General features: G+C 38.7%; 2 protein-coding genes, 1 non-coding gene and 2 pseudogenes across 4 annotated transcripts; 2 read left to right on the top strand and 3 right to left on the bottom strand.

Annotated features, from left to right (window-relative positions):
- Positions 1-54,520: 54,520 nt before the first annotated feature.
- On the bottom strand, positions 54,521-55,112 carry LOC142440715 (prefoldin subunit 3 pseudogene; annotated as a pseudogene).
- Positions 55,113-121,389: 66,277 nt separating this feature from the next.
- LOC142440714 (ribosomal protein eL22-like) lies at positions 121,390-121,873 on the bottom strand. The gene has a single exon (XM_075542991.1). It carries the CDS (start codon positions 121,851-121,853, stop codon positions 121,491-121,493), a length of 363 nt encoding a protein of 120 aa, XP_075399106.1. The 5' UTR covers positions 121,854-121,873; the 3' UTR covers positions 121,390-121,490.
- Positions 121,874-140,398: 18,525 nt separating this feature from the next.
- On the top strand, positions 140,399-500,836 carry CDH18 (cadherin 18). 2 transcript variants are annotated; one of them, XM_075542989.1, is made up of 11 exons: positions 140,399-140,626; positions 217,765-218,059; positions 269,636-269,755; positions 360,350-360,517; positions 385,285-385,472; positions 408,696-408,949; positions 446,235-446,371; positions 464,008-464,129; positions 468,821-468,938; positions 492,830-493,081; positions 500,346-500,836. In XM_075542989.1, the coding sequence occupies exons 1-11, from the start codon at positions 140,399-140,401 to the stop codon at positions 500,834-500,836; spliced, it is 2,373 nt and encodes a 790-aa protein (XP_075399104.1). The 2 variants fall into 2 exon arrangements, with proteins under 2 accessions (XP_075399104.1, XP_075399105.1); XM_075542990.1 differs by lacking the exon at positions 269,636-269,755 and having other exon boundaries at positions 140,558-140,626.
- LOC142442179 (small nucleolar RNA SNORA42/SNORA80 family) lies at positions 193,087-193,220 on the bottom strand. Its single transcript, XR_012783409.1, has one exon. It is a non-coding gene; the product is annotated as a small nucleolar RNA SNORA42/SNORA80 family (small nucleolar RNA).
- Positions 365,403-374,596, top strand: LOC142438769 (S-adenosylmethionine decarboxylase proenzyme 2-like; annotated as a pseudogene).
- Positions 500,837-576,716: the final 75,880 nt, after the last annotated feature.

Raw genomic sequence — 576,716 nt, 5'->3', positions numbered from 1 at the left:
AAATTTTAAGATTTGAAGTAAAGGAAAAATACTGTCCATTCATAAATGTTTATATTTATTAAAAACAAATTAAACATCAATATTTATATTATTCAGTAGCTTTTTGTGATAGGGGTCTTATTTTATGACTAGACACAGTGAGTCATTTCCTGTTATCAACTTTGTATTGCTCTTCTGATAATACAAACTCTGGACAGTAATTAACAAATACTTAGAAAATATTAAGCCCCCAAACATATGCACAATTTTAAGTTCATCTTTTCCACATATCATGAAACATAAGTATCTTATTCGTTCCTTTTAAAAATATCATCTACTGTATTTTTTTTACTTTTACAAATGGAAGCAGTCAGTTGATCAAAACCTATCGATCACATCATCTATAATCATATTTTATTTACTAAGAAAATTTATTCTACTTTAGCAAAACTTGTTGGTTCATCTTTCCTAGGAAAATTACAACAAATGAATTTGATTATAAAAAAGAACCTATAATTCTTTTAAGATTTGTCCCCATATACTTTTGTAAGAAGTAAATCGTGTTGTCATTCTTATGTTCTCTTTGGTGGGTGGGAATTGTAGAGAATATTACTTGAACTTAAAATTGATACGTGAAACACAAATGAACAAGGCTGAGCTCTCAAGGTACAAATCTCTTGCCTGTTGTTTCTAGGTGCTGCTGAGTCCATTATCTCTCACAGGCAACCCATGTACAATGAGCACAACACAGCACTTTCTGGTCCTGTGCCCCCTCACTATTGCTGCTAGCTGAGTTCGTTGTTGTTGGTAATCTATCTAGTTAAATGTATTTCTCATTGTTTGCTGACCCCTGCTTTGCCAAGCATGATGTTCTTCTCCAAAGATAGAGCTCTCTTGGTAATCTGTCTGAAGAGCATGAGAGGGTGTCCCACTGTCCTCCCACCTAAAGGATATTTGGGCGGTACTTCCCCAAAGATAAAAGTGTTCATTTATTCATGGTAGCCCACAGTATATTCAATATTCCTCACCAGGAGAAACACTTTGAAAGCATCAATTCTTCTTTAGACTTCCATGTCTGTTACCTTTCTTTCACTTCATATCAAGTCATTGAAAACATGGATTTGCCCTGAAGCAGTCAATCCTCAGAGAGATGCTTGGGCTTTTTAACATATCAAAGTTTGCAGAAAATTTGCCCTTAATTTATTGACTGCTGCTTCCATGGACTTTGATTGTGTATCCAAATAAAATGAAACATTTGCCACTTCAAATGTTTCTTCCTTTGCCATGAGGATGCTTCCTAACCCCTTTGTGAGTATTTTTCTCTTTCTTACCTAGAGGTGTCATCCACACTGACAGCTTTACTCTTTACCTTGATCAGTAAGTGCTCCATCACTAGGTGCTTCTTGACTTTCAACAGAAAACTTGTGTCATCTAATTATCAGTTTGCTAATAAGTCTTCTTCCCATTCTGATGCAATTCTTCTTCTTTATGCATTCCAATTTATTGGGTATTTGTGCAGTGTATAATTGCATAATCTGGTGAATGTGCAGTCATACTGCACATCCGTCCTCATTTTAAACCATGTACTAGTTCTTGTTCTGTTTGAATGCCTGCCCTTTGGTCTATGTGTATGTTCTGCATGAGCACAATCAGATGGGCTGCAATTCCTGTATACAACATTATGAAAAATAGGAATTTTATGTATTTATATATATATATATATACATATTCCACACAGTTGAATGACTTTGCCTGGTCAATAAAACACAGATTAACATTTCCCTCAGTCTGTGTCTTCAGCCAAGATCCATTTGACCCCTGTTCTATCGATTCCTCTGAAATCAGTTTGAGTTTCTGGTAGTTCAACTAGAAATATTGCTGCATCCATTTGATTATCTTCAGCAAAATTATACTTAGGTGTGATGTAAGTGATATTCAATTATTTTCTCATTCCGTTAATCACCTGTCATTGATATACACTCAATTATGGATCTCTTCCAGTTAGTTGGACTTCCACATGTCTTGTAATAGACCACTAAGCACTTCTTGCATTGCATTGCTTTGTTGATTAAACTCAATTAGCAGTCCATCAACTTCTGGAGGTGTCTCTTTTGCTGTGGCTTTCAGTGCAGTTTAAACCATCGATACTATCAATTATCGATCATATGCCACCTCCACAAATGGCCTGAATATCAATATTTACTTTCTGGTACTATGTCTCTGTGTATTCCTTCTATCTACTTTTGATTCCTCCTGAATTGTTCAACATTCAGCCCAGAGAAACCTCCCATATTGCAACTTGAGTTGGATTCTTTGTTCAGTTTTCTTGGCTTAGGACATACCTTGTGTGCTCTTTCATTTCGGCTTTTTAACTACAGGTTTTGCACATTTATTTTTAATGTTTACTTCGTTTTTACTAGCTTCCTTTTGAATTCTTTTTGGGGTTTTCACTTTATCATATCTGCCATCTGATTAAGCTGTTCTAAGTTCAAGAGCAAGTTTTAGACTCTGAATTGGGACGTTTAGCCTTCTGTACTGAGAGAGAATACATTTCTGTTTGTTTAAGGCATTCATTTGTATTTCTGTTTTAGCTCCAAACTCGCTATTACTGACTCAATATCAACTCAGAGTGTCCACACCTAGGGATTCTGGAGCTAAGTGGTTTAAACTCACCAGCCATTTCTCTGGAGAAAGAGGCAGTAGTCTGCCCCAGTAAATACTTTTATAATTTGATAATCCCTAAGAAGTAGTGTCCTCTATTCTTTTGTTTAATTGGATTTATGGCAGTTTTCTTTTTAATTAGCATTTCAACCTGAAACGCTCTTCTTCACACACCATATTAGACAGCATTCCTCGACCATCCATCGTGTCTGCAGTGACCATGCTTTTCAGGCAAAGACTGGCCGATCATTTTCTCCAGTCTTTCTGAGCCTGGAAACTCCATTGAAACTCAGCCACTGTGGGTGACAGGGCTAGCGTTCGCAATGCCGATAACTTAGCTTCCAGGCTCATAGCAATAAACAAACCACCACAGGAAAATTAGCTGACAGATGAGTGACAGTTTTAAATAAGTGGATGCCTTTGTGTTTTTGTTATTTTGGTGGGGTTCCATAGCCTAGTTTTCATCTTTGTTGCAGTTGCAATGAGATCCTTAGTGGCTCAGTGGTTAGGCAGATGGCTGCTAACAAAAAGGCCAACAGTCAGTCCGCGGAAGAAAGATGTGGAGGTCTGTTTCATTAAGATGATGGCCTGGAAACTCTGTGGATCAGTTCTCCTTTGTTCTACTGGGTTGCTCTCAGTCGGATCATGTTAATAGCAATGGAAAATTGCAATATTGTTGTCAAAATGAAGAAATGAAACTACAGCATCTCAGTTTATACAAAATAACAATTAAAACACAAAACCACCCAGCAAAAAATCCCGACTCGTATCATGTTTTGTTAATTTTATTTTAATTGTTAAATAAGTAGATTACCCTTCTACCTTATCATTGATTAATTTCATTTAAGAAATCACAACTAGATTAACAGAGTCCTCACAAAATTTCCTCCTTTTGAAATTAAATTATTTTAAAACTCTTCACTGTAGCCAATACTGCTGGTCTATTCAGGAACATAGGCTGCTGTGCATTTTCTGTGTTGATATGAAAGCGAAGTTACCTTGTTTGTTTTCATTATCTCTAAAATTTATGACTGATGATGGATCAGTGAACTGCTATTCAAATATGACATTTAAATCACATCTCAGTTTAAGTTTGGAATGGCTTTCATATCTTGACAAGATTGCTTATTTACAATCTGAGCTCTATCTCAGGATTCATATGTTTGGATTCATTCTATATCTCCTTGAAATATTACATTTAGCTTCGTGCTTCCTCCCAGTTCACTTTGAGAACTGAATTAGTTAGATGGATGTAGCATTGTGGAATGAAAATGACATTTGGATTCAAGGGACTGCATTAGAATTTTAACTTCATTATAGAGCAATTGTATAGCCCAACCACCTACTACCATTAAACTGATTCCCCCTCACAGTGACCCTGTAGGACAGAGTAGAACTGCCTCAGAGTGTTTCTGAGACTATCCATCTTTACAGGAGCAGACAGCCTCATCTTTTTTCCACAAGTGTGTGTGTGTGCGTGTGTGTGTGTGTGTGTGTGTGTGTGTTTGCCTGACCTCTCTGATTTTCACATTCCCTAGTGAGAATAAAAACCTAAAAATATATATGATGATTATCTCTATCTCATGTATTGTTCAATCTTTTTGTGAGGATCAAGTGATGTAATGATGTGTAATCACTTTGTAAATTGTACCAAACCAAACCAAAATCAATGCCATCTAGTTAATACCAATGCATATCGACCCTGTAGGGCAGGGTAGACCTTCCTTTGTGCATTTCTGAAAGTATAACTCTTTCCCGGAGTGGATAGCCTCATATTTCTCTTGCAATTATTGGTATTAGCATCATTGATATTGAAATTGTTTGTTTGTAATTAACTCACAGCTGAAACTAAGCCTAATGAGGCATGAGAGTCACCTAGCAGAGAGGATCTGGAGTGGTAGAATTGCCCTTTTTGATGTGGATCATTTAGTTCCATCTTCAAACCCTGAGGTTGAAGTGTGTTGGGAAGCAAGCCCAACCCCTAGCTAATTTGTGAGTTTTTAAAATAAGAATATGTCCTTTTGAAGAGATTCTCGCCCTGAGGGTCAGGGAACTTCTTAAATCAGGCTGTTTACCTGCTTTGTCTCATACCTCTGCCCTCTGTGACTTCTATTGTTCTATTGTTCTGCTTAATATTCACTCCGGTTCACCTGATACCGAACTGATGTCTATTTTCAGCAAGTCTCAAAGAATGTGGCTCTACATTACCCAAGAAGAGTGATGATTTCAGCTTTGTGAATCCTCTGTGGAGTTGACTTGTTTCAGGAGAATAGCAGATTGAAAGGCAGAACTCAAGGATTTAAGTTGGCTTCTGAGTTTTTGAAGTAAGGGATGGTTTTCATAGGCATACTTGAGGATGCTACGAAAATATATAGCTCCCCTTATCAAGAGCACATGATGTTTTAATTGATATATCAAACTAGGGCCAAAGAGTCACACTGTAATGGCAGCATTCTCTTTTCCGCTGTCCAGCATTCAATGGCAGACGAGATTCAACCGATTTTCAAGGGCCAAAGTTTTAGGTGGCTTGAGAATGATTTTGGATACCCCGAGAAAGGAATTCTATTCGCTTCAGTTAAAGGCCACTAGTATCACCAAACTTAAAAAAAAAAAAGTCTTGTTCTTCTTTGAACAGACACTTGTTTCCTTCTGGCATCTCAGTTTGGGTTGTGCGTTGCGTTCTGCCCTCATTAGGGATCACAGTGTTACCATCTCTGACCACATATGCAATCACTAGGTTTTAAGTCTACTTGATGTCAACATTCAGTGTCAAACTGGCCAGAGACTGAGGCTGCCTCCCTGGACCTGTGACTTTTGATAAGAGAGACTCTGAAAATGTTGCTGACCTTTGCCCCTCTATGCTTTCCTGCAAGTCTGACTTTGGGGTTACCAGCCTCTGTGGACTGCCAGCCCCGGGAGCTCTGGTGCCCTGCCATTTTCCTGGAAGGCACTTGCCCTGTTTCCATCATTGTTCTTTCCCCGTGTCACCATCTGGATGGATGTTGTCTTCCCTTTCGTCCAGCTTAGTACCTCTCTAAACCGTAGCCCATGCCTTTCCCCCCCTTTCTTCTACTCTCACTCTTGATAACCATTAAAGTCTATATCTTCTGTCTCACAATTCTTTTCTTGAGTTTTAAAATAACAGTGGTCTCAACAATATTGATCTGTGCCTTGAAAGAACAGAGTCCCAAACTATTTAACAATACTTAAGTGGAACCCAACATGACACTATGAGAGGATACCCCCCCAAAACACAGATAATAGCTCCCCTGGGAGAAGCTTTCTTAGTACACATTTTCCCACTTGGGAGCTTCCATCAACTCACTCTGAGTTAGTGCACCCAGTGGCATCGCCTGGGAAGGTTCTTTGATCAGGACAAAATTTTTTTTTCGTAAAAGCAGTTTCACTTGAACATGTTTTGTGTGTGTGATGGCTAATTTAAGATAACAGCATGCAGCTGTGTAGCTTTGTTTACTGCTCTGGAAAAATAATGCAGAAACTGTGGTGATTTTGAACACAGCTTACAAAGATAGTACAATGCAAAAAACTCAAGTGTATGAGTGGTGAAATGTTGACTTATGACAAACCTCATACTGGACATCCATCAACTTCTAGAATGGACGAAAATGTTGACTCATATTGCTTTTGGAGTTTTTTCCACCAGGTCAGACTGTTAATCAAGCTTTCCAGTTAGAGGTTTTGAAAAGATAGCATAACAGTGTTTGACAAAAAAAAAAAAAAGCCTGATCTGTGGCAGATAGAGGACTAGATTTGCCACCATGGCAATGGACCTTCTCATGCAACCATCTCAGTGTGCCAGGTTTTGGCAAAAAATAGCATTCCTCTCTTGCCTCACATCCCTTACATACCTGACCTCACTTCATGTGACTTCTTTTTGTTTCTGCAATTGCAGAGGGACATGAAAAGCAGTGATTTGAAGACATAGGAGAGGTAAAGAAAACAAAAATCAATAAAACAAAGGCGCTGCAGCCAGCCATCCAAACAGATGAGTTTGAAAATGTTTTCCAAGAATGGAATCACAGTTTTGACAAATCTATTAAGTGTAATGAATAGTACTTTGAAGGTGATAACGTTATTGAGTTAAAATTAAATACATAGCTTTGAAAAAAATTTCCTTTTTTAGGGGAGTTAACTCTTGTATACCTCATGGTCGGCTCCTAATTGAACAGTTTTGACCTAGTTTCTACATAACTCTTGATGACCCAACCCACGGGCTCTGCACTACTGGGGCTTCCAACTCTGTATGACATTCTCGATGTCTGCTCTTTTGTCATTAGTGTTCAGTGTGTTAAATCCGTTCCTGCGATGTTCTCTAATTTCAAGTGGCATACACCCAAGGTGGAATTTTAACTCTCATGTATTTGTTTTAATTTTCTCAGTTGCAATCTGAATTTGCATCCGAACAATGGATGGTTTGTTCCACAGTTGACCATTAGACTTGTTTTTGCTGATGATATTGAGCTTCTCCACAGTCTCTTCCCACAGAGGGACTCAGTTCTATTTCTGTGCATTATTTTTGAGAATTCCATCTATAGTAATCTTATGTTGTTGAAAAAAATGTAATCAAGATTTAATTGGTCTTGCAAATTCTATCATGTAATTTCATTTTAATTTCTATGTCCAAGCCCATAGTTTCCAATTATTTCTTTTTTTTGTTTCCAACTTTCACATTCCAAGCACCAATGATCATAGAATGAAAATTTGGTATTCCAGGTTCCATGGTTGGCTGTTTACATGAAAATAATAGTTATGTAAATATAGTTATTTTAACTGTTCTTCCATTTAGGCATTATAGACATTTTGTTATCACAGACAATGTTGTATTTAAAAATAGATCTTGATTTTTTTCAATGATAAATGCAGTCACCTCTCTGAAGTCTGTTGTTAGCATAGGAAACCTAATGGTTTGCTAATTCAAAATATCAATATAGGTTTTCAATTCACTAAGGCTTAAGATAAAGGGGGTTTTGATATTTGTTAGCTGCCTATCATAATGCAAGCAGTTTGAATACACAGGCACTTTCAAGGAGAAAGATGGGGCTTTCTCTCATAAATATTTATAGTCCTGAATACTCACAGGGGCAGTTTCACTCTATCCCATAGAATCACTTTGCATCACAATGGATTTAATGGCTGTGGGTTGGTTTTAAAGTCTATTGATTATCATGCGTCCCATCGCATTTTGCACTTCAACTGTTCCTGGTGTCATCCTTCCATGTTTTCATACTAATGTCTGTTTTCAGTTGTCCCTTTGCATGGTTTTCTGCAGTGGTGTCCTTTCCCCTTGGAATCTTACCCAATCCCTCCAAAGCAAGCCCTGCCAGCTTTGCTGCAGTCCTTTCCCTGGACTCTGGTTTGAGGAGGCAGCTCTTTCCCAGCACCATTTGAGTGCTTTGCCACAGGAGGGGCTCACCTCTCAGCACTGTGTCTTGCTTTGCTCCATCCATAAGACTTTTACTGGCTGACCCTCCATGAGTAGTAGGTCTATGCTTTTTCTTCAAAGGCTGTCCTCAGTCTAGAAGCTCAACAGAAATCTCTTCACGATAAGTAACCCTGAAGATGTTTGAAATACAGGTGGCAAAGCTTCCAGCATCGCACCAACATGCAAGCCAGCACATTAGGACAAACTGACAGATGTGTGAGGAAAAGATAGATTAGATGCTATTTTATTTTAGACTTCAAATGCTATATAAAGAATCCCACATGTTGTTCATCAAATTGCAAAAATATCTATCCATCTAGAATGTTGTTTCTTTTCCTTTCTTCAAAAGAATCTAAATACTAAAGAAATTAAATTGTAGCATATATACAGTATGTTTAAGATCAAGTAACTATTTGCAAAAGTGTAGAACACATATGTTTCGAATCAGTGCAGTAGTGACTTTAGACTTTTAATATATACTGTAAAGCTTATAAAATATAAAATTCAGGTTACATGATTTACTGTGTGAACATCATAATTGTATTCTGTACAAGTTTGCCCAAATCATCAGCCAGAGAAGCAAACTTCATTTATCATTCAGTTTTGTAAATTGAAAGAAAATGCCCTTTAACTTTCTTTTGGACAGTATTTCTTGTGGAAAAACAGTTACAGCCAAACAGTCTGTTACTGATTTCATATCTATCGTGAATATTTTTAAAGCTAAAAAGACATAAAATGACACAAAATAACACTTAAACAGCTTTACTCACCATCTTGACATAAGAGTACAAAACCTTATGGATTTTTTTATCCAAAAAATTTATGGATAAATTCCATAATTTGGATAGATTCAGAATTCCAACTGAGGGGGCAGAGGAAACTCAGCGCACGTTCTGGGTCATATGCTGTTGGGGGTGGTGGTTCCCATCAGGACTGCTCTGAGTCACAGTGACCCAAAAATAATAGAAAACAAAACAGTGGCCAGTCCTGTAACAGCCTCACAATTATTTTTACATTTGAACACATTGCTGCAGCCTCTGTGTCAACCTTGAGGAGGATCTTCCTCGTTTTCATTGCCCTCTTTCTTTAGCAAGACGTCCTTTTCCAATGATTGATCCCTTCGGAAAACATGCCCAAACTATAAGAGGACGCCTCAACATCCTCTCTGCCAAGCAGTTTTCTGGTTGCACTTCCTCCAAGATATAGTTGCCTGTTCACCTCACAGTCCATGCTTCTTAGATTCTTAAAAAAAAAAACACGATCATTTAAATGCATCAATTCTTCTTTGGGATCCTTATTCAGGATCTAACGCTCACTACATAGGAAACATTACATGGCTTGGATCAGGCTCACCTTAATCCTGAAATTGATGTCTCTGCTCTTCAGCATTCTGAAGAGATCTTTTTTTTTTTTAGGACAAAATTTCATTTATTTGTAATTAGAAATAAATATTTCACAATCTATAATAATTACATATTGTTTGTTGATTAATGTTCAATTTGTAACTATGAAAATACATCCTGCATATCAGATATTTGCATTATAATTCATAACAGTAGCAAAATTACAGTTATGAAGTAGCAATGGAAATATTTTTAATCATTTTATTGGGGGTGCATACACCTCTTATCACAATCCATACATACATCCATTGTGTCAAGCACATTTGTACATTTGTTTCCCTCATCATTCTCAAAACATTTGCTTTCTACTTGAGCCCTTGGTATCAGCTTCTCATTTTTTCTCCTCTCTCCCCACCACCCCTTTCCTCATGAACCTTTGATAATTTAGAAATTTTTATTATTTTGTCATTTCTTACACTGTTTGATGTCTCCTGTCACTCATGCCTTTGTTATCTGTCCCCCAGGGAGAGGGTTATATGTAGATATGTATATCAGTTCCCCCTTTCCACCCCACCTTTCCTCCACCCTCCTGGTATCACCAATCTAACCATTGGTCCTGAGGGGTTTATCTGTCCTGGATTCCGTATGTTTCCAGTTCCTATCTGTGCCAGTGTACATCCTCTGGTCTAGTAGGATTTGGAAGGTAGAATTGGGATCATGATAGTGGTGGGTGGGGAGAAGCATTTAAGAATTAGAGGTAAGTTGTATGTTTCATCATTGCTATACTGCACCCTGACTGGCACATCTCTTCCCTGTAACCCTTTTGTAAGATGTCCAGTTGCCTACAGATGGGCTTTGATGACTGATACCTGATCCTTTTGACACATCGTGATCGCACAAGCTGGTGTGCTTCTTCCATGTGGACTTTGTTGCTTCTGAGCTAGATGGCCACTTATTTACCTTCAAGCCTTTAAGACCCCAGATGCTACATTTTTGATAGCCGGGCATCATCAGCTTCACCACATTTTCATATGCACACGTTTGTCTTCAGTGATTGTGTAGGGAAAGTGAGCATCATGGAATGCCAGTTTAATAGAACAAAGTGTTCTTGCATTGAGGGAGTACTTGAGTGGAGGCCCAATGTTCATCTGCTAACTTAATATTATACATATAAATATATGCACATAGATTTATTACCCATCGTCATATATAAATATATTTACATATGCACATGCCTGTATTTAGACCTCTGAAGAGATCTCTTGATTTCTTGACTGCTGTTTTCTTGAGCATTGCCTGTGAATCTAAGACAACTTTGATCTTTTCTCTGTTTATCATGGTGTCCGGTTGTGAGGACATTGGTCTTCTTTAGACTGATTTACAATCTATAATGAAGGCTACAATCCATGATCCTCATCAGCAATTTTTCTAAGTCCTTGCTTCCAGCAAGCAAACAAAATTGTGCCATTCAGACTTATTAATTGTTATAAGCCTTCTCCAATCCTGATGCCAAGGTCTTCTTCCTATTGTCCCTTCTCTTTTTATTCTCTCAACATGTAGATTAGACAAATTTTGTGAATGGATGCCTCCCTGACACACAGCTTTCCTGATTAACGAATTAGTACTCCCTTGTTCTATTCAAAAAACTGCCTCCTTGACCATGGACAATTTCTATATGAACACAATGAAATGTTCTGGAATTCTTCATGTTATCCATAGTATTTTAGGGTCCACACCATCGAAATCAATCGCTTAGTAAATAAAACAGAAGTAAATGTGTTCCTAGTATTCTCTGCTTTGAGGCAAGGTCATTTAGAATTAGAAATGGTATCCTTCATGTCATATCTCTTCTGAATCTGACTTGAATTTCTGGTAGAGCCCTTTGTATGTACTGTTGTAACTGTTAGTGGATAATCTTCAACAAAAGTTTACTTGCATATGATATCAAGGATACTGTTCAATAATTTGAGCATTCTGTTGCATCACTTTGTTTTGGAATGGGTTCAAATATGAACGTCTTCCAGAGAGTGGGCCAAGCAATTGTCTTCCAGATACTTGGCCTAGGTGAGTGAGTGCTTCCAATGCTTCATCAATCAGTGTTAAAATCCCTCCTTTCGTATTCCACCAATTTCTGGAGCCTTGTTTTGGGCAAATGCTTTCAGTGCAGATTGGAATTCTCCCGTCAGTATCAGTAGTTCTTGATCATATGCTACCTCTTGAAATTATTCAGTCAATAGTTACTTTTGGTGCAGTAATTCAGTATATTACAACTGCATTTTTATGCTTCCTGTGTTGTTCAACATTTTGTGCATGGACTCTTTTAACATTGCAACTCAAGGCTTGATTTTTCTCTCTCAATTCTTTCAGCCTGAAACTTATGGAGCATGTTTTCTTTCTTTTTTTTTTTTTTGTTTTCCAACTCTAGGTCTTCACATATTTCATTATAGAACTTTTCTTTTTCTTCTTCAAATGGTCTTCTAACTTTTTTCTTCAGATCTTTAACTTCAGAATGTATTCCATTTGCTCTAACTTTAAATTTCGGAATTTCTTATGACATCCACTTTAATCTTTTCTCTTCCCTATTTTTTCATTATAATTTACTTTCTTCATATATGATATTCTTGATGCCATTCTTAAAGCTCCTCAGGTCTTCTGCCATTAGTGTTCAGTGAGTAAAATTTGTTTTTAACCTGTTTTTGAAAAAAGAGATGTTTTTGAAATTAATATGGGATATACTTTGGCTTTACTGTGGTTCGATTTGGGTGCTTACAGTCTTACTTTCATATTCTTCAACTTCAATTTGAACTCACATACGAGTAGTTGATTTGGCCTTGTTTTTGCTGGTGATGCTGACCTTCTCCATTGTATCTTCTTGCTGCGTTAGTCCATTTGATTCCTGTGTATTACATCTAGTGTCATCCAGGTGTTTACTCACCACTTAACATACTGGAAAAAAATTGCAATGAAGAACTTGTTGGTCTTCTCACATTCTATTAAGGGATATATATGTTCATTTCTATGGGTAAATTGTATTATTAAATTGCTATTTCTTTCTCTTTGTTTCCAACTATCCCATTCTAATTGCCAGTAATGAGCAATGCATCTTGATTGCGTGTTTGATCAATTTTACACTTAATAGTTGGTAAAATGCATTAATTTTTTTCATCATTGGCTTTAGTGGTTGTACTTGAACTTGAACAATGATTTTATTAACTGAATCTTCCTGTATGTGTATACCCATTGAGCTGTCTCAGCATTCTAATTCAAGATCATACTTGAAAGGTTCTTTGTTTTGATGAATGCAATACCCTTCCCCTGAATGTGTCATTGCCACATGTCTGATTCACAATGGCCAATACAAGCTCATTTCAACTCACTGATGCCTAGGGTATTGATCTTTATGTGTTCCATTTTATTTTCGATGACTCCAAGTTTTGCTAGATTCATACTTTCTGAATATTTAAGTGTTTACAGTGGTGGTTTTTTTCCCCCTTTCATTTTGAGCTGTGTCCCATCAGCCAATGAAGGTTCCCAAGGCTTTCCTCATATCATATCCTTAGTGTTGCCTCTACTTTGAGAAGTCATCTCTGCCTCAGTTGCCTGCTGAGTGCTTTTGGTCTTGAGAGACTCATCTCTGGACAATATCTAACAATGTTCTGCTGCCATTCACAAGGCTTTCAGTGGATAATCTTTCAGCGTATACAGCCCATTCCTTCGTTAGAGTTTGTTCTTGTCTGTATGCTTGTCTGTAACCTGTGCACTTTAGGTGACTCTGCTGGTATTTGAAATACCAGTGACAGAGCTTTCAGAATTACAGTATCACGCACACCACCCACTGGGGCAAACTGGCAGACAGGTGGTGGGTGGCATCATACTTGATGCAAGCAGCTTGCATGACCATGCGTCTGAGCTACTGTGAACATAAATATACAGAGGTTCATATATATGACTCTCACCAACTAAAAGTTGTTCCTGTCATACCATTTATACCAGCAATGCTCCCAGTTTGACTCAGTGCTCAAATGAAAGCCATTAAGGGACTAATAAATCATCACAACGCTAATAGAAACTAGCATATAGATGGCATAAAGGCAGAGACATTTCCTGACTGACCTTAAAATCCAGTCAAGTACTTAATAATAAGACACACACTAAGATTATTTCTATCTTAATAAAAACAAGACAGAAAAAAAGGTTTTAACGTAATTCAAATAACTTATCTAAATAAGGCTGTTTATAGATAATATTGGGGACTATTTGAAAAGCTTCCACCAGCACCTTCCAAGATCCATCATCCCAGGGCAGCACAATTAAATGTAACACATGTACTAGGCTGGTCAGTAGGAAGTACGCTGCCAATAAATTGTGTGATTCTTTTCACGTTGAAGGGAGTTCCCTGCTGGATATTCTGGATATTGGCTGAGCAAAGAAAGAACACCATTTTGCATGACAAATTAATTTCCTTTCTCCCCTTCAAATCAGAGGGCCCGTTTGAAGTCAGGAATGTAATTATAGGGCAAGAAAACAAAGCTTGCCTTTGAAAGCTTTTTCAGCAGGGGAAATATACGAAATGATGTCAGGATATTATGGGGCCCCCTCCCCCTTCCTTTTGATTAGAAAGAACTTAAGAGAGACATATGCATGTTAGGACAGAATACAATGTGAGTTTTGAACAAACCTACGGCTCCTTTGAGCTTCATTTTTATTATTTGGTTCTGGGGTCAAAAGGTTAGCACAATGGAATCATAGTCTATAAAATACTTACAAATCGATGAAGTCTCACTAAACAACAATAAGCCAATGTCTAATAGCAACCTACGAGGTTTTCCTTAGCTCATGTAAGATTTCCTGTACCTTAGCATCAACACCACTTGCTCCTATGAAAGCCCCTGTAGTGAATACTCTGTATGTGCAAGCATTCTTTTTTAGGTATTATGAAAGGGAAGTGAAAAGAGGTATTTAAAATGTTGAAGCATTTCCTCCGGCATGCTTCAGGCTTCACTGTTGGTAGAACTCTTTTGGGAATCACCCGTCTGTTAGGGCCTCCCCATGCCTGATAGAAAAGGAAGCCTGGCACATAAATAACCAGTCCAATCATCTCGCAGCTTAAAAGGAAGGCTCTGAGAATGTTCTCTGCACCGGCAACATTAGTTAGTAGCATCTTAAAATCACTCAGTATATAGACGTTGAATTGGCCAATGAACGCTAGACTAGCTGCTCACCACTATAGAATGCATAGTTTCTCCTTCTGTTAAAACAAACAAACAAACAAACAAAAAAACCCAAAAATAACAGATGCCATGTTTCTCTGATGCATATATTATGGAGACAATTTAATTCTTAATCCAAATACAGCATTGTATTAGAATTCTTGTCTCCCATCTCCTTCTCCACTGGGCCACATCTCTGCCATATGAGGCCCAGGATATTATATCATTTATGAAACTAACTTTATCCTTTCAGAGTTCCAGATAATGCCAAGAATTGGGAAGGTGACAACATATGTTTGATATTTAAATCCATGAGACTACACGAGATTCCTGGAAAGGGAGTAGAGATGTAAGGAGAAACTCCCCGCACGGGTTCTCTTCTACGTTTTAAAGGCATGGAAGAGGCATCAACATAATCTGGGAAGAGATGTTAGAATGGCTGAAGCAAAGCCAGGAAACTTAAAGTCTTTGAATTGGAAAAGAAAATTAAAAAGTGAGAGAGAGCGATAAATGCCCAGAAGGCAGGGATGGTAACCCCATTAGAGGTTGCAGTTTTTGCAAGAAAGTGACACTAACAATTACATAAGTGGCCCACAGAGATTACTGGGTTTGCTAGGACACTTTCAGTGGAGATATCAAATACATCGCTAACTGAAATTAGTATAAAAAGGTAAAAACAGGGGGGGCAGGCAAAAGAGGCCAATGACTCTAGATAATTCTAGAAAAGTTGCTGTTGAGGGAGTAGAGCTACGGTACAGTAACTGGAGACCTATTGACGGAGAAATATCATGAGAGAGGTGCAGAAAGTGAGTGAGCACTATTAAGACTATAAGAACTAAATAAATATACACTATTTAAGAACTTCAGAGTGTCTGCCAATATCCCTGCACGTGGGCATGCGAGCTCGTGTCTGTTTCAAAGGAAACCGGCTATCTGTTTGAGGTGAACGCCCACCAGGCGTTGCCCGCCTTTCTGTCTTGTGCACACAGCACCCGTGCTGCCTCAGGAATTTGTGTGCTTCAGCCCTGCTTAGCCCATACGTTCAGCTTGTAAAATATGCAAAAGGATAAGTAACAAATATAGCTACAAAAATCATAGAACTGTTTACTAAAAACAAAGATAAACAGGTGAAGCTATTGTAACTTTCTATCTCCTCTGTCTAGATCTTAACACTTCACGTGGTGCTGTTTCCACTCCTTTGGCCTTGTGGGGTACAAAGTGCAAGGTTGGCAGTTCAAAACCACCAGCTTTGCCTTTTTCTTCACCAGAAAAAAAAGAGGCTTCTGTTCCTAAAAAAAGATACAGCCTTTGTAGCCCAGAGGGACAATGCTTCCCACGTCTATAGGATGACTGCGAGTCAGAACCAACTCGGGGGCAGTGAGTTTGATGTGGGAACGCTTTCTGGAAGAAAGGGCATTCTCTGGAAACCCAGATAATAACTTTTAAAGGTTCTTTGAGTTTTGGGAACACATAGAAGTTGGAAGGGGCAAGATTAGGGCTGTAAGGTGGATAGGATAAGGCTTCTCAATAAAATTTGCATAAAATCAAAGAATCAGCAGTGCATACTTGTGACCTGGGGAAAATATGGGGCAGTTTACCTGGCCTCTTTTCCAACAATGCATTTTTCAATATCTCTGAAATTTTAAAACATTTTATTAAAATGCCCACAGTGATTGCTGTTTGAGAAAATTTTTCAAGGTTACCCCTATGGAATCACAAAAATAATCATTTTATCTTCTGAGTTGACCTTTCTCCCTTGAATGTAAGTGAATCAATAGTTCCTACCAGCAGCCACTGTTTTCTTGAACCCTTTTCTCTGGTTCCTATTGGTAACTACAAATCTGTCCAGTTTGTTCCATAAAATCATTTTAAATGGCTTTGATCTTACAAAAAGCCTAATGGAAAAAATAGACCTTTACAGGGAACACACCTTTTCCCCATTTTTTGAAGCCGTCTGATGAGAAGAAGATGAGTGCATGTATTACTGAGAGAACCTGCCTATAGCTGCCTGCTGACCACGCAGACAGGTGTGCATGCATTTTGCTTGGAACAGACCTGTGTGTGCACTGGAATCCTAGTGTCAGTACTGCTGGACGTGGCTTCACACGTACCTTCCAGTGTGAAAGACAGACGGGGTAAAGAGCATCGAGCCATGAAGTCATACTTGCCTTTGTTTAAAGAGAATTAGGTCCTACAGACCAGAGAGAAGAATCAGAGAGATTTAGGGAAACACATTGAACTTGGAAGCAATGCACAGACACTCTGGCAGCAAGTAAGAGACATGCAGGCAGAGTAAGATTGAAGACAAAAGGAAAGGAACAAAGACTTTCAAAAAAGGAATAGAGGCGTTTGAACATTATAACATTCTCATTCTTTACGCTTGAGCTAAAGATATTCATCAGGTGGCATTTTTACAACTTTTTGCATTAAAATGGTTACCATTTCTGAAGTTCTTGTCTACAAATATTCATTTTTTAAATACTGTTGGATACTACCAGCAACTTTTAGACTTCCCCACCCATCCTCTGGACATGCTGTCAGGAGAGACCAGTCCCTAGAGAAGGACATCATACTTGGTCAAGTGGAGGGGCAGCGATAAAGAGGAAGGTCCTCAACGAGATGGTTTGACAGAGTGGCTGCAACCATGGGCTCTGCCTAACAACACTTGGGAGTGTGGCCAGGGACCAGGCAGGGCTTTCTTCTGTTGCATCTGGGGTCGCTCTATGGCATGGGGTTGGATTGACTCGATGGCACCTAACAATAACAACCTGAAAACCCTGTATCTGTGAAAGATTGAAGGAGTTAGGGTTATATTAAAACAATGCAAACAGTGTCCTTATGTGGTAACATCCATGGCTATAATATCTATATCTCGACTCTAATTATATGTACACCTCTCACATCCATTCCAAATATAAAGTATGTGTTCATTTCCAAATGATTTCTTATTTGTCACTAGACACGGTAAAGAAATGAAATTCAAAAGCTATCTGGAGATGCATCTTAGTATCTTAACTGAGTTGAAGTTATTTTGACAGATGAAACCTACAACCAAGATTAGTTTTAGAAGACATAAAATTAGCATAGAAGAATCTTGCATTTGAAATAAGTATAGTGGTATGATTAATAAGTATTTGAAGTATGATGACATTCTTAAATCATTCTTGTATATGACAAGATCAGTAATAGAATGTATTTCAGTGATACACCCTGAGTCTATTGGCATTGTGTGTCTAATACTATTTGTATACTTGAATATTTCAATATTTGTGTGTATAGTGAGCCCACCCCTGAATGTGGTGTATATTTTAATAATCTCTGCCAAGATGTAGTACAAGAAGAAGTCTTGGCTACAGCTTTATTATGGGATTTACCAAGACACTGTATTCCTAATAGAGACTTTGAATTTGGTTTTGGTTATGAAACTGTAGAAACCTATGAAGGGTGTGGACATGTATTTCTGTGTGGTGACTTCTTTTTGTTGTATGATGATGATGATTTTATATGTGTCCATTGATGCCCATACTCTTCTCCAAGTATTTAATGTATCATCTAGCATATGAGCACAGCCAGCTCTCTAAACGTAGTTGCAGAGTTTATGGCTGGTTTTCAATCAGCCTTCTCCCTTGACAGCACACTGGGTCTCCTGTTACAGAGCAAACCCAAGGACTGAACACTCACTGCTTTTCCCTTTCATGTCTCCTCTCACACACGCCTGAACCCTGGAGCTTTGTGGGTCTTGCAGGTGGCAGCCATCTGACAATATTGCCTACTTGATTCATATGATTGCAGAACAGGAACAATTGTGGGAGGATGTGCTGTCTTTCATTGTATTTGTTTTTCCCCATTTGAGGTTTTCATTCCCCCTGCCCTCTGACTCCTGTTTGTTGTTGATTCTTCAGTGTGTATGTGTGTGTGTTTCCTCTTTTCAAAGCAGCGCTTTCTCAGCATCGCCTGTTGCCGTTGGTTGGCGCCATCAAGGCAGTTCCCACGCTTGCAACCATGTGCACAACAAAACAAAGCACTGCCAAGGCCGGTGGCAGCCTCACAACTGCTATTTTCCCCCTTTATTCCTGTGCTCTCACTCTGCTGCTTTAGTGTGTTTTTGTTTCCTCTTTCTGTTCCCTGTGCTTCAGTCTCTCACATTCATAAAGATGTGTTCCCGAGTGCTTGAAAATGCACAATTTGATGTGATGTTCTCTGAAGAGGAAACATGAGCATAACTCATGGTCAGAGACATACCTGTGTGCCACTGACACTGAGGTGTCTCTCAATCTGGGTTTCATTTTCACAGCTGGATGCCTAAGGTGCTTAATTCTAGACTGCGACCCGGAAGGTCTTTCAGGGACTAATAGGACTGATCTTGGCAGAGAGCTGGGAGTGTACCTGTGGTGGTGGTTGTAAGCAGCAACCGGAGCCTGTGCACTTCAGAAGGAAACTGTTTCCTGTTACATCTGCACAATGGCTGTTGTGTTTGAACTTAGTTTTGCAGCCACTGTGTCATTCTTAGTGAGGATCTTTTCTTGCTCTTCCCCTATTTTATTAAATAGGAGGTCCTTTTTCAGAGACTGTTCTCTCCTGAAAATACATCCAAAGCACTTGAAATAAAGTCTGGATTTCTTTCTTCCTTCCTTCCTTTCTTCCTTCCTTCCTTTCTTTCTTTCTTTCTTTGTCTTACTTCCTTTTCTTCTTCTTCTTCTTCCTCCTCCTCCTCCTCCTCCTCCTCTTCCAAGTCCATTTCTGTTACTTTTCTTCCTCTAATTGGCTTCTCAGGAGCATTCTGGGTGTATTTCCTATAGGAAAAATTCACTTGATTTTCTCACCATCCATGATACTTACAATATTCTTCAATGCACTGCATTTCAATACACTAAGTCCACTCCGGCCTTCCTTATTCATTGTCCAGCTTTCACAGGTGTGTTAGTCTGGTTTGACTATAGAAACAAATCCAGAAGCACTCAAATATATGTATAAGAAAGAGCTTTATATACAAAAGCAGTTGAATATTGACAATACATTCCAGCCCAACCCAGATCAAGTCCATAAGTCCAATATTAGCCCATATGTCTGAGACCAATCTATAAAGTCTTCTTAGACTAACAAAACATGTGCAATGATGCTGAATGCAGGAAGATCACAGGCCAGTGGGTTCAAAGTCTTGTGGATCCAGTGGTGGTGTAAGCATCTCAGTGCTGGGAGGGTTCGCCACATGGCTGCTCCAGCTAAGAGCACCAGTGTAATTCTGTGTCTTATCAGCTGCAATGTCTGCCAGGGATTGAGCTGAGAGATCGAGTGTCTCCTGCCTCCAGGGAAGAATACGGGAGTTCCCAGAATCCTCAGGAGAAAGCCATGCCCGTACAGAGGCCTCATTGGCTATATTGTGATTCACAGGCTAGACTCCACTCCTTCACTCCTATTCCTCAAAGTGACACCAGATTTTAAAACTACCACAACAAGCTTATGAAGCAATTGAAAATACCATGCCTTGAATATTACCCAGTATGCTGATCCAAAGCTCCACTATATCAGGAAGACGAAGCAGCAGTATTGGAGAAAAAAATCTATTAAAAATCTGCAATAGGTAGATGACACAACTTTGCTTGCTGAAAGTATGAGAAATTGAGACTCTTGCTGATGAAGATAAAAGATTACTATTTCAATTTGGATTGCAACTCACTATAATGAAATCCAAAATTGCCACAGCTGGATCATTACACAAGAAAAACAGAGAAAGTTTAAAGTTGACAGGATTTCATTTTATTTGACTCTCCTATCATTGACTAAGAACACAGCAGTCAAGAAATGATTGGGAAAATCTGCTTCATAAGATTTCTTTAAAGTATTGAAGAATAAACATGTCACTGGGAAGACTCAGGTGCAACCTTAAACAGGCTGCATCATATGGATATGACAATTGCATATTCAATCAGGAAGACCGATACATTTGGATTATGATGCTGGAGAATATTGAAAGCACTGTGGGATCCCAGAAGAAGAAACAAATCTGTCTTGGAAGAAGAATAGCCTGAATGAACTCAGAATCAAGAATGGCTAGACTTCTCTCATGTCCTCTGGTCATGCTATCAAGGAGACTAGTCCCTGGAAAAGTTAATTTTGCTTGGTAAATTAGTCAACCAGAGAAAAAGCAGAAGTCCCTCAATGAGATGGATTACATAGCGGTTGCAAGAGTGAGCAAAGATATAGCACTGGTGAGGATGGTGGATCCATCATTGCGTCATGCTCTGTTCTGCTGTACAAAAGATTACTATGACTTGGAATTGACTCAACAGCAAATAACAAAAACAACACACTAACATTTTTGTCAGTCAGTGGTAGTCAACACTTCTACTTTGTTCTTCTCAAAATATTATATATTCCCCTTTAATTTTCTACTTTAATCTCAGCTTATTAACTAGAAGGGTCTGATTAATATCCCTGTCTCAGAAAATCTTTTGTCTTTTATAGAAAAAATTAGGATCTGAAGATGAACATTCAGGGGTATAATATGAAAATGCAATATAGAAAAATGAGTTTAGCTGATTCCATATACACTAGGAGATACACAAGTAAGAGTTAAGGCCTGGGCAGCAAGATTGGATTTAATGTAGTTCCATGTGTGCACTAAGGTTTAACTTCCATGATGCTAGGGTCATTTTTTAAAACAGTTTATTGGGACAAAATCGACATGTCACAGAGTTGAATAATTCAGTCATATCAAGAAGATTTGTACACTCATTCCTCGATCAATTTTAGAATGTTTTTTTCTTGTTCTCCTTGTTATTAGCTCCCCGTTTATCCACAATGAAGGTCCTTCTTTATTTAAGGTCCTTGTCAATCATTAAGACCATGGAGAGGATGTTAAAGTTCAAATTCCAAGAAGAACAGTGGAGAGAAATAGTTAAAGTTTTTCCTCTGTTTTGGGTTTAAAATGTGCATTCATTCATTCGTCCATTCATTCAAGAAGTAGCCAGAGCAATGAGACCACCTTTTCTTCTGTTATTTATGAGGTAACCATGAATTAGAGATGCTTTTATGGCAATGAACAGCATTCCCAGGGCAATTAGAAGATCAGATTCCCTGTAACCTAGAAGCTCATTACATATGTAGAGTTATAATGTATGAACACCAACATTAATTGAGTAACAAAGCAAATTATACTCCACAGGAATCCCTAAGCACTGTCTACATGACCCCTCCTTTCTGTAGGGTGTTGTCACCTACACACTCATCCCTACTCACGGATAACGTGCGTTTACTGGTTGCTCTGGAATCTGGGTATTGCAGCATCTCTTCTTATCCTACTGCTTACTCTCACTTTCCAAAGATAAGCTATGAGTGGACCCTGAGGAAACACGGTCTTTCCTAATGTCCTTCTTGGTGAGCACGGCTCTTCAGTTCCTGTGGAGCACGGAGCATGTCGGTATTATTTACAATGATGGTTCAGACCCAAGTAAAACCACATGATTAAGTGTTTTGATTATGAGACCAAGTGTTTCATTTGTCTGGGACTGATGAGGGGGAAAGGTGATTTATTTATGACACCGCAGTATGTGTTTGTGCATGCGTTACTGAAACCTCAACAACAAAGAATAGAGGGGCTGTCTCTTTCAATTCAGCTTCTGGAATGTCCTGGGCCTGAATTTCTTAGACTGTGAAATGGATAAAAATAGATCCTGCTTAGACTACTGTTTTGAGAACTAAATGAGGTACAATATCTAAGGGATGTAGCAGTTCTTGGCACTCAGTAAACAATAAGTTATCTAACAGAACCTGAAGTTCAAGGCTCACATTCACCAGACAGATGATTAATTGCAATAGCAGTTGCAGGCTCTTATCTTTTGAGAGATATTCCTGTTTCTCTACCCAATGTTTCTTTATTGATTGATTGCCATGTGTGGCCACTGCCATTGTCTGCTCCCTTGCTTTAAAGAGTCTATAGGTCACAGATGTGTCCCGTACATTGACACACGCTACTTGCTTCCATCTGGCAGAACATTGGGGAAATAGTTCATTTCCTTGTGGAATGCATTTTTTATTTCGCATGTTTGAAATTAGCTGTGAAAGTGCACAGCATTGACCTTGTCTAGGCTTCCCTATTTTATTTTAACAACCCTAATCAGACTTGACTATAAGTCTTCCTCTATACCACACCGGATTCTAAGTGCTTATCAGCAGCATCCGTGCACTTGTAAGGAGAGTTTATAATATTGCGAGAACGAATAATGCATTTGTGAGTCACTTATTTAGTAGAATCCTGTTTCAATAATAGTTGCTTTAAATATTTAAGTGCAACTTAATTTAGCTTAAGTGCTTTTGCACTGCAGTCCCTGGAAACCATGGGCTTCTTTGCAGGGATGCTGAGAGAATCCTGTCTGCCTCTCGGTATTTGGGTATCTCTTGAGCTTCTCCATGGTGATAAATAGTATAGCACATACCCTGCTTCGCTGGGCTGTTAGGATCTCTGCGTGATCCAACAGCAAGGTGTGCACATAAAGAGATTTATCTCAAATTATCACAAATAAAACTGAATGGTTTTAATGGATAAGGTATCTCTTCAAGACTAAGTGACCAGATTCTATACTTAAAAGCTCAGATCAGTTTAGAAATGGCATGCCATCTCTTGGAACCAAATTAAGACAGAAGGGTGAAATTTATTTTATAATATCAATAAATGATTTTGCACATCATACAAGCTGTTCAGTATTATAGGGATTAACTGAGACCCATTTTCTCAAGCTATTCATGACCCAGGTTAGATTAAGGTTTTTTTCCTAAGAAATTGATGCTTTGCCGATAAATAATCATGAATTGATTGCATGTCTGCATTATAAATAGCATGCATGCAGCAGTATTTATAAAAATATGAGTGAACATATATTACACGAATATTGCTCATATATGTGTCCTTCTTAATGTAAAAATCACATCTTTAATTTCAAAGGAAATATTGTTAGTTACATAAAAGTTTGGGAGAAAGTTAAAGCTTTCTACTCCTATAAAGTGTTTCAGTCTCAGAAACCTTCCGGGGAAATTCTATCCTGCTTTATAGGGTCACTGTGAGTCAGCATTGACTCAGGGCCAGCGAAGTTTTTTTTATATAAAACAGTGTAGCCCTGTCACTTTAGCATTGGGCAGTTAGCTAGAGGTTCGGCTATTCAAACCCACCCGCTACTATGCTGGAGAATGATGTGATTGTTATAAAAAAGGATTTACAATCTCAGAAAACCTATGGAGAGTTACTATGGGTTAGAATTGACCTGATGGAAGTGAGTTGTTTCAACAATGTAGTAGTAGTAGTAGTAGTAGTAGTAGTAGTAGTAGTAGTAGTAGTAGTAATAGTAATAGTAGCAGGACTGCCTACATTTCCATATTTAAGTAGTCAAAACCCTGAGAGTTTTATTGACTCTGCAATGACACCCAACTCTGGATCATAACCAGCGATGGATCATATTGCGACATTGTGACAATCAGGAATATCAGAAGACTTCACTGTGCTTCTGCAGAACTTATATGTAGACAGAGTCAGTCACCGGGAAGCTGAATGATTTCCAATATTGAATGACTTTAATACCAAAACATGTCCCCTGAAGGTAATCCAAGGTGAACCTTACTTGTTTGTTGTTGCTGTCACTTATGCTCAAGATGGTTCCTGTCATGAATGTCTTATCCACATCAAGTATCCATGACTGACACTTACGGTATACACATCCCTAAAGGGATTCAAGAACATCCTGCCTCATCCAGCCCCATCTACTATGTTCACTGCTGAATCAATTGTTTCCATCTATTTCCTTAAGCGAATCCATATTTTCTGTTGACTATTGAACCAAAGAAATCCCTGGTGGAGCAGTGGTTAAAGCACTCAGCTGTTAACTGACAGGTGGGCAGTTTAAACCCACCACCTTCTTGGTAGGAGAAGGATGTGGCATCTGGTCCCAGAAAGACTTACATCAACCTTGCAATCCATATGGGGCAATTCTATTCCCAGAGCAGGCAGGTCACTAAGAGTTGACATGATACCATCAGTCTTGCCTGATGGTATGTCCGAAGGAAGGGAGTTGAAGAGTCTTCCCTTGTTTGCTACTAAAAAGCTTTTTGTTTCCTTTACTTCTTCTGAGACTAACGGGGTTCCATTTTATTGGCTGTTCATGGTGCATTCACTTTTCGTAACCAACAGCACAGTCTCAGGGCAGCAGCGTTTCCCTTTCTTTGCCAGCACTTATGTTTTGCATGCATAGGAGGCTATTAAAAAGACCATGACCTGAATCGGATACTCCCTAGTTACCAAAGTGGTTTGCTCTTTAATATTTAAAAGAAGTCTTTCGAAACAATTTGTCCAATGGCCTGCATTATTTGATTCCTTGACTATTGTTTCTATGGATGTTGTTGATTGCTGATGCAAGCAAAATGAAATCATTGAAACATCCATCCCTTCCCCATTGTTCATGATGATTGTCAGTACTGCTGTGAGAAGTTTTCATGTTCATTTTCCTCACAGTCAAGCGTAATCCATACTAAAAGCTATATTCTTTAATGTTCATTGGTAAGCATTTCAAAAAACCTTAATTTCTAACAAGCAAATTGTGGTTTTGCTTGTCACAACAAAACTGTGCACTAGGTCATTCCTAAGGTCCTTTGAAGATGTAAAGTCACAGAACTTTAAGAATAGAGAAGCAATAGGGTTAAAAATTACATAATTCTAGGGATTCATTATTTTTTTAAAAAGTCAGAAAGGGCAAGCAGTAAACCAAATTATTGATTAGAGGAAATCCAGTGTCAATAGAGCATGCATCTCCCATAATGGTTTATTTCAACAAAGGACACAAAGAAGAACATTTTTTAAATTGCTCATGAGCATTTGTAATAAACTTATGATTAAAATGTTATATTTATTTACCTACTCTTCATGTGAAATTATCTTGCATAAAATAAAATGTAAAACAACTATGGAAATGCCTTCAAGAAAGGAGTCATTTCATTATTCTATCATGTGTACCCATTTTGCTTATTCAGCATACAATACAGTTATTATAACTGTGCTGTCTTGCTGGATGAGGGTTTGGAACTTGATCTGCAGCCAGTTTCCTGAAAGAGATAAACAACAGCTTTAGGCAGTGTTCAGAATTCCTTCCATCTAAATATGTATATTTCACACACTATCCTTTTGAAGAGAATGTATTTTGATATTAACAGGACAGGCTTTTGGTATGTTTTCAAAAAATTTAAAGGCATTTGAGCAGGCTCTTTATGGCATTATGCATATATACTAGCATTTTCAATCCACATATTATCTAGGTCACTTATTTAACCTGCAGTTAGAGAGATGGCAATTCAAAAATGAGCATAAACTGGACTCCGTATTAATGGCTTGCCATTAAAAAATTGTTCCCTGAGTAGATTCCAATTCATGTTGACCACACCTGTAAGAATAGAACTGTACTCCTCTAAGGCCAATGTTCCTGGATTAGGTCCCCAGGTTCCCATTCCAAGTTGTCTTTGCATGAAATCCACCCCAGACTTTTTGGTTAGCATCCAACCTTGATGAGCTTCTCCACCACTTTGAGACTCCTCCAATCCCCTAAAGATGTGCTGTCCTATGGTAACTAGATTCCAGACTCTAGAATCATAAGCTCTGATTCTGTGCCTATTGCATAGATCTGGGGTGTTTCAAGTCAAAAGCAAGCAAATTCAAGTTATATGTAAATAGCAATATATTGAAGGGAAATAATTTAGTTTAGATGTGTTTCCTGTGTAACCAATCATTCATGCTTTTTGTTCAAAAGCCCATGCTTTATGTTTACAGTGTGTGTAGACCAAGAATTCAAGTAGCATAAGGGTTTCTGGGAGTATCATGGTGGCGGCATCAGGGTGGGGTGTAAAAGGGAGCTGATGTGAAGGAGTTCAGGAAAGAAAACAATGTTTTGAAACTGAATGTGATACCAATCATACCATAATTCTTGATGTGATGGAACTATGGAATGATATAATATCTCTATTAACTCCCAATAAACTGATTTTGAAAAAAAAAGATTTCAAAGTAGGCACATAGGAAAAACTTGACTTTGCTCTCTGTTTTGGAAACTCAGGAGTTACATAATGGGCTGGCTGCTGAAATCATCTGGAAACGTCTTCACTCATGTCTCATACATAGAGCAGGGCAGCGTAAAGCCCAGGCTCAACTCAGCCCTTCACCTGCAGGATCTCCATGTGACTTGGCTACCTTACACATGGCAGCCCCTGCATTTTCCCAGTGGCTCAGGACTCAGAAAGGGGACTGAGTAGCATCCTATGCTCTGCTCTTGTAAGTCCCGCAGTATCACCGCTGTACCTTTGTTCCTCTTTGTGTGCTTTTAGCTAAAAATGAGCCCATGCTTCTTCAAAATACAAGCGCAAAGTACAGAGACCAATTCACCATTAAAGGAATATCAAAAGGCTGGATTAAAACTGCCACAAAATTTAGAAAGACAACATTTCTAAGAGATACCTTATCAAGGACTTGTAAAACGGAGCCATCTACAGTCCAAAGCAGCCCTGGGAGGAAGACTTGGCATCGGCTTCCAAAAGCTCATTCCCTTTGAGAACCCCCTGAAGCACAGTTCCACTCTGAAACACATGGGCTCTCCCTAAGTCTGGATCAACGCTATTCCACAGCCATTGGTTGGGCTTAGTTGATGGTTGTAATAGGTCTTGGGGAGCTCCACTGACACCTGTTCCCCATGGTGACCCTGCAGAAATACCAGTGACAACATAGCCAGCTCTTTATTGCAATGCAGCAACATAGCAGATACCTCAGCCCAACACACTGACAGGCGAGTGGTGGGTTTTGTTAACATAGAATAAGTCGTGTAGTCATCTACCAATAAAATGGTTGCAGTCGCAAATCCACCCAGAAATGCCCAGAAGGAAAGGTCTGGTGATTTCCTCCTCCACCCAAATCAGCCCCTAAATACCCTCCGGTGCACAATTCCCGTGAACATAGTGACACCTGGGGTCCCTGTGAGTCACATTCAACTTGAAGGTTTCTAGTGTAGATAGTAATCCTGGGATGGGCACATGTTCACCCTTCCCTTCCTCACACATATCTCCCAGCACAGGAGGACCTTGGTCAGCTCGCATGCCACAGGGCAGAAAGCACACAATAATTGTTGTTTCTCTTCCCTGCTTTAATTTGTTAGTGATAGTTCATGTATCCTTCAGGATAATGATGTCAGCATGCATGTTTCAAATGTCAGTGAAATGAAACACAAAGCTTAAAAAAATTCAAAGGATGAAAGAACAATTCCCAAGTAGAGAAATATGATTAAAAGTATACTCACTGAAGTACACGGAAGCTTGGTGAATTTTCATTTTTTTCTGTCACAGACTGACAAGGATCTTGTTATCAACAGAAAGTGAGACGAGGTTTGGGTTGATTTTTATGTCAAACACACAGATCTGACAGGATCAAAGATATAGCATTAAGCTGCAGGATAACATGTGATGCTGATATGACAGGCTTGATCTCCTTTAATATCCACAAAATTCTTTAAGGAAAATGTGATGCTTCTACATTTAGCATTTGTGAACTCTTCAGCAATTTAAAAAAATCATTTTATTGGGTGTTTTTAAAGCTCTTATCACAATCCATACATACATCCATTTTTGTGCATAAGATGTTGCCATCATCGTTTTCAAAACATTTCCTTTCTTCGTGAGCCCATGGAATCAGCTCGTTTCCTCCCTCCCCCACCACCCCTCCCTCATGAGCACATGATAATTTATAAATTATTTTTTTCATGTCTTACACCAACCTCTATCTCCCTTTTTAAAAGGATGATTTTGTAGTCATTTCAAGCACATTAACTAAATCACAACCTCATGGGGTGAAGTATTAACATTGCTTCAGCTTACTGAGCCTAAGGGAGGATGTATGGGTGGAGCAAGGTGTGTTTCTGTGAATTCTCCTCAATTAAATGAACTTTTCGTTGCCAATTTGTTTTGTAATTGAGAGATTGGATTAATTACATAATGAAAAAAAAAGGAACCCTCCTTGAACACTGAGTTTCGTTCCACTAATTCACTGAGAAAAAAATAGTCCATCTGTGAAAATGTGTTCAGTCAACAACACCGTTTATCTTCCAGCAACTTGCGCCTTCACGCAGCCAGAAATGCCTTCAGTTGGTGTTGTTATAATGTATTGCTTTTCATCTGTGACTTCCGGTTCATGATGATAATGGTCTTTCAGGCTGCAAATCTGAGAAATGTTTCCTCTATTGGATCTGCAAGTGCATATTTATGTTCTAAAATGTTTGGTCTCTTCAGAATTTATTTTTGTATCATACTTGAGCCAATATTCTCATTTGACTGTGTTCTAGGTGGTTAGCCAACTGTACAGTACCATATTTGAACAATGTGGTTGTTTTCCTCATTGACTGTCAGGGATATTTTTATATACTATGAAATTCCAATGCGGTCCTTGGGGAGAAAATATGTGTGTCGGTGTGTATGTGTGTATACATACGTTCCCATCTTCCTTGTTTTCTGAGTGCTTAATTTTTGAGATCAGCAAAGTGAAGTTAGATAACTTACTCAGCCTAAGTTATCTAATAAGCAGATACTTGTAGGAAAGCAGCTGGGCAAATGATTATTTTTATGTGCTACTTTCACAGTGGCAGCATCGATAGTCATTGTTATGATGGTGCCAAGTTTGGTAAATCATAGTCTCTAATCTACAAATCACACATGCTTACTACATTCCACCCACTGAATGGCCATATCTTTCTAATATTCCTTCTTCGACGTGGTTTAAAGGTTCAGTTAGCATGCAAAAAAATCTTCATATCTAAATTATATAGTGAAAATCAAAGATTCAATAAATTTTTCTACAAGTTTTTAGGTAATAGAACTTTAGAGTTTTCACATCCGCAAATTTGTAACCAGCAAATTTCAGGGGCGGGGGAAGATAGTATAGCACTGAAAATGTAGTATAGAAAAGTAGTATTCTTCTAATGTTGAGTCTACCATACTTCAAAATGAGTTTTTGAGAAATAAAGACACATAGAACAAGAAAATGATCTATTGATGCAAAACTGTACTTTATTAGACATTATTCTTGCTTTATAATGTGCTGTTGGTTGTTAAATGTCTGAGATGGATCCAACTCGTAGTAACTCTTTATTCACTAACTTGGAAGACTGCCAGGTGCTGCGCCATCCTTTCAATTCTTATACTTGAGTCCATTGCTGCAGCCTCTGTGTCAATCCGTATCTTGAGGGATTTCTCTTTGTCACTGCTCCTTTGCTTTACCAAGCATGATCTCTTTTTCCCAGGCATGGTCTCTCTGATAATGTGTCTGAAGTGTGTGAGATGAAGTTTCTCCATTCTCTCTTTACCAACCATTCTGGTTATATTTCCTCCAGGACAGATTTGTCCATTGTTCTGACCATCCATCATATTGTCAATACTGTACAACAACTATACTTAATATACATCAATTGATCTGTGGTGTTCCTTAATCATTATTGATCAGTGGTGTTCCTTAATCATTATTCAGCTTCTTTTATAATATAGGTATGAGTATTCTTTGAATTTGAAGGAAAAGTAAAGAAAGTTAATGTATATAGAAATATGTGGGGATGCCTGGTCTTCCATATGTGTGGATATATATGTATATATGCATTTATGTATTTAATGAGCTTCCATTTCTTATTAGAAAAACATAGCCCCAAATGCATATTATGTCACCATTTCTTTTTTTCTTAATATTCACACCATTGATTAATTTGCTCAAAATTAGATCCTACATTTTATCAGATATTTCAGGATATAAATTGATAACTTTTTCCACCAAAAACTTTACATATTTTAAAAAATGTTAAAGGATAGTTGATCCACCACCGTAAAGAGAAAACAAAACTTCACTAAACTCAAACTTTTCTTACATGGTGCTTTGTCTGTGCCCTTTTTTGAAGTAAGGGTCCAAACTTGATGAAGTAGTCTCTAGGGAAAAAACAAGAACAGCAAAACATTTAAAAACATTTTGGCTCATTTAATTAAGTCTAAGGATTTTTCCATTCATTTATACTCGAATTAATTAGCACTCTTTTTTATTGGCGAACCTAAGGCGGAGTGGTGCGGCTGGGAATGCACTGCTGAGCAAACAAGCGTAGTGGCTGTGTTCATCTGCAGCCAGGAGTCAGGATGCGTTAGGATGAGACATTAACACAGGTCATGATGAATTACGTCGACTCATTTACAGAGAAATCGCCATGACATGCGCATGTTCCCTGTCTTCCAAACATCTTACATAAGATAGCGATTAAAAACAAAACACCAAACTTATTTCTAAGATACGAACTAAATAATTATCTCAGGTGGCAGAGTGCAATGCAATTTCATCCGCAGAGACTTAATCATTCTTGCAATGAATACAGAGGACTCAGAGTACCGTCCATCACATTAATTGCAACAGCAACCTTGTTTTCATATGGAAAAGCTGTCGATTGGTCTTAAACTGCCCCTTGTACAGTCAGAGACTCAGACCAGCTTGCATAATTTAACAGAGGACAGCTCTGCCCTTGTACACAGACATGTCCTCATTGTCACATACAATTGTTTTTGATCTGAAACAACGATAAGGCCTGTGTATCACTTCTAGATCATCACCAATTCCTGGACACGGGATTTGCCTGGCTTATCTCTTTCATTCACATTTTACTTCCCTCCTTGACTCACCCAGGGGTTAATACCTGTAGGTGTTTGTATTCATGGGGGATTGACTCAAATTCCTTGAACAGCATAAAAGAGCACAAATAAATAAAAATAGATTTTTGAAAGCATTTTATAGTGCAATGGAGTTCAGCACATACTTTTAGTACACCTATTTATGAAACAGTTCTTCGAAGTATTTGAAAAATATGACACTAAATTATGTAGTGCTCATCCCTCAAGGAACTCACGATGCTAAATCTTTGCCTTCCTATGATGCATATTAATATGGAACAGCCCTGGCTGGCCTCCAAGCGGTCAACTGAGCTGCTATCACTTGCTGCCATTGTGATGAATGAAGAGGTTGCACTTCCCTGACCTGAAATGGCATCTTTCAAGTTCCCAGGCCAATAAATGAGACACACAGGTAGAAAACCAGAATACTTTACTGTTAATTGAAAGCTGGTTTTGCTCTTTCACCCTCTCAAAGTGGGAATACAGATACCTATTGTTACTTTATCTAAATTTTCTGAAAAAAAATCTACATATAACTTTAAATCCTATGTTGCCAGGAAAAAGATTAAATACAGAATGAGTAAAAAGGAGTAAGGAACACAAATAATTGAAATATTTCTCAGATTTTAAAGCATACAGTAAAATAGGTTCTAATCACTATATCTGATTGCATTGAGTTGAGACCAACTAATAGCAACTCTATAGGACAGGGTAGATCTGGCACTGAGACTTTCCAAGACTGTAAGACAATCACTCTTTCTGAGCACACAAATCATATCTTACTTCTGCAGAGTGGCTGGTGGTTTCAAACTGCTGACCTCGTGGTTAGAAGACCAATGTGTAACCACTATGCCATTCCAAATAAATCTGTGAATCTATAAGAAAATAAGATAATTTTCATATAGTATCATGAGCCAATAATAACTATTTAAGCTCAGATAAACACACCCATATATATGAGTTTAACTTGACATAACTGTAGTATCTGTGTGTATTATTGTGGTGCTTCTAAAGATAAAATTTAGAAATATGCTCAATTTTGCCATGCATTTGTTAGATTTTTCTTAAACTAATTTGGAGAAAATTTAAGATAGGGATCACACTGACGATTAAGAAGTAGTTTAATAAAATAGCCATAAGATTGCTTATGGGACCAGTGCCAACCTGATGAATGTGCATGCTTCACAGCTCTGGCCTTGGCCCTGTCAGTGAGAAGCAAAGCCTCAGTATCAAATTCTGTTGGAAATATAAACACTGTGTTTATCCAAATAAACTAAAATGACTAGATTTATCTTATATGAGGATAAGACCAAAAGCCTTGTAAACCTTTATTAAGTAAACAGGTAAAAGGCATGCAACTATTCTTTTCCAAAATAGTCTCCATGTAGGTTGTGCAATTTTTTTTGCTCCCCCAAATAATTTTTAAAATTTTATTTTATTTTATTTTATTTTTTCCCCAAAATCATTTTAATGGGAACTAATTGAGATAACATATTGTTTCTTAGTCCAATCACACCAAGCAGTATGGTACAATTGCTACCATAATTACTTTGAAAACATTCTCTTCCTTCTAGAACTCCTTGACATCCTCTCCCCCTTACCCTTCCCTCCCCACTGTCCACCTCCCCACCCAACCCTTATTCTATTTGCTGTCTCTAAAGGTTCACCAATCCTGAGTTTCATATACTGAACAACAGAAATATAGGTCTATACACTTGTGATTATGGGTTTTCTATCTCCCTGAACCTTACTGGAAGAAAGGCATCCTGCTTGGTAAAGCAGAGAGGCAGTAAAACGAGGAAGACCCCAGTGAGTTGGATCGCCACAGTGGCTTCCACAGAGGGCTCAGACACAGGAGCACTTGTGGCGGAGGCCCAGAACCAGCCAGTGTTCCATGCCTCAGAGGGCTCAGACACAGGAGCACTTGTGAGGGATGCCCAGAACCAGCCAGTGTTCCATGCCACAGAGGGCTCAGACACAGGAACACTTGTGAGGGAGGCCCAGAACCAGCCAGTGTTCCATGCTGCTATGAACAGGATTGCTATGGGTTGGAAGTGGCAGAACGGCAACTAACAACAACAAAAACAGCAATAACAAACCTTCCAGAAGAAATCTGCTTAGCTCAAGTTACAGCCTGTCAAAAGGCAGGTTGAGCATCCTTGAATGTCTCATAGCTGCTTCCTTTGACATGGCTTTGGGTTCCTGGATAAAAAGGAGTTTAAGGGGCACAAAGAGGCTGGATAATGGATGAGATAAAGTTTATGAAGGATTTTCTCAAAGGACAGTGCTTGCTGCACTCAAAGAATGACCAAGTGCATTGGCCATCTACTTCTAAGAGATCACAACCATGGGAAATCCTAAGAAGTGGCATTCCATTGTGGATTACTTAAGTTCAGGACCAGTGGTGAGAGTGGTGATACTGGAGGGTGGAGGGAAGGTGGGGGAAAAACAGGGAACTGATTGCAAGGATCAAGCAATTTGTTTATAAGTGAGTTTTTGGAAGAAGCCCTGGTACTGCGCGTTGGTTAAATACTTGGCTGCTAACCAGAAACTTGAGGTTGGGCCCCATTTAGCAGGCAATGCGCCTGGTGCTAGCGCCTACAAAGGTTATGAGCTAGGAATCCCTCATCGATGGCTCTAGTCTATCCTTTGGGATTGTTTGATTCAGAATCATCTCAAGGGCCTACAGCAATGACAAGCTTATTGAAGTGATTAGCATACATTCTGTTACTAGATTAATTAGTGAATGGATATCATTGAACTCTAAGTCGGTCACTGAATCAAGACTTAATAATCATCATCTAATAAGCTCATGCCCACTGATTTTATCCTACCTCTTTACAATGGAGGAAAATGAAGCTTAAAAAGTTAAGGCTTATGAAATTTACCCTCCTAGTAAGTATTAGGTGCACCCTGGTGCCATAGGGAGGAATAATTGGACTGCTGTTTGCTAGTCAGCAGTTTGAAACCATCAGCTACTCAGCCGGAGAAGGATAGGTTTTCTACTTCCCATGACAGTTATTGTCTTAGAAACTCACAATGGGCATCTCAAGCCTTCCCTATAGAATCTCTCTGAGTCAGATGGACTTTATCATCATCATCATCAAGCATTGCCAACTAGAGTATCTAATGCTCTAGAGTTAGCAATTCTTTGTGATGTGATTCTTGCAGAAAACTTGTTGAATATGTAGTCATGTTAAATACCTTAAAATAATGCAAATTCCTCAATCATTTTTTTAAAATAGCTCTATCTTTTTTCAGGTACAGGATGGGTAGGTGTTAGTTTCTGTTGTGTGGAGGCTCGGGATGGATAGGAACTGACTCAGTAGCAGATAGCACGAACAATCTTTTTTCAAACTGTGGGTGTTATGAAAAAGCAGATCTGATATAAATGTAAACACTATGCTTATAAATGCCACTGTCTTAATAAAAAATGACCACAGACTCTGCTGTAAAATAGGGAAAATTGAAGTATTTTCTCAGATATTAAATGCAACTTTCAGAGGGGTTTTGCAGAAAAATATGTTAGCTAAAAGAGAATTTACACTGTATTTTCATGTCTCTTACATCACTATTATTCCATGATTTGAATTTTTGGCTATATAAACTTGGAAAAGACCCTGATAGCTCATAATCAATCATTTTCAAGTTCCACAACAGTGAACTGTGTGTAGTTCACACAGATCAATCATCCTTCCCACTGTAGTCACTGTCAGATGGCTGAAGGATGCTCTTTGACAGTTGTCCCAGAAAACAGTTGGTGGAGAAGAAAGACCAATCCTTGCAATTCTCTTTCTGAACTACAACTTTCAAACTTCAGGTAGATTGAAGACTGCACCACTTGAACATTCCAGGAGCAAAGCATGGGAAACAGAACATGTAGAACATGAGGAGTAGATTGTGGGTGAAGCCAGGGTCCAGAAATGTTGAATTTAATTGATGTAAAGTGACGGGGAGTGTGGCAAAGGATCCTGAGTGCAGGCAAGGCGAGGCCGTGCAGGCCGGATTCCAAGTTCAAGAAAGAGTTTAAACCACTCATGAGTGCAAAGGAAGACAATAAAGAGCATTAAGTCATGCACTGGGAAAACCCTGGGGAAGATGCAATATTTTCTACAGAATATGAGCACGAGTCTCAAAGGGACTTGAAGATCAAAGGCAGACACTGTCAAAAAAGGACGATTTTTATACCTTCCTCCAAAGAAGGCAGGTGGCATGTTTTAGTGTAACATCAAAGCTCCCAGGGCCCATTCATTTTCTAAGAGGCTCTTTACTGCCCCTCAGTCAGCTTAGCTATTTCTTTCCTTATGGGACTCTGCCACATGCTGCACTTTTATTTGTTCCTTCAGGCCTGCAGGATCATTTGAAATGATAGTAAAGAAATAGGAATTTCAATAATATCATCGATTTTAAAGGTGTCAGAGGTGATTGCCTGACTTCCATAATTCTTGTATTTGACAAGTGTGTTTGCATGTGGATATGTGTGGATGTGTGTTTCTTCACAGATGTGTTAGATCCAGCTATTAAAGAAACGATTGGCAAAGTGTTTTGTTTTGTCTTTTGGCAAATAAGTGAATCCTTAAAAATGCAGTATAGCTAGGGGCTCAAGTAAGCATTAAAATCCAGTTTACTTTATTATCTCTGGAATCCTCCTCCAGCTTATCTGGCTTGCTTAGTTTCGTCGATTTTGCTAACAACAGTAACTCCCCAGAATATCAGTAAAAGGCAAAAGAGAAAATAAAAAAAGTAGTGTGTGTGCATATGTTTAGATGGATGGGTATAAAAATATACATGTACAGGGTGACTCAAAAATGCAAAGCTAAAACATTTTATTACCTTTTAATTTCACTTTTTCACATACTTTTATGTCCCTTATAAAACCATAAAATATGTGCTTGTGTTTTTGCATGTGGGTATATATGTACACCTATACTTATGTATGTAATATGCAGATGTACCCCCATGCATATAAAATTCAAAAAGTGTTGCTATAACATAAGAGAAGCTCATGATACACAGCAGTACTGAAACAGGAAGGCTTTGTTCTGTGCTCATCGTCCACCCAGGCCTATCCATTTCTGGAGCTGTTCTTTTGCTCTCTCGATCCCACCTCCAAGGAATCCTGTACTCTTGGATTGACACCACATCCAACAGCAGTTTGGTTATTCCCCAGGTTTCAAGTGGTGCTGTTTTTAAAAACGTTCTTCGGGTTTTGGTGACGAAAGGAATTCTGATGGTCAAAATGAGAATTTTAGAGTGAATAAGGCAAGATTTTCCAACAATACCCTCATAGAACAGCCCATATTACCTTGTTAGAATGAGCTGGAGCAGTGTCTTGATTAAAAAAAAATTAAAAATTCCTAATCTTTTTCTTGCCTTGTTCTCATCAATGCTGTTTCCCATTCTCTTAAAACGGCCTCATAATGAGTCTCAGGGTTTGCATTATGTCATTCTAAAAAGATAATTTATCAAGAGTACCTCTTTGGCTTCTCTAAAAACAGACAGCCACGGAAACACACTGAGCTGACCTCTCTGCTTTTAATTTTACTGGTCCAGCAAATCTCCTTGAAATTCACTCTTTTGACTAGACCTTGGTTGTTGTTTTTAGGTGCCATGAGTGGGTTCCAACCCAGAGTTAGCCCATGCACAGCAGAGCTAACCCTGCCCGTCATACACCACCCTCACAATTGTTCTTTTGCATGAGCCCTGCATTGCACCTACTGTGCCAATCTTATTGAAGGTCGTCTTCCGATGCACTGACGTGCCATTACACCAAATGTCTTTCTCCAGGGTCTATTCTATTCTGAGAAAAGGTCCAAAGTGTGGAAGATGAAGTCTAGTCATCCTTGAGTCTAAGGACCACTCTGGCCATACTTTGTCCAATGCAGGTATGTTTGTCCTTTCAGTGGTCAATGCTACTTTGAATATCCTTCTCAAGCACCACAATTCAGATGTACCAATTTTGCATCAATATTCTTTATTTTACTTACAACTTTCAAATGCATAGGAAGCAATGTTTGTGTCAGGCTCACCTTAGTCATCAAAGTAACGTCGTTGCCTTTCACTACTCTAAAAGGGTCTCTCCAGCAGATTTCCCCAATGCAACTGGTCTTCTGATCTCTTGCCTGCTTCTTTGATGACCACTGCTTGTGGTTCAAAGCAAGACAACATCCTTGACAACTTTAACCTTTTCTCCATGTAAGATGGTGATATCGAGTGGGTCAGTTGTGAGGTTATTAGCCTTCTTTGTATTGAGTTGTAATCTATACTGAAGGCTGTAATCCTTGATCATCATCGGAAAATGCTTCAAGATCTCCTTGCTTTCAGCAAAGTTGGCTCTGACACCTGCATATCACACATTACTATTAAACCTTCCTCCTATCTTGATCCATGCTCTTATTCATGTATTCTAGCTTCTCTGATGATTTGCTCAACATACAGATTGAATAAATATGGTGTGAGGATACAACTTTGACATGCACCTTTCCTGATTTTAAGCCAGGAAATATTCCCTTGTTCTAGTGTCTCTTAATCCGTGTACAAGTTCTGCAAGAGCACAATGAAGGGTTCTGGAATTCGCATTCTTCTCAAGGTTATCCATAGTTTCTTAGGATCACACATCAAATGGCTTGCATAGTCAAGAAAACGCAAATAAACTTCATTGTGTTAGTCTGCTTTCATCCAAGATCTATTTGATATCAGCAATGACATCTCTGGTGCAGCATCTTCTTCTGAATCTGATCTGTACTTCTGGAAACTGTCTATAAAGGTACTGCTGCTAACTGTACTGGATGACCTTCAGTAAAGTTTTATGGGCATGTGATATAAGCGATGGTGTTCAATAGTTTGAGCATTCTGTTAGGTCACCTTTCTGTGGAGTGGGCACAAAAATAAATCTCCAATCAGTTCGCCAGGTAGCTTTCTTCCATGTGTTTCTGGCATAGACATTAATTGCTTCCAGTGATTCATCAGCATTTTGAAATATTTAGACTATTGAAAAGCAAAGATTTTACTTTGAGGACTAAGATACACCTGACTCTAGCCTGAACTTCTGACAGCTCCCTGTCAATGTGTTGATGCAACCATTGTTGGATGATTTTCAACAAAATTTTAATAGCACTTGACAAAAGTGATATTGTTCTATGTTTCAGCATTCTGTGAGGTCACCTTTGTTTGGAATGGGTACAAATGAGGAGCTCCTCCAGTTAATTGACCTGAGGGGCTCATCCTCAAGCATTGTCTCAGAAAATGTTCTGCTTTCCTTCATTAAGCCTTCAGTGTCTGACAAAATCTTGAAGCTGTGCAGTGACTTCTTCCTTCAAAGTGGGGAGCCAAGTCCTTCTTTGTGGTCTGTTCTTAGTCTGGAAGCTCTGCGGAATCATGTTCACTTTGGATGACCCTGCTGGCATTTGAAAAACCAGTGATATTGCTTCTGGCATAACAGCAACATATAAACCACCACAGTATGCCACACTGAGAGACAAGTGGTGATTTTTTTAAAGCACCCGTAAAAATTATTTCCAGTGCTATTGAGTTGATTCCCAGTCCTAGAAATCTTTTTTTTGTAATCATTTTATTAGGGGCTCATACAACTCTTATCACAGTACATACATACATCAAGTGTGTAAATCACATTTGTACATTCATTGCCCTCATTATTCTCAAAACATTTGCTCTCCACATAAGCCCCTGGCATCAGTTCCTCATTTTTCCCCTCCCTCCCCGCTCCCTCATACCTCATGAACCTTTGATAATCTATAAATTATTATTTTGTCATATCTCGCACTGTCCAACGTCTCCCTTAACCCACTTTTCTGTTGTCTGTCCCTCATGGAGGGGGTTATATGTAGATCCTTGTAATCAGTTTCCCGTTTCCAAATGCATTTAGCATTTCAAAGCTTACCCATCAATAGAACTGGGGATCCTCCCCATAAAGAGACTGATCTGTTCTCTGACTGTCATCCACTCAATTCTGACTCATAGCAACCCTATAGAACAGGGTACCATTGCCCCTATAAGTTTCCAAGACTCTTGGGAACTCCTCAACTCCTTCAAAGAATCGAAAGTTAGGTCTTTTTCCAGTGGAAGAGATGGTGGTTTCCAACTGCAGAACTTGAGGTTAGAACATAATGTGTAACCACTACACCACATTTGCTCCCTTAAAGGGAGTACCACAGTGTATGACTGAGAATTTGTCTGCAGTGATGCACTGATCACTGAGACATGTTTTGTTTTTAATAATTTCATTGGTGGCTCCTACACTCATACATACATTGTGTCAAGCACATTTGTACATTTGTTGCCATCACCTTTTCAAAATATTTTCTTCCAACTTGAGCCCTTGGTATCAGCTCCTCAAGTTTTTCCCTAACTCCTCCACCTCCCTCAGGTCGTACACTGATCAATGTCTCCCTTCACCCACTTTTCTGTTGTCCAACCCCCTGCAAAGGGGTTACATGCAGACCCTTGTGATTGTGTCCTCCTTTCTCCTTCCACCGTCCCCTCATCACTACTTTTAATATCAGTCCTAAGGGGTTTGTCTGTCTGAGGTTCCCTGCATTTCCAGCTCTTATTTGTACCCATGTACATGCTCTGGTCTAGCTGGATTCATAAAGTAGAATTGGGGTCATGACAGTGTAGGGGAGGAAGCATTAAATAACTAGACGAAAGTTGTATGTTTCAATGGTGCTATACTGCTTGTATCTTCCGTGTGACCCTTCTGTAAGGGGATAGCCAATTGTCTACAGATGGGTTTGGGGTCTCTACTCTGCAATGCCCCCATTCATAAGGATATGATTTTTTGTTCTGGGTCTTAGATGCCTGATGCCTGATCCCACCAACACCTCATGATCACACAGGCTGGTGGGAAGTTCCCTCAGCCTCATGGGACCACAGAGGATCGGCAGGAGCTCCCCCAGCCACACACAGAGCATTGTGGAAGTCAGGCTGAGGTTCCCCAGCCTAATGAAACCCACCTAAGAGTGGCAGGAGTTCCCCCAGTGGCTTTGGAGGGTAGACTTGAGTTTCCCATGGTGGTCAGTGGGCAGTGGGCAGGATCTCCCCAGCCCTGTGTTAAGCTGCCGAGAGTGGAGCTCCCCCAGCTGGGAGGAGGGTGGGTGTAATTGCCCTAGGCTATGAGGCGGGTCCTGGAAGTTGTGAGAGAAGAGGGAAGAGAAAATAACCCAAAAAACTGAGCCCGCTGAGACTGTGGGGGGAAAGAGAAAAGAGAGCGAAATGAAAGTAAAGATATATCTGAGCCCTGATTGCCTGTGGTGGAGCTAGAGTGGTTTCAATCCTGCACAGAGGCGGCAGCAAGCTGTGGTTGTGTTGAAATAAAGGCCTTGGGCCGGCCAAAGAAGCCCTGCTCTGGCTGAGCCTGTCGCAGGCGAAGGGTACACCTCGGCTGGCCTCCACCGTGGTAAGCCCCACACCCGCAGCTCTTCAAAACCTCGTGCACATGTGCTCCTTCTCGTCCTGGTGCCCTCCTCGGACCTGGCAGTGTGGCGTCTCTCATGGGAGAAATCCCTCAGTCCTTGGCTTCCCCCGAGGAAAAAAAATTCATGCCAAAGCCTGGTCTGTGATTCAAGTGGGTTTTTTATATAGGAGAGAAGGAGTTTCAGGTTTTACACGGGCATGCTGGGGCACTTCACACCCACACGTGGTGACCTGAGGCCAGAGACCCCGCAGAGGAGCAGCTGGACAAGATGAGACCTTGGCACAGTCCAGCTGAGTGGCACTGTGTTGGAGCTGCTGGATGAGACCCAGAGACAAAACCCTAGGACTTTTCAGCCCAGCCTCACCACCTGCGTTGGAGGGTGTGGTCAACGATACTGGTTTACCCCATTGGCTGAATTAAGCCCACCTGGCCTGGATGGGATCCCACTCAGGTATAGCACCCCTTCCTGGCCAGGAGCTTGAATGTAAGCAGGCCCTCCAGTCTCAAGCATCTTCCAACTTCCTGTAAGGGGAGAGGGAGGCTTTGGCATGTAGAGGGACAACCTCTAGCTCTGCCCCTAGGTACTCAACAGAATTTTCTCTCTCAGTTGGTCTCCTGCACTGATGTCTGTGGAGTCCCTAGAACATGCTGCTCAGTCGTCGTCTGGCCAGGAGCCTTGAGTCACGGCTCAAGTCATGGTTCAATTAGAAACATTTTGTTTCAAATACACCTCTGTAATAAGTTTTGGAACCTTAATAGCAATACTTTTTGACACAAGTGTATGCCTGTGTGTGTCCATGACCATATATGAAAATAAGCAAAAAATGTGATTACCTAACTTTAAAAAAAATCATTTTATTGGTACCTGACTTCTTAATATCATGTCACTTGCATGTACTAACAGTGATTCTCAGTATCACAGAACATGAAATGTTCAATTTGTTACACTGATTTCTACCAATTTTACATTATAATAAAATTATAAGATAAAAAGGTTTACCTTTTAAAAAAAATTTAACCAAATTTTATGTATATTTTCTTTTCGGATGCTTCAAATTTTGCATGCAGTATAACAAACTCAATCATATGTAACATCCATTAATTTGCCCCCACGGACCTAATAAATTTACAAGTTAAAAAAAGTATTGATTTATGACTTGATCAATTGATTTTATATCTTTTTAGAACCTATGTTCTTCTTCACCATTAGTTAAATAATGTTTAGAGATATAAAGTCAATCAAATAATCAATTAACCAATAAAAACTTGGAAATTCATAAGTCAAGGAAGGAAAATAAATTCTTTGTTAGATTGTTTATGTTAGGCACAGACTGCTTTTTTCCCCTATGATAATGGTAGTATATATTTGGTGAATTACTTTTGATAGAAACAAAGGAATTAAATTATTTGTCATTTCCCTTCATACTTCAATAGACATATTTATATTTCCTTTTTATTCTGCTTATTTATCCCATTCCTCATTCTTTAAATACATGATGTCCTACTCCACTTTAAGCAAGTGTCTTCAAAAAATAGTATTATTTATTAGGAATAACAATATTTTTAAAATATAAAGTGCTAATCTAGAGTGTTAGAACTCTGGTTTATGGCTGGCCTCCAGACCATGTTAACTCAGATCTCTTTTCAATAAGATGGATAGCAAATGCCCAAATTTAAATACCTCTAGAAACCACTTCCATATTTTACATCGCGAAGCTCCTTGCATTTTCCCATCTTCTTGCTTTGCAATTGATATATTTGTGCTATTTTTCAGTTTGGAATCTCTCATCATAACCATGTTAGACAAAGCATATATTAGTGTACATGATTGCCTATTTGTTTGCTTTTCTATGAGAAAATCAAGCAAAGTCAAGGTCACAGAAAACCAAAGACCTTAGGGACCCATTAGCATTTTTCTCTACACATTTCTTTGAACATTTTCCCTCTGGTAATTCTCAGATTTTCCACTCTTGCTCTCCAATTCTTCTCCCAATCTCTTCTTAATAATACAAGAATAACCTTAATGTCAGCTGGTAAATTTTATTTCCATTTTGTAGAACTAACAGATTCATTTAAAAAGGAGGGGGGCATGAAAATAATAGTTTATTTAATCTTCTCTCATTGAAACTATGCAGTTGAAACTATTTTTAGATGCCCTTGCAACAGTGACTAGCAGAATGAGGGCCCAGTTCTTGTCTAGTACAAACTATGAAAGTGTCTGGTTCATGCATCAATACATCAAGTTCTGCTTTTAGGAAAACTGTTCCGTCTTTTATGTCATTTTTCTTGATGCTCCTGTTCTCTGCACAGTGATAGATTAAAGGGATTGATTTTCTTTAAAATAGTCATATTCGTTCTGCAGCTTTCCTGATTAAATGCTTCAAAGGCTCCTCTGTGTCTCTAAAAACCTTCTGAAATCCTTTGACTGCCATTCAAGACCCTTGAGTTTTCCAGACCAAGGTTCTGCTACCAAGTAACCACTTGGAATACTCTTGTGGTTCAAGGTCTTCTCACTGGTAGAGCTTTCTGCACTCTACCTGTGACTCATGACACGGTGCTCTTGATCATCCCACTGGGCCATCTGCATCTCTTTTAATGCCACTCATTCTCAGCTTTTGTGCGATTTTCTTCTTGCTTTTGTAGATGCACGGTGATTCCTTGGCATCCGCAGCCTATGACTCTCTAGCACAAAATGACATAGGCACAAGGTTCCCTCTTTCATGAGTGGAATGAGAGTTGTGAGGTGAGGGGGGAGGTTGTAACCAGGGAGGGTCTACATTACCCCTATACTTAGCTTCAGCCAGGAAATTATTTGACACTCTTGTTAACCCAATTATACCATAGTGCCTCAATGCAGTATTTTACCTGAGGTGATCTATGTCCCCTCGAACCGGACGTGGGCACTTTCCACTTTCCATCTCCCTTAATATCTAAAAGCCTCCACCACGGAGGCGTTTCTCTTTCCCCTCCAGGAAGCCATCATGGGATGTCGATAAAGCCAGCAGCCCACCTCCTCCTCAGCTCCTTCCTCTGTGGCTGTTCAGCTTCAATTGGCTTTGTTTTCACAAAGCTTTTGAAAGTTGTTGGTTATTAATAGCTAGACAACCCTTCTCTCTTTTTTATCCCCTCAATGCTGTCTTCCTGAGTGCTCTCATACATGGGTTTAATTATCATCCAGAATCGATGACTCCCAAAGTCTATCTCTCAGCCACAGGCCTCCTCTGATCTCCAGGGTTGTAAATCTACCTGCTTAGCTGACACCACCACTTTGGATCACAAAGGCAGCTTGAATTCCACTTGACCGCATTTGAGTGTGTGATTACCATGTCCACTCACCAACTGGAAGGTAGCCTCACCCACTCTTTTCTTCTTCTTTTTAATCCTTTTACTGGGGCTGGTACAACTCTTATCACAATCTAGCCATCCATCTATTGTGTCAAGCACATTGTACATTTGTTGCCCTCATCATTCTCAAAACAGTTGCTTTCTACTTAAGAACTTGGTATCAGCTCCTCATTTTTCCTCTTGCTCCCTGGCCCCCACTTCACCACGAACCCTTGATTATTTTGTTGTATCTTACACTTTCTGATGTCTCCCTTCACCCACTTTCCTGTTGTCTATTCTGCAGCGAGGGGGTTATGTGTAGATCCTTATAATAGATTCCCCCTTTGTACCCCACTCTCACCACTGGTCCTGAAGGGATCATCTTACCCGGATTCCCTGTGGTTCCAGTTCCTATCTGTACCAGTGTACATCCTCTGGTCTAGCCAGATTTGGAAGGTAGAATTGGGATGGGGGTGGGGAGGAAGCATTTAAGAACTAGAGAAAAGGTGTATATTTCATCCTTGTTGCCATGCACCCTAACTGACTCTTCTCCTCCCCACGAACTTCTGTAAGGGGATGTCCAGTTGCCTACAGATGGGCTTTAGGCCCCAATCTGTACACCCCCTCATTTATTATGATGTCATTTTTTGTTCTTTGATACTTGTTACCTGATCCCTTTGACACCTTGTGATCACACAGGCTGGTGTACTTCTTCCATGTGGGATTTGTTGCTTCTGAGTTAGATGGCTGCCTGTTTACTTTCAAGTCTTTAAGTCCCCAGACGCTTTGGGCACCATCGGCTTTCTTCACCACATTTGCTTATGTACACATTTGTGTTCAGCGATTGTGTCAGGAAGGTGTGCAACAACACTGGAGACTCAGTGTGGAGACTGACCCAGTCTGACCCCACCACACCGGGGTGAAACACTAAGGGGGTGCAGCAGAGCAATGGGAGGAGCAAAGCAGGGAGGTCCCCAGGGTGTGGCACCCAATCAGACTCCACTGGAGGATACTCCTAGAATTCAACAGACCTTGAACTATTTACAGTTTTTTCGTTTTCCTTTATTTATTTAATTTATTTTTTGTCATTGTATTTTTGGTTGTTGTCATCATTTTGTTTTCTTTTGTCACTTTGTTTGTTATCTCTTGGTTTTTATTGTGTGTGTATTATTATCTCTGCACATCTCTGTAGATAAGATGGGCTGGATGAAAGGTATGGAGGAGAAAACAACAGGATCCATGGTTCCAGGGGGACTTGGAAAGGGGGGGAGGGGGAGAAGTAGGTGATGTTGACCAACCCAGGAACAAGGCAACAACAAGTGATCCAAATCAGTGGCAAGAAGGGTGTGAGAGACCTGGTAGGGATTGATCAGGGCAAGGCAGCAGCAACAACTTGCTTTCATTTCCCTGAGGTTCCAAGCATATGTAGTGCTGTCGTGGTCCTGCATGGGGCTGCAATCCACAAAGTCAGAAGTTCTAAACCACCAGTGGCTCCTTGGGAGAAAGATAACAGGGCTTTCTACTCTAGCAAAGAGTTTCAGTTTTGGGAACTCACAAGGGCAGTTCTGTCCTGTTCTGTAGGGTGGCTATGGATCAGCGTTGACTCGATGGCAGTGAATGAAACTTTCCGCCTGGCATATTCCCGTCCTTTCCCTTCCAGTGTGGTCACTAAGTTAGTACCTTATTTAGTCACTTATTTAGCATTGCACATGGATGCTGATGCCACTTCTAGATAGATGTCCCCCCTAGGACAGAGGAACTTTTTCTCAATATGGTTCCCCATACTTCTCCCTCCTAGAATTTAGAATATTTGGTTCTGATAATTGTTTGCATGGCTTTTTGACTACTGTCTTCCTTCACTTCAGAATGTGAGAGCTGTGAGAATAACTGTTGGCATAACTGTTGGCATTTGATATGTGGGATATTGAATACCCACAGAGTGGACAGCCATTGTGTTCTTGAATAAGTAATTTGAAGAGGTTGTTGAATACCCGCAGCATTGCTTTCAGATATGTCTAGATTTCTCTTGGACTGTTTATGCTGTGATTCATTGTTACAGTGTCTATTTTGGCTCCCTGCTTCTTTCCCATCATGCTTGTAATGTGTATTAATTATTAATATAAGTAAGGAAATATTGAGTGATTGCTTAGAAATATCTCTGTCCATATCCATTTGTGAATCCATAATAATTGACTCAACTTAAAGAATCAAGGGTACAACTCAAAGAGGCAAACAAAGACTGGGAGTGAATGGGCTGCCCGGTGCATCCGCTCAGGAGGCACAGGTAATGGGCATGGGCTCTGGCTCCCTTGTCCTTGAAGATAAGGTGCTGGGTTTCACTCTGGGGTCATTGAAACTCTATTTATGTTGGTAGTGGGGACCTTTAATAAGGGTGAGCCTGAGATTGTTGACTCACTTGGGTTCCTGTTCACTAGATTGCATTTTGTAGCATGCTGTCATTCCTCAATTACATGTAAATAACAGCAATTTCCAAGCAACTCTTTGTATATTCCCCTCCATCTATACCCTGGGTTTTGGCTTTAGTTATTAAGCAACATTGGGACTGATTTATTTCCTGAAAGGAAAATAAACTCTCCACTTATGGAAGGTTAACTGATACATTAGCAGAAAAGAAAAATCTTTTCAGGGGACCCTGAATGGATGCTTGCTACAAAAGAATGAGCTGCCTGTCACAACAATGTCAGTCTAAGCTGTAATGGAAAAGCCAGGAGGGAAATGGAGTGTTAGCTGATACTACATGTGCAGAGATTTTAAAGTGCAGTAATTGTCACCAAAGGGGGAAACCTGGCAAGGGCCTGGTAGCCTCACACTACACTTACCTTTGTTGGTTTACTGGGTGAATTACTTCACCACCCCACCCCCATCCTGTAATGTGTAGAAAAGGAGTTTTCTAGATGGATGGAAGTTAGGCACCATGTTCTTATTCTTAACATGCCAGACTGATTCTATGCAAATTTGGGACACACACCAAGAACATTGATATTTCCTTTTTTTTAGTATTATTTTTTCCTGAACAGAAGTAAATGATGGTAAGTATGGGAGAACAATAATTGCTGGAGATAGACAATATATGTTCTTTGTTAGCTTTTTCCTTTACACCTCCCCAAAATGTGTGGCTATAGATTTCAAATTCAAGAAAGACATTATTAAAGTTTTAATAGCATTCATAAAATATTTTCAAATAACAGAAATTTAGGAAACTATATTAACATTCTCATTCTGTAGTTATTAAAACAAATGTGTACAATGTTAGGAGACTTGCCCACAACACAGAACTATATGAAGGAGCCTGCACTGATTTCTGTCTTGGTAAAAATATTTGGACATAAATGTTTTTATTCCATCTACTATTGCTGTTAGGTACCACGAATCAGTTTCAACACAAAGCGATCCTATGTACCCCTGCCCACAGTCCCGCACCATCTTCACAGTGATTGATATATTTGGACCTGCTGTTGAAGTCAAAGTGTGAATCTGTCTTACATTTTTGCTGCCCCTTCACAGTGCACGATGTCAGTTTCCAGGGACTCGTATCCTTTGATTACATGTCCAAAGTAGATGAGGCATCGTCTCTCCTGCTTTCCTTTTAAGAGGAATTCTTACTGCACTTCTTTCAAAACATTTGTTTTTCTGATGTCCATGCTATGGTTTAAAAAAATCATAATTCAACTGCATGACTTCTTCTGAGGACTTGTACTCAATTCATTGTCCAGCTTTGTCATGAATATGAAACAATTGAAAATATCATGACTTGATTTAAGTGCACTTAGTCCTCAAAGTGACATCTTTATTTCCTGGCACGATCATGTGCTTTTCTGAGGAACATGTACACAATGCAATACATCCTTTGACTTTTCACCAGCTGTTCCGATGACCCACCACTTGGCTGTCGGTTTGTTATACCGCGGTGACTTGTGCATCGCTGTGATGCTGAAAGCCTTGTCACTGATATTGCACCTACCAGCAGGCACACCCAAAAGAGACAGGTTTCAGCAAAGTGTCCAGACTAGAGACAGAGTACAGAAATAGGAATAGCTGTGCCCTTCAGAGGAATGAGCCACTGGAAACCCTAAGGATCGCACCAAAATACTGTCAGAAAATGGTAAAAGATTCATGGTCAAGTTCTGATCCACAATCAATGCTCACGGAACCATCTGTCAAGACAGCAAGCAACACATCTCCTTGGGTCAATCTGCTGCATAAGACCTCTTTAAAGTGTTGGCAAGCAAGGATGTTACCTTGAGGACTAGATATTTCTGACCTAAGCAAGGGCATTTTTAATAGGGTCATGGGCCTTTGAAAATTGGACCTTAGATAAGGAAGACAGAAGAACTGATGCACCTAAAATGTGGTGCTGGAGAAGAATATTGAAAGTACTATGGACTTCCAAAAGAACAAGCAAATCCGTTTTGGCAGAAAGAAGTACAGCCACAATACTCCTTAGAGGTAAGGATGCGGAGACGTTGTCTCACGTATTTGGACATATTGTCCGGAAGACCAGTCCCATGAGAAGGACATCACGCTTGGTAAAGTAGAGGGGCAGCGATAAGGAGCAAGATCCTCAAACCCATGGATCGACACAATGGCTGCAACAATAGATCCAACATCAGAACAACTGGTCAAACATAAGGACAATGGTGAGGATGGGGCACGACCAGGACCGGGTGGTGTTTGGCTCTGTTATGCACATGGCTGCTCAATGTCAGAACTGACTTGAGGCCATGTAACAACAGCACTAACCTTGCATGAGCATTGATCGTGGATCAATGTAAAATGAAATCATTGACAACTTCCAACGTTCCTCCCATTGTCATAATGTTCCTGTTTGTCCGTCATAATGTTCCTGTTTGTCCGGGTGTGAAGATGTTTGCTTTATTTATATTCAGTTTCACTCTATACTTCAGTCATTGAACTTCATCTGCAAAAATTTAAAGTCCTCATCACTTTTAGCACGCAATGATGTGTTATCTGCATATCACAGGCTATTAAAAAAGCCTTCCTCCCAGCCTGATGTCAGGAAAGAATCTTGGATAGCTCAGCAGGCAAATCGAAGAAGAATGGTGAACATGTATCATCCTCATATACATCATTTCTGACTTTGAAACTGGGGGTTCCTCAAGAACTATAAGTATTAAGGAATTCCTATTTTTGTCAATAGGATCCATGGTTGGTTATGATTCATATAGTTGACTGTCTTTGCCTAGTAAATGTAAAGCAAGTAGCATCTTTTTGATGTTTCTGCTTTCAGCTAAGATGAATCTGATGGCAGTAATGATACTCCTTCCCTGTTCTCTTCTGATTCAGGCTTGAATTTCTGGAAGATCCTTGTGGTTATATTGCTATGGGAATTTAGGGATTATCTTCAGTATAATTGTACTTGAATTTTATATTGATGATATTGCTTGATAATTTTCATATTCTGATGGATTACCTTTATTGTAATGGCACAAATATTAATTCCTTCCAGTCTAACGACCAGGTTGCTGTCATCCAAATTTCTTGGTACACATATTTGTGTGCTTCCAGTGCTTCATCAATGTGTTGAAATCTTTCCGTTGGCATTCAGTCAATTTCTGAGATTTTGTTTTTTGCTTATGTCTTCAGTGCAGCTTGGGCTTCTTCCTGCAGTATCCTTAGTTCTTGATCAATCACCGTCTTTTGAAGAACTTAATCCTTGACCGAATCCTTCTGGTACAGCGACCCTGTGGATCCCTTCCGTCTTCTTTTGATGCTTCCTACAACAATCAAAATTTTGATCCGGTAATCTTTCAAAATTACTACTCACTCCGGCCTTCACTATATTGAATCCCCACTTTCAGATCAAGACACACTGAGCCTTTTGTCCTTTTTGACTTTATATCCAGGTCTTTTCAGGATTCAATAAAATGCTTTCCTTTGTATTCTCAGGCTGCTGATTGATATTTCTTTTTGGGTTCTTCAAAAATTCTTTCATTTGCTTCAACTACTTTATGTTCAAGAGCAAGTTTCAGAGTCTCTTCTGACACATTGATCCTTTCTTTGTAGTCTATTAAAGACTTTGCTTTCTTCATATATCATATTATTGATGTTGTTCCCAAACAGGTCTTTGGTAATTAGTGTTTCATGCATCAAATTAGTCTTGATATGTGCTCTAAATAAAGGTGGGCATATAGTTGATGCCATATTTTGCTCTTACAGACTTCTATTAAATGTCTTCAATTTCAATCTTAACTTATGAGCCATTGATAGTATTTTCCCTGGTCAGAATTTGGCTTTCTTTTGGCTGATGATATTGAACTTCTCCATCATCTCTGCACATATGTAGTTAATTTGATTTCTTTGTTCTCCACGTGGAAAGGTTTCCATGTACAGTTTCTGTGTGTTTTGTTGAAGAGAGTCATTTGCAAGTAATAAGTCATTGTTCTTGCAAAATTCTTTCATGCGATATGAGTGTCTCCCGCATCTTCAGGGACTACCTATGACAATGTTCCACTGTCATTCATACACTTTCTGTGGTGAACTTCTCTGGAGTTTCAAACTCCAACTCATGTTCATCCAGGTGATTGAATGCAGAGAAACTCTAGAGGACAGAGGTTATACATCTTTATGGGAGTAGAAAGCCTCACTTTTCTCTTTCAGAGTGGCTGTCATTTTCAATTTCTGACCTTGTGGTTAGAAACTCTTTGAGTCATGCATTTCACCATCAGGACCCCTCAGAAGTAATACAGCATATTTATTATTCCCAGTCTGTGCTTAGTCTGGAAGCTCCACTGAAACCTGATCACTCTGAGTGTCTCTGCGGCTCTTTGAAGTGCTGATGACATAGCTTCCAGTCTCACAGGAACACAATAGCCACCACAGACTGACACACGGAGATACCTAAGAGTAGAAACATCTCTTCTCCCACCAGCAGATTTCAGCATGAGAAACCACGAATAAGCTCTGGTCTTAACATTTCACTGTGTGCCAAAGGCAAGAAAGAAAATTTCATATTATAGGGTTGTTTTTTTAAAGAACAAAATTTTAATCCAGGTATTATGAATATTCTTTATAATTACTTTAAACATTTACCTAAATTATTATCAATATGTGTCCCCATCCCTTAATCCTTACAGTAGCTTATGTAACAACAGGATCAGGTAGATGTGATAGGAAAATTTCTTATATGAAAGCAGACTGAATTCTTTACATTCATTTCTAAATACACATATAACATTGCCACTGTCAATATTTGAACTCATAAGATTGAATGTTGCTTGGAAATTCTTTAGACCTATATTCACTTTCTTTGAAGATTGCATCGTATTATCTTCATTCTTATTTTTCTCCTCATTACACAAGTTGGAAAAGTGATCAGGTATTTCTGACAATTTTTATAATGACACTAAATAAGCCTTCAGAAACAAGATTTTATTTCCGTTCTAAGAAGAGCAGCGCAAATAAAGACTAGTCTTTGATTTTGCTAGGATACATCACCAAGAAATAATAAAAGTGAATTATATATTATTCAGACATTTCTGATTAACTCCTTCCTTACCATATTAAATAACTCCGAAGCCTAAGTAACATGTCAGTTACTTAGTTTAAGCTATTATTCCATTTTGAGTTACATGTAAAATATTGCCTCTAATAAAATGGAATAATTATGTGTTTGAACATTCTAATAGTCTAAATGTACAGAAGACAGTTCATTTTTTTACTTAGTACAAATTTCTTCTTTAAATAGATATTAATTCCACGATAAATGGACTTTTTACTTGTCATTATCTTGGCACTAGAATTCAAACATTCATATTTTTGATAGCTTAGTTTTTAATAATTATTCTGAAAATGATCTCTTGTTGTCTTTTTAATTTGTTTTACATTGTACCTGACCTATTTTAAATAGGACCAACTGGAATTTTCATTTTCTGACTTTACTTTTCTGTATTGTAGTTCAAAATTATCTGGCCAGAGAATGGAATTTTGAATACTGTAGCTGTATCATTTAATGTTAATATGAACAATAAAGAGAAATACAGGGACAGTTTCCTAAATGAGTTCATTGTTAAGGTCTGAACATTTCAGGAGTCATAAAATGATCTTTTATGAGTAATATTTTTGTGTTTTGCTTAATGAGAAATATCCAAACATAAATCATTGCTTTATGTACTTTGAAACATACACTGTATGGGAAGAACTTAATAAAATTTATGGAACAGAGAAATTAAAGAAAATGGATTTTGTCCATGAACTGCTTAAAGTCTCTTTATGTGTGCATATGTGGATATAATGTATATGAATATATATCTTATTAAATTAAATAAATGTTCAATATATCACATTATATTTTTCCAATAGTTTTTTCATGAATCTTTAAAAGTATAACATAAATTTAAATATTAAGTACCCTGTTTAGAACATGTTAAAATGTAAAGTTTCATGTAACTACATAACAGTCGCATTGTGCTCTTAGCCAGTAGATTTTATTTTTAAATTTTAAAATCTACATAATTGATGAATGTAAGCATGTATGCAGATATGTGTGTATATATTAGTTGTGTGTATGTACAAGTGTGTATATCAATGTGTATGTTTTAGGATAGTTAGATAAACCAAATGAGAAAGAGATGGACGATAGTAATTTGAATGATTGATAGATAGATAGATAGATAGATAGATAGATAGATAGATACCACTGTTGTAAAATAATTTCTGACTAATAGTAACACTGGCTATACAATTTTATAAGAAGCACACTGCCTCCAATCCTGCTGGGAGGTTTGAACCACGGACACGTTGGGTAGCAATCTCTAATGTTTATCTCATAGTGCCTCCAGGACTCCTTAGATGTACAGAGAGCTAGATTTAGAGAACTAGCTGCAATCACACAGTATTTTTCAGATAAAATAAATAAAAACATGCCTTGTGTTAACATTGGAGAAGGAATCATAATCAATCAATCCTAGTTATGTAATTGTATCATTTTTCAATACAGAGGGATCAAATTCATTATAATACTGCGTTGATCAAGGACAGTGACCATTAGGAAATAACTCAACGTTGACCCCAGCTGGGGCCCAGGAGTCTACTGTTCATTCCAATTTCTGGGTGCATGCTTAGATAACATTGCTGTACCACTAACATTCTCCCCTCCACAGGATGAGCTGTACCAACTCCGTGCACACATGTACTATGTTAGTTCTGTGGGTCAGAAATTCAAGACACCCTGACTGGGATGACATCTTGAAATGAGAAGGCCCATATTCATTTCTGGTTGCTCTAGAGGACAGTCCCTCTCCTTGCCTTTCCCAGATTCTACTAGCCTCTACCGTCATTGGTGAAACACACCCTTTCGTGTCTCACAACCTTTCCTCTGTAGTCACAATTCCCTCTGGTCATAGTTCTGTGCAGAGAACAATTCGTTTTTAAGAAAGCATATTATTAAACTCAGCCTACCTGGGTTAGAAGCATACCTTAATAATAGCTCTTTTAAGCCCTCATTGAAAGCCCCTCGTGACATATAAGCTAATTGGGATTTTAAAATGTGGTTTGGCCCTTTGACTCTCGGTTCTGAATATAACCCCGGTAATCAGGATGATTTCCAACAGTTTCTCTCATGTAGGAAATACATAGGCCCCGCACTGGGCAAATTAACTTTGTGAATGGAGCTAGTTGGGAGCTAATACAGCGTTCCGTCTAGTTGATTTAATAGATCACGCTGTTGCTGTTGTTAGATGGCATGACGTCTGTTTCGACTCAGAGCAGCCCTGTGGACAATAGGAAGAAACACCGCCCCATCCTGGGCCATCCTCACAGTTGTTACGGGTGAGCCCATTGTTGCAGTCACTGCGTCCACCCGCCTCATTGAAGGTCGTCCACTTCTTTTCCTGCTCTCTGCTTTACTAAGAATGATGATGTTCTCTGGTCTCTGCAGATGAGATGTCCAGAGTCCATGAGATGGAATCTCCCCATCATTGCTTGTCGGGAGCATTCTGACTGCGCTTCGCAGTCAGAATGTGTTGGTTTTTGGGAGTCCATGGCACTTTCACCCTTCTTCATCAAAACCATAACTCAAATGCATTGATGCCACTTCCATCTTCCTTAATTAATTTCCAACTCCCACATGCCTATGAGTGATTGAATATACCATGGGTTGGGTCAGGCACATTCTGTCTTCAAAGCAATGTCCTCATTTCTCTTGCATTAAAGAGGTTTTACGCAGCAGATTTCCCCAAAGGACTCTGTTGTTTGATCTCTTGACTTGTTTCCATGAACAATGATTGTGGATCCAAGCAAGATGGGATATGTTTTTCATTTTTAAAAGTTTTAATCCTCATTTTTGCTGCTAAAATTATTCAAAGTTTAGTCAATCATTAAGAATAAATTTTGGAATATTCAAAATAATGTAGGTTTGGAAAACTGGACCACATTTCAATTACCAGTTTTATGCTTTGTTCTTGGTAGAATCATCTTTGTTTCTTCTTATCACATCCCAATGATAAACCCCCTTTATACCTCCCAATGATAAACCCTCACCATATTGACCTCCATGGTAGGAAATTGGTCCCAAAGAAAGTCAAGGTCTTCCTCGAGAGAATCAAGATTCTTTGTGGTTGTTGCTAACTTTTTTTCCAACAATGACAGAGCTTCATCGGTATCACATTTAAGCATTACTTTCGCCCCCAGCCACGGACACACTGTGTCAGGAGGAGGAAAAATGGAAGCTTTGCATTTACAGGTTATCCACAAATAAGAATTTGCTCTCCAGTGAATTGATGGACTCTTTTCTTCGGCATGTATTTGAGAACTTCTAAAGTCTGCTTCATTTCGGGAATCTGATCTGTTAGCCTCTTTTCTTTTGAGCAAGATTAACTTTCATATACTTATACTTTGATATTGTTCATCAACTTCTTTAGTACTATATCTGCAGTCCCATTCCTTGGCTGCTTCATGGCCTCAAAAATTTCCAGGTGAAGCCTCCGCCTGATCCCTGTGGCTATTTCTCCAGTGGCATGTCCCTCCTTATCAGCTACCATCTTCATGAAGCCAAGATGGAATTCTGGATGTCAATGTTTTCTGTGTATCATGATGCTATTACCTATTGGTCCAGTTGTGATTTGGGGTGATAAAACCAAAGATGAAGAACATCCTCAGCATATCTCAAGCCTCAAACTGAATTATTTAAAAACTGTAGATCTTAAGTGTGCAGTAAGACCTACATCATTCATATTCATCGAGTTCTCAATTGTTAGTGAATACAGGACCTTGGAGAGCTCTTTCAGGTCACCTGGATCAGTGAAACCTGGTGTTTGAAAAATCTTACAATTATGATAAATAACTGTAGTATGATATGATACAGTTATGATAAGTAACTGTAAAAGTATGTAACAGTCCCTTTTAATGAATGAAGAAAACTTATAGGGCCATTAGTGAGCAGGGCCTTACAGTAGTCTTATTTTTGTAGAACAGGTGTGGGTAGATGGGTGATAGAGAAAATCTTGTCAGGTAGTTGGTAAGAAGTCATTGAGTCCTTCTAGCATGAGACATAGTCCCAGGGGGACTGAGAAGCTAGTCTGACATGCAGGTTATTGTACAAACCATTGAGTCTAAGTCTACTCCAGAAGGTGTGCCCTCAGGTGGCAAGTGATGTGTGACAGACCAGTATAGCCTGAGACGTGGTCTATTCTAGCGCTGGGTGTTTAGACTCAGAGAGTTTGCCAAAGAAGTGGCTGGCAAGGAGGAGTGAAAATGTGTGAGAAGTTGGGACCTGGATTCAGGCCATTCCTTCCTCGCACTTGATAATGGATGATGGAGCCTGCCCATCTTGCCCCTTTTATTAAGCAGCATGTAGCAGCTTCTGCTCAGTGACCCACTCACAGGTTCCAGAGTTTGGGATGCTCACATGTTGAGGGAGGGTGGCATTATTCTGCTAACATTGGGCTTGAGATTTACACCAAAGAGGAATAAATGCTACTGTAAAGTTGTCAAGGTGATTTTCCAAATGCCCCCACCCTGCCCAAACCTTCACGTTCTCCTTTGACAATACCATGAGCACAGACACCAGTGAAAGCAAGTAGCAAGCAGCAACCAAAACTGCGCATTTTGCTTCCAAAATTGCAAATGCTATGCAAGGTTTGTGAATTATTTCTTTCTCATGACATGTGAAATATATTTGTTAATCCTATGAAATCCCTGCTGTCACATAATCTATGCCAAGTTTTATATAAATATGAAATTATATACAAGAAACATATAAGAACGTATATATATATATAAGTATGTCTAATAACTTTTATATGTGTCCATACACATATCTATATATTTATATAGATATATAGTTATAATTTCCCTTGAGACATAGTGGACTATACCTTGAGCTACTTATCATGAGGTCAGCAGTTCATACACACAAGCTACTCTGAGAGAAAGATAAATTAGATTGTTCTTGTAAAGAATTAATGTTTTGATGCCCAAATTGGCAATTCTACTCTGCCTATAGGGTCACTGTGCATCAGAATCAACCAGATGGTCATGAGTTTGAGTTAATCTTCAAATAGATCTTTCTGAGAATCCATGTAACATTAATCTGTGAAGTCTTTCTTTCACTAGCTCTACAAAACAAAAAGCAAACCAATGAGTGGTGACATCAATTGATTTGATGCTGAATCATAGTAACACCTTAGGGGTTTTGAGAATGTAATTACTTATGGGACAGATGGTCCCATTTTCTCCCATATACCAGCTGGTGGGATTGAATTGTGAAGGTTGCAGTGAATATCCCAACACTGTCCTGACAGTGGCACCATTACATTAAAACCTCACCTGGACACACCTATTATTGGCTAGAGACAGAGAAAATGGTTCATTCATCAATACATGTAACTGTTTTATAAGTAACGTCTAAACACATTCAAGTAGGGGTGTTTGGGCGTGACCACTAGTCTTGATCTTTTTACCTCTGAAATTTTGAGCAATATGGGGGCCGGGGGTGGTGGTGTCTCATAGCATTTGCAGTATATGTTAGAGAAACCTGCTTCTTGGCAGTTTGCTTCTTTGCAGTTTTCTCCTAGGTTTTCTGTCAGCTTTCATGTTAAATAATTTGCATTACCCCGTGATTTTAATGCGGACGTTTCATGGGGAAGGATCCAGGTGGTCCATCTAGGTGACTGCCAATGACCACTCACCATCCATCGTCACCAGCTCCTTCTCTCCCTAGCTCTCCCTTTCTTGCTCCCTCTCTCTCCTTCCTTCCCTTCCCTTCACTCTTCCTTTCAAGAATAGGAAAATATTTACCAGTTAAGAAATAAGCTCTCACAAGTCACAGCCTCTTTATCACTAATGTTGTTCAGTTCCTTTTTGATAAATTAATTTGAAAATTAGAAAGTGACATGTTCAGTCCTTTTCTTGGATAAAAAAATGAAAGACACAAACAGTGGTGGATATGATCAGCTGCAGATATTGAAAATAATGCTGATTAATTATAAAGTTGAAATAGTTCTACATGCATTGTAACTCATGAACTCCTCCCCCTCTTTTTTTATAAAGAAACACCCTTTCCAATTTTCAAAATTGTGGGCCATTTCCAAATTTCAAACAGATTGTACTCCATAAGTTCATTTGTAAATCACTGTAAGTATTTGGAGATATTCCCCCATAAAACCAGCTTGATGAATATGGTTAGGATACAAAGCCAACCTGCAAGATTCTACCTAAATCAAAATGTAATTAAAATATAGCACCAGTATTATCATAGAACCAGGCCATTCTTTGTCCAGCTGCTTCTTTTCGAAACAGTCTGCAATTTCTATGTGTGAAATGAGAACACTTGGACTTCATTTTTCTCCACATGTGCAATTGTTTGTGTCCTTCTCCTGCTTTGTTTTTTGGAAGCGCTGTTTAACAATTCAAATCAAGCTTCCTTATCAGTCTGAAAAAAAAACTCTCAGTTAGAAGCCATTTGCAGTTACAGGATGTTCATACATCATGTAGTTTTCTCTCAGATGTGACTTCAAATCAGAATCCTGTTTTGTGATCATGGCTGTAGACCTACACTATATTCCAGAAAGCTGATCCACCATTCACATGATAATCTCAGATAACTTAAAGACCAACAACGTCAAGAGATGTGATTTAAAAAAATGAATTGTATACATTAATATATAAATTAGATCATGATCAAGCTACCTTTCTATCAAGAAAACAAAATGGAAATAAGGAACAATTTTAAAAATCTTAAGACTAATATTTATTTTCAGAATAAAAAAAATCAAAGACAAAATTAATACACATTAAGTCCAGTTCATGAGATATGCATGAGATAATATATTCACAGCTCGTTAAAGCCTCACCATATGAAGTTTCATGCAACATAAAATCACATAATCTGTGAAATTATAGTCTGTTTTTCCCTGTGACAGTAGTGTTTTATTGTATATATATATATTTGTATGTATATATATATAGAATTATAATATGTATATTTATTTATACATTTATTTATTTCAAGATGGCTACTTGGTTGATACAATGCAGATTATTCTAAGAGCTAAGCATCAGAATTACAGAATTACACTATAAGATATATATATATATATACTTAATTACATTAGATATAAATATTTGTATAAATGTATGTCTGCCCTCTTAAAATATTCTGAACAGAAAAGTGGGTGAAGGGAGACATCAGACATCATATGTGACAAAATAATAATTTATAAATAATCTAGGGTTCCTGAGGGAAGGGGAGCGTGGATGGAGGGAAAAATGAGGAGCTGATGCCAGGGGCTTAGGTGAAGAGCAAATGTTTTGAGAATGATGAGGGTAATGTGATGAATGTACAGATGTGCTTTACAGAATTGATTTATGTATGGATTGTGATAAGAGTTGTGTGAGCCCCTAATCAAATTATTTTAAAAATTCCCAAATGCAAAAAAAAAACCCTGATGAAACAATCGTTGATCACTCAGGTGTGACCCCAAAGGTTAGCAATCCAAGGTATCATCGCTTCCCTTGGAGTAAATACCTGGCAATGTCTTCCTGGAAGTTAAAGTGCAGGAAATGGAAAGGGACAGTAAGACTCTGTCACACTGATTCACTCAATAGGAGATAGACCTGACTCCATGGGATACGCCAACTCCCTTCCAATCTCTCTCCAGATTCTCAAGAATGACACATTATGACAGCTGATGGGTGTACATCCTCATACCAGAAAAAAAGGCCACGACTTTACAAAGCAGACCCTCAAGGAGGACAGAATGGAAATGTATCTCAAAACTCTCACTGTCATCAGTAAATTATGACTTATAACAAACTTAAAAAAGAGTAGAACTTCTTCCATGGGTTTAAATGTTTACACCAAGCCTTATATTTTGCCTGTGGAACCAGTGGTGAGTTTAAACATCTGATCTTGTGCTTAGCTGTCAATTCTTAGCCTAGGTCCCTCATCCCCCAAATCTGTGCCACGCATTCCCATGACCTAATTCAGAAAATGACAAGAACCTGAGGACGATCATCACTTGTTCTCCATTTCTTCATCATATCCTTTACAAGCCCCCGACATGCTTGTACACTGAAAGCGGGGAAATAAATGGATTTCTCTCTCTCTCAGGAACAAGCACTATCTCCTTCAGAGCCTTCATTTGGGTTCTGTTTACCTACTGAAAAGCGATGCTCACGTGATTTCAAAGAATGCGTCCTTACGGAACAAAACCGACTTGACTTGTGTTGGTGAATAAACTGAGACGAGGACTGGCAGCATCTTGAATGATTTCTCAGAAATGCCATTATTGTGACTGGGAAAGACCAAAAGTGCGGTATCTATTGGTTTATTTACAATAAGAAAGCTAACCTTTTCTGTTCCATCTTTCCCAAACCACTTAGAATGTATGAAGTAACAAAACGTGCCCTATTCTCAGCATCCCTTTGGAGTGAAAAAGTAAGGTGCCATGACTAGTGGAGAGGTTAATTACCTGCAAAACAAAAATTCTAACCTTCTGATATTAGAAATTCTGAAGTGAAGTGTCAAGGATTAGCATGTCATTTTTTAATTTTCTAGTTAACAATATCTTGCACTGTGTTGGAATTAGGCATTGTTTTATGTCAGATGAATGGACCATGAGCTTCTTCATGGAATATTTAAGGTGATACAAGTTAAGTGATGTATTACAATTTTCCAAGACAAAGTCAGTTTGACAATGCCTTTGTGTGGAGTGATTTCAATAAATTCTTACTTAGTTTTACACTTGAAATGGTTAATTATTCTAAGATGTGCACATCTCACTAGCGGTATTGTTCCCTTAGAGACCTGTCTGCTGTCTGGCTGATCACTGAGTCAGGGGGTGAGCTCAGTTCCAGACCTGAAGGACGAATAAGGGCAGTGGTTCTCAACCATCAATACAGGTCGTCATGTTGCGGTGACCATAATATTATTTTTGTTGCTACTTCATAGCTGTCATTTTGCTACCGCTATGAATTGGGTGAAACCTGTGAAAGGGTCTTTTGACCCCAAGGGGTTGTGACCACAGGTTGAGAACCGCTGACTAAGGGCCATCTTCTTGTGGGCTTCACAAATCTCTGACCAGTTGCCGAGGAATATTTTATAATTTTGAGTTTTATTCTATACTTTTCTCCCACTCTCACCAGGAACTTGTAATGTAATCCCTTTCAGAGCAGTTGATAGATACTACCATCTAGTGCTTCAGGTCTCAGCGTTGTAGAGACCGATGTTTGTATGCTTCATTAATCCATTCCACTAATTATTTCCATGTGTCTTCAGTTTTCCTTGCTCTTCTTTTCGTCCAGATAAGGAGAAACCAATAGGGGCATCTTAGATAATCACTCGCTAACTTTTAAAACCCCATTTGCTGCTGAGCACTGTAAGCTCTAGAACATTGTCTTCATGGATTTCTGTTATGCCAATTGGCCCTGGTGTTCAATTAAACATCGAGTCTGTGTCCTGAGCACCATCATCGCATTCCCTCCAGGTACTTACTTATGTCTCAGAAGTATTTATAGTTTTACTCCCTGTCCATCTGCCACCTTTCTGGATATATTTGTACCAAAGTCACAGCATGTGTCATTGAACATTACAAATGGGTTACAATTGAAGGCATTAGTTCCCTAACAGTTTTAAGGGCTAGAGGTAAATTAACCCAGCAGCAATTTACTCTACATGTTAGGTTAGATCAGGAAATATGATAGCAGAGTATTTTAAGGCAAGTGTAATCAGGTAAAATTGTTTTGATTGTCTTAGTATTATTCTCAATTGAACTGACACCCTGGCTACAACAATGGGTTTAAACTTAGAACCAATTATGAGGATGGCTCTAGATCATCACTGTTTTCCTCCATTGTCCTCAAGGTCACTTAGAGCTGGAACCAGCTGGATGATACTTGACAACACCTAACAACGCTAAAAACAATTTTATTCTGAGAGTGATGATTCAGTTATTAATTGAGACAAATCATTTGCACATTATTTTTTGGCTACTGGTTGAGATGGTGGAATCTACAAAGCATTTTGTGATTTAAATTTTTGAGAAACAAAATTCAATGATTAAGTGATATTGGCCTATTACTCTTTACTACAACCAAAACCATCAACACAATATAACATTATGAAATGTTGAAATTGGGTTTCTTTGGGGTTCTAGTGTGTTTTTTATGGTATATAATTGCATTGACCACTCTAATTCTACCAACAAATACATTCTAAGGGCATATTAATGTTCTTATGTGGGAATTTGTTTTAATTTTCAAATTTATTTCTAAGACATATTGCATAATGCCTGAATATCCCAATTCACTGGTCAGAACAAAACTTCTGAGCATGTTTTCAAAATTTCATCTTTTTTACAATGCAATTAATGAAGGAAATTTAAATACAACAGATAAATTGAAGGATAATTATCTTGGTTCATTTTTTACATAATTTTATTAGGGGCGCATACAACTCTTATCACAATACATAATTACTTTGTATGTCAAGCACATTTGTACATTTGTTACCCTCATCATTCTCAAAACAGTTGTTTCAACTTGAGCTCTTGGTATCAGCTTCTCATTTTCCCCCTCCCTCCCAGCTCCCCCCTCCCTCATTTACCCTTGGTAATTTTTAAATTATTATTTTGTCATATCTTACACTGTTTGATGTCTCCCTTCACCCACTTTTCTGTTGTCCATCCCCCAGGGAGGAGGTTATATGTAGATCCTAATAATCAGCTCTCTTTTTCTACTGCATCTTCCCTCCACCCACCTGATATCGCACTTTCACCACTGGTCCTAAAGGGATCATCTGGCCTGGACTGCCTGTGTTTCTGGTTCCTATCTGTACCAGTATACATCCTCTGGTCTAGATGGATTTTTATAGCTTGGCTATTTTAAGGTGAATAATTATGTCTTCAGAAGAGTCAACAAGAAATATAATAAACTAGCAAAAATAAAAGTGCATAATTAGATATTTTCTTCTGCTGTACTTATAAAAATTTATGAATTTATTGAAAGTTTTTCCCATGTGTAAAAATAATTAAGAAATGTAAAGAGTAATTATGTTAGATGAAAGTAGAATGTCTGCTTTTTCACAAATACTGAATTGATTTTATTTTCATATACGGATGTATATAAACATAATTTTGAAAGGGCTCTAGTATATTAATAATAATGAAAATAGTAATAATATTTGCTAATATTTGTTTAAGAACAGACAATAATTTACTCACTACATTTCTATGCAATACTTTTCTTTTCCCAGGTTATACAGGAGGAAATGAAATCTTAAAAGGGTCAAATATAATTCTCAGTTTATGAGGTGGTGACCACAGAGCCTTAAGTTGGTTTGCTTGATTTCACACTCTGTTCTAGATTACGCTACCAGCATAATATTTTTGAAAGATTCTTCTTGTACTAAGGCATTTTTGTGAATGGCTGTATTATTTTTCAAAGAGAAGGAAAAAGCATATTCCTACTTAAAAAAAACAACAGAACAATAGCTTGTGAAATCTTTTTAGTGCTAAGGTAATGTTTGTTTTAATAAACTAAAAATACAATAAAAAATAAGTAAAAATAATTACAGTCACACCACAGATGCATTATTATTGATAACAATTAGTCTGGATCTATTCATACTTCTTTGTTCAATATTATAATTTTCATTCAACTCATACATTACATAATATTTGGAATATGCTGTTTCATTAGCTGCGATTTATCCTCATTTTCCACAAAACTTGGTATTAAGGTCCCACATTATTTTTATTGACTCTTTATTATTCAGTTGCCTGGAAGTGCGTACTTTATTTAATCAACCTTTTATCATGTGTTATTTTTTCATAAATTTTCAATAAGCAGCACCAGAATTAATTTCTTTCTAATTATGCATTTAGGCACATCCTTGCATAATTTTACAAACCATGTACCCAAATTTGGAATATATTTACTACACATGATTATTAATGACCATGAATTATATATATTTTGAATGTTCATAATTCTCGTATGAGGATAGTAGCATTACCTTGTGAATTTTAGTGACATCCTCTTGACCATCAGTAATTTCAACGTACATGTATGTGTTCATGGGACATTGGAAATTTTTCTCCTCTGAATATTTTCTGAGTAAGTCTTTTACTCATGTTTGTTTAAAATTTCCATTTTGCTTGCTAGCTGGTTTTCCAAAATTCATTTAAAATAATTTCTTTTATAGCAAAACAGAAAATACATTTATTTATGCATGTATGTATTGGCTTTGGATTCCATTCTCATTGTTTTTAAATAAACTGTAGTTCTTAATTTACTGCGGTGACATATTGATTTTCCTTCTGACTGCCGTGCGTGCTGCACTTAAGGCACTTGGCATTCCCTGAAGCCAACCAGGGTATTCCCCTTCCTCCCGCACCTTTTATTTTTCCCTGATGGTTTTCAGCGAACCAACGTTCATTATCTGTTTTAAACTAAATTTTAATTTTGAAACAATTATAGATTGCCATGAAACTAAAAGAAAATCCAAAGAAATCCCATCTACCCTCCAATCAGTTTTCCCATTTGGCTATAAATTATAAAACAATAAGATTGCATTTCAGAAATTCACACTAGTATATACCAATGATTTCTTTCCAGTTTCCCCAGTGCTCTATGCATCGGTGTGTGTGTCACTGCAAATCTACGACAAAGCTGAGGTATCCGTTTCCTATGACTGCTCTGGGGAATGCATGATGCCAGGCACAATCACAGAGAGAGATATATTATCTCACAGTTTTGAAGACCGTCAGTGCAGTGTCAGTACAGTACCTATCTCTCTGGGGTCTCTGAGATAGAATCCATTCTTCCTTTTGCCAGATTCTAATGATTGCTGGCATTCCTGACTTTTAGCCAGAACACTCAAATTTTTGCCTCTAGGTCATGCCTCCTAATCTCCTTGGAGTTCAGTGTCAGTTGTGTTGTAATTGAGGGCATTTCTAGAAAATCCAGAATATTTTGTTTCATCTCAAAATTCTTAATTTACATCTTCAAAGTAATATTTTCTTCCAAATAAAATGATATACAGGATAGAGGGATTGGGCCAGGGATAACTGTGGGGGTACCACTTTTACCTTTTTACCTCATGATATTATATTTATGTATCTTCCACAGTCAAGATACACAACAATTCACTGCTCAATTGATTTCTCCCGTTGCCTTTTTATACCCACATTCACCTCATATACTTTCCAGGGACAGATGCCTGCAGTGGACATGTCCAATGTGCATTAGATGAGAAATCTAGCAATTCCTGGGTGTGGAGAACATTCCACATGTATTTCTCTAAAGGCAGCTTTGTCCATTCTTCTCCTAGAACATAATGTATACAATACATTATTGAATTATTGCCTACACCGTCATTCCAAGGCACTAACTTTCCATTGGTATTCCTTACTCACTGTGGATCTTTCACATGTCTATAAATAAACTCCAAATTCACTACTATTAGTTGGATTCTAACTCATAGCAACTCTACAGGACAAAGTAAATGTCCCCCCCCTCCCATGGGATTCTCTTTACAAGGATAGAAAATCTTTGCTTTCTCCCACAGAGCAAGCTAGTCATTTCAAATTGCTGACCTTGCCTTTATCCATCTGACATGGACCCAGTATGCCACATGGACTCCTCCTGGATATAAATAAGGTGACTGAAAATAGTACAGCGTGGCTAAGGCTCACCTTGGTCCTCAAAGTAATACCCTTGGTCTTTTAGCAGTCCAAGGGAACACTTGCAGCACATTGAATTATTGGCAGGTAATTTTATGGGCAGTAATGGTGGGTTCAACTAAAATAAAATCTTTGACCACTTCCAAATAGCCTCTTTATCATCAGCTTACTTTTAGATTGTGGATTTAATTATGAATATATACACACACACACATATATATATATATATTTAAATGTAAATTATATTGAAGACTTTAATCTTTAATCTTCATCAGGAAGTCTGCTAATGCCTCTTCCTATTCAGCATTGAAGGTTGCTCCATGCACCTATTACAGATTCATAATCAGCCTTCCCATAAGCCAGAGAATGCCTTCTTCAGAGAAGCTAGTTTCTCAGTTTATTTGCCTGGCATGCAGATCAAAGAAATATGGTGTAGGGATATAACCCTGACACGCACCCATCCTGATTTTATGCAATGCAGTATCTCCCTAAACTTCTGTTCAAATGACTATCTGTCGGTCTATGTATAGTTCTGCATGAGCACAACTAAGTGTAAAGGAATTCCCTTTCTTCAGAATGCTATTTGTTATGATGCACACATTGCCTTTCCATTGTCAGTCAAACACAGATAAAAATCTTTGTGACATTTTCTACTGCTAGGCAAGATCAGTCTGAGTTCACCAGTGATAGTGTTTATTTCCAGTACTCTTTTTATTTAAATCATTTTATTGGGGGCTCACACAATTCTTATCACAATCCATACATACATCATACATCCATTGTGTTAAGAACATATGTACATTTGTTGCCTTCATCATTCTCAAAACATTTGCCTTCCACTTGAGCCCTTAATATCTGCTGCTCATTTCTTCCCTCCATCCACACTCCCCCCTACCTCATGAACCATTCATCCATTAATATATTATTATTATTTTGTCTTAAATGAATATTACTCAGATTTCTAAAATTTTGCCGTCAGTATAGGATTGTGATCATTATTAAAGCTTTCTTTAGTAAAAATCTTTTTCATGTAATATTAATATTATTTGATAATTTCTGCTGTATGATGGGTCATCTCTCTCTGGAAGAGGTGCAAGTATAGATCTCTTCCAATAAGCTTGCCAGGTAGCTGTCTTCCAAAATTTTGGGCATTGATTTTAAAGTAGTGAGCACATCCAGCTCTTCTTCTCTTGTTTGAAATGTCTTCACTGGTATTCTCTAGCTTTCTGGAATATGGTTTTCTTATCCATGCCTTCAATGCAGCTTGGATCTTATTCTTCAATATCCTCATCCTTGATCATATATTACCTCTGAAAATGGTTGAAGATTGACCTATTCTCTTAGTACCAAGACTATTGCAACTCAAGGCTTGAGTTTTTTCTTTAATTTGTTTATCTTGTTTTTCTTTTGCTATTCTTGTTTCTTCATTGAATTGTTGGGAATTAGGTGAAGGCTTACAGAGTAGATCATTGGTGTTTGTTTTTGTCCATAATTCATACACGTTTCCTTTCATCTAATTGACAGTAATCCCGTCAATGAAATTACTGCTCCCACTTCCTCTTGGTTTTTCTTGTTTCCATTCTTTCTTCTTTAATAGCTTCTCTACACTTTGTAATTTGGTAAATTGTGCTGGTTTGATCTTTAATGGTTGATTTTCCTGTGTTCTAGATCCTAGTCTGCATGAAACTCTGGTGGACAGTGAGTGAGGAGTTGGGCTGCTGACCATGGTGTCAGTGGCTTGAAACCACTGGCTCATCCAAGTGAGAATTATTGGGCTTTCTATTTTCATAAATAGTGTGTTTCAGAAAACAACAGGGGCAGTTCTAGCCTGTTTTAGGGGGTCACTCAGAGTCAAAATTGACTTGATAAAAGTGAGGTTAGTTTATATCCTACATTGGTGGGTGCTGCAGGGGATTTAATACACTCTGGGTAACCATGAGAGGTTTCTCTTTATCAGTAGGAATGAAGAGTGATGAAAATTGAACACCCAGGGAAACAATTTGTTCAGTGGACTAAAGGATCACATGACTGTCAATCAACATGATCAAGAGATCAAAAGAATTAGATGGTGCCCATATATTGCTGAACGGATCAAAAAAGAAGATCCATAACAGAGCTGGGGGGAAATGTGCAGCAAACTGAAATCCATGTCTTTCATCCTAAGACTTGCAAATGTGTTCTTTCCTCTTGGTGATCTAAATCAAGGGGTTTGGGAATTTATTGTAGCACTTTACTTTGTCTTCTTGAACTCTTTGACCTCTTTTGTCTTTGACCTCTTTTGTTCAGCTGTTTTATTCCATTCTTTTTCCATCTGTTTTACTTACTCCACATGCAAGAGCAAGTTTCAGCATCTCTTCTGACATCTCATTTTTTCTTTTCTCTGCTATCTTTTCAATGTCCTTTTCATTGGTTTACATATGGTGTCCTTGATTCAAATGAAATAGCTTCTATTAAAATGCCCAAATCAAATACCATATCAAAATTGTAAAGATTGGCGACAAGAACAAAGATTCACAATGAAATCTTCAGGAAAAAAAGTAGAATTATCTGAATAAGTAGAGAAGTAAGAGTTCCATTTGTAGAACTTTTCAGGGCTTAAAGACTAACATCATCATTCTTTTTGAGCCCTACGGAAATCTTCAGACAAGTGTGACATTGATAAATGACTCTTTGCCTTTCACTAATATTGGATAAGTCTGAGAGAAAATAGAAATGGTTCAGGATCAAATGCTACTGACTTTATACCCCCCAAATATTTGTAAAATCATTTTTGAAGACAGAGGGGAATTTATTTGTAAAAAATTGTAGGATAAAGTAGAAAAGTGAAATTCCTCTTCCATGTTTTTTTTAATTAACTCTCATGGTAGTAAACATCTCCATAGATAATATAAGAAATGGATGATCAATTATGGTAATTTCATATATGTACACTGAAATAATTTTAAATGCCAAGAAATACATCTTAAATCCAACTCTCCCCATTTTACAGGAGTGGCTTGCTATGTAGTAAATACTGATACTCTACCATTGTGCATTCTATTAAAATATCCATTTTTAATATGCTTATAACATTAAATATGTAATTACAATGTAAGTTCATAAGTGCAAGATGAAATAGAGCCAGGGTACTGTTTGAACACAAGGATGACAAAACTTTATCTTGCTTACTATACAGACATTGTTCTCCACCAAAGATCTCTAATTATAGAACAGCATCATGTTTGGAAAAGTAGTGAAAATTGGAGAAAACCTGAATGAGCTATATTAACACAACCACTACAAAAATGAGCTTAAATACATCTATCTATAGTCACATGGCCTTCTAATAATTCTGTTTTATTGTAAGTTTGTAACTGGACAGCATTTAACCATATACTACAAAGCGTGTGGTATTAAAATTAAAAAGGTATTGCTGAGGAAAGCTCATGGTACCCAGCTATTAAAAGATATAGTGTCTGGGGTCTTGAAAGCTAGAAGTTACACAAGTGGTCATCTAGCAGGGAGTCAACAAAGTCCACATGGAAGAAGCACACCAGCCTGTGGGATTATGACATGTCGACAGGATTTGGTATCAGGCATCAGAAGACTCAAAACATTCATATAAATGTGAATAAGTGGAATCACAATGGAGACCCAAAGCTCATCTGTAGATAGCTGGGCATCAGCTTACAGAAGGGTCAACAAGGAAGGGACTAGTCAGCCAGGTTGCAATATAGCCCTGATTAAACACACAACATTCCTCTAGATCTTTAATGCTCCTCCCCCCATGCCCCACTACCATGACCCCAGTTCTACCTTACAAACACAGCAAGACTAGAGAATGTAAACTGGTACACTGAATCCAGAACAGATAAATCCCCCACGAACAGTAATGGGGGAAAGGAAACCATGAAGGGAGAGGGCAGGTGAGGGTAAGAAGAGGGAGAAAGAGGAACCAATTTCAAGGTTAAAGGAATAACTCCCTCCACTCACCCTCCAGCCCAGAGAGATCAACAACAGAAATGTGTATGAAGGTTGACAGCAGACCCTTAAAGATATGAAAACAATAATAATTCATAATTTATCAAGGCTTCACGAGTGAGGGGGGAAAGGAGCTGATACCAAGGGCTGTAGTAGAAAGAAACTGTTTTGAAAATGATGATGGCCACATCTGTACAAACGTGTTTGACATGATTGATGCGTGGATTGTTATAAGAGCTGTAGGAGGCCCCAATATAAAGATTTATAATGACAACAACAACAAAAAAGAAATTGCTACTGGGGTTCTAAGGCCTGCACACACCTTATGATAAACAAGACTCTTCCAAGCTTGTCTCTGGGATCAGTGGAGAGCTGCAAGCACACGTTCTCAGCAATACTTTGTCTTCCTCTTGTTTAGGGGACTTCCAAAATTGGCTGCAATCACATTGTGGCTCACGAGGGCATCTATGTGTCCAGGTAATTTCCAGGCAGAGATTGGTCCTGCACGATCCTCACAATTGTTCTTCCATTTGAGCCATTGTTGCAGCCTCTGCAACACTAGAATGCAACGATACAACACGACACGATGCAAACACGGAGAAGAGAGCAGGAAGGGGAGTCTGAAGCAGCCACATGGATGTCAGGACAAAACCAGACAAGGGAGCTCATCTGGAGCAACACTTCCTTTTATCTTTCCTTCCACTAACTAAGAGTCCCTCTCTCATACTTTGCTTTGAGGGAAAGCTTTTTAAAATTAAAAATGCGATTACATTACATTCTCCTGGTGAATGTGCGAGCCGGTTAGAGAGCGAGTTTAAATAGAACAGGGAGCTGAGGTTTGCCCAGGCTGGTGCTTTGTGTGTTTTCCAGAGCTGATATTTCTATTTTGAAAATGGAGCATCTCAGCTTTGGGAAAAATTCAAAGGTTATATAGACCTCGCACCAGCCTGAGCTAGAATTCTCCCTGTTATTTGTCTGCCAAATATCATCTAGTTAATGGTAGAGGGCATTTAATCACAGGAAACAGTATCTCTCAAAGGAAGTGTTAGCAGTTGAGGCCTCTTTTGGGTTTCTTGGTGAGTTCTTCCTTATCCAGAGTCAGAAATTTCAATTTTTCCATGTGGCTATCTTTCATTTATTTCCATATCTCTAAGCCTGTGCACATCCATATTTGACATCTAATTCCACAGCTGCTTTTCAATCGGCAGTCGGGAACATGGTCACATTCACTTGACTTAGGGGAAGCTTCTGCTTGCACTTCAACCCCACCCCTCTGCCTCTATCAAACAAAACGAGTGCGAAAAATGAAATATGAATGCCATTAGGAAGCCAGACTCGAAAATCCTCCTGTGTCCTTGTGGTGCAATAGAAGTGTGCTTACACTAGCAGATATGCGCAAACATATTGAAAATAGCATTAGTCCGAAAAGGGATGGAGACAAAAGGACTGCTAGAGAGAGCTGATCGCAAAGCCAAATGGCAAAACAGAATATTCAAGCCATTCTAGAACTACCTGTATTTAAGCATCCTAGAAATGTGTATTACATAGATGTATCCTAAGACAAGTGGATGCATGCTTATAATATTATTTATTATAGATCCAATTGAAGAGTGTCGTATTCATTAGTAAAATGTTCAAATACTCTTAGCTTGGCAAGGGTACATCCCAAGTACACATGTTGAGTAAAAAAATCACATACAGACGTTATATTATTTAGTTATAGAAAGCTCAAAAACAGCCAAGTTGCTCTATAGGGATAAAGGTGGCAGGAAGGTCAGAGGTGTTTGTAATGCATAGAATGTTTGAACTTCTGAGCTGCTTGGTGGCCAATTGAATGTTTTAATACCATAAACATCATACTTACATAGTATACACCTTCCTACACTAGTCAAGCTTCTTGGATTATTTGTTCAACATTCAGATTGAATAAGTATGGTTTCAGAATATAACTGCTGGCATACATCTTTCCAGATTTCACAGCTCAGTATGTCCATGTGACTCTGGACAATTCATAAAGAAGGATCAAAGGGTAGATGATGCATTTAAAGTATGTATTAGTGAGGGATGTTTGAATATGCCATGGGTTTCTAGAAGAAGGATCAAGTCTTCCTTACAATACGCATAGAGAGAATGCCCCTTAAAAGCAGAAGAGTAAGACATGGTCTACATACATGACCATTCTGTCAGAAAGCACCATCTCTGGAGAGGGACATTGGGGTTTGGAAAGGCCCAGTGAAAGTGAGGAAAACATATGGCCTCAACAGCTGCAACAATGGGCTCAAAACAAGCAAGGGCTGATAGGATGAGGCACGATCAGGAAGTATTTTGTCCCATTGTGCATAGGGTTGGTATGGTTTGGAAACAACCTAACATCACCTAACAATGAGATTTATATGCGCTATATATTTCTGTGAAATTTAGTGCAAAAATTAAAAAAGATACACTCTCAAAGTACCACACTAACAGGAAAGACAATGATTGATTGGGGAAGGACAGCAAGGTGAGGAGTCACAAGCTCGTTGGGGGTACAGTGCGGAATGGTGAGGGTCTGGCAGCATCACGTTGGTGCCAACTCACAGTGGTGTTCTTTGCAGCAGAAGGAAACCCTTCCAAGTCCCGTCCCGTCCTCCTTGTTCTACTTGTGGTTGAGCTCATAGTTACAGCCAATTTGTCAATTCATTTCATTGATGGTTTTTCTTTGTGCTGACTTACTGTCCCAAGCAGGATTTTATTTTCCAGAGACTGGTAGCTCCTGATAATATGTCCAAAACACAGGAGACAAAGGCACATCATTCTTGCTCCTGTGGAGCATTCTGGCAGAGGTTAGGTGTTGTTAATAAAAGTGGGCCTTCCAATTTGTCTGCAGGGCCCCTTTATCTCTCTCTCTTTGTCCTCTCCGTTATCTTCCTCTTTTTCTGTCAACCATCTTTCTTTGCTTTCTCATGCTGTCTCCACTCCTTCATAAATTTAGAATCCTGTGACTGTGGCTCACCCTGTCACTAATGCTAGATGATATTTTAAGGGCTGTAAGTTATCTGATTACTCTGTCAATCAATGTCTAGATTCCAAATTCCCAGGAATGTATATGATATATGATTAGACAGTTGTTTCAGGTCCTTATCCTGGGCCCACTCATTGTGATGATAGAGTAACAAAATGTCAAAGATGCCCCAACCAAAATATTGAAGTTAAGTCGTGTGTGTGTGTGTATGTGTGTGTTTATTTTATGGAGAGATATGTGGTTTGAGAAATATCTATTGCATTGCTACATGTTAGGATTAAAATAATCTTTAATAATGTAGTTAGTTTTATTAAAATTTTTAGATTTCACACATTTCTAAATTTACATAATCTCAAAGACCATTGGGACCACCTGAACTGTATCTATAATATTGGGCATATAATAAATGAGAGCTAAGAAATTCTAAATATTTATTTTTAAATTTAATAAAAAATGAACTTCATTTTACATTTGCATAACCCCAAAATACTATACCCACTGCCATCAATCATCTCCTACTCACAGTGACCCAGGCGGACAGAGGAGAGCTGCCCTGTGTGGTTTCTAAGGCTATACATTTTTATGGAAACTATCTGCTTCATCTTTCACAGAATGGCTAATACGTTTGAACCATCAACTTTTGGGTTAGCAGTGTCATGCTGAACCCATCATGACACAAGGTCTCCTGTATATTATTTAGCACATGTAACCTATTATTATTTGCCTTTTACAAATCTGTGTGATGTCTGTCTTAGGAAGCAATTGGATTCTCATTCCTCTGAATTTGTGATCTTTTTGAATATCGTGATGTCTTTGAAAATTTTCACTGTGAGCGATAAAAGGTGATAAGCTCACTGTCATTGTTGACTCATAGGGACCCCCTGGGGGTTCCCGAGTCTGTAACTGTTCATGCAAGTAGAAAACCAGTCTTTCTCCCATGGAGCTGCTGGAGGTTTCCAGCTGCCTGCTCTGCAGATCGCAGGCCAGCAGGTAACGTTACCACAAAGCCTCCTGTAAATGATTTCTACCACCCTTTCACTCCGTGTACCAACCTGAGATCTGCTGATGGTGAGTCACTGTGAGGCCAGTGAGACCAGAATTGTTCCTTTTGACTCAATTATGGCTGTGTCAGTTATTCCCTGCAACACACTTGCTTTTCTAATCTCACTAAGTTATTGAGTAATAGTTTGAAGATGTCATGAGGGGCTGTATGTGAAGAATTTGTGACAAGAATAGCAATGGAACTAATAATAGAGCCTCTCTTTCATAGAGACTTCCCTAGCCCTGGAGTTATGCTCTATTGGCTGTATTTAAATTAACTCATAGGAAGAATAGGATTTAAGCTGCATATTTAGTTATATTTTAGGATACATGCAAAAAATAAGAACCGCTCCCCGCACTCTAAAAAAGGAAATAAATTGTATTTACTTAAGATAACAACTAGTAAATCGAGGGATGATATTTGAACTCAGGACTTTATTTGAACCCTGGGACAAATCAAAACAACACTGTAGCATGTGGGACATAGTTGTAAGTGACCGTTATTCCCCAAGTTACTTGCAATGGTCAGGTCACAATAAAGGATGTTCCTCATTAACATCATTATGCTATAAGTGATTTCACTGAGTGCACTGTCATTCACAACACTCTAATTTACCAGGACTGCATTCAATAATCCTTTGTGATGGCCACAGAGATCTCATAAATAGTATTTATGAATAAAGAGTTTATTAAAGAAATTAACTTGTTCCAATGCAAGTGAGAAATGCTCAGGATAGGGGTTTTTATCAGAACACATTACAAAGTTCTTGTAGGGATGCTAGTGAATGCTCAAAGGCTGCAACACAAATTCCTGGCATATTTCATTCTGTTGTCCATTTGTCTCTATGGGTTGGAATAGATGCTGTGCACCGAACAACAAGAAATATCTTAAGGACTTTTTACTCCATTTAAGCTTCAACCAAATGGCTTTTGGTTCAACCTGTATGGGTCAGCAAGCACAACTCCCCCAATTAAGGACCTAGATATACCCGGTTCCGAAAACCAGTCTCATGCTTCAAAGCACTCCGCTTGCCTTGGTCTGCAGTTTGAAAGGCCACCACTGATTCATGCTCTGGCTCCAGGTTCTGATCCTGCACCTCCGATGTCCCAAGTTTCTTTTGGATCCAGGCATCTTCTTGCACGGGATCTCAGAATTCTGATGACATAGTCAACTCTTAGCATTTGCTGGTAGTGAAATCCATGCCCCCCACCCCCACCCCCCAACCCTGGTGTTTCTTCTCAGAGGGCTCATTTCATACAGAGCAGATGACAATCCAACAAATCATTTTATGAACAGGTGAATCCTATCATTTGTTAAAAATACTATAGTCTTTGGCTAAAAAAGCCACATTAAACAATTCACTTCACTGGACATATTTGATTTTGCTGGTCAAATAAACAAATAAATAACTCACACTTAAAAGAAAAAGATAGAAGGAGAGAGCTCGTGTTGTTAGTTTTTTTTTTTTAAAGAAGAGGTTGGCTGTTGCAAGGAATAATTCTTTCTTTTCAATGTCCATACAATAAAAGAAGAACGTGTATCTGCACTCCAATGGCATGTTCTTAAAAGCAGAAAATTTTCAAAAATTAAAAGGAGGCTTTAAAACATTCATGACTTCTTCTTCTTCTTCTTCTTCTTCTTCTTCTTCTTCTTCTTCTTCTTCTTCTTCTTCTTCTTCTTCTTCTTCTTCTTCTTGTGAGCTATTATTTCCATTGCACCCACGTTTACACCCATCAACATGCTAGCCCATTGGAATGTAAAACTATTGGTTGTGATGGGGTGGGGTGAGTTGATTAATATTTTAAACTGTTCACTGCAAATCTAATGGTTTGCAATGCCAACACCCCCCTAATTTATAATTTAAAAAATTACTAAGAAAAATTCGATATGTCTTTTTATTCCACTTTCCATTGAATCATTGAAGTCTTCTCTTATCTGAATCAGAATATTTTATTTTCCCTTTTTATCATATTTATTGCTTATAATTATATCCTTCTATTCAGAATAAAGATGTCCTATGTAGTTACTCTATTTTTGATGGCTTTGGTGAAGTGAAATTTCTTGGAATGTCATTTCTAGCCATGTCTTTGTAATTTCCACCAAATGATTGGATGACAACCTGCAGCCAAGGTGTATGAAACATTAATACGAGGGATTTGTGGATATCAGAGTGAGGCATCTCAGAAGTAGAAAGAATCTTGGAGCCATCCAGAACTAAGAGTCATTAGAAAAACATATTCAAGATCACCACCTAAAGTGGTAAAGGCAGAGACGGGACACACCCAAGGCTTCAACACAGAGACCAAGGTACAGAGCAAAGGTGTTGAGCTTACACAGAGCAGAGGGGCTTCTCTTCTGAGACTGTCAGACAGCGAGGCAGAGTGGTAAGCAGGGTCCCTGGGCATGACTGACAGTCTGAGGACTGGAGAGAGACTTGGCCGTTGCCTGAGGAAGGGCACCCTGTGGACCAAATACAGTCTTATTAATGTTTTCTGAACCTGACTTCTGGGAGAAACTGTCAACTGCCCTAAAAACATAAGAATTGCCCATGCGCGCCTTATGGCCTTTGCAACAGAATAAAGAGCCCATCTTCATCAGCAAGGGCTTCAAGTGCACTCCAGTTGCTGATCAAGTTCAAGGAGTACAGCCTTCAGTATGGATGATGACAAATTGTAAAGATGATCAAGATCCTCACAACTGGACCAATAGATAACATCATAATCAATGGAGAACAGGTTTAAGTTGCCAAGGATTTTGTCTTGCTTGGATTCATAATCAATATTCATGAAAGCAGCAGTCAAGACAGCAAAAGACCAGCTACATCTGGGAAATCTCCTGCATACGACCAATTTGGAATCTTGAAAGGCAAGGATGTTGCTTTTAGGATTAAGAAGCACCTGACCCAAGGCCTGGTATTAACATTTGCATGTGAAAATTGTACATTCACTAAGGAAGCCCCAAGAAAAATCTAGGTGAATGAATTGCAGTGCTGGAGAAGAATTTTGAAAGTACCATGAACCACTGAAATGTCAAACTCATCTCTTTTGGAAGAAGAAAGGCCACAGTGCTCTTGACAGGCAAGGATGGCAAGACGTCATCTTACGGATTTTAGATATATCATCCGGAGAAACCAGTCCCTGGAGAAGGACATCATTCATGGGAAAATGGAGGAGCAGCGAAGGAGAGGAAGGTCCTCAGCAACATGAACTGACACCGTGGCTGCATCAGTGGGCTCAACCATCAGAGCGATTTTAAGGATAGCTCAGGCCCATGTACTAGTTCCTTCTGTTGTGCACTGGGCCACCATGCGTTGGAGCAGACCAGATGGCCCCTAACAACAACAAGAACAGCAGGAAGCAAAGTGCGAGTGGAATAGGTGAAGGAAGAGGAAGGTAGAGGCACGTCTCACCTCTGCCCTGGGGCAGTTAGACTTGTGTTGGTGAGAAGCTGGAATCTTCTCCCTACTGCAGCTGAAGAAGGTCGGACGCGGCTTCCATTCCATTTTCTCAGCAATTCATTCATATTTTTAAGCTTTTAACGTTTTTGTAGAGGTAGTCCTATTAGTATGACAGACAATGTAGATTTCAGGTTAAAATAGTAACTAGCCTCAAGGGAAACATAATTGCTGAGTTAGGCAGTATTTAATAACTTTCCCACAGTTCTAATTTCTTCTCTGACTGTTTAGTTTTTTCTCTGGTCTCCTTATGTTCCATTAATAGGTCTTAAGTTTACCTCAGAGGCTTAACTGACAAAATCTTCAAAGCTTTTTAGTGAAAACAGTTTTGTTAACAATCTGTAGGAGCAAGAGATGAGCTGAAACAGGTGACCGACCTTGCAGCAATATTTAGTTTGAGACTTTGTAGCAGACATAGGCTTCAACTAACAGTGGCTGTAATTTTAAGTTTCCATTGACTGTCAGTTGAAAATATGCAGGAAAAATGTGTTATGCACAGAATTCTCCATAAAAGGTTTAAAGATTACACATTTCACCAGATTTAACTGACAACCCATGCTTTATTGCACATAAAAATAATCACCCATTGAAAGGAAATAAACACTTTATGGCCTAAAAAACACACAGAACCAATTGTATTCCTCAAGCCATGTTTCAAAGAGTCAAATGTAATTTAAACAAGGATAACATGAATAATAATTTAATAGTATGCATTATAATGCTCTACCATAACACCAAGCGACAGAATCACTTTAATATGTGGAGTCAGCACATTTCTTCAGTGAACACACTAATCTATTCTTGTATATTTACCAGTAGAGATTTATTGTTGCTTTTAGAAAGAAAAACTCAACTGGAGTATATATTTGGTGTGAAAAGTAGACCATTTAAACCCTTTTAGTTTCAGATTTCAATTAACATGGCATTTTCTACTCCTAGTTAACGGTACAATGTATAACCTATACATATAAGGTATAATATTATAAAAATATAGGACAATTTGTTAAAACAGTTTTATTCGCTTACTATATTAATATTGTAAAAAACTTATTCCAAAATAGTTATTAGAAAGAAATAATGTTGTAGAATAGACAAACTATTCTACAAAAAATCACAATGAAACTCACTGCTATTGACTCAGTCCTGATTCATTGTGACCCTACAAGATGGGGGTGGATCTGCCCCTGTGGGTTTCCAAGCCTGTATCTCTTTACTGGAAGAGGAAGCCCCATCCTTCCCCCTTGGAGCTGATGATGGTTTCAAACTGCTGACCTTAGAGTTAACATCCTAATGCATAAACATTACAACAGAAACTATATTGTTCCTTAAATCAAACCCTGCAGTTGGCCAGTTGATGCCAACTCACAGTGATTTTCGGCTATTGTTACTGTTATTAGGTACTCTCCACTCATTCTGATTCATAGTGACCCTAAACAACAAAAGGAAACGTTGCTCAGCCCTGAGTCAGCCTCACACCTGTTGTCTCTGAGCCCATTGCTACAGGCTCTGTAGAAATCCATCTCTCAGGGATTTCCTTTTTCTCTGACCTTGCAGAATGGAATGATTGGTGGAAAGGATCTGCAGGTGTGATGCTTATCACCTGAGCAATTAACACTGTGCCAACTCACCCCCTTCATTCTCTGTCCCCTTAATGCCCCCCCACCAGAAAACCAAAAGCAACTCACTGTGGATTAGTAAATTTCAGCTCACAACTACTCAATAGAACAGAATAGAACTGTCCCATAAAAGGTCAAAGCTGTAAATCTTTCTGAAAACAGTCTGACATCATTCTCCAGCAGATTGGCTAATTGGTTCATACCACTACACTTTCAATTAGCAATTGGGTGCTTAATCACTAAAAAATCTGAGTACCTACAATTGCACTAAGATATTAAAATAAAGTTTTATCTAATCTAAATGAAGTATGAAATGACACACAGACCAAAACAATTGTAATACTTTTTAAAACTTACTATGCATGTAAGTGTAAAACTCATATCCTAGTATAATTAACAAATACCTAAGAAAGCAGTAGGGCATCATTGAAAAATGAATTTCCATTGTGTAATTCACAAAATGGCGGTATTTCAACTTTACAGCATAAATTGCCAAATAAGATTAAAAGGAAAATAAAAATCGCTTTGAACACTTTAATGGTATCAAAAGGTGCTCCATAACTTACTTGATCACAATTTTCGTTTCAAGTCCTTATCCCATATTCTAATGCTCATGTATTCATAAAGATCACCTGAGTTGGTGTTAGGCGCCAACAAGTCAGTTTGACCAATAGCAACCCTCTGTACAACACATCAAACAACTGCCCTTCCTGCGCCATCCTCACAATTGCTCCTATGCCTGAGCCCATTGGTGCAGCCACTGTGTCCATCCGTCTCCTGGAGGGCCTTCCTCTTTTTCACCGCCCCTCCACTTTACCAAGCATGATGTCCTTCTCCAGCGACTGGTTTTTCCCGACATATCCAAAGAATATCAGAACAAAGTCTAGCCATCCTTGCATCTAATGAGCACTGTGTTCTTATTTCATCCAAGACAGATCGGTTTGTCCTTTGGGCAGTCCGTGGTGCTTTCGATGTTCTTCTCCAGCATCATAAGTCAGGCACATAGATCCTTTGTTCTTCCGTAGCCAATGTCCAACTTAGCGCCTGTGGAGTTCACTTAACTTAGTTAACTTAGTGAGTGGATATCACTTAATTCACTTAACTTAGAATGACCATGGATTGGAATTTTTAATCGTGTGTTAGTCTAGTGGTGTCCACATTAGTCTGTCCATTCATTAGTCAGTCAGCAGGAGCAAGACGCTCTTTCCCCACAAAGATTCAGTGTCAGAGACGCAAAGTGGGAAATTCTCCTTTATCCTATGAGTTTGCTATGAGTTAAATCAGTTAGATAACAGTGTTTTTTTGTGTATATTTGTTTACTTAATGCGTGAGATTTTAAATTCTTTTTGTTGGGCCATCTTAAAGATGTGATAAGCAGCATATGTTGAACAGGTTATTTGTTGTACTTAAGGCTTTAAATACTTTCAAGCGCAAGTATATATTTTCTCAATGGGATAAACTATATTCAATGGAATGTGACTACTGTCCTCAAAATGAAAGTACTCTTAACATACATGTGACTATATATTTTTTAACTTTTTTGATGAATTTTATGGGGTTTTATATTTCAGGTTATTTTCTTTTTTCTTTCTCCTTTTAATCATTTTACTGGAGGCTCTTACAGCTCTTATCACAATCTCTACGTATATCAGTGTAGGGAAGCCCTTCATATCAGCTCCTCATTTTTCCCCTCCCACCCCCAGGACATTTTTGTATTTAATAATTTAAACTGATGCCAGGAAACAATGATCCCAGATTCCCGGTCACTCATTTAGCCAAAGACAGAGACCAAGTTGATTAGAGCAACATTTAATTTTCTTCTGGAATGGGAGACAGAAGCAAACAGTGGTGTTTGCTCTCTCCAATCCGCTTCAAAAAGCCAGCGAAAGACAAGCAAGTTTTATACCTTAAACTGTGTTACAGGAGCAACTTGTTAAAATGACCCCAGACAAAGTTGAGCAATGTTCTACAATGTGATAGAAGAGATGAGCAGGTTTATACAATGATCACACAGCATACAATTGATTCTCTAATAAGGCCAGTTTTGCAATGATCAACTGGAAATTATACCTAGATTTCTCCAGAAGCCATTAGACCACCACACCCCTTAAGCTTCATGATATTTTCTTCCATGCCTGACCTTACCATAGAACCCACCTAGAAACCTCTGAGTAGGAATACTTTATATCTCCATAATATCATTTAAAAAAATTTTATTGGGGATTCTTACAGCTCTTATCACAATCCATAGATGTCTCCATTTTATCTTAATGGCTTTGCTAGCCTCCTCCTCCATTTAGGACAACCTTACTGATTAAGCTTAAAAGGAGTTTTTTTCTGCAAGGGAGGGGGTTGTTACATTTGGGGGTTTTAACAAAAGTTTGTGGTGTTTCTGGTATTTTGATTAGCAGTGGGATAACTCTTTTACCCCCTCTATGAAAACAACTTATCAAACCTCTCAATAACTTTCCCACCCCCTCTGCCTTTTAATTTTCTTTCTTGAAGACTATTATCATCCCCTTTACCCTACTTAACACCAATCTACCCTCTCCCTTATTGCTTCCCTTCCCCCCTACTCCTGGTATACTGTCTTAATTAGGGTTCTCTGCTTTATTTCTTTTGGCTCTAATATCCACTGTAAGGCCTATACAGATCTCACAGACAAAATTCAAGATTAAAGGGTTTATTAAAGAATTTAGCACTTGTAATGCTAGTGAGAAAAGCTCAGTGTTAACGTGTTTATCGGCATATATTACAAAGTTCTGTCAAGTCCACTAACAAATGCCCAAGGAATATATGACTCTGCTATAAACCTCAACCTGAAGGCATTCAGTTTAAGCTGCATGGGTCAGCAAACCTAGCTCCATGAATTGTGTTACTGAGACGCATACCTCTCCAGGAAACTTCAGCCTGAAGGCAGTGAACGCTACCTCCAAAGGTCAGTCAGCAAATCCATCTTCCCCAATTAAGTGCCCAGAGGCATCCCACTCTGAAAGCCAGCCTCCTGTACAAAAGCCAGCCTCCTGTACAGCTTTACTTGCTCCGTAGGTTGGAAAGCCATGCCTCTGTTCCCATAGTCTAACTCTTGGTTCTTGGGCTCCTCTGACATGATCTTGTACAGGAGCTTCCTTATGCAAGAGTCTCGAGTCCCAAAGACTTGCTTTACCCCTGGCACTTGCTGGGCATGAACTTCTTCCTCCTGATTTTCAGAGAGCTTATTTTGTATGGTGGAGCTCCAGGTGATGCTGTTTTCAATTTCTCACAGGTGAATCCTATCAGTATCTTCTTTGACCTTCTTACCAGATCTATGCTGAGAAAGTCTTTTGGTGATAATTAGAGACTACCTAGAATTGCCACATTCAATAACTCACTGTCCCTGCACCTGGGAACCATCAAAGTCTATTTCTCTTGGTAAAAAATACTATATCTTGATTTTTACATAATATAATCTCATACATTTTTTTCCTTTTGTGATTGCCTAAGCTCACTGAGTATAATACCCTCTATATCTATGTCAAGGGATGTTTCATCTTTTGCCATTCTTGTTAATGATCTGTAGTCTTCTAGTGTGTGTATGTACCAAAGTTTAACTAGCATTTCTTCCGCTAATGGTCATTTAGATTGTTTCCACCTTTTTGCCTTTGTGACTAGAACTGTGCTTGACACAGGTAGTCATCTGTCTACTCATGCTCGGACTCATTTCTTTAGGGTCTATACTGAGTAAATAAATTGCTGTGTCATATTGGATTTCTGGTCTCCATTTTTTTCTATGGTGGTTGTACAATTTTGCAGTCCCCTCAGCAGTGTATACATGCTCCATTCTCTCTACACCCTCTCCTTAACTCCTTAAATTTTTCTCTTTCTCTCTCCTTAACCTTCCAATACCATGCCAGTTTAAGGTGGTATCTTATCTCTAGTTTGATTTGCATCTCTCTAATGACTCATGATCACAAACATTTCTTCAGATGTTTGTCTTTCAATATAATTAATAAAAACCTTCAAACCTGGAGAATACCCTTAATTGCACTCTCATTCTTATTTCCTTTATTCAACACGTTTATGGATTGCAAAACCTACTCCAGGAGATTAGTATTCTGTTCTGATATTGTTCTCTTGACGTTGGTGATTGTTGGCTTCCAGTTGGTCCCTCCACATAGCAGCCCCACATGTGAGAGAGTACAGCTGCTCTGTACAGTTTCTTTCACCCTCATTTTTATGGAAGCCATTTGGCAGACCTTCTTTTCCCAAAACCACCCAGGTTTGGGTTTGTGTTCAGCCAGAAATGGTGGTCGGACTAACACTCCAACATTGTTCTGGGTCACAATTTGGAAGATGGCAGAGATAAAAAGTTTCGTGCGATTTATTTTCACATGTTGGCATCTTCAGTTATATCACAATGAATAGATTGGTGATACGTTACTAATGTATTCTAACTTCAAGGGGGTTACATGCAAAGGTATTTTTGAAATTAATATAATAGAATAAAATTAATGTTAGATTTTTCATTTTAATTTTCATGCAAACTTTTGTGTCAATAATCTAACCTTTTATTTTAGGTCACAAAGTCTTGATAATATTTACATTGAAAAATAATATTGTATGAATATCTTTATATTTTAAACATTAAATTTATTTAATAACCTCAGGAAATTAGAATTACAACATAAGTTTTGAAATCAACATGCTACTGGATAATTTGCTTTAATATTATGCACACATGTTGCAATAAACATGTGTTTATTACCAAATATGCATATACTCCAATTTTGTATGTAACGGAAGAGGCAAAAAGGGAATATTTCTATATTGAATCATTTTTAAGTAAAGAAGTGAACTATAGGTTCCAACAACAAAAAAGATGAAGTAAAATCCTCTAGTAGGTCTGTATAAGGTGAGGCGCTTTTACAACTTTTGTCTAGACACACTAATAAAAAGAGATCCTTCTTTGTTATAATCCAAATGGTAATATGCTGTTAAGAGTTTCCCAATTTACAGTAGGGCATATCTTCACTTAAATTAAGATATTCAAATTGTATTTCAAAATAGTAAAAACCCTAACGAAGTGCTAGAATACTAAAGAAAGACAGGAAGGAAGGGTGAAAAAGGAAGGAGGGAAGGAGACATTAAAGAAGAAAGAGGAAAGCCTTCTTTTTCTTGCTGGGAATTCTTCCACTGGACCATTACAGAGTGTAGAGGAGCGTGTATAACTTCAATGGCATTATCCTTGAAGGAATTCAACCAGTGTCTTAGGCTGGCTTATTGAGGGAAGAAAAGCCAGAGAAGTTTATCCTTTTATATACAGAAATTTGAAAATTGCGTGCATGAAGTAAATGACTCACACCATAGGGTTCAGCAAGTCCAAGTCAGGAGAGTTCCAGTTCCATGGGTCAGGTGTGAGGTTAGAGGCCTTTCCTTACTCATGTAGCTGCAGGGGCTCAGGAACCCAAGGTCAGCAGAATATTGATGAGCCAATAGCTCTAACTGCAGAAAGGAATGAAACCAAGGTCAAAGGGTTAGGCTTAGAGTTGCTGAAGCAAATGCATCCAAGTGCTACAGGCCGGCTCTCAGCCTTTTTATGCCCCCTGGACTGGCAGGCAATATATTAGAGCACTGTCTTAGGGCTTAATTGCAAAATCACTGAAATACTTGGTCCAGCCAAATTGACTCAAAATCTAACTATCACAGTAAGCGATTGAAGTGCTTACCATCACTGGGAAAAAATGGATATTAGACTAGAAGCAGAACAGGTGTTGAGATCTAAAGTAGTGAGTGCCCTTAAGGCAGTGGTTCTCAACCTGTGGGTCGCGACCCCTTTGGTGGTCTTACAGCCCCTGTCACTGGGGTCGCCTGATTCGTGACAGTAGCAAAATGCCAGTTGTGAAATAGCCATGAAAATAATTTTATGGTTGGGGGTCACCACAATATGAGGAACTGAATTAAAGGATTGTGACACAAGGAAGGCTGAGAACCACTGCCCTAAGGAAAATGAAAGCATGTTCTTTCATTTATATTTGAGATTTCCAAAAGAAACCTACAAGTTTTGTAACTTTTACAGGATTCTGGGTTTTATTCAATTGCTTCAGTTAAGCACATAAAAAATCATTATAATTGTCTTGATATTTGAATAATCTTTGGGCATGGTATTAAAATAAGGCATTGAAGGATACCCTATCTTCTCTGCCTATTTCCATGACTCAGATTTATGTACTTCTAAAACATACTTCTTTGCCCTTCCTTTCAAGCATATCCCTGAAGTGACTTGACTGCCTAGTTCATGGAAGGATTTTATAAAAGCTCTGCCCTCTCCTTTTGCCAGAATCACAGTTCCCTGGAGAGCAGGAAGTAATTAAGTGTGTGAATTCAAGGGTTCCCTACAGTGCTGTAGGCATCATGTGAAGTAAGAGTAAATAGAAATTGTTTGAGATGTCAACAATTAGAACCCACAGAGTCAATAAGAACTTAGAGGTAAGATTAGCAATAGATAAGTCACTAGCTAGGAAATATTCCATTTGAGAGTTAATGGCACATCTTGATTTGGCAAGTACTGAGGTTTATAGAGTTTCTCTATGTGCATACAAATGCCTCCAACCAATTTTTCAGTCTAATTTTAGATATTTTCGATGTTGCATTAAAAATGCCTTCATGTTTTGAACAGATATAATTAAATGCTATTTAGCATGCCCTTCAAAATGAGACACTTCAATAATTTACTGTACTTCATCCTACAGTGCGTAAGTCCAGAGCAATGATTACACCAAATTGATCTCTCGACATTTCCCACAGCACTTCATTTTCAAAGCAGTTGGTCTTATACACATGATATCAACCAAAAATATTGCAATTCAAAGGGGCTCTTCAACAAACTGTCAGATAAATCTATCCTTCGCCAATGCTTAATTCACTTGAAAGCTAAATCCTATAGATTTGATGGTTCTCTAAATGAGTGCAATTACTCTTCATTTTAGGGCTTCGGAAAATGCTTCTTCTTGTTTAAAATGACTCAATTTGCATTCTCCTCAGCATGTATCGATGCTATTTGTTGTGTTGTTAAGCTCAATTTAAGTAAAATCTAATTTCATATTTAAGTGTCTCATACAGGGAAGTCTACTTTTGAGATTATGATTTTTTATAAATATGAAATAATTTAACTTCTTTCTACCTGATTGAGTCTAGATCATGGAGGCAATTAGAGAATAGAAAAATAGAGATTGCCGGCACAGATCATAAATCTGAAAAGAGATTGTTTAGATCATTTCCATAAAATGGAATCTTATTAATATGATACTTAAGTGTGGTAGTCAGAGTAGACTAGAGAAACAAATTCGTTGACACTCATATATGTATAAGAGAGAACTTTATATCAAAGAGAAATTGTATGTTAAGAAACATCCCATCCCAGTCTAGATCAAGTCCATAAGTCAAATATCAGCCCGTATGTCTGATACTAGTCCATAAACTCCTCTTTAAACTCATGTAGCCATGCCATGGTGCTGATTGTAGCATGATCACAGTCCAGTGAGTGGAAAGTCTGTGGATCCAGGGGCAGTGGAAGCATCTCATCACTGGCATGGATCTCCATGTGGCTCCTCTAGCTCCAGGGCTCTGATTCCATCGGTTTGTCTCCATATAACTTGTGAACAGGAATATGAAGCTGAGTATGTGTGTCCCATCTCCAGGGAGGAAGACAAGGGTTCCCAGAATCCCCAGGGGTAAGTCCACGCCTACACAGAGACCTCATTGGCTGTGACCTAATTGACAGGCTAGACCCCACCCCTTCACTCAGATTGACAGGGCAATATGTAACTGCCACATTAAGTAAAGATTCTTTCAACCATGCTGATTGTATAAATACACTGTGCCATCTGTTTTACTCGCACTAAAAGAAAATAATGGGATTTGACTTTGGATAACACTGTTTTCCTTCAGCTTCCCAACAAAGACTTTATTAGACCTCAAGTAAAAGAGTAATCAGAATCGACTCCATGGCAGTGGGATTTTTTTTTAATTAAAAGATGGACACTCTAATTTCATTCCATGGAGCAAAATTAAATATCAAGAATTACTTCTATGTGTTGCAAGTGTATTAAGCTCAAGTACTAACTTTAAGGCTAATGGTTCAAACTCACCCAGTGGTTTCAAAGGAAAATACATGGCCATCTACTTCTGTACATATTACAGCCAAGAAAACACTGTAAAGCATTTCTAGTGTGTCTTTGTGGGTCACTATGATTTAGCATCTGCAGCAATTTTGTGTGTGCATACTTATCATGGTCTAATTCCAAGTTAGACCCACTGAAATGAAAAAAAAAACTAAACTGTTTTTAGGAATGGAACAACTGTTACAGCAAGTCAAGTAGACTATCTCTGCTCTCTCACGGATGCATACATATTTCCTTTCTGTACCATGTCCACTAACGGACAGTAGCTGCATCCGTGGGCTCAAACACATGCATGTGTTGTGAGGTTGTGGAAAGGGTCACTCTGACTGCAAACCAACTCAACCTCACCGAGCAACCATGCCTAAAAGTTCCACTATTTCTAAATGCTCCAATTAACATTTACCAAGGTGTGCTGCTCTCACAGTATTCCTCTGGTAATTATAGTGAGCACATACTTGATGTCTGCTGTCCTAGTTATGCTAACAAGGGCCCATGTTTTCACACCTGGGGAAATAATGAACCAGGCATTTCAAAAAGTTTGCCAACATTATACAGGTAATCAGTGTCAACACTGAGACCTTAATTGTAACCTGAAACTTACCGTCTGTAGTTTTTCTTCCTACTCTTATAATTCTTTTAAAAGCACATGGTCTGTTAGCGATGTGGCTAAACCCACGGATTGCTGCACAGGACAAAGATGAGGCTGTCTGCCGCCATAAAGATTTCCAGCCTTAGAAACCCCCAGGAGCAGCTCTACTTTCTCCTACAAGCTCACCTGGAGCCAGACTTTCCATGATGACAGCGAATTTCCCAAGGCTGAAATTACCTTCAAATCAGTGTTTAATTTATTAACTTAATCCCCCAGAGGAATAAGGAAAACAAACATTTTGTTGGCCAAACAAAGAAAAAGTAAGGGTTACATATCTTTGGACTCACTATAAGATTTCCAGCAAGTTTTGCTTCATTAAGGGCAATCTTATCAACGTATAAAGAGCTCTAAACAGGATTACACTGGGTTTGTGTTTTGTTTTGTTTTTCAGTTTCTCCTGCTCAGCATAGAGCATATAATTTATTGAGAAACTTAAGAAATTTTATTTAAAGGAAATCTATACCTGGGCCTTGACAAGAATATGAATCATATTCAGGTTTATATTTCTGAATCAAAGTGAATGCTTTTATCCAGTTGCCATTCATCTGTTGACTCATGTTCCCTCCAGGTGTGTCAGACTAGAATTGTATGGTGCAGAGTTGTCAATGGATGATTTTAAGGCATAGATATGTAGACCTCTTTTAAAAATGCCTCTGGGTGGATTAACTACCAAGACTTCAGTTAGAAATTCCAGTGTGTTTTCTGTGGCACTACCCCAGGACATTAGGGTTGTGTGTATCTGTGTATACTTGAATCTGTCAATGAGCATTGACCATCACAGGGGACACACAGTTCCCTCTGTACTTGATCTTGGATACTCCTTAGTATTTAAGTGTTCAGGAACCTTTGTTAAATGCTGGACAGTAAACTATAGTGATGAGTGTTCTGAGATTCTGATGTTTGCATCACAGAAGAGTTTTGTTTTATAAAATCTTTCATATATGAGACTAAGTTTATTGGAGACTCTCAAACTTAACTTCTTTATGAAATCCACTCTGCCATTTATATGCTGGTGACATAGTGGTTTTATATTTGGTCTACTAGCCCCAAGATGAGTAGTTTGAAACCACTAGCCACTCCATGGGAGAAAGAGGAAGCTTTCTACTCCCACAGAGAGTCACTGTATCAAAACCTACAGGGGCAGTTCCACCCTGTCCTCTCAGACCTCTGTGAGTTAGAATCAGCTTAATGGCAATGAGTTTGGCTTCTTCAAGTTTGTGCCCTTTACAAGGAGCATGGTTTTTTGTTTCTAACCCCCCTGGCCATTGAGTGGATTCGAACTCTTAATGAGACTATGGGGTAGAGTGAAACCATCCACAGGGTTGCCACAGCTGTCAGATTTCACAGAAGCAGGCTGCCTCATCTTTATAGGATGGCATGTTTAGGGGGGGTTCCTCACCAGTGCTCAGGTGCTCAGTGTAGTTAAGTTTCTTCACTCTTCACTTGAAGGCAGCAAAAAAGAACAGTCTCAGCAGCGGCCTGTAATTCCACAGCTCCATGAGGAAAGGGGTGCAGTGTGTCTAGCACAGTGTGTTGCTCACCGTAGGAGCATGGTGAACTTTAGATCTGTGAATTTTCTCCATCCCATCAGCCATAGAACCAACATGCGAAAGCATGAAAGTAACTGAGCAAGTTAAATTGCTTAGTTCCTTGTGAAAGTTTTATGGGCCCTATTTTTACGTTATGGCATTTTAACAAAGCCTATATGAGTTCATTATATGAGTAACTCTAATTAGGATATTTTTAAATGTGGTTGAAATACTGTCATTTCATTTCATTTTAGCAGATGCGTTTCTCATAAGTTTGCAATCTAATTGCAATATGGAAACATTTGATTTTCTCTGCTTCTCTCTCTCTCGTCATTTATATTAAAAGCAGAAAAGAACATATTACAAAGAAAAAGTTGGAACGCTGAGCCTTTCCCCACCCCATAACCAATGAAGGAAACATGTGAAAAACCTTTGATATGCTGACTTCATAAACATTTTCAAAATTACAGGTACAGAATACCCACTGTTTTATAATGTCCTTTCACACCTGACTTAGTAGTATTCTACATATCAATCATGAATCACAATAACATTAATAATCAGTCAATCACAAGCGCACAATGTGTGTTCTTTTATATGTGTTATGCATCAGTCACTCTTTCACAAGCGCACAATGTACGTTCTTTTATATATGTTATGGATCCTGCGTCTGAAAGTAATCTAAGCATCTCGTCCGAAATCTCATGAGAAGTAAGTAGCTGAGGCTATTTCCAAATGTCTGTTTTTTAGGACCAAAGCATGTCCCCCAATTCACCTAGATTGGAACCCTCAGATGACACAGTTATGATATTCAACCAGAGGAGAGCAAAGAGTTTATTGAAAATGCTAGTATTTTAGTTACATTTTTCACATACCTTATGAAGCCCCATCATTGTCATTGTTAGCTACCAGTAGATCGATCCCAACCCACAGTGACTCTATGCGCAATAGAAGGAAACACTGCCGGGTGCCGTCCACACAACAGTTCCCATGCTTGAGGTAATTGTTGCAGCCACTGTGTCCATCCATTTCTGGAGGGCCTTCCCCTTTCTCACCTCCCCTCTACCATATGATACCCTGCGTAATGTCCTTTCCCCAGGACTGGTCTCTCCTGTTATGTCCAAAATATTGGACATATTTTGATGTGAGTTCACGTCTTGTCATTCTTTGCTCTAAGGAGCATTTTGGCTGTACTTCTTCCAAGACAGACATGTCTGCCCTTTTGGCCATCCGTCCCACTTTCAATTCTTTGCCAGCACCATCATTAAACTGCATCCACTTTTCCTTGGGCTTTAGTATTCAGGGTCCAATTTTCACATGCACACCAGCCATTCTCATGAAAACACCATGGCTTGGTTCAGGCACACCTCAGTCCTCAAAAGAACACCCTTGCTTTTCTTTCTTTTCTTTTTTTTTTTTTTTACTGAAAATCAAGATCAAGCGAGCTTTTGCCCTTCTGCTCCATGGGAGGTTTCTGTCCTGCCTGAACTCACCTTAGGACACCTGCGTTATGGTTTGACAGGTGCACCGCCCCAGTCAAACTCCCCACCTGGCATTGTCCCCAGAGAGCATTGCGTCCAGCTGGCACGCGGCTGGATGCTTGGCGCCAGAAGAGAGAGCCCCTCACGGGGGCTCGGCTCCCTTCCGCCCCCTCTCCCACCCCCGCCTCGCCAGGTCAGTTAAAAAAGGATCAGAGTAGTGGTATTTCACCAGCGGCCCCCATGGCCGGTGGAACCCCGCCTGCCTCCCTTGCGGGGAAGCAGACTGATGCTGGGGGCCTCCCACTTATTCTACACCTCTCATGTCTCTTCACCGCGCCAGACTAGAGTCAAGCTCAACAGGGTCTTCTTTCCCCGCTGATTCCACCAAGCCCGTTCCCTTGGCTGTGGTTTCGCTGGATAGTAGGTAGGGACAGTGGGAATCTCGTTCATCCGTCCTTGCGCGTCACTAATTAAATGAGGAGGCATTTGACTACCTGAAGAGAGTCATAGTTACTCCCGCCGCCGTTTACCCGCGCTTCATTGAATTTCTTCGCTTTGACATTCAGAGCACTGGGCAGAAATCACATCTCGTCAAGAACACCCTTGCTTTTCAATGCTCTAAAGGAGTGCTCTACCGTCACCATACTAAGGCAACTCATCTTTTCATCACTTGACTGCTTCTTCCCTGAGCATTGATTGTGTGGCAAGAAGACAAAACCCTGGACAACTTCCGTCTGCTCTCTATTTATCCTGATGTTACCCATTGGTCCCATTATGAGGATTTTGGTTTTCTATACAGTGAGTTGTAATCCATGCTGAAGGCTCCAAGCCTTGTTATTCATAAGCAATATTAAATATTCTAGGTCTTACAACCAGAGTATACTGTTCCAAGAGAAAAGGGGAAAAGCCTACGTTTTTCAATCTGTGCCCTATAAACATATATATGGATGAGGACATCACTTTAGTAGTCACATTGTTTTACTTTGTAAGAACTTTGTGTGACAGGTTTAGTGAGGCCAGGTTTCTTGGATTACAACTTCATGTAAAGAAACCAAAAATCCTCATAATATTACAATAATTTTCAGGAGGCTGCAGAATCAGCCAGTGCTTTATTCTGTTCTGGATAAGGTCATTATGAGTCTGAGGAAACCCCAAGGCACCTTACCACCTTATTTATACTTACTGCTCCTTACCATATCTGCTAGTCCCTCAGGTGTGGTGATTTCAGAGACTGTCACTGGTTGAGGGGTTCAGAAGCCTAAGTTTTTCCCCTCAGAGCAGCTAGTATTCCCTGAAAGCTGACCGTGTGGTTACAAGCTCCGTGCATAGCCCCCTATGCCACTGGTGGTAGGCGCACGGATAAATTGAACTTGGCTCCTAACTAAAAGGGGAATGTTTCCACTCTGCCGAGCAATACTCGGGAAGAAATGTCTGTCAGTCTGCTTGCCCCTGTAAAGACCAGAGCCAAGACAATCCATGTTCAGTTTATCGTGTCTCCCACATGATTGCTGTGGATTGGGATCAGTGTGTTTGGTTTCTTTATTGGCTTAGACTTGATTTACACCCTAGTGATGAAGCACTAGCTGGTACAATGTATTACAGGCGGCGTTGAGACTTCCTCCGATATGTATGTTCTTTGATGCTGCCATGCTCTTCATGTAGTCCCGCTTATTTGATTATTTATAGCTCTGCCTACATACTGAGTATATTAAAAGATACCCCTGACATAGAACTTTCTTGATTTTAAACCATGCAGTAGCCCTATTCAGTTGATTTGCCTCTTGGTCTTCAATTAGGATGGACAAGAATATGGGACTTTTCTAGTCAGTTGAACAGATAGCTGTCTTATAAATTTCTTAGTATAAATGAGATACATCATTTTCACCTATATTCTACTGGCTGTAATTTTAATTCATCAGTCTGGCATCTTTTAACTTAAAGTGAGGCTGAGGAGCCACTGGTCATGCAATGGTTGCACACTGGGATGCTAAGCGCAATCTTTGCGGTTCAAAAGCACTAGCGGCTCCATGGAAGAGAGTCACAGGCTTGGAAACCCACAGGGGCAGTTCTACCCTGTCCTGCAGGATCACTGGAAGAAGGGATCGGCTCAATGACAGTGAGTTGGTTTTGGAGCTGCCCCTTAAGCCTGGAACACTGGTTAATAAACAATGAGCTAGTCCCTACAATCTTCCCTTCTGGTGACTAAATAGATTGTCCAATATTTATCCCCCAGATGAATATCCTCAGCTCAGACCCAAATGAGACATATTTCCCATGAATGCAGAATTAAATTCTTAGGATGATACCCAGTTTTCTTTAACATCAAAGCTAAAAACTAAACGCACTGCCATCAAGTAGATGGCTATTTATAGCAGCCTTATTGGGCAAAGTGGACTCTTTACCAGAGTAGAAAGCCCTGCGTTTCTTCCTTCTCAACTTCAGGATTTTAAAACAAACAAATAAAAATCGCTCCCACCTTAAACGCACACTCAAATTTAAAAGTTCACCAAGAGGACAACCATTGTAAGATTCTTTCCTGGCAAACAAAGCAAGCTGTAACCTGGTGAGAATAATTTTGAAATATCCCTGTGGTTGAATATCCTCATTGCCACGGTTGTGGAAGTGCCTTTTTGAATAAAACACCAAATCTGCCAACTTGTACCAATGATCTCATTTGTGATTCTTTAAGCTCCTTGTCCTGTGGGAGATGTAAAGTTTCCTTTCTTGCTTTCTTTCATGGCGGTAACCATAGAGCTGTTCTTTGCAAGCATCCCAGACTGTAACGCCTGCTACCTGGGTGTGCCAGCCTCAGGATCCAAAGGTGAATATGGTTCCCAAGCATCATGTCATATTTCAGTCTGGGCTCTATCTTTTCTGTCAATAAAACCTCTCCAAAGTAAATAAGCTTCTGGTCTATTTAGTTCAAATCAGGGCCACAGGGCAACTAACTCACCCCAGTTTATCACCTAAACAAAAACATTTTCTCCACTTTATTTACCTTTTTCTTCTTACCTCTATTTGTGAGAAGATGTGTTTTTCACTCCCCTACCAGTTATAGTCTTAGAAACCCACAAGGACAGTTCTACTTGGTTGTGTAGCATCACTTTGAGAAAGGATTGACTTCTTTGACTGAGTTTATTTTTTTGATGTGACCTCGATGTACCTTTTCCTTTCAATAATAACAAACATGAACTGATTGGGAACAAAGGCATTTGTATGTAGAAATAAAATCCTTAATCAGATCATTTTTGCAACTTTTGTGATTTTGTGCACATGAAAAATATATATTTTTGCTCTTTTATTAATTTATTCAATAATTAAATATATGGACCTCTAATAGTAAAGTACTGTTTCCTCTGTAGTATTTTTGGTTATGAAATGTGATTAGTTATAAATGAACATTTGACTGTAAATAGTTAAAATGGCAAGAGGTTGAAATATATTTATTTATATTATGCCAATAAAGTTTAAGATCATTAAAGGCATTCTTCCTCCTGGGTTTAAAATTTTGATGAAGCTATTCTTTGTTGGTTGTTCTACTGAAATCAAGTTGCCTTGGAGAAGGGAGGCCTCATCTTGCGATAAGCTTGTGTAACACAGGACAGACTATCGTCTGTACCTGTGCTGCCTTCATCATCATGGACATGTTTCAAACCGCTGTACAAGGCATTCTGTACATCTCCTCATTGACAGTTTCCCTAGTTTTCTTTGGCCCTCTATCTTTCCAAAATTACTATCTTTTCTGGACACTCATCTTTCTTTATGAAGCATCCGAAAGACAATAAAACAAAACATAATACAACCAGAACATTCCTTTAAATGAAGGAGATGAAAGCTGGACTCTTTCCTATGGTACTAAGATTTTAATATGATGGTTACATACACCCTCCTCCCGAAAGTAAGAGTATTTTCACGTACAAACACTGGGCTTCCTCAATTTTTCAAAGAAAATATCATGGAGAAATTAAATGAGACACTTCTCTTTCAGTAGGTGATGTTTCTAATTAGAACGCTTCACATCCGTCTAGAGAAATATTATGATGTCAAAACGGCATACCTCTGATTCCTTCAGTTGATATACATGAAACACAATCCCCATCATTGAGGTTCTAGAAAAACAACGGACACCTCTTTTTAAGAAGCTTGTAGTAGAGTTCCCTGGTGGTGCCCTGATAAAAGTGTTGGACAGCTGACCACAAGGTTGTTGATTTGAACCCATCGTGTCCGTAGAAATCTAGGAAGACTGACAACCCTGAAACCCTGCGGGACAGTTCCACTCTGCCATTTATTACCACAGGAAATCGGAATTGATGTGACAGCAGTGTTTGGTTTTGTTTCTTAATCATTGAACGAAATGATTATCATAAGGTGTCCCTGAGATGGGCAGAATCTGCATCACCTGTGAACTCATTAGACAAAGTCTCAACCTGCTTTTTAGCATTCTGTTTTTAACAAGTCCTCTGGGTGATTCTGATGGAAGCTAAATTTTGAGTATCCTTTAGGGCAATTTTAACATGTGAGAGCAAGTACCTGCAGTGCCCCATCTTGATCACTATTCTAAATTACACCGTTAGACTTAAAATGTATAAGAATTAAACCTCAGCTCTTTTTGCTCCATTTACTTGCATTATATCCTCCACGCATGATAAAATGAATATTCCTAAATATTATTATTTGTACAAACAAATTACATAGCAGGGTAGATAAAACAAAAATAAAATACTAAAGTCAAATATGATTCCACAAACCTTCTGTTCCATATGTGAAGTATAATCATTTTCCAAGAAAAAAAAACTTTTTTTTTAACAACAACAAAAGTACACTGTAGTCAATAAGAAACAAGGGAACAACTCAAAAGTAAACAAACAAATGCAACACTTGGCAGCCATTGCTTTAAATATGGTTTGGCTTTAGGATCTTCCCATAAAGCTATGTCTCATCTCCTGTTACACATCTTCTAAGACGTGCTACCAGATCTTGATTCCCACATGTTTCAAATTTCTCCTGAAAACTGCAGTTTTCTGCAACTGATCTAGGCTCAACAGCACTTCTTGAGCAGAAACTCCATTCTACATCAATTTATCAGTCCAAGTTGTGTAAGCTGCTAACCCAGTGATCCTATCTACGGTGTTATCTCCTGTTTCTGCCATAAGTATCTGCCCTTTTCCATTGGGACACTAAGACGTCTAATTTTTCCTTGCAAATAATATCTTCTTGGTCTCCCCCATTGGACTACATGATCAACCTATTTCATTCTTTTTTAAAAGAAAAAAAATTCTAATTTTCTATGGTATTTGTCCCTTCAAGCGTTTCCTAAAGTGTCAGTTATATTGCCATTCTTTCACCCAAACTTCATAAATTTAATGTTTGCTCTGGATTCATTTTAGCAGGGTTCATATTGCTCACATAGGAACTCTTTGAAAACTGCTCTCTTGGCAGTTTTAGCACCCCATCAAAGGTCAAGAAAATATTTTTGAAATCCATGTAGTTTTTTTCATCATATACATTTTACACCAACTCTTTCAAGGCCCCTTCATATATTTTCATTTTCCACTTATTCCTCCAGTGCCTCCTTTCTTTGGTGAATGCATTTTTATTTGATATCTTATTTTGTGGCATGATTAACCCTAAGGCACCATTCTCCTTCCAAATCTGTAAGTGGTAGGCGATTGTATTTCTATGTGGACACTGATAACAGAAGGCCCTTCACATTTTCAATTGGAAGCCCATTTGGGGGCCAAGGACACTACTGATACACATGTCAAAGATGTCTTAGTGTACCATCATAGGGCATACTCCACAATATTAAGTACCTGAGATCTGCATCTGTAATACCCTGTCATCATTGACACAGGTACCTTATTGCTGGAGATGAAGCAAAGTTGCAACATCTTACAGTCATGCCAAGAGGCCCCGGTCCCTAAGTCCTCTGGAAATACTTAGTGTTCTCAAAGGAATCCATCTGGCACTGAATACTTAAGAAAAGATGATAACTAAATGCACCTGCCAATAGGATCTTGTCGTCGCTTCTTAAGCAGCCGTAACTTATTATTTTATTTATATTTGACTAGTGTATTTAAACACAGTCTAAGTTTAGCATAAAAAATGATGAAATAATCAAATGTAAACCTTAGAAAAAAGAGTTTCTATTATCACATAGAAGCTTTATCTAATACTGAATTGCAAAAGAAAAATCTCACTTGTTACTTTGATGATAGGCTTAATAAATAGTATTTACATAATTGATAGCTAAAACCCTTTCTTACTGGAGTCATTTATAACTTATTTCATTTTTATAAGACTCAACAAAATAGCTGCTATTAATAAGAAATTTCAGAATGCAAGAAGTAATAAAAACATAGGCAAGTATAATGTTTCCTTGAAAAAAAATTTGAAATTCAAATTTCCCTTCATGAAAATCTACAATAAAACACTATTTTTCCTTTCATTTTTTTCTTCTTTTAATAGTACAATAAGCATTTTAGGCTGATAAAAGTAATAATTTATTAATAAACATAGGCCAACCTGAAAAAATTGTGGTGTTTTAGCTTAGGAATAGGTTGAAAGGTAGATTTTAAAATAGTATACAAACAATTTCAGAGTTGTTCATCAAAATTGGCATAGAATCAGACTGATTTTCACTTATCCTTTTAATATTTACAGAATGCTGATTGTGTGCAAGGTATAATGTTTTAAATTCTGAGACGGCAAGGAAGATGTTAACCTTTCTCAACCATCATGTGTGAAAAACAAAAAGTGACTTCAGAGATTGGCATTGAGAGTCAGATGATGCTGCGCCAGTGAGGGCTCTTTCCTGCACACATTTAGACGTCTCCATAAGTTATTATCTTCTCTTTCCTTTTGTTCACTTCTAAAGAGGATGAAATATTAATACCTGCCTGAGAGGATTATTTTAAAGCTTCTTAGTACTATCATAACAGAAATATCCCAAGTGGCTGGCTTTAAAGAACAAACACTCATTTTCTGACGGCATAAGAAGATAAAAGTACAAAATCGGGGCCTTAGATCCTTCTGGGGATGGAACCCTGCTTGCCTAGTGCTTGCAAACTGGGCTATGATCCTCAAGTCAGCAGTTCGAAACCACCGCCCTCCAAAGGAGAGTGATGGGGCTTTGTACTCTCATAACGAGTTACCGTCTCAGAAACTCACTGGGTCAGTTCTGCTCTGTGCGACTGGGTGATATTAGTTAATATCAACTCTTTGGCTGTGAGTTTTGCGCTTTGGAGAAAGGTTTTCTTTTTCTTTTTACTTTCAGAGAAATGTTATTGTCTTTTGGCTTCTGTAACCCCAGCTCTCCCTGGATGCTTGGTGATTTTCATGTGGCATCAATTTCCCTTCATTGTGCTTGCTCACATTTTTGCCCAGTTGGCATATTTTATAACTTGAAAATATTTAGGTTTTAAGAACATTCTATACAAATGTGATATCATTAGCATAATTAAGAAAGACCTTTTCCCAAGCAGAAATGAAGGTGTTGGCAGATGCCCTGGAGTGGTTGTAACTCTTAGAAACCATATGGAAACAGAAGGAAACACTGGTCACTACTGCACCATGTTCACAACCTTGACTCCACCTGAGTCCATTATGACAGCTACTGTGTTAATTCATCTCATTAAAGGTCACAGACACAAGATGTCCAAATTAGATATACTTTGAGGGACACATAATTCAATCCCTCATATAAATATAAGAAGAAATATTGTATGCATTTTGTAAGGCTATTTTAAGGATTCAAAAAGTGATTAGAAAAGATGATAGAGGTTCAGTGTTAAAGTTCTACAATGGTATAATTATCAACCAATGTCAACAGGAAATGGTGATGATCAGCATCACAATAATTTTAGAAATAAAAGCAATGCATGCAACAGCTATAGATGAGACCTTTTTTGCATAGATTATTCCGATGCAAAGAAAATCCTTATGCAGGTTCCCTGTTGTAGTCTGTTGGAAGGAGCCCTGGAGGTGACGTGGTTATGTGTTGGGCTGCTAACTGACAAGGGAGCAGTTGAAACCACCATCGCCATGAGGAAGAAAGATGAAGCTTTCAACTCCTGTGAACAGTTAGTGTCTCAGAAATAATCCGGTCCTCCAGGTTCCCTATGGGTCAGAATCCACTGGATGGCCATAAGTTTGGTTTGGGGATGGCGTGCATCTGGAATGTACATCTGTTCTTTAGTTTGAACCCATCATTGTTACTGCCACTGTGATATTCCATCATGTTGGCTGAGGATCTTCCTCTTTTTAACTGCCCTTCTATTTTGCAAACAATAATGTGTTTCATTTTTTTTCTCCCACGGGTGATCTCACCTTGATAACATGTCTAAAGTTCATGAGATGAAGTCTCCCCATTCTTGCTTCTAAGCCCATTCTGACTCTACTTCCTTCTAAGGAGTTCTGTTTTTCTTTTGAGCATCCCATAGCACTTCCAATGTTCTGTGCTAGTGCCATAATACAATTATATTGATATTTCTTCAGTCTACCTTATTCAATTTCCAACTCTCACATGCATATGAGGCATTTGAAAGTACCGTGGCTTGACTCAGGTGCATATTAGTCCTCAAGTACCATCCTTGCTTTTCAAAACTTTAAAGGGGTCTTGTGGGGTACATTTACCCAATGCAACAGGTCTCTTATCTTCTTACTGCTGCTTCTCTGAACACTGACTGTGGATCCAAGCAAGGGAAAAATCCTTGATAATCTCCATCTTTTCTCCTGGAGCTGCTGCTGGTGTTAGCTGCCCTTTAATCGATTTGAATCAGCGCAGCCTTGTGTGTGGCTGCAGCGTGAGGTGAATAGTCACTTACCTGGGAGGGCATATGTTCAACTGAGCACATGTCATGTATGCTACTTTACAAGCCTTGCACATATCATACTGCAAGAGCTGAGCTATTATATCCTATAGGTAATGTCAGTGTGTTATGTGTAAAAACCGTATTGCTCATATTGAAATGAGAAGTTAAAGACACGGTAAATTGCTTTGGTTAGAGTCTTACATTTTAGAATGTCCATAAAAAGCTCTCCTTTTATCAAAATATGGATTGAGATAGTACAATACAGACAGATTTTAGAATAAAATGTATGCTCATGTCTCCAACTAACAGCACCTAGTTGCACAGTGAAAATCCAGGGGCTTATTTAACAAAAACTCCATAGCCACCAAGGACATATAGCAACATTGATATTCCTCAGAGAGTTATGAAACAACTTGATATCCTTGTGTTATATGCACTGGTTATCAAAAAGACTGTGACTCAACTTACCTCTCTTTATCATGATATGCTTTTATGTTTTTAGTAGGTGTGTGTTACTTTAGCTGATACTATGGCTCAAACAAACCTATAGACTTTCATTCCCAAATGGAATTTAATGTTAAAACACTTATATGTCATTTGAAGTCTGCAAAATTACCACGTTAAACCTTGGGAATAAACAATATCAATCTCACTGCTATTGAGTCACTGACTCACAACAACTCTGTTAGACATGGTACAATGGCCCTCATGGGTTTCTGCGACCGTAACCCTTTAAGGGAATGGAAAGCCTCATGTTTCCACACACAGTGACTGGTGGTTTCCATGGGCTGACTTCATGGTTAGTAGCCCAGAGAGTAACCTCGTGTGCCTTTGGAGCAGGTCATAGACTCCTCCACCTCACTCCCCTTGAGTTGAGGCAGACTCAGAGCAATCCTATAGGACAGGGTTGATTGGCCCTGGTGAGTTTCCAGGACTGTAACTATTAAGGGAGTAGAAAGCTGTGTCTTTCCCCAATATATGCTATAGGGACTTGATATAATATAAGGGGAAATTTCACTAAAATTATATACATGTGTATGTTTATGATCTAATATATATGATTTTGAGAAACTGAATCGGGAGATTTTACTCTATTTATGTAGATGACAACTGTGTGATAAATATCACAATGCTGAGTTCTCTATTATTCTCCATTTAAACTGGAATCCACATTAACATAAAGCTAAAGAAATAGAAGATTATGGTAATTTCAGGGAGAAGATAGAGGAACATATATGGATAGTTATACATTTGAATTTTTGTCTCTGAAATCATACTAATATCAAGACTTCTTATATTAAATACAATAATTTATCTATATTTGCAGCATAATTGAAATAATATGATACCTCTCAGAATAAATATTTAGATAAATGAATTACTTGCAATCACTAAGAATGTGTTGCTTGTATCAGTATCTGAATATCAAGTGTAGTGTTTGGAAGTCTAACAGAAGACTCATTTATTTTAAATCACATTAATCAATTTGACAAGGCTAAAATCAAGTAAATTATTGAGTAGCCAGCATTTTCAGACTTTGCTACATATAAAACCTCAGTGGGAAACATCAAACATCATTAATCCAAGGGTTTTCTAAAGGATATATAGAGAGAGATGAATGGGTGAATAGATATAACTCTAGATATTAAATATTTTCATTCACTTTCTGATGTGTTTCTTTTTTAAAATACTTTTATTGGGGGCTCTTACATCTCTTATCACAATCCATACATTCCTTCTATGTGTCAAGCATATTTTCACATATGCCGCCATCATCATTTTCAAAGCATTCTATTCCCACTTGAGCCCCTGATCTGATGTGTTTCTTTATTGCCATTTCTCCATTGTCTGCATATCAGATTAAAATAAATGCCATGTAAATATCTTATCACATTTACATTATTGTGCTGGTGAAAAATCTTGAAAGAACCATGGACTGCCAAAAAGAAAGAAAAAGATCTCTCTTAAAAGAAGTTTGCATAGTCAGAATGCTCCTTAGCGTCAAGGATGGAGAGACTTTGTCCCATGTACTCTGGACATGTTGTCAGGTGAGACCATCCCTAGAGAAGGACGCCATGCTTGTTAAAGTAGAGGGATAGCTGAACAGAAGAAGGCTGACAGTGAGATGTATTGACATATGGCTAGAAAGATAGGAACAATTGTCAGGATAATGCGGGACAGAGCCATGTTTGGTTCTGTAGTACACATAGTCACTATGAGTTGTAATGGATCCAATGGCATGTAACAGTAACAACAACATCTTGTCCATTACAAGCAGTTATGAAAGTAAGATTAATTTCCACTGTCATTGAGCTGATTGAGTCACATAAACCATATACAGGGTTTCTAAGGCTGTAAACCTTTATGGGAGCAGAGAGCTTCAATGTTCTCACTGGCTTATGGGTTTGAAATGCCAGCCTTTCAGTAGCATACCCCATAAGGCACACCAGAGATTCTTAGTATGATTAATAGCTCCTCCAAAATACTACAATGAAGAAAAAGGACCAAGAAAAGATGATGACTTTTAATTTTGATATTAGCAAGGAATAGAGCAATATTGAATTCCAGAAAGCGTGAGGACACTGTGTTGAAATTACTTCAGACATGTTATTAGGAAGGTTCAGTCTTTGAAAGTAGAGGGTCAGCCAGAAAGAGGAACATCCTCAAGGGAATGAGCCCATAATGTGCTCAAACGAAGTGAGGATTGTGAGGACACCATAGGACTGTGTCGTGTTTCATTCTGTTGTAAATACCATTGCTGTGAGTTCAAACCAACTCAGTGGAACTTAAAAACAATCATTACAACAACTGCCCGCATGTATTAAAATAACCATAGAAATCACATTGGTGACTCATTGCCCTGCTGACAAGTAGGTTCGGGCCATTTCACCCTTCCCTATAGGGTCACGATGAGTCAGAATCATCTTGAAGACACTGCATTTGGTTTTATCAAAAGAGAATCTTAATACCCGAGTTTTGTCATAATTCGGATTTCAATATCCTCTCAGAATTATCACATATCACTCTATATTACAGTAATGTTTCCTTTGTGTGGGATGTGTGGCAGTCACTGTGTCTGACAATGCAGTTCCTTATACTCTAAATGCCTCTTTAGAAGCCCCCGTGGCACAGTGAGTTACACCTTGGTCTGATAAGCAGAAGGTCGGTAGTTCAAGCCCATTAGCTTGTGTGGGAGAAAGATGAGAGGGTTTTCTTGGGAAAATCCAAAGAGCAGTTCCACTCGGTCTTATAATTGGAAGAAGCACAATGGCAGTTGGAATCTAAGTGACTCTTTAAGCTGTGCATTAAATGGAATGATTGCGACATTCATTGCTCAAACCTGGACATCTTCATGAATGAACATAAAAGGGAAAGATTAGTCTCGATGGTGAAACAACAAGATATATGAGGACACTTTTGGGCACAGTGGAATAATTGTCACCTACTGAGAAATCCCACTTCAGAATCTGGTGGCTCTTCTTTGTACTTGAAATCTACCGTGCTTGTGCAATGTCAGGTAGGTTCCCCACACATTCATGGTGTCTTCACTTTGTCTTTGCATCCATCATCTCTCCTTTCCCCTGACAAATCTTAGTTAGGAGCCCTCCTCTTTCATCCTCCTTAATTCTTCCCTTGTGTGGCCCCAAGACCAGGTTATGCTGGCTGTGGGTTACCTGTAAGCTGCACTGAACAGTCAAGAAATCCCTGCTGGGTTGACCTAGGCACTAGGTTTAATAAGGACACATTTCCTTCTTGACAGGATAATAATTTGATTATACTGATTACATGTTCTTCGAGCACATTTTCCATTCCAGATTGATTTCTATCTGAGTCTTTTTATAGAAATGCCTAAAGGCATAGTTAGTTTGATAGAGAGGAAATGTTTTATGTGCTTTAAGAGCTAGGTTGTGGTTTTGTTTTGGTTTTCAAAAGCAACATTTGAGAGCTCTGATCCACAAATACCTAGATTCTGGAGAGACTAATAATGTCTGTGGGCGGTAAGAAACAGGAAAGCTCTAAACTGATAGGATCCCCCATCTGACCAAAATGACCTATTCTTTAGGGAAGATGCACACACTGCCTATCTCCCCAAGAGAAGAGCCGCCATCTCTGTGAGCAGAGAAGTCTCAGGAAGCGTGCATGTTCCTGCCGCCTGGGCTCTGGCTGCACCTCTTTGGTAGATACATAATTACAGCTAAGGCGCTCCACTGGGCTTCAGCATAAATAAGGATTGCATGTGTCCACATGGATAATTATTTTCAAATGAACGATGCGGGATTGGGCACACATCCATTATGGAAAGAAAGAAGAGTCAGCCTGCTCACAACACAGGAAGGCATGTGAGAGCCAACCCTGGCCAGCCAGTCAGGCAGTCAGGCTGCGGTGGGGGTTTCCTCTTTCTGGTGGGATTGGAGGTTGTCCTTGATACCCTGGAAAATGATATCACTTAGGGAAGAGTGTGAAATGATAAAAGACACAATTGTATAAGGTTTCAGATTTTTATCACCTTCTATTTGGTTTTCATGTAGATTGGTAGGTGTTGCTTGGTTCTGTCCAGTTGATTTCACCCTTTATGTATAACAGAATATGCATTCATACTCAACCATCTGTATCACTGAGCAAAACACTACCAGACCTTGCACCACTTTCATATATATTGGGATGTTTGAGACCATTTTTGAGAAAAGTGTGTGTGTGTGTGTGTGTGTGTGTGTGTGTGTGTGTGTGTCCCTCTACCAATCCTGTCTCTCCAGGGGCTAGTTCCTCCTGATATCATAACCAAAGTACATGAGATGAAGTTTTGCTTTCTTCATGTCTTAGGAGAATCCTGTCTCTATTCCTTCCAAGAGTGTGTGCTTTTGATGTCTTTGGGCCCCTTGTCCTGGGGAGTGCTTCCCCGCTGACATTGTGCACTCTATTGATGAGCTTTCGTGCCAGTACAGGTGAGACAATGGGTTGGTAATAGAAAGCTAAGTGGTTCAAGGGCCCCAGCCTGTCAAGGATTAGATTGTCTGGTTCCTTAAAGAATTAGAGTTAAGGAGCAGTTCTACTCTGTTCTGTGGGTTTAGCTACAGGGTCATCCTGAGTCAGAATTATTTCCATGCAGGGGGTTATGGCTCAGAAGGGGCATTCTGATTCTGATGGAGGTATGAACAAGTCCTTTAGAGAAGTGTTTCTCAAGCATCCAGGAGCCCTACCCTTAGGGACCAGCGGTGGGGTAGTGGTTAAGCATTGGGCTAGTAACCACAAGACCAGCAGTTTGAGAGCACCACCATCGCTAAAGGAGAGAGAAGAGACTTTCCACTGGCTTTCGATGCCGATAAATAACAGATTTACAGTCTGGAATTCCAGCAGAGATTCCTATCCCAGCAGTTTTATCCTATCCTACAGATGACTCTGTGTCAGAATCCACTCAATGGCAGTGTATTTTCAGTGGTGAAAAGTGTTAGGCGCGAATTGCTAGCCCAACGGTAGTCATTTTAAGGCCACCTAGCCTCCCGTAGGAAAAAGGCTTGGTGCTCTTCCCATAAAGATGACAGTTTCCAAAATCCTGTGAGGCAGTGTTCTTCTGTCCCCTAGGGTCAGTAGGTAATGTCACACACACACACAAAAAACAAACCTCGAGGGCACCTAATAACATCAACAGATTCTAATCACTTGCTGAATATCTGATCACCTGCAACTTAGTTAAAACACAAATCCTGGGCCTCTGCCCCCAGATTCAGTAGGCTTGCAGTCAGCAGCAGACTTCTATCTCTAATGAGCTGCTAGTTGAAACTAAGGCCGTTGGTCCACAGAGCACAGTTTCAGTCACTCAGTGCAAACACATGCACACTGACTGGAGTTTCTTTTTACTACTTCTTCTGAAAATGCCATGGATTCACTCAGAATGTTCATTGAAACAAAGTGGAAGCTTCCGACAATTATTAGGAAAAGTCTTTTGCCATGAACATGTCCTCTGCTTTAATGAAAGCAAATGTCATTCCCCGGGATAAAGAAAAAAATACCTCTGACATTTCTGTCATTATCCACTAAATCCTTCCCTTTGTCGGAAAACCACCGTGAAACGATCTTAAATGAGCTACCTGCTGGAAAGGTTGTTTCTCCGTTCCAAGTCTGACTCAAATATAGAATCTTCTTAATCTACATAAGAGCTGATAAGCTCTTATTTGTTTTAGTGGCATTAAATCAACATGCAATTTTATCTGTTGTAGCTAAAAAGGATCGTAATTATTAAACCATTACTACAGGAAAACATATTGCATTTGGAGGATCAAGCACAGCTGGGAGCTGCACACTACCTCAAGCACCAGATGCTCTGTTTGCTGTCATTTATTTTAGACTGATTTACACTCAAGGATGGGTGAGCAGAAGGGTAGGGAGGTGCCAACCCGTCTTAGTACTGCAAAACATATTAATTTTTATAGGTACTACTTTGAAATGACTTTAAAATAGTGTCCAAGTTACAAATGTGCAAAGCAGTGTCTGTGCTTTCAGACTGGTATGCTCGGTTGGTCTACTTTCCACTTTCGTTCAGAGAGGAGACACTATAAATTTCTCACATATTCCCTTAAATAAGTGTAAACATAAGGCGTGCTATTAGGTGCCATCAGGCTGGCTCCAAATCGTGTTGACCCTCTGCATCCTGGAGGGAAACACTGCCCAGTCCTACACCCTCCGGATAATGGTTATGTTTGAGCCCATTATTGTAGCTACTGTGTCAATCCACATCATCAACGATCTCTCACTTTTTCATTGATTGTCTACCTGGCACGGAGTCCTTTTCCAGACAATGTGTCTACGGACGTCTTGTTATTTTTGATTCCAAGGAGTGTTCTGGGTAGATTTCTCGAAGACAGATTTGTTTATGCTTCTGATGGTCTGTGATACTCTGAGAATGCTTAGCACCAAAATTCATGTGTGTCAACTTTTTGTTGATCTTCCTTCATCAGTGTTGAGCTCCTAGGTGCATTGGTGACAATTGAAAATATCATGCCTTGGGTTAGGTGTGCCTTAATCCTCTAGTGGTATCCTGGCTTTTCAATGCATTAAACAGGTCTTATGCAGCAGATTTACCCAATGTATTATTTATTTACTAGTTTCCAAGAATGTTTATTCCAATTAAAAAATTTCTTAGTAGCTCACTATAGGCATTATTCTGAAAGATGTTCTTTTTTTTTCCCCTTCATTTTTTCCTGGATATTTTCTATAGACACAGAGAAAGAAGAATCTGCCTAGCATTCCATTGCCCCTACCTATAATAATATTTTTTACAGAACTGCGTGGCATTATTCATGGGCATTAGTAGGTAAATGGTAATAGATAACATTTACTGTTTAATTTCCCCAATTTAACAAACTATTTAACAGTACCTACTTTTTATGAAAACCATTTCCAATATTTATGATGATTAAGAACATAAAAATATACCTCATAAAATATGAGAACTTTTGGGGGGTAAGACTTTTTCCCCCATTTCACATGTCATCTGATTTAATTGTTCAGTCATAATAAGATGACTTCTGCAATCATCACCACAATCCATTTCTGAATATTATCTTCTCATACTCATTGCTGTTAGCTCCTCAATTCCCCCAACTTCCCCGACCCTACTTCTAGCAAGGGAGATCAAATTATAGGGTGTTACATTTCAACCTAACTACATCTGCTATAATTGACCTCACACTGCTCTCTCTGAGAGCAAGTCTGGTCACATCCCTTCACTATGGTTAGAATGGCTGGAGACATAATCCATGTGGTGACTAAATGCAGTTAGTCTGTCAGTGTCACCCATTGCCTTCCATTAACCAGAGTGTCACAGCTTAAGCTCTGATATTTTTCTCTCTTTCTCCTGTGGGTTGCATAGCAGCTGGTGGGTTGAACCACTGATGTTGCAGTTAGCAGCCCAATGTTTAATCTACATCCACTAAGGTGCCTTAAGTCAATATAAATTTTGTGATTTGGTAGAAATCAACAAATTACCTTCAAGGATAGCAGTCAATATATGTAATATATGTAATCAGAAGCAGTGGTGTGTGAGCCTACCCTTCAACCTCTACACCTACTCTTGCCAAATGAGCTGGTTAGAAAAGCTTAGTATTCTATATAACGTATTCATTGAAAAGTTGATTCATTGTCATTCAAATATCCCTGCCACTTATAATTGGAAATGATATTTCTGCTAGTATTTGTAAAAGTGTTTTTATGTTTTGTTTCCTGTGTACTTTCCATTGACATGCATCTTGAAGGTCAATTACTGAGAAGCACTTTTGGTGCATTAGAGAATTTCCTATTTAGTCTACTATTTCATCATGAATAGGTGTGTATCAGGTTTTATGGATTGGTTTTTACAATCTTTTGTGATTCCAAACATCAAAAAAAATGAGAAGTCTATCACATTGGCTTCTAGTCCCCTCACAGGTCTCACAGTGCCATCCAGATAGAGCAGGTTGTACAAATGCATATTCATTCTCCCATGTAGGATGCAGAGAGCTTTCACTAAGTCAGCTCTGTGTGAGCCTGGGTACCTCCTTTTCCCTGAGGATCATTCATCCCCATTGGTTACAGGAGGGTATGTGGCTCTCCTGATACTCCTCAGTTTCCATCACAGGAAAGGTTTCACACTGAGATTGCAATCCTCACTTTCAGAAAGTTGAAGTCTTCTGGGATCTACTATTCATAAAAGGAGCCCTTGTGGTGCTAAGAGGAGGTTAATTTACATAGTTCTTCTTGCCTTAATTCCTTTCGTGATATATTGTAATTCTGAATTTGATGTCAGTGGCTGTAATTCCATTTTTCTTAGAATCCTATACTAGTCTAATGGATAGCACTCAGGTGGAATTAAGTCTCCAGTCTTGTAGCAGGGATTAGCCAATGCTCCACATCATGATTCCTTGGGTATGTAATTGATTTGCTGAAAGACAAAACCACACTTCCATCTGCTGTAAGTCTCCAAGTTGAATGACCACTACAATGCCCATCGTTTTAATTAGGAGTCTTTATTTAGCCGACTGCTGCAGGGTGGCAAAACATCTTGCAAACACCAGCAGGCACCTTTGTTGCTAGGGCTCAATTTATATATGTAAAAGCCACATCCTGGAAGACTAAGTGGTAGATCTGGGTTTTTCCACATAACCATGCAAGTGAACTACAGAAGCGTAAATGAGTGTTTGTTACCAGAACTGGAGTAGGTATATTTCAGGAACAGTTGAGTTTGTGATGGACATTCTTACCACAAAGGACATTCCGGGCATGGAGCCAGGTGATGGGTCAGGGGGGATTTAAAAAGATCTTAGCGTATGCCTCTTATGAGTTAAAAGGGGTAGGAGCAACCACCCAGTATGAAGAAAAGATGTCTGACAATACTGATAGGGAAAGCAAGCAGAGAATATACCTGTTTCTATGTTCCTAATTTGATATTTTTGACCAAGTTTCTACCTAGACCTTGGTGACCCAGGCTATCAGAACTTTAGACTCTAATCTTTCAAAGCATACAACATCCACCACAGGCCACACCAGAAGGGCTCACTTTGGAAATACTACTATACAAAATGGGCTTTATTTGAAACTCGCCTGTGGGACCTTGGGATTGTGGCTGAAACTCTCTAGTGTGAAAAAAAGTAGATGAGTGTTCCCTCATTGGCATAGAAGTGACAGCCATTCAACTGGATTCACTTCTCTTGCCTGGAGGGTGCTTACTAAAAAGTGGGCTGAGACTACCGTAGACTTACTATGTTCCTGCTCTCCTTGTTTGATCACGACATGTATTAATTGATAGGCATGGTTTTTTTCCATTGTGAGTGAATACTATTGAAGAGGTTGCCCTAGTCTCCACCCCATTGTGTAAATAGTGTCCAGTCACTAAAGCCACTTCAGTTTAATGTCTACAGGGCAGCATTTCATGTATTGTGTTTCATAACTAACTTATAGTTGTATAATTTCCTTTCCTCAACGGTGTTTTAAATTCTATAACATTGGCTAAATTAATGATGCTATCAATAGGAAAAAAAAACACCTCCATCAAATTCATTCCTCTGTATATCAGCACCATCTCAGACAGAGAGACAATCCTAGGAACAGGAGAAGTGCACCACAGCTGAGACCTCTGTCTGACGTGGTGGAGGCAGCCCCAGGGGCTGTGGCACAGGGACTGTGGAACAGAGCACAAGAGGCACTGCACGGCTTGGTCAGGGGACCAGGAGACAGATCAGAGGAACAGAGCCAAGACTATGAGACTGTGAAGGAGAGCAGTGAGATGGCTTCCCGACCCACACAGGTGGAAGGCAGAGCCTAGAAAGGAAGGATTGTGGACCAATGACCGTATCCTTACTGTTTATTGATCCAGATCTATAGCACCTTGTTAACTTCCCTTATGGACCCTCATCCTTGTGACTGTTGCCTGTGAGCCCTGTGTGACCATTGCAATGAATTGTGGAACCCAACAGAGAAGTAGAATGTCATAGGTGGGATAGTTGTCAAATAGGTAAGGAGGATGTGTGAGGTTGATTTGGCGATGGAAAGAAAGAAGGTAAAGGTCGAAAAAGGGTTCAGAGGTTTCTTTCAGAGCTTCTGGGTGAAATTCATGGACCCCCTAAATCAGGGGCGGGGAAATCGTGCCACCTGGGAGAGAGGGGAGAGCAGAGAAAGGGTCAGGAGCACCCTGAACTCCTGGGTGAGGTTCACAGACCCTCAGTCGGGGCCCCACAAAGTCACACTGTCCAGGTGAGAGGTGGAGAGTTATGTAGCCTGAGTCTGAGGGGAGGGAGTAGCTGGGGAATTTTCCACTGCAACTTTGTTTTCTGCAGGTCCAGAGCTAAGCAACGGGGCTCAAAGTTATCGGTAAAGGTTAGTCTTCTGCACCTGGGCCTGAAGGCCGCTGAAGGGAAGGAGGAGGGGAGGGGAAAGGGGGTCTGGCCTCTCATAATGCCCTTGGAGTGTTTTCACCAGCTCTATCTCCTAGCCCACCTGCCCTGTGAACTCCCACTTCTCCCCGACATTCCAGCTTTTAATGATAAAGGGATGTTATTGTCTGTCTGGCTGTTTCTTGCTGGTAGGGGGTACTCTAGGTTTAATATACTGGAACAGTCCGAAGAAGGGGAGCTAGGGGCCAAGAAGGTGTAGTAGTAGCTGGTTTACTGTGACCCTGGACAGGTCTTGTATGCGCTGCTGGATAGGTCTCAGAAAACATGCAGCTAAGAGAAAAAATAAAGAAATAAGGATTAGTGGCCCTAATTGGGGTAACAACCAGATAGCCAAGGGGGATTGCAGCCAGCATAACAGGGAGTAATTTGTCCTTCCTTGATCATGTAAGTCCTCACTTAGGTAGGTCAGTGTTTTGATATCTTGCTCCACCAGCCCAGATTCATTGATGTAATAACAGCACTCTTCCCTGAGGAAGAGGTAGGTACCCCCTTTTACAGCAGTGAGAAAAGGGCCCATCTGTTTTGTAGGGCAACTTGGGCCAGAGAGGTGATCTGGTGTTGCAATGAGGCCAAGGAGGAGGCTGTGGTAGACTCCAAAGAAGCCTGCAATCAGGCTTCAAAATCTTGTGCTGAGATGATGGAATGGCCGAGTGCTCCTCCAGCCACTCCAGATGCTGCGATTGAAGCGGTGAGGCTTATATCTACCATTATAGGAAGAAATATTACTCTCTTTGATTGTCTGACAGAGAGTAACCATGCTAACTCAGACTGACCATATAAGGGACCTATGGTAACTGGAGAACAAGGACCTGCTGTGGAGGAATTTACACATTTAGTTAATGTTCCATTGCACCCTAAGATTTTTCTGGGATTACAGAAAATTTTATTATTACCAGTTTTACTATGCCTGCAATTTCTGTGTATAGAAACACCATTTACATTCGATTCTATGAAGCAATAGACTTGCGTGACTGAGTCTGATTTACTCCCTCTGTGAGCAACCATGCCTGCTCTGCTGTTTCTTGTCTTACCAGGAAATCATCCTTTTGATGTCCTTTATATTTCTGACATGTAATAGGCCCAGTGGACAACAGGTGAGACGGACAGCCTTCATTTCCCAAGACAGAGTCCTGGGAAGGATGTAAATGATTAGAGAAGGAAGGCATAACTGAGAAGGCAGCCACTGTGTTGACCAGAAAGGACAAAACCTTACTCAGTACCTTGATTGCTACCCGAGGCTTGGTGAGCGTGATTGGGCTTGTAGAGTCTGGGCTCTGTCATTCCTCAACAGCCAGGCCCAGTAGTGTCAATGACAGGTCAGGGCTTGGAGGGACTGGCTTTCTGCAGCTGGCGCTGAAGGACAGTCACTTCTTCAGTGGCCCCATTGACCACACGCTGGACGAGGCTTGTTGGGCGGATGAGGTTGTGGGCAATGATTGGCCCAATGACCTTGCTGACCACACTTGAAGCATTCTCCTGGGGGTGGCCTGAAACTATTGTTTCCTGGGCCTGAGAAGGCTGCACCTACATCTTCCTGGTTGCCAAGGGCTTTAGGGCTACAATCAAGGCATGGTCCTGAATGTTTGCCTTCTGGTGATTTCCGGTCTCCCTGTCTGCCTCTGCCTGCTGCTCTCTGGTATTAAAGACTTTAAAGGCCATATATTCCAGGTCATAGACAAGAGTCTGAGGGCTGTCTTTGTCCTTTTTTAACTTTATTCTTATATCCAAAGCTGATTAAGTAATGAAATGTGTGGCAAGGACACTGGCCCCTGCTGGTGAGATTAGACTTGGCAGTTGTTTTGGGTAAGGGCTGCAGTCAGACGATTTAAAAATGCTGCCGGATTTTCATCTGTCCTTTAGTAATCTCCCTCAGTTTATCAAAATTAATTGCTTTGTGAGAAATTGCCTGGAGGCTGGCCAAGACACACTGGAGCATTTTATCTCGGCAGGCCCAGCCGTCCCGGCCTGCCTGGATATTGGTCTGGTAACTCCAGCCTGGTTCCTGCCTTGGTACCCACAGGCATATTGGGGTCAGTTAGATGAACCTGGTCTGCATGCGACTGGGCAGCAATAAAAACCCATTTTCTTTCATCTGAGGTGAGAGTGGGTGAAAGAACTACAAAAATATCATTCCATGATAAATCATAGGCTCGAGACAAGTGAAATTCTTTGATGTAGGTGGTGGCATTATTGGAAAAGAAACCTAAGCACTTTTCAATTTGGGACAAGTCAGTGAGGAAGAAGGGTGCGTGGATGTGGACAAGACCTTATTGCCCTCAACTTGCTATAGGGAACAGAGGAGGGGCTGGTGCCAATGGGTATGGTGACTGACAGGGAAAGACAAAGGAGAGAGAGTAGGGCCTGGAGTGAGGGGATAGGTGGAGGGGTGGTTGGAAGTTGAGGGGTGATGGGCACCAAGCATGTGGAGGAGGCCTTACTGGCAGCACAGACAAGGAGTCAGGGGATTTGGAAAAAGATGTCGGGGGTGGGGGGGAGGGTGGAGGGGGGCTGCCAGAGTACTGATTAGGGAGCGGTGGGAATGTTTGAGTTGGCAAGTGTTTCTGACTAGGAAAGTATTAGACTAAAATAACTTGAGTGGGGTGACAGGCAGTAAAGACAGAGACGGGAGCAGAGAAGGACAATAGCTTGGACGTAGGGGACCTCAGGCCATTTGCCAGTTTGCTGGCAAAAGTTACTGAGATCAGTCAAAATGCTGAAATTGAAAGTATCATCTTCTGTCCATTGAGACCAATTATCTAGTTTATATTGGGGCTGAACTGAATTGTTATAAAACAAACAAACAAAAACAGAGCATTTGGGTCAATGATCTAGGGTTAAGTCAAGGGTTGAGAGATTAGCCAGGAGGCAACCTACAGTTGTGGAGGAGTCTGGCTTGGATTTGTGTTTCCCATGCTGCAGGGTTCTTGGAAGAAACCAATCTATACAACCAGCATCCTGAATATCCAACTGGGTCTCTGGAATAGGGTGGGGGGTGAGGATAGAGAAGCCTGACTTCCCAGATCCCCCAGAAAAGGCACAACAAAACTCAGAAATTCCCAAGTGCTATCCTTTGGATTCAGCTCTGCCACATAATTGAAATTAATCAACAGAGCCTTTAATGATAGAACCCAGCAGCAAGGGCAATGGCCAAAATACCAGAAATAAAATTTAGTCAGTGACTCATTCCTAGATGTGGCGGATGGCAGCTGAGATCTTCCGCTCCATGCGAAGGGGGATGGAGGAGAGTAGGGGTGCCATACTCTCCCAATTTTGGCGGTGGGGGGAGCACTTCAAGACACCTTTTACTTCCCCAGGATTTCAGCACCAAATGTGAGTGAGGTTGATTTGGCAATGGAGAAAAGAAAGAAGGTAAAGGTCGCAAACAGTTCCGGAGGTTTCTTTCAGAGCTCCCGGGCGAGGTTCACGGACCCCTAACTCTGAGATTTTTGTAGCCTGAGTCTGAGGGGAGGGAGTAGCTGGGGGGTTTTGCATGGAAACTTTGTTGTCTGCAGGTCCAGAGCAAAGCAACAGCGTTCAAAGTTATCTGATAAGGTTAGTCTTCTGCACCTGGGCCTAAAGGCCACTGAAGGGAAGGAGGAGGAGTGGGGGAGGGGTCTGGCCTCTCATAATGCCCTTGGAGTGTTTTCACCAGCTCTATCTCCTAGCCCACCTACCCTGCGAACTCCTGGCTTCTGCCAGATAGGATAAAGGATGGTGGTTTGTCAGGGTCCTGCCTCATGGCAATAGTAGAGCCAGTGGAGGTGAGATTTTATCGGCTGTGTCATTATTATTTTTTTACAATTGCTAACTGACAGATCCACAGTTCAAATCCATCAGTTCCTCCTCCTCAGAAACAAATAAACCCTGGGAATCTGCAAACATAAATATTTCCACCTAAGGGCCCTGAAAGGGCAGGTCTACTCAGTCCTGTAGAATTACTGTGGGTTAGAATTAGTTCAGTGACTAGCATCAACCGCGAGAGTAGTTAAGAAGCCATAGTGGTGAAAGATCAAGTGCTTGACGGCCAACCTAAAGATCCTTGTGCAGAAGCTTCCCACTGGTTTTGCAGGAGAAAAGCCCTGGGGATCCATTCCTGAGGAGATAGTTTAGATAACATGCCTGGTGCCACCATCAGTCAGGAGTCAGGTGTTGGGCTATTTGTGAGCTGTTCAAATGCACCAGCTGCTCTTTAGGAAGAAGATGAGGTTATTTGTCTTTTGTTTCTGTAAAGATATATAGTCTGTAAAAAACCTAAATATATATATATGTATGTATATGTATATATATGTATATGTCAATATGAGCCACAATTGACTCACAGTGAGTTCAGTTTTTGGTTTATGAGGTACTTCTGCTCTGCCGTGTTCTGCTGCTATCCGTTGGTCGAAGCACTGTACAAAAATAATTGGTTGACATCCAAACATTTGGAGAGGTAGCATACACTTGAAAAATGGTACTGAAGGAAGGATACAAAGCTTCAATGAAAGCATTAGAGAAAAACAAAATGCATGAAATTGACAAAATAATAACGTTATTAAATAAATAAATCTCTAGAACACCCACTAGTCTCTTTCAATCCTGACGATTGACTGGAAGAGATTTATATTTGTGTCCTTGAAAGAAAGGTGGTCAAACAGGCTATAGAAGTTATCAAATAATATCATTAATATCACATACAAGTAAAATTTGGATGAAATGCTTACCACCGTACAGTAGCAAGTCGCTTCTACAAATTTAAACAAGATTCAGAAAGATGTGTACTTGTGCCTTATTGACTATTTAGCGGCATTTCATTATGTGGATCATAAAAAGCTCTGGATAGTATTATAAAGAATAGGAACTGCACAGCATTTAATTGTGCTCAAGTAGAACCTGTGCAAAGACTGAGAGGTCATCATCGAAATCTGCTGCACAAGACCTTTTTAAAATGTTAAAGACTATGGTACTCCTGACATAAGTCATGGTATTTCTCAACATCTCATATGTATGTGGAAGCTGGAAAACTAATCAAGAAGACAGGAAGAAGACAATTGGTGCATTTGGATTATCATGTTGATAAAGAATTTGGAAAGTTCTTTTTGCGGCCAGAAGAACAAACAATCTATCTTGGAAGAAGTATACCCAGGATGCGTTTTAGAAGCTAAGATAGCTAAATTTCATCTCATGTTCTTTGGGCATGTTTTCAGGAGAGATCATTTCCTGAAAAAGATACCATGCTTGGTAAAGTAGAAAAGAGAAAAGAGGAAGAGAGTTATTGGGATCGACTGATAGAGTTGCTATAGCAGACGGTTCAGGCATGACAACTGCACAGAGGGCGCATGAACTAACTACACGGCACCTGGTAACAGCAACTATATGAGTTAGCCATGATCAGTGTTTCCAACTCTTGAGTTATAGGGCCTGTCTACATTAATAAACGCACAGCTTATCTTTTTCCTGTAGAATCACTGGTGGGTTGAAGTTAGCAGTTGGCACTGCAGTTACAGTTGCACTTAGCACCCCAGGGTTTGATCCACGTGCGATGAAGTTTCCTTGGGTTTCATTTAGTACAGCATACAAAACTGTTCGGCTCCATTCATGCAGCTTTTGCAAGTCCAGAGTTTATGAAACTCATCATTTTATTCTGAAAAAGGTATTTTCTAGACATTTTTATTTGTGTGGCTTTTGTGTTTATCTGTGTATGTGTGCTTGTTGCCTTTCAATTCAAAAGGATGTAGAAGGAATGCTGATACAAATATAAATTTTATATAAGAGTTCCAAGTGATTACTCCTTTTAGAGGTTAGCTTTTCAATAGTCTTGGGGACACTGGTACTCATGATTGTTGGAAAAAGGAAACACATTTTATTTTTAACCTTTATATATTTATAGAAGCAGTTATTTGATCTCACACTGCTAAATTATTGAGTTTTCTCAATGTGCTAGAAAGGTTTTTTATGCCTACCTGGCCAATAAGTATATGTGGGATGAATAAGGTTGTAGTTTGATTCGAGGGCAATGGGATTGATGACTCAGCGAGCCCTGTCTCCCTCTCTTGCTCTTTGGTGATGACACCAGCATGCAGCTGCTAGTTCTCTGTCTCACCTTGTGAGCTACACTGCCTGTGGGACTGCCAATCTGAAGATCGTGTCACTACAGCTTGAGGTTCCTTCTTAGACTGCTTTGGCACACTGCTGGAGTATACGTTGCTTGAACTTGGGACTATCCCATCCTGTAGTCTTGCTGAGTGGCCCTGCTATTTGCTGCCTGTGGCAGGACTGCCTGCAATGCTATATGGAAGACTCAGCCCTCTGCTTCCTTAATTTTGGACCCTGTGGCCCTATAGCTGTACGGACTAATTAGCTGTTATATTTCTTTGGGCTATATATATCCATATGTATATCTATATCATCTATATCTATCTATATCTATAATCATAAGTGTCCTAGTTTTGTTTCTCTAGAGAATCCTGTTTAACACCAACAACTTTGAATAATGTCATTAATAGTTTTTTGGAGGCTTTTTTTTTTTTGGTACCAATATGGCACCTGTAAGAGTTTAGCCTGTCACAGCCTGATATGTGTTATGGAAGAGGATATGTGTTTTCTCCCTGATTTGCTACAAAAGTAAGAATAGCTTCATGATGGTTTACTGTCTGTAATGAATATACAAAGATTAATTTCTAAGAGCAAATAAAAAATCAAGCTCACTGCCAAAGGAAATAGAGGTTAAATGGGGAGAGTTTCACTATAGGTATTACAATGGACATGAGACATTAAGACTGCAGTCTCACAAAGCTTACCCACCACTATCTGGAACACAGGAACTCAAAGTGACCCTTTGTAGCAATTATGGATGTGTAAATCTTTACAGGGACAGATAGCCTCGCCTTTCTCCAGTGGAGCACTTGGGAATTGGTGCTTCAGTCTTTTCCCATCAATCACCCACTCCTAAGCCATGGTGCCACCGGGGCTCCACAGAAGACGTCATACTCTGCTATTTTGGCCTCATCAGTTGTATGTGCACACATGTACATTTACCATGTCTGCTTCAACATCCAGACACCCCACCATCATGTCACCAGGAAAGGAAAATTATGAGACTAGACAGTGTCATGATGATTTAGTTGTCTCATGCTGCCAAAGTAATAGTTCAACAAGTGGGTGGTTGTAAAGAACCTAATTGATTACCTCACAGTTCTGGAGGTTCAAATCAGGGTATGGGCCACCTGGTTCCTCTGTGGAAGGCCTGGGGACTCCGCATGCTAGCTTCAGGTTGCTGTGCACAGGCTCAATGGTGCCTTGGCTTCTAGGGACCCTCACATCACTTGTCTTCTCGGTGTGTTTGCATTTTATTTTTGTTCTTTTGTTTTTGTTTTCCCCAGAAATGAATGTGCTTAGAATCCATTATAAACTAGTATGATTCCATTGCCTAGTGTGACCGATAGATTCTGTTACACAATTGCTACTTTATGGAATGTAATTAGATTCAATTTCATTCGATTCTATTATGGAAGGTAAGCTGCTGTAAACCTAGCCATCTATTTTAATCACATATCACTACTCCATGACAGCAACTAGACAACTATTGAGTAAAACAACTGGGAACCATAGCCTAACCAAATTAACACAAAACATTAACCACGACAAATAACAATCTTACAAATCACAACAGAGTGAAACGGGCTAGGCTTTCTGAGAGATGTCTTACACGATCGCTTTAGCATTCATGGCAACTCGATAGTTCACTCATTTCATGTATGAGATTTCAAAGCCTAGGGGAAGTTAAGCAACTTACTTAGATAACACAGTTTATTAATAAGGACTGGCAGGGCCAAGCCTCAAATTCCGGTTCCTCTGACTATAAAGCCCTTGCGTTTAAACTCTGCCACTCATCTCATCTAGGAAAGACACAGTGTGTAATGACAAGTGACTTTTGCTCCCTTTCTTCTTTGATTATTCACACAATCAGCATGATACGGGCTGAAATAGTGTGAGTCAAAGTTTTTGTGCAAATAAAATGAACTTAGTTATGTACCTACATAAAAGCACTTTTCATAAAGAGTTGGCCTTTGCTGACAACACATATAAGACCTCTTTTCCATCCACAATTAAGAAGGAGCCCTGAAAACATCGGGTTCAGTAAGGTCAGAAGTTCGACCCCATCAGCTGCTCTGAGGGATCCCCTGTCAGCAAACACACAGGGGCAGTTCTGCTCTGCCCGAGACGGAGACTGCACATGTGAATTGACTACATGGCAGTCAGTGGGGTGTGCCTTTGCCCACAACTAAATGAAGAGCTTTCCGTTCTCTCGTATACTAACATACAGATGTAAAAATAATCTTGGACTCTAAAAGAGGATTCTTGTCTCTTCTTTGAAAGAGTCTGTACTTCTCAAAATTAAAAAAAAATCTGCACAATTGTGAGGCATATGTTAGACAAACATAACAAAGTGGTTCTCAATTTTTCCAGTGGAGCAAAGTATAATTTTCATTTATGATTGTGGTAAAGACATGATAGAATGCAAGATGTGGTGGAAATAAATTATTTTTCAGGACCCTTCTATCCATAGTCTTTGAAGCTCCCACCAAACTACTGGCGGTGGTTGCTGTGAGGTACTCTCACGCCAGGTCCAGCCCACAGCAACACAACACTGCCTGCTGCTGGCCAGCCTCACATTCTGGCTTCTGTTTGAGTCCATCGGGCAGCCGCTGTGTTAGTCCATCCTGCTGAAGCTCTTTCTGTCTTCCGCTGCCCCTCTACTTACCAAGCGTGATGTCCTCCTCCAGGGACCACTATCTCCTGACAACATGTCAGGATTAGGTGTGATCAAGAAAATAGGCTGTGTGAAACTGTATGAGAGGGCACTGGTCAATGTGTCCTTTCCACTGGGTAGACAGTGGACCGCTTCACAAGCTGGAAGAGAGGACCTCGTGACAAGTCAGAAAGAAAGAACATGTGTGTAGCCAATCCAAGACCCCTGTGTGAAGGAGCTGGAGGGGAGCAAAGCCAAGATCGTAAGGCAGAGTAGCAGGGTTCCAGGCGCAGAGAGTGAGGGTAAAGGGCAGAGTGCCTGTGGGCTAGAGGCCGGCATGCAGAGTAGGGTGAGCTTTGCACATTTCTCAGTTCTGAAAGAGTTCTGTAAAACTTGCCTAAGTTTGTCAGAGGGCAAGAGATGGCATAGTTGAGAGGCTGAGGACCATCGTGGCTAAGGAGAGCAACAATGGACAAAGGAACTATATTTTTAACATAGTGTCAACTGTTAGTTTTCTTAATGAACTCCACAACTGTGTCTATTGATGGTGAGCTCTCTGGGGCCCTTGCATTGCACTAGCAAACCCATCGGAGCAGGAGAGAGCCATGGGAGGGGCAGTAGGTGCGCACATAGGATAAAGAAAGATGGAAGACAGAGGCTTGACTGACCTCTGTCTACTAGTAAATATTCTGGGGAAGTTGTGGGCTCCCCTGTGTACCTGGAGGGGCTCAGATGTGGCCTCAAAGCTCTATATGCACCAGTATAGCATGACCTCCCTTGTTGCTCTTTGGCGTATCTATTAGTTAATCAATTTACCTCTGGAATTTTATATATATATATATATATATATATTTTTTTTAATTGAGAATAGAATTTGACCCTGATGAAGGCATATTTTAGCTGTTTTCTTTATACACATTCTGGTTTGTTAACCACAAAGAGGTAAACACTTCAAGAAAGCAAAAATAATAAGATAATCATCATGATATGTATTTTCAGAACAAAAACATAAACGTATATAATATACCTTTAATCATTTGGGAAAGTGGATATAAAAGTTTCTGAATGTTTCCTACAAGTATTTATCAGTGGAAAAATCTTTTATTGTTATAGTACCACAGTGCAGTAATTATATTAACAATGTGGCAAATTTCCCCATGCAAAAATATCAACACGTTATCTAATAACACTCAGGGGGACATTACACTGTTATTTGTTGTGTTTTGTTTTCTAGAGAGTCAACAAAAATTGTACCTTGGCAAGAGTTCATTAGAATGCCCAAAGAGACATTGTTATAGTTAGGATTCTCTTCCTTTTAACAAATCTTTTGGATGATTATGTTATGTAACATAAATGCTAAAAGCTATACAGTGGCAAAAACAGAATAGTGCAATACATATAAATTCTTATACCCAATTGCAAGTCAAAACACAATGACTTCTCAGACATTAAATATGAAAAACTCATTAAGTTCACTCAAATATTAGATATTTCATGATGCATCCTCTATTAAAATCTTTCATAATATTTTTTAAAATCCTGAAAATATTAGGGTTACTTTTCCTTTTGTGGGTCTGAGAACAAACAACAAACAAGGGATGAAAGTCTTCTTCAGTCAAAGAAATTCAATAAAATTTCAAACAATGAATTAAATTTGTGTTTTCACGGAGTTACGCATGCTAAGAAAAGGGGGGAACTCATGTGCATAGAGTGATGGGAATGGACTTTGGAGGGAATGATATACATAAAATAGAAGATGAGAGCGTGAGATGTGTCTCATAAGAGCAAGCGTGATCTCTTCAGAGTCATAGAGTTTCTCAACATGTGTCATATAGGATTTTACTCACGTGTGCTTTGTTATGTAAACATCTTCTTGGGCATATGAATCATCACCAAATGTAGTACTCAAACCTAGTTTAAGTGTTGTTCTTGTGGGTGTGCCATAGAATAGATTCCAACAAATAGTTACTTATCTAACAGTGTAGAACAGACCCATAGTTTCCCAGACAGAAATCTTTACAGGATCCAGTCAAATGATAGTTTGTCTGACAGCGTAGCTTGTGGATGCAAACAGCCATCATTTAAGTTGGCAGCTAAATGTTGAACCATAAAAGATCCTTACGTGTAGGTTATGGTAATTGGCTGAGGGGTCCTAGTTAGACAACCAGTACAGGTAGAGGTTTTGTGAGGTACAGAGAAACATTCAAGGTTCAAGATCATGAAGCTGTGATGTTGTAAAAATGCACCAAAACCATTGGCAAGGCTCTCAGAAATGACTAGCTACAAATGGAAATATGTCAGCAAGCCGATGACGTCCTGACAGCACTCTCTTGCTGCTGCCAAGAAATTTGGAAGACAGCTACTTAGCCAACGGATTGGAAGGGATTCAGATGTGCACCCATTACAAAAAAAGGTACCACAACAGAATGTGGAAACTATTAGACAACATGATGACTATCAAATAGAAATAACATTTTTAATAAAGTAATTCAACAAAGGTTGCTGCAGTGCACCGAAACAGAGCTGCTAGTAATTAAAATTGGATTCAAAGGAAAGCAAGGCGAGAGGGCTCTTACTGCTGACGTCAGCAGGTGGAATGAATCCAAGGTGGTAAAAGCAGAGAATACCAGATCGATGTTTACTTGTGTTTTGTTGACTATGCCAAATCACTCAAACTATTGGATAATTAAAACTATGGAAAAACTTGAGAAGACTGGACATTCCAGAACACTTCCTTTTTGATCAAGAGGAACCTCAATATGGAATAAGAAGCAATCTTTTTTTTTTTAAGTACAATGTTTTTAATTCAAGAGTATTTCGCAATTTCTCCCATTCCTACATTTCATTAGTAAGCAAAGCCCTATACCGAGGGCTTCATTTAATCCTCAGTTTCCGATTCATCATCATCTTGACTAATCTGGAAATAACGCAGCTCGTAAGTTTCCTTGTCAGACGCAACCACTCGAAGCCAATCACGAAGGTTGTTCTTCTTAAGGTATTTCTTGGTAAGGTACTTCAAATACCTTTTTGAGAAGCGTTTCTCAGAAACTACTGTAATTTTATTCTTGAATCGTTCAATATGAACAACATTTCCGAGATTCCCAGTTTTTCCATTGACTTTAACCTTCTCCTGTAGAAACTGCTCGAAATTTGCAGAATCAAAAATTCCATCTTCTATTGGATGAGTAAGATCCAAATGAAACTTCCAGACTGACTTCTTCGCTTTGTCTTTCGGCGCCATCTTGACACCAGGCGCGGAGCTCAGAGAGAAGCAATCTTTTAACAGAACACTGTATGGTTTAAAATCAGGAAAGGTGTGTGTCAAGTTTGTATCCTGTCTCTGTACTTATATTGTTGTTGAGCAAGTAGTTTAAGAAGCTGCGCTATAGGAAAAAGAACTCACATCAGGGTTCTAGGACATATTTTAAACAATCTTAGATATGCATGTGGCACAACGTTGCTTGCTGAAGTAAAAGATCCTTGAAGCACTTGCTGATAAAGATCAAGGACTACTGTTTTCAATATGGATTACAACTCAGTGTAAAGAAAATCCACCTCCTCAATTAGGAATTTAAATGAGCGAATAGACTACAATATGATAAGTGGGGGAATTGAAATTTTCAAGTATTTAAACTTGCTTGGATCCACGATCAATGCCCATGGACGCATCTATCAAGAAATCAAGCCATGTGATTATTTGCATTGGACAATCTGGTGCACAAGGCCTCTTTAAGGTACTGAAGACTAAAGGTGACACTTTGAAGACTACGATGTGTCTGAGACAAACCATGCTATTCTTACTTTCTCATATCTATGTGAAAGTTAGACACTGTGGAAAATATTGGATTGTAATCATGGTATTGCCAAAGTATATCCTAATTGCCACGGACTTCAAGAAGAAAAACAAATTTGTCTTAGATGAAGTACAGCCAGAATGCTTCTCAGAAGAGAGGTTGGCAAGACTTCACCTGTAGAACTTTGGTCATCAGGAGAGTCCAGTTCCTGAAAAGGGCCTTCATGCTTGGGAAAGTGGGTGGGCAATGGATAGGGTTCCTCCAATGCAATTGATAGGAGTTAGCAAAAATGGTTGTACATGTATTCTGTCTACTGTTGGTTGTTTCTTTATAATTCAATGTTTTTCCCGTAGAACAACTCAGTATTTCACTGTGAGGCTTGAAGCTTTCCATTACTTATTTCACCTTAAAAAATGTCACGCCTATTCTGCCCTTTCCAAGTCCATGTCTTTGCACAATTTATTATAATGTTTTACTGTGTGTCCTGAGCTTCCATTTGCAATCTCCTGTTCAGCTTTTTCACTCTCCCATATCTTCTGTTGTATTTGTTGTTGTTGTTGTTGTGTGCCATCAAGTTGGTTCTGAGTGGCAGAGATGCTGTGGAGGAAGGAATCAACCACCCACAGCTCCTGAGCTAGCTTCATAATTGCTCTCATGTTTGAGACCATTGTGGGAACCTTTATGTCAACACACCTTGTCAGGAGCCTTCCTCTTTTACATTGCACCTTTACCAGACAAGATGTCCTTTCCCACGGACTGATCTCTCCCGACACCCTGTCAAATGCATGCGAAATGAAGACTCTCCACCCTGGCCTCTAAGGAGCATTCTGGATTTACTTTTTCCAAGATAACTTTGGTTTTTATCTTTTGATAATCCATGGCATTTCAATATATTTCACCAGCACTGTGATTCAAATGCATCAATTCTTCTTCAGTCTTCCTTATTCTAAACTAAAGAATAAGTTTCAGATCTTCTGACATCTGTTATGGTCTTTTCTTTTCCCCCTCTCCTTGTAAATGGTATTTTGCTTTCTCCTTGTATGATGTTCTTGATGTTATCCCACATCATGTTTGGTCTTTGGGCAAATCTATTGAAAGATGGTGAAATTGTAGGTGAAATATTTTGGATTTTTTTGTTATATAAAATGTTATCTAAAAACACCAAGAAATACAAACAGACAAGCCAGTAAACTATTTGTACCTTTCAAAAAATGTTTGTGGCAGAATTAGAGCTAAGATATAGATTTTAAAATAATGATGTTGTGGGATATTTAAGACTGGTAATCAAATGCTGACAGTTCAGACCCACCAACTGCCCGTGTGTAAAAGACTGGCAGTTATTTGCATAAAGACTACAATGTAGAGATAATTCTACTCTGTCCTAAGAGTCTCTGTGAGTCAAAATTGACACTGGTAATGGAGACTTCATTTGTATCATATCATGTTATATGCTTATATATATTTATATATATTATACATTATATATATTAGCATATATTTGATGGCTTCAAATAAGAAAGGTGGGGAAACAAAGACTTGAACATTTTAAGATTTGATCACAGAAGTCTCAGAGAAAATTGTCACAGAAAATAAGTTCAGTTTTAGAATTTATGTAGTGTCATTAATCATCTTTATTTTTTATTCCCTGCTGCTGTTTCTTCTTCTTCTTCTTCTTCTTCTTCTTCTCTCTCTCTCTCGCTCTCTCTCTTTCTCTCTCTCTCTCTCTCTTTCATTTTTCTTTCTTCTGTCCTTCACTTCCCAGGCCCTCAAAAAATCTTTTCAGCATTGGGGAGCACCATGACTTGCCTCTCTGTGCTTTCTGTGGTGTAGTTCAACTGCCAGGAGCATAGGCAGGATGGGTTCTGGCACTAGACACGCTGATGTGTTTTTCTCTCTCAGATGTGATTTCAGAGGAAGGCAGCATGGGCTTACAGGGCAGCTCCACTCTTCTGAATTCTCAGGCATCCGGGATGCTTGGAATAGAGGCACCTTTAGGGCTAGACTCTGACATTCGTTTTCCTCTCACGTGTACAGCGTTCCAGTAACAGGACAGAAGACTAGGGAACAGTGGATCAGCATGAGTCAACCATCTCCTATAGCAGTGTCCAAGATTTTTCCAGACACAATTTATATGAATGTCCCACTTGCTGGAATGTCTGCTAATGGTCATACCTAGAAACAAGTGGGTTTAAGAAAAAGAGTCTTTATTCTAAGCAAGTGGTAGTTTCAGAACATACATGTGGAGAAATATATAGAGTGCTCAGCAGTGGGAACTAGGTAGAGAGTTCATCATTAGAAGTCTCAAATCCAGTTGGATTTCTTTAGTGCTTGTTGATATTTTGTATCAAATTGAATATTCATTAATTTTTCAAACCATTTTAGTAGTACTTCAGACATCATATCATTCCATAGTTCAATGATATCAAGCACTTTTGCACAATTGCTACCACAACCAGTTTCAAACATTTTCTTCCTTCCTCTTACCCTTCCCACCTCTCTTGCCATGTCCCCCAGAACACTTTTCCTAATTTTGGTCTCTACCGAGTCATCTATCCTGAAAAGCATAGAACGTAGTCTGAAAAACATAGAGTAATACGTTGCAGAGAGTCAAGAAGGCTACCAACAATGCCAAAATTCCATGGAGATTAAGCCCCAGTATGAAAACAAAAAAACAAACAAAACAGAAAACATTAAAACCAAGTCAAGTGCTTCGTGTATCACAGGGGAAATCAAATGACAGGTTTTAACCATTCAACCCCGATGTATCATTTTAATCTAGGACAGCTGTCTCTCCAATACTCTCTGTCTGACCACCATGCTATGCCCGTCCCTCAATTATGGTCACAGGGGAAGCACCGGAGGCTTTTTCCCTGTGTAGATCCGGCAAATATATTCTGGATTTCCAGTCATCCAGAGCTTTCTGCACACCAGAATCTCACAATTGAAGCTCTGATACTATTCCTTTCTTTGCATTTGGATTATGTGATTTAAAATCCTTGCATCATGGGTGGTGGTGTGCTTCTCACAGGTGGGCTTAATTGACATCTTACTTACTGGCTGTGTTTGAAAACAAGCCTTTAAGATCTCAAACACTATTCTTTATGATAGTGGAGCACCATCTGATTTCTTCCCACACTCTGCTGGAGCACCCCTATCTTCCACATTTTCTTCTGTCTCCAGGAGGGACCTGCCACACAAACTCAATGCGCTTAGCTTGGAGGGAGGATTAAGTACCAGCCCCCAACCCATTCCAGATATTTTACTTCTGCCTCTGGTTTATTTTAGCTATCTCCTTGCTATTTTACTGTAGACAATCTTATTGATTATGTCCCTTAAGCATAAGGACTTTCTGTTTATAGTCTCATTGATTAGCCTGTGGTACTAATTTTAAACCTATTGAGAAAGGGAGAGTGAATCACGTTACACAGATTATTGACTAGTACAGAATAAATCCTTACATGACTGGACACTATTTTAACAAAAAAAATGGGAGTTGGTATTAAGGCAAAACTTATCATAATATTTATTGACAATGTCAGCCATAGTCTGCCTGAACAATATAGATCTTAATACAAATAGGTCATTGAGGTAGTAAGTAAATGTTTCATGATTTTATCACTGTTTGGGGAGGATGCATAGTATTCCATGTGTGTAGATACCAATTTTTAAGAATCCATTTTTCTGCTGATAGGAATTTGGGCTGTTTCCAACTTCTTGCTATTGTGAACTGTGCCGCAATGGACATGGGAGAGCATATGTCTGTTTGTAATTTTTTTATTTCTTTGGAGGATATGCCCAGCGATGGTGTTGTTAGGTACTATAGTATTTCTATTGCCTGCTGCTTTAGAAATGGCCATAGCGTTTTCCACAGTGGTTGTATGTATTGACAAGACCGACAGCAGTGTACAGAATTCCCAATCTGTCTACAGGCACTCTAGCATTTGTTGTTTTGTGTTTGTTTTGATTGTGCTCTAGTTGTGGGCATTCAAGGGTATCTCGTGGCTGCTTTGATTGATATTTCCCGAATGGCTAGTGAACTTGGGTATTTCCTCATGTGCTTGTTAGCCATTCGGGTGTCATATTTTTCAATCGTCTACTCAGCTCTTTTGCTTACATTTTAAGAGGGTTATTTGTTTTCTCTATTGTTGTAGGCTTGCAGTATTCTGTAGATTTTTAGTAATTATTCCTTTGTCTATTATTTCACTGCTAAATATCTTTTGCTAATTGTGGACTTTTGTTTTACACTTTAGATGATATATTTTGATATACACAGGAGTTTTTGTTATATTAATAGGTTTCATTAATCTACTTTTTCTTCCACTATATGTGCTTCCTTTGTTATTTTTGGTTATTTCATGGGGGCCCTAAAATTGGTCCCAAGTTCCTCATTGTTGATCCTGATAGCTTTGGGTTTTATATTTATCAATCTAATCCACTTTGAATTCATTTTTGTGTATGGAATGTGGTAAGGGCCCTGCATCATTCTTCTGCAGTTCAATATCCAGTTTTCAATGGCCATTTCATGAAGAGAAGGGCATCCCCTTCCCATTTAGTGTGTATTGGGTCTATGTTGAACATTAGTTTGCTGTAGACAGATGCATTTATTTCTTGGTTTTCTGTCCTGTTTCATTGTTGTATGTATCTATCACTATACTGGTACCAGGTTGTTTTGACAACTCTGGCTCTTTAATAGGTTTTGAGGTCAGGTAGTACAAGACCACCTAATTTCTTCTTTCTTTTAAGGAATTCTTTGTCTGTCCTGGCTTCTTCCCTCTCCATAAGATGTTGTTAAGTAGTTTTTTTTAATTTCTTTAAAGAATGATGTTGGGATTTAGATCATGATTGTTTTGATGTTGTAGACTGCTGTAAGCATAATTCACATTTTCACAATATTGTCTTCCTATCCACGAACATAGGATATGCTTCCATTTGTTTTTATAGTTCTTTTTTGGTTTCTTTTATTAATGTTCTGTAGTTGTCCCTGTACAGGTCGTTCGTTGCTTTGGTTAGGTTTTCTTGTCCCCAGGTATTAAAGTATCACGAGGCTATTGTGACCAGTATTCTTTCCTTGATGTCCCTTTCAGATCGCTCATCACCAGTATATAAGATTCCAGTTGATTTCTACTTGCTACTTTTGTATCCTGCTACTTTACTAAATTCCTCAATTGTTTCCAACAATCCTATTGTGGAGACATTTGTGTTCTCTGAACTTCATCCTTGCTCCCCCCACCATTTGTTTTTTTGTTATGTTGTTGCATTTCATTGGCCAGAATTTTGTAGATGTTTTTGCTTCTCTGTTCATGAGGAATAGTGGTCCATTGTTTTGTATTTAGTGAAGTATTTGCCTGGTTTTAGAATCAGAGTTTCTGTATTCTGGAATAGTTTGTGTAGAATTGATAACAGTTCTTGTGTTTGCCCTCATAGAAGTCTCCTGTGAAGCTTTCTGGTTTGGGGCCTTTTTAATTTGGGAATTTATTGAAGACATGGTCTATTACAGTGGTTCACAACCTGTGGGGCATGACACCTTTGGGGGTCAAATGACTCTTTCACAGGGGTCGCTCAGTTCATAACAATAGCAAAATTACAGTTATGAAGTAGCAACAAAAATAATTTTATATTTGGGGATACCACAACAAGAGAACTGTATTAAAGGATCGTGGCATTAGGAAGGTTGAGAAGCACTGGTCTATTTCCTCTTTTACTATGGGTCTGTTCAAGTTTAATTTGGATAGAAGGTATATTTCAAGGTATCTGTTCCTATCATCTAGATTATAAAATTTGTTGCAATATAGTTTTCCAAATATTGTGTTTTTTTTTACTTTGATATCTTGTGATGCCACTCTTTCATCTCTAATTCTATTTATTTTCACTTGCTCTTTGTTTTCATTTGTTAAGTTTGCTAGCAGTTTGTCAATTTTGTTGATTCTTTCAAAGAACCACCTTCTTGTTTTACCAAGTTTTCCCCATTTTTCTCCAGTTGATTTATTGCTGCTATAATTTTTGAGATTTATTTTCTTCTGTTGTTGGCTGGTTTCTGCTGTTAACTCTGTTCTGATTATTGGAGGTGTTATGCTAAAGTGTTGAAAATGATTTTCTTCTCTTTTTCATGTGTATATTAATTACCATAAACTGATCTGTGGTAACTGCTTTTGCTGTGCCCTATAAGATTTGGTATGTTTTTTTATCACTTTTGCTTTTTTGTAGGAACTCCTAATTTCATCTCTTATTTGGGCTAATAGCTAGTCTTATTTGAGTTGGGTTTCCCAGAGTTAGTCTTAATATTTTTGTCATTTCTATGTTAATTTTCAGTTTTATGGCACTGTGGGCTGAGAAAATGCTTTGAATTATCTCTGGGTTTGAATCTGGGAAGACATACTTTATGGTCTAATGTGGTCTATTTTAGAATATGTGGAATATTCATTTACATTTTTATTTCAGGAATTTCATCATGAGAAAAAATATATACACACACAGACATGCAGGCAAACTGGTTTTAGAAGCAAATGGAAAACTTGAATTGAAAGATAATGGGAAATTTCCAAAAAAAAAATTGGATGTCCCCTTTTTGTGCTTATGTGTTCTACAAGTAACATGTCAACACACACACTCATGGAATAGGTATATATAATTTGGAGGACATTAACAATACTGTTGTCATAGATTTAATGCCTGCTCATGACAACCTGTATGATTCCTAAATATAGATGAGTAAAGAAATACTATTTGGGGATTTGGGGCAGCATAATTCTATACTGAAATTTCTTTTTATTTAGTTTTCATTGAATATGTACCACTAGACATTATGAAAATTAGAATCAAGCACATGAAAATTGGAATAAAATCAATGATATGTTCTTAGATGACCTAATAATTTAATATTAGGAATATCATCATTTTTACAGTATGTTCAGGGCATATTTTTCTGGAGATTTGTATATGTATATAGATAGATAGAGATAGATTACCAGAGATAGAACAAATATTAAGAAAAAACACACATGATTAAATTATTTTATAACATCAACCTCATAATAATTAAACATATATTAAGAGAGAAGAGTGAAACCAAAAATTATGTGGATTTTATTTTTTTGTATATTTTCATTCATTGCCAATGAAATATGAGTGCTCTGACATGTATTTTGAACTACATATATGATAAAAACATTATCTCTGAAGGCATACAATGTATGCAATTTCAAATTTGACAGATAATGCACACTTGACTCAATATCCGAATCTCTCATTACCTCTGTGTATAAAGGAAGTTAGTAGAAGGAGAATTTTATTGATGAAATGGAACATTTTTGTCATCTAGCACTTATGATTCTGTAATTCTGACAGGCTTTTAAGTGGAAGACAGAGTATAATGTTAACAAAATCAAAGCATGCTTTTCAAACATTCTTCTGTAAAACACTCCTACAATTAACAACTCTAAATTGAAACTCGATATTTTAATGCATTTTGCTAAATAAATCCTGAGTTTTGTATTCCTCATCATTTATTCCTTCACTCAACACATTGTTACATATTAGCTGCAATATGGAAGGCACTTCACTAGCTAATGAAGGCGGTGGAAAATAACATATGATACGTGAGAGCATGCCTATAAGAGAGTCAATCAGAAGGTCATGCTATAAAATCAATGGAACATTTAATAAACACAATATTAAAATGAGAGGTATCACTTCTTAACATAGTCTCCATCAACGTCATTATGCTTTTGGATGCATTGCATTCTTCAATTTTCCTCATGTTAAAAGAGAAGTTTGAACATTCTCCAGGGTCTCAACCTGAGCTCCTGTTGAATGTTCTTTGACATTAGGGGACGTGGGGAAAGAACTCTGAAGGAACAAGACAAGTGTTTAGGTGGATGCAGTCGCTGTTGTCAGGTGTGACTCAGTTGGTTCCAACTCATAGCAACCCTGTGACAACAGACTGGAGCGACTCTTGGACTGGCACCATTCTAGCAATTGTTCCTCTCTGTGAGCCCGTTGTTGCTGCTTCTCTGTCAATCCATCTTCTCAAGGATCTTCCTCTTTGCCACTGCCCTTCTATTTTGCTATCCAAGTATTCTGTCCTATTCCAGGGGCTGGTCCCTTCCACACTTTAAAGGGGTATAGTGAGGCAGGTTTACTCAATGTGATGCATTGTTTGATCTCCTGACTGCTGCTTCCATGAGCATTAATTGTGGATTCAATCAAAATGCCTTTGACAACTTTGATATTTTCTCCAGTTATTATGCTGTTACATATTGGTCCCATTGTCAGGCTGGTATGGAAATGGGAGTGTTTTATTCTATTGTCTTTGGGGTCACTGTGACTCGCGGAGACCTCCCTGTACTTCATTCACTATAGATGTACTTTATCCACTATAGATGTACTTCATCCACTACAGATGTACTTTATCCACCACAGATGATGTACTTGATGCACCATAGATGTACTTCATCCACTACAGATGTACTTCATCCACTACAGATGTACTTCATCCACTCTAGATGTGCTCATTCTTCTTACAGTCCTCAGTGCCTTATATATTCTTTCCCACCAACATAATTTACGTATGTAGTTTTTTCATTAGTGTTCCTTATTATCTAACTTTCACAGGCATATAGGTGATTTTTTTCTTCTTTCTTTCTTTGATGTTTCCTGTGTTTTTCAAGATTGACAAATTGAACAACAACTAATCCATTGCTATTGAGTACACTCAAGTCATTTTGACTCCATAGGACAGAGTAAAGTTTATGTCAATCTAGGCTGTAAACCTCTATGGAGGCAGACTCTCCTAATTGCTCCCACTGGAGAAGGTGTGTTCTGACTCCCAGCCTAGCTATTTTCAGCCCAATGCCAAACTCACAGGCACCTGAGCTCCTGTATACAATTCTTCAAGATTGCAACATGAGGCTTCGGTTTTTGATTCACTTATTTCTACTTGAGAAATGCTGAGTGTGTTCTTCCCACTTGATTTTATAACAGCAGGTTCTTGTACATTTTATTATAATATTTTACTGTTTTCTCTAGCCACTCTGTAATCTTCTCCTTTGCTTCTTTACTTCATTAGTGCTTGCATTTATTTTAGCCTTCATTTACATCCATGAGCTGGTTTCGAATCTCTTTTTATTCTTGATTTTGATCTTTTCTTTCTTCTGTTCCTTTTTTATTTTTAATAGCACTTTTGTATTTATAAGCATGGTATCTTTGATGTCAGTCTTTAATGCCAAATGTCTGGAAACTAATACTGGTATTGCATATAAGGTTTTGTAATTTTGGCATATCCATCTTTATGTTGAGAAATGGGTCTTATTCCATTGAGGTTTTATTATTGTATTTTTTTTTCCTAGAGAGAATGTTGAATTGTACTGAATGCCTTACCTCTATCAATTTATTTGGTCTTCTGTTTTTCTTTTGTTTTATTTATGTGGTGGATTATACTGATTCAATTTCTAATGCTGATTTACTCTTGTAATCCTGGTATAAATCCTTTGTGATCCAGTGTATGGTGTTATTTATATGTTGCTCAAATCTAATAGCTAGAAATGTGTTGAATATTTTTGCCTCTATTTCCACAAGAGGTACTGGTGTGTAGTTTTGTTTGTTTGTGTATGTATGTGTGTGTGTGTGTGTGTGTGTGTGTGTGTGTGATGGCATTGTCTGGTTTAATTATTAGGGTTATGCAGGTTTTATAGAAAGTCAATAGTGTTCATGGAGAGATTGAGAGTGTTGTTGTCTACTCTTTCTCTTGATGTTTGGCAGAAGTCCCCAGTATAGCCATCTGGTCCTTTGGTTTTTAAAAGTGTTTTTGTGTTTTGTTTGTTCTCTTGTTTGTTTGCTTTTTAGGACATCTGTCATCTTTTGATTTGTAATAGTTTGATTAAACTTTCTACCTCCGTGTGAGTTTTGGTAGGTAATATGCATCTATGAATTTTCTTCATTTCATTGAGGTTTTCTAATTTGCTTCAATAATTGTGAGGAAAGGCCAGGAACAGGCAGTGCTCAATTCTATTATGCATAAGGTGTCTATGGGTGAGACCTGGATTGATGCCCACTAACAACAACAACAACAATGGATTTGCTGGACAATAATTTTTCATAATAAATTATTCTGAACCATTTTTATGTTTGTTCTGTTATAATAACACTGATATTGTATTTTATAATTTGCTTATTTACTGCTTCTGTATCTTTTAATTATTTATTGGTTGTTGTTTGCATATTGTATAAATCTTGTCAGTGGTTTGCCTATTTTATTGGTCCTTTGAGAGTCAGCTTCTTTTTAAAAATTTACTATTTCTATTGTTTTTCTATTTTACCTTTTCCCTGCTTTTTTATAACTTTTACACACCCCCTACTTTTTTTTTTTAAGCAGAGAAAGACGAGACTATCTACTCCAGTGTTTATAACCTCAGAAACTCCAGAAAGCAGTTCTATTCTGGTCTCTGGCTCCTAGAAGTTAGCATTTATTCAATGACAGTTGGTATATAATTTTTTTTCATTTACGCTTTTCCTCCTTTTGCTCAGTTTTATTAAAGTTGTTGCTTGAAGCTTATACATATATTTTGCTCTTATTTGTTAATGGAAGCATAGCTTTCCTTGTTATAAAATTCCCTCTGAGTACTACTTTTTCTGTCCCCCTAAGTTCGGTGCCATATATGTTGGGCTGTTAAGCCCAACATTAGCAGTAGTAATCCCCCAGCTGCTCTGCTAGAGAAAGAGAAAGCTTTTGCCCTGCAAAGATCTATGATGTGGAAAACCCAAATGGGTAGCTGTACTCTGTCCAGTGGGGAAAGATCTTTGCTGGTTTCAGACATGGAGGTGAGTGGTGGCAAATGGCTAACCAATGGAGGGCTTTGGAGACTTTCCCTGAAGCCTGTATGGAATTTCCCATGATGCCTCACTGTGGACCATCAGCCATTTCCCTCCCAGTTGTTCAGCTAACTTATTTCCTTTACCCAATATCCTTGCAGTTCTTCTTGAGCCATGCATCTATCTGTCATGTGCATCCGTGAGATTCACTCTACCTTTCTCTCCTCTCAATGGTGCAGCTTACTAAACCCTTGTCTTATATGTGAGACATGTTTTTCCTACATCTTCCTTGATTTAGTTTCCTGTCTGTGTTCCTGGTTTTAGATGTTGCCCAACCTTATTCCAAAAGGGCTGTGCGGAGTGAACACGTGAGATGTCAGCAGGTAGACTCTCTCAGTTTGTGAGTCGTTCCTGCCATTCCTCTCTACTGCTTCTAAACTCAACCCTACTCCCCCTTGCTGCAGCTGCTCCAGAGTCTGGAGCGCTCAGTCTGTGTTCCTCTGTGGTTAGGCAGGGGCATCATGGTGGTGGGGAGGCTAGATGAGAGCAAAGTTATCAAGACTCCCAAAGTAGAGGGGGTGGTCTAGCAAGTGTACCAGGTAGTCCAGTGAGAGACTTCCTGGAGTACAGTTTTCCTGGGTGATACCCACGTGATGTTCCTGGCTGCAGCATCTCCTTTGGTCACGATGTCTTCCCAATCATGAGTCTTAAGATCTACCAAAATTCCACAGAGGCCATGCCTGACCTTGTCCCAAAGGTGGTGTGTCTGCCCTCCACTCTTCTCCACAATTCGAACACAAACCACCCCTGCCACGGCACTTCCAAGATCATCCATTGCAATGATCACACAGAACAATATCCAGGAAGATTCACAACTGTGGTGTTTACCAAGCTACTTAGCTGATTATAATTCAAGATAAAAATTGCTAAGAATATAGTGCTTTGTCCTTGGTGTCTCTGTTCAGTCCTGCCAGTAGACACGCTTCTCTCTGAGCTTTGGTCTAACAGCCACTTGGCCCCTTTCGGTGTTACTCAGCTTGGCCACATATTCCAGAACTGCTGTAGGGCTACTCAAACCCAAAGAGCATCTCATTCTGCAAAGTGGTTTACTGATTTTACTCATTCTTTGCATCAGGAAACTTGCTGCTTTGTCTCATGCTCTTTGTTGCCCCCCATCTACCACCACCTCTACTGCCACTGACTCTCCACAAAGGGATCTCAAGGTCCCGAAGACAAAGTCTGCTCAGAGCTCTTCTTTTTGGAAGGCCAAGAGATGCCATCTGTTTCCAAATGGCTCACATTATATCCTGCAGAATGACTCAAATGACCAGGACTCATGCTTCCACCTAGTCATCTGGTGAGAGTTACAAAGCCATTTGGTGAGGGTTATAGATATCTCGTATCAATGTATGGCAACATGCCCTTCAAATGGCACACACACACAATCTGATACTGTTTCCCAAAGTTGTCTTTGGTTATCTGAAAACAACCCAAAAGGGGGAAAAAAGCTGATGATGAGAATGGCTGTAATAACGCTATCTAAAAGAAGTAGTTTCCAAATGCAATAATGCAATAATGTGTTACGCCGACCTCTCTCCTCTGCTCCGTACTTAATCTAATTGATCCAATGTCGCTTTGAGAGGCTTTTCCGCTCGCTTCCACAGCTACTCCCTCTCCACTAGTAGAGTTAATAATACTTCTGGGAGTAGGGTGACTTGGCCTCTCATGTTCATTTTGCAGAAAGCTATTATGCTTGCCTGGACTCTTTTTTCGTTGAACTTCAGCTTTCTCGTTTATGAACAAAGATTTTTTTATTGAATTATCTTTGAGCATTTTCAGCAATGAAATCCCTTGAATTTATGATTTAATAACTTTGTATTATTTTCCAAATGACTTTTCCTGCTTACTCTGAGTTACTCCCATCGCCTAAGATTAAATCATTAGCCATTTAGAGTTCCTCAAGATAGTCATTCCTTCAGAGAGTGCTGAGAAAACCCATTAGCAAATAATAGGATTCTCATGTTTACCACAAACATGATTGCCTGTCACTAGGTCCCTTGGCTGGGTTTTCTTATGCCACTTGGTGCTTAGACTCCAAAGACGTTCAGAGAATGCTTCTTGTTTGCCTAAAACTAAAAATAAATAATGCTTTCTTTGCTCTCATTTTCCACTTTTAAAGTTGTGTTTAAAAATACTGTATTGATTTAACTTTCTGAATAAAACCTTTAATTCTCCATACCCATCAGGGACATTAGATACTGTTTGCTTGCTTTAAAAAAAAAACATACAAAGGTAGATTTGACCAATTTCTAGGCTAGCATTACATATTACTGGACAGAATTTATCAGAATGTGCATAGAATAAATGCAGCTGCAATGGAAATTATCAAGGAAGATGAAGTACCATGAAAATGTGTACTTTTTGTTCATTGAACGAAATAGAAGGATGGATTTTGTGGACAAGCACATGCCACTAGGAGCATGGAGTTTGCTGAACACAGAGGGGTTTCCCAACTGCCAGATTTTTTCTCCCTCAAATTTCTAGGCTGTGCTTTATGTGTAGATGACTGATTTGGGAGAGAATGGAACTAACCTTTCCAAAATGATTTATTTGAAGTCACCACAAGGCATATTTTAAAAAAGAAATTAAAGTTGTATTATGTCTGAATTCCAGGCTATGCACATACAATGAAATCTTTTCTCAGGCATAATACATATTTTAATAACTTTATTTTTACCTTCAGGATATTATTGTGTTGGTGTCATCTAAAATATTTAAGTCATTTTTGTCAAGCTGGTGGTTACAGGCAAAGCTCCCATGGCCAGTGTTATAGATTGAGCTGTGTATATACAACATACAAAACACAAATATATGCCTTAGATTTAGTTTATTCAGTGTCATTGAGTCAATTTAAAATCATAGTGACCCTCTGGACAGAATAGAACTGCTTCCTGTGGGTTTCTCAGACTAAACCTTCACAGGTATAGACAGCTTCATCTTTCTCCTGATAGATTGAATTGGTTCCCCAAAGTGTATGCCTATTTGAGTAGGCTTCTGAGTATTGTGTATGGTCTTCCATTTCATAATATCCCGAGCCTCTATGTTAATGAAGGAGGATTATGTTGGCTTCTATCTTGAAGCACAGCAATACCAGAGAACATGATTCAAGTCTCACCCTTAACCAAGTCAACACTCTACCTCAAGTGGAACCTCTCTGGAGCCCCTCCTGTTGTGTGACAATTTACATGAAAATGAGAAAGAAGAGAACAGAGTGAGGAACTCTTTGCTAAAACCAAGAAATGATAGTTGAGAGAGGAGTGTTCCCTCTTGGAACCATTGCCCTTGAAGCTAGAACCTCTTGCCCCGAGGAAAATAGATGCTAAAACACATGGAATGACAACCCCTCAACAATTAAAAGGGGACAATGATCGTAGAAACTGTTTTCCCTGAGTGCAGGCGCCTGGAAATTCCTAGCTTTCTACACCATGGGATCATAGATTTCTGTGGGTTAAGGTGATCCCCTTGTGTTATTTCTCTTCTAGTAGCATTAGACCAGAACTGGGTACCAGAGTGAGGGACTCCTGCCATTGAGTCCCACACGTGGACATGCTTTGGGAATTGACTAGTGAGTGGAGACTGGAAGAGTTTTCAGGTGGCTAACAAAAAGCTTGGATTTCACTCAAGATATTATTAGAAAAATGATGTATCTAAAAGCAATGCTTGTGGTGCCACGGAGGAAAGGAGAAAAGTTATAGAGAATGTCAGTATCATTTTTAGTCATATATATATATATATCAGCAACATTTTAATAAATGTATAGGTGTTAGTAAACATGATTGGATACTGGGTAAAACAAAGTTGATGCCTTTTATGTAGTCACAAGAAACTGCAAAGATTATGCTCAAATGGTGGAAGGCAGACTTTATAATTGGTAGAGTTGTATATCTGGCTGAGGACAGATTTTTAAAGAATATGTCAAAGGGACGGTGTCATTTCATTTTGCCACTTATAGTCAACTGTAAGATGAGAATAACTTAAATATGAATTCTGTAAAATTGAAAAAAAAAACCTTAAGCATTTGGAAAATTTTGAAAAAGAAACACCATAAGAATTTTGAAAATTCTGTTTTTCATAAGGTTTCTATTAGCGAGTTCCATGAAGAATGCTTGATGCTTCTTGTTCCAAAATGGGAGTCCTGATGGCATCATGTTGTGTGCTTGGTTGACCACCACAAGATCAGTAGTTCCAAACAACCACTAGCTCTTCAGGGGAAAGACCTAGCTTTCTACTCCAGTAAAGACTTAGACTGTGCACAGGGTCCGTTCTCCTCTTTCCTGTTGGGCCACCATGAGTTGGAATCGAATTTGTGGCAGTGAGTTACTAAAAAATAGGTGGTAAAACAAGTGCAACTTATTTTCTATGGTATTACCCTGAAGTCTTCACTTATTCCTTATATCATTATTATTTACATTGTCATTCTTTGTGATCTTTTGGGGCTGAACTTTTTGGAGTGCCTTCATCCCTTATTTTACAGTAAGTGGAATTCTATCTGAAACCACAGTACAGATGCTTACATTTGCGCATCCATTCTACAGTGGGGTCTGGAACTTGTAAGTGTCGATCAAGAAACATATGAGCACACTACAGATGTAACTTAAAATATATTTCTCTATATTTTGGATGCCACACATAACCATTAATGTAAAGAAAATACTCGTTATACATATTTGGAGTGCACTACAAAAAAGTTTTCTCCACCTTCCACTCATAAATTATGCTTCGCTAAACAACTTAGCATAAAGGGCAAAGATGCTAATTTCATTTGAAAATCACACTAACTGGTGTGAAAGCATTAAGATAACAACACCTTTTTCTATCTTAATCGACTTGACTGCTAAAAGAAAGGCCAGATGAACTTTCATGCTTCTCTCAGTTTCATGGCTTCAAAATAAAGAATCTCTTGGCATAAAAAGAAAATCAGGCAAATAATTTATTAGAGTGGAAGGAATATGAAAAGTTATTCTATCCCTTTCTTTTAGTAAATGAAATAAGCGAGATCACGAAATTGGATTATAATAATAAGTTTATACTAGTAAGTAATTTGTTGGATTATACTAGTAAGTTGATACTAGTAAGTAATTTGTTAGAAAAAGTGAACAAAAATTACATTTCCTGAACTTCCCCAGTGTTCTTAAGATATCAGAGGAAGAATGGTATTGGTCTCTTAGATATTTGGAGAGATTTTAAGTTATTTGGATTAAATCAGTGAATAAATCGTCTTTGTTTGTATAAAGTATTTAACATTGCAAATTTATTTTTCTTAGACGATTAAAATGAAATTATTGTTACAATTCAGTGCAATTCTCAGACAACTCTTATGAGGATTATTATGATAATCCTTGATAGAGAAATGCCTTGCTTCAATATCCCAAATGCTATTTTCCTTAAAGTTTGTATATTTTCTTAAATGTTTTAAAAGATCATGACTGCTTAGTTATAATTACTTTTTAAAATTCAATTTTATTGTCATTAGAAATACCTAGTAATGGTATGAAAATATTCACATAAAACTTCATTTCTGTTTGTGTTGCTTATTTGGTCAGCCACGTGCTTTTTAAAACTAGAAGGACCAGCCATACTGTTAAAATTAAGATACATTTTCTAAACGCACATTCACACACACACACACAGTAGGAATGATTGTTGTAAATTTTCAGTGGTTTTAAATAAACTTGTTTGCTTGGTTGTTTTGTTTTTTTTTTCAGATTCACCCTTGCTATTTGCAAATTGCTATTTGCAAATTGGTCTTTGTATTCCTAGAAACATTTCACGAGTTTTTCGTTGCTGTCTAATTGCATTGAAACTTAAAGCACTTTGACTTTTCCTTTCTACATTATGCCTCCCTTCCTCTGTTGTTTCTTCCTAATGGGGCTGAAGATCAATCCTAGTAATGCATTGCCAAATGGAAAATTGGTGTTACCTATATGCCAAATCTCTCTAGAGTAGTATCCTGGTGGTGTGTGGTAACATATTGGATTATGAATACCAAAGTCACAGTTCCAATCCACCAGCAGTGCTGAGGGAAAACTTGAGGCTTTCTGCTACTGCCAAGATGTCCAGCTTCAGAAACCCACAGGAGCAAATCTCCTCTCTCTTATGGGGTCACTATGAGTCAGAACTGACTTGATGGCAGTGAGTTTGGGAGTTATCAAAATCTAAGCAAAGTATAATTCAGCCATTTGACTTTTATATACCTCCTTGACTTGGGTATTTTTCAATTCTCTATATCTTTTTAAATCAACTTCTTTTGTGTGTGTTTTAATTGCTCAGCAGTATAAGTACTTATAGTACTTGATTATTGTGGTGACATGTGGTTCTGGGATTCGAGTATTGTAGGGAAGTCCCGCCATTACAATGCAGAAGATTACCCATTTTGCCATATGTGTGGAGGATTAGGATTACACATGAAAACACCCCTAAATCAAAATAGAAAACAGAACAATAACAGCAAACTCACACATCAAAAATAAGTAAATATATATCTTTGCACTTTGAAGGGTACTCCCAGTAAATTGCTTGTTCTATGAACCTCCATAGCAGTCAGGCACATACTCTGGTCAGTTTCTGGGTATTTGAATGTTTCCCGGAGCTGTCATTCTGATTGTTGCAAAAGACCTATTTATAATTCAAATTTGAAAGTCTAGATAGGAAAGCCCTAGCAAATATCCAGTTTGTGCGTGTGTGCTGGATGTTAATTTCAAAGATAATTTTCATGTGGCCTTTGCCTATCAACATCACATTGCAAAATAGTATAGTTTGCATTCAGAGTTTTACCATGTTAAAATCACCATGTTTCATAATGTGTGCAATTTTCCATGTTTGTTAAAATTACCGTATTTCATAATGTATGCAATTTTCTCTGTTTCCATTAGGTGGAAAATGCTTGGCCCGGTCTACCTCCTGTGAAGACTTGGATTCAGACCACTGCGACTTGGATTCTCTGAGTGCTTCAGGATGTAAATGTAGCCTGAGCCTTCCCCAATGGGCAGTTAAATCATGGACACACTAAACAATTTACTTGGGACGAATCTACCAAAAGAGTCTTTGGCGGCTCTCTTCAATGCTCACTAGGCATTTGTGCTGACAAGAAAGGAAAGACAACGGAGAACTGGACAGTTGTCCGACAATGAAAGTCACGGGCACGTCTTGCATCTGTCCAGTCCTCGTGTGTCTCTGCTTTGTTCAGAGGTGCTCCGGGACTGCCCACCACAGCTCCGTCAAGGTGACCAGAAACCAAACCAAGCACATCGAGGGTGAAACCGAAGTCCACCATCGCCCCAAAAGAGGATGGGTGTGGAACCAGTTCTTTGTTTTAGAAGAACATATGGGACCAGATCCACAATATGTTGGAAAGGTAAGTTTGGGTATGTGTGTGTGTTGTTTTTGCTTGTTTGTTTGTTTGTTTTTCATCTTGCAATGGATCTCAGGATGAGATGAATGTGGAGTAGGAAAACAATATTTAATGGTAGTGATTCATGCTATAGAAAATTCTCACTTTTTGAACAGTTTACATAAATATTGGAAACAGACATTACCAATTATATCACATCCTTCTAAACATTGGTACATACATAGCAGTGGACTGTTATTTACCAACATATAATAAAAAACTCCATTGAATACAACATTTAGCAATTTCTTATTTTTATTATGATAAAGGCATTTGGAACTCAAAGCATGACTTAGTGGAATCCTGATATTTACAAGTAATTTATCTAATGCAAATGAGACTAAAATGAAGACACCATACCAGGCAATTTAATATATTTCTAATCATTAAGGAAGTTGAATTCTGATTTAAAGCAACCTTTGAAAATACTGGTGTATTTTTCCCATTCTCCAAAATATTCCATTAAAAAGGGATGGAACATTTTAAGTATTGACTTGCCATGCTTTCTTTAAAAATGATCAAAATATGGAAGTTGAAAAAAATATCCATTATTTGAGATAATTCATTTGACTCAACAATAGAGAAAGAAATGCATTTGCTTACAAACATGCTTAAATTTTATTGTCAGTTTGTGAGTGTGGTAAGCTTGCTTACCTTGGCTATTCAATTCATAGTCTTTGTAACTCCTATCCAATGACTCAGTGATATCATTCAAGTAAAATGTAGATGACTCTAACTTGAAGCTAGTCCTTCCATCCTACTGAGTTTAAATTGAGGCATCAGAGAAGCAGGAAGAGGGCATCCAGGGACCAGGGGAAGAGGAGGTATGCTGAGCTGGGACCTGAAGAAACAACAGTGACAGCAAAGACCTTGAGACAGACTGACCCACAGAAGGTGTACAGCTCAGTGCTGTTAGGCAGCAGGCTATCTTGCTGAACGGTGGTCTTTGAGCATATACCAACAAGAATGGAGCAAGGGAACATCCTCCCAAGCAGGTCAGAAGTCAAGGGGCCATGTGGCGAGAGGCTGAGGACTATACAGAGATGCATGTGCCAGTGTGGCTGAGAAGAGGCACTTCAGACAAAAATCAAACCAACCAAACCAAAAACTGTATCTTTAACATTTCAAAACGCATTAATCTCCCTAATAAACCCCCATAATCTTGAGTGTTGTTCTTGACTTCTGTGTGGCAATTTCAATGGATTGTGGAACCCACCCATGAAGATAGTTGCTATCAGACTAGTGTAAAGAAGATGGTTGGAGAATGAAGGTGTGCCTGAACTCAGTCTTATCAACCTTGGGCTAGTGTGCAGCTGGATCCACCCTCTCTCTTGTACAGCTTGAAGTTGTGCATGGCCGCACACCATTTCTTCAATAAGCAATGCGAGGGAGGTTCACCTGGATCCTCTAGACACTAGGGTAATGAATAGAGTGGGAATGGAGAAGCATTCCTCTGATTAATTACTGATCTTTGGAAGGAATCACATTTAAACTATGCTCATGGTACCTATAAGTAAAATGATGGGAAATTACACTCCATGCATTTGCTCAGTACCTATGGGAGAAACAGCAAGCCACGCAATAAAATCTACATGGCTTCAGGCTCGCTGGCTTCCATCTCCCTGCTTGGCTGTTTAATCTCCCTTTAGGACTGTTGGTACTGAAAAATCGTCTTCCCCCAAGTCATGGAGCTTCCCTCATATGTAGGCTGTGCAGGATCACACACCATCTGTCCTAACCCTCATCCAGAGAGGACAGGGCTGCTGCTACAATGTTCGTCCAAGGCAGAAACATGGTAGTGAAACTTGCAAACCAAATGAGACCTGAAACAATGATGTTATCATTTCCCTATGTGCATATGAAACTGTGTCCAAGAGTCCCTTCATCCAGCTCTTTTTTCCCTACAAAGTATTCCATAGAGTCAACAAAAGCAATTGTACTGAAATCAAATGGAAATAGTTTGCATTTTTGTTAGGAATATCCCAATCCTGTTTCTTTATTTTTTTTTTCAATCCTTGAAAAGCAGGGGACTAATTTTTTGCTTGTTTGCCCTTTTAGGAATAAATCAAGAAAAAAAGTGTTCTTATAAAAACACTATTTTGAATGCACATTTTCTATTTTATAACTATTCAAACAAAATATTTTACAGGGAAGATAAGAATCAGAAATCAGCAGTCCTTTCATTTCCCCTTGTCCAATCTCATGTAATTAAGGGTGAAGACTTACTAACAGAGAGATCCCGGGCATGTGTGTTTCCCACCCACGGGTAGGAGTTCCTTCCTAATGAGTGTGGGTGGTGGTCTGTGGGGCTTTTCCACTGTGCGGATTGTGGGGGCTCAAGGCACCTTGCTTTAGGGGATCCCTATCTTCCTCAGGTGGGCCGAGATCTGTGTCACTCATATTTTTTCTGCTTGGGCATGTACCTATCTGGATGGATGATTTTGACAAAATTCTACCGAGTGCTTTACATTTCTGCCAGCCATATCCTGGCATAAATAAAACATGAAGCGATAAATACACGAATGAATGAACAATAGGGAAAATGCCTGCAAATCTCAGGAATCTATCCTTCTCTGTAAAGAATGGTCTCCTTTGCCATTATTTTACATAGAAAGTGAATACAAATACAATAAGACTGAACCAGCCATGTATCTTCACCTGTACTGCTGAATAAAAGGTGGAATTGTTACAATTATAAGCACAATGAGTCCCCTCTGAAGTTGTGGGAATTCTCCTTCTTCAATCTCCTCACTGACATAGAAACCTCGATTAGGTTCTTGTGGACAAAAACAAAGACATCAAACTTACATGGCTCCCCTATTAAGAGACTATGTTTAAAGATGAGCTATTTAAGTTCAGTTTGCATTATCCTTGAGGTAATGTTGCTATTTTTGTATCTATCTCTTTAGACAATGTATAAGACATTTGATAACAGCTCTAGCATGTTTTGATATTTGCCAATAATTTCTCCTATATTTCTTAGGCAATGATCAAGTCAATCATTTTGCCAAATATATGAAGGAAATGCATTGGTTAATATGTGCACTACTAAATATGCATATGTTGCCCGGGACATAACTATGACATTGCTGAGAAGGAACGATGCCCTCTTATGTATGTGAGCGCACACGCACACGCACGTGCACATGCGCACATGAGACTCCTGTGAAGAGTTCAAGAAAAAAAAAGATTATCTTTTCATTCGGTTTTTGTCTTTGTTTCTTTTTTTTACAATGCAAGGGTCAATAAAAGATGAAATGCCTACACTGAAATGGATGGATACACACACACACACACACACACACACACACACACACATATATATAGTGGATTTGATCAAGTAAGAAAAGTCTTTGAATAATTGAAGGATTAGAGTGAATAGATAATGAGACGGTAATTCCTCTCCTCTTTGGGTAAATTACATTCTAATTAGTCAAAAGTACATAAAAACTAGTACAAACTTTTTTTTCTCCAAAGGCTGGAAAAAGTGGAATGGATGTTGTCAGCGATAATAGTTATGTAAGATATTACATGATATTTATCATTGATATGGGCTCAATTTCTTCGTGAGAAACCCATGACAGAATTATAAGTGAATAAAGAGCTGATTTAAGTTACAGCTTCTCTGCTTATTTCTGGATTGCTTCTTATAAATCACTTTAATTCCCTGAATCCCTTTTTCCAACCATTGCAATACTCAGAAATAGTATTTGACATTTCTATTACTCATTGAAGTACATTAAAAGGTTTTGGTCTCTGGTTTAGATTGAGAGTCAGTTAAAACATGATCCATGGCTCAGAACCAGCCTATTTCTTCTCCTATACCATAGTTGGAAAAACGAATCATTAGTGACACATGGACACTGCATGAAATTCATATCTTTGTGGCTGTCAGCAAGGACCTGAGTGGAAAGCAGCCGCGTTTGCTTGTCCATTCCTCATGTATTGTCTGCAGCTGACCTCAGGACAGAATGGAATAATGGTAACGGAGACAGGAAGACTTCAATGTCTGAAGGTTTCACAATGTGGATGACTCACATCCAAACTATTATTTTCTATTTTATCTCTCACAAAAACAAACACCCAAAACAGCTCACTGCCGTGGAGCTGATTTTAATCGCTGTTAACTTGGCCATGGCTTACAGTGTAGGACTGGGGAGAACTGCCTCTGTGTGGTTCCAGGAATGTGACTTAAAAAAAAAATCATTTTATTGGGGGCTCATACTCTAATCCCAATCCATACATTCATCAATTGTGTGAAGCACATTTGTACATTCATTGCCCTCATCATTCTCAAAGCATTTGCTCTCCACCGAAGCCCCTGGCTTCAGGTCCTCATTTTCCCCTCCCTCCCGGCTCCTCCCTCCCTCATGAACCTTTGATAATTTATAAATTATTGGTTTGTCATATCTTGCCCTGTCCGAAGTCTCCCCTCACCTACTCTTCTGTTGTCTGTCCCCCAGGGAGGAGGTCACATGCATCTCCCTGTAAATGGCTCCCCCTTTCTAAGCCCCCTCCCTCCACCCTCCCGGTATCGCCAATGTGACTTTTTACGGGAACCAAAAACCTCATTTTTCTCTCATGGAGCAACTGGTGTTTTTGAAGTGCTGACCTTGCACAACCAACACATAACCACTAACCTGTACGGCCTTTGAGTCCCTGCTTAAAGTGTTTGCAAAAGCTATACACTGAGAATTTCTTGGATGCAGCATATTGTGCTTTTTCATCTTTAAACGTAATAATCAAATGTGGTATTTCATAGGAAGGTACTCTCTAAACTGTAATCTTTAGAGTCATTTTAATGGTGACAATAATTTATGTGAAACTTTTATTAAAAATCTACATAAATAACCTTGCTTGTTTATTGATAATAATTAAATCTGTGTTACAATCACTATTGGTACTTCCCACTCCTTAGTTCTCCTTCTCCTGATGCACGCATATGTACAAAGGCTTTCTACAATGTTTGCAGGAGAATAAAATTATAGGATGATAGCATTTTTCCTTAAACATGTTGATGCCCCCTACGTATATTATATTATGTTAAATGTATAGATGCATACATTCATATATATATATATATATATACATACATATGAGGGGGTGCCCCCCAAAGTAATGAAAAGAGTTCCTCTTAGGGGAACTTTCATAGTACACATTTTTACCTCCAGGCAAGCATCCATCAAATTTCTCTGAGTTAGTGCACCCAGTGGTGTTGCCTGAGAAGGTTCTGTGGTCACAGTGATTGGTTTTTGTTTCTTTGTTTTGTTTTCATAAAATCAGTTTCACTTGAAGTTCATTTTTTGTGATGGCCCATTTCCTGCCTGGGAAAAATGCCACAGAAACTGTTGTGATGTTGAACACAGCTTACAAGGACAGCGCTATGGGATAAACTCAAGTGTATGAGTATTTTTCTTATTTCAAAAAAGGTGAAATGTTGATTGATGACCAACCTCATTCTGGACGTTTGTCAACTTCTCAATGGATGAAGATGTCAACAAAAATCTGTGCACTTGTTATTGAAGACCAATGACAGACCATTGAAGAGATGGGGAAGTTACCTGAACTACCTTGGATATCAGTTCAGTGAATTTTAATGGAAGATTTAGGAATGAAAAGGATCCCTGCTAAATTTGACTTGGTTCTCACTGACCAGGAAAAAGAGCATGGAGTAAACATGACAATGCTTTCCATGAATAGCCCCAAATGACCCAGACATTTCCCCCCAAGGTCATTACTGGTAAGAAGACAGGCAAAAATTAATCAAGCCAATGGAAGATGCCATGGTCACCATTGTCATCCACCCCACACCCCCAAAGTTCATCAAGTGAAATCAACGATCAAGACTATGCTCATTTTCGGGATTCTTTTTTGTTTGTTTGTTTGTTCGTATGTGAGGGGGATTGTGCATTTGGAGTTTGTTCCACCCTGTCAGACTGTTAACCAAGCTTTCTACTGAGAGCATCTGAAAAGATAGTGGAACATCGTATGCCAAAAAAAGGCCTGATTTGTGGCAGACAGAAGGACTGGTTTTGCCACCAAGACAATGCTCTTGCTCATGCAGGCATCTCAGTGTGCTCATTTTGGGCAAAAACAGCATGTCTGTCTTACTCACCTCACCTCACTCCATGCAACTTCTTTTTTTCCCTTCAAGTAACGAAGGACATGAAAGGACAGAGATTTGACAATACTGAAGAAGTGAAGGAAAAATCCAGGAGGTTCTGTCAGATATCCAAACAGATAAGTTTGAATATGTTTCCAAGAAAGGGACCACAGATATGACAAATATATTATGTGTAAGGGAGAGTACTTTGAAGGTGATAAAGTTGTTATGTAAAATAATTTAAATAAATAGCTTTGGGAATAGAATTCCAGTTAATTTGGGGTTTGCCATTGTATTATCATACAGATACACATAAACAAATATCTGTGCATACTATTATTTAAAATATCTAATATATATATATATATATATATATATATATATATATATATATATATATATATATATATATATATATACCTTCTCTCTCACTGCCATGAAAGTATTCTGACACTTAGCAACGCTAGAGAGAGAGTAGTACTGCGCCGTGGGTATCTGGGAGCCCGGAGAGTTGGCTGCATTAGAAAGCTCCACCTTGTTGCCATGGTGTGCTGTTGTCACTGCATGCCGTCAGTGCTGTTCCAATGGTATCAACCTTAGTACAACAGAAGGAGACGCTGCGTGTCCATTGCCAGCCTCACGATGTGTGCCATGCTTGAGCCCATGCTGCAGTCACTGTGGCGAGCCCGCTGATTGAGGGCCTTCCTCTTTTTCAAAGCACTATGCCCTTCTTCAGGGACTCGTCCCTCCTGAAAACATGTCCAAGATACACCAGAAGTCCAGCCAGCCTTGCTTCTAAAGGGGATGCTCTCTGTATTTTCAATAGTGTTCATATCAACTCCATTTCTTCTCTGATCTTTCTTATTTGCTGTTCAGGCTGTGTTCTGATGGCTCAAAATTTATATATATATATATATATATATATATATATATATATATATATATATATATATATATATATAATATTTAACAGTTTTTAAAAAGCTGTAATGTCATATATATGATGTTACAAGATCTTTTAAAATGTAAAATATATAATATATATGACATTATAATATCTTTTTAAAATGTTAAATACAAAATATATCCCTTTAAACACGAAGATTTGCCTGAAACATGCCATGGTATTTCCAACCACTACATATACATGTGTCTTGTTGGCATAGTGGTAACTAGTTGGGCTGAAACCTTCAGGGTCAGCAGTTTGAAACCACCAGACTTGGCTTTTTACTCTGGTAAAGAGTTAGTTTCTGAATCTCACAGGGTCCAGTGTTACCCTGCCCTATGTGTTCACTATGAGTCGGTTTCAACTTGACACTAGTTGAAACTTGATAGCAGTTGAATTTGATTTATTGGTTTGGCAGATAAATGAATAAGGATATTTAAGAATAATTGGTACATTTAATTTATGATATTGGTGAAATACCCAGGTCTTGACGTGTAATCAAAAAAATCTGGTCTATTAAAAGCACAGTTACAATTCTACTTAGAAACAAAGATGATCATATTGTATCTCACAGTGCGTTTTGTAAAGTACATAATTTACCATCAATGTTATGTAAGAATTTAGTTATGTTATATTAAAGAGAAAACTGGTAATTTATGTTGGTATAAAGTTAATAAATATATTTTGGAAAGATTAATTATATAATTATATTTATCATATTCTACTTCTTGTGTTTATGCTCTTTTCTTATGGGGGTGTATTGATGATGTGCTAGGCTTGTATGTGTAAATGCAATGTCAGAAGTTCAGAACAAGCAGATGCTGCATTCGATAAAGGGGACACTTTCTCTCCCATGAAGAGTTACAGTGTCAGAAATCCACAGGGGCAGTTCTACTCTGTGCTATAGGTTGCTTTTAATCAAAATCATTTTGACGGCAGTGAGTTCGAAAACCATAATATATACAACTTCCTCTTTTTAATCTGTTGGGAATTAGGTATAACATTATCACATTCCCACTGCCTTCATAACTGCACCCTGTGAGTGCGTGAGTAGATAAATGTAGGCGGTGGACAAAGAATCCTAACTAGCTTTATTAACAAAAAATACTCAAACCAGCAGATGAACACAACAACAAAAGACAAGGCAACCACACATAGAGGGTCAGGGAGGAATTCTGACATAAAAAGAAATGAAGAAATCATTCTGCTGAACTCAAATAATAGAGAGCAATGATGCTTGAAACAGTTAAGTGGCCTCTTCATGTTGAAGGGGTTAGTTATGGGAGTGTCAGGGAACAAGAATTAAGATCTGATTCTTTAATGAGAATCACTTTCTAGTGTAGAGTGCATGAAATTCTCCCTCATAATTCTGATTACTCTCATTCTTCTACATATTTCTTAACGTATAAGAGCACCTTCATATCTTTCTTAATGTGAAGTGCAATATCTTCAAATTACATAAATGATTTTCACCTAAAAGAGAGCATAAATCTCTTGAAAAGGAATAGGAGGAGGGATTCTTTTCAGGAAAGATAATATGATAGCTTTAATGTCATCATGAACTCTGAAGTAAAAATTAAATGACATTAAGAAAAAGTCACAATTGTCATTTAAGATTGTTGATATGGTAAATTTTATGAATGTATTTATCACAACTCCCTTCCATTTAAGTACTTCATATATCAAATATGACAGTTGAATTTTTTAGAAATGACAGTGTGATGATATGATGTCATGTGCAGTTAATTATTATCAGCATTTGCATATAGATATATAATCTTAATAGCGATCATGTAAATTTAACTACCTATATCTATTCCTACAAGAAATTAGACATGTGAAAGTAGAATCAGTTTATTGAATATTATGACTCAGTCCTAAAAAATAGAAGACATTAGCATTTATCAATTAGCTAAAAAGTTGTATTTTTTATACTTAAAATTACATAATAGATATACTTTCTGATAATACACTAATATTTTTTTATTTTAAAGGACCTATTGAATACATATGCTAAGTTGTATGCATATACATGTGTGTACATGTGCATGTGCATATCTTTCCATTTTATTTTTTCACATACTTTTGAAACTACCTCATAAGCACACATGCATATGTGGAAATTAAAAAGAGTATGGTAAACATTAATAAGAGTGGGAATCTTGCTTGAAGTTAAACAATCAGCTATGTAGCTGAGAAGCAACAAAGCCCACATGGAAGAAGCTCTCCAGCCTGTGCAATCACGAGGTGTTGAAGGGATCAGGTATCAGGCATCATGAGAACCAAAAATCATGTCATAGTGCAAGAGGGGGGGAGTGTGGAGTGGAGATCCAAAGCCCATTTGTAGGCCACTGGACATCCCCTTACAGAAGGGTCTCTGGGAGCAGATGAGCCAGTCAAGTTGCAATGCAGCAACGATGAAATATACAACTTTCCTCTAGTTCCTAAATGCTTCCTCCTCCCCTACTGTAATGATCCCAATTCTACCTTACAAATCTGGCTACACAGAGGATGTACACTGGTACAAAGAGGAACTGGAAATACAGGGAATCCATGGCAGATGATCCCGTCAGGACCAGTGGTGTGAGTGGTGATACTGGGAGGGTGGAGGGAAGGTGAGTTGGAAAGGGGGAACCGATTACAAGGATCTATATGTGACCTCCTCCCTGGAGGATGGATAACAGAAAAGTGGGTGAAGGGAGATATTGAACAGTGCAAGATATGACAAAATGATAATTTATAAATTAACAAGGGTTCATGAGGGAGGAGAGAGACAAGAGGGAGGAGGAACATAAGGAGCTGATGCCAGGAGCTTAGGTGGAGAGAAAATGTCTTGAGAATGATGAAGGCAATCAATATACAAATGTTCTCTACACAATTGATGTATGTATGGATTGTGATAAGAGTTGTATGAGTCCTAATAAAATGATTTTAAAAAAAGATTTACAAAAAATAGAGTGGGAATTTCATACTACTAATTTATGCATATATGGAGCCTGTATATAGACCAAAAGACAGCTCTTCAAATATGTGAAAGCAATAATACATGGTTTAAAATCATGAAAGATACATGTCCATTGTACACTTTGATCATTTAATATGTATACTTAATATATATTTAATATGTATGCACAAAAATAATCATAGAAGATTGATTTATGAAGAATGCAACATCAAGATTAATTTAGTGGAAGAGCCATTAAAATTTGCAATATGCAGATGCAGAACCTTTCTAGCTGACAGGGAAAAAACTGGACATAATTACTGATAAAGATATTAAAACATATTACAGCATAGATTAAAACCCATACAATTAAAAACCTCACAACTGTACTAATAAACAAGGTTGCGATAAATGGAGAAGATGTTGACCTTGTCAAGGATATCATTTTACTTGGACACACCACCCATGCTCTTGGAAACAAGAGTCAAAAAAATCCAGGGACAAATTGGGTAGGGCATCATTGCTGCCGAAGATGTCAGTGTGTCCAACCCAAATTGCCTCCATCACATGGGAAAGCGGGGAGGTGAATGACGAAGATGTGAGGAGAATTGACACATTTGATTTATGGTATTGGCAAAGATTATCTGAAGTACCATCACCTGACAGAAGAACAAACAGATGTAACGTGGAAGAAGTTTATCCAGAATGCTCCTGAGAAGCAAAGGTGGCAAGATTTCATATGATGAACTTTGTCCATGTGATACGGGGAGACCTGTCCCCCAAAAAGACATTGTGCTTGGTGAAGCAGGAAGTCAGCAACCCAGAGCAAGACTGTCAACTTGTTGGTGACTGCAAGAATGGGCTCAAATAACAGTAATTGTCACGATGTCCCGGGACCTAGCTAGTGTTGCCTTCTGCTGTGTTTCGGTTCATTATGAATCTATGATTTAGAGCTCACTCTAGAACACCTATCAAAAACAACATGGAAAACTAAGATACAGAATTTTTTTTCACTTCACTACTTTGTGCTCTTTATGTTGCTATGTCATATGCAATATCAGACTTCCCACTTTAGAGAGTCTTAGAATTCGCACGTACAGCTTGCTTGCTATCTTCTGTTTCTAAACTTGCTTCCCTACTGTTGCCTTGTTGAAGTAGGGTATTGCTATTTATCATCTGGCATGAAAGTAAGTATAATGATTCATAAACTTGTTCTAGAACATCTTGTCTGCCCAGTAATTGCTTGCTCAGTTCATTAGGTACTTTGCATGCATGAGTTCATTCTGTGGTTATATCAGAATTATGAGAAGTGTTAAACATGTCTGTTTTATGCAAGGGAATAAAAACTACTTTAAATTAAGTTTAGAGGGCACTAAGCAGTTAAGAAATGGTATAAAAGAGACATGTATATTTTCTTCGCAATTACATTTCCCCATTCTCTATGAATTGTGTTACGGGTATACGCAAAGCTTCTCTCCTGGCTTGTTGCTATTGATGGTCTTGTTCTTTGAACCCAGTTATTATTGTTTCATTGAATTAAATTGACCATGAAAAGTTTTCAACTTTTATACTATTTTTATAAACATTGAGCTGAAGAGGAGCAAGCTGATATCTAATTATGCATCAATTATCAGCAGGAACAACATTAAGCAAATATTGATATTTGGGGGGAGGGATACCAGTATGTCATGCAGCTGTGGGAGAACACAACTTTCTGGAGAGCTTCTAATTTACATATAAGTAATTTTCTATTCTACGTTTGACAGCTGCAGTGTTCTTAGTGTCTTTTAAAAAATGCCAACACTGACAATGACAAGGAGATAATTATATGCTAGATTTGAGTAAATTAATTTAAGACAAAACTGGCCTGATGCTATGGGACACATCCTATTACTGTCATAGCTATGTTCACTAACTTGGTTGGATATTAGAATTATGTATGGAATCTTTAAAAATCCTGAAGCCCAGACTGCACCCAAGCCAATTTAATTGGGAAAACTGAGCATAATACCCACTTGCCAGTGTTTTTTAAAGCTGCTAAATTGACCCTACATTATATATATATAACCTTGAGGGCTATAGGTTTTTAGGCTCATTAAATTAAAAGTAGGGTACATATTTTTAGCCTGAGTAAAGTTATGAAGACCTTTGGCAATGTTAAAGGCTGCTACTTGGTTTTCATAATGGACACTTTAAAATGATTATGACATCAGACAGTACCATCCACTGCCAGTATCAGTTGCCTTCCATTTGATTCTGACTCGTGTTTACCCACTGTGCTTCAGAGTAAGACTCTAGATCTTTCACATGCTGATTTGCCAGTTGTTTGTTTTGAGAAGTAGATTGTCAGACTTTCCTCCCACGGGTCCATGGGTAGATTTTAACCTCCTGCCTTCAGGAAAATGTTGAACACATTAACTCTTCATATCATACAGGGTCTCTTATGAAGTACATCTTACTTATTCTATTTAAATCATCTTTAACATTATTGAAGGCTCTTGGTCAAACTTTTAAATGAAAATAGTTTTCCTCTGTTAAAGGGATAACTGTTTTTAAAAAGTTGAGGGCTATCATCATGAAGCATAACACTTGATAAACTTGGTATAACTCTTCTATGCTTAGTCTATAACTCCCAACCCGAGACTTGAGTGGGGGGCATGCGAATTAGGTGTGTTGTTGTTTGATTTGTTGTCACCAAGCTGGTCCCTCCAACTCTTGGCAACCCTGTGCACAGGAGAATGAAACCATGCCCTGTCCTTAGCTCTCCTTACAACCCTTCTATTTACTGCTATGCTACAGCTACTGTGTCCGTCCATCTCCTTACCCACCCTCCTGCTTTTCTATTGACCTTTCTACTTCACCAAGAAATTCTCCTTTTGCAAGGACTGATCTTTCCTGAGAGCACACCCAGAATATGAGACCCCAAGTCTCACCATTCTCCAGTCTAAGGAGCCTGCTGAGTGTATTTCCAAGACTGTTTTAATTGTTCTTCTGGAAGTTCATTGTTCTTTCAATATTTTTCACCAACACCAAAATTCAAATGCATCCATTATTATAGGACTTAATTTTTTAAAATTTAATTTTCACATGCATGTAAGGTGATTAAAAATAACATGTTTTTTGTCAGGTGCACCCTTTAAAGAGCTTTTGGACAGCAGATTTGCCCAATCCAGTGTCATTTGATTTATTGATGACTGCTTGCATTGGCAATGATATTGGATCCAAGCAACATGGAATCCCTGAAAATTTTAATCTTTTCTCCATTTACCATGATGTTTCTATTGGTCCAGGTGTGAAGAGTTGGGAAATCCCTACATTGAGTTGTAATTCATACTAAAGGATCTGCTCTTTGATCTTTACCAAGTGCTTCAAGTCCTTCTCAATTTCAACCAGCAAGATTGAGTTAACTAGCCCTTGATGGTTGTTAAGTTGTTAGTAAATTTTCCCAAATCTTGATGCTGCATCCTTGTTTGGCTGACTCTACTTTGAGGAAACAACTATTCCAGGTTGTATTTTCAGTACATCACAACCTAATGGACTCTTCTACTGAAAACGTATCTGACATTGCTCCATGGCTCTTCCTAAGGTTTCCAGTGGCCAATCTCTCAGAAACGGGCATCGTGTTCTTACTGGCGGTTAGGAGTCTGTTCTTAGGCAACGCAGCTGAAATCAGTTCTCTTTGGGAGGTACTGCTGGAATTTAAGATAGTGGTGGTGACATGGCTTTTAGTACCACAGCAACACACAAGCCACTACAGTACGACGAACTGTTAGCCTTTACAGAACTGTTGTACTCTATCCTACAGGGTGACACCAGGAACAGGAATTGGCTTGGTAGCATTGTGTTAGATGTAATAGTCCTTTCCTGCTCTCGCATCAGAAGACCTATTTTGATTTGCACAGGTGCTATCTTTTTATCCTGTTTTCTTCCAAATGGTTTATCGTTAATTTTATTATTTCACTCTTCCAATTGTTGCTTCGACTTGAACATATGTACAATTATTTGATATCTTCGTTAATTATAAGGTGCCACATTGTCTTCTCACTTTGTAGAGTGAAGGTTGAAATCACTGGGTTGGCAACCATTGAGACAGAGAATAAGAGTTTGACAACAAAGCAGAATGCTTAAAGAGGGGGGACTTCTGAAGAGCACTTCCATATTTTACTCACTCCCTTAATTCATTCTCCTCAGTCAGGTGATTTTAAGCATTTTTCTCTTAAAAATATATTTAAAATTTACCAGAGTTTGTTGAGGGAAATTTATGGTTTGACTTTTGGTTATTTTGCTTGGAAGCATCAAATACATTTTCTATAATTGCCATTATTCTTCAGTGTTTAGTCCTGAATCCCTCTGTCACTCCCCATCATACCATGCATTTCTGACTCTGAAGCTTCACAAACCATCTCCTGCCTCTCAAGTTTTCATATTGTGGAGGCTTTTGTGTTTCTGTGATGCTGGAAGCTGTACATCCAAAGACATTTCAAATTAGAGTAAACTTACCCATGGTGAACAGGTTTCAGTGGAACTTCTAGATTCAAACAGATTAGGAAGAAAGGCCTGGTAGTTTATTTCCAAAATTTAGTCAACAAAAATATCATGCATCCCAAGAGTGTTGGAAGATGAACCTCCCTAACAGTAGACCCTCAAACCAAATTCCCTGACATCAAGTTGATTCCAACCCTATAGGACTGGATCGAATATCCCTGTGGGTTTCCTGGACTATAACTCTCTGTGGAAGTTTTCTACCTACCTTTCTCCCTTGGAATGGCCAATGTTTTCAAATTACTGAACTTGTAGTTGAACTCCCAACATATAGACATTATGCTTCCAAGTCTCCCCTTCCCTATACGTAAAGCATTCACAACATGCAACCACACAGGGACACGTATAGATTAGTGCATACCGATTCTTTTGAAGGTGACACAGGACAGGTTAATGTTTTGTTCTTTTTGACAGTGAGTTGGATTTTGTTTATGAAGCAGGGTTCTCGGGAAAATGAAGAATATGTGAAAACCCTGCATATCAATAGGTCTTCCACCCATCCCTTTGTTCTGCCATAGCAATCAGCATTGCTGCTGTATAATATGTCTTTGAGGAATTTATGGAAATTTTTTTTGGTATATGTGTGTATAGAGCTTGAAGCTTACAAACTTTATTTTACTAAGTATTTAAACCTTTTAAAATTATTTTTATCATTTTAATGAGGCCTCAGGGGGAAAGAAATAAGCTGTTGCTCAATTCCCAATCTGAGCAGAAAGACCACAGTGAACCTTACTCCAAAGAAAATGTGTATTATTTGTGCTATAGTGCCTCTTGAACAAGACAGATGATGCACATGGTCTTTGTCTGCTGAGCCTTGAAGTTGTCTAAGCAGGTGAAATATATCAAATGTTGTCAGCTTTAATATTAGAAGCAGAAAAAATATTCATCAACTTTAACTAACATGTAGAACTCCATTGCTTTCCATTCTTTTATATATTCGATAATGGGGGTGAGATTATCTTCTGAGATAGGAAAGCAGCAGGAACGGTATCTTCATATGGTTCATATTAGTAAATAGTTGGTTTGATAAACACTTTGAGATCATTCTGTATTCCACCACCACTGCTTTACAATATTTAGAGAAAACATGTAGGTTTGTGATGTTCACCTGAAAAACCAATCCATAGATTTTAACTAGCATTTATAAATAAAGAATTTGTTGTTTGGTGTCATGGGCTCTGTTTTGACACAAAGAGGCCATGTGGACAAAGGAACAAAGCACTGCCCATTTCTAAGCCACCCTCACAATTACTCCTGGGGTTGAGCCAACAGTAGCCATTGTATGAATCCACCTTGCGGAAAGCCTTGTCCTTTTCCACTGACCAAGCTTGATGTCATTCTCCAGAGACTGGCTTCTCCTGATAACATGTACAAAGCAGGAAGTGTTGCCATCCTTGCTACTAAATAAAATTCTGGTTACACCTTTTCCCAGACAGATTTCGAGTTTTCAGGCAGTCCATTGTATAGTCAATATTTTTGGCCAACGATATATACAAAACCATCAATCATTCCCCTGTCGCCTTTAGCTACATTTTAGCTTTCATATGCGAATGAAGCAAGCTTGTGTCAGATATACCTTAGTCCCCAAAGACATAATTTGAAATAAATTTTTCTAATGGAATACTTCCTTTGAAATCTTACCTGTGGTTAAATGGATGTGAATTGTGGATTCCAGTAAAATTATATTTTTGACACTTTCAATGTTTTCTCTGTTTATTATGATGTTTTTTATTGGTCTAATTTTGAAGGTTTTAAATTGGGAGGTAATCCATACTAAAAGCTGTAGTCTGATTTTCATCAAAACTGCTTCATTTTCAACAAGTTATAGGTTCTCTTGAGAACAATTAGATAGTCTGGCATTTTCTTTTTTCTTTTTAACCATTTTATTGGGGGCTCATACAACTATTATCACTATCCATACATGCATCCATGTGCCAAGCACATTTGTACATTTGTTACCCTCATCATCCTCAAAACATTTGCTTTCTACTTGAGCCCTTGGTATCAGTTCCCCATTTTCCCCTCCCTCCCTGCCCACCCCCGACATGAACCCTTTATAATTGATAAATTATTATTTTCTCATGTCTTACAATGTCTGATGTCACCCTTTGCCCACTTTTATGTTGTCCCTCCCCCAGGAAGGAAGCCACATGAAGATTGGCAACCTGTTTCCACCCCACCTTCACTCCATTAGCACATACCCATCCATAACATAGAGAAAGTCTGATGCTCTTTTTGCACTTTTCAAATTTACTCCATATTCTAGAATTCAGGGTGAAAATATTTAATATTTTTTACTACTTGTCAATATATTAACTGTATACTTTTATGGCTACTATTTATCTAATTATTTTCATTCCTATCTTCTACTTGCTTAAAGATAATATCTTAATAAATATTATCAGATGGAACTTGCTGAATTATTTTCATGCATCCATTGATATGGTCATATATTTAATTTCCTTATTGATACAGGGGATTACAATAGCAGTTTTTTGAATCTTCAACAAACATTGTCTACTTAGTCATTCTATGTGGCAATGATTCTGTTTGCTAGTATATTGTTAAAAACAATTGCCACTGATATTTCATTAAAATGATTGGTCTGTAGAGTTTTTTAACTGTCTGTGTCTGATTTGAGCCAGGAATCTATTGACTCATAAAATTAGTTGTGAAGTGTTGTCTCTTTTTAGGTTTTCTGAAAGCAAATAAAGAATTAATAGCAAGTTGAATATAATATTTGATAGGATTTTTTCAAGAAATCATTTTTGTCTGGAAATTCCTTAAGAGGCTTTTAAACCACAGATTCAATTTATTTGATAGTTGGGTTGTTGTTTGGTTCCATCCTGTGGCTTTTGAATCATAGTGATTCTACATACAAGAAGATCAAGCATTGCCTAGTCCATTGGGCAACTTTATGACCAAGCTAATTTTATTTTATTTATCACTAATATCTACCAATTATATTCCTCCCAGGACTGGTCTCCTGATAACAGGACCAAAGCATGTGAAACCAAGGATACCATTCTCACATCTGTGGAGCATTCTGGCTTTATTTTCTCCAAGACAAACTTGTTTGTTCTTCTGTCAATCTACACATAAAGATATACTTCACCAACACCAAAAATCAGCATCATTTTACTGTATTAATTATTTGCCAATCTTCATCATCAAGTGTCTAGATTACATTTTTAATTGTGTGAGGTAATTAAAAATGTTACTCTTTGATGTGGAACACCTCATTGCTCAAAGCGATGCATTTATGTAAAAAGCCCCCATTAAAGGGACATTGACATCAGATTTTCCCCTTGCAGTAAGCCTTGATGTCTTGGGTGTTGCTTCCGTGGGTGTTGGTTGTGGTTCTAAGCATAATGAAGTCCTTTATAACTTCATTTTTTCCTCCCTGTATTGCGATAGGTAGTTGTGAAGAGAGTTGTTTTCTTTATGTTGAGATGTGATCCATATTGAAGGCTGTAGTTGCTTACGTTTAATTGCAAGTGATTAAAGTCATTTTTACTTTCATCAAGCAAAATTGTATCATCTGCACATCGCATGTTAATAAGCCTTCCTTCAGTCTTGATTTTGCGTTGTTCATCATAGACTTCACATTTCTCAGGTAATTTGTTCTACATGCAGATTGTATACGTATGGTGAAAGGAGACGACCCTGGTGTACACTTTCCCTGATTTTAAACCAGGCCATACCCTTGTTCTTTTGGTTTGTCTGGCTCTTTGTCCGGGTTCAGGTTCCACATGAGCACAATGAAGTGCCCTGGAATTCTCATTTGTTGAGATTTTAGCCATAATTTCTTCTGATCTACAAAGTCCAATACTTTTATGTAGTGAATGAAACTCGGGTAAACATGTTTTAAAAGTCCTGGTGGTACCGGGGGTTATTCATTGGGCTGCTAGCTGAGTCTGGCTGGTTGAACCTACCAGGTGTTGTGTGGAAGGAAGAGGAGACAGTCATATTACATAAAGATTTAAGACTGAAAATGAATGACAACAAATCACTTCTATTCTATCATGTAGCATCTGTCTGAGTTGGCATTAACTCTATTGCAGTGAGGTTAAGCATTTTTCTGATGTAATACAATGTCAGCCAGATCCATCAGGAATGAGCAATGATATTCCTTGTTCCACATCTGCTTCTAAATCTGGCTTAAATTGGTGTCTGTTTGCATTATCTTCTGTACAGTTATAATTCTACAGGGGTATTGATGAAATGTTAGGTAATGATATCAATTCTACATTCACTTAGATCCCTTTTCTTTGAAATTATTGCAAATATGAATCTCATCCAGTTAGTTGGCCTGCCTTCCAAATTTCTTGCCGAATTATTGTGAGCTCTTCGGCATCGCATCCAATGTTGACCATCTCTGTTGAAAGAACTTTGTTGTTGTTTATTGTCGATGTCTTCAATGCTGACATCTTCAATGACTTCTTCCATCTATAAGTTTTTTTCTTCTCCAATTCTGTCCATTTCTTCCCTTTGAGAATTATATAACCCCAAAATTAGTTATACATATCTTCGTATTGATATTTACTTGAATGATGGTCCTGGGAAACACTGAAAGCATCAAAGGGTGTTAAAAAGAACCAACACATTTGTGTCAGGACATGTAGAGCTGGAAAGCTCCATGGAGGCATTGACGTAGAGACTTCATGTCTTGTACTTTGCATGTTTTATCAGGAAAGACCAGTGCCTGAAGGAAAGGGAGGCCCTCCCAAAGATGGACAGACAGAGTGGCTGAATTACTTGTGAGGATGCCTCCAGCCTGGGCAGGGTTTCTTCTGCTGTACATAGAGTCATGAATTGGTACTTATTTGTTGGCACCTACAACAACAACTGCCCTTTTTTTTTAAGTTTCCATATATTTATGTTACCATTTGAAATGTTTGAACATAAACCAATGCTTCTCAGTAAATTTAATTTAGTTGCCAAACATGTGTAAAACATTTTTTTCAATTGTATTTTAATATATTAATACATATTAAAGTACCATAGCATCCATGTTGATATTGCATATTTCCTTCATCATATTATCAATTTTTGTCTCCCTGTATTATTTTTGTAATATTAAGTTTTGTTAGAGACTTTTCTATTTAATTTGTTAGAACCTGAATTTGTTCTATTAATTTATCCCTTTTGTTTTATCCTTCAGTCTATTTTAAAATGTCATATTTATTCTTTTCTCCTTTTTCTTTAATTTGAAGGAATTTTATATTATATTTCACATTTCTTGCTGTAAATTTGGACTTTTATTTTTATCTTTCTTTGCTCCTAATATATGCTGAGCTATACCCTTGCTTCTCAGTACTGACTTAGGGGCATCCCACACATTTAATAGTTGTATTTATTGTCTTCTTTCAGTTCTTTATATATTTTTATTCCCTTTGGTAATTTAACCCATGAAATAGCCCCAAGCACATTTTAAACATAGACATGTATTTACAGACATGTCTGCTACCTTTCTGTTTTTCATTTCTGGTTTGATATTATGATATTCAGAAATCACATGGGGTGGTATAGTGAATTATTTGATATGATATGGTAATTCTAGCCATAGACTCTGTAATGCCCATCAAATGACTAAGTAGAATCACGTAAACAAAATGTATTGAATTCTAATGTGGGAATGGCTTAATTTTTCCATCCAACTGGGTTTAAAATGAGCTGCCTCAGAAATAAGAATGAGGGATGGTGTACGTTATGGCAAAACAAAGTAAATCCATAAAATAATAATAATAATAATTTTTAATTTATTAAGGGTTCAGAGGGGTTGTAGAGGAGGGGAGATAGGAGATAAAGGGGACCGATGCCAAGGAGTTAAAAAAATAGAAAATGGATTGTAAATGATGGTGGCAACAATTGTACAACTGCACCTGATTTAATGGAACTATGGATTATAATAATATCTGTAGGTGCTCCCAATAAAACGTTTTAAAAAATGCCAAGGGTCCTGTGGTCTTGGAATCTTTGATCCAGGAGAGAGAAGACTGAACCAAACGCGGAGCAAGGAGCAAGGCCGGAAGCAGAACCAAGGGGTATGGCATGAGGCAGAGCAGACTTCCGAGTACTTCTAACGACCAGGCTGGGTCCCTTGGAGTCCTGAAGTCATGTCCAGCGTGGGGCCACACCAGGGTCTTCCTTGGTGGTAGCTGGGTTTGCTCACTAATGGAGTGTGAGCGGGGCACCTTCATGCTGCATCTGATAACAGCATAGAGTTGTTGCTTTTTTTTAAATTAAATACTTTTATTGGGAGCTCTTACATCTCTGATCACAATCCATACATTCATCCATTGTGTCAAGCACATTTGCTGCCATCATCATTTTCAAAGCATTCTCTTCCGACTTGAACCCCTGATATCAGCTCCCCATTTCTTTTCCCCCTCCCTCAGCTGCCCTCCCTCACAAACCCTTGATAAGTTATAGATTATTTTTTCCATATCTTACATTGTCCTCTGCCACCCTTCACCCATTTTTCCTTTATTCGTCCCCCTGGGAGGGAGTTATATGTAGATCCTTGTGATTGATTCCCCCTTCTCCACCACTTTTCCCTAATCCTCCGGGTATTTCTACTCTCTTTGTTGGCCCTGAGGGTTTTATCTATCCTGGATTCCCTGTGTTGCTGGCTCTTATCTGTAACGGTGTGCATATTCTTGTCTACTCTGATTTGTAAAGTAGAATTGACATCATGATAGTGGGGGGAAGAAAGCACCAAAGAACTAGAAAAGAGTTGTATGTTTCATTGGCACTATACTGCACCCTGACTGGCCCATCTCTTCCTTGTGACACCTCTGTGAGAGGATGTCCAAGTGTCTAGAGATAGGCATTGGGTCTGCACTCCATGCCTCCTACTCCCATTCATATTGGGTGTGATTTTTTTGGGGGTCTTAGATGCCTGATACCTGATCCCATCAACACTTCATGATCACACAGGCTGGTGTGCTTCTTCCATGGTGGGCTTTGCTTCTGAGCTATGTGACTGCTTGTTTATCTTCAAGCCTTTAAGACCCCACAGAATATATCTTTTGATAGCCGGCCACCATCAGCTTTCTTCAACACATTTGCTTATGTGCCCATTTTGCCTTTGGGAATTTATTAACTGTGCTAAAGGTTAATTCAAGGCAAAAGCCAAGGGGACAAGTGGCTGAAAGACTGATGATCAGAGAAAGATGTTCCTGTGAATATGGGTAAGAAGTCCCTAACATTAACATCTTTAATATTACATTTTATAAAAAATGGACATTTTCATTTGGATCCTTGTACCCTTGACTTTCAAATAGAATCTTGATTATCAAATTAAATTACAATTTTTGTTTGTCATCAAATATCATTTATAATTTAGTTTCTACCACATTAAAAAAAACAACAAAAAAACCCCAATTCCATTGAGTAATTGCAACCCTATGAAACAGAGTAGAACTTCTCCAGAGGTTTTCTGAGACCGTAAATCTTTATGGAAACAGAGAGTTCCATCTCTTTTCAGTGGAGCGGTGGTTTTGTTCAAACTGTTGCCCTTTCAGTTAACAGCTCAATGCTTAATCCACTGAGACATCAGGGCTCTTCATTGCTTGAATATCGTGATACTAGACATTCCAAATTTACCAGCGTAAAAAAATATTTTATGAAATAATGATGTACCTGGCAGTAATGAATGTTGAGCTCTGAGGCCAGCGTAATGCTGGTTAAGGCTCTCTGCCAACCAGATTGAGCTGGTTTGACAGTTACGTAATAATGACATTTTTGCCAAATATAAATGATGTCATTTGGCAGTTAGGTAATAGCTTAAGGATGTAGTCCATTATTTTATAATCTTATATCATCATCATCTGTTTTCTTGGAATGACAGTTTTCACTTAGTGTCTTGTTTATGGAGCCTAATCTTGTCAACAAGCGAGTAGTGTGTGTGTGAATGATTGAAATGATAGACTTTAACAATTATGCATATTTCTGCATTCAGAGGGCATTCCTTTTCTTTCTTATGTTCCATGATTTCTTTATTATTTTATTTGACAAGCATTTCTGTTTAGTCAGTCATTAAGGGTAGGTTTGTTAGTACTAAATTGTTTTAGATTTCCTTTAACTGGTAAAACTTTCATTTTATAAATTCGTGAAGGATAGTGTGACTGACCGTAGAATTTATAGTTAATAGTATTTTTTACATACTTATAAGATATTGTTCAGCTTCCTCTGTATTCATTGTTCTTTATTCAAATGACATAATTTTTCAATAACCTTTATCAATTTGAGTTACTTTTCTCTAGTTTCTTTCAAGTTCTTATATTTAATTTTCAAATTTTGATTATTGTGTGCCTTCTCATGGACACGTTTGGCTATGAACCACTAAAAGCAATTCTAAAACATTGTGGCTGAAAGCTACAATTAGTTCCAGTCAACTGACATTTGGAAACAAAAGAAAGACTAGCATATTACTTTTTACATGTGCCTATTTAAAAAGGAAAATATATAAAAGTGCAGATTTCATATTTGTAGTTTTGTGTTCTTTCAACAAATCCAGCAATTAAATTGTCGATACTCTTCAAAACTTCCCATTTCAAACCCCTTCAGCCAATAATTTCAATGATACAGAAACCGGAGTTCCTGTCATTATCTTTCACGTCCCCGAGGCTCTGTTTGTTTATTTACTTTTTTTGGACTGATTTCTCTTTGTAGAGAATGGGTTAATTATTATGACATAAAGTTAATTGAGTTCATTCTCTACCATCCCTACCCCACAATTATATATTTGCAGGCCCCTGAACACATATTTTGTCTAGATAGAATTATCTTCTTATTTTATTTAAATCAAAAAGTTTTCCAATAGCTCATTCATCTCTGGGAGGATTATACAATTATTTGTTCACATTACATTACTGTGTTTTTAAAAACATTACATATTCTTTTATGTTTTTAGAGGCACTTAATCCATATGTTATAAAATTCAGCAGTTCAATCATTCAATCATAACAAGAAGAATTGTACAATCGTTACCACAGTAAATTTTAGGACATGCGCCCCCTCCAGTTAAATCAACTTTAAAATACATTGTGTAATCACAATCAGTTCTAGTGTTTCCTACCCCCCCTCCTGCCTTCATTGTTTACTCCTGACATCCCCTTACCCTCCCTGTCTCCTACCCCAAATCCTAAATCACCTATAAACCTTTCCATCAATTAGTATCTCTGTACATTCACTCCTTCCATGCTCCACAACCTGAGAAACCCAACAGAAGCAATAAAAACCAGAATTGAAATGAAGTAATAAGATTAAATAATAGTAATATAAAGATAAAAATACAAATAATGCATAAGAAAGAAAAGACCACTTTCAACAGTTAGAAATCCAGGGGAACTTTTTTTTTTTTTTTCATGGAACATGCAAGAGATGCTTGCACCTAGAACAAATTCAGGTTGCATCAATAGGGAGGTGAGCTGACCAAGTGTCAAGTTCAATCCAGCATTATCAATTTAAAATGACATCTGACTGATAGCAGAGCTGTTGGAGCCCCTTGCTTATGGCTAGTGGGATTCGATCCATTGATCGAATCTATCTAGTTGCTCTGCAGCTGGGTTTGGGCCTTCCTTTGTTCTCCAGAGCCGCTTACCAATTGGGTGTTCATAATTTTATCTCTGATACATTATTTTTAAATGTATGCAAATCTATATCCTTACTGTCATACTTCTGGTAGTTATTTAAAATATAACACTGTCCATTTTCATGCGCTTGGAGTCCAGCTTCCTGTGGTCCAGCAATTGTATTAATAAAAAAAATTGTGATCGGAAACTATCAACTTAAATTTGGAAACCAAAGTAAGCCTAGTATATTACTGTTTGCATAAAACATAAAATTGTATAGAATTTAAAACCATTAGTTTCCCTTCTATGAAGTAGGCTATTGTGTCACCACCCACAAAAAAAATGAGGTGAAAATGGAACAAGAGTTGTGGAAAGTAGAGAACAACTTGCTGAATTTTTCAGACTATTGACTCTGCTTCGGCTAGTGCAAATGAATGAGTAAGTAAATCTATTTCTCTTCCTCCTGTTTCTGTCACATTGCTTGTGAGAATCTGATTCACATTCAGAGTTTGAAATGGAAAATAAAAATAGAAAACCCTGGCTTCTGCTGTGTCAGATAATTACTTTCAAAATTCTGTAACTGAAAGCCAATTGGGATTGGAACTGTGTTTTTGTTCCGATGAAACTGAAATTCTGTCATGTGCAGCTACAAGATTTGACTGATATTGCTGGAAGTTACCTCTTTAGTGCACACAAGTGACTAGCTTATACAGTTACCAGTCTTGGAAAAACTGTTCAAGAACAGGTTCTTCCAGAATGTGATCATGCTTTCACATAATTGAAAGATTACGTATGGAAGGCATTACCTGTTTTGAAGATCAGGAAATGACCATAAAGCTTTGGTCAATACAAATATTTAACTGTCCCACCCTAAATGAATAATGTGCAGAATTTGTTTTCTTTTTGCTTGTTTAAATGTGCATCAAATGAAGGACTTCCCCAGGTACCACAAGTTCAGGCCCCCAAAACCGTTAGCTCTATATTCTGTGCTTGGTATTTAGAACACATTAATATTTACTATCCCAGAGTATCACGCTCATTCTAAACAGAATAAACTGACTCCTATAAATATATACAATCTGATGGTAATGTAAGGATTAATTTTTCTAACAAACAAAAATAGCACCACATTCAGATTCTTATAGTTGAAAGACATTAAATATATACGCATGGGTCTGGCTGCCATAGCAAACGTTGTAAAAAACTGCACTCTAAGTCTTTCTTGGGACATCATCTCCCACCTACTCCCTCTGTGGGCTCCTCTACAGAAATTGCTGCACCGTTCTTTCAGCTGCTCAAACAACACACTGAATATCACTCTTGACACTTTTCTATCCAAAAATCTTCTCTGTCAGGAGTCCTGGCTATTCTCCATTTAAATATATCTCATATCTGTCTTGTTGCCTTCAATTCAGCACCATCCCCTCTCCTACACTCTGCCACCATCTCTCATTATATATTTCATGAAAAAATATCATAGCCACCTCTCTTGTGCAATCTGAACCCTTTTCCATCCAGCATACAAAACGATGTGTTGTAAACAGAAATCTGGCCACATAATTCTAGATAGCAAGATATTTTAGTGGCTCTTAGTGGATTTAAATGAAAATACCAACTCTTAACAGAGACTGACTTGTATCATGTCCTCTTTGGGTGGATTCCCCACCTTCTTCATGGCTGCCTATCTTCTCTCAGCTCTCTCAGTTCTACTCCATCTCTTTTTAAAAACCGCCCAGCACCTTCTCTTTTTCTTTCATGAGTATTATTAAAATTAAAAGGGTGTAGTTATTTGTGTATTTGTCATTAGATTCTGTACCTAAAGATGACGTATTCTGTTCACTATTAGGCATAGGTGCAACTGACCTACAGACAAGCACTGACGCAAAGAAGGTACTTTCTAATCATTGAGCAATGACTCTGGTAGATTATCAGAAGTTACACATACCGTAAGAAGAACTAGAAATGGAACATGGGATTCTTGTTTTCATTTTCAGTGTCAGTAATTGCATTCTGCATGTCAATTTCAACAGAGGCGAAAGATGGCATTGTTAAACTGTCAGCGCAGAATCAGTGCATCATTTAATGTGGCTCTTCTAGCCAAAGTCTTTAACTCCCACTACATCACTTTTTCCAACAGGGATCTGGGGAGAAGGTGAGGTGGGCGGTGGTGGGGTATTGATAGGATTCCCCTGTGAGTAATTGTGAACAGGATTCCCTGGCATGCCACTCTGCTGCGTGTAACACAAGTCCATGTGAAGCAGGAGGAGAGATCTCATTATCAGGCGGGGAGCACATACTTCAGGCTAAACATTCCTTGTCCCACAAACCTCTTGAATCTAGAAGACAGCTGTAACATCACAGGGGCAGCCGTAGAACTAGGAGTCAGAAAATGGATGAGTGGTGAACTTTCCAACTGATGGAGAAGGTAACACTGGGGTGCCAAGTAAGAGGCTGGCTAGTGGAGTATGGAGCCTTTGGGGACTTCATTATGAAGCTGGACTTGCTGGCCTGTGGAGCTTGATCTAAATGCCTTTGGGTTGAGGCTTACAGTGGAGTAGTAAGCACCTCTGGGCAGTTATTAGCAGAACTGAGAGACACTTATAACATGGCCTGATAAACAACTACCTGAGCATTTCTCCCTGACATTTCAACTTGTTTGCTTCCTTAATAAACCATACAATAAGGAATTTTGCTGTGTATTCTCTGTAGAACTGTATTGAATTATAAAACCCAGAGAAGTAAAGGAGAGTACATTCACGAAGACAATCCAAAAGGTTAAGGAGGTAAAAAGGTTCAATTCAAATCGCAATTCTAAAAGCTAAAGTAGATAAATAAAGAAAACTCAAGGGATATTGGGAGTTTCATAGCTATATTCAGCTCTGTGGTAAAACCCTAGAAGACATTTAAAACCAACAGCACAAAGTGCTTGCTATTATATTTGTATTATACCAACAACACAATGAGACTACTACCCTTTTCAATAATGAGGTAATCAGTACCAGGTTGACATCATCAAGCTTTGTTCATGCTTGGGTCCATAATCCACGCAAACTGGAAGCAGCGGCCAAGAGATCACACCCAATGTTGCCTTGGGTAAATCTCCACAAGACCTCATTAGAGGTTGAAAATCAAGGGTGTTTCTTTGAGAATTAAAGTGTGCTGGACCCAAACCATGATATTTTCAATGGCTTGGTGCATTTGAATTGTGGTGCTAGTAGAGAATGCCGAAAATACCTTGGACCACTAAAAGGACAATCCGGTCTGTTTTAGAAGAAATATGGCCAGTGTGCTCCTTAGAGGCCAGTATGGCAAGACATTGTATTACATGCTGTGGACATGTCAGAAGACACCTGTCCCTAGAAAGAACATCATGTTTGGTAAAGGAGCAGCAAAAAGGGGGAAGGCCTTCAAGGAACTGGCTGGACACACGGACTGCACAATGGGCGCAGGCACAGGAACAATGACCAGGAAGGTGCAGGACCAGGCAGTGTTTTTGCATAAGGTTGCTATGTGTTGGAGCCAATGCAATGGCATTTAACAACAAAACATCATGAAAAAATAAGTGGAAAAAGCCAGCAAATGTACTTTGTTAGGAATATGTCAAACATTGGTTTGATAGAGACATATTGCTCCATCTTCTTAACTATTTTCAACTTTCATATTTGTTTTTCTTACGTTTTTACAATGACAAAATATGTATATAGCTACTTGGAAATAGATTTGTTATATTTTACATGAAATATAGGAATTGAACCAAGTTGATTTATCTTTTTATCAGCCCTCGAGTTTACTTCCATAGCGTTAACTATTGGGTGAAATGTGACTTTATATTCCACTGATTATACTAACCAAGACCGTCATGCTGTGTGCCACTCATGCCAAGCAGTCATGGGTACATGGTAGGCACTGTCTTCAGTGTCTCGCCCTGGCAGTGTAGTCATTATGAGTTGGGCTGCTAATTGCAAAGTCAGTTTCCAACCACTAGGCACTCTTTAGGAGATAGATGAGGCTTTCTAATCCCCTAAAGAAAGGTAGTCTCCGTAACCCATAGGGTCAGCTTGACTCTGCCCTATCAGATTGCTATGAGTCAGGATTGACTCAAACACAGTGACTTATTCTTAATAATTTGTAGATTTTAACTCATATGCACTATACTGCATATATTTTTTGGGCTGGTGTTATTGCCTTCACATTACAAATAAAAGTAAAGTCAACTAAGCAAACAAATAAAGAAACACCGTGTGGTTCATTATCTCCTCTGGGTTACACAACTTGCAAGAATCATTTGGAAAGGTGATCTGATCTGAGAGCCCCACAAGACTGTTTGACAAGGGGAATCGTCTTGACAATGCATCCATATTACTCTTCCCAATACACAAGTTTATAGCACTGCAGCCAGCTGGAAGCAACCTGAGATGCATGGGAGAACTACTCAAGACGGGCTACTGAGTCATGAGGGAGAAGGTAGGTCCTCCTAGGACAGAACTTCTCCCACTGGCTGGTATTTATTTGTGTTCCAAGGAGGAGGTGGCTTTTCAAGCTGGTTGGGGTTGTCATGGCCCTAGGAGTCTGCTCTCTTCCTGACCCTGTTCTTGACCCCTTCTCCTGCTTTGGGAGATGAACCATTGGGCAATGGAATGCTCTTCTTCAAGTTAGGTGGCTGTGGTGTGATTAATGCTTCATAAAGCAATTGACTGATATCAACTCACAATCATCATATTTATTATGGAACTCCTGAAGTCTGGAAAACACAAACTTTACTAGAGTGTTAAATAAGAACAGGCAACAAACATTAGCAGTAGGATTATCATAAACAAGGGCTCTTAAATGGTAAGAGCCAGCTCAGAAAATGAAACCAGAATATATGGATTCAAACTGCTTGTTTCCACGAAGCTAAAGAGCAGAGACAAATCTCTCACAAATGCTTTTGCTCAAGATGCCAGTGACCTGGAAACGTGGTAGGAAAGACATTCATAAACCACTATTACAGCTCATATCAATCTACCAAGTATAGAAGAGAGATTGACCTGGGGCTGACGTCACGCTTAGTGTAGGGGCAGAGTTGAGTTGCCCCCTGAAGTTCTGGAAGGAATCTTTGTTTAATCTGTATGCTGATTGCACTAACTAGAATTCAGATGTCAACTTTAAGGTCCAGATGGACTGGCTTCACTCTGTTTCTGAAAGAACAACTTCAAGGCTTGTTATGAGTCACCTGAAACTAGATGGATAATTTACTTTTCTCTATTTCCCTTGGTCAATTTAAAGAAAGACAGCTTATGGTTGTTAGTGAGGATCAATTCTTACAGAGTTTCATATTTCTTACACTGTCATCCTTCTCAGACAAACTCATTCACGTCTGTTCACATTCTGGCACAGCCAGACACTGGAGACAGAGCTAGGATTCAACTCCTCTGAAAACTGGCAACTTACTCGATCTGCAAATTACTGTATCCACGTACATTCTTTTTCTTGCTCACTTTTACATTCCAAACTAAGCAATCACTGAATGTGAAAATTCTCCCACTTTTAACATGTATTCACAAAAGGTTAAGTTGTTTCTAAGAGAGCTCTTTCTCCCCTCTCTGGGTCAAGCACGCAGGAAGTTCCACGGTAAAAACAGTCCCTTGTGAAAAGTGAAGAAGCAGATGCATTCTCCATCTACGGGGATTAACTCTAGTTTGATTTTTGCTCTGGTTTCTGCTTTTTAAAGAGGAATTTCAAGTTTGACCTAGGCTAACTAAATGATAACACTTGTTTTGGTCTCTCCTATGTTGGTCTTAATTGCATCAGTGATCTTGCAGTTACTTTTGGACAGTTTAGGAAGGCTGGCTGCACTTCCCCCGCTTTGGAATGTGACTTAGAAAATAGCTTACCTCAGCGGGTCTTTTAAGGCCTCCATAGGAAATGGGTTCGTTATACCTGAACTCATATGGTCATACTTGTAGAAGGAATGAAGGGAGGCTTTGATTCTTGTAAAAATAATAGCAGGTGTGAAACTCATCTGAACTCATCATTTGAATACAAAATTCCATGATAAAAACAAAGCAGGGGACTTAGGAACAATAAAAAACTGATGTGAGAATAAAGAGCCTTCCCCCGTGCCTGGAGAGGAAGTGTGAGAAACTTCCTTGTAGGAACCTGTTAACGCCAACAACAGAAACAGGAGGACGTCAAAAGGCCACCCAAAGATATTAACACCAAACATACAGTTCCTGTGTCCAGCACAAAGCAGACAGACTTACCGACACTGTCCACACCTACCCACAGCTCCACGGTGTTGCCAGAGGAGTTAGACAACCCATCAGTTGACAAGATCTGTTGCCACCAAGATTCACTTGGAGAGTTCCTGAGCTCGGTGTCCTGGAGTCTCACCCTGGAAACAGGTGGAGGGAGGCTTCCTCCACTTGCCCATGCTCCTGGAAGGATCTCTGGATATCCTGGACAGGCCAGGCTAAGCACAGCTGTACCGGACCTCTTGGGATTGGGGCCATGTGGAGCAGGAAGAGGTGCCTCGTGCCGAGACTTAGGGCTGAGAGCGGTTACCATAGCAGCGCTGATCACTTTAGGTCTTAGGTTCCTTCTTTTCTCTCCCAAATCCTGCTTGCTGTAGACGAGCTCATTTGGGTCAATCAGGGGTATGTAAGGGAGCTTTGTGATATAAGGACTGGCACAGGACTGGTTCTCCTGGATGGAACCTTTGCTCAAAGGCTTCACCATCTTGTTCTCAGGGTTCAATATCTACTTAGCATTCAATGTTTACTCAGAGATTTTGCATCCAAGTCACCCTCCCAAGGGGACAGAATGTAGTTTCCCTACACACACTCACTTAGCCTATAGGGAAGTAGTGATCATGAGCAACATTTGGTGCATACAAGTTCATTCTCCAATAGCAAGCCCTCGATTTGTCAACACATTTGACTGATTCCTTTCACTAGCCACTGAATCTGATTCTGACTGAGAGCCACTATGTGCAGGGTTGTCAAGGATATGGATATTTTGGGGAAAACATCTCATCTTTGGCTCTCAAAGCAGCTGGTGTGTTGGAGAGGCCAACCTAGTGGAAGGGACCTAGTAATTACCCGATAAGATCACCAGAAGTCCTTTTGATCCTCTGAGCAGGCAGGGAGCTGCTAAAACCAACTTGACAGGAAGAAAGAATGATCATGGCGAATTAAGAAAATAAGACTGCATATCACCACCAACCATTATGTCACACTGTGACTAACTAGGTATTAATGACTGGTGCCCTCTTTAAAGGGAGAGCTCATCATTGCTCCCGTATCTGCAGGTCATTTCAAAGTCAGCCGGTAAAAAGCAAAACAGAACATTGAGTTGTCAAAATCTTCTCTCAAAGGGTAAGAGAAAGTGCAAAGAGTTGTTCACGTAGCATTTTAAGGACTAGGTATTTTACACAGGACTGGGTATTTTAAGTGGAGAACATATTCCTAAGATACATGCAAGCACTCTGTCATTCCATACAAGAAAGTTGAACTCATCAGTGGATTTGGGTATCAAAACAGGACCCTTAACTAATCTTTCCAAAAGACAGTCTAACGATCCATTCGATCCTAAGTTTATATTTTACATAACTTGAGTCTTGATCATCAGTCTCAAAAATCTTAGAGAATTAATGTGTAACCTGATTAGGAGCCCACTTCAGCAAAGTCAATGCGGTGGGGGAGATGGGCCATGGAATTGGATATGCTAAGAGTTAAGTGTGAATAGAAATTAATTATGGATGTTAAGTAGTATTAATTTCCTACTCAGTGAAAATTCTAAACAAAACCAATAAACTCAAGCATATATCTTTCAGATCTTATTTTAAGAGCTACATATTACAAGTAATAATTTAAGTTCCACATTAAAAGAAGCAAAATCATGAAGAATTTGCTTTCCTCTCCGTGTGACAGTTAGGTTTATTGTGCAACTAGGTCTACATAGAAACATGTGGGAGGAGTTTAATCCGGTCTCAGCTTGATTGGAAGGCGACCCAGATACACATTTTGCATTGCCAGCATCCTGTCTCTTTCTGCCTGAACTAGTCCTTTGCCTCAGTTGAACACTGTGCTATTGTGGGCTGAACCAACCCATGAAGCATGTTGCTTTGTCATGTGTGCTTCCCTTGTAGTCTCACGGAGACCAGCTTCTTGAGGATCCTGCTGGATTGCTCTCCTACACTCCTGTGCTGCTGGCTTCTGCCAGGCCACAGCTTCTCCTCTTCCCGTTATTGCTGCTCCTCCCTACATGTCTGGCCTGAGGGCAGACTCCACTCTGCTTCCTTGACCTTGGACCAGCAACCCACATGACTTGAAGGAATTTCAGTATATTAACTGTTCTCAGAAAGTGAGTTGAACTGAGCCCTCTCTACTGCTCTGTGAGCTAATTAGCTGCTGTATTCCTTCTCGCTATATAAACCTATCCTTTTATATATATTTAATCATAAGAGTCCTGTTTTTGTTTCTCTAGAGAACCCTGCCTAATACACAAAGGAAATCAAATAATATAAATAAAATGAGCTATAGAGGAAATAAACCTTTCTCAGGAACGCATTCTCTTTTTGCCTTATGTAGTATCAAATGCACCTTTTGAAAGTTTACATAAGTTTCCCCAAAGTAGACCAATTCCACCTTTGGCTGCACTTGCCTGGTTACCAGTTTTCAATACCCTGAGAGTCACATGGAATATTTGAATTTTAAACTAGCTCAGAGGTTCATTTTTCCACATTGTTTACTCAGTACTCTGATATTTGCAAAAGAGTAGATTGCATAAAGTGTGTATTTTTGCCACTTGGTGCTGGCTAACGTTAAGCAATGAGTTAATAGAAATTGAAAAATAGTATAACTGCCATCCAGTCAATGCCAACTTACAGAACAGGAGCATTCAAGAAGAAAGTGAGCTGCAAAGCATATGACAGACTGGTAAATATTAATAGATATTTTATTTAATAAAATGAATCGGGTGCTGTGGCTTATGTGATGGATACAAACTGGAAAGTTAGTGGTTCTCAGTTAGAAGCTGCTTCATGACAAAAAGATAGGCTATCTGAATTTAAGGAGCTCTGGTAGTGTAGTGGTTACACATTATACTGCAATCCACAAGGTTTGCAGTTCTAAGCCAGGGCTTCTGCATGAGAACAGACAGGCTGTCTACTCCTGTAAACAGTTACAATCTCTGAAACCAAAGGGGCCAGTTCTAACCTGTCCTAAGGGATCCCCAAATCAGCATTGATTCCATTGCAGTGACCTTGATTTGGTGAGGTCTGTTCACATATGCTCAGTCATATAGGGTTACTATGAATCACAATCTTTTCACTGCCATTGGATAATACAGTAAAAAGAAACATAAAGAAATATTATTCATATTCAATCTAACTTGTAGAAGCATTAATTACTTTTTTTTCCGGTCCTTACCAAATTACTTTGATTGCCAAGTTAGTGTTACTTTTTCAATATTTGATAGACAAGTTTAAAAAGCCCGTGTGTGTGTGTGTGTGTGTGTGTGTGTGTGTGTGTGTATTCTTTGGACTTCCTTTGAGTTTTGCTATCTCATTTGCTTTCTCTATTTCCACTAGATTTTTTTCCTTTAGTCTTCTGACAGACTTTTATCTTTTCTTTCTTGTCTTAGTGTCTTTGATCAAAGTTTGGCTCAAACGAAATTGGTCTCCTTTTTACTTTATCTCACATCTAGTAGCTGTACTTTATCCTCAGAGACTTTGTCCCTGGGCAGTGGTTGCCTTGTTCAATCATTTGGCAAACCCACTTTAAATAATAATTACAAAAGGGGCCGATCATTTATTTATGCAATGCAAGATACCGATTGCACATAAATAAATGGGTGTTTATGTCTGTGACAGAAAGGGTAGATAATTATACAAAAACGTTAACACTGATTCAATATAAAGAGATTGCATATGCTGACATACATATATGTTATATTTTGTTTTAATTTTCATCTACCATGAAGTAATTAATGTGTGGAATAGTGCTTATATGAATATGTGTGCATATATTCTTGGATATACGGTGTCATGCATTTCTATTTATAAGATAAATACTCTAAAAAGTAAGACTTCTTGACCAATTAATTGAAATAATAGTCCATAATCTGTGGTTTTATTTTAATCCCCTGCTAACATAGGCATTGGCATTCTGGTCCTTTCAGTGACAGCGGCCGAAGAACTTGGTGTTTCTCTCTCTCAGTGTATAATCTGAGCACATCTTCTCGTACTACAGAAAAATAGACATTGTATTTACACTGAAAAGAAGAGAGTGACAATTTAAAAAATGAAAACGTCGTCTTCACCACATAACAGAGATTTGGGGGAGAAGATTAATGTCTTGGGTATCATATGATCTTTAACCTTTATCAGAGGCTATAACATTCTTTTATACATATTAATATATTGTAGATTACCCTCCACAACTTTACATTTGTAACATATTTATCTCTCAGGGTTTTAAAATGCTATATCTAATATTTATTAGGTTATTCTGATTTACATATTAATTTTTTAAGTAATCTGGTACCACGGACTGCCAAAAGAACAAACAAATATTTCTTAGAAGAAGTAAAGCCAGAATGCTCTTTAACTGCAAGGAGTTGGTCTCTTGTACTTGGGACATTTTGTCAGGAGATCTCAGTCCCTGGAGAAGGACATCATTCTTGATGAAGTCAAGGGGCCACAAAAAGGAGGAAGGCCCTCAACAAGACAGACTGACACAGTCCTGCGCAAATGGTCTCCAACATAAGAGCAATTGTGAGGGTGGGGCAGGACCAGACAGTGTTTCATTCTGTTGTACACACAGGGTCACTATGAGTCAGAACTGACTACTTGGGAGCTAACAGCGTATTTAAACACTATTCATGTTAAAAAATGATATTTTCCTCACTTTATATTTGTTACAAAATGTGCTTTCTCTACCTTGGTTCTAAGTAAGCAAAATATTTGAACATTTTAAAAGTTAAAATTATGCTTCTATTAAAAAATTTGCTTAGTATGCAAATTAATGCTGATTATATTTTCAATGTTCAATAGATATACTTGGCTATGAATTTAGCTCATTATATATACATATGTAGCAAATATACAATAATATGCATATTATGTATGCATATATATTCTTTTAAATATCTAGCACTGGATTTTTAATTCAGATTTAATAAGCATTGTTTTCTTTCATATTTATGTATATTTTCTGCCTAGTTTCCGCCTTTCATGTTACTGTTTCTATTTTTTCTGATGCATGTTTTCAGATAATACAATAAAAAAGATAAAAAAGAAAAAACCTTTAACCCTTCATTTGTGTTGGTCTAATTTACCTTAGTGTCAAAATTATGTGTGTTATCTATCCAAACCGACTACATTCACTCTTCCATGTAATTTTTCATGCCTTTCAAATGAAAAGAAAACATCAATTTTTGTATAAAATTAGATTATTAAGGATACGGTATATAATATAAAGTTTAATATACATTTACATTTAATTATTTCTACATATAACACACTCATTTTAAAAACTGCCCTAGGTTTAAATATATCACATTGCCTTTAGTTAGCTAATGACTTGCCAGTAAAAGTGATTAAAATTCTGCTCGTGAATACGGACGCATGTGGAGTTATTGAGAAGTTGCTGCAGAACATTGCCCTAAGCAGTGTGCTGATATTTTTCAATTATCTCAGTTGCTATTTACCAAACCCTTGTAAGTAATAACAGTCAGAAGTGTACCCACAATTTCTGACCTCTGATCCCAGCAAAGTTAGAATTTACTTTTAAATGCATTACAAAGTTTCTTCAACTGCTAAGAACAATGTTATCTTGAATTCAGAGGTTGTGTCCCTAATCAAAGAAACAATTTTTCACAAGTTTTCCCGTGTTTAATCTGTCCACAGTCTAACTATCCACAGTTGGTTTGTACAGAAATGAAATGTCTCTTCTCTCCAGGCATTAAGCCCAAGTTGAAAAAAAAATATTTGTGAAATAAAGTGTGTCAGATATCCAATAGATTCCTCACCCGCCCCTATAAAGGCAGCACTCAGGGCTTGTACTTCCCAGACCCACTTTTACCTGTGGATCCCTTGTGGTATAGTGGGCAACATGTCACCCTTAGCCCAAGTTGGTATTTCAAACCCGCCAACTTCTTCCTAGGAGAAATGTGAGGCTGACAGCTCCCATGAACATTTTGAGTTTGGAAACTATCACAGTTATTGTGTATGTCAATTTGCCACTGGGTGAAAGTGTATGTGGTGGAGTCTTTCCTATCAACCAGTTCACAGCCAGTTCCTATCAACCAGTTCACCCAGAGGGGGTGGCCTGTCTATGAGGGCCGCTGTCTGTCTCCTTCCCTCCTGCTTGCTGGGACTCTGTGTCTGTATCCAGTGACACCCAATGTTGCCCACTGACCCTGGGAGCCAACCTGTGAACTGTCTGTACCTTGCCACGTTTCCTTCAATCTCAGTTCCAGGACAGTCTATACTCACAGGCCTGTGAGCCCCCTGTGTCCCATTTTACCTCTCTACGTCCTCAGTCCGCTGCTTGTGAGTCTGGAGAAGGCTCTGGCTAGCATTAGCCCCTTCTTGATATAAAAGAATTTCTTCCTCCCATCTCAGTGTCGCTAGTTTTGTCTCTCTTGACCACCCAGCCTGACATAGAAACCCTCTGTAGGATCGCTGTGATTTGCCATGAACTCCATGGCAACGGGTTTAATTGTGAATTTTTATTAACAGGTTGACTCATTTTAGCTTCCACAGAGCAGCTGGCGATTTCAAACCATTAACTCTTTCATAAGATGTCTGGTGCCTAACCGCTTTGCCATCATGACTCTTTTAGTTGTTGTTGTTATTGTTCAAATCGAAAACAAATCCAATACCCTAGAGGCACTCCCAGCTCCTTGTGGTTGTTGTTGTTAGGTGCCTTCCAGTCTGCTCTGACTCATGCCAATCCTCTACACTTAAGAATGAAACACCGATGAAAACGAGAAGGAGAAGAATGAAACACGGCCTTGTCCTGCACCATCTTCACAGTTACTGTAGTTTCCGTTGGTTGTTACCATCACTGTGTCACTCCATCGCAGGGAGTGTATTGCTAGTTTTTTTTCTTTTTGTGATCATTTTATCCTGACCTCTTATAGATGATATAACAATCTATAATTCAATTACATCAGTCAGAATTGTACAAGTTCTGCCACCATCTGTTTCAAGATATTTTCTTTCATCTCGACCTCTTTGATATCCGCTCCCTGTACCCTCTCCTTGAATAAGCACAAAGTACTCCCCCACCCCACCCAGCCCCCATTGACTAGTCTTTTCTGATAACATATCCAAAGTGTTTCCAAGACAGAGCAGTTTAGTTTGTTCTTCTGGCAGACCATGAACTTTGAATATTCTTCAATTCCTTGCCGACACCAACATTCAAGTCAGTCATTTATCTCCAGGCTTCCTTATTCATTGTCGACCTCACAAACGCTTAGGAGGAAATTGAACACATCATGGCGTGGCGTGGCCAGTGACGGCTTGTATCTTCAGAGTGACATTCTTTCCCTTTTACCATTTTAAGGAGGTCCGGTGCAGTGGTTGTGCCCAGTGATTTGTTTTCCTGGCAGCTATTTCCATGATTGAGTTCACTGAAATTCTTTTTCTGCTGAAGCTAACCCTTGTGCCACAAAAGAACCGCAGTCAGTAAACTCACTGTAAAGACATGATGTGCCGAGGGGTTTTCAGCAGGCTGAACTACTCTCTCTTTCTAATACATAAATTAATCATATATTTAATTGTCCTTTATTTTGTGAAATATTACCCATGAGAAGAAAAAATATCTGTATGTAGTTGTTCAGTCCATGGCAATGACAGTATCCCAGGAAAACATTCATGTGTTTACTTTTCTCCTTTTTCTTCTCTTTTGCCACCCACCCTTTCACATTTTCTAAAATCAAATTCTTGAAATATTTTCTCCTTTAATAAGATGATATCCATTTACCCAATTGTGTATGCGTTTTCTTTTCCTAGTAACCCATACTGAAGGCTGAAGTCTTCGGACCTCATCAGTGTGATAGTTAGGTTATGTGTCACCCTTGACCTCAGTAAGGCTCTCAGTAATTTGGCAGTTATTCCTCCTGATGGGATCAAACATAAGACAGTCAAATTTCTGTTGGCATCTAATAGAACAATCAGTTGTGGTGCAGTTGAGTCCATTTGATTAGTTCTGAGCCTTGGTGCAACTTGAAGAAAGACTGCTGTGGGCTGCGGCATGTTCCTTTATAAGTGAACTGTGAGAAAGCTTCACTTCTTCTGAATCTGGGTCCGTCATCTGATTGATAGGAGCTTCCACCGTACCAGTTGCCAATCCCGTAAGCTACCAGTGCACTGCTAACCTTGATTTCATTCAACATTGCATCTACCCCCTTATGATCTTGCTGCATACTGGTTTGTTACGACGACGACCACCACCACCACCACTCATACACACACACAGCTACACAAATACAAATGAGTCACTTATTTTGGTTCTCTGAAGAATCCAAGCAAATACAATCAGTAAGTGCTTCAAGTCCTCTTCCCTTTCAGCAAGAAGGTTGTGTCATCTCTGTACCATAGGTAAAGTCTTCCGGTTCATTTCTTGTATTATTTATTCAGAATGTCATTTGAATAATTATGATAATAGGATACAGCACACTCGTTTCTGTTGGTGAAAGCCTACAATATCTCCTCGTTGCTTTGAATGACTAAAGTACAGGCTTGGCATGGGCATATGAAGGGTTCTGGAATCCCCATGTTATCTGCAGTGTGTTATGACCCACAGAGTAAGAATGTCTGTGTATCCTCTAGCCATGTCAGAAAGTACATTTCTCTCCATATACTCTCCTGTATCTGGCTTAAATTTGCGGAAGCTTACTGTCCATGTACCACTGAAACATTGATGAAATGTCTTTCAAATCGGACTTGCATGCTGCAGTAATGAGAGTGTCTATATTTTCTCCATGTTGTTAGGGTCACTCCCTTTTGGAATGACATAAATGTGGAAAGCGTTTGGCATGTTGGTCAGGTGTACTTTGCAAATTTCTTTTTTATTTTTTTTATTATTTTTTTTTTTGCAAATTTCTTGACATAGAGTGGTGAGTGCTTTCAGGGATGCCACGTTGGTGGAAGCACTTCACTTCCCATCTGATCATGTCTTGCAATGGTTTTGTTTGTTTGTTTTGTTTTTTCACTAATACCTGCTGTGTAGATTGGGCTTCCTCCTTCAAAACTTTTTTTTTAATCTTACATTGCTACTTGAAATATTTGAATGTCAACCAATTCATTTTAGTACCATGATTCTGTGTATACGTACTTCCATCCTCCTTACTCTTTTTCCCTCAAATTTTTATTGTGAATTCAATGAAGGTTCTCAAAGTATAGCCATGTTTTCCATTCAACAAGTCATACACATTTTGCTTCATCTCACTAACTGAAATTCCCTCAATATTTTATTGTTTATCCCATTTCCTTGCGCTTTGGTCTTTCTTTCTTCTTTTCTACCTTTCCTGAACTTCTCTTTGGTTCAATGCTGTCTTGTTGATCTTCAATGGCTGATTATTCTAGGATGGGTGTATTTTTCCAGCATTATTTCCCCCCTAATACCACTGTCTATTGTTTAGGTGAAAGTTGAATCAAGCAGGTAATTTTAGTTTTATACCTGAAGGGTGACTGAAGGTCATCTCTTCAGGGTTCTACAAGTCTCTTTATGACATCTTGATTTATCCTTTCTTCAATTCATTTTAGTTTCTCCATGTTAAAGGGAAAATATTAGAGTCCAACTTTAACACCAATTTTGTTATTTAATTCTTGTTTTTAATGGTCCTTTGCTTCTTCATGGTTGAGGATCTTGATAGCATTACATATTCATATGCTCCTGTCCATTGGTATTCAATACCCCAAATCTATTCTTGAGATAGTCTCTAGATTCCAGTGAACCGCAGAGAGGGTCGTATTTTGGGTTTCATGGGACTGCTTCCATTTTCTTTAGCCTCAACCCAAATTTGTATGTGAGCAATTAACAGTCTGTTCCAGTTAGCCCGTGACCGTTCTTAGGGGGATAGTATTCCAGATCGATATCATCTCTTCCCAGAAACATTCAGTTTCATTCCTCAGTTCCATCTGGTAAAGTCCATGTGTAGAGTTGCCATTTACATGGTTGAATGTAAGTGTTTGCAGTGAATAATCATTGGTCTTACAGAATTCTAGCATATGATCACTAGCATTATTTTCATTTTAAGGGCATATTTTCTTACCAATGACATTGTTTTCTCCATAATTTCACATTACAATCAACAGAATTTATCTTTGAATCTTTACTGTCTTTATAATCAATTTCAGATGAAAAAGTTAGTGAAATTCATTTCTTCAATATTGGCTTTATTAGTTATTGCTTTCATTTGAATGAATGATCTTCCTCCAAGGATTATGAGTATTAAATTGTGACAGTCACCCTGTACTTCAACATTGATCTGGAACATTTTTCAACAATGGATGCAGTGGCATTCCTCTTTGATTTGTCATTTCCATTCTTGTAAAGCATACTATTGCCCTATTCATAAAGGTCAATGCCAGTCACTTTCAGATCATCAGTGTCTGATCTTTTGATATTTATTCATTCTACTTCTTAAATAACGTAAATTTTCTTGAGTTATATTTTTTATTCCAAATTCTGATTATTAATGGGTGTTTGCAGGCATTTTAAGGTAAATTTTCTAAAGAAGCAAAACTATGGACAAGTATAGGAAATAATTTTATATCAAAAACCAAATTTACATCAAGGAAGTTGACCAGCCAAGGCTAACCCAATCCAAGGTTCAGACACTAACTGGAGGTGTCCCTAGACTCATCCAGCTGCCAACTGATGATGTAGGAAGGCAGGAAGCTGGGGGATCACAGTCCAATAAGTGTGGTATGGTATCAAACAAGGTTACCATTAACATGGCAGGGGGTCTACAACTCCCAGATTAGGCAGGCCACGTGGGCTGCTGGACCCAGAAACTATAGGCAGGGTTTAAGCAAGCAGGAAGGAGGAGAGAGGCAAGAGAGACTAATTCTCCACAGCATACCTTTTCTTATAATAAAGCCACACCACCTACAGAGCATTTATGGTGGTATCCTTGAGAGATTGAACACCACCAAAATAGCTGATATATATATATATATATAATATTTCATATTGTGCCACATCAGCTTTGTTCTAATCATGTGTTCTAATCATGTCGTTAAATTTAGGTCTGCTTTGAAGAGGCAGCTCTTTGTCAGTCTTATATTGAGTGCCTTCAAACCTGAGGGACTCATATTCCAGCACACACCAGACAAGGGACCACTGTTAATAATAGGGTTTTCAGTGGCTACCTCTTCCCTTTTCTGTTTTTCTAAAACTGATAATTCCACTGAAATAGATCCACCATGGGCGACACTGTTGATGTGTGAAATGTCAATGACATTATTTCCGGCATCATGAAAACACACACGCCATCATCACACACTATACTGTCATAAGAGTGGTGAGATTGCTGTGCTTAGTGGTCTGTCTGTTCGAGGATGCTGAATAGTTAGAGATTCAGTAATGAATTGTTATAAGACTGACCTGGTATCCTTTAATCAATAAACCTAGCTCTCACTAACAAACCAGAAATAACATTTTCACATCCATAGATTTACTTTAAACATATACAGGAATACAGCTAACGTAAATTACAATGTAGAGGTGGGCACTGTATAGAGCACTGAGTTCTTACTATGAAACCTGTAAGGATGATTATTTTAGGAGTGAGAACACAATGGAGGCTTTTAATTTTGGAAAGAATTGTAGATTTTTCTCATTATTTTTAGTGCTCACTGCTGTTTGTTTGACTTGGTTTATATCCATAACTTATTGTTTTGGGGAGAGGTAGATTGGTAGAGAAAGCTGTGAAAGTTATTTTCTAAGAAATGCTTCTTTTTTTTAGTTGAGATTTTCTTGTTTTTGTTATTTTGTCTCAAGAACACTCTGTCAGCATTCTGTGGATGCTATATATTTTCCTCTTCTGAATTCATTCTATTTCCCAGTATTTTAGAGATAGTGGTGGTGTCCTATTTGCTCATAAATATGCCAAGTGCCCTATCAAATGTTTCATTGTATTTAATACTGTTTTGTAGAAATACAACACCAGATGTAGAATGTTCAGCATTGCTGAAAAAAATATCATAGTGTATATTTGATGGATATGTTAGTTATGCCATGTTATTCTACAGTGTTTTATAGTTACTTGTTATTCATTTCTATGTCACAAATAATACATGTATGTATTATAGGAACATTGGAAAATGCATAAAACATAAAGAGTACCCTTTAAATATCCTTTTATATCATCATTCAAAAATGATTCTATACTTTAATAGAATATTTTTCAGTAGTACTTTATAGCTGTTTCTGTGTTTATACACATATTTATATTTTAAAATATGATTTTTACTTGAAATATTTCTAGATTACTTTTCTTCTTGAAAATTTATGAATCTTTCTTATAATTAATATAATGATAGATCATCTTTATTTACTAGATTAAAAACATCATGTCATGATTTATCGAAATCAAATTCCTTCTTACAAATGGCAAACTTCTGCGTGTCAAAGTAGACCTGTGCTCTATAAGATTCTCAGTGGCTGCCTTTTTTCATCTTATTTTTCAGAGGAAGATAGGTAGCTCTTTATTTTGAGGCTTCTTTGGATGGATTTGAATCGTCAATCTTTGCCTAAAGGTTAAGAGTATGCGCCACCCAAGCCCTGTGACCCCAACCCGAATCCCAAGAATGTAACACTTCCATTGAGTTTATTCAGACTCATAGCTAAGCTATAGCACAGAACAGAAATAACCAATATGATTTCAGAAACATTAAGTCTTAAAGAGCAGACGCCTGATCCTTATCCACAGAAACACTGATGAGTCTGAACGCTGTCTGTGCTGTTTGCAGGCCAGGGTCTAACCTACTGCACCCCGAGGACGCTCCCCCAGGACTCCTGACCGATTCCTTACTTGTTGGCATGTTGCTTCTTCTTGGGGACTCATTATTACATAGACTACTGTACTGGGTGGTACGTTCAATTTTCTTTTAACTTAATTGTAGTTCTTTTCTTTATTAGAATTTTTTGATACTTCCTAGGAAGGGACTTCATAAAGTTCGCAGAAAAAAAAACATTATCATTTAATTGCATTTCCCCACAAACTTTCTATTGCCTCCAGAATGTGATGGGTCATTTATAAGATTGGCTACAGGAGTCATGTGTCTTACATGTGAGCAATTTAATTGTTTTCTCACTCTGAACAGCATACTTAGCTCTCTTTTCATGATGTCCATAAGGAGCTATGGACTGGTTTACAAATCACACTGCTATCTGCAAGGTCAGCAGTTCAAAGCCACTATTTCCTTCAAGGGAGACAGATGAGGTTTTCTGCACACACCTGTGAAGATTTATAGCATTGGAAACATAGAGGGACAGTTCTACTCTGTCCTAGGAGTTGGCATCAACTCAATGATAGCGATGTTGTTTGTTTGTTGGAGTTCATAACAGACATAGTTTTAACTTTTTTTTTTTTGATTGATGAGAGGGTTAAATCAGTTAGTCACAAGTAAAATACTCCAATGTCATTATTTGGTAGATAGAGAGTGCACATTTATTGCTACCTTATATATTTCTAGTTTTATTAAAATTGTTGAAATAAAATATATATTGATAAAATTATATAGGGTAATGGAAGGACAGTGAATATGGGCATTTGATACCCTGGAAAGAACTGACCCAGTGATCTTCCTATAACCCTCTCCAAGAGGGACAGACAACTGAAAAGCGGGTAAAGGGAGACATTGCAAGACATGAAAAAATAATAATAATTTATAAGGTATCAAGAGTTCATGAGGGAGGGAGGGTGAGGGACGCAGGGGGAAAATGAGGAGCTTATACTAAGGGCTCAAGTAGAAAGAAAATGTTTTGAAAATGATGATGGAAACAAGTGTACAAATGTGGTAGACACAATGGATGGATGGATGGATTGTGATAAGAGTTGTACAAACCCCAATAAAATGATATATTAACAAACTAATAAAAAAGAAAACCAATCTAGAAGATTTATCAACCTGAGAGGCGATGCTTGTGTGATAAGACTGGTTTTCATATGTGCAGGGTGTGAGAATGTGGAAGTACATACGTTCGGCTTTGAAAACTGGGTTTCAGTTCTACTCTTGTACGCTGCACACGTGAGGGCCCATGAGCTGTACCGTGCTGGAGGGAGCAGCAGCATTGCAATAAAAGACAAGGAGTGCGCTTGATGTGTGGTCCCAGTGTTTCATTGTTCAGTAATCCTTTAATGATTTCAGGCCTGTAAATGCTACCTCATGACAGGGCATGTTTTCATGGGTTTTTATATGTATTGCCAAACTATCTTTTGGAAGGCTAACATCTGTGCATATAGATCCCATAAGAAATCATTCTTTGGTGTGTGTGTGTGTGTGTGTGTGTGTGTGTGTGTGTGTGTTCTGTCTAATGAATTCTCTACTTTTCTATAGACTTGCTTGTCTATTTAATTTGAGTTTAGAGTTAAAATAAATTTTTAAAAACCTATTCTTTGTGGTCAACTCAATTGTACTTTTAATTTCAGGTCCTCCTCTCCCACACCCCCATACCTCCCCCAGCCTTCCCCCCCACCCACACACACACACTTTATTTGTTGTTGCTATGAGAAAGAAAGAAGAGCACAGGTGCCTTTGTGTTTACACACTGAGCTGCTAGCCAAGGTCAGCAGTTCACAGACAGCAGCGGCTCTTTGGGAGAAGGACGAGGGCTTCTCCTTCCACTAAGAGTTGCAGTCTCAGACGCCCACATGGACAGTTCCCCTGGCCTGTGGGGTCGCTGCTGTGTGACGAGGCCCCTGGCAGTGAGCTGGTGTTGAGTTGTACGAATCAATATCAATCTTTTACTTTTTCTTTGCTGCAGAGCCTAGCCTACAAATGACGCTTCACATCCAATTTACACTTTAAGCCAAATTATGCTTTCAACTCTAAACCACCATTTATGTTATACGTAACATTTAAAGATAATGGTGCTCTTTGGGGAGTGTTTTGTGCGTCATTTTAAATGCCCATTATATTTTACACTTCCATTTCTGTAGACTTCTAACCATAGATTGGAGATAGGGGACATGATAAACGTTTATCTAAGAGAAATGCTGCTCTATGTACTCTGGGTTGAGATTCCTTCAATCACTTTGTCTGTGACCCTTTTCCTTATTGCAATAGCATTCGTTTGTACATGTGCCACCATGTGGTGGTCAGGGGGCCTGTGGATGAAGATGTGGCCCAGCATGACTGCTCTATACTAAGCACAACACTGGAGGCCGCTTGTGTACATATCCCCTGTGGTCATATGTCTTTTCTCCCTTGACTGGAGTTTAATTGCTAAGCCATATGGTATGTGTATGTTTAATTCCATAACAAACTGCCAAATTCTTTTTTGGAAGGATTTTACATTCACTCTAATAGTCACCAATCCTGCCCATTTCACATTCTCACTTGTTGTGCTTAGTTTTCACCATTCTAGCTGGCATGACGGGATGTCCCTTTGTGATTTTAACTTCTCTTACGAATTCTGAATACTGATCAGGTTTGCATTTACTCTTTATGTATCTTCTTATTGAGGTATCTCTACACATATTTGGAGGGGTGTTTCTATGTTTACTTATTGAATGATACATATTCTTTACATATTCTTGATGTCAGACTTTAGTAAAATATGTGTCTAAAGAGAAAGTAAGATATTGTTACCTTTTTCATTTTTGGATACCAAATTTTTAAGAGAATAAAATGTATGTTTTGATTAAATCCGATATATATATATATATATATACACATACATAGCTACAGATGTAGACAGAAATTTAAATATACATTCTCCCCCTAAAAATAAATACTTCCATCAAATCTATTCTGACTCATCGGGACCCTATATAGAGTTTCCATGGCTATGAATTTGAATAGGAGCAGTTCAACTCCGCTTTCGACTTTGGAACAATATTGGGTTTGAGCTGCTAACCTTCAGTTGATCAGTCCAACATTTAACTGATAGTGCTACCAGGAATGTGGTGTGTGTGTGTGTGTGTGTGTGTGTGTGTGTGTGTGTGTGTGTATGTGTGTGTGTGTGAGAGAGAGAGAGAGAGAGAGAGAGAGAGAGAGAGAGAGAGAGAGAGAGAGAGAGAAAGAGAGAGAGAGAAGAGAGAAAGAGAAGAGAGAGAGAGGTGGGGGAGAGATATTGATTCACAAAGCTTGTAAAAACTTTTAAATGCAAGATATGGGTTTATTTTTTAGTTTTGCAAACTCCAATTGTATGCTTAGTGATTTTTTCTTTTTTCCTATGTATTTGATGATATAAAAGCCAAAGAAACACAACTTACTGATTTTGATACATAATCACCCTGTCTAGCAGTGGTCTTCAAGATGTGGGTCGCCTCCTCTTTGGTGAGTGAACGACCCTTTCACAGGGGTTGCCCGATTCATAACAGTAACAAAATGACAGTGATGAAGTAGCAATGAAAATAATTTTACAGTTGATGGGGTGTCACCACAACTTGAGAAGCTGTATTAAAGGGCCATGGCATTAGGAAGGTTGAGAACGACTGCTTTGTAGTGTTTTAGCACCTTTGAAGAATGAGTGAGTGCATTGTAGGGAGGGAAGAGCAACAATATAGCCCCAGCACATTTTTCCTGGCCTTTTGCTCACCAATGCAGTTTTCCAATATTTTTAAAACTTTTTCTAAGTTGCCTCGACTCTTCTGTGTGCTTAGAAACAATCTGTTCAGCTTCTACCATGGATGTGTCACATACAGTCGTCATAACCTTCTGAGCTGACCTATCTGACTCAAATTGAACTGGCCCAAGTTGATCCCCTTGAAAACCACTGATTTGATTGAACTTTGCTCTTGGCATCACATTGTTAAATCTAAGACTTTCCCTGGTTATGAGTATTTTCATGAAATCCTTTGTATTGCTTTGAATTTGCTTAACAGACACATCAAATTTCTGAGTTAGCTTCATTCCGATGAGACCCCTACGTCAGCTACTATTTCACCAATGGCCATTCTGTGGTCTTCTTGTGCTAGTTCTTGTCCGCTCACCACCGTTACTTATTCGCAGGGTTTATCTTTGAGGTCTTCGCAACTTTTGTTAAAATGCTTTATCCATCTAAAACATGCAATTTTACGTGGGGGCATTTTTCCCATCAATCCATTGCAGTTCAATGATTTTAGATGTCACTTTGGTTTTGTTAAGATTTGAAATTAGCCCTGACTCAAATTCATCTTCTTTTTCATGGAATAAGCATTTGCTTATTTTGGAAAACACCTTGAGGGGGCTGAGATAAGTGTATTACTGAGCCAACTAGCCAATAGGCAGCCACTAATCTCAGAAGTGTTGTTAAATACATTTTGTTTGAAATAAGCCAGTCAGGTATGAACCTGAACTTTTGAAGTAATATCTTTTTTTTAATTTAACCATATCTATGTAGGCATTTATGGACTGTTTGCTATGTCATCCATAGATATGCCTATTCTTACATGAATATACAACTTTTCATTGAAGAACTTGGATTAAACTGAAGTTTTGAAATGAAGACACCAGGATATCAAAATCCTCTCACTTTGATTTTTGACCACTTTCCCCACAATGTTTGCACCAATCTGTCTTTGCATTGTAATATTAGCAATAAAATTTAATTCCCTGTTATATATTCAATTTATAGGTCAACTTGACGAGAATGGATACTTTACCAATATTGAATTCTCAGATCTATTAACTTTATATCTTACTTTCCTCCATGAAATACTATATTCGGTCTTTTTCCATTCAATTTCTCTCAATGATATTTTAGTTTTTAATCAATTTTTATTCAATTTACTTCTACAAATAATACCTTCTTGCTAATATTAACAAGTATTGCTAGCTGCTATCAAATTGGTGTCAACTCAAGCAACCCTGAGCACAACAGAGAAACTAACCTTTCAATGCCATTCTCCCAATTGTCCTATGTTTGAGCTCATTGCTCTAGTTACCGCAGCAATTTCTCACTGGGTTGCCTCCTCTTTCACACTGACTCTGCGACCAGGCCTGAGGTCCTGTTCCAGGCATGGCTCTCTTCTGATAACATGCCCCAGGATGGGAGTGGAAGCCTCACATCTTCATTTTTGAAGATCCTTTCTTGCTTCAAGATAGATTTGTAGTATTGTTTACTGTAATATTCTAATTATATTCTTAAATACAGAAATACAAATATTTAAAACACCCTGATCATGAATTGTGCTGCATTAATTGACACTTAATCCTTAAAATTGTGTGTATAAATTGCCAGTCCAATTTTAAACAGAAAAGATTGGGTTGAACATCCTAAGCCTCTTTTCTGTATTGTGGATAAAGCACTGTGTCTTTCCCTATTTCATATATTATTAGCTGTCTCTTTTTAGTAGGTGCTCATTATCAAGTTGAAAATTTTATTTAATTTCATTTTTGAGAGTTTTTGAAAGTTTAAGTTGGTGTTGGTTTTTTTAAAACATTGTTTTCTTTATTATTTGTATTCCTTATTGACTTAATAGGATGGTTTATATTGAATTTTTTTAGAGAAGGAACCTTTCATTCTGGGATAAACTCTACTTGGACATGATGTGTGTACTTTTGTTACTTCAAATTAGTATTGTCTTTATTTTTGAGAATATGTTACTTATATTCATAAGGATAGTTTCCTGCAATGTTATCTTGCTTATTATTTTTATCATTTTATAATTATTCATGTAACAATTATTCTTTGAGTTTTATACACCAAAACAAATCCATTGCCACTGCCATGATATGAACTCTAGCACTGGCTCCATAGGACATAATAGAACTAGCTCATAGCGTTTCCTAAGACCGCACACCTTCACAGAAACAGACTGCCACCCCTTTCTTCCATGGGTTCAACTGCCTACTTTTACATTACAGCCAAGTGCTTAATCCACTCCAACCCAAGTCCACTGTCAATCCAGTTTATTCCATCTCATAAAAAGCCTACAGGACAGAAAACTGCTTTGTAAGCTTTCCAAGACTTAGAATTTGTATGGGAATGAGCACCCTTATCTTTCTTCCACTGAGAACTTTATGGGTTCCAATTGCTGACAACATGGTTCACTCACCCAGGACTACATTAAGCTAAGGTTTCTGAGTGGCAGTGCCATGAGAGGAGTATAATTCTACCTTGAATGTACAATAGAATTTTCTAGTATAAACATCTGCTTTTGGTTTACACACTGTGGTAATGTTTTGGAATGCAAATGGATTTCTTATTAGATTTAAGGCCATACTTCTTGAGCCGGATAAATTGTGTTTTCATATTTAATTTTATCTACTCAACATAGACTTTATTAAAAATATTGAAACACAAATTCAAGTAAGAAGAATATTTATAACCTTTTCAATTTCGGTTTTACTACTTTTATTATTTTAAACAATTTAGATTTTTTAAAAATATTTTTTGAAAATATTAGAAGATAGTTCTTATTTTTGTGTGAGTCTATATTTAAATGCTTAAGTAATTACTAGGAAGCAGTAGTGGGAAAGCTCCAGTATTTATTTAATAGTTTGGCTGCAACTTTTATTTTATTTTTTATTTTTTGGCTGAAACTTTTAAAATGGCAGGTGATCAAGGTTAAATTATTTGGGACCAGCCTTGCCTAATTCATTAAAGTGTCTGGACAAATTCCACTACTTCTGCACAACTTGTGTTCAATAAAATGAGTTTTATATGCTTATGTGTTTTCACTTCCATGCTATATGAGTTATGATATTTCTATAATAAAGGTGGCAATAACACTATCATCACATACTTTAATCCTTCCTATTTGTTTATTCATTGCTTGAATCGTGGTATATTATGCATCATTTGAAATGTCCTTTTATTAGAGTCAAGGCCTCATAAAAAGCAGCTGACCTTTAAGGATATTTATTTCAGGGAGTATATGAGCCTATAAGAGACAGAGAAATTATTAACATAATTAAATACAAGTTATTAGGTCCTCTACTTCCAAGTCTAATATTCTTTACTAAATGAGCTTTAATTTTAGTGTGGAATTCAAATGGCGAACACCTTTTGCCTATGCAGAGTCATTCAAGGGTGCTGGTCATAGTGTCATATTATAGCACCCAGCAAGGTTCACACCCTCCACCTAGAACACTGTGGCCATGAGAATATCAGCTACCTTCGCATGTATCACAAGATGTCATGAGACTTTCCATGGGTCAAGATGAAAAACAGTGCCTTAGATCAGAATAAGGTAACAGGTGTACAGACAAAAGAATAATCACGTTTCTTATTTTTGATATTCCAAGTTATACTTCTTGACAGCCATGATTTTAATAATTACCATTGGGAAACTCAGGAGTTGATGTTAATCCTCCATGGGCTCTCAGTTGCAGACATGCTGGCTACTTCTAGATCTTTCTTAAGGAGCATTCCTATTCCCTGCTTTGGACTTCTAAGTGCTGTATTATCCTCAATTCCCCTTTTACCTCCATTTTCCTCGTAGTTAGTCATTTTATTCACAATATATATACACAAAGCCTGCTACGATAGGCTTTTTATCAACTACGGACCTGAATTCCCAGTGGTTTAGTAGCTAAGACCTAGCAATCTCCCATGATGTGATCTAACACAATGCACTCAACTGTATAATGGGAGCAGCTATGAGGAGACAATCTCTTATAAGATTAAAGATGGATCATATACCGCTTTTTCTCAGATCAAAGACCTGATGCAGTCAACTAAAAGTAAGTTTTGTTGGGGCTCTGGCCTGCTTCCAGTGTAAGTGGACACTGCAGAAAGCTTGGCTGCTGCTTGCTGAGTTGACACCCTTCATCTGGCTCATCAGTCCTCTGGTATTTGGATTTAAGTCAATGGTGTGCCATATTGCCTGCTGATCCAGGTGCATTTCAGAGGCCTTCCCCCTGGCGTGCCAATCATGTATTAATTCAACTCTCCAGCCATAAAGTTGACCTCCTGATCTTTGATTTATGCACCTCACCATCCACCAACCTGATCTTGAGTTTATCAATCCACAGTTCCAAGACTCAAGCCTCCAGTCCAACATCTGACTCATGGACTTGGAACTAGCATGAACTTGGAACTTATCCCTTTTACAAATGTAGGAGCCATTTTCTTGATAATTCTTTCTCTCTCTCTCATAATAAACTTGCAATGAGATGTTGTTGCATACATAAGAAGAATCTGACAATGATCTATCTTTATCTATCTATGTATCTATCCATGTATCTATCTATCTATCTATTGTCTATATATGCTTGTGAGAAGATGTATGTGTCTGTGTGTGTGTGTGTGTGTATTCTGGCTTTTCTTCTTTTGAGAAGCCATCCTAAGATAACTACTATATCAAAATAGTTTCAAGGTATTGGCAATAACTGCCATTTAGTAAATGCCTAATGCAGACTAGGCTTACTGTTGTTGGTATTGTTAGTTGTCAAACTAGGAAATGAATTTATAACACAAAAAATTGTCAAGTTCTGTGACTTCTTCATAATAGCTGATAGGTCTAAATAAATTGTTGAAAATATTGTCAATTTATCTCCTCGAGAATTATCATTGTATTGACCTTTATCTTTTAAACATAAGGTCCTCTTCAAGTTACATGTTGTTTTTGATGGTGTGTCCAACATAAGAGGAGATAGCGACCCCAAAACCCCAGATTTTTTTTCAAAGTGATGTATTAAACTTATTTTACAAAACAACCTAATTACCTTCAAGGTACTCTCCATTTTATGTAAAACATTTTCAAACCTGCTATCCCATTCTTTGGAACATTTTTCAAACTCTGGTTTGGACAGCACCTCCCCCTCTTTTTCCTTCACCTCTTCTCCATGCCATGAAATTGCTCTCCTTTCGTAACTCCCTTCATTCGTGGAAACAAAAAGAAGTCACAAGGAGTGAGGTCAGGTGAGTAAGGTGTGTGGGGCAAGAGAAGTTTGCTGGTTTTTGCCAAAAACTGGCGCAGTGAGATGGCGTGTGAGAAGGTGCATTGTCCCCATCTGCCAGAAATCAGGCCTGTCTTGTTACACACTGTTATGCAGTCTTTTCAGAAGCTCTAAGTAGAAAGCTTGGCTAACAATCTGACCTGGTAGAATGAACTCCAAATGCACCATGAATCAACATTCTGGTCTGTTTGGGAAGTTGACAGACGTCTGAAATGAGGTTTGTCATCAGTTGACATTTTACTTTTTCTTTTTTTCACTATGCAACCTGCTTCAGTACCTGAAGCTCATGGGGTGAACTCAGGCAATGGTTCGGGGTTACAGTTTGCTTTGGCATGGGACACTCTGAGAGGCTCAGGGGATCAGACCTGCCACAAATCCAAACCCATGCACAACATTTCACCTTTTTTGAAATGAGAAACCACTCACACAAATTTTTCTTATAACCCTGTCCTCGTAAGCTTTGTTCAACATCACAACCATTTCTTTGGCATTTTTCCCAAGCATGAAACAAAATTTCTCAGCCTCGTTCTGTTCTTTTAATTCAACCATCACAAAAATGAAGTTCCAGCAAAACTGCTTTGAAGAAAAATTCTACTGTGTTCAGAGGGAACCTTCCCAGGTAATATCACTGGGTGCACTAATTCAGAGTTGCTAGGTGCTTGCCTAGAGGGAAAAATGCATGACAAAAAGACTCTGCCCTGCAGAGCTGTTTTATCTTTTTTGGTGGGGGTGTGGGGTGGGAGGTTAGGGGGTGGTTACCCCCTCATAACCTTGCTTGACTGCGGTATCCTGTGCGTTGTGATCCTATGGCATCTTTATTTCAAATGCCAGTGCAGTACCCATGCTGGGTAGCTTTCACGGAAGATTCTGGGTTGAAGCGTTCACTTAAATAATCACCAGTGCCAGTATCCACCTTCAGCTTCTTGGCCACCCAACAACACTGTCCTTCTGACACTGATGTCCTGTTAACATAGGAATATAACTGAAAAAATTAAATAAAACAAAACAAAAACCTTAGTTAGGTATGTCAAACTAAGCTCTTATTGTCATCCTTTTGGTCCTGAAAATAATCGATTAAAATATTTTTAATAGCAATAGAATCTGGGGAAACTTGGAGCCCAGGTGGTCTCACATTCAACAAAGTGTCAGTGAGTTTGAGAGGGTTGGGGTAGTTTTTTAAGCATAATTTTTTCTATTCACTGATTATGCAATAATAAATACTCTGACAGTGGGTGCTGTTGTTAAGAGGATTGGAATTCCTCTCTCATATATGTGAGAAGAAAAAGTTGAATTTTAGCCAGTATGGCTACTATTGGAAGAAGGGCTATGAAAGGAGGTTGTAGGTAAAGGAGTGAATGTGGAAACTCTGGCTTTCATTTATTGTGGTTGAAGATCGTTCTTCACCCTAGCATTTCAGCCAAAGGAAAACAAAAGTAAATATAAGCTTTAGATTTTCTTCCACTGTCTGCAAGCACTCATTCAAACAAGGTGATTTGATAATAAGAATGGTGCATTTACTTATTTTAATGCATTGAAAATGCATTAGTCAGCGGCAAAAGCATAAAGACCGGATCATTTAAGAAACTATTTTTGTTGTTCAAGTAAGGGGTGATTATAATTCTGACTACAAAGCTGATAAAAAAAACAAGTAGAAGAGCACAAAAATTGATATTTATTTGCTGTATTTAAGTAATTTGAATGAAGGTCACGTATTTGAACACATGTACAAGACACTCAATTGCCAGTTTACTAAAAATAGAAATATATCAAGATTTAAACATATATACAACAACATAAAGTTTGAAATATAAAATGCATGATGACTAGATGCAAAAACAATGCCTTTCTTAGAAATGCATGCACCAGTGGTTTGGTGATTAATATAAGGCTAAGAAACTGGGGGAGAGTGGAGAGGGGAGGGCAGGAACAAGTGATTGCTGAGCTGGTGGCTGCCCTGGAGAAAGGTCCAGGAAACGTTCAGTAATGAGGGAAGTTGCTAAGAGATTTGAAGTGGAAGGTATAACTGGAGAATGGAGCAATGTGTTTAGCTACATCTTCCAACTTTTATAGGTCTTGGTCTGGTGTGAGGATTAGGGAATGTGTCAGCTAATTACCCAAATTATATAGCTGTGGGGGTTGGGTATATGAGAGATGATTAATATGGGGAAAATAAAACCACGTGATCACGAATACTCGTTGATCGTCACATTAAACTGAGAGCTGAATTTTGGGTAGTAGTGCATAGGCAAACAGGGTAGGCATAAAGCTTTTGTTTGGTTTTCCCTCTTAGTAGTGTGAAGGAAAGTGTGAAGAAAGTGTGAAGGAGTTTGGGTACTGTGAAAATCATAGAAAGTTTTTGGGTTTCTAGTGCATTGATAGCTTGCAAGATGCCCCAGAAATACAGTTTGTTTGGTGAATTTGCATTGCTAATAAGTTCATGGAGATGTAGCTCTGTAGCTAACAATGACCTTGCAGTTGATTGACAGCACAGTGCTGTGTTTGCATGCTTGCACTCTGAGAAGGCTATAGTTGGAACAGGGACTATAGCATGTGGGGGTAACCAGGCCCCCACAACTAATCTCAGGTTTGGTAGGTGCAGTCAGATGGTTAAGTATATAAAGATTATAGTAAACTCATAGAGAATAGGAAAGATGGGAGAGAGGAAGTAAAATAAAGGAATCAGGCACATTTCTTGGTAGCATGCTCACCTCAGCTCCTCTTCGTGGTACCCGTGGAGGTGGGAGACAAGAGGGCAGAAGAGAGCTTTTATGAGGTTTTATTTCCAACCAAAGCTTATATCTCTTTGGGGGCATGCAAGCCACCTGATTACAGATGATTTATGTTATAGGGAGGGGTTGTAATGTAGGCAATACAAGCATCAGGAGGGTGATGCTCTAAGAGTGTACATGATATAGTAAAAGGAGCTAATAGGGGTACATATGTGGCAAGATGCATGGACCCTAGACTCTGTCTAATAGACTAAGCTTAGTCATCCTTGAGTGGTCTCAGATTTGCCTTGGGGCACTCCTTCAAGGGAACAATATCAGAAGGGAGGGGGGAGGGGGCCCTGCTTAGGGTGAGTCAGACTATACAGTCTTGTTGCTTTGGATGGCTAATCGCCCTAAGGAGAATAACCTCTGACCTACTTTCCTTGACCTCCCAATGTACAGTCATTTAGCATGGGGAGCAAGCAGTGTCTTGGGTTTGTCACACATTTGGGAAGACAACTTGGGAGAAATCTTTCTGTATCTCACAATAGCAGTAGCCCAGTTTCAGGCAACATGTTTGCTTCAATTCAACACTTTGGCTCCATCAATGTAGTTGTAACCTGCCTGCCTGCATGTGGGTATGGAGCCTCTGGGGCATGAAAGGGAGAACATGGGTTTGTGGTTAAAAAGTCCAGAGCATGCCAATCATTGTGATTTTCATTAGACATAGGCGAATCTAGCATGCTAGTTATCTAGAATTTCTGTACCTGAAATACTACGGAAGATTGTCTTTGAAAATCAGATTCTTACTTTCTCACATTTTGGGATGCTAGAAATATGAGTAATAGGTCCGGATTCTAGGTAAAGAAAGCTTCCCCTTGCATTGTCTATTCCGAAGGAAGGTCCTTATCATTATTCACCTGGAATCTTTGGGTCCTTGATCTTAATGTACCATGGCATTTGCCCTCTCCCTTCTCCATTTACTGCCTTCTTTTCCTAATCGACTATCTTATATATCAAAAGAAATTGCTCTAAGGCACTGATACTGTTTCATTAATACAAGAAAGCCAATTCATTCCCAAATGGGATTTCAATAACAGATATAGAGGTTTGGATTTGCCATAAGTATCTTACAACCACAGCTCAATTAAAAAGAGACAAACAATGGTGAACCATTAAATAGATTTGTAGAAGTGAATGCAACAATTCTCTTCCATAGAGTTGAACATGTTCTGTGCTAAGATAGAGCTGTGAAGGACTTTAAATCAAATGTCTGTTTATTAGAGTGAAACCGCGACAGTTATAACAGAGTCTCCAAAGTAAGAAGTTTGGTGGAGTGAACTACTCAGTGGAGTCACTGGAGAACCCGATTCCATCTCATTGGTGCCTCTTTGTCCATAGAATCAAAACAAGTTCAGCCCTTGTCCACCATACTCGAGGATCACTGGGAATGAGGGAATTGTGTAGAGGATTACATTGAAGTAGCTGGAACTAAGTCTTGCAAGGGAATGTGGAACATCAAACAGAAATGAAGGGAAGGGAGTATAGTCTTTCACTGAGTAATCAAGTGCTTAGCTTAAACTTAGGGTTTATACAGGAATATTTACCCTAACATAGGGAGAACAATGTTCTAACAATGTCCTAACAATCGGAAGAATTGGTAAAACACACTGAGGGAAGCATCAGCAGTCATTCTGACTACGTGAAAAGTCTTAAATTCATTGCTATGTTTTTAGCAGCAATTTTAGACACTCTTAAGATGACCTTATTTGTACGTGTCACACCCTTGGATTTCTTCACTTTGCTTTTAAGAGTTATTTCAGATTCACTACAAACACAAAGTATATTACTCTCCAAACTTATACTTTTTTTCTGGTCATGCATTCAACAAATGCACATGAAGTTAGCTAATATCTGCTAGGCACTGTGCTGAACAAATGAAGAGCTTCGTATGTTCACCCACTTGGTCAATGTTATATGGGATAATTGAGTCATGAAATCCAGAGATATTCAACAATTTAACAAATATTTGTAGATCACTTACTTCATGACAGTGACTACTCTTGACAGAAGGGTTACAAACTAAAGAAAACAGAAGAGACATAGGAGAGCATATGTTCCATCAGTGAGACATGCAAGAAGCACATTTAAAAACAACCCTATGCTGTGATCAACTACCAATTCAAAATCAAATTTACTGCTGACTCATAACACACTACAAGACACAGACACCATAGAATTGTCCCTGTGGGTCTCCAAGACTGCAATTATTGAGGGGAATAGAAATTCCCATCATTCTTCTGAGGACCAGCTGGTGGTTTTGAATCACAGACCTTGTAGCTCACATCCCAATTCATAACACTATACTACCATATCTTGTCTACTGTGATTACTATCTAAAAACACCAAACATGCCACCAGTCAGTTTGTCAGACTTCAGTGGCTTCTGTGTTGCTGTGATACCAGAAGTTGTATCAATAGCATTTCAAATGCCAGCGGGATCACCCAAACTGAACAGGTCTGGTTCTGAGGAGCTTCTAGACTCCGACCAGTGAACAACTCAGCTGCCCAAGTTATAGGAAGTAGACAGTGGCAACCTTAAGCACGGCTTCAAAACACTGTCAGATACTCATGGCCTAATGAATGGAAGCAGAACTTTGTCAGAGATTGTGCCAGAGGATGGACCCTTCAGATCTAAGGCCACTTTGAAATACGACTGAGGGAGAGGCTGCTTGCTCCAAGTGACATGAAGGAGTAAAATGTGTAGAGTAGACTCAGAGATCTTCACCTGCTACTGGGACATGACTCAAGCTAAGGAGAAATGCTGATAAAAATATCTGCTGATGACTGGAATTTGGAATGTGTGAAGTATGAATTTAGGAAAATTGGAAATGGTCAAAATGAAATAGAATGCATATATATCAATATCTAGACATTATTGAACTGAAATGGATTGGTATTGGGCATTTGGAAACAGAGAATCATATATTCTATTATTCTGGGAATAACATAATAAAGAGGAATGGCATGGCATTAATTGCCAAAAGTGACATTTCAAAATCAACCTTGAACTGCAGTGCTGTCCATGATAGGATTATATATAGCCAGCTTAAAGGAAATGCAACTAGTGTAGCTATTACTCAAATTTATGCACCGACAATACAATGTAATGATTCAGAAATGGAAAAATCCTCCCAATGACTTCCTGCACCATTCATTATTTTGTCCAAAGCATGAAGACAAGATGGAAAGAATACATAGTCACTGTACCAAAAATAATTTGTGGATATTCCACCATTTCTGAAAGTAGCATATCAGCATGAACCAATGGTGCTGAAGGAAAAATGTTCAAGTGCACTGAATATAGGAGTCAAATTAAGGTTCTAGGAATTGATGGAAAACCAATGGAAATGTTTCAGAAAGCTGAAGAAGCATTGGAAGCACTCACTCATGTATGTCCATAATTTGGAGGATCATTACTTGGTCAGCTGCCTGAAAGATATCCATCTTTGTGTCCATTCCAAAGAAAGCTGATCCCAAAGAATGCTTACACGATAGAATGATATCATTGATATCACACACAGGTACAATTTTGCTTAAGATCATTCATCAAGGATTAAAGCAATGTGTTGTGAGTGACCTGCCAGAAATTTAGGCACGGTTAGGTAGATGTGGGAACAAGGGGTATCATGGCTGACGTCAGATAGATTGTGTCTCAAAGCAGAGAGTATTAGAAGGATGCTTATTTGTATTTCATTGATTATGTAAAGCTATTCAACTGTGTGGATCATAACAAACTGGACAATCTTGAGAAGAATGGGAATTCCTGAACACATCATTGTGCTCATGAGTAACATGTTCATGATCAAAAGGCAGTTATAGAACCTAACAAGGAAATGCCACATAGCTTAAAATCATAATAGGGGTGCATCATGATTCTATGCTCTCACCATACTTGTTCAATCTGGATGCTGAGTAAATCAACAGAGAAGCTGGATTATACGAAGAAAAATGTGGCATCATGATTGGAGGAAGACTTATTAAAACCTCTGACATGAAGATGACACAACCTTTTTTTTGCTGAAAGTGAGGAGGACTTGAAACTCTTACTGATGAATATCAAGCAATGCAGCTTTCAATACGGATTCCAACTCAATGTAAGGAAGATGAACATCCTCACCACTAGACCAATAGATAACATTAAGAAAAATGGAGAAAAGTTTGAGGTTGTCAAGATTTTGCCTTTCTTGGATGTATGATCAATGCTCATGGAATCAGCAATCAAGAGATAAAAAGACTAGTTGCATTAATTAAGTCTGCTGCACAAATTGAGTATTGAAAAGCAAGGATGTTTTGATAGTTACATGATCTGGTGTCAATTTGGGACTTGAGAGGATTAAAGTGAAGGGGTGTAGTCTAGTCTGTCAATGGGATCACAGCCAATGAGGCATCTGTGTGGGCATGACCTCCTTCTGAGAGTTCTGGGAACTCTCAGGTGTGAGACACTTCCCTCTCTGTTCACTTCCTATAAGACATCCCTTAGGAGAAGGCACTTAGAGACCCCTGCCAGCGCTGAGATGCTTACAATGCCACTGGATCTAAAGACTTTCTACCCACTAGCCTGTGATTGTCCTGCATATGGCATCATTGCATGTGTTTCATGAGTCTGAAGAGGACTCTATAACATGGTATTGGACATATGGGCTAACATTGGACTGATTCACTTGATCTGGGCTGGACTGGGGTATTTTCTTAATATTCAACTGCTCTTATATATAAAACTCTGTCCTACACACACATGATTTTCTATGGGTTTGTTTCTCTAGTTTACCTGGACTAACACAAAGGTCACTTTGAGGACTCAGTTGTGCCTGACTCTAGTCATACTATTTTCAATGGCATCATATGCATTTGATAGTTGGACATTGAAATAAGTAAGATGGAAGAAGAATCAGTGCATATGAATTGTGCTGGTGGAGATGAATATTGAAAAGTAACATGGACTGCTAAAAGGACAATCCACTCTGAGTTGCAATAAGACCAGAGTGCTCATTGGAGGGAAGAATGGCAACACTTCACCTTAAATACCTTGGACAGAGTGTCAGCGCAGTCTAGTCCCTGTAGAAGGACACGATCTTTGGCGAAATGGAGGGGTAAAGGAAAAGAGGAAGACCCTCCATGGGATGGATTGACCCATGGCTGCAACATGGATTTAGACATAGGAATAAATGTGAGGATAGCACGGGCCTGGACAGTGTTTCACAATGTGGTGTACAGGGTCACCATGGGTCTTAGTAGGCCTAATGGCAACTATCAAAAAACAACATATAAACAATGACGCCAGCAAGCAAGATAGGTGTTCCTGATAATGAGCATGGTATTGCAAAGAAAACACCCCGAGAGAACTTGTAATGTCGACCTCTACACACAGCCCTGAAGGGAGCAAGGACAGGAGCCAGGAAAATACTTGGTAGATAATTACTGCAGAAAGAGGACACTGCTAAGGCAAATGTCCTGAGTCATCTTATGGATAGAAAAGAGGGAGCTGATCTCAAATTAGGTTAGAAAATCTGTGTAGAATTAGATCATGTAAATCTGTATTCTAAAATATGAAAAGAAGCCATACCAACATGGTCTCTAATTTAGCTTAACTTTTCCATTATTTAAGCTATAACTTTTATAGCTTAAATTCACTTTGCATGCTGTGTCACAGTTCACATGCCCCTAATGGGTAGTAAAAAAGGGTGTGTGGGAGAAGAAAGTGACATTGTGGAGGGGGTGATTGCAGGCAAAGATTTAGTGACAGTATGAACAGGAAAATCACTTTCATCATATGTATGGTGGTCGTGGGAGAAATTAATGAATGTGAATCCAGAAACTATCCTGGAACCTCTGCTATTCTTTTTCATATTTATAATTAAAATTTGCGATGGATATTAAATATTATGTTCATTCTGAAAGTGTAATTATCACCATTTACTAGTTCATAAATTCAGTATAAAAATTTAGAAATCACCCTGGAAAGTTATTTAGCAATATAGAATTCAGTTTAAGATTCTTATTTTCTAAAACTTTATTATAAGGAGACCTCACATATACTAACAAATGAATGTACAAATATCTACGAATATTACTTTAGTAAATCAAAAATGAAACCACCAATGGCCAAAAAAGCAAGAATAAAAAATATTGCCATACTTGTGCAATGCAAAGCTATATAATGATAACAGAGGACATGGTTTCTATACTGCAGCATGATCAGCTCTCTGATAGGTAATAAAAAATGAAATTTCAAGTTGCATAATGACACATAAAATGATTTGTATACATTTCAGTTCATAAAAGGACAAGTGTTACATTTTATGAATGCATGTATATGTAGAAAAAAGGTATACAATATGTAGAAAAATTCACAATATTTCCAAGTATAAGAAGAAATTGGATTAGAGGCTTAAACCGGAATTAAGCATTTGAACAACTCGAGAAATTGTTAGAAGTGCTCAAAAAATTGGCAAGCATGTCTGGTAAACCATCTGGATATTTTGTTTTGTTTTCTAAACTGGACAGTGAATCCAAAGACATGTTGGTGGACATGGCTTACTCTATTTCACAGAATAGAATGTAACAGTATAATACCATATAACAGAAAAATCAATAAACTTAAGAAGGTCATTTTATGTAAATGCATTATAAACTTAAAAGTAATCAATAAATATGAAGGAATACAGCACATCCAAAACCGAACATCGAGTCTATTCAAAGTCACGGCTACTCCAAATCTGCAGAGCAGAGCTGCACAACCCAGAGCCAAAGCTGTGGTCATCTGGGAGCCGATCTCCAGACCTTTTATCTGAGGTGCCTCTGCATGGGTTTGAACTTGCATCTTTTCCACTAGTACTCACCTACTGAGCCATTTGTGTCAGCCGAGTACTCAATATCATAAATTTATTTCCACTAAATAAATACATTCTCTGTGCACTGCCTCATTATGTTGAAATATGTCCATTTGTGTCCTGTCAAAGCCTGGGTCTTGTTTTTTCAAGTGCTTTAAGTGGAGCTGGGACATTGTCCTTCAGTGGTGTCTGACTGGGCTCTCTACAGAAGCAACACCAATGACACTTATTTGTGCATGTGCACAGAAGGACATTTACGGCAAGAAATGGTTTGCACAGCTGTAGAAGCATGTATATCTAGTCTGGTTCAAGTCCATGACTCAAAGCCCTGTTGAAACAGGAAGCAGGAAGGTGGTGAATGTAGAGGTTAAAAGAATCCAAGTTTAGCAGTCTGCTGATAGCTCCTAGGAACTGTGCGTGGGAGGTCAATAAACAGATGCGAGAGACAGATAAGCTTTCCAACTGTTTGCTTGGTGTAATGGTTACGGATTGGGCGGAGATTTAAATGATCAGTATTTCAAAGCTACCAGGAGCCCAGCAGCTCCATGGGAAAAAGAGTAGGCTTTGTGCTCTCATAAACAGGTACAGAGTCTTCAAAACCCACAAGGGGTCCCTATGAGTCACCATTAACTCCAGGGCAGGGAGTGAGATAGATCTTCCACTAGAACTGTTGGCTGCTCACAGGGTTGATTTCCTGGTGTTACAGATCCCATCAGGGAGTTGACTTCACTGTGTTAGATCACATCATGGGAGAATCCTGCCAGACTGCTGGGAACCATGATGCAGTCAAGTTGCAAACCTGACACTGGTTCTTGGTCACATGCTGCCTGCTGAAATGGGAAAATGTAGATTCATTATTTTGGGGACAGTGATTCTATTTATTCTTTCCATATTGTTTATGTTTCCTACATCGTCTAATATGTTGCCCAAAGACTCTTTCAACATTGCAACCCAAGGCTTATTTCCTGTTCTCTTCAGTATTTTCAGCAAAAATCATGTTACGTATGTTCATCCTTTTTGTTTTTTTAATTCCAGATCTTTGCACATTTCATGATAATATTTTGTCTTTTCAAACTGTTCTTTTGAACATTTCTGTTCCATTATTTACCTCATTATTTCTTCCATTTGCTTTAGTGACTCTACAGTCAAGAACTTATATTACTTTTCTCAGATCTCCCTTGTGTGTTTCTTCTTATACTTTTAATCACTTTTTTCGTTCTGCATTTATGATGTCATTTCACAATTAAAGATTACATTGCAACAAAAAATCAACAGAATCCATAGAACAAATTTCATGAGAGATTTAAATGTTCTATCCCTTTGAGTGGTTTTATTTCCTTTGCGATTTAGGCAAAATGTCATTCTCTTTTTGTTGTCGGCTGGTTGCTATGGATTTGGCTCTGGCCATGGATCTCTTAGAGATAAAAGAACAAAATGTCTTCTAGTCTCATGATACCGTTATGATTTTCTATATTTTTGAGCTCACTATTTTGGTGTCTGCGAGGGCCTCTTTTGATTTTGCTGAGCCTTCAATTGCCAGACATGATGTCTTTGTCCAGGTGTGTATTTCTCCTGATGCCTTGTCAAGCATAAGTGGACCAAAGTTTCACCATCCCCACTTCTTGACCCATTCTGGTGTGTTTCTTCTAGAACTGGTTTATTCATTCTTTTGACAGTACACATTATAATCAACATTCTTCACAAATGCGGAAGGAGAGTTGCTATATTTGAATTGGGGTGTGGGAGAAGGCCATGTCCTATAAATATTTAAAATTCCATTGTTGACGTTTGTGCATCTCATTGGATACATGTGTGGTTCCTCCCTAATGGAGTAGTTGGTATGTAAAGCATGAAGAGCTACACAATCTCAAATTATTTTCAAACTATTGCCTATACTATAAGTTTTGGCATGTACTCAGACATTTTTAAAACTTATTTTTAGTGCATAGTTTTGTTCTCCATTAAACCATATAGTACTATTTAAAGGAAACATGCTATCTCTTTTTTCAATTTTTAAACAATATTTGGCTCTAAAATGTGTACATTTTTATTTACATGACATAGAATTAAAATGCACTAAACTACTGAATAAATTATTGACAGTACTCATTTAGATTACATAATTTAGAAATTATATTCATCCATAAATGAAGAAAATAATATCTCCCTAAAATATATTTATGTACCCCAGTAGTAAAATTGACAACACTTACAACTAATTCTTTTAATTTGCAAATTCATCTAGTAAATACTTTCTTGTTTTATAAGTGAATTAGTTCTTCAGGTGATAACGTCTTATAATAATAGGCCAAGGAAAGCATGGTATCTGGAGTGGAGCCAGAACACCTGATAGCACGTCCTACCAAGTGAGACAGAGTTATTTCTAAAGTCATATGGAAGGCATAGGAGAAATTAGAAAGAATGTATGTGGTCCCACCTGATGACAGAGATATCTTTGTTGAAAAAAAAATGCTTGACTTTACCATCCCAAAAGTCCTTGGGGTTTTTGATATTAAGTCTGGCACACAAGAGCTGCAATAAAGAACAGCAGCATCCACACGATGCAGTTATTTTGATTCTAGAGCTCTTGTTTCATGGTGATTACTGTAAAAGTAGAAAACACCTAACGTAACTGCTTAGAAGTATGGGTGTGACGAATGCTAATTGATGCCCTTCATAATTGTATTCTAGCTGCTTCAAGGTTTCCCCATTCAAGCCTTTTGAAAGACAGAAAGCAACCTTCTTATCTAAATGTGTCTCATTAGCAGAAGCTAGCTGAAGCATATCAGACTCAAGTTCATGTTTTTTTTCCACTTATCCTTGTCTTGTATTTGTATGGGTACTTTAGAGAAATAACAAACTCTATCTAATAATCATGCTGCACCATGTAAAGCAAGTTATCAAGAGCACATTTTAGCAAAATGTCGTCTATATGAATAAAAGATAAGCAATTAAACCAAGGGCTCAAAGCTAATTCATCAATCATGTGTTGTTGCTATTAAGGACCGCCCAGTAGTACTGGTTCATGGAGACCCATGTGGAAGAAAGAAAACACTAAACAGTCCCACTGCCTCGCAGTCACGGCTGTGCCTGCACCCTTTGTTGCAGCCACTGAGTCACGTCGGATGTCTTCCTTCCTTCCTTCCTTCCTTCCTTCCTTCCTTCTTTCCTTCCTTGACTTTGGGATTTTTCCCTGCTAGTGACTTGTCCAAAGTAAATGAGATAGAATCTCACTGTTCTTCCTTTTCATGAGCCTTCTGACCGTGCTTCTTGTAAGCAAGGTTCCTTGATCCTTCTCGCTCTCCCTCACGACCACCAGCCGATGCTGACTCCTAGCGACTCCCTGTGAGTTTCTGACGCTAAAACTGTTTACAGGCCTACAAACCCTGTTTTTCTCCACAGAGCAGCTGGTGGTTTCCAACTACCTGTCAGCAGACTAGCCGCCCAACATGTAACCACTACAGCTTGAAGTACATGGCATTTTCTATATTTTTGTCAACGCCATAATTCACGATAATTCAAATGCAACAACTCTCTTTGTCCTCCCTTATTCTTTGTCTAATCCTATACAGACGGCTTCTTTTTAAAGGAAGTTGTTATCATTTTATTATGATCCACACTAGAGGTTTGTGGAGTTTCTGGGACATAAAATATATCTATTTTCCAATATCTCCAATATCGATGGTAGTAGAAATAACATTTAGAAATTTACATGTGTTCCTATAACTAACTTAAATTTAAAAACAAGCTCGTTGCCATTGAGCCCATACTGACTCATAATGACCCTATAGGAGAAGGTGGAACTGCACGCTTGAGTTTCTGAGACTACAATTGCTTACATTACTAGAAAGCCCCATCTTTGTCCCGCATAGTGACTGGCGGTTTCAAACTGTCAACCTTATAGCCTAATGTGTAACCAGTATGCTTCCAGTGCTCTTCCTATGGTATTTCCCTAATCTCATTCGCATTTACTATGATTTTAAAAAAAGACAAGTTCATAATTCAAATGTAAAATGGCTACCAATAATTAAACTCGACCATTGAATTGATAGCGACTCATGGAGACCCTATTGGGCAAAGTAGAACCAGACTGTAGCTATTCACAAGAATAGAAAGCCGTTCTTTCTCCCATGGAGTGACTGGTGGTTTGGAACTGCTGGTCTTGAGGATCAGCAGAATGCATAACCATTGCACCACCTACTACCTGTTAAATGCAATGCTCTTATTTCAAAGAATTAATTAAATAAATCACATCTGTGTTTATATAGAGGCTATAATAAAACTCATTTAAGATTTGAATATGAGATCAAGATTATATCTTGAATGTATTCCATCGAGTGGGTTCCAACTCATTGGGACCTCTTAGCATATATTTATTTCTAAAGTTTTGTTTCTTCCTAATAGGAATCTAATATCCTTGATTTACTCCATTTGCTTTTCATCATATGATAAGAAAGGCTATTCACAGGCCTGATTTTATCAACTCTAGTGACGGTCTTTGCTAACATCAGAAATGCCTTTGTTTATGGCATAGCTGTTTCAGTTTCCAAACTTTTCTACAAACTTAATATGACATGTGACTTCAAGGGACTATCAACCATGTTTTAATTTGGGAATAATTTTTGAAAACCTACAAAGTTATCCACATAAAATGTCAAAGGAAGAAAAACATTAAATAAAGCTATCAATAAAAATAAATATGTATTGTCTTTAGTGTCTCTACAGCTAGTTATGGGAAATAACTCCGCACTTCAGGGAAAGTATATTGAAGCAGAAATGACAAAAGGGCCAATAGGAACCAGTGTGTGATGCTTTACTGTTTGGTAGATTAGATGATGAATTAAAGGGGGGGGAAGTATGGAGAAGCAATATAAAAGATTTCTGATATAAGAATTATTTTTCTTTGCCTTAAAATTTATATATCAACCAGATTAAATGTACTGGTAAAGCTGCAACAGAAATCTAATTTATATATATAAATTATATACATATAATTTGTTTACAAAGATCAAGTAAAATTATATCTGTAAATTTTCTTGGAGAATAAAAATATGATACTGTGTTATTGCCAGGAAACTATCTTGGTATTAATTAGGCATAATTAGATGTAAGGCTCAGTGTAGGAGATACATAGGGTAACCATAGATAATTAGAAGTAAGGTCCACTGCAGGAGATGCATACGGTGCCCATAGATAATTAGATGTACGGTCCAGTGCAGGAGATGCGTACTGTGCCCATAGATAATTAGAGGTAAGCTCCAGTGCAGGAGATGCATACAGTGCCCATAGATAATTAGATGTACAGTCCAGTGCAGGAAATGTGCATGGTGCCCATAGATAATTAGAGGTAAGTTCCAGTGCAGGAGATGCGTACGGTGCCCATAGAAAATTAGATGTACGGTTCAGTGCAGGAGATGCGTACAGTGCCCATAGATACTTAGATGTACGGTTCAGTGCAGGAGATGTGTACGGTGCCCATAGATACTTAGATGTACGGTTCAGTGCAGGAGATGCGTATGGTGCCCACAGATAATTAGAGGTAAGCTCCAGTGCAGGAGATGCGTACGGTGCCCATAGAAAATTAGATGTACGGTCCAGTGCAGGAGATGCGTACTGTGCCAATAGATAATTAGAGGTAAGGTCCAGTGCAGGAGATGCGTATGGTGCCCATAGATAATCAGAGGTAAGGTCCAGTGCAGGAGATGCGTACGGTGCCCATAGATAATCAGAGGTAAGGTCCAGTGCAGGAGATGTGTATGGTGCCCATAGATAATCAGAGGTAAGGTCCAGTGCAGGAGATCCGTATGGTGCCCATAGAGATATGCTCTTAGATGAGGAGAACCTACTGTATTTGGGAAAATCAAAGTGGTACATGCAAATATGAAGAGCTTAAATTAATGGCTTAACCTCTTCCTTATTAAAAATAAACATCATAGGAATATAGTGACAAATAGGAAGCACATTCATTTCATTTCACTCCTCCTCTGTGCCCCTCTTCAGCTCATTCACCTTTCTCACTCGGTAATTATGCAGTAGCAGCAAAGTCAGCCAATTGCCAGATCCATGGCCCATTCACTCTAGAGCAAGGGTCCACAACTGTTGAGCTTGAAGTGCCAATTCTAACCCTCACGACAATTTAAAAGTTATTAGAGAACCATAAATCTATTTTTATAAACAAATTAAATCACCATTACCGGAATAATATCCTTTAAAATGTTCCCCATTTGTCTTTAGAGGCACATCTACATACCCAAAGAGTGAATATGGGTCAAGAGCCATAGTTTTCTGACCCCATTGTAAAGAATTCCTAGTACTGGACAGGGGGGTCACATGATGCTAGGTGTTCTAAGGACTACTGACTGTGTCATGTCTGAGGGCTGGCTGCCCACCATATAGTAGGTGGTTTTAATCCAAGAGAAAGATGCGGTAGTCAGCTTTCATAAAGACTATACCATTGGAAAACCCATAGGCACTTCTCCTCTGCCCTGTAGGACCACAGTGAGTTAGAATCTACTCAACATTTGGTGTTTTTAGATGTTCTGATTAAGGCAATTATGGAAACCAAGAGCCTTACCCTTTTGATTTTACTTTCAAATACTGAAGGCCCAGACCCAAATTCCTCTAGAGTGGGTGATCCATATATTGCACTAATGGTCAGGGTAATTCATAAGCCCCTTCATTATAAATACATTATAAGTAGCTGAAACTTAGGTAATCAAATTCATGGTCATTGAGTCAATTCTCACCCACAATGACTCTATAGTCAGGTGACCAGATGTCCCGCTTTTGGCGGGACAGTACCGATTTTTAACAATTTCTCCCGCATCCTGCAGTGTTTTAAAAAAGTCCCAATTTTTGGAAAGAATGCACGACAAGCTAGGGTATACGGCTTTCAGCTGCCATGTGGCTACTTTGCCAGGTTATGGGTTTTATCAATGGTGTCCCACTGGTGCCCTGCTTTACCAATGTTAAAATCTGGTCACCTTGCTTAGGACAGAGTAGTGAGGTCTCTGTCGCTTCCTGAAGCTGTAAATCTCTGTGAGAGCAGACAGCTTCATCTTTCTGCAGCACAGCATCTGATAAGACCCATGCACAGACAAAATATACTTTCCTATTTTTTCCATGAACACAAAAATATGTTACAAAAGTTAATTAAGTTAAATGATGTGTTGGGGGCATATCTTAGTTAGTTTATCTTTATAAGTATATGAAGCTAAGTATTTATAAAGCTAAGTACCTATCACAGATAAGTACTGCCACATTTAAAATAGAGTGGAGACTAAGTTTAGGGAAAGTTAAATAAACTGCAGCTAACACAGCAAATTAACTGATACAGGACTCATAGAAGAGCTGTGGATACACCAAATCCATGTTCTTTATTTTATGAAGTAGAATATTAGAATTAGTTTAAACTTTAATAATGATTTGTGCTATTTAAAATAAAAAGAGAACTGCATATTTGTTTTATCTGTATTCACTAATTTAGTTTTTTACTAATTAGGAAGCCTAATGCTGGATAGATTGAGAAACTTGCCTTTGGTTATTGTTTTAAATAGAATATGAGTAAACAACAAATTACCTTAACAAATAGACTTAAAATTATAGGGCTAAATATGATATTAATTTTTCTCCTTCTAAGAGACCAGAAATGAACAATCTATTGTAAGGAAATCATTTCAACCATGCTCAACTAGGTTTTAACATTTACTTTTCTACTAATCATTTCCATTTCTGCCATGTTAGAGTGAAGTTGAGGCAATGAGTAGAATAAGAGGCCGAGAAATAGTCTCCTTCTAATGGCCTATAGGATCAAAGAGAAGTTATCTTACTAAAATGTACAATAAATGATCAAGTAGTAGTCATGTAAAAACTTCATGCTAAGCAAATATGCCGAAGAAAGCTGATGGTGCCCGGGTATCAAAAGAGATAGTGTCTGGGGTCTTAAAGGCTTGAAGGTGAACAAGCAGCCATCTAGCTCAGAAGCAACAAAGCCCACATGGAAGAAGCACACCAGCCTGTGTGATCACAAGATTTCGAAGGGATCAGGTATAAGGCATCATAAAAAAAAAAATCTTACTATAGTGAATGAAGGGGGAAGTGCAGAGTGGAGACCCAAAGCCCATTTGTCAGCTACTGGAGAACCCCTTACAGAGGGGTCAAGAGGAGTTGAGTCAATCAGGGTGCAATGTAACATCAATGAAGGATACAGCTTTCCTCCAGTTCCTAAATGCTTCCCTCCCCCCGCCCCGCCCCACACACACACACTACCATGATGCGAATTCTACCTTGCAAGTCTGGATAGAGCAGAGGTTGTACGCTGGTGCAGATAGGAGCCTAAGGCACAGGGAATCCAGGGTGGATGATACCTTCAGGACCAGGGTGTGAGGGGTGATACTGGGAGGGTAGAGGGTGAGTGGGTTGGAGAGGGGGGACTGATTACAAGGATTTACATGTGACCTCCTCCCTGGGGGACAGACAACAGAAAAGGGGGTGAAGGGAGACGGCGGATAGGGCAAGATATGACAAAATAATAATGTATAAATTATCAAGGGCTTATGAGGGAGGGGGCAGTGGGGTGGGAGGGGAAAAAAAGAAGCCTTGATGCAAAGGGCTTAAGTGGAGAGCAAATGCTTTGAAAATGACGAGGCCAAAGAATGTACAGATGTGCTCTATACAATTGATGTATGTATATGTATGGATTGTTATAAGAGTTGTATGAGTCCCTAATAAAATGTTAAAAAAAAGAAAAAACTTCATGCATGAGAATCAGTATTATTAACCACCAACCAAACAAACAAACAAAAACATGCTGCTGCCAATTTGACGCTGATTCTTAGTGACCCTGTGGCACAGGGTACAGCTAACTGCCTTTGTGAGTTTCTGAGACTGTAGCTTGTTACAGGAGTAGCTAGCCTCAATTTTCATCAATTCTGACTGAAAGTAGTTCTTCCTTACTGTGAGGATGGTGCCGGACTGCGCACATTTCCTTCTGGAGTGCATGGGGTGGTAGTCAGTGTGGGTCGGGTCAGTGTGGGTCGGGTCATTGTGGGTCGGGTCAGTGTGGGTCGGGTCAGTGTGGGTCGGGTCAGTGTGGGTCGGGTCAGTGTGGGTCACGTCAGTGTATGTCGGGCCTCACTTGATGGCACCTAACCGCAACAACAACAGCAGAATTGTAAAGTGTAGTCAACTCTGAACTTCTGTTTCCTCTGTGCTTAAAACCAGCAATTAGATCCTGCTTTTTCTCCACTAGGCTCTAACTGAGATATAAAAGGTCAGTTAATTCCAATAAAGTACGTTCATTTCTGTGCTCTAGGAAGCAGAGTCCAATTCCAACTGATTGACCGATTTTCAGACTTTCCCAAAATGTATCAATGGCCTCTTCAACCATCAGCAGCACTGGGAGGGCCAAAATAGCTGGAATATCTGGATGGACTATTCCAAAGGAGAACTGATGGGTATGGCTTAGGCACCTTCAAAACAAGAGTTTTACCACATTTATTTTGCATGTTATAATTCCTAATCTGAAATGTAGTGGCTTTAACCTTAAGCAATTACTATTTCCTCTTCTTTTTCTACCATTCCTACCTATCAAGTATCTTTCTTCTCTTAGCCATGCCTACAAATCAATTGAAAGCCAAATAAAAATATTCCATTTTAAGAGGCATTTGTTCTTTGATATTTCTAGTTAAACACACATATACAGTTCTTCCTTAACCACATCCAAGTTCATAAATATTTATATTGATATTTTAATTGATGAACCTTATTTTTGTAGCCAAATAAAATACGTTCTGATGTTTTTTCCTTAGGTAACTGTTATAGATGCTTAATGATCAATTGAAATTCTGGATATTGAATATTTGATAATTCAATTGTGTTTTATTGATCCCACACATACTTAAATTAAAAGCACCCATTCTGAAATAAATAAATGTAAGTTTCAATGACATGTATTCCCTGGAATTCTCACATTTCTCTCACATTGTTTTATGTAGCATATGTTGCAGATATGTAAAATTACCAAATAATTTTAATATTGAGTTTTCTGGCTTTCCATAAAATACTGCAAGCATGTTTCCTATCTATTAAAAAACAGTTTCTAAATGAGGTAGTACAATATTTTTATGTCAGTGACCTCACATTTTCATATAGCTTGGAGTTCCAACTAAAGCAATTTCCTAATGAATTGCTTTACCAGCAACTTCTTAACCTCTTTAAATAATTCCTCCCCAAGGGACAGGACATTATCTTAGGGAGGAATTCTGCCTCATAGTGAAAGCGATAAATCTGCAGGTCTTGATCCTAATGTGGGTCAGGGTGAATAAATAGTTTTCTAGCGTGAACTCGTGTGGGTCACATTAGCTTTTGAAGTGCCATAGGTTACAAGTTAGCACTAAGAAAGACAATTTATCAAGGCAGTGCCAGGGAATCATTCATTTTGTTCAACTTGGCTGCCTACATTTTTTATTCTTTCTTTTTTGTTGTTTTAAACTACCTCCTCCCCACAGCTAGTATATAAACTGCAGTTAATTAAACCCACTTTGTTTCATGAAGAGAGATCCACACATAATCTCTGCCTGATTTATGGCAGAAAAATTATGGTCCTTCTACAGGGAACTATCAACTGCTTTGAAAAATCCTGTACCTCTGAAAGTATATAGAACAAATATTTGTGTTATAGTTTAATGTAACCAAACATTTCACTAAGAAACCAAAACAACAAGAACAAAACATACTCACTGCCAGTGGATTGACTCTGGCCCATAGTGACCAGATAGGACAGGGTCAAACTGTGCCTATAGGTTTCTACTCCTCACAGGAGTCAAAAGTCTCATCAGTCACCTGAGAAGCTGGTGGTTTTGAACTGCTGATGTTGTGCTTAGCAGTCCAATGCAGAACCATCACATCCCCCGGGATCCCTTAATAATATGAAACTTATTAAATTATGTATCATACCCTATTGCATAACTATATTCATATTAACTTGAATTTTAAAACATTTTGTATGTGATCTATTCTTTATACATTTTATTATATAGCTGGAATTGAGTCTTAAAGTCATGGCATAAAGACACTCACTTTGTGTTCGTATGTGTGAATTCGTTTAATCAGGATCCTATCTAATGTAGCATGTGCAGTTTTATGTAAAAGCCTCTTTAGATCAATAATGTTGTGTTCCTTATGTGTTACCCACTGCACAGTTGAATTACTTGGTATGGCCCTTTTACTTTGTACTGGAGAGACTTTGTCACTCTGCAGTCACACAGAGAGAACTCTAATGAGGGCATTGGCCAGATTTGTCATTGCATTGGTCATAATGTGTGTCATCTCAGTAGCAAGAAGGGGAATTCCCAGGACCATCATGAAGGATAAGCAACAAGCCCAAAACAAAAGCCAGAGTTGAGTGTGTGCAAGCTCCATGAGTGGAGAGGCGGCAGAATAGCAGCAATAAGGTCATGAGACAGAGCAGTAAGCTTCTAGCCCATGGAACAAATAAAGCTGTGCTGCTCCAACATGAGACTGACTTGCAAAATGGGGTGTCCTGTGAGCATTTACCGGGGTTGAAGGGATTTGTAGCCAGGGAATAATGTAGCTGAGAGGACAGTGGGCATACAGAAGTACTTTGCTGTGAAGACATTTCAGGGAAAAAAAAAATTCTTAATGTTTCTGATCTTGACTGGTAACCTGCTATCTTCCCTAAAAAAAACAGACTCCCTGCAATCAATGCTGACTCATAGTGACTCCCTGGGGATGTCTGAGAATGTGAACATGTATGGGAATGGAAAGCCCAGGCTTTCTGTAATGGAGCTGTTGGCGGTTTTGAACTGCTGACCCAGTGGATTATAACGCTACCAGGGCTCCTGCAAAAACCCCTATAATTGTGTGTTTCTGAGTTTGATGTGGTCACTGCACTGGAATCTCAAATTCATCCAAAAAGTAAGTGCCTGGGTTGGTGTCACTTGTTGGTGACACAGTGAAACATAAAGGAAGTTGGAGGATGGAGATATCTGTGACCTCTACCTTGTGGGATTTGGGATAGACTGGGATTGGATTCCCCCTCTAAAGAGGTTGGAGTAGGCCTGTTGGGGTACCTACATCATTCCCTCAGACAGGTAAATTCATCCTTTAAAAATAAAATAAAATATCTATAATACAAAAGTTTAGTCCATGAGTAATTAGAATAATTTCACTAAAATTATAGAGAAGTTGGCTATGTTCTAGAAGAGTCGATAACTTCAATTTAAACATTTAATTTGTATAAAGTAGATGTTAGAAGACATAACACATTCCTGAACACTGTTTTTTAATTAGGTCTAAATACAATATATAAATTATAAGTTTGCTTATAACAATATAATAACTAACAATCCATTTCATGTTGTATTATTTAACATAAATTATAATAAATATAATAAAATTTAATAAATATATCATTATTGAACTTATTGTTTTAGTTGGCTATGTTGCATTCAGGGATTGATGAAAAATTAGAACTAATAAAATTGGAAGCCTTATCAATATTCTACATGTTCAAATTCCCAAGTAACTAATATTATCTTTTAGGTTCTAAAATGATGCATCAAAAGACATAAACGATTTTCAAAAATGAATACATTAACTCTAATTCCCTTGAATTCCTCTTTTAGCAAATTATTAATAGAGTATGAATTCCAGAAACTTATTTTGATAATATGTTTTGCCACTTTATAAGCACTCCAAGTAAATATATATTGACAATAATATATATTTGCTAAGTAGTTCACATACTGTTTTTCAAAACCATTTTATTGGGAGTTAATACAGAAACCATATCATTCCATAGTTCAATCACATCAAGCAGTATTGTGTAATTGCTACCACAATCTGTTTCAAAGCATCTTTTCCTTTCTGAACTCATGAACATCGGGTCTTGTTTACCCTCCAGCACCACCACCACTGTACACTGTACTCCCACCCCATCACCCCCTCCCAAAAAAACGTATTCTAGTTGCTGTGCCTGGATTTCATATACCAAAACCCAGAAAAACATATATCAAAAATTCAAGAGAGTGACCCTGAATGACCTACTTCTAAAATAATCCCCAATATGAACAATCAAAAAAATACAGAAAATGTTGCTATTTTTTAAGCAGAGCCCACAATTGTAGCTTGGTCTCCCATTGTCATCCATCACCTTCTGCAAACCAGAATTCTGCAAATTCTCACAATTTAAGCTCTCATACTATTCCCTCCTTCGACTTCAAATTACATGATTTACAATCCTTCAGTCACTGATGTCGGTGTGCTTCTTCAATGTGGACTTAATTGACATCTCACTTAGATGGCTTAGATGGTTTGTTTGAAAATAAGGCTTCAAGGCCCCAGATGCTATTTTACCTGCTTGGTAGCATCTGATAGCTAGGCAGCATCTAATTTTTCATCATATTTTGTTATAGCACCCATATCTTCTGTGTTCCCTTCCTAAGGGCTAGTATCCAGCAGGGCCACGATTTAAGAATTTATTGTTCTTTAGTTGCAGGTAGGATTTCCTGTGAGCCCAAAACCCATTTCTGGATCTATGTTTGTTTGTTTTTATTCTTAGGTCTTATGTATATTTCCAGTGAGAATTAAATTTTTATCTGCTGTACTATTATTTGCGTTTAACTTATCTGTCTGTATGTTATAGTCCTTTTTATATACTGTATTATATTTTTCTTTGTTTTATCTTTTCTTCTAAAAAGTCTTCTAAGACTTCAGAGACTTCAAAATAAAACTTGAAAATTTTCACTTTACTATAGCAAGAAAACTAGATTGCAATGTGAACAAGGTTATGTTTTTTCAATATTTTCAAGTGTCATAAATGGCCAAAAGGTTTGTAGTTGAGGTTAGGTGAACAAAAAGATTTCATATGAAGCATAACTGCTTAGATTTCTTGGGAGAAACAATTCTTCAAATATATATTTTGATTTCAAAAAATACCATTGTATACAAACTTAAAAATACCTTGCTAGAAAAATATAATATGAAGTATTTAAATAAAAGTTGTTGTCATAAAGTTATATTATACAATTTAAAATCATATGTTGATATTTAAAATTTCAAAAATATCTTTATAATTATTATATTCATGGTCTTGCTAGTTGAAGATCTCTTCTCTGAATTTCTCCTTTTCTAAAATCTATTCAAATCCTATTTTGGCAATTGAAATTTAATAATTAAGAATGTATGTTTCAATTAATTGAATGTTAAAACCCATGTTATATATTGGGCTGCTCACCTCAAGGTTAATAGTTCCAATTCACCTGTCATTCTGGAGAAAGATGAGACTTTCTGTTCCTATAAAGATTCACAGCCTCAGAAACCCAAAGGGCAGTTCTACCCTGATCTACAGGGTTGTTTCAAGTTAGAATCGAATAATTGGAGTGAGTTATTTAATTATATATATATATATATATATATTTATTGCTTCTATCTAAAATTTTCACAGTCCTGGTATCACAGTGGCTAAAAGGCTTACCTGATAACCAAATGGCTGGAGGTCAGAATCCACTAATATCTCCATGGGAAAGTGATGTGGGCTATTGACTTGCATTCAGATTATAGACTTGGGAACCCATAATCCTCTGTTCTACCCTGTCCTATAGTGTTACCACAAGTCATAATAGACTGATGACAATATTTGAAATTTGAATTAACTTTTATAATTCTTAAAAAGAAAGAAAATGTCTGTCACTATTCTCTTCCCAAAGTGAAAACAGTTACCTGAGAAAATATTCTATTTTAAAAATTTTAACTTAGCACCTATAAAATTTTAAACCTAGCACCTATAAGCTTAGCACCTATTAAATTTAAAAATTTTTAAACTTAGCACCTATTTTATACCTGTTATAACAACTAGGTTGATCTATATTTTCTAGCTTTCCCCCCTAATTTTAAATGGAAAATAATATAATTGTATTTTTAAAAATCAATTTTATTCCCTAAATTCAGAATAAAATGGTAACATATGTAAGGTTTACTTTCCCAAAATGATTGATTGTAGTCAGTAAAATGGTGGTTTAATAGAATGAAGGCCAGGCATATTGCTTTCCTTTCAATTGATATTGTATTATTGATTTGTTTTAAAAGAATAATTAAGTCTCCTAAACAAATCACAATAAGAAAGCATCCAATGCGATACCAATGTAGAAAGTACAGAGGAAATGAATTATTGTAGTAATATGCATGGTATCATGGAGAGAAAATAGCTCATGACCAACTTGCTATTAAATTCTAAAGATGGAATTTACAGACAACTCAATGCGAGGCTGGGGCATAATTGCATACTAAATCATTCCATTTGTGTTTACAGCTGCACTCCAATTCTGACAAAGGTGATGGATCAGTCAAGTACATCCTTACTGGAGAAGGTGCTGGGACTATATTTATCATCGATGATACCACAGGTGACATCCATTCAACCAAAAGCCTAGACAGGGAGCAGAAGACCCACTATGTCCTCCATGCTCAGGCTATTGACAGACGAACGAACAAGCCTCTGGAGCCTGAGTCTGAGTTCATCATCAAAGTACAAGACATCAATGACAATGCCCCCAAATTCACAGATGGGCCGTACATCGTCACCGTGCCTGAAATGTCAGATATGGGTAAGAAAAATCATTTTTACCTGAACGATCAGTACAGTTTAAAAAAAACAACAAAACATCATTTGAAAACCAGTCCTTTGTGATTGTTTTTGAAAAATCTAGATATTTCTTTTCTGTAGTTTGAAGGTGTTAATGAATATTGGGTATCACTGTTCTCCTACTTACTGAAACTCATTTCAGACTATTGAAGTGTAGGCATCCATTTGGCCTAAAATTTTCATAATTTTAAAAGCCCGTCTAATACTTGATTGTCAGGGTTCTTTGGCCTTTCTTAACTGCTGTCCCACCAGTGTTGCTATGCCTAGTATGTCATCAAAGAAAACGTGACTCCTGGGTGAGGTGAATACCTCTAGTCACGCTGATGATTTGAGGTTTTTCACTGGCTAGATTTCTGTGAAAGCCCTGTGATTTTACATTTATCCTACAGAGAGAATTCCCCAAAGTATTAAAAGAAAGCCCAGCTTTGGGAGTATTGATTTATTGACTATCTTGGTGGAACTCTTAATTGGAATTTAGAAGAAAATACATATTCTTCACGTTAATATTTTGCACATTTAGTTTCCCTGCTTATAGCATGAAGAGACAAACAAAAGCAAACAAACATGACACTTGACATGAATGTATTCCTATGTTGTTCCCCATGAAGACCCTGTGTTTGTCAGGGTAGTACTGTGCTTTCACTGGTTTTCAAAGATTTTTTTCTGAACTAAATATCTAGGCTTTTTTGTCTTTTCCCCAAGGAATCTCTAGGTGGGTTTGCACCTTCAATTTTTTGGTTAGCCACTGAGCCCATTGACCACTCACCTCACTCGGGGCCTTCTTACCGTGTGATCTGAGCACTAGTGAAATTAAGGTTGCTATAGTCACCAGTGAAATCTCAGAGTGCTCTCATAGACGCAGCCCTATGCCTGGGGAGGAGAGTGATTTCTTTCCCCCCGTTTCCAGCATATTTTATTACTCTTGAGCTTAGCAAATGGCCTCCATCTGTTGAGGGAGTAGGTTACAAAGAGAATTTGAAAGCTCTTTATTGGGCAGATGCTTCATAGAAAAAAATGGATGCCAAACTGACTTTATGTGGACCCAGAGCTAAGCTAGTCGATCCAGGAAGAGAGCCATAAACATTTTAGAGTCACTGGTTTCCAAGAGAGAGGGAAAACATGGCCTCAGCACCCTTAACTTCAGTCTGAGAGAGCCTATATGGGATAACATAGAAGAAAAGGCTTTCTCCTAATGTCCCATCATGGCAACTCAACACTGTCCTGTTTTACCAAGGCCCTGGCCTTCGTGATTCTTGTTACTTGTGAAGCTACCACCACTTATCCACTTCAGGGAACGGAGAAACTCACTACCACCAAAGCAATCACAACTCATAATGACCCATAGGACAAGGTAGAAGTGCCTCTGTGGATTTCCAAGAACAGCCACCTTTTCTGGCATAGAGGGATTCTTCTCTCTGCAGTCCAGTGATGGATGGTCTGTACTGCTGACAGCAGCACAATGCATAGGCCACTGCTTACCCAGGTCTCCCACTGAAGCTGATTAGATCCCAGAGTCATCAAAGAAAGCACTTAGCAGCCACAGGTGGCACAGTACCAGGGAGAGGAAATCAGGAAAGCCAGCCATTAGTGAGAAAGACAGCCTGTTGAAAAGCCCAAAATAAGAGGGCTCAGGGAATTTTAAGAATCTCACTGAGATTTTCTGTAATATCAAACTGTTTTTAACAAATAAGTAAATAATAAAAACTCAATACATCTATTGAAAACCTGGCTGTTCACTGATTGGATCCAAATTGTGAATCCGGGGGAAAATTGACAAATATTAGAGTGGAAAAACTACCTAAAATATAGAAATAAAAACATTTTTTTAAATCAAAAGTGCAGGGGAGTGGGCGATAGATAAGAGACTGAGAAAATATAGTGAGTATATCTAAGTAATTAATAACATGAAAAAACTGATGGAGAAAACACAAATTAATAGTTGTTTTTTTTTGTTTTTGAGACAAAGAAAACATAGAAATGTCAGTTTTTATACAATTACTAAGTGTCAACTTTAATGGATAAGAAATAATCTTTGGTTAATCCTGGAAAATACTAAAACCTAAGGATACATAAAATATGTTATAAACTTACTAAAATATGTATATATATATATATATGCAATATATATATATCCTAAAATATACGGTTTTGTTTGAAAACTATTCATGCATTATAAGGAAAAATGAATAGAACTAATACCCCAAGCCTTTTCCAAGCTGCAGAATCATCTGTCAGAATTAGATATATTTGGTGAAAGATCAAAATGATATATTCTTTTCTCACCTTATGTCAAAAAATGTTTGTGAAATGGTTTAAATAAATACTAAGTAAATCAGAAAAGAGGTCTACAGGTCAGGAGAAAAACAAAGCAGAGAAAAACATAGAGAGCCAACAAGTGATCAGTCATACCCAGCGTTTCCCAGGTGTGTGTGAGGGTCGGGCGGGTGGTGTGCTTATGTGGATATGCCACACACAGGTAAATTTTGTTGGGCATTTCAGAGTTAGCAGAGGATACTTTACAGATAAAGTATGAATGACCAAATGTAAGGGGCTTCTTACAAGCTAGCTGATAATTGAGAACTTGAGTCAGTCTATATCTGATGTAGCTGCTGAAGAAGGCAGGATAGAGAAGGTTTTAAAATGTATACATCTGAGATTTAAATGAAATATTGTGGAGTGCTTTTATGAGGTGCTCTAAGCTGGATATTGGAAATTATATTCTGTGTGTTTGCATGGACACATTGTTATGGGTAAAACAAATAGATAAAAATCATCATAAACCACTGCCAGCTAGTTGATTCAGACTCATTGAGACCCTGTAGGATATGTAGAACTGCTCTGACGTATTTCTGAGACAATAATCTGTATGGATTGTATCATCTTTTCCCAAGGTGACTATGTTATTCTGGATACTTTAGAGAAACAAATGCATAAAAACTTTTGTATAAGAGAGAGTTTTATATAAAGGGTAAGTGAAAATCAAGCAAACACCCCAACCCAGTGCTGCCCAAGCCCACAAGTCCATTAACCACTATGTCCAACACCAATCCACAAAGTCCTCCTCCATCTCACAAAACAGGCACAATGGTGCCAACCGCAGGAGGAATGCTGAGTCAGTGAATGTGTAAACATCGCAGCACTGGCAGGGGTCTCCACAAGGCTGCTCCAGCACCCAGGCCTACATCGGGGTAGATCTATATGGCTTCTCCTTGGGGATGTCTTGCAGGAAGTCAGCATTGCAAGCTGTAGCAGAGAACTTCTAAGGCAGCTCTACCCTGGTGCAACCATCACAAAGCAAGAGACCTGAGAACTAGAAAGGCAAGGCTCACCAAGCCATTTATCCCTCCTCCCTTCAATTAATCCCACAGTGTTTATCATCCAGGTTGGCACAATAAACTAACTACCTCAATCAGGATAAAGAAGGTTTTAAAATCTATACACCTGAAGATTTAAATGAGATATTGTATAGTACTTTTATGGGATGCTCTAAGCTGAATATTGGAAACTATATTCTGTATACTTGCATGAACTCATGGTTATGGGTAAAACAATCATCACAAGCCACTGCCATCTAGTTGATTTAGACTCATTGAATCAACTGTAACATATTTCTGAGACAATAATCTGTATGCATTGTCTTATCTTTTCCCAAGGCGACTTGTGGGGTCAAACTGCCACTCTCAGATATCAGTCCAATGTTTAACCTACTGTGTTACCAAGGACCCTTCAAACGTATAGCAATAACATATATTACGTAGTATAAAATGGTGGCATTCAAGAGCACTTGGAAGTTACCCGTTAGAGAAACTCACTTTCCATATGTGTTTATAGAACAGGTAGTGTTTGCATGAAAATTATTCTAGAAATAAAAAGCGAGTAAAATTTTAGATTCAAGTAGTAAATAATGGCAGGGGATGCAGATCCGTCCTGCCATCTGATTTGTAGGTCAAGTTTTACTGCATGTGGCCCTGCCTATTCATTTCCATACTGTCTGTGTACTTCAGGGCTTGCAGTGAGGACTGTTGAGACCACACAGCCTAGATCTTGCTCTATGTGTAGATTACAAGGCTGGAAGCAGGGACAACACTGCAGGAGATCATGTCATAGATCTTGTAGAGAAAGTCGAAAGAGTCTTGATGGTACAGTGGTTAAGCACTTTTGTTACAAAAAACGCTATTTTAACCCTTTTGCTCAGCTAAAATATTATTTATCTTCAAGGATGATAGATGCTCTGTGACAAAAAGATGGGGCAGCCTGCTTCTTTCAAAATAACAGCCCTGAAATCCTATGGGGTTATGAGTCAGAATCAACTCCATGGCAAACTAGAGAAGGTATCATCTGATGTGCCTCAGTGAACTTGTACACATAACCACACTAACATGATGTTGTAATAAAACAGAATTGAACTTCCTCTTCTAAGGTAGATACTGTTAGTAGTCTAACCAATAACCCAGTTCCCTTCTGTGTAACTGATTGAACTCGGATTTGCTCAGATGATGCTGTTAAACTATTCTCTGCACACTTCCAGAGCTTGACCATGCAACCCAGCTAGCCCATGGAAGGCATGTGGAGGCCAGTGCAGTGGAGCATCCAGAAAAGATGCTCTTCTCTTCATGAAAAGGCCATTTCACCTCTTTTCTTGCTGCCTGTTCTGCAGGTTCAATCTGTGGAAATATAGATGTGTCTTGCACTTGGAAGGATGCGTGCTAAGTGAGACAGAGCAGAAAAGAATAACGACCCAGAAGAGGGTGCTATCATCGAGCCTGTACGCCCAGCTTGGCCGGATCTTCCCCAGCCCTTTCTTTACTTAAGAAAATAATCCCCTTACCCCGTTAAATCCCTGTCTGTGGGTTTCAGACATGTGTAGCCATATTAATTCCTAACTGGTACATTAATAAATTCTAAGTTTTAAGGTAGGCCAATCATCAAGTAAATGAACCTCCTAGTGAATCCAAAGGGTTAAAGACCAGAGTTTCAGCATGAGACAAGCAACAACAATGTTGCTTGAAATGCTGTGACTTGCAGCTGCGACATGAAATGATGCTGCCTTTCCCTAACTCTGTGTACATTTGGTACTTGAATTTTGGAATAGCAGCAATTTTCCTGTCTGTTATAGATTTACTTATAGATTATTTCAAATTTGTCAATCTTGCCTGTAACCAGTGCATAGCCATTTGGTCAGCAGATGATCTGATCAGCTATTTTCCTGACATTTAAATGAAGATTTTGAGTGCTGGAGTGAATGCTTAATTGATCTTATGATATAAAAGAGTTATCATTCTCATGCCCAGGAATGCAGTCACTATGGCAGTGAACACAGATCAGCAGTATTTACTACTAATTGAGGACACACTGTCTGCCACATGTCACGTACTATTTGAAACAATTTCATGCTCATAATATCATGGGGCAAGTGCAATGATTACTTTCATTTTTGGAAGCTTAGACATAAACATACGGTATTTGCTTAGTATCGCACGGTCAATGTAAGGTACAATGGAGACCAAAGAGCTAAACTGTGGCATTCTAGGAAGCATTCAAAAAGAGTTGACTCCAGTCCTGAGCAAAGTACTCTAGAATACAGAAAAGAATGTCAAATCCCCAAACATTTTGTGACGTGAGAGTAACCCTGATACTAAAAGGACGCAGAGATTTCACTGCACTAAGAATATTAGTTTGTAATTTTATATTCTGGTTTATGGTAGTTACATAATCTCCTGTTAACTTGAGGATATTAAGAGTCCAGGGGTGGAGTCCAGCCTGTTATTCAAGCCACAACCTGATGAAACCTTGTGGGCGAGGCATTCTTTGGGGATTCTGGGAACTTCTCTCTGCCTCACTTTCCTGTTGACAAGCTACACGGAGCCACACTGATGGCAGCCAAAGCCCTAGAGATATAGGATTGGATCCATGTTGGATCCATGAGACATTGTACCTATTGGCTTGTGATCATCTTGCATTTAGCATCATTGTGAGTGGCAAGGGGAATGTGAATAGGGATTTATTATCTATTTTTGCACATAGGAGTTAATAATGGACTTATGGACTTGATCTGGAATGGGCTGGGATGTTTTCTCAGTATACAATTGCTGATTGATATAAGCTCTGTATTACACATATATGAATGTCTATGGATTTGTTTCTCAGTCAACTGAGACTAACACATGGTTTGACATCCTAGCCAATAGAATTCAATAGTATATTTTAAAAATACATCGTGATGATGTGTGAGTCATACCAGATATACAAGTTTGGTTCAACATAAAAATAAAAATCAGTGCAAACAAATAACACAAAGAAAAATAACAAAATGATCATAACAAATGATGTAGAAAAAGCATTTGACAAAATGCAATATCCATTCCTGATAAAAGCAATATAGTTATAGAAGGAAAATTCCTCAACACAATAAAGGCCACATATGTAAAGCCCAAGGCCAACATCTTGCTCAATGGAAAGAAACTGATACTCTATACATAATAAACTCTATACATAATAAACTCTAAAATAAGAAAATTGATGTAAATAATTGCAAATTTTGTTAACATGTCAGCACACAAGATTAATTTAAAAAGTAACTGGATTCCTACATATTAACAAACAGAGCTCTGAAGACAAATTAAGAAAATAATATCATTAACAATAGACACCTCAAAGGTGAAATGTCTAGAAATAGATCTTACCAGAAAAACAAAACACTTACACAAAGAAAATGATAAAACACCACTACAAGAAACCAAACATAATTGCATACATGGAACAATGTTTCATGTTCTTGGATAGTAAGAGTTAACATTATGAAAATGTCAATATTGTACAAAACAAAATACAAATATGATTTTAATCCAGATTTGAGAGCAATTCTTTAAAGATATGGGAACACTAAAGAGCACTTTTTTTTATGAAAGGAAAGAGATCCGGGATAAGCAAAGTGATTCTTGAGAAAGGTATATTGAAGACCTTTTACTTCCTGACTTCAAAACATAGCCACTTAGTCAAAATAGCGTGCTTTTGTTACTATACAGATATAGATCAATGGAATGGAATAAAATTACCAGGAATTATTCCACCCACATGAAGATTTTTGACAGAAGCTGAAATGTATTCAGTGGGGAACAGGTTTTCCCTTCAATAAATGGACTGGTAAAAGTAAGCCACTTAGGTGCAGCAAAATACTTTATAAAGAGTGCAAAGAGAATGTACAGACTGGGCAACATTTTGGCAATGATATATCTGATAAGCAGCTAATCCCTGAAATCTATGGAACACTTCAACACCTCAACAAGAAATAGATGAATAAACCAATGTAATCATAGAGGACATGAACAGACAGTTTACCAAAGAAGACAACCAGGTGTCAGGTAAACATATGAAAACATGCTTAAAATTACTTGCCATTCCAGAGAAGCTAGTGAAAACAAAGATGTCACCTCTTACCACAGTGACATTGTTGTTGGAGTCAGTTCTGCCTCATAGCAAACCTAGGTACAACAAAGTGAAACACCGGCTGGTCCTGTGCTGTCCTCACAGTTGCTCATATGTTTGAGTCACCAGGGACTGTTCCCTCCTAACAACATGTCCAAAGCACATGAGCCAAGCCTCACCATTCTTACTTCTAAGGAACATTCCAGTTTTACTTTTTCCAAGACAGATTGGTTTATTCTTTCAACAGTCCATGGTTCTTTCAATATTCTTCCCCAGCATCATCAATTTTTCTTTTGTTCACCTTATTCAGTGTTCAACTTTCAAATTCATACGAGGCAATGGACAATACCACAGCTTGACTCAGGTGTGCCTTAGTCCTCAAAGAAACACTCTTGCTTTTCAACGCTTTCAAGAGGTCTTATACAGCACACTTATCCAATCCATTGCATCGTTTGACCTCTTGACTGCTGCTTCCATGTTCATTGATTGTAGATTCTAACAAGACAAAATCTAGACAATGTCTATCTTTATTAATCATGGTGTTACTTATTGGTCCAGTATGAGGTCTTTAATTTTTGACAGTGATAGGGAAGGTTAAACAAAGAAACAAACAAAAACTATAAGAAATGCTGAAGAGGGTACAACATACATTCATACACTGCTGGTGGGACTGTACAATTACATGTAATCGCTTTTGAAATTTCTATGGTGCTTCTTTAAAGAACTGGAATAAAAATACCATATTACGCCACTACTTGTTATCTGTCCTAAAGAAATAAGGAACAAAATCGATGTTCATTTTAACACTTCACAATAACAAGAAGAATGAAATGGCTAAAATGTCCTTTAGAGGAAGAATAGATAAATGGCCTTTGGGATACTGTACACAGCTAAAATATAATGATTAATCTGTGAAGCTCCTCATGACATGGATGGATTTGGAGACAGTATCCTGAGTGAAGTTAGTGGATCCCAAAATGACAAATATTACACAAGTCAATAGTTATCAGAAATTTAAGAAACAGCTTAAAATGCCAAAATAAACAGACATGTATGGCTACTAGGGGTGGGAACAGAAGGAGAGCTGATAGGGTAGAAGGTAGATGGGTGTTAAATTAGTGATGGGAAAATAATATCAGACAAAGGAGACAGGAAAGGTGAGAAAGACAGAAATGTGATTGGGAAGGTTGCCAAGTTTTTAAAGTGGTAGAATATTAAAAATGATCTGATATTTCACCTCTTTCATAATCATGTTTTTTTTTCTTTTTAATTTTATTGTTAAAGTAAACTGGGCAAGATTTCTAGCGTAGGAATCTTTTTGACCCATATTAAGGTTGCTTCAGATTGTTGTTGTTTTTAAAGTGGGGAAAACGCACTAATGGCTTAAGCCTTTGATGAATGCTCTCTGACCATAGATAGGGCCCAGATGTGAATAGCGTCCCAGGCACGCAGAGTGCATTGAAGGAGGATTGCTGAGGATGCACTTAGGTTAAAATTGAACACCTGATCTCCCATTTGACCCATTTAAAGTGTATTCTAGTTTGTAAGAACACTTTATGATTACTTCTTGATGGAGATGTTTCCATTTTATTATTTATTGTTTTTGTTTGTATGTTTTCTGTATCTGAAATATAGGATAGTGTGTTAGACAGTGTTCTCTAGAGAAACAAAACCAGAACGCTAATAATTATATATTTTATACAGATAGATAAAAAATAAGAAATAAGCAGTTAATTAAATAATAAAGCAGTACAGATGGCTCAGTGCAACTCACTCCCGTGAGATAGTTGTGATACCCTGGCAGTCCTTCAAGTCTTGAGAGCCACCGGTTAGTCCTCTGTAGAGCAATTCAGGCTATCTGGGCACAGGCAGCAAACAGCAAGGCAGGTCACCAACAGTCAGCCAGATGACAGGGTCCGACAGTGCCCAGCTCAAGAAATGTAAACTCCAGTAGTGTGGCAAAGCAGGTCTTAAAGAAACCTCAAATTACAGCAACACAGTTCATGGGTTAGGTGTCCCCTAGTGTAGCTTGAAAACTGAGGCACAGAACAAGCAAGGCAGCTGCACACTGGTCCAGTGATCAAGTGCAAAAGACAAGAAAGGCGAGGGTCGTGGAGCCATGTATCACTCCGCCCTTCAATTAATCCCACATGTGTTCATTGGCCATGTTGGCACAATAAACATTAACGCTCTCAGAGAGGTAAATCTATAGAGACAGTAACTAGGTTAATGGTTTCTTCGGCCATGGCTAGGGAGTTTCGGGGCACAATGGAGAGTTAATAACGATGAGTAAAAGAAAGAAGAAAACGCTCTAAAATTCATTGTGGCGATGATTTTAAATCTTTTCAGTATGATTTAGCTATTGAGTAGTATGATATATGAATTACATGCCAGTAAAATTTTTAAACATCAAATACATATGCTAAATAATTACAACAAACATCAAATAGATATGCTAAATAATCACAGTATGCTAAATAGTATTCTAAATAGATATGCTAAATAATTAGAGTAGACACTAACATCTAAAAGATAAGTTGAAATATATGTAAACATAAATGGTGGGCAAAGCTCTAATTTTTATTACTAAATCAGCTTTTGAAAAATTAATAAGGAAAACCCATACAAACAAGCAGAAACAAATTCTGTGAGCAGAAGATTCACAGAAAAAAAGAATAATATATATTTTTAAGTACTAAACTCACTACTAACTTAAGGAACACAAAAGAAAAAAGCTACCAATTTTCACCTTCTTCTCTGCAAGTTTGATAATTCACAGAGTTGTTAATGTGTAAATCTGTTAGCAGGTTCCTATATTCCCAGAGAATTTTGGATGGGCATTTGGGAGTATCTATCACAATTCTAAAAATACTCTTCTGCTGAGCAATTTCCATGTAGAAAGCTATTCTACAGATTTACTGACATGGGTATGTGAAAATGTGTATAAGGTATATCCAAGCCAGCCTTGTTTATAACATGGAAACTTTGTGAGCAAACTTAATGTTCAACAATCAAAGGTTGTCATTCATATGACTCTTTAAACATATACTGAAACCATGTGTGCACAAGCTAAAATAAATGGGTCAATACATTCAATCTGCACATGTAAATCAAGGCATATTGTATTAATGAGGAAAGGATTTACAGAAGGATATGTGAAAGGTTCCACTTAATTTAGGAAATAAGAAACTGTGTGCGTCTGCATGGGAAATTTCTGAAGGAGAAACACACAACTGTTGAAAGTGATCACTTAAGAGCAACAGGTAGGGCTGTGTGTGCTCAGGTAGGAACCCTGATGACCTGAGTTGTGTTGGGCTGCTACCATCAGGCCAGTACTTCAAAACCACCAGCTCCTCAGTGAGAGAAAGATGAGTCTTTCTACTCCCACAGCTTAATTCCACTCTTTGCTTTATGGTTCCTATGTGTAACTCTATGACTGTGACTTTGGTTTGAACGTTGGTATTTGGCCTAAAGGAGCCCCAGTGGTGTACGTGTTGGCCTGCTAACCACAAGCTCAGCAGTTGAAACCCCTAGCTACAGAGATATATGAGGCTTTCTAGTTCCATAAAGATTTAAACTGTAAAAATTCACAACTCACTGCCTTCCAGACAGTGTTGACTATGGTGACCCTATAGGACAGGGTAGAATGGCCTTTGTCAGTTTCTAAGATTTTAATTAATTATGAGAGTACAAAGCCTCATCTCTCTATCTCAGGGAGCAGCTGATGGCTTCAAACTGCTGAACTTGTGGTTAGCAGGCCACTATATCACCAGAGATCTATAAACAGTTACAGTCTCATAACAAGTTACAGTCTAATGAAATCCACAGGAGTAGTTCTACTGTGCCCTATAGATTGCTGTTAGTCATCTTTGACTCCGTGCCAGCAAATTTTTGAGTTGAGTATCTGTAATGAGATATTTTCCCATTAAAACTTGTTTATATATGTGATAGGTAGTTAATAAAAGTACAGTCTAAATATTTACATCAACATATACATTTTTGTATCATTGATTCTTAATTTAGTTTCTATCACAAAATACGTAAAGTAGGAAGATAGAAATATATTATTTTCAGCATATATAGTGCCTGATTCAAACAGCAACAATACCCATTACCATTGTTGGGAATGGTAATGGTTGTGTCAGATGGAGCCTCTGAAGAGGGTTTCCAAGGCTTTGTAAACCTTTACTGGAGCCGACCTCCTATTTCTCTCAAGTTGCAGCTGGTTGGTTGGAACTGCTGACTTTGAGATTAGCAGTCTACTGCTTACCAGACAGCATTCCCAAGGCTCCTTTTTAATACCTAATAAGACTATATTCTATCATATATTCATTAATTGAGTTATTCAAGCATACAGATGACTCAATAAACTCCTTATTTGCATCATTATCAGCTTTTTCAGAAGAAAAAGTGAAAACATCTTATGTGCTGAGATATGTGATGGTGGTTAATAATGAGAAAGGCAAATGAAATAAGGTTCTTATCTTTGAGCAGTGAGCAAGTACAAAAACAAACAAATGTCCATCTAGTCTCTCTCAAAACTCACTGTCACTGCATCATTTCTTATGAGAACTAATCCTGTAGCCCAGGACAGAACTGCCCTATGAGTTTCAGACACTGTAACTCCTTTTAAAACACCTTGTCTTTCTAAGGATTGAGTGTTGGAAAAGGAGTTCCTTTTGTGAGTTAAAGATAAACCCTCAGTGCATCTACATAATGCATACATATGTGAGAAACACGAACAAAGGACTTGATAGGATACAAGGATGAAAAATTCTCCTTTCTTCCCTTATGGATTTTGAATCTAGTTGGTGTGTGTTTGTGGGTATGTACGTGTACAGAGAATTAAATAGGATCATTATGCACATGCTAGTTTTTACAGAGCTTCCCAAAATTTTGTATGAGAATACAAGGAAGGCTGTTTCCTATTTCTAAGTACTAAGCAATATCATGGAGCCAAGTACTTTCTTCTATTGATTATATATATATATATATATATATATATATATATATATATATATATATATATATATATAATTTTGTATTTGTTATATATGCTATTGATATATATAAATGTTATGCATATATGGAATTTTATATTTTATTTTTTAATAATATAGTTTTGGTGACAATATAGGGAGCAAATTAATCTTTCTATTCAACCATTTATATGGAATTTTTTGTGCCATTGACTACAGTCACCTTAATGCAAGATTGACACTTCCTCCTTGGGTCCCTGGTTTCCATTCCTTCTTTTTCGCTGCCCCTGCCTGACATGTGAACTGGAGTTTTGGAGGAAATATTGCCCTTTTTGCCTCCTGTGCCAGGTGGCACTGAGGAACACAGTCTTCCCTGGTGTTAGGATTCTCTTTAGGCCTTGCTACTGTTTGGCAAGAAGCCCGGATGTTATTGTGGGTTATGTGTTGAGTTACTAGCCTCAAGCTTCAAACCCACAAGCTCTTTGTTTCGTTTTGCTTTTTTGCTTTCTATTCCCTTAAAATATAAAGGCTCTGAATTCTAAAGGGAGATATTCTCCTCTTTATTAAAATAATAGAAGATTGCTATGTATTAGAATGTACTAGGTAGCGGTGGGTTATTGTTTGGCAGAAAATCAATCCCTGTGGGTGTGTTCAGTTCCTGACTTGAAGGGTCTCTAAATGCCACAGTTCTGGGGTTCCACCAGTCTCTATGAGACCATTTAGACTTTCATTTTTATGATTATTAGCATTGTTCTATATTTCTTTCTCCCTTTCTGTCGATGACCTCTATTACGATCCTGACCAAAGTGGTCAGGAGTGGTAAGTGGACACTGAGAGGTAAACTGAGACACGAGGACAAACAAAGAAAAAGTTAAGAGGCTGTAACAGCTCTTTATTGGAAAACAAGCTCCTCGGTCATGGCTCCATGGTCTAGCAAGTAGCCCAGGGAAGTTGCACCCACTGAGGAGAGTGGTGACTTTTTAAAGGAGGGGCTGAGAAGGGTCCCTTTGAGAAGGGGTTGGGGCTGCAACTGCTGGGGATTTTCCACTGCTGTCATGGTTTCCCTTAGTCTAATTGTCCAGCTGTTGCAGGTGGGGAGGAAAGACGGTTATTCTTGGAGCCAGTTCTGAGAATTGTCCATCAGCTTAGTCTCCTGGTCTGAGCAGGGAGGAGGGTGGAGGCCCTGACAACCTGTCTCTGACCCAACATCCTGGCTTTTTGGTGATAGTGGGTAATGGGAATCATTCTGGCTATATCCTGCTGATGGTTGGGGGCGATAAAGGGCTCATAGGCTGGAGTATGCTGGGTCAGGGTTGGTAGGCAAGAGCTGTAAGTGGGTAAACGAAGGTGGTTAAATGTTAAGCTGGTTATGTCCTTCATTTGGTTTGGGAGAAACTTGAAAAACAGGGGGCTTTAACAACAGAAAACATATGAGCAGTAGTGGCCCAACCAATCGGAGGAGCCAGGAGACAAAAGGGTTTTGAAACCAAGATATTAATGAGGCGCTGTCTTGTGGTCATTTTATAAAAAAACTTTCCATTCTGTTCCACTACTCCAGATTCAATGATGTAGTAACAACATTTTTCTTTTAAACACATACAGGTGCCTCCTTTTTCTGATTTTGAGCCCTTCAGTTTTGGAGGGTTACCTGCCCTAGTGATATAAATTGTTGCTGTAGGGAGATTTGGGATTCTGAGGAAGAGTCCACCACCAACTGGAGGGCCCTACTAGAGAGCCCACCTGCTGGGAGCGAGGAGGCAAAGCTAAGTCCAACTAATACAGGTAGGAGACAATCCTTTTGTTGTGTGGGTTGGTTTTGGGACCGCCTAGCCTTTTAAATTCGGCAGTCCCCTGTGTACTAATTTGGGAGAACAACAGTGCTTGGGAGGCAGGAGCTTGTTACATAGTCATTGATGCATTTGGTAAGGGTGCCACTGTGCCAGAAGAACATTCCTTGGGGGGAGGTGGGGCCTGAGAACCCCTGTTATGCTATAGATACTGTTGCACCAAAGGTTTGGGATCAATGGCTTTTGATAGCAAATGGGACATGTTCTGTTTTTTCTGGTGTTGGAAGGATCATACTAAGGAATTCCCTTTAATGTTGTAGGACACTCCCCAGACTCGTTAGATGGGGAAAACATAAATAAGGGCATGGCAGCTAATAATGGGCACTGTAGGGAGGCGCAGAGAAAGCAAGTGTTTATACTGATTACTTTTGAAACATTGAGGAGGGCACAGCTTCCCCCATTACTTTTAACCAGGGTTTAATGGGTTACTGGGTGTTTTTTTGGTGATGAACTCTCTACTGCCAGTAGCTGGTTAGCCAAGGATTTTTTACTATTCTGAATTTTCTGTGCCACCTGATTTAATTTATTAAAACTTTTGGGGAGGATTCCTAAGTATTGTCGATGGATGTAAAGGGCAGTAATAGGTGCGGTTCTGTGCTGCCAATAATAGTTTGCCCTTTACCCCTGCCATCCATTTGCGATCCCAGGGATAAGCGATGTTAAGGCGGTAGGCTTCGCTTTTATTGCTGACAAAAATGTCTTGCTTATTTAGGCTGAACTGTGCATTCCAGTCCAGCAACTGGTGAATTTTGCAAAAGGAATATGGCTACTTAACAGACTTGTCCGGCCACCAACGACAGTAATTTTCTATCTGGTTATAAAGAAAGCACAGGATAGGGTCAGGTATAACATAATTGGTTATGGCCTTTCAGGAGCTGGAAGGGAGGTTGATTGACGCTCATGACTGGCACTATGTCGGGGTGCAATATCCTTTTCTGTTGATGTGGGTGTGCTTAGCATTGCCGGCCTTATAGGTTTTGCAGACAACAAATTCCTATGCGAAGGAATTTACTTTGGGCTTTGTAGCCTTTCCTTGGCTTAGGGTGGCTTGCAGAAGGCACCCTAGAAAAATGAAGGTGAATGGGCCCCATAATTTGACAGAGCACAGGGGCTCATGGCTGGAAGTCACCTGTTTAACTTGACTGGGGTGGTGCCGTTAGGACTCCTGAGCACCTTAACTGCCGTGGGAATAGTAAGGATTACGATGGTGGACCTGACCCCCACGGTATAGTTTTGCATGAAGAGTTTTGAGACGCACCGAGTTTCTAGGTTGCAGTGTGGCCACCTGAGAGGTTTGGTCTGAGTCTTTGGGGCGGGGCAGGTACCTGTCCATGTGTTTTCAGAGCAGCTGTCTAAAAAGAGAGAGATAATGGAGGGAGGATGCCAAGGGGGTTTCTTGGACTTGTAAGTGGTGGTTAAGTAGAAATAGTCTTCCACACAGGAGTTTGAAAGGATTAAGGAAGATGGGGCTATGAGGGGCGGCTTTAATCCAAGCAAGAGCTAGAGGTGAAAGTGTAATCTAGAGAAAGCTTTGTGAGGTGATCTTTGAGGAGTCCATTAGTCTTTTTAATTTTTCCTGATGACTGAGGTCTGCATGGAATGCGTAACTTTCGATCTCTGTTTAGTGGTGAACATTCTTCATGGGTTATTTGGGAAGTGAAAGCAGGCCCATTATCAGATTGTACGGAGGTGGGGAGACCCAATCTGGGAATGATGTGGGGCAGCAGGTATCTGCCACTACTTCTGCAGTTCCATGTTTGGTAGGGAAGACTTTGACCCACCCTGTAAGGGTGTCAACCATGGTAAGAAGGTATTTTAGCTTTTTGTGTGATGGCATGTGGAAGTCTACTTGCCAATCTTGTCCCGGGAGATGTCCTTTTATATCATGGGTGGGGAAGTTTGGTTTAAGTACTTCCTACGGGCTGACAGAGGTGCAAGGACGGCAGACAGAACAGTGTTCACAAATGTTTGCAATGACGGGTGAGGAAACAGGTTTAAGGAAATGGCTAAGTGTTTTTTGGCTGAGAAGTAAAGAGTGATGGATTTGTTGTACGATGGTGGCTGCCTGGGCTTAGAGTAAGGTTAGCTTTTTTTTGCAGCATTACCTACCCTTCTGGGATTAAGGTTCCTCCCTTGGACAGCAAGGAGTGTAGTTCTGTGTCTGTGTACTGTGACTGGACTCTGGGCGGTGCCAAGAAGGGCATGGCAGAGGAGTGAGCCTGGTTTGAATTAGTTAGGCTGTGGGCTACTGTGTCTGCTTGCTTGTTTCCCTGTGTCACTGGGGAATCATTAGTTTCATGCCCTTGATATTTCTTACACTTTTATTCTTTCATTATAATGAACACATTCATTTCTCCTTTTTTATTAGCTTCTTGGCTAACAGCTTTTTCTGTATGCTTTTCTGACTATTTAAAACTTACTGTCTCCATCTTAATGTTTTTGTGTAACTGGCGTGCTATCTACCCGACATGTATGAGGCCTGGTGGACAATGGGTGTGAAGGATGGCCGTCAATTTCCATGACAGAGGTCTGGGTGGGGTGCTTAGGACCAGAGAAGGAATGTAAAACAGACAAGGCATTCCCTGTGTTGACCAGAAAGGACAAAACTCTACCTGCTACCTTGATTGTTACCCCAGGCTCAGTGAGGGTGATCAGGGTCATCGAGTCTAGGCCCTATCGATCGTTGGCAGCTAGACCCAGTAGTGCCAACCAATGGTGGACAGGGTTGGAGGGACTGGCCTTTCATGACTGGTCCCCAAAGGACAGTCAATTTTCCAGTGGATCTGTTGACCATACACTGGAAAATGCTTGTTGGGCAGACGAGGTTGTGGGAAGTGTTGTGCCCAGTGACCTTGCTGGCTACACTTGAAGCAGGCTCCCAGATGTGGGCTGAAACTGCTGCTTCCAGGGCCTGGGAAGGATGCCGACATCTTCTTGGTTGCCGAGGGCCTCAGGACTGCAATCAAGTTTTGGGCCTGAAAATTTGCCTTCTGGCAATTTTGGGACTCCCTGTCTGCTTCTGCCTGCTCCTTTCTAGTATTAAAGACGTTAAAGGCCACATTTACCAGGCCCCAGACAGGAGTCTGAGGACTGTCTTTGGCCTTCTTTTAAAGCTTATATTTTAATGTCTGGAACTGATTGAGTAGTGCAATGTGTGGTGAGGACAGTGTCCCCTGTTGGTGAGGTTGCATCTAGCAGGTGTATTGGGTAAGGGTTTTAGTCAGGTAAGTTAAAAATGCTGCCAGATTTATATTCAGCCTTTGAGTAATCTCCTGGGGTTTATCAAAATTAACTGCTTGGGAGAAATTGCCTGGAGACCAGCCAAGAGACAATTGAGCATTTCATCTTGGTGGGCCTGGTCAGCCCAGCCTGCCTGGGTATTGGTTTGGTAACTTCAGCCTGGTTCCTGCCGCAGTACCCATAGGCATGTTGGGGTCAGTGAGATGAACCTGGTCTGCATGTTGCTGGGAAGTGGCAAAAACACGCTGTCTTTCATTTGGGATTAGAGTAGATGAAAGAACTACAAAAATATCTTGCCATGATAAATTATAGGCTTGAGATAGATAGTGAAACGCTTTGATGTAGGTGGTGGAATTATTGGAAAAGGAACTAAGCGCTTTTCAATTTGGAGAAGTCAGTGATGGAGAAGGGAACATGATGTGGATGAGAACTTCAGTGCCTGCAACTTCCTGTAGGGGGCAGAGGAGGGGTTGGTGTGAACGGGTATGATGGCTGACAGAGGAAGACAAAGGAGAGAGCTTAGGGCCTGGACTGTGGGTTCGGCAGAGGTGTGGGTGGGAGTTGAGGGGGTAGTGGAGGGAGGTGATAGTGAGGGGCACCTAGAATATGGAAGAGACCTTACTAGGGGTGCAAACAATGAGTCATGGGGTTTGGAGAAAGACGAGTGGGGAGTACTGTCAGTGGCCTTATTAAGAGACTGTTTGGCTAAGAGAACTTGAGCTAGGTGACAGGTAGTACAGAGAGAGAGACGAGAGCTTAGAAGGGAGAAAGCTTGGACATAGGGGACATTAGGCTATTTGTCATCATCTAGTTTATATTGGGGCTAAACCCAATGCAGTAAAAAACAAGGTGTTTTGGTCAGCTGTCTGGCATTAAGTCAAGGGTTGAAAGGTTCGTTAGGAGACATTGTAAAGGTGTGGAAGAGTCTGGCTTGGAAGTTTTGTTTCCCATGCTGCAGAGTTCTTGGAAGAGACCGAGCTACACAATCAGCAACCTGAGTGTCCAACTGGGTCTCTGGAGTGGGAAAGGGGGAAACCTGGCTTCCCAGCTCCCATGGAAATGGAGCAGAGAGACTCAGACCTCCCAGAATGTCTCTGCCCTTTGGATGAAGGGAGGGGGCCCAACGCCCTGGCTGTCTTTTGGATGGAGAGGCTCTGACGTGGGCCCATGGTTCAGCAGAAATGAATGGACAGAGCCTCTGGTAGAACTCAGCAGCAAAGGACGGTGGCCAAAATAACAGAGATAAAATTTAGTCACATACTCACTCCTAGACATGACACGGTGGATGGCAGCTGAAGGGGCCCCGGTCCAAAGGAAGGGGCATGGAGGAGAGCGGGCGCTGCATTCGTCCAAAGGAAGCTGGGGTTGTATCAAGACACCTCTTAATCCTCTTGGGTTTCATGAACCAAATGAGAGGTAAACTGAGGTAGGAGAGCAAACACAGAGAAAAAATTCAGAGGGTGTAACAGCTCTTTATTGGGAAAGAAGTTCCCAGGCGAGGTTCTGTGGTCTAGCAAAGAATCCGGGAAGTCACGCCCCGTAAGGAGAGTGGTGGGTTTTTAAAGGAGGGGCCGAGGAGGGGCCCTTTGGGAAGGGGTTAGGCCTGCAGCTGCTGGGGGTTTCCCACTGCTGTCAGGTTTTTCCTTAGTCTAATTGTCTGGGCATTGCAGGTGAGGAGGAACGACGGTTATTCTTGGAGCCAGTTCTGAGAATTGTCCTTGACCTTAGTATCCTGGTCTGTGCAGGGAGAAGGGTGGAGGCCCTGACAGCCTGTCCCGACCCCACAGGCACCAGCTAATTCTTCGGATCTCAAAATAGTATAGACTGTGGTTCACCTGTTAGGATTAATTATCTACTTTATTCTTTGATTTTTCACCTTACTTTGCTCAAAATGAGGAAAGATTAACCATCATATCTTAGATGGTTGGTTGCAAGGTTTTAAGATGCTGTAGTCTAGTTTTTCAATAAGAAATGCACTGTGGTTGCATATTTCAGTGGGAAATAATCAGCAAAGGAGCCCTGGTCACCCAGTGGTTGAAAACTAAGCTGTTAACCAGAAAGTTAGCTGCTCAAAGCCAATAAACCCTCATGTGGGAAAAAGATATGATAACTTATTTTGTAAAGATGTACATATAGCGTTAAAGACCCTATGGTATAGTTCTACTGAGTCTTAAGTGGTCAATTGGAATTGTGCTCAGAAACAATGATTTGGATTAATAATCAGTTGACAACATCTCTCTTATTCTAGATCAGGGATTCTCAAGCTACGGCCTGCGGGCTACAGCCTGTGGGCTACATTTATTCAGCCTGCTGGGTGTTTTTGCCCCACTTTGTTTGTTTGTTTTTTACTTTAAAATAAGATATGTGCAGTGTGCATAGGAATTTGTTCATAGTTTGTTTTATCTTAAACTATAGTCCAGCCCTCCAATGGGTTTGAGGAACAGTAAGCTGGCCCCTGTTTAAAAATTTGGAGGACCCCTGTTTTAGATGACGAAGTAAAGATGTAAACATCAATAGCTAGGATTTAGCATGGATTAAAAAGTGGATTTTAAGGCATGCTTTAACATAAGGGTTTTCTTTTTTTTTATTTTTTCAGCATAATTTCAACTCTGATCCATATCTTCTGATAAGGAGATTTTTTCCCCCACTATCAACATTTGGAACAAGACAAGTTGTAATAAGGGTGTCTTATGCAGGGGAGCATGCTGGGTTTCTAACCAGCAAATTCAGCAGTTCAAAATCAGCAGCCCCTCCTCAAGGGAAAGACTTGTAACCAAGGAAACCGTGGGATAGATTTGTCATTACTGACTTGATGATAGTGAGCGTTGTTTGTTCTTGTTGGTTGTTTTATGAGCTTACTCCAGCATCCTCACCTCAGCCTCCAAATCATATATCTCTGGACATTTCTGAATGGTCTCTAGGGGCAAGATTACCCCCAGAAATCATGTAATATAAAATTCAAAATAGAAATATGAACTGGGGAATAAGATATTTATGAAATTACAGTGTTAAAATGTTCTTGTCAGACATTTTCTAATAAAAAGCCTATCTTCCTATGTGGATCATTGTGCTCTCTACATATTAATTGCCATATTCAAATACATGACATTTGCCTGAAGGGAAACAAAGTAATGACATGGCTACTTGAAAGTCATTATGGATCTCATTTTTGTTAACCTGCTTATTTGGTAGCTGTGGTTTAGAAGATGACCACTTGAATTATTATGAAATGTCTGGGGTATATATATTGCAACAACATAAACACATGTGAACAGACAAAATAACTTTGAGTTATGATTGAGGCAAATATAATCTGAAGAGGTTTGTGAAGAGACTGGTAAAGATTTTTATCAAGGCAAGTGTCATAGCTTTTTGTTCTTCTGGGCTATGAACTACATTGCCATGTCACCTAGATGATCCTTTGGCTAAGAGTCTAAGAGTCCATCTGTGAAAGTAAGGGCAGTTTCCAGGTAGGTTTACTTGATTTAGGTACAACCATCATTTTAAACCTGCTGGAGATTCACACAATGATTTATAATCATCTACGAGGTCTAGTTTATTATATGTGTCAAAATGTAATGACTATATTATCATCCTACAGTTCTGTTAGGGTTTCCAGAAGCATTTCTTTAATGTTTTTCGTGAATAGAGTGGTTTAGTGTATCCTATATACTAAGATAGCCCTTAAACTGCAGCTGGACATGACCTATATGGAAATCATCTGATTTACATAGATAGTGGACTGAAAAACAGCAGTAGGTACACATATTGCTCCTACTAAGGGGCTGGTTATAACTATTTATTTTGAATTTCTATAGTTTGTAAAACATTTTAATTTTTGAGGATTGATGTAAACATCTAAGATGAATAATTAATAATTATGAGTATCATGATCCAAAGGGAAAATGATCCTGAGATTAAATTGAAATGCCTACTTTTGAAGTTCACCATTAAGTGAGGTTGTGCCGTTGTTTCAGAAGTGAAGAGAGGATGAATAAAGACGTATTAGCAACCTGGATTGCCACACAGGAGAAAGGGTGTAATAAAGACCTTAACAAGAAAACTAGAAATGATTCAGAGACAAATAGTCTAGGTGTTTGCTTGAATTTTAGGAGTATATTAAAAAACCTATTTCTTTTAAACATTCTCTCTTCTAGTTTATACAAGTGAGCTCAAATTTCTACTACTACAATCCAACTTTCACCAAAATGAGGAATTCTCAGTAAGAAATTAGAATTAATTGATTCTCATGCAATATATATATGTCTTATATATAAAATTTGTTTCCAAAAAAATCACACTAGCTGACCATTAGCTTCATAAAATCTTTTTAATTAAAGAAACAGTTTCTATTAGAATGTGTAAACCACTACTTTTCTGGTCTTAATAAGCATTGCATATAATTAAGTATAATTTAAAAGATTTTAACACATTACAACTCTGGGTTATTTTTCAATTATAGAAGAGAGGGTGATTTTATCAGAATGAAAAGTAAATGATATATTTCATTTTAATGGAGTGTGTAAACTTGGTTGAGTATATAAAGAACCCATGTAAAATTTATCGTGTGACTCCCAGAAATCAGAAGGTCACTTGTCCATGGAAGCTCAGCAACATGCCTCTGACCTTTTTCCTGTACCCTGTTCTGCTTGAGTCTCTAAGCCCCAGGCCCATTTCCATTTACAGCTGGGTTCTCAGTTACGGAGCAACCAGAGGAGGCACCAGCTGTGCCTGCTTTATTAAGCTGCTTGTTAGGGAACTGATTTAGTTCTGCCCCAAACGTCCTGGGATCTTCATCTGGATCTTTGCCAGTGTCCCTGCAGCCATTTAAAGACCGTTACCCAGAGTACCATCTTCAGGAGGTGTTCTTTTCAAGAAATAGAAACTGACGCCAAAATTCCACTTGGTGCTTTAGGGTGGGTTCAAAAGAGGTGCAACCTAAGACAATTGATGCATAATGTAGATTGCACATCAGTTTCTACACTCTCTATGTGAAACATCGGTTCGCTTTTATTATCTGATAATCAACAGCTGAGGGGCCACAACAATGAACTCAAACAAAGCAGAGATTTGGGCATCATGTGGTGTGCGGTAGTGTCCTTTACAGTTGTGCACACGGTTGCTATGAATCAGAAATGATGTGTTCACACTTAAAAATAACAAGGGACTGTAGTGGTGCAGTACTGCCAGGTCGCCGCTTTCTTATTCCGGAGAAAAATGAGATTACCTGTTCTCACATAGATCAACAGCCTCAAAAGCTCTAGACAGGCTTGCTATGAGTTGGATTGCAGTCTTTAGTGTGGGATGGAACTCAATGTAAAGAAAACCTAAATTCTCACCATGGAACCATTAGACAACATCATGATAAATTGAGAAAAGTTTGAAGTTGTCAAAGATCTCATTTGGGGGTAAACAATCAACCCTCATGGAAAAAAAAGAGGAGTAAAAAAAATTAAAGACATGTTGAATTGGGAATATCTGCTGACAAGACTTCTTTGAAGGCCTGAAGAGCAAGTTTGTTAGGCTGGATTGACTAGAGAAACAAATCCAGTGATATTCACATATGTGTAAGAACGAGCTTTATTTCAAGAAGTAATTATGTATTCAGGAAATATGCCAACGCAGTGCATCTCAAATCTGTCAATCTAAAACTAATCCAGAAATCCCTCTTCAGACTCTTGCTAACACATGCACTGATTCAGAAAGGTGAAGGGAGAGAGAGTAGGAGAGAGTGAGAGAAAGAGCCATATATTCCAGTCAAACTTCCAAGGGAGCTCATCGTCTGTGACCTGATTGACAGGCTGAACTCCACTACTACAATTTTACATATCTTAAAGGTGACATGATCTTATCAAACTATCACAGCAAAGTTGTGGCTTTGAGGAGTAAAGTGACCTGCCCATGCCATGCTATTTTCAACCACCTCATATCCATGTGAAATCTGGAACCCGAATAAGGAAAAATGCAGAATTCTGCGTGCATTTCAGTGACGATGTTCGTGAAGTCAGTATCCTGTGCTCCTAGGGAAACAAATGGGTCTGTGTTAAAGGAAGTCCAGCCAGAATATTTCTTAGAAAAGAAGATTGTAAGACTGTCTCCAAGACTTTGGGCACTTCATCAGGAGAGATGAGACCCTGGGAAATGAGATGAGACTTGGTAAAGTAGAGGGTTTGTAACAAGAGAGGGACACACTGCTGGAATGACAGCCTGGTTCCAACCATGAGCTGAAAAGTAACAAACCACATGAGGCGAGCCCAGTATCATACATAGGTTCACTGTGAGTCAGTCCACCGAGAGTCAGTCCACTGTGAGTCAGAACAGATTCCTGGGCACGGCAAACATCCGCATGGTTTGCTTTGATTGTTTCAACATCCACAGTGCCTCAGACCATTAACTTTTACTTACTTAAACTATGTGGAGCAAGCTACATTTCTTCTGGGATCACTTATCAATCTGGAGTTACCTGGTAGCTCCATGAGAGCAGGTGGCTCAATGATGACGGCCTCATGCACACATCTGGCCCTGTTTGCTGGCTCTCCATAGGTTAGGTTGAGACTCAGCTGGGGTCTTGTCTGAGACCAGATCATGCTGCCTGTCACTGCTGGTGCCTTTGTGTTACACTTGCCTCTGCAATTGGAATTTCCCAGTAAATAGGTAAAATTTATAGTAGATGATACATGACGTGAACAAATATATCTTTCCACATTAAATTGGACTCAACACAAATTAAATCTGCACATTGTGCATTAAAAATGTGACATCCAAAAGAATGATTCTTCATGTAGATATCTCAATGTGAAAAATTAGGACACATATTTCGGAGAGTTTGGGCAGTTCTAAATGCAGTTTATAAGTGTTAAATGGTTTTTTGTTGTTCTAAAGAAGGAAACCTTCATTCTTGATTGACAACCTAATTTTCTGGTATATAATTTGACCTGGGAATTTAATAATCCTCTTGATTCTTTCCCCATACGTATATACTTAAAATGCTTGATATATGTGCTTTGAAAATATTCTGGGAATATTACTTCACCACTCACTACTGTGAATTATAAATAGCTTTGAATTTGTAGTGGTTAGCAAATCTATGAGAAAAATATTTTATATGTTTACCTCTGTGTCACTTGCTTTTAGAATCTAGAACATAAAAGGAAGTAAATAAGAGCATCTTACTGGGAAAAAATGAAAACTGCACACACATTCATTTTATTGAGACACAAAACATGTGCTCCTTTTCAATAATTTTGCTGGATGCTTTGGTTTTTTGTAGTAAAATTATTTCATGAACCACAAAAATTACCAGTATTTTATATAACTATATCTTAATAATGACTTTTTGTGATTGTTATTTTATTGATGCTTACATGAGAAAAAGAACAACATTCATAATGCACAGTTGACATTATTCAACAATCAAGCATAATGTACACATTAGTCTGAGGCCTGGCATCTATCGTTTAGTAAAATCATAGTTAGCTTGAAATTCTTATAATATTTCATGAAATCCAAACAATGTTAGCTTGAAATTGGAGTATCAGAGTACTCACTTGAAATTTCATTCTAAAAAAAAGCAGATAAAAAAGAAATGAATTCTTCCTTTCATTGAACTTGGTTTCAAATTCTGTTTTGATTTCCAGTTCATTTATTAAAAGTTATATTGACATATTCTTATACCATAGGGTTCAATGGTTTAAATATATTTTAAAAAGAGTTTGCAATTATCAACAAAATCAATGTTAACACATTTTCTTCATTCTTGTACCAATTAATAATCCCAATCACCACCAAACTGCCATCCAGAAACCTTAAGGAAGTATAAATGTAGTTATGTCCTCGAGAGATTGTCTATCCAGAATAGTATATACAGAATATCATTCAAAAACTGAAACAACAGCAAAATTTAAAAAATTAATTAACCCAAACATCTCAATCCGAGAGAAAATAGAAGGTAATAAAAACTAAATAAAAAGAAGGTAATAAAACCTGAATAAAAAGAAATAAAAATGGGTTAAAAGGAAAACAATTCACAATATGTTGTTTAACCTCAATATATCTTCAGTAATACACTTTCCAATGCATTCTATCTGAGGACTAGGCTTTTCATCAAATCATTCACCTGATGGAGTCCAACGGAGGCTTCATTTACTTAGTAAATACGGACATGGATCTTGCCTTTTCACTGTCAAAATGCCTTGTACAGCAGATGTACCTAATGTACACGCCTTTCGAGCACTTGATCACAACGTCCACGAGCTTTTATTGTGAACCCAAGCAAGACAAAATATTTGACAACTTCAACCTTTTCTTCTTTGTTCCTGATGTTAGCTATTCATCTATTTGTGAGGATTTAAGATCTTTTGTACAAAAGTTGTAATCCATACTGAAGGCTTTGATCTTTGATCTTCATTAACAAGTGCTTCGATTCTTCTTCACTCTCAAGCAAGGTTGTGTCATTTGCATATTGCAGGTTATTAATAATCTTTTCTCTAATCCTGATGCCACATTTAACGTGATACAATCCAACTTTCCCGATGATATGCTCAGCAGACAGAATCAATAAGTATGGTGAGAGGATACAACCCTGAAGTACGCCTTTCCTGATTTTAAGCCCTGTTTGTTCCCACAACTGCTTCTTGATCCATGTACAAGTTCATCAGGAGAACAATGAGTTGCTTTGAATTCCTATTTTTCTCTAAGTTATACCTAGTTTGCTATGTTTCACACAGTTGAGTAATTTTGCACAGTCAAGAACACACAAGTAAACATCTTTCTGCTATTCTCTGTTTTCAGGCAAGATCCATCTGACATGAGCAATGGCATATCTTTCCCCAATGCCCTCTTCTCAGTCCAGCTTGAACATGTAGCAACTACTGTTCAATGTACTGGTGCGAACCTTGTTGGATGATCTTCAGCAAAAATTTACTTGCATGTGACAATAGTGATATTGTTGTATTGAGCATCCTGTCAGGTGACCTTTCTGTTATAGGGGTACGTATATGAATTTCTTTAATGAATTTGGCCAGGTATCTGTCTTCCAAATTCCCTGAATGATTCCATTGCTTCATCACATTGTTGAAATATTTATGTTGGTGTTCAATCAACTCCTGGAGCCTTGTTTTGGGCTACTGTTTTCAATGTATATTGAACTTCTTCCTATAGCACTATTGTTTCCTGCTCAAATGATACCTACTGAAATAGTAGACTGTTGAATAATTATTTTCAGTAGAGTGACTGAATTTTTTCCATCTTTGTTTGATGCTTCAAGCATCAACTCGCATATGCCGATAGAACACTTCAAGATTGCAATTTAAGATTTGATATTTTTCTTTAGATCTTTAAATTGAATATATGCCAAGCATGTTCTTGGTTTTCTAAATAAAAATCATTTTAAAATCATTTTATTGGGCGATCATACAACTCTTATTGCAATGCCTACATACATTAATTGTATAAAGCACATTTGTACATTCGTTATCCTCATAATTCTCAAAATATGTGCTCTTCACATAAGCCCCTGGCATCAGCTCCTCATTTCCCACTCTTCCCTCCCCACTCCCTTCTCCCTGAGGAACCCGTGATAGTGTACAAATCATTATTTTGTCATTTCTTACACTGTCTGGTGTCTCCTTTCACCCACTTTTCTGTTGCCTGTCCCCCCGGGAGAAGGTTATATGTAGATCCCTGTTATCCTAAATCGAAAACTTTACACATTTCATTCTAATATTTTACTTTGTCTTCTTAAGCTGCATTTGAAATTTTCCATTCAATTCTCTGACGTCATCCTTTCTTTCATTTGCTTTAGCTATTCTATGATTAAGAACAAGTTTTAGAATCCTTATAACATCCACTTTGATCTTTACTTGCTTTCCTGTTTTTTTAATGAACTTTTTCATTTTTCATGAATAATAGTCTGGATTTTCATAACTCCGCAGTCCTTCTGCCATTAGTACTTAATATGACAAATTTGTTCTTGAGATGTTCTTCAAATTCAGTTGGAATAGACTAAAAATTATGTTTTGACTCTCCTACACTTGTTTTAATTTTCTTTAACTGTAACCTGAACTTATATACCAACAACTTAGGATCTGTGGCACAGTCAGCCCCTGCTGACTGATATTTTTAGCTGCTGATATTGACATTCTCCATCTTCTCTCTGCACCAATGTAGTCAATTTGATTTCTGTGTATTCCATCTGGAGGAGCCCATGTGTACAATACCTTTATATATATACACACATACACATACATACATACTCTGAACAAATTGTGGGCATTGCAACTTAATTTCCATACAATTTTCATATTTTCCAGCTACTGTCTTTCCTCTTTGTTTCCAACTTTGTATTCCAGTCTCCAATAATTAGCAACACATTTGGAGTTCATATTTGATTGATTTTTCATTGAAGTCTTTGGTAGAATTTTATAAATTCTTCACTAGCTTTTTGGTTGGTGCATACATTTAAATAATAGTTATATTGATTGGATATTTTTGAAGGCTGGTAAATATAATATTATAACAGATAGCATTGTTCTTAGTTTGTTAGATTGTTCATAAGTTAAGGGTTAAGATTTAGTACTAGCTTAAAATCTGTATGTATATATAACCAAATGAGACATATGTTCATTTTAATAATAGTACATATTGAACATGTCAGGCGAGACCAGTCCTCAGAGAAGGATATCATGCTTGTTAAAGTAGTGGACCAGCAAAAAGATCTTGGACAAGGTGAGTTGACACCATGAATTTTTTGCTATTTTTATCACTATTTTTTTTTCTAGATCTGGGATCTCAATGTAATGTAGGCTTTCCTTTTGATATATTCCTATATCTTTCATAGACTTTGTTTGGACATCTTTGCTTTTTGTTGATTGTTTCACTTGTAAATGATAGTAAAAATAATTGCCTTCCATCTCACTAATTAGGCTTTCCTTTACTTGGACTCAAATACTCTTACTACAGTGCTAAATTTTGTTATCTTATTTTCTGGAGTTATATTTACAGTAGGGTTTGTAGTTTTTCAATTATTTCCCCATCCATTGAAGTCATCTCAGTATCATTCTCATGGAATATTTTTCTGGTACCTCTAGGACCTCCTCTTCAGAGTAATCCTTTAAGCCGTGATGTTATTCATATTTGTCTGGCTTTTTTCTGTTTTTTTTTCTTGAAATGTTGTGTCTACTCTGACTGACTGTTTTCACTTTGGCCTTGTGGTGCTGCTATTAGTCTTGGGTAGGGTGCTGGGTCATATGAGTCAGTTGACTCTTTCCTGTTTGTTGGGCTGGCTGGTGCCTTCCTTGACTGGGATTAGGGATGGCCAAGATCTTCTTGCAGGATCCCTTTTATGCCTGGATCCTTCCTGTGGGATATGGATATACCTAGGACCTTCCCTGTTGAGTTTATGTAATGGCTTGCTGGAGCAAGGGAAGTCAGGGTCTGTGTTTCTGAGTTCCAGGTAAAGCTGGCACTTGACTTGATTTAGGAATACTGGGACCTTCCTTGCTGGGTTGCAAAGAGACTTCTTCTTCTTCTTTTTTTGCTGTAGAACAGGGATATCTGGGGCCTTCCTTCCTGAGGTTGGGGTATGTACCACCAGGGCCTTCCTTACTTGGTCCAGAGGAGAGAGGCGGTCTTTCATGACAGGGACCAAGGATGCTCTGGGCCTTTCTTTTCAGGTCCTGGGATGGCCAGTGCCCTCATTGGTGGAATGTGGGACACCCAGAGACTTTATTTTAAGGATATGCCTGGAAACTTCCTTGCTCGATGGCTGGGATGGCCAGGGCCTTTCCTTGCTGGTTCATAGCAGTAGCTGGGGCCTCCTTTTCCAGGTCCTGAGAATAGTGAAGGCCTTCCTTTGAAGAGGATACTGCAGTCTTCTTTGTCAGGGGGGGGGGGGCAGAGCCTACTTTGCTGACTGGCATGGACATCTGGAGCTTACCTTAAAGGGGTCAGGGATGTACAGAACCTTCCTTGGCAGGATTCTGGGATGGCTGGAACCTTCTTTGTTGGAGAGGTGGAGACAGCCAAAAAAAAGTACCTTTCTTTTCAGATTCCAGAGGCAATTGACTGGGATTACCTTGATGAGTCGCAGGGGAAACCAAGACCTACCTTGCTGAGTTCTATGAACGGTAGGGTCTCCTTCATGGGGACAGTCAGGGCCTTTCTTGCCAGGTCTCAGGGGGATTCCTGGAGCCTTCCAGTTCCCATGTAGACACCATTCCAAATTCTTCTCCCTTTTTTACACTTGGCTGCAGTGAACAGATGGCTCAGGTATCAGGTATAAAGAGAATACATGGCAGTCAGGGAGAGTGAAATCCATTGGACAAATAGAGAATCAATAAACCAATCAGAGCAAGCAATGCCAAAGACAGAGGAACAACTAGGGAATTAAAATCAACAACAAGGGGGATAGAGATCCTGGAGGTGTAGGAGCAACAGCAATCTAAAAGAGAGGAATTACTAAGAGCAGAAGAAGGGTGACTATGATGGCGGGACAGGAAGAAGGTCAAAGGAAACAGGAAAGATCTAGGAACCAAAGCAATGGATAGAGGTATAAACATAGGTGTATGTATGTGTAAATATACCAACTCAAAAAACAGAGGTATGACCTTTGTTTATACATATATTTAATTTATTTTATTTTTTAAAACATTTTATTAAGGGCTCATACCACTCTTATCACAGTCCATACATACATCAATTGTGTAAAGCACATTTGTACATTTGTTGCCATCATCATTCTCAAAACATTTGCTCTCCACTTAAGCTCCTGGCATCAGCTCCTCATTTTCCCCTCTCTCCCTGCTCCCCCCTCCCTCATGAACCCTTGATAATTTATAAATTATTTTTTTGTCATATCTTACACTGGCCGACGTCTCCCTTCACCCATTTTTCTGTCGTTCATCCCCCAGGGAGGAGGTTATATATAGATCCTTGTAATTGGTTCCCCCTTTCCACCCCACCTTCCTTCCACCCTCCTGGTATCGCCCCTCTCACCACTTTATTATACATTACTTATATGGCAATACATTGTAATAGTGGATGGACTTTGGGTCTCTGCTGAAGCCCTTATTCAGTGCAAGATCACTTTGTTCTGACAAAGTGGTGTTCTGTGATGCTCACCCTCCCAACATGATCACTGAAGAAAAATGGGTGCATAAGCATATGTGGTGATGGAAGCTGTTGGTGTCTTGTTATCAAAAGTGTCTGGTGTCTTGAAGGCTTCAAGTTAAACATGTGGCCATCTAGCAAAGAAGCAACAAGCCCATATGGAAGAAGCAAAGCAGCCTGTGTGATCATGCAGTGTCAACTGGATCAGGTAACAGGCATCAAAGACCCAAAGCAAGCAAACAAACAAGCTGAATAAATAAAAATCATATTGCTCAGGACAAGGAGGATTGGAGCAGAGACCCAAAACCCATGTCTAGATAATGGGACATCCCCTCACAGAAGGGTGACAAGGAAGGGATGTGCCAGCCCAGGCACTGTATTGCACTGATGAAACACACAATATTCCTCTGGCTCCTTGAGGCTTCCCCACCCCCCACTATCATGACCCCAGTCGCTCCTTTCATTTCAGGCTACACTGGAGCATCTACATTGATACAGATAGGGGCTCAGAACATGTGGAATTCAGGTCAGATAAACCCCTCAAGGATCAGTTCCTCCCCCCCCCAAGTCTGCCTCCCCCTTCCTGACCCCTTGATAAATTATAAATTATTATTATTTTCATATCTTATACTGACCATTGTCTCCCTTCACCCACATTTCTGTTATGTGTCCCCTTTGGGGGCGGGACGGGGAGCACTATATATACAACCTTTGATGGATTCCCCCTTCCTACCCTCATGGTATCACTGTTCGCACTACTCTTGCTGAGGGGCTTCTCTGTCCTGAATTCCAAGTGTTGAGGGTTCTTGTCTTTACTAATGTGTGTTCTCTGGTCTAGTCAGGTTTGTAAGGTAGAACTGGAATGAGCATTTCTAAACTGGAGGACTGATATGTGATTGTGCAGTGCTATACTACAACTTGATTGCATCGTCCCTTCCTTAGAACTTTTCTGTGGGGGGACATTCAATTGTCTACAGATGGGCTTTGGGTTTCCACTCCAGTCCCCTACATTCACCTTGATATAGTTGTTTGTTCTGAATCTGTTGTTACCTGATATCTGATCCCATCCACATCTCGTGATCACACAAGCTGGTGTATGTATTTTTCCATGTGGGCTTATTTACTTCCATGTTAGATGGCTGCTTGTTTAACTTTAAGCCTCAGGCACCATCCACTCTCTTGACATTTGTGTATGCACCCATTTTGTCTTCAGCAATCATGTTGGGAAGGTGAGTATCAAAGAGTGTCTGGTTATCAGAACAAAGTGTTCTTGTCTTAAGGGAAGCCTTGACCAGAGTCCCCAAATCCGTGTGCTATTTTAATACCTAACATAAATATATGTACCTTGACCTCTATCTCTTTCCTTATAAATTAATATTAAGACAGCAGTGTTTCTTCCTACAGCATTCTACTTCTAAGCTGAGTTTGACAATCCATTGCATTGACCAAACAGAATTCACAGACAGTAATCAAAATTCTGAGGGTGAATATTGACATAGTTAGCTGGAGCTATCCATGGTACCCAGTTTAAGAACACAATTGTAGAATGGCTTATGTAGTGAACATATAACCACATCCAACATATATGACCTTATATCATGTTTAATGAACTTTTAAATAAATTCAATTATATATATACATATACATACATATATACATATATATATAATGTTGAGAATGTTTTTCATGGCAAATGACACTGGTGTTTTATTATTTTCATTGCTAAAAATATGTTTAACTTTTATAATTTAAAATACCCGGAATTGTCTGAAGGAGAGTGACTCCTTCTTGTCCTTTTGGCAGAGAGAGGCAAGAGCATCAGGCACGGTACCACTGCGCAGCACAGCAGTGGGAGAGATCTAACTCATAGCAAGGATGCCTGTGACAAAGACGTAGAGGAATCCATGACACCAGTTACCCCAAATGGTGACAAATGTACTTCACCCGGTTTAGTTTTAAGCCTTTTAAAGAAAATATTTATTAACACCATGTGTCTGTTATTGTAAATGTCACTGAGTCATTTTTGACTTATCACAACCCTGCACACAACAGAGGGAAACACTGCCCAGTTCCGTGCCATTTAAACAAATTTTTTTTCAAAAGTACTTTTATTGGGGGCTTTTACATCTCTTATCATGATCCACACATTCATCCAATGTGTAAAGCATGTTTGAACATATGCTGCCATCATCATTTTCAAATCATTCTGTTCCCACTTGAACCCCTCATATCAGCTCCGCATTTCTTCCTCCTCCTTCCCCAGCCTGTCCTCCCTCATGTACCCTTGATAAGTTATAGATTATTTTTCCATATCTTATGTCATCCTACATCACCCCTCATCCACTTTTCCATTATTCATCCCCCTGGGAGGGGGTTCTAGGTTGGTCCCACAATCTGTTTTATGCTTTAGCCCTTTGTTGTAGCCAATCTGTCAGTCTCACCTTCCTTGATTCTAAGAAATATTTCTGGTATGCTTCTTCTAAGACACAATTTTTCATTCTTCTGACAATCCATTATATAATGTGAGCTTATAATTTTCTCTACTGTGCATACTTTTATGTTTCTAATTGAATAGCTTAAAGGTACTCACCTGTATGTTCAGACACAGTGATATATATATATAATTGTCTTAAATGATTTTGATCACATTCTTATTTTTATCTCAGATTAAAATTTGTCTCTGTGTTATAAAAAGATAAAAGTGATAATACTCATTTGTGAGTCAGAGACAAGTTTTATAAAAATACTGAGGTAGTTAGTTTATTGTGCCAATCTGACTGATAAACACATGTGGGGTTAATTGATGGACGGAGGGATAAATGACTCAGTGAGCCTCGCCTTTCTAGTTCTCGGGTCTCTTGCTTTCTGATGGTTGGACCAGGGTGCAGTTGCCTTAGCAGTTCCCTGCTTCAGCTTTAAGACTCACTGCCTGCAAGACATCCCTGAGGAGAAGCCACATGGATCTACCCCGATGCAGCCCTGGGTGCTGGAGCAGCCATATGGAGACCTCTGCCAGGAGACCCCTGCCAGTGCTGAGATGCTTACACGTTCACTGATTTGGCTTTCCACCTGCATTCGGCTTCACAGTGTGTGTTTTGTGTGATGGAGGAGGACTTCGTGGATTGGTATTGGTCATATAGGTTAATGGGTTAATGTTGGACTTGTGGGCTTGGGCAGCACTAAGTTTGTATGTTTTCTGGATTTGCACTTACCTTTATATAAAACTCTCTCTTATACATGAGTTTCTGTGGATTTGTTTATCTAAAGTACCCAGACCAACACAAATACAATACTTCAAATAATTTTGTCAGAAATATCAGAACACTTGTAACATGCCCAGTTCAAAAAGGCCATGGCCATGCAATGCAATAGCAACCCTCTGGAGGGATGAGGAAGAAACCAAGAAGAATGCTTAGCAGTAGAACCACACTAATCCAGCCATAGGGTTCAGTGAGAAACACATTTTGTTCTTTAGGCTTTTGTAATTTAAGAATTGAAGCTACTGGGTAATGCAAATAGCTTTGTGTTCTTGTGCTGACCAGAAGGCTGGCAGTTCAAAGGCTCTCAGGAGCATCTGCTAGGAAATATCTACTGATCCATTTTAGGGAAACCCATGACTGAATAACCCATGGAGCACAGTTCTACTTGGGCACACACTGGGAAATCATAGATTGTAATTATCTCAGTATCAACTCCTTTATTTTTAATTCAGGCATTGCTTATTTATCATTGGAAAAAATTAGCTAACTTCATCTTATTAAAATCAACTTCCCTCGACATATTAGTGAGGATGTTTAAACAATGAAACCATAAAATCAAGGACAACATATGTGCAGCAGTGCCAGGTAAAGGGGATGTTGGAAATTCTTGGAGAATGAAAAAGTAGACATTGGGTGATAGGTGGAAAAATGTCAAAAGTCGAGCTCCAAACCATAGGGGTCAGAGGACTCTAAGAAAGTTCTTATAGGTCATCTAGGCATGACCGGGAAGGGGGGGGGGGAGTCTCCTGAGTAACTTTTGAAATAAAAGTTGCGTGGCAAGGTAACGCTGACAGGAGGATGGCTTGGAGGAAGACTTATTTGTGATCTTCAGCATGTAGATAGTGGATTCATGCTTGCTGAAAGCGGACAGAAACTAGAGCACTTGTGGATGAAGATCAATGACTGCAATTACAATTCAGTGTGACGAAAACAGAAATACTCTCAACTAGACCAATAGGTAACATCTTATTCAACAGAGGAAGAGTTGAAAGTGTTAAGGCTTTTATCTTGCTTGGCTCCATAATCAATGTTCATGGAAGAAGCAGTCAAAAGTACAAAAATGAGTTGTATTAAGTAAATTTGCTGCACAAGACACTAGAGTATTTGAAAGTAAGGATGTTACTTGAGAGAGGTGACCTGGACCCAAGCATGGTGTGTCCATTGCCTCCTATTCATATAAGAGTTGAAAATTGACTAAAGAAGGCTGAAAAAGAATCAACTTATTTGAATTTTGGTGCTAGTGAAGACTATTGTAAGGAGAATGGACTGCTGAAAGGACAAATAAATCTATTGTTTCCAACTAGTACCTGCCCTGTTTACAAAAAAAAAAAAAGTCAAACACTGCATGCTCCAGCCATTCGCACACTTGTTGCATCCATTGTATCACTCCATTTATTGAGGTCCTTCATATTTTTCATTTCATATATATATATAAACATATGTATATATGTGATTAAGGAAAATATGAACATTGTAAATGTGTTTTGTGTATGATTGATCATATATTTTGATGTATCACATGGTCATAAATGTATATTTCTAATGGGAAGAAATTCATTTTATAAAGCTTTGAACTGTGTGATTATTACTGTTCTCCTAAGACATTCTCAACAAGATAAAACTCTAGGGTTAGTTTTAAAAGATCAGTGATTAGTCAATTTTAGGGGAATAGCAGAGAGATAAATCATGAAACACGGAAGGTAAAACAGTTCACAGTTTTATATAAAGTTGGACACACAACATGATTAATTTCTGAAATCCTCATATTTATATAGCACACCTATAAGTCATCCTGTAAGTGCTGAATTTAGTTAATATTAAGGTGGCCATATTACTTCATGACATATAGCTTGTGTACATAATAATAGTAAGAGGGAAAGGAGACAGGGAATATGCAAACTCTATTTTCTGAAATATTTTTCTGTAAATCTGTGACTACACCAGAAAGTAATCTATTTTCGAAATTACATGATAAAAAGAAGTACTGACTGGTGTTTTATTTTTCTTTCATAACCTTATGTCAATATATCTTTTGAAATTTTAATAAGGAAGTATCAAAAATGTAGCTATGTGGAAATAATGGATTTGATGATAGCGGTAGTAGGACTATTCAAAAAGAAAGCTCTTGATTTTGAATCTATATGTATTTTTTGTTTTCAAAATCTGTTTTTGTTACTCCAAATTTATGTATTTGTAAGTAATATGTATATACATACACATAAGGCATATGTATGTGTGTATATGTATATCACCCAATACATCACTCTCATCAAGTGCACTCTAACTCATAGGGACCTTATATAGTGTTCAAAAGGCCCTTGATATTTATGGGAGATTTAGAAGGCTAAAACTTACATCAGAGCTCCATTTGAGTTCCTTAAAAAATGTGCAAGAATTATGAAGAGACCTTTTGAAAATTATTCTGGCTTATTCATACAAAATCATTACCTAAAGTTTTCATCTCAGTGATTGAACCCAGCGATTGAATACCAATTGAATGTATGTGTACAGGAATATGTTTATAGGACTTTATATAAGATGCACATATATTTATGTAAATGTGATATAATATGGATACACAGTATCTATGTATTTACGAAAATATAATCATCTTATTTATAATATTCTGAAATAGCATTGAAAATAATAATGATCTCATAATGGAAATAAGCACGGACAAAATTATAATTTCCCATATACTATTTTCATGTTGCTGTTGTTTATTTATTGTACATCTACTTTTGTTTTTATTATTCAAAAAAGGTCTATCTAAAGCATAATTATTTATTAAAATGATGGACTTTCCCCTACTTTTAAATTGTTTATTTTTAAAGTAAATTCTATTCTAAAATGTGGAAATTAAAAGTTTATAAATGAAGGGCTTTATAAGGTTTTGAAAGTAATTAAATTATCTTTTAGTTTAATTTTTCCATAAACTTTTTGATGACCTTTTGTACACCGAATGTAATATTTGGTATAACTGTTCTAGAAATCAGCAATAAAGAAAACAACTTAATACAAAAGTTAAACTACAAATGCTTAATGCTGAAAGTGCACCTGTACATTAATTAAATGGTAAAAAACAATGTACAATTATTTTTTATTAATTGGGAATTAATACATATATAATATAATTCAACAGTCAGTCATATCCAGCCAAATTATACAGTTGCTGCCACAATCAGTTTCCAATCATTCTTGTTCTACATGGACTACTTAGCATTATCTCCCCTTCACCCCGCCATCATCATTGTACTCCTCTGCACCAAAATCCCTTATTCTACCTGCGATCTCCATAGTTCATCAATCCTGGGTTTCATATATGAAAAAGTGAACTAAATATATACCCCAACTACAAGAGGGTCTCCCCAATGACCTTACTCTTATGAGATCAACCCTAAGATGTACAAACAAATACAAAACAAAACAATCCAATCCAAAAATACAGAAATTTTGGAAACCAGATCAGGTCCAGCAGGTTTCATAGGGGGGATATGCTGCCCAAGTTTTCATTGTTCAAGTCAACTGTGTGCCTTTGACCTTCTACACTCACCTCTCTAATGCACCGTGATTAGTAACTACTTTCCTTTGTCCCTCCATTGTGGACAGAGGGAGTTCCCTGGAAGCTCATTTCCTATATAGTTCCACAAATGGGTCTTGGGCTTCCACTGTCATCCATAGCTTTCTGCAAACCAGGTTCTCACACTTGAGACTCTGATATTCATCCCTTCTTCGACTTTGGATTAAATGCCTCAGAATCCTTTGGAGACTGATGATGGTGCTTTTTCCTTGTGTACTTTAGTTGACAGCTCACGTATATGGCTGTGTTTTTGGAGACAAGCCATTAATGCCCCAGACACTATTATAGCTAATAACCGGGCATCATCTCATTTCTTCACCATATTTTGCTATATCACGGCTCTCCTCTGAGTTCCCTCCCCAAGGGTGAGTGCCAAGCATGGCCATGTGTAAAAACTACTGTTTTAAATTGGAGCTAAGATTTAGTGCAAGCCCCAAACCCATTCCTGGATCTATGCTTTTGCTACTGTTGTTCTTTTTTATTTATATTTCTAGGGCGTTAACACAAATGTGATGCCATCGCATTATTTAATCAGGTAAACAGAATTGTGCCATCACTTTTACGATCAGTTTCCAAATGTATATTTCTTCCTGGGTCCCTAGATATCATGCCCCTTTACCTGCCCCTCCTGCACCTCTCCCACCCCCCTGCTTGAAATCTTGTTCTACTTGTAATCCCTATAGAGTCATCAATGCTGGGTTTCATTTAGTGAAAAAAAGAAAATATGTCTTACAACTTCATGAGGGTAATCCCCAATGACATAGGACCTCTGAGATACACCCTAATATAAATAAAATAAAACTGAATAAAACAGAATGAGAGTCACAGGTTTGCTAGAATAACACATATCTTAATGAAACCTAAAGGGCATTGATATAGCAAGATCTTATTTGCCCACCTACCCACAGCTCATCCACCATAGGACAGCTGTCTTCTGCTTCCTCAGACACCATGTATTTTTGATTGAAGTCCTCAAAGTCTAGGTCGATCTGAGGTAGTGTGCAATTCCCCCAGGGGAGTTCCTGCATGGGATCTCAGTGGTGTAGCCTCTGAAGCACAGGGAAAACGTGCAAAGTATATCTTGACTATTAAATCTGATTCAACACATAATGGTTTAGAGTAGTGAAAGAATATAATGTATGGAAGTCAGATGTCAAAATACATAGCACTTGATTTTAATTCTACCTTCTCCCTCTACCTTTTTGAACTTCTGTGTCCCTTCTGCAAAATGATATTAATGAAATCTTAATATTCTCAATAAATTGAGTTCATTATTTAACTTAGTGACATATAGCCCAGTACTTCTCACAGCACTCAACACTTATTGTTCTCTAAATTATTATAACTTATTTTCACATAAAGAATTGAGCATTTCATTTACAAATGAAAATTTGTAAAAGAGGGCTGTAATTTACTTTATGAAGTACTGTAAAGAGATCTAATTGAAAATACACAGAAATTAACAGTAGCCATAGCTTTTTTTTTTCAAAAAGAGAAAGAATAGTGTTTTCCCCCCACCCCGCCCCCCCAACATCTGTAGTGATACTCAGCTATGGCAGAATTGTTGTTTGAAAACAGCAGTTGAGTGAATACTCAAAATGATATCAAATGACACGACATCGAGAAAGCATGTCAAATGACAGTGTGGGAGGTCCAGCATTACTGCTTGGTAGGTGAAAGCACTGTCCTCCTGTGTCGAGTACAGCTTAAGTTGTATTTTGATGACAATTGCATTTTCGATATCCCTGGGAGCATCTTTTGAGAATTGAGCCCGCTGAGATTCTTTCAGAGGGGCACTCTCAACCTTCATAAATCTTCCGCTTATTTGTACTCCAAAATTCATGTTCAACATTGATTTATTTGAGACTTTAAAAGAGTCGTGAACCCAGAGAAGTCAAGCATAGTGATTTGCCACCTCAGAAGGTATTGCTTGTATTAAAATACCTTATTAAATAGTTCAAATTGGTCTGTAGAGCTTTCGGAGACAGTCCACCCTTTGTACTTCTCATTGATATGTAGCTTTACAAAATGTGTGTTTCTTTTATAACAGTAGTATAAAAAGACATTAAATGGAAAGACTGACAGCAGGTATCCTCAAAGGAAGCAAGTCTTAAGTTTTACTGGAGCAAAGATATCATGAAAGCTCTTTTATGTACCTAAATCTTTTTCCAGCTCCGTGTAGAACATCAGCAGAAGAGCAGTAATCCCTATAATGCAAGAGCAAAGTGGATGTCAGAGGAAATGTTTGAAATGGAAATATCATTTAACAAATTGCTTACTCAGACAGAAAATCCAATATACATTTTCTTAGTGTTTAGTACATAGATTAAGAATGCTTCTACAGAATTGTTTAAATACTTCTTTTGTAAAAAAAAAACTTTACAGAAGTGAGTTCTAGTTAAGTATTTATTTCCATTGATCTTATCCATGTCATAATCTATAGGAATAAATAAATTCCCATTTGATGATACTAAGATTCCTGATGGCATCCTGATCTGAAAGGCCAACAGTTCAAAACCACTAGCAGTAACCCTGGGGAAAGATGAGGCTATATGCTAAGAGTTACAGTCTCAGAAACTCCCAGAGGCAGTTCGACCCTGTCCTATAGGGTTGCTATGGCTTGGAATTGACTCAATAGTAGTGAGAAGAAAGTAGACAGTTGTACCGTACGTATGCATTTGTTTGAGACCTCTAAGATGCAGAGGAAAATACCTCCCCTTTCTATCTTGGTATGTGGCTTGAGCACCCGTATATGAGTAAATTAATTAGATGTGCATAAAGTGACTTTTCCTATGCATACATATGTGAAGACTGATTTTTTCAAAGACGTTATTATTTTTTTAGATGCCCTTGAATCAGTCTTAACAAATAGTGACACAAGGCACAGCAAAGGGAGCCATCACCTGGTCCTGCGTGTCCTCACAGCAGGGCCTTTGTCGGAGCCGCTGGGTCAACAAGTCTCATCTTCCTCTCTCCAGTGCCCTCTAGTAAGCAGGATGTCCTTTCCAGGAACTAGGCTTTCCTGAAGGCACGTCCAAGTACTTGGATGACGTCTCTCGTGCTTGCTATACTTCTCTGGACATCTGACTTTCAGACACATCTGCTTGTTCTTTTGGCAGTTTCTGTTACCGCCATTTTTCTCCACCAGCAACACAATACAAATGCATCTCTTCTTCTTCTTCAGTCTTCCTTATTCAATGTCCACTTTTCACCTGCATATGAAACAGTTGAAAATACCAAGGACTTTAGTCTTCAAAGTAACACCCTTGCTTTGTAATACCCTAAAGTGGTTTCCTGCAGCAGATTTACCCCAAACAATGCATTGTTTGATCTCTTGACCCATGCTTCCCTGAACTTTGCTTGTGGATCCAAACAAATCAAAATCCTTGAAAACTTCAATCTTTCCTCCACGTATCCAAATGTGTCCTATTGGTCTAAATGTGAGGATATTGGATGACGGTTGTTAATCATTCTTCCTCCAATCCTGATGTCATGTACTTCCTCAAATAATCTACCTTCTCTGATACAGCTGTGTTTCCTTCCATTGTACTTAGCATTGCTATGAATCAGAACTGACATTAGGGGTTCCTAACAACAGCACTATATAATGTGTGCCCAGTCCCTATGATGACTTTTATACTCATTAATAACCATGAAGAATCATTCATACTTACCCAACATAATTTAATTGATTTGTGAGTATAAGTTTTCTTATTTTATTTCCTTTTTGATGCATGTTGTATCCAGTAAATAGCATAGTGCATTATGGATCATTTTGGGTGAAATAAAACTTTTGTCTCTAGTTTCAAATTCAGGTACAGAGTAACTACAAATTTAGAAACAACTATATGGTCCACCCACTACAATTATCCTATAGATTGAAGAGTTTGGTTTGTTCTTATGGTTATCGTGCAGTCATTTAGAAACTCTGTGAAGGAGGAAAGTAGTCCTATTGAGTGTAGAATAAACTGAAGCATGTATGGGTTTTATTACGATCCCATTTAGTTAGAACATGTACATAAATGTGTAATCAGAGATGTGTTTTCCTTAGACCAAAGACCTCTAGCCATCTTAAAAAAGTCTTGAACAATGGCAGAAATGTTTTCTTTCATATTTGCCACTTCATTCTATTCTATTAAATGCCCTCTGGAGACAATGGTTAAGTGATCAACTGCTAAGTGAATATTTGACATTTCAAACCCACTTACCACTTCCTTGAGATAAAGACAAGTAGATGTGCTCTGCGGAGCCTCCAAACCCCTACTCTATCGCATGATATCTCTAAGTTCAAAATAACTCCTCACCCCAGACAACAAGGCCCTATCATGTCCTGTGGCAGTTTGGCTTGTTGAACTGTGCAATGCAAGCCCTTGAAATCCCTTTAAGCAGCAGCTTCTTGGTTGCTACAGAGCTGCACTTGGTGACACTGTGCATTGAGCACTGCTCTGCAACAACAAGGTGAGCTCTTCAAACAGATGGGGAAGAGGAGGCTGTTTGTTCTCATGAGTCATAGGAAACAGATTTAGTTGTTTTGTTTTTCTAAGTTCTTAGAAATATCTTTCAAAATTCTGGACCTTAATATGGCTATTAAATGTCATTAAATTATTACTCTCAAGTCATGTGTAGTGTCTGTAAGCCTTGTAGTCAAACAAGCGGCCATCTAGCAGGGAGGCAACTAAGCCCACATAGAGGAAGCACACCATCCTGTGTGATCAGAAGTTCAAAACCAAACAACCAAATTGATGTGAAAGGGCAGGGAGGTAATGAAGACCCAAACCCACCTGCAAGCTAATTGGACAGTCCCTCTCAGAAGGGCCACGTGGAAGGAGGATAAATCCGGGTGCATTATAGCACAGATGAAGCACATAACTATCCTCTCATGTGTGTTTGTTTAAAAAAAAATATTTCCTCTTCTTACTATAATGGTTTTTATTTGTTTAAGATAATTAATCATGTTAGACGTGTGCATGTTCATTGATATAATTAATATCATTCCATACATGATAGCCAAGATAGAGAACCCTTCAGAAACAGCAACGGGAGTCATAGTTTCCTGAGGGGATGGGACGTGGGGAGGTGGTGGTGGTGACACGGGAAAGGGAGAGCACTTGACAGCAATGATGACTGTACAGCTCTTTTGGAGGGGAATGAACAACAGACTTTGATATAAATGGATATATTGGATGGTGTGAGATGTGGCAAAGAAATAAAAATAAAATGACGGTATCCTGGTGGGCAGGGTCGGGGAGGAGGGGAGATTAAGCGGGGCTGATATCCAGTCGTTCAAGAAGAAAGAAAATGTTTGAAACTGACTGTGGTAGTAATTGAACAATACCACCAGATGTGATTGAACAATGGACTGTTATGATCTCTGTAGAAGCTCCCAATAAAAGGATAAAAGTTGTTAAAATTATGAAAAATAGACATGTACACTTTAGATACTGAGGAAAGCTATATTGTCAGAATAGAGTAGAAGTTGTTCTAAGAGAAAAATGTTTCAAATGCAAATCAATTTTATAGTGATTCCCTAATCAAATCACAACTATGACAAACGCATATCAACCAGATAAGGGAAATATCCTCATGGCTCTCTAACAGTCTCTCTCTTACATTTGGTGAGCAGCCTCTGGCCCTACAGCGCCAGGCAAGTAGGAGGATTAACTTGCCTCTCCTTTCTTCCCACATGAGGTGCAATCAAAGGGGTAAGGTTGTGTGAACAATGTGTATGAACATTAATACACGTTGATGTTCATCAGTTTTGTCTCATGTACGGTAAAATTATATGTCCGTTCTTCCTTCCATTATACTTTCTTCTTTGCTCGCGGCCCTCTGTGGATTTAAGCCAGCCCTGTCATAGGTGATGCAGTTAATATTCACCCAATGGTCCTTCGCCTCTTTCACCCTTGACTTCTGCAGTATTTGACATGTCAGGCCTTTCATGCATCTCAGCTTTCATTTAACCAGGCTGGACTTTTATAGACAGCTCAAGCCAAGCAGAACCCTTTTTCTTTTGTGTAGTGGTTCAGCCTATCACTGCAAATGAGGGGTTATCATGCACTCTGTCTTGCTCAGGGATGGTGGCTCAAGGGCTATTTTTCAAGCTTTAAAAGTGATTTAGAATGAAATCGTGATTGCAGAGCCGGAGCAAGTTTCAAAACCCGGGGATTTGATAAGCCTAAGTTCACGTTGGCTAGAATTCTAAGGCTCAATATGAAGCTCTTCTCCTGAAGTCCAGTAACTGCTGCATGCCCAATATCATCACCGTTCCTCTTCTATCAATAGATCAATAATATACTGGGATCGCGTTTTTGTCCCATTCTAGGCAGCTTGACAACACAAAATAAAACATTAGAATGAGATGTGCAAAGACATAGAGTTCGACAACCCAAAATGAAGAACATGTTCAGCATATATTGTTAATCATTGTATTGGGCTCATACAGCTTTCATCACAATACATCCATGCATCCATTGTGTCAAGCACATTTGTACATTTGTTGCCATCATCATTCTCAAAACATTTTCTTTCCACTTGATCCCTTGGTATCAGCTCCTCATTTTCCCCTCCTTCCCTCCCCCCACTCCCTCCCTCATGAACCCCTGAAAATTTAGAAATCAGTATTTCTTCATGTCTTACACTTTTGTGATGTCCATCCCCCAGGGAGGGGCTTATATGTAGATCAGTGTGATTGGTTCCTCCTTTCTCCCTCCACCTTCCCCTTATTCTCCTAGTATAAGTACTCTCATTACTGGTCCAGAGGGGTTTATCTGTCCTGCATTCCAGCTCTTATCTGTACCCATGTACATGCTCTGATCTAGCTGGATTTGTAGGTAGAATTAGGATTATGATAGTGGTGGTAATGGGGGGGGAGGGGCAGGAAGCATTAAAGAACTAAAGGAGAGTTGTAGGTTTCATCAGTGCTATACTGCACCCTGACTAGCTCGTCTCTTCCTTGTGACCTTTCTGTAAAGAGATATACAATTGTCTACAGATGGACTTTGAGTCCCCACTCTGAACTCCCCCTCATTCACATTGATATGATTTTTTCTTTTGGGTATTTGATGCCTGATAACTTATCCCATAGACACCTCATGATCACACAGGCTGGTGTGCTTCTTCCATGTGTACTTTGTTGCTTCTCAGGTAGATGACCGCTTGTTTGTATTCAAGACTTTAAGATCCCGGAGGCTATATCTTTTGATAGTCAGGCATATTTGTTATACACCCATTTTGTCTTCAGCGATCATGTCAGGAAGGTGCATGTTCAACATACATAGTAAAAGAAATCATTCTTGAACTACAATATAGAAAGATTCTATGGGAAAAATATTGAATGATGCAGGAAGCATTAAAAGACAATGGAAAGAATGCACAGTATACCAAAAAATAGATAGTCTACATTCATCCATTTCAAGAGGTAACACATAACCAAGAATGCCGGGTGCTCAGTGAAGCAGTACAAGATGCATCAAGTGCATTCGCCAAAAAACAAAAAATGCTACAGGAAATGATATCACATACAAGTAAATTTTGCTGAAGATCATCCAGAAATCATAGCAGCAATACATAGACGGATTTCTCACAGGTCCAGGTCAGATTCAGAAGATTAGGAACAAGAGTTGCTTTTGTTGTTGTCAGATGTATCTTTGCTGAATGTAGGGAATACAAGAGATATATTTATTTCTGTTTTAATTACTATTCAAAAAATTTCACTATGTGGATCATAAAAAACTATGTATAAACTTGAGATGAAAGGATTCCAGAATATATCATGGTGCTCATGCAGTGCTTGTACATTGATCAAGAGGCAGTTGTGCAAGAAGAACATGGGCGTTCTATCTGGTTTAAAATCAGAAAAGGTATGTGCCAGGATTGTATACTCTTATCATGCTTATTCAATCTCTGTATTGAGAAAATAATCAGAGAAACTGGATTTTATGAAGGAGAATGTTTTGGATGGATTCTTGTTGACAACCTGGGATATGCAGAAACGTATTCTTGCTTTCTGAAAGAGAGGAGGACTTGAAGATTTTCTAACAAGTTTGCAGCCTTCCGTTATGGATTACAACTCAAACTGAAATAAACCAGAATCATCACAACTGAACCAGTAATAAGCTCTTGATACAGAGCAAAGATTGAAGTTGTCAAGGATCTCATCATGCTTGGTTCCACAATTATTGTTCATGGAAGCATCGATCAGGAGACTAATGGACATTGTTGCAGGGGATAAATGTGCTGCACAAGACCTCTTTGAAGTGTTGAAAAGCAAGAATATTACTTTGAGGGAAAACGTGCACCTGATCCAACCAATGGTATTTTCAATCACTTCATACACATGATAAAGTTGGATATTGAATAAGGAAGACAAAAGAAGAATCAATATATTTGAATTACCATGCTGGAATGAATATACAAAATACCATGAATTCCAGAAGAATAGACACATCTGTTCTGCTGCAAATACATTCAGAATGCTCCTGGAAAATAATTGTGATGAGACTTAGTCTCACATACATCGGACATGTTGCCAGGAGACACCAGTCCCTGGAGAAGGACATCATACTTAATTAAGTATTGGGGCAGGAAAAAATAGGAAGACATTCACTAAGATGGATTGACACAAGGACTGCAGCAATGGGCTCGAACATGAAAATAATGATGAGGATTGTGCAGCTCGTGGGCATGTATTATCCTGTTGTACATAGGGTCCCTCTGAATCAAACCAAGTTGAGGGCACCTAGAAACCAATGTTGATACTGACTTCTTCTTCCTGTTATTTAGTTTATTTGATTATTTGGTCAGCAAACAGATTGAAGATGTATGGTGGGAGGATACAACCTTTACACACCTCTCCTTATTATTAGCCACGTAGTATTCCCTTTTTCTGTTCACACAGCTGCTCTCCATCCATGTACAAGTTCCCCATGAGAACAATGCAGTGTTGGGAACTCCGATCCTTCTCAGGGCTCTCCATAGTTTAGTGCGGGTCATACAGGAAATGCCATTTTTCATAGTCAATAAGACACAAGTAAACATCTCTATGGTATCCTCTGCTTTCGGTCAAGATTCATCTGATATCAAATCCTCTCTGGAATTCTGCTTAAATGTCTGACAGTTCCCTGTCACTGGACTACTGCAACCTTTATTGGATGATCTTCAGCAAAAGGTTACTTGCATGTGAGATTAGTGAAATTGTTCTCTAATTTGAGTATTCTGTTGGATGACCTTTAGCTGGAACAGGTCTCTTCCAGGTCCTGTGTCCAGTATCTCTCTTCCAAATTTTGTGACATAGGTGAGAGAGTGCGTCCAGGGCTTCAACAGCTCATTGAAACATTTCCTTTGGTATTCCATCACTTAGAGTTGCCATGTTTTGGCTGATGCTTCCAGTGCAAGTTGTATGACTTCTTTCACGACCATTGGTTCTTGCTTATACGCTACTTCTAGAAATGGTTGAATGTCCACTTGTTCCTTGGGGCTCCGGGACTATGTGTATTCTTCCTATCTTCCTTGGATGCTTCTTGTACCATTTATTTCACCCATGGAATTTTTCACTATTTAAACCCAACGCTTGATTTTTTTCAGTTTTTTTTAGTTTAAAATATACTGGCTGTGACCTTCATATTTGATTTTCTAACTCTAACTTAAAACCTTTTTTTGAATAACCATATCAAAAATGTGAAGATTTTGTTACTTAGTATATTCTCCTTGCAGATATGTACAATTCTAAATGCAGTGTTTCCCATTCTTTAACCATTTCTCAAAAAACCCTAAACTCCTTGATTCATATCACCTGAAAATGACAAATCTCATATCCTATCCCCCCAACTGCTTCAAACAGTGATCCCTTTTGATATTCTTTTTGTTTAGGGAGCAACACAAGTCTGACACGGTCAAATGTGGGTGTGTGGCGAAGGAGGCATGCTCTCCCAGCAACATCCGTAAGGTAGCGCTGGCAACCCTCCGGGAAGGAGCAAATGGAGGGTCAGAACGAAAAGCTGGTCTTTGGTGCAACTTCCTGGGCCCTTTTCCCACCAATAGAGTGATCAACCTTCTTAAATCTTCTTCAGAATAAACCTCCACGATCATCCTTTGTCCTTTAAGAAAATCTATCAAGATCACCACTTAGGAGTTCCTCACCCCTCTCCCCACCCAGAAGAAAACAAGCCAGTTGCCATGTTCTTCTGAACTTCAAACTCTTCACCTTGAATGTAACCAGACCAGGAGATTTCCCCAGAAGGAACAGTTTTGATTACATATATATTTGTAAGGTACCCCCAAGAGACTAAGATACATGTGTTACTTCAAGAATGTGTCTATAGGCATATATTGACTATAGAGACACTTTAAACATATTTCTTTTTGAATAATTATGTTCAAGTATAAACAGACACATTCATAATAATACTTTTTGACTTATCCAGGTGTGGCGGTGATGGTGGTCGTGGTGGTGGTGCGGTGTTTTTGTATGCGTTTATAAAGCACTTTAGTGATGACATTTTTAATTAGCATACTTCACTGCAGGTTCCTCAAACTTGTTGAGTATATCAATAATTTGTTTATTTTTATGTATTTACATTGTATTTATATCCAGTACATTTTGTTGCTGTTTGTTTGTTTTCTAATCATACGCCCATTGGTGGACATTTCTATTGGAGCTATCAAAAATATATCTGCTGTGAATATCCATCTCAAGGATTTTATAGAAACATGATTCCATCTCTTTGGGAAAAATGACCAAAACGGCAATTTCTTCATAATGTGAGAAAATGATAAGCGTTTACATTCCCATCAGCATTCTATAAGTAATCACTGACATTTAGTGTCAATTTTATGGTTTATTTGCCCCGTACTATGATATTCCCATTAGACAAATAGTCATCCCCTCTGAATTTGAGTAATAACTAATGACATCTCGGCACACACAATTCATGTGCAAACACTATTTAAGAATGTCATCCTAACATGTTATAGAAAGACCTATATACATTTCTAATCTGCTAATAAGTGTTGCCAAAAGACATTGGCACACTAAATTTATTGGGTTTCCTGGGCTGACTTGGCGACCCTGGTGGAGCCATGTTTTAGGTTTTAGACTGCTGAACTACAAGGTCAGCATTTCAAATCGACTGTCTACTACCTCAGAGAGATATGAATTTTTCTGAAAAGTTTTACAACCTGTGAATTCCTGGCAAGCAGTTATAATCTGCCCCGTAGCGTAACTGTTTCTCTGAAGCAACAATGAGGCAATATCTCTTGGGGTTTGGGTTTCAAAAATCAAGATACCAAACCCACTGTCATTAAGTCCATTTATACTCATAGAAGTACTCCTTTGGGTTTTTGGAGATGTTAAGTCTTTACAGGAACAGACAACCTCAGCTTTCCCCTGCAGAGCAGCTAGTGGATTCAAACCACCGATCTTACAGTTGGTCTCTAGAATTATACATTTTGACATATATAATAAAGATATTGTATCTGTATTATGTATAAATATAGATACCACAACTGGATCAATGAAAACCTTATGATCAGAAGAGAAAAGTGAAATTTATCAAATACTTAATTTTACTTGTCGCCCCAATCTATGAATATTCAAATTAGCAATCAATAAATCAAACATCATCTTGCATTGGCACATCTGATGCAAAAGGCCTATTTAGAGCTAAAGGGCAAGGATATTACTGTGAGGGCTCAAGTGAGCCACAGTCCCACGCCGTGCTGTGTTTCAATTGCATCACGTGCCTGCGGATGCTGCACAATGAATGAGGATGATTGCTGTTGGTTTTGAAATGCAGACTGAAGTGCAGCTCTTAGCAACTGTGCCACCTGGGCCTCTCGAGTACAAGAGTGGACATTTATTTGTTTGATGCATTACCCTAAGTGGCAGGTAGAAATTTTTTCTAATAAAAATAATACACACTAGAGTGATGAGAGTTCTTACCTAATAACTCTACAATAAAAGTTATGTATAATCAATTGGTGGTTATCGTGCTACATTCAAATTAGTTTTCATTTAGAAATATCTGAAATAGCAAGATGTATCTAATTATGCAAATCAAGTGTTTAAATGTAAACATGAAAAAGACTAATGTTTAATCCTTTGAATTATTTCATATTATAGCCTTTGACATTATTTAGGAAACATGTTCATCTTTGAAAATCAATTGTTTAGAATGAAAATCACGCTAATACCTTGTAGACTTTGAAAATCAATTGTTATGGACATGTTATGTGTACATTTTAGAATGAAAATCACACTAATGCCTTGTAGAGGGCATTAAAAAGCAAGCTAGTACTCGAACAGACCTGTTGAGGAACTCACTGAATGGTTCAGATAAGAGGAAAGCTCCTGACATAACAAGAAGGACTTAATGAGTTGTTCTAATGCCCCCAGCTATTTACTGTCAATTCCCAAACCATTCCAGTTCCATGGCATACAGTGTATATGTGTGCCAAACCTTTGATCTCTCCCCACACTGAATCACATTATCTCTGAGCAGCATGCATATCTCACAACCCTACTTCTGTGACTGGTAAACATACCACTCAGTCTTTCATGAGGAAGGAGCACATGTGTTGTGGTGTTTACTCACGGGGCTGCCAGCTACAAGGTCAGCAGATCCATGGGAGAAGACAGGACTTTCTACTCCCTTCAAGAGTTCCAAGGGCTCAAATAGAAAGAAAATATTTTTGAGAATGATGAGGGAAACAAATGTACAAATGTGTTTGACACAGTGGATGGATTGTGATAAGAGTTGTAGGAGGCCCCAATAAAATGATTTTAAAAAATATCCTTAGCTCACATTAAATAATTAAACAGTAAGTGTGAATAAGCAATTAGAGAGAAAGTATTCCATTTTATCAAATATTTAAATCAGTCTACACAGTCGAATCTAAAACCATGATTTGATAAAACTCAATGCTAATAAGCAGGTGAAAATAACGTCTTTAAACCTGGTGTTGGTTAACATTCCTTCAAGGGGGGTCATCGAACTGGATCAAACTGTAAAGTGAATATGCCCCCTACAGAGAAAGCTGTGCAAATACAAAGAGCTGAACAATTGATATTGACCATTGTGTTTTTTATGGTGTCAAAATATGCAAACAACCCACAGTCTCCATCATAGGACACTGGTTATGCAAATCATGATTCATAAATACAATGGAAACACTGTAACTCTTATAATCGTAGTGTTGGGTTGTAGTTCAGAAAACAAAGAGTTGAACTGGAATTGTTAATCACGCTTCTCCCTAAGGTGGGTGGATGGACAGCCACCAACGTGGAAATCACAAATTTACATTCTGTGCAACAGTTTATTCTAAGTGCCCATAGTAATGGTCATTCACCCAAAGGCATAAAATTATATGAAACTATGCTTGTAATACTTATTTTTAAATTTTTTTTATTAGGGACTCATACAACTCTTATCACAATCCATACATATATCAATTGTGTAAAGCGCATTTATACATCCACTGCCTTCATCATTCTTAAAACATTTGCTCTCCACTTAAGCCCCTGGCATCAGGTCCTCACTTTTCCCCTCTCTCCCCATTCCCCCCTCCCTCATGAAACCTTGATCATTTATAAATTATTATATTGTCATAGCTTGCCCTGTCCAACGTCTCCCTTCACCCAATTTCTGTTGTCCATCCCCCAGGGAGGAGGTTGCATGTAGATCTTTGTAATAGGTTCCATCTTTCCAACCCATCCCCATAATTTCATAAAATTTATTATAGTTTTGATGAAAAAGAAAGAGTCAAAAATAAAATGATTTTTAAAAAAAGAATTACAATCTTGGAAATGTACTGGCCCGTTCTACCCCATCCTGTGCTGTTACTGTGTGTTGGCCTCGTCTTTATGATGGTGAGGAGTTTTTTAGTAAATTGAAAGATCCATTAAAGTATCTGAGACTAAGCCTTCTACCCTGGAGCCTTAGTCAATATAACTGACAGCAAGGGAAGAAAGGCAGTACATGGTTGATAGATAAATGAAAGAAAGAAATTTACTTGGCAGCACCTATTTTAAGCATTTCCTGTGTATGCAGATAAATCAGGTATTAAACACATCATAAACTAAATGTTGTTTTCCTGAATGCACAGGTACCTCTGTTCTACAGGTGACAGCCACCGATGCAGATGACCCTACCTATGGAAACAGCGCGCGGGTTGTTTACAGTATTCTCCAAGGACAGCCCTACTTCTCTGTAGATCCTAAAACAGGTGAGCGCTTTCTGTCTAATTGGCCCGAGGCTGTGTGCTACAATAGAAGTTGTACTATTTTTAATCTTTTGAAGTCTCCGTGTACTTTTCTACATTATGCAAGATTACTTGAGTATATCTATAACATTCCCACCATTTTTCTAACACAACAGTTGTCAAAGTAAAATTAGCTGTTTACAAGTTATATTTATGTATTGTTTCAATTAAAAAGAATTATCAGAATTTCATTTAAACAAAATCAGTAGTTGGATTAGGTTTCCATCTTCATTGTGTATAGTCATTGTCTCCATACAAATAAAAATCTACATATATTTTCCTATTCATGCAATATTTATGTTTAATTTAATTAAACATTTAAAATAAATTTGGCATATTACATAAAGTTGACTTTTCAACTGCTGTACTTTCTGCTTACATTATTACTTTTAATTATTTGCTAACGTGATGCATTGTTTATATCTTTCTTTACTGTATTTGATTTAATATATTGGGGAAAATACTCTTTCTTAAGCTTTTTTTGCTTCTTATAAGCATACTCCTAATCCTTCAGAAAATCACAGGCTGTCCCACTGAGTGCAGTACATAGTTTGATTCTCTGTTCTTCCATTGAGGGACAGGTGGGTTGTCCCCATGTGTTTACTATGAGGAATAGGCTGGCATGAATGTGGGCATGCACCGATTTACTCACATACAACTCCTATTTCCCTTTGTCAAGGAGGCTTCAGAAAGTAAAGGGAAAAATAAAATGAAAAGATAGTGGAATTATCCCAAGAACTGTTGAAGCTGCTTCGTGGTAGCTAGTAGTGGGTTTGTAATCCCAACTTCTTAAGTAAGTGACTTGCTTTGCCACAGTGGCTTTTAGATCCCACCAGAAATGTGTAATAGTCTCATTTCTCCATGCCCTCACCAGTGCTGCTGTCTTCTGATTTTTGAGCTTCACTACTACTATATGGGTGATATGATACTTCATATGATTTTGATTTGTGTTTTATTAATGGATAATAATGGCAAGAATCCACTCATGTCTTTGTCGACTGCTTGGGTATCTTCTTTTGTGACATGTTTAACATGCTGTTCATTTTAAAATCGGAATATTTGGCTTTTTGTCGGTGAGTTGTAGAAGTCGTGTACAAATTTTAGGGATTAGTCCTCGGCCAACATGTTGTCAAAACTTCCCCTTCCCCAAGTCCTGGGGTTTTACTTATTCTCTTCTGGTGAAATCCTAAATTTCTAATTTTTAGGAGGTCCCAGTAAACTAGTGTATTTTCTTCTATTTGTATGTTTTCACTTTGAATTGGTAGTATATTTATGCCATGTATTATACACCTACATTTTCCCCTATTTTTTTTCTTTGGTGGTCTTTTGGGTTTCAGGCTTTATATCTTTGATATGTCTTGGAGTAATCTTTGTACATGACATAAGATATGAGACATGTTTAATTTTTCTACAAATAGATAAGCAGATATTCCATTTAATAAAGGGAATGTTTCTACCCTATTTAATGAGGAATAACCTTTGTCAAAGGCCTATCCAGAAACCAAATTCATTGTAATCAAGTGGATTTCAATTGATAGTGACCCCATCTGACAGAGTAGAGCTGCCCCAGGTAGGTTTCTGAGATTGGGACTCTATAGTAGTAGAAAGCCTTCTTTTTCTAGAAGAGCAGCCTATGCATTTGAACTTTGGCTCCCCAAGTAACCCAGCTGATAACAAAATCAAAAAATAAAGAATAATAAAAGCAAATATGCATGAACATTTTCTCCCCTTTTCCTCTGTTCCAGTAGGATTTTCCTCTTCCTTTATTTTATGGTGATAACAGTCATATTGTGTCATCTAACACCAAATGAGAATGGAAAATGTTCAGCAGTGTACTATAGGTAAAAAACTATGGAAAGATCCATAAACCACAATATGGTGGATATATCTTGTCTAAAACTATGTGTTGCTTAGCTATATATCTAGTTGTAATGTAGGCAATGGTTTAGAAACAAGAGAAAGTTTACTACTCATCTCAAATTATGAGCAATCATGAGATTTCAACATAGCACTTTTCACAGAGTCGGAACATTCTAGTAGCTCTCTCGGACCTTCCTCGTCACATTAGCTTCATTCTGAAACTGATTAATATTTAAGGTATCATATTAATTGACATATAATCCAGATTGTCTGATTATTTTCCCAGAATACAGGATAAATACTTACCACCCTGTCGCACATCTTTCCTGATTTAAATCATTCACAATTCCTTTATTCCATTTGCAAAACAGCCTCTTCATATATGTACAAGATTCACATTAACACAATAACATGTTTTAGAATCCTCACATTGTTATCATCCACACAGTTGAGTATTTCATACAGTTTGGGGATTTTTTTAGCAGCTCTTCCTTCAAAGTGGGGACCCAAGTCCTTCTTCATTGTCTGTGCTTACTCTGGAAGTCAAACTGGAACCTGATCATGTTCGTTAACCTGCCACTAGTTGAAATACCAGTGACCTAGCTATTAGCATCGCGGAAACACACAAACAACCAACGCAGAGCAAATGGACAGACAACCTTGCTTGCTGAAATCTTGGCGGACTTAAGGCACTTGTTGATGAAGATCAAAGATTGCAGCCTCCAGTGTGGATGGCAAATCAATGTAAAAAAAGCTCGCAGTTGGACCAATGTGTAGTGTGTAGCAGCATGCTAACTGGCGGAAACGTTGAAGTTGTCCAGGATTTTGTCATACTGTATCCATGCTCAGTGCTCATGCAAGCTGTGATCAAGAGATCAAAGGAAGAACTGCATCAGGGAACTCTTCTGCATAAGAACTCTTTGGAGTGTTGAAAGGCAAGGATGTTGCTTTGAGGATTAAGGTGCATCTGACCCAGGCTCTGGTGGTTTTGATTACCTCCTGCATGTGAAAGCTGGACGTTAAATAAAGAAGAGAGAAGAATACTGTACATATTTGACTGTGGTGCTGGAGAAGGATATTGAAAGCATCGGACTATTGAAAGAATATTGAAACTGCTTAAAAGACAAATATCTTTCGAAAGAAGTAAGGCTGGAGTGTTCCTTAGCGGCAAGAATGGCAAGACTTCATCTTACATACGTTGGATGTGTTGCCAAGAGAGACCAGTCCCTACAGAAGGACATCATACTTGGTGAGGTAGACAGACATCATGCTTGGTGAGGTAGCGGTAGTGAAACAGTGGAAGTCCCTCTGGGAGAAGGATTCACACCATGGCTGCAACAACGGACTCAAGCAGAGTAACCCTTGTGAGGATGGCGCAAGATCTGACAGAGTTTCAGTCGGCTGTGCATAGGGCTGCTATGGGTCAGAGCCGACTCGATGACTCCTAACAACAACAAGAATTAATGGGCACAGCTAAATAATTTACATCCAAGTGTGTTCTTCTCTCACGTGTGTCAGACTACTATGTAGCAAAATACATATTTTAGCGAGGACACCACACCAGAAGTCGACAAAACATCCTTTTATGTGAAGTAATTATAAAAGTTCAAAGTTTAATAACTTTATAAAGTTTAATAACTTTATAAAGTTAATAAATTGAGGAATAATTTTAATGTTCATGAAAATTGCTAAGCCTAAATAAGGATTGTTGAGTAAAGCTGAGTAAATTGTTTGGGAATTGTGGTGGTTACATAATTTCATGTTAACTTGAAGATATATCAAAATGTAGGAGTGATATTCAACCTCCAATCAGGTCACGGTCTGATAGTGACTGCTTGTTAGTGGGGCCTTCTCATAAGGAGAGTCCTGGGAACCTTCTCTCTTTGCCTGCACCTTCCTGCGGGTGACCCTGATTGCTGCCAGAGCCTCATGATCTTACCACTGCCATCGGATCCACAGGATTTTGTAACTACCAACCTGTTAAATTCCTGCATTTTGAAAAATTGCTTGTGACTGCATGGGTCTGAAGAGGGACTTACAGGCTAGCATTGGACTTAGGGACTTGAGTTGGATTGGACTGGAATGTTTTCTTGATATATAATTCCTTCTCAATGGCCCTGGATTTGTTTCTCTGGGCAACCCAGCTTAACCCAAGAACCAAAGGCAATGCCATTCAAATCTTATTGCTCATCAAAAATACATCATGTCAACCATATAAAAGTTAAACTGATTCACTCAGGGCTTTGATGCTTCTTTGGCAACCATATGACTACTGTCAGGTGGGGACAGAGACTGAATGAATAATTTGTTTCCTGGAGAAACTAGTTTCCTTAACTTGTTCCAAAGCCTGAGAAAGCAGGTGTATCTCCCAGGAATCTCCTGTGGGAATATGGGGTGAGAATATCAGGAGTACAGTTATGAACTGGAACGCAGAATACATTCGTAGAATCATTTTATTGGCATTTGGCGATTCTACTACTTCTCTAATAATCAACAATTTAGCAATTATTGCAGGCTATATTTGTTTGTCGATATAATTACCTTAGTTATTATGTGTTTTCCTCCCTATTCTTAAAACCTTGCTGGTAGTCAGTTTAAAGCCTTAATCTGATATCAGGGAAAACAGTGGATTATTTGGATTTACTCACAGAAGAGGAAGGCTCTCACCAGGATAGATCGACACATTGGCTGCAACAGTGGAGTCAGGCTTAGGACAATTGTGAAGATGGCACAGGACCCTTTCGTGTTTAGTTCTGTTGTAGAAAGGGCCTCAAGGGTTGGAACTGGCTTGATGGCACTTAACAAGAAACAACCAGAACGTGGAAGTCAGTGAAAAAGAGACAAGCCCTTGACCAGGTGGATTGAAACAGTAGCTACAAAAATGGGTTCAAACATAAGAACAATTTTGAGAATGGCTCAGGACCCGCTGGCATTTCTTCTCTTGTGAATAGGGTAGCTACGGTTTGGAAAGACACTCAATGAGGACTTTCACTGAATGCATCCGTAAAGCTAATGGATGTCCACTCTAAGATATTTATGAGAGATCATCTTGAAGAATCAAAGCGATTATTGGTGGAGACCTGTGGATTAATGACAATTGTTGGACAAAGAGTATGTGTCTTTAGGCCATATAGAGAAGATACTCTGATTAGAGGCAATCAATTTTGATAATAAAATTTTGATTTGTATGTTTTAAAACAAATATGGGATCTTAATAAAGATAAATATTTTTAAACAATTTAGGGTCTGATGGATAACTTCTCAGCCATAGAGAAATAAAGTTTTGTTTTTGTTTTTTACTATTTAGTTTTTAAAAATAATTTTTATTGGGAGTTCATACAACTCTTATCACAATCTATACCTCCATCCATTGTGTCAAGCACATTTGTACATTTGATGCCATCATCATTCTCAAAACATTTGCTTTCTACTTGAGCCATTGCTATCAGCTCATTTTTCATCTCCCTCCCCGCTCTGCCTTCCCTTATGAGCCCTTCATAATTTATAAATTATTATTATTTTGTCATGTCTTACACTGTCCGATGTCTCCCTTCACCCACTTTTCTGTTTTCTGTCCCCCAGGGAGGAGGCCGCATGCAGATACTTGTAATCGGTTCCCCTTTCTGCCACACCTTCCCATACCTTCCTAGTATTGCCTCTCTCATCACTGGTCCTAAAGGGATCATCTGTCCTGGAATTCCTGTGTTTCCAGTTCCTATTTGTACCAGTGTACATCCTCTGGTCTAGCCAGATGTGTAAGGTAGATTTGGGATCATGATAATGGGGGAGGAAGAATTAAAGAGCTCAAGGAAAATTATATGTTTCATCTTTGTTACACTGCACCCTGACTGGCTCTTCTTCTCCCTGCGACCCTTCTGTAAGGAGATGTCCAGTTGCCTACAGATGGGCTTTGGGTCCCTAATCTGCACTCCCTCTCATTCAAAATGGTATGATTTTTTCCTTCTTTGATGTCTGATACCTGATCCCTTTGTCACCTCGTGATCACACAGGCTGGTGTGCTTATCCATGTGGGCTTTGTTGCTTCTCAGATGGATAGCTGCTTGTTTATCTTCAAGCTTTTAAGACCCCAGATGCTATATCTTTTGATAGCTGGGAACCATCAGTTTTCTTCACCACATTTTCTTATGTACACATTTTCTTCAGCTATTGTGTTGGGCAGGTGAGCAGCATGGAATTCCAGTTTAATGGAACAATGTGTTATTGCATTGAAGGGAGGGAGTACTTGAGTGGAGGCCCAATGTCCATCCACTACCTTAATACTAAACCTATAAATATATGCACATAGATCTATTTTCCATCATCATATAAAATATATTTACATATGTACATCTACCTTTATTTCATTTCAAAATAATTTTCCAACTTTTCTAATCATTTTCCCCTCTTATGTGTTAAATTGATAAAAGCTTTCTGAAAAAATATTGCAAAGAAAAATCTTGGAATAAAATATTTAAATATACATAGTTACATTAGCATCTGTTAAAAAGTGTGCAGTTAGTAGTTAGTTGAAGCAGCCCTGGTGGTGTGATGTTAAGCAACCAGCAACTGCATGGGAGAAAGACCTGGTGAACTTATGCCCCAAATATTCTCAACTCACTGCAATCAAATAGATTACATCTTATGTTATTGTTAGGTTGCATCAAGTCAGTTTTGACTCAGAGTATCCCTGTAAAGAACAGAATGGAATTCTGCCTAGTACTCCAGGTGGAATATACTTAATAGCTCCATGGACTTGTTTTAATTATCTTCAATTTAAGACTGAAATTACATATGAGAACTTGATGGTCTGCTCTGCAGTCAGCCCATGACCTGGTTTTAGCTGCTAAAAGGCTTTCCCCAACAATGTTGTCAATTTGATATCTCTATATTCCATCTGAAGGAGTCCACATGAAAAAGGCATGGGTTATGCAAAATTCTATCATATGATCTCTAGCTTCATTTCTTATCACCAAAACCACATTTTTCAACTACTCTTCCTACATGTTTACAACTTTTGCATTCCCATTGCCATGCATTCCCTTTTGTGCCATGCACAAATAGATCTATGTGCATACATTTATAGGTTTAGTATTAAGGTAGCATATGGACATTGGGCCACCACTCAAATAGTCCCTCAGTGTAAGAACACGTTGTTCTATTAAGTTGGCATTCCATGATGCTCACTTGCCCGACACGTTCACTGATGACAAATGTGTACATAAGCAAATGTGGTGAAGAGAGCTGATGGTGTCCAGCTATCAAAAGATATAGCATCTTGATTGTATGTTTGATCAATTTTAGAGTAAAAATGTTGGTAGAATTCCTTAATTTCTTCACCACTAGCATTAGTAGATGGTACATATATCTGAATGATAGTATGCAGCAGAATTCCTGGTTTATAGATAAAAATCCTATCACAGACAGTGTTATATGTCAAGATAGATCTTGAAATGGCTGTTTTGACAATGAATGTAAAGCCTTCCTCTTGATTTTGTCATTCCTAGTACAGTAACCATAAAGCTTTCTGATTCAAAATGACCAATGCCTATCCATTTCAGCTCACTAATGCCTACAATATTGATCTTTAGGTTCCATTACCCTTTTTGCAATTGCCAGTTGTTCTAGATTTATACTTTGAACATTCCAAGTTCTGTTTTTAATTTGTATTTACAGCGGTTTCTTCTCATTTTGAATCATTCCCTATCAGTGAATTAAGTTCCTGAAGACTTAGCTCCTATAGGCGCCTCTTTACTCCATCCTTGCCTATGGTCCATTCGCTTTGAGACGGAAACTCTTCCTCGGCCATTTTGAATGTGTCCCTACTTGAGAGGATTGCTGTCTGGCACTGTGTCTGATGATGTTCACTGGGTTTTCAGTAACTGAAAATGTTTTCATGGTATCCATAAGGTTTTCTGTAGCTAATTCCTCTGAAATCTGTCCCTACTCTTGATGCACCACTGAAACTGTTCCCTGTTGGTGACCCTGCTGGTATTTGAAATACTAATTCCATAGCCCTCATCCTTACAGCAACACTCAAGCCACTAGAGTACAGCAGACCGATAGACAAGTGGTGTTTGCATGTATTAATAAGCTATAAAATGGATGATCTAGATTATTGTTCAAATTCTCTGCTTAAGATGATAAAGAAGCCACAGTAAATATGCTTTGTCAATTTATCTCCTGCACAGTCGATCCCTAATTAATAAAAAACAATAGTATCATAAGAGTTTATTGCATACATAAATATGTATAGCTAATTTTTTTAAAATGCTAGTATTAGCTGTTTATCAGATTGAAATGGTTAATTACTCTTCTCCAGTGCTCCAGACTAGGCTTTGTGTGAAAGAAATCAGAAAGCACTAGTTTGAATTGTGTCTTTGCCAGGATGCTGAAGGATTAGCCACTTTGTTCTCCTTAGAAAAGAATTCCAAGTAGTCCTTGAACTGCAGCGGAGTGTATGAGGATTAGCAGCATAAAAGGAGTGATCCATTTTATATAGCATTTCAGAAATAAAAAGCTAATGAACTGAAGTGGAAACTAGAGGTTGTACACTCAATGTCTATGCCTCATTCATCTCATCCAATCAGAACCCGTATTTTTGCTCAGAGAGGTAGCATCCTATGTTTATGTCTCTGGCAAGTGAGATGTAAGCAAAAGGGCCTGGGTGTGTCTGAGAAAGCTCCGATCTTTCTAGATAGCTGGCAATGGTTTCTCCCTGTGTCCTCCCATCTTCTGCCATGAAATGTATATGTGATCATTGAGAATATAAAGCTGACAAGCAGAGGAGAGTGAAAATGACATGAAAATGGGTGGAGAGCAAAAAGGTGCTGGTGACGTCACTCTGGCTTTTCATTGTGTGCAGATGGTTACAATGCTCTCCAAAGTCTGAGGCCTTTCTGAAATGTAGTTTGTGGCAGTTAAACCGTTACAGGAGCAAGACGTGCTGTACAGGGAAGTGCACAGCCAGCTTTTCAGGACTACTTTCCGGCCTTCCAAGATAAAATCTATACTCCAGAAAGAACAGACTGCTCTCTACATACAAATGAATAACATAGTCACAATATCAACTCTAAAGTTTAAAAGGAACCTCCTTACACTTATTTAAGTGAAATGTGTGTGTGTTTATCTGTAACTGATAACTTGGATTATTAGACTAATTTCAAAGGCAATTTTCATTTAATACATCACTGAGAAAGTATATCTGATAAATACACTTGTACTGCCACTATGAAGTAGCAAAATATTTTACACACAGTAAAGGCATAAGATAACTCTGCTTCTCAGTAGCAGTGAATTCCCCATCTCTTATTGGCCTAACAGAATTAATAACTTATACAGAATTTAATTGTGATTAATATAGTTCTAGTGAATCACAATTAGAGATTAGGGTCTTATGTTACTAAGTGACATTATTTGCTGGGGTTTTAGATGGAGCCATTAAAATAAACTCAGCTTGAATTGTATACTTTGGTGAATTTTTCAGTATGTAAAAGATACTAATAGGAAGCTATTAAACAATCAAGTGAAATGATGGACAAGGTGTTACCAAGGTGGGAGGGGGAGTCATCTAAGCAATGATAAAAATGTAATAATACATTTATATATCAAAATGATGAAAAATATTGGAATTCTTAACATGTTTTGTAGTTTTTCTTTCTACTAAAAATGTTTTTATTGTGCTTGCTTCGGCAGCACACATACTAAAAAATGTTTTTGTCTAGCTTTTGTGACTGTCCCTCTTGTATCCTGCAGCTTGAAAGTTGTTGTTCGATGCTATGAAGTTGGCTCTGACCCATGGGAACCCAGTACAAAAGAAAGAAACATTGACCAATCATACACTGTCCTCAAAATATTTGTTCTGTTTGAGCCTGATATTGAACCCAATTTCTTTTTTTAAAAATCACTGTATTAGGAGCTCATACAACTCTTATCACACTCCATACATACATCCATTGTGTGAATCACATTTGTACATTTGTTTCCATCATCATTCTCAAAACATTTGCTTTCTACTTGAGCCCTTGCTATCAGCTCATTTTCCCCTCCCTCCCCACTCTTACCATCCCTCTTGAGCCCTTGATAATTTATAAATTATTATTATTTTGTCATATCTTACACTGTCTGACATCTCCCTTCACCCGCTTTTCTGTTGTCCATACTCCTGAGAGGAGGTTATATGTAGATTAAACCAGCGGATGTAGGATCTTTCTGTTGTCAATTAACCCTCTACTTTACCAAACCTGATGTTTTTCTTCAGGAACTGAGGTCTGTGGTGGAATGAAATTTGAAATGATGATCTTCTACTCAAGTCTCTGTAACCCTAGCCAAACTGAATATTTGAATTAAAAAGGAATAATGAAATGGTTGCCTATAAGAAACTTTCTCTGCTCTCTCTTTTCCATTTTCTTCTTATTTGGTTTTATATGCCTAATTTTTCCATCTCTTTGTAATGGATCCTTCCTTTAAAACCAAATGATACATTGTATGCTCATTTTCATTAGTTTCTAGAAACTTCCTAATATCCTCTCTGATCTGGGCCTGAACCCATTCATGTCGCAGGAGATCGTTGTTCATTCTCCAATTGGTTGCCCTTGCTTTTCTGGATGCCCTCTTATTAATCTCCAGCTTTATGGCATGGTGGTCTGAGAAAGATGTCTGGATAATATCTATGTGTTCGAATTTACTCAGGCTGGACTTGTGTCCCAGCATGTGGTCTATTCTTGAAAAAGATCCATGTGGATTGGAGAAGAATGTGAAACCCTTTGCTTTTGGATGAAAAGCTCTATAGATGTCTATCAGGCCCTGTTGCCTAAGTACATTGTTTAGCTCTCTGGCCTCTTTGCTGGGCTTCTTTCCCAGTGACCTGTCTTTCTCTGATAGTGGAGTGCTAAAGTCCCCCACTATTATTGTTGATTCTGTGATTTCTTCTGTCATCTTTTTAATAGTTTGTTTGACAAAATTCGCTGCACCATTATTAGGTGCATAAATATTCAATATACGAAGTGCTTCCTGGTTTACTGACCCTTTGAGCATTATGTTGTGTCCCTCTTTGTCTCTTTTTATGTTTTGGATCTTGAGGTGCATTTTGTCAGAGATTAAGACAGCCACTCCTGCCTTCTTGGAGTTACCATTCTATTGGTAAACTTTCTGCCAGCCCTTTATTCTTAGCATATTCTTGTCTGTGTGCTTAAAATGTGTCTCTTGCAGGCAGCAGATTGATGGGTTATGTTTTCTAAGCCAGTCCTCCAGCCTCTTTCTTTTCATGCACGAATTGAGTCCATTGGTATTCAGAGTAATTATCACCATCTCTGGCTTCATAGTTGCCATACCCTGTTTTGTGTTTTGGGTCTTTACCTATCTCCCTTCATATCAGTGTGCTGCATTTGAGTGGAGGGTTTCTATTATGTCCTCTTTTCCATCTGAGACCCTGTTGTCCTGGTACTTGTTGCTGGCATGTTGGCTTCTAGATGGAGATGGGCTATATGGTGGTCTCCTGTTTGTTCTAGGTGGAGCTTGATCCTCTGGCCATAGTGAGTCAGCCAGTATGTTCCACAGGGTCGGGTGACTTGCAGCATATTTTTTGAGTTCTTCCTTGTCCTGGAAGACCCTTATCTTACTCTCTATCTTAATGGATAACTTGGCAGGGTACAGGATTCTGGGGGAGGCATTTTTATCTTTCAGCTTTTGGGAGATGTTGCTCCATTCTCTCCTCCTCTTCATGGTTTCTGCGATAAATCTGAGCATATTCTTACCTGCGCTCCTTTGTATGTGACTGTCTTCCTTTCTCTTGCTGCTCATAAAGTTTTCTCTTTTTCCTCTAAGTTGGATATTTTTACTATTATACGTCTTGGCATGTTCTTCTTGAGATTTAGCTTAGCTGGCGTCCTTTCTGCTTCCTGTATGTGTGTCTGATTCTCCCTTGTTAGGTTGGGAAAATTTTCTTCCAGAAATTCCTTTGCTATCTTGGCTGTGTTATGTTGTGTTCCGATAGACCGATTATTCGATTATTCCTATTCATAGCATCTGTCATTTATCTCAGCCTGTCTTCTGTTTCTTTAATTTGTCTATCTGATTGTTTTTCTTGCTTGCTTCATTCTGTTTGAGTGTCCTCGAGTTCACTGATATGGTTCTCTGCCTTCTCAAGCTTAACCGTAGCTTCTGTGACCTTTTGTGTGGCCTCTGCTACCTCCTCTGTTAGTTTCTGCAGTTCCCTTTGGTAGGTAGAATTCATCCCCTCTATTGTGGACTTCATCCTCTCTATTGTGCATTTCATCCCATCTATCATTGCATCCTTATTCTTGGTTGCTTCTCTTAGCTCCTGTATTACTGCAAGCAGAGTTCTGAAGGTTTCCTTTTGTGGCTGATCTATATCTGTTTCTTCTATGAGCAACATTAGGTCTGTTACTGTGTCTTGTTACCCTGTTGTTGTTTTTTTGTTGGGAGTGATGTGGTCTATTTATTTTTCCTTGATCTTTCATAGGCCCCATGCTTCTGGGAGACGGGGGTAACCTTATCTATGTTATTGTTAAGGATTCTTTCAGGCGATTGCCTATGACCTACTCTAAGGGTGGGTCAGGCTGTTGTGTGGGCCGAGTTCCCCGATGGCTTGGTGACCCGCAGTGGTGAGAAGTTTCAGCAGCTAGGGTGGGGGCTGGAGCCTCAGTGAGTGCCCTCAGACTGCTTTGACCTGGTTTTACAGGGTACCCTTAGCAGCCCCGTTTGTTGGGGGGTGGTTTAGTGATAAAAAAGGATTTCAAAGGTTAACAATTTAAAAATAGTTTTAACAAAATATTGGGCAGAGGAAGAAACAATTGGAGAGAGAGGAAGGAGAATCTATAAAAGAGGAGGGACAAGCTGTGATAATAATAGAGGTGGAAGGAGAAGAAAAAAGAGAGAGAAGGAGAATCTATAGGAAAGGGGCAGAAGAGAAGTACTAGCAATAATGAAAAAGTAGGAAGGAAGGAGAGAGAGAATACAGCACAGAAAGTAAAAGAAAAGAACGATTTAAAAAAAACAATGCTAGATGGAGGATGTGTAGATGTGTATATCTAAAAATTTCCCCCTTTTCCCTCTAAGCGCTGGTGATGCCTAATAGAACACGGAGGTGGGTGAGTTTGCGTTGTCCCAAGACGTGGTGCTTATCTGGGCTCCGGAGCGGGGCTATGTGGTGGTGGTAATGGGGTGGTGGGAATGCTCTTCAGCTCAGCAAGCCCTTCCAGGTCCCTGCAGGCCTGTAGAGTTGAGCCTGTGGTCGGAGGCTACACAGGTGGGAGCAGCTCCCCACTGGCGGTCCTCCTGCACCGGCTAGAAAGTGGTAGGACAGCTAAGGGTACTGAGAGGAGGCACAGGCCACAGTGCCCGCCTCCTGTGGCGGTTGGGGAGGGCTGTGGCAGGCTTAGGAGCTGGCACTGGGACCCCACAGGGCCCCTATAGAAAGAAAATGTTTTGAAATGATCATGGCAACATATGTACAAATGCTTGACACAATGGATGGATGGATGGATTGTGATAAGAGCTGTAAGAGTCCCCAATAAAAGAATTAAATAAAAACTCCTGTCACATAAATAATTTAGGCACCAATTAGACTTTACCTCTGATGCACTTTCATTTATTGAAATAAATATCTCAAGGTAAAAATCATTTATATCTATAATCTTTTAATTTTCCATTAATGCTTAATATATATGTACTATTTGTATTAGTAGAATCCCTGAAACCAATTTAAAACTTTAAGAGGACCTGATGCAAAGGGCTTAAGTGGAGAGCAAATGCTTTGAGAATGATTGGGGCAGGGAATGCACGGATGTGCTTTATACAATTGATGTATGTGTATGTATGGATTGTGATAAGAGTTGTATGAGCTCCTAATAAAATGTAAAAAAAGAAAATGATTAGGGCAAAGAATGTACAGATGTGCTTTATACAATTGATGCATGTATATATATGGATTGTGAGAAGAGTTGTATAAGCCCCTAATAAAATGTTTTTAAAAAATGGAATATTTGATACTTTTATCAAATTATGTCATCAAAAAGATGAACTAATTCAAAGACAGATAAACTTTTGAAACAAAAAAACTATAATGATAATTCCTAGGAAATAAAAAAAAGAATTTTCTATAACTCATCACAAAATAAATGGAAGTTTTAGGATTTAAATTTAGTTACAAGTACCTTAGATTATCAGTTGGCCCAGCTACCTACCATATTACTATAGTTCTAGACTTAAAAGTTACCTTAGACAAACAGTTCTTCACTGTTGTTCTAAAATGTATAGAACATTCCCTAATCATCATTCCAGGCTCCAATATTTATGAATGATATTCCTAAATGTCTTTCTTAATGACAACGTATCACAATGATTGAATCTACAATCACCCCCTCCTCCCCACACACACACAGGAGGACAAAAATAGTAATGTGGGTGAAGGGAGACAGTGAATGGTGTAAAATATGACAATAAAAATAATTTATAAATTATCAAGAGTTCATAACTGTGGGAGTGTGTTAGAGGGAGGAGAAAAATGGAGCTGATATCAAGGGCTCAAGTAGAAAGAAAATGTTTTGAACATGATGATGGGAACATATGTACAAATGTGCTCGGTTCAATTGATGTATGGACTCTTGTAAGAGTTGTAAGAGCCCCCAATAAAATGATTTATTAAAATGAAATAAATATTTTTCTTTAAAAGAGAGATCAACTTGAAACAGAACATGATATACTCCTAAATTCCTTATCAACCTGTGTCCTGGAAAATTTTGGTAACTGTCTTGGATTTCCCACAGGCCCCTCCTTCTTTACCCTTGAGAACTCTTTTTAACTTATATCCATCATTTTCAACATCTTTGAGAATGTGCAACAAAATCGAAACTTTTCAAGTATTTTTATTAATGCAATGAAATCAGGTTCTTATATTTCCTTTCTTGTGTTCACCAGACAGATCCAGAGACACATATGAACTTTGTTTATTTACTTGAGAATCATCCTTCCTTTCTCGAGCAACCTGGTCAAATGGCCATCTTTCAATATAAAAAATACCAACGTATTTTGAGAAAAGATTTCTCAAAAATATGGATAACTTAAAAATGATGCCTTGAAAACTCACATTTTACAGGGAAATGCTCACATTTTAGGGGGAAAGCTCAAATTTATGTATTATCCCATTCAATATTTCAGGAGCCCTGGTGGCCTAGTGGATTCTATATCGGCCTGTGAACTCAAAGGTCAGCAGTTCAAAACCATCAGGTTCTTGATGGGAGAAAGATGAGGCCCTTCGACTCCCATAAAAATTGCAGTTTTAGAAACCTACGGGCTGTTCTGCTCAGTCTTACGGGATCTCAGTGATTCTACATGACCTTGAAGGCATTATGATTTATGTCTCTACTTCCAGCGTCATTTCTTTTGCTTTCAATAACTTTTCTTGCCACACTGTTTGTCCTATTTGCATTTTCATGCTTAATTTTCCTCTTGACTTTGTTCTCTACTCCTCATCCCGTAGGATCTCTGTTTTATTGAGTGATACAAGTTTAAAATTCATCGTTTTTCCCATGGAAGCTGATCACAAGCAAAGAGCTCTAAAAGCTGTGAAATTGGGAAGAAACCATGTTGATCATAACTAGGCTTAGGCTTCATTCTAGGGAGGTGACATGGAAGTTCCTCTTACTGGGACCGTTCTGGTCCCAAACACATGTACAGGACAGGAAGTCCACGGGAATTTACTGTCAGGCAGGCTGGGCCTTCAGCACATCAGTGCTTACGAAAGACCCACCGGCGACTGTTGTTCTGGGTCCGAGAGACAGTCACCTGAAGGAGGAGTTCCTAATGTAGTAGGAGTCCTTCTGGCCCCTACTGTGCCCTCTGCAGTTGTATATGGCAACCTCAGAAAATGAACACTAAAGGCAAATATGCCATATAGAGAGCTTGTTTCAGTTAAAATATTTTTCCTAATCCCCTCTGATTAAGCCTATAGTGTGTGTGTGTGTGTGTGTGTGTGTGTGTGTGTGTGTGTGTGTGTAATAGCCAGTTATGGGCACCAACTGACGTTTTCTTGACATACTTGAAGCATTTATTCATGCATCCGTTCCTTAAATAAATATGTCTGGTGCCGTATGGGCGATGTTTCCTCTGCCGGCAGAGCATGTATGGCCTGTGGTTCTGAACAGTTCTGCCTGCCCCAAAGGTGATGTTCTAGCTGATACCATCTCTTCATGAAGGCAACAGCTGTCCAAATGGTCTGTGTTTTCTTTCTTTTTCTCTTTTGCTCTGTTGGTTTGTTTTGTTTTCATTCCTCTCAGCCCTGCAGAACAGTTCAGTGCTTCTTGAGTTAGGTGACTGCCTGATTGACTAGTAGAAAAATCATGTTGATGGGGCATGAAGCCCACCCACATCATTTTGTTTAAGGCGCTTGCTGGATACATATAAATTCAGCTCCAAATCTTCACACCTTAGATTCCCTACGTTTACTTAAGAGGCAGGCAAGTGGTGCTAGAATGCAAACAGATACAATTTATAGAATTAATCATTCTCTACCCAAATTCCTTTAGTTGCTAATACTCTGTGGACCCCAATCACTTCAATCTTTATCTTGCCTGCTCCTTGTTCAGTTTTCACACCTGTAGCACACCTCTTTGGGAACACTGAAAATGGTAGCTCTCCCTGGAAAAAGAGGAAAAGTATTGGAGATGGGGGAAGAAGGCTAGAATGTTCTACAATGAAATATATAATGAAATGTGGAATTTAAATATTTAAACTTATTTCATTTCCTTTTTCAATAAATTATGCTTGCTATACATTATTTATGAAGCCCCTTAATTGAATCATGAGTTTCCATAACCCCCATTTGCTTTAGACTATGAGACTGACTTCTTGGCAATGATATTTAATGGTTGTGACAGAAAGTAAGATGTGTGTTCCAAGCAGCTCAGCTTTATTATTTGTACAATGGGGAAAACCTGCAAACACTATATATTGTGATAGTGAAGAACTCTTAGATTGTTAGTTGCAGTACTAGGGGACCTTATGTAAGACTTGCAGCCTGGACTGCTGTCCTTTCCATAAGGATCCGTGTGTTTGAACTCATTATTGTCTCAATTCATTTCCCTGATGGCTTTCATCTGAGTCAAGGGCACTGTGACCCTTGTCTTAGGCTGGGTTCTCTTAAGAAGCAAAACACCGGTTCATTGCTCTCGTGCTTGTTGTGGAAACTGTGAAGTCAGGCTTCTCTGGACTCATGTGGCTGCAAGGACTAATTAACCCCAAATTGGCATGTAGTACAGGAGCCTGTTGGTTCCAGAATCAGATGATGGGGATGAGATGCAGGATCCACAGTGAGCAAAAAGCTAGAGAATGATTCTAGACTATTTAAGAAATCAATTGATTAAAATTTGTAGTTATTGTTACTCCACAGATCTTTCAAGTAGATCTACACATTTCTAAAGGCAATGTTTCCATCCTTCTTGGTGTAGTGGCATCTATGTTTGGGGGTTAACCCTAGATATCAGCAGTGTAAACCAAGCAGCCATTCGGAAGGAAAAAACACTTCCATCCAACTGAGTCTGACTCATCGTGACCTTCTCGGATATAGTAGAGCTGCCCCCTCTGCTTGCTGTTGTCGGTTTGTTTGCTTTTTATTTAACTTCCCAGAAGGATTCTGTACTCCTTGTTTGACACCCCATCAAAACAATGGTTTTAGGGAATTAAAACAATAAAACCAAACTGTTCTTTGTAAATGTTTTCAAAAGAAGGTTTAAGGAGAATCAGCATTAATTTCATGGCAGTGAGCTTTTAGTGAGTCTAATGACATTAAAACCAGTACAGTGGTAGCTCATTTGTCCACTGGGTCCAAGCTTGAACTTTCCACTCTTCAAACAGTCAAGTGTGACAAAAACATCTGCTCAGTGGTCATGACTTTGCTTGATAGTCAAACTGAAACTCTGCCTTGAAACACCCATCCAGGCTGAGAGCGAGCCCTGGATCCTGTCTCACCTTGGCCACCAAGGGGTGGCTGATGCTTTCATCTAAGCACTGCTTTCTCTCGTATGTGAGAGCCTCACACACTCCTCCTCGGTGTGCCTTCTGCGGTGCTTTCTCGGCAGGAAGTATCACAGCCGCAGCTCCAGAGAAAGCCAGTATACCAGCAGGATGACTAAGAGGGAAACTGGGAGGACCACGCTAGAATGAAAGAGAGGAATTGTGGGGAAATTTGCATCAGATTGCTGCTTGCCCGATTTGGTGGCTGAACACACGATGTGCGGTGAAGTAGACAGTATCAACATTTTAGGGAAAAATGAGATTAAAGTGGCTAATGTAGTGAAAGGGGGGAAATCACTAACCACAAAACAAAGGACCCAGACAAGCAAGGAGGTTAAACATGTGCTCTTCATTTGGAGAAATCCGAACTAACTCAGCGGCATAGTGCATCCAGGGTGGTGATGTGGGAGGAGGTTAAAGTCTCCACAGTGATTCAAAGCAGAGAAAATGAATTGCTAAGTGTGGTTTTTGGACCTCAGAACCAAGGATTTGGTTTTCTATTATTTCTTAGGGGAAAAATAAGTTCAGTTCTCAGTCATTTTGGTGTTTGAACATGCATTTAATGAGAACTAAATGTGACAACCAAGATATTACTGTAGACTATGGATAAAACTTGTCTAAACATATTCACTCATCACCGGCACACGTGAAAGAATGTTTGGTTTGGAATGTGCCTGAGACTATATGAACTAAGACCCGAGTAGCAGCACATTTTGCTTGAGTCCGTCTGTTTCGTTCATGCCACACCCTCTACTGGGGCTCACACTGCAAACAGATTAAAGGACCTGCAACCTGCTCTAGTCAGGGCTGATCCCATTCGACCACAATGTGGAGGATGATCCCACTGTTAGCTACCTGCATCTCGGTGTAAAAGAATGCACACAGCAGAATCAGGACAGTGCATGGAAGGAAGCTCTTACGAATGAAGGCGACATTATTGCTAGTACATTCTTACAGACATGGATATCAAGGGAAAGCATGGAGAGGCAGTTGGTCATGAAGCCCTTGATCCATCTTCCCCATCCTCCTCCACCCGCTGGGTCACAGTAGTTGTGTGTTACTGGGCTCTTGGTGGGTATGCGCAAGTGTGCCTGTGACCTATGTCATAACTGGTTCCCGTCGCAAATGTTCTGGCTTTAGTGATGTGTGTGTAAGCATATGTGTGAGATCACATGTTCCTGACATGCATATATTTCACATACCTTTAGAAAATTCCACTTTCATTATTGGTTTAGCTAGCTTTTCCTTGCTGCCCCCTAAGGCTCATCGTTGGACAGAGGTGCAGATGTGGATTCTCCTGGTCCCTTCTGTAGGCTGTGGAGGTCAGTAGTTTTACACATACTCTATCTATCCATCTATCGATCAATCGAGAAAGAGAGGTGGGGAAGAGAAAGTGTATGTGTGTGTGTAGATACACGTATATGCTTATATATTTATACACACACACATACATACAGAATGGGGCAGTGTTTTGTTCTGTGGTAAATGTATCACAATACGTTGGAATTCACTCCGTAACATCTTACAACAACAACAATAACATATATCTGTATATACATATATATACTTTATTGAAAATAATATTTCTAGTTTCTCTTTCTTCACACATTCTAGCAAAACAGTACATTAGAGTAGGTGGTTAAAATATGTTGCCATAAATATTCTCCTGTCCTCGGGATGTTTATTCGTCCTGGCTGTATGTTTCCAATTATATTGCTATATGCTATTGAACTCACTGGTGTTGTTTCCCCCTGGATAATGTAGCCTGTTTGTGTTAGACTGGGTTGACAAGAGAAACAAATCCAGAGACACTCACATATGTATAAGAGACAGTTGTATATCAAAGAGCAATTGTATATTGAGAAAATACCCCAGCCCAGATCAAGTCCATGAGTCCAATATTAGCCCCAAATCCCAATACTAGTTCATAAATCCATCTTCAGACTCACACAGTGACTTGCACTGATTCAAAATGCTAGAACATCACAGGTCAGTGGGTGAAAAGTCTTGTGGATCCAGTGGTGGTGGAAGCACGTCAGTGCTGGTGCGGCTCTCCATGTGGCCTCTCCAGCTCTCTGAGTGTGGTTCTTCAGCAGGAAGGTGAAGCAGGGAGGAAGTATATGGCCCACCTCCAGAAAGAAAAGAGAAAATTCCCAGAATCCTCATGAGAAGGCCACACCCACAAGGAGGCATCACCAGGCTGTGACCTGATTGACAGGCTAGATTCCACCCCTCACTTATTTACCAAGTTGACATGGAGTTATGCAATGGTAACACCATTATTCTTAGAAAGCCAGTGGCAGGCGGTTTGGAACTGTCAGTGACAGGATGAATTGTGCAGAGTGATACCCACTCAGAAATGCCGTAATTTTGATTGAGACTACACAAGTGACTACATTATGCAAGGAATTGCATTTATTTCTTTCAGAAGGTAGAAAAACAACCACAAAAAAACAGAGTTTTAAATCATATTAAATGATAGCTAAGGGGGGTGGGGTGGTAGAAACCCTTTAACAGTGAAGACACAGCTTTGGAATATGACCTGGGCTCCGTAAAAAGCTTGGAGTTTAGACGCTGTGATCTGCTATCTACTGTCACTTGTATTTTCAATTTTAATGTAGAAACATCCTTTAATCTTCCACAAATCCATTACAGGGTACCTAGGAGCAGTGAATAAGACAATATTGCTGGTGGTATATTATCCAGTACAAAATTGAAGTGTATGATGAGATTGTGATTGTTGTTGCTGTCAGTTCTGATTCACAGGGACCTAAGGTGCAACAGATGGAAACCCCAGCCAGTCTTGTGCCGCCCTCACAGTTGTTTGAATCCATTGTTACAGCCTCTGTGCCAATCCACCTCGTTGGCTTAATCTCTTTTTCGCTGCCTCTTATGCGATTGAAGATTATGAGATTACTTGCATATGATCAGGGTGCATGCCTGTGTATACATTGTTATTAAACATATTCTAATTCAGCTTATTAAATGAATGTCCTGGCAATGCTGCTAAGACAGCCTCTGGAGTTGTGCTCTGACCTGGAGAAAGGAGAGGGTGTTAATTATATATTGCTACCCTATTTAGAAGAGAGAGAACACAACCGAAATGAACAACCTATTTATTAGATGGTATTCATGGCAAAATTTCTCTTCCTGAATGAATAAACAAACTGCTTACACTGGGGAGTTGTGCTTGGGATGAAGGAACCCAACATTATTTCTTATGCTAAAAGCAAACATTGGTCTGTGTATGTCCTGTTATTTCCACTTCAAATCTGAGTTGTGGTAAACATTCTTTCCCCTGAAGTTTAAGGAGTCAAATTACCTATCATTGTAACTCCTGGGACATAAAATTTGAGAAACATATACTTAGAACTCTCTCCCTCTTATGCTAGCGCTTCCTCCCTCCCCTGTTTCTCATTTCCAAAGGCATCATCTATTTCCAGTTTTTTAACTTCATTTTAAATTCTCATGCAGATATCTAAATTATTCAATTGTAGATGTTAGACCTATTCTAGAATATTGTATACGGTTCCTGAATCCCAAATGAGCATATCTCTTTGCACAACTCCTGAAATAAGTCCCATTGGATCTAACAGAAATAGATAAATAAGCATATAATCAATTTATCTAGGGTTGAGAAGTTATACCATTTACATAAAATATTTTCACTTAGAGACAGGTGATTCCACATGGATTTCCACGAGATAGCTTGAGCTCAGACACTCGGCAGAGGTGAGATCATACACTTCTCCATGAGATGTGGCTACTGTTCCATCATAGGGAAACAGAAACAAACCACTGCACGGGGTCCATGAGACTTTATACAGAGTCTACCTTCTCTGGAGACACGTGGATCACACTCCAGACTATCCATGTGACTTTGGATTCCTAATCTTGAGAAAGTCGCTTCATTACTATACTAGCTGGGTTCCCTAGAGAATCAAAACCAGAGCCTCGTCGATGTATATGTATCTACAGAGAGATTCACATCAAGACATGGCTCATTTCATTGTAGACCAGAAGAAGTCCAGTCTGGCTCAAAGCCCATGAGTCAGATGGAAGCTGAAGGCCTCTGCTGACTCCTTGAGCTTCCAGGACTGGCGATCTAAACGCATAAAAATGAAGCAGGAGGGCCACAGTTTGGTGGACGCACAACTGAATGAAACTGAGATCAGCAGAATGCTTCCAAGGTCTATAGACCACTGATGGCTGCTGGCATTGAAAGCAACCTATAATAGATTCTGATCCAGCAGAAGTGAGCCTGCGTCTGCACACTGTCAGGACATAGTAAGAGTAGGCCAAACTCAGAAGGAAGCCTCCCTCCATGGCATCAACACTGTGACCAAATGAACTGCTTGGCTGCTTCACAGTGGATCCCATTATGGAGGTGATCATGTTGTTGTTGTCAGGTGCCATCCAATCCATTCTGACCCAGAGGAACCCGGTGCACAATAGAAGGAAACACTGCCCCGTCTTTCCCCACCCTCACCATCCCTGCGATGGCTGAGCCCACTCTGGGGGCAATGCCTCTCCGTGAGGGTCGTCCCCTTTTCTCTGCCTGTCTACTTTTCCGAGCATAATTTTCTTCTCCAGAAATGGGTCCCTCCTGATAATAATCAAAGTATGTAAGACAAAGCCTGGCCATCCTTCCTTCTAAGGAGCACTCGGGCTATATTTCTTCCAAGACAGATCTGTTGGTCATTTTAGCAGTCCACGGTACTTTCAGTATTCTTCTCTAGCACCACATTTCAGATGCATCCATTTCCCTTTGACCTTTCTTTATTCAGTGTCTTTCACAAGCATATAAGATGATTGAAAATACCAAAACGTAATAAAAATGTTATCACTTGATGTTTAATCATACCCTGGGAGAATCTTGGCCCACCCAAGTTGACATAGAATTGTCTATCACAATGGCCACCCCCTTCACAGATGGAACATTAGGACTAAAAATGTGGCATTGACCTTCTTGTGATCTGAAATACAACACGTGCAATCTGGAGCATTCCTCGGTGACATTTAGTCTCATCGTTGTGTCACATCTTCTTAGCTGATCTTCAATTATCTTGTGAGGAGCCGCCATCAGAGATTTCAATGCAACTTTGCACCAAATGATGTCTTTTTTACACTTTTGTCAGTGCCCAGACCAGCGAAATGAAATTCTTGAAAGAATGCTTTTGGGATTCAATTCGAAACCATTTATGATAATCAATAAACCTATAGTCAAAAATGAATTCATATATATATTTAATATATAACTTTACACTAAAATATACTATTTAAATAATGCATCACCATTATGTGGCTCTATTCATAGGAATTGCATGAAATATGCAGGAAAGATTGATCTACCTAATTATACTCGGTCTAACTAGGCTAGGTGACTGAATTTTCTTTCGTGCTTGGAAACTCGTAGAATCACTGGAAGCAAGCACTTGATATTGTGAAGTGATAATTTTACAATCTGACATGTGACATTTTCTGAAATGTGACATGTTTCTCTGGACATTTCTTATCCTCTTGAGCAAACATTATATGATGTAGTATGGCTGCAGCTCCTAGTGATTTAAACAACTAGTGTGAAACTCAACCTTACCCTTTGGAAGGTCCATTTTACCTGAGTGCATTCCTCCCAGCCTGGATGTGCTGCTTGCCCTCTGTGGGTAAGGTTTCCTTGTGCAGTACTAAGTTTTCTGAAGTATTTCAGGAAACTTTGAGCCTAAGCTGCCGGCAAATCAATTTTACAAGTAAATATATATATATAGAAACTGGCCCTCACAAATATCCACAGCCCTAAATTTATATTCTGTGTCCCCAGCGGAAATTGGGGTGGTGAGTAAAGTGGAGGTGCTTGATCTTATTTGAAGCGATTTTTTGTAAACATAGTATATGCCATCACTTTTATTGAGTACAATTGGATGGCTCTTGTGATCTGTCTTATAGATGGTACAACAGGTGCAAAACAATCCATGCTGTAAAACATTTCCAGTAGTAAATGCAGTTAAACAAATATAATCCTTTTTTGTCACAAGAATATGTGTTAATTAAAAATATCCCTATATTCTTTGTGATATATTTCTTCTAGTAAATCTCCTATGAGTAGTAGGATAAAATGTGATCCACGGGCTGTTCAGTGGCTAATTTTTCCAAAGTGCATTTCAATGCTCTCTTTCTAAATACCTCTGTAATTAGAATCTTCAACTTCTCTGTGAGCAGCTGAGCTTTTTAACCATTGCACGCACGCTGGTGCTTAAAACTAATTCTAGATTCACAGTGAATATATTTCTAACCTCCAAATCAAGAGTGAAGTTTTCAAAAGGATTTTTGGAGAATAGTTTTACATTAACATTTCAAAAGATTGAAGATACACTTATAATTTAGCTAGCAATTTTATTAAACTTAAATTCCTTGAAATTGTGGATCTCATGGGCTATGGCAGTGGTGTTTTGTTCGTTTGTTTGGTTGGTTTGTTTTGTTTTTATCTGTAGTACACTGAGTACTTCCCCTGGCCTGTGATTTAGCTCTGTGGCTACAGGAGGGGGTTGCGAAGGCTATGGAAGTTCAGGGGGAAATCCACTATTGCTAGTCCATATTTCTTTGAGATTTCTGAAGCTTTCTGGTACGACTTACTTGGGAGAATTTTCTATAGCCTCGAGGCATTTTCCTTTGTCCTAGTTCTTTTGAGAAAAACAATTGAAGTTCTGTTCTACACAAGAGGGTAGTTAATTTTGAATCAGTCTGTGGAAGTAAAAAAAAAATGTTACTTTTTAAAAATAATTTAATTCATCGACATTCCATGGGTACTTGGAGATTTTTTGAACTGTACAGAGCCCTGGTGGCATAGTTGAGCAAACATTTGATTGTTAACTACAAAGTTTGTGCTTCAAACCCACCAGCCTCTCTGCAGGAGAAAGATGAGGCTGTTTGCTCCCATACAGAGTGACATCATTAGAAAGACTATGTAAGGTTGCTATGAATCAGAATCAAATTTATGGCATTTAGGCTTTTGAAGATAGGTCACTGGAATTTTAAATACCAGCAGGGTTACCCAAAGTGAAAAGATTCCAATGCAGTTTCCAGATTAAAGCAGACAATGAAGAAGGAATAGGATGCCAAGTTCTCAGGAATTCGTCACAGAAAACTTTATGAAGAGCAACAAAATATGGAAGAATACTTAATGGATTTAAGTTATGGTGTTAGTAAAAAATATCGAAAGTACTGTGGACTGCCAGAGAACAACACAGCTGTCTTTGACTTACGTTTAGGATTCTCCTTAGAAGCAGGGGTGGCAAGACATAGTCTCGAGTTCTTTGGACATGTCAGTAGAGACCAGTGCCTGGAAAAGGGCATCATGCTTGATTAATGGATGGCTGGCAAAAGACGAGGGATATACTTAACAAGATGGACTGACATAGTGGCTGCAACTATGGGCTTAACCATAACAATTAGGAGGATGGCTCTGGAATGGACAGCGTGACCTTTTGCTATCCATAATAACTTGACAATAACCTCTAATAATATAACAATTTAGTAAAAATACTTTCATTCACATATATATATATATATACTTGTATTATCATTGGGACTGAATTTATATGTAGAAATTGTGTAATTGAACAATTTTTGTTGAGTACATTGTTTCCACAATTAGAAGAAATTAATTACATAAATAACAATGAGTACAAGGAAAAAGAAAGTTTTCTAGAATTGAATGTGTTGATAATTGTACAACTTTTCTTGATATGATTGAATTAAGTGCTAATAAAACTTAAAAAAGAATCCCAAAATATGTAAAAATATTACATAAAATATATTCATTGTTGTAACATGTCTTTTCAATTTTTATACTTAACTCTTATAAATACAACTCAATCAAGATAAATTTAAATAAAGTTTGGATGAATTTCCAACTATTTCCTCAGTAAATTACTCTCTCTGCAAATTAAGCTACAAATTGATCTATTGGATATGGTTTCATAAGGAATATCTAAAATGTTCTCAAGTAGAATGAGCAATAACCTTAAAATAACCATGAACCAATCTAAATATCATAGAAAAGAAAATTCTTAGAATCCCTTTGTTTTCTTAAAAGATAGTGGATGACCTAACTCCTGTACTTGTGACAGTAACCATATTTGAAGGTAGAGCTTTTCTTTTCACACAATGACTGTGTCATTCTGGACTAGGTTGGATCCTAAACCTAATTCATCAAAGTGGCATCACATTATAGAGTACAAAGAGGGAGGTGAACAACAGAAAAGAAGAGACACCAATGAAGATCAAATTTCAAGCAGCTATGAGACACTGACCCTACAGCCATGGTCTGTTTGACCCTCCATGTGCTTGTGAAAAGATGGACTCTGGGTAAGGAAGACTCAAGAAGAATTGATGCATTTGAAGACCGATAGTGCTGGTGAAGAATATTCAAAGTGCTATGGGCCACCAAAGAAGAAACAAATCTCTTATGAAAAAAATGCAACCAGGCTGTGCCTGAGCAATAAGGATGGGAGGCTCTGCCTCATGTCCTTTGAGCATGTCATCATAAGGTACCAGTCCCTAGAAAAGGATGTGATGTTTGGAAGGTGGAGAGGAAGTGGTAAAGAAGCAGAGCCTCAACACAGTGGATTGACAGAGTGGCTGCCACCGTAGGAGCAAGCATGAGACTAGTCGTGAGGATGGTACAGGAACTAACTGTGTTGTCTTACGTTGTGCATAGGGTCACTACACATTATAACTGACTAGATGAAACCTAACATCAACAACAACAAACAGAAGCTGAGAGGGACAATGATCTTTGTATAGTGGAGAGAGAGAGAGAGAGAGAGAGAGAGAGAGAGAGAGAGAGAGAGAGAGAGAGCACTAATCTGTGTTGATTTTTCAATCCATAATTCAAAACCATGACCTTTAGGAAAATAAAATAAAATGGATTTGTGTTCCTTAAAATAATGCCCCTGTGGTATTATTGTTCTATCAATCGGAGACAATTCAGTCAAAAAACAGAGAAAATCGTGACACAGAGAAAATGATGGAAAAGGAAGTAATGATAAAGTTCTAAAACTCAGAAATTTGTTATATTCCTTAATCAGTCACTCGGTAGTAGCTGTGTTCTACAGACATGCATATGGAATACCGACATTGCAGGCTGGAGAGTAGGTTGAAGGATAGTAAAATAGTGACAAAAGTATAGACAGAGTGTAGAGGGAGACAAAATAAACTCTCTTTGGTAATTATGTAATTTCATTTCAACCTGAAGATAGATGTAATGTAGAGGTGGTGTTAAACATGATGATGCATGCCTCCCTGTGGACTTGGCCTTCTAATAAGGAGGGTCCTAGGGACACCCCTGCCCCACTCCTCTCTCTGCCTTCACCTTCCTGCTGGCTGACTTGATTGCTGCCAGAGCACCACCACTGGATCCACATGACCTTGCATCCACCAGCATGTGTGAGCTTTCTGTATCACTGAATGTGGCTGCATGAATCTAAAGAGGGATTTATGGTCTTGAGTTGAACTGGGATGCGATGTTTTCTTGATATACAATTACTTTTTAACATAAAAGTCTCCCTTACACATATATGAGTGTCACTGGATTTGTGACCTTAGTCAACCCAGCCTGGAAAACTCTCATGGAAGAAGAGTAGACTCCCTGAGTATGATATCAATGAGAATATATTAGGATACATTTTTACAGAAAAAATTCAAAGAGAATGTACAGAGTACACAGGAATGAAGCTGAGTGAGTTCTAAGTGTCAAGATAGATTCTATTTTCTGGGTTCTTAATTTATTCCCACGTCAATTCTAAACGTTTATTTAATATATTATTATAATATTCTATAGCATATACTGATAATAATTATTATTAAGGAAATCAAGAGGTTGAGACTTTTCTGTAACCTTTTACAATCTGAAGCCCATGCTGTTAACCAATATAAAATACTACTGTTTTCTCTCCCTGCCCTGCCTACCCTCACTGTAATCACAAATGTGTAATAAAAGAGGAGGAAAATTAAATGTCATTAAAGATTTGTGCCTCTGTGGGCTTCTATTAAACTACAGGAGTAGCCACATGAATGAAACCAATAATCACATCTAAAAGATTCAGCATATGCTAGTGAAATAATATATAACAAAAATAATTTAAATGATATACCAGGATTTTTTCATGACAGAAAACACACATACAGATATCCTCGATACACTTGATGAATGATTATAAGAGCTGTGAGATCCCCCAAATATATATATTCACCTGGTTTCTAAGAAGCTACCAGAAATACCCCTAGAGGAAATTTCAGACTTTCCCACTTTTTCTCTGTCCCCCTCTCCACCCATCCCCTACCCTCATGACAATGCTACTCCCACTACTGTTCTAATTTCCATGTGTTGAGAGCTTTTATTGGACAAGTGTGTGTGCTCTGGTATACCTAGATTTGTAAGGAAGAACTACATCATGGTAGTCGGGGGAAAGGAAGCATTCAGGAGCTAGCAGGGGTCCTCAAACTTTTAAAACAGGGGGCCAATTCACTGTCCCTCAGACTCATTGGAGGGCTGGAGTATCGTTTAAAAAGAACTATGAACAAATTCCTATGCATAGTGCACATATCTTATTTTGAAGGAGAAAAAAAAAAACAAACAGGGCAAAAACACCTGGCGGCCTGGATAAATGCACCCATGTGGCCCGCAGGCCGTTGTTTGAGGACCCCTGATAGAGGAATGATGTGTGTTTCATCGGTTCTATACTGACTACAGTTTGGTTGATTCACCCCTTCCTTATAACCCTCTGTGGAGAGATATCCAATTGTGTACAGATAGGCTTTGCATCTCAAATCCAAAACTCCTCATTTTCAATGATATAGTAGTTTATTTTGGATTGTTTGGTACCTGATCCCGTGGATACCTCATGATCAAATAGACCGGTGTGCTTCTTCCATGTGGGCTTATTTGCTTCCCTGCTGGATGGCTGCTTTTTTAACCTCAAGCCTTTAAGTTTCCAGATGCTATATCTTTTGATAGCTGGGAACCATCTACTCTTCTCACCACATTTGCTTTGGCACCCATTTTGTCTTCAGTGAGCATGCAGGGAAGGTGAGTATCAAAGAGTGCCAGGTTTTCAGAGCAAAGTGTTCTTGTGTTAAGGAAGGCATCGAGTAGAGGTCCAAAGTCTCTCTGATATCTTAATACTTAACATCTAAATATATGTCCATTGGTCTCTATCCCTTTCATTATAAATGAGCATATTTACATTTTTACATGCCTATAGCTATACCTCTATAAACAGCTTTGGCCTCCTATTTATTTCCTCTATTTCCTTTCATCTTCGTCTTATCCCATGTTCATGCTCATGGCAGTCCAGGCACACTTTCTACACAGTGTTTTCCATGCTGTCCCCATAGGGCTAAGGGTCACTGAGGGAATGCCATGTCTCATGATGGGGCCAGCTCTGCAGTCCTCTCTGTGTATTGATTGCTCTGAGCAGGGCCCTGGGGCTTGGTGGGTCATGAAGAGGTCCAGTGAACGATTCCTACGGGTAGGAGAGTAGGGGGGAGGGGGGAAGAGCTTATACAAAGGGATCAAGAAGAAAGTGTTCTGGAAATGATGATGGCAAATTGTGTACAAATATGCTTGATACAATTGATATACGGAATGTTATAAGAGTTGTAAGAACACCCAATAAAATGATTTTTTTAAATAAGATAACAAAAAAGCTGATGGTGCCTGGCTATCAAGTGATAGAGTATCTGGGGTCTTAAAGGCTTGAATATAAACAGGCGGCCATCTAGCTAAAAAACCAACAAAGCCCACATGGAAGAAGCACATCACCCTAACCGGACATGAATGCTGAAGACAAAGCATGTGCATAAGCAAATGCAGTGAAGAAAGCTGATAGTACCTAGATATCAAAATATATAGAATCTGGGATCCTATAGGCTGGAAGATAAACAATGGGCCATCTAACTGAGAATCAACAAAGCCCATATGGAAGAAGTACACCACCTGTGAGATCATAAGGTGTCAAAGGGATCAGATAACAGGCATCAAAGACCAAAAACACAACAAACAAACAAACAAACACATAGCATTGTGAATGAGGGGAAGTGATGAGTGGGGACCCAGGGCCCATCTGTGGGAAATTGGGCATCCCCTTGCAGAAGGGCTGCAGGGAGGAGATGAGCCAGTCAGGGCGCAGTATAGCAATGATTAAATATATAATTTCCCTCTAGTTCTTGAATGCTTCCTTTCCTCACTATCATGATCCCAATTCTGCCTTACATATCTGGCTGGACCAGAGGATGTTCACTGGCACAAATAGGAACTGGAAATAGAGGGATTCCAAAACAGATGATCCCTTCAGGACCAGTGGTGAGAGTGGTGATATCAGGAGGGTAGAGGGAAGGTAAGGGAGAAAGGGGGAACAGATTACAAGGTCTCTATATAACCTCCTCCCCGGGGGGGACGGACAGCAGAGAAGTGGGTGAGTGAAATGTTTCATGGTGTGAGATATGACAAAATAATAATAATTTTTTAATTATCAAAGGTTTGGCGGGGAGCGGGGAGGGAGGGAAAAATTGAGGATTAGATGCCAAGGGCTCAAGAACAAAGCAGGTGTTTTGAGAATGATGATGGCAACATATGTACAAATGTGCTGGACACAATTGTTGTATATATGGATTGTAATAAGGGTTGTATGAGCCTCTAATAAAATTATTTTTTTAAAAGCTGATTCTAAATGTTTAACTCAAAAGAAAATTTACCACATGTAGCTCACATGCTTCTGATTGGGGGAAATGTTGTAGAAAATAAATAATTAAATTATTGCTTTAAAACAAAACAAACAAAATTGATCTATGGTTATCATGGGTGAAGGAGAAAATTTTTACTTCAGGGGGCATTGAGTTCATTCAATAATGCTTGCACAGCCTGTCCTCTACAATCAAATGCACTGAATTATACACGTAGAAATTGTTGAATTGATGAAGGTTTTGTTGTGTATATTTTTGAAAAATTTAAAAATACATGAATAACAATGAGTACAGTGGAAATAAAATGTTCTGAATTGTGGTAAAGATAGTACAAATCTTCTTGATAGAGTTGAACTAAGAAATTGTGTGCTATGTGGATGAAGTGCCAGGAAAGCTGTGAAAAGAAAAAAAAAACACAGAAAACCTATGAGTCAAATATAACCAAATATTGTTTCTCTCTGGGATTACATCCCAGAGGGTTTGGTAAGGTGGGACAACATGGCTTGATGTTTGTTAAACTAGGTCTGGGAACAAAATTTTTGTGTATTTGTTTTGGTGTACAATATAATTTATGGTAAAATAAAAGATGCCAAAGTTCATGGAAATAACTAATCTTTAAGTGATTTGGTGAGATTTAAACGTGATATAAGGAAGACTTTATAAATAATTAGAATATATAATAAATGAAGTGGACTATTTTAAGAAAAAACTACTCAACTTGAGGCTTTCATATGATAAAGATTTGCATATTAGAAAAACAGTGAGGTTTAAAGACAGTTGAAATTTGACTATCAGCAGGATGCGGTAAGAAATAAACAGTAACAAAATACCAAAAGAAGGTTTTAGACTATATTTTAGGTTCACATAGTTGCGTAGCAGTACCATTTAAATTTCTCATTTGTTGTGTGTAGTCTTTTTAAAAAAGACTTAAAAGTTTTCTCACTGCCATTGAGGTAACAATGACTCCTAGAGGTTGGAGATGGGGCTCAGAACAGAGATAGAATTTAGCCAGGTATGTGAAGTAGAGAAAGGCTTTATTGAGGCAGGGAAAGAACTCCCGGGAGGGAAGGGAGAGCAGAGAAAAGGATGGGGCCTTCTTGAGCCCCTGGGCATTTCTGAGACCCAAGGAGTTAGGTCAGGTAAATAGCACCTGGCAGTGAGGCAGTGGGACAAATAAAGGGCTTGAGTCAAGGACATATGTACTGATAGGGGAAGGAAGGGCTTCTGGTGCTGCAGTTGCAGGGTCTGAGTCAGGACTTGGTCTGTGAGTAAGTCATCCTGGAATGCTGAGGGAAGGGGCTGTACAGACCCTGCCTGGAGTGATAAGCCGCTTGGAACGCTGGAGGCAGGGACTGCACAGTCCAGCTCTGGCCTTGAGAGGTGGGGCAAGGGACCACACAGTCCAGCAAGCTATCTTTTGGGAGAGCTGGGGAGGTGGCTGCTTGTTCCTGGACCTGGCCCAAACACTAAAGTACTAGGAAGAATTGTCCTCATTAGTTTCAAGACAGTAACTGTTTTTGTTTGTTTGCTTGCTTATAGTTTTATGGATATAAAGCTCATATATCATGCACATCTATAGTCAAGTCACTTTTAAAAAGAGTTTTATCTAAATTACCACTATGAGGTCTAGTGTAGCATTCATGGCTTCCTCTCCAAATCTCCTCCTCCAACCACCTCCCCCAATCCGAGAAAAGCATCGCATCAGCTATTGTCTCTGTGCTTCCACTCCTGTGCTTTGCAGACTGTGAAACCTAATAGAAACAATACAAATGAAACAGAAGAAAATAATACTAAAGATAAAGTGAAAAATGAAGAGTCAAAAAGACCACTAGCAATATTAAAATTAGCCAGAGAGAAATTTCCTTTTGTGGAAGAAGCAATAATATTTGAATTTAGAGCTAATTTAGGTTGGCCCAGAGGGAGGTCAACTGACCATATATCCATACTACACCATAGTTCCAGCCACCATAATCAAGTTTACAATAATCTCTGCCTGATAGCAGAAATAGTCTAATCCGTGGCTTGTGGCCAGGGGGATCTGCTAGAGGCTTAATCTGATTAAGTATTCCATACATGGATTTGGGGCTCGCATTGCTCCATAGCCTTCTACAATTTAGCTACTCACAATTTAAGCTCTGATACCTTTCCCTTCTTCATATTTGGATTGTGTTATTATCATCTTTGGATCTCACAGGCCGATGTTCTTCTGCCATGTAGATCTAGTTGAAACTTCACTTAGATGGCTGTCTGTTTGAATTCAAGCCTTTAAGACCCTAGATCAGTGGTTCTCAACCTTCCTAATGCCATGACCCTTTAATACAGTTCCTCATGTTGTGGTGACCCCAATCATAAAATTATTTTTGTTGCTACTTCATAACTGTAATTGTGCTGTTGTTATGAATCAGGTGACCCCTGTGAAAGGGTCATTCTATAGGTTGAGAACCACTGCCCTAGATGCTATTCCAATTGATAGACAGGGACCATCTGCTTTTTTCACCATTTTTTGCTGTAGATCCCATATATTCAGTGATCTCTCCGTGAAGATGAGTATCTAGCAGGGACATATTATAAGAACTAAATTTTCTTGGATTGGGATTAGAATGAAGTGGCATCCCAGAATCCATCTGTTTGTCCACATAATATGAATGACTCTGATTTACTTTCACACTCTTATTACCATTTTATAACAAAACAATCAAACAAACAAACCAATAAAATCATGATCAATCATCCTTCTGGTTTATAAGGTGTTTCCATTGATGACATTGAAAATGTAGCCAATGGCCCGTGGTTTAAGGCACTGCTTGGAAGAAGAGTTTATGTGCGCATACTGACTGTGGACTACAATCCACGAGTTGTTGCTTTGTGCAGACTGAATTCTTAAATGATTGAGCTCTGTTTCCATTGAGCATGGGTGTTGGTGCTAGAGGAAAATTTCCTATAACATTTATTACAAGGGCATTAATACATATAATAGTAATGCCAGGGAATCATCGCTATAGTAAATATATGGTGGTATGGGGTCCACTTCATTGGACACCTGCTAAGCTAAGGATCCCACCCAAGGTCCAGTGACTACCTTTTCCCCAGTCTTGGGTTGGCCATAACTGCTTCCTCTCCCATCAAGGAATTTCAGTCCTAAATCCATTGATGACAGGTAATTTTCAGGAAGGACCCAGTTCTGTCAGGCTTCCATATTGAATCTTTCTAGTTTGGCCCTTGGGGAATGCCATGTTTCCTGTAAGCCCAGTGTCTCAGGTCATCATAGTGCTTAGTTTATGGCTTGGTTCACCAAGCGTTGGGTAGAAACTAATTTAACAATATCCACCCAGAAACATAGAACTTGGCTTATTCTCTCTTTGGATGCCCCACAATTACTGTTGAGCATCTCTCTCTATGTGAGATAGTTTCTCCTCATTTACCCAACAACAAAAATATAAATGCCTCTTCAGAAATGTTGAAGCTCCCCTCCTCTGATTTTAAGTTGGTTTTGTAGTAAGGATCTGCTCTCATTCTTATGGGTTGTCTGTGGATTTGTTGCAGCTTTATCTCCATGTTGTATAGCATCAAGTACATGGTCATTGCCTTTTTCCCCTTTCTTGGAGGAGTGACCGTAACCAATATGAGGTCATATCTTTTGAGGTGCGTTTTATGAAGTGAATATAAGGGGGGGTGTTATATGGTAGGCAGATTTTCTATCCCTTTGTTTGGGAATTGGCCTCTAAGATTTGATAAATTGGTGCTTCTCCTAATAGTAGGGAACTTAAACAATATCTATTCTTTTGTGATGCCAAGTTTCACTCAGCATAATGGTTTCCAGCTCCCTGTAAGTTATACTCTGGTTTTGCTTCCATCACTGTTTGTAGGGCTGCATAGTATTCCACTGTGTGTATTTACCATAGTTTCTGTATTCATTCTTCCATGGTTGTGCATTTGTGCTGTCTCTAGTTTCTTGCTGTTGAGAACTGTGCTGCTAAAAGCATGGGAAAGCATACATCCACTCATATTTTCTTTCTTATGTCTAATAGTGATATTGCTGGGTCACATGGTTTTTCAATTCTCAGATGCTTTAAGTATCTCCATATCATTTTCTGTTGTAGTTTTATGTATTTACAGGTCCACGGAAAAGGTATACTGATTCCATACACTCCAGTGCCTCTCCAGCATTTTCTGTATTTTTTAATTGTGCTAGCATTGTGAGTATAAGGTAGTATGTTGTGATTTTATTTGCATCTCCCTGATGACTAGTGCTTGTGAGCATTTTTTTTCAAGTGTTGGTTAGCCACTTGGACTTCATTTTTGGTGAACAATCTACTCAGGTCTTTTCTTCTGAATATGAACATTTTCTTATTGAGCTATTGTAGAGTTCTGTATATTTTGGTAATCATACCCTTGTCCTATGTGTCATTGGAAATTTCCCCCCACCAATCTATGGGTTCTCATTTAACCCTTTTGATGTGCTTAACTGATATATTTTCAACATGTCCCAGTCATCTATTTTATCTTTTGCTGTGTGTGAAAAAAGTTTTAAGATAAATCATAGATCAATACCTACTGTTATTCTTTTGTTTTTTAGATAGATAGAAGATAGAAAAATAGATAGATAGATGATACATCCACACATACATACATATATACAGAGATACATGCAGAGATACATAGATGGAGATGTGGGTTTAGGATTTCCCCACTACTAAAACCCTAAATCCAAAATATATGTTACTATAATGTCTTTACTTTTGAAAACACACTTTTAGAAGTATGAAAAGTGGTTTCCTGTGGGTCTGCTAACAGCAAGGTCAGCAGTTCAAAACTATCAGTTTCTCTGCTGGAGAAAGATGAGGATTTCTACTCCCATAAAGAGTTGCGCAGTGTTTAATTACAAGTTTCATTCTTGGCCTTTGAAAACAGGATGAAAAGTTAGTATTTGTGTGAATCAGACTAAGCAGGATTCCATTTTTACAACTCTGTTATACTTTCCATTTGGATTTAGACATGAAAATAAAGTATCCCTGATTTTCTGTTACAAACTTTATTGTCTCTATAATTGCAAAGATTTACTATTAATATGTTTGTAATAAAGTTGGTGATTCTGGAAAAAATATTATAATTTCAGGGAAGTTCTACCATTTCCTGTAGGGTCACCGTGAGTCAGAATTGACTTGAATGGAGTCAGGTTTTTGTTTTGTTTGTTTGTTGAGAAACTCTAATATGTATATGCCCTATGAATAACAGTTTACATTTTCCATTCTTTATGTTTAAGCTTTTTCTTCTTCACCAAATTCCCTATGAAGTAAGTTTATATAAGGGTTTAATATTTTCTATTGATATTTCAGGGGAGAAAATTGGAAGCAGTATCCTAGAACAAACCATATTACAATTGCTTTATTATATTATTCTTCATAATTCTATTCACTTGAGAAAGTTGTGTGAAATTTTCTAGATGTCAATGCATGTCTTCTTTGAAGGTTCAATTTGTTTAATGACTGAGAGTTCACCCTGCCTGGATCTGCTACTCTTAATTCACTAGTTCTGGCTATGTGGAATGGGGAAAGTCAGTCACCTGTTGAGGAGGCCATTTGCTCTGTAAAAGGAGACTACAATAGCCAGAGTATTACAATTTTATAGTGAAAATTAAGAGCCTTTAAAAATTCAATTTTTAAATGTATAAAAAATGATCAATGCTCTGCATACTGTATGACTTTGGTGGCTGGCATAACGCCAGCCTGGGAAGCAATAACAATTTGGAATAAAATAAGTTGATAATAGTCCGAGTTGATTAAAAGAAATATTTCAGTAAAATATCCTGTAGAGAAAATTGAGCTCTGTATTCAAAGAAATGACCACAGGAAGTTTAGGGTCATTTCTGTTTTGATCACCCATCCCCCCCCAAAAAAACCTTCTGGTTTATCTTAGTTTAGAAAGGGGTTAAGAAAGACAAAAAGTCAGTAAAGCAATGACGGAAACCAGAACTCAATGCCTACATTACCATCAGTGAGAAAGAAGGCAGCCGTATCGTTAAAACCTAGCTTTAAATACTAAAAATAATAGTTTGCAAACATGGAAATTACTACTTAAAAGTACTGTTGTGGATTTTCAACACTTCATAGAGCTTTGAGCTAATAGGGAATACATCCACTTAGTGGCTTCTGCCGTGATGAGTCATAAACTCATATGCTCACAGGCTGGTAGCACAGTGTAGAGAGAGAGTGAACAGTGGCTAGTCCTTATGGATTAGCACTCATTTCCTTGGCATCTCGCACCAGAAGCATAGTTCGTTCAAGAGACAAAGCAGTGCTTGCTGTTCAAGGAAGGAAATCATCATTTGCTCTTGACTGAAGGTAGGGTGGCCTCACTGAAGGGACTTTTCCATGTAATTGGATCACAAAGACTGGAGGTTTAAGGAATGTCAGTCCTACAAGCAACGTTGTTGAGACCTTTTTATCTTATAATTACTTATAACATTTTAAAACATACCAAGTGGCCAAGGAAATAACACATCCAATCAAAAATACCACTGTATTAGCCTGGGTATTTCAGAGAAACAAATCCACAGAAACTCATGTATAACAGAGAGTTTAATATAAAGGGTAAATGCACATCAAGAAAACATCCCAACACAGTGCTACTCAAACCCACAAGTCCAGCATTTGCCCATATGTTTTTCACCAACCCACAAAGTCCCCCTCCATCTTTCAAAACACACACTATGATGCCAACTGCAGGAGGAAAGCTGAATCAGTGAACTTGAAGCATCTCAGCGCTGACAGGGGTCTCCATATGGCTGCTCCAGCACCCAGGGTTGCATCAGAGTAGGTCCACGTGGCTTCTCCTTGGGGATGTCTTGCAGGAAATGAGCCTTGCCATCTAAACCTGGGAACTGGCTAAGGCAGCTGCACCCTGGTCCGACCATCAGAAAGCAAGAGACCTGAGAACTAGAAAGGTGAGGCTCACCGAGGTATTTATCCCTCCGCCCTTCAATTAACTTCACGTGCTTATCGGCCAGGTTGGCACAATAAACTAACTACATCAACCACCATTGACAACATGCCCAGTCTTAAAAGATAATTTTTATTGCTGAGCACATTTTGTCTTGCCAATTACACTGTTCACAGATGCATAATTTATTTAAAGCTATTATAATAATAGGTGTGGAACTTCACCCTTAAATAATGAGATGTAGCCCTCATGATTCCCCTGTCTGTCTCCTACTATTTGTTCGGAGTCCTCCAGACAGCCTACACTCCTAGGTCTCCTATGTGAACCACACAAAGCACAGCCTAGTCTTGCAGCATGGCCCCCTCACTGCCAGACCTACGGTTGAGTCCATTTTTGCAGCCACTGGGTCAATGTATCTTGTCTAGGGCCTTCGTTTCCCCTGTGCTCCATTTAACCAAGCATGATGCCCTTCTCCAGGTCCTGGTCTCTCCTGACAACATGTCCAAAGTATGCAAGAGAAGTCCCCTGATCCTTGTCTCCTAAAAGCATTCTGGTTAAACTTCTTCCAACACAAATATAAAATATTTTTGGCAGTCCATAGCAGGTTCAAGATTCTTCACCAGCACCATAATTCAAATGCATCAATTATTCTTTGATCTTCCTTTGTCAATATCTACCTTTCACACGTTATTATCTCTTCCCTATGCCTTAGCTACTCTCAAAGTAAGCGCAAGGGTCAGCATCTCTTCTGAAATCCACAGTGAACTTTTTCTCCGCAGCCTTTTGCTTCGTTCATGGATGTTTTGGAGGTCCTCCTAGGGCTGGTTCATCACGTCTTTTTTCATTAGTTTTCAATGCAGGAAATCTGTCCTTGAGATGTTCTTGAAATCCAGGCGGATAGACTCAAGGCCATAGTTTGGCTCCTGTGGGCTTGCTTAAATTTTACTCAGATACAATCTGAACTTACATTCCACATTCAACCACTGGCCTGGTTTGAGCTGCTGATATTGAACTTCTATGTCATCTCTTCTCTCAGATATCATCAATTGTATTTCTGTGTATTCTGTCTGGCAAAGACTACATGTATAGTTGCTTTTAGAGGTGCTATGAACTAGTATTTATTCTTGTGAAATTCGATCATGTGATCTCAGGCTTTATGTTTTTCACCAAGTCAGTATTTTTCAATTCCTCTTCCTTATTCTTTGCTTCCAACTCTTGCACTCCAATCACCAATTATTATAAATTAATCTTGATTGCATGTTGGATTAATTTTAGACTGAATTGAATTCTTCACCTTCTTTATCACTAGCTTTTGTGACTAGTGGATACATTTGAATAATATTTGTATAGATGTGATTTACTTGAATGGGGTTAGATACAATGCTATCACAGATCCAATTGTACTTTAAGATTGATTCTGAAATATCCTTTTTTGGTCTGAATTGGATGACATTTTTCTTGATTGGTCCACTCAAACACAGTGACCCAGATTTCCTTCTGATTCAAAATGGTCAACACCAGTCCTTTATCAGCTCACTAATGCTTAAGATGTTATTCTTTATTAGCTCCATTTCATATTTGATGACTTCAATTAGCCTAGGATAATACTTCGTACATTCCAATTTCCAATTATTAATTGATGTTTGCAGCTGTTCCTTTTCATTCTTCTCGTTAGCTGAGAACCTGTTAGGTCTGCCAATTTCTCTGATCATCATGATGTATGAAGGTCTCTATGATAGAGACTGATTCTGTATTGCGTATTTTCTGTACTCGAACAGCGCCATCATGGAGTTAGCACTCAGACAATATTTGCTGAATTACTGAATAGTGTTGTCTCTTGATGCTGAGTCTTGTGACACCACTTGTGTAGAGTCCACTCTGCAAGAAGGTTTGCAAGGCCGAGGCATATCATAAACACATCTGCAGACCTCTCTGCTGAGGGACCTCGGTGAAGTGGGCTGGTCCACCTGTGAGTGAGTAGGGGAACACATCCTTGAAGCCACTCAGAAAACTGAAGAGCACACAGGTGAAATCTTGTGGGCCTTTGACTTTTTCCTTATGTACGATTATCCTAGAACCTCAATGCTCTCAGGGCGCCATGGCTCTTTAAAACCCGCTTTCTTATTGAGGTCCTGAATTTTCTTCTAATATAAAATCTCCCTGCTCTTTCTTCAGAAAAAGTGGTCATTCTGATAAGTAAGGTCACGCAGCCCAAGCTGCTTATAATGACTGTGTTCTGAAAGTTTAGTTATTCAATCATAGGAATGCCTATATAAATGCAGAACACATCCTCCATTCCTTAGAGTGAAGTCAGCTACTGAGTGTTCAATGTCTGTTTAGGAATGAGGTTTGGGGTGTATTTTATTACTTAGTTAAACGTAGTCACACAAATAATTAAAAACTAATAGAGGCTGGTTTGCAATTAAATTGTTAAAATAAGCATTTTTTATAGATACTGTATTAATGTATTTTTAAAAAGCTTGCTTTCATATGAATGCTTCATCATCAGGGGACAGTAATGGTGTACCTTGAAGTTACCTTCATTTCTTTTTTTGCTATTAATTAATAAATATTAGTCATTACAAAATTATTTTCAGTTATTAAAATGGAGGCTTTCATTCATACATCTTATACACCACAATGAGCTCTTTGACAGTCACTGTAAAATAAAAATCAATCCTGAGTTAAGTTGATAAGTCTTCTATTATTTCACATAACACTGACTGGGTAACACTCTGCCATGATCCCTAACAGACAGCTATCTGCTATTAATTAAATGGACATCATTTATATTTTAAATTACTAGAAGAGATCTTTTGATGATAATGGTTGAATTCTCTAAAATAATAAGAAGCACTACAATAGGCAGATGATCATTAGCATTTTATTTGTCTTTTATAGTGTGATGAAAGTCATAGAAACTAGTAGAATAAGGACATTTGTCAGCTGAGAAATCCAGGTACTGACAACGGAGCACTTCTTTCCTGATTTAAGCAGGCAGTATCTACTCCTGTTTGAACCATTGCTTCTTTGTGCATGTATAGATTTCAGATGAGCATGATTATATTTCTGAAAATGTCATTCTTCCTAATGTTTTCCCTCGTTTGATGTGATCCACACAGTCCAATGCCTTTGCAAACAATAAAACAATAATGTTTCTGCTATTTTCAGTTTTTGGCCAACATCCATCTCTAACAATAATAATATCCCTCCTTCCAGTTCTTTTTCTGAAGCCAGCTTGAAATTATGGCCATTCTCTTGCAAAGTTATGCTGAAAAAAGTGTTTTAATTGCCTTTTGGAAAGTCTTATTTACATGTGACATTAATGATATTGTTCAATAATATCTGCATTTTGTTGAGACACCTTCATTGAAATGGACATCCGTATGGATCGCTTTCAGTCAGTTGGCCAGGTCAGTCTTGCCATAGGGAGAGAGTCATACCATGGCTGAACCTGTTTGGAGGAATATTTCAATTATTTCAAATATTCAAATATCCACGGATTCTTGGAGCCCTGTTTTTCACGACGTTGTCAGTGCAGGTTGGACTTCTTCCTTGCAGGCCCTCCGTTCTTTATCATACATCACCACCTCTGAAAATGACTCAAGTCAATCATTCCTTCCTTCATGGTGCAGGTCACCTGTGTACTCCTTCCATCTCCTTCTGATGCTTCACACATGATTCACTAGTTTGCCCAAAGACTTCCTCCATACTGCAGGCAGGGCTTGCATTGCTTCTTCCGGTCCCTCCGCTTGAGATACGCTGAGTATGTTCTTTGTTCAGCAAAATATCAAAATGCAGAACTATTCTTTCTTGACATATCCTCCATCTACTTATGTGTGCTCCTGAAAGTGTTTTGTTCCCCAAGTTTTCTAACCCTTTTCCCATTTAACTCTATACCTTTCTATACATATTATGTCAAAAGAGCACCTTTGACGTCCTTCTAGGATTCAAACTATGTTCCTTTTGATGGTTCGTTGGATTTGGGAAGAAAAATTCTGAAGATGCAAGATCAGGGTAGCCGGGCAGACGCAGGCAAGGCTTTCCAACAAAATTCTGGAAGAACAGACTTGATAATATAAGAACATGAGTTGGTGCATTATGTGATACGAAAAAAAAATTCCCCAGTGCAACTATTCTGGCCTTTTTCTCGGCAATGCTGTTTTCAATTTCTTAAAACATAATTATTGTAAGCTCTCTTAATCAGCTTGCTCCCTTGAGGAAAATCTTTCTAGATCACCCTTTGTAGTCTCAGAAACAGTTGCCATGACCTTCTAAGCTGACCTCTCCTTGCTGAATTTAACTAGCTGTCTAATCCCCTTGGAAGCCACTGTTTCTCTTGACCTTCTTGTTGAAGGGACCCTAATGAGAGTAAGACAAGTGTGGTACTGAAAGAATGTGTTCACGGATATCCACTGATCACAGAGACAATTTCAGCCATGTTTTGTTTGACTTAGACCGGTGCATGTATAAACTTTAACCACGGTGTCAGTACTTTTCAATATACACTTATACCATCTGACGTTTGGAGAGAAAATAAAGGATATTTTATAATTTCTCTTACCTTTATTTTTTTGGGTACACTATCTATCTAGGTTGTGGATGTCAGTGTGGTGGTTAGGTTTTCTATCAACTTGTACTTGGATAAAACTGCAAGTGTGAAGTCCAACCTACCAGTTGGGTCACAGCCAGATAATGCCTCCTTGGGAGTGTACCATTTTTATGACAAACCACGGGGAACTCCTCTCTCTCTCTCTCCCTCTCCCTCTCCCTCTCCCGATCCTTCTCCCTCTCTCTCTCTCCATTTCCATCTCCATCTCTCACCCTTTGCCTCCCTGCTTGCCTACATTCTATGTCTGCCTCCAAGATTGACCCAACGTGGCTTTCTGACCCTGGGAGCTGTTAGTGCCCTGCCACATTCTACCAACCTTGAATCTCAAGGAGACTCTACACTCACTGAGCTCTGAGCCCTCTACGTCCCACTTTATGTTTTTTGGACTTGAGTTCTACTGGGCTGTGACTATGTCTTAGTATAAATGTAAATTACTTTTTGATATAAAGTGATTTCTTGTACATATGTGAATATCATGGGTTTTGTTTCTCTAGACAACCCAGCCTAGTACAGTCAGCATGGCTAACTAAGAAATAATGAATAAAACAATCAGATGCTCTCACGTAGTCAGTGCCTATGGCAAAAGGAGGTCCAAAGGATGCTTGTTTGTAACTTAAACTCAAGAAAGTGGGACTATATGACTCAGTGAATCTTAGTAGATGATAAACCAATTATCCATCTGAAGGAATTCAAATGTATAACACTTTGTGATTCAATATACTGTTTGCAATATACGTGTATCTTCTCACAAGACAATGATCATGCTAAGTATAATTTACCCAGTCATTAAACTGAGTAAAATAATAGTTAGATAGTTTATTTAAATATTATATAAATCTTTTGATTCTATTGGTCAAAATTAGCCAAGCAGTTTGTATGTGTGTGTGTCTGTGTGTACATGCATGTGAGAATATTACCAGAAAACTATGCAGACATTTGAAACATTTTTTACTCCAAAATAAACTTTTGTCATAACATTTCTGAGCAGATCTAATTTGAGATAAGAAGAAAGATAAGACATTAGTTTGGAAAGAACCTGCATGAGACTAACATAAATTCTGCTAAAATTGAAGCAAGAACAGACATCAAATGTATAATGAAATGTGTGGACTAATGAAACCATCGATGCTTTATAAAAATGTATGGGGACATCCCGCCAGAAGAAAGTGCCATTTTACCAATGGATAACTAGATTCCGTAGCGACCAGAGCCTGCTGAAGATGAATACCACCATGTCAGATGATCCACGTCAATTTCTGAGGAAAAGATGAATTATGTTAATGTCGAATTGAAGAAGATCTCTGATTAACAGCAGAGACAATAATCAACACCATAGGCACGCCAATCAAGTCCTCAGACTCAATCCTGACTGCAGAATTAAAATCAAGCAGGCTTTCTGCTAAACAGTGCTAAACTTATTGCTCTCGACTCCGCTGCAGAAAAGAGCAGAATGCAATGGAAATTTTCACTAAGTGGGATCAAGGCCTTGGTGCATTTTGGAAGATATGTGGCAAGAGATGAGGTCTGGTTACACCAGGGGGATCTGGAAGACAAAACAATATCAGAACAATGTCCACTAATACGTGGAAGTGGTATCATCAAAGCAAAAGCTCAGTGATCAACAGCAACGTTTATGACAGGAATTTTGGGGTGTTCAAGGTGTTTTGCTGGCTGATTTTCTAGAGAACAAAAGAATGATAGCATCTATTTAGGAGAAAGTTTTGAGAAATGTAGCCAAAGATTTTGCAAAAAAAAAAACTAGGATTCTTTACAATATTGATGCTATTTTCTCTCATCAACCAAGGGCAATTTTATGAGAATCTCAGTGGGAAGCCAGTAGCATCTATGTTGCAGCCCTGATTTGGCTCCTTCTGATGAGTCAATGTCAGTAAGTGATGACCTTCTTTTTGTTTCCTAATTTTTAAGAAGTTTTTAGAGGGTACCCCTCTAAAAACTTATTACTTCAGGTAATAATTTTAAAGACTGCACTGCCAAGGTTAACTTATCAGGACCTTCAGTTCTTCAAAGATGGACTAGATCGCCACCTACCATTGCTTACAAAATACTTGAACTTGATGTAGCTTATGTATAGTTTGTTTGCTTATTTGCCAATGTCAATTTTCCACAAAATTTTGGAAAGCCTATCTTGGGTTTTGTATGCACACACATAGGAGGGAGCTTTAAAAAGTTCACGGAACATGAAATTGAAGATAACTGAGTGTTTCCGTGACCTTTGGAAAGCTTCTTGTGTGAGTGTATTGTGCATGTGTGCTCTCTAGTCTATGCTTTATAAAGGTTTAAGATTAGCTGGTTTTTTCCTCATCCATCTTAATATCCTTCTTTAAATAATAGCATAAAATATATATTTTAAATTCAATCAATTTCTACTAAACAAATTTAAAATATTGTATATAAAGAATGAAATATGTGGCTTTATTATTTACATGTTATTACTAAATTGAGATGTAAATAGATTTGGTTATTTCACAAAGCCTTTGAATTAGAACATTTTCATCCATGACTTCAGTTTAGGACTTTGTGACTCTAAAGGGTATTTGCATTTTCTTGCTTTACTGACTAACTTGTCGATTAATTCATTGTTTATAAACTGCTTGGTTTTCTTTGTAAATGAATTATGAAAAAGAATCTCATCAAATGCTTTATATTTTAAAATTATGAATGGTGTTCTGAGGATTTAGAAGGATAAACTACATATAATCTATTTTCGTATTTAATCAGTTAAGTATTACATGCATTTATTACTAGATACAAACTAATCTTGGCTTAAAAAGTATAGACCATTTTGCTAATATAATTATAATTTTGTATACTAGAATTAATTTAAATTGATCACATACAGAGGAACTATCACAGCAAATTGAACTTTCCACATTCTTCTCCAGCACCACAATTCAATTCAACTTGTGAATACACTCATAAATATTTGATGCACTTTTTTCTCTCTAAAAATCCATTAGTAGATGCATAAGATACATGGCTAGGCTATCTATCCAGTATATTTCTCAGTTTTCAAATTCCATTTGTACAGAGATAAAGAAAATCCTTTTCAGACAGCCAATCACATTTAGTGGCATTGGAAACATTTTACAAATTTTCCTATAGAATATTTATGAATAAATTAGAATAAAATTTATGTGCTGGTCACATACATTATGAATTTGACCATTAAAATTGAAAACATTTTTAGGATATGATTTTTTAATGATGTTAGCAAACTATAACAAATAAAGATATTTCAGAAAGAGATTAGTGGTTTTCATTTTCCCTACCCAGTGAATTCAGGATGTATTGAAACCAGCTCTCATTTTATTTCCTTCTGATATTATCTATCAGGATTATTTTTTCCTCCCAAATTATTTTGGGAAATTCTGGCTTAAGAGAAAAGAGTCCTGGTTTATAATTGCTCCAAGATAGCTATAACTGCCTAAAAGCTTTAGGTATGGCGCATAGACATCCTGGAATATATAACCCATGAGTTTATAGGGTAAAAGGCTTTAGTTATTTTACAAAAATTAAATCATGGTGGATGATCATGTTACTATTAATTCATGAACAGCACTTAGCATTAGTAATGACAAAGTCTTAACAGCATCGCAAAGCTAACAGTAGATCCTGAGGTTATAATTTTAATGAAGAAACAGCTAAAGTTCCTGCCCCCTCCGTAAAGATTGTTTCTCTGGTTAAGCTCTGTTATCATCAGCAATATTAAGGGGAAGCACTTTTGAAAGCATGAATTTTTTACTTTAAATGTAAAGTGGGATTATTATAATATTTGAAAAGCTTTGGTAAAAAACATATTAGATTAGTCTTTAGAGTCTTTTCAAATTCCAACAACTTAGTATTTTAGAGGCCTTTGTCCCATGTAAGTTCCAATAAAATAGGGAATTAAGATAGATATAGTCATTTCCATAATGATATGTAACAATTTCTCAGGTACTTTCTGTTCATTTTGCATTTTCCTAAATTTAGATCACCAAGCTCAGCCTATCTACTTGTATCTTGTACACACATAACCTTATAGTTGCTGTGGAAATAAAAATGCTTGCGATATGCTATAATTTTAAATTCACTATACATTGCTTTATTCTACAGTTTTTGCATCGGTTTTACACACTGCACAAGCCATGCTAAGACAACACGTAATAACGAATGACCAGACCTGGAGGAAAAATATCATATTGGATTTAGTGCTCATCGGGCATGACTTTCTTAGGAAATTAATACGGATTTCTTCGGAAGGGCAGGCTAGGGAGTTAATAGCATACATTTGGAGTATTTCATCCAGTAGGATGGGAGCTCCGAGTTGTTGGAACCAAAATAGGAAGATAACGAAACCTGTGCAATTAGATGCTTCGCAGGTGACAAAAGCACATCTATGGGCAAGAAGCAGAAAGTCGCAGCGAGAATTTGTGTACAGCGATATTTCCTCCTATTCTGCACAGTAAGAGTCAGCTCTCTGGGAGATGAGATGACCCATTATTTCCTTTTTTAGTTCCATGTCTCTCAAAATATCGGTGTGGCATTTCATAAGCTCCGCTGTTCCTGCGGGTGGCATATTTTAGCTTGAAATAAATGCTCGCCTATTAAGATAAATTCTAAAGACATAATCGTTGGCATCCTAAATGACCTTATTAGCTGAAAGATTCCAAAGGCGCCTTCAGATTAAAACCCATCATATGAATACAAGGGGAGTATCGGGATATTAAGTATATGGTGGTTCTTGGTCCCCTTTCATTGAACGCCCACTAAGCCAAGTGTCACACTCCAGATCCAGCAAGCACCAGTCTGTGGTGCCCACCCTTTGCTTCCTTACCCTCCAGGGAACTTCAGTCTTAAAGTCAAGGGCTACAGATCGTTTTGAGGGAGGACGCAATTCTTTCAATGAAGGTTCAATGTTGAGTCCTCCTAGTGGTGTGTCCCTTGGGAGTTGCCATGTTCCCAGTACGGCCAGTATGTGAGATTATCATGCTTTTAGTCCAAGACGTGATTCACTGAGGTTTAGGTAGAAATATATTCCAAGTGTTACTTAGGAGCATAGAAGAGGATTTTGTTTTCCTCTTAGAATCCTAATATCATTGTTTAGCATCCTTCCTGATGTGAGGTTGCTGTTCCTAATGTCCCCACCATTATCACCAAAAGAAATAGAACTGCCACATCTGAAATGTAGCTGCTGATCCCCTGGTCTTAACTGGGTTTTCCAGGAAGGTTCTCCTCTCCTTCCTCTGAAAGGCCTGTTGGTTGGTAACTGTCTGGCTCCATGTTGGAGAGCATCAAGTGAATGGTGTTTTCCCTTTTCCATCTTTTTGAAGGAGTGACCCCAAGTAGTCTGAGAAAGTATCTTTTGAGGTGGTTCTTATAAAATGCAAATGATGAGGGAGTGATAGGTGGTTTATGCCTGGTAGAAAAAAATTTTACCCCTGTATTTGGGAATTTATCTCTGAGATTTGTTTAGTTGATGTTTCTCCATAGTGTAGTGGATTCATACAATATTAATCCTTTTGTGATTGACTAATTTCCCTCATAATAATGGTTTCCAGGGCCTTCTGAGCTGGGCAGTGTTTCCTGCTGTCCTCGTTGAGTTTTAGGGATGCATAGTATTCCGTGTGTGTATATAACATTATCCATTCTTCCACTGTTGGGCATTTGGGCTGTTGCCAGGTATTGTGAACTGTGCTGCTATAGATACGGGAAGACATACATCCACCCGTGTTACTTGTTCGGGGTCTGTGCCTACTAGTGTGCTTGCCAGATCATCTGGGATTTCAGTTCCCAGTTGCTTTAAGTATCACCATGTCAGTTTCCATTGCGGTTACATGTATTTACGAGTTCACCAGCAGTGTCTGTGTGTTCTGTTCTCTCCACAACCTCTCAAGCATTTGTTATTTTCTGTGGTTTTTAACTGGGTTAGCATTGAGAATATAAAATGGAATCTCAATTTGCTTTTAGATTGCATCTCCCAGGTAACTAGTGATTATGTATGTTTTTCCATTTGTTTGTGAGACCTTTATATTTCGTTTTTGGTGATCTGTCTGCTCATGTCTTTTTCCCACTTCTTAATTGGATCATTTGTTATTTTCTTATTGAACTGTTGTAGAGTTTTGTATAATTTGGTAATTAGACCCTTGTCGGATGTGGTGTTAGTAAATTTTTTCCCCAATTATTGGGCTCCTTTGTTACTCTTTGGAAAAAAACATTTTGAAGTGCATGAGTGATGTAATTTCAACATGCCGATGTCATCTATTTGGCCTTCCTCTGCCTGTGGTTCCTTTATTATAACTGATAATTCATGTATTCCCTGAAATAGGGCCCTTAATTTTTTCCCAGTTTTCTCACTGATGAACCAGATAGCTGTGGTGTTTACATTGAAGTCTTTAATGCATTTTGAGTTTTTTTTGTGGATGGGGAGAGATATCGGTCGTATTTCATTTTTCTGCATATGGAATTTCAGTTTGTCCAACACCATCTGTTGACAGCTCTCTTTTTACTATTAGATATTTGTAGATCCTTTGTTGAAGATTAGTTGCCTATAGGCTGATGCACTTAGGTCTGGGTTGTCTGTTCTGATCCAGTAGTCTACACTCTATCAGTGGACTTCCTGCACCAGTACCAGGCTGTTTGACCACTGTGACTATGCAGTCAGTTTTTAGGTCAGGTATTACAAGGCCTCCTACTTGGTTCCTCTTTTTAAGTTCCTTGATTATCCATGGTATTTTGTCTACTCATGTGAAATTGATCATGCTTTTTTTATTTCTTAAAAAATGTATTTGGAAGTTGGATTGGAATTGGTGTTATATTTGTAGATTATTTTCGATACTACTTTCATTTTCACTATATGAGGGGGTATCCTCCCCCCCAAAAAACCCCAATGTATTTACTTATTTATTTTTTAACTTCCGGAATATTTTTTCAAAGCTATGTATTTGCATTTTTTTCACACAACAATCTTATGACATTCAAAGTATTCTACAATACACTTAATACATTTATCAAATTTGCGATTCCATTCTTGGAAAAAATTTTCAAACATCTGTTTGGATGCTGATGCATCTCCATTGTATTTTTCTTCACTTCTACATCTTCAAACCACTGTCCTTTCATATCCCTTCTCCATTCATGGAAACAAAAAGAAGAAACATGGGGTGAGGTCAGTGAGTAAGGTGTGTGGGACAAGAGAGGCATGCTTTTTTTTTTTTTCCCAAAATCTAGTGTACTAAGGTGGCTGCGTGAGCAGGTGCATTGTCATGGTAGCAAAACTAGCCCTCCATCTGCCACAAAGCAGGACTTTTTTGTCCCACGCTGTACACAATATTTTCAGAACCTTTAAATAGAATGTTTAATTAATAGTCTGACCTGGTGGAATGAACTCCAAATGCACTACCCCCCTCACATCGAAAAAGCAAATGAAGATCGTCTTGAGCTTTGATTTCACTAGACTAGCATTCTTTGGGAAAGGTGAAGATGGCGTCTTCAACTGGCTTGATTGATGTTTGCTTTTGGGGTCATAAGAATAGCACTATGTCTCATCACCAGTAATGACCTTGGGGAAAAACGTCTGGGTTACTTCAGAGCTGTTCTTTCAAAGCATGGCCTGTTTCTATTCAATGTTCAGTCAGAACCTGAGGCACAAATTTGACAATGATCCTTCCCAATCCCAAATCTTCTGTTAAAATTCGCTGAACTGAGCTTCAAGATGCTCCAGATAACTTCTCCATCTCTTTAATAGTCCATTGTTACTCTGAGCACAAGTGCACAAACAATGGACATTTTGGTCCATTCAGGAAATTGAAAAATGTCCAGAACAAGCTTTGTCATCAATCGACATTTACCTTTTGTGAAATGAGAAAACCATTCGTACACTTGTTTTTCCCACAGCGCTGTCCTTGTAGGCTGTGTTGGATATCACAACAGCTTCTGCTGCATTTTTCCCAAGCAGGAAACAAAATTTCACAGCAGCCCACTGTTCTCTTAGATCAGCCATCACAAAAAAAAAATGAGAATCGAGCAAAACTGCTTTTATGAAAAATCCAATGTGTCCAGAGAGGACTTTCCCAGGTGATACCACTGGGTGCACTAACTCAGAGCAAGATACTGGGTGTTTGCCTAATGGGAAAAATGCCTACTGTTAGAGCTCTGCCCAGAAGGGGTTCTTCTGGTTGTTGTTTTTTTTTTTTTTTGGGGGGGCGTATACCCTCATATTAAGTCTGTCTGTCCATGAACATGGGGTTTTATTCCACTTGTATAGGTGTCTTTTGTTTTTTTGTAGTAATAATCTGTAGTTTTTCTGTGTTGGTATTTTGTTTTATTAGATAGATTTATTCCTAAAATTTCTGCTTTTGTGTGTTTATAATAAATGCTATTGTTTTTAAAATATCTTTTTCATAACTCCCTTTGCGGGCATACAGGAATCTGATTGATTTGTTTCCAGTAGGCTTATTTGAGGATTTATGCGGTCCTTGTTCCAGTTCTTGACGTTGTTGTGTTAAGGTATTCAGATTGGACTTTTCCTCTTTTTTCATGTTAATGTTGATGAATATAAATTGGCCTCTGATTATTGCTTTTTTATGTCCCAAAGGTCTTGATACTTTGTATTATTGTTTTTGTTTGTCCCAAATAATATTTTTATGCTCTCCCTTATTTGCTTTATTACCCAATCGTTTTGAGTATTATGTTGTTCAATCTCCATGTGTTTATCCATTTGTTGTTGATTTCTAATTTTATAGCATTGTGATCTGAGAAGATGGGTTGAAAGATTTCAAATTTTTAAAATGTGTTGATGAATTGTATGTGGTTAATTCTTTAGAATGTTCCATGAGCTTTGGAGAATAACAAATACTATCTTTATGTGAGATGGAGCATTCTCTCTGTGCCCATGAAGTCGATTTTGTTGATTGTGATGTTGAAGTTTTTGTGTCTTTATTGAGTTTATTTCTATGAGAGTAGTGTTTTGAAGTTTCCTGTCATTATTGTTGAAATGTATATATTCTTTTTTAAATTTTGTGATGATTTGATTGATGTATTTCAAAGGTTTTATTGGGTGCATATATGTTTGTTGTATCTTCTTAGGCTACTATCCCTTGATCATTATGCAGTGTCTATTCTTGTCTCTTATTACGCTGTTTGCCTTGAAGTCTATTTCTCAGAGATTAATATTGATACCCCTGCTTTATTTTTGTTGTTTGCGTGGTATGCTTTTCTCCATTCCCTAATTTGCCTCTTCATGTTTGTGTTTCTGAGGTGTGTTTCTTGTAGGAAAGTTAATGATGGACTTTGTTATTTTATCCATTCTGCAACTCAGCCTCTCTTTACCGGTGCATTTAGTCCATTAACCTGCTGTCAGATTATGGATGTTTGTAATTCGTACTGCCATTTTGCTTCATGTTTGCTCATCTTTTGCCTGCATGTGTATGTGTATTGTGTTTAGTACTTTTGTCCATCCTGTATTACTGCCTTGCATTGGATGTTGCTCTGTGCATTTGTTTTTTTGTGAGAAATTATCCTGTATGTTGGTTTCAGAATTTTCTGGGGGTTTTTTGGCCATAGAAATTCACTGAATATTTTTTGTAGGGCTGTTGTTCTTTTTCTGTTTTGTTTTATAAGTTACTTTAATATCCCCTGCCCTTGGAATACCTTTATTTATCTATCATATTTGTGTGATATTTTCAAGACTTTAGGTTTACATTTTTTGTTCGTTTGTTTTATGTTTTGTATTTATTTTTTGTTTTTTATTGTTTTTATTTTTTTTCCCTTCAGGACTCTGTATACATCACTCTATTGTCTTTTTGCTTGGATGTTTTAGGTTGTGAAATCTATTATTCTAATTCCTAACACTTTGTATGCAAATGTTCTTTTTTCTTTGACTGCTCTCAGAACGTTTTCCTTGTCATTGAGGTTAGATATATTGCCTATAATATTCTGGGGAGCTTTTCCTTTGGGGATCTCACCTGATTGGGGTTCTTTCAGCTTCTTGAATAATTTTCTGTTCATCTTGTGAGCATTGAAAAAAAAACTTTCTTGAAGTTGCTCTTGGATTATTCTCTATAATTTTAGATGTATTCCTCATCTGGAATCCCTATATCACATAGATTGTTCCTCTTGTTTGTGTCTCACATTTTTCTCGGTTCCTTGGTTTATTTGGAATTTTTCATTATTTTTAGTCTTTTAGATTGGGGTCTATAGATTTTTGTACAAGTTCACAAATTCAGGTTTCTATCTCATTTTTTTAATTCTCTGCTTTTTTAAAGTATTGTGTAATTCTGTTATGTTAGGTTTTTTGTTGTGTTCTCTACCTGTCTATGAGATCAATTTTGTTGATTATGAGTTTTTGTAGTCAGTACTGTTAGGTAGTATTGTGTTGGCAGACACTTTATATTAAGCATCTTGGGGATTAATTTGTGGGGGAGGGGAGAGATCAAAGGTTAGAACAGGAAGTGTTACAGGATGGGGAAAGAAAAGAAAGGGAGAAAACAGAAAAGGGTGGAATAAAGTAGATTTAATTGTTAAATTATAAATAGGAAATTAGATGAAAAACTCTCTTATTTGCAATGACAGAGGAAGGACTAATAATACTTGAATTAAAAATGTAAGATCTGTGTGTGTGTGTGTTTGGGTATATTTGACATGGAGTTTATCTTGTATTTGCAAACAATCCATTTTGCTTCAAATGTTTCAATCAAGATTACAAAAATTACATGTTTGATTTGCAAGAATCCTATGAAATATTGATATTATGTCATTGATATTTTTAATGACACTAAAGTAAATAACATTTGTCCAGAATTTTCAACCTGATAAGAATAAAAATATATGAAATGCAATATATTTAGGGTCTTTTATTGGAAACCAGGAAGTTGAAAGGATTAGAAAACCAGGGATAGAGCCCAATGAAGAATTATAGGCATAAGTCAATATGCTTTCATATTTCTTACTATTCTGATGCTGCTGTTGTTGTTGTTTTCTTTGATTGTCTCCAGGATTATGTTTTGCATACTCCATACTCTGTTTATTTTCACTGATACTTTAATAGTTTTCTACTGCTGATTTAAAATGTATCATAAATATAAAGGTTTGGAACAATAAAATTTTGTTATGTCAAAAATTTTTAGTTCAACAGTCTGCTTGTGCTTGGCTGTGTTCTCTGCTTTTGTCATACAAAGCTGAATCTAAACATCGACTGGCCTGGGCCCTTTTCTGAAAGTTCGAAGGAGAATCTATTTCTCGCCTCACTCAGAATATTGTTGGAGCTCACTTCCTTGCTGATGGCAGATCATGATCTTCTTTTTACTGGCTGTCCTTGAAAGGTGACTCTCAGCTCTGAAAGGATGTCTTTAGGACCTTTCCCTTCCAGGTCCCTTCCTGTCTAGAGACCTTTCCAAATCCATCAACAGAAAGTCTCTCTTGTTAAGGCCTTACATATTAAATTCTTCATCCGGGTAATTCCCCTGTAGCTACCAGCAATGGAAAATATTCAATTTTGAAAGAATCATGTATTGAAGTTAATCCTACTTTAAAAGTCTCTTGATCACCAAAAAATGTGACCCCTTTCTATTGCAACACATAGTGACCCTACAGAGAACTTTCTCAATTGTATTCCCAGTGCTATGTCTTTATGGAGGAACACTTGCTGGACTTGTCTCCTGTGAATCACTGGTGGGTTTGAATACCAGTCCTCTGGGTTAGCAGCCTGGGGCAGACTCATCGTTCCACCAGGAATCCTATCAAATCATTCAGGATCCTAAGTAACCACCAGAATCACTTTGACATTTGAAAATGTCACAGGAGACCTAGCCCTAGGAGGAAGAGGGCATTGTGACCATTGTAGAATTCAGCTTTCTGAAATTAATCACCAGTTTCAAAATTTCAAAAGATTCACACCTATTGTCTCTGATTTATCCCTTGCTTCTCTATCTGATAAAATATATGGACATTTAATGTATTGAACAAAAATTAACTACATTGTAATTATAATGAACAAACTACCAGTACAATTAAATTTGATTAATTTTATTGACTATGTATGTCCTTCTTGACCCACATATTACTACTAGTTTAACCATTTTTGTACTTATTAGGTAAAAAACATTATGGAATCAAAACTATGTCATATAAGTGCAGAGAGATTTTACATTTCAGTAGTTTAACCAAGTGATGAAATAAGAATTGTTGGTTTACTCCCTGCTCATCCGCTCCACAATTCAATATTTCTCCTAATTATTCTAACTTCTAATTATTCTGATTGCACATTTTAAATAGGGAATATTGATTTGACCTAATAGTATGCTTTTATTTTCTTTTTAAAAGGCAAATATTATCTTGTATTTTAGAAACTCATCCTTGTCAAATCCATGAGCTATGGGGAACTATTATCCTCATACTTGGTATTTCTTAATAATGGCAATTGTATGATAAAATAATTTATTAAAATATATAAATGTGAAAATTGCCAACAAAGAAGGAACAGTAATTGGAAAATGTATACCAGGTTTGAGAAATAAAGCCAAAGTCTTCATTATAGAATTTTGAAAAACAAAATTATCTTGCCAAAGGAAATACCTATATTTCAACCATATAAACTGTGATTATATATATATATTTCTAATTGGAATATCCAATAATTAGAAGAACCACATCTGTGCAAAGAGACAATGGATAAGCCCATTTTTATCAGCCATAACTAAGTCAGGGGCCATCAGTTGCTAGTTGAAGTTGAAGCTGAAGAAAATTAAAATAAGTCTACCAGAGTCAATATATGCTTATGTTTGTAGAGATATACTCAACAATAAATAGTTACATTAACCACTAATTCTACTTTATCAATAAGGCTAGACCAGAGGATGTACAGTGGTACAGATAAGAACTGGAAACACAGGGACTCCAGGACTGATGATCCCTTCTGGACCGGTGCTGAGATTGGCAATACCTGGAGGGTAGAGGGAGGGTGAAGTGGAAAGGGGAAACTGATTACACGGTTCTACATATAACCTCCTCCCTGGGGGATGGACAAAAGAAAAGTGGGTGAAGTGAAACATTGCACAGTGCAAGATATGACAAAATAATAAAAATTTATAAATTATCAAGGGTTCATGAGGGAGGGGGAGGGAAGAGGGAAGGAAAAAATGAGGAGCTGATACCAAGGGCTCAAGCAGAAAGCAAATGTTTTGAGAATGATGATGGCAACAAATGTACAAATGTGCTTGACACAATGGATGTATGCATGGGTTGTGATAAGATTTGTACGAACCCCCAATAAAGTGACTTAAAACAAAACAAAATTTAAAAAACCACTCATGACTGAAGACCAGACAAAAATACATTGAATGAAAACTCTGAAAAGTCATTTAAAATATATGGAATAAAGAAAAGACCCAAAATGGATGGCAGAAGAGATCATGCCACTTATTTTCCACATGGAGTAGTTAAAGCAAATGGTGGAAATGATAACGTAAAAGATCCAACTGGAAGAGATCAATATATAGGCTCATTCCAAAAAATGGTGACCCCCCAAAATGTGAAAGTTACTGAACAATATAATTGATATCATATCAAAGTAATGTTGTAGAGAAAGTCATTAAAAAATAACTGCATCGTTACATTGACAGGAAACTTCCAGAAATCCAAGCCAGATTCAAATGAGGTACGGGATGATAGATACCACTATTGTATTAAATGGATTTTGAAAAAAAGCAGGGTATAAACAGAAATATGTTCACTCATATTTTATTGATTGTACAAAGAAATTTTATTATGTAGATCAAGGTATTCTGAATAGCATTGCAAAGACTGGGAATTCCAGAGAAATAAATTGTAATTCTATGGAAATTTTTCATAAGCAAAGAGACAGGTAGTTGTTTGAACTGAACAAGGACACGCTACGTGGTTTAAAATCAACCAAGATGTGCTTCAGGGTTGTGCTTTTCACTCACAGTACAGCTGTTGGAGAAGGCAGACAGTGGGAAGGAAAATGGTATATCGGCGCTTGAGGGCAGCGCTCACGATTTCCCACGTGAAGCTGACACAGCGTTGCTTGCTCAGCGTGAAGAGGACTTGAAGCGCTTACTGCTGAAGATCACAGACAACACACTTCCTTACGGATCACACCTCAACATGCAGAAGCTCCTCACCACGCTTCCAAGTAGCCAATTCATGGCAAAAAGAGAACATTCTGATTGTCAGGAATTTCATCATATATAGTTCCACAATCAACACTCATGGGGGCAGCAGTAAAGAAATCAAACAATGTAGAATATGGTCAATATGCTACAAAACCAAAAAAAAAAAAAACCAAAATAACCCCTCTTTAAAGTGTGTAGAGACAAAGATTTCGTTTTGAGAACAAGGTGCCCCTGACCCTAGCTTTGGTATTTTCTTTCTTTTTTTCGACTTGGACCAATTAACTCTTTTAATAACTAAATGTATATATAATATATTTATTAATAAATCATTTTATTGGGTGCTTACAGCTCTTAAAATAATCCATGCATCCATTGTATCAAACACATTTGTACACATGTTGCCATCATCATTTTCTTTTCTTTTTCTTTTTTTTAAACAGATTTTCTTGGTATCGTATATTTTTTAATCATTTTATTGGGGCTCTTACAGCAGCTTTTATCACAATCCATGCATACATCCATTGTGTCAAAGACATTTGGACATATGTTGCCACCATCATTTTCAAAACCTATTCTTTCTGCTTGAGCCCTACCTATTGGCTCCTCTTTTTTCCCTCCCTCCCCCAACCTCCCACACTCATAGACCACTGATAAATTATAAATCATTATTATTTTCATATCTTGCACAATCTTCTGTCTCCCCTCACCCACGTGTCTGTTGTTTGTCCCTCTGAGGGTGGGGATTATAAGTAGATCATTATGGTTGGTTCCCCAATATTCCCCATTCTCTACCTCCCTCTTACCCTCATGGTATTGCTACTCCCATTAGTGTTCCTCAGGGGTTTATTTGTACTGGATTCCATGTGTCAAGAGCTGGGGTCACAACCGTGTGGCGATGGAAGCACTAGAAAATGAAATGAAGGCTGTGAGTTCTGTTGGCGCTATGCTGCACCCTGGCTGACTCCTTCTTTCCTTGTGACCCTACTGTAAGGAAATGTCCAATTGTCTACAAATGGACTTTGGGTCTCCACTCCAACCCCCATAATTTTCATAGAAATATTTGTTTGTTTGAGGTCTTCCAATGCCTGTTACCAGATCCTGTCCACACCTAGTGATCACACAGGCTGGTGTACTTCTTCCGTGTGGGCTTTGTTGCTTCCCTGCTAGATAGCTGGTTGTTTAACTTCAAGGCTTTAAGATGCTAGATGCTATATCGTTTAATAGCCGGACACTATCAGCTTTCTTCACCACATCTGCTTGTGCATTCATTTTGATTTCAGAGATCTTGTCTTGAAGGTTATCATCACAGAGTCCCAGGTTATTAGAAAAAGTGATCTCGCATTGAGGGAGTACTTGAGTAGATACCCAATGTCTGTGTGCTACCTTCATACTTAACATTTAAATATATGTACATAGACGTATGTACCTACTGTTATATATTAATATATTTATATATATGCATGCCTATATTTATGCCTCTATGAATATCTGTTGCCTCCTAGTCCTTTCCTCTATTTATTTTCACTTTCCTCCTGTCTCACTATCCTGCTTGACCTTCATTTGATTCCCACTACTTTCATTTGGCTATATTGTAGTTGATCAAATCTCACCACGCATTCTATGACCTCCCGGCCATCAACTCTAGATCTCTGATTGTGCCCTCGTCCCTGGCTTTGTTGGCTTCCCCTTTTCTTTCTCCCACCCCCTCCTCTCCCATGTTACCCAGGAGCACGGGGCTTCCTTGTTTTCTCCTCCAGATTGGTTATCCTGCCTATCTTATATGGGTAGAAATGAGAAGGGGGGGGGCTTATAAATAGTTCCAGGTCTGTCTGCTGATCCTTCTGAATGGTTTTCAATTGGATCTGGTGAAGTGCCAAGCCCAGCCCACCGATTCTGAAGTCTATTTTCGGGATTCCTTGGGTGGTCGTAGCTTTGTTCCCTTTGCTACTCTGTTGCTCATCCTTTGTGTTTTACTCTGGTGTGTGTGTGTGGGGTGGGGGATCAGACTGAAATAGCCTTGATATTTTGGTATTTTTGATAGCCCAAAAAAATGTGAAAGATATCACTGGACAAGGAGTAAGAAAAACTCTAAAATAATTTATGTTTGAATTATGATGTTGGAGAATATTGAACACACAGTGTACTGTCAGGGGAGCCATATCCTAACAAATCATCAGGGGTCCTGTAGGCACAATTGTACAGCAAAAATAAGTAAAAATTGTAGTATAGTCATAGAAATTAAGAGAGAAAGAAAAGAGAGTGAAATAAAGGAGTCAGACACATGTCATGGTAGCATGCTCACCTCAGCTTCTCTTGGTGGTACAGGGTAGAAGAGAGAAGGCGAGAGGGAGAGGGAACAGGGAGGTAGGGGCTAGGACCAGGGGAGAGAGGGCCAGGGGAAAGAGAGCTGTTTATTACTAAGGAAGGTTTATATATCTTTTGGGGACCTCAAAGCTAATACAGGTAAAGACCTATGTCACAGGAAAGGGTTGTACTGTGTCATACAGCAAATGGGAGAGGATCTAGGGATCTACCTTTTATAGGAAGGGGAGCAATGGGGAGTACACATGCGACAAGATGGACAGATCCTAGATTCAGGAGACAGCCTAACTTGGGATGTCACTGAGCAGGTTTGACCTGTTCTCTGGCTCTTGATGGAAACAATTATTATCCTTATCAGTAGGGTGTGAGCCCCACCTACAGTGGACCAGACTGATGGCTGAATGTCTTCAGGGAAAATATCTACAAGCATCTGACATCCCATCTTGTGCTGGCAAACAGCCTCTAATGTTTGGCATATCTTTGGGGGAGACAAAGTCTTTTTATATCCCACAGTAAAGAACAGATTTTTCTCAGAAGACATGCAAGCTAAAGGCTGCTTAGAAGTGTGCTTGGTGAGATCTTTTCTCACAAAATGTGGACGTGTTAACAGGAGGAGAGCACCATGCTTGCTAAAGTAGCGAGTCAGTGGAAAGAATTAAGTCCCTCAGTGAGATGGATTGAGAGTGGCAGCAGCAGTGGGATCAATAGTAAATATGACAGAAGACTCAGCAGTGTTTACTTGTGTGGTACATTGAATTGCTATCACTGGGAACCAACTTGTTAGCACCCCATGAATGGAAACTCCTGTTCTTCTTTCTAGTCTGTTTTTCAGCCAGTTTGCATACTTTACATAAATACACTTTGTTGATTTAGACATCTTGCAAAAAGTTACTCCCATTACTCTTTTAGCGCACTTAAAATACCATGCCAACTGGGCTTCTTCAGAGTTGTGGACATCGGGTCATAGTAAGAAGCTTACATAGAGAATAATTAAGTTTTCATTTCCATGCAGTATGTCCACCTGTTTGACTCCACCCAGTGTTGTGATAGCACCTCTTTTACACAGCATGGAACGTGAGACAGCACTCCCATATTTGTTGGCATGACTTATACGTGCTCTCTTTGCTTGACTGGAGGAATGTAAATATGTAACGATCTATACTACATACACATTAAAAAACATATCTGTAGAGGGTAAAACAAAGCAAAAAGAGATACTAAAGCTCAGTAGTAGAAAATGGAATAAAGGCACAGCAAATAAATGGAAAAATTCATGTAGGAACGTAATCATGTATGAATTGAGAAATAGTGGCAACAGGAGCTTCAAGAATGAATGAAAGAAACATTCTGGTAATCAAATAGATGAAATTCTAGATTCATCTCATCCTTAGTTCCCTCCGGTGCTGTCTGTACCAGCTCTTATAGAAGCGATAAGAGTTGTGCATGGGAAGAGGCCCTGCTGCTACAGAATCGCAGTTGGCTGGTACACAATTCCTTGGGGCTAACTGCAAAGTTTCTGATGAGAATTAGAATAGCCATCCTCCTGGACATGAAACTGGAATTCCACACAGAGTGCGAGAATCTTCAGCTTCCCAGCAGGAGGAGACAATTTCATGATTTCAGGGTCTTCCAAGCCCAATTCTCTTAAAGATATCAGTTTCTATTGAATTGAATGGTATAGTAGTTTTTTGGTTGTTGGTTGGTTTTTTTTTGTTTTGTTTTTTTGCTGGAAAATACATATAAAACTCAAGTATATCTTTTTAGGCATTAAAATAGATATATTAAAGGGTTTTAATTAACATTTTTCCCCCAGAAATAATGGGATACCAGTAAACAGGATATGTTATTTTTGTTACTTAGCCTATTTTCCACTCAGACAATTTGCTTTCATCACACATTCAACAGCACAAGACACTATCTTATGCCACCCTCACCATTATTGCTATATTTAGCCCATTTTCCAGCTGCTGTATCAGTGCATCTCATTGAGGATCTCCCTCTTTTTCAATGACCTTCATGTTAAGAGACATGTTCTCCAGTCGCCTATTAACAGGCATGAATAAACGAGGAAGGTGCCATTACCCTCACTACTACGGGGCATTCTTAAGACAGCTGCATTTGTTCTTCTGGGAATCCAGGAAGCTTCCCGTGTCCTTGACTAATAACATCATCAAATGCATTCACTCTTCCCTGGGCATCCTTAGTAACTTTCCAGCTTTCATATGCATAGGAGGCAAATGAAGATGCCATGGCTTGAGTCGGGTATAACGTGTCCCTGTGTCCTTCGAAGTGGCATCCTGGCTCTTTAACACTTTTAAGAGACCTTGTGCAGCATATTTACACAACATCATATGTCTTTTGATCTATTTTTTCCACGGGGGTGATTGTGGATTCAAACAGAATGTATTCCTTGACAACAAATCCAGAGACATCCACATATGTGTAAGGGAGAGGTTTATATCAAAGAGCAATTGTCTATTGAGACCACATTCCAGCCCAGTGAAAATTAAGTCCATAAGTCTGATATTAGCCCTCATACATCCCTCTTCAGTTCAGACAGTCACATGCAATGATGCAAAAAGCAGGAGGCTCACAGGCCAGTGGTTGCAAAGTCCTGTGGATCCAAATGGTGGTGGAAGCATCTCAGCCTGGGCGCCAGTGTGTATGTGGCTCCTCCAGCTCTCCAACTGAGGCTCTTCATGAGGAAGGTGAAGCAGAGGGAGAGAGGGAGTTCTCTGGGTCTTCATGAGGCCACGCCCACATGGAGGCGTTATCAGGCTGTGATCTGATTGACAAGCTAGACTCCTCCCCCACACTTATTTATGTAACTACCACACTTATTTATGCAACTCCAACAATTTACAAATGCTTTCAACAAGCAAGATTGTGTGATACACATGTTGCAGGTTGCTAATAAGCCCACTTCTCATTCCTGATGCCTCATTTTTCTATATATAATCCAGTTTCCCTGAGGATTTTGTCAGCATACAGACTGAATAAATATGGTGAGAGGATACGCTCTTGACCCACAAACATCGATTGACTAATACCTTGCGGTATTTCCTTGTTCTGTTCCCACAACTGCCTCTTGATTCCATGGACAAGTTCGTCATGAGAACAATGAAGTATTCTGGAGTCCTCTTTCTTCTCAAGACTAACCATAGTTTTTTATTTCTACAGAGTTGAATGCTTTTGTATAGTCAATTTAACACAAGTCAATTGCGTTGTGACAGTCTCTGCTATCAGTCAAGATCGACCTCTTATCAGCAATGAAAGTCCTTGTTCCATCTCTTCTTCTGGGTCGGACCTAAATTTCATTATTGGATGATCCTCGGCAAAATTTGATTTGCTGATATGAATGATATTTTTCTCTAATTTTCCCTTTAGGTTGGGTCACCTTTGTTTGGATTGGATATGCATAAGAATCTTTCTAGTCAATTGGCCAGGTAGCTGTTTTCCAAATTTCTTGACATAGTGTTTTCTGAATATCTTAGTTTAAATTTTATAATATACTATGTATGAGGGACTTCAAATGTTCCTGGAAATTTTTCATTATTTTTTATTCAATTTTTCCATGACTGTTTTGAAGCCCCCATGTATCAACTGAGACAGTACATTTTAGCAAAAGGTCATTAAAATATTAGAAACACTCATTATGGAATTTGCTTAATTCATTTAAAAACCATGCTATGATGATCTTTAAATTTTAGACGATGGAGTAAAATAAAATTCAGCATGGTATCCTGATAATAATTTCAGTTAATATATCTTAAAGCATTAGCCTTTAAAAAATATGCTGAGAAACAGGTTAGTAGGAAATAAATATACTGCCAAATTTCATGGAAGTTAGTTCTTAAATAAATGACATTCATGTTGAATATGCCTGAGACTCTTTCACAGCCAGAATTTCAATTACTGAGAATCTCATATTAGTGAGCCCGGAGAACTCTGTCAAAAAAAAAAAAAAGGGGGGGTGGGGATAAGGGTGCATACTCTAAAGTATCTCTTCCCTTGTGCTTCCACTGGGAAGGAGAAGAATCAATTTGCTTTCATCTTAATCCCAAATAGCAGCAGCAATTGACATTAGGGAAATCCTGTAGAATACGTTGCTGACAGTGTGTTAGAGGGTGCTTTCTATGGATGACAGAACACTTTGATTGATTTTGCTTTCAGTGACACTAGGATAACGGATTCTCTCAATCACGTAGCACATCTCTGGGCTTTGCTGTCACCTTTCCTGGGAATTTGAATTGTTGAAGTCACATATGTGTGAGGGAAACTTAAGGAGAGCTATCTGATGCAGCAACTAGTTAAGGTGGCGCATTTAATGGCCACGGAATGATTTTACATAACAAACAGAGAGTTTGCTGACTGTGCCGATGAAAACCAGAATGTCTATAGAATGCAAGCCATTGCACATATATCAGCGACAAAAATATGAATGAGTTCAAGAGCTATTGCTTAAATTATTTTGTAATATATTCTCTACAGCATCAAGTTAATATTTATACCTTATAAATGCCAAATCCATAATGGATATTGATTCTTCCAGATGAAATTCTTATTACATGGACAAAATTTATAGATAGTCATCTCTATGCAGTGTGTGTGGATATATACATGCACATGTAAGTAGCCAACAGGTGAGCCACAAGTCAACGCAGAGTCACAGAGACCCCCATGAGCATCAGACCCATATAAGAGTGTACTGGGGTTTTCAATGGATGCTTTTTTTGGTTTAAAGGAGATTGCCAGATTTCTTTTACAAAATGCTTCTGGGTGATTTGCGCTCTAACACTTCCTCCATCACCTAAGTCCTGACATGTATCTGTACCTATCAGTTCTTGTCATTTTTCTCGCCGTCGTTAAGTGTCATGGAGTCAGTTCCGATTCACAGCGACTGTGCGTACTAGAGAATGGAACACTTCAGAATCCAGAGTCATCTTCATAGGTGTTGTTTTGCTTGAGCCTATTGTTGCAGCCACAGTGTTAATCCATCTCCTTGAAGGTTTCCCATTTTTCATCGACCATCTACTTTACGATGCATGAGCTTCTTTTCCGTGGGTGGCGCTTCTTAATACATACCCAAGGTTTGTGAGACAAAGCCTCGACGGCCTGCCTTCCAAGAGGCATTCTGGCTGCACTTCTTTCCAGATAAGTTTGTTTGTTCTTTACTAAGCATGATGTCCATATTCAGTGTCTGGTCTTTCCTAGTTATATGTCCAACGTATTTGAGTCAGAGTTATACTATTCTGTTTCTAAGGAGCATTCTGGCTGTACTTTTTCCAAGACAGATCTGTTTATTCTTCTGGATATCTATGGTGCTTTCAATACTCTTGTCTACATCATAATCAATTGCATCAATTTTTCTGTGGTCATCCTTGTTTAGTATCCAATTTTCCCCCAAATATGATGTAACTGAAAATACTATGACTTGAGTCAAGTTCACCTTAGTGAAATCCTTAGTCTTTGAAAAATTACTTGGCAGAAGATTGTTCGAAATGTATTTATTCTTCCTTTTTGACTTCTACACTGCTGCTCTTCTAAGTATTGAATGTAGGTCAAGAAATATTAAAATTGTCAACTTAAATATGTTCTCCGTTTATCATGATGGTCCTTATTAGTCCAGGAGATCGTTAATAAGCCTTCTTAAAATCTGATGTCACATTCTTCCTTCTATAGGCCAGCTCCTTGGATTATTTGCTCAAGTTGAATAAGTGGATGGACACAGTCCTAAAATCAGCAAATGTCTCCTTATTTGAAACTACGTGATCTATCCTTATTCTGATCTAATGGTCCTTATTCTGGAACTCCTGGTCCATATACAGGATATAGATGAGCACAATTAATGTTCTGGAATTCTCATTCCCAATATTATCCATCATTTGTTATCAACTGCCTTTTCCAATGAGTTTGCATCCTCACACTCCACACCCTCTTCTGCATCCTGCTTAAGTTTTCGTCAATTCCTTGTAGGTGTCCTGATGAAATTATTGTTGTATTATGTTTTTTTAAAAATTCACTTAAATGTGATATTTTAGACAATTTCTACATTATTCTGAGTCAGATAGCTGTCTTGCAAATTTCTTGTCATATGAGAGTGTATTCAGTGCATAATCAGCTTGTTGAAACGTTTAAATTGGTATTCACAGTAATCAAGTTTAATGTTACCTTGGCTGAGCCATGATTCTCAGTAGTTTGAAGGCTGAGAACTGCTCCAGGATGGGACCTAACATCATGTACTCAATTGACTCAATGGTATGATCTAGTGTGAGTAGCTAAGCAACTGTTGTAAGATAATTGTGGAGTGCCGCTTGTTACCCAAGGTGTTGTTTCCTCGGGGTATTGACTACTTTTTATTTAAGTATACGCTGGGCAGTGCGGCTTCTTGCATATGTATGTACATCTATGCACATGCATATAGGTGTAAATATTTATTTAAGTACATATATTTGGTAAATGTACATGTAAAAGATTATAGAAGTACTTTTGGACTTACCCTTGCATTCCATTACTTGGTTGTTCATACCTTTCATTAAATAATTCTATCAACGTGTTTTTAGCTATGACTCAAATGTCAGAAAAAAAGAACTTCATGTCAAAGAAAGGAGGAGCAACAGTTACAACAACAACAACAACAGTGATTTACTTTCTGTTTACAGTCGGTGCTGGTACCAGACTGCCAAATGTAAGTGCTTTAGAAGCAGTTAGATCCAGAGGCAAGAAACATGTTTTGAATACATTGTTTTGTCTGTCGTAATGTCCCTCCTCATTCTAGTTTGTTAGATAGGTACAGTTCAAGTGGTGTCTATGTGTTTCTCATGGTGCACGCCGGCATACTAAGGAAGATACTCTGTCTTTCAGACCTCAGAATTTTTCTATCACATTATTTCTGTATCTATTAAAAATGATAAAGCCTGGGAAGCTGTGGTCCCTGGATGGCACATTTACAATGCTGAGTATATTTACCTCTGTTCATATATTTATCTGATCATTTCAGTTGGGCTCTAAGCAACGGAACCCTCAATCTTCTCTGTTTACCAAAGGCCATATTGAGTATATCCTTTTTCAAAAAATCAAAAGTTAGAGCTAAATATAAATGCTATGCATTACTTGCCCAATCTTCTTATCAGCTAAGTTCCAAGGATATGTCTGGTTTTAATTTTTGTTGTCTCAGTAAACACACAAATGTAATATTTGATCATATGCAATGACCACTTTATTGTAGTATTAATTTGTGTGTGGGGGGGGGGGGTTGTGGAGGTGGGGATGAGAGGGTGCTCACCCCAGAGAGCAAGGGCAAAGAGAAACAAACCAGCCACATGTGTTACATAAAAAGTAGCGTCGCCATCTCAGTATTGGATGGCAAACGAGGAAACTCGGAAATCCCATGAAAATGCTAATCCTTATCCTTCAGATCTGGGATGAGACCTGCTGCTCCAGAAAGGTCACAGATGGTGCTGTTGCTCTGAGCCTGAGACCCATTCTACATGCCACGGTGTGAAGAATGTTGACTGAAGGTGAAATCCTTTTATCACAGAAATACAGAAATTACTCTATCAACTCAAACTAAACCAAACCATCCAGTGGATTCCAACACATAGGGAGCCTAGGTAGAGTCTCCGAGCCTGTGCATTTTACAGAAGCAATTGTCTTCCTCCAGGGGTTGCTGAGTTTGGACCACAAACTTCTTTGAGCAGCCGCGTACCTGTGTTAGATTGGGTTATACAGAGAAGCAAAATCAGTGGCACTCGTATGTGTTTGCACATGGAATGAGATTTATAGCAAGAAATGGCTCACCCAATTGTAGAAGGAGGTAAGTACTGCCCAGTTCTGTCAAGCCTCTCCTGACCCGAGAAAGCTAACAAGATGGAAGCAAGATGATGAAGCAGAAATGGCGGAGGGGCAGCCTGGCAGATGCACAGGTAATGCATCAGCAGTCAGATGTATTAATCCATGGTAGGGAGTCTGCTGACAGTTCTGGGATTGGCAGGTGATATAGCAGGAGATGGAGGAACCAGACACAAGATCCAACTGCAACAGAAGGTGAAGAGTCAAAGAGAATTCAGTTCCGTTCAATCTTCCTTTGATACAAAAGGCCACACCCCCCAACAATGTGTCATCAGATTGCAACCTGATTGATAGATTGGACTCTACCCCTATCTTTACTGAGGAGTCTGGTCACATGTACTGTAAATAATACAGTGTCTAAGCAACAGCAGCACAAGGGCTTCATTGCTATGCTCTAAGGATCATTAATGGAGAGGAATAGACAACAGTTACATCAATGGACTTGAGCCTGCCAAAGATCATGGCAATGGAGCATGATGTACATCAGTTGGCCGTGACTTGGTGCTAACCTCAGCATAGCTAATAACAACATTATCCTTTCACAATTGTTTCTCAACCACATGTTATGTGTCAGACATTATCTAGGTACTTGGGATGCATCACTAAAAAAGTAAGTTCATATCCAGCGTTACATTTAGCTTGCTTGCGACCCCTGGATGCTGATGGCCAGTAAACAATGAAAAATGTAGTGACTAATGCAATATCCACACAGACTTGATGGCACCTAACAACAACAAATAGGAAATGTGCAAGTGACATTTCTATGGAATGAAAAGCACAGCTAGAAGGAAGCAGGGGGTGCAGAAGAGTGGAGCCTAGGAACGAATTTATGATCTGAAGTGAAGGGTCAAAGTCGGTGTATCTCCAGTTATGCTAATCTGTTCAATTATCAGCAGGAAAGAGGGGGAAAGAAAAAAGTACCTGCAATTTGTACTTTTCCAAATGCACTGCTTTAATTTTCCCCAGAGGAGCAAAACGCCTTCAGAAATGAGGCACAGGTGGTTTTCAGTGAGTCTTTTCTCTTAGATTTGCTTGAGAGGACACTGTATTTATACTATCTTTCTGGCTGAAAGAATCTCACTTAGAATGAGAGGTAGGTCTATTATTATGTAAATAAGATACCAAAAGGAATGTGTGCTTGAAAAATGTCAATGAGATTACAGATATGACTATGAATACATGTCATTCCATTTTGTCTCTCCTTCTTAATATCTTAATAACATTTTTCACTGTTGTGCTAGTAACTATGAATGTAACATAACACCTTTTTTGACTAGTAATGGATATCTTTATTTATTTGTTTGTTTTTCTATATAGCTCTTTTTAGGTTTCTTTTAGTTGGCCTACATTCCGCTTAATTTAGAATGACTGTTTGAATGATGATGATATAAAAATAGCTTAAAAGGTAAAGTGTGCAGTTATTTATAAATGTGACATTCTAAGCATAAAAACGCTCCTTTAATTACTTCAAAAAATCAGAGGGGTATCCCTGCAGCAACTAGTCAAGGGGAAAGATGAGTAACACGAACACCAATGGGAAATGTATGAAGGGCACTGAACTACAAGAAGGAAACTTTGTAAAGGTAACTAACTAACTAACAAAGCATTAATTGTGCTGAAGGGAAACCATACAGGGTATGCTCTGCTCTTACCATACGGTTATGTCTGGATAGAGTTGGAGCGCCATTAGTACACTGGCCAGACCAGGGTGATGTATCACATCAATGCTAACAGGAGTCATCGTATGAGTGGCTGGAGGAGTTTAGTGCCCCACCCCTCACCTCCTTACACCTTTCGACTTTCAGTTAGCCCCCTTGGGAGAATCCTCTTGTCCTTTTGTGCTTGGCTACCTTTGCTCAGCGTGTCCTCCTACTCTTGCCAGGAGATGAGGTGCTTCATCTTTCCATCACCATTTTTTAGGGATGTGTAGTATTCCATTGTGTGTATGTACCAGAGATTTTTAATCCATTCGTCTAATTGATGGAAATTTAGGTTGTTTCCAATTCTTTGCAATTGTGAACCGTGCAGCAATGAAAATTGGAGAACAGCTGTCTGGACGTCACCTGTTTCTTATTTCTTCTGGGTGTATGCCCAGCAGTGGGATTGCTGGGCCTAAAGTAATTTGATTTCCATTGTTTTAGGTATTGTCAAATAGCTTCCTACAGTGGCGGTATATATCTCTTAATTTTCTGATCTACCAACGGCAGCAACAGACTGGCGATTTCCCTCGGACTCCATCTGGAAGTCCCTCCTGATTTTGAACTATGCATTATTCTCTTTCCCTGTTCACACAACTGCGTCTTGCTCCATGTGTAATTTCCTCCTCACTGCAATGGCCTGTTCTTGAATGCCCATGCTTCCCACGCTCATCCACATTTTATTATAGCCACCGAAACACAGGTCAACAGTTTTCTCCTTTCAACCAAGATCCACCTGGGGTTAGCAATGGTAGCCCTTCTACCCCACCCCTACTGAATCCGCCTTGAACTTCTGGCGGGTCCCTGTCAATCTATTCCTGCAGCTGTTTATTGGATGATCTTAAGTAACATTTTACTTGGGTGGGATATCGACGATATTTTTCTGTAGTTTAAGCATGCTGCTGGGTCACATTTCTTTGGAATTAGCACACATATGGAACGTTTCCAGTCAGTGGGCAATGTAGCTGTCTTCCAAAATCTCTGCCATGGGGGAGAGCTTCTAGTGCTTCTTCAGTTTACTGAAACAGTTCAGTAGGTATTCCATCAATTCCTGGGCCCCTGGTTTTGGCCGATGCATTCGGTGCATATTTTGGTGGAGTAACTATGTGTTCTTACCATTTTCTTTTGATGTTGTCTGCACCATTTAATAGTTCAACCTTAGACTCTTTCAGTATTGCCACCCAGTGTTGGAAATAATTCTCTTTTTTTCAGCTAGAGAAAAGGGGAACGTGTTTTTCCTTTTTGGTATTCTAATTCCACTGCTGAAGGAAACCATTTTAGCTTGAATTTATGTGTGGATTAAAGACAGTAGGGTATGTGAAAATTGAAGTCAGATATTTTAAAAGTTAATTATTAGCATTTATAACAAAATACATATTTTATACACTTAATATAAAGTTTGCAGATAACAGTTCCTAATATAGAAAACAGAGTATTTTACATACAATATTATTTACATGGAAATAAAATGTCGTGTCTTTTTGGGAAATGTGCATGATTTTTAAGCCATTGAGAAGCTGGTTAAAATTTATTAAGCTCCCAAACGTGGTGTAGTTATGAATCTACAGCTTATAATACTCTTTGCTAGTGTTTAGTGCCCCTAGTGAATAAGACTATATAAAAATCAGGGGAAGATTTTTAACTTAGTAATTGAAAACCATCGATTGAGTCTGGTCCATTTCAGCAAATCGGGGTTTTATGGGTAATATTTCACAATTCATTGGCAGTTTAATAAGAGGAAAATTCTTCTTTACTTTCAGGAAACTTTCAGTTGCTGTCATCAGCCGTAATAAATACATAGTTTCCCTAAAAATTAATTGGAAGGTCCATTTTCCTTTGCCAAAGCACATAAAAATGATTGTTACATCGCAAAACAATTATTTTGAAGAATTATATTCAATACAATTTGTTTGAACTTGTTAAGCATTATCAGTGAACTCTCCTTTCAAAATCCTGCTCAGAGAGAGTTTCTAATGCAAAATACAACAGATAAATAATAAAATCTGTCTTTTAGGAGTACTGTGTGTGGTCCAAATAGATCTTAATCACGTATCTTAATCATGTATTAATAAGACACCTTCAAATTGCTGCATATGTTTTCAAGGATCCAATGCAAGATAAGTCCTTAATTATAAAGGATTTGTAAAGCAATCTGCTCGCACGTCTCTTGGGCTTCCAGGCGTTTGTCGTAAGAAAAATAGCACAGAAGCTACATTATTGAATAATAGTTGGATGCAAGAAAAGTCTACTTTATGAGTTGCATGAGTTTTTACATATGACATTTTTATATGCCATTTAAGGAACATGGGCAATTGACCAAACATCAGTAAGTGTGTCTTGTATGCTATGTTTATGTTGCAATGGTGGCAGTAATTTAATATAAAAAGGTCCACCGACACTTGTGGTTTGGTAGTCCTCCTCCTGAAAGTAATAAACATGCTATATTGGTTCACTTTCTCTGGTAAAACAAAGGAAAGGCAAACAGTTACGTTCTGTAGAAAATCACTGAATATTTATTAGCTAATATATATTTTTACATATATTTTTGTATTTGTCTTAATCAGTAAATTAGTAATATATATAAACATCCTTTCTTGTTATCACGTATGTCAAATTGAAATACACATTGTTTCTCTTACAAAACCATGTCAACTTTACCAAAATTGTGTAATCAATTCTTATTCCAGCTCTTTTCTAGAGAAGACTATGTCCCACTACAAGGAGTCCTTCCAATAACACAATCATACCAATAATGATCAAAGCAAACAGAACAATGCTCCTTTTTCTTGTAATGTTGTGTATGTTCCTCAAGTTTTCTAAGTACTTTACTCATGCACTGTGAGGAGATGAGAATTCACCTGGTCACATTTTTCCCAATGGAGAAAACTGGTTCACCTAGAAGCCATTACCTTAAGACTCCATCAACGGGAGCTAAGTTTGGTTTCCAGCAATCCTCCTTCAGGTGGCAGGTTCCTCATTCGCTGCCATTGAGTGGCTGCCTACTCCGAGTGCGCCTATGGGACAGAGTAGAATTGTGCCTGCACATTTCTGAGACTATTTATAGGAGCAGAAAATCCAGTCATTCTTCTGCAGAACTTCGGATGATTTCGAACTGCTGACCTTTCAGACCAACATGTAACCTCTAATTTGTGCTCAAATGCTGACCCATAGGTGGGCCTCTCAAACCCATCCTGGAGTGTTGGAAAATAAAACATCCAGCAGCCTGTGCCGTCAAGTTCTCAACTAAGGAAGATAGTTCTGCTCTGAACACAAGGGGTCACCATGAGATAGAATGCGCTCCACAACAAATGAGCAAATGCGCTTTCTTTAAAGCACCCACATCCTTAGCCATGGCATTGTTCGTTCAGCTGCCTCGATTTCAAGTGTGGAAATGGAGTGAGAAGTAAATGACATTTTTCCCAATTTAAAAGAATCATAATTCAAGTATTAAAATGTCGGTTTTAGAACTCACATTCCTTATTCACTTTAAATAGTTCTGCAAAACTACCGTAGTTTCATATAGAATTAGCAATGAAACGAATAGCTTTTTCCGCTGAACTTAAATTCCTATCTGGGTCCTTCAGGGAGAAGAGATTTGTCTTAACATTCACCTCTGATCATCTCGACTGGTCAAGTCAGGGGCCATATTTCCAATATTGTATAGAGGGATTTTCCCACTCATGTTCACTGACACACACACCTTTCAAAGACCCAAAATGCCTTATTCTCTAAATAATAAAAAGAAATGAGTGTTTGAAATAACCTGGGTTTACCTAACTTTTTAATGTTATGCACTTAACTTGTTTATGCTCTAGAAAAGGAAACATGCCACATTATTTACATTGTGAAAACAATTGTCCTGGAACTATTTTTTCTATCCATTTTTAGTCTCTGCACATAACATGTGGAATGATCTAATCAGTGCTCACTGAATTAATGACTTCATTAAATGAAGCAACTGAATTATGTTGGTGATTTTTAATTTGTTAGAACTGTGTTCTGTTTGAATGCAAAATGCAACTGGGATAAATAGGCCACATTTAATGTTTGTTGGCAGATAGAAATTAGGGCCATGTCTTGATCTTATTATGAATATTGTTTGATTGCAGTACAACCATGTGAACTATGCTGACAATAAATCAACTATGGAGAAAATGAGCATCACAGGGATGAGGGTATGTGGTCGCTGTTGTTGTTAGCTAGCTTGCTATCTGACTCATAACAACCTTTGTACAGCAGAACAAAGCACCGCCTGATACAACTGCTGCGGTGTGTGCGTGCACTGTGGCAGCCAATGAGTCAGTCTGTCTCTTGAAGGACTTCTGCTTTTTTGCTGACCGTCTACTTTACCAAGCTTGATGTCCTTCTCCAGGGACTGGCACTTCCTAAGAATAACGTGTCTAAAGTATCATAGTTTTATAGCGTAAGTATAACGCTAGTTCTACAGAGTCAGTATAATCGTCCTCGTTTTTAAACAAAATGTTGACTATATTTCTTCTAAGCAAGAGAATAAGTTTCTTTCTCCTCCTTCTGGGCAGCCACAATCAATTCAATAGTCTTTGCCAACAGCGTGATTCAAACGAATGAACTATTTTTTAGAGTTCCTTGCACATGCACATGAGGTGATTGAACACATCATGGCTTGGGTTATCAAGCCTTATTGTACCTTGGTTCACACAGTTTTGCTCTTTCACACTTTTTACAAGGTTTGGTGCAGTTTTCCCAAGGCAGTACATAAATCGATTTCTTAACAACTGCTTCCATGGACATTGATTGTGGATCCAAATAGAATGCAATATTTGACCACTGCAAACTTTTCTCCATTTCCTCTGAAAAGGACACATAGGAATGGAATTACTGCCACTCTACAGACTGACCCTCGGTGGATCTGGAGGGCAGTGACTACATTGTACGAGCAAGAGACCTGTCATGGATTGACAGTGTCTCCCCCACATCCAAAGGAAAACAAAATGTCCTACGAGCTACCCGAATGCCCAGACTTGCGGCTGCTGCATCCTTTGGAAATGCTGTTAGCTTCGCTATGTTACGGAGGGCATGCCATCATTGGGCATGTCTCAAGCGTGAGAAATGTGGAGATGTAAAAAGAACAGAACAGAAGCTCACAGAATAAGGATGATGGCTGGCACCTGGATCATTCCCAAAGAGCCAGCTCTGTAGAAAGGGAAAGAGGCCATCCCCCAGGTCTAACGGAGAACCAGTGCCGTGTTCTGAATAAAAGTGCCTGCATTTATTTTAATGGTTTTTAAAAGTTTTCTCCATGATGCTATTTTTTACTTTAACAGTACTAAGAAATCAAAACATGCATCTTGTCCCAAAGGAGAGATCTGCACCTAGGGAGAACAGGATGGGTAGGACACTGCGAAGGGAGTTTATATCCACCAAAACTGGAGAGGGAAGATAGGGAAAATAGCTTGGGTGTTCGCCCAATGTTTTCACAAGTAAAATCCTGCATCAGAAGAGGTTTAAGTGAAATGGACATAAAAAGCCCATCTATGCTAATGCTTGGCATGTAGTTCTAGTCTGAATTCTTGTCACTCCTCTAGTTGCCAGGGAAAGGGAGAACACCCCAACAGGAGTCCTGCAGGAGGGAGGTCGGACGTGCCTCCAGCCTGCAAACCTTCTACTAATTCTGATTCCAGCCATCCTTCCCACAACACTCTACTTCTCTTCCGTGTTCAGTGGCTGGTTACAAGGGCAACACCAGGCTCACAGTTAATACTCACAAAGACGGGGTTGATAAGGGAAGGAGCTCATCACAAGGATGCTCGGGATGCAGTTCTTGGACCAGGATAGCCGCTTCAAAGTTGTACTGACAGGGAGTTTTCTCTCTGGTCCCTGACTTTCCCGTTGGGTCTTCAGCATGCTCTGGCAAGTGTCACAGAGCTCTTCAACTCTGCCAGTAAGTGGCTAGGGGCACAACACTCCCCTACCTAGCCCAGTCCAAAGTCAATCACTATATCTCCTTTGATCAGCAAGCCTAATTTCACCAAGCTTATGAGGATGCCCGATTCCACCAGCAAGCCTCCTTCCCAAGGAAGCTTCGTTTTCTTTCTCCATGAGCCTGGAAGCTCAAAGCCTAAATCTCTCTGTATGGCTGCTCATTCCCTTTGCTATTGACTCGCTCTTTCTCCTGTTCTAGTAGACACCTTAGTTCCAAAGGTTCTCTGCCCTCTCTTTTCCTCTTTTTTTTGTGATAGCCAGATCCCCTCTTCTTCCTATGCATTGCCAGCACCGTGGCAAAACGGCCTGATTCCCACAATAATGCTCGTAATCCTTATTCATATAGCTCCACCCTGTTAGAGGTTCCATACCTCTTATTTGCACTTTTACCAAATGATCCAATGCCCTTACTGGGCCAAACACCTATTTTTCTGTGTATGACAGACTATAGCTTGAAAAGGTCATCTTAAGTAATTAATGAAATTGCACCTCTATCTTGATATGCAGCAGCACATGTGGGGGTCTGGCTCACATTGTCAGGGGGGGTGAGAACAAACAGCTGTGTATAAATATGTCTGCAGTCCTTCACTATAACTGTATTTCTTAATATAAAAGTGTAACTGTAGTTAGTTATATGGATTAACACAGTGGGTACAACAACAGGCTCAAACACAGCAATGATTGTGAAGCTGTCACAAGAACAAATAGTGTTTTGACCTGTTGTAGATAGATGCTATGAGTCTAAGTGGATTCTCCAGCACCCACATTAGTTACAACCAAAAGAACATGGTTTTGTGAACCCATATTTTGTGTTGTAATGTACTCAGAAAGTCAAACAATTTCACTGCCACCGAGTGAATCCCAACTCGGAACAACGGTATAAACCAGGGTAGAACTGCCCCACGTAGAGTGCAGAGACTGGACCTCTTTAGAGAGGCCAACCCGCATGCTTTCCCTGTGGAGCAGTTAGTGGTTTTAAACTGCTGCCTCTTTTGGTAGCAGCTCAGCACATAATTACAACCAGGACTCCTATTTATATTCTATGTTAATTTACTTTCTGAACCTTCGGAGCTTTCTGTATTAGCCAATTACAATGTTTTGAATCACCTGGTTTTATAGGCACATGCTATTGTAAAGCAAAGGCATACTTTCAATTTTTGCTAATCATGTCACTACTAGTTCCATGACACTAAGTAATATAGGGGAATTATGATTTATAAGTAACATTAACACCAAAAACTACTGCGTGTTTTCTCCTCCTGGGGGTAGGTGTATGGGAGGTGCCAGATGACACCACGAGTTTCTGCAAAGGGTGACCCCCATCCTAATGTCACCGACATGCACACTGCACAGGTAAGGCTCATGATAGCAGGGGATGACTTGATAATAAGGTTGCAGATGACCCTTCGAGAAATAAGGGAGGCTGCCTTGGGTGTTGAGAACCCAAGTATTTTGGTCAGTAGATTGAAAAACCAAAAGAATAAAGAGAAAATGACTGTACATTTGGTACAGGTAAATTTCATATCGCCAACCTGTGGAAAACAGTTCAGAGTGCATTTCCAAATGGAATTGCTAACCGAAAAACACAAGCCTCCAGAGGTACAGATCGAGCCGTAGCTGAAGCTGAGGCGCAGACAACACTAAACACATAGATCACCATTCTTAAATCACTAATGGAAGAAAAATCAGAGAACAGTTCAGAAATTGTACATATTTGGCTTGCCCAAGCTTTGAAAAAGCAATAGACACCTGCTTTTGAGTAAAATTGAAAATTGTAAATAGGATTTGTATGAAGTGGGCAACTATTGAATATTTACTATGGGAAGGACACTGCTGTAAATGTTTTTTGTGTTTTTCCTAATATAAATTCACATGAATCAAGTAAAGTAGGTAATATTTCCATTTTCATTTTAAAGTGGAAAAATATTAGGCAAGGAAATGGTGGAGCCCAGTTTTAAATGAAAACAGCTGACTCCAGCCTTCTAAACCCTCACTATACCACAATGTAAATTCTGCCATTCATGTAAATCAATCTACCAAGATAGTGAAGGAAACTCCCAGGGATTAAAGTAAACAATTAATATCTAAAACATGAAGTTATAAAAATAGTAAAAGGTACAGTAAATGCCCCCAAACATCAAAGGCGAACAGGGCATCATTATAACAGTTCCTTAACAAGGGAGTTGTCATGGAATTAATAGTCTTCATTTCTAAGTGTTACTGTGGCAGAATTACCACGAATTGGTAGCATTATGAGACAGATTTATTTTCTTACAGATTAGGATACAAACCTTCAATTAGAATACTGGCTCCAGAAAAAGACTTCTGTTTGTTTTGGAAAAAGATATTAGTCTCTTCAATTTCTGCCTTCCTTGGGGATCTTATGTAAAATCTCTTCCTAGTTAATCTTGCTCTTTGAGTGTGCATGCTCTGCTATTTTATATCTCAAAAGCAATTGACTTAAGACACATCCTATATTGTTTTAACCTCATTCGCATCACAAATAAATTACTCTTCCCCAATGGGAACATGTGCACAGGTATAGAATTAAGAATTTAAAATAAATGATGTGAGGGGAGCATAATTCAATCTACTGCATGATGCTTCTGAATGATTTCTGATTGCACACATTGGACAATTGTTATTATCTTTTCATTAGTTCAGAAGGTGCACATCAGAACTTAGGAACATAAGAAATGATTGTGTTCCTTACAAGGAAGCTCTCTAGGTCTTTCAACAAAGCCCTGAGTAATTTTGTTTATTGTAAATAACTGGCAACAGTGTCCTTGCCAAATTTCTACAGCAGGGAGATTACAATATAAAAGATTTCTCACATTGAAGAAGAGAACCGATATTATTGTTTCAAAGGCAATTGGGAAACAAAGAGGATTTAAGAATCATTTGAATCTTAGATGGCATAATGAAGGCATAAACTATTGAAGATTTACAGCATATATTAAGTGTGTTGAAACTAATAGAAGTGAGAAATAAGGTCACTTCTGCATATATATGGATTTACATATCTGCCTATATAGGGATGATTCTGATTGTTTTTTAAGCAAATGATGGGAAGCAATCACTTTCAAAAGCTAGAGGCAGAAGAAGAAAAGGACAAACAGTTAACTGTGGACTGCCTAAAGGACAAAAAATGTTTCTGGCAAGAAGTACAGCTAGAGTGCTCCTTTGAGTCAGGGACGCCAAGACTTGGTCTTTTATACTTCCACATGTCGTCAGGAGAGCCCAGTCACTGGGAAAGGACATCATGCTTGATCAAGTCGAAAGGCACAGAAAAAGAGGAAGGCTCTCCACAAAATAGATGGCCGTCCAGGCTGCCACGATGGGTTCCGGCCTAGGGGCAATATGGAGGCTGGTGTAGCTCCAGGCAGTGTGTCTTTTTGTTATGTGCAGCGTTGCTCTGAGTTTGAACAAACTAGAAGGCACCGAACAACAACAGCAACCATCACAATCTATCCAGGATTGATGGCATGCTTATTGTTGTGGTGGTTAGACTCTGACCTCAAAGTTAAGAAGAGGCCAACCAATTTTCTTTATGCTGCCCTTGGGGTTTCACAGGAACTATGGAAGAGTTGGGTTGGGTCTGACTCACAGAGCCATGTGTCACCACTACCTGCTCCTGTACCTGCTTGCTCTTCATTATCATCTGTCTGAGCTCATCGTTGTAACTACTGTGTCCACCCCTCTTGTTGAGAAACCTTCCTCTTGACTGACTCTGTTCTTTACCAAGCAAGATATTTCCCAGTGACTGGACAGATCCCCTGTTCTTTAAATCGATATGAACTCATCATATCAGCTGTTCTCTGGCCTGCCACTCACCCACAGCAACGATAACTTTAGAAATGTATATTATGTAAACCTGTTTTTTAACAACAAAGAAAAAATAAGCAATTTGAGTGAAATAGTCAGCTGGTCAGGCTTTTCGAGGGTGAATAATTGGTTTTGTACACTAGCATTAAAGTTGAGATGACTGTTAGTAACTTATTTTTTGCTTGTTTCTGATTTAATAGGAGATATGCAAATGTTGTAAATTAGTGCAGCTTCTCCATCCTAGTAGTTATCCACCTGCGTGGACAAATTCAGTCTGATGGCTTACCTGTGCTTCCTTCGGGAGCTCCCACTTTCATGAATTCCCTTTAGAATGATTTCTGAAAGCAAAATTCTGCAGAGCATGATGCTTAGCCTCCTGCTGGGAGAGCTCCTGCAGTAACTTTGACAAATGGACCTTGAATCTGGGGAGAGACATTTATAGGTTCTTTGGAACTCCAAGAGTGAGCAGCGTTAAAATAAGCAAAGAAAGATGCTAAATCAACAAAAGGGATACGACTTCTAGGGTGATTTTAATGGGGAAAAATACTATCTAAATCAATGTCTTCCTTAGCTTTTCTGCCTCAGCCATTATCTGCCACGTTAATTCCCTTTCAATTTCAGTTCTGCTTCCTTTAACCTGTTACTTTTTCTTGCACTATAATAACCTGATTTTGCAGGTATTCAATTAGTCTATGCAAAGAATTTTCAAATATATCCCAGGAACTGTATGTTTATATTAAGCCTGCATTTTTTTCTTTCATTAATTAAAGTCTTTATGTTTTAAGTACCTTATTGTTTTTGCCTGGTCCCACTTCTCAGACTCGAAATAGGGAAGTGCTATAGGGCTTATGAGTGCAGCCAAAAGGCCTCAGCACTAGATTCAGAGAGCCTTTACCACAAACTATAGGATTCTGGGCCATCTGAAGAAAAGCCAGATGCTTCTGGAAATATAAATATAGGATTGAAAATACGACTCTACAATAAGGCCGAGTCATGAATTCTCGTAGTGTTAGTAGGTAGTTGTGATCTAGGATCTAGCTTGACAACGGAGAAGTCACCTTGCCACATCTGATCAAGCAGAGGCACAAGTCTGGGAAGGAAAGGGCAGTTTCAATTAGCCATTTAAGAACATCACATTTTTATCTGTCTTTTTAAATTAGTTTATATCTATAAAGCTTTCTCCTCTACATTAAGAAATTTGATCAATTTTTGTCAACAGCTCCAAATGACCCTTGCAAACCAAGCCAAAAAAAATAACAAACTTACTGCCAGTGTGTTGATTCTGACTCATACCGCCCCTTTCCAATGAAGTAGAACTACCTGTGTGGGATTCCGAAGATAGAGATCCTTCGCTGAGCATAAAACCTCACCAGAGTGGCTACTGGGTTTGAACAACCAACCTTGTGTTTCCTAAGCTCATAAAGCACAGAGCTCTTTAAATAAGCCTTATGTAATGCAAGAGAATACAAATTTCATGTCATCACCCTTTTGAATTGACTCTGAAATGTACCTTGCTATGAGAAAGGAATAATTCAGTCCACTATGCCAATAAGGATGTGTATGGAAAAATTCAAGGATTATTATATTTGCTCAAAATGATTCTTTGTCTTACTTTTCAAATTCACTTGATTATTTTTACTTGCTTTCTTTCTGCAGAATACTTTCACTTCATGATTGAAATTTTTGAGTGTAAGATTCAGGGAATGAGAAATTATACAGAATAATTTAGGAATTTAACTGTGATCGTGAGTGACACGCTTTTCTACCTTGCTGAGTGATCATGAGTGTATCTCTATTCTTATCTATATCGTGATCTTGACTCACCAACACAGAGCTTGCTACTGTGTTACATGTTTAAGTGCTCATCAATCTTTTAAATTATAAATATTTTAATGTCACCAAAACCAACCGTTAACTCTCTTCACCTCCGAAGCTGCATTTTTTCCCTTCTATCCCAGTGGGTCTCTGCATCGACTTCTGTCTGAAGTCAAAGACCTGACAGCCAATTGAATCCCTGTATTCCCCTTCCACTATTTCCAATTAATCTTCTTGTCCTGAAACATTCTCCAAAATGCCTCATCAACCCTTCTCTCCATTCACATCCACTGTTAAAAAGTTTAGGTCAGACTGCCTTGTCTTCCTAATGGATGTCCCCAACTCCAGCTAACTCTACACAATGCTCAGGCCACATTAAACCTGACATAGCAGAAATATTTGCCACGCTGGACCAGTCTCTCTTCCTTAAAATACTTCATCATTTACTTTCAAAATGCCAGACGTTCTTGCTCACCGTCTCTCCCAGGGATCACTGTGGCTTCTTTTTTCTTTCTTTCCTCTAGTCACATAAGTCTGATTCATTGTTATAGTGATCTATTTTTTAAGAAAATATTTATTAAATGGGAGAAGAACATGCCAAAATGAGGATATATTGTCCTGATGATAATAGCATTAGACCATCATGGTATTCAAGGACTGGTTGATACGCAGAACACAAAGGGAAATGGGAAATCAAGGACACTTTCACTAATGCCTGCTTGGTGGCAGATCAACACATCATAGTCACAGGTGGCATGCATGGTGTGGGGACTTGGTCTACATTTGGGTACATACTTGTGGTAGACAGAGAACTTACAAGATTGCGTAGGTGCTTCCCAATAAAGCAGAACCTAATTCACGATAACTCAATATTTTAGTCTCTTCTATACAGTGCCATCCATAACTTTAAATGTTACATGTATGACACATTTACATCTATTGTTGAAGCATGTTTCTTTCGCTTGTTTGACACCAATAGATAATGGGTTGCGGAGTCAACTTGAATCATAGTTGTGTTCACTGTTCTCCCTTGAGGTGAATCAAAACCACAGATAGCATTGTATTTCCAAATAAATCAGAATAAATTGTCTTTGATAATATATGCAATGCCATTTCTCTTCATACTATTATTCATAGCCTCATAAGCTATGGTTACTAATTACTAGAGGGGGCACGGGGTCCAGATTGGGATGCAAACATTTTAACCCCCCTGTTGTTGCTGCTGTTAGATGTCCTCAAGTCAGTTCCAACCCACAGTGACCGTGCGCCACACAGAACAAGACTATGCCCAGTCCTGGCCATCCTCCAAATTGTTCTTCTGTGTGAACACCTGGTTGTAGCCACTGTGTACACCCATCTCCATGCAGGACTTCCTCTTTTTCCCTGACCCTCTACTTTACCAAATATAATGTCCATCTGCAGTGACTGATTTCTCCTGACAACATATCCAAAGTATGCAAGATGAAGTCTCTCCATTCTTGCCTCTAAGGAACATTCTGGCTGTACTTCTTCCAAGACACATATGTTTTTTCTTTCGGCAGTCCATGTTCCAGGAGCACAGCTGACCTTCCACTTGGTCAAGTATAGGGGCAGCACAAATGAGAAAGGCCCTGGACACCATGCATCGACACAGAGGCTGCAACAATGGCTTCAAACAGAAGAACAATTGTAACAATGACATCCGACCAGACAGGGATCTGTTCTCTTGGATAGGGTTGTTATGGGAGGGAATTGATTTGACACCAAGTAATAACAAGATGAACATAAGTCAAGAATAGACCGCATCTCCTCATTTAATTTGTAGCTTTTATTATAATAATCTCTTAACTGGTCTTGTTATTATTCTTATTCCAGACAGTCTGGTCCCAACATAAATATCAAAGCAATCATACTAACTAAATCAAATAATGTTACTCCTTTGTTCAAAAGCTTCTAGCTGTAGGTTGGTCAATTATTTAAAATGGGACATATATGTGGCTGGCTATGAGCTTATGTTTATTATAAATTAGTGTTGTCAAAGGATAAGTAGCTTAGAGTTAACCAATAATTATTATATGTAATATTCTTCTTTAAAATTTTCCTAAAAGCAACTCATTTTAGCAAAAGAAGTGCACATACTGATATTTGTTACTCGTTCTTACATACCCAACTTATTGGTGAAGCTCAATGATTGTTTGAAAAAAATTGTCTGCACATAAATGCTTGATGACTTTCCAGTTCAGCAAAGAAGTTACTGATGTCATTTGCAAATTAATATGGTTTTCATGTATGTTTGTGAGGTTTTTGCCTATATTAAAAGTACACATAAATATAGGTTGAAATGATAGCCATGATATGAGTACAGACACAGCTCATTTGAATTTATTCTGCTGTAGGCATATTCTCTCTATGACTTTGTCAAGCCTGCAGAGTCACCAAAACAATAATCAATCAAGTACTAACCTGCTAACCCTCGTTGATAGCTGCGGTGAAATAGCTTCTCCATGGCTGGCTTCAAGTTACAAAGGGGATATTTCTATTTTTGTTTCTAAAACTAACTGAGGCATCCATTATGGGCTACACATGATTCGATGGTTTGATCACTGGTGCTTATACAACTTGTTCCAGTGGTCTAGTGTCGCTATCACAGAAATACCGCAAGTGGTGGCCTGAATAAACAGAAATGTATTTCCTCAGCACTGACCTCAAGAATCTCAAACTCACCACCATTGAGTTCATTCAAGCTCATAGTTAGGGGACAGGGTAGATCGTCCCCTGCGGGATACTTTCTAGGAGTAGAAAAGCTTCATCTCTCTCCCATGGAGTTACCGGTGTTTTCAAACTGCTGACCTGGATGTTTGCAACCCGTCCTGTAGTGACTGTAGCATCAGGACACATAGCTTAGCAAGCTAAAATTCAGAATTCCTCGCTCGGTGTGCCCTGTGAGAGGGGCTCGTCTCCTTCAGGGTCTCTCCCTTGGCTCCTTGGCGATCATCACGTGCCATCCCTTCATCACTGCTGTCATCTCTGCTTCCTGTCTTGGATGCTTGCTCAATCAACACTGACATCGCAAAAGAAATTAATTATTGGCTTACTGAACAGTAAACTGCTTCAATATGATGACAAAGAAAATAACTTCTCAAATGGGATTACATATACAAGCATAGGGGATAAGGTTTATAGCACGTGTTTTTTGTTTGTTTGTTGGTTTGTTTTGGGGTGGGAGCAATTCAATTCCTACCACCATGATGGTAAATTAGAAAGAACTTCGACAGGATCACAAAGTTCTGTATTAGAATACAGGTTTCATAGCTTCACTATTTTATCAGCTGGAAAAAGTGAGTTACATTCTCAGCTTTTGCTACCAGCGTGTTGGGGGAGCAGGCAGTGAGGTCTATCTAAAAAAGGAGTGTCCAAGTCACTGTTTGTATTTAAAGCAGTGAATTCTTCTTCTGTTTCCCTTCAGAAGAAATAAAAAGTCTCCCATCAATTTTACGGAGAGGAAGAGAGCAAGTGCTGAGGAGGAAGGAGTGAATCTCTCTGCTAAGCCCTAAAAATGTCTCCTCCCGCGAATTGATGGTGGTCAATTCCAGAGTCATAGTGCAAGCTGAATATTTGCTGTTGTTTCTTTTTAACTCTAAGAAGTCAGTCTCATACAAGAGCCAACACAGTTTTTAAAAAGAATAAAATAAACAATAGCAAAAATACAGCAAAACATCTGAAACCTGAAGCTGAACCTCAAACCTGAAGCTGAGTCCATTGCCCACTGAAAACGTAGAGTCTCACACGTGTAGATGTAGCTGTGGAGATATCATAGCTCCATGTAGGCGCGGTCAGTAACAGGTAGCAAAGTCTCCTTTTAGTCAAACTGCACTCTCTGCAAGGTCAACAAGATAACTTTAGTCATGTGAGGTACAGAAAGTAGAAATGTTGAGGGGGTATTTTAATCAGGAGCACTTGATCTCTACTCTTCCCCCCTCTCCATGTCTAAGGGAAGCCACATTGCCCTACCAATTGGCCAGGATAGCAGGCACTTCTTTGATAAGGGCCTTTGCTCAAGTCTCTTTCCCTCCCACGGAGGGTTTATTTCACCAGCCCTGTTTAGAGAACTCAGAAAGCTGGCTTCATGTGCATGCATTTTGATCACGATTGTGTCTGAACATCTTTGAGTTTTTTTGGCCTGTTAGCAGCTTTGTTTTTCATAATCCGTTGTGGCACAGGCTTTTTACAAAGCAGAAATTCATCAAGCCCACCTTCATCGATGATGAAGAGGAATACAGACTTCTGCACCTGTTTCTGATAGACACAATCTAGATTTGATGGGTCGTCTGTTTGTTTGTTCTACCTCAATGAAGAAAGGCATGGACATCACATTATCTTTTTAAAGCTGTTGGGGAAAGTAAGGACACACACTGATTGCCATTTAATAAACCATGTGTGATTTTGTAGTTCTTCAGGCAACCCAGGCTTTCTGCGGCTTTTCTCAGCAGACAGAATCAAAAAGGAGTCAACCTTCCTGACACACACCTGACCAGATTTTGAACACACAGGATGCCCTTGTTCTGTTGCCCAAACTGACTCTTCACCCATGGACAAGTTCAGCCCGAGCACAATGAAGTGTTCTGGAAAGTCCGTTCTGCTCAAGAATATCCAGAATCTGTTATGATCCATAGCATCTCTATCCACCCATCTTATTTAAAAACATAGGAACCCGCTAATCCAGCATTATCTATTCAATAGTAAAAACTATAGATATGCTGCTATTGAGTCAATGCTGACTCATAACGAACCATCTGTGGCTCTCTAAGTCTGTCACTGTTTACAGGAGTAGAAAGCCCAGTCTTTCTGCCACAGAGTTGACGGTGGTTTTGAACTGTCAACCAAGTGGAGAACAGCTCAATGGGTAGTAATTATAATAAATGGTCCGAGATACTGTCCTTCATGATAATCCACATTCCATATGATTCAGATATTTGATGGCCCATGTTCTCCATTATGATAGCACTGTGGGTCTCATGTTATATTTTCTATAACACAATAGAGAGTAAATGAATAAATAAGCAATCAAGCCAATTAAGAAGCAAAATACAAGCAATTGAGCATAAGGGCACATGTGTAATTTAGGCATGGAAAGAAATTCCAATTCCTCTTTGAAATGCAGGTGGGTACCGTGACGTTTGATTTTGTTGCTGTGTGGATTCTAAGTTGTTCCCACTCCACTGCCATGCAGTCCATTCTGACGCAGGACTGCCTGTATGACCGAGTAGAACTTCTCCGCAGGGTCTCGAAGACTCTCGCTCTTTAGGGGAGCAGACTGCTTCTTGTTTCTGCTGTAAAGTCGCTGGGACACTTGAATCCCACTGCCATGTTTGATGTTAGCTGCTCAGTGCTGAATGCACCTTAGAAACAGGGCTCTTTTCTGGTCTAATTTCTAGCAGGCATTTTTATTTTGTAGTCTTCTGAGGTACTATCTAATGGATCACATTTGTACATTCTAATCTTAGATTTTTCTATTGAGCAGAAAGGTTATGAAAGCGTTCTACAGGAGCTCTTGCCATATAAATATCATTAGCCAGGAAACGTAAACATATAGCGGGCTGGTGAGCCGGGCTCAACAAGCAATGTTTATAACCACAGCCAAGTTTTCAATGTTATGAACTTGTATTCAGCAGAGAGTAATTCTCCGTTACAAGCGCCTACATATCAGGGTGATTGGGAAGCAGTAGTCAGAAGGTAATTTGCAGGTGGTGGGGTACCTACAGTCGTTTTACCAAGAAAGTAATAAGAAACAAAACAAAATGATACACGGGTAATCACATCCTGTTGATTCAACCCAGCATCACAGGAGAAAAGAAGGCAACAATTCCTGGTCAAATATGAAAGTAAACATTGCTAGGGAGGCATAGCTGACAAAGCTTGCGAATATGCCATAACCACTCAGCCAGCCTGCATGGACTAGAGGAGATTCTTTCTGACTTTTAAACAAATGGATAAGTCTATGGGGATTTATTTAACTGCTCGCTATTTCTTTTGTTTAAGAACGTTTTAATTGCAAGCCCACAGTCTATCTCCTTAATGATTTTATTTGGAAGACAACAGTAACCTACATTGTAATTAGTCGGTACAAGGATACATAGTAGGAAGAGAGAGAGAGAAAATCAGGACCAAACAAATTAAATATAATTTTCTATGTGGGTTGCTTAAATACAGTTTATCCCAACTATGGACAGAGAACACTAGATTTCATATTTGGGAAAATAGATACTAACACAGGGTATATTATTTCTATAAATGTCTACATCTTAGGAGACTGAATCTTCAGGATGATGATGGGTTTGTACACTAGATGTAAATAAAGTGTAGATTCATATCCATGAGGAAACTTCCAAAAGTTCAGGAAAATAGATTTAAAAGACAAAATAAAAAGATATATAAACTTTATTTCTCAGAATAAACTCCATGAAATTCAAGACACTTTTGAAAGCATTGATACCAGTCAGTTAGTCTGTCCTGATAAACTGAGAGCCCTGGGAATTTAACCATGTGATTGCAATCATTTTTATATTATGTATTGGAAAAATGGGTAAAATGAGTGCACTTTAAATGATTACTAAGATTAGGAGGCAAAAAGGAGTCAGAATGTGCCATTAAAGGTCCCTGAGGCTGCTCACTGAAACTCTTGCAAAATTGCCCTTGTTTGAGGATACAAAGGAGCAGGAACGTTGCAGGGGTGGAGAAGGACTCTCTGATGAAGCATTTCCAGATATTCTTCTGCGAAGGTTTTGGGTAATTTTCTCAAAGCGCTCTCATAATGTGGTAGTTATCTAATTTTGCGTCAACTTGAAGACAGATAAAAGTGGAGGGATGGTATTCTGCCTGTCAATCAGGTCACAGCTCAATGGTGCTGGGAACCCCCCCTCTTTCTGCCTTCCAGTTCCACATGGGGGACCCTGGTTGCTGAAAGAGCCTTGGAGATGTGCCCACCGCCGTTGGATCCAGGGGACTTTGCACCCAGCGGCTTGTGATAGTCCTGCCTTCTAGGTCATGAGTCTGGAGAGTGACTTACGGACTGGAGTTGGACTGGGCTTGGAGGTTTCCCGGATAGACAGCTACCACTTGATATAAAGCTCTTTCTTGCACATATTTGCATGTCCCTGGATTTGTGTGTCTAGTCAACCTGGTCTAACACACATGATAAGCATATTTTATCGTTGTTTGGCCCTCCAGAAAGTGAACATGCAGAATCTCTCAGAAACTCTTGATATCACCTTTTCTCTTGGACCTCTACTTTTGCATCCAAATTCATCATTGTGTTGATTTTGCTTTGTCTTCAAGATCGATTGGTAATGCCATCTTTCATCTCCTGATATAATATTTTCAATAAATAATTCAGTGTCTTGGTTTATCTTCTTTAAAAGTTCCATTGAAAGCTAAGCTTTAATCTGAAACTCATGGTCACAAAGTTGACCATGATTCAACTCTGAATTTTTAAAGGAACAGAGCTTCATCATTATCCTGTGGGACAGGTGGATGTCCAAAGCTTACAAGACACTAGGCGTCTTTGGGCCACATGTTAGGAAGGATTGTTGGAGCGCTGATGGCATAGTGGTTTAGGAGTTGGGTTGCTACCCTCCATGGAAGCAGTTCAAAACTACCAGCTCTTCTTCAGGAGAAATATGAGACTTTCTACTCCCCCAAAGGGTTACAGTTGGGGAACCCACACGCCCAGTTCTACCCTGTCCTGTTGGGTCGCTGTGATCCAGAATTCATTCCATAGCAGAGAATTTGAGTTTTGTATTTTGGGATCACACTGAGGTGTGACTAGAACACTCCCTAGTGTCCTATGCACCCTACACAGAGTACGTACAACAGGGCGTCCAACAGTCTCACGTGCCTTGTAAGTTTAAAGAGATCCTTAGAAAATACTTCCTGAGACGCACTTATTAGTTCTGGTTACGTTGCCTTCTTCCTAGGAGCACATGTGGCTGACTAGTTTCTTCCTATTAGTGCAAGACGTAGCTGTTTCATTAAAGAAAGGAGGGAAATGATTTAAATTAAATTTCAAAACATGGGGATGTTCTGTGTTTCTTCTTGGATCCCATTAATTATGAATATCTAAATTGTATAAATTAATATGCGATGATTAAATTTACTCTTAGATTTTTATATTATGAAACACATCGTTTTAATGATTTTATTGTAAAACAGTACCCTTGACAATAATCTCTCACTTCTAACTTTTGGAAGCAAGTCTCTCTTTTAAGATGTACAACTTACAAAAAACACCTTATTTTTTAAATAAAATATTTTAAATATAGTATATATATATTTAAAAGCATCTTATTTTTCCAAATTCTAGAAAACACAAAATTTTTCCATAATTTCTCTGCTTGTTCATTTCTACCTCAATTTAATTCCTACATAAGTAATTATCACATGTGATGTGACATTGTTCTTTTTAGTAAAGATGCTTGGGGCTCTTTCAATATGCATGAATTAGATAAATCATTTATTATCATATTATTATAATTTTGTTTGATAAGAATAATTTTCATTTCTTTTTAGCTTCAGGAAAGTTTTCCTGGACTCCCTCAATTATATGCTCACAATGCTTGAAATTTATGGGATCTGATTTTTCTTCTCCTGCCTAAGGCTCTCCCCTCAAAGTTATTAAACAACCAATCAGCTCAATGAAAAAAATAGTCCTTTATTGTTATATGTTTAAAAACAACAACAACGGGGAAGATGGGTGGAGAAAGAGGAAACCGATCACAATGATAGACATATAACCCTCTCCCAGGGAGATAGTACAACAGAAAAGTGGGTGGAGGGAGACAAGTTGGTATAATACATTAAAAAATATGTAAATGATCAAGGATTCATGAGGGGGGGAGAGGGGGAAAGGGGAGAAATGAGCTGATACGAAAGGCTCAAGTAGAAAGGAAATGTTTTGAAAATGATGATGGTAGCATACGTACAAATATAGTGGACACGATGGATGTAGGGATTGTGATAGAGCTTTAAGAGCCATATGTATTCGTTACCAAGGAACCTTGATAACACAATGGTTAAGCACTTGGCAAGTAGCCCAAAAGTTTTCAGTTACCGCCCCCCACCCTCCCGGCTCACTGGAGAAAATTCCTGACAAACTATTCCCTGAAAGGTGACAGCCTGGACGGCCCTCCCAGGCCATGCTGCTGTGTTTCGCGGGCTTCTGAGTCAGAAGACACTCACTGGCCTCTTCCAACCACACGGCAGGCACCGCAGTTAGAGACTCTTCCAACCAGAGCAGTCCTATGAACTGAACTGTTATCTAATAGAATGATTGATTAAACTCATGGGTGCATTTCTCAAATATTTGTAGTCAAAACAAAAGTTTTCTAAAGGCTGAACAGTGATGGGAAGAGAAAACAGAGGACTTTACCATCTCCCTCTCTGGGAATGGGCATCTGGGCTGGTGTGGCCCAGATGCTGCTCTTGTGCCCGAGCTTCAATGTATAGTTTTTAAACGTGAGACTCTTCTCATGAAAGCTAAGAGTCTGTGGGTGGTAGACATGACTAAGCACTAAGATGACAGACCCGAAACCGAGAACCCAACTGGACACCCTTCATTTGTTGAAATTGGAAGTTTGGAAGAAATTCCTGGTGAACCATTTTGTCAAATCATGTGGAGCAGCTCTGCTCAGACACACATGTAGACACAATGAGCCAAGGCCAACCCCAAAGCTGCTTGTTTTTGACAAGGCTATCAAATAAATCTATCTTAGAAGTACAGCCAGAAGGCTGCTGAGAGGCAAGCATGGCCATGTGGGACCTGTTGTCAGGAGAGGCCAGTCCTTGGAGAAAGAGGTCAGGCTTGATTAAATAGAGGAGCGGTGAAACAGGCAAGTCCCCAACAAGACTAATCGACACAAAAGCTGCAACAATGGAGGCAAATATAAGAACAATTATAAGGATGGCGCAGGACTAAGCAGTGTCTCTTTCCGTTGCGCACACAGTGGCTGTGAGTTGGAAGTCACTCGACAGCACTTACAAACAACAATATCTAAAGTTATCAGAGTTACACATGTGTTCATGCACACACATGTCTGTGTGCATATGCATACGATTAACCATGTGTGGATAGTAAACAAGATTTTATTCCTGTAGTCAATCAAATTAAGCATGCATAAAAATGTGCACTACATATCTTTTTTTATTTCTTACTGTCGAACAAAGAATATGGATTTCTCATATGACATTTGAGTCAATGACCTCACTTTATTTTGTTTATATAGATGGATCTAGCTGTTGTTATTGCTTTCTGACAAGGCTAGTGCTCTTCTTAGTCTTGACACATGTTAACGTTGCTCTGTTTGAGTGCCTGTGCTCCTTCGAACACATTGTGTCATCAAACTTGACAATCCTGCCGGGAAACTATGTAAGCTCTTGTGTAAAGATGACAAGCACTATCTGCTTATAGGGAGATGACCATGTCAAATGCCACCGCTTCTGAGGAGCACATGTTGCATGTAAAATGTTCAACATATCAGGCTTCAGTGCTGGACTTTCCTCTTGGGGACTTAAGGAAAACATAAAAATGATTTCTGAATTTTCTACCATGGAAAGGGTTTGGATATGTGTGTAAGCAAATGCTTCCATGAGATTTTTTTTAATGTGATTCAGACACAGTTTTAACTTGTGTCTTTGAAACACTATCTTTTAAATACATGTTGTGTTTAACACATTTCTAGAAAAGTGTCTCTGTAGCTTCTTCCTTAACATGTAGCTCACATTTTTATATTTCGTATTATTCTAGGAGTTATTAGAACCGCCTTACATAACATGGACAGAGAAGCCAGAGAACACTATTCAGTGGTCATTCAAGCCAAAGACATGGCCGGCCAAGTTGGAGGGCTTTCGGGATCAGCAACAGTGAACATCACCCTGACGGATGTCAACGACAACCCACCACGGTTTCCGCAGAGTACGTGCACATTTCCCATCCTTCGTGTGTGTCGCTGCTGTCTCCCCCATTTACATTTTATTTATCTGCTACGTGAGCCCCCTGTGCTAAGTAAGACTAACGCAATGACTCCACCTCCCGTGGGATAATTGATACCATGTTAAGGGTGTGAGCTTGCTTGGGCGTCGTGGCATTAAATCTCATGTTGGGGTGCTAAGAAATGGCACCCTGCATTTGCAGAAATGGTTATGTATTAATACAGTTTTTAAGGAGATATTAAAAATGCATGTTATTTAGAACATGATGGGACACCATAATAATAAGTATTGTATCCTTTAGTGCTCAGAATAGGTATCCATGTGAGACAAGCCCACCCACTATGGAAGCAAACTATTACTATGGCTGACTCTTGCCAGCACATACAACGTTGCAAAACTATTTTCTCAATTGGAAGTCTGATAAAGCAAAAGTTTGTTTGACATCACTCTACCTTAATTTAAATCAAATGGGTTCTAAGGACCTGTTTCAGAGCTAAAAATTTGTTTTGCAGCGTCTGTTTCAGGAAGATGCAAACTCTGGGGCCTAGAGTATGAGTCAAATAAAGGCACCATCTCCTTTCAGTGTCTGGGAGACAGTGAGGGAGGGGATACACCGTATAGAGCCCGTCCAACTAGAAGGACCACACCCACTGCCCTTCAGTCCATTCTGTCCCATAGAGACTCAGTAGGGCAGGGCAAAATTCCCCCCTGTGGGTTTCGAAACAGTGACTCTTTACTGGAGCAGAAAACCTCATCTTTGTTCCAAGAAGTGGCTGGTGGTTTTGAGCTGGCAACTTTGAAGCTAGCAGGCCAACACAAAAGCACTATGCCAGCAGTGGGGGTCTTGGCCCATGTTGGTAGAAGCCAAGGTAGAAGTCACTATGTGACTAAGAGACTGAGATTTGCCTGCTGGCAGAAGAGAGGCATTTCTGTGGACCAAAGGTGGTATGCTTGCTGTCTTAAGATCCTGACTTGTGGTAGCAGCTTTAACTTGCCTGATAACCCCCGTATTTAGGAGTATTTTCTGTGAGTTTGCTGTGGCCGTGGTGACAGATGATCGAGCCAGTGTAGAGTGCTGAAGGAGGAGTGGTTAGTGTCAGAATAGGGTAAAGGAAGATTGAGGGGGCGGCATGTCTGAACTGTGACTTGTGGCAATGGTCTGGGGTTGGTCACGGTGATGTCAGTTGTGGCCTCCATGCCATTTTCACAAATACTCTGTTTTGAATATATTTATGAACAATGGCATATAGTTTTGGATTGGATTATTACTGATTAATATTTCTTAATGAATTTCTAAATTCTAACAGAAAGCTAAAAAAATATGAGGTGGCTTCCTAAAGTTTGTGGAAAACTAAAATTGAAAGATAATGACATTTTTCTATGACCTTTTTGTGACACTCTCATCCAATAGGGTGGTTTTAGCTTAGGATAAGCCAAGTTTTTAGCACATTTTTGTTTCTTTTAGATAATTAAACTCATCGTTATTTTTAACAACTTTGATTGTACATCTTTCTTTTTTTAATCATTTTATTGGGGGCTCGTACAACTCTTATCACCATCTATACATACATCCATTGTGTCAAGCACTTTTGTACATTTGTTTCCCTCATCATTCGCAAAACATTGGCTTTCGACTTGAGCCCTTGGTATTAGCTCCTCATTGTTTTCCCTCCCTTCCCGGTACCCGCTCTCTCATGAACCCTTGATAATTTATAAATTATTTTTATTTTGTCATATTTTACACTGTCTGACATCACCCTTCACCCACTTCTCCACTGTCAGTGCCCCAGGGAGGATGGTCCTGAGGGGATCAACTGTCCTGGATTTCCTGCTTTTCAGTTCCTATCTGTACCAGTTTACATCCTCCAGTTCAGCTGGAATTGTAAGGTAGAATTTGGATCATGATAGTGGGGCATAAAGCATTCAAGAACTAGAAGAAAATTGTATTTTTCATCATTGCTAGAAGGCACCCTGACTGGCTCGTCTCCTCCCCATGGCCCTTCTGCAAGGGGATGTTCAATTTCCCACAGACGGGGCCTGGGTCCCCACTCCGCACTCCCCCTCATTCACAATACTGTGATTTTTTTGGTCTTCGATGCTTGATACCTGATCCCTTTGGCGCCTTGTGATCTCACAGGCTCTTGTGCTTCTTCCATGTGGGCTTTGTTGTTTCTCAGTTGAGTGCATTTTTAATGCAGTTCTTGTGGTAAAAACAGGTGCCTACGTGGATATTCAGAAAGCTTATACTTGAGTATATACAGTATAATTTTTAAGTCATGTTCACAGAATATGAGAGAAAATATGCTTATAAAACCAATCAGATCAAAACCAAACTCACTGCTATTGAATCACAGAGACTCTATGTAAGGAAGGCTTTTGAGCCTGCAAATCTTTATGTGAGCATTCCGCCTCATCTTTCCCCCACTGAGCAGCTGACAGGCTTGAACTACAAAACTCGTGTTTAATCACTTACTACCTGACCTACAGTGCTCATGGAGACCCTTATTGTATCAATAGTTGAAAGATTTTAATTTACAAGATGAATGAGCTGTGCTGTAATTCATATAGTACCAAAGTGTGTATCTGATTAACTAATTTTAAAGATATTATCCCTGAAAACATTGAAGATTCTACAAGATGATTATTCTCTTTATATGTGTCACTCAAGCAACCGTGGTATTTGTCATTCACTCTTCAAAAACATTAGCAACTGTTCCAGGCAGAGTAGAACGCAGAACTTACCATTCAGTACTTTATGTATGCCACACCATGAAAGAAAATCCAAAATTGCTTTAATTTAATCTTAATCTATCATTCTCAATGCAAACTGTATCTGCAAAAAACAATTTAAAATAAAGATTTAGAAAATATATTGCCAATCTTATCACTATTGATAGCTAAACTGGATAATCCACACATTGTGGCATCTAATTGTTGAAATGTCCATCTCTTTTTCTTAGCTGAAAGCATCATCCAAGTACATTCCATATGAAATAGCTATATTCTTTCACAAATAAGCATTATCAGTGCATGAAAAGTATTAACCAACCCAAAGAAATGCAATGATCATATGGATTTGAATTTTTTTCAGTTGGGGTTTGGGGTTAATATTAGGGAATGGATTATTTGCTCAACTAGCAAAGTTGCTGAAGCAAAGACACAAGGTCTTTCAAAAGGTAATGAGAATCAATTCTGTCATGGGTCGGGGAAAAGGGTATTAAAAGAGACAAGCTTCAATGATCCGAATGCCCTTTTCTTATATTCACCACGCATTCTTTTCTTAAATGCACGTCAGCTAATTGTTAGCATTTATACTGCAGTAGAAGAAATGATGGGAAAAGGACCACATATGCCATATTTGATCAATCACTTTAAGAAATTTATAAAAGAGTATGAATTAATGAGGTTTGCACATCTAACCTGTGCATAGTATTGAAACAACAAAAAAGAGATTATTCCAAAACTATTTAAAGCTAATTCTTGAAGGAAAGATTTCTATTGGGAAAAAGAAAAACTGATCAACAGTAGCTAAATTGGTTCTGACTCACAGTGACCCTTTAGAGCAGAAAGAACTGCCCCCATGGGACTCTCGATCTCCCTGGAAACAGATTGTCACATTCCTCTCCCATGGCTAATCATGAAGAATTCCAAAACACCAAACCTGTGGCCATCGGGGCAATCCATCACTCACTTGAACTTGTGGGGAATAATAGAACTGGACCATGCAGTGAGTGACCAAGGTTACACTCTTTTTGCAAGCAGATTCCTTCACCTGTCCTCTTCAGAGAGGCTGGTAGGCCTGAATGACCAACATTTACCTAACAACTAAATTCTTATTTACTACGCTGAGGAAAATGATATCTTAGAAATTATTCACATACTGTCTAAATAAATGTATTCAACCAGATGGATAATGATGAACTATAGATAACACTGTGAAAAGGGGGATTCAAGAAGTCTTAATTGTGTTCATGCTGAAACTGTACACAAACATAGAGCTGGTCTTTCTAAAAAAAGCAGGGGGTATTGTGCGATTTGAAATCAGGAAATGTGTATGCCAGGGTTTTATCCTTTCAATATACTTCTTCAAACTGTATATTGAGCAAAAATCTGAGAAAATGTATTCTCTGAAGAAGAACATGCCACCAGGATTGGAAGAAGGATTGAAGCACTTACTGATGAAGATCAATGGCCATAGCCTTTAGTTTGCATTATATCTCAAGATGAACTTACCGCCATCAAGTTGAGGCCAATTCACAGTGACCCTATAGGACAGAGGAGAATTGCCCTTATGAGTTTCTGAGATTTTAAATATTGTGGTTTAGCATCTTTCTCTCTTGAAATGGCTGGTGGTTTAGAACTGCTGACCTTGTAGTTAACAATTGAATGCTAACCCATTAAACCACCTGGGCTCCTCACCACAACATAAAGAAAACCAATAATCAGCATGACAAGTGGATAAAAGGGTGAAATGTTCAAGGATTTCATTTTAATGCTTCCACAATCAATACACAGGGAAGCAGCAATCAATAATTCAAATGATATAGTGCTTTGGGTAAATCTGCTGAAAAAGACTTCTTTAAAGTGCTATAAAGTAAAAATGTCACTTGGAGGACGCAAATCAGTCTGTAACCCAAGTCAGTTGCCTCATATGCCTGTGAAATTTATACAATAAATAAGGAAGATCCCTCCCCCCAAAAAAAACCCCAGAAAGAATTGCTGCTTTTGAATGATGGTGTTGGTGAAGAAGAATAACTCAAGCATGTTCACAAACACAAGGCACCCTAGTTGTTTGTTAGGAAAATGTTGGACTGACAACCACAACGTCGGTGTTCAAAGTCACCATCCATTCTGCAGGTGATGGATAGATGAAGGTCTTTTCTCTAGGTAAGATTTACAGCCTCCGCAGTGGGATCAATAGGAGTTACACAGCACTCCCTGAAAAAGCACACCAGGCTGGGGAGCAACAGAAGAGTGAGACCTTCAACAAGATGTTTGGACACAGTGGCTGTGTTGACGGGCTCACCCATAAGAGCAATTGTGAGGATGGCGCAGATGCTGGCAGTGTGTCCTTCGGTTATGCAGACGGTGCCCGTGGGTGGGAACCAGCACCTAACAACAACAACCACACGAGTTAAAATGCCCTCCATCACAGTGAGTTTGGATATGAGCTTGGGTCAGGGGAAAAAAAGAAACAAAAACCCCACCCGATTTGTCTTTGGAGATCTACATCAAGAAAGCTCCTAAATTTCAAGGAGGATGAGACTTTGTCTTACATATTCTGGACCGATTATAAGGTGGAACCAATCCCTTTCAAAACTGAGAATGCAGAGAGTCAGTGGAAAAAAACAGGAAGATGCTTAACCAGATCGACTAATATCGCAGATGCAAAAATAGACCTGCTACAATAGCATTGAGAGGATTGGCCAGGACCTGGAACTGTGTATCTAGTCTATGCAAGGGATTACTATGAGTCTGACACAACTTACTGGCAACTAATAACAACACTAGATAGTGCCAATATACTACGCATATTTCCGTACATAATGCTCCATAACGCATACTGCATCGCTGCGTATCTCCATAAACCTAGGTGACACATGCAGACGAGGAAAGGGAAAAACAAGCAAGCAATCATTAGGCCACGATCCTGCAGTGGATTGACTCAGAGTGAGCCACCATCTTTACGTTGGTGTACTGAGCACTCAGTGCATCATCCAAGAGCCTCAGCCTGACCGAAGCGTAAAGAAAGCAATATATTTACTTAAAACTATCATTTTCAGTCAGCTTCCAATCCATGGAAATTCCCAGTTTGTTGCATCTCCCCTACATGTTTCTCATTCAGTAGCAAGATTCCATTTCACCGAAAGATTAACATCTTTATACTGAAGGCACTACAACCTTAAGGTTGCCAGTGAGTTTTGGCCTATCTATGTAATAGACAACCGCACCTGTTGCATCATATAAGGCTTCATGATGCTCTAGATTCTCAAGTGGGCATTTTCTGTAAAAGACTTTCTCTAGTGGCGGGTCTTCCACTGCTGACATTCCGGATAGTAATACTGGACATTATCTCATAAGCTAATATCCAAAAGATTCAACCAGATATTCTGAGAGCAAAGTTTATAGGAAAATGAATACTCAAATGTATAAACAAACACTACAAACAAACAAAAAACAAGTCACATCCATTGAGTTGATTCTCCCTCACGATGACCCTCTAGGACAGGGTTAGCTGTCCCAATGGGTTTCTGAGACTGTAACTTGTTATGGGAGCCAAACGTCTCTTCTTTCCTGAATTCAAGTGTATCATTGTGTTAGTATTTCGTTGTGACGAAGAAATAGTGATAAAATTTCTGAAAAGCATGAGAGAGAGAGAGAGAGAGAGAGCGCCTTGAAGTCAAAGCAGTGAAGAGACAGCTCTTATGGCCCTGGAGATTGTTTTATTTTAATAGTTTCTGAAATACGAACGCTAAGCATATCTGAATTACCTCAACAGAGTATAACTTGGTAACACACTACTTAACCCCAGGGACTTCTTTCTAAAAAGGTCACATCTTCAAATAGGAAGTATCTGCTATTGTATATTTACATAGTTGCTCTGTTGCTACCTGTCACCATGGAAATACAGAGAATCTCGTGGCACGCACGTTTCTCGCCATAGAGCACCGCCAAGCACCGTGTTTTTTTGAGGATAAACACCCAACGATGAATGTGCGTTATATTGCTGGTATTGTTGCAAGTTTCCTTCCAATAGACTTCACTATATATTTCTATGGGCCTGTGGTTTTGTGAGTGTATCTACACTCCAAGCAGAAAATTGTCAAGCAGGTGTGGTCACGGAGTGAACAGATGTGGTAATATGTAGACACTGTGAGCTGAGGTGTCAGCCCATTATCTCTGGGAAAAGAGCAGGAGTTGTGATTATGAAAAATTATTAAAGTTGTCTTTGGACTATTGTGTCTGGGATAAAATCAGACACTAAAATGGGAAACACACACACAATAGCAGCAAAGAAACCATTCTTCAGTCAGAAAAATCCATAACTGTGAGTCACTAATTACTGACATTAAAATTCAAACAACCTGAGAAAATGGGGGTTAAAAACTACTAAATAGGGGGAAATTAACTGACATCCAGGCTGAGAAAATCAGCAGAAATTTACCAGAATGAAGATTTAAAATGAGAAGAAAGAAAGAGGGGAAAAATAAACTGACTGCCAGAGTGGATGTGTGACACTGACAGGGTCGAAGTGCCCCTGTGAGTTTCTGTGAGTACAACTGTTAACAGGACTAGAAAGCCCCATCGTTCTCCCATGGAGAGGCTGGTGGGTTTGAACTACGAATCTTGTAGCTCACAGTCCAACACATAACCACTATGCCATCAAAGATCCTAAAAAGAAAGGAAGGAAAGAAGAGAACTGAAAAGAATAATCAAGTTATATGCTAGATGCTTGGAATTCAGTAAACAATCATCTGAGTTTTAGATAAAGCTATCAAAGGGAATGAAGACTGTATATTTAAAAAAAACAATAAAATATGTACTAAGAGTTTTCAAGATGAGGACAGGCCTGAATCCTCATTTATATAATTCTAGAAATACTGTGTTAGATTGGGTAGTCTAGAGAGACAAAACCATTACCACTTATATATTTTTAAGAAAGAACTTTATATGAAGAAGTAATTTTGTATCAAGGAGCATCCCAGCCCTATCCGACTAAAGTTCATGGGTTAGATGCTAGCTGGGGCCCACTTGAGACTCATATAGCTGCAGGCTGATCATGCGGAAAGGTGAATTGGGAGCCCACAGGCCAGTGGGTGCAGGGTCTCGTAGATCCAAAGTCAGTAAGAACATGGGAAGGGGCTGGCGTCTACCCGTGTCCGCATCCCACATGGGGGAAACCCTGGAGGTAGACATCAAGTTCTAACAAGGAGTGGAGCATGAAGAAGCAGACAGAAAGAATTTTTTACTATCTCTTATAAAAAGGCCACATCCCTAAGGAGGCATCAATAGGCTGTGACCTGAAAGGTAGATTGGATTCCATCCTCACTTTCACACAGGTCCAAGTTGACAGGAAAGTGAACCACCACACAAACCAAGAAGGGAAAATTTTATCAGATCTGTTATGATAAAGTTTCAGAATTCTGACATCATGCATGATGAGCAATTTAACACACTATAGGCTTCTGACTAGCAAAATATAGAATTGGCGATAATAGAAAAATGCTTCCTAAGGATTAAAACACCAGTGCTAATAAGTCAGTTTTGAATGATCACACCGTAGATAGGGTCTCCAAGGCTGAAAATGTGCAAGAGAGCAGAACGCGTCACCTTTTCCCCAAGAGGTGGCTGGTAGGTTTGAACCAAAGACCTTGTAGTTAGCAGTCCAATGGTAACCAGATAGCAACACCAAGGCTACGAAGAGATAAAAACCTTATTCATTTAGAAATCAGTACCTTCCTAAACTAGTTTTCAGGAATAAGGATAAACTAAATTTAATTTACAACAGAGAGTCTGCGCTCACTGTTCACAACAGCTTATTGAAAATCTACTGAACAAGTGGTCTGAAACTACCATTGTTATGCAATACTCATTGTCATTCAATTTACTTCCTTAAAGAACATTTTTGAGCACAATTAACTCACCTTCCATCTCCAAGTATTTAATATCTCTAGTGTTTCCCCTGGTACACTTTGTCATCTGTTCATAATTATTTCCTCCATGCTTTAAACACTATTTTCTGTAAATGTGAAAAACCTCCTCCATTTTATGTAAGCATGGTCAAGGAAGTTATTTGGATAACAGTCTTGGTTTGCTCCAAATCTGAGTACAAACTTTAATGAACATGCATGATTTGGCTCAATTTCTCTGTTATTGGCTTCTGCTGTGATAATCACAGCGCAGAGAGAGAAGCTGTCCCTTGGCCTGAGTTCTGGAATGAGAAGACAATGTAGTGCACCAGAGCCCAGCAGAGCCGAAAGCAGCCGGGAGGGCTGAAGTAAATATGAGAAGGACATAATGTTGGTGGTTGCCGGGCACTGATCCTGGGGAGCTGTTTGTTAAAGCAACAGAACTTACATATATACTGATCAAATATAGATATTCTATATTCTAGTCCTGTATAAGCAAGGTTCTGCAATAAAAAAACAAACAAACCCAGAGTCGATGATAACATGTTTGAAGCAGACAACAAGAGGACTTATAAACTCCAAGCTCATTGCCATCCAGCTGTTTCCAAGTCCTAATGATTTAAAGGTTGCGGTAGACCTGTTCTTGTGGGTTGTTGAGAATGTAGCTCTTTCCAGGAGTAGAAAGCCTCATCTTTCTCCCATAAACAATACAAAGTATTAGTAAACTAGTCATTTTTTTGCTAGAGTAGAACTTTTACTTCTGTCTGGAAAAATATGGGAGATTAAAAAAAACAACTTTGTATGGCTCATGATTTTGGATGAAGAGACCTTAGAACCTCATGTTATGATTGTTGTTTCATAATTATTATTTGATGGATTAAATGAGATACTACATAAAAACATGAGTTCAGGGGGAAAATATATATAGGTGTGTTTTCTAAAACAGATGCAAGGGATGAATAAGAGAAATGTAGTGATTTTTCAGGACTTAAAAATGCAACTCTAAAATATTCCTCAATTATTGCAGTCTCAGAGCCATAGAGAAAATAATTTTTACAATTGTATTAGACAGGGTTCTCTAGAGAGATAAAACCAGATTGCTGATAATTTTATATATACATTTATAAAGATAGATATATAGCACAAGAAACGAACTTTTAAATTATACACAGCTAGATAGACATATAATACAAGAAATGAACAGTAACATTATAAAGCAGTATAAAGGACTCAGTGCAACTCACTCCTGTGAGAGAGTTGTGAGACACTAGACGTCATTCAAGTCTTGAGGGCTGCCAGGTAGTCCTCTGTAGAGAGTGCTAGGTTATCTCAACACAGGCAGCAAACAGCAAGGCAGGTCACCAACAGTCAGTACCCAGCTCAAGTGATGTAAATTCCAATTGTGTGGTCCTAAAGGGACCTCAACTTACAGCTACACAGTCCACAGGCAAGACATCCCACAGGTAGTGTAGCCTGTAAATTGAGACACAGAACAAGCAAGGCAGCCACACACTGGTCCGATGATCAAAGAGCAAAGAGACAAGAGCCATTTATCTCTCCATCCTTCAAATAATCCCACTTGTGTTTATCGGCCAGGCTGGCACAATAAACTAACTATCTCAATCCACCCCTTGCCAACCTGGCTCCTGTACACAATTCTTTAGCCATATATACTTATATATTTCTGGACATTGATGAAATCAAACTTATACTAAGCATCAATCATCTATCATATATATAAATAAAAACACACTGAATCCAATTGTACCTGATATATCATATCTAAACAAAGGAAAGATATGCAATAAACACATAAAAAGAAAATACATCGACAATTACAAACCTCTTTTTTGCAATTGATCACGTTTATTACCTTTGCCCTCAGCAAGCACCTCAGCTGTGTGTGGTTTTTTGCCTGGCAGGGTGACCCAGACCTTCATTCCTGAAGGGTCTGGGTCATTATAAATCCTGTCAGGATTGAGTTGCTGTAATTTACCATTTACTTTAATCACAGGGCATGGTAACACTAAGAGTTGGCCTACGGGATCGCCTGGATTCCAGACATATTCTTCTTCACCTCCATTATGTAACACCAGTCCAATTTCGACTTGGTAATCAGGATCAATCACACCACTTAGTACAGTACCACCCTTCCTGACCTGTTGATCCAAAGTCATGAGAATCACAAAGTGACCAGCGGGCATTCTCAGCTGCCAGTTCAGGGGAATCCGTGCTGTGTTTCCAGGTGGGATATTCCCTTCCTTTGGGACCAGGATGTCCAGGCTTGAGGAACACTGGGTTGCTGGGACAGGAAGCAAAAATGCTGCAAGTGGATCACTAGGCATAATAGTGAGTGGTACCATGCCAGCTTCTACCCCTTGGTTCCTGGACCCATGAATTCTGGCTATTGGAGACACCGCACCATATATTGGCCTCTGGTTTAGAGCGTATGCAGCTCCTGGAGAACATTGCCCCAGCCCTGCAAGTTGTTGCCACCTGGTTGGCTCTGTAATTGTGTCTTTAGGAGCCCATTCCATCGTTCTATCAAGCCGGCAGCTTCAGGATGATGAGGAACATGATACGACCAGTGGATTCCATGGGCTTGGGCCCATTGCCACACTATATTTGCTGTGAAGTGAGTTCCTTGATCTGAAGCAGTGCTATGTGGGATGCCATGCCAGTGGATGAGGCATTCTGTAAGTCCACAAATAGCAGTTTTGGCAGAAGCATCACGTGCAGGGAAGGCAAATCCATATCCAGAGTAGGTGTCTATTCCAGTAAGAACAAAACACTGTCCCCTCCATGATGGAAGTGGTCCTATGTAATCAACCTGCTACTAATTTGCTGGCTGATCTTCCCAAGGAAAGATCCCATATCTTGGACTTAATGTTTGTTTCTGTTGCTGGCAAATTGGAAACTCAGTAGTGGCAGTGGCCAAGTCAGCCATGGTGAGTGTAAGTCCATGTTGCTGTGCCCATGCATAACCTCCATCCCTGCCACCATGTCCACTTTGTTCATGTGCCCATTGGACGATAACAGGAGTGGCAGAGGAAAGAGGAGGACCAGTCTCCACAGCGCGTGTCATCTTATCCACTTATTACTGAAACTTTGTTGTCTATTATAACCACACCCACCCTGTCTCTGTTGATTCAGTGCTGACACCTGCCCTTTACCATCATGGGGACCAATCAGCCCCATTGTGGGCAAATGTCGGAGTTCGCTTAGGGCAGTGCCCACTGTTAATCCTGGTGCACATAAAATAGCAATTACAAGAGTCATAACAGATACTGGGGTCCACTTTTCAAACTTGTTCCTTATGGTTATGGTAAAGGGTATGTCCTCAGGACACCCCCTTTTTGGGTCTATGGGAATATCCTGATAGATCCATTCCAACATACCAACTTCTCTAAGCTTTTAGATGCCTTCCTCTACAGTGTACCAAGGTAGGTCAGGTACTTCAAGTTGGACTAATCTAGGCCATCTGGCAGTTCATGCTTCATTGACCCAACCAAATAAAGAATTAGATCCTCTCTTAGGCTCTCTCACAGGGCACTGAAAGAAGAGTCTGCACTTAGGGGTCTGCCAAGGAACTCCACACTGCATCTTTATCTACAACTGACACCTCTAGCACCATTGGGTCAGGTGGATCATATGGTCCCAGTGGCAAAACACCTTGCACGGCAGCCTGAGCCTGTTGCAGACCCTTTTCTTGTTCTGGGCCCCACTCAGAACTGGAGGCTTTTCATGTCACTTGATGAATAGGTTGAAGTGGAACACCCGCGTGAGGGATATGTTGCCTCCAAAATCTGAAGAGGCCATCTAGACATTGTGACTCTTTTTTAGTTGTCGGGGGTGCTAAATGCAATAGCTTATCCTTCACTTTAGTAGGAATATCTCGACTTGCCCCACACCACTGGACCCCTAGAAATTTTTCTGAGGTGGAGGCTACCTGCATCTTCATCGGGTTAATTTCCCAACCACTTGTACACAGATATTGTACCAATGAATCTAGTGTTTGATACATCCTCCTTAGTGGGTCCAATCAGCATAATGATTTACTGATTACTATGGACAACTAACATTTCTTTTTCCCAAATGCGGAGTTTGTTTCCCTTATTTTGTCCTTGGTCAATTACAATTAAATTATGAATGTCACTAATGAAACATTTCCCAGTCCTGTTCCATCCTCACAATTGTTCTTATGTTGCAGGCCATCCAAGGAGCCAGGGTTTCCACTTATATTGCCAGATTCTTATTCTCACTTAATGCTCATTTATTTTTCAAGCATGATGTCCTTCTCCAGGGACTGCTCTTTCCTGACAACATGCCCCAAATATATTCAAAAGATCTCACATCCTTGTCTCTGGGGAGCATTCTGGCTGTACTTTTTCTAATGCAGACTTGCTTGTCCTTTAGTGAGTCCACGGTACTGTTCAATATGCTTTCCCTGCGCCATCATGCAAAGACACCAATTCTTATTTGGTCTTCCTGATCCAATATCCACTTCCATATACATCTGAGGTATATGCTTTGTTAACTAAGGTAGGTTGGAGTAGGCCTACCTTAGTTAACAAAGCAACATGCTTATTTGTCAACACTTTAAAGAGGTTTTGTGCAGCAGATTTACCCAATGTAATGCGCTCTTTGATCTTTTCACTGCTGCTTCCATGAGCATTGATTATGGATCCAAGAAAGACAAATCTTTGACAAATTCAATGTGCTATCTATTAGTCCAGTTGGGAGGATTTTGGCCTTCTGGACATGTCAAACTAAAAGTTGCAGTTCTTGTTCCTCAACACAAAGTGCTTCAACCTTCTCAGAAAGGATACCATCAGCAGAATTCCAAGAAGAATTAGAGTTCCTTAATATAATTTTCCCAAATGGAGCAGTGTATTGTATGAGACTTATGAATTCTGTCTGCTGGTACTTGTATACGCTGGAATTCCCAGAGAGTTGAGTCAACAGCCAGCCAAATCAAACCTCGAAAATTCTGATGAGTGAGCTTGACCCAGCAGTTACGGACCAGTGCACCATGAACGATGGTGTTACTAGAAATGGTGTCACATTTGAGAGTAGAATTTGTGACCTGACACTAGGTTCTGTCATTGATGCTTCACTGTTCAATCCTCATGGGTGCTCAAGCAGATGGATCTTATTGGACCATTCCCATCACTCCAGAACCAGAATGTCCTTCTGTTGGTATGTGAAGTCAGATCTCCGATGATGACCTGATCAGGAAAGTTGTGGAAGTCTTCAAACCCTGGAAACTGACAAACCACCCTGTTTGTAAAGCAGAGTTCTCATTGTCACATGGTGCTTTCTTCATCCCAGAGGACCGAAGATTTTAAATGTCTTGATTGATTGCTGTGTTCAATGATCACAACTTTGTTATTACCAGTTTTGCTAATAAGCAGCCAAAACAGGATGAATGATGCAAGAAGCATTAAAATAAAAGATGGAAAGAATACATAGAATCACTGTACCAAAAAGGACCATTTAAAGAGTTAGCACATGAGCATGAACCTGTGCAACCTATGGAAGGAATGTGAGCTGCCCTTAAAGCAGTAGCCAAAAACTAGTCTCCAGGGAATAACAAAATAGCAAGTGAAATGGTTCAACAGCTAAGGAAGCACTGCAGGCACTAAACCATCTTTGCTAAGAAAACTGGAGGACCGCGAACTGGCCAACTGACTGCAAGAGATCCTTATGTGTGCCCATCCTCGATTATAAAACAGTATCACTGATTTCACATGCAAGATTATCACTTAATAGTGGTTGCAGTGGTACTTTGACCAGGAACTGCCCTAAATTTAGGGCGGAAGAGGATCTATAACTAGGGATATCATTGCTGAGGACAGATGAATCTGGCTCAGACCAGAGAATACCAGAAATATGTTTACTTGTATTTTATTTACTATGCAAAGGTTTTTAACTGTGTGGATCATAAAAAACAAACAAACAAAAACGATGGAGATGCTTGAGAAGAATATGAATTCCAGAACACTCAACTGTGTTCGTGTGAAACCTGTACATGTGTCGGGGGGGGGGTTATCTGAACAGAACAAGGGAATGGTGTGAAACCTGTACAAGGATCAAGGGGGGTTATCTGAACAGAACAAGGGAATGGTGTGAAACCTGTACATGGATCAAGGGGGGGTTATCTGAACAGAGCAAGGGAATGGTGTGAAACCTGTACATGGATCAAGGGGGGATTATATGAACAGAACAAGGGAATGATGGATGATTTAAAATCAAGAAAGAACATACCATTCTTCACTCTTTGACCCATAAAAAAACCAAACCAAAAACAAACAAACCCATAAAACGCAGGATGTTTTAATGTAATATTATCTATGCTGAGATAGAGGCAAAGCACTCTGGCTTCAAAGTCATCCTTTGCTCAACAGGAGGGAAATGAAAAGGTCTGCCTTTGTACAGATTGACAGGCTGGAAACCCTGATAGTGAATTTCTAATCTGCCCTGTAATGTGGCTGTGTGTTAGAAAAGGTGCACTTAACATAAGCAGGCATATGCCTCCTACGCCTGGTTTTCCTCTGCACCAAACTATATCTCTGTAGTTTACAATGGTGTGACCGATAGATCTGTGCTTGATTGGGGGGAGGTTTTAAATCATGAATCTCTATTCCATATTAACAATGAGGTCAGCATTCATTTAAACAAAATTTTGTTTATCAATATAAATGCATGTTGTGGTTTGTCCCCCATTACACTTCACTACTACAAAATACAATCTTCTGAAGCTGATGACAGGAAATAGGTTGCTCTAGTTTACCTTCAGAGCCTGATAACCAAGTTATTTAGTGATTAGTGTACCAAAGCAGCACCAGTACTAAAGAACATTACCCAATATACCAATGGCTTAACCCAAATAACTGCCTGCACTCTCTAAACACATATCAATGACTCTGTCAATGGACTACAAACAACATGCAGTCCATTCCACAATAAATTTCTCTCACATAAACATCAGCTTACATAACAAAAAATTATGGTTCACATCAATTTTGTGAGAATAAAATATTAAATGTATGAATACCCACTTTAAAGAAAAGTGATCCAACAGAAAGTATAACTTATTTGTATCACATGCAAAAATTGTGTTGAGATAATTTAAGAACAGTTGCAGCAGTGCATTGGTAAAGAACAGCCAGCAATTCAAGCTGGGCGCAGGCAAGAGGGTGGATTTCCATTTCCTGCTTCTGAGAAGGACCACTTTTCTACTCAGGGGAATGGCAAAGCTGACCAGTCTATGGGAGTGATAAAGACCACACATAAAAAAGCCAAAGCACTTCAGCACAGCCAGACTTTGTCACACATACTTTGGACATGTCAGTAGAAGTAGGAATGGAGTCTAAGGCTTCAACAAAATGGAGAAAAATCCATGAAAACTATTCAGAATGCATTTTACATACATAAGCAATGTTTAGCTTTATATTTCTATCTAATAGTATTTCTGTAGTCATTCATTCTCACAAAGTAGTGGTATGGTTTGAAATCAACCTATACAATTGCGTTTTTGTGAATTAAATATTTTTGTGTAGTGTAGGCAGATATATATTAAATGGAGATAGACAGATAATAGATAGATAGATAGATTGATTGATTGATAGATAGATAATATTGACAAATTGGCCATTCTATTTTTAGGAGACTTTACAATTTTTATGGGGAAATCCATCTTTCACTTAATTCCATTTTTCTTTGAACTTTTTGAAGCTCCATCATATTTATATATATATACATTTTAAAAACCTCAGTGCTGTTGAGTTGATTTGAACTCAGAGTGACCCTGTAGGGCAGAGGAGAACTGCCCGTGTGGTTTCCTATGACTATAATTCTGTATGGGAGTCGACAGCCTCATCTTTCTCCTGCAGAGCAGCTGGTGGCCTTAAATTGCTAGCCTTGTGATTAGCATACAGATGTTTAACTCACTACACCACTAGAGTTCCTATACATACACACATCTATACACACATACACACCCCTCGTGGCAATGTACATTAGGCATTGGACGCCTACACCCACCAGCTTCTCCCCTGCACATAGTAGAGGCTGTCTTCGCCCATACAGATTTACAGACTGAGAGAGGCTGCCCAGTGTTGCTGGTAGTCCACACTGACTCAATTGCAGTGGATAGACAGAAATATTGCACAGTAATGTGCTTGTGTATGTGTGAGAGATCCCCTTCTGAATGGGTTTTTGTTCAGTGTTTTCAAGCTCTATATAACTATCTTGAGCAGTGTCTCTTTCATGACCTTGTTGTGACCTCAAGCAGAGAACGCTGAAGGATTTTCTTTCTTTCTTTTTGGCAGCAGTGGAAACGCTGATTAGCACAGAGTTCAAAATGATCTAAGGTGCACATGTCTGTGTGTTTCCCAGAGAGAATAGTAACAGAGTAGAAATAACGTGGGAATACAAAAGACAATTTACCATGCATACCAAAGCTACCAAAGATGATCAACTTTGTCGGTCTTGCTTAGATGGAAAGGTGCCGCTGTGGATGTCTCTTGAGAATCATACAAAGATTCCCTAGGATCGAATCCTGTAATGGCAAGTAAAGTTAAACCTGCAACGAACTCTAAAGGCATTCTTAAGTTACAGCTTGATTTTATTTTTTGTTTTCCTCTCCCAAAATTATACGTGGTTGTGGAACTAGTCCACTGACCCATACCTGCTCAGATTGTTTAGCTTTATTTGCCTATGTATCCACTCAAGTATTAGTATTCATTGTTATTGATACTTCGGGATTCAGCATGTAACTGTGGTTGTCTGAATTCGTGTATAACACCCAATATCTTCTTCTGCTGTATTGACATTACACTGACCACTTCTTTACTTTATATTACTTTTTTCTTCACCCAAACTAATATGTGTCATAAATGAACAAACAAAGCCACCGCAATGGAATGGATGCTGACTCCTCACAGCCTATAAGACACAGTAGAACTGCACCTATGTGGTTCAGGGACAGTAGCAACCTGACTGGAGTAGAAAGGCTCCTCTTTCTCCTGTGGAGGGGTGGGTGGTTTTGAACTGATGAACTTGGAGTTTGCAGCCCAACACGTAACTGCATTTCCCCTTCCCTATTTTCTCAATCTTGATAGCCCTCAAAAAACTTTTGCTTTAGTGTTCAAATTTTCCCTTACTGTTTGTAAGAGTAATCTTGTACAATAGTTGTCATTTTTTAATTGATACATTTCACCATGTATAATGTCATCGGTGTCCACGGTGGAGTGTTTCACACATTCTGCATTATGCTTTAATATTATTTAGCATTCCACTGTGTGGGTGTGCCATACACAGGGAGCATGATCTATTTCTCTGGGATATATACTTGGAAGTGAGGTTGCTGATCAAATAACATTTCTATTTCCAAAATTGGTTTTCTCTTAAGTCATTTTATTAGGTGCTCTTACAGTTCTTATCACAATCCATAGATACATCTATTATGTCAAGTAGATTTGTACGTATGTTGCCATCATCATTTAAAAAATATTTTCTTTCTACTTGAGTCCTTGGTCTCAACTCATTTCCCCTTACCCCATCATCCCTCCCTCAAGAACTCTTGAAAAATTTATAAACTATTTTTTGTCGTGTCTTACACAGACCACTATGTCCCTTCAGCCATTTTCCTGTTGTCCACTCCCCTGGAAAGGGGTTATGTGTAGATCATTGTGATCGGTCTCCCTGTATCCCCCCATGTACTCCTTACCATTCTGATCTTGCTACTTCCATTATTGGTCCTGAGGGTCGTGTCTGTCCTGAATTCCCTGTTATTTCCAATAATGCTAAAGAAGTACAACCACCACGTGTCTGCTATTTTGTCATATTGTGGTGGCTTGTATGTTGTCTTGATGGTGGAAGCTATGCTACTGGTATTTAAAATAGGAGCAGGGTGACTGTGTTAGTGTGGACGAACTAGGGAAACAAATTCATAGACACCCATAGGTCTATAAGAAAGAGCGTTATATAAAAGAACAATTGCATATTGAAAAACAAACCCAGCCCAGTACAGATCGAGTCCATTATTAGCCCATATGTCTAATATCAATCTATAAATTCCTCTTCAAACTCATGCAACACATTCAATGATGCTGAATGCAGAAAGATCACATGCCAGTGGGTGGAAAGTCTTGTGGATACAGTGGTGGTAGAAGCATCTCAGCACTAACAGGGGTCTCCACATGGCTCCTCTGGTTCCAGAGATCTGGGTGCAATCAGCCAAGCTCCATGAGGCTTGTAGTCAGTAATGGCTCACAGGGAGTGAGCATGTGAGCCCCTTCAATGAGCTATTTATCTCCTTAGAACCTTCAAATGAGGTAATCAAGCTGTGGCCTGATTGACACTCGAAACGCCACCCTTTCATTCTTAATTCTCAAATTGACAACAGATTATGTAACTACCACAGTGACCTAACCTGAACAGATATCAGCAGAGCTTCCAGATTACGAATAGACTACAAAGAAGAAATACGAGAAAATTCACAGAAATTAGCAAGTCAAAAGTTTATCATAGCCAGGCACCAACAGCTTTCTTTACCACATTTGTTTATGCACACATTTGTCTTCAGTGATCATATAGGGAAGGTGGGCACCCACTGATATGATTTTTTGTTTATTGATGTCTGATACCTGGTCCCTCTACATCTTGTGGTCACACAGGCTGGTGTACTTCTTCCATGTGGGATTTGATACTTCTGAGCTAGATGGTTGCTTGTTTACCTGCAAGTCTTTAAGACCCCAGCTGCTCTATCTTTTGATAGCCGGGCACCACCAGCTTTCTTCATCACATTTGCTTATGCAAAAATTTGTCTTCAATGATCGTGTAAGGAAGGTGTGCATTCATGGAAAGCCAATTTAATAGAACAAAGTGTTCTTGCAAGCGGCCATGTAGCTCAGAAGAAACAAAGCCTACATGGAAGAAGCATACCAGCTTGTGTGACCATGAGGTGTCAAAGGGATCAGGTATCAGGCATCAAAGAACAAAAAATCATATCATTGTAAATGAGGGTGAGTGCAGAGTGGAGACCCAAAGCCTATATGTAGGCAACTGGACAAGCCCTTACAGAAGGGCCGCAGGGAGGAGACGAACCAGTCAGGGTGCAGTGTAGCAACGAAGAAACATACAACTTTCCTCTAGTTCTTAAATGCTTCCTTCCCCAACTATCATGATCCTAATTCTACCTTGCAAATCTGGCTACACCAGAGGATGTACATTGGTACAGATAGGAACTGGAAACACAGGGAATCTGGAACAGATGATCCCTTCAGGATGAGTGGTGAGAGTGGTGATACCTGGAGGGTGAAGGGGTAGAAAGAGAGAACTGAGTAGAAAGAGCTACATATAACCTCCTCCGTGGTGGGTGGACAACAGAGAAGTGGGTCAAGGGAGATATTAGACAGTGTAAGATATCACAAAATAATAATTTATAAACGATCAAGTGTTTAGAAGGGAGAGGGGAGAGGGATGTAGGGGGGGAAATGAAGAGCTGATATCAAGGGCTCAAGTAGAAAGCAAACGTTTTGAGAATGATGATGGCAACAAATGTACACATGTGCTTGACATAATGGATAGATGTATGGATGTACGAGCCCCAATAAAAAGATTTTTAAAAAAGTTTACCATAGCATCAAAACCATATCAGATATCCAAGGCTTAATTAGTATAAGAAGAACTTTGTGAGAAATAGTGCCATAAAATTAACCCCTCATGTAAGAAGACCCTCAAAAATGACCGAGGAAAGCTTTCTTCTCAAAGTCGAGTCAATCACATGACATGATCGTGCAGTAAAGGCTTCAGGACTTCATTTGCTAATGGGACGTGAGGCAAAAGGTAAAGAAACAACTGAAGAGTCAATTAACTGTAAATTAGAATGTACTAAGGTGCTAGTGAACAGAAATGTACTGACATTGGCCATTCTGAATCAGAAAATCAGATAGTTTACTACACTGTGATGTCACAATCAAGTGGAATGGTGTTGCATACCTCATCAAAAAGACATTCCAAGAGCTATCTTGAAGTATGACACTCTCTGTGATAGGATTCCATAAATCATCCAACAATGGTTGAAGCAGTACCTTGATAGGGAGCTGCCAGAAGCTCAGGCTAGACTCAGAAATGAACTTGGAATGAGGGATATCATTGCTGATGTCAGATGGAGCTTTGCCCAATGCCAAGAATACCACAAAGGTGTTTACTTGTGTTTTATTGACTAATTCAAGGGATTTGAATGTGTGGATCATATCTAGCTTTGGATAACTTTGAAAAGAAGGTGAATTCCAGAGCTCTTCATTGTTCTCTTGCAGAACTTGTACAAGGATCAAGAGGCAGTTGTGGTAACAGAACAAGGCAATGCTGCATGATTTAAACTAGGAAAGATGTCCAATAGGGTTATATCGTCTTGCCATATTTATTCCATCAGTGTGCTGAGTCAATAATCAGAAAATATGTTGTATATGAAGAAGAATGTGGCTTCAGGATTGGAGGAAGACTTAGAAACAATGTACTATGTACAGGTGACAGAACCTTGCTTGCTGCGAGTGTTGAGGATTTGAAGCACTGGATGATGAAGATCAAGAATGCAGCCTCTGTATGTATCATGACTGAGTGTAAAGAAGACCAAAACCCTCAGAACTGGGGCAACAGGGAGCATCATGATATATGGAGAAAAGTTACAAGTTGACAAAAATTTTCTCTGACTTGGATCTATAATCAATGGCCGTGGTATCAGCAGTCAAGAGATCAAAAGAATTTGCATTAGGTAAATTTGCTCCATAAGAACTCTAGTGTATTGCTAAGCAGGGATGATGCTTAGAGGGCTAAGGTGTGCCTCACCCAAGCCATGGTATTTTCAATTGTTTCATATGCATGGAAATAGTGGACATTGAATAAGGAAGACTGAAGAAGAATGGATCCATTTGAATTTTGGTTCTGGCGAATATTCAAAGTACTATGGACTGCTAAAAATTCAATCTGATCTGTGTTGGAAGAAGTGCTTTTTAGATGCAAAGATGGCAAGACTTGATCTTACATACTTTGGTCACTTTGTCAGGAGAGACCAATCCCTGGAGAAGGAGATCTTATCTCGTAAAGTATGGCAGCAGCGGTGGGGGGGGGGGGGTGGAAGACTGGCCCTCAAGGAGATGGATTAACATTGTGGCTGTAACAAGAGGCTCAAAAATAACAATTGTGAGGATGGCATAGGCCCCATAGTGTTCCCTTTAGTTGTGTACGGTGTTGCTAAGGGTTGGAACCTACTTGATGACCACTAACAACACCTTCAATGCTTGAAAACTACCACGTGAGTGGACAAGAGCAAGATAAAAACAAATGCAGAGCACATATAACTGACATGAAAAAATATATAGGAAAACAATTGGTATTTTGGAAAATAAATGCAAAGGGAAGTTATAAAATATACTGCTAAGGTGAATGTGCATACAACTTGATTAGGTCAAGTGGCCCTTGCCTGTGTCTATAATCATTTATTACTTTTTTATTCACTCTGGGAACAAACATATATAAATCTGAGTTATCTGAATGTGTACATAATATTACCATACTTTATATGCTTAAAAATATCAAAATAAAGTCATAGGGAGAATTAAGGAAAATTTTATGACTGCTATTATTGTGTGTATGTATGTATATATATTTTTTCCCAAGCATTGGACAAAAGACCCCTGGATGAAAAGATTAAAAAGGCTTCCTTGATTTTAGCATATAAAAAGCCACTGGGCACAATAGTGGAGATGTATGTAAATTACATATTCAAATTTCAAAAAGCCCAAATGTTAACACCATAAAAGATTTTGGACTTATTATATTATAGATTCTATGCGTTGGGCAGTTGGGGACCTCTAGTTAGGGTTCCTCATGAGATTTCACTCAAGTTATCTGTGGTCTACAGTGCATGGTCTGTCATCTCATTTGAAAGCTTGTCTGAGATAGGGTGCAATGTATTTCTATTCCTCACTAAATTCATGTGACTGCTAGACCTTAATACCTTGAGAAATAGGCCTATAACAGGCTTTTCTCATGATTAGTGAACCAAGAAAAAGAGAACCCAAGACAGAAACCACATCCTTATAGTAATGCTATCGTGAAACTGCCCATTGATCTTCAATTCATTGGAAGTGAGTCAATAACTTCAGCCAACACTCAAGAGCAGGAGACCTTGAGCAAGGTTCTAACCAGGAAATTCATGTTATTAGAAACTACTGAACTACCGTACATACTCATGTATAAGCCGAGTTTATCAGTACATTTTTAATGCAGTTTTTTCGTGGTAAAATTAGGTGCCTTCCTTAGGATCAGTGATGAGAGTGGCGATGCCAGGAGTGTGGAGGGAAGGTAAGGTAGAAAGGGGGAACTGATTACAAGGATTTACATACAACCTCCTCCCTGAGGGATGGACAACAGAAAAGTGGGTGAAGAAAGACATTGGACAGTGTAAGTTATGACAATATAATAATAATTTATAAATTATCAAGGTTCATGAGGGAGTGGGGAGCAGGGAGGGAGGGGAGAAATGAGGAGCTGATATCAAGGGCTCAAGTAGAAAGCAAATGTTTTAAAAATGATGATGGTAACAAATGTACAAATGTGTTTGACACAATGGATGGATGTCTAGATTGTGATGAGTTATACAAGCCCCAGTAAAATGATTTTTTTAAATAGGTGCCTCAGCTGATATTTGGGTCGGCTTGTACTTGGGTATATATGGCAACCAGTAATTTAGGTTTCCTTAACCTAAGTAAATTATAGGTGTCAAGTATCATGCTTTCCTTAGTGTTTTCTTCTCAATACCTATGGTAGAAAAATGAAAGAAATATTTACTGAAAAGTTTATAAACACATAAACATACAAACACAGCTAAAATTCAATGTCTTACATCTGATTTTTAAAATATTCTATTTTAATAAACTCTAGAAACCGAAAACAATACTAAAGCCACTATCCCTATATATTAGCCTTTTTAAGCATCAAACAAAGGCTAAGAGCATTTATTTTAAAAGAAGTTCTGTAATCACTTATCTATATGGTCTATTTACATAATTAAATAAAGTGTGTATTGTTATTAATTTTATTTTTACAAAACTTTGAAAATCAAGTTACATTTTAGTCCAAGGTAATTGTTATTTGTAATATTCTTAGGAATTGAATCCAGTAAGTTGTTTAAATGAATATACTTCTAAATTATCAATAAAATGATTAGTAAAGATAACCATCGTGCTTCCTAATATTCATTATGTAATTACTCATAGTAAATATCTCTTAGCATTTAGTATCAGTGCAAACTTTGAGTAACTAATGAAAATTTTCAATGAGAATCTATAATCTTTATTGTTGTTACTATAAGAGGTATAATTCAAAGTTATGGTCACAATTACAGTACCATAGTATGTGAATACTGTATTAAATACACAACCTTCTGCTGGGTTACTGTTTTTCTAATGTTTTATAAATTCCATTTTATTTATGTAAGCCCTTTCAAATTTGTTTTAGAAGCTTATAAAATAATTAACAAATATGCATTTATATATGTACATATATATATATGCATCTACTCTCTCTCTCTGCCCTGGATGGTACATTTCCCTAATTTTCTGTCTGTTGATTTAAACAATAATCTACATTCATTGCTACCAATTGCCCTATACATCCTTCTATACTTTTATGTTTGTTGGCAAACTCCCATGCTCTCTAGTTTAATTTTATATAACAGATGGATGGAGAAATACATTGTAGATTGCACTAATATGTGACCAAGTCACTTTTTGTACAATACTGGTAATTGACTTCTAGAATCCATATTCTTGGTACCTATGGGTTTACTGCTAGTAAAATATTTTTGATTCAGAGAACTACACATCTAAGTCAGGTATATATACAGTTAAGCAGGAATGCATGTATCTGATAAATTATAATTTTTATATTTAGAGGTCATATATATTTAGAACTTTTTGTATTTTCATGTCTGGAACAATATATCCTTTATGTAGTACATAAGGAAATGTTCACCTCTATTGTTGTCTAAATAGTTTAACACCTTTCCCTTGTTTATTATGAAATACACTGAATATCAAATGTTTTCCAGAGCACTACCAGCTGTATGTTCCTGAGTCGGCTCAAGTTGGTTCCGCTGTTGGGAAAATCAAGGCTAACGATGCAGACACTGGCTCCAACGCTGACATGACATATTCCATCATAAACGGTGATGGTCTCGGGATATTCTCCATCTCCACTGACAAAGAGACCAGAGAAGGGGTCCTTTCCTTAAAGAAGGTAAGAAGAGTGTAATTTCTCATGATTCAGGCAACTTGTACACCTTTCTTTAAATGAAACTTTGGGATAGGTAGGACTACTCCAAACTCTCAAGTGAAATTATAAACATGTTTCTGTTCAGAGACAAATGCATTTTTATCCTACGTGTCCATGGTGCAATGTTCTTCCTGAAACCCTATTACAAACGGGTAGAATGACCTGATAGAGAATACGGCATGAGTCTGCGGCCATCCCACTCTGAGCGTGCCCGATCCCATCTGATCGCGGACGCTAAGTAGGGTCAGGCCTGGTTAGAACTCAGATGGGAGAATACAACATGAATATTCATCTATTTTCTTCATATTTTGCATTTCCGCTTAATTTATCCTTGAAATATCCCAGTAGGTATTAAGGACGTAATGCAATGCATTGGAACTGAACATAAGGCATTGTGAGAGTATCAAAATAGTGATTTGTTAGTACCTGGAGGACACAATGGATAACAACGCATTAAGATAGAACTCTAAATTGTAAATAGCCTTCAAAGTAAGATTTTCATCAATAGCATATCAAAAATAAAGTGCAATTGCAAAAATATATATATGAAAATTCAAGAAAAACATATTTCTAAATCTACATAATTCTGATGTGAAAATAATGTTATTTATAATTAAGGGCAGCAGCATGGTAAGTTAAGCAAGGTCAGTCATGTGAATCCACCACCCACTCCTCTGGAGAGAGATGAGACTCTGTCCCCTTAAAACATGACAATCTCAGATATCCATAGGGGCAGTTCAGCTTTGGGGTGCTATTCACAAAGTCAGCAGTTGGAAAACACCAGGCACTCTATGGTAAAATGTGAGGTTTGTCTTCTGCTCAGAGTTACAGCCAAAGAATACCCCATGTGACAGTTCTACCCTCCCCTTCAGGGTCCCCATAAGTTACTATGACTTGATAGCAGCGAGTTTGGTTTCTACAGGGCACACATTGACTCATTATTGTGATTTTTTTAAATAACAAAATTCTTAAGATATGTTTCAGTCACTATTGGACTGAAGTATGTGGAAGGACATGGGAATAAGGAATAATACCACCCGAGTTATTGAACCCTTGGTCCAGGGAGTTGCAGGTCTCAACGCCTATCACTTTCTCAGTTTGTCCCGAAGTCTAAGTCTGCGATTCACATCCTAGGTAAGCTGATGCCAGCACATTACTGTCGTATTCAGCCTTAAGGGACTCCTGGTTACACCCTTGTGGCCACTCTCACTCCCAACCATCAAGGCAAGGCTGACTTATAGAGATGCCCTGTGGGCTTCTGAGCTGGTCACTGTGTGCTGGAGTCAAAAGCCCATGACAAGATCAGTGATTCAAACCTAGGAGCAGCTCCTTCACAGAAGGATGAGGCTATCTGTTCCTATAAGCATGTATAGTCTCAGATACCTTATATAGGTCCCTGAATGAGAAATGACTTGACAGTGGTGGTTTGGTTTGGGGGCTTGGGGGGCGGTTTAGTGTAGGAAAGGGGACCGTGGTGATACAATGAGAGAAACGTTGATGATGAACCAAATGGCCAGCAGTCTCAGAAAGGGCAAGCGTTTGCTTCTGCAAAGATGATTGTCTTTGAGACCAGATGGTGTAGTAATATTCTGCCCCATCAGGATTGTAACCACGGCTCCACGTTAGCCGCTATCTCTAAGGCCAGCAGTTGAAACCACCACGTGGGAGAAATACAGGACTTTCTTTCTATTCCCACAAAGAGTTACATACAGGCTTAGAAAAACATAGGAGAGTTCTACCCTGCCTTGTATGGCCATTACGCATCAGAATCGACTGAGTGATGTGAGGGCTTTTGTGGGTGGTTAGTTTGGTTTTTACGTTTATAAGGTTACTATTATTTGGAATCAAGTCAACACAGTCAGGTTGGGTTAATTGGATTGGTTAGTGCAAGAAAGTACATAAAAGCCTTTTCAATTACTTAAAAGCTGTACTTACTGTCAGTCATGGTTATTGTGATGACATATTTGGTGTTTGTAGGTATTGATTGAATCATTTCAAAGTGGGATCGAGGTGTGTCATGGGAGTGCTATAATATGTAACAGTAAAGGGCAAATGCAAGCTGAGCGATTCATAAGTTAGACTTTGTAGCAGGGAACTCCCTCTCCTTGAATTGAAGATGCAAACCTACTAATTAAAGAACTAGGGGGCAAAGGGCATTTATAGATGTATAAATATAGGCATGTGTATATGCAAATATATTAATATAAAACAATAGGGATATAGGTCTTTGTACATATTTGCCTAAGCAAATGTGATAAAGAAATCTGATGCTCCCTGGTTGTCAAAAGATATAGCGTCTGGGGTCTTAAAGGCTTGAAGATAAACGAGTGGCCATCTAGCTGAGAAGCAGCAAAGCCCACATGGAAAAGCACAGCAACCTGTGAGATCATGAAGTATCTGTGGGATCAGGTATCAGGCGTCAAAGACCCAGAGCAAAACAAAATCATAGTGATGTGCATGAGCAGGAGGCTGGAGTGGAAACCCAAAGCCCATCTGCAGACAATTGGACATCCCCTCATAGAAGGATCACAAGGGAAAGTCGATCCAGTCAAAGCATAGTATAACATCTATGAAACATACAACTTCCCTCTAGTTATTTAATGCTTCCACCACCCCCACCATCATGACTCCAATTCTACCTATTCTACCAGCTAGATCAGAGCATGTAAACTGGTTCAGATAAGAGCTTCCAATATAGGGAATCCAGGACAGACAAACCCCTTAGGACAAATAATTAGAGTAATGATATCAGGAGGGTAGGGGGAAGGTTGAAGGAGAAAGGGGAAACTGATCACAATGATTGACATATAACACCCAGGGGAATGAACTACAGAAAAGTGGGTAAAGGGAGACAGTGGTCAGTGTAAGGCATGAAAAAATAATAATTTATTAATTATTAAGGTTTGGTGAGGGAGGGGAAAATGAGAAGCTGATACCAAGTGTTCAAGTAGATAGAAAATGTTTTGAAAATGTTGATGACAACCAATGTACAAATGTGCTTGACACAATGCATGTATGTATGGATTCTGATAAGAGTTGTAAGAGCCCCAATAAAATGATTTAAAAATATATCATTACTAATGTCAGAGGAATCTTGACTAAAGCATATAATACCAGAAAAAATATTTACTGTTATTTCATTGATTTCTCAAAATCAATTATGAACTGTGAGGTTCATTAAAAACTATGTATAACATTGAAATTGGTATTCCAGAACATTTGATTGTGTTTTTGTGGAACCAGTACATAAATCAAGAGTCAGCCATTCAAAGAGAGCAATAGAATGCTGTGTGGATTAAATTCAGAAAAGCCGTGCCTCTTGTTCAATTTGTTTCCTGAGCTTATTAACAACATATGATTAACAACCTGCTGAAAATAAGCAGGACTTGTAACACTGATGAAAATCAAAGACTTCAGTCTTCAGGATGGACTGCAACTCAATGTAAAAAAAAAAAAAAGGAACACACCAAAATTCCCACAACTGGAACAATAGACAACATCATGATAATTAAGACAAAATTAAAGTTGTAAAAGATTTCATTTTACTTATGTCACAGTTAATGCCCATGGAAGCCACAATTAAGAAATAAAATGGTGTATTGCATTGAGTGAATCGATTGCACATGACCTTGTTAAAGTGTGTAAGAACACAGACATCACTCTGAGGACTGAAGTATTAGTATTTCCAATTACCTTGTGTGCATGTGAGAGCTGCACAATGCATCAGGAGCCAGCAGCAGAAAGAATGTGTTGGAACTAGGGCAAGGAGTACTGGAAGTCTGTAGACCAGCAGAAGCACAAACACATCCGTCTTGGGGTTAGTACACCCCAGTAATCCATACAAGAACATGATCGGGACAGACAAGTCACTTGAAAAGAGCATGATGCTCCATAAAGCAGAGAGGCTCAGTAAAAAGAAGAAAACGCTCAAGGGGATGGATTGACAAAGTGGCTGCAACCATATGCTGCAACATTGCAAGTATGAGTTTAATACAAAGAAGTATTAAGCACAATAGTGTTTAATTCTTCTTTGCACAGCATAGCTCTGAGTCAAGACGATCCAACTGCTCCTAACAACAGAAGGCTTCTAAGCCTGTGAGTCTTTATAAGAGTAGATAACTTCATCTTTCCCAGGGTGCAGCTGGTGAATTTGAACCCCTGAACTTGCAGTTCACAGTCCACTTCATCAGAAAAACAACACCAAACTCATTGCCGTCTATTGGATGAAGACTCCTGGCAACCCTATAGGACAGGGTAGAACTGCCCTTTGAGATGCCAAGACTGTCATTTTCTGTGGGAGTCGAAAGCCCTGTCTTTCTCCAGAGGAGTGGATGGTGGTTTCACACTGCTGACCTTGTTGCCAGTATCCTAACACGTAACCAGTACTCCATAGGGCGCCTTCCAAAGGTCATTAGAGGACTAGAAAGTGAGCCTCCTGGAGAGAAAGATCTATCGGAAATATAGACAAACTTGAATGGAATGGGGATCACAGATAGAAAGCTCAAGGACAGGAAGTAAACAGTGCTCAATGAAACCTCACAGATGGGTGGGGGGTGGGAGGAGTGTTTCATTAGAGATGAGTTTGTATGCATTGGGAAGAGCACACACATACATGAGATGGATTTTCAAGATGAGAATAAGTTTAAGAGCATTACTAGTAGTGCTGACATATAGAAGGAATATTTACAATTTGTGAGTCTAATTTTGTTTGCTCTGAATTTATTTTTTGATGTAGTTGTTTGCACTGCCCCAGCATTTCAACCTCATGATTATGATAACAAGTCTCAGGGCCATTTAATTAGTATCTAGTTTATGATGTAAATAATTGGCAATTTGAAAAGCATACTATCTACCTTGATGGAATTCAACCTTTAGGAGATACAGATTCAGATGACAGGATATGGATAAAACAGCCCTACAAACGGGTTCCTCATTTAATCACTGAGGCAGTTCATTTTATCCAGCAAAGCAGAACAGCTCATCTTCTTAGAGAACAGCTCTGTGCTCATGCTAGCCGGAGCATCTGCACATGGTGGCCATATCATTGCTTCATCAGGAAAGTGCCAAGTTGAATCCACTGGTCCATTGTAAACAGACTTTGATAACTTCCAGTCATTGTTTAATGGAGCCTGACTGGGTGGAAAGGGGAAGAAAGATAAGGCTGAAAGCAAGCTGATGCTCTTTCCTCTGATAACAGCATCTGTAGTGAGGGATGTGTTTCTGAGCATGCTGACTTCTCTCCTCTCCTCCTGGTCCCCATGTCCTTCACTTACACTCTTCGCAGCAGTGGTTCCAATCTGTTTCACCTGCTGTTTACTTAGTTATTTTTAAACCGAAGGTTTCACCCCTGCTCAGTTCTCCTGGTCATCATGTTTTTAAAGCCAATTTCCTTCTTCAAGTATTGTTCAATCGAGTAGCTATGTGTAATGATTTAAGTCCAAAATACCTTAGACTTGGCCTCAAATCAGAGAAAGATGGTGGGAAAACACACTTATTATCAGGTGTAATATAAATCCTAATATTTAAAAGGTCTTTCTAATGCCACACGACTTTGAAACTTTAGTTTTCTTTTTTAAATCACTGCACCCCCAGAACATGGATCACTGATGGCGCAGGTGAAAATGACAGCTTATTCATTCCTCCTGATTTCTGTTTGCACTGCTCTATCCCGTATCCATGACTTCTGTTTCCACTCTGTTTGCACCAAAAATGAGTTCCTCTTTTCAGATCACCCCATGTGATTACGTTGTGGCCTTTGAATTTTATGTTCGTCTAATCACCTGGGTGCGTGCTAGGAACAAAATATCCTGTGAGGACCACAGCAAGGACACACACTGCCATTCTGGAATTTGGTAATCACCCTCCCCCCACCTCTGTTTTTAAGAGGAGCGTTGGCCTATCAAACACAAGGTCGGCAGTTCAAAGCTTGGGCTACTCGCCAGGAACAACTCCACAGCCTCAAACCACAGAGGCAGTTCTATGCCGGCCTGCAGGCTCCCTGTGCCGCAGAGTCGACTCAACATCGGTGAAGCAAAGCTCCAACCACCTGCGGTACGCACCACATAGTATTTCTAAGTGCGTTTCAGTCAAACTCCTTTGAATTCTCTTTCCTTTGTCTAATACCACAGTACTCATTTTAATAATTTCTTCTGTGAAAACCAAGAGCTCAACTATTCTGTTCCTTTTAATCTTCTAGATCTGAAAGAGAAGGGGAAATCTACTGATTAATCCACTGAGACTACAGTGATGTTTCTCATTAGTGTGAATCTACCTGCACAGAAATGTATTTCTCTCTGTTCTAAATGGTATACGTTTTTTGGAATCAGGTTTCATCTACTTATGAATCTCCATAATCCCCAATATATAAAATATAAATATATGCTAATTGATTAATTATCCATGCCATTTTACAAATTAAGTGAGCTGAGTCATGAGAACAAACTCGGCAAGTTATAAAATCATTTTCTTTTAAGTTTAAATTATCCTTAAGAGAAAAGAAAACACAATGAAATTTGATCAACTAAAATCACACAAGAGTTACCAGACATAATTAGGTTTTGCTCTTCTGGTGGATGGTATTTATTGAATTTTCCTTTTCCATTACTTTTTCTCTCATTGTGTAAATTAACAGGAAACCGGATGTTCTTTGTCACTGGCTTCTAAAATTTTTGGGTTGTGAACAACAAAGCATTATAAATGTCTTAGATTGCATCACGAGTTCATCTAAGCAGACATTGGAGTATTTTAATTTCTCATTACAATTAAAAATTGTAAAACCTGAACATTCTTTGGAGGGTTTTACCCCTCAAAATTATCAGTCAAACTTCTGGTTTTAGTCCTAAAGCTTCTAGTAGTTGGAAGTAATTCTGTTTAGCTGGCATGTACAGAGCCAGGATTCGATCTAATGAAATTGATTACTTTATTCCCTATAGCTTATTTAAAAGGAGTGCTTTGGGGAAACTTTTGATCTCACTGCCCATCTGTACATATGAACTTGAAACAATAGATCACTTGAAGCTACATTGATTGTTAATTAAGAATTCCATCACAGTAAAACTGAGTGCACTAGTTGAAACATATTTTCTGATGAAATATCTTTGTGAGTTTATTTACCAATATCTATGTTCTGGGGTGGGTTCAATTTTAATGTGAATGAATGTAACTTGTTTAACTATATACTTATGTATATGGTTGTGTCATATCATTAGATGTCATGCATAAAATGTCTATGAGTACATATAGAGAGCTCTGGTGGCAGTCGCCAAAGAACTCAAATGCTAGTTAGAAGATTGGTGGTTTGAACCCACCTGTTGGTCTGTGGGAGAAAGATGTGACAGTCTGCTTCTATAAATCTTACAGGCTTGGTCACCCGAGGGGACAATTCTACTCTGCCCTATCTGGTCTTTCTGGGTCACAATCTATTAGGTGTGAATGGATTTAGTTTTGAATATATGTTGTTGGTGGTGTTAGGTGCCATATCAAGACAGTTCCAACTCATAGTGACCCTTACACAACAGAATGAAACTGCCCCACCCTGTGCCATCTGCACATTGTACTGATGGCCGCGCCCATCCACACAGGCACTGGGTTAATCCAGTTTGTCAAAGTCTTCCTCTTTTCTAGATGTTCCGTTATTTTACCAAGCAGGAAGCCCTTCTTTGGGGACTGGCCTATATAACAGTATATTATATACATGTAATTATAAATATTTAAATAAATTACCTCCACAATTATTTACCTATCATTGCAAAGACAATTTAAAAATGTACTATTTTCATTGCTATCTTGGAAGTAAATAATGAAAGTGTTTAGTCACAGTTTCCTACCACTGCTCAAACAGAAATACCTTTAGAGGTTAACTTAAAGAGCAGGGATGTGTTTTCTCATGGTTCAAGTGGCGAGGTGCCCTAACGTGGGGACCTAACTCTCTAGAGGGGTTTCTCTCCTGTGTCAGCTCTAGAAAATGCGCATTCTCTCTCTCAGTGTTTGGAGCCCTTGAATTGCTCTACACTTAGACAGTCTTCGCCACACATTGCTCGCTGCCCCTCCCTCTATTGGGATTTCTACTAATGTACGCTTTCTAGAAGTCTGAAGTCAGTAGCTTATGCCACGGCCTACACTGACACATCTTCAGTCACGTAACAAAATATCCCCTTCCAAAACAGAAATACATTCGTAGAGAGAGGGGTTATGTTCCCACATATACTTTTTGGAGGACACAAGTCAATTCATAATATATGATTTAGGTTCTGCTGTCTAAAAAATATTCACCTCCGTTAGGGATCACAGAAAGAAAGCCTCATTCAAGAAACACTATTAAATCCATGCTGCTTTCCTGGTTTTGGCAAATTAGCATCAATTAAATTATGAGGGGGCTAGGAAATTCCAAAGGAAGGGGAAATACAGATAATAAAGTTTGTCATTAATTTTATGAAGCTTCTTCATATAACTCCCCCACCTAGAAAAGAAAATTTGACATTAATATCCAGTCATTATCCCAGGAACTTGCACCAATATTTTTGCTTATTTATTGATTGATGTTCGATTTGATAGAAGTGCCATTTCATGTCGACCTTTAATTAGTGTCTCATTCAGACATTCATACTTCTGCTGCAGGATGGGTGATGGAGCAGTGTAGAAAGTAGGCCAAAGGGAGGCCATAAGGAGTCTGTTCTCTTAATCTTTAGCTAAACAAAACTTGAAGACCTCTTCATACGCCAGGAAGAAGAGCATCCAAGGGCAATTTGCCCAATGCCATGTTCAGGAATGCCTTTGACATGGTGATTCCTGAAGAGGAGTAAATATACTAGTGTGATTTAAAGACTTGTTGAAGTGATTGATGAATAACAATAAAAAAGTTCCAAATATGTAGAGCTGGCTAGAAAATGATGGATGGGAAAGATGATAACTCTCTGCTATAAGATGAAATATGTCCATATTAAAGAGGGCAAGTGTTATTTTATACGTTAGAAAGAGCAATGATATGTAAAAGCAATTACTAGGAGGAATAGTATGAAATTAAGGAGCTAAAATTTAAGATGAGAATTGGAATCAACCCACTGATGGGAAGCTGCATTAGGACATTGAACAGTAGTTAAAGAAAAGTAAGAGAAGCTTCATTGCCCAGAAAAAATAAAATTGCATAATAAGAATTTCTGGCTAGGCAGAAGAAAACATTTGCCTCAAAGGCATTTGAGTTTCTAAGATTTGTGAGTCTGTGGGTTAAAGAAATCGGGAAAGAGCTCATTGTACCAAAAGCTGGAATTAATAAAGCTTTGAATTCATTTTAATTTGAATAGTAAATACTTGGAATGCTGACTTGGGGCTCTATCTTTGTAATGGAACCTTGTAGATCACAGATAATCCAGCTTGCTTGCACATGATCCAGAGGGAAGGATTATAGTGCCTCTATAACAGAAAGATCTAGCAATCTGCTCCCATAAAGAAAACCCTGTGGGAGAGTGCTGTGCAGTCACGGGGTGTCACTGTGAATTGGAATCCTCAGGATGGAAGCCAACACCAATGAAGACGGAGCTGAGCTCACGACGTTGCCGACAGGGAAGAAGAGCGTTCCATGGCACAGCCACCCATGGCCTGAGATCAAACCTTAAATATAGCCCGTACTGGTTGTTGTCCTCAGACAATGTTTTAAAACATTCTGACTCTAATTTTTTTTCATTCCCAAGTGGGGTAAAACAATATTACCCACAGAGGACATAAGACAGAATAAGTTGATACATATTAAATGTTTAATTTTTAGTGATTTAACTATATTTTAGAAATTACATTAAAATAAGGTATCAAAGATAAAACAGGGGGAAAAGCCATTTTCTGTAGCCTGTACACAATTATCTGTGAGATTGAGAAAGAGCTATCACTCCCTTTGTCATGTACAAGCTGTTATGCCAGATCTAGAAAAAGGATGAACTCGTTAATGAACTCTCTCTAAGGGGAGACTAAGGAGCCATGAAACATGGCTATGCTACAAGTGTCAACTGCTGAGTCTAGCTGCGCTTAACCTACCAGGATCTTACAGGTAACAGAGGACTAATATTTCAAAGATGGGAAAGGCTGGGGAGAACTTTGCAGAGAAAACTCCCTGTAAACCCCTGTGGACCCGTGGAGCAATACCTATTAGATCCTCAGGAGAAGATTGTTTGAGACAATAGTATTTTCCTTTGCCTCGATTATGGCTTCCTTCAATTAGAGTGGTTAGTCACAGAGATTTTGCGAATGTTCCGAAATGAAGCAATTGTATCATAGGCATATATCCGCTAATGAAGAAATAGTAGATACCGAAATAAAAAGACAAGCTGACATGGACCAGAACCATAGGGGTGGATCAGAATGCGCATAGTATGAACACGGAAAAGGTAGAAACGATACTTTTTTCAGTTGTGTTCTAAGGTGGTATTGCGTCTACTCCATACAGATACTATGTATAAAACATTAAAAACCGCAGGATCCTCTGCAGGATCCTCACAGCTGTGGCTATGTTTGAAACCTGAGAAATTGTCTCAGCCTGAGAAATGTCATGGAGGTAGCATCTGACCTCTGGTTTCTGTAAAGAGAAAGAGAATCCAACTAAACACCAGCCCAAGGCTGAGGGCCACAAAGCAGAATTACATGCCTCCTCCCTCCCTCATTTCCTTACCCTATTCTGCCACTAGCCAGTCCCCTCGGAATCCATTGCATAATCCATTGCAATGGCTACAAAGTACTCACAGAGGGGTTTATTTGGGGAGTTGATGTGCTGTCACAGTCAAGATCAGAACATATTAATTACAGACTACAATAGCAACATCCTTTCTCAGTGAGTAGTGGAGTCTCGCTGGTCCTCGTCCTCCCAGCTTAGTTTATCATGATTTTGTCTATTTTATCTAGTTGAGATGATTTTGGCTTTCTTTACGTTGAGTTGCAATTCATAATGAAGGCTTTCTTCTTTACCTTTATGTAACTCTTTCAAGATTTCTTAGCTTTTACCAAACAGGATTGCATTGTCTGCATCTGACAGATGATAGTCTGTATCTCAGATGTTTAGCTTAAGATTGAATAAGTATGGATGGAGCATTGAACCCTGACCCACACGTTCCAGATTTTATGCCATGCATGATCCCCTAGTCCTACTCAAACGACTGCCAATTGTTCTATGTACGGGCTCTGCAGGAACGCAATGGAAGCTAAACAAAACCACAACAATGAAAACACGCATTGCTCTCCAGTGGGTGCTGACTCACAGCCACCCAATAGGACTGGTAAAGCTCCCCTTGTCGGTCTCTGAGAAGGCAACTGTTTGCAGGCATGAAAAGCTCTGTATTTCTCCCATGCAACGACTGGTGGTTTCTGATTCTGGATCTGAGAGACCCTACGCCCTGGGTCACCTCTGTGCCCCCACGGCTCTGAGCGATGAACTGCTCTGGAATTCCCACCTTGGGGGTGTCTTCCATAGTTGCTAGCATAGTCAATGGAAAACAAGGACACAGCTCTCTAGTGTTCCTTGCCTTCGCCAAGATCATGGAGGACTTGATACCCCTTCTCCTATCTGCTCGCTGAGTCCACCGCCAGTTTCTGGCAGTTGCGTGTCTATGCACTGCTGCAGCTGAATTCTCTTAAAGAAGGTTTAGCTTGCCTGTGATCTTAATGATGTTATGTGATAATTCCCGTATTCTGTGTGGTAACACTTCTTTGGAATGGACACAAGTATGGGTTACTTCCACTCAGGAGACGAAGTAGCTGTTGTCAGAATATCTCCCCCAACCCCCAACAGTTGTATTGGCATATAATTCACATATCACACAGTTCAATAGCTCTACCACAAGAAGAGTTTACAACCATCACCACGAGCAGTTGCAGAACATTTCCTTCATACTTGCACCCATAGTTAGTATCTCTCCACACACACACCCCCCTCCAAGGCCCTCTGCCAAACCCTCAAGGGTTAGATTTACCTATCCTGGATTTCTGATACAAAAAACCCCCCCACAAAAAACCAAAACACCAACACACACTAAAAACAAAAAACTATCAACAATTACAACATAAAATATTCAAAACTGGAGCCAATTGAAATGGATCATAAGGGAGATAAAATGAGAGAGTGATGAACTTGACCTAACTGATTCTGCAACAACCCACTTTCCAATGTGTTCTGCGTGAGTGCCAGGCTAGAATTTCTTGGCATAGATTAATGAGTGTTTCCTGTGCTTTGTCAGCTTGTTGAAATCTGTTGATTGACATTTCATCAATTCCTAGAATTTGTTTTTGGCTTCAGTGCAACTTAGACTTTTCCCTTCAATGTTATGAGTTCATAATCATATGCTACCTCTTGTAATAGCTTAACTTTGTCCAATTCTTTTTGGCACATCTCTTTTTGATATGTGCTGCATCGTTCAAAGATTTTTCCATGGAATTTTTCAATATTGAAACACGAAACTTACAATTTTTTCTCCGGTTTCTGATAAGCTGAATGTGTTCTTCCGTTTCGGTTTTCTAATGCCAAGTCTTGACATATTCCACTGCAAAACGTGACTCTGTCTTCTAGAGATGCCTTTTGAAGTTTTCTGTTCGGTTGTTTTCTTTATCATTTCATCCATTTGCTTTATTTACTCTAGATTTAAGGGTAAATTTAAAAATCTCTTCTGACATCAAGTTTGGTCATTTCTTCTTTTTGTAATGCACAGCACAATGAAATACTGCCCCATCTTGCACCATCCTCAAAATCGTTCCTGTGTTGGAGCAGCCACGGTGTCAATCTGGCTCCTCGAGAGCCTTCCTCTTCTTTGCTGCCCCTCTATTTTACCAAACATGATGTCTTTCTCCAGAAAGTGGCCTCTCCTCACAAGATGTCCAAAGTATGTAAATCACAGTTTTTCCATCTTGGCCTCTAAGGAGCAAACTGGCTGTACTTCTTCCCAGAGCAATTGGTTTGTCCTTTTGGCAGTCCATGGTACTTTCAATATTCTTCACCAACTCCACAATTCAAGCACATCAGTGTTTTTCCCTCTTCCTTATTCCATGTCCACTTTTCAAGTGTGTATGAGGCAATTGAAGTTACCAGCACACCTTGATCCTCAGGGTGACATCCTTTAGAAGTCCTGAAGACCTCAGCTTTTTCCCATTGAGTGATCGGTGGGCTTGAACCATTGCCCCTGCAAGTAGCAATCCAGCACATCCATGTTTGTGCTGCTAGGGATCCTCGAAGAAGCTGATAGAATTCTTCGATTTATTCATCATTGACTTCAGTGGTTGGTCTGTAATTTTGAATAATAATTGTATTACTTGGTATTCCTTTTAAGCAGAGATATCACCGGACTAAAGATAAGATAGTACTGCAAGAGAGATCTTGAACGGTGCTTTTGAAGATTCACGATATGAAATGGCCAGGGTCAGTCCAGTTAAGCTCACTAATGCCTAGAGCATGATGTCAGGAGAGACCAGTACCTGGAAAAGAGCATCCCTCATGTTTGGTCCAGCAGGGCGGTTACAGGAAGAAGGCCCTCAACAAGGTGGATTGACACAGTGGCTGTCAGAATGGGATCAAGTTGAAGAGCAATTGTGAGGGTGGTGCAGGACCGGCCAGTGTGCAGTTCTGTCACACACACGGCCACTAGGAGTATCTGCTGACCCTGAAGGCACCTAAAAAAAAACAGATAGCAATTATAAGGATATCAATTTAAGTGTTTAAAGACAGCCATTATAAGGACATCAATACTTAAATGTCCCCTTTCATTTTTGACAATTTCCAATTTTCCTAGATTTATATTTAGCATGTTCCAACTATTCATAGATATTTGCAGTTTTTTATTCACATTTTGGTAGTTTTATGAAAGACTCAAAATCATTGTTGCAGTCGCATCATGAAGGTCGACTCTAATGTGAGGAAGAAGCTTTTCCTGCTTGTTTTCTGAGTGTCGTTGAGGCCGAGTGACTCCTTCTGGCACTGCGTCAGTCAGTGTTCGGTCACTGGTTACAAGGTTGTCAGTGACGCATGCCTAAGAAATGGCTAAGCTAGTCCTTCTTCATCGTGTCATCGTAGGGCTAAGCTTTGCGGAAACTTACTCACCCAGGGCTACCCTACTGGCATTTGAAAGGCTGGTTGCATAGCTCCCAGCATCCCATTTAAGCTCTCATAGAAGGACAGACAGACACATGAGTAGGAGATACTTCTCATGATAAGAAGAAAAGGAGAGAAGAGGGGATACATTCTTTTTAGATTTTTTCTTTTTACTAGTAATATTTAGAAATGAAAGAATATAATTGAGAGCTAATAACATATTTGGATGTAAGAGTCATGGTTGTTCTTAGGTGTACACAAATGGGTTCCCATACACAGTACTCTGTACAACAGAATAAAACACTGCCATTCTCACAATTGTTATTAAAATTGAGCATATTGTTTTTCAGCCACTGTTTCAATCCATCTTGATGGGGCACATCCTTCCTTCTTTTCTTTTTTCCTTTATACCTTTCTTTTTTCTTTACTGATTCTCTTACTTCACCAAACATGATGTCCTGTTCCAGGTCTGCTTTCTCCTGAAAGCATGCCCAGAGTAAAAGAGACGGAGTCTTGCTCTCCTGGTTTCTAAGGAACCTTGTAGTAATTCTCTTCCAAGTCAGACTCATTCTTCAAGCTCCCTGGGCTATAATTGTTCTTCTTCACCAGCACCACCATTCAGATGCATCAGTTGTTTTTGGTCTCCCTAATTCATTTTGCTCTTTCTGATTCACCCTTCACGTGTGTATGAGTACACTGATGATACCATAACCTAAGCAAATAAGACCAAAAAAATGTCTTCAAAAGTTAAACAACAACATTTTCACTTTGAAGACTAGGGTGTATGTGAGCCAAGTCAAGGTACACTTAAGGGTACGGGATTAAAAAAAAAAAGTCAGTTCCAGAAGAACTTAGTGTAAATGTGTTAGTTTAATTACAACATTATGCTATATACTACAATTATTAAAAATGATATTATTTCAAGTATATCAGCTAAAATTATGTACCTGAAGATTTCCTAGAATAAAAATAGAAACCAAGGAGATATGCAAACCTATTGCTGTAGAGTCTAAGCTGACTGCTAGCCGCCCTGGGTCAAAGGAGAAGTGTTTAATAGGTTTCCATGGCTGTCATTGCCACCTGTATCTCCCTCAAGGAAGTCTGGGGGTTCTGTCAACCTTCTGGTTAGCAGCTGACCTTTTGAAGCACTGTTACCAGTGCTTCTGGAAGAAAACTTTAAGAGAGAGAAAGGCTACCGGTTAGCACAGTGGTTAAGTGCTCACAGCTAAACAGGAGATCAGTGGTTCTAACTCACCAGCAATTCCTCAAGAGAAAGACGTACAGGTTTTCTTCGATGCAGAGTACATCCTGGTGAATTATTGGGCGGTGGGGGGGGCAGGTCTGCTTTGTGCTATAGCTGCAATGTGCTTATAATCCTTTGATGCCAATGGATTAAATACAATACATAGGAAGATTACTTTGCACAACAAAAAGAAGAGCACATTTAAAGCAGTGAAATTAGGCTAAAAATAAAAGGGTGACAGCATGAATTTTAAAAGAAAAATAATGTACATTATTTGAAGCCAAAGCATGAGGGAATTCAAACAGAAATCATTTACAAGATCGTAACAGCAGTTTATAATCCTGACGGGAGCTAGTCACAGTGTAATCACATGTTTATAAAGATCTATGCAGCACTACTCAGAAATATTCACAAAGAAGGAATTCCCAGGCATAAGAGCAAGTCAAAAGTATTGCTAAAAAATAATGAACACTGCGTAAAAATATCAAAACGCGAGGCTGTCGTTTCTCACCAGTTCCTCCATCTCTCTGCATAGAGTTAGGAAGGCGCTGCCTCCATCCCTCTAACCTTCTGCTAAGCGTTCTGTTATCTTCAGTTTGACAGCAAATCAAAACCTCAGTGTTGACATCTGGAAGGGATTCAACAAGTTCTTTTGAAATGTTCTTCGGGTTTGAGGAGCAAAACCAAACTCTGACTAGAAAACCCTAGACCTGAACATTGACTTAGATAAAGTTTCGCACCAAAAGTCTCATAGGCGATCTCTTGATACCCTCCAAGAGAGAGCAGCTGTGTTGTGCCAGCGAATAAATATCCGGTGCAACGTTCCTGGCTTTTTCACAACAATGTAATTTTCTATCTAAAACAAAACCAACACTTCTTTCTAATCAGCTCCTGTGATCCTCCTGTGCCCGTGCACTAATCTGTCAGTATTACTCATTGAGACCGCCCAAAGTATTATCACAGCTCTCTGAGCTCACTCGGTTGTCTGGAATTTAACGGACTCAGCACATCCCCTTGTTTGCTGCTATTTCAATTGGGCTTCTTTTAAAAGTAACCCAAATAAGACTAAGGCTGGAATAATCCTGAATGAACTTGTCTGCAGCCCTCTGCTCACCACAGAAGCATGTTTAAATGCATCTTGTTTGAAAAAACTTGTGCATGTATGAACTGGGGCCATTGCAGTAATACCTTTAAAAAAATTTTCTTGGGCATGTATGGAGGTGTCATAGAAAAACCTAATGGTAGAAGTTTATATTTCCATTATTTCTGCTTATGACATAAAAGGAGCTTTTAGAATATAGGTAGCAGAAGGATATAATTTAATAAACCAAACTTACTGCCAATAAAATGATTCTGATGTGTAGCAACTGTCTAGTAGCAGAGGGTTTCTATGCTTCTGATATGTATGAAAATAGACTGCCGTGTCTTTCTCCCACAGAGGATTTGACCAGGTCAAACCACTGATCTTTTGATTAGCACACAAGAGCTTAACCACGGCATTGCCAGAGCCCTAATAGGGAAGTTGAATTATAGGTATTCTGAAGATAAAGAATCTACATTTTATTTCAGATGATCATGGAACACCTAGTTATATTGACCATGTTAGTCTTCAAAGATAATTTCAATAAGTTCCCACAAGCAAAGTTCATGTCACTACTGACTGTTTTCATCCAAGTACTAGAGCTCTAAAAATTAATCTAAAACTCAGAGCACAAAGGTTCTTCCAGACTTCTTTACCAACTCTGACACCAGTTAGCCCTCCCCGAGTGCATTTTACTTCCCAGCTGTGCCCCATAATTCATTGTGATGGTCACACAACACTCGCAACCAATACTGACATTTGTGGGTTTACTCAGGAAGATCATGTGGGAGGCTGGCACCGGACTGGGTAGTGTTTTGGGAAACTAACAAGTTACAATTTGGGATCAAAAATGTTCAGTCAGGACATTTCCTTAGCCATTCCCCGCTTTCTGATCCTGGTCTAGCAGCCACACAGCCCCTGGGCATCTGCCTACTTGCACAATGCCACCGAGTTCTTTTAGAGCTGCTGAGAAATGCCAACAATACACACTGTGAACACAATGTGGAGGCCACATTTGACCACCTCTGAGTACCTGAGGGATAAGAGTCTGTCTCCCCAGGAGCCCCCAAAGCAGACATGCCTCAACCCTCCTTATTTCTTTATCCTACTCTGACACCAACCATTTCTCCCACAACACTTTTCTGTCCTGTTGGATTTGATCATTGATTGCAATGATTGGGCTGAAATCACAGACAAAATGCACAATTATGGGGATTATTGAGGGACACTTCCACAAGTAAAGGTCCGAAAACATGAAGGAAACAATTATTGGTCCACAGCCACCCCTCTCCTCATCCAACTGCCAAGGCTCTGTGTCTGGTCCTCATTCTCTCAGTCAGGTGCCCCCCTGGCTCCTGCTTCCATGGGCCAGAACGCCTGTTCACTGCTCTGTCTCTCACCCCATAGTCTTGGCATGGCTCCGCTGCTCTGTCTCCTTGCCTCCGCTTCTGGTCTTTGTGTAGCATGGTCTCTGGTGTCTCAGAGATCCTGGTCTTGCTCCTCTAGTGGCTGTTCTTTCTGACTGGGTCCAGGAAATGCTCTTTGTCCCTGTCCCTGAGATGCCTCTCTTAAACATAGTAAGGTGGCAACGAAAACTAACTATTCCCATCTATGAGTGTTCCACAGGCCCTGTTTACATAGTACCACACAATCATTTGGCGGGAGTTACAGAGACGTGAATCTAAGAGCCATCTTGTGAAATTTCACGTCACCAGAAGCACATTGCTATACGCCTTAGCCTGAAAACACTCACCTATAGCTCAGTCAGCCAATCAACATCCCCAACTAAGTGGCTAGAGGCAACCCCTTTGGTCAGGGAGCCTCCTTCTGGAAGGCCCTCAGCCTGACTCTCATCTGTAGGCCAGGAAACCCATCACTCGGTTCTGGCTCTTGACTCTTCTTCTGGGCTTCCACTGTTGCTCTTCTGCCTCTTCGTTGCGGTCATCTTTCAGTCCCTAGATAAAGTAGGTTCAGTTTCCAGAGTCACTGGGGACGAAAGCGATGCTCACACTCCTGGCTCTTCTTTCTTTATGGTAGTGAAATCCGCCCTTCTTGTTTCTGAGATGGCCCTTATTATGCCCAGCAGAAGGCAAGCCATCCATTGTCTGTCCTTCTGTACTGTGGTGGCTTGTATGGTGCTAATAAACATGCAACTGTTAAATGAACTAACTTATGATGATCAATACAACTATGATCAGCACCACTCAGTGAAACTATGCCACCCCACAAGTTGGATTCATTCTAGAATTATTGGATGCTTCAAGGCTGGGCAGACAGCTGTATTCATCTGAATCCCATGAGATTGTCTTTGGGATAGATTGTACCATTTGGGATATCCTCAGTTTCATATAGTTAAACTTAAAAACATGTTTAAAATGTAAGAAATGCCAATTGTACATTGGCAGACAGTATATTTAGTCCCTGTCAAGAAATCTTCCATGTCTGTAATCTCGAGGATGATAGAAGTTTAGAGTTAGCAGAAAGAAAAAATTAAACACAAATCCCCCAATTAAATCAGATGTTTGTTTGCTTTTTAATTTATGCAATGAAACACATCCTTTTCAGCAATTTTTACATGTATAATTCAGTGATGTTGATCATATCCTTCAAATTGAGCAACCATACTTTCTATTGTTTTCCAAAATTACTCAACCACCAGTTACATAGTTTTTCTCTCTCTCAGCAATAGCCCCTGACCCAGCTTTTCCTTCCCTGTTCATCTGTAGCAACTACTGATAATCGTTGTTTTACATATACTTGCTTGTTTCATAGAAATGATATGAAACATAAATGTTTGTTCTTTTGCAACAGATTCATTTTGCTCAGTATAATGTTTCCAAGATTCCTTGGCATGCATTGGGACTGCACTTCTTTTTATGGCTGATTAATATTCCATTGTCTAGTTAGGCCAGATTTTGTTTATCCACTCATCTGGTAACAGACAGTTGGGCTGTTTCCATATTTGGGCTATTGTGAAAAGCACTGTCATGGTCAATGTTGTGGAAGTTTCCATTTGCATCCTACTTTCACTGCTGTGAATGGCAGTGTTGGGCATTATGGTAGTTTATGTCCCTCTTTCAGAGAAATTAATGAACAGCGTCCCATAGTATTTTTATCCCTCTGCATGCCCAACAGCAATGGGTATGTTTCAGTGTCTTCCCAATCTCACCAATGCCAAACGTTAAGGTTTGTTTATTTTATTATTGGCATGTTAATGGGGACAAAGTATCCCATTATTGTTTGATTTACATTTCCCTAAGAGATAAGGCCACCGGTCATCTGTCAGGTTGGCATACTCTGGTGACTTGCATGTTGCTGGGCTGCCAGAAACTCTGTCACCAGTATTTCAAATGCTGACAGTGGCATCCATGGCAAACAGGGCTAAGTAAAGCTTCCAGGGTAAGAGCAGACTTAGAAGAAGAAAGATGCTGTCCATTCCTGGGGGGTTAGCCACTGACAACCGTATGAGCCTTGTCAGCTAGATTGTCAGAAGATGAGCCCTTCAGCTTGGAAAACTCAAAAACCCTGTGCTATGGATCGAGCGACTGCCAATCCATATTGATCCTCTAGGAGAGGGTGGAACAGCCCCTGTGAGTTTCCAAACTGTAACTCTTTATAGGAGTAGAAAGTACCACCTTTCCCCTGAGGACACGTGGACACTATCGAGCTTCCATTCATGTGGATAGCAGCCTGGTGTGCAACCCCTCCTGAAGGCATGCACTCCTGGCAAGAAATGCCTCCTCAAAACAGAGTCAACTTTACTGAAGCAGGTGGAGGAGAGCTTTCAGGACCTGCTTGTACCGATGGGCAATGCTCCAAATGAGAAGAAATGGCCACAAACAACTATTGATAATCAGAATGTGGATTATATGACACAGAAATGTAGGAAAAATGGAGATATCAACAATGAAATGACACATTAGTAGATTGATAGCCTTGGTATTTGTGAGTGTAAATGAAATAGTATTGTTATTTTACGTTGGTCAGTCATAGGTTTACCAAGTTCTGCATGATGAATATGAAAGAAATGGCATCACATACATAGTCCAAAACAACATTTTAAGATAAATCTTGAAGCACAATGTTTTCTTAGCTAGAATACTATGTGCCTGCAAACATATCCAGCTAACACAAATATTACATAAATGTATACAATAACCAGTAAAGCTGGTGATGAGGAAGTTGAACATTTCCACCAAATTATTCAGTTTGAAATTGATCAATCATGAAATCAGAGACACATTGGAGAATTATTGGTGATTTGAATGAAAAGTTGAAAAAATAGGAAGAGACTGAAAACAAACAAACAAAAACTCACTCACTGCCATGTAGTCAATGCTGAATCATAGCGACTCTAGATCTGGACAGAGACCACCTGCCTCTGTAGGTTTCCCAGGCTATAACTTTTGGTGGAGTATGAAGGCTGGTCTTTCCCCACCAAACAGCTGGTGGTTTCGACAGCTGTCCTTGAAATTAGCAGCCCAACTCAGAACCCACTACACCAACAAGGCTCCTAAGAGGGAGGAACAGTCATCGGAAAAGAGAGCCTTGGTATAGAAAAGAAGTTGGAGATCGCATGATATAATTTTACAACACAAAGGACAACGGAGCAGGTTGCCCTCACCAGGTGGATGCTTGGTAAAGCAGCATAGCAAAAAAACACTAGACTCGTGATGAGATGGGGATGGCAGTGGCTGCAACGATATGCTCAAATACACCCACAGTTGGGATCATGGCATAAGACGTGTTAGTGTTTGTCTGTCGTCCATATGGTTGCTATGAGTCTGAACTGACTCCTCAAAGTCACCTTACAACAGTAAACATGTTGCCCTCACCAATGGAACACGTAGGAGTCAAGTTGACTACATCTGTGGGAAGAGGTTACAGAGAATCCCAATTCAGTTGGGAGGTCAGGAGCTGACTACGGAACACACCTCAGTTGCTGATAGGCAACGTTGGGTTGAATCTGAATATCAGAATAAATCCACACAAGACAAAAGTATATCCCATCTGAATTTCTAGAACATATCATGAACATATTTGACACATCGAACACTAACCTAATTGACCAGAGGAGTTGTAGAATGGTGTTAAGAACACCATGCATAAAGAAATCAAAAGGTCACTGAGAGACTAGAACGTAAGGAAAGACTAAAGTAGGTGCCGGAAGAGACTCTACAAGTTTGTCTTGATTAACAATAGCTTAAACAAAAGGAAGAAATGATGAAATAATGGAGCTCAATCGACAATCCCCAGGGTATCCCCAGAAGACAAACTAAAGCATTATAAGGAAATGTGTAAGAAAACCCAAAAAAGAAGAATGGAGTTTGTCTTAAGCTGAAAGAACTGGGGGAGAAAGTCCACCCTTGAGCTGCAACAGGAAATGATTCTATGGGCAAAGTCTTGAACAATGCAGAAAGCTTCAAAAGAAGATGCCGTGAATATGCAGCGTCACTGTACCAAAAAGATCTGGCTCGTGTGAAACCATTTTAAAACGTGCCCTATGATCAAGATCCACAAACATCATAGAAAGAAGTCTAAGCAGCACTGAAGTTATTTGTAAAACCAAGGACCCAGAAATCAATGAAATATAAATGGAAGTATTTCAGAAAGCCACTATCGTGTTAGAGGCACTCCCTAGTCTACACTAACCAACTCAGTAGAAGCGATTCATATTCATGCCCATTCCAACGAAAGGTGATGTAATTTAATTCAGAAATTATCAAATAATGTTGTGGATATGCATCGTGTTGCAGAGCATCACCACCCCATTTCCTTTGCCTCTGTCTTCATGCAATTGTTTTTGCCCTAATATACTCTACCGCCCCGCATACACGAGTACAAGTGGATAGTCCCTAATTGTACACATTTATCTTAGAAGCCACTTCCTGTTGGAAACATTCATGAAGCTGCTTAGACCTACCTCTGTGTCAGAGTTTTACGTCCTTACTAACTCTCCTCACTTCCAGCATATCTGATTGCATGGACTACACAATGTTGAATCAGTCTATGTATACTCTATAACCTACATTGGAACATGCAAAACATATCTGAGTTTATCCATGTTTTCTACACTCAGACTGATGATTCCTGCCATAGGTAGGAAAGATATATTGAGTAAATAAATACTTAATGAATATTAATAAAGATGGTACCATAAATGTTAACATAGCCATAGAAATATAAAAATGTATATGAACAACAAATAAAAACATACTTTAAATGTGATAGAAATATTTCAAAAGAACAATAAAAACAAAACTGTAAGAATGGTATTCATCTATAAAAAATGAAAACTACACAAAGACTATAAAAATATTTTTGCTAAAATTCTAAGTAAATATTTTTGAATTGTTGACTTACCAATTGATCATATTTTAAAATAAGATACTGAGTTAAAATCTAGAAAAGTTTTACATATTTATAAAATGGTTTACATATTTATACAATTTGATGATATAGAAAGTATCTTAAAGATTAAAATGTAGATTGAAGAGGAAATTAAGGAATTCAAAAGAAGCCACTAAACTTGAAGGACCCTAAAAATGAGCAATATTCATTTACCTGTATGAATGATCCTTTTGTAGATCATGAATCATCATAATTGTGGTTGGGTGAACTCTAAATCCCTTTAGACTTGAATTTCAGGATTTTTTATTTAAAGAGTGGCTTTATGAACATTTTTAGAACAGGATCTTTATAAACTAAAGTTTTGGTTTGGTTTGGTTCTTTGGATTGTTTTCATGAATAATATTTGTTTGCAATGTGATGGAAAATAATAATCAGTATTGATGTTCTGTTTTCTCACAGCCGCTGAACTATGAGAAAAAGAAGGCATATACACTCAACATAGAAGGAGCAAATACACATCTTGATTTTCGCTTTTCTCACCTGGGTCCTTTTAAGGATGCTACCATGCTGAAGATCATTGTTGGGGATGTAGATGAACCCCCGCTGTTTTCCATGCCCTTTTATGTCATGGAAGTCTATGAAAATGCCAAGATCGGAACCATCGTTGGCACCGTTTTGGCACAAGATCCTGACAGTGCTAATAGCTTAGTAAGGTATAGTAAAACCTACCATTTAGATCTTGAAAGATTTCATTTCCTAACACTTCTATTTAAAATTAATGAAATAATTTTAAAATAGTTTATTTCTGTAATTTCTTTTTATTAATAAGATAAAATAAAACTAGTCTATCAGATTGCTACAAAAATTTGTGGAAAATAGAATTAAAATATAGTGGATTTTGTTCATTAATTTTTGGAACTTACTATTAGCTTATTTTTCAAATAATTTAGTGAGTTTTGTTTAAAGTTAGGTTGCATATATTCATATCCATGAAGACAGTGTTGAGCATGCTATTTGTTTTGCACTTTATTATCCATAAATACTATTTATTTATTTACTTTTAATCTTTTATTTTGTTTAGGTGAGTGTTTATACTATAAATAATTTAATACATAAAACAATTTTTGTACAAATTGTACCATGGTGTTGATTACAATTTTAACAATGTGTCAGGGTTCTCATTGTTCTCACTGTGTGCTCCCTTTACATTTAATTACCATCCCTCCTGCTCCAGCCCTCTACCTCCCCACCCCCACCCCCTACACACATACTTTTGGTTGGGTGAACTCTAAATCCCTGTAGACTTGAGTTTCAGGACTTTTTTATTTAAAGAGTGGCTTTATGAACATTGTTAGAACAGGATCTTTATAAACTAAATTTGCAATTTGGTCTTCTATATAGTTGATTGTTTAAGACAGCATTGTGATCTGGTTCGTTTTATTTATTTTATTATTTGGGTGAAAATAGATCTCTATGAGATTAGATTTTTAAAACTGTGTTCTCAGAGATTCCTCTACTATCTATAAATCCAGTAAGTCTGTATTTTTGTTTGTTTGTTTGGTTTATGAATTTGAGTTTTGTTCTTGATTATTGTCCCATTTTATCTGGAGCCTTCTATTGTGACACTGGTCAGAACATTTCTTCCTTTGTTTTTCATAAAGCATCTATTGGGTAGGGCTCTTGCAAATATAACAATCAATACATCCATTATATCATGTGGACATATGCAATTGTTGGGATCAACAATTTATCAACATTGTCTTCTTGAGCCCTTTGATATCATTGCCTCTTTTTTCTCCTCCCTCCCCCACCTCATCACCCCTATTAACCTTTGATATATTATGTATTGTTATTATTATTTATACAAATCTCATATTACCCATAGCCAGGCACCACCTAGTTCTGGTTTCAAAGTGGAAGAGGCCTTGTTTTGTGTGAGTTCTCAGTTCAGTAGAGTAGTTTCTTTTTTGAATCTTTGGTTTTCTTTATTCTCCTTTGCTCTAGATGGAAAATGATCAATTATTGTATCTTACATGGTCACTTACAAGGTTTCATGATTATAGATGATACTACCTAAACTAATTGTGCAATGTTATTTTTATGAACTGTGTCATACCAATTGTCTTGAGAGACTATGATCCCAAACCTTTTACATGAGTAGATCAATACTGCAAGGTGCTATGTCAATGTGTACCTCGTGTAATTTAGTCTATCTATGAATATGAGTATATATGGAGCATGCCCAAATGCATGTGTGTTCTTGCCTAGAAATATACCTACATATGCTTGTATACATACACACATCTACCTTCCTATACATATATAGCATATATGTATCTCACTGTAACAGCACACATAGAGTTTAGCTGTTAAAGCTACCATTATAACAAGTATAACAACCTTCAGTGTGATAGTATTTATCATAATTGTCCTTTATTCTTGTGTTGCTCTCACTTTCTTCGTTTAACTTGGTCAATTTGTGTTGACTTCCTCCATATTTTATAGCACTTTTTCCTTCATCAGAAATAACAGACATATTGTATGCTTGTCCTAGTGGCTCTGTGCACTAGGCATTGGGCTATGAACCATAGATCAGTGGCTCAAGCTCACCAACTGTTCAGGTAAATAAGTTGTCTGTTCACATAAATGCTTGCAGTTTGGGAATCCTTAAAGAGCAATTAGTTCTACTCTGTCCTATGGTCACTTTGATTTGGAATTCATTGGATAGTTGTGTTTGGTTTGGGTTTGACTGGTAAGCAAGTAATCCCCCTTCATTCTATTTTCATTTCTGGTAATCTTCACTGTGTGTTTGAAGACAGCCTAATATTTGTCTATTTGTGATAGACATATTTCTCTCAGCTTAATGTTCTCCGGATTCATCCATGTGATAAAGGATTTCAAAGGCTCATTATTCTTTGTAATTGCATAATATCAACACACACAGGTAGTTGCTATCATGTTGCTATTGTCAATAACGATGATGAGCCGTGGTATGTGTGTGTCTATTGGTTTCACTACCCTTGTTTCTTTTAGAATATATAGCTAGAAATGTAATTTCTGGATGAAAATATATTAAAATCTCTGTCCACTTCAAGATTTACCATCCTATTTTCCCCAGGGTTTGTGCCATTTTGCCGTTCTATGAGCTGTTTAAGAGTGATAAGAGTCCCAGCCATGTTGTTTCCTTTTGTGGGGGATTTCTTTCTTTTGTGGGCTTGGGATCCCATTGCTCTGCCTCACGTTCTCCACACTGCTCCTCTGCTTTGCTTCTTGGCCTCAGTGCGGTTCCTCCGCTGGTAACCGCTGCCTCCATCACCTCACGCAGGGATCCTGCATGTGCTCTGCAGGGCCTTCTTCTTTTGGATGATCACTGAACTCCTTTCCTCCTGTTTCCGAGCTGGTTCTCTTATAACCAAAGGCATCACAAGACCAATCAATCCCCTCTATAAGTGCATTATACATTGTGTTTGCATAGTCGCACCCAGTTATTTGAAGGAAATTACAAAGAAAGATTTAAGCTGCAAGGATTTAATCTTACTTGGATTCTCAATCAATGCTCATTCAAGCAACTGTCAAAAAAATAAATTATGCATCTTGTTTGATACTTCTGTTGCACAAGGTAACTTTAAAGTATTCAAGAGCAAAGAGGTAATTTTCAGGTCAAAGTTGTGTCTGCCCCAAGCCACTGTATTTTCAATCGCCTCATATCCATGAGAAAGTTGTACTTTGACTAAGGAATATAAAAATCTAATCAATGCATTTGAATTATTGTGATGTCAAAGAATATTGAATGTTTTATGGACTGCAGTTAGAGAACAAAAAGTTCTGGCTTGGAATAGGTACAGACAGTATGCTCCTTTTAAGCAAGGAAGATGAGATGCGGCCTCATGTGCTTTTGAATATGGCAGCAGGAGAGACCAGTTCCTGGAAAGGGGGATGATATTTATTATAGGAGAAAGGCCTTTTGAGACAGGAAACCCTGAATGAGATTAATTGATGTAGTGGCTGCAACAATGAGTTCAAACACAATTGTGAAGCTGGCACATGACCAGGTTGTGTTTCATTCTGTCATACATAGACTCACTCTATTTTGGAAGTGGCTTAATGGAACCTAACAACAGAACAGCAAAGAAAGCCAGAGATAGAAGATCATGAGGAAGTCATTTCATTGCACCACACCTTTTCCTTTGTCTTCCTTATGGGTTTAACTATTTGGGCCTCTTCTTTTCCATTTAGAATCGAAGATTAGTTATTCCATTTCATTAAAAATGTCTAGATTTCTTTGAATCGGATTGAATTTTTCATAATATTAATTTTCTATCCCATAAGCATGTCATTCTTTTCCATGCATAGTTCTCATTTGGTTACTTACTACCTTGTTTTGTGGTATTCCTTGTATAAATATTTAACACTCTAGGATAGATTTATTTCTAAGTATGTTACTCTTTGCATGGATATTGTCAACACTACATAATTTATTTAGCTATTTATTTATGCCACTGTTCCTTTATTATGATATGTTTTTTCTAAGATCATTTTATTGGGTGCATTAACAGCTCTTGATACATCAAGTGTATCAAGCATATTTGTACATATGTTGTAATCATTATTTTCCAAACATTTACTTTCTATTTGAGCATTTGGTATCAACTCCTTTCCCCCCACACCCAACCTTTGTGACCCCTTAATAAATTATAAATATTTTTTCATATTTTACATCAGCTACTTTTTCCTTTCCCCATGGTTTCTCCCACCTTCCCCTACCCTCTTGGTATCACTACTCCCTTCTTATCCCTGAGGGTTTTAGTTGACCTGGATTCCATGTGTCATGAGCTCTCCTCTGTACCTGTGAACATGCTTACATCTAGCCTGCAGTGAAAGGCAGAATTGGGGTCATGATAGTGGGGGTGAGGAAGCCTCAAGAAACCAGAAGAATATTGTGTTTCTTTGATTCTACACTGACTCATCCCTTCCTTGCCACTCTTCAGTGAGGAGATGTCCCATTGTATACAGATGGGTTTGGGGTCTCTGATCTAACACCCCTCATTCTCAACAGTATCTTTTTTTGTTTGTTTTGGGTGTTCTGTTTCCCATGATCGCACAGGCTATTGTGATTCTTCCATGTGGGCTTTGTTGCTTCTCAGCTAGATGGCCGCTTACTTAACTTCAAGCCTTTAAGACCTCAGATACTATATCTTTATAGCTGGGCACCATTAGCTTTCTTCACCACATTTGCTTGTGTACCCATTTTGCCTGCAGCCATCATGTCGGGAGGGTGAACATCATCGAATGCCCGGTTGTTAGAACAAAATGTTCTTGCATTGAGGGAGGGCTTGAGCAGAGGGCCAAGTCCATTGACTTCCTCAATGTATTTCCAAGTAAATATATGTACATAGCCCAATACCTCTATTTTGATGAATTAATATATTTACATAAGTGAACTCCTATATTTAATACCTCTATCTATAGCTTTTCTTCCTAGATCCTTCATCTTTTTCCCTTTACTTCCTTCTTTTTCCACCATCACCTTTGCCCATCTTCTGCCTTGTAGTAATTCCTCTCAGTTAGATTGCTGTTGTTCCAACACCCTCAGGATCTCTAAGTCCTCCTCTTGTTGATTTTAATTCCATAGTTGTTCCCTGTCTTTGGCATTGTTTGCTCACCACTCCTTCCCCCCACCTCCTCCTCCCTCAAAGTCCCTCAGGAACCACTGGTCCCTTTGCTTTCTCCTCAGGCTTGCTTCCCATGCCTATCTTATATAGGCAGGCAAGCCGACAATACCATAGGCAATACAAAAAGAAAACAAAAGATTAAATAAAGAAAAAATATGTATATAAAATAATAATAACTAGCAAGGAAAAAATGAAAAATATAGATAATTCCAGCTCTGTCCACTGACCTTTATGGCTCTCTCCCCACTGGAAAGTGCAGTAGACAGCTTGGACAGCAGATGTATTTGATCTCTGACATCCGCATTGCCAGAAGGCAGGGAGGGGTTCAGCTTGCCTCTAGAGTCAGTCTTTCTTGACAAACTCTAACACCAATCTTATCTCCTCAGCCACTCTAAAACTACTGTGCCTTTTTCTGAAATCAATTTGTTCCCGTGGCCACACAGAACACAATATTTGGGAAGCTAATAGATTATCACCAGGCAGGATCAGTAAACAATAAGGACACAGTTGTTGGTCCACAGTAATATCTCTTCTCCATCAACAAGCAGCTCTCACTCTGGTCCTCAGCCCCTCAGCCAGGTAGTCCTGTGACTTCTGCCTTTGTGGGAAGTACCTGTTGCTGCGTCTCCGGTCCGATGAGCAGATAGCGTCCCAGAGTCTCAGTATTTTACCCACAAATACTTCAACATTTCAATCTAAGATTTGATTTCAATTTTTTAAATTCTTTAGAATAATAATTGGGAATATATATATACCACATCATTCCATAGTTCAATCACATCAAGCAGAATTGTACACTTGCTACCACAATCAGTATCCAAATATTACTTTTCTTCTTGGACTCCTTAACATCATCTCCATTTTACCCTCCCTTCACCATTGCACCCCCTTCCCCCTGAAACCTGTATTCTATTTGCTGTCCCTATAGGTTCATCAAACCTGGGTTTCATATACCAAAAAACAGAAACATGTACGACACAACTTCAAGAGGGAACCACGAAGATAAAACACATCTACTATAAATGAACAAAAACAAAACTAATGAAATGTTGAAAACCAGATCAGGTCCAGCATATGTCAGAGAGGGAAATCAACTGACAAAGCTTTGACTGTTCAAGGCAGATTTATGCCTTTTATCTTCTGTTCTCGTCTTCCAAAATGATCTGTTTAGTAAGTAAGTCCTTTCCTCCCTTCCCTCAGTGTGGATAGAGGCGGTTCACCAGAGGCTTGATTCCTATATAATTCTCAAAGCTGAATCCTGGGCTTCCTCTGCCCTCCATATCATTCTGCAAACCAAATTCTTCCAATTTAGATTCTGCTACTAGTCCCTCTGATATCAGATTTATCCCATCTGATATCAGATTATATGATTTTCAATCCTTTGGTGACTGATAATAGCGTACTTCCTCCATGTGTACCTGGATGATATTTCGCTTAGATGGCTGCTTGTTTGTAGACAAGCCTGTAAGACCCTAGATGATATGTTATCTGATAGCCAGGCACCACCTAAATTCTTTGCCACATTTTGCTATAGCACCCATATCTTTCATGTTAATTTTTTAACAGTTTAAGAAATATAAACCATTTTCTCCCTTTTGGTTTTCTAATGCCAATTCTTTGCACATTTCATGAAAATTCTTTGTCTTTTTGCAACATTCTTCCAAATCTCTCCAGTTATTATACTTCATCATTTCTTTTTTTACACACATAATAATTGGATATGAATAAAAGGAAAGAATAAGACAACAAATAAAATGAGAAAGAATTAATATAAACATATGGGATCGTACTGCAAAACGTACATGATTTCAGGTATAACTGAAACAAATTTTCTCAAAAAGTAATAGCGCATCAAGTCACATTTTTCCAATGACGGTAACAAAGAGAAACCTCTACAATCGGTTTGCAATCATTTAACAAAAAAAATTCTAGGATTCACTTTAGAAAATCAGATTAAAATATGTTTCAATATATGGAGTAATCATAATAATTCTAATGTCTCAGTCACATGCACCCTCATTAGCCAATGGGATAAGCAGTCTTTTTTGCCATTTATTTTTCTTTTTTTAAAAACCATTGTATTAGGACTCATACAGCTCTTATCACAATCCATACATACATCAATTGTGCAAAGCACATTTGTACATTTATTGCCCTCATCATTCTCAAAACATTTGCTCTCCGCCTAAGCCCGTGCCATCAGCTCCTCTCCCCTCCCCACACTCCCCCTTTCTCATGAACCCTTGATAATTTATAAGTTATTATTTTGTCGTATCTTGCCCTATCTGAAATCTCCCCTCACCCACTCTTCTGTTGTCCGTCCCCCAGGGAGGATTTTGTATGTAGCCACTTGTAATCAGTTCCCCCTTTCCAGCTTACCCACCCTCCAAGCTCCCACTGGTCCTGAAGGGATCATCCACCCTGGATTCCCTGTGTTTCCCCGTTCCTATCTGCCCCAGTGTACATCCTCTGGTCTAGCCAGATTTGTAAGGTAGAATTGGGATCATGATAGTGGTGGAGAAGGAAGCATTTAGGAACTAGAGGAGAGTTGTATGTTTCATCGTTGCTATGTCACACCCTGACTGGCTCGTCTCCTCCCTGAGACCCTTCTGTAATGCAATGTCCAGAGGCCTATCCCTCATTCACTATGATATGATTTTCTTGTTCTGATGATGCCTGATACCTGATCCCTTCCACACCTCGTGATCGCACAGGCTGGTGTGCATCTTCCATGTGGGCTTTGTTGCTTCTGAACTAGATGGCCACTTGTTTACATTCAAGCCTTTTAGAATCCAGATTCACCATATTTGTTTATGGATCCATTTGTCTTCAACGATCTTATCAGGGAGGTGAGCACACAATGATATGATTTTTTGTTCTTTGATGCCTGATAACTGATCCCTTCGGCACCTCATGATCACACAGGCTGGTCTGCTTCTTCCATGTGGGCTTTGTTGCTTCTGAGCTAGATGCCCACTTGTTTATCTTCAAACTTTTAAGACCCCAGATGCTATATCTTTTGATAACCGGGAACTATCAGCTTTCTTCACCATATTTGCTTCTTCACCCACTTTGTCTTCAGTGGTTGTGTTGGGAAGGTGAGCATCATAGAATGCCTATTTAATAGAAGAAAATATTCTTGCATTGAGGGAGTACTTGAGTGGAGTCCCAATGTCCTTCTGCTTCCTTAATACTAAACCTATAAACACAGGCACATAGATCTATTTCCCCATCCTCATATATAAATATATTTGCATATATTCATGCCTTTATTAGACCTCTCTAAATGTCCTTTGCCTCCTAGCTCTTTCCTGTATTTCCTTTTACTTTCCTCCTGTCCCACTATCATGCTCAGTCTTCATTTGGGTTTCAGTTATTCCTCTTGGTTACATTACCCTTCACCAGGCCTCCTCACCACTGATTTGGATCACTTGGCGTTCCCTTGTCCCTGGGTTTTTTAACACCACTACCTTTCCCCCACCTCCCCTCTCCTATGTCCCCCAGGAACTGTCGGTCCCGTTGTTTTCTCCTCCAGATTGTTCATCCAGCCTATCTGATTTAGACAGACCTGCGGAGATAATAACATGTACAAAAAAAAGAGCAAAACCAAGCAACTATATACAACAAACCAATGACAAAAACCAAAACACAACAAAAAAGAAAAGCTTGTAGTTAGTTCAAGGACTGTTTATTGTCCTTTAGGAGTGTTTTCCAAATTTCATTTCTTCCATGCACTTTAGCCTACTCTATATTCAAAATATGACAACAATATTCTTTTTTTGTTTTCTTTTTTATTTGTTTTCTTTTTAAGACCATTTGCTTTCTTCCTATATGTTATGCTTGATACCATTTCTACACACATATACTATTTAGGTATTAGGGATCAAAACATTAAATCTGTTCTTGTAGTAGTCCCTGTATTTGAGTGTGATATAGACAGATATTAATTGGCTCTCATGGTTCTGTTTTAATTTCCTCAACGTCAGCTTGCATATGAGTCATTGATGATCTATGACACAGTGAGCACTTGGAGTTGTTCTCCTTGATGATTTTGGCTTCTACTTGTCTATTTCCACAGGTGTTTTCAATTTGATTCCTGTGTATTTGTTCTTGTGAGTTTCACATTCATAGTCACCATGTCTGTTACCTAAAAATATGTTTGTAATAAATAAATTGCTGTTCTTGCAAAATTTAATCATGCTATCACTGGTTGTTGTTTCTTGCCAGTGAAGCTGTAAATTCTGACTACAATTCTACTTTGTTTCCAACTTCACATTTCCATTATCAGTAATTATTATTGAAGTGTCAGTTGCCTATTTCATCAAGTTAAGACTTCAGAAGTTGGTGGAATTTCTTCATCATTGACTTTGGAGAATGGTGCATGAATTTGAATAATGGTCGTATTAATTGGTCCATTTTGTAGATGTATGGATATTATTCTATCATTAATAGCATTGGACTTCATCATAGATCTTGATAGGTTTTTTGTCGATGAATGTGATGTCACTTTCCTTCAAATTATCACATTCCCATCAAAGTCAGATCTTGTGATGTCTAATTCAAAAGGCCAATACCAGACTGCCTAGCTTCATTTTATTACTTCTAACATATCTAGATTCATACTTCATATTCCACAGTCATGTTATTATTAATGCACATTTATAGCTCACGCTTCCATTTTGAGCAGTACCATCGTGTCATTAAAGTTAACTCTGAGGCGACATCTCCTCCGTTCAATTTTGACAGCCGTCCAGGCTGAGTAGGATCCCTGAGGTTGCTGTGGTTCAGAGTTGGCCAGTGAGCTGCATGAATGGCAGTTTGAACCCCCAGCCACTGTATGGGAGAAAGACTGGACTGTCTACTCCCCTGAACGGTTACTGTCACAGAAACCCACAGGGGGTTGCGATGAGTCAGCACTGGCTTGGTGGCTGGGAATTTGTTTTGTTTGTTTAGTTGGTTTGGGTCCAAGCAAGGTAACTCATCTTGATGGTACTATATCTGACAATGGTCCCAGGTTTTACAGTTGCTAATTATCAGAAGTTAAAGAATTCTTTCTTCGTTCTAGTCTGGAAGCTCAGATGAAACCTGTTCACTATGGCTACATACTTGTATTTAAAATATTGATTGGAGAGCTTCCAGCATCATAGAAATAAGCCAAAACAATATGACAACGATAAAAATGTGATTCAACGTAAGTTCTTGTCAGGTAGTGTAGGTATCCTGTTTTCCTACAGATAGTTTTCTGTCCCTTTATTTTGCTCATTTGATTCAGCTATCTTATCCTCTTTCTTTCTACACTGTACCCAAGGCACTAAAATATAAATTTACACGCACATGTTGAGATCAAAGTGCTGGTTATTAGAGCAGAGACTGGAAATGTGCTGCAGGTGGCTGGGTGGACGAGATGAGAGTATGCATTGCAGGTTATTAGACAGGCAGGATCGGGGTGTAGAGGGCAGGTGATCTGTGCTGCCATTCACTAGAAAGACACTACTGGAGTTCTTGGCACACAACAGGTGTGTGAAGCATGTGAGGTGCCAAGTAGGTTGGTCTTGCATAACTGGTCTACAGTCCAGTACATGGGAAAGCACACCACTGGCCACTGCTCTGGCAGTGGGAGAGCACTCACAATCATCACCGAGCAAGCGGCAGAGGTGTGTGGGTGGTACGGGGGGCTGTGAGAGGCTAGGACATGCTATTGAGCTTTCATCTTGAGATGGGTGAATATTTGCAATCTATCACAATGCAGGAGGGACTGAGGATGGTGATGCTGATTCCAGGAGGTGACATGTGGTAGATAGAGCATAGTGAGGCTTAAATGGGGGTCTTGCCTCTGTGTCCGTTGAGCAAAAGGATTTGGCGTGCACACTGATGGTCCCATGAAGCAAGGGGGGTTGAGTGACCATGCTCTTCTGGTTACCCATGGGGGTTCCTGGGCACTCCTGATGGACAACACACAATGAGCCAGGGGCACTGCCTCAAGGTAAGTTATATGAAGGACTCCAGCTGCCATCACGTGTATCTACTACTAGTGAGTGGTCCCGTCCTCATCTCTAGCTCTCTCCCTGCTCTGTGGTTATTAGAGTTCCTCTATTTTCTTGACCTTAGAGCATCTTCCTTCTTTAGATCTGAAGGGATGCTCTGCTCACCTTTGGTCACTCCAAGTTTTTCTATATCTGTGTTCTCTCCCAGATTGGGGAGCTACTAGAAGCTGTTTTATATTCCTACTCTGTGTTTGATCTAACTTTTCCTGTCTCTTTTTGCTCTTCAAGATTCTAAGAGTATATCTGTGTCTATTTTATTAGTTTCTTGGTTCTTTCCTATAGGGGGCAGCACGGTATGTCTGACTAACCTGGTGTCTTCATCTCTCTCCACATGAGATTCGTGACATCAGTCTCCCAATAGGAAATGTTACAGAAATAAGTATAATAGGCTGGTATCTTTTGAAGTTTTGATGTTGGTTGACCGTTTAGTCCCTTGTATGTTTGGTTATAGGAAGGGCAGTTCTTATGGAAAAATAAAATACCTAATAATTTGGGAATAGCACTCTCCTCTAGTTATCAGGAAGAGTGATTCCTCAGATAGGGACACCCTGCTTGGTGAAGTAGACGGAGAGCATAAGAGGAAGATTTTCAACAAGACGAACTGACTCAGTGGCTGTAACAATGAGCTCAAATACAACCACAATTGTGAAGATGGTGCAGGAGCAGTGGGGCATGTTATTCTGTGATACATGGCATTGTTATGAGCTGGAACTGTTTAATGGCACCTGAAACAACATCTTACCTCTAACGGACTCTTATGTCTGACATGGTAGGTAGAGAGCTCTTCTACTCTTGACCCTCAAATTGGAAAAATGCTATCTGTCTCTCAAGTCGCCCGAAGATGATGTGAATCAATGTGCCTCAAGAACCTGAGAGTATCTAAAGTGTATTGACTAATTTTTGTGAGCCATGTTGACTGTTGACTTGGATATAAATTCAAAAGATGGGAAGACCAATGCTGGAATGTAAGCCTTTGAAAATTACTAGGTCTGTGATCTTTAAGATAGATCTTTGATCTCAAATTCCTAAAATATGAGAGAAGAAATATAATGCTTTCCTAATGTGTTAATATAATTCAATTGGATTAAAGTGAAATAGCTAAATGCCAAGCACACATTAAATGCGCACTGAGTAATATTTTGTATTTTTAATACGACATACATTAGTGATCACGACAACCCTGGTGGCATTGCAGCTTACTGGAGGCTGGGAGGTGGGACCCGTCAGCTGCGCAGAGGGAGAACGACCAGGCTATCTGCTCCCGGAAAGACGTAAAGGCTCAGAAATCCTCTGAGTCAGAATAGACTCAATGGCAGTGGGTGGGGTAGTTGGTAGCATAATTCTAGAATTTTTTGGTGTGTAACCTTTAAAATAAATGCCAAAAAAGTGTTAAAATTTATAAAATATTTGCCTTCCTTTTATCTATACCTGTGTTTGATCCTTAAGGTCCTAAAAGTTTGAAATCCTTAACCAATGGATCTGCTTTTTTCTACCTGATATATATTCTTGCTCTCTTTAATTTGCATCCACTTTGGCCAAAGGTAATATGCTAAACATCCTCTTTGGTAGCAATGTGCTACTTGGGAAGGCTTACAATTCCTGATCCTGTAAGTATGCTTATTTCAGTTAAAAAAATATCTATAGCAACCATGCATGGAGAGGGAACAATTTTCTTAGCCCATATGTGTGTGCTCAACGATTGCGCCACATCCGGGAGAACAGAAGAGACCGCAACTCCTCTCTCTCACTGAGCACGAGAGCCAGGCGTTGATTGAAGACGGGGGGAGGCAAAGTACACACAATAACATGTAAGGCTCCAATTTAGAAAACAATCTTCAAGGAAAGAATAGAAAAGTTTTCTGCTACATTTTTCAGCCAGAGGGAACCTACGCTACCTTAGCATTTTGCACAATGCAGCATTTTTAAATACACTTTAATATACACCTATGTAACTCATCCACCTACATTTAAAACTTTAGGGTTACAAAGGGTTTTTAGAGTTGAGGTAAGTCTTACAAAAAGAGCTAATGTCATGAAATGATTATTCCATTTTGTGAGTGTCGTGTGAAAAGTTTAAAAATCTTGGAAAAGACTGCTTTGAAATTCAAATTTGATCAACATAATGTATTTGTTTCTGTGTGTGTGTGTTTTAATTTTAAAAGGTGGAAGATATTTTCAACTGACATTTCCAGAATGTATCATATGTCAGGGTACACAATAATATACCCCCCAAAATCTGAGGCCTAATTGTTTGAACACTTCAAATAGAAACTCTATCCCATGTTATAGATGAAAATGTTTGGAAGAACATATGCATGGAGTAAGGGTCCCCAATGTCTTCTGGAAGGAATGACATGGGGGTGATTAAGTTTAGAACTGTTATCAAAGTTAGGGATCAGACAAAAGAAGCAGGAGGGAATGTGCAGTATGTTGTGCTCATGAGGAGTTCAGGTACCCTAACAGAGAAATGGCAACTAATGATATTGGAGAGAGAAGTAGAGACAGTTCACCAAGATGCCCTGTTCTGAGCAGAGAGCTGTGAAATACATCTGCGCAACAAGCAACATTAATGACAGAAGGGGGGGGGGAGTGTGTGTTGAGGGTGTGTGTGTGTTGAACAAATAGAATCAATGACAGGAAGGTGTGCATTTTAATATAACTTGTAATAAAATTCCAAAAATCTATGAATTATATGTCCAAAGACAAGTCAGAATGGGAGAAATTATTATCAAAATTCTTCAACATTCCCTTTTATAACTCACAAATAAATCCCTGCTTTACATGGAGCAGTGATTCTCCCCAAGGTTCAAAAGCACTCTCTGTGGGGTATTTGGCAACCCCTGGAGACTTTGTGGGTATGATAACTCAGAATAACCAGGTTGTCACATCGAACGCATACAACCCTGAGATGCTGCCAGGGATTCTACCTGACAAGGGAGGTCCTTCATCAGCAACGACAGCAAAAATGACTGTTGGGCACAGTGTGGCAACAGTGCAGAGGAAGTGGAAGCCAAGTCGGTGGTAAGACTGGGGGTAGATTGGTAGGGTCAAAATAATAATTATGCTTGACAATCTACATTTTTAAAGATATTTTGATACATAGCTTGATAAATTGTCAGCATGTGTGTTTCGTATACTTTCATAATCAAAACTGTGTCGACCAAACTTTTTATTTGTTACTTTATTTATTGATTAATGTATATGTTTGAAATGAACTTGCATGTCACTCCAAGTCCACTGCACTTGACTTTTCCTGCTTTTTCAAACACTCTAACCCATACGTAGATCTGAGGTTTTAGGAATCTGGATAGATTTTGTTGTTCTTGTTGTTTTAATCATGGAACATTTAAAAAAATTACACAGATAATTGATAGAAATAATTACACAGATAATTTATACTTGAATAATTATTTATTTTTACGGATAATTGATCTATTTTATTATTAATCATCTAAATAATTGCCCATAACATGGGGATCACTAAATATTCCCTGTGAGCTGGTCAGAGTTAGGCACTGATCTGCTAACAGCAAGAGAAGTGGTTTCAAACCACTCACTGACCCACAGGCATACAGATGAGGCTTTCTGCTCACATGAGGATGTCTGCAGTGTCAGAAGCCCTAGGAGACATTGTGCTCTGTCTTAAATTCCCTGTGTAGCTACTATGAATCAGAATTGACTAGACAACAATGGGTTGGTTTGACTTGGGAATGGGGCATACTGATTACGGTGCTCAGTTGCTAAAAGAAAAGGGATTGACCCAATGGAACCTGATTACTCAACTTAATGATAAGGTGGGTGGCTGGAACTTAGCAGTAACTCAGTGGGAGACAAGGTCTGGTAGCCTTCTCGGACACATGCTGTAGCTTTGCTAACCCTAGGAAGAGTTCTACTCTGTCAGGAAGAATGACTCACGTGCATTAATAACTGACTCTGTTCTACACGTTTCAGAAATATGTCACATCCTCCAGGTTGTTGGAGGAAAAGATAATGTGAACATTGTCTGAAATGCTTAAATTGAGAAGCATGCTGCATTTGCATATGCATTGCTTTTTCACTCAGCTTTATTTTTGTTCAACACCTAAAAAGAATCCTGCCAAAGAAGCCTTAAAATAATCAGATTCCAGAGCTGGTATTTGGGGGCATAATTTACATACTATTTATTCTTGATTTTAATAAAAATGTGTCATTCCTGGGGGCCTCTTGGTGCAGAGTGAATAAAAAACACAAGTCATTAGGAAACACAAAAGCAAGTCTTATATATTTCACCTTTCTTAGGGACCCAATGTTTGTACTAATTAAGGAAAAACACATTGAAAAGATGTACCCTGCAATGTGCCTTGAAATGCAATTAACCACACATTTGTGGAATTGGTAACAAAAGACAGTTTGAGTCTGAGCAGCATTTGTGGAGAGCTCTTGATTCAGTCTTTTGTATTTCAATTTGCTAAACTATTAGTAACACTCTTCCGATTCTAAGAGGATTTCATGTCTAGGTTTGTCTTTTTCCACTCAAAACAAGGATGTGACATTTGTAACAATATCACAGTTCTCTTTTATATACACAAAATTAGAATCAAATTACTTCCTAATCATAAAGAAACCTTGCTTTGACTAGACTACATTCTTTGCTGGCATAATGTAAAGGATGTTCAGTAACTTCCCGTGGTTATTATTGACAAATATGCAATAAAATGCTGGGTTTGAGAAAGTAGAGCTTTTAGAAAATGTAAACTTTATCATGTAATTCCACCACTCTTCTGTTTGTCACATTGCTGTAACTTTTTATAGGCGTGAAAAGGCTTGTCTTGCTTTTACCCAGACCTTGGTGGTTTCGACCTGCCGATCTTGTGGGTGACAGGCCACTGTACCACCAGGACTCCTTGTAATGGCCTCAGAGCCAGAGTCAAAAAGAACATTGGAAAATGTATCTCTTTGTAAGTGCTATTGATTATATACACCTACAAGGAAAATCAGTTGATGTAATTATTATTCAAGTATACTACTAGGACCAGGGATGGAAAAATGGAAGAATTCTAATAACTTCTGCAATCAAGAATTGATGAAGCATACAATCAAGAACACTGATAATTACTGGTGGATGAAATGAGAAAGCTGGGGGGAAAAGAGGAAAGATCAGTAGTAAGAAAATATAGATTGATGATATAAATGAAATTGGAAATCACAGGATAGAATTCTACAAGGCTGACAACTTCTTGATTGCCAATACATTTTTCAAACAACATAAACAGTGATGATAATAACTCACCAGATGGAATACATGGACGTTTCCTACATTCATGGGAAGATACAATGCAAAAATCTCAATATCATCAGTCCAAAGAAGGCCCTGGCCAACTGAAGAATAGGACATGAATTATTTATGTGTGTCTTCAGGTTGAAGGTGAATAAAAAGAAAACGAGTGTAGCAGAGTCAAAATATGACCATGAGCACACTTCACCTGAATTTAGAGAGCAACTCAAAAATATATTTGACTCATTTAGCATGAATGATGGGATATCAGATAAGTTGTAGTGTGACATCAAGCAATTAAAACAGGAAGAAAGCAAATGGTCAGCAAATAGACACAAAAGAAATAAAGCCAAATGGATCTGAGAAGAGACCCTGAAAGTTGCTCTTGAACTTTGATGACAGCTGAACCAAAAGTTTTACAAGGCAGCTTAATAAGTCAAAGTAAAATATTATAATGAAATGTGCAAAAACTTGAGATAGACATCAAAAGGGAAGAACACTATCAACAAAGCTCAAGATGAACAAACCTAAGAAAAATGCCACCTTTGAGTTGCAAAATTGAAGGATTTTATGTGGAAAATATTGAATGATGCAGACCTTCTCAACAATCATGAAAGGGAAAGACACAATCAATAAAAAATGATTGACATCTTACCATTTCAAAATGCTACTTTATAAAGAACCTACAATGTGGACAGAAACACAAATGCACTGAACTAATAATGACTAACAAAATTCCACTAGTTGAAAGATTACCAATTGAACATAAACTGACAGAGTATTGGAAGCAACCTCGAGTCTATGTCAACTAAAAATCTAAAACAGCTACTTTATGTATATTTGTGCCCATTCCATAGAATGGCGCACCCCCAAAAAGGTGACAGTTATAAGAACATATGATTAATGGTACATTCTGGTAAAATTTCGCTGAAGACAATTCAGCAATGACTGCAACGATGCATTGATTTGAAGCTGCCAGAAAGTCAAGCTGGGTTCAGAAGAGGACTTTGGAGAAGGGGTGTCATTGCTGATGTCACATCAATCTTGACTAAAAGCAGAGTCCCAGCACGGTGGATACTTGTGCTTCATCAACTCTGCAAGGACATATATAAGTGGTTCAATCCGAACCAACTGTGGATAGATAGCTTAATGGGGATTCCCGAACGCTTAACTTTTCTCACATAGAACTTGTACATGAAACTATGATGAAGTCTTTTGAGCAGGCAAAAAAATTCTGCATGGTTTAAAATCATGAAGCTGTATGTCAGAGTGTGTCCCTTCACCACACTTGTTCCATCTATATAATGAGCATGTAATCTCAAAAGCTGAAGCTCACAGCATCAGGACTGAGGTAAGGTTTATTAAAAACCTGCATAGGCAGATGGTACAACTGTGTTTGCTGAAATTCAAGAGGACTTGAAGCACTTCTTTGTAAGAAGCAAGGACTACAGCCTTCATTTTGGATTACACTTCAATGTAAGGAACACCCAAGTCACAATAAACAGAGAAAGTGTTGAAGTCTTCAGTCATTTCCTTTCATTGGAATCCACAGCCAGCTTCGGGCAGGTAGTCGTCAAATGCCCTTGCATTGGCCAAATGGACTGCAGGAAATCAAGTTAGAGTCTTTGTTTCCTTTTTTTAATCACTTTATAGGGGAGTCTTTCAGCTCTTATAACATTCCATACTTAAACTGTAGCAAGCAAATTTATGCACATATTGCCATCACCATTTTCTAAACATTTACTTTCTATTTGAGCCGTTGGCAATTGAAAATTTTAAGAGGAAGGATGGCACTTTGAGGACTCAGGTGGTCCTGACACAGCCTGATTTTTTCTACTCCTTTATGCCTGTGAAATCTGGACAGTGATTACGTAAGATTGCAGAGCAAGTGGTGCATTCACACGATGGTGATGACAAAAAGTATTGAAAGTACCAGGAGCTGCAGGAGGAACAAGTACATCCCCCTGGAGAAAGTGCAGCCAGAAGGATCCCTGGATGTGAAGGTGGTGAGACTTTGTGTCCCATGTTTTGCCTCTGTTGTCAGGAGAAGCCAGCACTTCTCAAAGAACAACAGGCTTGGTAAAGTAGAGTCGGAGAAAATAGGAAGTCCCTGGGTGAGCTGGGTTGACACACTGGCCGCAAAAATGGCTCCATAGCATTTCTAACTCGCAGCATTACTAGACTCCTTGATCCCTTGTCTAAAGACATTGGAAACAGGGAGAAACTTCACAATTCTTCTGAAGAAGTTTTGTTTCTTGGCAGAGGGAAGGTCTGACCCAGCAAGCCAAAAAACTTTCCAAAATATTTATGCTTATGTGCATCCTGTTTTATTTAACACAAAATCCTATTTATCAGGTGGCAAATGATCCTTATGTTTTTTAGTAGGATTATTTACTGAATGCTTGACTTACAGAATAAATAATGTCCCCAAAGGAAACTAAGGGGACCTTGACAAGTTTAATGAAGCTAAACTATACTGCAGGTGTGAGACTTTTTGTCAAGCTAAAGAAAAGGCCAAGTTGCTGTATTATCCCACAGGGTTAATATAGATTAAATTTTATCTCAGATATTGATCATTGCCAGGAAAATTATATAAAATAGCTATTTTTGGGTAAACTCTAAAAGAAAGTCACATGCTGAGCTTGCAGTGTCTAAAGTGTGACAAATGAAGGAAATCTCTTCTATGTTAAGCCAAGGGATGGTTCTCTAAGGTAAATCATTGTAAAAATACATTTACACTGCATAAGTTCAAATTAATTACTTCTGATGAAATGGACAGGTTGTAAAAAAAACAATAAGTGCCACTGAGAAGTGGAATTTTTAATGAAATAAAATAATCAAAAATATCCTCCAATGCACTTTATAAGACCAATAATTATCTTGAGTTTACGCCTACATGAGCAAAGGGAAATTGAGTGCCAAGCAATGGAGCAGGTAATACGTTTAGAGTATTTTCTGTATTCAAGAATATACTTGAATAAATACAGTCATTACTGTGATTGATTGCCTTCATGGCCATAACTCCTCTGCCAATGCATTGATCCATAAAGTCTTTGATCATTAAAAGATCCAAGTAGTACATGTTCTTCTAATTTCAATGACTATATCTTCTTTTCACTTGTTTCTTTGCTTTTAAACTTTAGAAGTGTGACATTTTTGCATACGCCAAATGACTGAATAGAGTAGTTGTGGGAATAAATAATAACTCAGATTTAGAAACTAAAATAGTGATTCTAAAACAAGATCTCCAGCACTGGTTGAACAAATCATTAATAGCCTTGTATTGCCAGTGTGAACTTCGAAAGATATTGGGGCAATTAGAAGTTGGTGCAGTGAGTTAAGCTTTGTACTGTTCACTAGCAACCAACCACTCCACTGGAGAAAAGTGAGGATTTCTACTCTTTAAGATTTGCAGAATCAAAAATCCCAGTTCTATTCCATCCTCACTAACAGTGGATTGTACTGGTGGTAGTTTTGCTAAGGATTAGTGGAAAATATAATCTGCTACAAGCCAATTGCATCACTTCTAGTCTGTTATCTATGGAGTTACCATTGTGTGCAAAAAAGTATACAGAGGAGTATGTTGTCATTGATTAGTTAGCTTCCTAAATGGCATTTAGTTGAGAGATATTTTCCTGATGTTTATTTCTCACGGATGAAATAAGTATAGAGTGGTATTAGGAATATACTATTGTACCAAAGTTACCCTATTAGAATAATCTTTATATCATCAACCTCAACAATCCCTTCCCCATAGGGAAGGATCATATGTGTTTTCAGTTTGGTCGAAAACTGGAATGGCACTTAACTCTCAAAATCAACTTGAAGTCAAAAAAATAAACTTTAAAAAATGACATTTGTATTAGCATTCAATACCATTGTGTTCCAATTCGTGGTGGCCCCATGTGCAACAGTATGAATCACTGCAAGATCCAGAGCCACATGCACAGCGACTCTCAGGTTTACGTCTCCTGTTGCCGCTCCTGTGTGAATCCAATCCACTGGGAGTCTTCTTTGGTCTTGCTGACCTTCTGCTTAAATAAAGTCCAGCATGATATTTTTCTACAAGGACTGATCCATCTTGATAACATGCCCCAAATGTGTGAGATGAAGTCTCAGCATCCTCACTTCCAAGGATAATCTGAATGTATTTTTTCCAACCCAGATTTATTCCTCCTTCAGGCACTCATGTTGCTGCTGTTCTTGGGAGACACAGTCGGGTCCAGCCCACAGGACCACATGCACAACAACAAAACCCTACTCCATCGTGCGCCTGCTTCACAACTCTTCCTAGTTGGAGCGCGTTGTTGTAGCTACTGTGCCAAACCATATTGTCGAGATGGACTTCCTCTCTGGGCTGTCCCTCTGTTTCCAAGCATCATGTCCTTCTCCAGGGACCTGTCTCACCTGACACCACTTCCATAGTCTGTAAGGTGAAGTTTCACCATCCTTGCCTCTAAGGAGCACTCTTGGCTGTATTTCTTCCCAAACACGTTTGTTTTTCCCTTTGGCAGATCATGGTATGGGCAATGTTCTTGGCCACCACCACAATCCAAATGCATCAATTCTTCTTCCGTCTTCCTTAATCAAGGAAGCCAGGCCATGGTGTAGTTAATATTCTTCAGCAGTACAATAATGTGTAGTCATCAGTTCTATTTTGGTCTTACTACCCAGCTTTTAGGCACAAAGGAGGGGATTGAAATGCCATGGCTTAGTTCAGCCACAGATCTTCAAACAGACATTTACAAATAGACATCTTTGCTTTACAACACGGAAAGGAAGTCTGCTGGAGCAGATTTATCCCTGCTAAGATGTTGTTTGATTTCAAGATTACTGCTTCTGTGGCCTTTGATTGTGGATTCTAACATGAGGAAATCCTGCACAACTTCAATCTTGTATTACATCTTTAAATTATTTCTAGAACTGACTTGTGAAATACTATGCTAAGTAAAAATTTGTTTTTAGATTTTAAAAAATTGTAGTTAGCTCTTGATAAAAAAGAGCACAATTTCATATCCTAAAGAAATAAAATATAAATTTTGAGTCATCGGAATTAGTTACAAAGATAATATCCAGATTTTTATGAAATCCATACTTTTAGAAAAATTATCTGGATATAAAAACTTGCCTACCTAAATAGGAATATATATTTTTTTATATTTGTGTATATGTATATATATGCATATACATATAAATTTATTGATCTGATTATACCAACCTAGTTTTTACAGAAACTTTTAAAATTAATAAAAATTATATTTTTATTAATATGGAAAATTGAAAAATATGGAATGTCTTAATGAAACTCATGATCAATATTAACAGGTGCTGGAGTATATTTGTTGATGAGTTATTTCATTTATTCCCTTATGATGCTAAGTGAATTACAGCTATGAAGTTATGAGTGAAAGAAAAACAATTTCATTTGCATGTATTATCCAAAAGAAAATTGACTCATATGCATTGACCATGAAATTAAAAACATTAATTTATGTTTTTGTAGATATTGTTCAGACACACACTGTCATACATGCTATTTATGTGGAGACTTTGATTCATTCAACAGTGACTATTATTTGGAACCCAAAGGTCCCTAGCGGTCAGGGGTTAAGCGTTGGACTGTCAGCCGAGGTAGAAAGGTTGGACTTTCTACTTTTCCAAGAACAGTTAGGATCTCAGAAACCCTCTGGGGGCTGGCTATGAGTCAGCACTGACTAGAAGGCAGAGTTTTTGAGTATATAGAGCATTGTAAGAGAAACAACATCCAGCACTTATTATTTAAGAACCTTCTCATCCAAAACACCTGATTCCCAAGAGAGAACAAGAGATATTTCCTTTCATCCATGGAGGCCTACTATGTGATACTCAAGCCTCCAAGATTGACATGCATCACCTGACATTATCCTCACAATAAAATGATGGTGGACAGATTTTTTTTCAGTCCCAAATGTAAGTAGACGAGAGATTGCACACTGCTTAAAGGTACAAAGCTAATAATAGATGATGATACTCACTGGCAGTGAGTCACTGAGAACTCACATGGACTCTGTGGGTTTCCGAGACTGGACTTAAGGGACTAGAAGGCCCAGTCTTTCTCCTGCGGAGCTGAGGGTGGTTTTGAAATGTGCATCGTGCAGAGGGGAGCCCACCCCGGCTCCCACATGACGCAGCACTTACCACAGCAAATAGACTTGGTTTTAAAACACAAACCAGTGTTAAGTCAATAAGCTCTTCACACATAGCAGGCACGTTTTAAAAAGGCAAGTCTCCTTATGGTTCATCTTTACATACTGAATAGATCAAGTTCTGCCATCTGAAATTTACTGCATGCATAAGAAATCAGAGTATTGAGTGATTTTCATTAGTTGGAAAGGGACAATTCCTACCCAATTATCTGAAAAGTCAGAAATCTGTTGTTCATAAATCCACTGAATCAGTTCTTGCTGCCCTTTTCTATGACCGCAAGAATCCATTGGATGCATAATATTCTTAGATAATCCAAATACTGTTGCTACTTTTTTCTATCTATGCATTTTACCTTCAAAAATGTGGAATGCCTTACACTTTGTCTAAAAATGAAAAGTTTCCCCTCATTTCATCTGCTCTTCCTCTACTGATCATCTCATTGGCCAACATTTCACATTTACTGCAGTAGTAAAAATCTAATATGCAACTACTTTGCACTCTAAGGTTGTAAATCTGCCAGCAATGAACATTGAGATCTCTGAGGGATTCTCTGTGGATGGATCCTTTGTGCAGAGAAAGAAAGCTCAGGTTGCATAGCATTTCGCCTCCTGAACGGGTAAGTGGAGTGCGAGCTCCTCCACTTGCTGGGTTGCCAGACAGGGAGTGTGAGGGGCTTGAACTGGGCCAGTGGGTTGGGATGCCCATAAGTGACTAAAGTTTGGACAGTGGCAGGTGGGCCATCCTCGAAGCTAGGGAGGCAATGGGATCCTGAGGCTCAGCCCAAAGGGGAGGTATGAATAGGCTGGGCCATAGGGAGGGGACCCTGAAGGGAGGTATTCCGATGTCCAGAGCCTGCAGTCCCCCATATTAGCTGATCAGCACTGCAGTCCCTTCCACTTCCTCAAGACTCCATTTATGAGCAGGCCAGGTGCAGGCAGGGCAGGTTCCCTGAATGTGTGTGGAGCGGTATGCGAGTGGTCAAGGGAAACTGCAGTTTAACTCAAGAAAGGTGACCAGGCCAGGCCAGGCCATGGCAGTCTTGGGTCACTCTCTGCAGGGTTGAATTTCATGAGGACCAAGGGGCAAAGGGGACCAGACTTGGTTCATGAAAGCAGAGACTAACTGGGCAGAGTGGTAGAGATATGCTACTGCCAGCAGGGGGCTCTTTGCATCTGAAAAAAAAAACCCAAAGGATATTTTGGGTTCATTGATAGGAAAGCTGAGGCAAGCATCCAGACAAATGGTGGTAGCAGAAGGCAGAGGGCACATAAGGAATGGAGAACAGGCGGCTCTTAGGGTACTCTATACAGATATGAGGTAAGGAGATGTGGTCCTCATCAATTTCTTCAAAATAATACACCTTTTAGCATAACAATCTGATTTCTAAAATTTAACCATGTTGATAAGTGAGCAGTGGGGGCATATTCTTTCCTCTATAATATTGTCTGTGATTAGCCTCAGTACTTATTTTTTAAAGCCCTGTTGAGAGGGATATTGGGCCCATGAAGGCTAACTTCATATCACACTACCTGAATTATTCACTTGTACAGAATAATTCCTTTCATGGCTGGATGCTATTTACACAAACAAACGGGGTTAATTGTTGGAGAAAATGTACAGTAATAATCACAGAGAACGTCTGTCACAGGTTTGCTGGAGTGATACATATCTTGATACAGCATAGAGGGCATTGATGTGGCACGACCATGATTGCCTGCCTGCCAACAGGTCAGCCGTCTTGGTACAGCTTTCTTTCACTTGTGCAGACAAGCAGTCATCTAAGTGAGCTGTCACCTAAGTCCATGTGGAAGAAGCACACCAATCACTCGGTCACCCAAGGATTGTAAATCTTATCCTCTGAAGTGGACAAAGGGAATAGTATCAGAGTCTAGATTGTGAGAATGTGGTTTGCAGAAAGCTATGGCTGACAGTGGGAGCCCAAGATACATTTGTAACATCCATAGAGGAAATAAGCCTCCAGTCATTTCCCTCTACGTATATTAGAGGGATGCGAGGAAAGTAGAGGTTACCAAATAGAGTGCATTGAAGAGATGACTATAGGAGATCAAAGGGGAAAACCTGACTTGAACGGTTAAAACCTTGAATGATCAAAACCCTCCCCGCCCCCTTCCAGGCACCTTAGGCCTGATCTGTTTTTCAACATGGTCTGTATTCTGTTCGTTTTTGTTTGCTTATATTGGGGTTTATCTCAGATGTGTTATCATTGGGAGTCATGCTCTTGAATTTTTGTTATATGTTTTTCTTTATATAAAACCCTGACTGAACCCATCAGGTAGCAAGTAGACTGAAAGTTTCTGTGGGGTGGGAGGGTGAGTACAGTGGTGGGGTCGACTGGGATTAAAGGGAGCTGACGTCAAGGAGTCCAATATGAAAAAAATATTTTAAAACTGACTGTGGTAGCAGTTCTGCAATACAGCTTGATGTTATTGAAATATGGAATGATATGATATCTGTAGTAACTCCCAATAAAATGGTTTTGAAAATAAAAAATTATAAGGAAGTACGCCCTCCCCGTAAGAAAAAACACACCAGAATTGTGTTAGGCAGAATGGAGTTTGAGTAGTAGGCAAGCTTCAAGCAACTCACTCTGAACTAGTGCACCCAGTGGCATCGCCTGGGAAGGTTCTCTCTGGTCACAGTGAATTTTTTCATAAAAGCAGTTTTGCTCAAACTTCATTTTTTGTGATGTCCAATTTAAAAGAGCAGCATGCAGCTGAAAATTCTGTTTCCTGTTCAGGAATAAAAATGCCACCAAAAATGTGATGTTGAACGCAGCTTACAAGAACAGCTCTATGGGGAAAACCCAAGTGTCTGAGTGGTTTTCTCATTTCAAAACGAGGTGAGATGTCAGTTGGTCACAGGACTCATTCTAGATATCCGTCAACTTACCGAATGGATGAAAATGTTGACTCATAGCGCATTTGGAGTTCCTTCCAGCAGGCCAGGCTGTTAATCAAGCTTTACAGTTAGAGGTTCTGAAAATATTGCATAACAGTGTGTGACAATAAAGGCCTGAATTGTAGCAGACGGGGGACTGGTTTTGCCACCACAGCAACGCACCTGCTCACAAGGCATCTCAGTGCACCAGTTTGGGGCAAAAAACCAGCATGCTTCTTTTGTGCCATGGACCCTATTCACTTGACTTCACTTCACGTGATTTCTTTTTGTTTCCATCAATGAAGAGGGATGTGATAGGACAGCATTTTGTTTACATAGAAGAGATGAAAAAGAAAAAAGAGGAAAATACTGTCAGCCATCTAAACAAATGAGTTTGAAAAATATTACCAAGAATGGAATCGCAGATTTGCCAAATGTATTAAATGTAACTGAGAATATTTTAAGGTGATAAAATTGGTTTGTTAAAAAAAACCCAACATAGATTTGGAAAGATATTCCATTATGGGGGTACCCTCTTGTATAACATGATATCTCTAAGGAACACTCTTGCCAAAATTCTTTAGACAGATGATTTGTCCTTTTAGCTGTCCATGGTACTTTCAATTTCCAACTTTAACATTCACATGAGGTGATTGGAAATACCCTGGATTGTGTCATGGGTAATATAATCCTCAATAGCATCTTGACTGTTCAATATCTAACGAGGTCTTGTGCAGCAGATTTACCCAGTGCAACACTTCTTGTGATTCATTGACTACTCCTTCCATGAACATAATCGTGGATCCAAGTAAGACAAAATTGTTGCAATTTCAGTCATTTTTCCACTTACTATACCGTTATCTACCTGACCCAGCTTTGAGGAGTTTGGTCTTTGTACATAGAGTGGCAATCCGCACTGACGACTGCAGTACTTGATTTTCATCAAGATCTTTAAGTCCTCCTCATTTTTAGCAAGTGAGAATGTATCATCTGCATTGCACAGACTGTTAATAAGCCTTTCCCCAATCTTGGCGACACATCCTACTTCATGCAAACTGGCTGGTTTGCTCCACATAAAGATGAATAGATACTGGGGAGGACATAACTGTCAGACACCTTATCTGATTTTAAAACGTGCAGCATTCCCTGTTCTGTTTACACAACTGCTTCTTGATCCATGTCTAAGTTCTTCATGAGAACAATGAAGTGTTCTGGAATGTCCATAATTTGTTATGATCCACTCAAACCAAAACCTGTCACACTCAATAAAACATAAGTAAATATCTCTCTGGCATTCTCTACTTTGAACCAAGACCCATTTGACATCAGCAATGATATCCTTTTGCAACACATTCTGAATCAAGCCTGAACCTCTGACAGCTCATTGTTAATGTGCTGCTTCAACCATTGTGGGAGGATCTTTGAAACTATATTTTTTTCATGTGATATCCATGATATTTTTCTATAATTTGAGCATTCTGTTGGGTCACCTTTCCTTGGAATGGGTACCAATAGGGATTGCTTCCAGCCGATTAGTCAAATAGCCAGCTTCCAAATTTCCCGGCATGGATGACTAAATATTTCCAGTATTTCATCTGTTTGTTGAAACATTTTGTGTCAATCTGGGTAGACTAGGGAGTTTTTTATAAAGGGTAATTGTACATTAAGAAAATATCCCAACCTAGTCCAGTCCAAACTCCTAAATCCGATATTAGCCCATGTGTCCGATACCAATCTATAGAACCCTCTTCAGATTAATGAAACGCAGGCAATTACACCGAATGAAGGAAGATCACAGGCCAGTGGGTACAACGTCTTTGGATCCAGTAATGGTGTAAGCATCTCAGCACTGGCAGGGGTCTCCACGTGGCTTCTCCAGCTAAGGGCAGTAGTGTAGTTCCATGTGTCTGGTGAGAAGAGTATCACTCAGGGAGTAAGTAGAGTGAGAGAGTGTGTCACTCACCTCCAAGGAGAAAAATTCCAGAGTTCCCCAGATTCTCAGGAGAAGGCCATGCCGACACAGAGGCCTCATTGGCTATGATCTTATTGATAGATTAGACTCCATCCCTTCACTCTTAATCCTCTCAAATCCCAAATGGACACCAGATTATGTAAACTACCTCAGATTCCCCCTTGTCAATTTGACAATTTCACATAACTCTTTAGCCAGATATAATTTTCAAACAATAATAAAAATTATATGTGTACCTAACAGAAGAAATCTAAAATGCATACAATTCAATATTTACCACCTTCCTTTAAACATGATATTTTATAAGTGACAAAATACCACTATCCTATGCCTAACAATTTCAATAGGCATTCCATCTACTTAGAACCTTAGTTTTGACTAGTGCTTTCAGGGAAGCTTGACCTTCTTCATTCGGTGCCCTTGCTACTTGCTCATGTGCTACCAACTGAAATGGGAGAGCATCCATTCACTCTTTTTGGTACAGTGACTATGTATTCTTTCCATATTCTTTGAATGTTTACTGTATCATTCAATATTTTGTCCACAAAAACGTTCAATATTGCAACTGGAAGTTTGAATTTTTCCTTGGGTATTTCCATTTTTAAAATGCTAGGCATGCTCTTCCTTTTTTGTTTTCTACTTCCAACCCTGTCTATAATTCATTATAATGTTTTATATTACCTCCTAGAGCTGCTCTTTGAAATGTTGTATTTAGCTCTTTGGCTTCATTCTTTCTTCCATTTATTTTAGCTAATCTATGATAAAGAGCAAGTTTCAAGGTCTCTTCAGGCATACGCTTTGATTGTTTCTTGACTGGTATTCATGATGTCCTCTCAGAGCTTATCCATTTCCTGTCGTTAGTGTTCAGTTTGTCAGATCTTATCCTGAGATGGTTTCAGAATTCAGGGAGGATAGTTTATAGGTTTTATTTGGGCTTTCATGGACTCTTAAAAAATTTTCTTCAACTTCAATCTTAACAAACATGACAAATTGATGATCCATTCCACAGACAGCCCCTGGCCTGGATTTAGCGGGTGATAGTGAGCTCTTCCATTGTCTCCATTCACAGATATATTCAATTTGATTTCTGTGAATTCCATCTGAAAATGTCCATATGTATAGTCAACAGTGTGACCAGTTGTTGAAAACAGGTATTCCCTGTGAAAAAGTTTTTGGCTTTGCAAAATTATATCATGAGATCTCCATCTTTATTTCCATCACCAGGACTGTATTTTACAGTTACTGTTCCTTCATCTATGCTTTCAACTTTATCATTCTAATAACCAATAGTTGTCAATGCATCTTGATTGACTACCTGATAAATTTCAGAATAAAGGCATAGATAGAAGTCTTCAATTTCTTTATCATTAGTTGGTGAATAAAATAAACCAATATTTTAAATTAGATTTCCATGAAGATGGATAATGTAATCATATTATAGACAGCAATATACTTCAACTTAGCTTAGATCTTGAAATATCTTTCTAGATAATGAATGTAGCAACATTTTTCTTTATTGTTTCATTCCCAGCCTTCAGATGAATTAGTCACTGAATTCAGAGGAATTAGCCACTGGAAATCTTATGAATATCATGGAAACATTGACAGGTACTGAAAAATCTAATGAACATAACAGAACAGTGTCGGTGATCATGTCAGAAGATGAATGAGCCTCTAGGTTTGGAAGACACTGAAAGTATCACTGAAGACGAATTGACTTCTCAAATAGATCAAGTCTAATGACTTCAATGGAGGAACATCTGTTGTAGTGAAGCCTTTGAGACCTCCATTTGCTGATGTGTCATGATTCAAAATGAGAATAAACTGTAAATATCAAATAAAAAATGAAATGTATGAAGTGTGAATCCAGAAAAATTGGAACTTATCAATAATGACATGTAACACATACATATCAATATTATAGAAATGAGTGACTGGACTGAACTCATGGACAAATGGACTGGTACTGGCCATCTTGAATCAAATAATTGTGTAGTTTACTATGCTGGGAATTACAGATTCAAGGTGAATAGTGTCACACTCACAATCACAAAGAGCATTTGATGATCTATCCTGAGATATAATGGTGTTTGTGGTAGCATGATATCTAGACACATGCAAGGAAATCCAGTTGATACAAATATTATTTAAATTTATGCACCAGCCAATACACCAGTGCTGCAGAAACTGAATATTCTACCAATATGTTCTGTCTGAAATTGACCAAACATACAATGGAAATGCATTGATAATTATTTGTTATTGGAATGCAAAAGTTGGAAGCTAAGTTGAAGGAATAGTAGCTACAAAACATGGTCTTGATAAGAGAGACTAAGTTGGAGATCATATGGTAGAATTTTGCAAGAAAAATGACTTTCTTATCAGAAGTATTTTTAGCACGCAATGGTGATCGCCATGTGCCCTTCTACGGATGGATTACAAAAATAAAATTCATTAAATCTATGGGAAAAGATCATGGAGAAACTTAATATCAGCAGCTAAAACCAGCCCCAGGGTTTGACTGCAGAACAGACCATCAATTGCTTATCTGTAAATTCAGATTGAAGATGAAGAAAACTAAAACAGACCTACAAGAGCCGAAGTACTACCTTTTCTATATCCCATCTGAATTTTGAGAACATCTCAAAGCCATATTTGACACATTGAGCACTAATAAGAGATCGTGATCTGGGATGACATCAAGAACACCACACATGAAGAAAGCAAAAGGTCTTTAAGAAGTCAGGAAAGAAAGGAAAAATGAGAGTAGATATCAGAAAAGACTCTGAAACAAACTCTTAATTATAAAGCAACTAAGGCAAATAGAAGACATGAAGAAACCAAATCAATGAATAGCAAATTTCAAAGATCAGCTTAAGAAGAAAAAGGAAAATATTTTTATAAATGTATAACTATCTTAAAATGAAATTTTTAAAAATTGAGCTGTGAGTTTGAATATTTAGAGCGTTTATTGGCAAAATATTGAATGATGCAAGAAGCATATAAAGATGGTGGAAAAAGAACTACTCAACATTTCAACCATTTCAAAGGCAGCATATGATCAATAACCAGTGATATTCAGAAAGAAGTTCAAACTACACTGAAAGAACTTTCCTAAAATAAGGCTCCAAGAATGCATGGAATATCAATTTAAATGTTTCAACCAGCTGATGAATCACTGGAAGCACTTACTCCTCTGTGTTAAAGTATTGAAAAGACGGCAACTGGAAGAGATCCACATTTGTACCCATGCCAATGAGAGATGGCCCCAAAGTGCTCAGATTCTAGGAAAAAAGCATTGACATCGCTTGCAAGTAGGGTTTACTGCAGCTCAGCCAACAATGTTGCAATAATACATTGACAGGGTTCGGCCAATGGTTCAGGCCTGATTCAAAAGACGATGTGCAACAAGGGATCTTGTTGCTCATGTCAGATGTAATTTGTCTGAAAACAGAGAATACCTGGAAGATGTGTCCTTGTGTTTAATTGACTATGCAAAAAGACCTTGGGCTGTGTAGATCATAACAAACTGTAGCCTTTAAAAGTTTGGGAACTCCATAAAACAACAATTGTGCTCATGCAGAACCTGTGCATGAATGATGAGGCAGTTGTGTGAACAGAATATTGGATGGTTTACAATCAGGCAAGGTGTGCTTCAGGGTTGTATCCTCTCCACCACAATTAGTAAAATTTTAAACGTGTAAAATTTAAGAGTGTAGTAAATTTAATAGCCATTATTTTATCAATTTCCTCTCCCTCTTACATGGTGTGATTGTGTACCTCCAGGATATATATATATATATATATCAGTAGAATTTGAGAAATATCTTTAATGTCATAATCTATTATATATATGTAATAGAAGATATATATATATGAAGATATAGATATATATGAAGATATAGATATAGATATAGATATAGATATAGAAATAGAAATAGAAATAGATATAGATATAGATATAGATATAGATATAGATATAGATATAGATATAGATATAGATATAGATATAGATATAGATATAGATATAGATATAGATATAGATATAGATATAGATATAGATATAGATATAGATATAGATATAGATATAGATATAGATATAGATATAGATATAGATATAGATATAGATATAGATATAGATATAGATATAGATATAGATATAGATATAGATATAGAATCTTCTAGCCTCAATTTATGCTGGTTCATTTTTTAAGCTCCAGAATATAATCTAAGTAGTAATCATAACTTTTTTAAAATTCCATTTCCTTGGGTTTTATTATTACACCACATTGGGAACAACATAACTTAGACAAATGCCCACTTAATTTTATGTTTGTGATAGCTTCCTGAAAATGTCAAATTAGTATATTTTTGAAAGTATATAAATATTAATCATTAAATTCATTAAAATTGTCATGAGTTGAATTGTGCCCTCTCTAAAACATATGTGTCAGAATTGGTGAGGCTATGATTCCCAGGGTTAGGTGGCTCTCCTCCATGTTGTGAGTAGATGTGTATATTGTATTGTACATCCTATGTGCTCTATGTGATACATACCCTGATTTCCATCTTTGATGATAAGGTAGCATTTGATTATATTAAAGAGGAGTAAATTATGTTTACTATTGCTAATGAGGTAGGATTCAATTGCAATCTGTCATCTTTATTTTCCCACATAATGGCCCTCCACAAAACCAAACTAACAGTCATTGAGTTGATGTGGACCCATAGAGACCGCTGGTGAGTCTCTGAGACTATCACTGTTCATGGGACTAGAAAGTCTAGTCTTTCTCCTTTGGAGCTGCTGTTAGTTTTGAACTGATGACCATGCGGATTGCATCTGAACATGCATCCACTACTGGGGTGCTTCTATAATGGCCCTAATCCCATGTACATTGATTTCCCTGATGTATATAGTTATTATTTTACAAGAGACAAAGAGAAAATAAAGGGAGCAGAGGAGTGGTCCTAGCTTGCACAAAGAAACAAGAGCTAAGAGCACAATGCATCCTTTAGACCCGGTGTCCTGAGCTGAGAACTGGCTAGACTCAAGGGAACATTGATGCCCAGACATAAATATTCATCTCCAAGAATGGTGCCCCAGTGATGTTTAACATGAATGCCTTCTTCTGGCTGACACACAGAAAAAGCCGTCCCTATAGTTGGCAAACTAAATTCCGACTGCTAGCCTTGTACCCTTTAAGAAAGTAATTTATGGGTTAAAGCCATCCACTTGGGGCATTCCAGCAGCACTAGTTAATTAAGACATATATTAATACGCTTTACTTAGTTTAGAAGATTTGTAAAAAGACGACAAATGTATTTTTATTATGAAAATATCTGGGAAAACCAACTGACAACATCGTACCTTTTCATGGTGTTTGTTTGATAACCAGCTTATGGACCCTTGCCATTTCTAAATGTTAAACAACAAGCCTGCATGATTCTATTTTTAAGTTTTCAAAACAATTGTGAATAGTTTCTTTCTTCTCGCATTTCTATTTCCCCTCTTTCTGATTTGTTTGAAAGAAAGTATTTTAATGCCTGGGCAGAAATCCAAGGGTAGTTAAGTGGAACTATTTAGTTCTACTTCAGTCAAAATTCGATTGCAACTCCATGAATAAGACCCCTTGGATCCAAACATTCTGTAACATCTCTCCCTTGTTGTGCAGACTTCCCAGGAGAGAAGTCATTTGGAGAGTTAAGAGGAAAATAACAGGAATCTGGGAATGCATGCCTCTCCACCCTGTCACGACATCTCCCGGGCCTCTATTATTCAAGCATGAGTTCTAGTATTTAAACATAATTTCTAGTCTTTGAAACATTTGTTCTTCTAAATCCCAATAGAAAGCATATGTACTTGAATTGCATTCCCCTGCCGATGAACGCCCAGTGTGAAGTGTCTGAAGCAGTGAGATGGTGCTGATAGAGACGCTGCGTGCTTCCAGATTTTCCGTTTATTTTAAACATAGAAGAAGCCCCCACTTGTCTCCAGGCCGAGGGTTTTGAAGGGATCAGATTTCACACATGAGTCATAAGCTGCCGTGTTCCACAAGGCTGTATTTTCCTGGAGCAACAGACCCTGGGCTTTCCTGAGCTTTGAGGCTGAATCAGATATTTCAATTTCAGGATCACAACTTTCAGATATAGAAACAAATCTTCTTCTAAATTAATCAGACTTAGAGAACTTTTTGAAAACCAGTTAATAGCAACTGTATGGAGCTACTATAATACAGATTCCCAGCTAGCTGTGTTTAAACGGACATGTCTCTTCTCAGCTGATGAGGCGTCTCCTATCTTTTAGGCTGTTCAGTCCACATCCGTAGTATCAAAGCACTAGGGGAAAGACATTACCAGTGCGTTATTATATGACATAAACTCATGTCAGATAAACTGAAATAGTTACAAAGTCATGTGAAATCATGGTTTGAGAAAACCCGATGGCATATTTGTGTCTCACAACTCTGTAGAGTCTCTTTCTCTTTACTTAGAAAGCATGATTTTACACCACTACTTTTTTTCTTGCCTAGATCCCTTTTTCCAGGTTACGTCTATAGAGGTTGTTAGAACATTCAGTCTGCTTCGTTTTTAGGGACACTCTGTGGTCTCAGGCTATGAGATGTTAGTTATGATCTCAGCCATGTCTGTGCAGTTATGCCATGGGACATTTTCAGATTTCATACTTTATCAATAAGTCCCACAAATCCTGTTTGTGTGGGCATGCCTTGTGAGAGGCATGAAGTTGTAGTGGAATTACACTACAATGTTTTTTATCCCCAAAATTGTGATGAACTTACTAAAGCTCCTACTATATTTCCATTTGTGTAACTCTTGAGCCTCCTATTTCATGCTCTAATGGAAAAGGGACTCCCATTGGTTCCTGTGAAAACCCCTATATTTGTGTTCTGGAGCCCGATTCCCATCTTCTTATCGGTTTTATTATTTTAAATATCCTCCAACATTTAAAGCATCATTTTAAACTTTAAATATTTAGAATTTGACAAAGTAATCATATGTAAATGCTCAAGACACCCCAATAAAAAATAAAATCAAATAAACCAATAGAACATGCTCAGGAAAGAAGTACAGATCTCCTAAAACCAAAATCAGATTCGTGGCCACCAAGTCCATTCCAGCTCACAGCGGCCCGGCAGGACAGAGTAGAACTGCTTTGTGGGTGTCTGAGACTGGAACTCTTCACTGGAGGAGAAAGCTTCATCTCTCTACAGTGGAGCCTCTGGTAGAGTCAAACTGCTGTCCATGTGGTGTACAGCCCAGTGCATAACCCACTAAGTCACCAAGGCTCCGTCAGTTCCAAAAGACATGCATAAACATGTTTATGTCGTTACTAATTAAAGAAATGAATAAACAATGAGAATGTTTTGGGTTTGCTTATTTATCAGACTGACAATATTCAATGCTGAGGAAGATACAAATAGCGCAGTGGTTTGTCAAAGTATAAATTGCTATAGCACTTTACTCTGAATCTTTTTCAATAGCTTTATTGACATTAATTAAGATACCATAAAATTTAATAATTGAATTATATTAAGAGGGGTGCAATCACCAAAATCAATTTGAAATCATTTTCTTCTTTCTTATATACATTGTTGTTAGCTCCCTATTTCCTGCCATGCCTCTAGGTAATCATTAAGCCAGTAACAGACTTTCTTGCTTTATCTATCCTGGATCTCATATACAGAAAACAAAAACAAGAAACAACAAAAAAATAACAACAAGTATAGAAAATAACACAAAGTATAGAAAAACCTCAATGGAAGACATTAAACACTGAATCAACTTTAAAATGGTTAAAAGGAGATCAAGTGATAAGGTGGTACATTGTAATCTAGCTACATTTACATCTGCTATAGTCACCTTTGCAATAGCATGGCGATGCACATCCCGGAACTGTGGTCCAAGGGGATTCACTGGAGGTTTGATTCGCATGGGGACCTTACAAAGAGATTTTGTATATCCACTGTCATCTATCGCCTTCTGCAAACTGACGTTTCAAGAATCAACTCTGATACCATTTCCTCCTTTAAGTCTGGATTTTATTATTTACAATCCTTGGATTACACAGGCTGGTATGTTTCTTCTTTATGGATTAGTTGATGCCTACTTAGAAGGATGTTTATTTTTAGACAAGCCTTTAAGACCTCACACTATTCTTTATGATAGATGGCAACCATCTGATTTCTTCAACATGTGAAAGGCTTGATACATTAATACTCAAATATCATAAAAATCTCTTCTGAATCCACTTCTCTGATGATCTGATACACCATTTTCTTATCTTCATTCTCAAGAAGATTTATCCAGGAAGTTGTCATGACTTAAATGAGTAAATATATTCGTAAATACATAATATGTAAACGCATAATATAAAAACATAACTCTCATTCTTTTCTATGTTATTGAAATACTCTTGCTAAATGAATAGTTCCCATCATGCCACATCCATTTGACTCTGATGCGCATGGTTCAAGTGCTTAGTTGCTAACTAAGAAGTTCGAAGTTCCAGTCCCCGCACACGTCCTCATAAGAAAGGTGTATGGTTTAATTCCAAGTAAATCAGCCACAGAAACTGATGGTAGGGGCTGTATAACCACACCACACCGCAGTGGGACCAGCCAGAGTCAATTCATGCCAATTGGCTTACCTCGCTCTACCTCATGGCAGATTTCAGTACAGGCACCAAGTCCTCCCCAGCGATGTGCTCTGCTCTCGGTTTTTGAGCCTCTCACTCTTTCCATTTTCCTTCTCTCTGGGGAAACTCTTTCTTTTGTACCAAATGTGCACCTTTCTGTCCGCAGATGCTGGTTTTCTCTAGAATGCAAAATGTTGTCATACTTCTGAGCTCAGTTTGCCTCTCTGTTTCTCTTGACATTCTCCCACGGTGAGAAGGAGTGCCTCTGTCCCCTTTACCTTAAACATATGTGGATTTGTCTCGAATTTATATTTTCAGCAAACACTCTTGAGCATTACACCCATATCTAGTTCTCCACTCTGTGTTCCATATGTTTATTTAAGTGTCACCTAAATCTCAGTGTATCAAGTTGTTGATTTCTCCCTGCTTTTCCTTCGGCACAGTTTGCATAAGCTACGTCCTGGCCATCTGCTGCTTTCACTCCTTAGAGCCCCGTGGGCTCAACCCCCCCCCCCCCAACCCCAGCCCCCGAGATACACACTCACAAAACCAAGCCTTTTCTTTGCCTCAGACCGTTTTGACTCTCTCAACCTTTGCTGTGTCCAGCCCAAATATGTTCTTCTTGTGGTAGTGGCAGAGCACAGAAAAACCACGTGAGGTCTCATTCCTGAACTTTGACATGAAAGAGTAGGCTGATACATTCTTCTCACTCTGTGGCCCAAGCAAGTCCCAATCCAACTGCATGTGAGGGAGCACAGCACAGGGCCGTAAACTGCAAAGAGAAATAGTGGAGTGATAACGCACACTGACGCCATTGGCTTATTTTACTCACTCTTGGACTAACTAATATGCAATGGTAATGTAGTTTATATTAATTTCCAAATTTCATCATAATGAATCTCCAGGGTGAATACATTCATGACCTTCAGTGTGATCTAAAATTTATTTGTACTTGTAACAATATGCAATAGACTTCAGGCAGCTATTTTTATTTGTTCATTACCTTACTAATCACTCAGTTCTCATTATCTGGTTTTATGCATGGAATTTGGCAAAATGGTGTTCATTTAATATACTGTATATTTTGATTTAGTAATGAGGTTAGTCATTAAAAGAGGACAGACAAAACATAATGGAACTAAGTTCTCTCTAGGTTCTTCATAGTTCCACTTGAGTTAAATATTAAAATTTAAAGTGTACATTTACATTTTTAAATGCATTTTACTAAATACATTATTGTTTTACCTGTATTTTCTTTGCTATCTCATCTCATGCAAAGAAACTTTACTCTTATTCTTTTGTGTTCTTTTCCCATACAGATACTTCATTGACTACAATGCTGAAGAAAACAGATTTTTCAACATTGACGCCAACACTGGTACCATTAAGACTACAAAAGTTCTTGACAGAGAAGAAGCTCCATGGTACAACATCACAGTTGCTGCTTCAGAACATGGTGAACTTCTTTAATTTACATATCATCATAAAACAGAGCTTGCTGACAAAGACTAATTAATGCTGAGATTTCCTTGAGAACATAGCTCTCACCATTATAGTTTCTATGTCATATCGAGGATGGTGGACACAGTAGAGCAGGTGGAATTACCCATTCTCTTAGTCCAGCTATGAGACTTATATCATTCCCCTTGCTTATTCTCTCTCTCTATATATATATATTTAATCATGGCCACTGTCACCAAGTTGTTGCTAACTCAAAGCGACCCTGCCAGAAGGGTAGAATTGCCCAGTGAGTTTCTGATATTTCAGCTGTTTGAAGTAGCGGGAAGTCCTTTCTCCCAAAGAGCAGTTGGTGGTTTCAAACTGCTGACCTTTCATTTTGCAGAGCAACTCATAATGACTGTGCTACCAAGGCTCCTGATGGAGAGCCAGAAAATTGATCTCCCAAAACTCCTAGTCCCGTCCTATAGAGTGCTTGATAGCCTTCCAAATTGGGGTTTGTTTTGCCTTGTTCCTGACTCAGGCATCAGGGCATTAGGAGGATGGCGGTTTGGTCTATACTGCAGTTTAAGGGAAAGCTACAAAGGGCTGTTTTGCACTTGATGAATTTATCAGTAAAGCACAACTGTTCACATTTCAGTAAACGCTTATAAAATTATAGCCTTTAATAAAGTAATACAGCTTGGCATTTCACCAGGAATGTGGATATTCAGAGGGAGAAATGTTTTAGAGGAAATCAAAAAGATTATTGATCCATCCTCATACCCTAGTTAAAGCTACATTCAGAAGCATGCCATATATCAAGGCACATAGCCTGTGACTTATATCCTGCACCTCATTTCAACTACATAAGTTGGTTTGCATGTAAGTTGAATACATTTTTTAAAGTTTTAATCATGACTACTTTATTGTAAGTATATTTATAAATCCAATCGTATTTGTTTTTGGAATGTTGAAAATATTACACATAAACTTACAGATATATTTTAAAACGCACAGGCACACATGTGTAATCTTACAAATAAGAAGTACAAAAGAGGAGAAATAATAGCCATCATAAATGTGAATCATCATAACTAGAACATGTTGAGAGTTAGGCACTACATATAGTGATCTTAGACTTCTAATGATATTCATAAAAAAGCAAATCTATGCTCACAACTAAGTCTGCCTGTCAACAAGTAAAACAGGTATGAATCACTCCGAGATTAGAATTGTCTGCAGAAATTAGATATTACAGTTAGGATGTAATTCCAGCTACTCCTGAGATAACAAAACAATATGATTCCTTAATACACTAAGGAAGTATTCTGTGGCATTATGTCCTTTCTCATTCCCTTTTTTATCAAGAGGGTTTAGGAAATAAAAAGGAAAAAGCCCCAACAAACTACAGATTTATTGACATAAAATTCACTAATAATACACTTTATTCATTTGAAGTGTGCAATCAGATAGCATTTCTTCAGAGTAGGATGTTTATCACCATTTTCATATTTGAAACATTATAATTACCCCAAAAAAGGACTTTCAGAATGCCCAAAACTTGTAATCATTACCTCTAACCTTCTATCATCACCTCAGCCCTAGGCAGTTACTAATTTTTCTGTCACTATGAATGTGTTGACTCCAGATATTAAATATAAATGAAATCATACATCATGAGATCCTTTATGACTAGCTTCTTTCCCTTAGCATAATATTTCCAAAATTCATCTATGTCATAGCATCTATCAGCACTTAATATATATTTTAATCATTTTATTGGGGGCTCCTCCAACTCTTTTTTAATAAATCATTTTATTGGGCTCATACAACTCATCACAATCCATACATACATCAATTGAGTAAATCACCCTTATACATTCGTTGCCCTCATCATTCTCAAAATTCCCCTTCCACTTGGGTTCCTGGAATCAGCTCATTTTCCTTTTATTTCCCTCCTTCCCCACTCCCCCCTCCCGTATGAACCCTTAATAGTTTATAAATTATTATTTTATCTGATCTTACACTGCCCAGCGTCTCCCCTCATTCACCTTCCTGTTGCCCATACCCCCGAGAGGAAGTTACACATAGATCCCTGAGATCAGTTCTCCCTTTCTACACCCCCTTCCCTCCTGGTGTCGTCACTCTCACTGCTGGTCCTGAGGGGTTCATCCGTCTTAGATTCCCTGTGTTTCCAGATCCCTACTGCACCGCTGTGCAACCTCTGGTCTAACCAGGTCCGCAAGGCAGAATTGGGATCATGATAATTGGGGGGTAGGAAGCATTCAAGAACTAAAGGAAGGTTTTGAGTTTCATTGTTGCTACACTGAACCCTGAGTGACTCATTTCCTTCCCACTACTCCTCTGCAAGGGATGTCCAGCTGTCTACAGATGGGCATTGGGTCCCCATCATGCACTCCCCTCATTCACGGTGATGTGATATTTTCCCCCGCCTTTGTTGATTGAAACCTAGTCCCATCGGCTCTTCATGATCACACATGTTAATGTGCTGCTTCCATGTGAGCTTTGTTGCTTCTGGGCTAGATGGTGGCATGTTTACTTTCAAGCCTTTAAGTCCCCAGATGCTGTATCTCTCAATAGCCGGCACTATCAGCCTTCTTCACCACACTTATTTATGCACACATTCGTCTTCAGCGTTTATGTGAAGAAGGTGATCACCCAATGATTATCACAATCCATACAAACATCAATTGTGTAAAGCACATTCGTGCATTCATTTCCCTCATGATTCTCAAAACATTTGCTCTCCTCTTAAGCCCCTAGCATCAGCTCCTCATTTTCCCTTCCCTCTCCATTTCCCCCTCCCTCATTAACACTTAATAATTTATAAATTATTGCTTTGTCATATATTACACTGTGTGATGTCTCCCTTCACCCACTTCTCTGTTGTATGTCCCCCAGGGAGGAGGTTATACGTAGATCCCTGTAATCGGTTCCCCCTTTCCACAACACCCATCCTCCACCCTCCCAGTATCACCACTCTCACCACTGGTCCTGAAGGGGTCATCTGTCCTGTCTTCCCTGTGTTTCCAGTTGCTATCTATACAGTGTACATCCTCTGGTCTAGCAGGATTTGTGAGGTAGAATTGGGGTCATGATAGGAGGAGGAAGCATTTAGGAACTAGAGGAAAGCTGCATGTTTCATCAATGCTATACAGCACCCTGACTGGCTCATCTCCACCCCGTACCCTTCCATAAGGGGATGTCTAGTTGCCTACAGGTAACTTAGTTTTATTGTTGAAAATATACCTTTGCATAAATATACTACAATTATTCATTGCTCATCATCTGATAGACATTTGAGTTATTTTCTTTTATTGCTCGTTGTAAGTAATGCTACTGTGAACTTAAATGAACATATTTTTTGTATGAACATATACTGGATGTATGGAAACTCTATGAAGGAATTGTAAGTTGACAAATTTTAATCCCCCAAAGCAGTACATAACTGTTCCAGTTTCTCTACATAACTTCAAACACTTGCTATTAGGTCTCTTTTTTCAGTATAGCAATTCCCGTTGGTGTTCTCACTGTAATTCGTGCTCTGATGATTTTCTGTGTTACTGAGCAATCATTGGTCTAAATCAGGTGTTCACTGCCTACCTGCATTTTACATCTGCAAAATCAGCTCAAGTGGCTTCTTGTTAAATTATTTTTTCAACACAATATTCTAATCAAAACCATGCAGCATTTACTAATTATTTTTAAATGACTCTTATAAGGAATCCATGACTCGGTAAATTTGGGATATTTGGGCTAAGTTTCGTTATTGGAACGACTAGACAAGGAGCGCAATTGCATGTTCTCAGAGAAGTGAGGGGATATCACACCTGGCAAATAATCAAGGCTCAATGAAAAACAGTTGAAAGACAATTGATTGAGTAGATTTATGTATCTAAGTGTGATTGAAGATATTTTCAGGGAATATTGCATATTTCTTCCTGAAAATGTGGTCCTGATATGAGGATGGAAGTTACACATCACCATAAACTGCTATTTTTTTATCAAAGAAAATGAAACACAGTGAAAACACCTTTGTAGGCAACTTCACTTTCAGCTTCAGAGGTGTGTCTATCATAGATTACATTTTAGATGGCTTCCTATTCATCATTTCAGTGAAATAATACATGAATCAAGTGTAAATTCCTTTAAGAGTATGTATACATGTATGTAAATATGAATATAAACATATACACACTTACATCTAAGAACATGTATTTTATACAATACACATGTGTATATATACACATTCATATTATATATATTTGTATACATATTTCTCTATATAGATCTGCACACATACATATACAAACATGTGTACACATATTTACATATACATACATATGCACATATATACTTATGATATGTGCATCTTATATTTTAATATGCAGACATATGTTTGTACACACACTTACATGTATATAAAAGTATTCATGCCATCTAGTCAATTCCCACTCATGCCAACCCAAAAGGACAAAGTTGGGCTTCAGGGACTAACTCTTTCTGGAAGTAGAAAATCTTGTTTTGCTCCTGTGACCCAGCTGGTGGTTTCAAACTGCTGACCAACGAAGCTCTGAGTGCTCCTGATACAATGAGAAACGTGATTCTTTCAGCCACTACCAGAGACTATTTGTTCATTTGCCTCCAAAACCATGTTTTATAAACATAGACACCAGGGAAAATATATACACTATTCAAAAGTGGTTCTTAGGGGAATTGAGTTGATACATATCTACCAAGTAAACCAATATAGTAAATAATAAAATAATGCAATATATAGATGCTAATAAATGAACTTAAAGACTCTTTCGATCAGCATGACTAAAATATAATTGAATCCTAACCATAAACAGGTGTATATAAAGAGTAACTACTAGTTATGATTTTATAGCCATGTTGGGAGCCTGAACATAGAAAAGGGAACATTTCTGCACTGATTATGCTGCTTAAGTGTCTGTTAAATATAGGTGGAAACCTTTTCTTGTATAATTGCTTGTAAGCCATAACCTCAACATCAGCAAAGTCATCTAAGTACTTTTCTAGCATATTGTGTTTCAGAAATGTAGTTGATACTTGTCCCAATAGTTATTTTCTTAATCTTAATGTAATAACTTGCGAAAAGCCTGCTGTTCTGTGTAACTGCATTTATAAGTTGATGATTCTGGCAGCTTTACTAGTCTACCTAAGGATTTGTGGCAAAGACAAAAAGAGACCATTGTAATCTTGGTTACGCTGAATAGAACTCCATACTTGGCCAGTTGCCCAGTATCAGAGGGACTGTAAGGGAGGGGTGTGTGCTAGGGAGGACAAGGGGAGTTTGGTAGCAAATAATGAAGGTGGCGATGGGGGCGACACTGAGCGGATTGTGATAGAACTGCTCTGGTGTGTGAGTCACCCCTGGGTAGAAGGATCGCTCTAGGCTGGATGTGGTGGTGATTAAACAATTCCCCTAGATATGTGTGGACGAATGAACTGTTTCTTTGTATGATATGTAAATTATGTCCAATAAAACTGTTGGAGGAAAAAAGGGAGGTACTCCCATTAGGCAGGTGAACCAATGCACTAGAAGTGAGATAATGAGGCCAAAGCTACTCTGTATCAAGAAAACACATAGCTATCTTTCTACCCCGATGATGGTTTCTTCATGGCAGGGAATACATTGGAGCGCAGGAACCATCACCAAAGGAAAGGCTTCGATCTTTTGGAGAAGATTCACCCAATGGAATGTGCCCTTTGACTTTTCAACTACAGCTTACATAAGCATTGCTTGTGGTATAAAGATAGATGGAATCCTTGATAACTGCACTTTTTTTCTCCGTTATCATAATGTTACCTATAGGTCCAGTTGTGTGCTTTTTGGTCTTCTTACATTTATACTGTATCGGAATCCATATGGGATTGTTTTCCACATTAGAGACTGCAAACCCTGATTTTCATCGGCAAGAGCATCAAGCTCCTCTAAGTTTCAGCAAGCAAGGCTGTGTCATCTGCTTATGACAGGTTTTTAGTAAGCCTTCCTCCATCTGTTACAGGATTCTTCTTCACATAATCCAGCTTCTTTGGTATTTTCACACACCAACAGGATCACCCAAAGTGAACAGGTTTCAGCAGAGCTTCCAGACTCAGAAAAGACTTCAAAGAAGGAATTGGCTGTCAACTGCAGAGGATTTAGCTACTGAAAATCTTATGGATAACATTGAAACGTTGTCAGATACTGGAAACCTAATACATAGTAGCTAGACATGGTCAGATACAGAGTTGGCATGTTAATCCCTGCAGTGGAAAACCCTCAAAAATATAACAGAGAAAGAGTTACCTTCTCAAATAGATTCTATCCTAATTATGTGGGTGTATTCGACCCTGTGGAAGAAAGTCTTGTGATGCTTATTTGCTTATGGGCAGGACTCAAAATGAGAAAAAACAGCTGTCAACATCTGTTAATAATTTGAATTTTTAATATGTCAATTATGACTAGGAAAATTAGAAGTTATCAAAAATGAAATGGAACTTATAAAGATCGATATTTCAGGCATTCGTGAGCAGAAATGTACTGGTATTGGCCATTTAAAATCAGGTCGTCCTATTATTGAATGTGTTATGAATGACAGATTCAAGAGGAATGACATAGTACAAACATGGCATTGGCTAATGCCAGCAACCCAGAAAACTCCATTGTAATTGACACCCTTTCCTCCAACTAGGGCTGTGCAAACCTTCTGATGGTGGCTAGTTCCCCTGCTCCCAGACATTATGAAAGATATAAGCACCACAGGACTTCAAAAAGAGTTCTGAGACTTGTGTTTTGTTTTGTTTTGTTTTAGCTTTGTTGTAATTGTAGATTCTAGATTTTTTTTATAAACAGTTATATTGAGACAGAATCCAAACATGTCAATAGTTCGATTATTTCAAGAGGTGTTGTCCAATCATAACCATAATCAATTTTAGAACATTTTTCCTTGTACTTCTTATCATGGGTTCCCCACTTCCTTCCAACACCCTCAAGTGAACCATTAATTCAGTCGCAGTACCTGCATTCATCCATCCTAGATTTCACATACACAAAGCCATACAGAAACGAAAAGCAGAGTCAAAACAGCTAATCAAAATAACAAAATAAAACAGAAAAAGCTCACTTGAAAAGAAAGCATCAAATATTAAAAACTAGAACAAACTTTAAAATGAGTCAAAAGGGAGATGAAATGATAAGGTGGTAGATTTTAACCTAACGATAGCTGTCATCATCCACTTTCCAATGCAGACTGTCAAGCAGGGCTACCCACATTTTTGTCTATTCCCCTTAATTAAAAAAAATAATAAACAGATAAAACTTTTTAAAGTATTAAGTTGGCCTATTAATTACAAGGCTTTCCTTTCAAGCCCAGCAGCCTCTAATGCCGGGGATAGGGAGGCTCTCAGCTCCGGTAAAGATTGACAGTCTTAGAAACTCAATGTGGCTTTACTCACAGTCAGAATGGACTTGAGGGCCGTGGATTTGGTTTGATTTTTCTACACTTTTTAGCATGTCCTTTATGTATTTTATACGTTCATTGTTGTATTAATATGTTCAACATTTACTCTGATGCATGCACCTGTGTTAGTACAGGTGGACAACAGAAACAAATCCAGAGAATCTCATATATATGTAAGAGAGAACTTTCGGTCAAGACGTAATTATGCATCAATAAAACATCTTAGCCCAGTCCAAATCAAGTCCATAAGTTCGATATTAGCCCTTGAATTCCTCTTCAGCCTCATGCTGCACACACGCAATGAGGCCGAATGAAGGGAGATCACTGGCCAGTGGGTGGAGAGTCCTGCAGATCCAGTGGCAGTGGACACACCTCCAGGGCTCTGCCTGCCATCAGTGAGGCTCCCTGTGGCTTGTCCACAGAATGTGAAGCAGAGAGAGTGGGTGCCGTCCCCTGGGAGGAAGATAGTCCCAGAAGGCTCAGAGTGCTCATTAGAAGGCCAGGCCCAAGAGGAAGGATCACCAGGTGTGACCTGTTGACACACTAGACCCCACCCCTTCATCCTCATTTAGCAAGTTGACAGTTGAAGTGGTGTGATTACCGCAGCACCACAATTTGTTTATTAACCCGTTGAGGGAACTTTGCCTTGTTTCTTCTCGTTGGTGATTCTAAATAATGCCGCCGTAAATAAGTTTACCCAGATTTCATGGGGACTCGTGTTGTAGCATTATTCACCTTAAAGTGTTGAATGTAAGGTGTCAGGTCATTAACAAACTTTTTGAAAATTTGCCAATTTTTTTTTTTTTTTTGCAAAGGGCCAATATGAGTTTGCATTGCTCCCTGATGTTCTTGGTCTCAGTATCCTAAAGTCGTCATTATTTCCCCTCATTCTAGTAACTGACAGTCACTTCTGGTTTTCTTTGCATGAAACCATACAACCGATGAGAGTATTTCATAGGCTTCTTTAACATCTGTAGATTTGCTATGGTCAATTTCTGCTGAATATTGCGCGTATAAACAAAATGCCTGGAATTTTTATAATTTACTTTTGAAGTTTTACTATTACATGGGTACACAATTAATGAAATACATGATTTTACAAATATTTCCACACATTTGTCATCACTTGTTCTTTTTAAATAATATATCCATAGAAATTAAAGCGTTCTTAACAAGCTTGATTTTAATGGCTTTTATAGGAAATCTTTACTAGACTCAAAGTAATATAATTCTGCCCTATTTTAATTATATAGTTATACAGTTAAAGTTTGAGCTTTGTTTTACACTGTAGTATAATTTAATTATATTTTTACATGGCGCAAGGTAAGGGTGATGTTTACTTTTCTTTGTATGTAAGTTTTGAATTGTCCCAGTACCATTATTTAACAATATCATGATTGTTTCACAGAATAGTGTTTCACTGATTAAAATACACACACACACTTAAGGTCACATAGTATGAGCCATCAAACAATGTTGTTTTACAAAAATGCTTGCTTCATTTTTCCATGTAAGAATGAAGGACACTTTTTAAGTTTTTGACTGATGTCAGGTCAATTTTTATTGAGATTTTGTTAAATCTGTATTTCAATTTGGTAAGAAATGACATCGTAACACAATTGTCACTGATTGATACCCCTGATTTTCTATTTTCAGTCTTGTAAGCTTATCTTAATTTTAAGAATTCTTTTTACTGGCTTGGTTCCTAGGTGACAGGTCATCAGTCTTGTTCTCAGACTGTGGTGGACATTGGCGGTTTTCTGTCTAATGGACTCCTTTTAGCTTTTCTTGCAAGGGTGATGTGATTTTTTTGTTCCATGTTACCTTAATGTTTTGTTTATCTTAAATCTCCTATATTTGCGATCATACGTGGTGAAGACTTTCTCTAAATATTTAATTCTTAGTGGGTATTTTGTTTAATGATTGAATTTTTAATAACTATCTCACCGTTTTAAACTATTATATTTAATTTGAATGGCATTTGTAGGTGCTTTGGGATCTTCCTCATAGATTAGGATGCTGTCTGTAGCCAAAGATTGATTATTATTTAAAAGTTAGCATGATTTTATTTCTTTTTCCATCTAATCAAATGAATTACACCTTTCAAGACAATGTTCAGAGTGCTGAGAGGATAGATCCCCACCTTATTTTCAACTCAGGAAATAAATAAATCAATCTTTAATTTATGAGAATGACGATAGTGGTGGGTTCTTATTGCATGCACTTTTTCACATTCAGGAATGTTGTTCACGGGTTTCAGAGTATTGTTCTTCATTTATTTGTCTTTTTAGTAATAGATGGCTATATGTCATTAAGGATTTTCTTGCACATCTTGACATAATTATGTTTGTATGCATGTGTATGTGCATGTATTGATAAATGATTATATTTACTAATTTCTAATATTGAGCCACCAGACTTTCAGTCTATGGAATACTTGTACATAATTAAAACTTGATCAATAATTTTTATTTAGTAATATCAACATTTTATACTCAGAAGAACATTTTTCCAAGCTTTCTGATTTTGTTCTTGTTATTCCTATTTTCCCAGTCAAACCCTACTCAATAGCAGTAAGTTTGGTTTGTTTTTAGTATCTATATGAAAAATCAAATTAGTACTTTTGAAAAAGGTTTTATGGAGAATTAATGGGGCTTTACATATCAGATAATATTTTTTGCCATCAATGACCTGAACAACTTATCAGGCATCCCCATGGAGTCAGCACTTTTAATGTGCAATTTTATGCTTTGTTAATATACATGTGCAATAGTTATGCAAAATAGTAAGACCCCACCCATAGTAAAATGATTAAGGTGTATCTTTTTAAGGTCTCTGTTAATTAATACGGACTTTCTATGTCTTATGCTAAATCCTATGTTCTTCAGTCTGGGTACCTGGTAAACTCTCAATTCCATTGTGATCACACTAGTACCTCTTGCATAGTATATGTTGAAGGATATCTTAAGACTTCATGGTTTGCTAAATATATACTGTAGTGCAGGAAATACATGGAATAACTATAACATTTTAGGATTTTCATAAAAGTATAAAATGTTGCTGCACTTAGACGAGGTTCAAGCCTGTTTATGATCTTCCTTTACTTGAAGTAAATAAATGTGGACTTCATGGTGATATTACCCTGAAGTCACAAAAAACACCATTCTGAGAGACAAGCTTTCATCCCCATAGCCAGAATTCTAATATATACATACTTTATGTAGTCTAATCTTTTATGTATTATACAAATATTTAAAATATATATTAGTATATTTCATAAATGATACTTCATGCTAGTTTGCTTTACTTAGGAAAACCACTTCCTGATCCAAATTGTACCTGATAAGAAAACTTTTATTATGATTTCATTGCTAACACAGAAAGAAAAAAGAATGTAAAATTAGAATCCATTCTATTAGCATGGTTCTAAGTAATTTAAATATATATACATGTTTGAAAGACAGCACAGTAACTGATCATAAATTGCATTTTTGATTCTTTATAAAGAGGAACCTTAAAGGCAATCACAAAAATTTTTGCACAATTAGATCAGGAGGGAAAATACATGTTAACACTGTGAATTATTATGAAACATTTACTAATCAAATATTGCCTTTGTTCAATTCCCTCATAATTGAATGTGTCAACTCATTCATTTCCACAGGGATAAAAAAACCTATATTTTTACATTTCTATAGTTTATACCAAACACTGAAATATCCATTTGTAATTAATTTTACATAGCTGTGGGGTATTTTTTACTTTAAAGTTCTGATTTCCAGATCTAAGATATTGTTCATTCCTAAGCTTAAATACACAGTTTAAACAGTTGAAGCTCCCAACTTTGATATCATTTTCAACCATGATGTTAAAGACATAGAGTGGATTGTTAAAAGATTGGTAATAGAAGAAACATATTGTCCTCCAGAGAACAGAAACTCACTTTAAGTAACTGTGGCCATTTTTCAGATTTTATACACCAAAGAAACTCTATATAGATGTAGTAAGAGTTCTAACTGCTTTGTGATTTTGAAAGTCAAAATACTTAAAGACGAGGGGCACATTTCTTTAATATAAGTGATCAAAATTACATGTGGTTGATGTGATCTTTCTTTAAAAAATCATTTTATTGGGGGCTCATTCAATTCTTATCACAAGCCATACATTTATTAGGGGCTCGTACAATTCTTATAAGCATCCATTGCATCAAGCACATTTGTACACCTGTTGTCATCATCATTCCCAAAACATTTTCTTTCTGCTTGAGCCTTTGGTATCAGGTCCTCATTTTTCCCTCTCCTACCCCTCCCCTCCTTCTCAACCTCCTCCTTGATAATTTATAAATTATTATTATTTTTTCATGTCTTACACTGTCTGATGTCTCCCTTCATCCACTTTTCTGCTGTCCATCCCCCAGGGAGGGAGTTATAGATAGATCATTGTAATCCATTTTCCCTTTCTCCCCCACTTTCCCCTTCCCCTCCTCCTATCGCTCTTCTCATTATTGGTCCTGAGGGGTTTATCTGTCCTGGAATCCCTGTGTTTCCATCTCTTATCTGTACCAGTGTACATCCTCTGGTCTAGCCAGATGTGTAAGGTAGAATTGGGATCATGATAGTGGGGGGGGAGCATGAAAGAACTAGAGGAAAGTTGTATGTTTCATTGGTGCTATACTGTACCCTCACGGGCTCATCTCCTCTCCACGACCCTTCTGTAAGGGGATGTTCAATTGCCTACAGATTGGCTTTGGGTCTCCACTCCATACTGCCCCTCCTTCACAATGATATGCTTTTTTGTTCTTTGATGCCTGATATCTGACCCTATCGACACCTTGTGATCACACAGGCTGATGTGCTTCGTCCATGTGGGCTTTCATGTTTCTCAGCTAGATGGCTACATGCTTATCTTCAAGCCTTTAAGGCCCCAGACACTATATCTTTGGATAGCCGGGAACCATCCGCTTTCTTCACCACATTTGATTATGCACCCACTTTGCCTCCAGCAATCGTGTCAGGAAGGTGAGCATCATGGAATCCTAGTGTAATTGAACAAAGTGCTCTTGCAAATAGGGAGTACTTGAGTGGAGGCACAATGTCCTTCTGCTACCTTAATACTAAACCTATAAATATATGCACATAGTTCTATTTCCTCATTGTCGTATATAAATATATTTACATATGTGCATGGCTGTATTTAGACCTCTATAAATGCCCTTTGCCTCCTAATCCTTTCCTCTATTTCCTTTGACTTTCCTCTTGTCCCACGATCATGTTCAGCCTTCATCCGGGTTTCAGTAATTCCTCAGTTTCATTGCACTTGATCAAGACCTATAAGGCCTCCTACACACTTCTCACCATTGCTTTTGGATACTTATTGTTCCCTTGTCATTGATTTTGTTAACACACGCTTTCTTTCCCCCACCTCACTCTCTCCCATGTCCTCCTGAACAGTAAGTCCTGTTGTTTTCTCCTCCATATTGTTCATCCATTCTATTTTATACAGATAGACCTGCAGAGATAATAATACGCACAAAAAACAAGACAGAACAAAAGAAAATAAAAGAAAACAAAACAACAACAACAAAAAACCAATGACAAAGAAAAATCCTGTAAAGAGTTCAAGGTTTGTTTGCTGATCTTTAGGAGTGTTTTCCAGTCAAGTCTGATGTCAGGGCATGCCTTGGCCCCAGAGTCTATGTTGGTATTCCCTGGGGACTTCATTGCTCTGTTCCCCTTGTTATTCTGTTTCATACCCTTAGTGTTTCACTTCAGTGTGGTGGGGTCAGATAGGTGCAATTCCAGCACTGTGTCTCCAGTAATGTCCCCTCAGTGCTATGGACCAGCGAGGGATGCCCTGTCTCTTAGTGGAGCTGCTGCTCTCAGCCTGAATATCATCCTCAGGGCTTGTTGGGTCAGGCTGTGCTCCACTCTCTCTTGTTCTCCCTTCATTTGCTCCTGTGTGCTCTGTCAGACATGGTCCTCTCCCTGAGCTGTACCTTCACTGCTGTCCTCTGAAGGGAAATCTTGTGAAGGGAAGAGGTACTGTCCACCAGGCTGGGATTGGGGCTGTCCCCTCAGACAGCTCTGTTGGTTCCCTGCTTCATGCCAGTATGTTGCATTCACATCTTGGAGCACCGGGTGAAGTCTAGTCTCTCTTACCGTATAGAAATATAAGCAATACCCTCCCCTTGGGTGGATTTGTGCCCTGTTTCCCTGCTACCCATGTCTTTTTTTCCTCCCCTCATTTTCAGTTGGTTAACATATGTACCCCTGGATTTGGTCTGGGCTCTGCCATACTACTTTGACCTCACCTCAGGAATGTATGTATACAGTAGCTTTTTCTCCATGTCTCTTTTGCAATTTTAAGCTTACCTCAGAGGACTCCTATTGCACTTGTCTTTTGTACTTGCCTTACTTCACTTAGCATAATTTCCTCCAGTTCTTCCCATGTGGCGATGTGCTTCAAGCATTCATCACTGCTTTTGAAGGATGCATAGTACTCCATTGTATGTATGTCCCACAGTTTTTTAATCCATTAGTCTGTTGTTGGAAATTTGGGTTGTTTCCAACTCCTTGCAATTATGAACTGTGCCGCGATGGACATTGGAGCACAGATGACTGGTTGTGGTTTGTTTCTGAGTATATGCCCAGTAGGGGGATTGCTGGGTCATATGGTAACTCAATTTCCATTTGTTTTATATATCATCAAATCTATTTCCATAGTGGCTGTACATACCTACAGGTCCACCAGCAGTATATGTGAGTTCCTATCTCACTACAGCCCTTCGAACATTTGTTGCTGTCTGATTTTTTGAATTGGGCTTTCTTTGAGGGTGTTAAGTATCTCTGTTATTTTAATTTGCGTTTCTCTTATGGCTAATGATTAGGAACACTTCCTCATATGTTTATTGGCCATTCGAATTTCTGCCCCTGTGACCTTCTGTTCATGTCCTTTGTCCAAGTCCTCAGTGGGCAGTTAGTTTTTTGTTTATTTTTTTCGTTTTGGAAGCTAGCAGGGTATTGTAGATTTTAGGAATAAGGTCTTTGTCTGGTGTGTCATTGCTAAAGATTTTTCCCAGTCAGTGGGTGCTCTTTTAACTCTCTTGGTGAATTCTTTTGATTTATACAGGTATTTTATCTTCAATATATCCCACTTCTCAATTTGTGACTCATTTGAAACTCACCAATAGCTTCTGCATTTTCCATCCTTGGCTTCTACTTGAGTCAATCAGTGTTTCTGGTTTCCCAGGTAATAATTAGGTACCTCGGCTTTTACTCGTGTCAGCTTATATTCAAGTATCTATGGTAATTAATTTTGTCTGTTTTACTATGAAATGTATTATTATTATTATATCCTTTCTGTTAGTTTTGAATATCATTACATTCCTACTTATTAATTGTGCCAGTGGTGAATGTGTTCATGAGTGTTCCTTCAGATGGTCAGGTACCATTAAGTTGGTTCCAACTCAACAGGACAATGTTGACAACAGAGAGAAACATCTTCCGGTTCTGTGCCATTGCCACGTGTTATACTTGAGACAAATATGATCACCTGATTGGTGTCTATTATTAATCTTTTATTTAATCTTTTTTTATTCTTTTTAATCTTCTTTAATCTTTTAATATGTATTTTCAAATCTTTATTGATCAAATATTTCAGTGTAATGACATAGATTAATACTTCCTTTATGATTAACTCTCTATATGGCTGGAAATCTTTTATATTATTTCAGTTTGTGCACTGCATATCGATAGTGTTTTTTATGTTTATAATTCTACCTATACACATTTTTGTCTTTCATCATTTATTTTTTCCCCTGAAAAGTGTAAAATTAGGTCCAAATTTTGTAGCTGTGTTTTAATGTGGGTATTCATTCTCCTGCCATAGTCTTAGATTTACCGGTATCTCCTCTATGGGGCTCTTATGATGTGTACAGTTCCTGGATAAGGCGAGGCTCTCGTTGTGCTGTTTGCCCTTTCTTTGTCACTCTTTGTGTCACTAACAATGTGTCTCAAGTTCTAATAGCAGAGAATAAATATCGAAAGTGGGTAAAACACAGTGACTTAATTCTTCTTTTTCATAAACGTCTTAGAATACAAGTCTTTATAGGCTTGGATTTTCTATATCTTCCCCCACCCTACACCACCCCAGCTACCCCCCACTTCCAAGAGCATTTTGGAAGAAGTCTGCCATTGACCATGTATGTAGCAAAGTCATAATCTGATGGACTCAAGTGTATCAGGCAGAATGGACTCCAACTACAACGCATATAAACTTGAGTCAGCTGTTCATTTCCATGAAACTTTCCACTGGCTTTGCATTAGAATGCATGGAACAGGTGCACCATTTGAGGAAGGTAGCCGCAGTTGGATTAATTGAATCTTTAGCCCTTTATTTAGATGTTCTTGAATGTATTTCAACAGAGCGATCTCCATGTACAATTATGCAACACTTTGTTAGATTATACCTTCATTCCTTATATTTATATGTTAATTCTTGTTACTGTCACCGCTAAAATAATGTTTCCTCTAGGCTTTTTCATTCTGTTTTGCTGTGGGGAGGTTTTATCTGTTTTTGTTTCTATGTACTTTGATTCAACCAGGAGTGTACGTTTATGTTTACACTTTTCAAGGCAGCTTTTAAACAACACTTATAAACATTGAGCATCATTGAACAGCTTTCCTACAATGGTGAAAATAATGCACTGTCCTTTTCTCTCCTTCTTCGATACACGGACCCTCAGGTTATCACTCAGGGTTCATGTCTCTCCCTTGCGTCTTTCTCTTCCTTTTTGCTTTTTTTCCTTTAACGTGAGAGAAAAAATAATTATTTGGTTAATTTTAACTAAGATTACTTAAAATTAATTAGATTGGAAATAAAGTGAGTACAACTGGATGCATTTTTTACATACTTGCTGTTTTTTTGTTTAGGCTCTTGGCATGAAACACTTCCTAGGACAGAGTGAGATATAATTATTCCAATTATATTAGCCAAGAAACACTAGTGGCGGAGCATATGCCCTTTCCTTTGTTTCCTAGACATGTGTTATCTGGTTGAAATTGCCTGCTTCTTTATATCTTTATATTTCAAACTGACTGTTGTTTTTTTTCTCTTTGAGAAATATACATTTTGGTTTTCCTAAAATTCATTTTCCTTCATTTGTATAATTCAACTCATATTTCTATTTGTAGAGTTGCTAATGAAAGCAATTTAATCTCTCTATGTCTTTGTATTTTAATGTCCTCATTATTTAATTTTATATGCCCTTTGTCTCAAAACAATTAGTTTTTGGCATTCTCCTGTACTTTGATAAATTTGTTTACATTTTATTTCTTTGTACTAGTCTAATATATAACCTGTTGTGTATTTTATTTTTAAATGGTTTACAGAAGGTGGCAGAATCATAGCAATAAAGAGATTTGGGTTTTCATTATGAATTCAGCAGCTATAATTTTTATATGTAAAATATGTACCAGATATTTCTTTTCTTTGCATTTCAGAATTAGTAAAGGTATTGAACATGAGAAGGCAGGATATAAGACATATTTTAAAGTATTGAACTGGCCATTTTTGGTTTCATCCAGAGCTATAAAGTGATATCACTCATAGAAATAAATGAATGCTATATCCCAATTTAAATTATGCTTTCTGTTTTTACAAAAAGAAAAGGCTTAAATCACCCATGGTATATATTTCTCTATGAAGAGGAAAAAGTACTTTGTGTCAAGAACTTTACTTTATATTTCCTCCAAGTTTATACATAAAGCCTAAAATCTTTTTAAAGATAATATGATTTTTTTGTTACCAACTGCTGTGCTTTTTTTTGATACTAATGATGAAACCAATTGTTCATCCCTTAAACTCTGACAGCATACTATGAATTCTGACAACTTTCTCCCACTCCAGTTCCTGAATAACATGTAATTTCCCTGATACGACAAAATATCATTTTAGCATTCATGTCATGCCTTGGTGCTCATTTTTCATTTTTCTGTAAATTAATGAGTTCCAGCAAGAGCGCCTTCATAAAGTTGTCTTTTGCCAACAGTTTTGCTGCAGCATATGGATCTGGTGACAAGCTACAGTGTTAAGGAGATTTGTTTTAAACCAATGCTCTGAAGTGTGCATGGAAATATTAAATACATCCCTGTGTGTTTTGCAGACAATCCTGGTTTGCTGAGCCATGTCACAGTGGGTATTAGAGTTCTGGATGTCAATGACAATCCACCCGAACTTGCCAGGGAATATGATATTGTTGTCTGTGAAAATTCTAAGCCCGGCCAGGTAAGTTAATTGTTTCATTCTTAGCATTTAAATGGAAGAAAACTGAGCAGCTTCATTTCTATTGTGTTGAGCTATAAAACACAAAACCTGGCGAGCTATTTTTGTACTGAGTGAAATAATTTTAGAAACGGTTAGTCTAATATGCAAGTACATTTGGTTTCTTTGAGAATCAAAGGAAACAAATTCCCTGGCTGTTCAATGCAACTCAGCAAATCAACTCATCCGTGGCCGTGTGCCCTCATTCCAGCAAAGTTACATTGGATTCTCTGTGTACTGCTCTGCTTAATGTGGCGAGGAAGCGGCATATTTTCTGTCCAAATGAAACTACAAAATTGGAGAGAGGGACCTAACTTGCTCTATTTTAGAGGATCAGAAAGAATGCTTTTGAGTGACTATTGAGTAATATTGAGTACTGAAAGGTGGTTAGCACTTCCCCAGAGTAAGAAGGTGTTTAAAGGATGGGCAAGGTGAGCATAGAGCCTGAGAGATGGCAACCAATGAAGCAATGAACACATTTGAAGGGAGACCAGAGTGGATGAGGCACCGGAAGCAAGACTGATAGGGCATTGTGCAGCTGCCTCACACACTGTCGATCAGTTTACACAAATTCAACAGCTAAAGCAATGTGGCCTCTGAATCAGTGCTCAATATCATGAGCCATTGGGGAAAGTCTAATTAAAATTGTAAAGAGGTTCATCACACAGTTGTTTCCACAACCAAACTCACGACTCTCTAGTTGATGTCGACTCACAGCGACCCTATAGGTCAGGGTAGAACCACCTCTCTCTGTGAGTTTCCAAGACTTTAAGTCTTTATGGAAGTAGAGAACCTTGTCTTTCTCCCACTGAGTGGCTGATAGTTTCACACTGCTGACTAAAGTCGACAGCCTGGTGCATGCCCATCACACCACCAGCTATTATGAGAGCTAAAATAATAGTTAAAACAGTGACATGCATAACTTGGGAAAAACAGAGAAAATGAATCATTCTTAATATTGCTGGAAAGAACATAAAAGAGTAAAACTATCTTATAAAGCTTTTTACCTTAAAAACAACAAGCTGCTACCATGTAATGCAACAATTGCATTTTCCAGTACTAATCCTAGAGATATTCAGACGAATGCTCAGACAAAACCTTGTATGCAAATGTTCATATCAATGTATTTACAATAACTCTAGTTGGAAAACAATCCAGCTCTCACTTAATGGGTGAAGGATTAAATAATCTACCATACATCCATACTATGGAATATTTTTATCAATAAAAATGAATGAATCATTACTATATATGATAAACGTAGATGAATTTTCAAACAATTTCTAAGTGGATAAAAATTCCCCAAATTTATAGTATATATTGTTTCCTATTTTAACATAAAGAAAACAAAATGCTCACAAGGGTGAGTGATAAACAACATGGTCAATGCAGAAAATATTGAAATTCTCCAGGATTTCATTTTATTTGGATCCACAATAATTGCTTGTGTAAACAGATGTTCAGAAATCAAGTAGAATATTAAATTTGGAAAATCTCCAGCCAAAGACTCTGTTAAAGCTTTTGGAAAAGAAGGGTGTGACTTTGAAGAACATGGTCACCTGAAGCAAGTTGCCTTATATGTACAAAAAAGCTAGGTAATGAACAAAGAAGACCATAGAAGAACTGATGTCTTTGAATTATGCTTTGAATTATTTAAAGTATATTAAATATCCCAATGACATCAAGGGATATAAAGCTGTGTTAAAAGTACAGCCAGCAGGCTCCTTGGAAGCCACTTGGTAAGACTTCATCTCTCATATTTTGGACTTGTTGTCAGGAGAGACCATTCCCTGGTAAAGGGCATCAAACTTAGTCATTTTGAGAGTGCGAGAAAGACGAAGACCTTCAATGAGATGGATTGACACACTGGCCGCAAGAATGGTCTCAACCCTAAGAAAGACTGAGCACGGTGCTCTGTTTGTCCTCTTGACATGGGCTCATGATGAGTCAGAACTGACTCAGAGGTACCTAAAGTCAGCAAACACCATCAAAGGACTATACTTGTATATGAATGTAGCATTCACTTCCAACTCTCACTCTAAAATACATTTAAATTTTTACTGAGAGGAGGGTCAAAAATCACTCTAAGATTGTTCTCGCTTCAGTAGCAAATATACTAAAAAAATCACTCTGAAATTATGGCATTTTGTACTCAAACAAATAATGAGCAATCTGATCGGTCAATTAACCCATCCACTTAATTCTATGGTCCTTCCTTAAAAATCATGTTTATAGCACAGTGGAGGGACTTCCATTGTATTTTGATACAGATTTAGAAAAGGCCACTTGGTTTAAACAAGGACTTTAAAAATATGTTATTGAAATATATCCGTTTTTCTCAAGCTGGGCTACATTTTCCTTTGTATGATCATTGAAATTGTTTCTAGGCATCTTGTATTTTTATATAGTAAAATCCTTGAAAGCCGGAACATGTGTAAGGTAGAAACTTATTGCAGGAGGAAAATTACGATCTTTTTCACTGAAAGGAGGAATAGAAAAGTTGTGATACTGTATAGATCCACAGGATCAAGTTGTAAGGCCCAGGAAAAACAAGGCATTCCTATTAACTTCATTTGCAGCATTAAAACAGCTATAACAAAAACTTATAACTGACTTATAGTGACCCTGGAGGACAAAGTACCCCATGACCAGCATTGTGGATTTCTGAGATGGCAAATCTTTACTTGGGTAGAAAGCCTTTTTTTTTTTTTTTGCTGAAGAGTGGCTGAGGATTTCCAATTGATGACTGTATTAGTCTGTGTACTTTAGAGAAACAAATCCACAGCAACTCATGGATAAGATAGAGTTTTATATAAAGGTTAAGTGTGCATTAAGAAAACATCCCAACTCAGTGCTGCCCAAGCCCACAACTTCAACATGAACCTATTAACCTATATGTCTAACACCAGTCCACAAAGTCCTCCTCCACCTCACAAAACAGACGCAATGTGATGCTGATTGCAGGAAGAAAGCCGAATCAGTGAATGTATAAGCATCTCAGCACTGGTAGGGGTCTCCACATGGGTGCTCCAGCACCCAGGACTGCATCAGAGTTGATCAATGTTGCTTCTACTTGGGGATGTGTCTCAGGAAGTCAACCTTGCAAGCTCAAGCAAGGAAACTGCTAAGGCTGCTGCACCCTGGTGTAAGCATCACAAAGCAAGGGATCAGAGGATTAGAAAGGGGAGGCTCACTGAGCCATTTATCCCTCTGCCCTTCAATTAACCCTACATGTGTTTATTGGCCAGGTTGGCACAATAAACTAACTCACTCACTGACCTTTTGGTTAGCAGTCCAGCACATGACCCACTATTCCAGGAGCTGTAAATCTTTAAGGGCGCAGATAGCCGATCTTCCTCTTGTTTTTGCAGCGGGTGGTTTTCAGCCACTGACCTTGTGGTTATCAATCCAAAGCTTACCCAACTGAGGCCCCAAGGTTATGTGTTTTTTTTTCTGTTTGCTGTTTTGTTTGTATATGGCTATGACAAAGTAATTCATCTTTGTTGACACATGTTTAACCCACAGAGAATGGGAAAGTGGGTGTGTTGTGAAGACAAGCTTTTTGAGCAGGTGCATATTTGTTATTTTGAAAAAGAGGTAGCCGACATGTACATTTCATTGACAGTCAATTGCTAGCCAAAATGTTTTTATGAAAAATTAGAAACAGAGAAGAAATAGGTGTTTTCTTATAGAAAAATACTTGCATTTACCAGTTATACTGACACCAAGGAATCTTGGTTTCTCTCACCTAATCATTTTGTCTTTTTTTATTGTCCAGGTTTTAATGCATGCGTGCTATTGAAAACCCTATAGATTGCCCGTTTTATTCCTGAGTGTCACATCTTTGACAGCTAGCCTTTTAAAATAATTCTTTTGCAGCAGAATTGCTCATTGCAGTAGGTTGTTTGTTTTGTTTTAACTATTGCTTCAATGAACATGGATTGTTGACCTCAAATTAATGAAATTAACTGATGTGATTAGTGTTTGCCTCTTGGCCACCTGAAATTTTATTTGTATTGACTAAATTATGTGTTCCTGATTGTTGCTATAACCCAGATTTTAAACTCGCTCTCAGCCACTCAGGATGCCATCAAATACAGCAGGGAGTGGCCTGGTTTCACTTCTGCCCCGCTTTGATTGGGAATGTATCACAGTACTTCTGGGCTTCTGATTCTTCTGCAAACTGCAGTGACTGAGGCACGCTCTCTGAGGTCCCTTGGAATTGCAAAAGGAGCAAGACTCCACTGCTGTGGCGTTTTCTGGCTGAGACCCACATGCACTCAAAGACTGTTCTACATCAACACTGGGATATTTATATTTGTGCAAGCGATACTTCATGTCTCCCCAAACAGGTGTTCTTAAAACTAATTGGCCCCAAGGTACTGCGGGTGATAAAGGATACATAAAAAGATGTTTGTGCCGTCCTAGAAAATAAACTGTGAATGATTATAAATCATGCCATAATAGATCTTCCTGAAATCAAATGCAAGAGAGTAAGTTAACGATTATTTCCGTGAGTGGATTTTACAATCACTCCATGTAAACACAAAGGCTATAATCCTATGCCAATGCTTCTCTTTTAGCTATTGGAAATAAGCCAATGTAATTGAAACCAATTTTAACTTACTATTTAATGTTTTTTTTTTTAATTTTAGGTCATTCACACCATTAGTGCCACAGATAGAGATGATTTTGCCAATGGACCAAGGTTTACTTTCTTTCTTGATGAACGCCTGTCTCTAAACCCCAACTTCACTCTGAAGGACAATGAAGGTGACCATAAATACACACATATTATCTTCTTAATATGGCTTCTTCTTTGACTTGCTGTATAACATAGGCTTGAGCAGTTTTTCATTTATTCTCATATACTCATGAACAGGAGGTTGCAAGTAAGCATTCAAAATCAGTTTGATGTTAATGTCTTATGATCTGTGAATAGCTTGTATTTAAAATTGAGCCACATGTACAAATAACTTTCATTGAATTTATTCAGAAGCATCCCTTTAAAAAGAAATGTCCATGTAATATGCTCTTGGGCAAATGTTAAGAGGAATCTTTGCTGACAAGCATGTTGATGAAAGCTGATGCAACTGCTAGGAGGTGGAAAAATTTGAATTAAGAAAAATTAAAACATGTCCTGGGGACAGTTAAGAGAGGAAATGCAGTGTTTGAAACCAGCCTCCATTTACAGCATTATCGAGATATGCTGCACAAATCATATTTTCTTTTGTTATTGCATTTCCCAAACATAGATGGATGCACATGCATAATTTTAGAGTATCATGGGAATCTTTGAATCATTTGTTTTACCATCTGTATTGTGTGTGTTATGAATTCATAAAGTTTTATTTTTCCTCCCATGTTAGATAGTTCTATATATTATAACATAAGAACAATTTTGAGGACAGCACCAGACTGGGCAGTGTTTCTTTCTGTTGTACATAGGGTCACTATGAGTCATAACCAACTCCCCTGAAGCTAACAGCAGCAGCATTATGTGTGTCTATTCATTAACACACATATATATTTATGCAAGGATCCTTGGTTATACAGTGGCTTAAGAACCGCTATGCTAGCAGCAAGGTGGGCAGTTGAAACCTGCCAGCTGGTAATGGGAAACAGATGAGCTTGTCTGTTGCTGTGTTGAAACCCTATGGAACAATTGTACAGCATTAAGACACTGCTCTGACACACTCGCCCCCATTGACTCAATGCTCACTCATATTGCCACGGCATAGAAGGGACTCAAAGGTGGTGGAACTCAAAGGAATGCGAGTTGAGTAACCTGACGGTGCCCCAACCAGTCTTCTGATGTGTTATGGAATAAGGAAATAATGGAGAGGAGCAGAGCTCCCCCAGGAAAGGTCAGAGAGGTGGAAGCCCTGCCTTCAGAAGAGAATGGACCTAGGGGGAGGCTAGGTTAAAAAGCAATATCTTCATATTTTGATATTTTTGTATCATTTCAGTGATACTTGTTCACTTACCTCCCTATGTATGTGCACATAGGGGCTTTGGGAATTCATTAAAGTTTATTTTTCAAATTTTTGATTCAGTGATATGATATTAATCAAGTTGGTGATTTAGATTTAATGCATAACATTCAAACTATATAAAGTTTAATAGAGTTTATTACAACCATATGCTGTTTTAAATATTTTATTAATCATACATATAAATACTCAAACCCATGATGCTGTTGGTGTTATTCTAGTTAGAGGCCATGACATTGGTTTCAACTCATAGCAACCCTATATATATGAGAAAAAAACACTAACTTGTCCTGGGCCATCCTCATAAGGGTTGCCACATTGTTGAAGTCACTGCCAGGCCACACCTTTCAGTGTTTTGTTCTTTTGTTCCAAAACTCTATTTACCAAAACCAAACTAAACGTGGCCAACTGACTAGGAGAGATCCATTTCTGTACTCATTCCAATAAAAGAAGAGCCAACAGATGTGCAAATCATAGAACACCATCATTGATATCACATGCAAATAAAACTTTTCCAAAGATCATCCAACAGCAGTTACAGTCTTACATGGACAGGGAGCTTCCAGAGGTTCAGACCGGATTCAGAAGATGATGTGGAATAAAAGATATCTGTCAATGATGATGTTATATGGAGTTGTGCGAAAGCAGAAACTGCCAGAAGGATGGTCACTTGTGTTTTATTGACTCCGACAAGGCATTAGATTGTGTGGATCATAACAAACTATGGGTAACATTGAGAATAATGGGAATTCAAGAGCACTTGATTGTGCTCCTGGTGAACTTGTACATGGATGAAGAGGCAGCTGGGGGAACAGAACAAGGGCGTGCTGCATGGTTTAAATTCTGGAAAGATGTGATGTAACCATTCAACATACATGTTCAATGTGTATGCTGAACAAAGAATCATAGAATCTGGTTTATATGAAGAAGTACTTGACATCAGGAAAAGGACTTATTAAGAATCTTTGATATATAGACGATATAACGTGCTTGCTGAAAAGGAGGAGGACTTGAAGTATTTGCTGATGAAGCCAAACATTGCAGTCTTCAATGCAGATTACTCTATGTAAAGAAGGCAGAACTACTCCAAGCTGGCCAATAGGCAACATCATGATAAACAGAGAAAAGACAGCTGTTCTCAAGAGTGTCCTTGAACATGGAGCCATATTCGATACTCAAGGAAGCAGCGTTTAAGACATCAAGTGATGCACTGCATTGGGTAAATCTGCTGTACAAGATGACACAACTTGCTTGCTGAAAATGAGGAGGACTTGAAGTTTTTTCCGATGAAGCCAATATTGAAAGTACCATGGTGTGCTAAAAGCACAAACAAATCTGTCTTGGAAGATTTGCTCCTAAGGGGCAAGGATGGTGAGACTTTGTCTAAAGTACTTTGGATATGTTACCAGGAAATAGCTGGAAAAACACATCATCTTTGGAACAGAATAGTGAGAAAGCGGAAGGCCTTGACAAGCTGGGTTGACAGCAATAAAAGGCTCATACCTCTCAACAATCCCGAGAACCGTGCAGGGTGCAGCAGTGTTTTGCTCTGTTGTACATAGGTCACTTTGAGGGTGAACAAAGTCTCTCCATCTTTGCTTTTAAGGAGCAGTTGAATTGTACTTTATGCAATGCTGATTTGTTTATTGACCTGGAAGTTCATAGTACTTTCAATATTCCTTTTAAATACCATCATTCCAATGAACCTCTTCCCCTCTCATCTACTTTACATGAGGCTGTTGAAAACATGATGGACTTGGATTGAGGTGCGCTTTAGTCCTCAAAGTCCTATTTCTGTTCTTTAACAGTTTAAAGAGGTCTTGTGCAACACATTTGCCCCATGCAATTCATCCTTAGATTTCTTGGCTGCTGCTTCCATGAGCATTGATTGTTAATACAGATAAAATAAAATAAATGTCATCTTCAATTTTCTATCTGGATGCCCTGAGATTGCCTACTGCTCATTTGTGATGATCTTTGTATTCCCTATATTGAGTCTGAATTACTACTAATGGCTATAGCTTTTGATCCCCATCACTAAGTGACTGAAGGTTTCTTTAAACAAGAAAGTTTGTGTCATCTGTGTATCACAGGTTGTCAATCATCCTTACTTCAAAATCCTCCTTTATGTAGTTCAGCTTCTCAGATTTTCACAGAATAATCACTGAATAAATTGTTCGAACCATATTACACCCTTAACTTCCTTTCTTCTGTCTCCTTCTGGTACATTTCCAAAGGCAAGTTTCAGCATATCTTCCTTTTCATATATTCTTCAGTGTATTTGCTTCCTCTCTCTCTTAATGACTTTTGCTTCCTTCATGTTCTTCATGTCATTCCACAATTCATCTGGTCTTCAGTTATTTTTATTCAATGCTTCAAATCCATTTTCATAATTCACTCAGGATACATTCACTGTTTTGTTCCTGTGGACTTAATTTTGTTCATCTTTAACCTAACTTTACCTAATGAGCAATTGATGGTCTCTTCCACAGTTGGGTTAGGGTCTTGCTTTGGTTGATTAAATTGGGTTTCTCTGTGTTTTCTTCTCCCAGAGGTTGTCAATGGGATTCTTATACATCCCAATACATCTCTGTTGGCACAGTGGAGCCTAGTTGGTCTGCTAATTGCAAGGCCAGCAGTTCGCAACATCTCAGGGAGAAAGACAATACTTTCTACCTGTTTACAGTCTTGAAGTCACAAAGGTAGTTCTACCCTCTCCTGTAGAGTCTCTGTAAGTCACAATGAGCCCAAATGGCAGCAACTTTGGTTTGGGTATATTTCATCAAATGAAATTCATATGTATAATCACTATTTTTAATTTGAAAAGGAAGATTTGAAATATATATATATATATATATATATATATATATTTATATACACATATGTGCATGTACATTCACAGTCAATAAACAAGTTTGCCTGGAGCCTAGACAAGGAGCTGTGGTGGCTCACTAGGTCAAGCATCACTGGCTAACTACAAGGTCAATTATTATAGCCCTTTAGTAGAAAGATGAGGCTGTTTTCCCCTCTCAGAAACCCATTGAAGAAGTTATACTCTTGCCTATGGAGTTGCTATTAGATTTGACTCAAAGACTTTGACTTTGGTTTGTCATTTTATAGAATAGGCACAGGGAAATTTAGCAAATTAAATATTATACAAAATTATATTAATCATTTTGCAAAATTCTATTCATAATCTTAAGTGGTTTTCATTTCCTAGAATAGGAACAGAGAAAGACTTGATTAAACATTTTACAAAATTATATTAATCAATTTGCAAAATTTTATTTATACATTTAAGTGAAAAAGCTTAGATAAATGTTTTAAAAGAATATATATATATGTATATGCAGATATATAACTCTGAGCTATTGTTAGCTAATAATATTTCTGCTGAGTCAGTTCCAAGTTACGGTGATTCTGTAAGCAACGTCATTGCCCAATCCTCACTCCTATGCACCACCATCACTACGTATTTTAGCTTTTTCTCTTTTTACTGGCTTTTACCTTTACAGAGCAGGATGACCTTCTCTATGCCTTGATCTCTCTTGAAGGATTTCCCCAAATCAGCAAGTTAATGGCTTGCCATCATTTCTTCTGTTTATAACAATTTAGATTGCAGCATCAAAACAACATTTGAAGAGAAACGAATGCATGAACATATCACAGAATTTTAAAAAACTCATATATATGAGTTTTTAGACTGAAAATAAATGTTAAGAGCCAAATAGAAAAAATATATACAAATCTGTAGGTAGTTAAAAGTGAAAATGTCAAAGTTCAAAGATAAATGAGGGAAAAAATGATGCTATCAGAAGTAAGAGGCAGAATATATGAACATAATAAATATCAATTATAAAGTGAATATCTCAGTAAAAAACGATATTGGTGATAGAAATTTGTAAAAATCATGTCCTCAAAATTCTGAAAAATAATTTATATTGTTAAACTGCTGTGTATTTGACTAACATAATAAACGGTCACAACTTAGAGAAGGATATATACTAAAATGCATATTTGATAGAAAAAGGATCCTTTTTAATTTGTACTGATATTTTGACAAGTATTGCACAAATCTTTGACTTCAGAAGTTTTGTAAGAAAGAGTAGATAAGAGGGTAACTCCATAATTAATACTTATTTTTACATTATAAAATTTGAGGAGAAGCATTACATATATACGAAGTTAAATAAGAAAGCAACACAACAGAAGGTCAGAAAGGAGAACAAAAGTTGCAGAGTGAAATCATTATAAATTATATTTTTAAAAGAAAGAAGTAGAAATTAGACTAAGTATACCAAGGTCAAAACTAAGTTATATTTAGACAACTTTATCTCCTTATATTTTAAAACAGCATTGATATTTGCTGCTTTTAAGAGATAAGAGATATTCTGAAGTCAAAATGAAGCAAAAACGTGACTATTAAAAAACTGAATTAGACAATTTAAATAAAATACTTTAAATGCAAAAAGAACCAACCAAAAAATGAAGTACTCAGTTATTTCTGAAAAAGGAACAGTTATCTCTTGCTGCGCTAGAAAATAAATCAAAATCTTGGTGCCTTAAACTAAGAAGCATATAATTAGTTCATATGAGGTGTTTAAAGCTCCATTATATTTCTTAATATCAGCAATTTTTCCCAGTTCAGCAAGGCCGTTTTGCTGCTCGTAGGGTACCTCCAGTCACCATAACTAATAAATATGTTGCTGAATACCCCCATCATTAAAAAAGGACAAGGAAAAAACAATAATAATTAGTAATGAACCACAAATATTCTTGCTATCAGATATATTTATCTACCTGAAAAAGCACCTTAAGAAATAATGGGAGAAATGATCACATCATTAGAATACAAATAAACTAAAATTGGTCTAATCTAATAGAAAAACATAGACAATTTTAAATAGCAAAATAAATATCACAGAGAGCCAAATATATAAATTTCAGTAAAGGCAAAAATCTAAATTTGTGTTTAAGTTTATCAAACAATATTATAGATAACATAAAACTACCTTAAACTTTTTCATTTTGTGAATGTGTCAAAAATTCAAGATAAACCTTAGGTAATAATTCATATGTACATGTAACCATCATACGATCACTATAATATTTTAATAAGATAACAAAGTACTGTGAGCAGTCAGGAGTGTGTGGTAAAGAAAGTGAAGGAGGTGTCAGAGCTGGAAGTAAGGGCCAAACAGAAAACACATCACAGATATCAAAATTTATCAAGAAGCATCAAAGGGAATAAAACTTTCCCATGTAATTTAGTTATATAGAACCCTTTATAAGCATCTTTTAAAATGTTTCTATCTTATCACTGATAATATGTACTAGTGTTAAAGCTACAGTTGCACTAATATATGATATACAATGTGTAAATAATTAGCAGGTGTTTCCATTCTCTGCTGTTCAAATTCAAAGACACTAACTTTTATAATTTACTTTCATGTAGCACACTAAGTCCTGGTCTACAATGAAGTGAATGTGGAGAGTCCTAGCAAATAAAAAATTGGGCGATGTTCAACTCTAGTGACAAACAGCAAGTCCACTGCACATCAACCTGGCAGCTGTTATGCCTCCAACTTCATTATTAAAAACTAATGACACCAACTGGACTACAACATGGTCTTACTCAGTTTGTTGTACCATTGGAAGTTTCAGGTGCTAATTTGAAGCCGAGTTCTCAATTTTCTATAAGTCTCAAGCTTTCACCAATGTGTCTATCCAAAGAAGCCATGATGGCACTGAAAGTTCTAAGCACCCCTTGTCACTCCCCCCCAAAGTCGGCCTTTATCTGAGAGATTACAAGTGAGTAGAAATTAGTCTTATGATATACCCCCCTAAAGTAAATATTCTAAAAATAGAAATAAATTATGAGAAAGAGAGGAAAGGATAGTTAGTGGAAAACAGTTGCCTATAAGGAGTCCCCGTATGTTGCACATGGCTTTCCACGGATTCCTGGGTAAATGTTTGTGGTAGTTTGCCAGGAATCTGCTTCTAAAAGCTCACAGCCGTGAAAATCCCATGGAGAAATTCTGCTCAGCACACGCTGGATCCTCAGGGGCTGCGAGTGAGTCGACCATCTCTAACAACTACCTGAAGGGACGCAAAGCAATAAAGTGTCTTAATGATTTGCAAGGTGGTGCAACTACTTCAGGGTCAGCTGCAAGGTAGAAGGTTGGATGCTGAGTCCACCTAGAGCAGTGGTGCTGAACCTTCCTAATGCCATTAATACAGTTCCTCATGTGTGGTGACCCCCAACCATAAAATTATTTTCATTGTACTTCATAACTGTAATTTTGCTACTGCTATGAATTAGAGGACCCCTGTGAAAGGGTTGTTTGACCCACAAAGGGGGTTGCGACCCACAGGTTGAGAATCACTTACCTAAAGGCACCTTGGTAGCAAGGTCTGAAGATGCACGCCAAGAAGAAAGCTGTTTGAAAACGCCAAGGAGGAAAGTTCTACTCTGACAAACACGGAGTAGCAGGAGGCAAAGTTGCATGAATCAGACTTGCATCTGGAAAAGGAGAAGGTAAATGGTCTTACAGGTAAACATGAAAATTGAGCATGACAACTCAGTTTTAGCTGTCCTATTAGGCAAAATAAAAGCCAAACTTAGCAATGGTAAATGGATTTGCCCTTTATTCTGGAGGGAGATCCTCCCTTGTTTGAGGCTGATTGTTAGGCAAACATTCCTGAACAAAAGAGAAGTGAGGAGCCCATTTGAGTGACCTTCAGAAGGGTAAGGTAACCTAAAGGAATCTTGTTCCAACAGCTTCTAAGAACACTTGGCCCTTCCCTTCCAAAAAATAAATTCCATGCTGCATACTTACACAGAATTAAGCATAAAACAGCATTCATTTCCCTTATGCATCAGCTCATGAAAGAACAGGACAAAGTGATAAGAATGAAGATAGATAAGTATGTCACTTTGCATATATCAAATGGAAAAACTCACCAGAGTTCAGTTGAAGGAGATAATAGTTTTACTTGTCAATCTGGGTAAATCTCAACTGAATACAAGAAATTTGCAGATGCACAGTGTATCACCTGTTAATAATTTCCACAAATGCTTAATAGATAAATAAATGTATAATAACACTGAAATAAGTGATTGGATAAGATAAAATATAAGATTGGCTAACTGGATAGAAAAAAAGAGGCCTAAGTGGAAATGAAAGGGGTCTCTTCTAATGTCATTGGGGCCATCCCAACGCATGGATCCCCTCTATGGGGCATCTGAGACTGAATATTTATAGGAGCAGACACCCTCATCTTGCTACTGCTGAGTGGAGGGTGGTTTTCAACCAGGGACTTTGAGGCTGGCAGCTGTATACCTGTCTCACAGCGTCACGGGGCTCCTTTCTCCAATTGTATATATGGTATGTCTGAGTTCTTTAAAAGCTATCTGAAACAAATATGACAGAATGAACCAACCCAAGCTCTGAATGCCAGGTAATATTTTCTTTTACATTCACGAATGAGCTATTTACCTAAAACCGATTTCACATATTTTCTGGCTTATAAAAGTCCTTCATTTTAGTTGTCTCTGATATTATTGCTTTACTTCACATTGTTCAGCATAAGCACCTACTTCTTTCTTTCAAAAATATCTCTTCTAAGATGCTTATAAAACAACCAAGGGCAAATTTAATAATCGTCTAATTATCATCAAAATGATAACTGCTGGGATGTTCCCCCATTATGCTACTGATAATTTTTTCTTGAAGATTGAGATCAAATTGTTTCAAAACCTCATCCTTTGTGCTAAATAAAAGCTAGTATTTCTGCAAAATATTTGTGAATTAGGATAGCCATTTAGTCTTTTTTTTTCCATCTTGAAACCCTTTTTTAGGACATAATCCATATATCATACAATTCAATATCAATCATACAGAGGCATTGTATAAACGTGACCAAAATCACTTTGAAGACCTTCCTTTTTTCTTCAGCTCCTCGTTATTAGCTCCCCTTCCCCAAGCCGCCCCCTGCCACACCCCTAAGCAATCATTGGTCCAGCTACAATCTCTATAGATTCACCCATCCTGAATTTCATACAGCAAAAAGCACAAATAGAAAACCAACAATGTATCAAAACAGCAAGCAAAATAAGCTTTTTAAAATAACAAAAAAAAACCGGTTCAAAAGAAAAACAGAAATATTAAAAACCAGAATGACTTTAAAATGGATCAAAGGGGAGGTCAAATGATAAACTATTAGATTTTAAACCTAATTTGATCAGTCATAATCCACTTCCCAGTGCAATCTGTACAATAGTAAGGCTATCCACACCCCTGGTCTGTGCTCAGAAGAATTCACAAGGGGTATTCCATATGTATTTCTTTGGGATGTTTCTGTTTTTAAGTCACTCACCGTCTTTAAACAGATTGGCCCGATGTCTCTGATTCCTGTTGCCCCTGTATCACATCTAATCCTTTGCTTCCAAACAGCCACATGTTTAAACAGCAAATAACAATGGAAGTTTGGGCCAAACACTTGGTGTGAAAGAGCAGACGCATAAAGAATTAGCAATGGGCAGAAATCTGCCTTAGGAATTACTCTGGACTCATTTTCTCCCAAAACTTAGCTGGCGTAATACCCTCATGTCTTGGCTTGTGGTAACACTTGAAGGTCACTTCCAAATTGATCAGCCTTGAGATTTTCCAAAAGTTTTTAGGTACAACCCTGAATCTACCCATCATCCATTACTCTACTGAAAAATTCTGGAGAGCCAGACATTGAAGAACCTCTATAAGCGGTTCAGGAGGATGATAGGGTTCAGGAGGATGAAGAGCAGTGGCCATGTAGCACATATCATGCATACTTAATCATGCCCAAAGCTATCAGTTAAAGATGACTCAAAGTCACCCTATTCGACAGAGCAGTACTGCTCCCAGGAATTCCGAGGTTGTACATCTTTAGGGAAGCATCTCTCTCTTTAAGCGGCTGGTGGGTTTAAACTGTTGAATTTTGGGTTAGCAGTGAAACTCTTAATCCACTGCACCTCCATGGCTATGAATTTATCGTCTGAATGAAAATGTGTACATTGACATAGAAAAGAATCGTCAGCTACAAAATTCAGGAAACAGGGCAAAATTCAAATGGACACCCACACCTAAAAATGGAATTCGTAATCGAAAGCAAACGAGAAATTAGTATGGAAGAATGTTTCAGATGTGGAATCTAGAAATAGTTGGTTTCTGTTTAAAGCTTGATTTCTCTAATGGATCATAAAAGTTCCATTGGAGAGAATTAATGAACACAAATAAGTGGTGAAATAATAATCAAATAACCAAAGGGGCTGATTCAAAGTGAAGGAAGACTTGGATGCAGGATTGATGTGTAGGCATAACACCCTGGAGACATTTCCTCACTTGGCAGATAATGAGATAATCTCACAAATTTCTAGACAGTGAATTTAAGTTGCAAAGGTACTGAAAGTTGCTAAAACACCCTTTTGCAAAAATTAGAAGTGAAAAGTCAGTGAATCTTAATGTAATAATATTTGAAACAAAGAATTGTAATAAAATAGTCTGCTTCCTGCCCAAAATGTCAGTCATATGAGATGATTAAGAACAGGTTTTTTTAAAAATATGGAATGTATCAGAAAATATAACAACTACATATTAAGTTAATACAATTTTAAAGCACTTGGAACTATTCCAGCAAAATGAAAATAAGAATAAATAATATTTTAAGCATAAAAGACATCAATACACAAAAGAAGCAACAACGACAACAATTCATTGTCATTGAGTCAACACTGACTTATAGAAACCCCATAGGACAGGGTAAAACTGGCTTGTGAGTTTCTGAGACTTTTATTATTTACAGGAGTATAAAGTCCTGCCTTTCTTCTGAGGTGGTTTTGAACTGATGACCTTGTAGATTGCAGTCTAATGTGTGACCACTGTGCCACCAGGGCTCCTAAAACAAGTAAATTTTCATGGAATACTGAATAGAAATGAAAGCAGCATACCACCTAACTAAGGATATATATATAAATGTATAACCTTAAAAGCATAATAAGAACACAATTAGAAATATGGTAGTTCTTAGAAAATGAGTGGAAACACATTTGGATATATGATACAAATTAGAAAATGAATTAAAATGCACTTTGAATATTTCAATAAGAATCTATTCATGTATTGATACTAAATACAAGAGGAACACTGTAAGCACACAAAACACAGAAAGAATTCCACATGTTTGGAACGCTGATCTCTACAGGATATTTTAAACAAACTATTTAGCATGAACTATTCCAGCCTCAAACTCTCATTATTACCAACCATTCATCATCCACTCAGAAAGAATAATTCTTTTTCTAGGAAAAGTTCTATAGTAAAACCCTAAGCTAACTTTCTTTTTCTCCCTACAAATTTGCTTTTAAAGTGATACATACTTATCCTTTACAGTGCATAAGGCAGCGACCCAAACTATTCTGCAAACAAGCAGTTAAAGCCTACTTTCAAAGGGTTTGCTCTCTAGTTGGAAAATAAAGATGATAAGAAGCGTAACTAGGCAACAATGCCAAGGTAATAAAGACATCACTAAAGATTGGATTGTTAAAAGTGGTGGAACGTGATTTTCTTTAAGAATAGAATTTATTTCACCAGATGGTACAAACTAGAGATAAGTTTTCAATTAGCTGGCTAATTAGCACAGCATTTAGAAGTGAGGATATAATATCCTGAATAGTGGTTAGAATAAGCTTAAAAGAGGAAGGTAGCAAAGCAGAAACATATCAGCATCTTAATTTGCTATTTATTAAGTCTACAGTACATAATTGTGCTCATGTAGAACCTTTCTATAGACCAGAGACCGTCATTAGAACAGAAGCAAGTGATACTGTATGGTTTTAAAGCAAGAAAGGTGGGTATGTGGGTTGTAACTATTGACCATATTTATCCAATATGTATGATAAGCAAATGATCCAAGAAGCTGTACTGTATGGGGGGGGGGCAGTATGCAATAGGAGAGGAGGAAGCTTCATTAATAAGGGGCATACTGTTTGCTGAAAGTGAAGAAGACTTGAAGCACATATTAAAGATCCCAGAACGATAGCCTTCAATATGCATTACACCTCAATGTGTGTGTCTTTACAGAAAATAACATTCCCAATAACTGGATACCATGATAAACAGACAAAAGATCAAAATTGTCAAAGCACTCATTTAACCTAGGCTCGCAATCAGCATCCTTTGAAACAGCAGTCATAAAACCGAAAGATGTCTTGCATTGGGAAAGTCTGCTACCAAAGATCTCTGTCACACCTTAAGAAGCAAAGATGTCACTTTGATGTCTCAGAGACAGCACGGCATTTTCAATCATCTCACATGAAATGAAAACTGGATAAGACAAACTAAGAATTCATTGAAATATACCACAGAAGAATTGCTGCATTTTAATTATGATATTGGTAAAGAATCCTGGAAGTACCAATGGACTGGAGAATGCAGAAATCGACTGTAAAAAAAGACATTGAGGATGATCCTTGAACATGAAGAAGGCAAAACCCTCCTGTAATTCGGGTGTGTTATGAGAAGGGACTGGGCTCTGGAAAGACTTGGTGAAAGAGAGGGTGAAGGAAAACCAGGAAAACCCTCCATGAGGTGGAAAGGCACTGTGCCTGCAGCAATAGGATTACCCGAACAGTGACTGTGACGATGGAGGGACGCAAGTGTTTGTTCTGTTAGAGTGTGGATCACTATAAAGCAACGGGAACTTGATGTCACCAACAATACATTTTTGACGCCAATCTAAATACTAAACATGACATACTCCAAAATGAACTATGATTTTCATAAGATTTTGGTAGATAGAAACATTGTTCTAACCAAATACCTTTGATATTCATCTGCTAAGTTCTGGTCTTCCACTTATTAAATACTTAAAACCTTGATTTGGAAATTCATCAAGTGAAATATTTTATTCAAAATCTATCTCAATATTTATTTATATATTTAGTGTATATTTGCATATTTAAATGCATCAGAGATATATATTTTAATTAAGTACACATTTAAGTTTACTGGCAAAAATAACTTCATATAAAATAAGAAACATTTCATCTTTGTAAAGTTATATATGGACACATATACCACTGTGGACACAGTTTTGTTTGTTAAATAAGACTTATTTTCATCATTAATTAACACTGATAATATCAAAATTTTACTAAGATGTAGTTAGAGTTTCAAAGGTAATATTTAGGTTATAAGTGGTTTAAATCTCATGATCCTGAAACAGCAACACAAATATAAATCATTTCTAAATTAAAACGTACTCTGCCTATTTTTCACCTTTTCTTGAAATTGTGATAGGTAAGTCTTTTGTCTGAATTTAGCATCAGCAAAACTCACTGCACAATTTCACATGCTTAGCTGAATATCAAAAGCAAATCAGAAGTCACTGTCATGTCACACAGTTTAAGAACAAAAGCACCCACCAGGGTTCTCTGCATAGCATAACTGTGTCGATTTATTTTGTAATATGACAGTGTCGTCTAATCCCTCATTATAAAATCATCATTAGTAAATCAAAGTAAATCTGTTCTGCTTTGTCATCCCCATCCCGTCTCTTGAGGGACCAGGCTTCCTGGGAATCAGAGATCTGCCCGTTTAATTCCTAGGCTTAATTCTAAATATAAGGTGCATGTGTAAATCTTACAGATTTCAGTCATTGAAGAGGTCCTTCGTACTATCTGCATCTCTCTGTCTGTCTCTCTCTCTGGCACATTCAGTGTGCCTGTCTAACTGTCTAATTTGAAAGGCCCTCTCCGGTAAATCTGTTGGTGCGTTCCCATCAGGACTATCTGTTACAGCACATAGCTGTCCTCCTCGGGCTTTCCTATTGCCACAAGGCCAGGGTCAGACCAGCCCGCATGGCCCACCCTTCCTTACCTATTCTGACACCACCCCGTACTAATCTCTATCTATGTTGGGTTTGATGAATCGTTGAAATTGCCATACAGAAACAATACTCACCTGTAAGGGGGCTTATAGGGGACGTTCCTAGGTTACCACAAGTCAGGATCAGCAGACAGTGAGGATATAGCCATGGGTCTTCTCAGCCAGCAGCCAAGTCACTCTCTGCTTCTATCTCTGGGTCACATCGTGCCTTGGCCTTTGCCTCCATAGACCAGGAAGCCATCCCTCCTGTCCATCTGTCCCACATTTCCATTGGGCCGGATGAGGAGAAGGAGCTCATAGTCAAGGTGCTGTTCCTCTGAGTCTCTGTTCCACAGTCTCTGGTGCATCTGGTCTCACTGGCCTCCACCACTTCAGGCAGAGGTCTAGGTCTCAGACATGCTATTTCAAGGTCCGTCCAGAGGGTTCTCTAGCCATAGGGATGTGTGTGACAAAAATTGAATATTCATGTTATACACACCCAATGTGCATGGTTTCACATAGGCATTTGATGGGAGCTGCAGAGACTTAGGTGGAAAAGGTAGAAGAGACATTAAGAAATTTCACTCCATCATACTACTGCTTTTACTTATCTCTAGGTTTATACTTCTATTATTATATATAGACACACATGTATATACAAATATACATAAAGTATATATAGATATATTCCACTCTTATAGATGGTTCCATTCTTCAAAATGAACACAAATCATGTGTGTTTAAAAGCAAAAATACCTGAACTTAATATTACCATTTAAAAATCATATTAAACAAAATATTCCTTAAATTTTTTGCAGTATTTTAAACATTTGAGGTTCCTCCTCCCTCCCCCTTGGCTTCTTTACTATTTTAATGATTTATCTCTACTTCCATTAATGAAAGTGATATCATTTAGAAATTGCTTTATGATTTTAGCAAACCACTTAAAAAGAAGCATAAGGAAATACAGTCTTGCCTTGTGGCTATTTGCGTTCAGTTAAGGATATCTAGATATATTAATGTACATTGCACTGAGGGAAATAGAAGGGATATTTTCAAAGTTGACAATGTAGCTCTTAAAATGTATCTTTTGGGACCTTTTCTTTCAAATCTAGCAGTCCATTAGTGGAGCGATGCAGTTATAGAGTTTGATACATGTTAGAAATGGTGGGAGGTATTTTTTTAATGATGGTTCTTTCTTTCTTTGGCATTCTCAGATTTGTTGTCAATAATCCCATAGTTTATTTTTGTCCTCTGGACAAGAACTCACAGCTGGTGTTGCAATGTGCTTAATTTGTCTACAGAGTCCAATCATTTAAATTCTGTTTCGGTCCATGCAGTGTCAGACCAGTTAGCAATTTTTCCTCTCCTAAACAAGATAGTGCACTACGCTCTGTCCTGAGAGCATGAGACAGATCCAGTCTGAGCCTCCTCTCGTGGAGGTGACAGTAACTGTGCCTGTGGAGACATGTGGCTACGTTCAGTGAGGCGGCCAGGACACTGCCCGTCTGAGTCTCTCATGACTGTGCTTTGCCACGCAGGCACATATTATGCCCCCGCCCTGCCCTCACCTTTAGCATTGATCCATTCCTTCTGAGGTTGCTCTTGTTTTTAGGTGACATCAAGTCAGCTCCAAATACACGTGAGCTCTCAGTACAACAGAATGAAGCACTGGCTGGTCCTGTTCCACCCTCACAATTGTTCTTTTGTTTAAACCCATCTCTTCCACCACCGTGTCAGTTCCTCTTGTCAAAGGCCCTCCTTTGCCCCTCTGCTCTACCAAGCATTATGTCTTTCTCTAGGGACTGGCCTCTCCTGATAACAGGTTCAAAGTACATGGCTTGTCAAGAGCTCCTGGCTCTACGTCTTCCATCTACAGCCAGTTTGTTCTTCTGGAAGTCGGTGATACTTATAAAATTATTTGCCAGCCCCATAAATCAAGTGCATTGATTCACCTTCAGTCTTCCTTATACAATATTCACCTTTCACATGCATAGGAGATTGAAGATACCATGGCTTGGGTCAGGTGCACCTTAGCCTGTCCATACTTTAAAGAAGTCTTGTGAAGCGGATGTACCCAGTGCTAAGGATAATTTGATCTCTTGGATGCTGCTTTCGTGAGCCTTAATTATGGTTTCAAGCAAGATGAAATCCTTAACAACTTTGATCTTTTCTCCATTTATCATGCTGTTTCTTATTGGTACAATCGTGAGAATTCTGATTTCCATTACACTGATTTGTTATCTATATGGAAAGCACCAATCCTTGTTCTTCTTCAGCAGGTGCTTCACGTTAAATCTATTGCCAGAATATGAGCAGCTCTGAGGCAAGGCTCTTGTGTCCTCCTGGGGAAGGCTAACTCGAAAAGTAGGGCTGAATTCAACGAGACAGAGACAGAGAAAGAAATAGAGAGGAGACAGAAATCGATAGGGGGAGATAGATGTGTGCAATTGTTTCTTATTACCTGGAATTATGCATTAGAAGCAAATGACGGTTCTTGAAAGTTTGGCTCTGTCTACATCATGAAGTTCAACTATACTGTGAGAGGGCTCCCTTCCCCAGCAGTATGGTGAAGACCTTCCTACCTGAAATGCTCACTTTCCCGGCAATGTAACTGACTTTTTGTTTGTTTGTTTTTCTGTTCCTGCTGATTGACCCAGTAGCTACAACAAGGGCTCAAGCTTAACGACCAATGTTGGGTGGCCCAGAACTGAGCAGTGGGACCTTCTGTTGTAAAGAGGCTCATGATGGAAATGAATAGACAGCTCCTGAAAACAGCAGCTCCACCACACCCCTCCTTCACAGGAGAAGGCATCCAAACCTTCACAAAGAATGCCATCCACCACCCCCTTGGGAACATGCAAATTTACTGCCACCAAGTAGATTCCAAATCCCAGTGACCCAAGAGGAAAAGATAGACCTTCCCCCTTGGATTTCTGAGATTTTAAGTATTTAAAGGAAGAGACAGCCGGATCTTCCTCCCATGCAGTGGATGGTGTGTTTGAACCACAGACCCCATAGGTAGCAGCATACTAGGTACCCACTGTGCCATCGGGGTTTCTTAACCCCTTGTGTAGTATAGAGAAATAAGTATGTCCCTTGACAGCACCAGTACAAATGGGTATAGTAATTTAAACAGTGTTGCTTATGAATTTGTAAACAGACATTTTGGTCCTGAAATGAATGCGTTTGTGCATTCTCAAGAAGCATTTGTGACAGATCGTCAAAATGATGGTATCCCAAGATGCAAATCTGGATCACACAGATTGACAGGAAAACTTGGGAGGCCAGGAGGGTGTTTACATACTTAAGTGACTGGGAAGAATCTCATCTCTGGAAACTGAACTTTCAGGCGTTTTAGGTTTAAAAGGAGGGGTATTTTAAAGTCTGGCTAAGAGGCAATTTTATTAGAAAGCATGAGATTCTGCTGCTGATATATTACAAGATACATTGGTCAATTTTAGTTGTACCCTATCAATACATGTCAACATAATAAGGGAACTGTAACAGAAGACTAACTCCTGCTGAGTGACATTCAAGTAATTATTTATTGAGTACCCTTTATGTGAAAGAAATTTTGAAGGAAGGCAAAACAATATTGATTCATACATAGACTGTGATAATAGTAAAATTATAAATGAAACCTACTGCTACTAACCCTTACTGTTAAGTTCATTCCGATGAATGGTTACCCCACGCGTTCCACACTGTAACTGTGTTATAAAATGTTGCATTGGCTGAGATCTTTATGAAAGTAGTCCACAAAGTCTCTATATTTTGATGTAGTTGGATGAGTTCAAACTATCAACCTTTAGATTATCAGCCAATTACAAACTGCTTGAGTCACCCAGGGGAATCTTATTGCTACTAGAGGACTTAAAAATAAAGCAACATGACACTATTCTAATTTATCCATCTTGTGTAAATTGAGGTTCTCCGGACTTGCTTTTTTTCCCACTGACACAATGAAAAATGAAAACAAAAAACAAGTTGCCCTCATTAGAGACAGAAATCTACACCGGGAAGTCTCAAGCATTTCTGTTGCTATGAATTATTTGGCAATATTACTATAGTGATCTATTAGGTGATTCTTTGTATTTCAAACCAAAGCCTAAATTCATACCTATATTATCTAAAAAAGTCTCCACTCAAATAGTTGTCTATTTACAATCTTCAAAGAAGAAATGCTTTTAATAGTATCTAAAATATATGGAAAATATGTAATTGAATATAACCCCCCAAAAAGTAATTTGTAAAAGCATATCTCCTTTTAATGAAAATTATATCGTTTATAAAATAAATTAAATAAGTAGTCAGATTAGAATTCACCCAACAAGACTCTTCAGGTTGTTTTTTTTCTTCAAATTCTTCATATTATTGAGCAAAGAAATAATGAGACACATACTACTAGTTCAAAACATCCTATCTGAACTCCACGCCCTCTACATGTATCCTTTCAAGGCAACAAAACAAAGAGAACATGGCAGGATGCTGACTCAGCTGTAAATGTACGGGTCCGCCAGTCGACTGAGAAGCTAGATGAAACTGTCTTAGGCTAACCAGTTCCGCAGATTCCCAGCTGCTAGCAATACAGGAAAATGTCTTCCTTATGCAGTCTTTCTGTAGCAAACATGCCACAAATCAGTGGATTCAAAGAACGCAAGTTAATTTTCTTATAATTCTATAGAATAATAAGCAAAAGCAAAATCCTTCCAGGTTGGTAGCCCTAATGATGCTTGGTTTTCTCTCTCTCTCTCTCTCTCTCTCTCTCTCTCTCTCTTTATCTCTCTTTATCTCTCTCTCCATCTCTCACTTTGTGTATGTGTGTGTTTATCCTGGTCTTTTAATACAACAACTATTTCTAAATGAGATAACACCCATGCTCCCCTAAGGCAGAAAGTCAGTGCATCATTCAGGAGAGCACAGTTTACTTCATGTTCTCTTTATTGATGTAGCTCCCCAATGATACATTTCACTATATGCATTTTATATGGATGATCCCCACAAATTAGCAGCCAGTTATAAATTTTCAATAGTTCTTAAAGCTATAATTGCGAAATAGTAATGATTGATGCTTTTAAAGAGACTCAAAATTTCAGTTTTGGAACAGCCATGATGGTGATATTTTTTATGTATCTACGTGACTCAGCAATATGAGTCTGTATGGCGATACCTCCGATTCCCACTGTACCCCTCCATTTCCTTTTCTGGACAATACACTGGCACCTACAGCAACATAGTGAGGCTTGACTCTCGACCTACTTTCAAATATTGAGACATCATTGTGGCTATATCTACACAAAACTGAGAATTTGATTGTTGTAAATAACAGAAACATCAATTATCTAAAGAAAAACAGTGATTAGGAAGAGAAATCCACAATTTGGGGGGAATTCCAGAAGCCCTTTGTTTACCTAAATCCATACCTGTTAAGCAGAACTTTCACATTGTGACTGTTCATTCCAGTAAAGGTCTTACAAGCAGACTTCACTGAGTTCCCGTGTCATCCTTAATATGTCAGGCTCAGAAGTACTCACAGAACGTCTCTGTTCTCAATGAAAAGATGATGCAGAAAAACCTGAAACCATGAAGAAGGACTGTGCCATAGACGTGTCGCAGACACACCTAATGGACAGCTCTGCATCGTTATCTCTGGACTCTGAATGTATACAGTAATTCCCACATTAGGAGCTTCCACTTAGAGATAACTGCAGGTCCATTCTAACTCATAGTGAGCCTAGAGAAGGTTCCAAGACTGCAAACCTTCAAGGGAGCAAATAGCCCCACTTTTTCTCCCTGGAGTGGTTGCTAGGTTTGAACTACAACTCCTGTGGTTAGCACTCCAAGGCTTACCTGACAGAGCCACCAGGCTTACCTACAGACAATTCAGTCTTTCCCTTTAATGTTATTGAACCCATATCTATTGCAAGAAATCCTTCATGAGAATCATCTTCATTGGTGGCATATGCCTGCTTTAAAGATGGAAAAGATTAAGTCTTTTCTTGCCCTAAAACAAAACTCACTGCCACTGAGTCCAGGCCAATGCAGAGTGACCCAACTGGACAGAGCAGAACTGCTCCTGTGAGTTCCTGAGGCTTTAATTTGTTATGGGAGTAGAAGGCCCTGCATTTCTCCCTTCTTGCATTAAAGGAAAGCTAAGTAAGAGTCTTTAGAAACTGTTATGGCTTACCTACAAATTCTACTTAAAAGCATATTTACTATCAGATCATGTTCACAATCCAGAGATGTCCCATGTATGTATATTTTCACATATTATTTCAAAGCTTACCACCTACAACCTCTACTTCATGATTCCCTATTAATTCATGGTCTTTAGTATTGTTACTAAAATCTCTTTAAATCCTAATCCACCAAAATAAATCATTACAATGTTAAATTGGCTTCCAACTCTTCCATAAATTCTTTTTCCACCCAATCAATTGTAAGTCAGGCATAGTAACCATAATTAGGTGCATATTATTAGAGATTGACCTTTATTTAACCTTGATAATTCCTATAAGCAGATGTTCCATCTGCTACCATTTCCCTTTATTTGGCATGCATTAATAGTTCTTGTCCACTTGGATATCGATGTAAGAATTTTGGCAAAGCCTCCATTGAATTTTAAAGTAGTCTTTGTCTGGACTAGAGCTCTTTTGTTGCTGTTGCTGCCTCATTTTCCAGTTTTTTTCAAGATTTAAAAAAAATCAAAACTGATACAGCTATATGTGTGTAATGTGTATCAATACATCTATATCTGTATACCAGTCTAAAGGGTGTATAAAGGTAGGTGATGATAGATTGATAGATAAAGATATACATTTCTTATTCTGTTAGTTTTAGTCCAAAGTTTTGCCGTTGGAGTCTGCAGTGAGCATGGTTGGGCTAAGCACATTTTGTTCCGTTACTGTGAGATGCACAGTTACCGTTGTCAAGAGCTCATTATTGTGCAGTGCAAAGAATTTCCAGGAGGACAAAGGTATACTTCCTGAATCTTCTTTCCTTTTTAAAGAAGAAAAACCTCCAACTAAATAAATAAATAAATAAGAACATTTTTTTTCTTAGTTTGAGAACATTTTATTTTAGAACTTAAAATGGGTTGGAAGCACAGTTTGGGTTCTCTGTTACTGAGCGTGTTTTCAATTGCATTTCCAATAATGATGCTGAGAACAAACAACCTGCCAGCCAGATAAATATAGGAAAGTTTACATCAAGTTCGAGCCACTAAAGAGAATCTCTGTCTACCATTACGTCTTATAGCTTGCCACGTATTGTGTGTGTGTGTGTATGTGTGTGTGTGTGTGTGTGTGTGTGTGTGAGAGAGAGAGAGAGAGAGAGAGAGAGAGAGAGAGAGAGAGAGAGAGAGAGAGAGAGAGAGAGAGAGAGAGAGTGTGTCTTGGTGTTCAAAGATCAGTGCCTTACAGCAAAGAATGGCTACTGTTGAACCTTGGTTCCTCTACTTCCCTCAGACTAGAGAATTGTTGCAGATAGGAGAACTTACATTCTTCGTGATGCAATATTGCACAACTTACAGATTCCTTTCTTTAAAGTTCAGGATTTCCTGGAGACTCCATAACAGTCACGCTATTCCCATGATGCATGTTTTTCTTCTTTTCATGCTCTATTCAGAGTAGCCAGTTGGTCTGTATAGATAGTTATGCATAAACATACATCTAAGTCGAACATGTTATTCTATGCATTAGAGCTGCACTATGGCTTTAGGAGTCTGTGCTGCCGGAAAGAGGGACTTACAGCACAGAAACCTTTCCATTCTTGGTGAGTTTGAGTTCAAGCACCTTGATGGTGATGTAATAAGTATTAACATATATTAATTCTCTGTCCATATACATGGTAGGTTTGTTAATCAATCCCTTCCTGAATGTAACCTTGCCAATTTCTATCTGAATACACTTCTTTACTTATTCCTGACTTTTATTAACAATGTTACCTGGGAGACTTACTAACAAAATTAATTTCTATTGGATTCATTTATCAATGCATAATATATAAATGATCAATTTATCAATGATAGTGAAAAATAATTAACTCAAAGGTGTTGTCAGAGGTTGGGAAGATGACTTGGAAATGGTCTTTATTGTGCAGTATGCTTACTGGGATACATACCCTGGAAATCCACACAGGTGGATGATGGTGGGAGGAAGAACGGTTGGTCAGAGACAAAATCGTGCACTGTCTAGTTTTAATGCCACCTTGATTGATCTCACAGGCATTTCTGGATCTATGCTGGTCCTTCCAAAGAGTGTGGGTCGAGCAGAATTAGACCAGCTTTAATTCTTACTCTTGCAGCAATTGAGTCATTGATTTGGGGTCACATGTAGGAATGTAATTGCCCAGGTAGTATCTGCCAATGAGGAAACAAGCCATCCATTGAGAGAGTCTTAGCCCCACTTACAAGTGCACTCTGCCTGGGTCCCTTTGCACAATCATTCTGGACACAATAATAGTCGAGATAGTATATGTGTCTGATGGCTCATTGCTGACTGGAATTGAGTTATTGGAGGCAGTGAGGCATTTGATTATTTTGATCAGGGTTCTAGACTATAATACAGTTGAAACCTAACCATTCCCTAGCTTTGAGAACTTGAGTCACTTGTCCTTTGAGATGCAAGCTATTTCTTTTTAAATGAGTGCTAAGAATAGAAGTTATTTTTCCTATCAAATAAAGGAAAAGAAAGTTGGGTGTTGTAATCATTAAGCGCTAGGCTGGTAACCTAGCTCAAAATCACCAGCTACTCTGTAAAGTGAAGGAGAAAAATGAGGCAATGTGTCTTTATAAGGAGGAAGAGCCTTGGAAACTCATTGTGGGCAATTTTACTTTATTTTGCCAAGTAGCTGTGAAACAAAACCAACTGAAGGTCCATAAATTAAGGGACTTAATATCATCGCCCTCCAAAGGTTGTTGGTATCTAACAAAATAACTCGTGCAGGCATTTCATATAATACAGTGTCTTGGTGCTACCGTCTGGTAAGGATTGCACTACTTAATGCAAAGTTGGCAATTCAGATCCACAAGCTACTCTTGGGAAGAAAGATAAGGATACAGATACACAGCTTCAGAAAACCTTTGTAGGGTCATTAGGAGTTGGAATGGATTTGATGGCAGTGGGTTGGGATTTTATGGGGAGCTTTTGATTGCAATCCAAAGTCTATACAGATAATTATCGATATTGTTCCACCCGGGCTTCTCCATTGAGTGTTCTCTGTAAGTAGAGTGTCTCAATTCAGAGCCACATCTAAAGGAGATGATTGGCTGAGTTGCTGTCTCTGTAGCTACATGTTGCCTTTGGCAGTGGTTTGGACATCTTACTTGTACATCATCAGCACCTGGATACCTGGATAGTTTGCTGAAAATGCATCTTGTATATTCAGAATGATCAGGCTTGGGATCAGGCCCAGTGGCTCACCCCAAAGTTTGGAAGGTAACGGCTTAAAGCTATCAGTACCCTTTGAAATATTTTGACTAACAAGGTTTATGTGTAAGACGTTGATTGCTTCCTCCACTACTTTTCCTCCCCTTTAGCTTATGCTGTATTATTTGTTCACATCAGACTCTCCAGCGAAGAATCAATACTAGCGACTCCTCAGTCATTGCCCCTCCATGTGCTCCTGTCCATCTCATGAAGGGAAACGACTAAACAAGCAAATAAAGAGAAAACAACCTCGCATACCCATTTTATCCACTAAAGGAAATGTGCATCTCAATGGCGGCGTTACTAAGTACATTTTGTTTTGCTTATGTCTGTCATAGATAACACAGCCAGCATTCTGACAAGGCGGAGGAGATTTAGTCGAACTGTTCAGGATGTGTATTATCTCCCCATTATGATCTCTGATGGTGGAATCCCCTCTCTCAGCAGCAGCAGCACCCTTACCATCAGGGTTTGTGCATGCGAGAGAGATGGGCGTGTGCGGACCTGCCATGCGGAAGCCTTCCTCTCCTCAGCGGGCTTGAGTACAGGAGCCTTAATCGCTATCCTTCTGTGTGTTGTCATTCTCCTTGGTAAGTCATTCGCCCTCCTAATGCCTTCTGGGGGTGAGGCTTCATGCTCCTTCAAAGACCTACGGGGCACTGTGAAGGGGGGGTGCGATGGGTGGGTAGGGAGAGTCAATTTGTTTTACTGTTCTTCCTGATGTAAATGAAGTATTCACTTGTAAGGATATGTAAATTGTCTGTCAATAAAACTGTTAAAAATAAATTTTTAAGGAACAATTGAGACTGAATGGTAGAGATATATGTAGATCTGTGTATAGATACATATACACACACATCTATACACACAAAGAGTCACATATTAACTAGAATTTGTAATACTATAGTTAAGCCAGAAACAATTTGATGTAATTATCATGCAAACTTTGCCGGATGATGAAACTTGAAATAAAGCTTTTAAGGAAAGTTTAATGTGTAAAAAGATTCAATATTAATTTTTTCTAAATCTCAAGATCTCATATCTAAAATATATGTATATATATAAACTTAAAAATTAATTTTAGAAGACAAATAAGGGAATCAAAAAATGTGCAAAAGACTGGAATGGATATTTCCCCAAATAGGATATTCAAATGGCTTATGTATCCATATGCATGAATATATAAAAGATGCTCAATATTTTTGCTCATCAGAGATATGAGAATCAATACCTAATGCTATCCCAGTTTATGTCTATTAGGATGGCTAAGACAATAATAAATGATAATAATAACAGTAACAAAAATTAAAGAGGAAACGGAAGTGAAGTGTTGATGAGAATGTGCAGAACCCTTATCTGTTTGTTCTTCCGGGGAACATACAGTAGTGACTTTTGTGGAAAGTAGTTTTGCTATCCTTTAGAAATTAAATATGGAACCAGGAATCCTAGTGTTGGATTTATATTTAAGGGACTGGTATGAGCACCAGATATCTACAATACCCTAAGAGTAAAAATTATAGCAATGGTTAAATAGGTAAATAAAATATGCTGTATACAGCCAATTGAATACTATGCGTATAAAATGGAATAAAATACTGATACATGTTTTATCATGGATGCAATTGGAGACAATATCCTAAGTAAAACAAGCCAATCACAAAACAACAAATATTAGAACCTTTGGTGGTACTGTGGTTACATTGGCCTGCTCACCATAAGGTCGGCGATTTGAAACCATCCGTTGCTCTGAGAGAAAGGCAGGGTTTTCTACTCCCACACAGACTTACCGTCACATAAATTCACAGGGGCAGTTCTATCCAATCCTCTCCAGTCCCGATGAGTGGACATGGACTCAATGACTGTGGGATGCGTTTGAAAAAGAGAGAATGAGAGAGCCGTCAGGTGAAAAGTGGAGATTTCTGTTCATGGTTGTGGAAAGTCTGGCATACACTTGGGGTAAATGTTGTGCAGTGTGACTTGTGCAGTTGTCTCACTCAGCTGAATACCTAACAAGGAGTTGAACTGGTAAAGTTTGAGTCATGTATAGTGTTAGGACACAGACGACAAACGATCAATAGCAGGCAACTGCTGATGCGATTGCAGCCAGATACACTGTGGGGTATTTATTTTTAAGTTTGGAAAATTCGGGGCATAGATACAAAGGACAGCACAGTCACTTTGCCTAATGATAATTCTTGGTGTTTTTCTTGGTGTTTGAATGTTATGTCTTGTCCTAGAACACTTGTTGGACCTCCAGGGCACAACAATGTATCCCTGTTAGATTGGAGCGGCGGAGGAGGCTGGGCAAACCAGGCAGGAGGAGCGTGCAGGTCCAGCTGAGTCAGCTAGCCATTTGCCATGGTCCCAGAAACCTAGAGTGTCCGCTGCTGCCCTTGCAGAGGGTTTTAGCAGACATGCTATCGAAGAGTCTTGAAGAAAGAAATGGGGAGAAATGGGCTACAGAATGGCAGCCTATTATGGGGTCGCGACTCGGTAGCGGAGACAGATGAACCCTCCTCTTTGATGTTCTGAGATAATCATGGAAACGTAGACCTTACATTGAGGCTAGACTGAAGTCATCCTTCTACCAAATAATAGTTTAGCTTGATTGGTAATGAGCACCGACCTTGAACATTGTGAGCTACAGGTGACCAAAATTACAGTAGCAGCTCATGATGTTAAGGGGAAAATATAGGGGGCACTCAGTTTAAATGAATCATGATGGGGTAACTTAGAAAAGGATGGCGAGACAGTTGAGGACTTTGAGGAGTGTGATTAATGTAATGAGATTATGCACGTTGGTGTTGAATTGGTACATTTTGCTGTGTATACTTTCACCAGAAATGTAAGAAAAAATTATATTTAAAAAAATTTTAAATTGCCTTTGAAAGATTTAAAAAAAAATTATTTCCAAAGGCACAAGTAGCATTCTGCTAATAGTAATCTTAAAACCAATTTATAAACTGTCTTAGACATTTCTATTATGATAGCAGTCCAAACTATTTAGTTATTATCAATGCTAGTTGAACTTTAAAAACTACTTCTAAAGTTTTTAGCCTTAGAGCTATTCCACTTTATTAAATAAAATCCGATTAAATTAAAACAAAGAGACTTTTTTTCTTTGAGATTTTCATTTCCTTTTATTAAATAACTTTACATTATCTGTTATGATAGCCTAATTTTGATCACAGTCACATTTGAAGCTTGTATTTCCATAAACTCTTTGGAGCTGTATTGAACACACAATAAAAATCCAGATTTTTATAATGAGAAAATGTATTTCAAAAGCACCCATGCCTCTACTTCTTGCAACTAAAATGACACACAGGTTTACGGTGTGTCAGTGTGGCTTCTCTCCCTGTGAGCAGTCTCAACTTTTGCTTCTTTCTTGCTACTCCACATACATGATCAAAGTATGTTCTGCTTAGAGGGGGGTATTCTTAGTGTTAGTTATTTTGGTACTGGTATACTACACCAGCTTCCACATGGAGAGTTTATAAAGCATGATGGTATGATGGTTTAAGGGTAAACCTCATGAACTCACTGCTACCAGGTCATGTCTGATTCGTAGTGATCTAGGACAGAGTAAGTCTGTCCCTGTGGGTTTCTGAGGTTCTAAATCTTTACAGGAGCAAACACTCCTTTTGCTCCTAGGGGAGACCAGTGAGTTCAAAATGCTGACCTTGCGGTTAGCAGCCTAACATGTAACTCACGACACCGCCAAGGCTGAAAACGGTGGAAAGGAGAATGAATACATAGGACAGAGAACAGTTTAGATCTTCTGGAACATACTCAGGAGAGTAGGTTTTGTTCTGGGATTGTGAAGTTTTACAAAAATGAGAATCTTAACATTTTTATTGTGGAAAAAAATAGGTGAGTGTGAATGAAATGGAGAGCATCTCCCATGGTAGCAAGAACACATGCAGGCAAATCAACTAGAAAACCAAAGCAGCTTCCTTGCTCAGACATGGCAGGCCTGAGACACGGCAGACCTTGGATATGCTGTGAGTGTAGTTGAGAGAGATGACAATACCGAGAGCTACCAGTTGAAACAAAAACTGATCTTTTATAAACTAGACATGCGGGTAATTTAGAATGAAGTCAAAGAAGAATTTTTATATATACCTTGCTGAAGGTAGGTCCCTGTCTTCTGTGATGTAGGGACATCAGAAATATACTATTTTGAGTTCATTAGGGACAATACAAACAGAAGATGGACCAGGACTGAGCTGTGAGGAACTTCAATTTGATAGCACAGTGAAGAAGTCAGGTAAGAAAAAGGAAATGAAACAGAAGATCATGAAAGATCCTATCCAGTAGTCCTGAGAGAAGTAAGTGTACAGACAATAACAATGTGTCAAGGCTGACATTGAGCCCAGAAACTATCAAGTTCATTTAGCAGAACTGAGGCCGGGAACACCACTAAAGTTTGTTGAAGCACACGAGAGCCTTACAGTGTAGACACATGGTGGAGACCTAAACCAGGGAAATTGTGTATGTTCCATTCAATTAATTAATCAATTGATTCATTTACTGGTCATCAGAAATTACTCTTGTTTTCTTTCAATATTAATAATTTCCTGTTTACTTTAAAAATAAAACACTGTTCCAGGATCTTAGCTAGAGGAAGACATAATTAAACCAGAGAATTTAACATGGAATCATCATGCTAAAAGATAGTTTAGTGGGAGGATGCATTTTATCCTTTGATTTTTGCTTTTGCTTATTACTTAAAACTTTTCATACGCTAAAGTTTGAACATTTGAAAAGTAATTGGATTGTCTTGATATACAGGAAACAGTACTGTGTGAAAAAAATGTTTCCTTTCAATTGAGTTTCTGTGTATACTGTACTCTCTGATTTAATTACAGAAAATGTATAAATTTATGCTATCTGTTAAACTCAAATTAATTTTGACAGTTTTGTCTAAACGTCATAGATTTCTTGATCTTATCTTAACACGCATTCATTATAATATAGTTTATACTTATAGAAAATTCTAAAGGAATTTATTATATTCAGAAATCCTTTAAACAACAGACTCACCGATGTAGCTGTTTTCTCATTAATTGCAAAAACCGAATTGTGTTATTTGTAATTAAAACAAAAACTGTTGAAATTTTAATACGCTTCCTGATAGCTTTCTAGAAAGGAGCATCAGCAACCTCAGAAGCAATAAACCCTTGCTTTAGCACTTGTCATGTTAAAGTAAGCTTTGTGTTTGTGGACAATCTATATACTAAAGCCCCAAAGCCAGTGTTCCAGTGTGACCTTGGGCAACCTATTGAGAGTTTCTCATCTTTAACCTCTGAAAGGAAATGTTAGCTATAAGGTTTTCAAAGCTGGCATATGAGTCAATAATGTACTATGAGTTCTCCCCTCTATGTTTGCAGTGATTATCTAAATATTGAACTTCAAAAAGAGGCTCTGATGTGTCAATGAGAGGTTTCCACCATGTGCATTGGGGTGTTTTCTGCCAAGATTACAAAATGTCGTTTTAATTTTATATGAAAACGGAAGGTACTTAGTAGTATGCCTTCATTAACTAATCAGGAGACCAAGAGATGCACACAGGGATAAGCACTGGTCTAATAAACCAGAGGTTGGAGGTTCAAACTCACCCTGAAGCACCCGGAAAAACAAGTCAGGCCATGTGCTTTCAAAAGGAAACAGCCACTAAAGCCCTATAACGTGGAGGTCCATTCTCCACCCACAGAACCACCGTGGGTCGGAAGTAAATGGGTGGCCATCGATCTTAAATTCATTGTCACTTCGAGTTTGACACTAGTGTAGAAGACGGTTAGAGGCCTCTATCTATCCCTGATACTGACCTTTCCTTTTCACCCTGCCCCTTGACTTGCTAATAAGACAAGAGGGGCTGGCAGAGGAGACTCTAATCATGCTTGGCGTATGAAGCCATTAAGCCAGGACATGAATCACCCTTTGCAACTTACTTCTTTTCCACATACCCACATACACAGGTGAGCTGGCTAAGAGACCTGGGTCGCTCCCTCCTCTTGAGAGTAAACGTCTTGGTCATGAGGATCAGGGTGGGTTGGATGGGAAGGCAGTGACAGACTAGGAATAAAAGGTGGCAGGGTTGAGACGATAACTCTCATGTTACTTGCAAATCAATCGTTTGGGTTTGAAAAAGAAAAGTCAATTCCAACGAGAGGCGCATAACCACGCATGGATAATGCCACCTGCAAGGGGTAAGGACAAAAAACTCACACACTTCGGACACCTCAATTCCACTGATATTTCAAGATCATACAGATAGATCATCATCTCTTCCTTAGCATGTACTTTTGTCTTGGTATTTTCTGGAAATACCTTAGTTTGGCATTCAAGTATTTAAAGGTCTGTAGTAAAATTGTTGCTGCCGTTAGTTGCCAGTAAGTTGGTCCTGATTCATAGTGAGTGCGTGCATAGCATTGCAAAACACTGCCTGCTCCTGAGCCTCCCGCACCACCGGCCCCTTGTCTGTTGTGTCCATGGTGGCAGCCACTGTGTCAATTGATCTTGTTCAGGGGCTTCTTTCTTTTCACTGCCTCTACCTTGCCAAGTAATATACATACAGCAGGATTAGGTTTTCCATATCTTAATAACAATAAACTGTATGTATATATATATATATATAGCCCTAGGAAGTTTTTTTCTCTGCATGAGGATTCTCTTCATGTAATGCTTTGTTGGCACTTTCACAGAGCCCATTATTTAGTTCATCCATACAAGAATTATGTTTAGAAAGTCTACTGTGTACCATCTGCTCCAGAAACACTACTAACATAAATGAAAAGCAGGTCATCCGAAGCCCCATGTCAGCCAGGTTTTACCATTCTACTCCAATTTGTGTTAAAGTTGCCTTTTACTAGAAGGACCATATGTTCAGGATTGCCATGATGCCCTGATGTAATTACAAACAACAGCACCCTTTGCCCTCAAAATTGCCCTCAAAATGTAAGGCTCATTATACATTTACCCTTTCATGAAAGAGGTAACAAATCTATCACTGGTTAAAGGCAAGTAGCCCTCCGTATCTGAGTGAGCCATAGGCATAAGCTTTCAAAGTCAGACTTTACTGAGACGCATGTTTTGCATTACCATAGATCAGCCCTATGTCCTTAACTTTGAGACGAAGATGATGAAGACATACCATCAGCATTGTAACTGTCCGTTAGCCCGTAGATCCTATTAGGCAAATAGGGGACACAAAAGGGGATTGAAGTAATGCACACAGGTTGATAAGGGATATAAATTAAATGACATCCAGACTTGTAAACTAGTATTGATCACTTCCTCCTTTTTGCTGTCTCTCTACTTGACCAAGCATACGGTCTTTTGCAGGGACGGTCTCTCCTGGCCTGTCCGAAGCATGTGAGAAGACGTGTTGTCAATCTTGCCTGTGAGGAGCATTTTGGCTCTATTTCAAAAATAGATTCGTTTGCTTTCTTAGCAGTACTTTAATGTCCTTCAACAACATCATAATTCAAATGCATAATTCAGCATCAAAATCAAAAGCTCTTGATATGCGCCACCAACAATTTCCAATATGTATTTATTGAAGGAGGCAAAAAAATGATTACTCTCATACATTTAGACAGTCTGCTGGAACAGATGTTTCGATCTAGAAAGTGTCTTCCACTGAATCATGAGGGGGAGTTACAAAAAATATGTGCACTATCCTTTGAGGTATTCAAGCGTCGGGAACTGAGACCTGCCCACAATGCCACCAGTTATTCTGGACACTTGTGGACAGATAACAGGGGCTGGGAATTGCTGCTGTCAACAACAGTCAAAAACAATACCTGAATCACTAGTTCTCACTTCCTCTTCTCTCCCGTTTTTCCGCAGCAATTGTAGTGCTCTTTATCACCCTGCGGCGGAGTAAGAAGGAACCGCTGATCATTTCCGAGGGAGATGTGAGGGAGAACGTAGTCACGTATGACGACGAGGGAGGCGGAGAAGAAGACACGGAGGCCTTTGACATCACAGCCTTGAGGAATCCTTCCGCCGCCGAGGAGCTCAAGTACCGACGAGACATCAGGCCTGAAGTGAAACTCACCCCGAGGCATCAGACCTTGTCCACTCTGGAAAGTATAGATGTTCAGGAATTTATTAAGCAAAGACTGGCCGAAGCAGACCTGGACCCCAGCGTCCCTCCATATGACTCACTTCAGACCTATGCTTATGAGGGCCAGAGATCCGAAGCTGGATCCATCAGCTCTCTGGATTCAGCCACGACACAATCCGACCAGGATTATCAGTACCTTGGAGACTGGGGGCCCGAGTTTAAGAAATTAGCAGAACTCTATGGAGAAATAGAATCCGAAAGAACAACTTAGGGGCTCAGTTCCTGAGAGCCTGTGGAATTTGCTTCCTGCGCGAGTGACGAGACCACCTTGGCAAAGTCAAGGAAGAAGTGGGGAGACAGTCCAGGGAACTGAGCAGAGGGAACACAGCAACTGTAGGAAGAAGTGCCCTTTTCATGATGGAAACTGGGTCTTTGCATTCGAAGAAAGTCAAATCACACACACACACACACACACACACCACCGCACAGAGGGGGACGTCTATCATTTCTTGTGTATATTTTCAATTGCTCAATAAAGTCTGTGGTATTGTTGAATTAAGATACCTGAATTAAGCCAAACGATGACATTTGTTTCACTATTTTGTGATTATTTTTTCAAGCATCACTAAAAAAAAAAAAAAAAAGGCTTCTCATCGCCAGTGTCTATGATTTATAAGGATGGTCAACCACAAAATGAAACTTGTAAGGGGAACCACAACCTCTCTTTCCACTTTTCTGGGTGGACGCGGAAGCCCCACATTCTGTTACTGTAACACATCGCATTAGCCTTGTCTTGTGTTTAAATGCCATGAGGTGTTTCCCATAGCCCAGGCCACTCTGTCATGGACCTATACGGACCATTTCCCTTTGCCCTCCCCACTTCTTTTCTCCACACAAAATTGATGGAGCATGGGGATTTGCTGCCTGCACTATAATGTATGCAACTTCTGTGCACCAGCCGTGCACCCTTCTAGAATACAGAGACAATGATCTCTGTCCCACGCCACCCCACCCCGTTCAGTTCCACGGGAGAAGCCTACTTTCATGTTTGTTTTTGAATGGATAGAGTGAATGGTTTAAGATTTACTCCGAGGTACTGCTATGTCAGGGAAAGATTTAATTTTAGAAAAAGCTACACACACCACCCTCCTGTACCAAGCATTGAGGAACTCTTTTATTTCACTGGTTTGTGTACATTGGAATCAGCAGTTTGGATCATATCCAGCAGGAACTGTGATCAATGTGCTGATTCGTGTATACTTAAGCCCATTTGACTTATTGATATCACAGATAGTCTTCATGCATATGAACCGAACACAATAATGATGTAGTCGAAGAGACTACCTTCTAGTTTACATATACTTTATATACCTTTAAAGACTCTGGGCGGAGCAATAGTTAAGTGTTGAGCTCCTAACTAACTGTTGGCAGTTCAAATCCACCCAGAGGTGCCTTGGGAGAAAGGCCTGGAAACCTACTTCCAAAAGACCGCAGCCATTGACTACCCTAGAGAGTGCGCTTCTGCCCCGAAAGTAGGGTCACCATGAGCACAAACTGAATTGATGGCAATGATCTTTCTTGTCGTTCGGTCTTGACTTTCATACGCTCATGGGAGGCTCACCTTTCCTTACACAGTTTTAAGCTTTCAGGCCTTTATTTACTCATTATCGTTCACATGTTTGTGAAAATGTCCAGGACGCGGAGGAGTTCCGTATCTGTATTCTTGAACACATCCCCGGATCACTCCGAGTTTTAGGATCCCAAACTGAAAAACGGAAATGCCCGCGCGGTCCCCACCTACCTCACAGGGGTGTTGTGAGGACGAGACAGTATCTGCAAACACACATTGCCGACTGCAGAGTGCTCTGCTAGATAAAAGCCTGGCAGGCGCGCTCTAATTCTCTAATTTTATTGGCTTAAGATATATATTTAAATACATTTTGCATAAGATATTATATTATTCATAAAGCCTTCAACAGCAAAGCTATTGTTCAGTCTAAGTATGTAAAACAGAAGTCTACTTATTTTAATATTTTTCTAAATGAGCTAATTTTCTTAGAATCTCTTGTTTTGTTGTTTCCAAATTGTTTTAGATAACCTTTGTGTTGTTACTGCTATTGGACTTGAAATAACAAATCATAGCACGCTAGTCTTATTTCCTTAAAAAAATACCACAAGTTTGTAAATCAGATACATTGCCGTATTAAAACGAAGGAAGTAAGAATACTTTAGAGGGAATTTCCCCCTTTGCTCTTCGTGGAACATAGTCTAACACACCCCAAAGTCAAAGGCATTTTCTTTTGGAATCTACCTGTTTGCAAAATTTCAAGCATTGCATCGGTTTGCAATTGCCCTGTGCTGGCATCTCATAGTTTTGAGATATGGGAAGTAGGTGCATTTAATTTGAATAATTCTCAATTTGTGTTTTAAGCCTGAGGAATAAAATGTAATTTAAGTTTTTGCAACATTCTACCTTTCCAGATGCTGCTTTATCATTTTGCATGTCATCGTAGCATACATTCTGGTGTAAGACTAAATCAAAAGAGACGTTCAGGGGCTTTGGGGAGTAACCGCTGGCTACATATGCAATGATTATGCTAATGTCAGTTTACCTTCACCTTGAAAGGAAGGCATGCCTTTGGAAATGTCCAATGGATTCGGGTTTTTTGACACTCCTCTTCAAACAGGATTGGAAAATCTAGGTTTGGTAAATCCAATAGGCTGTGGGACTTAAATTTCTTATAAATTAACCAGTCAATTAAAAAATGTTCACCTAGGAATATTGCAGATGAGAGTGTCTAAGATGAAAATGCGTGTATGCGTCTACTCATTTATGTCAGGATCAGGGTTGTCTGCCTGATTCTGGGGACTAAGGATTTTTTCCTGATTTTGTAGGACAAGGCACTGCAGGTTCATCAAATTTCAATCACTATGACAATTACCACCTGTCATTAGGTCAAACTATAAAGGCAAAATAAAGCCGTGATAGTCTGCAAATGTTTCCCTGCTGATTTAGTTTAATATTTCGTTAATGAAAGCACTCAAGTTCTATTCAGTATTATTTTAATACAGACTTTGAAGTTGGGCAATGGCTTTATGATTTTTAAGTATTGATTGAGTTCCATAGTCTTTGCTGCTTTGAATCAAGAAATCAATGCTGAAAAATAAATGCTTTGCAAATGGTGTGAAGTCATTTAGCACTCAAAGACTTTGCTTTTAAAATCCCACTGTGTCTGTGTTCAAAGGTGGTTCTCTTAATGTCTAGTAAGCCAAGAATTTGCACATCACTCATGAGAATTCATTGGATGCAAATAATCAGCTATGGGATCAAATTCACTAATGTGTCTCAGCACATTTTGTAAGCCTTAGTTGGCATTTATGGACATCAATAAAATATAACTTCGAAAGCCATTGACTTCATTCCAATAAAATAGTGTTCTACCTTCTGAGCCTGTTGACAAGGGTGACTTCCAAATTGGAGGAAATGTGAAAGGCTATGTCAATGCTTTCATCCAAGGTGTTTCTTAGAAGAATTTCTGAGTTCCAAACAGGCTCTCAGAAGACATTGAGAATTTGATAAATATTGCAAAAATTATTAAAGTTCTGTGATAAAGATTATTTATATGACCATCTGTACAACACAGATTTGAATACGATATTGAAGAGGGTATCATAATCAATTTTGGGCTCTATACAGAGCTAAGCATGACCTTCCTATATCTTTAGTGCAAGAAGGAAAAATAGTCTAAGTGAAATTACATCCTCTTAAACCCACACATACAAACCACACATGTGTTAAGTACTCATGCTTTAGATACACACTCTTTAGAAAACTTTGTGGAGAGTAAGATATTAAAAAAATGAATGAGTTGGGAATTGATCTGCTTCAAATATGTGAGTTCCTGAAATTCCAATATTCTGGGACTATGTACTTGGAAAAGAGAACAATCTTGGTAGCTCTTTATTTTTCATGGAGTGCCATTTGGAATTTCAATGCTGGCAGTTAAGGAGTGTCTTTATAGATGTGAATCCACAAAGGATAAACATCACAGAAATCATAAATTTGAAACACAGGTTTGTTAGTCTGGGTACTTTAAAGAAACAAATCCACAGAAACTCATGTATAACAGAGAGCTTTATATAAAGGGTAAGTGCACATCAAGAAAACATCCCAACCCGGTGCTGCCCAAGCCCACAAGTCCAACATTAACCCATTAACTCATATGTTCAACACCAATCCACAAAGTCCTCCTCCATCTCACAACACAGACGCAATGATGCCGACTGCAGGAGGAAAGCCGAGTCAGTGAATGTGTAAGCATCTCAGCTCTGGCAGAGGTCTCCACATGGCTGCTCCAGCACCCAGGGCTGCATCGGAGTAGGTCCATGTGGCTTCTCCTCAAGATGTCTTGCAGGAAGTCAGCCTTGCCAGTTAAGATAGGGAACTGGCTAAGGCAGCTGCACCCTGGTCCGATCATCAGAAAGCAAGAGGCCTGAGAACTAGAAAGGCAAGGCTCACGGAGCCATTTATCCCTCCGCCCTTCACTTAACCCCACCTGTGTTTATGGGCCAGGTTGGCACAATAAACTAACTAACTCAACAGGGAAAGTATTAGAAACTACAATCTTCATTGATTCAGATACTTAGTGCACTTCAATTCCATTGGATATTTGAATAAAGGCGACAAAAATATTCAAGCCACAAATCATTGTTGTTGTTAGATGCCATAGCAATGCTATGTGCAACAGAACTTCACACTGACTGCTCCTCACAACCAATGCTATTTATTGGCCCCTTGTTACAGCCACTGGGTCAAGGCTCCTCATTTAGCTTTTTTTTTTTTTTTTTGCTGACAGCTAATTGAAGCACGCCAACCACTCTGTAGCTGAGAAATGAGTCGGTTCATTCCCATAAATATTAAAACTCTTGGGAAACCAAAGGGGCTGTTCTTATCTGTTCAGTGGGGTAGCTGTGAATCAGAATCAACTCAGTGGCAGCTCATGTGTTTGTGTTTCCCATGGAGACTATCTGTGAGTGAAGTTTTAGAGTCTCAGAAAACCTAGACATTAGAATTGACTCTGTAGCCAGGGGTTGGGTTGACTGACTGACTTTATTTAAAGATTAAGATTCTCTTCCAGGGATGACGCCCTCTCTACAATATGTCCAAAGTACATGAAATAAAGTTTCATCATCCTTGCTTCTAAAGTGTGTCATGTGTAATTATAGATCCACACCTACTAGTTTGATTTGTTTAATCCCCTTGCAGTTTACCTGAGGAAACAACCGAAATTTAGTTAGGATCAGTTCATTTCCTGAGCCATCCAGCAGAGCTGGTTACCATAAGCATGGACACGAGCAGAACGCTCAAAACCAACCCATTCCCCTCGAGTTGGTTTGGCTCACAGGAACCGTATGTAGCATTTCAGAGACTGTATTTCTTTACGGGATCAGCAAAGCCTCATTCTTCACCCCCTCAGCGCCGTTGGGATGTGAACTGCTGACTTTGTGATGAGAGGCCAGTGCCGGAGGAGGCACTATGTCACCAGGACTCCCAATCAGCGGACTGGAGCACACTGAATCAATATCTTTGCGGGACGTCTTCAACTGCCTCGTAGGGTGCACTGTGCTTGATCTGCTCCACAGCACCAATTGTAATATATTTCTTTCTTTATTCATAAGTAAAAGTGAGTAGAGAAAGTGGTATTTCAGTCTTGTGAGGCCGCTCATGCAGTGCCATCATCTGATGGCTTAACAGTACTGTCCAGCAACACAATGTTGGGATTGGGAAAATAGGACATAATATTTAGTTCCACTTTCCTAATTTTATCAAGGCGATGTCTGCTATGTCAAAAAACATCACATTTACTCTCAATGGTCTATTGCAATGTTCAGGATGACGTTTCCAATGCCTTGGTTTAAAATAGATATGCATAAATGCTAGACTATTAGACTAAGGGGACACATGGGAGGTCACTCTTCCAGGCATTAAGAGGAATGCACTAAAGAGCTATTCTAATGCCATTAGGAGGGGGTTTAGTCTTTTTAAAATTTTAATATCTGCACATAAAAAGCAGAGGAAAAGGCAACCAGAATTTAAAAATAGATGATGATTTTGAAGAAGGTAATAGGAACCTATGAAAATGCTGTTGAATATGGCCAACATTGGAGGTCCTCTTATAGAAAATGAAGACAATAGTGTAAGACACCAGTGGAGGAAACAGTTAAGGCAAACAGTTAAGTTCCTATTTTATAGGAACCAGAGCAGAGGGTTTATGCAGAAATACAATGTTAAAGTGGATTCTTAAAAAAAAGGAAACATTTTATTTGGGGCTCAATAGCTCTTATCACAATCCATACATCCATCTATCCTGCCAAGCACATTTGTTCATTTGTTCCCATCATCATTTTCAAAACGTTTTCTTTCTACTTGAGCTCCTGGTATTGGCTCCTCATTTTGTCCCTCCCTTCCCCACACTTCCTCATAAACCCTTCATGATTTATAAATTATTATTTTTATGGATTACCCTGACTAATGTCCCACTCTTCTGTTTCCCATCTCCCTGGAAGGGGGGTTACATGTAGATCACTGTGATCGCTTCCCCCTTTCTCCTCCCACCTTACCCTTGCCCTCGTGGTATTGCTACTCTCACTATTGGTCCTGAGTGGTTTATCTGTCCTGGATTTCCTGTGTTTCCAACTCTTATCTGTACATGTTCTGATTTAGCCAGATTTGTAAGGTAGAATTGGGGTCACATAGTGGGGGGAGGAAGCATTAAAGAACTAGAGGAAAGTTGTATGTTTCATCATTGCAACACTGCACCCTGACTGAATCATCTCTTCCTTGTGACCCTTTGGTAAGGAATGTCCAATTGTCCACAGATGGGCTTTGGGTCTCCACTCTGCACTCCCCCTCATTCACATTGATATGAATTTTTGTTCTGAGTCTTAGATGCCTTATACCTGATCCCATCACACCTCATAATCACACAGGCTGGTGTTTTTCTACCATGTGGACTTTGTTGCTTCTCAGCTAGATGGTCGCTTGTTTATCTTCAAGCCTTTCAGACCCCAGACTCTATATCTTTTGATAGCAGGGCACCATCAGCTTTCTCCAACACATTTGTTTATGCACCCATTTTTGTCTTCAGCAATCATGTCTGGAAGCTGAGCATCACGGAATGCCAGGTTATTAAAGTGTTCTTGTGTTGAGGGAGTACTTGAGTAGAGGCCCAATGTCTGTCTGCTACATTCATACTGAATATATAAATATATGTACATAGATCTATTTTCCTATCATTATATATAAATATATTTACATATACACATGTCTGTATTTGACCTCTGTAATGCCCATTTGCCTCCTAGTTCTTTTCTCTATATCCTTTTACTTTTCTCTGTCCCACTCTCATGTTCAGCCTTCATTCAGGTTTCAGTAATTCCTCTCAGTTACACTGCCCTTGATCAAGCCCTACCCGGCATCCTACACCCTCCTCAGCATTGATTTTAGATCACTTGTTGTTCCCTTGTCTCTGGGTTTGTTAATATCCACATCTTTTCCCTAGCCTCCTCTTCTCCCATATCCCCCTGGAAACTTCAGTTCCATCGTTTTCTCCTCCGAATTGTTTATCCCACCTATCTTATCTAGACAGACATGCAGAGAAAATAATAAGCACGAAAACAAGACATACCAAAAACAAACAACCAAATAAAAACAGCAACCAAAACAACAACAACAAAAAACACGAGGGCACACAAAAAAGAAAGCCTATGTATAGTTCCAAGTCTGTGTGTTGACCTTTAGTAGATTTACCAGTCCGGTCTTATGGGACGCCACATCCTTAAAACAAATTCTTAAGAGAAGTTGGATCTATATGTTTAATGATAGAATGCAATTTATAAATTAAATAATCTCATTGAGTTTTTTGTTATTATTGCTGGATTAGTTCCCTAAACAGGACAGTGACCTTGGTGTGACCTTTCTTTTAGCAATGTGCAAACTCCAAAAAATGAAACTCACTGCCATCAATTCCATGCTGAATCAGAGTGCCCCCCCTGTGGGTTTCTGAGAGTGTACCTGTTTATGGGAGTAGAAAGCCCAGTCTTTCTCCCACGGATGTGCTGGTGGTTTCAAACCAACCAAGCAAATTGCATGCAGATGACAGCAAGTCTGTGAGTACAACACCATCAAGGATCCTTCAGCCAGCTACCACTTCCATTAAAAGTTGCTATTTACCACCAAGCACATGGCAAAGGACAAGGAGAGATACTGGAGTGGCGCACACTTGACAAGGAATATCAGGCAGCTTTAATTGTATTTAGACCATAAAAAATATTTTAATATCCCGAACCAGAAAGGAAAACTGGAAATCAGGCAAATAATGTAACTTTATAACAGATACCACTTCCTTTGTTTGCGATGTGAGAAGGTAAATAAAGGTCAATTGCAATTTTTGCATATCAGTTTTGATTATTAGAATTTTAATAAACTGTTCATCCTAATTTAAATAAATGAAATTAAGGGTCATACATATATTTTATGAATAATATTTAAGTATGTTAATTTACACTAAATAGTTAATCCATTTTTAATTCTGGGTGAATGCTTCAAGCTTCTATAATCATGTATTTAAATAAAAATATTTATGGACTTTTTTCCTTCAAATGCCAAAGACTAAATTATTATGATGTATTACAACAACATAGATTATTTTACAATGAAACATTCATAATTCTTGCCAAGAAAAGAATGTCACATAGTTCAGTCTTTTACGTTCTAATAATTCACAATTGGATTGAATTTCAAAGAGTAGCCTTTATAAATGAAAACTTGGTGACTTGTTACTAGGGCAAGCACACAGTATGAAAGCCTTCCTTCTATACCTTGTTGCTCCATTTTTTCTACTTTTATATTTAGTTCGTTGTTTATTTAAACAATCCTTGTCATAAGATGCTTGAGTATTTCTGTATTTCATATATTTTTTCAAATCAAATTGGAGAAAATAGTTTTTTTTTGTTTTTGCCTTTTCCAGAAATAGTAAGCAGCCATCATGTCGATTTCCAGATTTTGACGTCTAGCCCTTTTCTCCCCTCTGCCACTAACACTCTCTTCCTCATCACAAAGCAATACAAGAAATGCCATTCAGAACTGTGCTCTGTGACAGTTTCTTTCTAATAAGCCTGAGGCTTCCTTCCATATGTGTTGTGGTTTGTGGTTCTTGCAGCATTAACTGTTTGCCTTCCCCTAGAAGTGGTCTTGTTTATAGTCTTCCAAAGATAACTAGGAGGTTTGGAGAGGAAGAGAATTTTTTGTAAATTTTTGAATTCCTTTTAAATGACTGTATTAATTAATTCCATAAACCATTGAAAGATAACTGAAAGTAGAAACATATTTCACCCTTCTACAAATAACTTTCAATATTATGGCTTTGTATTTAATTTACAAGTTCTTTTAAATGAGCATACTTTTAAAAATCCCTTAGCTTCACTTAGAAGAAATCCTAGAAAAAAATATTTTTTGTCTAAAAGAAGCAGGACTGATTAACTCAACCAAGGGTCACCAGCTCAATGATCTTTTTTCTCTTTAAAACAGTACATTAATTTAAACAATATACATCACATTAAATAAGAGATAACTTATATATGAAAAAGATAACTACAATATTTAAAAAATAACAATTTCAGTGTATCAACTAGGAGTTCTGCTGGCATAGTGGTTACATGTTGGGCTGTTAACTACAAGGTCAGCAGTTTGAAACCACCAGCATCTCTGTGGGAGAGAGACAGGGCTTTCTACTCCTGAAAACATGTGCAGTTTTGCAAATTCCCAGTTAGTTATGGCCTGGTCTACAGGGGTCCTGTCATGGAGACACCAACCCCATGGCAATGATGATTTTCTGTTTGGCGCATCTTCTAATTTAGATGCAATGTAATGCCAAAGCCTTTTCTAATGTGTATTTAGTTAAATTCTGTCAAAAATAGATTGCCAAGACATGGAAAGAAATGCACTCTCCTTTGCCTCCCATCAACACTCACCATTATTTCTTTGTGGTAGCCTATCTTCCTTTAGTAAACTCTCCCACTATCCTCTGCTCTGTCAGCTTTAACTTATAGTGACCCTACATGGCATGTACACGGCATGATAGAACTTCCCCTTACAGAACAATCCCACATGCAAGTTCAAGGTGGCAGAAGATCACCTGACAACAGTTGCAGCAGAGCCTCAGGAGGGATCTGCCAGAAATTCAGGCTTGATTCAGAAGAGGGCCTGAGAGGAGGTTTGGAATTGCCAATGTCAGGTACATCTTGGCTGGAAGCAGGTAATAGTGGGGACAGGTTTACATGTGTACTGTGTGGATAATAATAAAAATTATGGGTTACATTGGGAAGAATAAGAATTTTAGAACATTTCACTTTGCTCATGGCAAAACTTCATGTCGACCAAGGAGCAACATTTGAACAGAATTTAAATATACCACATGGTGGTGTACTATTAGGAAAGGAGTGCATCTGTTCCTTTCACCATACTTATTCAATCTGCATGAGGAGCAAATAATTCAAGAAGCAAGACTGTATACAGACAAATAGGGCATCAGGAATGGAGGACGACTTAATGACAGCATGTAATATGCAGATGAAGCACCCTTGCTTGCTGAAACTGAGGACTTGAAGCACTTCCTGATGAAGATCAAGGATGCTGCCTTCAGCATCAGTTACAAATCAATGCAGTGAAATCCAAAATTCTCACAAGTGGACCAATAGGTAACATCATGATAGATGGAAGAAAAGAGGGATGTTTTCAAAGATTTTTTTCTTGCTTGAATCCACAATCAATATTCATGGAAGCAGCAGTCAAGAACTCAAAGGATACGCTGCATTGAGTAAATTTGCTGCACAAGATTTCTAGAAGGGGTTGAAGAGCATGGATGTCACATTAAGGTCTAAGGTGCCCATGGCATTTTCAATGGTCTCATCGGCATGTGGAACTAGGCCACTGAATTAGGAAGACCAAAGAAAACTGGATACATTTGAATTATGATGCTGGCCCAAATTATTGAAAGTGCCATAGAAGTGCCAAAAGAACAAACAAATCTCCCTTGGGAAAAGTACATCAGGATGCTCCTTAGAAATGAGGATGGCGAGACTTGTCTCATGCATTTTGAAAATGTTATCAGGAGAGATCAGTCCCTGGAAATAAACATCATGCTTGGTGAAATAGAAAGGTGATTAAAAAGGAGGAAACCTGTGATAATATGGATTGACCCAGTGGCAGCAACAATGACCTCAAACAACAATTGTGAGGATGGGACAATACTGGGCAGTGCTTTGTTCTGTTTTATATAAGCAGGAGTCCTCTGGATAGGGGACCTAACACTACCACCATCTCCTTGTATGCACATCCTGGTAGTGTAGTGGGTTAACGCTTTGGACTGCGATCCACATGCCTGGCATTGGAAACCACTGTTCTTGGTGGGAGAAAGGTGGGGTTCCTTACTCCCCTAAAGGATGACAGTCTCAGAAACCCACGGGGATGGTTCTACTTTGCTCCGTAGGGTCACTGTGAGTCACAGTTTACTGCATTGTAGTGAGTTTGGCTTTGTGTTGATTTGCACTGTAGGGATTTCATATTTTTCTTGATGGTTTCAGTGAAGAAAAACTTAAGTGTAAGTTTAGACTAATACATTGAGAGTGTCTGTGAGTTGTATTTTCTTTCTACTTCTATCCTCTCTACTTCTTTATAAAAAAAGTTTCACTTGGTTATAAAATATAATAGAATTGAATTATTGTGATTTTTGTTGAGAATAATTAAAACATTTAGAGCGAGAATATTTGCTGATATATAAGAACACTTAAAATGCATGGGAAATCAAATTCATTAGCATAGCCATAAAGTATGTTTTACCTAATCAATAAAACACAGTTTTATGATAGCAATTTAAATCTCATCTACAATTTCAAAGAAGTATGTTCATATTTAAGGAGGCTTTGAATAAAATAAAAGTGATTCATTTAGAATCCACTTTTTTCACATGCCAGACAAAACTTTACATTCTACATAAAGGAATATAAATACTTTAAAAAATGAAACACAAAAGCATAAAATTCCCTTCGATGAAATTAATATCAGCACATATATTATTTTAAAGTGAGTTAAAAATATTGACATATCTGGTTGCAAACAAGAATACATGTTGAGAAATTGTGTCTTATATTCCAAGCACACCCCAGCCCCTCTCTGGTAAATGGCAGCTTACCCTTCTTGTTCACTGCAGAGACAGAAAACCTTAGGCAAGTAAAATAACAGAATCCCACATCACTCCTTTTATCCTCCACAAAGCTTCTTTTGTCTCCACAAAGATCTTTAACACCTATGATGTTTCCGAGATTCCTCCTCAGTCCCCTCCACAAAGTCTTCCTTCTCTGTCACTTTGTTAAAGGCTCATTCCCTCAAAGTTCAGCTGCCACTCTAAGACGTCCATGGAAGAAATTCTACACATACATAAAGAATCGCAGTATACAGTCATGACAACACCAACAAAAAGTTTGTAGTAGATGAAAGGGATTTAAAACAGAGAGATTTCAGAGGCAAAAGGAAACCTGCGAATGCTCAGGAGGAGGTTCACTGCAGGCGGTACGCTTTCAAATAGGACTGTCCGCCCCGCTACCGATGGCACCGAGTAAGGCCATGCTGAACCGTTAAATGGTGCAATGGAGTGAACTGTCGAATATGAACTTCTAGTCATACCCTTTACTACTCCCACCAAGTGAACTTCATTTTCCTCGTAGATGTGGGTCAGAAGGTGGAGTAGCTATGGACTGCATTTTAAGATCCAATGTCGAATGGTTGTTAACAGGGTCAATTGCGACGGTCACCCTGTCTAATGTTGAATGACTTCATCTCAAAAACAGAAAATGGACATCCGATTACTGGAAGAGGGAAGTGTTCCCGAGGTCCCAGGACATTATAAATCTTGATCCAGGAAGTAGTTTTGACACCAGAGGGCCAGCAGACAAACTCCAACAGCAGAACCTGGAGCCAAGCATGGGCTAGAACTGTGACGTCCCAGCCCACTGTAAGCTGAGCTCTCTGGGGGCAGGAGGCTGGCACCACTGAGTACTCAGATGAGGAGTAGGTTTACTGATTGATTAAGCTAAGACTGTGTGCCCCCCGGCTGCGGCGGATGGCAGGTAGAGTGGCATGCTCTTCGGGTAGTCATTAGTGTAAGGTCTGCCAAGAAGACTCGACTCAATCCAGAGGTCAAGTGGCAGCAAACAGTGAGATTTATTTTGTGTCTGGGTGCAGGTGGGCTGAGGCAGAATAGACCGGCGCCGGAGGTGAGACTGGAATATGTCTCAGCGTCGAGTTCAGCCACTAGGGTCCTTATATACTGTACAGACATGAGAAATGGGTTTTGACCCCTCTGGGGTGGAAAATACACACAGATGTTTTGTTGATCCATTGGGGTCATACAAGCTACAAGTGGTCATTTTCGGTCATGATTTGCTTTTTCCATTGCGGTCATCATTGTCCTTGGTTCTCTGGTTTCTGCAAAAGGCACATTCTTTGACGTTTGGGCAGAACATTTAACAGGAATAGCCTTGGAGCATGACCTTGGGGGCCCTATAATCTAGGTCAGTTCTGGGGCAAGTTTGGAGGAATTTGGGTTCTTAGTAGACTCTTATTAAGCCTTAAAATTAGCAGCCCTAACAGAACTTTATAACATTGTAAGGGTGCCGCAGAGAAAAGAACTTCCTGACTAAACCCTGGTATCTTGGGCATTTCTCACCTCAATAGAAACCTGCTAAATTCCTTAATCAACTCCTTCACCTGAATATGATTGCTGAGCTCTGTGTGGCTATTATAATAACTGATCAAACCTAGTCACAGAAGTGGAAGGATGCGGCTGGGGTGATTGGTATCAGAATAGGGTTAAGGGTGGAGGTGGGAACCATATGGGAACCTTGCCTATGGTAAATACCCTGGGGGGTTAGAGGGAGACAGACCCCAACCCGCAGCATTTACTTCTATTTCTAAGGGTTTTAAAAATCAATTACCATCGAGTCAATTCTGACTCATCGCAATTCCGCCAGTTTTGGAGGCTAGCAGCACTCCCTGGGGTTTTCAATGCCTGATTTTCCCCAAGTAGCCCACCAGGTCTTTCTGCTGAGACACCGCTGGGTGAACGCAGATGGCCCACCTTTCTGTCAGGAGCTCAGCACCAGATGGGCTGTGTCACCCAGGTTTTCACCAAATGACAGTAAAAAGTCGAGATCTTAAAAGAATTAAAATGATCTCAACATCAAACTTTGGCAAAACAAAGAAAAAACAGCTTACTTACATTTATTTTCTGTGTGACTGTAATGTTGCTGATTGACATGCAGAAAGCAATCCTTTAATAAAGGGAAAACACACTCACTGTGAGTGTCTCTTTTGGAAATGACCCAGGGATTGACCTTTCAGATACAAATGACCAAGTGAGAAGAGAAAGACTGGGCCTTCTACCCCTGTGAACAGTCACAGCCTCAGCTACCCACAGGGGGTGCCGATGAGTTGAGCCCTGATTCAATTGCAGCAAGAGAAACTTTAATATGATAGGGAGAGAGACCATGTAGGGATAATAAACAAATTACCGAAGGAAAAAAAAGATCAAGCTGAGTACAAATATTTCATGGTTATCTTCAGTTCCAGGTCACAGCCCATAAAAAATGCCTTTCGGTCAGCCCAGATATAAAACAAAGCTCATCAATGACATATGGGTTTTAAATACATCGCACGCAAACATGCTGTGTATCATCTATTCCCTTTGCAGGCTACAGAACATTAAACTGATTTCCAGGAAAATATGACGCGGGCATTTCAGTCCTGAGCTACGAATGCCCTACGGCTGTTCAAAACATTTTGAAATAGAAAAACAGTGCAATTAAGAATGCATGAATAGAATAAGTTCAGTCTCATGTGCTCCTGTGTTGTGGGTAGAACTGAGAAGGGAAAATGCGGAAAGAGCCAGAGCCCTGGCTTTTTCTCAGTTGCACATAATTTCTGTTCTAATTAAGCATCTCCAAGCACCGGGTGGTCTCTTATATTTGGGTGTTTACTGTTTAAGTGTACAATTGACACGGTGCTATGGTGCAAGATGAAGGGGCCCTGGTGGCATTGTGAGTTACAAATTGGGTTGCTCACCCCAAGGGCAATGGTTTAGAACTTTTGTGCGAGAGAGATGGAGCTTTATACTTAAAGATTTATAGCTTCAGAAAACCAAAGGGGCAATTCTGTCCTGTCCTATAGGGTTGTTATGAGTCGAAACAGACTCCATAATTGTTTGCTTGTTTGTTTGGTATTTTAACATGATAAAAACAACAATGGCAGTAAATTAAAAAAACAAATAAATAAAACACAGAAAATAAACCCACTGTTGTCTAGTCAATTTTAACTCATAGCAACCCTACAGGACAGAGGATAACTTACCTTAGTGGAGGTTGCATGACTATAAATTTGGGCAAGCTGACTTAGCCTGTGTGAGGCAGTATGGGAGGCGAGAGGAAGATCCCCTAATAACGTGGGACCACAGAGTACAGGTAGTAGCTCCCCCAGCCACATAGGCTGAATTTTCCCCCAAGAAGGTGGGTGGGATTTCCCAGCCATGTAAGTACAACAGAGGGCAGGGTGGGCAGAATTTCCCCCTGGAGAAAAGAGGGTGGGAACCACCTCCTTACACACCCCTAGAAGAAATTGGGCAGGGTAGTCCCTGGTGGTGAGTGTGTGGGCTTTCCCTAGCCTTGGGTTGTGCTTAGAGGGCACAGCTCTCCCAGCTGGGTGGAGGGCAGGTGTAAATGCCATAGGCTAAGGGGAGTGGTCTGCTGAGACTGGGGGTGGGGGGTGGGGGGGTAGGGGGGTGGGAGGTGGGTAGTGAGAGAGATGGAAACAAAAGTAACAATATAGCTGAGCTCTGAGTGGGTTTAAGCTCTGCCCTGAGGTGGCTGAGACTATCCTTGGAGAGAGAGAAGAGAGAGAAACAAAAGTAACAATACAGCTGAGCTCCAGTCCCTGACCATGGGGTTGGAGGGGTTTAAACCCTGCCCCAAGGTGGCAGACTGTGGCTGTGTTGAGATAAAACCCCTGAGCTGGCTCCAAATGATCCTGGCTCCATCAGAGACAGTGGCGGGGCTAAGGTCAAACCCCAGCATGCTTCCACTTACCTTACCTCATTTACTAGATCTCAAGTTCACTGCCATTTGGACTCACAGTGACATTATGAGTACAATTGAGGATTTCCTGGATGGTAGTCTTTATGGGGATGGACAGCCTCATCATTCTTCCAAGGAGAGGATAGTGGATTTGAGTTGATGACTTTGTTGTTAGTAGCCCAACTTAACCACTAACACTATATCCTGATTCAATATATAGATTATATTCAATAAAATCAAAAATTAATCTTTTTCTTCATTTATTAGCTACAAAATTCTTAGAATATTCTGATGTAAATGATTCTCCATTTCATACTTTATTATATTTCCATTTCATACTTTATTGTACTCCACCACTGTCAGTTAGCCATTTCCAACTCACAAACCAAACCAAACTCACTACCATCAAGTCAATTCTTACTCATAGGAACCTTCTAAGACAGGGCAGAAATCCTCCTAGGGGTTTCTAAGGATGTAAATCTTTGTGACTATACATCTCTATAATAGCAGGGTTTGTTCTTATTGCTGTTAGCTTACCTCCAGCTAGTTTGGATTCATAGCAACCCTATGTACAACAGTGCAAAACACTCTCCTGTCCTGCATCATGTCCTGTCCTCATGATTAGTCGTATGCTTGAGGCATGGTTGCAGCTACTGTGTCCATCCATCTTGTTAAGGGTCTACCTCTATTTAGCTGCCTCTCTATTCTACTAAGGTTAATGTCCTTATCCTGGGTCTCTTCTCTCCTCATAACATTCCCAAAGTACATGAAGATGGAATCTAGCCATCTTTGCTTTTAAGGAACATTCTCCTTGTATTTCTTCAAAGACATATTTGCTTGCTCATCAGCTGTCTGTGGTACTTTCTAGCACTACAATTCAAATGCATCAATTCATCTCAATCTTCCTTGCTCAATGGCCAGCTTTCACATGCATATGAAGCAATTGAAAATGCCATGGCTCAGGTCAGGCCCACCTTAGTCCCCAAAGTACTATTCTTGAATTTCAATACTCTAAAGAGGTTTGGTACAGTAGAGTTACACAACGTAATATGTTGCTGGATCTTTTGACTGCTGCTTCCATGACTGCTGCATTTTTCATGGTTCCCGATTGAGTCAGTTGTGAGCATTTTTGTTTTCTTACCATTCATTTGTAATCCACATCTTCTTCATCAAGTGCTTCAAATCCTCTTCACTTTTAGCAAGCAAGATGTTGTCAATCTGCTCATCACTAGTTTTTAACTAACTTTTCTTCAATCTTGAATGGAGGGAATGACATCCCTTGTACCATGTTCTTTTATGAAACTGGCCTCAAGCTATAGCAGCTTCCTCTCAGTGTACTGTTGTTGGGTGATCCTCAGCAAAATTTTACTTGCATGTGATATCAATGATATTGTTCTGTACTTTGACATGAATTTGTTTTTCCATAGAATCATTCAATATTGTAACAGAAGTTTTTAAAAATTTTTTTCCTTAAATAGATATCCTGACTGTATTCTTCAATTTAATTTTATAACTCTAGACCTTTGCACATTTGGTAGTTACATAATTTCGTATCAAATTTAAAAATAAGTGTAAGGGTGGAGTCTAGTCTGACAATCAGGTCACAGCCTAATGATGCCTCCCTGTGGGCATGGCCTTCTTATGGGGATTCTGGGAACTTCTCTCTCTCTCTGCCTTGCTCTTCTAGTTGGTAAGCCATGAGGAGACATGCTGAATTCTGAGAGAATCTCTCTCTCTCTCTCTCTCTCTCTCTCTCTCTCTCTCTCTCTCTCTCTCTCTCTCTCCTTTACCTTCCTTCCTGTTGATGAGCCACATTCAGAGAACTGGAAAAGCCATGTGGAGACTGGCAAGACTGAAATGCTTCCACCACCATTGGATCCACACAACTTTACACCCACCAGCCTGTGATCTTTTTCATTTTCCTTCACTGCAGGTGACTGCATGAGTCTGAAGAAGTATTTTTGGACAAGAATTGGACCTATGGGCTAATATCATACTTATAGACTTGTTTAAGTGTGGGTTGAGATGTTTTCTTCATATACAATTACTCTTTGATATAAAGCATTTTCTTATACATATAGCAGTGTCTCTGGATGTTTTTCTCTAGCCAACCTGGTCTAACACAGCACATTTCACTATAGTATTTACTTTGCATTCTTGAAATGCCCTTCACATTGTTTGTTCAGCTCTTTGATTTCGTCTTTTCTTCCCTTTGCCTTAGCTATTCTGCAGGAAAGCAAGTTTCAGAGTCTCTTCTGACATTCACTTCGGCCTTTCCTTACTTTCTTTGTTGTCTTTTTGACCAGGTCTACTTTTCTTCATGAGTGACATTCTTGAGATCATCCCACAGTTCATCAGCTCTTCTGTAATTAGTGTTTAATGCAGCAACATTTTTTATTGAGATCTCTTGAAATTCAGGTGAGATTTCCCACGGTCGTATTTTGGCTCTTTTGGACTGGTTTGACTTTTTTCAGCTTCAAATGAACTCACATTCATGCAATTGGTGGTCTATTCCAGTCAGTCTTTTTCCTCATTTGAGCAAGTAGTCCCATATTTCTCCATGATGCAAAGATGCAGGGGATGTCCTGGCCCACTGAGACAGAGGACAAGGGAACGAGGTGGCGAATAGGTCAAGGACCAGAGAACATTATTGTTAGCATGGCTGAGAAGAGGACCTGCAGACAAAACACTCCATCTTTAACATTTGAAATCTTTCATATTACCCAGTAAGCAAGCTAAGAAACAAACAAAAACAGCAATAACAAATCCACTACCAGCTAGTGGATTCAGACACATAGTGACTACATATCTGATTTCAAAGCCTATTAATCTTGATGGGAAGAGATAGTCTCCACTTTTTTCTGCAGGACAATCTAGTAGGTTGGAAATGCATTCTTTGTGGTAATCCAAAACTTACCTCACATCACCACCTAGGTTCCTTAAGAAGAACCCCCCCACAAACACACACACCCATAACCTTAAGTATTATTGTGGGTTTTGTTTGGCCATTTCAATTAATTATTGTGTGTATTAGTAGAGAAATACAAGGTCTTGGAAACAAATTGAGGACGCTGATGATTGTGTGTGTAGAAGGGGGGTGTCTAGGTTTATATAGGAAAAAGGAATTCAAGGGGTACTCAAAAGACACTGGAAAACAAGCTATGCTGGGTGGAGCTTTTGTAGTACACACTTGCCCTCTAAGTGATCATCAAGCAATGCACTCTGAGTTAGTGCACCCAGTGGATTATCTTGGGAAGGTTCTCTTTGATTGCAGTGGAATTTTTCATAAAAGCAGTTTCCCTCATTTTTTATGATGGCCAATTTAAGACAACAGTGTTCAGCTGTTAAATTTTGTTTCCTAGTTGAGTAAAATGCCACAAGCACTGTTGTGATGTTGACCACAGCTATCAAGGACAGCGCTGTGGTAAAAATACAAGTGTACAAGTGATTTTCTCATTTCATAAAAGCTGATATGTTGATTGATGACAAACCTCATTCTGGATGTCCATTGACTTCCTGGACAGTTTAAAATGTCAGCAGAACCCATGCACTTTGCTTGAAGACCAATGACAGTCCATTGAAGAGATGGGGGTTATCCGGACTATCTCAGAGTTTGGGTCATCACTTTTACTGGAAGATTTGGGAATGAGAAGGGTCTCTGTGAAATTTATGCCTCAGGTTCTGACTGGTCAGGGGCAGAGAGTGTCAAGTGGAAACATGCTGTGGTTGAAAGAAAAGCTCTGAACTGACCCAGACTTTTTCTTCAAGGTCATTACTGGTGAGGAGACATGGAACTATTCTTACAATCCTGAAAGCAAACATCAATCACGGTAGTAGATGCCATTGTCACTTCACCCCAAGAAACTTGTCAAGTGAAATTAAAGATCGAGACAAGGTCATTTGTTGTTTGTTTGTTTTTTTTTTTATATGAAGGGGCTAGTGCCTTTGGAGTTGTTTTTTTTTGTTGTTGTTGGTTTTTTTTTTATATGAAGGGGATAATGCATTTGGAGTTTGCGTCACAAGGTCAGACTGCTGATCAAGCCTTCTATTTAGAGCTTCTGAAAAGAAGGTGTAACAGTAGGAAACCAAACAGGCCTGATTTGTGGCACATAGAGGACTGGCTTTGCCACCACAACAATGTGCATGCACAGACTGCCATCTCAGTGCACCAGATTTTGGCCAAAAGCCAAGCATGTCTCTCTTGTCCCACACATCTGATTCACCTGACCTCGCCCAATGCAGCTTCTTTTTGTTTCGGCAGTGACACAAAAGGACAGCGATTTGATAACTTAGAAGAGGTGAAGAAAAAAAATGAGGGAGGTGCTGTCAGTCGTCCAAATAGATGAATATGAAAATGTTTCCAAGAATAGAACCACAAATTTGACAAAAGTATTGAGCATAATGGAGGGTACTTTGAATGGGATAAGGTTGTTTTGTTAAAATAAATAAATAAATAGCTCTAGGGAAAAATAATCTGTTTTTAAGGGGTATCCTCTCAACAGCTGATTAGTCCATGTTGCAGTTCAACTCACTTTTGTGGTTCAGTTAATATATTGAAAGTCCTTCAACTCAGGCTGGTGCTAGTCTAAGTCAAGGAAGCAGACAGCAGGATCTGCCCTCAGGCATGATGTGCAAAACTACCCCGCAGGCAGCAGGAATAATGAGGTGAGGTGGCATCAGCAGCAGTAGCAAAGTGAAAGATGTCCAGAGGGATCCTCAAGTTCTAGCAAGGCACAGCACAACTACACAATCTACCAGCAACATGGTAAAGCAGGTTCTGATGGGGCCTCCAGCTCTAGCAATGCACTGCCTTGGAACTGGAGTCACGGGTTGGATTGGCCTTTTGGTAGTGCAGCACATGGTTAAGGCAAAGGACTAGCTCAGGCAGCAGTGGGCCAGTCGATCACCAGAGAGAGAGAGGAAGAGGCCAGCTTCACAGAGCCATTTAGCTTAGTTACCCTTCAATCAAGCTGTGACCTGATTAAACTCCAGCCACATGTTCCTTTGGGAACCTAGTCGGCACAATAAATCTATCACAATTGGAAAGGAAGACAGAGGGCAGAGGCCTTGAGACAACAGGCCTATCATGGTGTGGAGTTGTATTCCCATCATTCGGGAAGAACAGGGATGAGTGGAGTCTTGTAAATGCTTTTTCCAAGTGAGCTAAAACTGGTGAAGCTTATTTCCCCTCTCTGTTATGAAAAACTTCCAGATGTATTTCTTAAATGATTGCTTTCTTATTCCCCTGACACACCCCAGGGGTGATCATTCTTGACTCTTCCTGTGAGAAGGTAATAAGGTTTCTATAGATCAAATCCCAAAAGACGTCTCACCATTGATATTGTACTTTTGCATACCCACACTAGGGAAAGCAGACTCCAGGTCTAGAAAGTCATTGAAAACAAATATCTGTCTTAATTTCTTAGTGCTTCTAAAACAAAAAATGCTACAAATTGGTGTTTAAGGAGCAAATATTTAATCATATCTACAGCATCTGAACCAGGTAAGCAGATTTTAACTGTAACTCTCTAAATGTGCCTGTCTCTTAACATTTCTCAGTAGTGTTTTGCTCTGTGGTCTCAATTCTTCGACACAACTAAGAAAAGTTATTGTTTATACATTCATCCAGGTTTTTTGTTGCCATAACACTAAATGTGTTGATAATATCTTCACATGTTGAACTAAAAGCAAAGGTGCCTAGATACTTAAAATATACTCTTATTCCCCACCACACATTCCATAATTCATGCATTTATTTAAATATCCTGAATGCACTCATTTATGAACATCATTATTTTCCCCCTTGGCGTGTAATGCACATATCATAGAATCCAATAGTTCAATCAAACAAAGAAAGTGTGTACAATAATTGCCACAATAAGTTTAGAAAACATTCTCCTACCTGGTACTCATTATTAGCCCCCAATTTCCCCCCAACAATCCCTGCTGTGTGCCTAGGTCATTATTAATGATTTAATAATTCCATCGATTTTCCTCTGTTGGATTTCATATCAAGTGAACATATACTAAACAAAATCAAGAGAACAAAAATAATTTTGAAAAGACAAAATAAAAGAGAAAAACCTCCATTGAGTAGAAAAATTAAAAGTGGAACATATTAAAAATGGTTCAAAGTGATAAATGTTATGTTTTAACATGTTATGATTTAACCTAAGCATATAAAATGATGCCTTTTAGAGGTAAATGATAAATGTTATGTTTTAACCTAAGCGGATCTGCCACAATTGGCTTTACAATGCTGTCTATCTGCAAACCAGGCTATTCAGAGCTCTAGACTATGGTCAGAGGCTTAATACATGTGGGGACCTTAACACATTGATTTTGGTCTTCAACTATCATACTTCCAAAACCCTCTGTAAACTGCATGCTCTGAATTTTAGCTCTGATATAGTTCTGTTCTCGGGATTTGGATTTTATAATTTATAATTCTTGGGTCACACAAGCTAGTGTGCTTCTCCCATGCGGACTTAGTTGACACCTAACTTAGATGTCTGCTTGTTTTGAGACAAGTCTGTATGATCCCAGCCACTCTTCTTTCTGATCTTTGGGCAACATCTGATTTCTTCACCACACTTTAATATAGCACCCACATCTTCAGTGACTTCTCATTGAGGGCAAGTATGGAGTAGGGTCAGGTCAAAACTAATTGTTCTTAGATTCGGGTTAGTATTGAACGTGAATCCAAAGTTGATTCATGTATCTATGGTTCATATTTGTCTTAGGTTCATTTTAGAGGCAACATTATTATTATATAGGAGAATGTTATAAATCCTCCCCATGGGGAATACGGTCATTCCCTCTATAGTTTAACAATGGTATCGAGTTTAAAATCTGGTTGAGGAAAGGAAATTCTTCAGTTATCTGTAGAATTGAATTCATTTGTAGACTTGATTGTCTCATTTACAATGTATTTCTTCATATAAATCCTTGGGTTTAAGTTATTGTCTAATTTTCCTTTTGAGGACTGTTAAAATTGGATTTTCAAATTCAGATATTGACCATTTCAATATCTCCTATCACACTAGTTTGTGGGGTTGTATGTTTATTAAGGAATCTTTGCTTCTTTTCCTATTGAAAGGTATAATCTATTATGCTCAAGTCAATTCAATGTATTTCTTGGACAATCTTTATCCACCAACTGTGTTACAAAGAAACAATCATTAGATGAAAACTATGTAAGTCTTCTGGTGTGTAGACATATAAGGTGTTTTATCTTCTAACCAAATCAGTTACTACACACACACACACACACACACACACACACAATAACAGCTCCTAGTTTTTGACTCAACTTTGGTTTTTCATTCACCACAACCACACATAATATGTACATAAATCAGACAAAAGTGTTTGAATGAACTGCTGTTTGAATTGTATTTATGGATAAATTGGTTGCCATTATGATGGCTGTTCATTGCATGGCAACACATAATTATTACAGGTTATGGTACATAATTGGAAGTCAGGCATTGTTATAACCATATTTAAAATACACACAAGGCATTTGCTTTCAACAAGGAAGTGAACAAGACGAGGGTAACCAGCAGGGTCTCTTTCAGGAATTAAAAATTCACACAATTGTATTGGAATCTGAAGAAAGATTCTCTTTATTTTACAAAAGAAACTTAATGAAAACTTCCACATATGTTAAAATGGAAAAATTTTAAATATGACTAAAATGATGTTCAAAATGGTAAATGTGTTTTGTTGTCTGCCCTTCACTGTTGTTTTTATTGTTAGGTGCCATCTAGTCAGTTTTGCCCAATTCTAAACCATTCTCACAGTTGTTGTAGCCTCTGCATAGCTCCATCTCCAGGAAGTCTTCCTCTTATTCTGTGACCCTCTACTTACCAAGCATGACATCTTTTCTCAGAGATTTTCCTTCCCAATGACGTGTCCAAAGTACATGAGGCAAAATACGTGATTGTAAGAAACATTCTGACTGTATTTCTCCCGATGCAGATTTGAGTGCTCTTCCGGAATTCCATGATATAGTCAAGATTTTTGCCAACACAACAATCCCGGGGTATCAAAAAAATTCATCTGACGAATGAACTGATATATTTGAAAAGATTTTTAGGGATAATTTTAAAAGTAACCTTTGCCTACTATCTCATGCTTATAATGATATGTGGAAAGAAAATCTTAACTGAAGAAATCTCTAAATAAAGAATGGATGAATATAAAAGGGTCAATAATTATAGAAATTAAACATAAAACTCATTGTGCGGTTGTGTCTATTCTCTAAAATGTACACAATTCTAAAATAAGTGATTTCTTAGACATGGATATCAAATATAAAGCATTGCCAAAGGACATGATGTACAGATAAAGAAAAGCATGAGACTATAAATTACTATAAATTTATTCTCATAGAAAACAAAATTTTTAAAATCCCAATAATGATCTTAAAGACATCCTTTATTTATTAAATATGGTTCCCAAGAATCTTACTTATTTTGCCCCAGGAAACAAGGAAAGGAATGGCTTTTATAAAATGATTAAAATGGATATTAATGGGTGTGTTTTTGTCTAATGGAGGAAATTATAAATTGAAACCCAGCAAGTTCACAGAGCTCTTAAAAGAATTATACCAATTTGCTTCTATAAAAGTAACAAAGATAAATTAAATCACAAAAGGCCCAAAGTTTGTATACCCAAACTTTTCAATACAGGAAATAGACAACACGACATATTATAGAAAAAGGACAGATGACTTAGAGGCAGGATCTGCAAGGAGGGACTCGGGGTCACCAATAACCAAGTCATCAAAGACAAGAATAGAAATCTTTAATCAACGAGTGGCTACATTTGAAAATCCACAAAGTATTTTCAGAATTGCTATCATCAAGGTATTTTCGTGTTTCCTATGTTCCACAATTTTCAGTGAAATTATCCAGAGTGGTTATTTTATGGCTTTAACAAGTAATGACATGTTGGCTTTTTGGTTGAGGAATCTATACGTTGGCATAAGTCTATATTACTTCTAACAGTACCCGCAAACGAAAGCAAAACCAAGCAAACCCAAACTCACTGCCATGGGTTGATTCCAAGTCATACAGGCCCGATCGTGCAGGTGAGAACTGTCCCTGTGAGGTGCTCAGATTGTACCTCTTTGTTGTTGCTTTGTTTTCAGGTGCCATCAAGTCCATTCTGACCCCTGGAGACCCTGGGCACAGCAGAAGGAAACACTGCCTGGCCCTCTGCCATCTTCCCAATTGTTGCTATGTTTAAGGCCACTGTGTCAGTCCATCTCATGGAAGGCCTGCTTTGAATGCTGTCCTTCTCCAGGGACTGGTCACTTCTGACAAAATGTTCAAAGTTCGCAAGCGGAAGTCTTGCCAGTCTTGCCTCTAAGGAACACTGAGTGATCATAATTCTTACAACTCTCTTATCCTATAGAAAGTCCAGTCTTTCTCCCAAGGCGCTGCTGATGGTTTCAAACTACTGACCTTGTTATTGGCCGCTTAGCATATAACCGGTATCACACATGGGCTAGTTGCCTTCAAAGGGATTCTGACTCATGGTAGGCTCATGTGGGCCTGAGGATACCTGCACTTCAAAGGGTTTTCCATGGCTGTCCTTTTAGCTGTAAATTGCCAGGCATTTCCTCTGGGGCATCTCTGGGTCTGTGTTAACCTCTGACTTTTTCCATTAGCAGCCTTCGTCAAAATCCCCACACAGAGTCTCATCTGAAAATGAGGCTCCTCAGAGCTGTCCCGAGGAATTACCCCTGCATAGGAGCAGCACGCCTGCATGTTGCTGATCGGCTATGCCCCGCACTTTGAATGAATGTCATCATGAGACAAATATTGGGGTCTTGATGAAGAGAATGTGTATACATTTCATGCCAGAAGGCGTGTGTTTCCCTGACCTAAAGAAAAAGTGTGGTAGATCCTGTCCAGAAATGGCTTCTACAATAAATCGCATGAGTCAGAAACAGCTTAATAGCCACTAATACCAATAATCTGTTTACAACATGGCAATGATGTCCCAATGTAGTTCCTCCTCTTCTTCAACCTAAGTGCACTTGTGTCGTTCCGTTGGGCCATATAGCAGAACGGCTATTCTGTTTCCCAAGGCTTGGCTGCAAAACGCTGCGCAAAGAAGTCCTGTGCACAGATTCTCTCTGACAGCTCCGTTAAGAGCCCCAAATCATAGGCAGCTTCAACTGCTACACTTGAGTTATGGGATCTTCAAATGACTGTAGCTCCCAAATTTGAGTTCACCCCCTGCCTTCGAGTCCGCTGGGCCTCTACTGCGTGAGGAGCATAAGCTCTGCCAAACTCGCAGATTCTTCAGCAAAATAAATGACCTTGGCTATTAGAAGCCACTAAATTTAAGGTGGGCTGTTATCATTTAATCAATACCTAGAGCATCTGGATTGGGTGGCAACTTTATATTGTGTAACTCACTACTTGAGTTACTACCGGTCTGAAATGATCTGAAACGAAATCATCTGCCGAACTGCATGCATGTGTTAGGTGCTTCCCCAGTCTTGTTTAGTGTCTGGGGTGTGTTCACCCATTCCTTGAGAAGACTGCAGATCTTGCTTTGTCCCCCAGATTCAGACCCCAGCTCACTTTTTATTGATGTTTCAATTTTTGTTTGTCTCAGATTTATGAGGAGGTTTCTAATCTGAATTCTCAGCTGGCATGAGTCCTTGGGCTGTTTTTCTTTCTCCCCAAGGACCATTAAAATATAATTACCAGGTGGTTAGGGAGCAGCAGAATACCAGGGGAGCTGTGCTGACTGGAGCATTTGCTTACCTTTCTGGATTCTTATGCCTTTGCATAGTTTGGAGCCTGTGAAGATTCCTTTTATTTGATTATCTGCTCAGCAGGGCATTTAGAAAGTGTATCTACAGTTTATCAAACATTTTAGCTGCTTGGTATCACAAAGTTTATTTAACAAGATATTGTATCTTGTTGCCAGAAGCAAAATTGGTTTGCACTTATACACAATTATTTTCTTTTAAATGTTTTATGTATAATTAAGAACTTTATATCAAAGAGCAACTGAACATTAAGAAAACATCCCAGCCCAGGCCAGATCAAGTCCATAAGTCTGGTATTAGCCCACATGTCCAATACCAGTCTATAAAGTCCTCTTCAGACTCACACAACACATGCAATGACCCCGAATGCAGGAAGACCACAGGCCTCTGTTGTGGGAAGTCTTGTGGATCCAGTGGTGGTGGAAGTTTATCAGTGCTGGTGTGGGTCTCCACGTGGCTCCTCCAGCTCCAGGGTTCTGGCTCCATCAGTGCAGCACCATGTGTCTTGTCAACAGGAAGGTGTACCAGATCCACACAGTTATTTTCAAGTTATAATTTCTGGGGAAAAATTCTGAAGTGGTGGATCCTTGAGCCATATCTTAAAAGAAAACCATGTGTCACCATTGTATTAAGTTTCAAACTAAAGGAGGTGAAAAAGAATTCATAATGAAGAATTTTGTCCAACCAAGTATAATTTAAAAATGAAGTCCTTGATTCTATCCTTAGGGAACATTTCAATGGGAGTAGGCAACAGCCAATTTAGCGAGGACACTTGGGGTTCATAAGACAAGTAGCATTTTCAGTAGCTGATTACTGTCAGCTCACAGACAAAATTCTCATCAAGCCTCAAACTTTACTTGGAAGTTTTCCTCATAAGAATTGTTGAATTAAACCACAATCATAGCATCTGTGTAACAATTCACCGCAGTGCCCTTCCTTACCTCCTTTATCTTGCCCTACATTGAAAAAAAAAGCACAGGAGATCAACATCTCAAACTCAATATCTCCATACTTAACATATAATTTAATACATCAATATGTTCATCCCTTAAAATAATTAAATGTATGCATGTGTGTTCGTGCAGCCCCAGTGGTCTAATGGTTAAGCATTGGGCTGAGATCTGAAAGCTCATTGTTGCAGAACTCCTAGCTGCTCCGCCTTGCTTGACTATGAAGGGATGGAGAACCCGAAACTGCTGGTCCTGTAGTCGCCATGAGCTGCTATCGGCTCACGGGCAGTGACTTTACATGGTCTTGGTGTGTGCTCAGGTACATCAGCTCTCCTTTTATGGTAGAGTTATCAAGTCATGTTTTTAAAACAAACAGACAAAAAATTCTAACTATTTCAGATTTTAGGTCATATTATTATTTCATTTCTGAATTCTCAGTATTGCGGTCTGTAAATGTACTTTAAGATATCTTAATTTATTAATTTCTAATGTAGCCATGAATTGTTTAACACCTATGGTATGTTCTATGAAGTAGTATATTATGTGATTTGCACTTTGTGGGAGTGCCATATAACTTAATCCACGCCTACTTTTTCTTTTCTTTTTATTTCTGTAGTATATATTTTATTTTTTTAAACAATTTATTAGGGGCTCATACAACTCTTATCACAGTCCATACATACATATACATACATCAATTGTATAAAGCACATCCATACATTCCCTGCCCCAATCATTCTCAAAGCATTTGCTCTCCACTTAAGCCCTTTGCATCAGGTCCTCTTTTTTTTTCCCTTCCCTCCCCTCTCCCCCCTCCCTCATGTGCCCTTGGTAATTTATACATCGTTATTTTGTCATATCTTGCCTATCTGGAGTCTCCCTCCCCCCCTTCTCTGCTGTCCCTCTCCCAGGGAAGAGGTCACATGTGGATCCTTGTAATCAGTTCCCCCTTTCCAACCCACTCACCCTCCACTCCCAGAATTGCCCCTCACACCCTTGGTCCTGAAGTTATCATCCACCCTGGATTCCCTGTGCCTCCAGCTCTCATATGTACCAGTGTACAGCCTCTGTCCTATCCAGCCCTGCAAGGTAGAATTCGGATCATGGTAGTTGGGGGAAGGAGGCATCCAGAATCTGGGGGAAAGCTATGTTCTTCATTGGTACTACCTCGCACCCTAATTAACCCATCTCCTCTCCTAAACCCCTCTATGAGGGGATCTCCATTGGCTGACACTTGGGCCTTGGGTCTCCATTCTGCACTTCCCTCTTAATTTAATATGGTACATATATATACATATACACATACATACACACACATATATCTTTTTTTTTTTTTTTGCATGATGCCTTATACCGGGTCCCTTTGGCACCTCGTGATCACACTGGCCGGTGTGCTTCTTCCATGTGGGCTTTTTTGCTTCTGAGCTAGATGGCCGCTTGTTCACACCTACTTTTTCCTAAAGCTTCATGAATATGCTTCCTGGTTTAGCAAGAATTGTGGAAGTGTAGAGAGCGATTCAGTTTTGTGTCTGGTCCACAGTCCAGGTCATTAGCAGTTTCTCCGTATCTGATATACATCACATTCTCATTTTCATTATCCTCGTAGCTTTCAGTGGAGTCAAGTCTCTAATAGACTTGAGAACTTTTTTCTGTGCTTTTAAAGCCCACCGTCATTGTCAACAGCGGCACGCCTCCAGTGAGAAAAGTAGAATTCACTTATGTTCCACCCTCTGCTTAATAACCTTTTGCTTCCCTTTTTCCCTTCCAAATGCATTCTTCTCCTTTGTCTCTTACTGCTACGATCACTACTATTGGGTTTTTTTCCCATGCTTAGGAGTCTTGGTTCATAGCAATACTTTAGAAAGAAAATTAAATATGATTTAACCCTACAACATTAATATATGTGCAACGCATTCACATAATTAGATGTTACTGCCTACAAGTCAAATCATAAACATTTTTGGATGGAAGTTGGAGAATAGTACCTACATAAACAAATGATGTAGGCATTCATTGTGACTATCTAGACATATCTAGTGCATTTCATATATGTGGTCATATATACCAATCACTTGATATACCAGAAACATGAGGTATAGAATTGCCCATGGAAAGCTATTGTATTTCCTATGTCGGATTCAGAACTGAGGATATCTGAACTCTATTATCACCTCATAGGACCTGGACATGGTGTTGTAAAGTCAGCTTGGTTTGGGTTTGATACCCACCCTTGAGTTTAACATTGGGATGCTCACCAGGAGTGGAATCTGCATGACTCCATGCCAGTGAGATAAGGAAATCCTCTTACATAAAGATGATTGACTGAAGAACCCCCTTGGGGCAGTTCCACTCTGTCCTATAATGTGTTATGGGTCAGAATAACAGCACACCTACAGATACGTGCGTATGAACACAGTAGGCTTAGTCCTTGCTTTTGTATTCACCCTTAGGTTTATCAATTGGTAGTGAGGTTGCTCTTCTTGATTTATGGGTATAGAACAGCTTCATTTTCTTCTTGAGTCTACTGAAATAACAGGAACACCACTGATGTGCAAATATCATCTTCCTTCTGTAATACTAAACAGTGTTTGATTATAAGATATAGTCCTTCTTTCTCTATAATAATGCTATCCAATTAGAGGTAATGTGAAAGAAGATAGCAGCAAAATGTGAACAAGTAAACATTATCTATATACATTTACACATATATAATATGCAATTTTAAGTTTTCTAGTTTCCACATTAAAACAAGAAATAAATCCACTTTGATCATTGATGTTAATGAACCCAATATATACAGTAGAAGGGCAGCGATTGGGGGAAGGCCCTCAGTGAGAAGAACTGACACAGTTGCTGCATCATTGGACTCAGGCATAAGAGCAATTGCAAGGACGTCCAGGACCGGGCATCGCTTTGTTCTGTTGTGCATAGAATTGCTATGGGTTGGAGCCAGCTCAGCGGCACCCAACAACATAAAACATTAATCCTTTATTATATAATTATCTAAAAATATTTTACGTACTGTCATGGCTGGTAAATATATATATTTTTTCATAATTTTACATCAGTAAAATACATTTCACATTATTTCATAGTTTGATATTTTTTCAATCAATGGCATATTTTATCCATATAGCACCACTCAATCTGGACATCAAATTTTCATCAGTTCAAAGGAAATAGAGCCTTCAGTCTTGGAAGTCACTTATCATTAGATAGTGTTCTTCTAGATACTTGGCATCCTTACTGTGTTATTTGCTCCTCTCTGGACTTTCTTGTTCTTAGTTTGGGTTTTTGGATGAAGAGAAGATATGAGACAAATATGATAACCATTTGCCTGGGACTATATCAGTATTAAGAGACATGAGACCTCACTTTATCTGTTTATTTTGGATACAGTTTATTTGAGGCAAGCTTTAGAGAAGCTATATGGAACCCCAGTGATATAGCAGTCTAGCATTGTGCTATGATCCACATGGTTGGAAGTTCAAAACTACCCATAGCTATATGGGAGAGACTGGACTTTCTACTCCACAAGGGGTGGCCATGAGTTGGCATTGACTCAATGGCAGTGAGTGAGGGAGTATACAGCAGAATGACCATACAGCTAATATCTCGGGCCAAGGTATGAAAATATCAAAGAAAAATAAATCCACTCGCTGAAACACACAAAGCTGCATGCACACAAGTTTCATTTTGAAAATGATATAAAGAGTAATAGATGCACATTTACCTGTTTGAAGCATTTTCATAAGCCAATAAGAGAAGGAATATACCTTAATAAAATCTCTTCCAAAGAGGGCATTCAATACATAGGGCGTACTGGTTACATGTGGGGCTGCTAACCACAGGTCAGCAGTTTGAGGCCCTTTTGCAGGAAATGATGGGATTTCTATTTCCAAAGAGATGTGCAGCCTCACAAACAGACAGGGGAGGTTCTACTTTTTCCTATAGCATTGCTATGCATCATTACTGACTCAGTGTCAGTGAGAAAGAAAGATATAATTCGATATACAGGAAGTTTTATTTAAAAAGACTATCATTGCAATAATAGATGTGAGAAAAAAAATGAAATTGTTTTATATTTTATATTATTTAATGACTTAAGCAGACAGCTAGCTAGATAAAACCAGACACAATTTATAGAGAAATAAATAATTTTTTCTATTCAATGTTATTGAATATGAATTAAATCTCTTTTGCAGTTTATAAATATCATACAAAAATAAAAATGTTATTATTTTATTTATTTACTTAAAAGATAATTTTATTGGGGACCCTTATAGCTCTTATAACAATCCATCCATTGGATCAAGCATATTTGTACACATGTTGCCATCATTATTTTCTATTTGAGCCATTGGTATCAGCTCCTCTGTTTTACTTTCCATCCCCTTCCCACCTTTGGGACTCCTTTATAAATTATATATTATTATTATTTTCACATCTTATACCAATCATTGTCTCCTTTCCCCCATGCTTTGTTGTTTGTCCCCTGGTAGCAGGGGAGGTTATGTGTTGATCATTGTGGTCAGTTCCCCCTTCTTCCCCTCCTCTATCCACCTTCTCCCTACCTTGCTGATATTCCTGCTCCTATTTCTGTTCCTGAGGGGTTTATCTGACCTGGATTCAATGGGTTGTGAGCTTATCTGTACCTGTGTACATGATCTGGTCTTGCCCTCAGGATTAGGCAGGATTAAGGTCATGATAGTGTGGGATGAGGAAGCCTTAAGAAACCAGAGGAATATTTTGCATTTAATTGGTGCTATACTGAGCCCTTGTTGACTCATCCCTTCCTGTTACCCTTTGTGAAGGGATGTCCCATTATCTACAGATGGGTTTGGGTCTCTGCTCTGACCCCCCTTATTCTCAACAATATGGGTTTTTTGTTTGTTTTCCTTGAGTCTTCTGATGCCTGTTACCTGATTCTGTTGACACATCATGACTGCACAGGCTGTTGTGCTTCTTCCTTGCAGGCTTTTTACTTCTCTACTCGATGGCCACTTGTTTAACATCAAGCCTTTAAAACTCCAGATGTTATATCTTTTGATAGCCGGACACCATCAGCTTTATGCACCCATTTTGTCTTCCGTGATCATCCCGGGTATGCATTACAGAAAGCCAGGTTGATAAAACAAAGTGTTCTTGAGTAGAGGCAGGGTTTGAGCAGAGGCCCAAAGTCTGTCCACTACCTCAATGTATTGTCATATAAATATATGTACATACGCCAATACCTCCATAGAAGGGGAACATCTGGGGAATTAAAATAAACAATGAAGAAGATATAGATATCCTGGGGGTGTTGGAGCAACAGCAATCTAGCTGAGAGGAATTACTAAGAGGCAAAGAAGGGTGGCCGGGATGGTGAGGCAGGAGGAAGATAAAAGAAACAGAGGAAAGATCCAGTAAGCAAAACTGCAGAGAGAGGTAACACACAGAAAAGTATATAGGTAAATACATTACTTCATAACAAAGTTATTATTTTAAACAAAATTAAGGGCTCTCAGACATTTTTCTTTGGCACCTGAAATATACACTGTACTTGCAATGTATGTGTGTGTGTGTCATGTGTAAGGAAACTAGCCATCAGAAAAGAGATTAGTGGTCACATATTCTGTATTATAATTTATAGAATTATTAATTTTGGAGCATTCAAGTTTGAACGCAGCAGAGTCAACCACCACATAGTTGTATGTTGCATGATGACTTTCCTTAGAATTTGTTACAGGCCTTATCCCCAAGCAATAGTCATGTTTCTATTGGGACAATGTTGTCGAGTTTTAGATTTTGCCTTGTTGTAGAGTTTGCAATTATTTTACTTGGTGGATCAATTAATTTGTTTTTCTTCTAGCCAACATGTTCTCAAGTAATTCATCACACTAATGAAACTGGCTGTGATGATTTATCTGTTATGTCTCTATTCGTAAGATTTTCAGTGACTAATTCCTTAGGGATGACAAGCTATTTCCTCTTCTGAGTATGTTCTTAGTCTGGAAGCTCTGCGGACATTTGATCACCTTCGGTGACCCTGATTATATTTGAAATGCTAGTGATGACTGATAAGGAGAGAAGATGGTGCATGGCTGGGCCGTGTCTCATCCTGTTTTACATGGGTTTGCTATGACTTTGAACTGACTTGAAGGCACTTTGAACTAATGAAACTGTGGAATTTTATTGCTGATGTTAGGTACCTTCAAGTGGCTTCCGGCTCAGAGCCATCCTATGTATAATCAAAATAAATGCTGTCCACTCCTGCTCCAACCTTAGAATTGTTGTTATGTTTGTTTCCATTGTTGCAGCCGCTGATTGTTCTTATTTTTCTTCCCTAACGTTCCAAATTACAAAAACAAGATGCCATTTTAGGGACTGGTCTCTTCTGACATCATGTCCAAAGGACATGAGACAAGTTCCACCATCATTGCTTCTAAGGAAGACTGTGACTGTACTTCTTTCATGAAAAATTTGTTTGTTCTTCCATCAGGCCATGGTACTTTCCATTTTCTTTGCCAACACCACAATTCAAATGCTTTAATTCTTTGGTCTTCTTTATTAATGGTCCAGTTTTCATGTGCATATAAGATAACTGAAAGCACGATGTCTCGAGTCAAGTGGACCTTGTTTGTCAAATTGATATCCTTGTTTTAAAAGATTATAAAGAGGTTTTGTGTAATGCACTTGACCAAGGCAATGCATCATCTGATTTCTTGACTGCTGTTCTCATGAACATTGATTGTAGATCCATGCAAAATGGGATCCTTGAAATGGTTGAATTTTTTTTCCTGTTTATCATGATGTTGTCTATTGACTCATATGGGAAGTTTTATTTGTTTGTTCTTTGCTTTTACATTGAGTTGTAATTCACTCTGAAGGCAAAAGTCTCTAATTTTCATCAATGAGTGCTTCAAGTACTCCTTGCTTTCAGCAAGCAAAGGTGTCACGTTCATATCACAGGTTGTTAATAAACTTGGCTCCAATCCTGGTGCTAAGCTCATCTTTATATAGTCCAGGTTTTCAGTTTACTTGCTCAGCACAGAGTGAATATTATGGATGAAGCTCTGATAAGCACCTTTCCTGATTTTAGATCCTGAAATATTCCCTCATTCTGCTCAAAAAAACTATCTCATGGAAAATCTATGAAATAGATTCCAAATACCACAATTAAATGTCCTGAAATTAACATTTTTTCACAATACAGTCAATAATTTGTTATGAGCCACACAGTCAAATGTCGTTGTATAGTCAAATAAAACACCGATAATCCTCTTCCTGGACTTATTTGCTTTCAGTCAGGATCTATCTGACATCAATAATGATATCCCTCATTCCACACCCCTTCTGAGTCCAGGTTTTGCCTTGAAATGTTCTTTCTGACAATGAATGCAAGACTATCCCCCTTGGGCTTCTTTCCTGGCACAGTAAGCCACTCCATTGTCTGACTCAAAAGGACCAGTGTCCACCCACTTCACATCATCTATTCTTAGACACTGATCTTTATTCGTTTAATTTTATTTTTGCCATTTTCTAATGTTCCAATATTCATACTTCATACTTTCAATGCTGGATATTAACAGCTATATCTTCTCACCTCGAGTCATTTTCCATCAGCAAACAAAAGTCCATGAAGCTTTACTCTATCCCTATCAAAAAAGTCAACTGTACTTTGAGCAGTTGGCTCTTCGCCAGTTGTATTTTGAGTACCATCCAACCTGAGGGACTCGTTATCCAGTACTATAATTGACATCCTTCCATTGCTTTTCATAAGGTTCTCAGTGGCTAATCCCTCTGAAGTGGACAATCTATTCCTTCTTTGTATACCGTTCTTAGTCTGAAAGCTCTGCAGAAACCTATTACCTTGAGTGACCCCTGCTGTTATTTGAAATTCCAGTGGCACAGTAACCAGCATCACAGTAATATGCCAACTACCACAGTATGAAAAATGTACAGACAAGCGGTAAATCTCTGTGTTAATGCTGCTCAACCAAAAACTCCTATTAGTTCCATAAGAAAATAGCCACAGTCTATACTCTTCAATGTGTTAGCCATGGGCCATGTGACACTATGGTTAGAAAAATAAACAACTTTCCTCCCAGCCTTCCACGATTGGGGACGAACAACAGAATTATGAGTGAAAAGAGACAGCAGGTGGTATAAAATATGAAAATTATAATAATTTATCAAGGGTTTAACAGTGTGGAGGGTGGTGGAGGGAGGGATAAAAAAGAGGAGCTGATACTAAAGGCTCAAGTAGAAAGAAAATGTTTTGAAAGTGATGATGGCAGCAGATGTAAAACTGTGCTTGATACGACTGATGTATGGATTATGATACGTGTTGCAAGAGTCCCAATTAAAATGATTTATTAAAAAAGAAAGAAAGAAAGGAAAAAGAGCAAGAAAGTAAACATCTCACAGTGTTTATATTTAGTGAGTCTAAATTTGTCTAACTTCTTTTAAAGTGCATGACTACAGTATCTGATAAACAGCTGAAGATCAAATACTCATTAGAACAATATTGATCTTCTAAGTGTGTTTCATAGATACACATCAACATGTCCTTTACAAATACATACTGTGGTCAGCCTCATTCAGTTAATTCCTGTAATTTATGTATCACAAGGAAGAACCCAAAATGTGTTCAGCTTGACTTTTTTATCCCCAAAGCACCCTTACACTGGCTCACTAGATAAATGCGCCAATAAACATTTAAGGACATAAAGCCAATGTGTTTATTGGAATAGCAGAGCCCATTTGGCTTTGTTTGGAGTCTACAGATTGTGCCTTGCTGCTGTGTTGCTCTCTACTTAACAACCCATGATGGAGATCTGGCTAAGCTCCCAAATCTGAAAATTAAGAAAACGAGGGAGTGCACAAACCCCCCTTCCATTTCTTTGTGTCTGATGCCATTTATAGGACATATTTAGGATGACCAAATGGGTTTATTAATGTTACTTCTCCAGAGAGTGTATGAAACAGAAGAAATCATATAGATTTAACAAAAATAAACTTAATTATGTTTTATTTTTCCCAGAAATCACACTCATGGAAAGCTCAAATGCCCTTAGTTCTAAATGGATAATGAAACTCTGTAACAATACGATAGATTTGGAAACCTTACTCTTATTAGCTGTTCCCTGTGGCATTTCCAACGCATAGTGACCCATGTGCAACAGAACAAAACATGGTCTGGACCTCCACCCTCCTCACAATCACTGGCCTGTTTGAGCGAACAGTTTCAGCCACTGTGTGGCTTCATCTCCTTGAAAGTCTCCTGTCTTTTCACTAATCCTGCTTTCCTAAGCTTGGACTGGTCCCTTTTGATAACTTGTTCAAAATACATGAGATGAAGTCCGGCATCTTGCCTTCTAATTTCTGACTACACTTATGCTCCGCAGAAGGATTGGACAAATACAGAGATAAGATGCAATCCTGAGGCACACCTTTCTAACTTGACACCATGCAGTACCTCCTTATTTTCTTCAATCTGTTGCTTCACAGTCTACATAAACATTTCCCCCAATTAATTTTCCAGGAGTTCACATTATTTGGAATGTTATTCATAATTTGTTATGATCCACATAGTCAAAAACTTTTGCTCAAAAAAAAGGATAAAAAAGAAAAAGTAAAAAGCTAAACTCAATAGCAATGAGTCCTTTCTGATTCATTTCACCCTTTAAGACAGGATAGAACTGCCTGGTGGGTTTCCAAAACTGTAACTGTTTATGGCAGTAGAAAACCATATCTTTCTCCAAAGGTATAGCTGGTAGAGTTGAACTGCTGACCTTGTGTACTGGAGTCCGACATACAACCCGTTATGCCACTAGGGCTCCTAAATACTTTTGCACAGTCAATAAAACACAAGTATCAAATACATTTTTAAAATATTGTCTGCTTTCTGTCAATATTGATCAGACATCAGCAATGAAATATCTCATTCCATGTCCACTTCTGAGATAGTTAAGGTTTATTGTGCCAACCTGGTCTATAAACACATGTGGAATTAATTGCAGGGCACAGAGATAAAAGGCTCAGTGAGCCTCACCTTTCTAGTTCTCGGGTGTCTTTCTCTCTGATGGTCAGACCAGGGTGCAGCTGCCTTTGCCAGTTCCCTGTTTCAGCTGGTAAGGCTCACTTCCTGCAATACATTCCTGAGGAGAGGCCACAGGGACCTATATGATGCACCCCTGGGTACTGGAGCAGCCGCGTGGAGATCCCTGCCAACGCTGAGATGCTTACACACTCATTGATTTGGCTTTCCTCCTGCAGGCAGTGTATTGCATGTATTTTGTGAGATTGGGGAGGACTTTGTAGATTGGTGTGGGCTTATGTTGGACTTATGGGCCTGGACAGCACTGGGTTGGGATGTTTTCTTAATGCACACTTACCCTTTATATAAAACTCTCTCTTATACACATCTGAGTTTCTGTGGACTTGTTTCCCTTGTTTACCCAAACTAAAACAACTTCTGACTCCCACTTTAATTTATGAAAGTTCTCTGTTGATGTATTATTGCAACGACTGTTGAATTATCTTCAGGAAAATGTGCTTCAGAAAAAATGTGCAAAATTAATACAAAATGATCCACACGTTTTATAGGAATGGGCACAAATATGAATCTCTTCTTGTCAGTTAACCAGGTAAGTGTCTTCCAAATTTGGGGCATAGAATAGTGAGATCTTTCAGCTTTATGTTTTTTGGTTGAAAGAAACCTACTACTGACCGATAAGCCAAAGTGCACATATTTAAAATTTGCAAAGACTTACTTTTCTCATATGCATGTACTCTTAAAACAAGCTAAGATGAAATTATTGCTTCTAGAATTTAATGGTGCATTGATTGTTTCAGATCTTTGAAGATATTTTATCCTATTCTACATTTGACAGAAAAATAAACACCTAAATATACTCTTCTTGTTAGGTGCCATTGGGTCTATTCTGCCCTGTAGAGACGCTATGCCCAAATGAATGAAGCACTGCCAGTCCTGCAGCCATATACCAATACATTCAGGAATTATACAATTTTATATTCTACATGAAATATAACAAATCGAAAATGATGTAACTATATATTTTGATATAGAGATATATTGATACAGATTTTAATATATGTATATACTAATATTTAATATATACTTTCATCTTTCAAACCCAACTCTTAGAATAGTTTTAAAATCACCAAAGCACATGGGGTGAAAAAAATCTCCTTTTGTCAAGCTGCGCAAGTTTCATTTAGATAAGCCACTAGTTATGTGGGGGGGACCACCCTCCACAACCAAATGGATCCTAATTGGGGGTTGTATAATTGAACGGGTAAATTAAAGAAACAGAAGACAAAGCATGGAAGGGCTCACATCTTTCATGGACGCCAGAATCAGAGAGTGAGCGAATGTGTTATCTCACAGGTTAATAGAATCTAGGGCATGCAAGCCATGTCATACACATACATAACAGGAAGGGGATGCCCTAGGGGTATATATGTGACAGGAAGGAACATATGTAACTAGATAGGGGGGTTCTAGAGTCAAGATGGTGGCTTGCCCTTGGTCACCCATGAGCTGACTTGACTGTAGGTGTCCCTGAGCTCTTCTCCAGGGAAGCAATCCATGATCCTTACCAGAAGGCCGTGGGCTGTACTGGGGTGGGGTTCCGGTGGGAGGGAGGGTGTCTTGATGGCAGCTAACTTTCAGGCAGATAACCTCTAAGCAGCAAACCTTCTAGCATATAGGAGCCACCATGTGCTTGCAAGCGGCATCTTAAAATCGGCATCAATATGGGGAGTTGGGGGCAGGGGTTCATTGCGGGGAATACTTTCATTATGAGAAAATGACTGGGATTCATCTGCAACTCATGAGCATGAAGGCCTCCCTCCACCAGAGTCGACCTCCCAGACTTTTAATTAGGAGTCTAGAGAATTTGTCCACATACACTCTTTTCATGGTTCTCTGTTTCCCCCAGTATGGTTACCTTGTGCTACACTGGAGACGCTTTAGAAGAATGGAGTTCAAGGTACTGAAATTACACAGAATAAGAAACTTGATTCCTATTCAAAGGAGGTCAAAATTATATAAAATGTCATTTCACATGTCCTCAAGGAGTTAATGACAACATTAATCTAATAAGTGCTTGAGATATGGTCATTTTAAGGTATTATATGAAAACATAAAATGAGAATGGGAGCTTGCACTTTGAAATGCACTTATAAAAATGTACAAAGTATAGATTTGATTCATCAGTCTGTTTGAGAAATAGAAATATAGGAATTATGTACAATTAATCGTGGAAACTTGCAGCAAATCATCATTTTCTTTGGAGAATTCTAGGGATTTCTGTTCCCTCATTTGAAAATGTTACTGCAGTGAAAATAGTGTCTTGACCGTAGACCATCACAAGAATGAACAAATCTGTCATGGAACAAATGTCAGATTGCTCCTTAGAAGCAAGCGTGGTGAGACTTTGTTCCAGGTATTGAGAGACCAGTCTCTACGAAAGGAAATCATGCTGGAAATATAGAGGGTCAGCGAAAAGATATAAAGACCCTAAAAAAAGAAAGTGGCACAGTGGCAGCAGCAATGGGCTTTTTCAAACATAGACTTTATTGGGAGGATAACACAGGACTGGGAGTGTGTGATTCTGTTGTACACAGAGCTGCTATGTGTTTGAACTAGCTCCGTAGCCCTTAACAACCAGAGCATATATTCAGTCTCCTAAAACGCCATGTAACCATTGTAGCAAAAATCATGATTACCAATATATAGCATCTGTATATTCCCTTAAAACTTACAAAATTACTGTTGATTATTATCTTTTGAAATAGGTGGAATATTTTTCAATTGTTTTATTAGTGAGGAAACTAAATGTCAGAATTTTTAAATAATTAAATCATTGTATTGGGGGCTTGTTCAACTCTTAACAGGATCCACACATACATCCATTGTGTCAAGCACTTTTGTCCATTTGTTTCCCTCATCATTCTCAAAATATTTACTTTCTACTTGAGCCCTTAGTGTCAGCTCCTCATTTTTCCCCTCCCTCCCCCCCTCCCCCATGAACTCTTGATAATTTATAAATTATTATTATTTTGTCATATCTTACACCATATGACATCTCCCTTCACCCACTTCTCCACTGTCTGTCCCGGAGGGAGAAGGTTATATGTAGATACTTGTAATCTGTTCCCCCCTTTCTCCCTTACCTTCCCTCCACCCTTCCGGTGTTGCCACTCTCACCACTAGTCCTGAGGGGTGCTTCTGTCCTGGATTTCCTGTGTTTCCAGTTCCCACCTCTACCAGTGTACATCCTCTGGTCTAGCCAGAATTGCAAGGTAGAATTGGGATCATGATAGTGGCAGGGAGGAAGAATTCAAGAACTACAGGAAAATTTCATGTTTCATCATTGCTACACTGCACCCTTACTGGCTCATCTCCTCCCCGTGGCCATTCTGCAAGGGGATGTCCAATTTCTTACAGATAGGCAAGCCTATAGGACCTCAGACTCTATATCATTTGATAGCCAGTCACCATCAGCTTTCTCCACCACATTTGCTTATGCGCCTGCTTTGTCTTCAGCGATCGTGTTGGGACATGCTGGTGTGCTTCTTCCATGTGGGTTTTGTTGTTTCTCAACTAGATGGCCATTTGTTTCTCTTCAGTCACAGAATATATGCTTGGGTGTGAAAAAAATAAGTTCTTACAGTGTTAGGTGCTGGACTATGTTTGCTACACCACTAATATAATGTAATTATATTACATTATATTGACTTCACTTGTAAATAAAAATTGCAGTAATGTGATATATATGACTAAATGCCTTATGATTCACAGCACTTTGCCAAATAATCAATTATGTTCATAGGACATGCAGTGTAATAAATGTCAAATTAAGAACAGGAAACATAACTATAGTGCTATCCTCCTAAGGGCAAGTTGGATACTCTGACAAAGAGTTTCATATTACTAAAAGTCAGACTAATCATCTCTCAAAGGAATGATGACGGTACGCACTCTCTAAGTTAGGTCATACCTCAAAAATTCTGCAGTCTTTTATTCCCTTATTTGATTTCACTCAATTTATGGTGTTTTCATTTTTAACTTTATGTGATTGCTATCCTGATAATATTCCTAAGGATTCTCTTTTAGAATTTTAGGTTTTTAGAATTTCTTTTAAAATTTTGTTTCATGCTTGTTCATAGATTTTTGCAATATTCTTGACTTAAGGTTAAACATTTCCTCCTTATCCTAAATTTCAATAAGTCTTAAAAATTCATTATTATGGATACTACAGCTAATGGCAGATATTTTATACATAATTCATGCATGTTCAAATTTGTGACTATCTCATAATTTTTATATTGAGTTTTTCATGATTTTGTAATACTTGAATATCTACGATCTTATATTATGTAATGACAGGAAATAATTAGTTTATCATTTTCCTGTCTATAAGCCCACGTGGATATGAGTTTTAAAGTGTAAAAGTACTTTAAGGTAATAAGTGGCTCACCCTTCCTCATGTTTCAGATTCAATATTTTGAATGAACTATAGGAGCATTGGGAAATAAATTAATCCTAAAGTACTATTGGGATCATTACATACAAATTTCCCCCCCAGAATTTCTTAATTCTAAAATATCTCTCGTCAATTAGGAGACATACTTAAGACTGATTTTTGAATATTTTTCTGTTATTTTAGCACTTTCTATAGCATAGTCATATGATCAAAAAAAACAAAAGCATGTACAGTAAGGAGATGTGAATATGCATGAAGAATATTAAAGGTATTGATAAATGATTTCATCATAACCTCAAGCAATTTATTTGTTTAAATGTAACACAATAATAATAATAAGAGAACGGCAAAGAAAGGTGAACACTGTATTTGTTTCCCTGGGCCTTGAATGCACTCTCAAAGTTTCACTGTCTTTCACGTTGGGAATTGTTACTGTTCTTTTTAACACAGATCCTCTCCTATGAAATTCAAATTTATTCTTCATTTTTAGTAAATCTTGGTATATATTTTGAATTTGTCTTCAGCAAGTGTCACTGCACAGTATTGTGTGTGCACCATGGTTCCCAGCTGAATTTTAATCTCCAGCCCAGGAAAATTTGAATATCTTCAAAACTACTTTTGTTGGTTCCAGGTGGATACCAGTAATATATTTGTCCCTGTGTGTTTACATGTCTTAGGTATAAATATAATGTGTTTAATATCATCAGCATTTGGACATACGCTTTTTTACCTGTCACTTCGCTATTTGAATAGTTCTTAAATGTTGGAACATAGACGGTGCTAATACTATAGCTGCCCATTTCTGAGAGTCTATGGACCCTTGTTGAAGAATGCTAGACCTGTGGCATTTCATGTGTAAAGGTTTCAGATTTAGCAGAGCTCAGCATCACGCCATGGGCCTGAAGAGAAGCACATACTTCGAGGGCACTGAATAGGTCAACTCATATATGCGAAGTGCAGTCAATAGTCTGTGTGTTCTGGCTGCAAAAGTGAGTTGCAGATGGTATAGGTTAGAAGGGACACAAGAACCATTTGACATTCAAAAAGCAAGTACCAGACCTCATAGAAAGATGATTGTACTCCATGCTCTTTCAGGACCCACTAAGTTGGATGCTATAAGGATTTAAAGAATCAAAAATTTGTCCAAGATGCGGAATCTTTTCTTGACACAGTTGGAATATATGTCCTGGGTTTCTGGCACTTTGGTGCTCACTGTCCCACTTAGAAAAATTATGACGGGTTACTAATTTAGAAATCTTTAAAGGAGGCAGCAAATCTTTATTTACTGGTAGTTCCAAAATGCTGACTTTGTGGTTAGCAGCCCAATGCTTAACCCCATGTACTACCAGGGCTTCCCCAGTCAAATCCTCAAAGTAACCACATTAAATTGAAATATATAGGGATATAGTAAGGGGTTACATAGTCTCCTTTATCAAATTCATATGCAATACTAATAGTGCCATCATGGTATTTTGGTTCAATAGTTAATGTAATTAAATAATATGCATATCAATATGAAATGCACAAGTACAAGCTGCTTATATACATAGCCATAGATGCATTTATATTATTGTGGCCTGCTGAAGAACAAGGAAATTATATTAAGTTCTAATCGGTGCTGAAGATTGTATCATTTGCTCTTCACCAGGAAATGCCTCAAATCTTCTTTGCTTTTATAAAGCAAGATAGTGTCATCTGTGTATCTCATGCTGTTGATGAACTTCCCCCATTCCTGATGTTATATTAATCATCACGTAGTCCAGCTTGATGATTTGCTAAGCACACAGAAGGGGTAAATATGGTAAAAAAAATTCAAAATTCAAGTGCTAGATGAAGTTAGTTGAAGTTGAAAGGAAATACAGGGATGTGTTTAAAATTTTAGTCTACATTCGCATTCCAACCTTTCCTTTTAAATTATTCCAAATTAAACAAAACAGAAAACTAAATAACGTGTCTGAAAGCAAAATCATATGCTTACCTCTAAATTGTGAATCTTTTCTCCTGGCTTTTCTGACTCTATTTATTTAGTTTTGCCAAATAGAGCCTCGAAAATGAATGCTCTTAGTCTCTGTTCTTGCTTTTTCTCATAGAGAAGTCGTTCTCGTCCCTCCAGGCTTTCAGCACGCATAGAACAGTCATGAGCCTGAGTATTCCAATCACGTGAATTCTCTCTGGAGGAATTCTATAAGAAAAGGAAGGTGGTATTCATACACTAACAATTTATTCATGAAAAACACACTCACAGGGTATTTCTCTCCTACGTCAAGGGTGAGGAGATTTAAAAATTATTAAGCACCTACTAAAAGATATCTTGACAAGATAAATTGACACAGTGGCTGCACAATGGGCTCAAAGATAAGAATAATTGTGAAGATCATGAAGGACCAGTGGGTATTTCATTCTGTTGTATGTAGGGTCACTATGAGTCAGAATTGACTCCAAAAACAAAAGATAGTTATTCTAGTAAGTGGTTATTCTTATATTTAGTCCTGCTTTACAGAAATATTTTAAGGGCTTGGATTTAAATAACATTCTCTCCCCACCCCACCCACCTCCCTTATTGATCAGAAAGCTACAAATCTGAATGCAAGACCCCGATTCTAAAAAGGTTGCTTTCTGTGTTCGCTAGGGCAAGATATATACTTGTCTCAACTTTGGTCATCCTTGTATAAGAAGCTTTCTACTCCCCAAAACAGTTATAGTCTCAGAAACTCAAAGGGACAGTACTACTCTGCCTTACATGGTCTCTATGAGTCAGCATTGACTTGATTGGTGGCAGTGAGTTGTAATAGCAAGATGACTAAAAATGCATTGACTACCAAGATAAACAATTCTCCATCCTTTCAAGAAAGGAACCCTGGGAGCATGGCGTTTACACATTGGGCCGCTAACTACAAGATTAGCCGTCTTGGAGGAAGAAAGATAATTTTTTTCTCCTCCTGTAAAGAGTTCCCTTCTTGGAAACTTACGAGAGCAGTTCTATCCTGTCCTATTAGATTGTTTTAATGCAGAATCAACTCAAAGGCAACAGGTTTTGAAAGTATCCTTTCACGAACATACCATCTGACGTGGCAGAGACAGGCATACAGATCAGCAAAACAGAAATATAGTAGGCTTCAAAGACTGTGTGGAACATTGCAGTGGACAGATAACGGCGTCTGAGCCCGGTCTCTTTTTGAAGCATGTGCATGTAAAACTCCAAAAATTAAGGAAACATCCTTTTTATTTCCATTTTACTCTTCTGTATGTCACATATAGCCTCTTTACATGAAATATACTATATGCTTCTGGTGTCTAGTCCATACTCATACTCCTAAGGCGAATTGTTCCATTCTTCACTTGTTAATATCACTTACCTATTGTTTCATTGTCAACCTCATTTGAAGCAGCACACTCTGTCTTTCAATGTTCTAGGATAATTTTAAATGAAATAATAATTTCCTTGAATTATTTCTTATGCCTACACCAAATTAAAGATAAACAGTACTTTCCTCTTTTAATTCCTTTTTACAATATTTTATGTTACTCATTGCTTTAAAATAAAATGATTTGCTCTAGAAATGAATGAACATGTCATGGTGGATCTGCCATTGATCCACTGTGATTATTCTCACTGGCTCTCTCTGGGCGGTATCTCATGTCTCACACACTAACTGAATTATGAATGGACTGGAAGGGTGTAAAGTAGCTACAAAGTGAGAAAGGAAATTCAAACCGAGTAAAACCGGAGGAAAAAAATGGCATTTCTTAAATATTATATATCCTCCAGGCTTCAACAACTGGAGGTCTATTTAACGATTTTATACCCACCACAAGTAGACAGCAGTTCTTCCATAAAAATACAGAGCCCCACATTATGTTTCTATTTACTGTAATTACTTCAATTGCAATAAAATCTATGGACAACTAGAGATTCATAATTACAACTCACATTTAAAAATAGAATGCCAACACTTGAAGATCAGCACTTAATGGGAACTGCTTTGAAATAAACAACCACAAATGAATATATGCTAAATTATCCACAAAATTACCAGATGTTAAAGATGTTTCAGTTTTATCTTACAGAATATCAACTACAAAACTACAAATGGCATGGCCAAATTTAGAAGAAAAAAAAAATACATGTTCAAGACTCAAAGTAAATTTCAGTTTTCCCAGTACCTCGAAGCTGATCTTATTCAACTGGATGGAACACTATGCGATAAAACTCTGATCAGAATCATACATAGCTCCCATTCATAATGTTAAATTCCAACCAGTTGTTCTCTCAACAACTGATTGAATTATATATATATTTTCCAGTAGACCTAAAAATCCATGGTGCCATCTGCAGGGTGCATCTGGTTCAAAATTAATCTCCATTCTATTCATCCAGTGAGAAAAAACTAACTCAGAGAGTTTATCTAAAATCAGATTATATATGGAAAATCAACTAGGGTTTGTAGAACCTAGCTATCAAAAATAGCTCCAAGTGCAGAAAGCAACAAATTTCAGAATTATTCATAACTGCACTTTTTTTTTACAGTAAATCACATTGCCCAAGTATTGTACTAGTCCATGGTGAATTATTTTTAGCAGATGTTTTAATTTAACTTCTCTTTATAACTTGACCCTCTATGGCTAATATTCAGAAACCCATATAGAGAAGATTGATGTCCCAAATCCAAGATTTCCCTTGTTACTCCTGCTGTTGTTAGGTGTCGTTGAGTCTGTTCTGACCCATAGCCACCCTGTCTATGCACAGCAGAGCAAACACTGCCTGGTCTCTTGCCATTCTTATCCCTGTTTCTATGCCTGAGGCCATGGTTGCAGGCCCAGTGTCAATCAACCTGGTTGAGAGCCTTCCTCTTTATCTCTGTCCCTTCGCCTTACCAAGCATGATGTCCTTCTTCAGGGACTGCTCTCTCCTGGCAATATGTCCAAAGTATGTGAGAATCAGTCTTGCCATCATTGCCTTTGAGGATCACTAAGGAGCCTCTAAGTCAGTAATAAAATATATTTACTTTTCTACTACCACCAGTCTATCAGGATGTCTTGCAGTGGTGGCTTGCATGTGGCTACAATGCCTGAAGCTCTACCATTGATATTTCAAATACCAGTAAGTTCACACACTGTGGAAACGTTTCCATGGCACTTTCAGACTATGACAGACTAGAAAGAAAAGTCTGATGATTTACTCTTTATATTTAGCTAATGGAACTCTGGGCTCACCAATGCTCTGAAACATACCAATGATCAAGGAGATGGCACAGGACTGTGAAGCATTTTGTTCTCTAATCCATTAAGTCCTCATGTGTTGGAGTTGACATGCTGGCAACTAATAACTCTTTTACAACTCTTGGAAATGCAGCAGGAATGCCCCTTAGAATGAAGAATGGCAAGACTTCACCTCACATACTTTGTCCAGGTGATCACAAGAGACCAGTTCGTGGAGAAGAACATCATACTTGATCAAGTAGAGGATAAATGAAAAGGAGGAAGTCACTCTGCGAGATGGTTTGACATACCAGCAACAACAATGAGCTCACACGTGACAATGCTTGTGAGGATGTGCAAGACAGGCAATGTTTGCTCTGCTGTACATAGAGTCAGAGTGTGTCAGAATACACCACTAACATTTTTACTTACATGTCACCTCTTCCCCACTCCAACACTGACCTGCTACCCATAACTTTATTCCAGTAAGTATACTTTTTTTCTTTCTGCCCCAAATATGTTAATCTTTCTTGATCACTGAGTTAGTTAGTTTATTGTGCCAACCTGGCCGATAAACACATGTGGGATTAATTGAAGGGCGGAGGGATAAATGGCTAGGTGAGCCTCTCCTTTTGAGTTATCAGGTCTCTTGCTTTGTGATGGTCGCACCAGGATGCAGCTGCCTTAGCAGTTCCCTGCTTCAGCTTGCAAGGCTGACTTCCTGCAAGACATCCCCAAGGAGAAGCCACATTGACCTACCCCGATGCAGCCCTGAGTGCTAGAGCAGCTGTGTGGAGACCCCTGCCAGCGCTGAGATGCTTACACATTCACTGACTCGGCTTTCCTCTTGCAGTCGGCGTCATTGCGTCTGCTTTGTGAGATGGAGGAGGACTTTGTGGATTGGTGTTGGACATATGGGTTAATGTTGGACGTGTGGGCGTGGGCAGCACTGGGTGGGGATGTTTTCTTGATGCTCACTTAAGGTTTATATAAAATTCTATCTTATACTTGAGTTTCTGTGGATTTGTTTCTCAAAAGTACCCAGATGAACACAATCACCTTGAACATTCAGCTATCCCAGTTTAATTTTTAAAATATTTTTTCCTTTAGACTTGTTGCTTTAAGCTTCTCAAAACCCACTGACATTAAGTCAAATTCTACTCATAGCGACCTTATAGGGAAGTTTCAAAGTGCCCCTATGAGTTTCTAAACCTGTAATTCTTTACTGGAATAGATAGCTGCATCTGTCTCTGGCAGGGCAGATGGCAATTTTGCCCTGCCATCCTCATGGTTGGGAGCCCAGTAAGTAAGCGCTATGCCGCAGGAGTCACCATTGAACTGGTTTTCTAAACCTCAGTCACTGGCATTGAATAGAATCCAACTACTAGTGACCCCAGAGGACAGAGTAGAATTGTCCCTTTGGGTTTCCAAGATTGTAAAGCTTCACTGGTGTAGAGAGCCTCCTAACAATAAAGAGCCTGATTTAATTTCTACATTTCCTCTGCTCCTAATAAGCGACATTTTTCTTAAAACTCTTGCACAGTACAGCAAAACTTACCGAGTACGCCTATCCCCTGCTGTATTTCACTGCTGTTCAAAGTTGGGGGGAAAGTCAAATTGTATGATGGAGAATAATATATTTTTGGCAGTGGAGATGGCAGGCCTAGTCAGGAAGACAGTGTTTTTGCCCAGTGTGCTCGTGACAACGCTCTGCTGCTCACTGTGACAAGAAGCTGCGGGCACTGGAGTCTACATATGAAAATGACTGAACAGCGCAATTAGCCAAGCATGTATTTAAGGATTTAAAACCCATCAAGAGGTCATTCAAATATTTTACCACATGGATGTTGCTGAAATTTAGATAAGTTCTTGTGTATCTAAATCTGGAGAGAATCATTCGATGCCCTCTAAAACAGGATTGTTGCCTCTTAGACTATACATCGAACGCACTATGACAGGGAAGACATTACAAAGAAACATCACTTCAAAGACATAGCCTGCTCTTACTTCTCCTCTAGGCACAGAATCTTAACATAGTTTTGAGTGATTTACTCTCCTGGGGTGATGCACACAGTTTGTTCTAGGATAGGTAGCAAGAGGTTGGCACTGGTCTACTGCCTTACAGAGTGGGGACATTAAAAACTCATCAGGAATGTGGTTCCATCGGCAACACACAGGACCTCCTTGAGTTCCAGTCAAACTGACAGCCAGAAATTTGGTGTTTTATATCTGATTTGATGCCAAACATGGTATTATTCTGATTCAACATGTTATTGTTGGGTGACATCAAGTTAGTTGTGATTCATAGCAAGCCTATGCAGGACAGAAAGAAACAAAGCCGTGTCCCGCACCATGCTCACAACCATTCTGATGTTTGAGCCCATTGTGGGAGCTGCTGTGTCCATCGATCTAATGAGGGCCTTCTTCTTTTTTTCACTGTTTTACCAAGCACGATGTTCTTTTCCAACAACCAGTCTCTCCTAGTAATATGTCCAAAGTACTTGAAACGAAGTCTTGTCATTCTTGCCTTCGACTTGCCTGTCGACGTGTCATACTGTGGTGGGCCTGGATGTTGTTGTGATTCTCAAACCATGTCACTGATATTTCAAATACGAGCAGTGTTACTCGGGTTTCAGCAGAGCTTCAGGCTAAACAGACTGCACAGAAGGAGTGCAGGAATGCAGTGTCCACTTTAAAGGGATTAGCCACTGAAAACCCTATGGATATCAAAATAGTCTCTCAATAATTGCTCACGAACCCTTGCAGATACATGAAGGGCTTTGCACTGGCAAGAAATAACCAATGAAACAATAGCATCAAGAAGAGAACTGGAGATGGTTAACTCGCACATACAAAAGAAGAGTAATTATGTATATTCATTAAGAACCGAGGTTTGGTTTTCACTTCCAGGTCCCCTCGTGTAGCGTTTGGTAGAACTCTTTTTTAAAGTGCCATGTAAGGATTCCATTCCGGTGGGTCTTCTAGAGCGGGTGCTGCACACTGCTGGCACACTGCTCCCCGCCTTCGCACAAGAGTCTTCCCAGGAAGAGTCCCATCGTCGGCGCAGCCACTTCCATTTAAAGGCAGGATCTTAGAGCTTAAGGACAGAGCATTTCGACGTGCACATGCTCCCCAGAGACCCTTAATCAACACCCTCTGTCACGGACATCACATGAACGTGTAGGAAAGACTAGTCTGTCACAGGCGCCATGCCTTTTTCATGCAGAAGTAACAACTTCCGTGGCTAGGATCCCTCTGTACCCCCGTTCCCTCTTGCTCTCAGTGTTTTCTCTGATCTTTCCTTGTGGAAGAATTCCATGCTTGTGTTGGTAGGAAAAGATCCAGTTTCTGGATGAGACTGATAGAAGGCTAACTTGCAGTCTGCTCAGGCAGCAGGACCCCTATCCCCACCACACCACACCCTTTTAAAAAAAAACATCCAAAACCCACAGCCACTCCCCTTTGTATTCCCACTAGTCATGTTTCACTCTGGAGAGCTACTGTTCGTTAAACAGCAGTGCTGCTGGAAGATGTGCGTGTGTGTGTGTGTGTGTGTGTTGTGGGGTGTGGGGGGGATGCACATGCAATCTTTGACATCCACCATTAAGAATTAATCTGAATTTACATACGTATGTGCATATATGGATAGGCTTATTAATAAAGAGGAATAATGGCATGCCTACAGACAAAGTATTGTTTTAATCATTCCAGATCATATATTGCATTCAGCACACTATGGTGGTGGAGATGGGAAGACTTAAAAATTTAATAGCAAGTGTATTGACATTTGAAGCCTTTTGATAGTGTTGCCCAGCTTCCTGGGCTCAGAATCTGTGTCATCCATGAAAGACTTTCCCTGTAAGTAGACGGTGGGAGTAGGAGACTGCCGTCCAAGTGCCTGTGACATCTCCCCTGTTGAAATCTTTGTGAGACCGGCTCTGCTTCTCTTTTGAAGCTGTTGGGTCTTCCTTTCAGAGAGAACTAAAGGAGAGGAGAATATAGTGTTTTGAGGTATTTTTTGGTTTTTTTTTTATCACCACACTTTTCCTCAAGCCATCCTGCGAGCCAGAGGCAGGACCGCCCAGATCTCTCAGATTGTGAAAGGAGATGTCCCAAGCAGCCTTTCACATTTTATTTGATGTGATATGACTTATCGCCACTTTCCTTTACTTGTAGTATTTTCCCAAACTTCCAACTCTTCCGAAAGCGTCTGATCTCACTGGGAGGCACGAGACATTTCCCATGAAACGCTGGCTTTCTTCGTTTTGCAGCAAGGAAGGAAAGTGAATCATAGATTGAAACTGTATAATTTGGCCTTATGGGAGTCAATGCTTGTTGTTATGGTTAATGCTTTCTTCCCAAAGGAAGAGTGCTGTCTTGAATGACTGCTCTCCACTCACAAATATGACTGGTCCCCGCTCACAAATATGAATGGTCTCCACTCACAAATATGACTTCTCTCCACTCACAAATGACTCCGGGACAGTTGTCAAGTATTTCTGAACAGCAGTCTCTTCATCTAGACCCTGGTCAGACTGATCAATTGCAAGGAGAAAAAGTTTATATGCAACAGTTAACGTTTTAGCCTGGTATCTGAGAGGTTGGCTCTTCAAGCACAGCCGTGGCTCCCCCACACGAGATATGGTGGTGTGTTTCCTCAGAAATTATAGGTTAGACAGCCAATGGTGCAGTTATTCTCTGACCTTTAGGACCACTGCGAATCAGAACCAAGTCAATGTCAATAAAATGTGTATATATTTGACACATTCATAATACATAAGAGACTATTTCTTAGATGGGCAGAAGTTCATGTACATCAATTCACATTTCTTTGGTTAACATCGATCACATATTTGCATGCAGTCCCATAAGTTATGTGTGTGTATGTGTTTATAGGAATGGATAAATGTTTATCCATTTATTATTTCTCCCCTAATAATGTAGTGGCTACATGTTGGGCTGCGATACACATGGTCAGCAGTGTGAAACCACCAGTAGCCCCTCTGGAAAAAGACGGGGCTTCCTATTTCCAAAAACGGTTGCAGTTTCAGAAATCCACATGGGTCAGGATAAGTCAGCCTTGACTTGATGGCAGTTAGTGTTTTCTGTTTGTTTTTTAATAGTCATAACGACCTCAAAACCAGGCTCTTACTGCACTGGACTAAAAGTGGGACATGTTAAGTAGCAGGACAGAGACCAAGGGTGTCCCTTTCCATACCTGGAGGCTCCCCCTTCAGGAGGTTGGCAGAGAAACAGACTCAGCCAGCCATAAAGGCTAAGGGGCATACAGCAATTCAAGTCTGAGACAGGTGGGCAGCACACCTGGGTGGGCCCAAACTAGGTCCACATGGGCTTGATTCAGCCAGCGGCATCATCCCTACCTTCAACCATACCTCTCGACCAAAGGTCCCAAAAACCACGAACGGGAGACCGCAGGCCCCTGTTCATCTTCCTCGCCCCTGTGCTAGGCCGCGCTGTGGTCTCTCTAGGGTCCAGCGACCACGTGAGGGTTGCAGTCAGTCACTGTCAAAACTGACACTTCTTGGGTCTTTTAGAAAAACTCACTTGTATCACAAACCAGCTTTCGGCATGAATTCTTTCCCAGGCGAAGTCAAGAACGGAGGCATTTTGCACCTGAAAAACCTGGCAGGGCACCGGCAAGTGAGGCGGAGGACATGGCCCGTGGGTGTGGCAGGCAGGCAGGCAGGCATGAGGACGCGGGAGCCCAGGTGGCTCTTGCTGTTCATTTTGGGAGACCAGCAGCAAGGCTTGGACACACTGCCCTCCTCAGCTCGGTCACTTCCTCTTGCTCCACCCGCTCCCATTATGTTTGGTCTTTTCTTGAGTAAGATATTCTTGATCATTGCAGCTTTTGTTTTTTTTCCCCTAAACATACTATCCTTTGAGCAAGGATCTTCTTGCTGACTGTTCCTCTTTCCCCCTAAATTATGCTAAGTATGGGGCTTAGTTTTAAATATCAGCATGGCTAGGTTAGACAACCTATTTATGTAAGCATACACTAACTTTGGTGTGCCTGTAAAGCAGTGGTTCTCAACCCGTGGGTCGCGACCCCCTTTGAGGTTCAAACGACCCTTTCACAGGGGTTGCCTAAGACCATCGGAAAACACATATTTCGATGTTTGGTGGTCACCACAATATGAGGAACTGTATGAAAGGGCTGCAGCGCTAGGAAGGTTGAGAACCACTGCTGTAAGGCATTTTGTGAATCTGGTTAACATTTTAATCCGTGAACATTGGGTAAAGGAGATTACTCATCCTATCAACTACAGGCCATCACAGTAAAAGCGGGTTTCCCAGAAGTATGTAAAATACATACCTACACAGCTGCCTCCATGTTGTAGCCTTATTACGGGGGGTTGCTCTGGTTCTTATCCCACTACTGAAGAACTCAGATAAATCACCTCATTCAGAACAGTCAAGAAAAGGATGGACTGGAATAAGTAAGTTAAATGAGGAAGTTATTTGTTGTTAGTCTTGCTAATGGTGGGCCTTCCATCATTGGCTGGCTTTCTTCTGGGTCTCCTCCTACAGGCTGGCTTTCTGTAGCATCCCTCGCTTTTCTAGGTGCAGGAACCTCTGAACTGCAGAATTCCTACTGTGTGCTCATCATCAGGCCTCTGAAATTCAGGGTCGATGCAGCCGTGGAGGAGTTGGTGTGAACGTCTTGTCTTTGCCCACTCATACCCTCTCACTGGCCTGGCCTCTTCCATTGATAAGGAACTGTGTCTCATGAGCCCTTCACCGTCCTTTGTGCTGGACATGCGTGGAAGGGGTGCCTCTGCCTCCCTTTTGTGTTAAGATTTCTTTCATTATGACCCTTCTCCTTTGCCTGCTTCTGTCTGCCTGACAGCAACAATAACTGCGTGACTGTCAGTCTCCTCTGGGGAGATTGAACTTGCCACAAACTCATACTTGCATGAGCCAATCCCAAAAATATTAATAAAATTCTTAAAGAAATATTTCCTTTCTCTGTGTTCACATGTGTATGTGTGTACGTGTGGACTGAAAAGTGTTCGTGGGCTAGATCTGTTCTCTCTTAACTCTACTTTGTAACAATATGACAGCAATGGGCACATTAAGTAGTCAGCATATAGTACATTGTCATGAAGAAATGGAGTTAAAGCAATGACGCAATGATAACTGTAGATGCATGGAATGCATTTAATTTTTAATAACTCTGCAACACCTGACAGTAAGATCTGTTTACAACAGCCCCCTTTAAAAAGTAATAAATTGCAGCAGATGAGAAGAACAGGGTTGTTTCACATAAATATATTGCACGCTAATCTTCAAGACACTATAGTGCTACTTAGAAAAGTCAATTAGCAGTTCTGACTATTGTAGGCACACATCCAGGTAGGCTTCAAAAAGTTTATTGAAAGATGGAAATAAATAGTAATGGCTTTTATTTTCCCTCAAAGAGGACTTGATGCACTTACTGATAAAGATCAAAGTTTACAGACTTTCGTATAGATTACAACTCAACAAAGGGAAAACTAAAATCCTCACACTCCTAGGTCCAGGAAACACCGTGAGAAACGGAGAGTAGATCAAAGTGGTCAAGAACTTCATTTCACTTGGAAGTACAATCGATGTGCATGAAGCACTCATCAAGAAATCAGACTATTGCATCAGTTGAAACTGGTGCAAAAGACTTCCTTATCATTATAAAGCAACAAGTATCGCTTTGATGCCTAAGACATGCTGACCCAACTCATCCTCCTTTTTAGTTACCTTATCTGCATATAAAAGCTGGACAGTGAATAAGAATCGGTGGTGAAGAATATTGAAAATACTTTCAACTCCCAGAAGCACTAACAAATATGTTTTGAAGACAGGCACAGAGTATATATATATTCATGTAGATATTGAAATATTAATAATAAACACATAAATGTATTTGACTCATAGCGACCTTGTAGGATGGGTTAAAATTGCTTGTGTGGATTTCTGAGACTAAATACCTATGGGAGTAGAAAGTGTCGCCTCTTACCTGCTTAGCTGTACATAACCCACCAGGCCATCTGAATTTACCAGATAGCAGTGAGTTTGTGCAAATGTATTCTAATTTTTTTGACAGACTACCATAAGAAATATAATAGGAAATAGCCATTTTGCTCTAGACAAACACTAACAGGACTCTTCCAAGCCCTCAGATCATGGCCTGGACTCTACCCTGTTCAGACAAAGATACAAAGTCCTTTTAGTGGGACTCATAACTGCCTGTGGGTGTGGCAGAGAACAAACTGTCCTGGCTGAACAATTATGTCCTGAAAATCTCTCACCTGAATGGCAAATCTGTTAGCTTCCCAAATAAACTCCATAAAACCAAGAGCCGTCCCTATAAGTTCTGTGTGATCATTTCAATGAGTTACAGAAAAGAGGGACTTGAGGTGAAACTAGGGTAAGAGGAGGGGAGGGGGAGAACTGCTGGCATGCCTGCCCTCTGCCTGGTGAGTGAGGTGAAACTAGGGTAAGAGGAGGGGGGCATATTGGCATGCCTGCCCTCTGCAGGGTGAGGCTGGGAGAGGGTAGTGTGGCCCCATGCTGCTTCCTCAGCATGGAAGGTGGTGTGTGTGACTTTTACATTTTAAAGAGTTAACGCAAATTTTAACAAGACAGAAAAGATGTTTGGTTATTTTGAACTCTGGCAATTTTATTCCTCCAGATATCATTTTATCTAATGACTCTAATCGCTTGTTTCAACAGATACAACTCAAGTTGCGTTGCAAAGCACAAGAGGCAGCTTGCTCTTATATCCTCTGTGGGATTTTTTTTGATACTTAAAATTGAGGGCTATTTTCTCACAACATACTTTAATTTTCCTAAGTCAGAAATCTGGCTATTCAAGAACTTTGAGTAGTAGAATGAAACTCATCAATCAAAAATAACTCAGAGAAGGCCTGAAAGCAACAGGAGAAATGAATGGCTTTGCAACACTGCGGGGGGATTTTGTAACACTTCTCTGACATCTTTGAGGACAGCAGAAGATACTTTTTTTTTTGCCACTGTCATAGAAAAAGAAAAGGGGAATTTTGAAACATAAGACATTTCAACCCAAGAGTGAAAGCAAATGTAAAATAAGAAAATATTGTAGAGCAAAATTTGTTATCAAGTTTTTGATAAAAGGTATAATTTACAAGTAGGAAATACCTTTCTACTCCAATGCTTATTGAGCTAAAATGCAATGTGTTTTTACATAATGTGGGTTCAGCTAGGATTTTATTTAGAATAGCTATTGTCTTAATGGATAACACTTTGTTTCACAAAAGATTTAAATAAATGTGAAAAATCCACTTACTATATTATGATAATGATAGGTATAAAGGAGAGGCATAAATAGAATACAGCCAGAAATGTTACTATAAATACAGCCAAAATATTGCTATAAAATAATTCCAAGATAAATTGTCTGTTTAATTATAATTTCCAAAAGCCAGAATAAAAGTTAAAAACATTATTATTCATGTGATTGGCACTTACTATATGGCAAATATTTATCTGAACATCACAAACAATCTTCTAAGACTCATAAGGAATGTTTTCTATGACTTGCCATAGCCGCATAATTAGATGCTCTTATATAACTACTTAATAATCCACTAAACAATTTTAAATAAATACTACAACTATTGGTTGTATTTTCCCTAAACACCTCTGTGGAATATGTCATAATGTGAAAATCATTTTAGGAAACGATGTTTGTCTGACTAGTTTAATCGAGGTAGAGGATGAGGCAAACAAGCACAAGGACAAAATTGTGATGATTTCATTTAATCCACAATCACTCTACCATGAACGTTATTTCTATTAAGTATTAGGTAACTGTTTTATTACAGTTTATTTTAAGATTATGTATGGATTTTGAAAAATGCCTAGATATGAGTGCTCTGTGCTTCAACCTAATTACAGATGCAGAATTTTGGCTGAACTTTCAGCAGCCTTAATGATTAGAATCACAAGGGCAAATATTTTTGCCTTTTATTCATTGATATATTTCAAGGGACTTGAATGGTGTGTTTGGCATATGGTAGGCTCTCAATAAATATTTATTGCATGAATGATTGAATCCTCTTATGGGAGTTGAAGGGTCTGGCTATTACTTCTCCCTGAGTAGACTGCAATTCAACCATATCACAGAAATGGGCCAAGAGAGTACTTATCAGCAGATCCAAAAGTTTTCCTCAGCAAATAATTATCAGCCAACTCCATAAAGAAAAAATAGTAAACTGAGTTTCTAAACCCAGATATTAAAGAAAAACCATAATGATATTTTAAAGCTTGTGCTTACAAATAGCTATCGTTTCACTTAGACAAAGGACAATGGAAGGCAAGCCTGAGAAATTCTGACAAATAACTTTGCAAAATAAGTCTTCAAAGGAACATGACAGGAACGCTCTCTAGATGCGAGGATGGCGAATTGTCAGCGACCTTCCTTTAGACATGTCAGGAAATCAACCACCAGAACCGGGCTTTGCTGATAAAGTGTGATAAAATAGAAAACCTAAAACCTACCGCCACGGAGTTGAACCTGACTCATAGTTAGCTTATAGAACAACGTAGAACTGCTTATGTTTGTTTTTCTGAGACTATAGGTCCTAAAGCCATAGGCAGATGCACGTATCATAAGCTTTGAACCTTGCAATTAGCAGCCTCAGGCTTCATCCTCTCTACCACTAGTGCTCCACAGTGTTGGTGAAGAACAGCAAAAATTGGATCACTCTTCAATGAGATGAATCGACACACTAGTCACAAGCATTAACTCAAACATGCTGATGCCTATGATGGCCAGACCAGGGAAAGCAAAATCCACGTGCACGTGACATTGCCAAGAGGTGGAGCCAACTTGAAGACAACAAATAACAAACATTAAGAAAGTTTGGGAAGACGGACCTTTGTACACTGGCCTTTACCAAAGGTATGAAAACAGCAGGGCTTACATAACCCGGTGAGTCATCTATAGAAACGTGTAAAATCGCCTCTCATTATCTCATTCAAAAAGGAAACACATCTCACTTTGGCACAATTGTTAAGAGGGAAATATGAAAAAAATCAATGTACTCATTTTGTTTCTGCAGCTCCCCTATTGTAATAGAAGAAGGGCGATGAGATGAGAAACGTATTTGATTAGTCTTTGTGGGCTAAGTAAGAACCTTGAAATCATCTTCAATCTAGGTGAGTATTTATAGCTCAACATTTTGACTGTGACATCCCCCAAATGAAGAGAATGTCTAAGGGGAAGTAAGTAGTACCTCAGTGGTACAAATATTTAAGTGTGCAGCGACTGTGGTGGTTACACATTTTCATGTCAACTTGACGATATAAAGTATAGGGGTGGAGTTTAGCCTGTCAATCAGGTCACATCTGATAGAGTCTCCTTGTGGGCGTGGTCTTTCCAGAAGGAGGGCCCAGGAAAGCTCCCTGACTCTTTGCCTTCACCTTCCTGCTGACTGACCCTGGTTGCTATCAGAGGCCTGGAGGCGTGTCCACCACCAATGGATTCAAAAGACTTTGCACCCACCAGCCTGTGGCATTCCTGTGTTCTGCATCATTTCATGTGGCTGCAGAGCCTGAAGGGGGACTTATGGAAGGAACAGTATCAGACTCCTGGACTTGAGTTGGACTGGGCTGGAAGGTTTTTCTGATATATAATTACTTCTTGATATACAGCTCTTTCTTACTCATATGAGTGTCAGTGGGATTGTTTTAGTAAACCTGGCCTAACACAGCTAGTACGCAACACTTTGGAAATTCAAGTCCATCCTGAAACATATTGGAATAAATGGCTGGCGCTCAATTTTTGAAATTCCACCATTGAAAACCTAAGTTTAATACACTCTGACACAGGTGGGGTCATCATGAGGCAGAGTCCACTTGACAGCAAATAACTTCATGAGAAGAAAACTCATGGAAACTATTTTCTTAGGGTTTGTTTCTGATAACCCTGACTAAAATTTAATTGGAGATAAATTTCATATTATAGAAGTTAAGCTGAATTTTAACTTAATATCTATATAAGCAAAAAAGATAAGAGAAATAATAAGTGATGAAATATTATTATATTATTAACCTAGTCATAAAATATGAATGGGGTCCAGGATTAGAAATAATTAACCTGCATGTTCTCTGTAATTACAACAGGAGAACAATAAGATTATGGGGGGGAAAGCTTATTTTTACCCCTGAGACTTCAAGGTCACAAATGCTTCCAAAACTCACAAGAGCATGAAATGTTCCAAGCCATTAGTGACAAATAGTCAGGTTTTTAAAAAATGTGTTTAAGATACTGTACCTGCTCATTTTTCGACCTACTAGAATGTCTTTATCCCATGTTGATCCCATCCACTGTCCCACTCTGGACTTGCTTTTTCAATGTTCCCTATGTTCTCCAAATGAACACAACATTTAAAATGGAAACAATTTATTTTCCAACAATTGGGGTGGAAGCTGCAGTTTGACAGTATAAGATAAAGGTGGTTGTTGTTGTTGTTACAAAGAGATCATGAACTATGTTCATAGCAAGAGTGTATCCAATCTGATACTTCTGCTAGAATATTTACCAAATCCCCATGTTCTGAGTTTCTTGGGGACAAGGGGGAGAATCCCAAAGTGAAGGCTATGTGCACAGTAGGTTGGGATCACAGTAGAAGAGTCCAACAAACGATCCTCGCATTTCCACTATAGAACACATTATCTTCCTTTCCCTAGGCAGAAAACAAATAAATTCCCTACCTTGGAGGGAGGTACTACCTCTAAATCCCAAGATGATTTACTATATGAACACCCTTAAAAACAAAACAAATAAAAATTAAGCAACGATCCAAATAACAATAGCAAAAACAAACAAACAAGATCTACCAGTGCCTCTTCACAAGACATTTATAAATGCAAGATATCAGGGCAAAATGGTTTCTTATTGGGCACAACCAATAATCATGTGTGTCCAAGGATATAATTGATCTGATTTTTAAAATGATTATTATTGCAAATCTTATACTTTGCCCCAAAGTATGAAAATTAATTTAAAAATCCATAGAAACCTATGGGAAATAAGGTTTTTATTGTTTAATTCTGTTTACCAATAAGTATGAAAATTCTGCACAGGAATTAATAATTGACTGGAGAATTGAGAAAAAAAAGACATGATTCCTGAAAAAAAGGATGATATTCATCTGTAATTTCTAAATGAAATGGCATTCTCCATTTCTTTGACATTACTTGTTCACCTTGAAATAAAATTCCATCATCTCAGATACTTCACATCTCAGAGATGAAATGAAAACAACCTAAATCGATGTTTCTTCTTGTAAAATCTGAGATCAAGTACATGTAAAATGAACACATTATCAGGACAGGTTTGATGGATTAATAAGAGCATTTTGGATGTACTTTGTACATAAACGATTACTCCATATTAAAATATAAATCACTGACAAAAGCATGTCAACAGTCAGTATACTATTGCTAATTGCACAGTTCAAGGGATGATCCAAATGTGGAAATTTCTCTGACATATTCTTCAGGCAAAGCAATTGAGAGAAATCTATTTAGTCTCTTTGCAATGTCCCATTTATGTAAAGGAATTCCATTTGCGCTCCCTTTATGTAGTAATCCCACTGATTCTCAAGCTGGTTCCCTTCTTTCCATGTGCGGGTAGAGCCTTCTAAGTCTGCCTTCAAGACTACTATCTGAGGCTTCTCTACATGTTTTTCCCTTTTAAAGATCTGCTTGGTTTCCTTTTTATATTCCCTCATATGAAGGAAAAGATGAAATGAAAGTTACCTACACATAGGACCCCCAAGTACTTCTGCGATAATATTCTTGGCAGGAACTCTACTTAACCCTATGAAACTGTCTAGTCTGAAACAAACAAACCAAATTGACCAAATGAATACTAAATGAAAACTTGCATCTGTTGTAGATTTTGATGATTATAAAATGAGGCTTGTTTTGAACGAGTTGTCCCTACACCGAAATAATATGACATTTAAAAATGTTAATCTTGAGTTTAAATGAGAATATTGAAGACTAAACATTAGGTGAGGGATGAAATAGGCATCTTTACCAAACTGAAATTTACCTAAGGACAGGTCATGTTAATTTGTGTGTGAATGTATGATTAATGTATTAATTTGTGTATGAAAATGTAATGTATTAGCATGTAAGTATCAATTGAAGAACATATATTGGTAAGTATTCATATGTAATTAAACCATATGCTATTCAGTAATGACGTACTGGAAACAGACCATGTTTTTAGGAGCTGTGTAATCGGTTCCACCTCGTAGTGCTGCTGAGAAGCCAAGGTTCAGGATTGTCTGTTACTTCTTGAGCCAAAGACAGAGACCAGGGTGAACTGAGAAGCTCTAAGTGTGTTTCTGCAAGTGTTGGAAGGAAACGATGAGGTTTGCGACCTTCAAAGTACTTCAAACAAGTCAGTGAAAATCACACAAGTTAGATATTGTAACCTATGTGACAAAGGGGGTGGGGCAAAAAACAAAAACAAATGTTCAGGAAATAATTAGTAGACCCATCGTGCAGGCTTCCCAGGCAACAAGTTCTATGTATCTAGGGAGCTATCAGAGCACCCAGTGCGATCTACATTTTTCCCTAGACTGTCAGCCCACCACCCCTGTAGGTATCATTCTCCACTGTTTATCTAAACGACCTTGTCTACCTCCTCCCTGAGTTAGAGCTTCTCTAATGATGACATGTCCAATGAAGTTTTACTGCAAAGGATGGGCTGCTACATTTGGATTTTTAAAAGACTAAATCTCAAATTATGTTATTTTTCTAGGATTTTAATTATCAGCAGGCTTGTTCTTTCACCTCCACTTTCAATAATAACCCTAAGCGCAAGAGAACAGAACATTACCTGGTCCCGCTGCATTCTCACAGTGGCTGTAATATTTGAGGTCATGTTTGCAGCCTCTAAGCCACTCAATTGTATGTAGTGTTTTCCTATTTTTCATCGACCTTCTACTTTACCATCATAATGTACTTCTATGGGGATTGGTTCCCCCTGGATAACATGTTTAGAGTACATGAGACAAAACTTCACCATCCCCAGTTATAACGTATATTCCAGATAGACTTCTTCCAAGACAATTTTTATTGTTCTTCTCTGCAGCCCAGGGTTCACTATTCAATATTCTTTACCAAGTCCATAATTCAGAAGTATCAGTTCTGCTCTTGGGCTTCCTCATTAATTGTCCAGGATTTGTATGCGTATGAGGTAATTGAAAAAGGCCATGGCTTGAGTCAACCACAGTTAAGTCTTCACAGTGGCATCCTCGCTCATTAGCCCTTGAGCAAGGTCTTGTGCAGCAGATGAGGGGCTCTGTTGGAGCAGTCAGGTAAGCTTCGAATGCTAGACTCTCAGACAAACCAGCTGCTCCGTAGAAGAAAGTGGAGCGTATATGCTCCTTCATGACTTTTAGAAATCCTAGATAAGGTGATGATAATTTCTAATTGACTTGATGGCAGTAGGTTTGGGGCATTAGATATGCCAATAAAAGATGTCCTTTGATTGCTTGAGGGTTGATTTTGAGAATATTGATTGTGGATCTGAGGAAAATGAAATCCTTGACAGCTTCAACCATTTCTCTGTTTTCCTTGATGTTGTCTATTCATGTAAGTATTTTTGTTTTCTTTACATGCAGCTGTGATACATACTTAGGGCTTAATTTGTATCTTCATCGGGATGTACTTCATGTCTTCTTCCCTTTAAATAAGCAACGTTGCATCAAATACATATCGAAAGTTCTTAATGAGGCTTCCTCCAATCCTGATGCACACAGTTTTCATCTTCTTCTACCCCAGCCTCTTCAGTTATTTATCCAGCCTACAGGTTGAATAAGGATGGTGAAAAGATGCGGCCCCGAGGCACACATTTTCTCATTTTAACCATTCAGTACCCCCATGCCCTTCTTTGGGCCTTTGTGTAAGTTCCAAAAGAACATGATTAACTGCTCTGTGATTTCCATTTACCTCCCTTTCACCCAGAGTTGTTTTTTATGATTCATACAGTCTAATGTCTTTGTATAGCCAATAAAACACAGTTGAACATCTTTCTGATAGACTCTTCTTTCAGTCAAGATCCATCTGACATCAACACTGATATCTTTTATTCTGAATCTGACTTGAATTTCTGCCAATTTATTATGGACATACTGCCTCAACTCTTTTTGAATTACACTCAATAAATTTTTACATGCATAATATGGTGGTTAGAGATTATATCAAATATAATGAAGTCCCACCTGTCATTCAGGTTACAGTCTAATGATGCCTCCAAGGGGCTGTGACCTTTATATAAGAGAAACAATGGAAACCTCTCCTCCCTCTGTCCCCTCAGCCTCCCTGCTTGCTGGAACTCTATGTCTGCTACGTGGGGTGACATTATGTGGGCTGCTGACCCAGAGAGTCAATGTGGGAGCTGTCAGTACTCTGCCAGGTTTCCAGTGATTTAGATCCATATGACTCTACACCCATCAGGCTGTGTGATCGCCCTGCTTCTCAGTTCACTTTTCCACATCATTGATCTTTGGCTACATGGCTCTGAAGGGGTCTCTGAACACCAATGGGCCCATGGCCTTAGTTGAACTGGGCTGGGCTGCCCCTTCTTGATATAAAGTTCACACACACACATATATTTATAATCACTGGTTTTGTTTCTCTAGACAACCCAGCTGTGTTAGTTTGGGTAGACTAGAGAAATAAATTCATTGACACTCATATGTGTATAAGAAGGAGCCTTATATATCAGAGCAGTTGAATATTCAGAAAACATCTCAGCCAAGTCCGGATCAAGTCCATAAGTCTGATATTAGCCCCTATGTCCAATACCAATCTAAAAGTCCTCTCCAGACTCACTAAACACAGGTAATGACACGAAATGAAGGAACATTACAAGCCAGTGGGTGGGAAGTCTTGATGATCCAGTGGCATTGTAAGTGTCTCAGTGCTGGCAGGGCTCTCCACGTGGCTTCTCAAGATCCAGAGGTCACGGGCTATATCTGTGTAGCATCATGTGTCTTGTCAGTTGAGCTTCTCAAATGGAGTAGGCAGAGAGAGAGTATCTCCCACCTCCAAGGAGGAAATACAGGAATTCCCAGAATCCTCAGGGGAATGACATGACCCACAAGAGGCCTCATTGGCTATGCAGTGATTGACAGGTTAGACTCCACCCCTTTACTCATAATCCTCTCAAATTGGCAACAGATTATATCACTACTACACCAGCCTAACACACACATGATATTAATGATTTTGATAAATAATTACTGCATTTTGATGGGTCACCTTTTGATGGAAAGGGCACGAATATGAATCTCTATCAGTCAGCTGGGCTGGTGTCTTCCAAATTCTTGGCATAGACCAGTGTGTGATTTCAGTACTGTCCCAGCTTGTTGAAACATTTCAGTTGATATTTTGCTCATCCTGGAACCTCAGTTTTCTCTTCTACCTTCCTTGCAGCTTGAGTCTCTTCTTTTAGAACCATCTGTTCTTGAACATGCTTCCACTTGAAATGATTGATTAACTTCGAAGTCCCTGTGGTACACTCACTGTACGTATTACTTGTTCTTCATTTCTCTCAGCTTCAGATAGTCTGAGCATGTTTCTTCCTTTCCGTTTTCTAAATCCCAGTCTTCGCACACTACATTATATTTTTGTTTCTTGAGCTTTTTCTTGAAATTTTCCAATCAATTATTTTACTTCATCCTGTCTATCGTTTAGCTACTTTACATTCAACTTTCAGAGTACTTTCTGAAAAACAGTTTGGTGTTTTCTTTCTTTCCTGTCTCCTTCGTGAACGTTTGCCTTCTTTGTGTACAATGTTCGTGTGATCATCTCCCAACTCATGGGATCACTGTTCCTTTGTGTACAATGCAGCAAATCTGTTCAAAAGATGGTCTACAAATTCAGGGATGAGATACTTAAGATTGTATCTTTGTTCACAATGACATGCTTTAATTTTCTTGTTTATTATTTTATGCATTAAAGGATTGCGGCATTAGGACAGTTGAGAACCACTGGTCTACTGAAAGAGAAAATAATAGCACCATCAATGTCATCCCGCTATGTATAAAGGCCATCTTGGAAGCACAGAGAGACGTCCCAGGAGCCATAAAGGAAGAAGCAGTGCTGAGACTATGAGACGGTGAAGCAGAGCAGCAAGCTGGCTACCTGGCTCCTGAAAGCAAAGGGAAATAGTCCCCGTGGCTAGGAGGCTGAATACTAGAAAAATGCATGGCTGCTGGGGGAAGTGATGTAGTGTTATTGAGCAGTGACTGTAATATATATATATATATATATATATATATTTATCCTGACTTTTGGTAACTTGTTAACTTCCCTCATAAACCCCCTTAGTGTCTGTGAATGATTTATGGCATTTGCAGTGAATTATCTGATTGAGCATAAAAGCAGAGCTCCATGAAAGGAAGCTTAGTGTAAGAATTCGTAAAGAAGGATGGCGGATGGAGCTATTATGTCTGATTTCTGCCTCGTGGAAGTAGGAAGCCAGAGGAGGTCACCTATGGTTTCCTACTATCTCTATGTGGCCTAGTGATATTTGGTGACATAGCTTCCAGCATCACAGCAACACATGAATAGGAGTCCATACAACTAAAGCCCACTTATTCATTTTCGTGTCCACTCTACTTTTCAGATAAACGCAGGGATTTAAAATGCATTAAAGGTACATATTTCTGAACATTTTGTTTATCTTTAGGTAAGTCTTACTCTTACTCTGGTCCTTTATTATATAATGGAGCTAAGAAAAAGTCTGACTTATACCTATTTTCCATTAAATGGAGCCTTTTATGTATGTTTTATTTTCATATTTGAATTGGCAAATCTGTGCACAATCTATTTAAAGTGCTGAATAACAATGTTTTCCCTCTGAGGGTTAAGGTGTACCTGATCTAAGCTGAGATATTTTCAATGGTCTCCCATGAAAGTTGAATATTGAATATAGAAGTTGAGTACTGAAGAAATCGATTTATTTGGATTATGGTTTTGGTTAGAATTTGGAGAATACTGTGGACTGCCAGAAGAACAAATACCACTATCTGCAAAGAAATACATCCAGACGTTTCTTTGAGGTAAAGATGACAAGATCAATCCCTGGAGAAAAACATCATGATTTGTAACATGAGTGAAGGGATAGTGGAAAACAAGAAGATGCCCATAAGATGGATGCAAAGAGTGGTTCCAACTGAATTAACGGCAGCTAATAACAACCACATTTACATTTATGCCCAAGTGTCCTACTACACATTTGACTTATGACGAACCTTTCATTTATGAAAGGTTCAATTTTAATATTGAAAAAATATATCAAGTCCCCTGGAAACAAGTTGGGAAACCAAAAAGACTTGAGAAAGTTTGTTTAAAAGACCTCTTCAAAGTACTAAAAAGCAAATATGTCATTTTGAGAATTAATGTGTGCCTCATCAAATCAACAGTATTTTCATCATTTCATATGTAAGTTGTGGTGAAGTGAATCTTGTTAATATGGCTCTTCTACTGTATCTCTCTACAACATTTTTGGTCAATTTTTGATATTGGGGCAGCTTGTCTGTCGCTGTGATGGTGGAACTGTAGTCACTGGTATTTCAAGGTGAATACATTTCAGTGGAACTTCTGTTAGTAGCTAGATTTAGGGACAAGGGATTGAGCCTCCCATGCCTGTGAAGATCCCCATAGAGGAGGGTGGGAATAAACCAGGCAACCATTAGATGCCTATGAAGACCCCAAACAGGATGCTCTTACTCAAGCTCCTGACCCAGGTGGGAGGTACCTCTGGTGGTCCAAACTAAGCCCTGGCTTATGACATCACTCAGGTGGGCTCAACCAAGCCATTGGGGTCAACCCATACCTTCAACTACATCTTTGTCCAGCCAAGCGGTGGGCTAGAATAAAGGCATGGAGCATGCTCCAGAACTTTCTCTTTTGTGGCTCCTAGCAGCAAGAAAGGGTGAGGGTCTCCTTCCCCTGACACCCCTGTGCAAGTGCACATGCACCTGCTCCAGGCCTCCTCAGGGCCCACAGCCACTCTGACTCTTTCTTACCCTCTTTCTGTTTATTGGCATGTTAGAGGATGGAGCCGTCAGGGCCTGCCAGCTAGGGGCCCACATACTACCAATCTGGGGGCCCACAGCCTCTTGGCCCACATGTTCTAAGCCTCTAGGGCTCTTGAGCTTCTGGCCTCCAGGGATCACACCACCCCACCCAGTTCTTGTACAGTTGTGAACCCTGGCATGGCTTACACATACCTTGATACACTTCCCTGAAATAGCATGTACCCTTTTGAGATGGTAACACCTGACACTTCTGTCCTTCATAAAAACCCACCGGGATTATTAAACAGTCTTTGGCGTGAATTCTTTCATCATGCGAAACCAAGAACTGAGATACTACCCTCTCACGAGACCTAACCCTTCCACACTTAAGAGCGCACTGCAAAGAAGGCAACCAGCTGCCCACTTCAGGAGCAGTAAGATTTTAAAATATTACAGATAGTGTGGGAAACAGAACTGGAAAGAGATTGTATGTGGAAAACTGACAAAATTCGTACACCCAGAAGTCTGGGAGGCCAAAACTCCTATAGAGGGAAACTTCACATCCATGGGTTAGAGATGCATCCCTCTCACATTCTCCTAAGTAATGCTATTCCCCCATGATGTTCCCTCCCCCCTCCCCATAATAATGCCAAATTTAAGGTGCTGCTTGCAAGCACATGTTTGCTTCTATATATGCTTGAAGGTCAACTGCTTGAAGGTTATCTGACAGAAGGTTGCCAGCCATCTAAGGCAATCAACCCTTATTGTCTGTCCTACAGGTACAGGACCCACTCCTTTCTGATAAGGATCATAGATTGTTCCCCTGGAGAAGAGCTCAAAGACATCTAAGGTCAGCCAGCTCAGAGATTTTAAAGGTTAGACAAGCCATCTTGATTCTAAAGTCTGCCAATCATGATATTTTTGTGCCTTCCTGTCACATGTATGCTTCTTCCCCCTCACATTACGTGTATTCCTATTGTACAGCTCCTTCCTGATATGTATGTGCTTACTGTTACCTGTGTGCCTGAGATTTCATAAACTCAGGAGATTACATTACTCACTTTCTCTGCTTGGACCTGGCTCCTGAAATCATGACTGAGGAGGTAAGCCCTTGCATGTTTTATCTTGGCTGATGTTTCTTTAGTTTACCTCTCCATTACACAACTGTCCCTTGAACCCATTCGGTTATGATGAGACTGGTTACCCACAGCATAGTATCAAAACACTGTCCCCTATTGAAGGCATAGTGAACATCATCTGAGAGAGTGCCAGAGGATAGAACATTCAGGTTAGAATACTCTCAAAATGTGACTGAGTAGGAGTTCCATTTTCAAAATAGAGGTTTCCATAGTGACATGATGGAGTAAAGCCTTCAGGATCTTCATTTGCTGATGGGGCAGGACTCACCATGAGAAGAAACAGTTGTAAAAATCTATTAAGAATCAGAATTTGAAATATATGAAGTATGCTTCAAGCAAAATTTGAAGTCTTCAAAGATGAAATTGAATTCATAAAGATTTATATTCTAGGTGTTAGGGAGCTGGAATACACTTTGTTATTTGTCAAAAAGGACATTTCAGAAACTATTGTAAATTACAAAGCTTTCTATGATATGATTATATCTATCCACTTTCAAGGAATTCCAATCAATATAATTATTATTCAAATTCATGTACCAACCACAAAAGCTAGTGATGAAGAAATTGAAGAATTCTACCAAAATCTTCTCTCTAAATTTGATCAAACATGTAATTGAGATTCATTGATAATTAAAGAAAAGGGACGGTGGAAAGAAAAATATATAGTGTTTGTGTTAGGCAGGGTTCTCTAGAGAAACAAAAGCAGGGCATTTATGATTACATGTATAGAAAAGTCACTAGCGAAAAGAAATCAATTGATATTCCACCTTGAGCAAGAATCTATGATACCTAAGGAGGACGTTCAGATGCACTGAAAGCATTAACCAAAATCAAGTATCCAGGAATTGATGGGATATCAATTGAAACATTTCAACAAGCTGATGAAACACTGGAGCACTCACTTGTCTGCACAAGGATATTTGGAAGACAGCTACGGGAGTAACTGATGGGAAGAGATCCATATTTGTGCCCATTCCAAAGAGAGATGACCAAAGAGAATGCTCAAATTATAGAACAATCTCATTAATATCAGATAGAAGTAAACTGTTGCTGAAGATCTTCCAATAATGGGTGCAGCAGTACATTGATAGGGAGTTGCCAGAGGATCATGCCAGTTTCAGAAGAGCACATGGAACAAAGTATATCATTCCTGATGTCAGATGGATCTTGGCTCATAGTAGAGGACACTGGAAACATGTTTACTTGTGTTTTATTGACTATGCCAAAGCATTCAACTGTGTGGATAATAACAAAATGTGGGTGGCCTTGAGAAGATTGGGAATTCCGGAAGACAACATGGTGCTCATGCAGAACCTGTGCATGGATCAGGAGGCAGTTGTCCCAGCAGAACAAGGGAATATGGCATAGTTGAAAATCAGCAAAGTTGATTATACCTTTTTGCCATATTGAATCAGTCTGAGCCCTCATTGCATAGTGGTTATGAGTTGGCTTTGATCTTCCAGGTCAGCAGTTAGAAACCTCCAGCGGCTCCTCAGGAGAAGGACAGGATTTCTGCTCCTATAAAAGCTATTCTCAAAAACTCACAAGGGCAGTTATACCCTGTCCCATATAGTTGCTATGAGTTGGTATTGACTTGATGGCAGTGAATTTAGAATTTTGGTGTGCTGAATAAATAGAAAAGTTGGCTCATATGAAGAAGAATGTTTCATCAGAATAGTAGCAAGGCTTATTAACAAGGTCAGATATGCAGATGACACAAGCTACCTTGCTCAAACTGAGGAGGACTTGAAGCACTTTCTGATGAAGATCAAGGATTATAACCTTCAGGATATATTACAACTGAATGCAAAGGAAACCAAAATCTACATAACTCGATCATTGGCAACATCATTTTAAATGGAGATAAGACTGAAGTTCTCGAGGATTTAATCTTGCTTGGCTCCACAATCAATGCTCATGGAAGCAGCAGTCAAGAGATCTACACACTCATTGTGCTGGGCAAATCTACTGTAGAAGACCTCTTTAAAGTTTTGAAAAGCAAGGATGCTACTTTTAGGACTAAGGTGTGCTGGTCTCAAGTCATGGTATTTTCAATATCATGTGAAAGTTGTACAATGTATAAGGAATAAAGAGGAAGAATTAATGCATGTGAATTGTAGATCTCGTTAACAGTATTGAAAGTACCATGGACTGCTAAAAGGACAGACAAGCCTCATTGAGAAGAAGTAAGTTCAGTGTGCTGGGGGAAAGGATTGTATGATTTTATCTTACGTACTTTGGACACAATGTCAAGAGAGACCAGTCTCTGAAGAAAAACATCATGTTTGGTAAAGGAGAGGGGCAACAAACCAATAGAAGGCCTTCAAGGCATGGATGACATGGCTACAACAATGGGCTCCGGCATATGAACAATTTTGAGGAAGGCACGGGACAATTTTGTTCCAGTTGTGGGTATGCTTGCTATGGCTTAGAACTGACTCAATGGCACCTAACAGGACCCATGTCTCTGTAACTCCCCCCACATGATTAGGTGGGAATATGTTAAAAGAGATTATGTAGCACTAATGGAGATGATAGGTCAATTTAATTTATCTTCCCTCGCTATAAGGATAATCAATTTTTGAAGCAGAAGAGAGAGAGAGGAATCCCAGGATGACCAGAAGATGATGCTCCACATCTCTCTCTAAAGTGGTGGATGCCAGGACCAAAGACTATGGGACAGAGGAAGGGGAGCAGCACCAAGAATATGGGACTTTGAATCAAAGTGGCAGATAGGCTTCCAGGTCCAAGAATGCAGATTCCAAAGGACCATGTGGCTGAGGATAAAAGAAAGACGAGTCTCTGGTTTGCTGTTGACTGACAAGGTGTGTTGCTGCAGATGGATGCCTGTATTCTTACTATTAACCGATCCTGACTTGTGGTAACTTATTTCCATAATAAGTCCCATATTTGTGAATATTGTCTGTGGATTCTGTGTGGTTACTGCATAGAATGATCAAACCCAGCATAGAAGTAGAGTGCTTTAGGAGGGAATATTGGTGTCAGAGTAGGTAAAGAAGGATAGCGCACAGAGGCATGTCTCACCCCAGCCTTGTGGCATTAGGGAAGCTGACAGAGGTCAGAAATGTTCCACCACACCATTAGCACCTAAGTGAAAGGACATTGAAAATGACAGAATTACTGTTGGTGAAGAATACTGAATAAACCATGCCTTCTCAGAGGAATAAACATTTATCTTGGAAAAAGTAAACCCAAAATGCTCCTGAGAAGGGAAAATGCTAGGCTTTGTCTAACATAGTTAGGGCATCTTATCAGAGGGACCAATCCCCGGGGAAAGACAAAATGCTTGGTAAAGAAGAAGATCTGTAAAGAGTGGAAGTCCCTCAGCAAGAGGTGTTGACATGGAGACTTCAACACTGGGCTCCAACACAGCAGTAGAACAGCCATGGAACAATAACATATGATAGAGTTGCAGAGTAAAAGTGAAGCAAACCTGCTTTACTGTTAGGATATAATGAGATAACAAATTTAGAATTTTAGCAGGAGTTAATTTTCTATAAGGCTGATTTTCCTCTCTCTTCTATAAAAAATATAACAGGTTATACTTTGTTGTTGTTTTGTTCTTAGAAACACTACCTAGTTCAAAAACTCATAATATACAGGAAGATAAAGAAGTCATTCAATTAGATTTCTTTACACTCTACAACATTCTGTGAATATGATTCTTTTCAACCATTTTTCTGTCAGTTCGTTGCACTGTGGTGGTCTCTGTGTTGCTGTGATGCTGGAAGCTTATTAACAACTTGTGATATATAGATGATACAACTTGCTTGCTGAAAGTAAGGACTTGAAGAACTTGCTGATGATGATCAAAGATCTCATCCTTCAGTATAGATTACAACTCAATGTAAAGATCAAAATCTTCATAACTAGACCGGACAAAGTTGAAGTCAAGAATTTTCTCTTGCTCTAAGCAGTAGTTAAGGGAGCATAAGAAAACATTATATTGGGTATATCTGTTGCACAAGACATTTTCAAAATTTTGAAAAGCAGGGGTGTTACTTTGAGAACTGAGGTGTGCTTGACCCAAGCCACCTTTCATAGTTACATAATTTTGTGTTAACTTGAAAACATAAAAGTGGAGTCTAGCCTGTCAATCAGGTCACAGCATGATGGTGCCTCATTGTGGGTATGACCATCTCATAGGAGAGTCCTGGGAACCTCCTCCCCAGCCCCCAAACCCCTGCCACTCACTGCCTTCACCTTCTGGCTGGCTGACCCCGATGCCTGCCAAAGCCTTAGAGATGCATCCACGACAATTGGATCCACATGACTTTGAACCCACCAGCCAGTGATATTCCTCCATTCAGACTCATTGTGTGAGTCTGAAGAGGGACTTGTGGACTCGAACCACCCTTATGGACTTGAGTTGGACTGAGCTGGGATGTTTTCCTAATATACAATTACTTCTTGATATAAAGCTACTTCTTATACATATATGAGTGTCTCTGGATTTGTTTCTCTAGTAAACCTGGCCTAACAAACCAGCCAAGCCTCCTGGTCATGTGAAGGTGGACAGTGAAAAAGGTAGACTGAAGAAGAATTTGAATGATGGTGCTAGAGAAAAATACAGAAAGTTATGAACTGTAAGTAGGACAGATCAATCTGTCTTGGAAGAAGTGAGGCCAGAGTGCTCCTTAGAAGTAAGGATGGCAGGACTTCATCTTACATTGTTTGGACATGTTATCAGGAGAGACATGTCCCTGGAGAAGGACATCATGCTGGAAAAGTGGAGGGGGAGCTGAAAAGAGGAAGGGCCACAAGGACATGGACTGATACAAGGGCTGAAACAATATTCCCATGGATAGGAACAATTAGGAGGACACTGCAGGACCTTGGAGTGTTTCATTCTGTTATGCATAGGGTCGCTATGGACTGGAACTGACTTCCTGGTGCCTAACAGCAACGTTATTATTTTGATGTAATATAATCAAAGAAATCTTTTTAGAGAGTTTAAATTTGGCTGTACTCTTCTGTATATAGGCTAAAGGGATAAAAGCATTATCTGAATATCATGATACACACACACACAAATAAAATCTGAATCATCTCCCTCAAAAGAACTCTAATTTAAGAAGCACCTGTATGTGGTTTTAATAATTAATTTCCTGCTTAAGTATAACATTTTAATATCAACTTTATTGAATTGATTAAGGCAGTTGAAATTACCCACTGCTCACCAGGTCAGTGCAAATTCCTACTGCTTATCCTGGTACTCATGCCTCAGCTTTTGTTTTTCTTTAAATCATTTTATTGGGCCCTCGTACAACTCTTATCACATCCATACATCCATCCATTTTGTCAAGCACATTTGTACATTTGTTGCCATCATCATTCCCAAAACATTTAGAGCTTTCCACCCACATGCAAAAAAAAAAATCTCATTCTTTAAAAGCCCACATAGCACACATTTAAAAATAGACCACATGCTGGGGCACAAGTCAAACTTGAGTAAATTTAAGCTCATAGAGATTATACAGACATCTCTCTTTAATCACTATGCCATAAGGCTGGAACTTAACAGAAGGACAATGACGAAAACAAGGGCAAACTCTTGGAGTAGGAATAATTCTCTATTGCAAAAGGAGTGCGTATTAACCCAGGTCAGAAATGAAATCAGGAAGTTTCTAGAAAACAATGAGAATGAAAATACGATGTACTAAAACCTGTGGGATACAGCAAAGGCATTTATCAAAGGAAGGCAGATAGCAATAAATGCACACATGAAAAAAGAAGAAAGACTTGTGGATGATATGCTGACACAAAACTTACATCAATTAGAGCAGAGTTAACAGAACAACCCTACCAATAGCAAGAGGAGAGATATAATAAAAATCAGAGCTGAGATACAGGAGAGGGAAAATAAGAAAACTATGGGAAAAATTAATGCAGCTAAAAGTTGGTTCTTTGAAAGAATTAACAGAATTGATAGAACTCTGGCAAACCTAACCAAAGAAAGGGAGCAACAAATGACAATCACAAGGATGAAACAGGGGACATTACACTGGACCCTTATGAAATTAAAAGATAATTTCAGAGTACTATGAAGACCTGTACTCTAATGAATTTAACAATGGGGAAAGCATGGACAAATATTTGGAAACACAATACCTCCATAGACTATTCCAGATGGATGTCAAGAACTTCAACAAACCCATAGCAATGGAAGAAGTAGGATTATTAAGGGATTACCAACTAAAAAATCCCCTGGGCATGATGGCTTCACAGGAAAATTCTACCAAGCATTCAGGGAAGAACTGACACCAATCCTACAAAACTCTTTCAGAACATAAAAAATATGGAAAACTCCCAAACTCTTTCTATGAAGCTACTATAACTCTGACAACTAAAGCAGGCAAAAATACCCCCAAATTGAGAACAACAGACAATATCCCTAATGAACATCGATGTCGAAATCCTAAACAAAACACTGGACGATAGAATATAAAAGTATATTAAAAAATAATTCACCATGACCAAGTGGGATTCATACCAGAGATGTAGGAACTGTTCAACATGAAAGACCACCAGTATTATATGCCACAGTGGCAGGAAAAATGATAAGAACCACATGATAACATCGATAGATGCGGAGAAATTATTCAACAACACCCAACACACATTCCTACTTAAGACACTCAAGAAAATAAGAATAGAAGGAACATACCTCAATATTATACAAGCTACATATGAAAAACCAAAAGCCAACATGGTAGTCAATAGAGAAAAGACAAGACAATTTCACTGAAAAAGGGGACCAGAAAAAGATGTTCCTGTTCCCACTCCTATTTAACATTGTACTGGAGGTCCTAGCTAACCACATAAGACAAAGGGAAGATATTAAAGGTATTCAGCTGGGGAAGGAAGATACAAAATTATCTTTATTTGTAGGCGATATGATTCTATACATTGAAAATTCTCTAACCTCCATAAGTGGAGTGTTGAAAGCCATAGAGGAATATGCCAGAATGGCAGGATACAAGATTAACAAACAGAAGTCTATTGGACTGCTCTACACATCAGACAAGATCACAGAAGAGACAATTAAAAAGGTAGCATCCTTTACAATAGCCAAGCACAAATTGAAATATCTAGGGATGTACCGGACTAAAAAACCAAAAAGATTTGTATGAGGAAAATTATAAAACACTACTACAAGAAACCAAGAGTGACCTCAACAAATGGAAGAACATGCCATGCTCCTGGATTGGTAGGCTTTATATAATAAAGATATCTGTTCTGCCCAAGGCACTATATAATTTCAATGCTATCCT

This window comes from Tenrec ecaudatus, chromosome 2 (genome assembly GCF_050624435.1).
Source record: "Tenrec ecaudatus isolate mTenEca1 chromosome 2, mTenEca1.hap1, whole genome shotgun sequence".
NCBI classification, from domain to species: domain Eukaryota; kingdom Metazoa; phylum Chordata; class Mammalia; order Afrosoricida; family Tenrecidae; genus Tenrec; species Tenrec ecaudatus.
Note: the sequence above shows the minus strand (reverse complement) of the source record. Positions and strands in the feature narration are given on the sequence as shown.

Bases quoted from the DNA above. Each gene is read 5' to 3' on its own strand.
- LOC142440714 (XM_075542991.1), bottom strand. From the start codon at position 121,853: ATGGCGCCGAAAGACAAAGCGAAGAAGTCAGTCTGGAAGTTTCATTTG.
- CDH18 (XM_075542989.1), top strand. From the start codon at position 140,399: ATGAAAGTCACGGGCACGTCTTGCATCTGTCCAGTCCTCGTGTGTCTC. The intron at 218,060-269,635 runs GTAAGAAAAATC...CTGAATGCACAG, and splicing joins GCCTGAAATGTCAGATATGG to GTACCTCTGTTCTACAGGTG. The intron at 360,518-385,284 runs GTACGTGCACAT...AATGTTTTCCAG, and splicing joins CCCACCACGGTTTCCGCAGA to AGCACTACCAGCTGTATGTT.